Source organism: Manis pentadactyla, chromosome 4, assembly GCF_030020395.1.
Source record: "Manis pentadactyla isolate mManPen7 chromosome 4, mManPen7.hap1, whole genome shotgun sequence".
Taxonomy (NCBI): Eukaryota; Metazoa; Chordata; class Mammalia; order Pholidota; family Manidae; genus Manis; species Manis pentadactyla.
The window spans coordinates 109,338,390-109,822,074 of record NC_080022.1 but is presented as its reverse complement, the minus strand read 5'-3'; the positions used below and the strand labels follow the sequence as shown (position 1 = coordinate 109,822,074).

General features: G+C 40.4%; 11 protein-coding genes across 33 annotated transcripts; 6 read left to right on the top strand and 5 right to left on the bottom strand.

Annotated features, from left to right (window-relative positions):
- Positions 1-2,331: 2,331 nt before the first annotated feature.
- On the top strand, positions 2,332-12,700 carry PEX11B (peroxisomal biogenesis factor 11 beta). Its single transcript, XM_036924377.2, has 4 exons — positions 2,332-2,454; positions 3,254-3,369; positions 3,760-3,961; positions 11,504-12,700. Exons 1-4 carry the CDS (start codon positions 2,399-2,401, stop codon positions 11,907-11,909), a joined length of 780 nt encoding a protein of 259 aa, XP_036780272.1. The 5' UTR covers positions 2,332-2,398; the 3' UTR covers positions 11,910-12,700.
- A 694-nt stretch (positions 12,701-13,394) lies between these two features.
- Positions 13,395-27,973, top strand: ITGA10 (integrin subunit alpha 10). Of its 5 annotated transcripts, none has more exons than XM_057500645.1 (30): positions 13,395-13,606; positions 15,134-15,245; positions 15,444-15,553; positions 15,775-15,866; positions 16,094-16,208; positions 16,823-16,950; positions 17,113-17,261; positions 17,932-18,082; positions 18,288-18,453; positions 18,590-18,663; positions 18,906-19,050; positions 19,255-19,403; positions 19,629-19,772; positions 19,909-20,109; positions 20,410-20,540; positions 20,948-21,114; positions 21,203-21,345; positions 21,767-21,880; positions 22,077-22,162; positions 22,316-22,457; positions 22,627-22,719; positions 22,878-22,954; positions 23,111-23,200; positions 23,639-23,717; positions 23,895-24,008; positions 24,250-24,330; positions 24,462-24,575; positions 25,839-25,934; positions 26,213-26,326; positions 26,618-27,973. In XM_057500645.1, exons 1-30 carry the CDS (start codon positions 13,549-13,551, stop codon positions 26,678-26,680), a joined length of 3,498 nt encoding a protein of 1,165 aa, XP_057356628.1. In that variant the 5' UTR covers positions 13,395-13,548; the 3' UTR covers positions 26,681-27,973. The 5 variants fall into 5 exon arrangements, with proteins under 5 accessions (XP_057356628.1, XP_057356629.1, XP_057356627.1 ...); XM_057500644.1 differs by having other exon boundaries at positions 13,421-13,606; positions 19,906-20,109; XM_036924379.2 differs by having other exon boundaries at positions 13,424-13,597; positions 19,906-20,109.
- Positions 27,974-30,516: 2,543 nt separating this feature from the next.
- ANKRD35 (ankyrin repeat domain 35) lies at positions 30,517-50,028 on the top strand. 5 transcript variants are annotated; one of them, XM_057500649.1, is made up of 15 exons: positions 30,517-30,577; positions 30,896-31,021; positions 40,053-40,183; positions 40,910-41,037; positions 41,374-41,438; positions 42,286-42,343; positions 42,539-42,609; positions 42,908-43,014; positions 43,625-43,809; positions 44,438-44,475; positions 44,640-46,664; positions 48,238-48,327; positions 48,560-48,625; positions 49,205-49,294; positions 49,827-50,028. In XM_057500649.1, exons 2-14 carry the CDS (start codon positions 30,983-30,985, stop codon positions 49,265-49,267), a joined length of 3,066 nt encoding a protein of 1,021 aa, XP_057356632.1. In that variant the 5' UTR covers positions 30,517-30,577; positions 30,896-30,982; the 3' UTR covers positions 49,268-49,294; positions 49,827-50,028. The 5 variants fall into 5 exon arrangements, with proteins under 5 accessions (XP_057356632.1, XP_057356633.1, XP_057356634.1 ...); XM_057500650.1 differs by lacking the exon at positions 30,517-30,577 and having other exon boundaries at positions 30,688-31,021; positions 40,053-40,187; XM_057500651.1 differs by lacking the exon at positions 30,517-30,577 and having other exon boundaries at positions 30,689-31,021; positions 40,053-40,187; positions 40,949-41,037.
- Positions 50,029-55,957: 5,929 nt separating this feature from the next.
- PIAS3 (protein inhibitor of activated STAT 3) lies at positions 55,958-65,371 on the top strand. 6 transcript variants are annotated; one of them, XM_057500636.1, is made up of 15 exons: positions 56,876-56,895; positions 57,954-58,057; positions 58,804-59,221; positions 59,373-59,457; positions 59,692-59,742; positions 59,980-60,070; positions 60,555-60,689; positions 60,894-60,999; positions 61,583-61,656; positions 61,784-61,944; positions 62,737-62,870; positions 62,951-63,119; positions 63,283-63,416; positions 63,605-63,642; positions 64,186-65,371. In XM_057500636.1, exons 3-15 carry the CDS (start codon positions 58,807-58,809, stop codon positions 64,450-64,452), a joined length of 1,860 nt encoding a protein of 619 aa, XP_057356619.1. In that variant the 5' UTR covers positions 56,876-56,895; positions 57,954-58,057; positions 58,804-58,806; the 3' UTR covers positions 64,453-65,371. The 6 variants fall into 6 exon arrangements, with proteins under 6 accessions (XP_036780285.2, XP_036780288.2, XP_036780284.2 ...); XM_036924390.2 differs by lacking the exons at positions 56,876-56,895; positions 57,954-58,057 and adding an exon at positions 55,958-56,180; XM_036924393.2 differs by lacking the exon at positions 57,954-58,057 and having other exon boundaries at positions 56,760-56,895; positions 64,918-65,371.
- On the bottom strand, positions 65,366-68,269 carry NUDT17 (nudix hydrolase 17). The gene is made up of 8 exons (XM_057500643.1): positions 67,810-68,269; positions 67,378-67,558; positions 67,122-67,150; positions 66,882-66,974; positions 66,534-66,632; positions 66,179-66,315; positions 65,634-65,786; positions 65,366-65,523 (listed from the first exon to the last, which is right to left on the bottom strand). The coding sequence occupies exons 1-8, from the start codon at positions 68,131-68,133 to the stop codon at positions 65,409-65,411; spliced, it is 1,131 nt and encodes a 376-aa protein (XP_057356626.1). The 5' UTR covers positions 68,134-68,269; the 3' UTR covers positions 65,366-65,408.
- Positions 68,270-69,600: 1,331 nt separating this feature from the next.
- On the bottom strand, positions 69,601-94,850 carry POLR3C (RNA polymerase III subunit C). The gene is made up of 15 exons (XM_036924394.2): positions 94,705-94,850; positions 93,568-93,734; positions 92,802-93,057; positions 92,506-92,691; positions 91,331-91,419; positions 75,751-75,855; positions 75,536-75,628; positions 74,313-74,393; positions 74,013-74,064; positions 73,428-73,488; positions 72,859-73,009; positions 72,008-72,109; positions 71,843-71,892; positions 71,258-71,407; positions 69,601-69,753 (listed from the first exon to the last, which is right to left on the bottom strand). Exons 2-15 carry the CDS (start codon positions 93,712-93,714, stop codon positions 69,672-69,674), a joined length of 1,605 nt encoding a protein of 534 aa, XP_036780289.2. The 5' UTR covers positions 93,715-93,734; positions 94,705-94,850; the 3' UTR covers positions 69,601-69,671.
- A 139-nt stretch (positions 94,851-94,989) lies between these two features.
- On the top strand, positions 94,990-194,529 carry RNF115 (ring finger protein 115). 2 transcript variants are annotated; one of them, XM_036924403.2, is made up of 10 exons: positions 95,193-95,282; positions 120,946-121,004; positions 121,866-121,917; positions 124,248-124,305; positions 150,119-150,330; positions 182,408-182,479; positions 183,649-183,721; positions 184,684-184,777; positions 188,716-188,831; positions 189,497-194,529. In XM_036924403.2, the coding sequence occupies exons 2-10, from the start codon at positions 120,995-120,997 to the stop codon at positions 189,626-189,628; spliced, it is 819 nt and encodes a 272-aa protein (XP_036780298.2). In that variant the 5' UTR covers positions 95,193-95,282; positions 120,946-120,994; the 3' UTR covers positions 189,629-194,529. The 2 variants fall into 2 exon arrangements, with proteins under 2 accessions (XP_036780296.2, XP_036780298.2); XM_036924401.2 differs by lacking the exon at positions 121,866-121,917 and having other exon boundaries at positions 94,990-95,282.
- A 1,043-nt stretch (positions 194,530-195,572) lies between these two features.
- On the bottom strand, positions 195,573-248,682 carry CD160 (CD160 molecule). 4 transcript variants are annotated; one of them, XM_057500642.1, is made up of 5 exons: positions 211,455-211,989; positions 202,441-203,170; positions 201,426-201,752; positions 198,009-198,143; positions 195,573-196,149 (listed from the first exon to the last, which is right to left on the bottom strand). In XM_057500642.1, exons 2-5 carry the CDS (start codon positions 202,520-202,522, stop codon positions 196,142-196,144), a joined length of 552 nt encoding a protein of 183 aa, XP_057356625.1. In that variant the 5' UTR covers positions 202,523-203,170; positions 211,455-211,989; the 3' UTR covers positions 195,573-196,141. The 4 variants fall into 4 exon arrangements, with proteins under 4 accessions (XP_057356625.1, XP_036780300.2, XP_036780299.2 ...); XM_036924405.2 differs by lacking the exon at positions 211,455-211,989 and adding an exon at positions 248,566-248,682 and having other exon boundaries at positions 195,573-198,143; positions 202,441-202,585; XM_036924404.2 differs by lacking the exon at positions 211,455-211,989 and adding an exon at positions 248,501-248,678 and having other exon boundaries at positions 195,573-198,143; positions 202,441-202,585.
- Positions 248,683-250,295: 1,613 nt separating this feature from the next.
- On the top strand, positions 250,296-284,936 carry PDZK1 (PDZ domain containing 1). Of its 3 annotated transcripts, XM_036924400.2 has the most exons (10): positions 259,816-259,899; positions 272,705-272,916; positions 273,668-273,917; positions 274,943-275,079; positions 275,884-276,079; positions 278,381-278,577; positions 282,217-282,438; positions 283,040-283,099; positions 283,217-283,330; positions 284,797-284,936. In XM_036924400.2, the coding sequence occupies exons 2-10, from the start codon at positions 272,707-272,709 to the stop codon at positions 284,848-284,850; spliced, it is 1,440 nt and encodes a 479-aa protein (XP_036780295.2). In that variant the 5' UTR covers positions 259,816-259,899; positions 272,705-272,706; the 3' UTR covers positions 284,851-284,936. The 3 variants fall into 3 exon arrangements, with proteins under 3 accessions (XP_057356623.1, XP_036780294.2, XP_036780295.2); XM_057500640.1 differs by lacking the exon at positions 259,816-259,899 and adding an exon at positions 250,296-250,428 and having other exon boundaries at positions 283,040-283,330; XM_036924399.2 differs by having other exon boundaries at positions 259,797-259,899; positions 283,040-283,330.
- A 671-nt stretch (positions 284,937-285,607) lies between these two features.
- GPR89A (G protein-coupled receptor 89A) lies at positions 285,608-354,032 on the bottom strand. Of its 4 annotated transcripts, XM_057500638.1 has the most exons (15): positions 353,858-354,032; positions 337,319-337,378; positions 315,502-315,605; positions 313,227-313,333; positions 312,700-312,801; positions 310,992-311,112; positions 310,269-310,349; positions 298,742-298,851; positions 297,713-297,888; positions 296,729-296,797; positions 295,736-295,828; positions 289,385-289,480; positions 287,713-287,802; positions 286,612-286,677; positions 285,608-286,470 (listed from the first exon to the last, which is right to left on the bottom strand). In XM_057500638.1, exons 1-15 carry the CDS (start codon positions 353,897-353,899, stop codon positions 286,264-286,266), a joined length of 1,524 nt encoding a protein of 507 aa, XP_057356621.1. In that variant the 5' UTR covers positions 353,900-354,032; the 3' UTR covers positions 285,608-286,263. The 4 variants fall into 4 exon arrangements, with proteins under 4 accessions (XP_057356621.1, XP_057356622.1, XP_036780290.2 ...); XM_057500639.1 differs by lacking the exon at positions 337,319-337,378; XM_036924395.2 differs by lacking the exon at positions 296,729-296,797 and having other exon boundaries at positions 353,858-354,031.
- A 22,033-nt stretch (positions 354,033-376,065) lies between these two features.
- Positions 376,066-378,432, bottom strand: GJA8 (gap junction protein alpha 8). The gene has a single exon (XM_036924408.2). It carries the CDS (start codon positions 378,417-378,419, stop codon positions 377,097-377,099), a length of 1,323 nt encoding a protein of 440 aa, XP_036780303.2. The 5' UTR covers positions 378,420-378,432; the 3' UTR covers positions 376,066-377,096.
- Positions 378,433-483,685: the final 105,253 nt, after the last annotated feature.

The following is a 483,685-nucleotide window of genomic DNA, read 5'->3' as shown; positions in this document are numbered from 1 at the left end:
AATCCTACTCAGAGGTGCTTCTCTATTCCTTCCCCTCAGATGGTGGTAGTGGTTTTGGTTTTGAATTGCTTCCTATTTAGCTGCTTTCCTAGGTTTCTAGTTCATGTTCATTGTTATTTGACTAACTGGTCAAGTTCACATGCTCCCTTTTCTGCTGGTTTTCACACCCATTCCACAATGAAATTAGAGTAAAAAATACAAATCTGGTTATGTCACTGTCTACCTTTTAGTATCTTTCCACTGCCCTCAGGATAAAAACAAGCTTAATATTTGTGATATGACTCTTCACTTCCAGGCTTATTACTTACCCTTTTTCTAGACCTCACCTTTAGTTGCAACCACCTTGATATGTTCTGCCTTCCATCCTGCCCAGCATTCCTACTGTTTTAACTTTTCAGTCAAATTTTAACATCTCTGAGAAGCTTTTCCTGACTGCCCCAGAGTGGGTCAGACACTCCTCATTGTTATTTAACTCTTATGCTTACATTTGGCCTAATACTGGACTGTATGCTGTATTGTAATTGCATATTAATTGTCTTTTGCACAAACCTATAAATTTATTGAACATAGGACTTTGTTGCTCCATCCTTGATAGAGCATTTTAATGTACTTAGGGATGTTACACATTATTTTCTGAACCAATGAGAATGTACCACAAAGTTTTACCCAAAGCTCCTGCCTTCACTGTTTTCTTATAGACCCCCATATATGTTTTTTCCCTGCCCTAGAGTTTCTCTGCAACAATCTTGAAAAAGGTGGACTGGGAAGGTGCACAAAACTGAAGGAAGAGGCAGAGGTAGGCACTTAACACATACAAATTAACATGCAGTGATCTTACTTTGCAAAAGAGCAAAGGCTCCCCCCAGAGGATTATTGGCTGACTTTCTCTAAGCACAACCCCTTGACCCCTTGCCTCCAAAAGCTCACATTGTGTTCCCAAATTCTTGTCCAGTCTAGCCCTGAGTCCTAGTGTAACTCGGGGGGTGGAAAATATGTTCCCAGCCTGGGGCAAATAAGCTTTGAAGCCAAAATCAGTCAAAGGGAGAAACCTCTTTATTGCTTACAAGTGGTAATCTACTTCTCTCCCTTGTCTCTTGCCATTTGGCTGCAAAAATAACCCCACCAAACCTCTCCAGTCCAGAAGTGCCTTCACTGACCCCCTGGTAATCAGCTGTTGATATGGAGATAGACTAAAGGCCACGGGAGAGATTCTGGAAATACTGCAGCTTTACCCACACCCAGTAAGTCACTCACCTGGATTAAGCCAAGCAGGAAACTTAAGTCCCTAAACTGCCCCCAGAAGTTTTCTTCCAGCTGAACAGGGGCCAAGCCAGTTAAGTATTGCTGCCTGGCAGTAAAGCCCAATGACCAGAGGCAGGAAAGCTAAGGCATACGTGGCAGAAACAGTGTCCGACATGTGATATCCCCAGCTAGCCACTGAACAATGATATTCCAGGTGGCATCTAGTGGCATAACCACAAAAGTGACCAGTAAGTCAGCAGCTGCTAAGTGGGCAAAGAGTCGAGGTACTGGCAGGGCTGGAGCTGGCTGGGTTCGGCCTTGTCACTGACCACAACACAGTGGTCACTCCCACTCCTACCTTGGCTGCAGCCAAGAAGGTGGGCAGCTCTGAGCCCTCCACCTCTACTCTTGATCCTGCCCAGGCAGGCCTCTTCCCTGTTGCTGACCCCCAAAGGGGTGCCATTGCCTGCAGACGTGGTGTCCTGGAAGGGGAAAGGGTTGGGGAATGAAGGGTGGGTATGAAGAGGTTAGCTCTGGCCACGAATTCTTCGCCCTCCTTTTTAGGATCTGGGGCTGGATATTACAAATTTCGTTCACTAAAGCCTCTGTGGGGACACTCCATCTGTATTTTCCCAGGACAGTCAGGGTCCTGCAGGAAACGGATCTGGTACTGGCTTCTGCTTCCACAGATTTCTTTAGCTGCTTAGAGCCCTGGGGAAGGGGAGGAGAGCAGTGTGTGTGCGCGCGCGTGTTCACGTTCATGTTCGAGTTGTTCTGCAGGACGAACGCCCAGGGAAGCCCTATCCCAGCGACCGCGACAAGATGCTTGCGGCGCCTTCTCGCCCCACCCTACCCAACTCCTGCAAGTCCCGCCTTTGGTCCAGAATATTTAAAAAAGAATATACGGCTGGAGGCGTGCTTACGAAATAGTGATCGTTTCATAGAAGAAGCTCTGATAGAGACACACACAAAACACTTAGGTCTAGATCCGGAGACCAGCGCTTCTCCTAGAATTCCGCTTCAGGGATTGGCTCCACTCGCTTTCTTTTCTGAAGACGTTTGTCCCTAGTGAGGCACCGTTGGGTTGTCCAGGAGGCGTGACTAGGAGCGGGAAGTGGGGCGGGAGCCGGGCTGCGGAGCCGCAGCCGCCGCTGTCATGGACGCCTGGGTCCGCTTCACTGCTCAAAGTCAGGCCCGGGAGCGACTGTGTAGGTGCGGCCCGAACAGGAATCGGGGGAGGGCGGGCAAATGAAGATCCTCGTGAGGCTAGGTCAGTTCACACTACGGGGGTCAAAATGGGTCAACTCGCGCTACGAGGGCCCGGATGGAAGGCGAGGCGCCGATTTGAGCGAGCAGTGAGATGATTCATTTCTGCTCACGGAAGAGATGGGGAAACTGAGGCATGAGTGGGGTAGTAGCGGGGTGCCGCTCAGGGTTACCGTGCCCACATAAGACCTAAGACCAACACTTTCTTCACCGGGCGGTGATGGAATGAGGGGTGTTCGTCCTGCGGTGGATAGCGACCGGGACTCTGTCCCCGGAGATGAGAAGGCGCTCCGAGTTTGGGTGCCCCTTCATCCTGCTGTCATCGGGGACCTCCTCTGCCTCCGCCCTGTGTTCTAGTCTCCATTCAGCTCGAGGGCCCTGATATCCTTAATTCACCTGTTCTGAAGACTCATGTGCCTTCATTCCCTCACGTATCGGAAACAAGCTCACACTGACATGCTTGTGATGGATCCACTGCTGCCTTCACTATCCCTTTCAGGCCTTCTAATTGTCTAATCTCTTATTTTCTCTACTCTTAAGTAGTGTTCCCCACCCACTTCTATGCTCCTTTTTATGTCTTTTCCTTCCCCTGACCTGAAGAAACAGTGAGATAGGGGCATGAAGAGGAGGAACAAGAATCGTCTCAAACTGGTTAAAGGGAAAGTCCATACTTGCTTTTCAGAGAATATCTTTGATGGGGAGGTTAATGAGGTCCCCACATTACCTTGCCCATCCTCTTCTTCAGGGCTGCCCAGTATGCTTGCTCCCTTCTTGGCCATGCACTGCAGAAACATGGGGCCGGTCCTGGGTTACAGAAACAGATTCAACAACTGGAGGGGCATCTGAGCCTAGGAAGAAAGCGTAAGTAACCATGCATTCCCTTCTATTACTCCAACACTCCCTCCATTTCTTTTAGTCCGTCCTTCCTGTTTTTTACCTTCTCTGCCTGTTCTCCCTCATTTGGATCTGCGCTTACGCTGTGTATGCCTCCTGACTGAGATAAAAGAGCAGGGGTAAGAGAATAATGAAGGATAGAAAATAGGGCAAGTTTGAGAAAACTAAACTGGGGCACAAATTAAGATTTGATGTAAAAAAGAATGAACTATTTCTGCTTTTTAGAACAATTGTTTATCATTTTCTGTATCACTTCTCGACCTTCACCCTCTTGCTTTCTCCCTTTCTCTGTGTCTTGCCCTCTGTTTGCTTCTCTACATCCAAATCCTTGCTTTTCCTTGCTAATTCCCCTCCAAGTTCTGCGCTTGGGTAACTCAGCAGATGCCCTTGAGTCAGCCAAACGAGCTGTGCATCTATCAGATGTTGTCCTGAGATTCTGCATCACTGTTGGTCATCTCAATCGAGCCTTGTACTTCGCCTGTGACAATGTCCTGTGGGCTGGAAAGTCTGGACTGGCTCCCCGTGTGGATCAGGAGAAGTGGGCCCAGCGTTCATTCAGGTTTGTGTCCTTGTATCTTGTAAGAACTTTTGTATTCTCCATACTTCATAGCTTATGGTTTTATGAAAGAAAGATCTCCCAGAGGCTTCCTAGAATATATACATCTTAATCACTTGGCTGCCAATTTTAAACTATCAGAGAATAATGAATGGGGGCAGATGGAAGAAAAATGCTCTTGCATGATTAATGACTGAGATAGGGCAAGGTAAGATATATTGCTTTAATTTTGCTTCTGTCTGTACTACAGGTTATGCACCTCACTGCCTGGTATTTATTCATTCTAAAAATATTTAGTACATGTTTACTCTGGGCCAGGAATAAAGCAAAGAGCTAAAGTAGGTATGGTTCCTGCTCTTATGAGGCTTCTGGTCTTGCCAGATATTGAAACCAGTAACCTCCAAACCAAATATTTGTGGAAAAGTACAGGGTGTTATGAGCTATATAACAAGGGGAACTAATTTAGATTGAAAAGTCAGAGCACTCTTTGAGTGAGTAATACTTTAGCTTTAGACCTGACATCTCAGTAGAAGTTAGACAAAGCAAACAGGAGCAGAGAAGACCTTTCCAAACAGAAAGCACATTCTAAGGCCTTGAACAAGAAAAAGTTCATGGAATTAGAGAAATAGAAAGAAAGCCAGTGTGATGGACAGTATTGAGTAAAGAGCATAAGGTCAAACTGGAGAGGTAGACAGGTGCCAGATAATTCATGCAAGACTTTTTAGGCAATGGTAGAATTTTTTGTTTAGTTTTGTTTAAATTCTATGCTAAGTAGAATGAGTTCTGAGCAGGGATGTGGCATAACTCAAATTGTGTTTAAAGATCTCTCTTGTTACTGTGTGGAAAATGGATTGCAATAGGGCAAAAGAGGAGGCCCTAATATGGCCAAGATACGAATATTGGCTTTGACTAAGGAGCTGGCTGGTAATGAAGGTGGAGAGAAAGATGATTTGGGAATAAAATTATCTGTACACATGTCATCTGCATTTGTTTTGTTTCCCTATGATTCTCTTTGTTCTTTTACATTATTGTAGCATCTTCCCATCTCCATTTATGTCTTGCTTTCCTCTTATCTTCCTCAGTGATTTACAGCTATAACATGTTTTATGGTATATGAAAGGTGGGGGTGGAGGCATGGCAGGAGTGGTGTGGAAAACTCCCTAGAAGAGTTTATATGCCATGTTTATTCATTTCATTCAACAGGTATTTACTGAGCATTTAGATCAGGCACTGGTCTAGACATAGGAATATAGTGATTAAGACAAACAAGATCCCTATACTTACAGAACTTATAATGGGAGGAGACAAACATAAACAATAAGAAAAATTTTGCTTCTATCTATACTACTGGTTATGCCCATCATGGCCTAATAATTAATTCATTCTAAAAATATTTAGTAGTAGTAAGTGCTATACAAAAAAATTAAAATAGAGTCATGGTAGGGAGCAAATGGCTCACTACTTTAGAATGGGGGTCACAGAAGGCCCCTCTGGAGCGGTGATATTTAAGCTCAGCACTGAAGAGCAAGGAAAAGCCAGCCATGTGAAGACTGTGGAGGGAGAATATTCCAGATAGAAGGACTAGATAATATAAAGGGCCTATACATGGGAATGAAGAAGGAGATATCTAAGCTGGCCTGTGCATACAGTAAAACAACAAATTTGACTGGATCTATACTGTTGGAACTCAATCAAGAATTAGGAGAAGTGCAAATTGTAGCGCTCCAAAATCTTACAACTACAGACTATTTACTGTTAAAAGAACATAAGGGATGTGAACATTCCCCAGGAATGGGTTGTTTTAATTTGTCTGATTTCTCTCAGACTGTTCAAGTTCAGTTGGACAATATCCACCATATCATAGATAAGTTTTCACAAATGCCTAAGGTGCCTAACTGGTTTTCTGGGTTTCACTGGAGATGGCTGGTAATTACAGGTATGCTTTGGTTATGTAACTATACTCCTATTATGTTAATGTGTGTGCGCAATTTAAGTAGTAGCTTAAAACCTATACATGCTGAAGTTACTCTACAAGAAGATATGTCAAAGAAATAATCAATGTTCCCATGTTTTCTTCCGCCTGCTACTTCTATAGCTTTTCTTCTTCCTTCCTAATTACAACCCTTAAATAGAATTCGTGCCTCATATCAAATTTACCGAGTATCATAATTCTTCCAAGTGGTAAAGATACCTCAAGACAAATGCTGGGCATAGAAGCTACAGGGCATAAATATGCAAAGAAATAAAAAGCTAACCATTTCAAACAATAAGGCTTCTCTCTCACTTACCAACTTTACATTTCCCTGTATGGCCCTGGAAGATGACTGGTTAGCCAGAGACGGGTAAGATTCCTCAAGGGAGGAACAACCTAAGACAGGCACAGTCGCAGGGGGGTCATCAAGTGAGAAATTGGGGATCAACAGAGGTGAGGCTTAGAACCTCACCCCCCCTGTTCTGAGAGAAATCTTCTGCATACGTGGATGTTTTATTGCCCTTGTTTAGCTTGGATTAACACATAGTCTACAGGCACACACCTGATGATCTACATTTGCTCTCTTACAACACTAAACTATGTTTTCTACCTTTATTTTGTATCTACCTACCACTTCAGCATTTTATTAAAAATAATAATAATAAAGAGAGAAATGTATCCACATATAAATCAAGTATAAAAATCAAATGAGTATTCATATTTGAACTGACTGTTTATAGTTCATAATGCATGAGCAAAACCAAAGGTTTCTGTGATGGCTGCCCTTGTACTGTTGACCATGTAAGAACTTATTCACTATGTAAGAATTTGTTCTCCATGTAAGAACTTGTTTGTTATGCCTCAGAAGATTGGAGACTGACGAAAATTAGGCTTGGGGTGGATTAATGATTATGCATTGAGCATTGACTCCCCTATACAGAATTTTATTGTTGTTAACAACCATTTGATCAATAAATATGAGAGATGCCCTCACAAAAAAGAAAAACAAAACAAAAAAAAAAGTGCACACTTCCAATGGTAAAATAATAAGTAACCGGGATGTAATGAATATAGTCAAGATATTGTAACAGCTTGGTATGGTGATAGCTGGTACCTAGAATTGTCATGTATATAAATGTTGCATCACTATGTTGTACACCTGAAACTAATGTAATGTAATACTGTGTGTCAACTCCCCTTCAATAAAAAATAATTATCTACAAAAAAAAAAAAAAAATATATATATATATATAAAGGGCCTATAGCAGGAACAAGCTTGATGTGATCAAGATACAGAAAGAAACTAATGTGGTTGGAGCATAGTGGTTGAGGTAAAGTGGTACAAGATAGAGAGGCAGGATCAGATGTTGAGTTCTTCTAAGCCTGTTTAAATTATCCAGATTTTTTTTTGTATCATTAATCTACAATTACATGAAGAACACCATGTCCACCAGGCTCCCCCCAACCAAGTCCCCCCCACACACACCCCCACAGTCACTGTTCATCAGCATAGTAAGATGCCCTAAAATCACTACTTGTCCTCTCTGTGTTGTACAGCCCTCCCCGTGCCCCCGACAGACTATACATGCTAATTGTAATGCCCCCTTTCTTTTTCCCCGCCCTTGTCCCTCCCTTCCCACCCATCCTCCCCAGTCCCTTTCCCTTTGGTAACTATTAGTCCATTCTTGGGTTCTGTGATTCTGCTGCTGTTTTGTTCCTTCCGTTTTTCTTTGTTCTTATACTCCACATATGAGTGAAATCGTTTGGTACTTGTCTTTCTCCGCCTGGCTTATTTCACTGAGCATAACACCCTCTAGCTCCATCCATGTTGTTGCAAATGGTAAGATCTGTTTTTTTCTTATGGCTGAGTAATATTCCATTGTGTATATGTACCACATCTTTTTTATCCATTCATCTACTGATGGACATTTAGGTTGCTTCCATATCTTGGCTATTGTAAATAGTGCAGCGATAAACATAGGGGTGCATCATCTGTCTTTTTCAAACTGGAGTGCTGCATTCTTAGGGTAAATTCCTAGGAGTGGAATTCCTGCGTCAAATGGGATTTCTATTTTGAGCATTTTGAGGAACCTCCATACTGTTTTCCACAATGGTTGAACTAATTTACATTTCCACCAGCAGTGTAGGAGGGTTCCCCTTTCTTCACAACCTCGCCAACATTTGTTGTTGATTGTCTTTTCGATGATGATGATCCTTACCAGTATGAGGTGATATCTCACTGTGGTTTTAATTTGCATTTCTCTGATGACAAGCGATGTGGAGCATCTTTTCATGTGTCTGTTGGCCATCTGAATTTCTTCTTTGGAGAACTGTCTTTTCAGCTCCTCTGCCCATTTTTTAATTGGAGTATTTGCTTTTTGTTTGTTGAGGTGTGTGAGCTCTTTATATATTTTGGATGTCAATCCTTTATCGGATCTGTCATTTATGAATATATTCTCCCATACTGTAGGATACCTTTTTGTTCTATTGATGGTGTCCTTTACTGTACAGAAGCTTTTCAGCTTGGTATAGTCCCACTTGTTCATTTTTGCTTTTGTTTCCCTTGCCCGGGGAGATATGTTCATGAAGAAGTCATTCATGTTTATGTCTAAGAGTTTTTTTTAAATTAATTAATTTATTTTTATTTTTTTGAAGAACATTATGTTTACTAGGCTCTCCCCTACCCCAAGTCCTCCCCACAAACCCCATTATAGTCACTGTCCATCAGCATAGTAAGATGTTGTAGAATCACTACTTGTCTTCTCTGTGTTGTAAAGCCCTCCCCTTTCCCCCACCCCCCACATTATACATGCTAATCATAATACCCCCTTTATTCTTCCCCACCCTTATCCCTCCCTACCCTCCCATTCTTCCCAGTCTCTTTCCCTTTGGTAACTGTTAGTCTATTCTTGGGTTCTGTGATTCTGCTGCTGTTTTGTTCCTTCAGTTTTTCTTTTGTTCTTATACTCCACAGATGAGTGAAATCATTTCATATTTGTTTTTCTCCACTTGGCTTATTTCACTGAGCATAACACCCTCTAGCTCCATCCATGTTGTTGGAAATGGTAGGATTTGTTTTCTTCTTATGGCTGAGTAATACTCCATTTTGTATATGTACCACATCTTATTTATCCATTCATCTACTGATGGACACTTAGGTTGCTTCCATTTCTTGGCTATTGTAAATAGTGCTGCGATAGACATAGGGGTGCATCTGTCTTTTTCAAACTGGAGTGCTGCATTCTTAGGGTAAATTCCTAGAAGTGGAATTCCTGGGTCAAATGGTAAGTCTATTTTGAGCATTTTGAGGAACTTCCATATTGCTTTCCACAATAGTTGAACTAATTTACATTTCCACCAGCAGTGTAGGAGGGTTCCCCTTTCTCCGCAACCTCGCCAACATTTGTTGTTGTTTGTCTTTTGGATGGTGGCCATCCTTACTGGTGTGAGGTGATATCTCATTGTGGTTTTAATTTGCATTTCTCTGATAACTAGCGATGTGGAGCATCTTTTCATGTGCCTGTTGGCCATCTGAATTTCTTCTTTGGAGAACTGTCTTTTCAGCTCCTCTGCCCATTTTTTAATTGGATTATTTGCTTTTTGTTTGTTGAGGAGCATGAGCTCTTTATATGTTTTGGATGTCAAGCCTTTATCGGATCTGTCATTTATGAAAATATTCTCCCATACTGTAGGATACCTTTTTGTTCTATTGATGGTGTCCTTTGCTGTACAGAAGCTTTTCAGCTTGATATAGTCCCACTTGTTCATTTTTACTTTTGTTTTCCTTGCCCAGGGAGATATTTTCATGAAGAAGTTGCTAATGTTCACATCTAAGAGATTTTTGCCTATGTTTTTTCCTAAGAGTTTTATGGTTTCATGACTTACATTCAGGTCTTTGATCCATTTTGAATTTACTTTTGTGTATGGGGTTAGACAGTGATCCAGTTTCATGCTCTTACATGTAGCTGTCCATTTTTTCCAGCACCATCTGTTGAAGAGACAGTCATTTCCCCATTGTATGTCCATGGCTCCTTTATCGTATATTAATTGGCCATATATGTTTGGGTTAATGTTTGGAGTCTCTATTCTGTTCCACTGGTCTGTGGCTCTGTTCTTGTGCCAATACCAGATTGTCTTGATTACTGTGGCTTTGTAGTAGAGCTTGAAGTTGGGGAGCAAGATGCCCCCCACTTTATTCTTCCTTCTCAGGATTGCTTTGGCTATTCATTGTCTTTGGTGGTTCCATATGAATTTTTGAACTATTTGTTCCCGTTCATTGAAGAATGCTGTTGGTAATTTGATAGGGATTGCATCGAATCTGTATATTGCTTTGGGCAGGTTGGCCATTTTGACGATATTAATTCTTCCTAGTCAGGAGCATGGGATGAGTTTCCATTTGTTAGTGTCCTCTTTAATTTCTCTTAAGAGTGTCTTGTAGTTTTCAGGGTATAGGTCTTTCACTTCCTTGGTTAGGTTTATTCCTAGGTATTTTATTCTTTTTGATGCTATTGTGAATGGAATTGTTTTCCTGATTTCTCTTTCTATTAGTTCATTGTTGGTGTATAGGAAAGCCACAGATTTCTGTGTGTTAATTTTGTATCCTACAACTTTGCTGAATTCCGATATTAGTTCTAGTAGTTTTGGAGTGGAGTCTTTAGAGTTTTTTATGTACAATAGCATGTCATCTGCAAATAGTGACAGTTTGACTTCTTCTTTACCGATCTGGATTCCTTGTATTTCTTTGTTTTGTCTAATTGCCATGGCTAGGACCTCCAGTACTATGTTGAATAACAGTAGAGAGAGTGGACATCCCTGTCGTGTTCCCGATCTCAGAGGAAAAGCTTTCAACCTCTCGCTGTTCAGTATGATGTTAGCTGTGGGTTTATCATATATGGCCTTTATAAATTATCCAGATTTTATTCTAGCTGTGATAGGAAGGAAACTGTGGAGTGTTTTAAGAAGGAGAGTAATGATGTGACTTATGTTTATACTAGCTACTACATGAAGTTAGATTGTTGGGGTTGGGGTGCAAGAGTGGCCATGGAGAGACCATGTAAAAGACTAGAGTAGTAGTTCAAGCAAGAGATGATGGTGGCTTAGACTGGTGGCAGAATGTAATAGATTGTAGTTGGATTCAAGATGTGTTTAGAGGTAGGACAGTTAATATGGGGTACATGCCACTGTTGTCAGAGTGGAATAAAAATAAAACATGGACTATTCTTAAGGAATTTATGATCTAATACATTTGGCAAGCTGCTTAACACATCTGGGCATTTTTTTTAAACTAAAAGATAGGGATGTAAATGATCTATAATGTGTCTGAGTCTGAAAAACAACTGAAGCTTGTTCTTTCAAAACAAATATGCATTATTATAGTTTAAATTGATTGTGCTAATGGGTTGCTAAATGGAAAAGTGAAATTTGAGGTTGATCTTGGAAGATTGATGATGCTAATGATCTTAAGGTACACATAAACACGTATTAGTTACAGAAAGGTGGGAGGACATTTCTAATAGCAGCTAAGTTGGGTATACATGCCTTTACTGACTTTTTTGTCCTGTACCCTATCCTAGGTACTATCTGTTTTCCCTCATCATGAATTTGAGCCGTGATGCCTATGAGATTCGCTTACTGATGGAACAAGAATCTTCAGCTTGTAGCCGGCGACTGAAAGGTTCTGGAGGTGGAGTCCCAGGAGGAATTGAAACTGGGGGACCTGGGGGTCCAGGGACTCCAGGAGGAGGCCTTCCCGAATTGGCTCTGAAACTTCAGCTCCGAGTCCTGCTCCTGGCTCGGGTCCTTCGAAGTCACCCCCCCCTTCTACTGGATGTGGTCAGAAATGCCTGTGATCTTTTCATTCCACTGGAGAAACTAGGTCTCTGGCGCTGTGGCCCTGGGATTGTGGGGCTTTGTGGCCTTGTGTCCTCCATCCTGTCTATTCTCACTCTAATCTGCCCTTGGCTACGACTCAAGCCCTGATACTGTGGTACAGAATAAGAGGGGACTTGAATTGGTAAGATGGAATCTTAGATTGTCCCCAATATACCACCCTTATTCTAACTCTACTCCTTGGCTAAACTTACAATTCAGAGATTTAGGAGTAGAGAGGAGCTTTGGGGAAAATGAGGTGAAGAAAGGTGACTTGTGAAGTCAAAGATGATTCTAATGTTCAGATATGCTGAGCTTTTGTCTTTTCCTTCACTGCATTGTCTGAGTCTCTTGAATCTTTTTACTTTGTTTCTCTTAAGTCTATTTAAGATTTTGTCTCTGCATCTCTTTTTTTACCTTCTTAATCCTCCTGTCCTAGGAATTTAATCAGTAGCAGAGTTAGTTTTGGGTAGGGGAGGTAAAAAAGTGTGGTCTGTAAAATTCTGCCTTCTTTTTCCTCCCAAAGGTGGCTTATGGCAGATTTTACCTCCTTCAAACTCAAAATCATAATTTTAAAGACATTATGCCCCAGGGTACTCTTCACACCCCAGAGGTATTTTGATGCTTCTCTTCCTCCCTCATGGCTACCTCACCAGCCTCCCTCATGACATGGCCCTTATCCTTCCCTCTACTCATACCTGCAGATTTCTGCTTACACTTATGATTTCAGAGCTCTGTTCCCTAGTCTGTTCTTACCCTTTCTTTGCCTATCCAGAAGGATGCTGTGTCTAGCATCTTGCTGTAAATATTGTACAATGATTCTGTGTAAATAGCTGTGGTCCGTGCCCACAATAAGAACAAGCTTTCCAGGTCAGCAGATTAAAGATCAGTTTGCTCATTAATGTTTGGCCTGGTGCTGTTTGTTCTGGTCATCTGAGGCCCCTATTCCTGTCACTATTTTTGGGTTTTACATGGGATTAGCCACTGGTATCATCACCCAGATTTATATTAAGCACCTACACTATACAGGGCATAACACTAGATGGCAGAGATGACAAAAAACTAAGAAACTCCATGGTCCCAACTTCAGAAGTTTATAGCCTAATTGAGAAGACAGGGGTCTAATGATAAAGTATTTATACTCGTTCCACAAAGCACACCCCACACCAGTTTATAGTTTTTAGTCCCCCCAAAAACCATAATGTCACAAGGCAGCAGAACCTGAGTCACAACTAAGTGGGGTGGGGCTGATAAGGCTTGGTTTATGGACTGGCTCTGTCCTCACTTGCTGTGACTCCTCTGGGTGGATGGGGAAATGATAACACTGTTATTACCTCGTTCATTTTCCATATCCCAGGTTGAGATAAATAAGAGTAGGAAGTGAAAAGCATTTATATCCTACTCCTACTTTCTATTCCAAACCTGAGGAAAGCATTATTGTCCAGCAACAACTAAGGAGAGAAAAACTAAAAAAAAAGGCAAAAAATAATCAAGAATTGTGCTTGCCATTGGATGTTGAGATGACGCCTCCAGGGGGCAGCACGAAGGCAGAGAAATAGACTTAAGATGCCTAGTCCTTTCCTTGGTCTGGGACTCCCCAGAGTTCCCCACCATCACTCCTCCCATTCCTTCCAACTTTATTTTTAGCTACCAGTGGGAGGGGGCAGGATGAGAGGGAGAGTAAAGAAAACAGAAGAGGAGAGGGACACAGGCACAGAGGACTTCTCACCCGGACAGAGAACAACCAGGCATGGAGCTCCTCACCCCTCACCTGTTCTTACCCCTGATGTTCCTGACAGGTGAGGGAGGTTAACTTCTTATGGGAGATGTACGGCTTGTTTGGCACTGGGATCTTTAGGTTAAAATTCTCTGGGAGTTACGGTGAAAGGTCACATTGTGTGTGTGTGTGTGTGTGTCTGGGAGCTACGGTGAAAGGTTACATTGTGTGTGTGTGTGTGTGTGTGTGTGTCTTTGCATGCTTCCATTTTTATTCCCACACATATGTATGTGTGTGTGTGTGTGTGTGTCTTTGCATGCTTCCATTTTTATTCCCACACATATGACCGCTTCATTATTGAGGCTGGCAAGGCCTTGCACCCAGTGTCAGATTTGTGTCCAGTTAACTAAAACATTTGTTCTAAGCCCTAGAGGAATCAGTGGATCAAAAAGAAACATGATGTGACCTGCCACGTGGCTAGTCTGATTCCTATGATCCCCTTTCCTACTTCTTCCTACTCTGGTGGTCTTTGAGATCTGAGGCATAAGTGACTGTGTGGTCAGAACTCTGGGTTTATCTAACCAATGTGCTACAGTTTCTGGTCACAGAATCCTGTCAGTTTCCTGGATGCAAAAAGGCTCACGTACAAAACACCTTTCTGAAAACGAGCATGGTTTGGGACAGAGCTTATAACTTTGGTGGTAGTGGTGGTGGGGTAGCCTGAGAGGGGATTGCTTTAAAGGAAGAAGCAAGACAGAGGGAAAGAACCGTGGGAGGGACAAGAGCTCTGGAATTTTTCCTCACCAGTGGCCTGTAATCTTTGCTTCCCAAAATACCAGTTCTGATTTTAAAGGGATTGGTGTTGGGAGGGAAGAGTCAGCCAGGATATGATGAGGGAGTTATTAAAGTGAGTCAAGAGTTAAGGAAGAAATGCAGGTAGGCGGAGAGTGGATGAGTTAGAGAGCAAGCAGGTAGGGGGGAACTTTGGGGTGCTGGGACCCTTGGTAAGAATGGATAGCAAACCATTTGTGTGGGCGGGCGAGAGACCCCACCCAGTTAATTACCCACTGAGGTTTTCAGGGCTGGAATCAAAGAGAGTAAGTGTAACAATGACACTGGAAGTCCAAAAGAAAGACAAGACACCCAGGCATGCAGTGCTCCCTAGCCTCCTCTTGTTCTCCCTATGTCCTGGGTTCGGGGAGAATTTGGAAGGAATAGTAGTTCTGGGCCTGCAGAAAGGCCCGCTCCCTCTTTTGACCCTCACAGTTTGGGGAGGACAATGTGTCGGAGTAGTAATGCCATAGAAAAGAGGAACTTGCCCCTTCCACACATGTCTGTAAATGAGATTTCAGGTGTAGGAATGGAAATACAGCTGTGCACCAGCATGGCAGAGGGCCACAAGTCAGACAGCTGCATTCCGACACAGGAGGGAGATCATCCTTGCTTGGAGGTCTGAGTACCTGTCATCAACAGAGGCCAGGACAGCTATGAGTAAGAAACAAGGGTATAGACTGAGTTCAAAACATTCCCTTCCTGGTTTCTCTCTGGTTGTGCCTGTCTGTGTGTCCATTAGCCTCTCTGGCTGCTTCCTGCTAACCTTATGACCCTGGCCCCCCAGGTCTCTGCTCCCCCTTTAACCTGGATGTGCATCGCCCACGACTATTCCCAGGGCCACGGGAGGCTGAATTTGGATACAGCGTCTTACAATATGTTGGGGGTGGACAACGATGGTGAGGAGGAAGCTAGAGGGCCATGGATTGGGGCTGTAATTGAGCTGTTAAAGGAGAGGCACAGTGGGTGGGAATTTAAATTAATCTGATCTTTTGGAATTGGCTAGGGCTCTAGACCTACCACCCCCATGCACTTTTCCTCTGGCCTACCTCAAGGGTCTTGTTCACACTATGCTTATATTAATGTCCTCCTCCCAGGATGCTGGTGGGCGCCCCCTGGGATGGGCCTTCAGGTGACCGAAGGGGGGATGTTTATCGCTGTCCTGTAGGGGGATCCCACAGTGCCCCATGCATCAAGGGCCACTTGGGTAAGAAGATACCTCATTCTTCCACTCCTAAACCCTCGCTAACCTTGCAATCCTAGTAGCTTTGACCCCTTATACCTTACCTTCTTCACCTGCATATCCTGTATCCTCCCCGTCCCTAACTTGATTCTGATCTGTTCTCATCCTTTTCCAAAAGCACCCTTAACTTAAGCAACCTATCCATGATTCCAGGATCTCATTCTCTTCTAACCCCCTCCAACCAGGTGACTATCCACTGGGAAATTCATCTCACTCTGCTGTGAATATGCACCTGGGGATGTCTCTACTAGAGACAGATGGTGATGGGGGATTCATGGTGAGTTAAGAAAAGGGTAGTGGGAGGGTCTCTGAAGGTCCATGGTGGAAAGAAGAGCAGTATGGTAAGGGAAACAGGTCTATGTGGAGGGATCAAGGAGTTTAAAACCTTAGAAAGCAAGGAAGGGTATTTCGGGGAGTGGTCTCAATGCCTACTTCAACTAGGAGTGTGTTCTGAGGGTGTCCTGTCAAGTCTGGGAAGTAACTTTTCCCCCTCCTCATCCCCAGGCTTGTGCCCCTCTCTGGTCTCGTGCTTGTGGCTCCTCTGTCTTCAGTTCTGGGATATGTACCCATGTAGGTGCTTCATTCCAGCCTCAAGGAAGTCTGGCACCCACCACACAACGTGAGCCAGAAGAAGGGCCTGATGACTCGGTCTCTAGAATGGGGTGCAGGGTGGGCAAAAGATGGTGCAACAGGGTGTGATGCTTAACAGGAGGCCTGCATGCCTATCCTCACTGCTATCTTACAAAAGCCCCATGTTTCCTAGCAGGTTAGAATTCACATTCTTTGCCAGGGCATCAAAACTTTATGAACTGATCTAACCAATTTCAAAAACTCCCTCCACACACTTGGCCACAGCATGTACCTCACCCTTCACAGTGTCATCTATTTTATACATCCATCTTTGGTCTGAAATGTTCTCCATACAAATACCTTTCATTACACTTTGATTTCCCATTATCAGAACTGACCCTCTTCTGTTCTCCTACAGCATAGAGCAGTATTGTGTTTCTACCTAGCACTTAATTTCTTCATTGTTTCATTTTTTAGTAAATTACATGGATGTCCAATTCCTCTTTTTCTCATTTCTATATTTACCCAGGGTAGAGGGCACACTACTTTCTTTGCATGTCAGAAGTGCCTAATAAATGTTTCTCCTGTGACCTCTTCCGTTGTTGCCCCATGCCCAATATCCTTCTACCCTTCTGTTCCCCATCACCATTCCCCTCCTCCTAGGCTGCCCCACATACATGGACGTTGTCATTGTCTTGGATGGCTCCAACAGCATTTACCCCTGGTCTGAAGTTCAGACTTTCCTACGAAGACTAGTAGGAAGGCTGTTTATTGACCCAGAGCAGATACAGGTAAAAGAAGGGAATATGGGTGGGCTTGGAGTGGGAGAGACAGGGAGATGTTGGGAGTGCCTTCAGTAGTACCCAAGTACTCAGCAACCCTCCCTCACATACTTTTCTTCTCTCTCCTCGCCCCATACATACACTCCATTTGAGTGCACTCTTTATTCTCAGGTGGGACTGGTACAGTATGGGGAGAGCCCTGTACATGAGTGGTCCCTGGGAGATTTCCGAACCAAGGAAGAAGTGATGAGGGCAGCAAGGAACCTGAGTCGGCGGGAGGGACGAGAAACAAGGACTGCCCAAGCAATCACAGTGGCCTGGTGAGGCACTGGGGAGACAAATATGGGATGCCAGAGTAAGGAGGGCCTAGAAGGGTCAGGAGAGGGTTTGCAGTGTGGTGTGTACATTCCAAGATGTCTTGCATGTTTATCTTTGTGTGCACACTACTGGTGGTTTGGGGGAGGCTAAGTTGGCTGTCACCACGCTCCCTCTCATTGCATTTCCACAGTGTCTATGTCTGTGTCTCTCCATGTTTCTGCTTTATCTCTGCAAACAGAACTCTTTCATTCTACCCTCCTCTCCCCCTTTTTTCTTGGCCCTCAGGTTCTCCACCACTCATGAGTGATCATTCAAAACTCATCTCTGGGAAGACTCCCTGATCTGACCATTCTCCTTTATTATACATTCCCTTAATACTTGTCCTCCCAAATGCAATATTGCCTGAATGAATTTATGAATGAATGGATCTTATACTCATTTGTATTGATAATTTGCTGCTCTGTCTGTTCTGTGCCACTCAAACATTTGTGTTCGTATTGTGTGCCTGTCTCCATGTGACACGCTGTCAGGGAAATGGACTAAAAGTAAGATGTCTGATCTTGGTGAACTGCTGACAATGTCAAGTTGTGTGTGTGTGTGTGTGTGTGTGTGTGTGTGTGTGTGTGTGTGTGTGTGTGCATCTAATCACACTTCACTTGTTTCTCTCCTCAGCACAGAAGGATTTAGTCAATCCCATGGAGGCCGACCAGAGGCTGCCAGGTTACTGGTGGTTGTCACTGATGGAGAATCACATGATGGAGAGGAGCTTCCCACAGCACTAAAGGCCTGTGAAGCTGGAAGAGTGACACGCTATGGGATTGCAGTGAGAATCTACTCTGGATCCGGAGGGATTGAGGAGGGGTGGGGACAGTGACACTGAGGACTGGGAACTTGAGAAAATGGGTATTAACCACTTCCCAGACGTCAACCATATCCCCTTCCGTCACTTCAGTTGGCTGTATTCTGTGCCAGCTGTAACATCTCATGCCACACAGCTAACAGACCCCACTTTGATCTCCTGACCTCAGGTCCTTGGTCACTATCTCCGGCGGCAGCGAGACCCTAGCTCTTTCCTGCGGGAAATCAGAGCTATTGCTAGTGATCCAGATGAGAGATTCTTCTTCAATGTCACAGATGAAGCTGCATTGACTGATATTGTGGACGCACTAGGAGACAGGATTTTTGGCCTCGAGGGTAATGATTACTTTGGAGAAATGGAGGACAGGGTAGGGGCTATTCTGGAGTGTAGGTGAGGTTCTGGGATGAGTTCAGTAGGTCAAAGAGGGAGCTGTCTTTCCTGATATTGCCTTGATATTTTCTCATGCTCAAGGATCCCATGGAGAAAATGAGAGCTCCTTTGGACTGGAAATGTCTCAGATTGGTTTTTCTACACATCGACTAAAGGTTGGACAGACTCTGACCCTTCCACGAGCCCTCTCAACAGCTGACTCTTTCCAACCTCTGCCTCAGACACCTTCAATCCCTGGCCTCTTCTAGATTCCTCCTATAAGTAATGTTCATTCTGACCTTCTCATCCCTTTCCAGCTGACCCCAGCATACTCTTAGTGACCTTCTCATACCTGGAAAGTACTTTCTTCTTATTCCCTGCTGTCTTTTCAGTGACCCCATCTGCTTCTACTCTACAGGATGGGATTCTCTTTGGGATGGTAGGGGCCTATGACTGGGGTGGCTCAGTGTTATGGCTTGAAAAAGGTCACCGCCTCTTCCCCCAACGGACGGCCCTGGAAGATGAATTCCCCCCTGAATTGCAGAACCATGCAGCCTACCTGGGTGAGTTGCATTAAGTTGCAAAGGATTAGGGGTGGGGAGGAAATGCTTCCTCAGTGGGGACTAGGAGGTACCCCCTCTTAACTCAGGCAGTTTCTCACTTGATCTCCTGCTACTTTCCTTGGCACCTCTTCCTGTGCCTTTAGGGAGCCATCCCACTCTTACCCCATCTTTCCCTTTCATCCCTGATTCCTTGTCCACTTCTAGGTTACTCGGTTTCCTCCATGCTTTTGCGGGGTGGACGCTGCCTCTTTCTCTCAGGCGCTCCTCGGTTTAGACATCGAGGAAAGGTCATCGCCTTCCAGCTTAAGAAAGATGGAGCTGTGAGGGTCACCCAGAGCCTCCAGGGGGAGCAGGTAGGGAATCCAAGTGAGGGTGGGACCCTTGGATCCTGAGGGACCTCCGGGCTGGGGGAAGAGAGCGAAGGGGCAAGAGAGGGGCCTGAAAAGCCTGTGCTGAATTCAGGTTGGCACAGTCTGTTAAAAGTGTCAGGACCAGATTGGCAGGCCAGTGGGTGCTTCCCACTTGTCCACAATCACCTTCCCATTTCTCTGGGGTTATAACTACCCACCACTCTCCAGATTGGCTCATACTTTGGCAGTGAACTTTGCCCATTGGATATGGATGGGGATGGAACAACCGATGTCTTACTTGTGGCTGCCCCCATGTTCCTGGGACCCCAGAATAAGGAAACAGGACGTGTTTATGTGTATTTGGTGAGCCAGGTGAGACTTGCTGGGATCCCTTAAAACTTGTTTGTCGGGGGTGGAAGGAGGGAGGAAGGCACATGCATTTGAGGACTGGCTGAAGGGTTGGGACTGTCAGCTCAGCATCTTTCCATCTTCTCACCTCCACCAGCAGTCCTTGCTGATACTCCAGGGAACACTTCAGCCAGAACCTCCCCAGGATGCTCGGTTTGGCTTTGCCATGGGAGCCCTTCCTGATCTGAACCAAGACGGTTTTGCTGATGTGGCTGTGGGGGCACCCCTGGAGGACATGCACCGTGGAGCGCTGTACCTGTATCATGGGACCCAGAGTGGAGTCAAGCCCCATCCTGCCCAGGTCAGATGTGTGCAGATAAAGTAGGGGCATGGTGGGAGGAAGGGAAAGGGGAGGTGTGCTCTTTGCTTATCAGTGCTCTTCTGGGTTGAGACCCAGATTGAATAAGTGCTTTTTTATCAGCAGTGAGAAAGGTGAGGTGGGAGGGTATTATAGGGATTGCTTCACTAAGGGACTCCTGAACACAGGCAAGTTTCTCCTATTCCTTCCCATGCCTGATGGGAGAGTTAGGAAGGCCCAGGTGGGCAGAGCAGGAAATCAGGTATAGGAGTACCTGCTCAATCTCCCCTTTCTCCCTTTCAGCGGATTGCTGCAGTTTCCATGCCACAGGCCCTCAGCTACTTTGGCCGAAGTGTGGATGGCCGGCTCGATCTGGATGGAGATGACCTGGTGGATGTGGCTGTGGGTGCCCAGGGAGCAGCCATCCTGCTCAGGTGAGTGTCACAACTCTGGTAGCAGTGGACAGAGAGCATGGCTTTTACAAGCAAGGGCTTTGGAGTCACCGACTAAGGTTTGGATTTCTTGATCCACTTATTCTGTGCCTCCATTTCCTAGTTTATAAAATGGGAATAATTAATAACAGCACCAAATTTACAAGCTTGTTGTGAGGAATTGATGTGATAATCCATGTGAAGATCTTAATAGTGCCTAGTACATGGGAAGTGCTTATTAAATGTTAGCAATTATCTTACTTCTGTCAGGAGGTTCAGGGGAGCGTGACTTATGTGCACCTCACCCCTCATTCTTCCCTGTGACCTCAGGGAGACAAATCCTGGAGATTACCTTGCTCACAGAATACTTTGCTCCTAGTGCTAGAATTTTTTCTCTATTCTGTGCCCAGCTCCCGGCCCATTGTCCACCTGGCCCCTTCACTGGATGTGACCCCTTCGGCCATCAGTGTGGTTCAGAGCGACTGCAGGCGGCGAGGCCAGGAGGCAGCCTGCCTATCTGCAGCCCTTTGCTTCCAAGTGACCTCCCACACTCCTGGCCACTGGGATCGCAGATTCTGTGAGTGACTGGAGTACATCCCAGCAGCTCTCTCAACCCCTTGGTCCCTGGGCCCCTCTCCACTCTTGCTCTTCTCTGCCCTATTCAGATATGCAGTTCACAGCATCACTGGATGAGCGGACAGCTGGGGCACGTGCAGCATTTGATGGCTCTGGCCAGAGGCTGTCCCCTCGGAGGCTCCAGCTTAGTGTGGGGAATGTCACTTGCAAGCAGCTGCACTTCCATGTGCTGGTGAGGAGGGGGCAGGAACTGCTTTGCATCAGGGCTGGGAGTGAGGAGAAGGCTGGAGCAGAGGAGGAATTTCTACTGGATGGGCAAGAAAGAGGAAGCCAGGAAGTGAGACAGTTTGGACTCGAGTCAGGCTGATCTGGGTTTGGATCCTAGCTCTGCCGTTTACCACCGATGAACTCTGGCAAGTCACATAACTTGTGAACCTCAGTTTCCTTGCCTGAAAAGGGGGGATAATAATCAAAACTACACGATAGGAGTTGTATTCAAATTAAATATAATGATATTGGTAAACCTTAGAACAATGCCCAGCACACAGAAAGTACTCGATAAATGATCACTATTAAGTATCACATTCTGCCGCAGGCCTGGGTGGTACCCCTGTCCCCGGTTCCCCATGATCCTTGACTCTGGTTTCCATCAGGATATGTCAGATTACCTCCGACCAGTGGCCTTGACTGTGACCTTTGCGTTGGACGACACCACAAAGCCAGGGCCTGTGCTGAGTGAGGGCTCGTCCACCTCCATACGGAAGCTGGTCAGAGGCACCACGCCCTGCCCTGCCCCTGGGTCCTGACCCTGCCCTTCCTAGTGAACTCCGGAGAAAGGGGAGGGAGGAGACATGAGATTCTGGTGAAATCTGACCTGGGCCCCCTTTCTTCTCTTTCCATTTCCCCTGAATTTCATTCCTTTCCACTGCCTTCCTCTTAGCCCTCAGCTTCTCTCCTCTCTAGGTCCCCTTCTCGAAAGACTGTGGCCCTGACAATGAATGTGTCACAGACCTGGTGCTTCAAGCTGACATGGACATCAGAGGCTCCAGGTGGGATGGACATGAACTGGCCAAAGTAGGGAGATCCAAGGCTTATTGGAAAGGACTTGAAGGGAGCAGAGGGCTGTTTCTTGCCCAGGAAAAGGAATTGAGGCTTTCTGTACCCCTTCAACTCCCGGACTCTTCCTTACTCATCACCCCTAGGAAGCACCCATTCGTGGTTCGAGGCAGTCGGCGCAAAGTGCTGGTGTCAGGAACTCTGGAGAACAGGAAAGAAAATGCCTACAACACCAGCCTGCTCCTCAGCTTCTCCAGAAACCTCCACCTGGCCAGCTTCACTCACCAGGTGCCGTTGGGGAGAGAGTTTAGGAGGAACTAGGGAAGGAGGAAGAAGACTGGGGTATTGGTCGTGGCTGCGAGGCGCTCTAGAGAAAGGCTCAGTGATGAGAGGCTGTAGGCAGGAGAGCAGGTGCAGCCCCAGCCCCAGACGTCCACCTCCATTCTTCTGCTCCCAGAGGGACAGTCCAGTGAAGGTGGAATGTGCAGCCCCTTCCCCTCATGCCCGGTTTTGCAGTGTGGGGCACCCTGTCTTTCAGACTGGAGCCAAGGTGAGTTGGGGCCCAGCATGAGAAAGGGGCTCTGAGAGAGCAGGGGCTGGAATCTGTGGGCCTGGGAGTTTAGGGAAGGAGGCACACAAGGGCTCCTGCTCCTCTGTAATTGCCCCATGAAGAGGAATCTACCATGACCCCATGTTTCCTGCTCCCAGGTGACCTTTCTGCTAGAGTTTGAGTTTAGCTGCTCCTCTCTCCTGAGCCAGGTCCTTGTCAGGCTGACTGCCACCAGGTAAGAACAAAGGGAGCCCCCTCCCAGCCTTTTCCTATTGGTTTTCATGGTGGTGGGTGGGGGCGGGCCAGATTGGAAACAGCACTGACTCTTCTACTCCAGAGAGGGGTGTCTGGGATGAATCTGGTATGTGAGCCTCTGCCTCTGACTCTACAGCAATAGTCTGGAGAGAAATGGGACCCTTCAAGATAACACAATCCAGACCTCAGCCTTCATCCAATATGAACCTCACCTCCTGTTCTCTAGGTATGAGTCAGCCCCCTGCTGGGACCTTGTTCTGACCCCAAACTCTTACTCTTTATATCTCCTCCCTCTCCCTCCATGTGATTGGGTGTTCCCCAAAACCCAAACCCTTGGGGCTGATCCATCTCTTTGCCCTCAGTACCACTCATGCTGAACCTTCTCTTTTAAGCATCTTCCTTTCCTAGGTACAGGTATACCTATACATCCTAGGTATAGGGCTTTGCTGGGCCCTGGGGACTGAAGCTGGGGTGAAGAGGTATGGGATATGATCATAAAGTTTGTACCCAGTTTGTGTCATGTCTCATTCCTATCTTATGTATTCTATCTGTTTATCCATGTACTGGCCCTGCCCTCCCTGAATCCATGTCTGCGTGCTGATCATGTTCCCCTTGTCTGTGTCGTGGCTGTGACCATGTACTGCCTGATTTGGTGTCCATGCAGTGAGTCCACTTTGCATCGTTATGAGGTTCACCCATATGAGACTCTCCCAGTGGGCCCTGAATTCAAAACCACTCTTAGGGTGAGAAGCTGGAAGGGCCTTCACTGGCATGAGCTGGGGTGGAGTGGAGTGGGGAGAGTCCTGAGCAAAGGATGGGGAGAGTCTCTCTGAGATTTCAAAGGCATCCAGGGTGAAGTGGAAGAGATGAGTAGGAGTCCTCTGTCTTCCACCTCTTCCCCTTCCCAATCCTCCTCTCAGGTTCAGAACCTAGGCTGCTATGTGGTCGGTGGCCTCATCATCTCAGCTCTCCTTCCAGCTGTGGCCCATGGGGACAATTACTTCCTGTCACTGTCTCAAGTCATTACTAATAATGTGAGTCTGGGCTAGGGGTATGTGGAACCTGCCACCTTGATCTGGTGGACTCACCCAGCTCCCTGTCTGCCGGGTCACTTCCCTCAGGGCTCCTTCCCCTTGGGACCTTTCTTTTACATATGTGGCTTCTTTGGGACAAAGGAAAGGGGTTACCCAGGGAAGAACTGTAAGAGTGTGGGTAGCATGTGGCTGCTCAGCCTGAAGTGGGTGGCCTCCCACCTCAAGCTGGATCTTCCTCCAGGCAAGCTGCATAGTACAGAACCTGACCGAGCCCCCGGGGCTCCCTGTGCATCCAGAGGAGCTTCAGAACATAAGCAGACTGGTATGAGTTACAAGAAGGTGAAGAAAGTGTCCAGAGTGGGAATGCAGTGGGGAGCAGTGGAGTTTCGAGGTTTGAGATGAAGAGTGGTAAGTAGGGGACACTTTGGACACACCGTCTCTCTTTTCTGGTAGAATGGGAGCAATACTTGGTGTCAGGTAGTGAGGTGCCACCTTGAGCAACTGGCAAAGGGGACTGAGGTCTCTGTTGGACTACTGAGGCTGGTTCACAATGAATTTTTCCGGAGGGTAAGTCTTTCCTCTTCTATTAATCTTCTCTTCTGCTCCTATTTGGAACTTTAGCATCTGCTTTGGAGGTAGATAGACCCAAGTTCAAGTTCCAGCTTTGTCTCCCACTAGCTGTTGGACCTTGAACAAGTTATTTCATTTCTCTAAGCTACTTTCTCCTCATCACTAAGTGGGGTGAGTAATACCAACTTCATATTGTTAAGAACAAATGATAATGTGATGGACTCATTAAAAACTAGTTATTATCCTTGTATTTACCTCCATTTACCATCCCTTAGTGCTATATCAATAATCAATCAACATTTATAAGATGCCTAAGTTCAATCAACTAATAATCCTTCAAGTGCCTACTGTATAAAGGCCCTGTATTAGGCATACAATGAGGAGAATATCCCCAACATTTAGTACCATGCCTAACTCACCGTAGTGACTTAATACATTTTTCTTAAATGAATGAATAAATAGTTGGTATTACACGCAGGCTATGTATTGGAGGGTAGTGGGACATAAGATTGTATAGTTGAAAGGAATCTAGATTATGAAAATTCTCTAAAGCTGGGGACATTGATATTGAACTCAATGTGGTAGACACTGAAGAGTTACTGTGAGTTTCTGAGCAGGGAAGTGACTTCCTAATTATAACAGCTATGCAGTATTAGGGGTTTATATTGTGCTTTCCCATGTACCATCTCCTTTGAATAACACAAGATTCCTGGGATGTAGGCAAATGTTTTGGGGAAGTTAAGTCTGACAGACCATCTCTTTCTAAGTCTGGTTCTCTCTCTTTGGTATCCTTTTTTCATGCCCTTATTTATTCTTTCAACAATTAGTTATTGAGAAACTGTTATGTACTTGGCACTGTGCTAGGCACTAGGGACACAAATTAGTAAGATACAGCCCTCGATCTCAAGGATCTTAGAGTTAAGTGGTAAAAGACAGAGAAATAAATAGAATATTATAACTTAATCCAGGGCAGTGGAGGTTAGGAGGAACCATTTCCCTAATTCCCAGGGGAGATGACATCTAAACTCTGACTTAAAGGAGGTTAGCCGAAGAAAGGGGAGCTGAATGCATTACAGGTAGAGCAAACAGCATATATGAAGGGCCAGAGGCTTTCCCTCTTATTACCCTTCCTCTCTTTCCCCATTGGTCTCCAACCTTTTCTTCTGCTATTAGGCAGAACATGAGCCATCGTCAGGTGGTTCAGCTGTACCACCTGATGATGGCTCACGCTAATTGTCTTCTCATCTACTTGTTCTACAGGCCAAATTCAAGTCTTTGACAGTGGTCAGCACCTTTGAGCTGGGAACTGAGGAGGGCAGTGTCCTACAGCTGCCTGAACCCTTTTCTTGGAGTGAGGTGGGGCTGGAGACTGAGTTTGAGAGCTGTGGAAATAGTGAGGGTGGGGATGGGCTGGGGTACTGGCACTTGGGGGCTTTTCTGAATAGAAACCTCTTCATTAGGCATCAGTTGGAAAGTCAGAGTGATAAATCAGGGTGCTGGGGTCCTACTGCCTCCATTCCTGCCTCAGTTTCTTTCCTCTGTCTTTCTGTTTTCAGGTTGGCTTTGCTATAATGGGAGGTGAGGGTAGCTGGGCAAGAGGGTGCAAGTGATAAACAACTCTCCTTCCTATACAGAGCCTCTTGGAGGTGATTCAGACCCACCCGGCCCTCATTTCCCTGTGGATCCTCATTGGCAGTGTCCTGGGAGGGCTGCTCCTGTTTGCTCTCCTTGTCTTCTGCCTTTGGAAGGTAAGTACTGCTTTAGTGGGGAGATGGAGCATGGTGCCCATGAGTTGAGAGATCCTTGATTATAGCAGGGAGAGGTACATTTGTGTTAAGCAGCTGAGCAGACTGTGGGTGTCATGCCTGAATCTCCTTCACTGTACTCCACAACTGTTGGTTGAATTAAACTAAATAAAATAAGTTTGAATCTCATTTTTGGAAGCAGAACAAAAGTGAAGACTTCAGATATGTCTGAGAGCTGTTGACAGGGTCCCCAGGCAGGGCATTTTGTCATGACTCTTATCTCTTCCTCTACAGCTTGGCTTCTTTGCCCGCAAGAAAATCCCTGAGGAAGAAAAAAGGGAAGAAAAATTGGAGTAATGAATGTAGAATAAAGCCCAGAAAGTCTTTCCTGGAAGCTTCTCCAAAAGACTTGCATAAGAGTGGAGGTTTGGGGGCTCAGGTGGGATAAGAAGAAGCCTCTGGACTATTTCCCCAGACCTGCAACCTGACTTGACTTTTAAAGTCATGAGGATGCTGCTAGTGGGATATGAGGCCTTACCTCAGACAAGGTCTGGCACCAAGACTAGGAACAGTCCCACCCTGTGTGCTTCCCCCCTCATAATTCTAGTTCCATAGCCAACATTAGGGCTTTGGTTTGGGGCCTTTTTTCCCTATCTTCCAGGAATCAAAAATTTTTTGCCTAGGCCTCTGACTCCTTTCAGATTCCCTTTACATCCTCCTTCACAGTTTGGAAAGCATGAGGGTTATCTTCCTCCATTTGTTGCCTCTCACCTTCCTGTCTGCTCCTTGCTTCATAGAAGGGAGCTGACGTTGGCTCAAAAGGAGTAAAGTCAACATCTGCTGCTTTCCTGTGGAGTCTGGTGATTCAGAGAGCAGGATGGGGAGAGTCAACAGGAAAAACGGAGGGAGGAGGAAAAGCCACAAGAGACATTCTGTACAATTCCAAGGAACAGAGAAGCCTTTAGACAGGCAACTGCCATCCCGCTGAAACCTGAGATTTCGTGGTACACTCGCCCGCCCTCAGGTGTTGGTGAAACAGAGCCACCCCAGGCCTGCTGAGCTAGGATTTCCCAGCTCCAGCCTTCCCTGGGAGCAGAGCCAGGGCCTAGTGCCCGATTCTCTGGAGCCAGGGGCCCTCACGTGGCTAGAGCTGGAATAGCAGAGACGACTGGCTACCCGGGGCAGTGTTTTCTCCCCAGGGCTCACACACTCTTGAGCCCTTCTTACAAGAAAACTAGATAGAAGGGAGGGGATTGCTGCTTGACCCTGGGAAACCCTTTCACCTTACCAGCTTTGGGAAGCAGCAGCCCCACAGGGTCTGAATGAGAGGGGTGTGCATTAAGGAAGAAGCTTAAGTGGGTGGCAGGAGGTCTCTGGGGAGCAAGCCATTACTTGCTCAGCACTGACTTTGTAGCACAAATAGCTTCTAAGAAAATGTTTCTGGGGCAAATGCAATCATACCTTATAGGGGTTCTTTGGTGGAATCAGTTTTCCAGCCCTTGCCTAATTTTTTGGACATTTTTTGCCCGATGTTTACTGGACAGTCCCAAGTTAATTTCTATCTCTGGATCACCATTCCCCTTCCCCGCTGTCCCCATTCCCCCACTATTTGGTTATGGCCAGTAAAGAGAATTGGATTCTCATCAACAACTGGGTAGCTTATATTTCTTTGTAATCAAGACTTTGGAGACCAAAATAGTTATTGGTCTCCAAAGTACAGCTCTGATAGCCCTCTGAAGAATTAGCACCTATTTAGAGCTGAGAAGAGAGGAGACCTGGTTTGAGCAGTTGATAGCAACCACAGAACCTGCCCTCCAGACCTGGCCACAATGTTTATTTTTTGGCATGTCTCTGGCCTTGTGCAGAGAGCATTGTCTCTGTTTCCCCGCAGGGTGGACAGTATGTCAGATGGTCAAAACAAAGTTAGTATCAAATGACTTTTGGCTCTGTTTGAGTTCCCTGGGTTATTGACTGCTCAGGAATGGTGAGAGGTGGGTCATTGGTTCACCTGAGACCTTATACAGTTGAGCCCCTGAATGGCAAGGTTATGAAGTATTTGAGGTGTTTTCTGTGACTCTCTCACTGGAGATGTGCTCTAGACTCCTGCAATACTAAACCTACTTAAGTGATCATAGAGTATAAAATGTGTAGGTTTGGGAAGCACATAAGCCTAGACTGAGATCCCAGGTCTGCCATTCATTGGCCTTGTGGCCTTGGGAAGTCATAATTACCCCAAGGCTCAGCTAACAATAAAAGGCTGTGTAGTATAGTGATGAAAAAATGCAGACTGACTTGAGTTTAAATCTAAGCTATACCACTTAAAACCTGTTTGACCTTGTAAAGATTTAAACTTCTCTGACTTGGCTTTCTTGTCTTTAAATTCACTAGGATTGTGAGGACTAAGTGAGATAATTCAAGTAAAGCAATCATTTAGTAAGTACTCAATAAATGGTAACTATCCTTGAAAATATTCTGATGTAAAATAATCTGCCCTACTGTGTGTTGTGAGGATTAAGTGAGACAGTGTATTGAAGTATCAGGTGGTGCTCCTGCCCTGTGACCCACGACCCCTTCACAGACCCTGGAGATTTATTTCTCTGTGTGCTTGACTCCTCCCCTAATTCTTATCCTCTGCCTCATCCCAGTTGAAATAAGCCCTCATGCCCACTAAGTCAATAATTAGCTAATTAACTTAAGGTTCTGATGATAGAAATCAAATCTATTGTTTTAGTATTCTCAAGGAACATGTGCACTTAAGCAGTGGCCTTCTAGAAACTATGTCTCTGCCTCTGTTTCCTACCCCTGAGAATGGTGGCCTATCTGGCCTATTAGGCAGGGAGAACCATTCTGTAGCATGCTGGTGAGTTATTTCGAGGAGGAGATTGTGGTGCTGGGCAGAGTGTGGGTTTTGCAGGTCCTGCAACTTGGGGAACAAAACCTGAAGGAACAACAACCTGGGGAACAAAACCCCCAAAGGAAGATGGATTTTCTTGAGGGCCGGTTCCCCTAATTCTTTATCCTTAGGACTAAAAGAGCACGTTTAGTTTTTTTCTCCTTCTAGAGATCCCTCTCCTCTTTATCCCTCAGCACCAAAGTAGGACTTTCTTTAACCCCAACCTATTCTTCAATAAGCCTGTTATCTCTTCCGGAGCAGAGCCAGTTTGAGAAGCAACTCTAGGAACAACAGGCTCTCCCCAAATGTGTGAGTGTTCTTCTCTTTGTCGCTCCTTCATTCCTTCCTTCAATCTTTGATTCACTCACTTAGCAGACATGAAGCGCCTAATATGTGCCATGCAATGGGAATAGTATAAAATACAACTCCTACCATTTAAAAGAGCCCAGTCTACTAGGGGATACAGGTAAATAAATGGCAAATTATTCACTAGCGGAAGGTAGGTGGTTGCTATACAACACATAAGTATTAGATAGAAGTGTGTCAAACGTTAAGAAGCACACTTTTTTGGGGTGGGGAAGCAGGGTTTTAAGGGAAAACTTCACAGAAAAAAAAAAATTTGGCTTGAGGGGCCACCAAGTATGAGAGGAGGCATTCCAGGGAGGAGTAATCACCAGCAGGGATGGGAATTGTAGTAGATTAGAACAGCCTGAGCAGGGGGCTATGTATGAAAGCGGTGAGGGATAAGACTGGAGAAGGCAGGGTGCAGCTCCTGATGAGCCTGGTAAACCACTTGGAACTTTATCCAGTAGACTTTCATAGGCATTTGCGTGGGCTCACTTTGGCCGCAGGAAGGAGAAAAAAAAAAAAAAAAAAAAAAAAGAGAGATGGGTAGACCAGTTGGCTTGCGACTGACTGTTCAAGCAAGAATTGCTTAGAATCTGGATTATAAGGATAGTGGAAATTGTGAAGGCAGTTTTTAGTTTTTTGTGTGTGTGAGAAGGGGGACTGCTGAAAATAAAACTTCTCTCCTCCGCCTCTGTCCTTCCTAACTTAGAGGGACGTTAGGGTAGAAAGTCTGATCCCCTTTCCCTCAGGTTTTGTTCCCCAGGTTGCGGGTCCTGCAAAACCCGCACTCTGCTCAGCACCACAATCTCCTCCCATTTCTCTACTGCTCTTTTCAAATCCTCTTTCGTGCCTGGCTTTTGGACGGGGAATGGTGGAGGAAGCAGAGGTAATTAAGCTGGCCAAAGGTCGCTGGATATAATAAGGCTTCGTCACGACAGCTGGTTCAGGGCCGGGCACACCCGGAGGAGCCGGGACCCGCCCGCCTGGGCTGCGGCGCTCACCGCGGGCTGGGGGTGAGAGACGCCTGGCCGAGGCGGGGTTGGGAAAAGGGCCGCAGTCCAGGGCCTAGCGCGTGGTGGGGGGAGGCGGGGCCGGAAGCGCAGGGCTCCTTCTGTGATTGAGCCATTCCCAGCTGTGGACCAGCTCGGTTTGAGAATACCGCCAGGTCGCAAAGACCGCAGCCTTTTTGCCTCCGCCGCGGCGGGCTGGGGCAGGGCCAGGGGCGGAGTCTTAAGCCCAGACTCCGGGTTCTTGCCTCTGATTGAGTGGGGCGGGTCCCGGGACGGGTCCCGGGCGGGTCCCGCTCTGCTTTTGACAGCTCTCTTGAACAGCCGCAGCCAGCCAAGTCCCGCGGGTTGGGGAACCTGTGGCCCAGCTCTCCGCGCGTCCCCGTCCCCCCCGTGGCCCTGGCCCTGGCCATGAAGCGCATCTTCTCCTGCTCCAGCTCACAGGTGGCGGTAGGTGTCAAATGTCTGGGAGGATGGGCGTGGGGCTGGGGTCCAAGCCCTGTGGCGATAGAAGTCCCGAGTTCCATCTCCAAGCACCATCGGCTTATCTCTTTATCGGTCTTTCCAGCTCTTCCGCCCCGCAGTGCAGCCCGCCAGCCTTGCCCTTCCTCAAGACCCTGTCTCCAAGCCTCTGACTTGCCCTCCGAAGTTCTCCCCTCCCCGAGTTTCTTTCCCTTGGCCCTTTATTGTCCTCCTAGCATTTACACCCCCAACTTCTGACTTTTCCTGCAGTTCTCCCCCATCCTGAGGCCCTGTCCTCTACTTCTGCCCTGTCTCCTAGTGCTGAACAACCCCCAAGCATTTGCACTATCTCAGCACCTGTTCAGCCCCAAGTGCCATTCTCTTGCCCAAGCTCTGCCCCACGGCCCCATTTTCCAGCCTTGCTCTGTCCTCACAACCCTGCCCTCTCGCACGGCCCTACTGTTTTTGCTGCTTCTCAGCCGAACAAGTACTTCCAGCCCCAGTCCTTCCCCCAGCCCTTCTTCATAGCCCTCTCCATAGCCCTTCTCTGCCCCTGCCCCATCTCACCCCATGCCACTTCCACTCCCATTCTCTCATCATTGTCGCCGTCTCTCATACATCACTACAAACTTCTTTCCAACTGGTGCTCCCACAAAGCAGCCTTCTCCTTTTCTCCCTTTCAGTCTCTGCCCCTCTCTGCCCAATGGCTGTTCAATCCCACTCCCCAGCCCCCTTTGCCCTGACCTCCTTCTGCCTGCTCTCTGTGGGTTAATCTTGCAGTCTGGCCAGCTTGCCAGGCACTGCCAGAGGAAGCAGAGTTGCCTGGCCACTCCCCAGGGAACTGCGTAAGGTGCCTGCAGAATCCATCCTGGCCGGTTTACTGCAGTGTCTGGTCAACGGACTGGTTCTTGGGTCAGTCAAAGCCTCTGTCTGCTTCTCTCCAGAGTTAATCTTCATTCTAAACTCTCACCCAGCTGTGTAAGGCTCTTACTATCTAATCCCTTTGCGCTGGGGAAAGGTGATGGTGGGAGGAGAAGGGGATAGAGTGGATTCACTCTGAGAGTTTCCAGTAGACGTCATTCTATTCCCCATATTCTCTCAGAACAAAACACAAGGGAAAAGATTACAGAAGGTGGTAGCTTAGGAGGGTATAGCTTCTTCTCTGAAGGTCTCTTACAGAAAGACCCCCTATCTGGGGTGACATTTTCTGTGGGCGCTGGGGTTATGGCTCCTTTAGAAGTGAAGTAGTCAAGTGCTTGAAATGTTGCTCAGCCTGACCAGACTCAGTGGTGTCATTCATAAGCTAACAAGAGGAATTCTCGGCTAACTCTGCATGGGCAGGCCATGGAAGCTTGGAAATGAGCTATGAGGCAAGAGGAGGAACTCTGTTGAGGCCTGTCCTTGTCTCGCTTACAGTTGCTTCTCCACTTAGTTTCCACATGTTGATCAACCAGTCAAAAGGCATTTACTGAATGACTACTGTAGATACCAGAAACTGAAGCTACCCAGACTATGACTTAACTCATAATGATTTTCTTATTCACATGGACTCTTCCCTCCACATTGCCCTTCCCTCTCAGGTTTGTGGAGTCTGCCTGCTCCGTAGAAGTGGGGGAGCTATTTCATTTTCCCTGATTCTCCCATCCTTGGTCAGTGCCTGCTTCCCAGCATGCTGGGGTGAGCAACGGGTTGAGTGTCGGAATTTGAAGGTATCCCCCTCTCCTTCTTCACCCTAGCTCTGCAGAGGTTTGACCATGAAGAATGTCCAGCTATTCTAAATTATTAAAATAACACGATTATAGGAAGTAAATCAGGTAGATTTAGAACTATCTAGTTGGGGAAAAAAAACGTATCTACATTGCCAAGAAGCACCCTACCATCTATATAACCTGGATGTTATGCATTAGCTGATATGAGTAAGATCCACCTTCCCACTCCCCTGGATGGAGACTTCTGAGTCCAGGAACATCCAAAATGTGCCCAGTGAGGCTAGGAAGGTTGGGGATAGGAATATTATTGTGCACCTACTATGCCACAGACATAGTGTGAGGTGCTCTATATGGTGTTATATAATTAGGAAACAGGTTCAGAAAAGTTGTTACCTACCTAAACTCACAAGAATAGAAAGCATTAGAATCAGGATTTTAAACAGAGAACTTCAGTTTGAGGTCAGCTGATGGCAGTGTCCTGTGGCAGAGGCATAGTTCTAGCTCTCTGCTTTTTCTGAAGGCGACTGGGCCCCTAAGAGACATTAGATGATATGTTCTTACAACTCAAAGTCTGTCAGTATGTGGAATAGTCATTAATTCTCATTTTTCCTTTGAGAATTAACCTGTTTGGAGACCCTCCTCCATGCAGGGAGTAGCATCAAAAAGGGGGTGGCTTTGCCTTGGAGGCAAAGAACCTAGTCTAAGAACCTAGCCTTAGACTACTTACTGGAAAATAAGTCCACTTTTCTCCATAGCTCTGTAGTAGTCTGGTCTGGTGGTGAGTGCTAGAATTGGGCTTCAGGTGGCTGTCTAACCTCAATGTGCCTCAGTTTCTTCTTCTGTCAAATAGATAAAATAATTTCAGCCCTAACTACTTTCCAGGGATGTTGCAAGGCTAATGGAAAAAGTACTTGAAAGGACTAGGAGGAATTACAAGTGCTGTGCAGGTGTATTACCTTGGAATCCATCAACCCTAGATAATTTTATGGTTTGGGCATTTAAAATCTTTCCTGTTTTTTTCTGAATTGTTTGCCTTGCCTATGTAAACAGAACTTGAAAATGAGTCATTTGGCTTCCATAGACCCTATTTTTTTCCACCTCCTTTCATAGCCTCTTTCTTTTTCAGATTACAACTCATAAAATGCAATGTGCCACCATCAACACCCCCCTACTTCCTGTTTTGCTGGACACTTATATGGCATTTTAAAGAGATTTTATATACATTAGCTCACTTAATACAACATGATGAGGTAGTTATTATTTCCTACATTCTGTAGATGAAGAAACAGGTTAGAGGTGTTCAATGGCTTACTCTAGGTCCCACAGCTGAGAAAGTAGCTGAACCAGGCCCTGAACTCAGACATGTTGACAAGACATTCATCTAGGGCCCTTTGCACCATACCACAAATTCTTCCTTTCCTTTCCCCTCTCTAGATCAAACCAGGCTTTTCTGTGCTTTCAGACCTTGGTGTTTTTACAGAGCTCTCTCTTTCAATCCCTGTGATACCTCAATTATTGTAATTATGCCACTGCCCGCCAAAGTCAAGCTGGAATGATAGAACAATGCATGCCCAGGTGTGGCTGTTGTCTGTGACAGCTGTTCCCAGGCAGGAAGATGAAGAGGGAGAGGAGCAGGGGAGCTGCCCCCTGCTGCCTCCTCAAGCCTAACTGTAGACTTTTCTTTGTCTTTTGGGCGTTGTTGCTGTGGAAGGGGAAAAGTAACTAGCTGAAGGGCATAGATGTGAGATGGAAAAAAGAAACTCTGTGTTTCTTCTCCCAGTTTTGGGAGCCAAAGCCAATGGGTAGAGGTGGTATAGCTAGTTATTTGGACTCCTGGCTGTAACCTGAAGCTAGTGCCTTGATTTCTCAAATATCTGAGGATAAAAAGCAGAGCAGCATGGGGAGGTAAGAGGCAATGTGAACCCAATCAAGGGTGGTCAGTGTGGTTAAGTTTGCTCCAGCAAGAACCAAGAAAGCAAAAGGGAAAAGAGTCACAGGCCTACGAAAGACTCACCTCAAACCCAAAGACATACACAGACTAAAAGTCAAGGGATAGAAAAATATATTTCCTGCAAACAATAGGGAGAAAAAAGCAGGTGTTGCAGTACTTGTATCAGACAAAATAGACTTCAAAACGAAGAAAGTAACAAGAGATAAAGAAAGACATTACATAAATGATAAAGGGGTCAGTCCAACAAGAGGATATAACCATTATAAATATCTATGCACCCAACACAGGAGCACCTCCATATGTGAAACAAATACTAACAGAATTAAAGGAGGAAATAGAATGCAATGCATTCATTATAGGAGAATTCAACACACCACTCACTCCAAAGGATAGATCCACCAGACAGAAAATAAGTAAGGACACAGAGGCACTGAACAACACACTAGAACAGATGGACCTAACAGACATCTACAGAACTCTACACCCAAAAGCAGCAGGATACACATTCCTCTCAAGTGCACATGGAACATTTTCCAGAATAGACCACATACTAGGCCACAAAAAGAGCCTCAGTAAATTCCAAAAGATTAAAATTGTACCAACCAACTTCTCAGATCACAAAGATATAAAACGAGAAATAAATTGTACAAAGAAAACAAAAAGGCTCACAAACACATGGAGGCTTAACAACATGCTCCTAAATAATCAATGGATCAATGACCAAATTAAAACAGAGATCAAGCAATATATGGAGACAAATGAAAACAACGGCACAAAACCCCAACTTCCGTGGGACACAGCGAAGGCAGTTTTAAGAGGGATGTATATAGCAATCCAGACCTATTTTTAAAGAAGGAAGAACAACCCCAAAAGAATAGTCTAAATTCACAATTATTGAATCTGGAAAAAGAAGAACAAATGAAGCCCAAAATCAGCAGAAGGAGGGGCACAATAAAGATCAGGGAAAAAATAAATAAAATTGAGAAGAATAAAACAATAGAAAAAATTAATGAATTCAAGAGCTGGTACTTTGAGAAAATAAACAAAATAGATAAACCCCTAGCCAGACTTATTAAGAGAAAAAGAAAATCTACACACATAAACAGAATCAGAAATGAGAAAGAAAAAATCACTATGGACACCACAGAAATACAAAGAATTATTATAGAATATTATGAAAATCTATATGCCAACAAACTGGATAACCTAGAAGAAATGGACAACTTTCTAGAAATATACAACCTTCCAAGAATGACCAAGGAAGAAACAGAAAATCTAAAAAGACCAATGACCAGCAATGAAATTTAATCAATAATCAAAAAACTACCCAAGAACAAAACTCCTGGACCAGATGAATTCACTGTTGAATTTTATCAGACATATAGAGAAGACATAATACCCATTCTCCTTAAAGTTTTCCAATAAATAGAGGAGGGAATACTCCTAAACTCATTCTATGAAGCCAGCATCACTCTAATACCAAAACCAGGCAAAGACACCACAAAAAAAGAAAATTACAGATCAATATCCCTGATGAACATAGATGCAAAAATACTCAACAAAATATTATCAAACTGAATTCAAAAATACATCAAGAGGATCATACACAATGATCAAGTGGGATTCATCCCAGGGATGCAAGGATGGTACAACATTTGAAAATCCATCAACATCATCCAGCACATCAACAAAAAGAAGGACAAAAACCACATGATAATTTCCATAGATGCTGAAAAAGCATTTGACAAAATTCGGAACCACAAAAGACCCCGAATAGCCAAAGCAATCCTGAGGAGGAAGAATACGGCAGGGGGGATCTCGCTTCCCAACTTCAAACTCTAGTACAAAGCCACAGTAATCAAGACAATTTGGTACTGGCACAAGAAAAGACCCACAGACCAGTGGAACAGGATAGAGAGTCCAGATATTAACCCAAACATATATGGTCACTTAATATACGATAAAGGAGCCATGGATATACAATGGGGAAACAGCCTCTTCAATAGCTGGTGTTGGCAAAACTGGACAGCTACATGTAAGAGAATGAAACTGGATCACTGTCTAACCCCATACACAAAACTAAACTTGAAATGGATCAAAGACCTGAATGTAAGTCATGAAACCATAAAACTCTTAGAAAAAAACAGGCAAAAATCTCTTGGACATAAACATGAGCAACTTCTTCATGAACATATCCCTCTGGGCAAGGGAAACGAAAGCAAAAATGAACAAGTGGAACTATATCAAGCTGAAAAGCTTCTGTACAGCAAAGGACACCATCAATAGAACAAAAAGGTATCCTACAGTATGGGAGAATATATTCATAAATGAAAGATCTGATAAAGGGTTGACATCCAAAATATATAAAGAGCTTGTGCACTTCAACAAACAAAAAATGAACAATCCAATTAAAAAATGGTTAGAGGAGCTGAACAGACAGTTCTCCAAAGAAAAAATTCAGATGGCCAGCAGACACATGAAAAGATGCTCCACATTGCTAGTCATCAGAGAAATGCAAATTAAAACCACAATGAGATATCACCTCATACCAGTAAGGATTGCCACCATCCAAAAGACAAACAACAACAAATGTTGGTGAGGTGTGGAGAAAGGGGAACCCTCCTACACTGCTGGTGGGAATGTAAATTATTTCAACCATTGTGGAAAGCAGTATGGAGGTTCATAAAAATGCTCAAAATAGACTTACCATTTGACCCAGGAATTCCACTTCTAGGAATTTACCCTAAGAATACAGCAGCCCAGATTGAAAAAGACAGATGCACCCCTATGTTTATCGCTGCACTATTTACAATAGCCAAGAAATGGAAGCAACCTAAGTGTCCATCAGTAGATGAATGGATAAATAAGATGTGGTACATATACACAATGGAATATTATTCAGCCATAAGAAGAAAATAAATTCTACCTTTTGCAACAACATGGATGGAGCTAGAGGGTATTATGTTCAGTGAAATAAGCCAGGTGGAGAAAGACAAGTACCAAATGATTTCACTCATCTGTGGAGTATAAGAACATAGGGAAAACTGAAGGAACAAAACAGCAGAAGTATCACAGAACCCAAAAATGGACTAACAATTACGAAAGGGAAAGGGACTGGGGAGGATGGGTGGGAAGGGAGGGATAAGGGGGGGAAGAAGAAAAGGAGCCTTACGATTAGCATGTATAATGTGGGGGCAGGGTATGAGGAGGCCTGTGCAACACAGAAAAGACAAGTAATGATTTTACAGCATCTCACTATGCTGATGGACAGTGACTAATGGGGTATGTGTGGGGGACCTGGTGAAGGGGGGAATCTAGTAAACATAATGTTGCTCATGTAATTACAGATTAATGATACCAAAAAAAATATTCAAAACAGAAATACCATTTGATCCAGGGATTCCACTCCTACGAATTTACCCTAAGAATGCAGCAGCCCAGTTCGAAAAAGACACATGCACCCTACTGTTTATCGCAGCATTATTTACAATAGCCAAGAAATGGAAGCAATCTCAGTGTCCATCAGTAGATGAATGGATAAAGAAGATGTGGTACATATACTCAATGGGATATTATTCAGCCATAAGAAGAAAACAAATCCTACCATTTGCAACAACATGGATGGAGCTAGAGGGTATTATGCTCAGTGAAATAAGCCAGGCAGAAAAAGACAAGTATCAAATGATTTCACTCATCTGCAGAGTATCAGAACAAAGAAAAAACAACTGACAGAACAAAACAGCAGCAGACTCACAGAACCCAAGAATGGACTGACAGTTACCAAAGGGAAAGGGACTGAGGAGGATGGGTGGGAAGGGACGGATAAGGGGAAAAAAAGAGGCATTACTATTAGCACACATAATGTGGCGGGGGGCACAGGGAGGGCTGTACAACACAGAGAAGACAAGTAGTGATTCTACAGCATCTTACTGTGCTGATGGACAGTGACTGTAATGGGATATGTGGGGGAGGACTTGATTATGGGGGGAGTCTAGTAAACAATGTTGCTCGTGTAATTGTAGATTAATGATATAAAAAAAAAAAAAGAGTGGGCAGAGCATCTGAACAGGCACTTCTCCAAAGAAGAAATTCAGATGGCCAACAGACACATGAAAAGATGCTCCACATCGCTAATCATCAGAGAAATGCAAATTAAAACCACAATGAGATATCACCTCACACCAGTTAGGATGGCCACCTTCCAAAAGACAAACAACAACAAATGTTGGCGAGGATGTGGCGAAAGGGGAACCCTCCTACACTGCTGGTGGGAATGTAAATTATTTCAAGCATTGTGGAAAGCAATATGGAGGTTCCTCAAAAAGCTCAAAATAGGAATTCCATTTGACCCAGGAATTCCACTCCTAGGAATTTACCCTAAGAATACAGCAGCCCAGTTTGAAAAAGAGATACGCACCCCTATGTTTATCGCAGCACTATTTACAATAGACAAAAAATGGAAGCAACTTAAGTGTCCATTTGGTAGATGAATGGATAAAGAAGATGTGTTACATATACACAATGGAATAGTATCCAGCCATAAGAAGAAAACAAATCCTACCATTTGCAACAACATGGATGGAGCTAGAGGGTATTATGCTCAGTGAAATAAGCCAGGTGGAGAAAGACAAGTACTAAATGATTTCACTCACCTGTGGAGTATAAGAACAAAGCAAAACTGAAGGAGCAAAACAGCAGCAGAATCACAGAACCCAAGAATGGACTAACAGTTACCAAAGGGAAAGGGACTGGGGAGGATAGGTAGGAAGGGAGGGATAAGGGGGGAAAAGGGGCTGTACGATTAGCACACATAATGTACAGGAGGGGCACAGGGAAGGCAGTATAACACAGAGAAGACAAGTAGTGATTCTATAGCATCTTACTACACTGATGGACAGTGACTGTAATGGGGCATGGGTGGGGACTTGATAATAGGGGGAGTCTAGTAACCATAATGTTGCTCATGTAGTTGTACATTTATGATACCAAAATAAAAAAGAAAAGAATCATGGCTAAGGTTGCTCAGCTCTGAGAACAATAATCATATTGATGGTAAAAAAAAAAAGACATTGGAAATACTATGCATTCAGTACTCAAAAATGATGTTTAGTTCAGTAGTTCAAGTATCTTTTGGTTCAGAGCTGGTAATAATCAGCAGTGGTTCTTGGTCACACATGAGTTGGTGACTATTTAACTGGCCCACCTAAGAACTAAATGACCAAGGCTGAGTGACTTGTGGAAAATTGAGAGTATCTCAGGAATGTTCCCTTTTCCCTTGGTTGGTACCCTAAGTATCTTCTTTTCTTTCTCCATTCCACCCGTACCCACTATGTCCCCACAATTTGTGGCTCTGGACCAGGTGGAGAGATGGAACTGCCGTGATCAGAAGCTACTGGAGGCAGTGCAGCGGGGGGATGTGGGACGCGTGGCTGCCCTGGCCTCCAAGAAGTCTGCCCGACCCACCAAGCTAGACTCAAATGGCCAGTCCCCGTAAGTAAGTCCTCCTGACCCCACCCTTGGCATATGTTTCCCTTTGAAAGCCCTAAACCCCAATATGAGGTAGGACCAAGGAATGCTTACAGCTTCAGAGCCCTTTTTGTTTTAATTAGCCAGCATATAAATAAATCTTTACTACATGTCAAGTGAAGCAAGAAAATCTTGTCCCTGGGCTTCATCCACATCACAACTCAGATCAACAAAACTTACAAAAACAGGACATAAAGCTTATTAAACAAACAAAAAACTGATACATATACTAGAGTATTTCTTCTTTGCACAAGCAGGAGGGTGTGTATGGGTGAGAAATCATGAATGAAGTGGAAGCCATGAGAGTCACATGGCTGGAAGGACAGATTAGGACAAGAGGGGTATTATCCCTTGTCTGCCCAAGTCAGTCTTCAAATGTCCAGCCCCCTGCTCTGCTCTGGCTGGCTCTTCCTGTGACACTTCCAGTCTGCTAAGGTCCTGTGCTCAGAGCAACAGGCAATTACGTGTTCCCTGGACAGCCCTGCAACAGTCTGAGATTGCTTGAGACCTGCCGCTCCTGTTTCTATCTTTGCTTCCAGCTCCCTCTGACTTTGACAGTAGGCCATATTGCCTTCTCTTTCTCAGAAAGTAAGGCTAGGAGAGCTCCCTTCTGTGATTCTGGGTTTGCTTTGGGGTGAGGGAGCATAGCAGGCAGTGCTTATTAAGATTCTCCCATTCCTCATCCCCTAGTCCCTTCATCCTTCTGCCTCCTGGCCTTGATTCTGGCAGGTTTCATCTGGCAGCCTCCAAAGGCCTGACAGAATGTCTGACTATCCTGCTTGCAAATGGGGCTGATATCAACAGCAAGAATGAGGACGGTGAGTTAGACTGAGCACTGGACCATGCTGCTTGCTTTTCCCTTTACAGCAGCAGTGGGGGCCTCTGTCCCCTGAAGCCCCCTGCTTCTCTCCTCATAAATGATGGCTAGCATCCTTCCAGGGGTTCCCCTCCCTGCAAGCTGGGCATACCTCCCCTCCCCTCCCACATGTACCACAGGTACCAGGCACTTGGGGAACAGGAATTTCTGGCCCTGGGTGGCTGGGAGCTCCTCTCTCTAATCTCCCTGATTATCTGTGTGTCTCTTGCCTCCCTCCCTGTGACTCATCAGCATACATGGGGCCACCCATCTCCCTCTCCCCTTTCTCTCTTTCTAGGAAGCACTGCCCTGCACTTGGCCACCATATCCTGCCAGCCACAATGTGTCAAGGTCCTACTGCAGGTGAGAGCAACCCCTTGATGCTACTCTGGTGAAGGGAGGAAGTGGACCCAGAGTCTCCTAATTTGGCCTTGTAGTTACAAGCAATATTTGGCCAAATATACCTCTCTCATCTCCAATAAGAAAGGTGATGATCATCGATTCATTAATTCACAAACATTTATTTAACATCTATTATGTGCAGGCACCATGCTTAATGCCACCCTCAAGGGCAGGTCATAAAGCAAAGTTGCCAGGGACTGACTGCCAGTTGATCAATATGCATACGTTGAGCTCTGACACAGGCAGAGCCCCTGCAGGGAGCAACTGCCATGATGCTGGGCATGAGGAAGGAGGACGGCAGTACTCACATTAATCCAGAATCCTATTGTCTCTTTTTGAGGTGTTTGTAGCGGAGGAGCACAAAAAGAATTATACATGTGAAATGACACATGGACAATTTATAAATAAGCCTCCAAAAGTACAAAAGGCACAATTCAACAGGCCGTTGGGTAAATGGCTGTTGGGTAAAGGGATGCTTTTGTTCTTCCTGGCCCTTTCCAGCTTTCCCAATTGTGATCCTAAAGTACCAGTCATGGACTTAGGTGTCATTTTCCCTAACATGTTTATTGGTTTATAATCTGACTTTTCTTAGGCCCTAGGTTTAAGAACCAGGGCTGAAATTCATGGCTGCTTATCATCTGCAAGGAACACATTGGGCTTGCCTAGGAGTTGGCCAGAGCCATGATCCTCCTTCCCTCCACATAGTGCTGTGGAAGTTAGTTGGTGTGTGGCATGGGGTATGCCAGCAGGGGGTATGGCTCGAGGACAGTAATGCCGTGCTCCATTCTGCTTCCCTTTGTGACTGCAGCATGGCGCCAATGAAGATGCTGTGGATGCAGAAAATCGGAGTCCACTGCACTGGGCAGGTGTGTGCCAGGGGACTGGTAGGAAACGGCTGCAGGGGCCACAGGGCGGGCCGGGAGAGGAGGATAGTGTTTGGTGGGAAGGGCAGGCCAGGGCTGACTGCTGAAATGGTAAGAGGGTATGTTGGGTCCTGGTCTAACTAGGTGTGCTTCCTGCTTCCCCTTAACCCAATTATCCTTCAACCCTCCCACCCCCAGCCTCCTCTGGCTGTGCCTCAAGTGTGCTCCTGTTATGTGACCATGAAGCCTTCCTGGATGTCCTGGATAATGTGAGTGTCCCCTGAGCAGCTGGGCAGCGCCCCACAGCGGGAGGCTGCTGCTCTCTCCGAGCTGCTTGGCCAAGTTCTGTGAGCAGAGGTTGTACCACCTCCTCTTTCTTCTCGCCCTGCTCCTCCTCCTCTTCTTCCCCACAGACAGGTTAAGCCCTATCTTCTGGAGCGCCTCTAAGCCTCCGAGAAGCAGTGTTTAGCTTCAGGATCAGGGCTTTTTTTGGGAGAGGGGAGTTGGATGTGTCAACCTCCTGGTTCCCCCTGCCTTCTCTTGAGCCCCTTCCCACGATCTGTGCAGGATGCACGTACACCTCTGATGATTGCATCTTTGGGTGGTCACGCAACTATCTGCTCACAGCTACTGCAGAGAGGCGCCCAAGTAACCGCCACAGACAAGGATGACAAGTGAGTGTTTCCCACCTTCCCACCCTGAATCCAGACTCTGGGCACTGTGCAAAGTGCGCTGCTGAGCAAAGTGTGTGTGTGTTGGGAAAGATGGCAAGTTGGTTTTTGTTTTCTTGGGAACCTCCTTCCTTCTAAGTGGTGCTTCAGAAGAGCTCTGCCTGCTGCTTCACTGTTTTCCTCTTGCAGAGTTGAGAAAATTTTCCTTATACTTTCCTATCCAGCTGCTGCCACCACCATCTTCCTAGCATAAATGACTCCAGAACTAGAATCAATAATTCTGGGCTCATTAGTTTGATTTACTGGTTTTTGAACTATCTTCTGAGCAATGGAAGCCCTTTATCCAATAAGGAATGTATACAGAGCCTCAACACAGAAAGCAGATGAAAATGGAGCCCTTCCAGTTGGCCCCCTGCTTTCTGATGCTACAGCTCTGATGAATGGCTTTTTAAAAGTTCTGGTCTGGTTTAATGCTTTATCATTGGCTGGTGTTGGTCTGCTGTTCTCCTGACAACACTGAGTGAGAACTGACCCTGTAGGTGGAATTTCTGGAACTAGGACCCCTAGTTTTTCCATGGAGAAAGCTGATGCTTGGATTTGTCCTAACCCATAGGTCAGCTCTGATCCTAGCCTGTGAGAAAGGCAGTGCTGAGGTGGCTGAACTGCTCCTGAGCCATGGAGCGGATGTGGGGGCAGTGGACAACATGGGGCATGATGCTCTGCATTATGCTCTCCACACACAAGACAAGGTCCTGTGGCGGCTGCTGCGGCAGGCCCTGAACCGGCGCCAACAGGCAGGTAAAAGCCAATTCCCTTGTAACTTCAAGATTCTCCTTGATAGCCTTAGAATTAAAGAAGCTTTTTAGAATCCCATTTGTTCCCATGAAAATAATCCATCTGATGAGTAATTTTTACTTCAGTTGAGAGTTTACTTATTTATTGCTGCTACTATGAGATGGCCCCATATTCCCAAAGGCGCGGTCACAAAATGCCTTATCTCTTATTGAAGGCAACTCTGGCTAGTACTATTACTAGCAATTATGAGTCATAATTGTACACCTGTTTGTGTAATTTGCTGGCCAATCTCTCTCTCCCTTGCTAGACTGTAAACCCATCAGATGACAGGCCATTTCTGTTTTATTTATCATTGAGGTTCTAGTGCCTAAAACAGTAACTAGAACAGTATCCAGTAAATAAGCAAGTGAACAAAATGAATGAGCTGGCACATCTCTGGGACAGGGAACCAAGGTTGCTAAGGTTAGGCACCCATTGAACAGAGGTGGATCCCAGTGCCAGGAAGCCATGTGTGGTAAGGGTTATTATACTGAGGGACCACTCCTCTCAGAGAAAGTCTGAAGACAAAGTGTGGGCTAGAAGCATGCGGAGCCAGACTCCTCTCTCATTTTCTCCATGTCCTTTTGTATAGGTCAGGAGCTAGTTCAACACCCAGATCTTGCATCCCAGGTAAGACCCTAAGAGCATCCCCCTTTTGCTACTGACCCACCTCGGGCTACCCCACTGGGATATCTCCCAGGCAATGATTCTGGGTGCATCAAGACACTGTAAGAGAAGAAAGGCCTTCCTGGGACTAGGTTAGCGGCCTGTCTTCACTTCCTTTTTCTACACAGGCTTCTCCATCTGAGCCTCAGGTGGGTTTTCCACCTAAGAGCCCATGGAAAGCAGAGCCTAAGGAGGAGCAGGAAGAAGAGGAAGATGAAGACCCAGTCTCAGAGGAGTGGAGATGGAAGTATGAAGAGGAGAAAAATAAAGTTTCTCTATTGGAGGAGGAACTGGTGCGAAAGACTGAAGAGTATAAGGCTCAAGCTGCAGCCTACTTGGGCCTGGAGAACCAGATTCGAGAGCAGTTGCAGGAGCTAGGGGTCCTTGTATCCCCAAAGCCTGGAGCTTCAGGAGGGCAGGGCTCTAGTCTCTGGCCTGGAGGGGATGGCATGGACCAGGGCTGTCCCCTGGACCTGCTGGCTGGATGCATACGAGAGCTAAAGAATCAGCAGCAGGCAACAGCCACAGCAGCCCCAAATCTAGTATTAGCTTATAAGAAGGCTGAGGAACCAGGCCCTTGGGGGAGCCAGGATGAAGCCCATGGAAGGTCCCAACCAGAAGAACAGGGGCCACCCCAGAGCCAAAGGCCTCAGACCATTGGGAAAACCACAGGACAGCAACTGACTACCATTGGTGGGCAGGCCCTTAGCCCTGATCCAACCGACAAGCTGTATGTTGGCCAGGAGAGGCCCCAGGCCCCAGGAGCTGAACCAACAGGCACAGTGGCTGAGCCAGGGGCCCCAGTGGCCATGAACCAACTCTTGCTACAACTGAGGGAGGAGCTGGCTGCAGTTTGGCGAGAAAAGGATGCTGCCCGTGGGGTTTTGTCAAGACCAGTCCTGGAGGGAGCTCTGGGGACACCTCGAGCTGAGGCTGCAGCAGCTGCCTGGGAGAAGATGGAGGCCAGGTTGGAGCAGGTGCTGGTGAGGCTGGATCGGGCAAAGGCAGGACTACAGGTGAAACCTGAGGCCCCTGTCCAGGAGTCCAGGGAGGGAGGCCCAAAGGCAGGCCCAGGGACCATCACCAAAGAGGATGAAGGCAAGGACAAAAGGGCTCCTGGGGCCAGGGGAGAGCCTGGAAGTTCCGGGAAGGGAGTTCCGGGAAGGGAACAGATGCCAGGAGGAGGCCTGGCAAAGGGACAGCTGGAGAAGGAGGTGTCCGCACTGAGACTGAGCAACAGTCATTTGCTGGAGGAGTTGGGGGAGCTGGGGCGGGAGCGGCAGCGGCTGCAGGGAGAGCTGCAGTCCCTGGGCCAGAGGCTGCAGCAGGAGTCTGTGTCCAAGCCAGAAGCGCAGGTCCAGCTACAGCAGTTGCGGCGGAGTGTGGGGCTGCTGACAGATGAACTGGCCATGGAGAAAGAGGCCACGGAGAAGCTACAAAAGCGCCTGGCCTCCCAGACCAGTGACCTCCGCGGGCTGTGGGACTGCCTGCCCCCAGACCTACTGGGCTGCGGGAGTGCACGGAGCTCAGCGGCCAGGCCTCTGGAGGAGCTGCGGGCCTGTATCAGCACCCTGGTGGGCTGGCACCGGGAGGCCCAGCAAGTGCTGGCTCGGCTAGAAGAGGAAAACCAGCAGCTGAGGGGCTCTTCTGCTCCACGAGGGGAGACAGGCGGGTACTCAAAGGCCCCAGCATCCCCCGAAGTGGCTGCCCTGGAGCAAGACCTGGGGAAGCTGGAGGAAGAGCTGCGGGCCGTTCAGGCCACAATGGGTGGGAAGAGCCAGGAAATCGAGAAGCTGAAGCAGCTGCTTTACCAAGCCACAGAAGAAGTGGTGGAACTGAGGGCCCGGGAGGCCGCCAGCGTGCGGCAGCACGAGAAAACTCGGGGTTCACTGGTGGCCCAGGCCCAGGCATGGGGCCAGGAGCTAAAGGCTCTCCTGGAAAAGTATAACACAGCTTGCCGGGAAATGGGTCAGCTGCGGGAGGCGGTGGCCGAGGAGCGCCGGAGGAGCGGGGACCTGGCTGCACGCGCTGCGGAGCAGGAGCGCCGGGCCAGCGAGATGCGTGGGCGTTCGGAGCAGTTTGAGAAAACAGCAGAACTGCTGAAAGAGAAGGTGGAGCTTCTCACTGGGGCTTGCTGGGACAAGGAGGCCAAGGTGAGCAGTCCAGGCAGGTGAGACAGTCGTGGGAGTGGGGTGGGGGTGGGGTGCATCAGGGGAGATTACCCTGTAAGGTTTGCTAACTTAGATCTACCTTTGGTTAGTCGTATTAATACCCCGAACAGAACCCCAGTCATTTGCAAGGACCGCACTATGTTCTCCTGGTCTGAGGGTGTTTAGACTTGAGGTTGGAGGTAGGTAAGGTATAAATAGAACAAGGAAGGGGACTTAGGTTTTAAATTTTGAGACTCAGGTTCAGAAGCATTGTGGTCAGGGCTACCACCAATGGAGGGCAATGGCTTATTAGCATTTGACTTAAATCGTGTATTAGCCTGGAAAGAGGTCTGATAGGATGGTGGATTGCTGTGCTTTTTGCTGGGGTTTTGAGGTGTTGACTCGGGCTGATGGGTTAGGAAAATCAGACTAAACTATAGTCCCTCATCTCACCTCACACTTCAATCAGAGTATGTTCTACAAAAGATTTCCACTGGCCAAGAGGGTGTCAATGCAAAGAAAAAACGTTTGAGGACCACTGTGTTAGAGACCTGAATTTTCTAACTCCAAAAATGAGTGTAAGTCTATGTGTTTCTAGGAGACATGTTTATATATTCTGAAAATCAATTTACAAATTAATTTAGTAGTTCTAGGACTACTGTGGAATGAATGAATTCACTTAATATTTGTGTACATAATCAAATTTAGAATGATCACAAATTATAAGTATATATTTTACATATTATAGAATACATAAAAATAGAAGGAATGCTTTACCGAGTAAGAATTAGTGTGGGGTGGGGCTAATTAAGGAAAGGAGAAATTTTGTGTTGGTGTTGAAGGAGAAGATGAAAGTAAGCAAATGGGCAAAAGAAAATAGGGTAGTGGACTCCACACTGCGATTGTCTGGAATTGAATTTCAGTTTCAAAACATACTGGTTTTATATAACTCTAGGGTGAGCTATCTAAGCCTCTAAGCCTAGGCCTCAGTTTTATCACCTATACAATGGGGATTTTATAACCTATATAAAATATAGGGTTATAGAGAATTGTCATGTTGTATTACATTAAATAAAATACTATATTCAAAATATGCAGAATAAATTTTGACGAATGGTAAATATTCAGTAAAAGTTAACTATTTTTATTATTCCTATCACTGCTGGCTATCAGTAACCACATATGTGCCTCAGCTTCACAAACCACAAAAACTCATCTCGATTTCCCTGAGTGGTCAGCAGCCAGAAGTAGGTCAGGACCCAGTACAGATTTATGAGTATAGACCATAAAAAGATCTTGGTTCAAAGATTTCATCACTTACTAGCTGTTTGATTTTGACACATTGCTTAACTCAGTCTCCTTACCTACAAAATGTGCATAACAATACTTCCTTCAGAGAAGTATTGTTCTCAGAATAGAGGAAGAGCTATTTTGAGTATTAAATGACATGATGTGTATAAAAGTATTTGGCACATATTAAGTCCCCAATAAAAGGAACTGATCTTGACCCTGGATGGTATTGGAGAGGGAAATGACTTGGGCCTCATAGGTTCCCTTTCTTTCCTTTTGACCTCAGATCAAGGAATTGTTGAAAAAGCTGGAGCAGCTTTCAGAGGAGGTCCTAGCAGTTCAGGGAGAAAATGCTTGCCTTGCCCTGCAGCTGCAGGTATGTTTTGGCCCTTGGGGAAGTGGACACCTCTAGAGAAGAGGGTGGGCAGTGGAAGTGATGTGGATTCTGGGAATCACAGAGGCCGGGCCGGGCAGTGGTCCAGGCTGGGCCAGTGGTGGGTCAAGAAGCCTACGTGGCATAGCTGACCATTTTATTGTTCCTCATGCTTGGGGTGATGGACCGAGGGTGGAGGGTATGTATATAACCTCCCATTGATGCTCACTCCTAGGATTCCCAGAAGAACCACGAAGAGATCATCTCTACCTATAGAAATCATCTGCTGAATGCTGCTCAGGTCAGCATTGGGGGTGGTAGAGACAGAGAGCTGGGCACAGGTTACTGCATTTGTGTGGTCCCTTCTTTTACTTGCACATAATTGTCATTTCTTGGAAAGCTGGACTTTAGATGTTCCAGTGCCAGCCTTCTGGATCTCATTATGTGTATTTAGAAAAGTTGCACATAAATGTAAAGGAGAAGAGGCATTTGCCTCTCCTTTTCAATTCCCTGATCCACTGTAAGGCCTTTATGTGTCCCTTATGCCCTTCCTCAGTTTCCTCCTAAGCCAAATTATCCCTCACCAAGGAAGAAGAGGTAGATGGCTTGTTCCATTATTAGGAATAACAATAACAACAAAGAATCAAACACTTGCTGTGTACCAGGTTGTTTGTTTCACATTCATAGTTGAAATACTCACAGCAATCCTGAGAAGTAAACATCATTATGTTCCTTGTAAAGATTAGGAAACAGCCATGGAGTAGTTAAATACTGTAAGTGAGCGCACATAGTAAACAGCATTCCACTATACCCAGAACCTCTTCCTCACCTGTCTGTCCCCATTTTCTGTTCATCTTCTTTTCTCTCCTGCCACCTTCAGGGCTACATGGAACAAGATGTGTATAATATCCTACTGCAAATCCTCAGCCTGCAGGAGGAGTGATGCAGCCCATGCCCCGATGAGGTCTCCGTTGTGAGTTATGGGTACAGGGTGATTAGGGAAGGAGCTTGGACACAGGGCTTGGGAAAGGAGGCTTAAGGATAGGAACTGGAGTCTTCATTTGCTCCCATGTGGTGGTTGACATTGAGAGGTTCTGCGGGGCATAGAGCATGAAATGAGGTCAATTGAGAAGACACAAAATGGGGAATCACTGGGGGGATTCGGGAATCAGTGAGCAGCTGGACTGAAGGCGGTTGATGTCGGGTAGAGACTGAAAAGAGTTGAATGACTCTTTTAAGGTCTGGGGTAATGAGATACCAGTGAAAGGTGAATGATGGTGGGATAGTGATACAAAGTTGTTTCCCGGGATGGGACTCCACAAACTCCAGAATCTCTCTTTCACCCCCTTGCCATTCATTCATAGTAGTCATCCCCTATTCTTCTCACCACCCCTATGCAGGTGTCCAGAGAGATGAGGATCCCCATTAGCATCTTGGCATGGGTAGGAGGAGACTGAGGATAAGGAAGTGTGTGCATTTCAACCTTGAATTTTTTCTTTCAGTGAATAAGAACATCCCTGGTTGAGAGAGGCTCCATTAGGCTGTGGTGGGTGGCAGGTTGGCCAATAGGGATGGTGTAGGTGGGGTTGCACCTGCCATTGTGGACCCAGACCTGAGAACCTGGACCCTGGAATCAACACGAATAAGACTAGAGGAGGTGTGAATGGAAGCAGCTCTATGGAAAATAAAGCAGGAGGCAGTGTGGTGCTGTGTGACACTGCTTTTTGTCTTTGAAGGGGAGTTGGGGAAGGAATCTTTTTCATTCCTTTTTAATCACAAATGGCCCCAGAAGTTGGCAGCTTTCAAACTTCGATAATGATCTACAGTAAGAAATACATTTTACATCCTGTGTGTACATACCTGAAATAGTACTTACCCTTACTGTTTCTATGTTACTCCATCTCTGCTGTTACATTCCAGTGAAAAAATATTGGTCAAAATACATCCACTAATGGGTTAAGACCCACAGTTTGAAAAACAACCCCTCCACAAAAATGGGCATTGACATTATTCCTTTCTCTTTCCCAAATCTGTCTCTTACTGGTACATCTCTAACCTTTTTTTCTGTGCCTTGGGTTATCTGCATCCATGATTTTTTTAAAGGAGGAGAGATTGGTAGGCCTAGCTTTACTTCAAGATGTACAACCTAAAATATTGTATCAAGAAGACACAAATAAATGGAAATCCCATGCTTATGGATAGGAAGAATTAATATTGTCAAAATGACCATCCTGCCTAAAGCAATTTACAGATTTAATGTAATCTCTATCAAAATGCCAATGGCATTTTTCAATGAACTAGAGAAAATAACCTCATATAAAATTTATATGGAATCACAGCAAATCCTGAATAGCCAAAGCAATCTTGAGAGAAAGAACAAAGCTGATTTCAAGTATACTACAAAATTACAGTGATAAAACAGCATGGTACTGGCACAGGAACAGACCCATAGGTCAATGGAACAGAATAAAGAGCCCAGAAACAAACCCATGCATATATGGCCGGTTAATATATGACAAAGGAGCCATGAATATATAGTGGTGAAAAAGACAGTGTCTTCAATAATTGGTGTTGGGAAAACTGGATGGCTATAGGTATAAGAGAATGAAACTAGCTCACTATCTTACACCATACACAAAAGTAAATAAAAAATGGATTAAAGACCTAAATGTGAGACATGAAACTATAAAGACTTAGAAGAAAACAGACAAGAATCTCATGTTCATCAATATGAGGAATTTTTTTGTGGATATGTCTCCATGTGCAATGGAAACAACAGCAAAAATAAACAAGTGGGGATACATTAAACTAAAGTTTCTGCAAAGCAAAGGAAACCCTCAACAAACTAAAAAGGCAACCTACAGTATAAGAGAATATATTTGCAAATGCTGTATCTGATAAGGGGCTAACATCCAAAGTATGTAAAAAACTCATACAACTCCACACCAAAAAATAACCCAATTTTAAAAAATGAGCAAAAGACCTGAATAGACATTTTCCTGAAGACATACAGATTGCCAATAGACACATGAAATGATGCTCAACATCATTAATCATCAGAAAAATGCAAATCAAAACTACAGTGAGGTATCACCTCACACCAGTCAGAATGGTTATTATCCAAAAGATAAGAAATAACAAGTGTTGGTGAGGATGTAGAAAAAAGGGCACCCTCCTACACTGTTCGTGGGAATGTAAATTGGACCGTACACTATGGAAAGCAATATGGAGGTTCCTCAAAAAACTAAAATTAGAAATACATATGACCCAGCAATTCTACTTCTGGGAATTTACCCAAAGAAAACAAAATCAAATTCGACAAGATATATGCCCATTTATGTTCATGGCAGGATTATTTACAATAGCCAAGATAAGGAAGCAACTCAAATACCCACTGATAGATAAAAGGTAAAGAAGATGAGGTACATATACACAATGGAATATTAGCCATAAAAGTGGAAATCTTGCCATTTGTGACAACATGGATGTACCTAGGGGTATTATGCTAAATAAATAATCTAGGCAAAGAAAGACAAATACCATATTTCTCTTATATGTTGAAATCTAAAAAGCAGAACAAACAAAAAGAGAAATAGATTCACAAATACAGACAGCAGACTGTTAGTCACCATAGGAGAGGGATGGAGAGATGGGTGAAGTAGGTGAAGGGGATAAAGAGGTACAAACTGTAAACTGTCAAATAAATTAGTCATAGGAATGGAAGTGCAACATGTAGAATATAACCAATAAAATTGTAATATTTTGGTATGGTAATGAGGGAACTACACTTACTGTGGCAAGCACCTAGTAATGTATATAATTATCAAGTCACTATGTTGTACATCTGAAACCAATATAATATTGTATATAACATCGTTCCAATAAAAGAATATATATGTAAAAGAAAAAGTTACTTTCCTCAGTATTTTATCATCCAGGAGAGAGATACAAGTAAACATTCTATGAAAATACATGACAGTAAATCCAACAGAGAAAGAGACCATATACTATGGGAAAGTAGGGTGGGAAAACAAATGCACGTTGGGATGTGAATGTCAAGAAGATGGCTTCCTAGAGGAAATTATTGACTCCAAGCCTTTAAGGAAGAAAAGTAGCTAACCAGGTAAAGATATTTCACATAGAGGGAACATTGGAAGGCATGAAACATGACACACGACAGGACATGAATGTTGGGGAATAATAAATCCCTTAGTATATAACTGGATTATGGTTTTGGATGGCAGGAGCTTAGAGGAAGACAAAGCCAGACAAGTGAGCAGGCATCGGATCATAAGGGCAATGTATGTCAGGTAAAGAAATGTATTTGGAAGAAGAATCAAGCACAGATCTTTATGAAAACAAGTCTGTAATGGATCCAGATGAGTGTAACACCTGGGTGTCAATGAGGAAACTTCAGTAATCATTTGTAAAGAGAAATCACATTTTCTCACTCCATGAGGGAAATGAAGTCACTCAATTAGGAATAAAAAACTGAGAAAATGGATTCCAAGATATTCTCTACAATTCAAAACAGTACCCTTTCTTCCAAAGCTCTTTGTTTCTCAGAAGTTGTCCTGTTTGTGAGTCTTGTCAGAGAAAGCACATAAAAGAAAACAACTTTAGAATTCCTAGGCAGGAAAAGACTAGACTATTCTATTATTGAATCTAAGACAAAGAGAAATATATTAGTGTGGCTGATTCTGTGAAGCACTTGTTATCACATCCTGCTGCTTTCCTTTCTCCATGTGTGTTGATCTTAAAAGTGCCCCCTTAATAAAATTTCTGCTTTATGAAAAAAAAAATGTCTATCTTGTGTTAAACTACAAATCTAGATTTGAGGCACATGACGTGTTCTCTGTTCCAGGTGCAAAGAGGGATGAAAAGTCTGATTCCTGGGAAAGGGATGAAGGAATACTCAGAGTTGGTTTCTTCCCTCCAGTTCTGTTCTTAGACTGAAAAAAGGTATCTCTCTTTGCTGCTTCCCATGGGTCTCTTCCACTTCTGTCTCTCCACCAGCCAGACTGCTAGGTGAGAGTGAGACAGTGAATTCCTCCAAGATGTGGGATTGTGGTTGGTGGCCCACACATGGATCCCTCCCCATTCCTTCTTTCAGCCCACCTCCTGCTCGGTTAAGCTGGGTTAAGGCAGTATTTGGCAGGGAATGGACTCACTGGGTCGAGAGAAGACAGGGGGCCACATAAGGGCTGCAGAGCCTGGTTCCAGGGTTGGCCAGGAAAAGAGCAGCTTTGTAGATTAGGTCTTAGAGAAGCTGAGGGTCAGCTTTGGGGTTTGTGTGCCTAGGCACAGGATTGCTTGAAGGCTGGGAGAATGGAGCTAGGAGCAATTGATGGAGAAAGGGAGAAGGGGTACAGATGGGAGAGGAAGAGCATCAAAAAGGTGGGAGTCATTTCTGTCAAGGGAATGGAAACTTTCTTTTCCTTCCTGCTCTTAGAGTTACCAAAGAATCCAAAAGGACTGTTACAGATCTTACCATATATGGGTGTGGGCTGGAAAGAAAGAAGAAACTGCTGAGAGAAGGGTTTAGAAAGGGGGAGATCCCTTGGCTAAGCTCAAGTATGAGTCAGAAAACAGCTTGGTAATGGAAGCCAGGACTTTGACTTCCCCTTGGGCTCCTGGAAGATGATCCCAGGATGGCTGAGCTGTGGGAATGGTCAGTGAGGTTACCGTTAACACAGAAGTGGAACCTTCCCCAGCCCCTGGTCTTCCCAAACAAGCTCCATCTATTCAACCCCAGAAACTGTTTTCCCAACCACTCCAAGGCCTGAAAACTCCTTTGATTTCATAAATAAATCTTTCTTTCCCAAAGTAATTCTAGTCCTAATGTTCCCCCCATTCCTCCTGGGCTGCCCATTTAATGGGACTTCAGTAGGGACTTGGTACTCCTGTTTCACTTGCCCCCTGCTCTCCAGGCTTCAGCTGTAGGAGGAATGGGTGAGAGTAGGTGAAGCTTGGTGGGCCACGATGGGGTTCCAAATGTCTTTAAATGCCCTCAGTCCAGAACTTGGTCCTGATTTGCAGTTTCACTCCTTTGTCTGGTAACATTCATTTGTTAAACTGGTACTTAAAGAGTCTACTATGTGCCAGGCACTGGGGATGGAGTGAACAGCACAAAGTCTTGTCTTCATGGAGCTTGCATGCAGGATCAGATTCAGGTGCCTTGGTTCCTAGTTTTCTGTTATCCTCTAGGGATGCTAGAATTTACAACCTCACATTCATTATTAATCCCAATAACTTCCCCTCTATGAAGCCATTGGGATTCAAGGGGAGGCTTGGCTTTCTTTTACATTGTTACAGCTTTAATGAGGTCTAACTTACATGCAATAAACTGCAGGTCAAAACTTTGATCAAAGTGTTCAACTTGTTAAGTTTTGACATATGTATACAGCCATAAATCAACATAAAATCAAGATAATGAACATATCCACTCCCAACATATCCAACCCCACCATCTCTTTTCTTAATCCTCTCCATTCTCCTTCCCTTGAACTCTATGAAACTTCTAGAAGATACAAACTAGTCCTTAGTAACTTTTGATGTATAGAGCACTGAACTGAATAAAAAAAGGAGCTTAGGGCCTGATGAAGACTCAACTGTTGGAGGGAGAGAGAAGTTGGGATTTAGAACCAAATACTTGATCTTCAGTTTAGCTTGAGTTCCCATCATTGCTGGCAACAAAGTGGCAAGGAAGGAACCTGATTGTCAGGAGAGAGTGGACATCTTCTCTAGGGACATAATCCATAAAGTAGTTGGGCATGGTCCAGTTCAGCTGATACCTGGGGATATCCGTAGGCTGCTACCTTCAGTCTTACGTCTTGCATGGAGTCTCATGGAAAGGATTATACTGAAGGTTTAAGCTAAATGAGAGGATTATCCATATTATTAAAACTTTTTTGGTATGCTGATTATAGGTTTAACTGTCTTGACACTACTGCTAGACTGAGAGCTCCTGCAAGGCTTATCTGTCTTCAGCACCTAACAATCTCTGCATTCAATTATTTATGGAACAATGATATCATCACTTAGGTCCCATCCAACTACCTAGAATAAAATAATACCTAGTGTGAGTAAACTGCCCTGAAGTTGGTACTTTCACGGAAATTGCAATTAGCTTGCAATTAGTGACTATTAGCTTGGTTGAGAATGGGCCTCTGGAAGGGCCAAGGGTTTGGAAGAAGGAGAGTGGGTAGTTCGGAGAGGGGCAGAAATACGACTCTTTTGGGTAGGAAAACCTCCCCACTGTTCACCGTCACCAACACCAAAGATGTGAAGTCTCCAGTAATGATCTGAGTATTTGGAGTAGGGGGTGGGGGACCACAGGTAGAGTTAGGGGTTAGGTACACTTTGGATTCTAGCAGCCCAGGCTTTCCTCCGAGTAGGAGTTTCGTTCCAAGTAGGAACCTCTATGCGGTTCGATCCCTGGTTCCACACTGTCTTCTTTACAGCATGCCTTCACCTCAAGACCGTGCACCGACGCCAAGAACTTAGAGCGGTAGTGAGAATGACAGGATCCAACAATGTTCTCTCCCAATCCACTCACTCAGAGGAGTTAATTTCTCCAGCGTCCGGCTGGAGTCCCTCCCTCTCCCGCCCCAGACCCCGCCCCCTCCCCCAACTCCGCGGTCCAGGCGGGCTAAACCAGGAGGGGACGGCGCCAGTCGGAGCGCTGGGTGGGGCGGAGCTCCTGCCCGGGAGGAGTTGTGGCTGCACCGTCTGGCCGCCCGACCGACCTCCGGCTTAGCCGACTGTGCTTGAGACGCCGGGCCCCTCTTCCTTCACCTCCCCAGCCCACTCTCTGAGCCTCCGGAGGCTCCTCGCCGCTCCGTGCAACTGTGCTGGTAAGTCCCACACCAAACTTTCCTGCTGCGGAGTTTCAGGCCGATCCTCGAGCTACATTGTAGTTGATAGTGCTTGGAGGTGCGTGGTGGTGAAGGATTGAGACTAGCCGTCTTGAACTATTCACTATTCCACAGCTTCCCTAAAGTGAGTCACATTTCACCCATTTCCCGAGTTGGTAGGACTCTAGACTTTTGTCGGTTCAACTTGTAGAGAGGGAGATGAGGGTATTCACTCTAACTTCGCTCCCCCCGCCACCATTTCTGAGATTAAGCAGTTCTCGATGCTTTCCCTCCGTATTTCAATTATCTTTGGCTCTCTAAAAGCCCATCCCCTCCCAACTCTGGCGTGGCAAAGCCCCCTCCCCAAGGCATTCAGGTCCACCTCCTCTCCATTACCCTCGGGGACCCCAGATATTTCGGGCCGCAAGTTCCCTCCGGGTCTCCGGGGGTCTCCGGGTCTCCCAGTCCTGTGTACTAGCCAAAGACGTGCGGGGGCTGGGTCCGGCTGTGGAGGGAGGGGCTGAGGCTGGGGCTGGTCCGAAGCCAGGCGGGCGGGGTCGAGAAGGGGAGGTGTAGGGGGCCGGACGGGGCGGAGCGGGCGGCATTTGCGGCCGGCGCCGGGGTGGAGAGTTGTGCGCCGGTCCCTGGGCCTGGGCTCGGGCTCGGGCTCGGGCGCCTGCGATGTCTCAAGATGGCGGAGCTGGGCGAATTAAAGGTACCGGCCCCCTCCCCCATCCCCATCTGGACTGAGCTCGGCGGTACGCCGAGTCAGGGAAGCGACCGAGACTGGGTGCCGAGGGCTCGTGTGGGGGCTGGAGACGTGGCGGGGACTGGCTGCTGGCGATGGGGGAGTAGCGGCTGTGAGCAAGGAAGGGGCCGCGGCGGGGCTCCGGGGGCGGGGCCGCGGGGCAGATGTAGAGGTGGGGGCCGAGGGGAATTGTAGCTGTTGGGGGCCGAGGCGCCGGGGGCGGAGACGCGGGGTAGAAGTCGGATTTGGTAGTAGAGGCAGATGTTGGGGTAGGGCCGGCGGAAAAGCTGCTCTAGAAGCACAGGGAGCGAGTTGATCACGGCCTAGAGATGCGACAGTAGGGGGCGGATGTAGGGATGGGGCTGGGGGCAAATGTACCGGAGGCTCCCAGGAATATGCAGCGGAGAGGATGGAGGCTCTGGGCTGCTGCAGAAGTCCGAGCCTTGGGAAGCATCAGTGGGCGGCTGAGATCCAGGGGGCGGGGCTGTGCGGGGTTAGATCGAGGGGTGGGGCAGAAGCATCCTGCAGACAGAGAGGAAGGTCCTGCCTTAGTGAGTCGGAGTCTTTGGGTGGGGACAGGAGTGAGAAACTAGGGATAGAAAGGGGGAAGTTTTTGACAAAGCTAATGGAGAAATAAAGACAGGACGGAGGAAATAAGGACGGGTAGAAAGGTAAAGGGGCAAAGTTTTAATCACATTCCTCAAAAGGGGCCCAAAGCTATAAGCCTCCTTTGAGGGGAAGAATTGCGGAGGGCTAGGAAGGCCTGCCGCGAACAGGGTCTTCTAAGCATTCCCAGAGGGGTGTCCTTTACGGGAAGAGCTTTTTGTGCCCTCCTGTTACCACACAGTCTTGAGAATGACCATATCCGAGGACATCTCACAGAACCTTAAGAAACCATTGGGTTCATCCTTCTGCCTCCTGGCTTTGTTCTGGCCCTTGAAATGGAGCCATAGTCCTGAGCATAGGAGAGCTTGCAGTTCTGCACCCTGACTCAGGGACTGCGTGCCTTTTTATTCTCTGTTTAGATCTTCGTCCACTCCTCTTCTACCCCTATGGAGGGGAAGGATCACTTTTTTTCTGTATGGAGGAGAGAAGCAGGTTATTAGTTCCTGGGAGATGGAGTAAATAGGTAAACAAGAATATTTGGACTTGTGGTATTAACCCTGCCTCACCCCAAGTTTTGGTCTTGTTTCTTTCCCAGAAAAAAAGGACTGAGGGGGGTGGTTATGTAAATGACACTGAGAAAGGATTTGGGGGAGTTATGATCATTGAACCCTGACCTAAAAACCTGGCTGCAAAAGCTTCAGAGGCTTGGACAAAATAGCTGAGGTGGATTGAGGTGTTGGGAGGGGTGGGCCATGGGGCACAGTCCTCCAGCCACCTGGCCCCATTCTTCCCTGTGGGGCTGTCACCTGAATCCTCTTATCCCACTCTTTCTTCCATTCTCCTGTCTTCTTTCCAGGAGGCTGTGAATGGGTCTGAGAGTCAGAAAGAGCAGGAGAGGAGATAAGCCACTTAAAGGGAAATCAGGCTTGAGGCAGGGATGGAGGTAGGAGTCTGTGGTGGATTCAGAGGTGTGCATAAGGATGGTTTGCTGTGTGCACCCTGCACCCTGCCACCACCTGGTCAGTCTCCAGGCATGGGGAGATAGGGTTGCTCAAGCTCTGGGTGGGTTGATGTGAGGGTTGCTGAAATGGGACTGAGATGTCCCTTTGGCCAGATTGGCTATCTGGCAGTAATCTGCTAGTTGCACAGTGTGTTTTTGATCAGTGCTGGAGGGAAAGAGGCAGTTACGCACTTGGTAGCTCAGCCCCACGTCCTTGGTAGAACAGGCCTGTGTAAGGTAGGATTCTAAAGTTTCACTGTTTTCCACAGCACATGGTGATGAGTTTCCGGGTCTCTGAGCTCCAGGTGCTTCTTGGCTTTGCTGGCCGGAACAAGAGTGGACGGAAGCACGAGCTTTTGGCCAAGGCCCTGCACCTCCTCAAGTCTAGCTGTGCCCCTAGTGTCCAGATGAAGATCAAAGAGCTTTACTGCCGCCGCTTTCCCCGGAAGAACCTAGGGCCCTCTGATCTCTCTTTGCTCTCTCTGCCCCCTGGCACCCCTCCTGTAGGCTCCCCTGGTCCTCTAGCTCCTATCCCCCCAGCCCTTTTGGCCCCTGGTTCTGTGCTGGGCCCTAAGTGTGAAGTAGACATTCACCCACCTCTGCCGCAGCCTGTGCACCCTGATGTCACCATGAAACCGCTGCCCTTCTATGAAGTCTATGGGGAGCTTATCCGGCCCACGACCCTTGGTAAGGCTCTTTGTGGTCCCTCAATCTTCCTGAACTCCATGCTTCTACCCCAAGCCTTTCTTAGGCTTTAGTCCTATGGGATCAGCAGGCTGGGGTGGGGGCAACCTATCTGTGGATAGGCTTGGGAATAATTGCCCCTCTGTGTCTTCAGCATCCACTTCAAGCCAGCGGTTTGAGGAAGCCCACTTTACATTCGCCCTCACGCCACAGCAAGTGCAGCAGATTCTCACGTCCAGGTACATCACTTTCAGTCCTCTTGCCACATCTGAGGGTGGTTACCCCTTTCTGCTCTCTGATTCTCTTCTGCCCTGCTCGCCTGCCTGTTTACCCTCCTGTACCTGCTTTGTCTCTTATTCTCTTGTGTGTCTCTTTTCTGTCCCTGGATATCTAACCTTTTCTGTCACTGTCTATTCACCCCTGCCCTCTAGGGATCACACACTCACATCTCTTCCTCTCCTTCCGTGTTACAGAGAGGTTCTGCCAGGAGCCAAATGCGATTATACCATACAGGTGCAGCTAAGGTGAGCTGATCTTCCCTCCCTGCCCTGCTGGGCTCCCATGGGGGGTTGGCTCGAAATAAGGGTATGACAGATACTCCTAGGATATCTCTACTCTGCCACATCCACTCCATTCCTGGGAATCGTGTTTGATGCTGAGGGCTACAGATACCGATGACTGTTTTCTGAGGTTCCCTGCCTCACTGCCAGATTCCCCTTAGGAAACTGCCTCCTACCCTTTCTTCTCTCATCTCTTACCAGGTTCTGTCTCTGTGAGACCAGTTGCCCACAGGAGGATTATTTCCCCCCCAACCTCTTTGTCAAGGTCAATGGGAAACTGTGCCCCCTGCCGGTAAATGCTCTAACCTTCTTCTGGCAGTAACCCCTTCTCTGTATCAGTTCATACTTGTTAACTACAAACCTATTATGAAAGAGACAGGCCTAGCACAGTGCCTGGCTCATAGTGTTTAGTTTACTGATTGAATCAGTATAATCTAGAGAGTACTAAGATAGGGCTGAGCAAGTATTCTGTCAGAACCTAGAGGAGGGACATTAGTTCAACCACAAGGGCAGGGAGGACTTCTCAGAAGGATGACCTCAGAGCTGAGATTTGGAGGGAGTGGGGTGTTCTCATTCTTCCTCCTCAGGAACTCAGTGAATAAGCTCTCCTTCCCTGCCCCACCAAATTGAATCCCACAAGCAACCCTAGATGGTGCCCCACTGTTTTGAGTCATTGAATGGGCCCCCATCTCCTTGGTCAGTGAGTGAGCTGGCCTTCCCTCCAGGGAGTGGTAACCTGCGACAAGATGTCTTTGACTAGTCCCTCCCTTCCCCAGGGTTACCTTCCCCCAACCAAGAATGGGGCTGAGCCCAAGAGGCCCAGCCGCCCCATCAACATTACACCCCTGGCCCGTCTCTCAGCCACTGTTCCCAACACCATCGTGGTCAACTGGTCATCTGAGTTTGGACGGGTGAGCATGGCTGAGGCAGGGAGCCTGGAGAAGCCTGTAGGGAGTGAGGAGGATTTATCTATTGTCCCGGGTTGGGGAAACATCTTCCTCTTTATGCGTCTCTCTGTCTTAACCTGCTGTTTCTGGTTCTCATAGAACAAAGGAGGTGGGGGTGGGGGTGGTGTGCAAAGCAGAGGCTAATTGTCTCCCCCAACCTCCAAGTAGAATTACTCCTTGTCTGTGTACCTGGTGAGGCAGTTGACTGCAGGGACCCTTCTACAAAAACTCAGAGCAAAGGGCATCCGGAACCCAGATCACTCCCGGGCACTGAGTGAGTAGTAACATGCTGCCTCTCTTTCCACTCTGATCTGGAGCCAAGTCTTCTGGCCCTCCAGCCTTTATAATCAAACCCATACCCCTCTGATGACAATTTACCTCACCTCTCACAGGAACCCCAGCCCTTCCTCATCTCCCTCACGAATCTTCCTGGTTGGAAAGTCAGATCACTCCTAGACACTGAGTGTTGATACCCTTGCATTCCCTGTTATCCATCTGCGCTGCACACTTCACAGACCCTAACTCCAGGCCTGCTGGAATATGGGTTCTCTGTAGACTGAGAAGAGTCTTAGGAATCATCTAATACAACTCTTGTGATGCTTCAGTTTCCTCTAAGTCATCTCTGCCAAAGTGTCACCCAGCTGTATTTAAGCATCTTCAGGGATGGGGAAATCTTTCCCCGCAACCCATCCTTCATAATCCAATTTCAGACCACCCCCATGTGACATCCCTCTGTTCCCCAAAGGCTCTCTCCCCAGCTGCCTCTCAGCTAGAGCCATCTGCTTCTGGCCTTACCACCTCCCAGGCTTCCTTACAGCTTTGCTGACTCCATGGCTGTGGCCTAACTCTTGTTTCAGTCAAGGAGAAATTGACCGCTGACCCGGACAGTGAGGTGGCCACTACAAGTCTCCGGGTGTCACTCATGTGCCCGGTGGGTACAAGGGAGAAGTGGGAGGAGGGTTGTGTTACACTTGGACTTAGATGAGGGGTCCTAGGGTTATCACAGTGAGACTTTCTGGGTTGTGGGGACTCTGACCAGAGAATTTTTCTCTCCTCAGCTCGGGAAGATGCGCCTAACTGTCCCTTGTCGAGCCCTCACCTGCGCCCACCTGCAGAGCTTTGATGCTGCCCTTTATCTGCAGATGAATGAGAAGAAGCCAACGTGGACATGTCCTGTCTGTGACAAGAAAGCTCCCTATGAATCTCTTATCATTGATGGGTAGGGCCATTCTGCATTATTTCCCTTACTCTTAGGACACCCACTAGGACCCTAGGACTCTCTCTCTCTCCCTCTCTAGAGACTGAGAGAGAGCACTTCTCCACCCATGAACCCTAACTCTTAAGCTATCCCGCTTTATATATATTTATTTATATATGCCCTTTATAATATGTATATTTCCAACCCTGAGGACTTAATACATACTAGGCGTCTTGCTGAGCATTTGGCATTCCTTATCTTACTGAATCCTTGTAGCCCTATGAGATGGGTATTATCGTTACAGGTGAGAAAACTGAGGCCCAGAGAGATGGAGTATCTTGCTCAAAGTTATTTTGTTGTTAAGTGGCAGAGCCAGGGTATCCAAATGGTAAAATATCTCTCCTATAAAAATTACCTGACCTCTCACTGAGCACAGGAGTAAAGTTCTTTTGAGGGACTGGATATGCTGATGTAACTAATCCTAACCCCTTTTCTAGAACCTACATTAAGGTTCTTGTTCCCAGTGCTATGTTTGAAATGTTTATAGAGTTCTGTATCTCTGCTCCTTTTGTCTTGTCCCTAGTACAACATGAAATTGTGTTTAGAATGTATTTATGTTAAAAGAGCACTTAAAGTTTGCAAAGCTCTTCTACATACCTTATTCTATTTGATTCCAATAACTCAGAGAGGTCAGTAGGGTGGATAATAATAGCCCCATTTTCAGATGAGGAAACTGAAGATCAGGAAGTTGAGTCCCAGAACTCCTTGGCCACTGTTCCAGCCCCATGAATTCCCATCTCTCCCCTTCCCCAGTTTATTCATGGAGATTCTTAATTCCTGCTCGGATTGTGATGAGATCCAGTTCATGGAAGATGGGTCCTGGTGTCCAATGAAACCCAAGAAGGAGGCATCTGAGGTTTGCCCCCCGCCAGGGTATGGGCTGGATGGTGAGTGAACCCCTGTCTCCCAGCTGAGCTAAGTCTTGGATGGCCTTTTCTCTGAGACACAGTCTTCTTACCACCCATAGGCCTCCAGTACAGCCCAGTCCAAGAGGGCAATCCATCAGAAAATAAGAAGAAAGTCGAAGTTATTGACTTGACAATTGAAAGCTCATCAGATGAAGAGGATCTGCCCCCAACCAAAAAGCACTGTCCTGTCACCTCAGCTGTCATCCCAGCCCTACCTGGAAGCAAAGGGTATGAGGAAACAGGCTGAGTCTATAGCAGAAGGGGCAGAGGAAGAAGTCAGAAATGCTCTCTGATCACTGTGCAAACCCTGGGGCAGAGAGGGCAGTTGGGAGGCTGAGCTGGGTGAGGGCGGCTGTGGCTTGCTGGTTGCCCAGCTCCTCTCTCCTCACAGGGTCCTGACATCTGGTCACCAGCCATCTTCGGTGCTACGGAGCCCTGCTGTGGGCACGTTGGGTGGGGATTTCCTGTCCAGTCTCCCACTACATGAGTACCCACCTGCCTTCCCCCTGGGGGCCGATATTCAAGGTATGACATCAATTGCAGGGTGGGGCCCTACATTGCCACATCCTCCTGAGATCCAGACCAGAAGAACCCCCTGCTTCTTGTCAAAGCTTTCTGGCTCCCTTGCAAAGGGCCACAATCCAAGGAACTTTTGTTTTTAGCAGTGAAGGGGTCAGACAGGAGGTTGATTTTAATTTTTCTTTTCCTGCCAGGTTTAGATTTATTTTCTTTCCTTCAGACTGAAGGTCAGGTAAGTGATCCTTTTCCCATGAAGATCTCAGACCTCTGAAGCTTCCTTCCTAGTCCTTTCTCTCATTTTCCCTGAAAACCTAAACTGACTTCTCTGAGGGCAGGCCAGGGATGGGGGTGTGTGCAGGTATGTGCAGGCAGTTTATTTCCCCCCTCAGCCCCACTGGTACGTCCTCAGATGTCACCCATGTCATCCCTGAACCTGCTACTGTTCTTTTTCTAGACTTCTTAGTGTAATTCTGCCCACTGTGTGTTCACCACCCCCCAATCCATGTGAACTTGAGCACCATGCCTGCCGGACATTCCATACATTTCAGACGCCCACAGGGCCAAGAACCTACCAAGCTGGAAGGACTGTGTCAAGGCAGGGAACAGGGGTGGTGTTGGGGGGAAGTAGGAGAAAGAGTCAGAGGCTCTCCTGCTTCTCAGGGAATACCTTGGGATCCAGAGGGATTGATTTATCTCATGGTATTTCTGACATGAATGATTCAGAAGTGGGTGAAGTCAGGCTAACATCTTAAACTGTGCCTTTGATTCCTCCCAGCACTATGGTCCCTCTGTCATCACCTCGCTAGACGAACAGGATGCCCTTGGCCACTTCTTCCAGTACCGAGGGACCCCTTCCCACTTCCTGAGCCCACTAGCCCCCACACTGGGGAGCTCTCACCACAGCACCACTCCAGCACCCCCTCCTGGCCGTGTCAGTAGCATTGTAGCCCCTGGAGGTACCTTGAGGGAGGGGCATGGAGGACCCCTACCCTTGGGTCCCTCTTTGACTGGCTGCCGGTCAGACATCATTTCCCTGGACTGAGACCCCTGGATTATGGAACCTTTACTGCCTCCCAACACAACACTAAGCAAATATGCTGTGGAGCCCAGACCCCTGGCCTCTGTGACCTCTCAGGGGGCTTTGGCCAAAGGCCTGAAAGACCTTCAAGGATACCTGTTTTTGGCCTCTTCTCTGTCTGAGAAGGCCAGCACCCAAAGGGTTAATATTTAACCTCTTTTTAGGGACACTGGGATTCTTTTTGGAAATGTTCTTTAGATGGCTGGCACATTCCTTTGGGTATGTTTACCTAGGCAGTGGGAGGCAAATGGGATGGGAAATGAGTTGGGGGGAGGGCTGGATCGTCAGCCATGACTCCCTAGAGCCTTGTGGGACGAGGTCCTTCTCTTGTACCACAGATGCCCTCTCTTCCATTCTCCAAACCCACATGTGGCTCTGTTCCTTTCCCACATCGATTGTCCATTCCATTCTCTTTGGCCAAACACACAGGTGGAGAAACTGAGACAGTCAGATACATGGACAGAAAACTATTTCGGGTTCCAGATTTTTTGTACATAAACAAGAAAAACCAAAATACTCCAAAGATGTCTTCCCCTGCTTCCTACTTCCCAGTATGACTGAAGAGAAGATAAGGCTTTAGCCCTGATCCCCAGGGTTTTGGGAAGCAGGGCCTGGCCTATTGCCTGGGTTTCTCTCTATTTATATATTTAAGTTCACAATGTTTCTTATGCCGACCAGCCAAGAGCCTGAGCTTCTAAAGGCTCATGGCCCTGTGGTTGGGTCTGGCTTATTCTACACTTTTCCTTGGAGGTGGGAGGACCCTCATACTCTCCCCAATCTCCTTTATCAGGCTCCTCCATGGCCTAGGACTTATGTTGTAATTTTACTTGTTATTCCCAAAGTTGTACAAAGTTCTTACCCATAATAAAGGTTGTGAATGTTCTGTGAGTGTCATGGAGGTAGGTAGGCTGGGGAGGGGATTATGCACTTTGCTTTCCAGATCCCTGTTTTGGGAGGAGGGGGTTCATGTTCTGTTCTTCTTTTGTGGGTCCTGGGTCCACATGAGCTACACTTTCACAAAGTAGAGGTGTCACCCTGAGGATTTCCAAGAGCAGTTGTTCTTTCTGCCTTCCTCTCCCCCACACCCATAAAACACTATAGCATGCAGCCCAATGCTGTGGAGCTCTCAGGTCCTTCACCCTTACCTGCTTAGATGTTGCAGCCAGAGCCTGAGGGCAAATTTAGGCCCAGTGCTGACCCTCTCTTTGTCTTCTGCTGTGGTTGGGGTTGTTTGCAGCAGTGTAGACACAGGCAGGGCCAGAGGTCGAGCTCCTCCATCCTCCTCTAGTTCCACCGCACTGTGTGATAACAACTGTCTGGGCTTTGCCTAGTGGCTTAGCCCACTTCCATGTCCATCAGGTCATTGAGTCCTCTCAGCCACCGCAGGAGAGGGGTAGGGTGGGTGTCAACCTCATTTTACAGAAAGGAAACATGTTCAAGGAGGGTTAAATGATTTACCCCTGTGGGGGAGAGAGACTCAGATCCAGTCTTCAGTGCTACCCAGTTGGAGCAGGAACTCTTGGAGTTTAGTGGGCATTGTTTTTGATCTCATGTGCTGTCTTCGTTATTAGTTAACCAACTCTCCCTAAGAGACTCCAGCACAAAATTCCCTCCTGAGGAGGGAATAGAAGCTGAAGTTCTCAATGTGAGTGTTGGTGTGTTAGAATGTCAGGGAGAAGTTATTACTTACAGAACAGAAGATGGTAGGTTCTGGGGGAGATGTCTGGGTGCCTCTGTCCCATCCTCTGTGGCAGCCACTGCAGCAGCCACATCTGGTCCCAGCCATGTAAAGGCACTCACCTCACTTGGGTTTGGCTGGATCCGAGCCTGGGGCCAGACATGTTGATGGCTTAGTCATGACCTCTCTTGGGAGGCCTGTTTTTAATCACAGACTACCCACTGGCAGAATGGAGAGGTGAGGTGCAGGGGGAGAGTCTATTGGATTTCTTGGTTACCTGTGACTCCCCCCACCAACTTAGTCTCAGTAAGAAGCAGTCTGCTTGGGCATCCTGAGCCCCATTTCCTTCCTCCACTGCCAACCCTACCTGTAGCTGCTGCTGGGACTCCTGGGAGGCCACAAGTAGATAGAGGATGATGTGGTGGTATTTGGGGAGACCCCAGCTCAGCCTAGGAGGGTAGGCAGACTAAGAAGAAAACAGCAAAAGTGAGAATTTTCTGTCTAAGACTTTGTAAATACAGCTGAGGAAGTGGGGCATAGAAATGGCACAGGAGGGACATGGTGAGGAGTCTCCACTTCGTGTTTGGGGTCTCCAAACCATGCACACTTCATGGTTTCCCCTGTGTTGGAGGTTGGTAGGGCTGTTCGGTGGGTTAGAAGTTGTTGAGGGCTCTTGGTTAAATAGGAAGGGACCTCTTCCAGGTCCTTGTCTCACCTCCCATAACCCCAGTGGGACCCAAGAGAACTGGCCCTGGGGCAGCTGTAGTCCACTCTCTTCCCAAAGTTCTCGAAGTCCTCCATCCAGCAGCTGGAAGTGAGAGAGTGCAGGTCAGAGAGGTCAGTGCCTGACTCCTCCAAGTCCTTCCTTTGCTCCTCCCCCATTCCACACCCAGGGTGGTCCCAGACAGGTCTCTGGTTCAGGGCAGGTTGCAGGTTTGATCAGCTGATTGGTTACCTCTTCATCAAGTTCCACATGGCCACCAGCAACACAGTGGGACCAATAGGGGAATGGTGGTGTTCTTAGCCAGGGATCAGCATTCACTATTTACACTGCTCCCTCCTCCAGTGGGTACAAATGCAGTTGCAGCCCCTTGTGATAATGGGACACACCATATTTCTGCCCCTACTTCCGTCTCGACTGGGAAAGCAGTGTTGGGTGGAGGGCAAGTTTCCTCTCGCACTTGGGGCACCACCCTCACGGTGCTCACCTGGGGGTACCCAGAGATTGGGCAAAACGCTGAGGGTCCGTGTCCTTCGGGTAAACAAGACAGTTTGATCGCTGGACTGCAGAATGACTGCCACACCTAGGTCCACACCACGATTTGTGGGCACCTCGGTTCCCGAATGTCTGGACTGTTGGTCCACTGCCGCAAAAGGGCAGAAAGGGGGTCGCTGGAGGGAGTGAGCCCTTGGGGTTAATACTTAAGAAGTGGGGCAGGGCTTTCAAAAATTGGGTGACACCCCGCGATGGCGTTAGGAGGTGATAATGCTTCATACGGGAGTCAAAGCGATGGCTCGGCCCCGAGGCCTCTTGCCGCCAGCTCCCGCCCGACTCCAGGTCCCACCTTCGGCCCTGCCCTCCTGGTGGGTATGGCCCTCCCCCAATCCTCGCGCTGGGACACCCTCCCCCACCTTTCCCCGACCTGGAGCGGAAGTGTGATCGAAGCTCCGGGAAATGGCCTGTCCGAGAGGACGAGTCCTCCTGGCTTCAAGCTGCAGTGCGTGGGCCACGGCCCGAGCCCTGGCCCGGCGCGCAGGAGGCCACACACACTCTGCGCGAAGTTCACCGGCTCGGGGCGCCCGGACAGGTATAGCAGCACCCGCGCCGCGGCCATCACGCGACTTTGGGGCGCTGCGGCCTGCCGGGCGCCCTCTGCTGGCCTAGAGGTGCCTCCCCGCGGAGTCGGAGGGAAGCTAGGCTTCCGGGGAAATACAGGCCTAACACTTGGGGACGAGACCGGAAACATTTTTGGCACCTACCCTTCTCACTCAGATGGCAACCAAATACAGCAGATTCTACCTCCTTAAAACTTTCTCAAATCCATGTCTTACTCTCCAAGCTCCATTGCCCTAATACATGCCTTCCTCATATTCTGCCTGAGATACTGCAAGTCTCTAAATAGTCCTGCCCCACCAGTTCATTCTCTACATTGCTGCCAGAGAGCATTCTCAAACACAAGTCTAATCACTTTCCCACTGCTTCCCAGGATAAGCTAAGCTACTTAACCACAGTATAGTAAGGACCTACCTGTCCTTGCCCCTACCTCTCTCCAGCCTGAATTCTGGCAGGACATATGCCCTATTTTCTAGTCGCACCCTATTTACAGATCTCCCAAGAACCAGGCTTTGCAGTCTCTCTGGGATCTTTCCCCCACCTTCCACCCAGTAAATATTCATCTATCAAAATACTATCACTTTCTCTGTGCTCTCTTCCTTACCTGGCCCTTTTCTGTGTCGCCTCACTCTACATACTCTTCCCCTATAGTCCCCCAATACTTCCCTTGTACTTATTTGTCTTCTCCCATTAGGCTGTAGGCATAAGGCTTTTTTGTATTCCTAAGGCTGGGCTCAGTACTGGGCATGTAACAGGTGCTCAGTAAATGATGGAGAGTGGCTTAAAAGTGGAAATGGTTATATCTTTGTATATTATATCTAGTATAATGGCTGGCAATTAATTGGCATTCAAATGAGTTAGAGAGAATTAACACTGGTAGGAGGAAATTGAAGAACTTATAAAACAAAACCTAACTGCTTTAAATGAACTGAAGTTGCTGGGACAAATTACATCAGTTATATTAATCACCTATTCATGGTACTGAGAGTGAGAACTTAAGGATTGCTGTTTAAGAAACCAAGAAAGAGGAGGGCAGTGATTTATTAATTGCTTACCATCTGCCAGGCTTTGTGCTAAGTTTTACATGTATAATTTCAAATGTGCTAGAAGCCTTAAGCTATTAAATATGGTTTCTATCGATAGGATCTAGTGTGACTGCTAGGGTCAATCTACCTGCTAGCTCCACAAATAGCTATTATCGCCAGCTCTGTGATAGTCTTTTATATTCCTTACACTGTGTGTGTTTAAGATTACTGCTTAACAAAATAAAGAACAGGTCTAGCCGCTTGAAAATGGAATGAACTGCTTAGGATGAAGTTTCAACTGCCAGGGATGTTTAGACACAGGGTTGGCACTCCCACTTCTTGGTGGGAACTGATGCATCTGATAGATGATTAATCTAGTTGATTTAAGGTTCTTTCCTGGATCTAGTTGACTTAAGTTTCTTTCCCTTGCCAAGATTTGAATGGGGGGAGAATATGATGGGTCTAGGACAGGCTTAGCAAATTTAAAAATATGTCAAACTCTTTCTGGTGTGTTCTGAGCAGTTAGGGATGGGGGTTTCGGTACAAGAATCTGCAACTTATCTCACTGCAAAGAATATATATAGGCATCTCCTTTATTTTTCTTTACAATCCTCCCAGATCGTTTGAGGAAGACTCTTATGTTGGGTCATTGTCTCTTCATGGTGCTCTCAATGTATGACTCCAGCAGGAAGATGGTTTCATCTACCTGGATCTCACTGGCATCCAACCTGAATGAAAAAGTGAAAGTATTTGTTCAAACTGTGTTCAGACTGAACATTCATCAGCATATTTAAGATTAGAGGCTGGGCTGGGTGTGGCCATGGAGAATTGCTTGGTTACCTTTGAGAGTAATGGGTGGACTGCAGGGAACCAATACATCATTCTCCCATTTACTGAGCATCTTTTATGTGCCAGCCACTGTGGAAATTGCTGAGGATCAAAAGATATAGCCTCTGTTCTAGGAGAGGTTATAGTCTTAACTTGCAAGCAGGGGACAGAATGGCACATGTTAAAGACACAGGTGTAAAAGGACCTAGTGTGCTTTTAAAATAGAAGCTGAAAGGCTGAGGCTTAAAGTGAGTAGTGATTAAGACTAGGAGGAAACTTCCTCAACCTGATATTACACTATCTATGAAAAACCCAGAGCTTACATCATACTTAATGGTGAAAGACTGAAACTTTCCCCCTATGATTAGGAACAACACAAGGGTGTTTGCTTCTCACTTCTATTCAACCTCATAGTGGATGTGTTAGCCAGGGAAGCTAGGCAAGAAAAAGAAAGAAAAGGCATCCAGACTGGAAAGGAAGAAGAAAAGCTATTTCTGTTCACACATGACATGATCCTACCTATAGGAAATCTCAAAGGATCCACACAAAACCTAATAGAGCTAATAAATCAATTTAGCAAAGTTGCAGGATATGAATTCAAAACACCAAAATCAATTTTATTTCTACACACTAGCAAAGAACAATAAATGAAATTAAGAAAACATTAAAATAGTGTCAAAAGAGAATAAAATACTTAGGAATAAATTTAACAAACGAAGTGCAAGACTCAAATACTGAAAACAACATTGTTCAAAGAAATGAAAGAAGATCTAAATAAATGGAAAGACTTCCCATGTTCATATGCTGGAAGATTTAGTAAAGATGGCGGTGCTCCCCAAAGTGATCTAGATTCAAAGCAAACTCTATTGAGCTCAATGATGAGGAGTGAAAGCAAATGAAGATGGAGATAATGCAGCTATGAGATTGAAAGGCCAAGGAGTTTAGCCTTTATGCGGCAAATATAAGGAGACAATTAAGCATTTAAAATAGAGTGATTCAGAGTAGGAGAGAGTAGAGAGCCTTATAAGAGATGAATTGGGGTGGAGGTGGGGGTGGGGAGGCCATGGGGGTTTGGGAGGGTTGGGTAATTGCAAAAGTCTAGGAATGAGGTGGTGAAGGCCTGCAAGAGGACCAAAATTAAAGACCAGGTTGGAGACATATAACTGAAGTAAAATCAATAGCCTTGGTGAACAACAGGGTGTGTGTGGTTAATGAAGAAGAAGCTGAGGATGTCTTTAGATTTTTTAGTTTAGGAAAACAGTTGGATTAAAAATTCTGTTAACTGAGCTAGGGAAGAATATAGTGAATTTATGTTTGCTCATGTTAAGTTAGAGCAGTAACAGGATATCGACGCAGATTTGTCTGGAAGGTGTTTGAAACTGGTTTCAAGTGTATGATGCTTACTTATTAACATTACGTTTCAGGGTCTCTAGCTGTTGGCGTTCAGGGGCTGTGATCATCTCCTCTATTTCTTGTAGCTGTGCCTCCTCTGCACCTGTAGCCTGCATAGATGCAATGATGGCTTCTACCCTCTGAGACTTCTCTAGTAGACGTCTGTCAGACAAACACAATTCTCAGGCAAGTCCCCTAGCCTTGGGATTTTTTTTTACCCTTTAGACCTGGGGCATAACTCCGCCAGCCCCCTTACCATGTTCCTGGTAAAAGTGGATAGTGTGTGTCACTCTCTAAGGATATTTTCTGCAAACATAATTAGAAACGTAACTCCATTCCCCAAATTCTTACTGCCTCCCATTTGCATTTAAAATTTAGTGCCAAATTATACATTTCTTGTACATTTAATCTGCAGAATTATTCCACTGGGGATATAGAGAAAAGTTTAATCTGTGATTTATGGCAACCTAAGCTAATAATTCAATACAACTATACTGGTTATAGTTTCATCGGTTTTTATTTTTACAGGAAATTTTCCCTCAAACCTTTGACCTTGAAAAATGTAATTACTCAACTGAATTGAGTAATGCTACTCACTTGTTCTCTTTGGTTTCAAATTGCCTCCTTTCTATCAAGTTGGCTATGCTCTGAGGGGAGAGAAGACAGATGCACACTGTTCCATTTAAGTAGTTCAGGTAAAATGGCTAAAAAGGGCATGAGAGTGAGTCTGTGGAGGGAATGGGGAGGTCCTGCAAGAGTTACCTTGTAGCACCTGTGCAGCAACATTCGGGCAGCTGACATGATGTTCACAGTATATAAATAAAAGGTCCTGGATGGAGCATGGTCTGGTGTTTTGGGAATTTCCTATTTGTCCACAGAAAGAAAAATAAGAGAAATTATTATGTTCTTCAGAACTGGGCAAAGTAAATCCCAGTCCCATCTGGAGCTATGCAGTCCTCTCTTTCATTTATACCTTCCTCTTCCTCAGTCATTCAGCATCTGTGTTTATGGCATAATCAGCCACATGGAGAGTTGGGCTGCCCTGTTTTATGCATTTGCCAGTCAGTCTTCTGAGTGGGGAAGAAAGAGAAGGCAACTAACATTTACTAAGCAATTCTTACATGCCAGGTAGACTGTATTTGATCTTTACAACAAACCATATTACTTTTAACATCATCCATTACCATTTTATAGAAGGGAAAAATTACAGTAGGTAATTTTGCTCAATATAACTGGGTAAGAGGCAGAGCTGTGATTCTGACTCCAAAATTCATTCTCTTTCCTCATAGGATATATCACATGGTTCTGCATATAGTGAGGATCCAATATTTGCTATTGATAAACTGAATCTATAATAAGCTTACGGCTCGAAAGGAGGACACGTCAGAGGGACTAGAAACCAAGAAAAATAAAGGTAGGGTGTTTCTGGGGTGATTTCTTGGCTGTCCCACTATTTTACTAGACCAGTGAAAGCTCCAGTTATCTTTCAAGTGCTTGCTATGTCTCTGTTGATCTGTCACAGAGCTGAACAGTTTGCTTGAGATGTTTGCCTCAGGAGTTTCTCTCACCCTAGGCCAGCTCTGCTGGTTGGCGATTATTACATTAATGATTACCTGGAGTGATATGAAATTTTCTGAGAGCATCTTATAAAGCATATCCTTTGCCTCCTTTGCTGGAATCATTGCAAAGTCTTCTACCTGCTTCTGCTCCAGATGTCTCTTTTGCAAAACTAGACGGAATATTCTGGCACAGCGAGACCCAAATCTGGAATGAAGAAAGCCAATGGCACACCAATATAGATAAGCTTTGACTCCTAGTCACAGATGGTGGCTAGACAAGAACAATGATGGGAGAATTCTTTCACAACTCCAGAGACTGATGATCACAAGGCACTGCTAATCATAATGCAGTCACCAAGTGCTGACCCACTTGAATGCCTCAGTTCCTGCATTTGTGAGTAAAGTCTTTAGGAAGGCTGGTTAATTGGAATCACAGGGAATTAAGCAATAGGGTATTTAGGGTGAATAGTAGCAGATGGATCCATAGCAGTCTAGTGGAAAAATGGGGCAGGATGTGCCATGGTGTGCCTATTTTGGTTGCTTAAATAATGATCAAATTACTTGTTCAAATGGAGCTTGGAAAGGAAGTGTCTGACCCCAACCCAATCAGGTGATCCCCTTACCTCTCTTGTACGACGGACTCCAGAGCGGCTGTGGCTAGGGATCCTAAAGCCTTATGCAGGTCTTTACGTAGAGGATTAAGGTCACTCAGTAATGTTTTGGCCTGGTCATTGTGATCTTAGTTTTATTCCTAAGTCTCTAATTTAAAATTTAAATGCTATTTTGTTTTTCACATTGGTCTCATTTAGGGTATGTTAAGTATTTCAAAACCATAGTTATATAACCAAGAAACACTAGGGTGTGTAAGTCAGGGTTTTGCTTAGCTAAAATTTGGCTAATTGAAAGTCCTTTCTACTTTATTAAAATGTAATAGCTCAACTTTCTAAGTTACTTAGTATACTAAATACTACCAAATCATAAGGGCAGGGTAAAAGAAAGGGGGCCTTACGATTAGCATGTATAATGTGGGGAGGGACTGATGAAGGGGGGAGTCTAGTAACCATAATGTTCTTCATGTACTTGTAGATTAATGATAATAAAATGAATAAATAAATAAATAAACAAATAAATACTACCAAATCTTTTCTTCTGTAAGTCACTTTTCTGTTTCAACTGCCTGACTATAAGGAAATAACTGGAAAGGATACTGATGACATACATTCCTCCACCACTGTCACCAGACTTTCCAACGAACTCTAGCTATAAAAAAAAAAAAAGAGTGTGTTAACTGAATGAGAAGTCCAGTGATTCTATTTCCAAAGGACTAAATCTGGCCAAGAGTCGAATCAGGTAGCCTTCTTGTCAGATGATAGTAGAGAAATTGTCTGAGCTGGGAGCAGGCTAGGTAGAGAATGAAGCTATAGTAGAATGATACCAGGTATCAGTGGCAGAAATAAATCATAAACACAGCAGAAAAAAGAAATAAAACAAAACAACAACAGACTTACTGGATCATCTGCCAGTAGAGTAAGATACTGATCAAGAACTTGCTTAGAGATGTTATAGCCAACAGGTAGAGATCTGAAGATCTACGGAGCAAAAAGAGAGTGAAAATGGGTTTAGGAACTTAGAATTGTGAACATTACAGAAATAAAGATGCTTTAATTTTAGGTATCAGTAGTATAAAAATGTCCAAAAATATAACAGCATTGTTTCTAAGAATAAAAAACTAGAAACAATCCAATAATAAGGAATTGGTTAAAATAAAGTACAGCATGGCCATTAAGTGGAATGTGATACAGCCATTATAAAAAATGAGATAGATCTATAAATACTGACATGAAAGAAGGTTTACATATACTGTCATATGTAAAAAAGCAAGCTTAGAAAATAGCAGGCAGAATATAATCCCATTTTTTTTTGGTTAAAAAAATACACTTGCATATATATGACGCTATACATAAAAAAAGGTCTGAATAAGGGTATATATCAAAGTACTAAACAACGATCTGTAGGGCTGGGATTATGCAAAAGTATATATATGTTTTTTTTTTAAATTGAGGTATCCTACAATAAGAAGCACAGATATTAAAGGTTCAGTTTGATGAATTTTAACAACTGTATACCCATGTAACTATCATACCACTTATAACAAGATATAGAACATATCCACCACTCCTGAGAGTTTGGGGAACTAAACTTTTAAAAAATTATATATTTCTATGCTGTTTGAATATAGGTTAAGTAATTACTTTCATCATCAGAAAAAAACTTATATTTAAATTTTTGTTATATAATGAGCTAAAAAACATGAAATAGAGTAACTATATTTAATATGGATAAATGTATTATGAAATAGAATATAAATAAAATATTTGATATTAATATTGGTATTTTAAGAAACAGGTATTAAAAACAAGTTAAATATATAAAATTAATATATTCAAAAAATAAAACATAAGGAGCCAAATATATCCTGAGCATCAAGGCTCTCAGATTCCAAGAAGATTCTCAGAACCAATAAGAACAGTTTGTACTTTTGACTAAGAGAATGGTTTAAAGATTTTTAAAGGCTGGATCCTGAGAGACCTAATATTTCAGTACCTACCCCCTGAAGATAATCCCCATCCTACCTCAGACAACAAAAACTCTTTCAAGGCTCGATGTGTAATAATTATGTTATAATATCCAAGAGTTTGTCAGAAAACTAGGACAAGAACATAAAACTCACCTCATTGGAAGAGAGTGGCTGTGTGAAGGGGGCACTGGAGGGAGTAGTAATCTCACTCATCCGGAGCATGGTCCGCCCAATCTCACTGCTGGTCTGTTTGAAAAGTGAACTGGAATTCAGAATTCACTCTGGTGCGCTGGCTCTGGCTATTTGCCAAAAGCCACATCTGACAAGTAAGTTCCTGATGGTCACTGTACCACCCACTTATATATCACCTGATCCATCCTGTTGGCAACTGCACTGACAATGGCTTGGTCCCGGAAGTGCTGGTGGAATCTGTCAAGATTGGCTTGCCAATAAATCCCATCATCTGGAATGGGCTGAGGAGGAGAAAATGATTAGAGAGAAACATTTAGATACAGTGAAGAGTTTTCTGGTGAGGAGCTTGGAGGATTTAACTGTGTACCATTTCTTTTTCTTTACAGTAGCAACTAGATTGGTTAGAGAAAAATCAATCATGTGGATTAGTGCCTTGACAACATCAAATTCATAATCCCCAACTTGAGATTCTCTAAACTCACCTTTCCCATCTTTCTGTTTTAACTCTTCTCCAGTATCCTCAAATCTCTCATTTATCCCTCCCTTCTCACTCTTATAGCAGGCGACTTTGCCTTTTATTTTAGATAGAAAATAGAAGCCATTAGGCCAAAACTCATTCAATTTTGTGCATACATCCCCACACTTTTTTTTTTATAGAGCTATGATGTAATTTTTTTTTTACTTTTTTTATTTTGGTATCATTAATCCACAATTACATGAGGAACATTACGTTTACTAGGCTCCCCCCTTCACCAAGTGCCCCCAACAAACCCCATTATAGTCACTGTCAACCAGCGGAGTAAGATGCTGTAGTCACTACTTGTCTTCTCTGTGTTGTACAGCCCTCCCCGTGCCACCAAATTATACATGCTGATCATAATGCCCTGTTTCTTTTCCCCCTGCTTATTCATTCCTTCCCAGCCATCCTCCCCAGTCCCTTTCCCTTTGGTAATTGTTAGTCCATTCTTGGGTTCTGTGATTCTGTTGCTGTTTTGTTCCTTCAGTGTTTTCTTTGTTCTTATACTCCACAGATGAGTGAAATCATTTGGTACTTTTCTTTCTCCGCCTGGCTTATTTCACTGAGCATAATACCCTGTAGCTACATCCATGTTGTTGCAAATGGTAGGATTTGTTTTCTTCTTATGGCTGAATAATATTCCATTGTGTATATGTACCACATCTTATTTATCCATTCATCTACTGATGGACACTTAGGGTACTTCCATATTTTGGCTATTGTAAATAGTGCTGTGATAAACATAGGAGTGCATATGTCTTTTTCAAATCGGGCTGCTGAATTCTTAGGGTAAATTCCTAGAAGTGGAATTCCTGGGTGAAATGGTATTTCTATTTTGAGCTTTTTGAGGAACCTCCATATTGCTTTCCACAATGGTTGAACTAATTTACATTCCCACCAGCAGTGTAGGAGGGTTCCCCTTTCTCCACATTGTCGCCAACATTTGTTGTTGTTTGTCTTTTGGATGGTGGCGCTCCTTACTGGTGTGAGGTGATATCTCATTGTGGTTTAATTTGCATTTCTATGATGACTAGTGACGTGGAGCATCTTTTCATGTGTCTGCTGGCCATCTGAATTTCTTCTTCGGAGAAGTGTCGGTTCAACTCCTCTGCCCATTTTTTAATTGGAGTATTTGCTTTTTGTTTGTTGAGGTGCATGAGCTCTTTATATATTTTGGATGTCAAGACTTTATCGGATCTGTCATTTATGAATATATTCTCCTATACTGTAGGATACCTTTTCTACTGATGGTGTCCTTTGCTGTACAGAAGCTTTTCAGCTTGATATAGTCCCACTTGTTCATTTTTGCTTTTGATTCCCTTGCCTGGGGATATATGTCCATAAAAAAGTCGCTCATGTTTATGTCCAAGAGATTTTTGCCTATGTCTTTTTCTAAGAGTTTATGGTTTCATGACTTACATTCAGGTCTTTGATCCATTTCAAATTTACTTTTGTGTATGGGGTTAGAAAATGATCCAGTTTCATTCTCTTACATGTAGCTGTCCAGTTTTGCCAACACCAGCTGTTGAAGAGGCTGTCATTTCCCCATTGTATGTCTATGGCTCCTTTATCATATATTAACTGACCATATATATTTGGGTTAATGTCTGGAGTCTCTATTCTGTTCCACTGGTTTGTGGGTCTGTTCTTGTGCCAGTACCAAATTGTCTTGATTACTGTGGCTTTGTAGTAGAGCTTGAAGTTGGGGAGTGAGATCTCCCTCACTTTACTCTTCCTTCTCAGAATTGTTTTGGCTATTTGGGGTCTTAGGTGGTTCCATATGAATTTTTGAACTATTTGTTCCAGTTCATTGAAGAATGCTGTTGGTAATTTGATAGGGATTGCATTGAATCTGTAGATTGCTTTGGGCAGGATAGCCATTTTGACGATATTAGTTCTTCCTAGCCAAGAGCATGGGATGAGTCTCCATTTGTTAGTGTCCTCTTTAATTTCTCTCAAGAGTGTCTTGTAGTTTTCAGGGTATAGGTCCTTCACTTCCTTGGTTAGGTTTTTTCCTAGGTATTTTATTCTTTTGATGCAATTGTGATTGGAATTGTATTCCTGATTGCTCTTTCTGTTAGTTCATTGTTAGTGTATAGGAAAGCCACAGATTTCTGTGTATTAATTTTGTATCCTGTAACTTTGCTAAATTCTGATACTAGTTCCAGTAGTTTTGGAGTGGAGTCTTTAGGGTTTTTTATGTACAATATCATGTCATCTGCAAATAGTGACAGTTTGACTTCTTCTTTACCAATCTGGATTCCTTGTATTTCTTTGTTTTGTCTGATTGCCGTGGCTAGGACCTATGTTGAATAACAGTGGGGAGAGTGGGCATCCCTGTCTTGTTCCCAATCTCTGAGGAAAAGCTTTCAGCTTCTCACTGTTCAGTATGATGTTGGCTGTGGGTTTATCATATATGACCTTTATTATGTTGAGGTACTTGCCCTCTATACCCATTTTGTTGAGAGGTTTTATCATGAATGGATGTTGAATTTTGTTGAATGCTTTTTCAGCATCTATACAGATGATCATGTGATTTTTGTCCTTCTTTTTGTTGATGTGGTGGATGATGTTGATGCATTTTCGAATGTTGTACCACCCTTGCATCCCTGAGATGAATCCCACTTGGTCATGGTGTATGATCCTCTTGATGTATTTTTGAATTCAGTTTGCTAATATTTTGTTGAGTATTTTTGCATCTATGTTCATCATGGATATTGGTCTGTAATTTTCTTTTTTTGTGGTGTTTTTGCCTGCTTTTGGTATTAGGGTGATGCTGGCTTCATAGAATGAGTTTGGAAGTATTCCCTCCTCTTCTATTTTTTGGAAAACTAAGGAGAGTGGGTATTATGTTTTCTCTATACGTCTGATAAAATTCCGAGGTAAATCCATCTGGCCTGGGGATTTTGCTCTTGGGTAGTTTTTTGATTACCACTTCAATATCGTTGCTGGTAATTGGTCTGTTCAGATTTTCTGTTTCTTCCTGGGTCAGTCTTGGAAGGTTGTATTTTTCTAGGAAGTTGTTCATTTCTCCTAGGTTTTCCAGCTTGTTAGCATGTAGGTTTTCATAGTATTCTCTAGTAATTCTTTGTATTTCTGTAGGGTCCGTTGTGATTTTTCCTTTCTTGTTTCTGATTCTGTTGATGTGTGTTGATTCTCTTTTTCTCTTAACACATCTGGCTAGAGGCTTATCTATTTTATTTTCTCAAGGAACCAGCTCTTGGTTTCATTGATTTTTTTTCTATGGTTTTATTCTTCTCAATTTCATTTATTTCTTCTCTGATATTTATTATGTCCCTCCTTCTGCTGACTTTGGGACTCATTTGTTCTTCTTTTTCCTATTTTGATAATTGTGAATTTAGGCTATTCATTTGGGATTGTTCTTCCTTCTTTAAATAGCCCTGGATTGCTATGTACTTTCCTCTTAAAACTGCTTTTGCTGCGTCTCACAGAAGTTGGGCCTTTGTGTTGTTGTTGTCATTTCTTTCCATATATTGCTTGATCTCTATTTTAATTTGGTTGTTGATCCATTGATTATTTAGGAGCATGTTGTTAAGCCTCCATGTGTTTGTGAGCCTTTTTGCTTTCTTTGTACAATTTATTTCTAGTTTTATACCTCTGTGGTCTGAGAAGTTGGTTGGTAGAATTTCAATCTTTTTGAATTTACTGAGGCTGTTTTTGTGGCCTAGTATGTGGTCTATTCTGGAGAATGTTCCATGTGCACTTGAGAATGTGTATCCTGCTGCTTTTGGATGTAGAGTTCTGTAGCTGTCTATTAGGTCCATCTGTTCTAGTGTGTTGTTCAGTGCCTCTCTGTCCTTACTTAGTTTCTGTCTGGTGGATCTATCCTTTGGAGTGAGTGGTGTGTTGAAGTCTCCTAAAATGAATGCATTGCATTCTATTTCCTCCTTTAATTCTGTTAATATTTGTTTCACATATGTTGGTGCTCCTGTATTGGGTGCATATATATTTATAATGGTTATATCCTCTTGTTGGACTGAGCCCTTTATCATTACGTAATGTTCTTCTTTATCTCTTGTTACTTACTTTGTTTTGAAGTCTATTTTGTCTGATACAAGTACTGCAACACCTGCTTTTTTCTCCCTATTGTTTGCATGAAATATATTTTTCCATCCCTTGACTGTTAGTCTGTGTGTGTCTTAAGGTTTGAGGTGGGTCTCTTGTAAGCAGCATATAGATGGGTCTTGCTTTTTTATCCATTCTATTACTCTGTGTCTTTTGATTGGTGCATTCAGTCCATTTACATTTAGGGTGATTATTGAAAGATATGTACTCATTGCCATTGCAGGCTTTAGATTTGTGGTTACCAAAGGTTCAGGGTTAGCTTCTTTTCTATCTTACCGTCTAACTTAACTCACTTATTGAGCTATTGTAAACAGTCTGATAATTCTTTATTTCTCTCCCTTCTTATTCCTCCTCCTCCGTTCTTTATGTTAGGTGTTTTATTCTGTGCTCTTTTGTGTTTCCTTTGACTGCTTTTGTGGGTAGTTCATTTTATTTTTTTGCCTTTATTTAGTATTTGGTTGGATTGCTTTCTTTGCTGTGATTTTATTTTCTCTGGTGACATCTATGTAGCCTTAGGATTGCTTCCATCTAGAGCAGTCCCTTTAAAATACCCTGTAGAGGTGGTTTATGGGAAGCAAATTCCCTGAACTTTTGCTTGTCTGGGAATTGTTTAATCCCTCCTTCATATTTAAGTGATAATCATGCTGGATACAGTGTTCTTGGTTCAAGGCCCTTCTGTTTCACTGCATTAAGTATATCATGCCATTCTCTTCTGGCCTGTAAGGTTTCTGTTGAGAGGTCTGATGATAGCCTGATGGGTTTTCCTTTGTAGGTGATCTTTTTTCTCTCTCTGGCTGCCTTTAATACTCTGTCCTTGTCCTTCATCTTTGCCATTTTAATTTTTAATTATTATGTGTCTTGGTGTTGTCCTCCTTGGGTCCCTTCTGTTGGGAGTTCTGTGCGCTTCTGTGGTCTGAGCAACTATTTCCTCCCCCAGATTGGGGAATTTTTCAACAATTATTTCTTCAAAGACACTTTCTATCCCTTTTTCTCTCTCTTCTTCTTCTTCTGGTACCCGTGTAATGCGGATATTGTTCCATTTGGATTGGTCACACAGTCCTCTTAATATTCTTTCATTTCTGGAGATCCTTTTATCTCTCTCTGTGTCAGCTTTTCTGCGTTCCTGTTCTCTGATTTCTATTCCATTAACGCCCTCTTGCACCTCGTCCATTCTGCTTTTAAGTTCTTCCGGAGATTTTTTTATTTCTGTATTCATCCTCTCAACTTTATCCATTAGCTCTTGCATTTTTCTGTGCAGCTCTATCTCTATGGTTATGACATTTATTTTGAATTCTTTTTCAGGAAGATTGGTTAAATCTATCTCCCCAGGTTCCCTCTCAGGGGATGTCTGTGTGATTCTGGTTTTGATCAAATTCGTCTGCCTTTTCATGGCGATTGAGGTAGTCATGGACAGTTGGCACGTGTGTTAGTTGGGAGAACAAAGTCCCTTCCCGCTTGCTCATTGCCTTCCTCTCCTGCGAGAACGGCGACCCCTAGTGGCTTTTGCTGGGCAGCTGCGTGTTGCCGGGGCCTCTGAGTCTGGCTCCAGCGGCTGTGGAGGCAGCTCTGCGTGGGTGCTGTGGGCGGGGCCGGTCTCAGGCTGCCGCTCTGCTATGGTGGGACCATTCCGGAGGGGGAACGGGTGGGAGGTTGTTTATTGCCATGAGGGGCCTCAAGGCCGCGCTGTTGCCCAGGGGGTTAGGGCACCCAGAGTTCCCCGGGATTCCCAGCTGCTGGGCTGAGTGTGCCGGGACGCTCCTGTCCACCTGTGAGGCTTCTGTCCCTTTAAGACTTTCAAAAAGCACTCGCTTTTCTTTTGTCCCAGGGGCGCCTGCTGTGGGAACCCGCTTGCAGATTTTACTGTTCTGTTTCCCTAATATCTAGCACACCATGCACTGTGTGTCTGCACTCTCGGTGTGGATGAGTAGGGCTGGGTATTTAGCAGTCCTGGGCTCCCTCCCCTTCCCCACTCCAAATCCTCTCCTCCCAGCAGGGAGCTGGGGAGGGGGGCGTGCTTGGGTCCTGCCGGGCCACAGTTTGTATCTTACCCCCTTCATGAGGCACTGGGTTATCGCAGGTGTAGATGTAGCTTGGCTGTTGTACTGTATATTCTGGTCTCTCTTTTAGGAATAGTTGTATGTGTTGTATTTTCAAAAATATATATGGTTTTGGAAGGAGATTTCCACTGCCCTACTCACGCTGCCATCTTGGCTCCTCCCACACTTTCTTTTTTTTTTTAAATGTGTATTTTTACCCACTTTTATCACAGTGGACGAATGTTTCTCCTTTTATGGAAGGTTAATACCCATACTGGTACACTAGACCTTACTCTCTCCTGCATTCTCAGGAACCCAGCTCTTCTCTCTTCTCCTCCACTAAATCTTTGGTCTTTACTGCCTTCTTCCCGTCAGCCTTTGTCTTGTGCAAAGTTCCTCCATTCTAAAAGAATACTCTTACCCTATGCCTTCCCTCCTTTTCCTTCTCAGAGAGTTGGCTATCCCCGCTGTATACCCAACCCCATATTTATTCAACCCATTTCCATTATACCAAATGCCAAGGTCCCCAAGGACTTACCTGTTGCTAAAGTCAAAGAATACTTTTCAGTTCTATCTTATTTCATCATTCTGAAGCATATTACATGGTTGGGTATTTTCTATTCCTGAACTATGTGGCTCCTTAGATTTTATGACATCATTCTTTGTTGGTGCGCCTGTAAACCATTCTGGAAACTCTTTATTAGTCTACCTATGTTCACCAGGGTTTGGTCCATAGCCCTCTTTTCTTTTTAACTCTATGTATTCTTCTTAGGTGATTTTATCTGCTCTCAAGACTTCAATTCAACTGTTGATAGACTTCCAAATCTATTACGTAATTAAAGAACTCTCTACCAAGCTCCAGACGCATAAACTCAACTGCCTATTTGAGCTGCCCCCTATTCCCCAAAACTATTCTTTTAGAAAATTTTCAGCTAAGTGTACTGCAGCCAACCCAATTTCTGAAGTTAGAAACTTGAGTATCAACCCTAACCTCTTGCTCTCCCTTATCTATCATCCAACTACCAAGTTTTATCCTTTATGTTTATCAGATGTCTACTTTTCTTTATCCTGACAGTCATTATCTTATTTTAGGCTCCAATCACGGCTCACCTGGGTTACTATAACAGCCTCCTAACTGGTTTTCATTTTTTTTAACATAATGGAAGCTATAAAAAGGATAACTCAGTTTTCTGCTTTTAATCTTGTTCTTTTTGCATCGTTCTCCCCATTTCTCACAGAGTAGTGCTTTTTTACCTTTTTTGGGGTCACAGTTACCTTGAAGAATCTGAAGAAAGCTAGGGAGTGCTCTACAGAAAAATGCACATATGCACAAGTATAGGTGGACTCTCTGAAATCCATCCATGGAGTTGGACAAATTATGAACCATGAAGCTAGTTATCTTTTGAAAACATAAATCTAGTCACTTCATTCTCCTGGTTAAAATCTACCAATGGTTCGATTCTGGGAAAAAGATGGCAAAGTCAGAAGGCAAGGCAGAGACCTTTTCCCAAATCACATAGAGCAAAAAAATAGAGCAAATACAACTAAACCTGAAAATGAGCTGAAGACTGCAGAACTGACTACCTACATCTGGGAAAGAAGAGATCACACAGAAAAGGATAAAGTGGCAAAGCTGAGATCTGGCATGATCCAAGCCCTCCCCCGACCCCAGCCCACAGGATGGAGGAAGAGGAATAGAGTAGGGAGGGAGTAGGAGTACAGGACTGCTGAACACCTGGCCCTGCAGATCTGCTCTGGGAACATGAACCCACGTTACATGGTGCTCTGGTGATTAGTGGGTCTGGACAACAAAGACAGGCAGAACACCTGAGGCTGAGATTCCAGCCACTTGTGGAGAACAGGTATGGTCTACTGGCCTGCAAAATAAAAGCAAAGTGGGTAGTCTGAAAGACTTCCTAGCTGTGAGAAGGCCACCAGAGGGAGAAGGGTTACACAGAGCTCTCTGCTCAGGAGAAAGGGCAGGTGGACAAAATGCCTCAGCCTGCCCTAGCCCCAAAGGTTAGTAACTCTCAGGAGCCCCAGATGCTCCGTCCCCCTTGCTGGAAATGCAGCCCCGAGGCTCTTCCCTGTAGTGTGTGGCCTGGTAGCCGACAGTGCAGTCAGACCTTGCTCCCAGGTAGCAGAGGGAGACCCTCCCAGCTTTCTTAGCCCTGTTTTGGGACAGCTGGGGAACTGCCTCTGGGTGCCAGCCCAGGGAACTCCTTGCTCCCGGCAGGTGCTGGTCCCACTTGCCTCAGGCCTGCTATTGCTGCAGGCTGGGTGGAGAGGGCCCTGCTCACAGCAACTTCCAGTGGTGCAGCCCCAAGATTCCTCCCTATGCACACAATCAGCTGACAGCTCACACAGCCTGCCTGAAATCAGATCAGTACAAGCCAGAAAGGCACCCCACCCAGCACACTAACAGCTAGGGGCTCCCTCACAGAAAAGTAAAGTGTCTTGAGCTTCTGGGCACTAGAGGGTGCCTCCTCTATAAAGTTATTATTCCATAGGAAACACTAAAAAAATGAAGAATCAGCGGAATCTGGTCCAAACAAAACTACAAGACTAAACACCAGGAAGAGGGTTGAGTGAAACTCAAATCACCAATCTTCTTGATAAAGATTTCAAAGTAAAAGTCATAAACATGCTCATGGATCTACAGAAAAATATTCAAGAACTCAGGGAGGATCTCAACAAAAAGACCTGCAAAAGAGTCACTCAGAGGTAAAAAAAAAAACACAGTATTTGAAATGAAACATACAATGGAGGAATTTCACAGATTATTACAGGTTGAGGAAGCTATAAATGAAATGTAAATTAGTGAAAAAGTAAACAATGAATCCGAAAAACAGAAAAAAGGATCTCTAGAAATGAAATAATAAGAGAGCTGTGTGACCAATCCAAATGAACAATATTCATGTAACAGAAGTATCAGAAGGAGAAGAGGGAGACAAAGGGATAGAAAGTCTCTTTGAGGCAGTAATTGTTCAAAACTTCCCCAATCTGGGGAAGGAAATAGACAATCAGGTCATGGAAGCACAGAGAACCTCTAACAAAAGGAACCCCAGGAAGACACCACCAAGATGTACAGTAAAATGGCAAAGATCAAGGAAAACGAGAGTACTGAAAGCAGCCAGGGAGAGAAATTAATTACTTGTAAAGGAAACCCGATCATGCTATCAGTAGACTTCTCCGCAGAAACTTTACTGGCCAGAAGGGAATGGAATGATATATTTAATGCAATGAAACAGAAAGACCTCCAACCAAGAATATTCTACCCAGCAAGACTATCATTTAAATTTGAAGCAGGGATTGAACAATTTCCAGATAGACAAAAGTTGAAGGAATTCATCACCACTAAGCCAGCCCTAAAGGGTATGTGAAAGGGACTGCTGTAGATGGAAATGTTCCTAAGGCTAAAAAGCTGTCACCAGAGGAAAAAGACCCACAGTAAAGGTAGTAGACCAATTAGTTACCAAGCCAGTACAAAATTAAATCAACTATTCACAAAATCAGTCAAGGTACACACAAAAAGTATAGCATATGATACCTAATAAATAAAGTGTGGAGGAGGAAGAAGGGGGAAGAATAAGTACCTCTAGATTGTGTTTGAAATAGAGTAGTTAGTGATTTAAGATAGACTGTTAGATATAAGGAAGCTACCCTTGAACCTTTGGTAACCACAAATCTAAAGCTTACAATGGCAATAAGTACATATCTATTAATAATCACCTTAAATGTAAATGGACTGAATGTACCAACAAAAGACATAGAGTGGCAGAATGGATATAAACAAGGCACATCTATATGCTGCCTACAAGAGAGTCATATCAGACCCAAGGACATACAAAGACTAACTGTGAAGAGATGGAAAAAGATAGTTCATGCAAATAATAGGGAGAGAAAAGCACAAGGAGCAGTACTTATATCAGACAAAACAGATTTCAAAACAAAGAAAGTAACAAGAGACAAAGAAGGACATTACATCTAGAGGGGTCAGTCCAACAAGAGGATATAACCATTATAAATATCTATGCACCCAATAGAGGAGCACCTCAATATGTAAAACAAATACTAAAATAATTAAAGGGGGAAACAGACTAAAACACATTCATTTTAGGACACTTTAACATACCACTCACACCAATAGATCAACCAGGCAGAAAATAATGAAACAAACAGGAGCACTGAACAACACATTAGATCAGATGGACTTAACAGATATCTATAGAACACTCCACTCAAAAGCAGTATATCACATTTTTCTCTAGTGTACATGGAATGTTCTCCAGAATACTAGGCAACAAAAAGAGCCTTAATAAATTCAGAAAGATTGAAATTGTATCAAGCAGCTTCTCAGACCACAACAGTATGAAACTTGAAATAAATTACACAAAGAAAACAAAAAAAACCCTACAAAGACATGGAGGCCAAACAACATGCTTCTAAATAATCAATGGATCAATGACCAAATTAAAACAGATCAAGCAAAATATGGAGACAAATGAAAACAACTCAACAGCTCAAAACCTGTGGGATGCAGGCAAAGGCAGTTCTCAGAGGAAAGTACATAGCAGTACAGGCTTACCACAAGAAACAAGAACCCCAAATAAACAGTCCAAAGTCATAATTAAAGAAGCTAGAAAAAAAGAACAAATGAAGCCCAAAGTCAGTAGAGGAATGGCCATCAGAGCAGAAATAAATAAAATTGAGAAGAATAAAACAACAGAAAGAATCAATGAAACCAAGAGCTGGTTCTTTGAGAAAATAAACAAAATAGATAAACCCCTAGCCAGACTTACCAAGAAAAAAAGAGAGTGTACACACATTAAACAGAACCAGATATGAAAAAGGAATAATCATAATGGACACCACAGAAATACAAAGAATTATTAGAGAATACTATGAAAAATTACGTTGGACAACCTAGAAGAAATGGACAACTTCCTAGAAAAATACAACCTTCTAAGACTGACCCAAGATGAAACAGAATATCTAAACAGACCAATTACCAGCAACGAAATCAAATTGGTAATCAAAATTAACTACCTAAACACAAAATCCTTGGCATAGATGGCTTCACAGCTGAATTTTATCAAACATTTAAAGAAGAGCTAATACCTATCCTTCTTAAAGTATTCCAAAAAGTAGAAAAGGAGGGACTACTTCCAAAATTATTCTATGAGGCCAGCATCACTCTAATACCAAAACCAGACAAAGACACCACAAAAAAATAAAATTATGGACCAATATCCCTGATGTACATAGATGCAAAAATACTCAACAAAATATTAGCAAACTTAATTCAAAAATACATCAAAAAGATCATCCATCATGATAAGTAGAATTTATTCCAGGGATGCAAGGATGGTACAATATTCATAAATCAATCATTATCATACATCACATGAACAGAAAGGACAAAAATCACGTGACCATTTCCATGGATGTTGAAAAGCATTTGACAAAATTCAACATCCATTCATGATAAAAATTAACAAAATGGGAATAGAGGGTATGTACCTCAACATAAGGACCACATATGACAAACCCACAGCCAACATCATACTTAACAGTAAAAAGCTGAAAGCTTTTCCTTTATGATCGGGAACAAGACAAGGATGCCCACTCTCCTCACTTTTCTTCAACATAGTTCTTGGGTCTTAGCCACAGCAATCAGACAACACAAAGAAATAAAAGGCATCCAGATTGGAAAGGAAGAAGTTACTGTTTACAGATGACGTGGTATTATACATGGAAAACCCTAAAGACTCCACCAAAAAACTATTAGAAGTAATAGCTGAATTCAGCAAAGTTGCAGGATACAAAATTAATACATAGAAATCTGTTGCATTCCTATATACTAACAACAAATTAGCAGAATGAGAAATCAGGAAAACAACTTCATTTACAATTGCATGGAAAAGAATTAAATAATTAGGAATAGACCTAACTAAGGAAGTGAAAGACCTTTACTCTGAAAACTATAACACATTCATGAGAGAAATTAATGAAGACACCAATAAATGGAAATCTATCCTGTGCTCATGAATAGAAAGAATTAATATTGTCAAAATAGCCATCCTGCCTAAAGCAATCTACAGATTCAATGCAATCCCTATCAAAAGAGCAACAGCATTCTTCAATAAACTAGAATAGTTTTAAAATTCATACGGAACCACAAAAGACCCCAAATAGCCAAAGCAATCCTGAGAAAGAAGAACAAAGCTGGGGGGGGATTATGCTCCCTCACTTCAAGCTCTACTACAAAGTCACAGTAATCAAAACAGTTTGGTACTGGCCACTAGAACAGATCCATAGATCAATGGAACAGAATAGAGAGCCCAGATATAAACCCACACATATATGGTTAATTTATATATGATAAAGGAGCCATGAATATACAGTGGGGAAAAGACTGCATCTTTAACAACTGGTGTCAGTAAAACTGGACAACTACATACAGGAGAATGAAAATGGATTATTGTCTAACTCCATACACAAAAATAAACTCAAAATGGATCAAAGACATGAATGTAAGTGATGAAACTGTAAAACTCTTTAGAAGAAAACAGGCAAAAATCTCTTGAATGTAAACATGAACAACTTTTTTCTGAACACATCTCCTCCGGCAAGGGAAACAAAGTAAAAAATGAAGAAGTGGGACTACATCAAACTTTAAAAAGCTCCTGTACAGCAAAGGACACCATCAGCAGAACAAAAAGGCATCCTACAGTATGGGAGAATATATTCGTAAACGATTTATCCAATAATGGGTTAACATCCAAAATATATAAAGAACTCATACACCTCAACAACCCAAAAAACAAATAACCCGACTGAGAAATGGGTGGAGGACCTGAATAGACACTTCTCCAAAGAAGAAATAACAGATGGCCAACAGGCACATGAAAAGATGCTCCTCATAGTTAATCATCAGGGAAATGCAAATTAAAACCACAATAAGATACCATCTCACACCAGTTAGGATGACCACTATCCAAATGACAAGAAACAACAAATGCTGGGAGGATGTGGAGAAAGGGGAACCCTCCAACACTCTTGGTGGGAATGTAAATTGGTTCAACCATTGTGGAAAGTAATATGGAGGTTCCTCAAAACACTAAAAACAGAAGTCCACGTGTCCCAGCCAAAGAAAATAAGATCCCTGATTTGAAAAGACACATGCACCCCTGTTTATTGCTGCACTATTTACAATAGTCAAGATATGGAAGCAACCTATGTGTCCATCAATAGATGAATGGATGAAGAAGAGGTGGTACATATACATGATGGAATATTATTCAGGCATAAGAAGAAAAGAAATCCCACCATTTACAACAACATGGATGGACCTAGAGGGTATTATCCTCAGTGAAATAAGCCAGGTGGAGAAAGCCATACCAAATGAATTCACTCATTTGTGGAGTATAAAAACAAAGCAAAACAGAAGGGACAAAATAGCAGTAGACTCATAGACACCACAAAGGAACTTGTGGTTACCAAAGGGGAGGGCTTGGGGAGGGTGACGTGGAGAGGGAGAAAGGAATTAAGGGGCATAGTAATTCTCAGTCACAATATAGGTAGGTCATGGCTATGGTAGTATAGTACAGACAATACAATTAATAACTCTGTAACATCTCACTACCTTGATAGACAGTGACTGTAATAGAGGGGTAAGGATCTGATAATATGAATAAATGTTGAACCATTGTGTTATGTACTTGAAACCATCATAAGATTGTATTTCAATGACTTAAAAAAAATAAAAAATGAAAAATAAAACAGAAAACAAAATTCTATCAGTGGTTCCCTGTTGCTTTCAGGATGAAGTCCAAACGTCTCAGTTAATCAAGAAATGTTTATTGATGTCTTGCCAGTATATCAAGTGCTAGGGAGAAGATATTACCTTCAAGGAATTTATAGGGAGTAGACAGACAAACATATACATAAATAATAATTTGATACTTAAAAATGCTGTGAAGATAAAATGAAAAAATGTATGGTAGAGACCTGAGTAGAGGAGGGGCAATGGTGCTTGAGGGCTAAGAAAACAGTATTTGAGCTGAGAGCTGAATGATGAAAATGTGGCAATTACATGAAGATCTGGAGGACAAGCATTTGAGACAGAAGAAATCCTCTGCTTTTTTCAGGCAAATGCCTGAAGAGTGGAAAAAGTATGACATGTTTCAGAACAGAAAGACAGAAGCTGGAACATGCAAATAAGAGGAAGCATGGAGAGGCTGAGGTTGGAAAGCCTTATCTTCAGCAGATCATGTAAAGACCCAGCTTATGTAAAGCTTAATAGTACATCATAAAGACTTAAGTTTCTTCTAAGAGTAAGGAGAAGTTATTATAAGACTCTAAATGATGTGTTGGGTTTAAAAAAAAACAACTTAGATAATCATTTTGGCTCTTAAGTAGGTAATACAAGTAGATCATTTTGGAGAGTGTGGGCAAAGTGTTGACTAGAGATGACAGTGGTTTGGACTAGGCTAACAGCAGTGGGAATGGTGAGAAATAGTTGGATTTGATGTAATTTTGGAAACTGGACTGATGGATTTTACTGACAGACTGGATGGTTTCTAGGATTTTGGCCTAAGCAAATGGCAGTGTCCCACGTGGCTGGCCCCGGTGGTGTCTTTTATTAAGATTAGGAAAGTTTAGAAGGGAATAGATATTTGGGAGGGGGAAGTCAATTATTCTGTTGTGGTCATACTAATTTGAGATGCTTATTAGATACCTTTATAGGGATGCTGAGAAGGCATATGAATATAAAAGCTCAGGCTTATATGTTATCTTTCTAGACTCATTTCTCACTACTGGCCCCCACTGACCTCTGTGTTCCAGCCATACTGAAACAACTTAAACTTCTTCTAGGCCCTTTTTTTGGCATAAGCTGTTACCTCTGTCCAATGATTGAAGTTAAGCTAAGCCTCAGATGGGAGATGGCAATGGAGTTCATTATTTGTTAGTCTATTCTCAGCCAATGTTTAATGAAATACAGCATCCTACTACTTCTCAACCCAGGAACCTTTAAGCTCCCCTGGGGTTTGTTATCTTATTGTTCTTTCTGGCTTGCCTCAGTGTGAGGACTCCTAATCAAAGCCCCATTACCTCTTTGTTTTCGGTGGTATGCTTTGGTCTCTTGGCCTTGGGCTCCCCAGCAGCTTCTCCGTCAGATGATCTCCTCCTTTTACCTTTCCCTGCCGAAGGCAACAGCTGAACAGTTAAGCTACATCTCATATGTTGACAGTAAATGACTGAACAGGACAGTAGGTGTCTCTCCGTCTCAAAGACATCTGTAGCTGCCTCTAGGTTAGAGTTGCTGAAGAGACTGATGAACTACAAGATATTCAAGTTAATGATGAAGTCACCTGAAACTCAACATGTTCAAAAAGAAATTCATAATCTTTCTCTCTCAAACTGCTCCTGCTGTAATGCTTCCTTTCACAGTGAATAGCATCATCATCCTCTCACATACACAAGTCAGACACATAGATGTCATTCTTAACCCTTGTCTTCCTCACGCCTTCTGTATCTAATGGTATCTAATTTTTCACTGGTTTGTCTATATTTACCTTTGCTGCATCCTTCCTGCAGACAGAAAAATCTTTTAAAATGCGAATTAGATCATGTCACGTCCTTTAAAATCTTTTAGTGGGTTTCCTTTGCCTTAGGATAAAGAACAAATGCTCTACAAGGTCTTATTTGATCTAGCCCGTCTGTCTCTCTAATCTTATCACATGGCTCTCTTTATCTTGCTCACAATGTTTTAACTACACTGACCTTATTTCCTGAAATATCCTATTTTTTTTCTCACTACATACTATTCCTTTTGCCAAAAATGCTTATGTTGCTCCCCTTCATATCTTATCTCACTGGTCGGTTCCTACTTCTGCTTCAAATCCTAGCTCAAATGTCACTTTCTCTAAGAAGGATGTGCCCTAAACCCGATAAATCTGGTGTCTCTCTCTCTCCCTGTCTCTCTCTATACATATTCTGTTACATATTTTCATAACACCTCATACTTCCCCTTCATAGTACTTATCAGTTTGTTAATTACACATCTGCATGGTTATTTGGTTAATGTAACTTTCCTACACTAGACTTAAGCCCCATGGGCAGGGACCATGATGTTTTTTGTTCATCATTTTATATATACCACAGCACCTGGCAGAGAGTCAATCCTTGGTAAAACTGCTCTATTGATTCATTTATTCACTTAACAATCATTGAGGAAGAATCCACAAATAGGGCAAGTCACAGTTACAGGGATCAAAATTCCTTACCTATCAAGCTCAGTTTAGGAACCACGTACATATCCTTTTCATTGATGACAAGGTTGGGAGCAGGCGGCAGTGGCCCAGGATCTGAATTCTCAGTGGCAGGCACCAAGGGGCAACGCTGCACAAAGTGTGTGTCTGCTAGTCGCACAAATGTGTTTGATACCTCAGCATAGTCCATGGTCTTGCCATCTGTACAACAGGAGGAAAGATGCAGGTGAGATGGTCTAAGATAGTGGAGTGTCCACTCCTACAGCCAGCCAATCTATGCTTTTGCAAATAGTTGTGGATACAGTACTGACCCTCCATAGTCTCTGTGAGCCGGTCTGCCACTTTCTTCACAACAGCTGACATTGTCATTTTCCCATTCAACAGCAGCTCTTCAACAATTAGCTCTCCAGTGTCACTGTACAGTGTTTTGGCAGTATAGATGTACCGTGGATACCTAAGCATTCGCAACACCCGGCTGCACTGGGCTTCATACTCCACCACACCACGTTTGTGCACTTGATATATCACTAAATTATGTTGGATAAGGACGCAAAGGGCTTTTTTTACCTAGATAGGACCCCAAAAAAAGAGGGAGATCTGAAAAAACAGCTTACTATTGCTGGCAATTTTTGTTACAGTTTACTAAGCATAAGGAAATGGCTGGATAAGAATCTCTGTATTTCTTCCCTTCTTTCCACTGGAATAGCTAGTAAGAACAACATGTCAATAGAAGAAATGAGGAATATTCCTTGCTATGATGCTCATATGATCTTTCAAAGTACAATTTACTTCCCTTTATTATTCTCATTCCTTAAAAGTAGTACTGAGCTTGATAGAAATCTCATTATGAATAAATGAGATATAGTATTGGAAGAGCAAAGACTTGCCTAAGAAGTCACAATGAGACAGGAACACTTTGAGAAGTAGAACCTTGGGCCTACATCTCCTTTTCTTTACCCCAAATAACACTGCTCTGATCCTAGGGTAGGACTGCCCCCTTTTCCATTTTGTGGGTGTAGGGAGTAACAATATTCAAAGGTAGATAAAAGCAAGCAAATTAATATCATCCAAACATACCTGATCCAGTGATGTTCTTGTGTCATGGGCTATTACTCTCAGGGGCTGGCTGCCAGTTCTGATTAGGTAGACTCCAATTTTTTCTACAATCTCTCCGAAATGCTCTTGCAGCAACAAAGAACACAATTTAATTTCTGCGTGAGTCATTGTGCTGAGGAGTCTCAGGGCTAGAAAAAGGAAAGACCATATGATGGACAGTTTCTTTCATGTTGGGAGTAGAGCTGCTGAGTGCAAATTCATGTTCTTTCTGGAGAGCAATTTAACATTATATATCAAATATAATGTCATACTTAAAATCTTGCATACCTTCAACCTAATAATTTCATTTTAGATACTCTGTTCCAAGGAAATAATAAAAAGATGTCATTATAGTTCTTTTTAGAATACTGATATACTGGAAACAACCTAACATCTAACAGTAAGGGATTAATTTAATAAATTACGGTATACCCATACAAAGGAGTACTATGCCAACATTTAAAATGAAGTATAATATATCCTACCATTGAAAATTGTTCACTAAGTAAAAGAAGCAGGCTACAAAGCAAAATGTAGAGGAAAATTCAGTTATTGTGAAAAACATGTATGCATAGAAAAATAGAATGGAAGATGATATACCAGATTCATCTTTATGGGATTATGTGTGATTCTAATTTTCATTACTGGCTTTGCGATCTGTAATAGACCTTAATTTCATTGCTTGGAAGTATTAAGGCCAATCCATAAATGAAATGACAACTGAGGCAAAGAAATTGAGGGCTTCCCAATAGGGTGTTCCAAATAGGAGCTGAAGTATGTTGTTTGCAGGGCTGTATTTAATTCTGAAATTTCTACTCCTTGACAAAGTAGACACAAGCAGAAACAGACGTAGTTGACTGCATAATTACTTCCTTATTATCACAAGTGCTACCAAACATTGTTTGTTCATTTATTTCTCCCATTTCCTCAGAATCCAGTTCCTCATTGCCTCTTAGACTCAGTATCCTCATCCGCTTGGGAGGGTATCCCCAGACCCTTTTGCCATCCTAGGAGCTTGGCTCCTGGCTCTTCACTACCTTTTACGCAGACTCCTTTTCCGGAATTTGTCTTTTTAACCAGAGACAGGGCCGTCTTGTTCAGACAGCATTTTCCACTAACCTTTGTGTCAATGCAATCTAACGCGGTTGGTTTCGTGCGGCTCCCACTAGCGGTCCGGGAAGAGGGGAAACCGACCGCCCTTTCTCGCAAAAAGACCGACGACGAGGAGAATGCGGAAAGGGGGAGAACGTGTGCCGCTCTACCCTAGAGTTTCGGTGGTTTTCGGGGACGCTCTTTCTTTCTTCTCGCTGGAAGATTGGAGGACCGGCTAGGGGCTGTTTGAGAAGCCGGCGGGCGGGCCGCGGGGGGAGGACTCCTCTTTCTGCGCCTTCCTGGGGCGGGGAGGCGGGCCGCCGTTCGCGCCACCGCCTCTCAGGCCCCGGCCGACTCACGTGACCGACGTGGGCTCTGGTGCCGCCCGCCGCATTGAGGAAGCGGCGGCAGCGGCGGCGGAGGCCGCGACCGCAGCCGACCCGTAGTGGCCTGGCGAAGAACGGGCCCGCTGCCCTCTCGGACAGCCGCGGCGGGAGAGAAAAATGGCGGAGGCCTCGGCGGCCGGGGCAGGCGCCGGCGCCGCTGTGACTGCGCACCGGTTTTTCTGCCACTTCTGCAAGGGCGAGGTCAGCCCCAAGCTACCGGTAAGAGCTCCGTGTCCCCTCGGGCATCCGTGTGGAGGCCTCGCCCTGAGGTTCGGGAATGGGTGTCAAGCGTATAATACCGCAGATTCCCCTTACATCGGCCTCCCAGATGTCCGCTCCTACTGCCTCGGTCGCCGGCCCCAAATCCCGGGCGTGCCGGCCTTGGCTCCGTAACTCCTGCCCAGCGTTTCTTCCTGCTCGGATTCTCCACCTGCTCCGCACTCCCTTTCCTCTCTTCACCTGCCCTCCTCCATCTTTTTGTTTTCCTTATCAATTTCTCCTCTGACAACTCTCCCCTCCATTTTCTTGCACTCTTCACCTTGTTGTCTTCCCACGATGACCTCTTTCCCGCTCCTTGATCTCTTTGCGCTAATGCGTCTCACCTTCCTCTACTTCCTTTTCCACTTCACCAGATCCTCCCGTCCCCCCTCCTCAGTCTCGCGCAATAGAGGATTGCTGAGGATTCGTCCTATTCCGTGGTCTCTAGGGAAGGAAGGAAGGAAGGAAGCACGGAAAGAGGGTTGGCAGGTAACTGTGGGGCAGAGAGGGGGATTCTGCTGTTCACTGGTTTCCAGGGTTCTTGTGAAAGTGAAAATAGCTGTGTACTAATGATTTGGAGACGATCTGCACACCTTATCACTGTTGAAGGAAATGGCTTCAGGAAGAAGTCGTACATTCTGTTTCAACTTGGTTATTTTGGTTGTAGTGCTGCCAGTGTCTTTAGCACCTGCTCACTTACCCGCCCCCCGCCCCCCCATTCTGCCCCTTCACTTAATGAAGAGATGAGGATACAATGCTGGGGATTGCATCCTCTGACATGAAATGGTTTACCCAAGTTTCTGTCAGACTATTAACTTGTAGAGAGGTGGTGCTATGGTTGTGAAGGAAGTGCTGTTTTGGGTTGGGTTATAGCTGTTGCAGAGAGACTCACCGGGATGAAAGTTAATCCTACCTTTGGCCAACCATCTTTAGAATTCGTTATGGTCTTTCTTTTACGTAGAAGCATCCAGGTTCAGTCTTAAAACAGTTTGGCTACATAACAACTTACCTCTGTATTGTAGTGCCTCAGATGCAATCAGGGAGAAGGCCTATTAAAAGTTTGTATGTCTTCTTAGAAACACAAATGGAGTCCAGTGTCCAGTGAGTAAGTGCCTAAAGGGTATTTTAGCCTTTTCACTTTAAAGTTGTGCCTTTTCAGGCATTTACGGCATTTTTTTTCCCCTCTACTTACCCTACTCCCAACTTCATAGTTATAGTTTTATTTACGTGCTCTCTTAGTTTTGCTTGCTGATTTGGCTGTGTGTGTGTGTGTGTGTGTGTGTGTGTGTGTGTGCGCGCGCGCGCGCGGTGGGGGTGGGGTGGGGGGCGAGAGAGAGAGAGAGAGAGAGAGAGAGAGAGAACATCAGTCTGCAAACCTCTTTTCCCACAGAGTCTGAAATTCAGCCAGTGACATGTCGAATGTGATGCCCTGTTGAACATTGTAGCCTTAGTTCGCCTGATCTATTTAAGTTGCTGTAAACTATTTGCATTTAAGAGTGAGAAAACAGTTTTTTCACAACTTGTATTTTTCCACAACTTATTATATCTTTTCTTCTTACCACTTCAAGTCCTCCCTTCACAATGCTTCTGAAAAGGGATACTTTTTAGGCGTTTTTCTAAACCTTAGTTTGATGCCTAGAGGAGACGTTACTGATCTTTTTAGTCTAATTTATTATCTGTTGTGTCCTTATTTGTAAATCTGAGGTCAAATACAATTAAATATAACCGATAACCTCCTGTATGCATACAAGTTTCTTAGCTGAATGTTCTGGAAGCGAGACCAAGAACTATGTGGTTCCTGCCCTTAAGGACCTCACAATTTTAGAAAGACAAGACAGACATGGAAAAGTAACAATGCAAGGTGAATATTGGTGCTTTAGAATTCAAAGGGGGATATATGGTAGCATTGGTGAAGTGAGGTCAGGGAAGAAGTGACAGATGGGATGGGATTTAAATTGAGTTTTGAAGGGTAGGTAGAATTCAAGTTGGGAATATCTGCATAGGTGGAGGTAGAAAAAGGAAGAGTAAGTTGAGGAAGGGGGAAACATTTAGTAAATCATTGTTCTGCATTTTTAGGAGAAGGTGCAGTGTGGTCAGGGGCATAGCTTTGTTTTGTAGATGAGCCAGTGAGTTTCATCTTGTTTCATGGCTTTTTCTCTACCCTTAACTCTAGAGTGTCATCTTGAAAATGTTGGTTGTAGAAATGACCAGGTCAGTAAATAGCAGGTTCAGTACAAATCTGTCTCTGCTACTGAAAAACCAACCCAAACACTGGTAAATCAGTTATATGATTTTCATATATATATAGGACAGTATTGAAAAGTTTTTAAAACCTAGTTTATTATACAAACTTGAAGTACCCTCACTATAAGTACTCAGCATACATTAGGCATGCATTGTTTCCTGGGCTGGACAAATGTTACAGAAAACTGGGATGTCTTTCTGAGGATAGTCAGACCTGAACCCAGCTTATCTTGAATAAAGTTGGTTTGTTGTTTTTTTTTTTGTCTTGATTTAATGTGCATTTCAAGAGGGTACTTACTGTTGTTCTAGATGGATCACAGGAACCATCACCTATGAGTACTGTCCTCTGTGAACATTAGAGACTGAGTATTGAGTTTTATATCAGCTTTTAATGAGCTATTTAGTAGGTAGGTTTGTTTCTTCACCCAGTCTGTGGGATGGACTGCTTCAGAGTTATCTCATCTCTTGTCAGTTTATTCACTGCTTAAAGTCATAATTGTGTTCACTGGGAATAGGTTGCAAGATTTTACAACTCTAATTTCTTCTCCTATCCCCAGTCTCTAAGTTACAGCACTTCTTGATACATTTGGAAGTGTGTTCAGGCAATAACAATGCCTTACCCAAGGTTCAGCCCTGAAACTACACTTAGGTTTTTGTTTATTATATTTCTTGTGCCACTACTCTGAAAGATTCATGGGTCCAGCTAACTTTAGTGTCTGTGTTAAAAGAATTTTGGTTATAGCTTCTGGGAGATTTTGGCATGCTTGATGCTATGCAGGTTAAGCCACTTTCAGTTCAATTAGTTAAATTTGGTGAAATAACACTCCTACTGCTAATCTTGATCTATCCATTTTAGCTTTGTGTGTCGTTGGTTTGGATTCTAACAGATAAGAGAACAAAAGATTCATTTGGAAAGAAGATTTTAAGAAATGAGGGACGTCATGAGGGGAATTTTAGAATGAAAATATATTCAGTGGTACTGTTATTGTTAGGCTTCAAAAGAGTTTCTACTCTCGAAATGAATATTGATTTAGGAATTTCGTTCTTTTCTTAAAAGTATTTTCCTATTTATGGTGAAAATAATTTTAGTGAATCCCAGGGTTTCAAGTTTATGTATGACTGGTAAAATGGCATTGTGTAGAAGAATTGTATTGATAGAAGAAATTCTTAAGTAACATAAAATTATTTTCAAAACACAGCAGAAGCTTCTACTTCGCCTGACTATCCTTTGAAAGACAGTGTGAAGTCTCGACTGACAGAGTTATTTGCTATAGGGATGACTGGGTGGTACTGCAGAAGGCTGTGTCATGGAATGTAAAGGTGTCATTCCATCTCCACAATACCTTCCCTGACTTTTAAATCAAGGTCAGGGAATATTACCTTGTGAGACTGAATCTAGTAAAGTTATCATTAAGCAGGTGAGGTAAGTCAAATGCGGTGTAAACTACTTTTGGTATAGATCAAAATGGTGGTTCTTAAGTGTTTTATGGAGATCAGAATGTCCAAATTCAGACAAGAGACCAATCTAATTAAGGACTGCTAGTGTATTGCTCACCTCTGAGGCTCTGCCTTATGGAACCAGCAGGTTTCTCTCCCTCTCATGTCTCCTTTATTATATCACCTTTGATCTAATGAAATGTCATCCTTATCAATAAGTGATGTTATCTGGCTTGGTTCTTTACCAGGTGCTGTAGAAGTGGTGATCATTGTGCTGTACTTGTAATGAGTACATTGTACTATACTTGTAATAGTGTATTACAGGAAAAACTTGATAACCAGCCCATAATAAGAGGAGCTAAAAAGTACATTTCTTAAAGACTTTGTGACTCTTAAAACTCTAAGCTCACTGACCTTGCTTCCTACTTGATTCTTAGAAAGATCCCAGAGCAGTGTGTAAGTAATGTTAGTAATGTTGAACTGGGGGAAGGAATTTAGTGATCTGAGCTGGGTTTGAGAGGTTTTAATTATTAGGTATCTTTAATTCTGCTATTGGTGACTTACCAGATTAAAAAGTCTACTTGATAATCTAGCATTTTATCTGGTACTATGTGATAGCTGCTTAGTAAATATTTCTTGAGTGATATAAATTGAAAACTCACTAGTTAAATTACATATAAAAAATAGTGGCTTTAGTGTGGTGAGAGCTTTACCTAAAAGGTTTCAGTGGTACCTGCATTTTGAACTAGTGTCGGTAAATATATTTCCTGCAAGGATCTAGAATTAAATACGTATTCTTATGGGTGGAAGGCTAGTTCTAGTTTTGAACTTCTGCTGATAAATAGACATGTGTATATTGGGGAAACCTGTGGGATTTTTTTTACTATAAGGAAGAACAAAAGTCTTAAAATCAAACTCAGCGCAGATGAAATTCTTTGTATTTTTTGGGGGAAGTACCAACTGGATGCTAACACTTTGTATTTCTTTTATGTTTACTTTATGATTCATGTTCAGGGAGAGCATGCCGAGGCCTTTCAGATAGCTATCATATTAGAAGAGGAAAGGTGTATATTAATTCTTACTCTCTATAGTTAAACTAGAAGGGGTCTAACAATAAGCTTGTAGATGTTAACTTCTTTTTCATGTCTCTACAACTTAATAATAAACAATAATGAAGATAGGGTAGAGCAGTTCTCTGCTGGGACAGTTTTACTCCCCAGGAGCACATTGGGCAATGTCTGTGATATTTTGCTTTTCACAATCCGGGTAGAGGGAGAGTTGTTTCTGGCATCTAGTGGGTAGAGGCCAGGGATGCTGATTAATACTCTATAATGCATAGGACAGTCCTCCACAACAAAGAATTTTTGGTCCCAAAATGTCAAGAGTGCTGAGGCTGAGGAACCCTAGCATAGAAGGATAAAAGGACTGTCACTGTCTTCTGTGTCAGAGTGCTTGAGGTTTTCTTCTGGTGTAGCTTTGATTTCTAATTTTGGGATTCTAATGATAATTGAGACTATATAATTTTAGGTAAGCCCCTGATGGGAGGGATTATTTAGAACAATAGTTAGTGGCTGCTGTCCCATTATAGCAGTATCTGTTGGGATCACTTTCTCTCCTTGTGGTTCCTGAGACCAGAGGAATTGGATCAGTATTCTCAAGTTACACACTGTAGGGCAACTTGTGAAGAAAAAGTATCCAGATTTTTTGTCAGTTGGGAATCAACTGAGGTAGTAATGCTGCATGTAAAGTGAGACATCTGGAAATTCCAGTTTGAAAACAAAGATTAAAAAGCAGACAACAAACCTGTTAGTTTTTCTGTATCTCTTCTTAGTATTAACAAGTTTTACTTTCTGTGTTTCTCTTATAGCTCTTAGAAGTTTCATGAGCTCAAGAGTGCTTAAACTTTTAGTTTCTTAAACTCTTGGTTGAGAGGATGAACTGAAGTTCTCAATCTTTGTTCTAATATAATTCCTAATGTGACTGGAGTGGAGGGAGTCATTTGACTTTCTCAGTTCACCTTGGTACATCCCACTGTAAAATAATACTTAGGTGCACTTATTGTAAGTTCTGAGAAGTGGAGCTGTGTAATCTTTGATTGAAAGGTAATGTAGGAATGAGCAATCCTTATTTGTAGAGAAACAGGGCCTTTAAAAACATTTTAGGTAGTTCTCACAGTTTCACATACGGAAGTTTAAGTTAGATTCTGAAAGAGTTTTAAAATCTTTTTAAAAAATTCAATTGTTAGCAGTTCAAAGTTCCTTATAAAGATAAACAATATTATGTTGGTTTCTATAGTCAGTGATTCTGTAACATCTTTCTGTGTTGACAGATAGTAATCACACCAGAGGGGCTGAGAATTTACTAATATGGTTAACTGTTGAACCACTGTTATATATTTGAAACCAGTATAAGATTGTATATCAACAATACCTCAATAAAAAAAATCTAAAAAATATATTGGTTTCAAGTATACAACACTGATTTGACAGTTATCTACATTATTAAATGCTCACCCCAGCTAGTGTAGTTACTGTCAACATAGAAAGATGTTGCAGTTTTATTGACCATATTCTCTATGCTGTACTTGCATTTTCATGCCTAATTTATATTATGATTGAGATTTTGTCTCTCTTCATCCTCTTCTCTGTTTCACCCACCAATCCTAACCCCTCCTCTTTGGTAATCACCAGTCACTTCTCAGTGTCTATGAACCTGTTTCTGTTCTTTTGTTTTGTGTTTTAGATTCCACAAATAAAGAACTCATATGGTATTTGTATTTCTCTGCCTGGTGTATTTTACGTAGCATAATAATTTGGCTTGTGATAATTTCCTTTTCAGGAATAGTTTTGTAAATTTCTTTTTTTTTTTATTACTATAGATCTGTTCAGTTAACTCATTATTTTCTTACTTTGTAATGGTCAGTGGCTGTTTTTATCAACCAGTTCATATGTGATCTTTCCTGACTTGAATGTCCCTGAAGTGAATTAGACCATACTTATAATGTTCTTTTATGCAGTGTTCTTTTATTGATTGGAAAGTCTGTACTAGAATTCGAAATATTATTTGTATTTTGATGAAAAGGTCTACAACATAGGTTCTGGGTTTGCTGGGCACATGGCAGAAAGGAGGGCAGTGCTAAATTATTTTATTTAAAAATCTGTTATTTTATCTACTCTAAAGGTCTGTTCTTAATTCTTATCTTCCTGGTTTTGAACTGAATCTTTTAAAATGAAATTGTGGTGATAGTAGCTGGTGATTTTTTTTTTTAAGTTTTTACTTGGCAAAATAAAAAAATTGACAATCCTATGTGGGTTCTTCATTTTTTAATTTTAAAATTGAACTGCTTTGTGGATATGAAAGTCTGGAACTCAGTAGTCTAAATCAGTATTTCTCAAACTGTGTGCCAGGAGATTTACCAGAAGTTCAGAATCTTCGTAAAATGCTGCATACTAAATCTTTTCCAGTCTCCATCTCCTCTCCTGTGATATGTGGATAGCACATTGTCATTCTGAAAAATCATTCCGAAAAGCAACATGCTTAAGAACATTGCTTAATCCAGCCTTTTCCAGATCTGTGTTTTTTCTTAACAGTCCACTGATTAATGTCTGTGGAATGTGGTTTGAGAAACGCTCCACATTCACATTGCTCGGAGAAATTTATTAGAATCTACAACTTGTCGGAAACGATTATGTTCCAGGAACTATTTCATTGATGAAGTGACTTGCCCAGTATCACACAGCTAGTTTGTTATTCTCTGTTTCCAATCCAGTTTTATATAACTTCAGATTCATTGCTCTTAACCACTTAGGCTGTTCTGAAACATTGCTCATTTCTTATTTTGATGCTAAGTAAGATTAGGATCTTCAGAGTAGTTTGTTTTATGTATCTGTACTTCCCTAATGATTTTATTAGAACATACACTTGGTACATGATTTCAGTGACTTTTAATCTCAGGTTAGTTTTCTTTCCCCCCCAAATATGTTTTTCTTTCTGCACAATGCTTGGAATGTATAGTTTAGAATATATTTGCTGAGTGAATGAATGTTGTCATTTTATGTAAGAGGATTCTATCAGCCTATACAGAAGGTAAGAAGATAAATTTTTACTCCAAACTATGGTGGTACACATCAGAGCTGAAGGAAAACCTTTTGGATCATTAACCATTTTATATCTGTGCCACTGGGGTGTTCCTCTTCTTGCTGCCTTTAGTGTGAGCAAGCAAAAACCACTATTATAAATCTTTTCTGGCTGTATTGTGTTGTATAAAGTTCATTTTTTTTCTCTGATAATTCTTGTTAGTCTGTTTTTTTTCTTAAAAAAGGTGGTTTCTTGTCCACTTGATAAAGTTTATGTCAGGTACCTCTTTGTCTCATGACCTGATTTTCTGCCTTGTTACACAATGAGCTAAAGGAGGTTGGTTGATTATATACTCCTCTTTGGAGTTCCTGATAATGTTAGTGTTCATTCATGGCTTGAAATGAAGGAACAGAATGATGAGGGTTGTGAATGTTACTATTTAAGAATGAGTGAGACCATAAATCAAGGCAGTTTTATTGCCTGGAACTTAGTCACAGCTCTTTGAACAGTATTCAAATTGTATAGGTATGTTTGTGTAACACTAAAACTGTAACATAAAGTTTTTTGTTTTGTGTTTGTTTTTGTAAACTGCTTTTCTTTCTGATTAATAGTAGGGGGAGCAATTGCTTAAGATTTCTTGAGTTTAGAGAACTAATTTCAAAGTGCTTAAACTGGAAAATTTTCCTTTTAAATGAGTAATTGGCCACATGAATGATGGAGACTTTCTTGTTTTCCTGAAGGGGAGTTGGGGGAGACAAGTAAATGAGAACAGCATTCATGCTCTAGTTTTACAAATGGAGAAAGCAGGTCTTTGCAAAGACCATGGGTAATGGTGGAACTGGGAACAGAACTCGGAAGTTCTGTTGTCTTTGTTTTGGGGTTCATTTGATGCTTTTGAGAAGGGAGGAAGTGTAAACTGGCTTGAAAAGGGGTTATTATAGGAGATCACAGAAAAAGTCTCCAGAAAAAAGCATTGTCTTTGATGTAGAGATATGCGTTGGCATGAAGTTTACAATGTGATAGGTACTAACCTAGGAGCTGTGTTTCAAACAGTTTGTGTTTCTAACCCTTCTAGTTACGAGTTTCTGAACAGTTTTGCCAGGTGATATTCAAAGAGAATGTGAGCAAGGGGATGTGATTAATTTAATATTGTGATGTTAGATATTAACTCTAATAGACTACTGTAGATAGACTGCTGTTTTGGATAAAATTTAAAAAGAATAACCACTTAGATGTTGATAGTGAATATGTAGAAAAGAAAAAACCATTTTCTTGCCAAGGCCTCATTTTTTGTGGTAACTGATTTGAAATATTAGAAGGAAAAGAAAATAATTTGTTAAAAACCACCCTTTTCCTTTCTCTCCTATATTCCAAGTGCTTTGCATCCCCCTGTGCTGTTCTAAGTGGGTAAGCATCAGGGCAAAGCTATTCTCAGGAAGTTACTCCTGATTTCAGACTATTAATAGTTAAAAATATTTCTGCTTGTGGGTTCTTTTAAATGAAACAGGCAGTGAAACATCTAAAGCAGTTCATTCAAGTGTACCTGCTACTGAGAATCTTTACTAGAGTTGTATACAATAAACCCTTTCAGACCCTGGTGGGAAAGCAACTTAGTTTGGTGGAAACAACTTGGTTCCTATTTCTGGTGATTCTGGGTAAGTAACTTAGGTTTCTTATTTTTCTCTTTTACAGATGATATGATAAAAATGAGCTAATGATTTCTTTTTTTTGGTAAGACTTTGTGACTGATGTAACTTAAAGTCTTTTTTTATAAGACTTTGTGACTGTTCACAATACTTGGTGGTGGTGGTGGGGCTTTGGTGTAAAGATTTAATGTATTAATATTTAAGCAGAGTGATTCCATAGTGCCACCGTAGTGGGATCTTAAATCATTATTATCCCTGGTTTGCCCTTTCCTACCCACCCCCTAGTACCTTATGCTTACAATTTAAAATTCTGTATTTGAATATATCAGGGTGATACTAAGTCTTGAGCCTGGGTGTTTGAGGAGGGTAGAGGCAGAGAGAGACTATGTTGGTTCCTGTTTGACTCTTTCCTTACTTAATTCATGGATAGTCCCCCAAATTGAAGTTAAGATTACCTCTGAAAAAAAAATTAGGAAAAATTGAACAGTAAGTTGGCCATCTTTACAAGTAACTAAAGAGATAAACACTTAGAATCCAATCTCGTTATAGTATCACTGTAGGGCATGGCTAAAATTGTGATTGTCACTAAAAAGTATAGCCAAGTAATTATATTATACAGCTGGCCAGCTGAACTTTGTAAATCCACAGAAACATGAGATAATAAATTATTGTTTTAAGCCACTAAATTTTGGGTGCTTTGTTAGGCAGTAATAGAAAACTATCAGGAGAAAGAATGTGCCTATTAGGAGAGGGTGTGGGAATTATGGGTCAGCAGTGGAAGAACAGAAATGAGTCAGAGGCCAGCATCAGCTGTGCCTGTTCCTGGTACTGCCCTGGGGGAGAAGAATCCCAGGTTCTTTTTTGAGGATTGGGTTTATTCTCATAATGGGGATGGGTATATTAGGCCATCCTAGCATGATGAAACAATCTGTGTATCCACTTATGTTATTGTTCTGATTCTCTGTAAATCCACAGGAACATGAGAGATAATAAATTATTATTTTAAGTCACTTAAACCTTGGATGTTTGTTTGGCAGTATTAGAAAACCAGAACATTGTCCAAGGGATGGGGAAGAGCTTTGAACCTGATTTATTTATTTAGCAAATGATTAGAATCTACAGTAACTACAATAGCTATATTTATCAAACATCTGCTATCTAATATGCCAGTCACTGAGTTAGGTATTTGGCAAACACCTTAATCTTTCCAATAAAACAGCTATGAAGCAAGCATCTCTATTTTACAGATGAGGAAATTGAGTCTCAGGTAATGTGACTTGCCTGAGACCTCTTAGAGGTGGAGATCTGGTCTCTGATTCCAAAACTCTTTACTCTGTGCCATGATACTTTCTGGGTAAATTTGCTGAACAGTAAAAGGGCTACTTGGTAACTCTTTTTCATTGAAATTAAGTAAATTGGCATTTTTGGTTTTATATATATGGCCTCTGAATTTGATTTTCTGTGAATCTTCCTCTGAGAGATCTTCTCTTGGTCTGCTAAATTAGATTTCCAAATTTATAAGATTGGAAGTTTGAGACCTTAGATTGTGTGTTCATCAGGGCTGATACTCTGTAAGGGAGGGAGAGGGGGTGCTGAATGGCTGCTGAATTTCCCAGGGCCTCCTTTGGGCTTCCCACAAACTTTTCCATTCAGTCTTCAGCAGATTATAGTTCCTGTTCCCTTCTATAAAGGCACAGTTATTTTTAATCACTGTGGTATATGAAAATAATACAGAGTTTTGAATTCAAGAAGGACCAAGGTTCAAAGCTCTTTTCCATCCCTTGGGCAATGTTGTGGTGGGCAATGTTGTGGTTTTCTCTTACTGCCTAACAGATCACCCAAGATTTAGTCACTTAAAACAGTAATTTTTTTTTTTTTAAATAATTATTTTTTATTGAAGGGTAGTTGACACACAGTATTACATTACATGAGTTTCAAGTGTACAACACAGTGGTAGAACATTTATATACATAATTCTAGGTTCCAGCTATCACCCTACCAGGCTGTTACAATATCTTGACTATATTCCTTATGCTATACATTACATCCCGGTTACTAATTTATTTTACCATTGGAAGTCTGTCCTTTTTTTTTTTTTTTTTTTTTTTGTGAGGGCATCTCTCATATTTATTGATCAAATGGTTGTTAACGACAATAAAATTCTGTATAGGGGAGTCAATGCTCAATGCACAATCATTAATCCACCCCAAGCCTAATTTTTGTCAGTCTCCAATCTTCTGAGGCATAACAAACAAGTTAAAACAGTAATTTTTATCTGTCACTTTTCTGTGGATTTCCAGAGTTCACCTGGTCAGTTCTCACATGCAGTTGTGGTCAGACAGTACCTGGAGATGGAGCCATCTGAAGGCACCGCTGGGCTGGACCTTCAGCGTGGATTTTCCCTCTTACAATCCAGTCCTCGTCTTTGGTGCTCCTCTGTGGCCTCTCTGTCCGGCAGAGTAGGCTGGGTTTATGTGGCTGTTCAGGGCTCTAAGAGTCAGGAAGCAGAAACTGTCAGGGATTAAGGACTTTGTCTGGAACAGGTCTAGTATTCTATGAGTTAAGTCATAGAGTTCCCTGGATTCAAAGGGAATAGAGTGGAAGGTCACAACGCAGAAGAGCATGTGAGTTGGGACATTTTGTTGGTGTCATCTCTGGGAAATCAAATCTGCCACAGACAACTTACTTTATGTTCTTACCTGTAAAATAGAAATAATATTCATCTCACACAGTTGTTTGGAGGACTAGTACAGTGTCAAGCCCATCATAGGTGTTTTGTAAATCTAAGTACCCTTCTCCCTTAATTCTCCAACATAGTAGATTACTTCCAGTCTACTTTTACTTTGGGTCACAATTTGTTCAGTACATAGTTGGTTAACATTTTTCTTGACTTGATTATGTTTCTCAGACTGATCTAACTTAAAACAAACTAAAAAATTTGAAAATAATGGAAAATTTCAAATGTATCAAAAGAAGAGAATAGTATAAGAAACCCACATGTACCCAGCTTCAGTAGTTACCATAGCTAATCTTGTTTCATTAATTTCTACCCTCACTCAACATCTTGTCTCTGCATTAGTTTGAAGCAATTGATACCATTTCTAAGTCTTCAGTGTAAAGGGTGGCACTCTTGGGTGTGTAGCTGGAAGTTGAGAAAAGTAGCGAGTTAATGTGAATCCAGAAGAAAAATGGTGGTAGTAAGTAGAATGCTGTCAGGCCTTTAAAAAGAAAATCTAGAAACTGAAACTGTAATTTCTTCAGAATGTTATTTTGGGGTTTTCCAACTTCCAAGAGAATGGAAGTGAGGTGATTTTTTTTTGAGACCAGATCTTTGTTCTAGCATACTAAACTATGTAAGGACAAATGTGCATTTTTTACTTTGAAAAGCTTTCAGTTTTAACCTCACTGTTAAGTATCATGTTTGCTGTATCTTTGTCATATATGGCCTTTATTATGTGGAGGTATTTGCCCTCTATACCCATTTTGTTGAGAGTTTTTATCATGAATGGATGTTGAATTTTGTCTAATGCTTTTTCAGCATCTATGGAGATGATCATGTGGTTTTTGTCCTTTTTGTTGATGTGGTGGATGATGTTGATGGATTTTCAAATGTTGTACCATCCTTGCATCCCTGGGATGAATCCCAGTTGGTCATGGTGTCTGATCCTTTTGATGTATTTTTGAATTCGGTTTGCTAATGTTTTGTTGAGTATTTTTGCATCTATGTTCATTAGGGATATTGGTCTGTAATTTTCTTTTTTTGTGGTGTCTTTGCCTGGTTTTGGTATTAGAGTGATGCTGGCCTTGTAGAATGAGTTTGGGAGTATTTCCTCCTCTTTACTTTTTGGAAAACTTAAGGAGGATGGGCATTAGGTCTATCTAAGTATTTGATAAAATTCATCAGTGAAACCATCTAGTCCAGGAATTTTGTTCTTAGGTAGTTTTTTGATTACCAATTCTATTTCTTTGCTGGTAATTGGTCTATTCAGATTTTCCGTATCTTCCTGGGTCAGCCTTGGAAAGTTGTATTTTTCTAGAAAGTTATCCATTTCTTCTAGGTTATCCAGTTTGTTACCATATAATTTTTATAGTATGCTCTCTTATTTCTTTGTATTTCTGTGGCATCCGTAATGGTTTTTCCTTTCTCATTTCTGATTCTATTTATGTGTGTAGACTCTCTTTTTTTCTTCATAAGTCTGGCTAGGGTTTATCTATTTTGTTTATTTTCTCAAAGAACCAGCTCCTGCTTTCATTGATTGTTTCTGTTGTTTTATTCTTCTCAATTTTATTTATTTCTGCATTAATCTTTATTATGTCCCTCCTTCTACTGACTTTGGGCCTCATTTGTTCTTCCTTTTCTAGTTTCATTAATTGTGAGTTTAGATTGTTCATTTGGGATTGTTCTTCTTCCCTGAGGTAGGCCTGTATTGCAGTATATTTCCCTCTTAGCATGGCCTTTGCTGCGTCCCACAGATTGTGTTGTTGAATTCTTGTTGTCATTTGTCTCCATATATTGCTTGATGTCTATTTTTATTTGGTCATTGATCCATCGATTATTTAGGAGCATGTTACTAAGCCTCCATGTGTTTGTGGGCTTGTTTTCTTTGTGTAATTTATTTCTAGTTTTATACCTTTGTGATCTGAGAAGCTGCTTGGTACAATTTCAATCTTTTTGAATTTACAGAGGTTCTTTTTGTGGCCTAGTATATGATCTACTCTTGAAAATGTTCCATGTGCACTTGAGAAGAATGTGTATCTTGTTGCTTTTGGATGGAGTGTTCTGTAGATGTCTGTTAGGTCCATCTGTTCTAATACGTTGTTCAGTGCCTCTGTCTCTACTTATTTTCTGTCTGGTTGATCTGTCCTTTGGAGTGAGTGGTGTGTTGAAGTCTCCTAGAATGAATGCATTGCATTCTATTTCCCCCTTTAGTTCTGTCAGTAATTTGTTTCACATGTGTAGGTGATCCTGTGTTGGGTGTGTAGATATTTTAATGGTTATATCATCTTGTTGGGCTGACCCCTTTATCATTATGTAATGTCTTTTGTCTCTTGTTACTTTCTTTGTTTTGAAGTCTGTTTTGTCTGATACAAGTACTGCAACTCCTGCTTTTTTCTATTAGTTGCATGAAATGTCTTTTTCCATCCCCATACTTTCAGTCTGTGTATGTCTTTGGGTTTGAAGTGAGTCTCTTGTAGGCAGCATATAGATGGGTCTTGTTTTTTTATTCATTCAGTAAGTGTGTGTCTTTTGATTGGTGCATTCAGACCATTTACATTTAGGGTGATTATCAATTGGTATGTACTTATTGCCATTGCAGGCTTTAGATTCGTGGTTACCAAAGGTTCAAGGGTAATTCCCTTACTATCTAACAGTCTAATTTAACTTACTTCATATCCTATTACAAACACAACCTAAAGGTTCTTTTTTTTTTCCCCTCCTTTCTCTTCCTCCTCCATTCTTTGTATGTTATGAATCATACTTTGTACTCTTTGGCTATCCCTTGGGGGACATCTATTTAGCCTTAGGAATACTTCTATCTATAGGAGTCCCTCCAAAATGCACTGTAAACGTGGTTTGTGGAAGGTAAATTCTCTCAGCTGCTGCTTATCTGAAAATTGTTTAATCCCTCCTTAAATTTAAATGATAACCTTGCCGGGTAGAGTGTTCTTGATTCAAGGCCCTTCTGCTTCATTGCATTAAATATATCATGCCACTCCCTTCTGGCCTGTAAGGTTTCTGTTGAGAAGTTTGATGATAGCCTGATGGATTTTCTTTTGTATGTGATCTTTTTTCTCTACCTGCCTTTAAAAGTCTGTCTTTATCCTTGATCTTTGCCATTTTAATTATTATATATCTTGATGTTGTCTTCATTGGGTCCCTTTTGTTGAGAGATCTGTACACCTCCATGGCTTGAGAGACTGTCTCCTTCCCCAGATTGGGGAAGTTTTCAGCAGTTACCTCCTCTATGACACTTTCTATCCCTTTTTCTCTCTTCTTCTGGTACCCCTATAATGAGAATATTGTTCCCTTTGGATTGGTCATACATTTCTCTGATTATTCTTTCATTCTTAGAGATTGTTTTTTCTCTCTATACGTCAGCTTCTTTGTATTCCTCTTCTCTAATTTCTGTTCCATTTACCGTCTCTTCTACTACATCTAATCTGCTTTTAAGTCCTTCCATTGTATGTTTCATTTCAAATATGAAATGTCTTAATGATTGAATCTCTGTCTTAAATTCATTCCTGAGTTCTTGAATATTTTTCTGTACCTCCATAAGCATGTTTATAATTTTTATTTTGAACTCTCTTTCAGGAAGATTGGCGAGTTCGGTTTCATTTGGCCCTTTTTCTGGGGTTTGTGAGATTTTGGTCTGAGCCATGTTCTTTTGACGTTTCATATTTCTTTGTGGTGCCCACTAGTGTCCAGAAGCTGCGGTCTCTGGAGCTGCTTAGCCCCTAGAGTGAGGTTGGGGGTCATAGGGGAGTGGGGCTGGTGCCTGGGGGGAGGAAAGATGTTTCCTGATTCCCGTCTGCAGTGCCTGTCTCCAGTGTCAGATCCAGTGGGCCAAGCACACAGGTGTAAGCCTCGGTGCTTTGCGTCTCTACCTGTTGTAGGCGGGGCCTCCCGCTGGCAGGCTAGGAGGAAGGCTCAGCAGGCTGTGTCGCAGTGGGGAGGCCTCAGAGCTGAGTAGGGCAGTCAGGGGGTTGGAGCACCTTAAGTTCCTCAAAGTTCCCAACCAGCTGGGCAGAGCACACCCTGACAACCTTGTCCAGCTCTCCCTTCTCCTGTGCAGCAAGGTCTGTGCAAACACTGCCCCTTCAGCAGCCCTCCTGGCTGCTAGGAAGCCTCTCAGGCTGCCTGCCTTTCCTGTGACACAGAGTGGTCGGATGTGGATCCCCTCCTCCACAAAGGGCTGGAATCTCAGTCTCTCAAGCACTCCACCTGTCTGAGCTAGCCAACGTCCAGAGCACCACATAGTGTAGGTTTCTGCTCACAAAGCAGACCTCCAGGGCTGGTGTTCAGCAGTCTCAGGCTTCCACCCCCTTCCCGCTCCGTTTCTCTTCCTCCCTCCTGTGAGCTAGGGTGGGGGAAGGGCTTGGGTCCCACTGAATTAAAGCTTTCGTACGTTACCTAGTTTCATGAGGTCTGCTCTGTTCCTGAGGTCTGTATATAGTCTGGTTCAGCCTTCTTTCTTGTTGCTCTCTTTTAGGGTTAGTTGTATTAATTAACTATATTTTCATATTACTTGTGGTTTTGGGAGGAGTTCTCTGTCTTACCTCTCATGTCGCCATCTTGAATTCCCCTCTATTATTTGATATCTGCCTTTTGAAGTTATTTTCTCTCTGTCACAACTCTATCATTTTGGAAGTTTCATTATCAGTGTAGACAGCCCTTTAAATCTAAAAGACATTCTTTACTATGACACTTTAGCCACCTACTCCCAAAACTGTATCTTGGACTTTGTGATCACCCAGAGGGTTCTACTTCTGAAACCTTAGGCTCCACTGTCCTATGATCTGGCCACAACTTCTTGTTTCCAGCTCTTTTAATTCTTTGCTTCAACTCTTCCTAGATTCTGGTACTTTGACTCCTGTTTGTGAGGTCTTTGGCAAGTAATTTCATGCTTATTTATTCAGTAAATACTTATCAAACACCTGCCTGTCCTAGGCATATAGTGGTAAACAAAACTGATCTGAATCTTGCCATTATGAAACTTAGAGGTTACTGAATGGACGTAGACTTTTTTTTTTTAATTTTATTTTGTTATCATTAATCTACAATTACATGAAGGATATTATGTTTACTAGGCTCCCCCCTTCACCAAGTCCCCCCACCATCCCCGTTCACAGTCACTGTCCATCAACATAGTAAGATGCTGTAAAATCACCACTTGTCTTCTTTGTGTTGCACAGTCCTCCCTGTACCCCCCCACACTATACATGCTAATCGTAATGCCCCCTTTCTTTTTTTCCCACCCTTATCCCTCCCTTCTCACCCGTCCTCCCCAGTCCCTTTCCCTTTGGTAACTATTAGTCCATTCTTGGGTTCTGTGATTCTGCTGCTGTTTTGTTCCTTCAGTTTTCTTTTGTTCTTATACTCCACATATGAGTGAAATCATTTGGTACTTGTCTTTCTCTGCCTGGCTTATTTCACTGAGGATAATACCCTCTAGCTCCATCCATGTTGTTGCGAATGGTAGGATTTATTTTTTTCTTATGGCTGAGTAATATTCCATTGTGTATATGTACCACATCTTCTTTATCCATTCATCTACTGATGGACATTTAGGTTGCTTCCATATCTTGGCTATTGTAAATAGTGCAGCGATAAACATAGGGGTGCATCTGTCTTTTTCAAACTGGAGTGCTGTGCTGCATCCTTAGGGTAAATTCCTAGGAGTGGAATTCCTGGCTCAAATGGTATTTCTATTTTGAGCTTTTTGAGGAACCTCCATACTGCTTTCCACAATGGTTGAACTAATTTACATTCCCACCAGCAGTGTAGGAGGGTTCCGCTTTCTCCACAACCTCGCCAACATTTGTTGTTGTTTGTCTTTTGGATGGTAGCCATCCTTAGTGGTGTGAGATGATATCTCATTGTGGTTTTAATTTGCATTTCTCTGATAACTAGCGATACGGAGCATCTTCTCATGTGTCTGTTGTCCATCTGATTTTCTTCTTTAGAGAACTGTCTTTTCAGCTCCTCTGCCCATTTTTTAACTGGATTATTTACTTTTTGTTTGTTGAGGTGTGTGAGCTCTTTATATATTTTGGATGTCAACCCTTTATCGGATCTGTCATTTATGAATATATTCTCCCATACTGTAGGATACCTTTTTGTTCTATTGATGGTGTCCTTTGCTGTACAGAAGCTTTTCAGCTTGATATAGTCCCATTTGTTCATTTTTGCATTTATTTCCCTTGGCCGGGGAGATATGTTCAAGAAGCGGTCAGTCATGTTTATGTCTAAGAGATTTTTGCCTGTGTTTTTGTCTAAGAGTTTTATGGTTTCATGACTTACATTCAAGTCTTTGATCCATTTTGAATTTACTTTTGTGTATGGGGTTAGACAGTGATCCAGTTTCTTTCTCTTACATGTAGCTGCCCGGTTTTGAGAGCACCATCTGTTGAAGAGACTGTCATTTCCCCATTGTATGTCCATGGCCCCTTTATCGAATATTAGTTGCCCATATATGTTTGGGTTAATGTTTGGAGTCTCTATTCTGTCTCACTGGTCTGTGGCTCTGTTCTTGTGCCAGTACCAAATTGTCTTGATTACTGTGGCTTTGTAGTAGAGCTTGAAGTTGGGGAGTAAGATCCCCCCCACTTTATTCTTCCTTCTCAGGATTGCTTTAGCTATTTGGGGTCTTTGGTGTTTCCATATGAATTTTTGAACCATTTGTTCCAGTTCATTGAAGAATGCTGTTGGTAGTTTGATAGGGATGGCATCGAATCTGTATATTGCTTTGGGCAGGTTGCTGATTTTGACGATATTAATTCTTCCTTGCCAGGAGCATGGGATGAGTTTCCATTTGTTAGTGACCTCTTTCATTTCTCTTGAGAGTGTCTTATAGTTTTCAGGGTATAGGTCTTTCACTTCCTTGGTTAGGTTTATTCCTAGGTATTTTATTCTTTTTGATGCTATTGTGAATGGAATTGTCTTCCTGATTTCTCTTTCTATTAGTTTATTGTTAGTGTACAGGAAAGCCACAGATTTCTGTGTGTTAATTTTGTATACTGCAACTTCGCTGAATTCTGATATTAGCTCTAGTAGTTTCGGAGTGGAGTCTTTAGGGTTTTTTATGTACAATATCATGTCATCTGCAAATAGTGACAGTTTGACATCTTCTTTACCAACCTGGATTCCTTGTATTTCTTTGTTTTGTCTAATTGCCATGGCTGGGACCTCCAGTACTATGTTGAATAACAGTGGGGAGAATGGGCATCCCTGTCTTGTTCCTGATCTCAGAGGAAAAGCTTTCAGCTTCTCATTGTTCAGTACGATGTTGGCTGTGGGTTTATCATAAATGGCCTTTATTATGTTGAGGTACTTGCCCTCTATTCCCATTTTGTTGAGAGTTTTTATCATGAATGGATGTTGAATTTTATCGAATGCTTTTTCAGCATCTATGGAGATGATCATGTGGTTTTTGTCTTTATTTTTGTTGATGTGGTGGATGATGTTGATGGACTTTCGAATGTTGTATCATCCTTGCATTCCTGGGATGAATCCCAGTTGGTCATGGTGTATGATCCTCCTAATGTATTTTTGAATTCGGTTTGCTAATATTTTGTTGAGCATTTTTGCATCTACGTTCATCAGGGATATTGGTCTGTAGTTTTCTTTTTTGGTGGCGTCTTTACCTGGTTTTGGTATTAGGATGATGTTGGCTTCATAGAATGAGTTTGGGAGTATTCCCTCCTCTTCTATTTTTTGGAAAACTTTAAGTAGAATGGGTATTATGTCTTCTCTGTATGTCTGATAAAATTCCGAGGTAAATCCATCTATCCCGGGTCTTTTGTTCTTTGGTAGTTTTTTGATTGCCGCTTCAATTTCGTTGCTGGTAATTGGTCTGTTTAGATTTTCTGTTTCTTTCTGGGTCAGTCTTGGAAGGTTGTATTTTTCTAGGAAGTTGTCCATTTCTCCTAGGTTTCCCAGCTTGTTAGCATATAGGTTTTCATAGTACTCTGTAATAATTCTTTGTATTTCTGTGGGGTCCGTCATGATTTTTCCTTTCTCGTTTCTGATTCTGTTGATTTGTGTTGACTCTCTTTTCCTCTTAATAAGTCTGGCTAGAGGCTTATCTATTTTGTTTATTTTCTCGAAGAACCAGCTCTTGGTTTCATTGATTTTGGTATTGTTTTCTTCTTCTCAATTTTATTTATTTCTTCTCTGATCTTTATTATGTCCCTCCTTCTGCTGACCTTAGGCCTCATTTGTTCTTCTTTTTCCAATTTTGATAATTGTGACATTAGACCATTCATTTGGGATTCTTCTTCCTTCTTTAAATATGCCTGGATTGCTATATACTTTCCTCTTAAGACTGCTTTTGCTGTATCCCACAGTAGTTGGGGCTTTTGTTGTTTTTGTCGTTTGTTTCCATATATTGCTGGATCTCCATTTTGATTTGGTCATTGATCCATTTATTATTTAGGAGCATGTTGTTAATCCTTCATGTGTTTGTGAGCCTTTTTGCTTTCTTTGTACAGTTTATTTCTAGTTTTATGCCTTTGTGGTCTGAAAAGTTGGTTGGTAGAATTTCAATCTTTTGGAATTTACTGAGGCTCTTTTTGTGGCCTGGTATGTGGTCCATTCTGGAGAATGTTCCATGTGCACTTGAGAAGAATGTGTATCCTGTTGCTTTTGGATGTAGAGTTCAGTAGATGTCTATTAGGTCCATCTGTTCTAGTGTGTTGTTCAGTGCCTCTGTGTCCTTACTTATTTTCTGTCTGGTGGATCTGTCCTTTGGAGTGAGTGGTGTGTTGAAGTCTCCTAGAATGAATGCATTGCATTCTATTTCCTCCTTTAATTCTGTTAGTATTTGTTTCACATATGTTGTTGCTCCTGTATTGGGTGCATATATATTTATAATGGTTATATCCTCCTGTTGGACTGAGCCCTTTATCATTGTGTAATGTCCTTCTTTATCTTCTGTTACTTTCTTTATTTTGAAGTCTATTTTGTCTGATACTAGTATTGCAACACCTGCTTTTTTCTCTCTGTTGTTTGCATGAAATATCTTTTTCCATCCCTTGACTTTAAGTCTGTGCATGTCTTTGTGTTTGAGGTGAGTCTCTTGTAAGCAGCATATGGATGGGTCTTGCTTTTTTATCCATTCTATTACTCTGTGTCTTTTGATTGGTGCATTCAGTCCATTTACATTTAGGGTGATTATTGAAAGGTATGTACTTATTGCCATTGCAGGCTTTAAATTTGTGGTTACCAAAGGTTCAGGGTTAGCTTCTTTACTATCTTACTGTCTAACTTAACTCGCTTATTGAGCTATTATAAACACGGTCTGATGATTCTTTATTTCTCTCCCTTCTTATTCCTCCTCCTCCCTTCTTCATATGTTGGGTGTTTTGTTCTGTGCTCTTTTTAGGAGTGCTCCCATCTAGACCAGTCCCTGTAAGATGCCCTGTAGAGGTGGTTTGTGGGAGGCATATTCCCTCAACTTTTGCTTGTCTGGGAATTGTTTAATCCCTCCTTCATATTTAAATGATAATCGTGCTGGATACAATATTCTTGGTTCAAGGCCCTTCTGTTTCATTGCATTAAGTATATCATGCCATTCTCTTCTTGCCTGTAGGGTTTCTGTTGAGAAGTCTGATGATAGCCTGATGGGTTTTCCTTTGTAGGTGACCTTTTTTTATTTCTCTGGCTGCCTTTAATACTTTGTCCTTGTCTTTGATCTTTGCCATTTTAATTATTATGTGTCTTGATGTTGCCCTCCTTGGATCCCTTGTCATGGGAGTTCTGTGTACCTCTGTGGTCTGAGAGGCCATTTCCTCCCCTAGTTTGTGGAAGTTTTCAGCAATTATTTCTTCAAAGACACTTTCTATCCCTTTTTCTCTCTCTTCTTCTTCTGGTACCCCTATAATGCGGATATTGTTCCGTTTTGATTGGTCACACAGTTCTCTTAAAATTGTTCCATTCCTGGAGATCCTTTTATCTGTCTCTGCATCAGCTTCTCTGCATTCCTATTCTCTGTTTTCTCGTCCATTAATGGTCTCTTGCATCTCGTCCATTCTGTTTTGAAGTCCTTCCAGAGCTTGTTTTATTTCTGTATTCTCCTTCCTTAGTTCTTGCATATTTCTCTGCAAGTCCATCAGCATGGTTATGACTTTTGTTTTGAATTCTTTTTCAGGAAGACTGGTTAAATCTATCTCTCCAGGTTCCTTCTCAGGGGAAGATGTAGAAGATGTCAAAGCTGTCTGGGTTAGTCTTGTCTGGATCAAATTTTTTTTTGCCTTTTCATGTTGATAGGTGCAATGGTGAGCTATTGAGTCGTCTTGTCAGCTGGGAGAGCCAAGACTTTCCACTTGCTCCTGGCCTTTCTTTACTGGGACAACTGTGTCCCCTAGTGGCTTTTGTTGGGCAATTGTGTGTAGACTGGGTCTCTGTATCTTGCCCGGCTGGTATGAAGGAAGCTCCCTTGCTGTGGGCGTGGCCAGCCTCAGGCTGCTGCTCTGCTATGGCGGGGCCCCGGAGGGGTAATGGACGGGGGGCTGTTTGGCTGTTTACTTCCATGAGGGGTCTTAGAGCTGCTGCCCAGGGGGTTAGTGAGCCCGGAGTTCCCTGGAATTTCCAGTTGCTGGACTGTGACCTGGGATGCTTCTGTCCAGTTGTGGGGTCCCTGTCCCTTTAAGACTTTCAAAAAGCACTCGCTTTTCTTTGTCACAGGGGCATCGGCTTCAGAACCCACTCAGAGGTCTTGCTGCCCTGTTTCCCTAGTTTCCAGCCCTCCACGCATGCAATGTGTCTGCGCTCTGGTGCGGATGGCTGGGGCTGGGTGTTTAGCAGTCCTGGGCTCCCTCTCCCTCCCCGCTCCGACTCCTCTCCTCCCACCGGGAGCTGGGGTGAGGGGCGCTCGGGTCCCGCCGGGCCTGGGCTTTTATCTTACCCCTTTCACCAGGTGCTGGGTTCTTGCAGGTGTGGATGTAGTCTGGCTGTTGTCCTGTGTCTTCTGGTCTCTCTTTTAGTATTAGTTGTATTTGTTGTATTTTCAAAAATATATATGTTTTTGGGAGGAGATTCCCACTGTCCTACTCACGCCGCCATCTTGGTTCTGCTTTGGAGGTAGACTTTTCAAAAGCATTAAAAAACACAATTAGAAATTGTGGTAAGTGCTATAAAGGAATGAATAGGGTGCTGTAGTAGAAAATGATAAGAGTAAACCATTTAGATTGGTTGGTGAAGGGACTTCCTGATGCGATATTAAAATGGAGACTTTAAAAGGATTAGAAGTCCTTTGCCGTGCAAAAAGATAGGTGAATAGTATTTCAGTTATAGGAGCAATATGTATTTCAGTTATAGGAGCAATATGTTTGAAAGCTTAGCAGCAGGGATGAGCTTGATGAGTTAGTAAACTTGAAAGACTCTTGCAGCTGGAATGCTCTGAGGGAGGGAGAGAGTGGCCTGGAGTAAGGCTGGTAAGTTGAACAGAGACCAGCTGAATCAGGGCCATGTAAATCATGTTTAAGAGTTTGATTTTATTCTGAGTGTTTTGGAGAATACCTGAGAGGGTCTAAGCTGGGAAATGACATGGTCCCTTTTACATTTTAAAAAAGATTGTTCTGAGTACAATATGTAGAACAGTAGAAGAAAAGCAGACAGCACTTAAGCAGGAAGATATTCAGTGTCTAGAGCCAGGGCTGGCTTGGGTTAAGATAGAGTGCCACTGGAACATGGAAGTGGATTTGAGGAATGTATTTAAGGTAGGGGTGTCAGAATTTGATGGTTGGATGTGGAACATAACCAAGAGGAGGGTGTCAGGAATGATTCCCAGGTTTCCAGTGTGAGCAAACTCAGTGCCACCTGTTGAGAGTATGTGCATGTCAGTAATTGTGTAAGTAAGAGAAGAAGCAGGAGAGAGACTATATATGAGAATAAATGATCTGGAGTTCACAAGAGTGGTCTGGGTTGGAGATACACATTGGCAGTTGTTGCGTATAGGGGACCTTGAGAGCAGTGGGAAAGAGGAGAGAGGAAGAGGGAAGGAAGATGGCCCAGTACTGTGATAGTGACAAATTACATTTTGTAACTGATTCTCTTTTTTCTTTTTAATTTTAGATGTTAGAATAGATTTAAGGTTAGCCTTCTAAATCTCACTTTCATTCAGATAAAGTTTCTTAGTGGTAGAGAAAGGGATGGACTTAATTGCTACCTGGGAGGGTAGGGATGAAGGAATGGGGGAGTGCTCAGGGCTTTATGTGGTCTCCAGATTATTGTATTTCTGGAGTAGTTCACAGTATGCTCATTATGAGTGTTTCTCATCCTTCATGTGTATAGTGGAGAAAAAAGTTAGCTTCCGATCCACAGGGTAGGTACAATTCATAGTAATCTGAAGTTTTCCATAATTTTATCCCCGCTTGCCTGTCAGTGCTCATGATACCACTCCCCTCCAACCTACTTGAATTCAGTATTCTAATGTTAGGCTCCCTAACCCATAATTTCCTTTTTCATTGAGCGAATAGACTAATATTTTAAGTCTCTATGTCAAGCAAAGCCTTCCTTGATTCCCTCAGGCAAACTTAGGCATTTTTTATATTCCCAGTATACATTGATTATAGCGATTATCTTACTAAACTGTACTGTATCTTGGATTGACTGTTTCTTTATCAAATTAATCTCCCTGACAGAGGGATTGATCTTTTTTTCCCTTATATCTCTTTTAAGAAAATATTTGAATGTTTGAGTTACCATTCTGTCTTTGAGTAGCCAAATGCAGCTTACATCACCTTCTGATAAAACAAAGATTAGGGTTTAGAAAATATAGTGAGCAAGAAAATAGTTGAAAGTGTCTTTCCCAGATCTATTTTAATAGATAGTTAAAATAAACTTTTTAGAGCTGTGTTAAGGCAGTCTTTAAAATATTCTCTCTTATCAACCCCAGAACTTGATATTATTTACTAAGGAAATTACTGAAGGAAAGAGAAGCTGATTTAATGACATCGCTTGGTTATTTGAATTAACATTTCTGTAGAATACCTGAGAATATTAAATTTTATTTGGAACCATTGGTAATCAAAAAATGGAGTAGAAATTTTGTAAAACTGCATTGTAAATTCCTACTCTAAAAATTGATTATGCTGTGATTCAGTTTATGTCTCATATGTACATGGTAAAAAAACTGCAGTTTCTGTGCCCATCAACGTTATAATCTTTTACTGCTCTGATAACATCTAGTGTAGTTTTTTCATTAGATTTGAAAAGGAAATTAGATAATCAGTTCATTCCAGTTAAAAAAAATCAATCCAAATTAAAAAGAGAATATCTTTGACATTTTCCCTTTCAGCTCTCAGTGGGAACCACTTATGAAGCCACTCTGCAAACATCTTACGGAATTCTTTCTTTGCCAGAGTATGATAGAAAAACTACCCTGGGTGTCAGCATTTAAATAACACAGTACAACATTTCATAGCTTGTATACTGCATATTATTCTGAAACTACATACTTAGTTTTCTGATGAAACAATTTTATTTATTTCTTCCATAGGAATATATTTGTCCCAGATGTGAATCAGGCTTTATTGAAGAAGTGACAGATGATTCCAGGTATTGTACAAGCCCATGAATAAATGAGGCATTGTTATAATAATTATTTTCTCTCAGCATGTACTGAATAAATAGAAAGGAATTTTTATAATTTAACTCTTTACTGAAAGGGGTGAGAGGAGAGGGAAGGGGAAGAAAAATGGAAAAATTTGGAAAGGAATGTGTTAGTGGGTGTCATGCTTCTCTTTGTGTGTGGCATTCTTTGGAAGCCTCTATATACATATCAGAGTAAATCTGATAAGTTTTCATTTATATTCTGAGCTTTTGGGGTTCTCTCAGATTATTGGTTGATTTTTAGTGACCACTTTGTTGCCCGAAGGTAAATTGCTATTGTACTTCTTTGATGGACTAGAGAGTGACTTCGGGCAAAGATATCTAATAAGTTAGATAGGCTCTCCTAGTCAGGGAAACTGCATTTCCTGATATTACTCTGCTTTGAGGAAGCCTTGGGTTGGGTCTGTTCTTATTAGGATTATTGTGGTCAAACATATGCCATTTTGCCACTGTAATAGTAATAATTGGGTTCGTAGTGCTTGAAATTAGCTCTTATTGGTCATACTAAAGGTATATAGCCTATAAAAAGTGGAAATATTTCTGAAAGTGACAATATTATAATTCTTGATTAATATGAGTAAAACTGTAAAGAATAAAAAGTAGAGTAGCATTGATACGATGTACTTCCTTGGCTAAACATAATGAATGGCATGTTTGCTGTTTTGTGGCTGTTTGGTTGAACTTTGGTTGGACAATTAAAGAAGTACTGAATGGATATAAAGAATCTGTTATCCAAATCTTCTAATCTTGGAATGACTTTGGGAATTTCAATGGCTGTAAATATTCCTTTACTGTTACTGTTGGCAGACTCTAAAGTTGAAGGTCCCTTCCACAACCAGGAAAAACTACACATTTTACAGTATGTATTATTAGTTTAACTTTATCAGTGATTGTTGATCATATGTATAAATGAACTAGAGCTTCTGGGACAGTATATGGCGTGGGATTTAGTTTGGTTCAAACATTTAAATGTTGATCTAATAATCTTGGCTTTAAATAACACAATACCAATTCTAAAACCTGTAAGATTAGCATGACAGCAAGATTAACAATTTTGTATGGATGGCATGCTAACTTTGGATAGCTTTTTATTTGTGCTATCAAATACTTATTTCAAGCTCTTATGCTCTGCATGTGTTAAATAGCATTATTAGTTGTTGGGAGGCAACTAATGGGCTTATGTTTTTCTATGTTTTTAAATAGTAATCCTGGTTTCTTTAGTCTTGTATACAAAATATGGTTATAAATGAGGATAATGATTAACTGCAGGATGAATCTATGGATCCTGCTCTCCCTTGACTTAATTCTTTTATTTATGCTCTTATAGGTCAAAAGTTGTCCTGTGTAGGTGCTATGGTAGCAAATACTCCATGTGAAGATTAGGTCTTCTGAAAATCAGTGTTTTAAATGGTTGAAGAGATTTTTTTTTTTCCTTAGAATTAGTAGAAACAGCATGGTATTCCCTTCTATAAAGTTCATAAACATTTGCTGATGTGAATTTGCCGTGGTAAGTAGTGGATGGTAAAAATTAACAAGAGGAAGATCTTATATGTAAACATGGGAAAATGGCCTCCATTTGCAACTAGATATTCATGTGCAGGGACATCTAGTAGGTTTTTTAAGAAAGCATTTCTCTGAACCATGTAGTTGTTTTTATTATCCTTTCTCTATGATTAGTTTTACTACTCAAAATGCAAAGGAATTTTAAGGAGAGGGAATGCTGAAGGAGTTTCAGGAGTAGAACCCCAAAAGATAAGAGTTGATAGCTTTAATTACCAGGGATGTTTGAATCCCTGAAATTATGTAGTAAGAACCCTAGAAGCCTGTAAAAAAAAAAAAGCTTGAGCAGTAAAATGGGTACACTGCAGTAGTTCATAGATGTACCTGTACATGTGAGCTTGTTCTATGTTTAAAGTGTTTTTTACCAAAGGATTTTTAACTTCTGAAACCAATATAGGTGTTAAATGATTTCTAATCAGAGAATGAGTCCTCAGAATGATTACGTAGAGAATGGCATTAGCTTTGCTCTTTCCCTTGTGGTTCCAGACTAACCAGAGTGTGTTTGTTTCTTCAATGAGCTTAGTGCAGTGCCTGGACTGGTATTGTAATTCTGAAAATGAAAGCTATTTGAGTATTTTATGGACATGTGAGTGAGTGTACATGTTTGTGTGCTTATTTGTGTCTAAGTAAAAGTGGTATCCAGCAGTTCTTGTGATCTTTTCCATCCTTTTCTCCCAAAGTGTTAGCCAGTTTCCTCTCGTCTTTGCAAATTTCATGGGGGTAATAGGATCTAATAGTTCTCCCAGTCTTTGGGACTAGGTAGCTGTTTTATTGTTTACACATGTGACATTAATTCAACAACTTTTGTTTTAGAATCATCAATATAGATATGGCATTTTAGGGTCTTCAAAAGTGCTGAATGCTCTGTATAATGTCTCACGTAATAAACTATGTATATATTTATGAAATTAATAAAATACAGTTTTTACCCTCTGAATTAATTTTTGTTAAAGGGAAAGTGGTAGAAATGGATGAGACAAACACGAGATATTTATAATATAAGGTAGAATTTATAATCAGAGCCACAGAGGGGTATGGAGAGGGCTCATTTGGTTGGTGAGTTCAGAAAACACTTAAGGGAGGAGGTAGCATTTGGGATGGGTCCTGAAGGATGTGTAGGATAATCAAAGACGAGGATAAACTATCAGAACAAGAAAAAATAGTGAGCCATTCTATAATTGCCAAATATAGTACCAGACCCCTTGCATTACTACATTTAATCATTTTCAAGTAGCCTCCAGTGTTGTGTTCATCTGGTGGTGGTTTTTTTAGTGAATGTTATTTTGATAAACTCAGTTTATTTCTTAGCCTCTTTGAGAATAAATGTTTGCTTTTCTTCTTTTGCTAGGTTAAATTTGAATTGTACTGCTGACTGTGGGTCCTTCTTCTCTGTAGTGGCCCTGTCTCAATTTTGCACTTGATTTAGCCTTGATTTTGTAGTATGTTCTAATATTTTTCATAGATGGATCCACATGTCAGTTCTTCATAATTTCCTTTGTAGATATCATGTTGGGATGAGTTATTTTTCCTTATTGGGCTTTGTTCTCAATGTACCATTCTATATTTAGCTTCTGAGAGAGAAGCTTGTTCCTGGGAATAGAATGACTACTCATTCCTTTTCCTCTTCAGTTTTTTAGGTGGTGGCGGCAGCAGGATAGACAATAGCACATCAACACATTTTGCAGAGGTAAGTTTTACTTTGGCTGTAGGGATTCCTTAGGTAGTGGGTGGGTGTTAAATCATGACAGATTTTTACTTCCCAGTGTAGCAAAACATCAGAATGAATAAGAAAAATGTGGGTAACAGTAGAACTTAGAAAGATTTGGTTTTCAATAGATGTGGCTTGCTTTGGTATGTTACTTTTGGGAAGTCCTTGATTAGGAGAGCACGATAGCCTTCAGTTGTGCTGTTTTTAAACCTGGTGGTATTTACAATTCTGTTCCTGGCTACTTTATCGTGTACATATGGTATGAGAGTAATAAGCTTGTGTTGCTTTTTGAAATAATAGTGTTGCAGACTCAGCTTTTGTGGCATGACAGACAGATAAAGAGCAGGCCAAGATGAGTTGCAGTTGCAGTTACAATGAGGCACAGTATTCAACTTCGAGGTACTGGTTTCTGGAGACTACCACCAGTGAACATGGTAGTTTGGTATAATTGGAATTAGGGCACCAGATTAGGGTTAAGATACTTATTTGCCTTCCAGATCTCAAGGTGGAATCTCTTAATTTCCAGTTCATTATAGAAAAAAGCATCCATATTTTTTTGGGGAAAAGTCTGAACTATGATTTGAAAATAATGCATTAGTTTGCATCTTTAAATACCATTTTACATTAAAGTCAGAGTAATTTTCTTTTTTCTTTTTATCCATTGACTTAAAAATTCCTGTTCAGTTTTTTTTTGGGGGGGAAGGTAGACATTTAAACCATTTTTAAGTGTACAATTCAGTGCCATTAAGTACTCTTTGTTTTTAATCATTTAGGGACTATGGCCCGTAAGGGATGGACCTCCTCAGCCTACAGAAAACATTGGTTTGCTTTTGCTTCTGTTGTCACACAACTTGGTTGGCTCTAGAAAACTAACAGTTGCTAAAAGAGAAAAGAAAAATTAAATCCCATAATCATAGTTTATTTGTGTTTGAGGACCACATTAGTCTTTTCCAGAGATAGTTCAAGTACCTAGAAAGCTAGCAGAATTTTTCAGTTTTTATTTGTGTGTAAATTAAAACTATATTAGAAATGTAGTTGAAAATTGATGTCCGATAAAAAGCCCATAAAACCCTAAGCATCTCTCTTTTATCCTCTGAAAATTATCTTAAAACCTATAGCCCCCCTGATTTTTATGTTAGATTTATAGTCAAGAAACTTGATGAAGTGTTTGGATAATATTTCTGTTTTATTAGGGGTATTTCCTTTTACTTATGGCCTGTGGTACTTCTTAAAATCCAGTATTAAGTTTTTTGGTTAGCTCTGAACTGCCTTGGTACATGGTTTAATTAGAGGGTAATTCAAGACAGATCATGAATTTGAACTCCATTGTTATTTTCTTACTTTGATGGATTGAAAGACATTGAAAATTTATTCTGTTGTATGCCTGAAACCAATATAATGTTGTACATCAACTGTATGTTCAAAAATATATATTTCTGGGCCTGGAAGGCTTTCTTATTTTAGTGTTTTTTCGCCTGTGTGTGCTCTTCCTGGTAACACAGATTGTCATTTACTGATTATACATATGCAGAAGAAACTTCATCTGATTTTCCTTGTGTTAGTTCCCCTTTAGCAAGTGGAAAACATTATTGGTCTGCCAGTTTTATAGATATGACTCACCAGAGAAGATGCATTAAGGAGAAAAATAAGTATATGTAGTCAGTGACCTAACTTTAGTAATGCTAAATCCTGATGGCATGAGTTATCCTTCAGGTGTTAAAGTAATTTTGCTGAGTCATAGTCTGTGACTTCATGTTCTTTAGGGTTTGTAGCAAGGGCATGATTATGCCCAGTGTTCACTTTGTAGAATTTCCTTGTCATCATGCCTGGATATTTCAGTTTTCTCCTTTTTTAAATAATACTTTGCATTTAAAAAAATAAAAAAATAATCTGTCTTTATAATAAAGAAGTTGCCAGGGATTTAAAAAGAAAACAGCTTAGAAGGTATTTATACAGAACACTCTGCTAGAAGTAGGGGCAAGAAGCAAATGTCATTGTTGCCTTGCCTGCAAGGAACTTATAATTTAGTTGGGGAGTAAGTGCATATGAAACAAATAAAGAGACCAGGAAAGATTATACAGAAAGTATAAAACTTATTTGGGGTGTATGTAACAAGTACGGTAGAAGGGAAAGGTTAGGTAGGCTGCAGTCTCTGGGAAGGTTAATGTCTTTAGAAAGAGAGGTCAGATAACAATGATATGCATGGAATCAGATTGCTTGAGTTGAAAGCCTGGGTCTACCACTTACTGGCTGTGTAACCTGGGCAAAATTACTTAGAATCTCTCTGTGCCTCTGTTTCCTTGTTTGTAACTTGGGGAAAATAATACCTAGGGTTATTGTTAGAATTGAATGCGTTAATGCATACTAGGTATGTAGGCTAATGTGTCTGCCACAAAGTGAGTGCTTAACAAATTTTAGCCATTATTAAGATCTCACAGAGAAGGAAAAACAAAGCTTCATGTACTGGAGCCTAAAAGGGTGGGTGGAATTTAGATAAGCAAAGAGGTGGGAAAAACTATCTCAAGATACTGTTCATAGACTATAAGGTTTTATACCCATGTCCCTGGAAAAAACACTTAGAAAGAAAATTATATGTGGAAATTGAAGTGATGTTTCTATTCTGTATTTTAGTTGGTAATTTCAGCAAAGGTTTATGCTCAATTTTGCTCTGTTTTTCTTTAGCCAGAGTTGCTTATACAATGAAGAGATCATTTGCTATAATTAGCATTTATTAGTAGCTGAATTCTTAAAATACTAGCTATAAAGGAAGAGGTTTTGTTTAAGGATAACAAAATCAGTATTTTTTTTTTAAATTGTGGATGTGGGATGGGAGATAGAATGAATGAGGATGAGGATGTGATGAGAGTTGCCAGTTAAATGGGAGCTATGTTTAAGTAACGCGTGAAGGTCAGTGGAAAGTGAATCTAAAAATGTTGCTGGCAGTTGTAGAGAGAGAGGAGGTGGCTGGTCTGAAGTCCCTGATGATAACCTGAGAAATTGAACTCATGGCTACCTGCATGTTTCCTTGATAACTTGAAAGCTTCTGATCATGACCTGGTACCAGTGAAACATCTAATCTGAGAGGCTCAGCTTAGCTGAATAGATCATTTCAGTGGAGGAACTCCCAGGTATGCGGTCAGGATGCTCTGGATTTATGTTTATTTAAATAAAATTTGTTTTGGTAAATACGCATTTTAATAGCAATAAAAAAAGTATTAAAAATATCCGGAGTCCCATTATTCTAAGAGTGCCCTTTCTCCATATATTTCCTTTCTGGTTTTGTCCTGAGGCATAGATATTGAAAGATATTATCAACATTAAGAAGATTTAAAAATATTAAAAAATATATTAAAAAAAGAAAAATCTCTCATTTTTATTAACTTATTTAACCTTTTTTCCATAATACTTTCCTTTTCTCACATGCAGGCTTCATATAACTGCTTACAGATACATAGAGTAATACCATATTATATTTCTACTTTTTAAAATTTACTTAGGATTATGTCACAGATTTTTTTCCTTATCTCTCCGTAGTTGTAAGAATTATATATTTTATGACTTCATAAAATATATCTGTACTGCATTTATTAAGCTGTTCTCCTGTGTTAAAAGTCTCTCGTTATATGTGATGGCTGATTACTGATCATACTTCTTCCTTCCACCACTAGGTTTTTCTTTAGTCAGAGTTGCTTATACAATGAAGAGATCATTTGCTATAATTAGCATTTATTAGTAGCTGAATTCTTAAAATACTAGCTATAAAAGAAGAGGTTTTGTTTAAGGATAACAAAATCAGTATTTTTGTTTGTTTGTTTCTGTGTTCAGCATTTGTGCAGTTGCAGACTGGATTAATTCAACCAAATCTTCAGTGTGTTTCAGTTTTTAGTGTAAATAGTTAAAAGAGCTCATATCACAGTACCTGCTTCCAAAATCGGTTTGGAAATGTCATGTAAAATTCCTGAGTTTTCAGCAGTTTTTCAAGTAATAACTATTTTTCTGTAATTTAGTGCACACTTAAGTTCACACCCAGAATATGTTGCCAAGCAAAGATCATAACACAAACACAATTGTTAACTGAAGGAAGAAGGGTGACACAGAAAATATTGTTGGTGCCAGCCTTGTCAGTTTTTTGTTCAGTGAGTGCCAGTTGCCCAGAGTCCATGTCTTATAAATTTTAACTCATTTGGGAAAAAAACACCTTTCAAGAGATTATCTATTGCACAGTACTTACTACATTATTGGAGAGGCAGTGTTGTACATGACATTTTTTTCTTTGTGAATGGCATTTGAATGCTTTATATTTTTGTAAAATTTAGGAATTTGCCTTGGTGGCAGCTGTAGTCTTGAGATCGTTTTTTTGAAGGTCCTTTCTTGCCCAGCCATCATATTCTACACCTCCTAATTTCCATTTACTTTTTAATATTCAGACACACCCAGGCTGATTTAAAGATGAGCACTGTTTTTTTTAATTTTTTAGTTTTATTTTTATTATTTTTTTATTTTGCTATCATTAATGTACAATTACATGAGCAACATTATGGTTACTAGACTCCCCCTATTATCAAGTCCCCCCGACATACCCCATTACAGTCACTGTCCATCAGCATAGTAAGATGCTATAGAATCACTACTTGTCTTCTCTGTGTTATACTGCCTTCCCCATGTCCTCCTCCCCACATTATACAAAGAGGAGTGCTGTTTTTATTTTCCTTTCAGTATCTACTGTTCCTGACAGTCATTCTAGTGTTTACTTTTTAAAAAACTATTCTAATTTTTCCTTAATTTATTGAACAAATACATCTATTTCCTAGAGAAGACATTTTAAAGGACAGGTCTTTTTAAATTGTCCTCAGCTTTTAGACTTGTAGTAATTTTATTCAGCCTTTCATTTACCTCAAAGTAGAAGCTTTATTTCCATGGTAAATGGGATCCCTGTGCTTCTTTACCTGTTTACTAATAAAGCTACTACCTTTCTCTGGATGAAGATACCACCTAGGTTTCTAGTATCTAAAACAAAGGATGAAGAGTCAACCTCTCCAAAAACTTCTCTTGGGTCCACATGCAGTTCAAAAATAAAATGAAGAGGAGGAGCCAAGATGGCAGCATGAGTAGGGCAGTGGAAATCTCCTCCCAAAACCATATATATCTTTGAAAATACAACAAATACAACTATTCCTAAAAGAGAGATCAGAAGATACAGTACAACAGCCAGGCTACATCCACACCTGGGAGAACCGAGTGCCTCACAAAGGGGGTAAGATACAAGCTGTCACCCGGTGGGACCCGAGCACCCCTCACCCCAGCTCCCCGGCAGGAGGAGAGGAGTCGGAACGGGGAGGGACTGGAAGCCCAGGACTGCTAAATACCCAGCCCTAGTCATCCGTACCAGGAGTGCAGACACACAGTGCGTGGTGTGCTGGATACTAGAGAAATGTAACAGTAAAAACTGCGAGCGGGTTCTCATAGCCGGTGCCCCTGGGACAAAAGAAAAGCAGGTGCTTTTTGAAAGTCTTAAAGGGACAGGAGCCTCACAGCTGGATGGGAGTGTCCCGGCACACTCAGCCCAGCAACTGGGAATCCTGGGGAACTCTGGGAGCCCTAACCCCCTGGGCAGCAGCGCAGCTCTGAGGCCCCTCACGGCGATAAACAGCCTCCCGCCCGTTCCCCCTCCCGTGCGGCCCGGCCATAGCGGAGCAGCAGCCACGCCCACAACAGCTGCACAGAGCCTCCCCGGGCAGCCACCCGGGCTGACCCAGAGACGTCGTCGGCATGCAGCTGCCCAGCAGCACAAGCCGCTAGGGGTTACCATTCTCGTAGGAGAGTAAGGCAACAAGCAAGCGGGAAGGGACTTTGTTCTCCTAACTATCACATGTGGCAACTGCCCATGACTACCTCTATTGCCATGAAAAGGCAGAAGAATTTGATTCAGACCAGAATCACACAGACATCCCCTGAGAGGGAACCTGGGGAGATAGATTTAACCAATATTCCTGAAAAAGAATCCAAAATAAAGGTCATAACCATGCTGATGGAACTGCAGAGAAAAATGCAACAGCTAATGGATAAAGTTGGGAGGGAGAATACAGAAATAAAACAATCTCTGGAAGGACTTAAAAGTAGAATGGAGAAGGTGCAAGAGGCTGTTAATGGAATAGAAATCAGAGAACAGGAATGCAGAGAAACTGACACAGAGAGAGATAAAAGGATCTCCAGGAATGAAAGAATATTAAGAGAACTGTGTGACCAATCCAGACGGAACAATATCCGCATTATAGGGGTACCAGAAGAAGAAGAAGAGAGAGAAAAAGGGATAGAAAGTGTCTTTGAAGAAATAATTGCTGAAAACTTCCCCAAACTGGGGGAGGAAATAGTCGCTCAGACCACGGAAGCACACAGAACTCCCAACAGAAGGGACCCAAGGAGAACAACACCAAGACATAATAATTAAAATGGCAAAGATCAAGGAAAAGGACAGAGTATTAAAGACAGCCAGCAAGAGAAAAAGGGTCACCTACAAAGGAAAACCCATCAGGCTGTCATCAGACTTCTCAACAGAAACCTTACAGGCCAGAAGAGAATGGCCTGATACATTTAATGCAATGAAACAGAAGGGCCTTGAACCAAGAATACTATATCCAGCACGATTATCATTTAAATATGAAGGGGGGATTAAACAACTCCCAGATGAGCAAAAGTTGAGGGAATTTGCCTCCCACAAACCACCTCTACAGGGTATTTTAGAGGGACTGCTCTAGATGGAAGCACTCCTAAGGCTAAATAGATGTCACCAGAGAAAATAAAATCACAGCAAAGAAAGCAAACCAACCAAATACTAACTAAAGGCAAAAAATAAAATGAACTACCAACAAAAAGCAGTCAAAGGAAAACACAAAAGAGCACAAAATAAAACACCTAACATATAAAGAATGGAGGAGGAGGAATAAGAAGGGAGAGAAATAAAGAATTATCAGACTGTTTATAATAGCTCAATAAGTGAGTTAAGTTAGATGGTAAGATAGAAAAGCTAACCCTGAACCTTTGGTAACAACAAATTTAAAGCCTGCAATGGCAATGAGTACATGTCTTTAAATAATCACCCTAAATGTAAATGGACAATGCACCAATCAAAAGACACAGGAATAAAATGGATAAAAAAGCAAGACCCATCTATATGCTGCTTACAAGAGATTACCTCAAACCCAAAGACATGCACAGACTAAAAGTCAAGGGATGGAAAAAGATATTTCATGAAAACAACAAGGTGAGAAAAGCAGGTATTCCAGTACTAGTATCAGACAAAACAGACTTCAAAACAAAGAAAGCAACAAGAGATAAATAAGGACATTACATAATGATAAAGGAGTCAGTCCAACAAGAGGATATAACCATTATAAATATATATGTACCCAATACAGGAGCACCAACATGTGTGAAACAAATACTAACAGAATTAAAGGAGGAAATAGAAAGCAATGCATTCATTTTAGGAGACTTCAACACACCACTCACTCCAAAGGATAGATCCACCAGACAGAAAATAAGTAAGGACACAGAGGCACTGAACAACACACTAGAACAGATGGACCTAATAGACAGCTACAGAACTCTACATCCAAAAGCAGTAGGATACACATTCTTCTCAAGTGCACATGGAACATTCTCCAGAATAGACCACATACTAGGCCACAAAAAGAGCCTCAGTAAATTCCAAAAGATTGAAATTCTACCGACCAACTTCTCAGACCACAGAGGTATAAAACTAGAAATAAATTGTACAAAGAAAGCAAAAAGGCTCACAAACACATGGAGGTCTAAAGACATGCTCCTAAATAATCAATGGATCAATGAACAAATTAAAATAGAGATCAAGCAATATATGGAAAGAAATGACAACAACAACACAAAGCCCCAACTTCTGTGGGACGCAGCAAAAGCAGTTTTAAAAGGAAAATATATAGTGATCCAGGTGTATTTAAAGAAGGAAGAACAATCCGAAATGAATAGTCTAAAGTTACAATTATTTTTATTTTTATTTTTTATTTTTAGATAATTATTTTTTATTGAAGGGTAGTTTACACACAGTATTACATTACATTAGCTTCAGGTGTAGAACATAGTGATTCAACATTTATATACATGACAATTCTAGGTACCAGCTATCACCATACCAAGCTGATACATTATCTTGACTATATTCCTTATGCTATACATTACATCCCGGTTACTTATTTATTTTACCATTGGAAGGGTGTACTTTTTTTTTTTTTTTGTGAGGGCATCTCTCATATTTATTGATCAAATGGTTGTTAACAACAATAAAATTCTGTATAGGGGAGTCAATGCTCAATCCACAATCATTAATCCACCCCAAGCCTAATTTTCGTCAGTCTCCAATCTTCTAAGGCATAACAAACAAATTCATACATGGAGAACAAATTCTTTCATAATGAATAAGTTACATAGTGAACAGTACAAGGGCAGTCATCACAGAAACTTTCGGTTTTAATCATGCATTATGAACTCTAAACAGTCAGTTCAAATATGAATACTCATTTGATTTTTATACCTGATTTATATGTGGATACCACATTTCTCTTTATTATTATTATTATTATTATTTTTTTAATAATTATTTTTTATTGAAGGGTAGTTGACACACACTATTACATTACATGAGTTTCAAGTGTACAACACAGTGGTAGAACATTTATATACATAATTCTAGGTTCCAGCTATCACCCTACCAGGCTGTTACAATATCTTGACTATATTCCTTATGCTATACATTACATCCCGGTTTTTATTTTACCATTGGAAGTCTGTCCTTTTTTTTTTTTTTTTTTTTTTGTGAGGGCATCTCTCATATTTATTGATCAAATGGTTGTTAACGACAATAAAGTTCTGTATAGGGGAGTCAATGCTCAATGCACAATCATTATTCCACCCCAAGCCTAATTTTTGTCAGTCTCCAATCTTCTGAGGCATAACAAACAAGTTTTTACATGTAGAACAAATTCTTACATAATGAATAAGTTACATAGTGAACAGTACAAGGGCAGTCATCACAGAAACTTTCGGTTTTGCTCATGCATTATGAACTATAAACAGTCAGTTCAAATATGAATACTCATTTGGTTTTTATACTTGATTTATATGTGGATACCACATTTCTCTTTTTATTATTATTATTTTTAATAAAATGCTGAAGTGGTAGGTAGATACAAGATAAAGGTAGAAAACATAGTTTAGTGTTGTAAGAGAGCACATGTAGATGATCAGGTGTGTGCCTGTAGACTATGTGTTAATCCAAGCTAGACCAGGGCAATAAAACATCCACGTATGCAGAAGATTTCTCTCAGAACGGGGGGGTGAGGTTCTAAGCCTCACCTCTGTTGATCCCCAATTTCTCACCTGATGGCCCCCCTGCGACTGTGCCTGTCTTAGGTTGTTCCTCCCTTGAGGAATCTTACCCGTCTCTGGCTAACCAGTCATCTTCCGGGGCCATACAGGGAAATGTGAAGTTGGTAAGTGAGAGTGAAGCCTTATTGTTTGAAAAAGTTAACTTTTTACTTCTTTGCATATTTATGCCCTGTGGCTTCTATGCCCAGCATTTGTCTTGAGTATTATTATTATTTTTAATAAAATGCTGAAGTGGTAGGTAGATAAAAGATAAAGGTAGAAAACATAGTTTAGTGTTGTAAGGGAGCAAATGTAGATGTTCAGGTGTGTGCCTGTAGACTATGTGTTAATCCAAGCTAGTCAAGGGCAATAAAACATCCATGTATGCAGAAGATTTCTCTCAGAGCAGGGGGGGTGAGGTTCTAAGCCTCACCTCTGTTGATCCCCAATTTCTCACCTGATGACCCCCCTGCGACTGTGCCTGTCTTAGGTTGTTCCTCCCTTGAGGAATCTTACCCGTCTCTGACTAACCAGTCATCTTCCGGGGCCATACAGGGAAATGTAAAGTTGGTAAGTGAGAGAGAAGCCTTATTGTTGAAATGGTTAGTTTTTTATTTCTTTGCATATTTATGCCCTGTAGCTTCTATGCCCAGCATTTGTCTTGAGGTATCTTTACCACTTGGAAGAATTATGATACTCGGTAAATTTGATATGAGGCACGAATTCTATTTAAGGGTTGTAATTAGGAAGGAAGAAGAAAAGCTATAGAAGTAGCAGGCGGAAGAAAACATGGGAAGATTGATTATTTCTTTGACATATCTTCTTGTAGAGTAACTTCAGCATGTATAGGTTTTAAGCTACTACTTAAATTGCGCACACACATTAACATAATAGGAGTATAGTTACATAACCAAAGCATATCTGTAATTACCAGCCATCTCCAGTGAAACCAAGAAAACCAGTTAGGCACCTTAGGCATTTATGAAAACTTATCTATGATATGGTGGATATTGTCCAAGTGAACTTGAACAGTCTGAGAGAAATCAGACAAATTAAAACAACCCATTCCTGGGGAATGTTCACATCCCTTATGTTCTTTTAACAGTAAATAGTCTGTAGTTGTAAGATTTTGGAGTGCTACAATTTGCACTTCTCCTAATTCTTGGTTGAGTTCCAACAGTATAGATCCAGTCAAATTTGTTGTTTTACTGTATGCACAGGCCAGCTTAGATATCTCCTTCATTCCCATGGCAAGTCCAGGAGCTGGTGGGATGAGTGCATCTACAGCTGTAGCAGTGCGTGGATCTTTGTTGGGGTTTTTTGATGATCATCTTCTGGCATGAGTCTTCCAGAGGGTGCTGATGTTGGAAGTTCTTTTTCATATCGTACCTTAGTTCATTTTCGGGGTAGCCCAATTAGGCTTTGATCCTCTGTATAAACACAAACAGACCCTTTGCCTACACTTTTATATACCCTTTATACCCTTGTGTAGAACTCATTGGAGGTTACCACACAGGAACTGCCCTTTTTTGTTGTTGTTGTTTGTTTTTTTTTGTTTGTTTGTTTGTTTTTGGTTTTTTTTTGTTTTTGGTACCACTACTCTACACTTACATGATGAATATTATGTTTACTAGGCTCTCCCCTATACCAGGTCTCCCCTATAAACCCCTTTACAGTCACTGTCCATCAGCATAGAAAAATGTTGTAGAATCACTACTTGCCTTCTCTGTGTGTACAACCCTCCGTTTTCTCCTACCCCCCACTGCATGCTAATCTGCATACACCCCTACTTCTCCCCCCCCCTTATCCCTCCCTACCCACCCATCCTCCCCAATCCCTTTCTCTTTGGTACCTGTTAGTCAATTCTTGAGTTTTGTGATTCTGCTGCTGTTTTGTTCCTTCAGTTTTTCCTTTGTTCTTATATTCCACAGATGAGTGAAATCATTTGGTATGTCTCTTTCTCCGCTTGGCTTGTTTCACTGAGCATAATACCCTCCAGCTCCATCCATGTTGCTGCAAATGGTAGGATTTGCCCTTTTCTTATGGCTGAGTAGTATTCCATTGTGTATATGTACCACATCTTCTTTATCCATTCATCTATCGATGGACATTTAGGTTGCTTCCAATTCTTGGCTATTGTAAATAGTGCTGCGATAAACATAGGGGTGCACTGATCTTTCTCATACTTGATTGCTGCATTCTTAGGGTAAATTCCTAGGAGTGCAATTCCTGGGTCAAATGGTATGTCTGTTTTGAGCATTTTGATGTACCTCCATACTGCTTCCCACAATGGTTGAACTAATTTACATTCCCACCAGCAATGTAGGAGGCTTCCCCTTTCTCCACAGCCTCGCCAACATTTGTTGTTGTCTGTCTTCTGGATGGCAGCCATCCTTACTGGTGTGAGGTGATACCTCATTGTAGTTTTAATTTGCATTTCTCTGATAATTAGCGATGTGGAGCATCTTTTCATGTGTCTGTTGGCCATCTGTATTTCTTTTTTGGAGAACTGTCTGTTCAGTTCCTCTGCCCATTTTTTAATTGGGTTATTTGTTTTTTGTTTGTTGAGGCGTGTGAGCTCTTTATATATTCTGGACGTCAAGCCTTTATTGGATCTGTCATTTTCAAATATATTCTCCCATACTGTAGGGTTCCTTTTTGTTCTGTTGATGGTGTATTTTGCTGTACAGAAGCTTTTCAGGTTAATATAGTCCCACTTGTTCATTTTTGCTCTTGTTTTCCTTGCCTGGGGAGATATGTTCAAGAAGAGGTCACTCATGTTTATGTCTAAGAGGTTTTTGCCTATGTTTTCTTCCAAGAGTTTAATGGTTTCATAACTTACATTCAGGTGTTTGATCCATTTTGAGTTTACTTTTGTATATGCGGTTAGACAATGGTCCAGTTTCATTCTCCTACATGTAGCTGTCCAGTTTTGCCAGCACCATCTGTTGAAGAGACTGTCATTTCCCCATTGTATGTCCATGGCTCCTTTATCAAATATTAATTGACCATATATGTCTGTGTTAATGTCTGGATTCTCTAGTCTGTTCCATTGGTCTGTGGCTCTGTTCTTGTGCTAGTACCAAATTGTCTTGATTACTATGGCTTTATAGTAGAGCTTGAAGTTGGGGAGTGAGATCCCCCCTACTTTATTCTTCTTTCTCAGGATTGCTTTGGCTATTCGGGGTCTTTGGTGTTTCCATATGAATTTTTGAATTATTTGTTCCAGTTCATTGAAGAATGTTGCTGGTAGTTTGATAGGGATTGCATCAAATCTGTATATTGCTTTGGGCAGGATGGCCATTTTGACGATATTAATTCTTCCTAGCCTCGAGCACGGGATGAATTTCCATCTGTTAGTGTCCCCTTTAATTTCACTTAAGAGTGACTTGTAGTTTTCAGAGTATAAGTCTTTCACTTCTTTGGTTAAGTTTATTCCTAGGTATTTTATTCTTTCTGCTGCAATTGTGAATGGAGTTGTTTTCCTGATTTCTCTTTCTTTTGGTTCATTGTTAATGTATAAGAAAGCCACAGATTTCTGTGTGTTTATTTTGTATCCTGCAACTTTGCTGTATTCCGATGTCAGTTCTAGTAGTTTTGGGGTGGAGTCTTTAGGGTTTTTTATGTACAGTATCATGTCATCTGCAAATAGTGACAGTTTAACTCCTTCTTTACCAATCTGGATTCCTTGTATTTCTTTGTTTTGTCTGATTGCCGTGGCTAGGACCTCCAGTAATATGTTAAATAACAGTGGAGAGAGTGGGCATCCCTGTGTAGTTCCCGATCTCAGAGGAAATGCGTTCAGCTTCTCGCTGTTCAGTATAATGTTGGCTGTGGGTTTATCATAGATGGCCGTTATTATGTTGAGGTACTTGCCCTCTATTCCCATTTTGCTGAGAGTTTTTATCATGAATGGATGTTGATCTTTGTCAAATGCTTTTTCAGCATCTATGGAGATGATCATGTGGTTTTTGTCTTTCTTTTTGTTGATGTGGTGGATTATGTTGATGGACTTTCGAATGTTGTACCATCCTTGCATCCCTGGGACGAATCCCACTTGGTCATGGTGTGTGATCCTTTTGATGTATTTTTGAAATCGGTTTGCTAGTATTTTGTTGAGTATTTTTGCATCTACGTTCATCAGGGATATTGGTCTGTAGTTTTCTTTTTTGGTGGGGTCTTTGCCTGGTTTTGGTATTAGGGTGATGTTAGCTTCATAGAATGAGTTTGGGAGTATCCCCTCCTCCTCTATTTTTTGGAAAACTTTAAGTAGAATGGGTATTATGTCTTCCCTGTATGTCTGATAAAATTCCGAGGTAAATCCATCTGTCCCGTGTCTTTTGTTCTTTGGTAGTTTTTTGATTACCACTTCAATTTCGTTGCTGGTAGTTGGTCTGTTTAGATTTTCTGTTTCTTTCTGGGTCAATCTTGGAAGGTTGTATTTTTCTAGGAAGTTGTCCATTTCTCCTAGGTTTCCCAGCTTGTTAGCATATAGGTTTTCATAGTATTCTCTAATAATTCTTTGTATTTCTGTGGGGTCCTTCGTGATTTTTCCTTTCTCGTTTCTGATACTGTTGATTTGTGTTGACTCTCTTTTCTTCTTAATAAGTCTGGCTAGAGGCTTATCTATTTTGTTTATTTTCTCGAAGAACCAGCTCTTGGTTTCATTGATTTTTGCTATTGTTTTCTTCTTCTCAATTTCATTTATTTCTTCTCTGATCTTTATTATGTCCCTCCTTCTGCTGACCTTAGGCCTCATCTGTTCTTCTTTTTCCAATTTCGATAATTGTGACATTAGACCATTCATTTGGGATTGCTCTTCCTTTTTTAAATATGCTTGGATTGCTATATACTTTCCTCTTAAGACTGGCTTTTGCTGTGTCCCACAGAAGTTGGGGCTTAGTGTTGTTGTTGTCATTTGTTTCCATATATTGCTGGATCTCCATTTTGATTTGCTCATTGATGCATTGATTATTTAGGAGCGTATTATTAAGCCTCCATGTGTTTGTGAGCCTCTTTCCTTTCTTTGTACAGTTTATTTCTAGTTTTATGCCTTTGTGGTCTGAAAAGTTGGTTGGTAGGATTTCAATCTTTTCGAATTTTCTGAGGCTCTTTTTGTGGACTAGTATGTGGTCTATTCTGGAGAATGTTCCATGTGCACTTGAGAAGAATGTATATCCTGTTGCTTTTGGATGTAGAGTTCTATAGATGTCTATTAGGTCCATCTGCTCTACTGTGTTGTTCAGTGCTTCCGTGTCCTTACTTATTTTCTGCCCGGTGGATCTATCCTTTGGGGTGAGTGGTGTGTTGAAGTCTCCTAGAATGAATGCATTGCAGTCTATTTCCCCCTTTAGTTCTGTTAGTATTTGTTTCACATATGCTGGTGCTCCTGTGTGGGTGCATATATATTTAGAATGGTTATATCCTCTTGTTTGACTGAGCCCTTTATCATTATGTAGTGTCCTTCTTTATCTCTTGTTACTTTCTTTCTTTTGAAGTCTATTTTGTCTGATATTAGTACTGCAACCCCTGCTTTCTTCTCGCTGTTGTTTGTTTGAAATATGTTTTTCCATCCCGTGACTTTTAGTCTGTACATATCTTTGGGTTTGAGGTGAGTTTCTTGTAGGCAGCATATAGATGGGTCTTGCTTTTTTATCCATTCTATTACTCTGTGTCTTTTGATTGGTGCCTTCAGCCCATTAACATTTAGGGTGACTATTGAAAGATACGTACTTATTGCCATTGCACGCTTTAAATTCGTGGTTACCAAAGGTTCAAGGTTAGTCTCTTTAGTATCTTACTGCCTAACTTAGCTCGCTTATTGAGCTGTTATATACACTGTCTGGAGATTCTTTTCTTGTCTCACTTCTTATTCCTCCTCCTCCATTCTTCATATGTTGGGTGTTTTGTGCTGTGCTCTTTCTAGGAGTGCTCCCATCTAGAGCAGTCCCTGTAAGATGTTCTGTAGAGGTGGTTTGTGGGAGGCAAATTCCCTCAGCTTTTGTTTGTCTGGGAATTGTTTAATCCCACCGTCATATTTGAATGATAGTCGTGCTGAATACAGTATCCTTGGTTCAACGCCTTTCTGTTTCATTGTATTAAATACATCATGCCATTCTCTCCTGGCCTGTAGGGTTTCCCCTTCGCGAGGCGCTGGGTTCTCTCAGGTCGGATGTGGTCTGGATATTGTCCTGTGTCCTCTGGTCTTTATTCTAGTAAGGATTGTCTTTGTTATATTTTCATGGATGTATGTGGTTTTGGGAGGAGATTTCCGCTGCTCTACTCACGCTGCCATCTTCTGCCCCTCCCTCTAAAGTTACAATTATTGAGATTGGAAAAAGAATAACTAATGAGTCCCAAAGTCAGCAGAAGGAGGGACAAAAAAAATCAGAGAAGAAATAAATAAAATTGCGAAGAAGAAAACAATAGCAAAAATCAATGAAACCAAGAGCTGGTTCTTCGAGAAAATAAACAAAATAGATAAGCCTCTAGCCAGACTTATTAAGAGGAAAAGAGAGTCAACACAAATCAACAGAATCAGAAACGAGAAAGGAAAAATCACGATGGACCCCGCAGAAATACAAAGAATTATTAGAGACTACTATGAAAACCTATATGCTAACAAGCTGGGAAACCTAGGAGAAATGGACAACTTCCTAGAAAAATACAACCTTCCAAGACTGACCCAGAAAAATCTAAACAGACCAATTACCAGCAACGAAATTGAAGCGGCAATCAAAAAACTACCAAAGAACAAAAGACCCGGGATAGATGGATTTACCTCGGAATTTTATCAGACATACAGAGAAGACATAATACCCATTCTCCTTAAAGTTTTCCAAAAAATAGAAGAGGAGGGAATACTCCCAAACTCATTCTATGAAGCCAGCATCACTATAATACCAAAAGCAGGCAAAGACACCACAAAAAAAGAAAAAATTACAGATCAATATCCATGATGAACATAGATGCAAAAATACTCAACAAAATATTAGCAAACCGAATTCAAAAATACATTAGGAGGATCATACACCATGACCAAGTGGGATTCATCTCAGGGATGCAAGGATGGTACAACATTCGAAAATCCATCAACATCATCCACCACATCAACAAAAAGAAGGACAAAAACCACATGATCATCTCCATAGATGCTGAAAAAGCATTTGACAAATTTCAACATCCATTCATGATAAAAACTCTCAACAAAATGGGAATAGAGGGCAAGTACCTCAACATAATAAAGGCCATATATGATAAGCGCACAGCCAACATCATCCTGAACAGCGAGAAGCTGAAAGCTTTTCCTCTGAGATGGGAAAGAAGACAGGGATGCCCACTCTCCCCACTATTATTCAACATAGTACTGGTGGTCCTAGCCACAGCAATTAGACAAAACAAAGAAATACAAGGAATCCAGATTGGTAAAGAAGAAGTCAAACTGTCACTATTTGCAGATGACGTGATAGTGTACATAAAAAACCCTAAAGACTTCACTCCAAAACTACTAGAATCTGAATTCAGCAAAGTTGCCGGATACAAAATTAATACACAAATCTGTGGCTTTCCTATACACTAACAATGAACTAACAGAAAGAGAAATCAGGAAAACAATTTCATTCACAATTGCATCAAAAGAATAAAATACCTAGGCATAAACCTAACCAAGGAAGTGAAAGACCTATACCCTGAAAACTACAAGACACTCTTAAGAGAAATTAAAGAAGACACTAACAAATGGAAACTCATCCCATGTTCTTGGCTAGGAAGAATTAATATTGTCAAAATGGCCATCCTGCCCAAAGCAATCTACAGATTCAATGCAATCCCTATCAAATACCAACAGTATTCTTCAACGCACTGGAAGAAATAGTTGAAAAATTCATACGGACCACCAAAGACCCCAAATAGCTAAAACAATCCTGAGAAGGATGAATAAAGTGGGGAGGATCTCGCTCCCCAAATTGAAGTTGTACTACAAAGCTACAGTAATCAAGACAATTTGGTACTGGCACAAGAGCAGACCAGTGGAACAGAATAGAGACTCCAGACATTAACCCAAACATATATGGTCAATTAATATACGATAAATGAGCCATGGACATACAATGGTGAAATGACAGCCTCTTGAACAGTTGGTGTTGGCATAACTGGACAGCTCCATGTAAGAGAATGAAACTGTATCACTGTCTAACCCCATACACAAAAGTAAATTTGAAATAGATCAAAGACCTGAATGTAAGTCATAAAACCATAAAACTCTTAGAGAAAGACATAGGCAAAAATCTCTTGGACATAAACAAGAGCAACTTCTTCATGAACATATCTCCCCGGGCTAGAGAATCAAAAGCAAAAATGAACAAGTAGGACTATATCAAGCTGAAAGGCTTCTGTACAGGAAAGGACACCATCAATAGAACAAAAAGGTATCCTAAAGTATGGGAGAATATATTCATAAATGACAGATCCAATAAAGGGTTGACATCCAAAATATATAAAGAGCTCACACACCTCAACAAAAAAAAAGCAAATACTCCAATTAAAAAATGGGCAGAGTAGCTGAACAGACATTTCTTCAAAGAAGAGATTCGGTTGCCCAACAGACACATGAAAAGATGCTCCACATTGCTTGTCATCAGAGAAATACAAATTAAAACCACAATGATATATCACCTCACACCAGTAAGGATTGCCACCATCCAAAAGACAAAAGAACAACAAATGTCGGCGAGGTTGTGGAGGAAGGGGAACCCTCCTACACTGATGGTGGGAATGTAGATTAGTTCAGCCATTGTAGAAAGCAGTATGGAGGTTCCTCAAAAAGCTCAAAATAAAAATACCATTTGACCCAGGAATTCCACTGTTAGGAATTTGCCCTAAGAATACAGCAGCCCAGTTTGAAAAAGACATATGCAGCCCTATGTTTATCGCAGCACTATTTACAATAGCCAAGAAATGGAAGCAACCTAAGGGTCCATCAGTAGATGAATGGATAAAGAAGATGTGATACATATACACAATGGAATATTATTCAGCCTTAAGAAGAAAACAAATCCTACCATTTGCAACAACATGGATGGAGCTAGAGTGTATTATGCTCTGACATAAGCCTGGCGGAGAAAGACAAGTACCAAATGATTATAAGAACAAAGAAAAAACTGAAGGAACAGAAGAGCAGCAGAATCACAGAACCCAAGAAAGGACTAACAGTTACCAAAGGGAAAGGTACTGTGGAGGATGGGTGGAAAGAGAGGTAAAAGGGGTGGGAATAGAAAGGGGGCATTATGATTAGCATGTATAATGTGGGGGAAGGCACGAGGAGGTTTGTGCAACACAGAAGACAAGTAGTGATTCTACAGTATCTTATTATGCTGATGGACAGTGACTGTAATGGGGGGACTTGGTGAAGGGGGGAACCTGGTAAACATAATGTTCCTCATGTAACTCTAGATTAATGACACCAAAATAAATAAGTAAGTAAATAAATAAGATACATGCATACATACATACATACAGACGTACATACATACATAAATAAATAAATAATGAAGAGGTATTTAGAGCAGCTATTCTAATGCCATTTAACTCAGCTACCAATCGCAGTGTTAAGATATACAGTCGTAATCACCGTATAATTTATCTTCCAAAATGGAGTACTTTTGAGTGCTAATGGTATGCTAAAAATAATAAAAAGTATATAATTTGTTGCAAATTTATTTATTGACCAAAAATTTGGGTTATTGTGTTCGTAAACTTGTTAATTAATTGTGTTCAAATACTTTTCAAGAAAATAATTCTAAAAAATAAAAAACACTTAAGTCCTCATGACAAAGACATTGTAAGAAAGGAGAACTGTGTATTTGGTATCCCTTCATGAATATAGATGTGAAAATTCTAAACAAAATTTTAGTAAACAGAGCCCAATAATATATATAAAGGGCTGTACTTTGTGTTCAAGTGGAATTTATCCCAGGAATGCAACATTTGTACTTCTAGTTCAACATTTGAAAGTCAACCAATGTAATTCACTTAATGAATGGACTATATTGAAAGAAGATTATTCTACACAAAAGAATTAGAGTTTTTACACCAAAGTCATTTTTATTTCCAATATTTATTCTCTTGGGGTGTCTAAAATATGTAAATAAACTCTGTACTTAAAACAAATTTATATAAATACAAATATAACTAACTGGTGAGATAATTGTCATAATTATTCATCCCTAAAGTATAAGTAAAAACTGTATGATCATCTCAGTAGATAAAATTAAGCATTTAACAAAATCTAACATCAATTTTTGTTAAAAAGCCTGAGCAAAACTAAAATATATGGGAACTGCCTTAATCTGACAAAGAGCATCTACTAAAAACTTGTTATGTCATAATTAATGGTAAAAGAATGAGCATTTTCCAGTTAAGATCAGAAACAAGACCAGGATGTCTTTCCTCACCACTGTGTTCAGCATTGTACAGGAGGTTCCAGTCAGTGTAGTAAAGATAGACAGATCAAGAGAGACCGACAAACATCAGTGGTATCCAGATTGGAAAGGAAGAAGTAAAGCTGTGTTTTCACAGTTGATAAAATGTTTTAGTAGAAAATTTGATGTAATCTACAAGAAACCAATTAGAATTTAGCAAGGTTGCAGTTGTAAGAAAATTATATCAGTTGCATACAGAATTACTTGCATTTCTACATATTAGTGACAAATATTTGGAAATAGAAAATTTTAAAAATATCTTTATAATAACACAAAATATGAAATGTTTTACATTTTGGAAAAGATGTATAAAATTTGTACAAGGAGAACTACAATATATTATTTAGACAAATTAAAAAACACTAAGTAAGTGGAGAAATATGTCCTGCTCATGGACCAGGAAACAGTATTGTTAGGATGTTGTTCATAGATTCAGTTTAATTCCAGTCAGGATTCTAGTCAGCTTTCTTATAGAAATCGACAAGCAGACTCTAAAATTCGTATGGAAATGCAGAATATGTTAGAATAGTTAAAACAACTTTGAAAGAGAAGAAAAGTGTTGGAGGACTAATACTACCTGTTTTCAAAACATAATGAAGCTATGAGGAATTAAGCTTTGAAAAAAAATTTTAAGAATTTTATCTTGTTATTGCCATCAAGATAGATCAAATGAACAGAACAGAGAGGCCAGAAACAAACCCACACATGGGCAACTGATTTTGACAAAGGTACAAAATGTAGTCCAGGAGAAAAAAGATAGCCTTTTAAATAAATTGTGCTGAAACAGTTGTGCATCCACAGTACAAAAATATGAGCTTGGATACATACTTAAACCATGTACAAAAATTAACTCAAGGTGGGTGACATACCTACATGTAAAATTTTATAGAACTTGAAAACATAGGAGAAAAAATCTTTGTGACCTTGAGTTAGGCAGATATTTCTTAGATGTCGCAACAAAGGCATAATCCATTAAAGAAAAAATTGATAAACTAGACTTCATTGAAATTGAAAGCTTCTGCTCTTCTTCAGGAGAATGAAAAGAGAAGTTATAGAGTGGGAGAATATATTTTCAAATCATTATCTGATAAAGGACTCTTAAAATGGAATGATAAGAAAACCCATTTTGGTAAATGGCAAAATATTTGAACAATCTACTTCACCAAAGAAGATACACAGATGGCAAATAAGCATGCAAAATATCCTGTAATTAGGGAAATGGAAATTAAACCCACAGTGAAATAGTACTACCCATTTAAGAGAATGGCTAAAATTTAAAAGACTGACTGTTGTTGGTGAGGCTGTGAAACAACTGAAATTGAATGTAGAAATAATATGACGACTTTGGAAAACAGGCTGTATTTCAAAGAAAGATAAAATTACATCTACCATATGATCCAGCCATTCTACTTCTCTTATTTACCCAAGAGAAAAGAAAGCATACATCTGCACATATACACATGTACACAAATATTCATAGCAATTTTATTTGTAGTAGCCCAAACTTAGAAACAATCCAAATTATCATCAACAGGTGGATGGATAAACAAATTGTGGTATTTCCATACTGTGGAATACTACTCATCAATATAAAGTATATGAAGTACTGCTCATCACAAACTATTGATACATGTAAAAATATGCATGAATCTCAAAATAATTGAGTAAAAGAAACCAAAGAATACATACTATATGATTCCTTTTATGTGAAATTCTAGAAAATATAGAATTCTAGGAAGTAAGAACCTCAGAAAGATCAGTGGTTACTTGGGGGGCAGGGAGGGTCAAGAGGGAGAGATTACCAAGGGACACTGGGAAACAGTTGGAGGTGATAGATGTATTCTTTATCTTGATTTAATATTTTCATAAAATTGCCCATGAATTTTTAAAAATTGCATTTCTAAGGTTAATAACTTTGAAATTATTCACCCTCAATTGACTCATCTCTGTAGACCATAATATTTTTTGAGATATAATTCATATACCAGATAATTTACCCTTTTAAAGCATATAATTCAGAGGTCTTAGTATATTCACAAAACTGTACAACCATTACCACTGTCTAATTCTAGAATTTTTTTATCACCCCAGAAAGGAGCTGTGTACTCCCCTTTTCTCCTTAATTCCTCCAGCCCTAGGCAATCACCAATCTATTTTCTATCTTTAAATTTGCCTATTTAGTACATTTTATATACATGGACTCATATATTATGTGATGTTTGTGACTGGCTTTTTTCACTTACCATAATGTTTTTGAGGTGCATTCACTTCATTCTTTGTATGGCTGTATAATATTCCACCATATGGATATGCTACATTTTGTTTATCCACTCATCAGTTGATAGATTTTTGGGTTGTTTACACTTTTTAGCTGTTATGAAGAATGCTGCAGTGAATATTTGTATACAAATTTTTATGTGAATATACATACATTTTCAGTTCTCAGGTATATAACTAGGAGAGAAATTTCTGGGTTATATGTTAACTTTAGCTTTTTGAGAAACAGACTGATATTTTAAGAGGTGTTGGTGTTATCATAATTAGCTTATAACAAATTCTGATAAATGAAAGATATTGTTAATCCTGTTTTTTATATTGAAAAATGTAAATATTTCAGCCCACATATTTACAAAAGTATTCTTTGTAACCTCCATTTAGAGTAACATTTTCAGTTTTTTCAAGAAAAAAGTTGTCTAATAAACTGTCTCTGTGATTCTTTGGAATGTTTCACCAAAACTTCATAAAATAGTGCTATCTGTTTATACTTATGTAAGCCATGTCCTGAATACCCACTTTTGTTGTATGAGCTGTTTTTTGCTCTTATGCTTGTCTAAGTCTGCTCAGAGGCAAATGACCTGAAGCTATTTTTATCCTTGTGTTGATTTGGTATAAATTTGGTGCACTTCTTAATCCTGCATTCTATGATCAAGGTGCACTATTATTTTGGGACAAATATGTTGACTGTTAGTTTGAACTAATTTGTAGTTTCCAAACAAACAGTAAAATACTTCATGCTGATATGGAAGCTGCTTCTAAAGCTTGGGTTCCTTCAGAAATTTTACATACATTGGATGTGTTAATGAGTTACATAATTATCAGTGGAGATGATTATTAATATTATGAGCTTGGTGCCCAACTCTTCTTTCAGTAAAATTTTTCAAATACTTAGTTTTTACATTAATTACAATAAAAATAATGATTGCTTTGAGGGTTCTTTTTCTGTGAGCAAATGTCATGAAACTTTATTCATATGGTAAGGAAATTGGTTGCATATAGTTGCCAAAGTAAGATAGAGGTTGGAGAACATGGAGGGAGCTGTTCACACTTTTTTGCTTTTTGAAGGTAAGTGTAGTTTTGGATGTTTAAATGTCACATTTACTTTGGTAAAGAAAAACTTTGCATTGAAGACCACTTTTCAGACTGGAACCTAAAGGAATGGAGGGTGTCATTAGAAAGCAAGGGGAAATAAGTAAGTCTGATATAAGAAGTATAATTGGCAGTTAAGATGAAAAGGTGCTTTACCTGACAAGTACTTAGAGAAGTCTTTTTGGTGTTTTAGTGTGCATATTATTTTTTGCTCTTCAGATTGGATATTAGAATTAAAACATTTTTTAAACGATGCTGGCAAGGGTATGGGAGAATGTAAGCTCTTATACTCTGGAGGAATGTAAATTGGTATAGACCTTTGGAGGGCAGCTTGGCACTCTCTAGCAAAATTCGAAATGCATGTACTTAGTAATTCTATTTCTGTGCTACAAGATGTTTTTATGAAAGAGAAGAAATGCTTCACAGTACATTTTATGGGGCTAGTATAACCTGTTGCCAAAATTAGAGAAAGATAGTACACACAAACGGAAAATTACAGGCCAATGCACTTGTGAACACAGATGCAGAAATTCACCCAAAACACCAGAAATAGAATCCAGCAATTTATCATAAGCCAAATTGTGTTTGCCCTTAGAATTCAAGGTTTGGCTAATATTGAAGGCTACAAATCAGTGGGATGGCATAGTTAAGAAAACACCTTGCCAGTCAAGAATTCTAAATCTGTACAAGTATCCTTCAAGAATGAAGGAAATTGAGACATTCCCAGATAAGCAAAAGCTAAGGGAGCTTATTACTAATAGACCTTCCATACAAGAAATGCTGAAGTGAGTCATTCAGGCTCATTGCAGACCTACTGGATTTACTTTCTGGAGTAGAGCCAAAGAATATGTGTTTTAAATAAATGCTCCTATTTATTTTTACATACCAAACAAAAAACAAAATGAAAAAAACCTCACAATGAGATTCATTTTCTTACCAGCAGATTGGTTAAAAAAAAAATTCTGTATTATGTGTTTGCCAGGATTTAATACAATAATGGGAACTCTTAAACACTCTTGGTGGGTGTATAAATTGGAAAACAATTTGGCATTACCTAGTGAAGCTGAAGATGTGTAGATCATAAAAAGTTGTACAGACTACTAATAGACAAACTTCTGTCTCTGCAGAAGACATATGTAAGAATGTTCACACTGGCTGTAATAGCAAAAAACTGGAAACAATCCACATGTTTATTGAGAGAGAAAAGATTTTAAAAACCTTTTTAAAGTGGACGTAAAGTGTATGTGAAAGTGAATATATCAACATGTGGAGCCACAATAGCAAGTGCTTTCATAAAGCACTTTCATAATCCATAAGGCACAGTTTGTTTAGGGATGTATAATTTGTAGTAAAATTGCAAAGAAAAGTAATGGGATGATAAACCAAAATTGAAGTTAGTGGTTACAGGTGGGGCAGGGGAGGGTTTGAAACACACACAGGGTTTTAGTGACTTTGATAATGTGAACTAAGAGATGGTTATGTGGGTATATGTTTTATTTTCTTACACATCATTTATTAATTTATATGAGATAAATACTCTGGATATTATTATAAAAATGTTAAACTACATAAAATATAAAACATCCATACTGTTGAAAAGAATGATATGAGTTTGTATATTGAGTCATTGCAAGCCTTTTTTTCTTCCATAGCATTTATCCCTGTCTAACATGTACAGTTGCCTTTTCCTTTTTTTTTTAAGGGAGAGAGTGTGCCTGTTTCTTCCCACTTGAAAATGAATACAACAAAAAGACCAGAATATGACCAGGGTTATTACTTGGTTGGATGGAGTGAAATAAGTAGTGTTTTATGGAATTCTTGAAATAACTGGTGTGCAAATACATAAAATTTAAATGATTTCAGAGGTGATTTGTTTTTTTCCGTTCACTCTTTGTTTAATGATTCCTTAGCCAAACCCAATAAACACCCCTCCCCACCCCTCCTCTCCTGCCCCAATACCCTTTTGTGATAAAAGGTACAGCAGAATGGTCTTATCAGATAATACCGCATTGCTTTGGCATAGCTTTGACACTGCCTCTTTCTGAGCAATCTCAGCTTCTCTATCAAGAGACGTATTTTATAGATATCTGTCTCCACTTTGCAGTGGTGATGCTCTTTACAGGTATGTAATATATCCATTTTATTCTATAGTTAGAGTATCAATGTCGTTTGTGACAGAACACAAGGGTGTGTTGCTGATTTAATGATTGATTACGCTTAGGACAGAAGTCCATTACCTTTAGCTCATGTTTTTATTTCAGAAGGTGAAACTGGTCAGAGGCATGTGGGTATGAGCTCAGTGTTAAGGAAACAGTATAGCCATTGTTGTTTCTATGTGAAGGAAATTAAGTTTCTCAGTATTTTTTTTATTCCCGCTATGCATGCACTTGAAAGAATTCTCTTGGGGAAACATACACTTACTTAGTTTGGAACTGCTGAAGTTTTCAAAATGGTAAAAATCATTCCTCTTTTTTTCCAGTATTTCTTCTTGTTTCCTCTTTTTCTTGCTCTTGAAACCAGTAATGTGGTTTATTTCTGGTTTTTATCAGCTCTGGGACCATTTGGACCACACGATGTTTTTCCAAGATTTTAGACCATTTCTAAGTAGCAATCCACTGGACCAAGATAATAGAGCCAATGAGAGGAGTCACCAAACTCACACTGACTTCTGGGGACCAAGTCGGCCTCCACGGCTGCCAATGACTAGAAGATACAGATCTCGAGGAAGTACTCGTCCTGATAGATCCCCAGCTATTGAAGGGTGAGTGCAAAGTTGTTTTTTAAGTTCTCTTTCAGGATAGTTTCAGTAAAGGACATATGAGCATATTTAATTTGTATAAGGTTCTCATACTTTAACTACCTTTGTGGACAAGATGGGACTATATAGATAGAATGAAAATGAACCTAAATTGAATATCTGTACTCAACTAGTGCCAGTTAACAAATGAAGATAAACTAAAGGATGATAAAACTAATGATTATAGGTCTTTGGTTAACACTTTTTACCTTAATATCTCAGATTAATATATTGAGGATATGTTTGTATATAAAAATTTGTATATGAAAGTTTATATATAAAAATCAGTAGAAGATACTAAAAGGGATTTCAATTATACTGGATGACATTAGGATTGAAAAAGATCTCCACAGATTGAAGCAATGGATTTAGTATGGAATTTGATAGGAATAAATGTGCAGTCTTATAACTGCAAACACATTTGTACAACAAATTTTTATTGAGTGTCTTTTATGCTGGGACACTTGTACTAGACACTGGGAATACAGTGGTGAGCAAAACAGATGATGGCCCTTGATCTCATGGATCTCATTTAGTAGAATAATAAACATGAATTTTTTTAAGTGTTTGCCATATGCATAGGATTTTGCTTCATGCTCTATCTGCTGATCTTATTTAATCTATAGAATTAGTAGGTCCTGTTGCTATTCTCTTTATATAAGAATAAATTGAGCCTCAGGAAATAAAGTAACCTGGATCAGTTGTGGATCCAGGACTTGGATCCAGGGATATATGAATCTAGTGCTGTACTCTCTGATACAGCAGCCACTAGCTGCATCTGGTTATATCAACTTAAATTAAATAAAGTTAATAAAACTCAAAATTTCTCAGTCACATTAGCCCCATTTCAAGGGTTCAGTAGCCACAGACAGCTAGTAGTTACCATATTTCATAGCACAGATTATAGAACATTTTTTTCTTTTTTTTTATTAAGGTATTATTGATATACACTCTTATGAAGGTTTCACGTAAAATAACAATGTGGTTACTACATTTACCCATATTATCAAGTCCCCACCCATACCCCAATGCAGGCACTGTGTAGTAATCAGTGTAGTAAGATGCCAGAGATTCACTATTTGCCTTCTCTGTGCTACACTGTTTTCCCCGTGATCCCCCACACCATGCTTACTAAACATAACACCCCTCAATCCCCTTCTCCCTCCCTCCCCACCCACCCTCCCACACCCCTCCCCTTTGGTAACCACTAGACCCTTCTTGGAGTCTCTGAGTCTCCTGCTATTTTGTTCCCTCAGTTTTGCTTCACTGTTATACCCCACAAATGAGGGAAATCATGTGGCACTTGTCTTTCTCCTATCTTATTTCACTGAGCATGATGTCCTCCCACTCCATCCATGTTGTTGCAAATGGTAGGATTTGTTTGTTTCTTATGGCTGAATTAGTATTACATTGTGTATATGTACCACCATTCATCTATTGATGGACACTTAGGTTGCTTCCATATTTTGGCTATTGTAAAAAGTGCTGCGATAAACATAGGGGTGCATATGTCTTACTGAATCTGAGAAGTTGTATTCTTTGGGTAAATTCCAAGGAGTGGGATTCCTGGGTCAACTGGTACTTCTATTTTTACTTTTTTGAGGAACCTCCATATTGCTTTCCACAATGGTTGAACTAGCTTACATTCCCACCAGCAGCATAGGAGGGTTCCCCTTTCTCTGCATCCTCGTCCACATTTGTTGTTCTTAGTCTTTTCGATGGTGGTGATCCTTACTAGTGTGAGGTGATATCTCATTGTGGTTTTAATTTGCATTTCCCTGTTGATTAGTGATGTGGAGCATCTTTTCATGTGTCTGTTGGCCATCTGAATTTCTTTGGAGAACTGTGTCTTCATATCCTCTGTCCATTTTAAATGGGTTATTTGCCTTTTGGGTGTTGAGGCGTGTAAGTTCTTTATGTATTTTGGATGTTAATGCCTTCTTGGATATGTCATTTACAAGTATATTCTCCCATCCCGTAGGATGCCTTTTTTTGTTCTATTGATGTACAGAAACTTTTTAGTTCGATGTAGTCCCATGAGTTCATTTTTGCTTTTGATTCCCTTGCTCGAGGAGATGTGTTCAGGAAGAACTTGCTCATGCTTATATTCAGGAGATTTTTGCCTGTGTTGTCTTTTAAGAGTTTTATGGTTTCATGACTTACATTCAGGTCTTCGATTCATTTCGAGTTTACTTTTGTGTATGGGGTTAAACAATAATCCAGTTTCATTCTCTTACATGTAGCTGTCCAGTTTTGCCAACACCATCTGTTGAAGAGGCTGTCATTTCCCCATTGTATGTCCATGGCTCCTTTATCATATATTAATTGACCATATATGGTTGGATTTATATCAGGGCTCTCTATTCTTTTCCATTGGTCTATGGGTCTGTTCTTATGCCAGTACCAAATTGTCTGGATTACTGTGGCTTTGTAGTAGAGCTTGAAGTTGGGGAGCATAATCCCTGCAGCTTTATTCTTCCTTCTCAGGATTGCTTTGGCTATTTGGGGTCTTTTGTGGTTCTGTGTGAATTTTAGAATGATATTCTCTAGTTCGTTGAAGAATACTGTTGGTATTTTGATAGGGATTGCACTGAATCTGTAGATTGCTTTAGGCAGGATGGCCATTTTGACAATATTAATTCTTCCTATCCATGAGCATGGGATATGTTTCCATTTATTGGTATCTTCTTTAATTTCTTTCATGAGTGTCTTGTAGTTTTCAGAGTATAGGTCTTTCACTTACTTGGTTAGGTTTATTCCTAGATATTTTATTCTTTTTGATGCAACTGTTAATGGAATTGTTTTCCTGATTTCTCTCTCTGCTAGTTCATCGTTAGCATATAGGAATGCCACAGATTTCTGCGTATTAATTTTGTATCTTGCAACTTTGCTGAATTCAGTTCTTAGATCTAGTAGTTTTGGAGTGGATTCTTTAGGGTCTTTTATGTACAGTATCATGTCATCTGCAAAGAGTGACAGTTTGATTTCTTCCTTGGCAATCTGGATGCCTTTTATTTCTTTGTGTTGTCTGATTTTCGTAGCTAGGACCTCCAGTACTATGTTGAGTAGAAGTGGAGAGAGTGGGCATCCTTGTCTTCTTCCCGATCTTAAAGAAAAAGCTTTCAGCTTCTCGCTGTTAAGTATAATGTTGGCTTTGTGTTTGTCATATATGGCCTTCATTATGTGAAGGTATTTGCCCTCTATACCCATTTTGTTGAGAGTTCTTATCATGAATGGATGTTGAATTTTGTCAAATGCTTTTTCAGCATCTATGGAGAGGATCATGTGGTTTTTGTCCTTTTTGTTGATGTGGTGGATGATGTTGATGGATTTTCAAATGTTGCACCATCCTTGCATCCCTGGCATAAATCCTACTTGATCATGATGGATGATCTTTTTGATGTATTTTTGAATTTGGTTTGCTAATATTTTGTTGAGTATTTTTGCATCTATGTTCATTAGGGATATTGTTCTGTAATTTTCTTTTTTTGTGGTGTCTTTGCCTGGTTCTGGTATTAGGGTGATGCTGGCCTCATAGAATGAGTTTGGAAATATTCCCTCTTCTTCTACTCTTTGGAAAACTTTAAGGAGGGTGGGTATTAGGTCTTTACTAAATGTTTGATAAAATTCAGTGGTGAAGCCATCTGGTCCAGGGATTTTGTTCTTAGGTAGTTTTTTGATTACCAGTTCAATTTCGTTGCTGGTAATTGATCTGTTCAGATTTTCTGTTTCTTCCTTGGTCAGCCTTGGAAGTTTGTATTTTTCTAGAAAGTTGTCCATTTCTTCTAGGTTATCCAATTGTTACCATATAATTTTTCATAGTATTCTCTAATAATTCTTTGTATTTCTGTGGTGTCCGTAGTGGTTTTTCCTTTCTCGTTTCTGATTCTGTTTATGTGAGTAGACTCTCTTTTTTTCTTAAGTCTGGCTAGGGGTTTATCTATTTTGTTTATTTTCTCTAAGAACTAGCTCTTGCTTTCATTGTTTCTTTCTATTGTTTTATTCTTCTTGATTTTATTTATTTCTGCTGTAATCTTAATTATGTCCCTCCTACTAACTTTGGGCCACATTTGTTCTTCTTTTTCTATTTTTGTTATTTGTGAATTTAGACTGCTCATACGGGATAGTTATTCTTTCCTGAGGTAGTCCTGTATTGCAGTATACTTTACTCTTAGCATGGTCTTTGCTGCATCCCACAGATTTTGCGGTGTTGAATTATTGTCGTCATTTGTCTCTATATATTGCTTGATCTCTGCTTTTATTTGGGCATTGATCCATTGTTTATTTAGGAGCATGTTGTGAAGCCTCCATGTGTTTGTGGTATTTTTCATTTTCTTTGCGTAATTTCTTTCTAGTGTTATCCCTTTGTGGTCTGAGAAACTGGTTGGTACAATTTCAATCTTTTTTAATTTACCGAGGCTCTTTTTGTGGCCTGGTATATGATCTGTTCTTGAAAATATTCCATGTACACTTGAGAAGAATGTATATTCTGCTGCTTTTGAGTGTAGGGTTCTGTAGATGTCTGTTAGGTCTATCTGTTCTAATGTGTTGTTCCGTGCCTCTGTCTCCTTACTTATTTTCTGTCTGGTTGATCTGTCCATCAGATTTAGTGAAGTGTTGAAGTCTCCCAGAATGAATGCGTTACATTCTATTTCCCCTTTTAATTCTGTTAGTATTTGTTTCACATATGTAGGTGCTCCTGTGTTGGGCGCATACATATTTATAACGGTTATATGTTGTTGTTGGATTGACCGTTTTATCATTATGTAATGTCCTTTGTCTCTTGTTACTTTCTTTGTTTTGAAATCTGTTTTGTCTGATAGAAGTATTGAAGCTCCTGCTTTTTTCTCCTTAATAGCTGCATGAAATATCTTTTTCCTTCCCTTCACTTTTAGTCTGTGTATGTCTTTGGATTTAAAGTGTCTTGTAGGCAGCATATAGATGGGTCTTGTTTTTTTATCCATTCAGTGAGTCTCTGTCTTTTGATTGGTACATTCAGTTTATTTACATTTAGGGTGATTATCAATAGGTATGCACTTATTGCCATTGCAGGCTTTAGATTTGTGGTTACCAAAGGTTCCAGGTTAACTTCCTTACTATCTATGAGTCTAATTTAACTCACTTAATATGCTAGTACAAACACCATGTGAAGGTTCTGGTTTTTTTTCCTCCTCCTTTTTCTTCCTCCTCCATTCTTTATATATTAGGTATCATATTCTGTATTCTTTGTCTATCCCTTGATTGACTTTGGGGATAGTTAATTTAATTTTGCATTTGCTAGTAATTAGCTGTTCTACTTTCTTTACTGTGGTTTTATTACCTCTGGTGACAGCTATTAAACCTTAGGAACACTTCCATCTATAGCAGTCTCTCCCAATTACAGTGTAGAGATGGTCTGTGGGAGGTAAATTCTCTCAGCTTTTGCTTATCTGGAAATTGTTTAATCCCTCCTTCAAATTTAAATGATAATCTTGCCAGATAAACTAATCTTGGTTCAAGGCCCTTCTGTTTCATTGCATTAAATACATCATGCCATTCCCTTCTGGCCTGTAAGATTTCTGCTGAGAAGTCTGATGATAGCCTGATGGGCTTTCCTTTGTATGTGATCTTATTTCTCTCTCTGGCTGCTTTTAATAGTATGTCCTTACCCTTGATCTTTGCCATTTTAATTACTATATGTCTTGGTGTTGTCTTCCTTGGGTCCCTTGTGTTGTGAGATCTGTGCATCTCCATGGCCTAAGAGAGTATCTCCTTCCCCAAATTGGGGAAGTTTTCAGCAGTTACCTCCTTAAAGATACTTTCTATCCCTTTTTCTCTCTCTTCTTCTTCTGGTACCCCTATAATGCAAATATTTTTCCCTTTGGATTGGTCACACAGTTCTCTCAGTATTTCTTCATTCCTAGAGATCCTTTTTTTTTCTGTGCCTCAGCTTCTTTGTATTCCCCTTATCTAGTTTCTATTTCATTTATCGTCTCCTCTGCCATATCTAATCTGCTTTTAGTACCCTCCATTGTGCTCTTCAACTATTGAATCTCTGACCAGAATTCATTCCTGTGTTCTTACATATCTTTTCTTACCTCCATGAGCATGTTAATGATTTTTATTTTGAGCTCCCTTTCAAGAAGATCCATGAGGTGTCGATGTCATTTAAATCTTTCTCAGGAGTTGTATTAAGAATTTTACTTTGAACCAGGTTCCTTTGGCATTTCATATTTGTATATATGTCACCCTCTAGTGTCCAGAAGCTCTACTCTCTGGAGCTGCTCAGCCCCTGAAGCAATGTTGGGGGTTGCACGGGAGTGGCATTGGTGCCTGGGGGGAGGAAACAGCTGTTTCCTGCTTCCCAGCTGCTATGCCTGCCTCCACTGCCAGAACCAGTTGGCCAAGCACACAGGTGTAAGCCTCTATGCTCTGAGTTTGTAGTTGTAGACAAATCTTCCCTCTGGCTGGCCAAACACCAGGGTAGGGTTTGCCAGTTTGCGAGCCAGGTGGGGCTGGCCAGGAGAAAGGCAATGTTGGCTGGGTATCATGGAAAGGGTCCTTGGAGCTGTGTGGCCAGCCAGGGAGCTGGAGCACCTGACGATTGTGAAAGCTCCCAACCTTCTGGGCAAAGTGCCCTCGGACAGTTTTGTCTGCCTGTCCTTTCTCCTGAGTGTTAGCTCTGTGCAGTCCTTGCCCCTTTAGCAGCCCTCTTGCTAAGGGTTTCCTTGTTAGGAAGTCTCTCAGACTGCCCGCCTTTCTTTTGGCCCAGAGCAGCCGTATATGGATCCCTGGTTTCCACAAGCGGCTGGAATCTCAGTCTCTCCAGGAATTCTGCCTTTCTTAGCTTTCCAACTCCCTAATCACGAGAGTACCATGCAGGCACCGTGAAATGTAGGTTTGTGCTCCTAGAGCAGATCTCTGGAGTTAGGTATTCAGCAGTCCCAGGCCTCCACTCCCTCCTTGCTCCATTTCTTTTCTTCCCACCATTGAGCGGGGAGCGGGAAGGGCTTGGGTCCCACTGGGCCACAGCTTTGGTACATTACCCTGTTCCGTGAGGTGTGCTCTTTTCTCCAGGTGTATGCAGTCTGGTGCAGTGCTCTTTCCTGTTGCTCTTTCAGAATTGGTTGTATTAATTATATTTTTGTATTATATGTGGTTTTAGGAGGAATCCTGTTTCATCTCTCACACCGCCATCTTAATCCTCCCTCAGAATATTTTCATTATCTCAAAAGTCCTATTGGACACTCCCTACCACACACACACACACACGTAACAGATTTTACTATTAATATTATACCAAATTTGCTTTTTTATGTATTTATCCACTTGTTTGTCTATTACTTCATCTTATGTTATGTCAATTTCAGTTAGTTGCAGACACTCCTTAGAAGGATTATGGGATATGGGAAATCCGATTTAATAGGATTGTCTGGGACAAAAGCTAATTCTTTGTTCTGATAACTTGTGGGTGCTCAGAGGTAAATCCACTGTCTTATGCTGATTAAATTGAATGTAGATTACTTTCCTTCTCTACCAGATTTGGACCCCATTGTTGAACTCCACTAAAGTTCATCTAAACTTTTCCTCCTGTGTACGTAAAAAATTTTTTCTACCTGCTTAACTACCAATTTTGGATAGGTTCTTGGGTCCTCTTTTCCTTGCTCCTTCTCTAGGGGGGATGGTGAAGTACTACTGGAGGAAAATCATGTAAATGTGCCCATTTGTTCCCCTGTAGCTGGTAAAGTGTATTGAATCTCTATTAGATTATTGATGCTCTTGGTTAGTCTTTTAATTTGCATCCCCTTCAGCAAATATTTTGAACTTTGATCAAATTTCACTATCCTAATTTTCTTTCCAGTAGTTTATTCTCAGCAGCTGACTAGACTTCTTGTGAAAACTGGGGCCTTTAACATGAATTCCCCAAATGCTGTCGCGCGCCCCGTCCTCGCCGGCAAGAACAGCACGCAACAACAGCAGGATTCTTCTGCAGAAAGCTTTAATCTTCAGCTCTTTGTGAAACAAATGTGTCGGGCAGGACCCAGACTAAACGAAGGGGCCAGCTTATATAGCTCTCATGCTCTGTGCTGATTGGTGCTGCTATACGTGCTTCATTAGCATGGCAATTTTTAGTAGATCTGATTGGTTCTTATGCTAAGGAGTGATTAGCATGTGGTTTTGTGACGTAGGGTATTTTGCAACTGGGAAGTATGGGACTTTCCAGTTGCCCCACGTTGAGCGCCACCCTCTGGGTGCGGCTGCCAACATCTCCCCCTTTTTTGTTTAATAGAAACTCAGGACGGAACTTGTCAGCTGAGGCGGAGATAGAGGCCTGACCTCCAGCAAACATTTCTTGATGCCCCCTTTTTGGAGAGGAGTCTCTGGGCATCTACCCCTATGCAGTCAGGCGTGTCTCTCAGAGGGGTCCAAAACCTCTTGCAGTGCTTTGCCTCGCATCCTCTAGCAGACGTTGGGACCGCCTGGTACAAACGGTCTTGGACCTTTTCTTTGACCCTCTTGCACCGCGAGTTTCTTAGGGAAAGCTGCAGGTAAGCGATAGGGTACCCGGGCCTGGTGCAATGCCACAAGGGCTCAGGGTGCAAGGGCTACCTCAAGCTAAAGCTGAGCTTCTTTATTGAGCATGTTGAGCCATACTTGGGGAGAGGCGCCAATATCTACTGCCATTAAGGCTTGAGCAAGGATTACTTTATCTTGCCTATGTCGGGCACGGAGCCTGCATAACAACCAGAGTAGGAGCATGAGACCTCCAAGCATGAATACACTCATCCCAGCCATGCCCGCCCACTCTTTAACGTGGGAGAGAGCTCTGTGGAACCAGGAAGAGAGTCCTTCTGCTACGGAGATATCTAGCCGGGTGGAGTTGATGTGGATTATTTCTCGCCGTAGCTCTTCCAATGCTCCATCAAAGTCTTGGGACCAGTTTCCTGAAAGATACTGGGACAGGCTTCGTGACAGATTAGCTGCTCGCGTAAAGTTTTTATATTGTATGCTAGTAATGCAGAGAGCGCGAAATTTTCGCTCACATCCCAATTGGGCTAACTGCCAGAGCACATCTAGTTGCTCTTCCACTAGATCTACTCGCTGATTGAGGACCATTATTCCTCCTTTCAGCTTGCCATCAAGCGTGGACTGATGGTCAAGGGCAGAGGATACTGATTCCGCAAGGTTATTGAGTTCTGTAGCTGTTTTGATAGAGGTGTCTAAAGCTATGCCAGCTGCGGTGGCTGCAACTGCGGTTATGGAGATTAGAAGCACTATAGCGGCTGTAGCACCGAAGTCGCGTTTCTCTCGAAACAGTGTCATGGTATTAGGTGCGTCTACTGGGACGGGGACCCAACGAGGAATACGGGCTATTAAGGCATTGGTAAAGTTAAGTGCATCCCAGCACTGAGACAGAAAACAGGAGGTATTGGAACAGGAGTTAAAACCATCATTGGACAAGATAAACAGGAATGGGGGGGAAAGGCATACTGGAGCTGGTGGGAAGGGGAGCCTGGGGGCTCCCTGCGTAGAATTGACCGGGGAACAGAAACGAGTGGTAGGGCTTGAGGATTTCACATCAGTATAGCACTGATAGGTCATGTTGTAGCTGACGCCTTTTCCTCCACCCAAAAGGGCGGATAGTGGGGACAGGTCTGTACAAGAGCCATTAATGCCACACAGCATCCATTTGTGGAAAGGATTCCTGTTCATAGGCTGGGAGTAATTGCTATCTTTTACCATTGCTGTTCCCCAACTTCTACCTTCGGTCATATCTGGGGAGATAGTGAACCTCTGGTGTGTGTCTGCCCAAGTCACTGTAGCTGACTGGCAGTCTGTCCAGGGCCATGGTTCTCCCTCATAATCAACTAAGCAGTGGGGAGCATATTTGGGTTGACGGAGGCTGGTGGTTGAGTTAAGGCCTCCGGGAGGGTCTACAAATGTTCCATTGATCCAGAGAACATTCTGGGGGATCGTTAGGTTCTCGGGCCCCCCAAGCACGATCCCCGTTATCGGATCACTGAACCAGCCATATTTTCTCTGCTTTAGGGAGATACAGTTGGTTAGATTCTTAGTGGTGAAACATAATGATCCGTCGGTTACAAAGGATCGGTTTTCTCCCAAAGGAGCTGTCATGGTGTCTTTTGCCAGGTATGGCAGATTTATGCTAGAGTTGGAAGTAAAAAAACGTGGAAAAATCGCTGCATTGAAGTGGACGGGCATGGGCTTAGGAAAGGCAGACAATATTCCCCATCTCAGTACTCCCTGAATTGGGGTTCCCAGCGACGAGAGCAGGATCAGTAGGCACAGAGAGGTCATCTCCTTTGTCCAGGACCTTCCTTGTCAGGCGCTCTGGGATCCAGAAGGGGTTTTCTTCACCCTGGGGGAAAACACATACAGCTCCCCTGGATCTTATTATAATTGGATCCGGGCCTTTCCATTGGTTAGATAATACATCCTTCCATTTCACTAGTTCCTGTGGGTCTTTTGGCCACTGATTGTGGCGGTCTGCTGCTGTATGGCCTCGAGTATCCAGGTTCAAAAAATTTATAGTGAAAAGTGCTAGGGCTATTGCAGTTTTTGGTGTGGGGGGTATATCCCCAATTCCCCCTTTTTGTTTAATTAAATAGGATTTGAGAGTGTGGTTCGCACGCTCCACAATCCCTTGACCTTGTGGGTTGTAGGGAAGACCAGTGATATGTTTTATCCCCATGTGATGACAAAATTGAGCAAATTTGGTAGAGGTATAGGCTGGACCATTGTCTGTTTTGAGAATTTGGGGTAACCCCCATGCGCTCTAAGCCTCAAGACAGTGCTGGATGACATGGGAAACTTTCTCTCCAGACAATGGGGAGGCAAAGATGACTCCCGAACACGTATCTATAGACACATGTACGTATTTCAGCTTCCCAAAGGAAGAAATATGTGTCACATCTATTTGCCAAATTTGCAAAGGCTTAATACCTCTGGGATTGATCCCAACATGAGGTGTGGGAAGAAAACTGCAGCAATGTTGGCAGCTAAGAACAATGTTCCTAGCTTCATCTCTGGCTATGCCAAAGCGCTTGCGCAATGTTTCAGCAGTGACATGGAATTGTGAATGGAATTTTGAAGCTGTGGCGACAGGGTCTAGCAGAGGGAAAGCTATACTTCTAGTTGCAAGGTCTGCTAAGTGGTTGCCTTGGGTCATAGGCCCGGGAAGGCCTGAATGTGCTCTAATGTGGGTCATATATAAAGGAGAGCGTCTAAGGAGTAATTGTGATTGTATTTGTTTGAACAGGGTAGCTACCGAACTTGATGCTTTGATCAGTCCAGCTACTTCTAGGGAATTAACTGCATTAACAACATAACTAGAGTCTGACACAATATTTAAAGGTCCATGAAAGGTTTGTAGTACTTCCAAAACTATATGGCATTCTACTATCTGTGGAGTATTGGGTGTATAGTTTTTTGTCACAACTTCGCCATTATGGACATAGGCACCTGTACCTGTCTTGGATCCATCTGTGTAGACTGTTTCTCCATGTGGCAACGGGGTTTGGCTAGTGATCCGAGGGAACACTAGGGGATGAGTTTTGGCAAAATTGAGGAGGGGATGTTTTGGGAAATGGTTATCAAAGGTTCCTGAGAAGCTATAAGCAAGTATGGCCCAATCATCATTCATAGCGCATAATGTTTGTATCTGCTCCATATTGTAAGGGGTTATGATTGTTGCTGGAGCTTTCCCAAAATGTGTTAATGAGTTTTTTACTCCCCTCAGAGCGAGATTGGCTATGGCAGCTGGGTAATATTCTATAGTTCTAACTTGAGAGGCTTGGGGGTGGACCCAGATCAATGGGCCTTGTTGCCACAGGACAGCAGTTGGCAGTCCCGGAGTAGGAAGGATGCATAACTCAAAGGGTTCATTTAATTGTATCCTATTCAATTGTGCTGTCATAAGGGCTTGCTCTACTTTGTGGATAGCTTGTACTGCCTCAGGCGTAAGAGAGCGCGGAGATGTTAGTTGTGAGTCCCCCTCTAGGATTTTAAACAGTGGTTTCAAGTCAGTGGTAGGTATCTTTAAAAATGGCCGCAACCAATTAATGTCTCCTAGGAGTCTTTGGAAATCATTCAAGGTTTGCAGCTGATCATGTCTTATCTCAAGCTTTTGGGGGTAAATAACATCTGTGGAAATAGTGGTTCCTAGGAATTTGCTAATACTAGACTTTTGGACTTTCTCACTGGCTATATTCAGTCCCCAAGTTTCTAGGGATTTAGTGAGCTTTACATAGGCCTCTTCTACCTCTGCTGATTGTGGGGAGCAGAGAAGGATATCATCCATATAGTGAATAATTTTTAGTTTGGGGTAGTTCTCGCGGATTGGTGCTAGCGCTTGCTGAACATACAGTTGACATATGGTGGGGCTATTTGCCATCCCTTGAGGGAGGACTTTCCACTGAAATCTGGCGTCGGGTTGTTCATGGTTAATAGCTGGCAGGGTAAAAGCAAACCTTTCCCTATCTTTGGTATTTAGGAGTATAGAGAAAAAACAATCTTTGATGTCTATTATGATTACTTTCCATTCTTTGGGTAGAGCAGAGAGAAGTGGCAGTCCTCACTGGACAGGTCCAAATAGCCTCATTTGAGCATTTACTGCTCTCAAGTCATGAAGCAATCTCCATGATCCTGACTTTTTTCTGATTATAAATATGGGCGTATTCCATGGAGATACAGAGGGTTCTAAATGTCCTAATTGGAGCTGTTCTTGTACTAAGTGGTGAGCTGCTTCCAATTTCTCAGAGGATAGGGGCCACTGAGGAACCCATATGGCCTCCTCTGTAAGCCAGGGTATGGGCATGGCGTCTTCAATGGCCCCTACGAAAAACCCAAGCCGCGACGGTCATTTTTTACTTTGGGTAGGATAGGCTCCGTGCGTCCCTGTTGATGTTTCCCTAGCCCTTTACCAGGGATGTATCCCATATCCATCATCATGCCTAGGGCAGGGGTGGAGTACTCATTAATGAGTTTAAGGCCTAGGCCTTGCATAACATCTCTCCCCCACAAATTGACTGGCAGTGGGAGCACATAAGGGGTAACTGTACCTTCTTGCCCTTCAGGCGCTTGCCATCTCAATGGTTTGGCACTAATGGTAGGACTAGACTCATATCCTAAACCTGGTAAAGAGTGTGAGGACTGTGTTACAGGCCATTTGGAGGGCCACCAGGTTGCAGAGATAATACTTTTATCTGCTCCAGTGTCTAGGATTCCTTCAAAACTCTTTTCTTCTATTTTGAGGGTCAATTTTGGTCTGTCTGCTAAGTCTAATGCTATGAAAGCTGAATTGTAGTTAGAGGAGCCGAAACTCCCTTCTCCTCTCTCAGTGGTGGTGGCTGGGTAATTGGCATGGAGACTGGGCAATACTAGGAGTTGGGCTATGCGGTCTCCCGGGGATATAGGGTAGATACCTCTGGGGGCTGAACACATAATTTTCACTTGTCCCTCATAGTCTTGGTCAATAACTCCGGGGTGGACTACAAGGCCTTTTAAGGCAGCAGAAGAGCGCCCCAAGAGTAATCCAACTGTGTTTGGTGGTAAAGGGCCTTTGAAGTCTGAGGGAATAGGTTGAACTCCCATCTGCGGAGTTAACACTATTCTGGTGGTGGCACGGATGTCCAATCCTGCGGAACCTGGAGTGGCTCTCCTTGGGGGGCTTTGTTGCTCCCGAATGACACTTGTGTGCTGGTTGCCCCATATATTTGCGGGCCCTGACGGCGGGGGCCCCTCTGGACGTTTTTTGGCAGCTCTAAGGGTTTCCCTTCTATGTCTTTAACAGATCGGCATTCATTGGCCCAATGTCTGCCTTTTTTGCACTTAGGGCATAATCCAGGGGTCTTTTGGGTTGTGTGCTCTAAAGTTGGGCTTCTACATTCTCTCTTTATATGTCCTAATTTCCCACATTGAAAACATTTAATATTTTTATTGGTAATTCTGGCTTGTTTGTGGCTTTGTAATATAGCCGCGGCTAGGCCCGCATTGGTGAGTGGTCCCCCTATTTCTCTGCAGGCTTTTAGCCAAGCATGCATCCCCTTCTGTTTCCATGGTGTTATCGCTTGCCTGCATTCTTTGGTACACTGCTCGAATACTAATTGCTCCACTAGGGGCATAGCTTGCTCTTGGTCCCCAAATACTCTACCCGCGGCCTCCATCATGCGAGCGACGAAATCTGAAACTGGCTCGCTCGGCCCTTGGATAATCTTTGTCAAATTGCCTGACACTTCCCCTTTGTTAGTGAGGGCTTTCCATGCCTTAGCAGCGCACGCGTTTATTTGTGTGTACACCTGTGCGGGGAAGGCGGTCTGGTTGGCCACCCACTGTCCCTGGCCTGTCAACATATCATACGACCACGCGGGTTGCCCTTCGGCAGCGTTTGCACGTGCCTGGGTCATGCTGATATCATGCCACAACGCTTTCCACTCTATATATTGTCCCATGCTAGTAAGGCATGCTTTAGTCACATACTGCCAATCTGTAGGTGTCATAGCTGTCTCTGTCAACCTTTCAATCTGTGCTAAGGTGTAGTTAGCACTGACTCCATAAGCCCGAACGGATTCTGCTAAATCTTTAACTTGTTTATGGCTCAGGGGCTGGTGGGAGCGTACCCCGTTGTCCTCAAACACAGGGAACATTTGCTTAATTGCTTGTATGGTATCTGGGTGACAGAAAGTATGTGTACCGCTCACATAAGGTGGCGGAGCAGTGGGCGACGGAGAGCACCCTGCTTTCATTTTTTCTTTGGTCTGCCTTTCAGCCTTGCTAGTTCTCTCACTTCCGCATTTCACGGTCCTGGTCTCTTCCCCCTCTTCCGAGGATATGAACCCCTCCTCTGGCTCCCTGTCGGAGAGTTGAAGTTCTCTCAACTCTTCCCATGGGTACTTGCTACTTTCTCCGAGGCGGTCATCACCTGCTCCTCGGGGCTCTTTCACTTTTGCCCTGGGCGGACTTTCCCCCTCACTCTGGGGTTTTTTAACTTTCATTTTAGCGGTCCTCTTTCGGCCGCGAGCTAGCTCTGTCTCCCGTTCCGTTTCTGACATGCTTTCTTGGATCTCTGTCAAAGCTCTCTGTCCTGCCTTTATCACCTTTTCACATTTTTCATCTTGTAGGCAAGCTCTAATCAGCTTCCATAGTGGTCTAGTGCCTCCTCTCAGTGTCCCTCTTCTTCTTCTCTATCAAGATCTTTCCCTAACTTGTCCCAACTCGGGATGGAGAGGGACCCTGAACAGATAAACCAGGGAGCGACGCGGTCTACCTCCTTCACAAAGGATCCTAAGACTTTGCTGGAGACCTTCAAATTTCGCTCTTTGAGCGCTGTCTGCAGCGCTGTGACTAATGACGGCGCGTTTCCCATAGTGTCTCTTTATCTACCAAGAACCATCAGCCCCTACCCTTAAAAGCGCGTCTCTTGGAACTTACCACTCCGGGTTTTCTTCAATCCTGCAGTTCTGAATCCTCTCCAGATGTCTGAAGGGTCCTCCCTGTGCCGGTGATGTTCTGGTTCCCGGGTTTCGGCACCACTTGTCGCGCGCCCCGTCCTCGCCGGCAAGAACAGCACGCAACAACAGCAGGATTCTTCTGCAGAAAGCTTTAATCTTCAGCTCTTTGTGAAACAAATGTGTCGGGCAGGACCCAGACTAAACGAAGGGGCCAGCTTATATAGCTCTCATGCTCTGTGCTGATTGGTGCTGCTATACGTGCTTCATTAGCATGGCAATTTTTAGTAGATCTGATTGGTTCTTATGCTAAGGAGTGATTAGCATGTGGTTTTGTGACGTAGGGTATTTTGCAACTGGGAAGTATGGGACTTTCCAGTTGCCCCACGTTGAGTGCCACCCTCTGGGTGCGGCTGCCAACAAAATGCCTGTGCCCAACCTCTCTACATCAATATTTATTTCTCCTTCCAGTCTCCTGAGATGAGGTATTCTTTCTTTCTTTCAAAGCAACTCCATCAGTTTACATTTCTGACCCACTCCTTGCCTATTTCTTCTGGGATTTTGTTTCATCCATTTTCTTCTCTCTGCTCCTCTTTTCCCCTTTACTGCCCTATGTCTCCACCTCCACCCCCTTAAGCTCTGTGGTTTTCAATTCTGGTTATACATTAGTGTCACTGAGGATATTTAAAAAAAAATACTGATACCTGGGCCCTACCCCCTAGGGATTTTAATTTAATTATTCTGGGTGAGGTCCAGGCATTGGTAATTTTTTAAAAGCTCCTGAGGTTATTCTGATTGTTGTATGTTGAGAACCACTTTTGTAGTTACTGCTCAATTTCATTTCCTTCCCTTTTCAGTAGGATTTCTTAAGAAGAGTCTACATAGGCTTTGTACACTTTGTATACATTCTTATCGCTCATTATTCCTCCAGTGCTATAGCCTGGCCCCTCCCTGAAATCCCTGGTCTCCTAATTGCAGACCCATTGGATGCTTTATAATCTTTATTTATGCATTCATTATCCAACTGACTGAATTCAAAATTTTTGGTCTTTTTCTTCCCTTTTGAAATTCTCTACTTCTGTGACTTCCATGATAGTACATTTTCTTGATTTACCTCTTCTCTGACTTTTTTTTCCTTGTATTCACTTCCTAAATACTTGTTTCGTTCATTCTGGTTTTCCTTTTATTTTACAACAGGGTTTAACTTTGGGACTACTGACATTTTGGGCTGGATGATTGTTGTGTGGGGCTGTCCTGTACATTGTAGGGTGTTTATCAGTATGTCCGACCTTTGCTTATTACATGGAGTAACTCCACCCCCCACCGCTCATGTCACGGCAACCAAAAATGTCCCCTGGGAGAGCAAAATTGTCCCTGGTTGACAACCACTGCTCTATAAGCTCTCTCTGGCCATTCTTAGGTTCTCTCACAGTTCTAATAATTACCTGTATAGTAAAGACTCCTGACCTTTCCCCCTAATTTAAAACTCGGATATATAACCTCTTGTTAGACATTTCCATCTGGATGTTCCACAGATACCCCAAAGTTTTGAAGACAGAGGCTAAACTCTTTTCTTCCAAACCTGATTCTTTTCTTTATTTCTAATTTTGATTAGTGTTACCACATTCTGCTCAGTTTAGAAACCTAGGCATTAACTTAAAATCTTTTGTTTGTTTCACCCAACCCTCCCATGAACACACATCCAATCAGTCATTAAGTTTTTTGTTTTGTTTCCTATTTTCTCAACTTCTGTTTTGTCTAACCATTTACCCTCAGCTCACACCCACATCTCTTCTTGCTTGCCTACAGTATTGCATTAGCCTCCTGACTCTTCTTTGTCCTTCAAAGCTTTGCCTTTCTTAAATTTACTCCCGTATTATCCTTGAAAGATTATACCTAAATTTTCAAATCTGTATCACTTCCCTGCCTAAGATCCATTGTCTTAGGGTCCATAACTTCATATACAGGGTCCCTCTGTATTGTTGAACCCTTCCAACGTCTGCAGCCTTGTTTCCTAACACTTGCTGCTTTTCTTTTATTCCACCAAAACAAAACTTACAGTTCTCTATATATATACCATGCTGTTACATGCTTCTGTATCTTTCCTTAATCTGTTTTCTGTGGTAGAAATGTCTTTACTGCTTCCTTAACCCAATTAAATCAATCTTTCACTGTATTTGGGAGACCTTGTATGACCCAAAGACTGTATTCAATGCTCTTCCTTCTTGGTACCCCAAAGTGCCTTATGTGTTCCTCTATCACAGTTCTAAGTATGTACATTGAAATGATATTAATAGTAGCTAGCATTCAGGCTTGACATCTGTTAGCCCATTCAGTGTTCCCAGCTATCCTGTGAGGTAAGTACTATTGAGGAGATTTGAAATTCTGCCTTATTAGAATCTACATTTGTTATATATTGTTGTATAACAAATTACTCTAATACTTGGTGACTCGAAACAGGTAATGATCATGTATTATCTCTCGCAGTTTTCTGGGGTCAGTAATTCAGACAGGTTATGGGGAGATAGTTTGTCTCTGCTCTAGGATATCTAGGACCACAGGTAGAAGACTTAAAGCCTGAGGGCTTGGAATCATTTGCAGCCTTATTTGCTTACTACATATCTGGGTGGTGGTAATGCTAACTGGTGAATGGGGGACCTAGTTCATGCTATTGGCTGGAAAACTCACCGACATATGACCTTTCTTACTTTAAAGAGTCTGGGCCAGATTATTTTTTAGATTTTTTAAAAATTGAAGTATAGTTGATTTACAATATTATATTGGTCTCAAGTATACAGCATAGAGATTTAACAGATACATGTATTATTAAATCCTCACCCCAACTGGAGTAGTTACTGTCAACATGGAAAGATGTTACAGAGTTAGTGACTACATTGTCTATTCTGTAATTTCACCCCCATGACTAATTTATATTACAGTTAAGATTTTGTGCCTCTTTATCCCCGTCACCTATTTCACCCACCCACTCCAACCCTTCCTGCCTGGTAACCACCAGTCGCTTCTCAGTGTCTGTGAGTTTACTGCTGTTTTGTTCATTTTGTTTTCTTTTGTTTTTAGATTTCACATATAAGGGAAATCATACAGTATTTGTTCTTTCTCCACCTGGCTTATTTCACTTAGCATAATACCCTCTAGGTCCATCCATGTTGTTGTAAATGACAGGATTTCTTTCTTTTTTTGTGGCTAAGTGATATTCCATTGTGTATACATACCACATCTTTTATCTACTCATCTGTTGTCCGACATTTCTGTTGCAAAGTGTCTTTGGTCTTGGCTATTATGACATTATTTGTACCCCTTTTTGAATCAGAGATTTTGTTTTCTTCAGGTAAATTCCTAGGAGTAGATTCCTAGGTTGTATGGTATTTCTACTTTTAGTTTTTTGAAGAACCTCCATACTGCTTTCCATAGTGGCTGCACCAATTTACATTCCCTCCAACAGTGTAGGAGGGTCTTCCTTTTCTCCAAATTCTCATCAATGCTTGTTACTTCTTGTCTTGTTTATTTTCTTGATTCTGACTGGTGTGAAGTGATAACCTCATTGTGTTTTTGATTTGCATTTCCCAAATGATTAATGGTATAGAGTATCCTTTTATGTGCTTGTCACCTATCTACGTACATTCTTTGGAAAATGTTTATTCAGGTCCTCTGCCCATTTTTTAATTGGGTTGTTTGTTTTTTTATTGGTGTGAGTTGTATGAGTTCTTTATATATTTTGGATGTTAATCCCTGATAGGATATATCATTTACAAATATATTCTCCCATACTGTAGGTTGCTTTTTTGTTCTGCTGATGGTGTCCTTTGCTATGCAAAAGCTTTTTAATTTGATGTAGTCCCACTTATTTATTTTTGATTTTATTTCTCTTGCCTAGGGAGACCTATCCAGAAATAAATTACTCATTATTATGTTCAAGAGATTTTTGCCAGTTTTCTTCTAAGACTTTTATGGTTCCAAGCCTTATATTTAGGTCTTTAATCCATTTAGAGTTTACTTTTGTGTATGGTGTAAGACAGTAACCCAGTTTCAGTCTCTTGCACGTAGCTCTTCATTTTTGCCCTAGAGACTGAGTTCCTCATTTTATATTCTTGCCTCCTTTGTCATATACTAGTTGTCTATGATGTGTGGGTTTATTTCTGAGCTGTCTGTTCTGTTCCATTGACCTATGGGTCTGTTCTTGTACCAGTACCATACTGTTGTGATTTACTCTAACTTTGTAGTGTAGCTTGAAGTCAGGAAGCATGATACCCCCAGCTTTGTTCTTTCTCAAGATTGCTTTGGCTATTTAGGGTCTTTTGTAGTTCCATATAAATTTTAGGATTATTTGCTCTACTTCATGGCAAAATGCCATTGGCATTTTGATAGCAATTGCATTGAATCTGTAAATTGCTCTGGGCAAGATGGCCAGTTTGACAATACTAATCCTTCCTATCCATGAGCATGTGGTAGATTTCTATTTGTTTTTGTTTTCAGTTTCTTTCATCAGTTTTCAGAGTACAGGTTTATCACCTCCTTAGGTTTATTCCCAGGTATTTTATTCTTTTTGGTACAATTGTAAATGGATTTATTTTCTTGATTTAACTTTCTGCTAGTTTCTTTTTAATATATAGGAATGCAACAGATTTTTGTATATTAATTTTGTAAGCTGTGAGTTTGCTGAATTGATTTATTCTAATAGTTTTTTGATGGAGTCTTAAGGATGGGTATTTAGGTCTTCAGTGTTTGATAAAATTCAGCACTAAAGCCATCTGGTCCAGGAGTTTTGTTTTTAGGTAGTTTTTTATTTCAAATTAATTTCGTTGTTGGTAATTGGTCTGTTTAGATTTTCTGTTTGTTCCTCAGTCAGCCTTGAAAGGTTGTATTTTTCTAAAAGGTTGTCCATTTCTTCTAGGTCATCCAGTTTGTTAGCATATAATTTTTCAGAGTATTCTCTAATAATTCTTTGTATTTCTATGGTGTCCTTAACGATTTTTCCTTTCTCATTTCTGATTCTGTTTATGTCTGTAGACTTCTTTTATCTTGATAAGTCTGGCGAGGGGTTTATATATTTTATTTTCTCAAAGAATAAGCTCCTGCTTTCATTGATTCTTTCTTCTTCTCGATTTTATTTATTTCTGCTCTAATCTTTATTATGTCCCTCCTTCTACTGATTTTGGGTCTCATTTGTTTTTTCTTTTTCTAGTTTTGTTAATTGTGAGTTTAGACTGTTCTTATAGAATTGTTCTTTCTGAGGTAGAACTGTATTGCAGTACACTTCCCTTTAGCATGGCCTTGTCTGAATCCCAGATTTTGCAGTGTTGAATTATTTGTTGTCATTTATCTCCATATATTGCTTGATCTCTGTGTTTATTTGGTCATTAATCCTTTGATTATTTAGGAGTATGTTGTTAAGCCTCCATGTGTTTGTGGGCTTTTTCACTTTACATCATTTATTTCTAGTTTCCTACTTTTGTGGTTTTAGAAGCTGGTTGGTACTATTTCAATCTTTCTGAATTTACTGAGGCTATTTTTGTGGCCTAGTATATGATCTATTCTTTAAAATATTCCATGTGCACTTGAGAAGCATGTGTATCCTGTTGCTTTTGGGTGGAGTGTTCTGTAGATGTTTGTTAGGACCATCTCTTCTAATGTGTTGGTCAGTGCCTCTGTGTCTTTACTTATTTTTCTGTCTGGCTGATCTGTCCTTTGGAGTGAGTGGAGTATTGGAAGTCTCCTGGAATGAATGCATTGCATTCTGTTTCCCCTTTTAATTCTGTTAGTATTTGTTTCACATATGTAGGTGCTCCTGTGTTGGGGGCATAGATATTTATAATGGTTATATCCTTTTCCTGGACCAACCCTTTTATCATTATGTAATGTCCTTCTTTGTCTCTTATGACTTTCTTTGTTTTTAACTCTACTTTGTCTAATACAAGTACTGCAACTCCTGCTTTTTTCTCCCTATTAGTTGCTGAAATATCTTTTCCCATCCATTCACATTTAGTCTGTGTATGTCTTTGGGTTTGAAGTGAGTCTCTTGTAGGCAGCATATAGATGGGTCTTGCTTTTTTATCCATTCTGTTACTATGTGTCTTCTGATTGGTGCTTTCAGTCAATTTACATGTAGGGTGATTATGAAAGATATGTACTTATTGCCATTGCAGGCTTTAGAGTCGTGTTTACCAAAGGTTCAAGGGTAGCTTCTTTACTATCTGTCTGTCTAACAACTCGTTTATTAAGCTATTGTAAACACAGTCTGTTGATTCTTTATTTCTCTCCCTTCTTATTCTTCCTCCTCCATTTTTTTTTTTTTTTTTTTTTGTAGATAATAATTTTTTTATTGAAGGGGAGTTGACACACAGTATTACATTACATTAGTTTCAGGTGTACAACATAGTGATTCAACATTTATATACATGATAATTCTAGGTACCAGCTATCACCATACCAAGTTGTTACAATATTTTGACTATATTCCTTATGCTATACATTACATCCTGGTTACTTATTTATTTTACAATTGGAAGTGTGTCCTTTTTTTTTGTTGTTGTGAGGACATCTCTCATATTTATTGATCAAATGGTTGTTAACAACAATAAAATTCTGTATAGGGGAGTCAATGCACAGTCATTAATCCACCCCAAGCCTAATTTTCGTCAGTCTCCAATCTTCTGAGGCATAACAAAAAAGTTCTTACATGGAGAACAAATTCTTACATAGTGAATAAGTTACATGGTGAGCAGTACAAGGGCAGTCATCACAGAAACTTTCGGTTTTGCTCATGCATTATGAACTATAAACAGTCAGTTCAAATATGAATACTCATTTGATTTTTATACTTGATTTATATGTGAATACCACATTTCTCTCTTTATTATTATTATTTTTAATAAAATGCTGAAGTGGTAGGTAGATACAAGATAAAGGTAGAAAACATAGTTTAGTGTTGTAAGAGAGCAAATGTAGATGATCAGGTGTGTGCCTGTCCTCCTCCATTCTTTATATGTTATGTGGTTTTTTTCTGTACTCTTGTGTTTCCTTTGACTGCTTTTGTGAGTAGTTGATTTTATGTTTTGGCTTTGTTATTATGTAGTTGGTCTGCTTTCTTTGGTGTGATTTTATTTTCTTTTGTGACATCTATTTAGCCTTAGGAGTGCTTCCATCTAGAGCAGTTTCTTTAAAATGTTCTGTAGAGGTGGTTTGTGGGAGGCACATTCCCTCAAGTTTTGCTTGTCTGGGATTTGTTTAATCCCTCCTTTATATTTAAATAATTGTGCAGTATTCTTGGTTCAAGGCCCTTCTGTTTCATTGCATTAAACATTATCATGCCATTCTCTTCTGGCCTGTAAGGTTTCTTTTGAGAATTCTAATGATAGCCTGATGGGTTTTCCTTTGTAGGTGATCTTTTTTCTCTCTCTGGCTGCCTTTAATACTCTGTCCTTGTCCTTGATCTTTGCCATTTTAATTATTATGTGTCTTAGTGTTGTCATCCTTCGGTTCCTTGTGCTGGGAGATGTGTGGGTTTCCGTGGTCTGAGAGACTTTCCTCTCGCAGTTTGGAAAAGTTTTCAGCAATTGTTTCTTCAAAGACACTTTCTTTCCTTTTTGTCTCTGTTCTTGTTCTGTTAACCCTATAATGTGAATATTGTTCCATTTGGATTGGTCACACAATTCTCTCAATATTCTTTCATTCCTGGAGATCCTTTTATCTCTCTCTGTGTCAGCTTCTCTGTGTTCCTCTTCTCTGATTTCTGTTCCATTAACGGCCTCTTGCACCTCATCCAGTCTGCTCTTAAGTCCTTCCAGAAATTGTTTTATTCCTGTATTCTCCCTCCTAACTTGATTCTTTAGCTGTTGCATATTTCTCTGCATGTCTGTCAGCATGGACATGACCTTTATTTTGATTTCTTTTTCAGGAAGATTGGTTAAATCTATCTCCCCAGGCTCCCTCTCGCATGTTTCTGCGTAATTGTGGACTAGACCAAATTCTTCTGCCTTTTCATGGCAATAGAGGTAGTTGTAGGCAGTTGGCGCATGTGTCAGCTGGGAGAACAAGGTCCCTTCCTGCTTGCTGGTAGCCTACCCCTTTTCTGCTGCCTGTACTGGTTACCCGCGCATGGGGATCAGCTTCCAATTTTATTTCCTCAGCCGCTGGTGTTGGGGCAGCCCAGAGCCCTGTGGGGAGTGGCTGGCACACCAGTTGTGCTCTCCTGCGAGAACGGCGACCCTTCTTGCCCTGTCCCAACTTCCTCTGTCTGTCCCGGGCTGCCGCATGCCAGTGGGGCCTCTGAGTCTGGCCCAGCTGGCTGCGGAGGAGGCTCTGGGCCACTGCTGTTGGCGTGGCCACTATGACGCTGCTCCCCTGCTGTGGTGGGGCCGTGCTGGAGGGGGAATAGACGGGAGGCTGTTTATCGCCATGAGGGGCTTCAGAGCTGTGCTGCCGCTCAGGAGGTTAGAGCGCCCGAAGTTCCCCAGGATTCCCAGCCTGCTGGGCTGAGTGTGCTGGGATGATTCTGTCCAGCTGTGGAGCCCCGGTCTCTTTAAGAGTTTCAAAAAGCACTTGTTTTTCTTTTGTCCCAGCCGTGCCGGCTCTGGGGACCCGCTCACAATTCTTACTGTTCCGTTTCCCTAATATTCAGCACCCCCATGCACTGTGTGACTGCGCTCCCGGTGCGGATGACTTGGGCTGGGTATTTAGCAGTCCTGGGCTCCCACTCCCTCCTCGCTCCGGCTCCTCTCCTCCAGTCGGTGGGCTGGGTTGGGGTATGTGCTTGGGTCCCGCTGGGCTGCAGCTTGTATCTTACCCCCTTTGTGAAGTACTCAGTTCTCCCAGATGTAGATGTAGCCTGACTGTTGTACTGTATCTTCTGGTCTCTCTTTTAGGAATAGTTGTATTTGTTTTATTTATGAAAATATATATGGTTTTGGGAGGAGATTTCCGCTGCCCTACTCATGCTGCCATCTTGGCTCCTCCCCTCGAGATTAGCTTTTGTAGGAATATTAATGTGTTCCTCAAACTAATTTAAAGAGTTCTCCTGAAATGATGTATATTTCTTTTGGCTTTTTCACTGACATGAGTGAAATCTTTTTGTTAATATAAAGAAGGGTAAGTGCTTCATTGTTCATTCATTCTGTAAATATTTGTTGATTGCCTAAAGTGGGACTCTGTTCTCTAATCTGCAACTTTGAAATGATAGTTTATTCAGGTATAATCAAGTCTTGAAAAATTAGCTCATTTTATCTAATCTTAAATGAATCTGACCTGTGCCAGAAGACTAATTTATTAATTTACACCTGGGGGTTTTCTATTTCAGTGAGTGGAAAACTCATTTCTGCTTGTTAGCATAATGCCATCTTTGAATTTCCCAGTTATCAAGAAATTAGAAGCAATCACAATCAAATGGTTGCTTGGTGTGTATAGAAAGAATCGACGAAGGAAATTGCAAAGTCTTTAGGAGAAATTTCATTCAGATTGTGATAAGCCTGAGGAATTATTCATACTTCACCTTAAAGAATTTTTTAGGATGGTAAAATATTTGTATTTTCAGTTGTTCTTTTTCTGTGTATTAAATCAACATATTTCTTACTCTCCAGCTTCATAGAGATTAGTACCCATTAGTTTACACTTACTACATTAAGAACTATTTTTATTTTAGTGTGTTGTACTCTTTTAACATTTGCTTTTTAAATTGTTATATTTTAGTTTGGTATTTCAACCTCATTTCTTATGATTCAAAGGACGGTACTTTGATCTTAGCAGTAAGCTGTCTTGAATTGCTTTGTAGGGCACATTACTTCCAAAGCCCTTCCTTTAGAGTATGTTCTCCTGCAGATGACCCTAGGTTCTGGGCCATCATTTTCTGACCACTGATCACAACTCAGCTTTTAAGAATTGACTTTTGTTAATTTTTTTGTTATTTAAAAATATTGTTTTTTTTTCTTTTTGCATGTAATAAAAAGATACATTACCCAGAAATAGCTACAGTTATACCTTGATATATAATCTTGTAGACCGTTTTATATATATATAATAGCTGCATCTGTGTAATTGAAATGGAATCATACTATACCTGTTTTATAATCTCTGTTTTATCTTAGTCAGGTATATATCTTTCAGTGTACATCTGTTTAGATCCTGTCTTGGGGTCTTTTAGTCATTCAGCAAACATTTGTATATTACTATGCAGGTACTGTTGTAGATGTAGGGCACATGGTGGTGAACCAAATGTAATTGCCCTATGGAGTATAAATACTAAAGGGGAAAGACAAGATAAGTGAAATAAGTTAAATTAATAGAGTGTTAAGCAGTAGTAAATGCAATGGGAAAAAGAGGGAATGGGGTTAGGGAGTGTGACAAGTGAAGTTTCAGAATAGTCAGAAAAGGCCTTAACTGAGAAGGTATTTCAGTAGTTATAAAGGAAGTGAGGGAATGGGCCAGGAATGTGCCAACAAAGAGAGACCAATGTGGAGCAGAATAAGAGTAGGAGATGTGGTTGCTGGGGATGGGGAAGTGAGGATCAGATCATGTACAGCTTGGTACGCTTTTATTAAAAGGGCTTTTATTCTAAGTGCAGTGGAAATCCAGTGGAAAGTTTAGGGCCAAGAAGTGACATAGTCTAACTTAATGTCTTAAATTGATCATTCTAACTGCTATGGTGAGTATAGAATGGGGGGCTACATGGAATGCAGGGGCAAAGGCAGAAGCAGAGAAACCATTTAAGAGGCTGTTGCATTAATCTAAGGTATAGGTGCCAGGTGGCTTGGATGAGGTAATGAAAATAGTTGGATTCTAGATATTGTTTGACAGTGGCATGATAGGATTTGCTGGCAGATTGGATATGAGGTGTAACAAAGAAGAGCTAAGGATGACTCTACGGTTTTTGGTGTGAGCAATTAGAAAAATGGAGTTGCATCAGCTGAGATGGGGAGCAGTAGGAGGAACAAGTTTTGGGGGAGAAGATTTAAGAGTTCAGTTTGTACAGAGTAAGGTGGAGGTCCTTATTACACATTCAAATGATGATGAGTAGTCAGAGGTCTTGGCTGGAGATAATTTTGAATTTTGGGCTGTATATGGTATTTAATATTATGAAACTAGATGAAATTGTGAAATTGAATCAAGATAGAAAATAGACTTCTGAGTATTAAACTCTGGGCTCTCATTGATTAGAAGTTTGGAAGATAAGAGGAATAAGGAGAGGATACTGAGAAGGTACCACCAGGGAGCTGGAGGAAACCTAGAAAGAGTATAGTTCTGGAAATTAGGTGAAGGCTCTTATCTTGTCTAAGCATGTTTTCCCCTCCAAACACTATGGATTGATTTTTCTCTTCTATGGGTTGTTAAAATTAAATATATATACCACCCTCCTTCCCTCTCTCCTCCCCCCATATAAGCTACCTTTCACTTTAACAAGAAAAGATTTCATGTTTAACAAAAATAATTCTGTGTAAAACCTTATGTGTCAACTGAAGATAATCTCCTAAAAACAGCTCATGCACTTACTGGGGTCACTCTGAATAGTCTCACTCTGTTACTGCTGCAAAGATGTGTAACCAACATCTGACTTCCAGTGAATAAGCAGCCAAGAAAGGGGAATCAGCAGGTGATCAGCTAAGGTGTTCCGGGCAACTTTGAGCATCTGAATAGGATCAAGAAATTAGGCTCTCTGTCAAACTTGATTTACATTTATTTATTGGTTAGTTCAAGCATGTGATAATTTATTCTTCTAGTTACTAGCAAGCAAGGAGGTTATATCAGTTATTTATTGTTACCTCCTATTTCAACAGCTTATAAAAATGAGTATTTATTATCTTACAGTTTCTGAGGGCTAGAGATTTGGGAGCAGCTTAGGTGGTTCTAGTAAAGGGTTTCATGAGGTTATAATCAAAATGTCAGCTGTGGCTGTAGTCATCTGAACATTTAACTAGGGTCTGGAGGATTCACTTCCCAGATGGTCACTCACATGGCTGTTGTCAGGAGGCCTTAGTTCCTCACCATGTGCACCTCTCCAGGGGCTTCCTTCAGTACCTCCATGACTTGATTTGATAGGTGTCTTTCCTCAGAGTAAATGATCTAACAGAGAAAGGAAGAAGGAAAGAAGCTATAATGCCTTTTATATCCTAATCTTGGAAGCCAAACACTGTCATTTTGGCCATATTTTATCTAAGATGTGAGTCACTAAGTCTGGCCCACATTTAAGGGAAGGAGAATTAAGCTCCACCTCTCAAAGGGAGGAGTATTAAAGAATTTGTAGACATATTTTAAAACTACCATAGTTGACCCTCTGGCCACAAACTGCTTACATTTCTCCCGTGTGCAAAATGTTCTCATATCCTAAGATACACCAAAAGTCTCACCCCTTTACAGTGTCAACTTGAAATCCAGGTTGTTGTCATTTAATTAGGTTCAAGTGTAGATGAGGCTCTTTGGGTGTAGTTCCTCAAATATGATTCCTTTTGATGTGAAGACCTATAAACTAAACAGAAAAGTTTTCTGCCCCTCACAAACTCAATGTACATTGATGGGACAGGCATATAATAAAACAGGTATAGAGATTCCTATTTAAAAAGGGAGAAAATGGGATGCAGAAAAAAGCTACTGATTCATAGCAATTCTGATGTTTGTCTGGGTAAATGTTGGAATTTCCTTGATTAGGACTTAGTTCTGCTTCTGCCCAAGAATGCTGAACTATGGCTATGTACTCCCTCCTGGTTCTTGCTTCCCCCCCGTAAGTCATCCTTTCTTTTCCATGAAAGTCCAGATTTGCAATTGCATAGTTTTCTTAGCTTTTTTCTTGCCAGTAGAATTTTGAGGGCCCAAAGACCTCTTTTCAGTTGTACTGCCTCTGTACCTCCCAGTTTAAGCTGGCAGCATTTCTTTTTAATACTTTGAGTCCCTGTGAATAATATTGAGATTGGTACTCTTAGCAAAAGCCACAGCCACCAATCTCTTCTAGACTCTCTCTCTTTTCTACCTTTGGCTTCTGCTGGGATTGCTGAGGGACAGTACTTTAGTGGGTAGAATTGTATTCCCTAAAAAGTCCTAATATCCGATGTCTGTGAATGGTGATCTTATTTGGAAATAAGGTCTTCACAGATGTAATCAAGTTAAGATGAGATCATACTGGGTTAGAGTGGGCCCTAATTCAATGGCTGTTATTCTTATAAGAAGAGAGAAATTTGGATACAGAAGACACAGAGAAGAAAGTCATGTGAAGACTGAGGCAGAGATTGGAGGAGTAATATGTTTATAAGCCAAGAAACAGCAAGAGTTGCTGGGAACCACTGAAAGCTTAGAGAGGCATGAACAGATTCTCCCTCAGAGCCTCCAGAAGGAACTAACTCTAAAATGTTTTGATTTTAGACCCCTGGCCTCCAAAACTGAGAGAGAATAAATTCGTGTTGTTTTAAGCTGATGGTTCATGGGAATTTGTTATGGTAGCCCGAGGAAACTAATACAACATTCTTAAGCTTCTTAGAAGTCCATTTGTTTAGCTGAATAGTTCTCTAGTCTACAGTACATCTTTCTAAGGTATTAACAATGAATTTTTATAGCCATACTTTTGACTTCCTCTTAAACATTTTCTTTTGGCAATGCCCTGGATTTGATTCTTGCTTGGAAGCCATTTCTTAATTTTAGTATCACTTACTAGCTGGAGAAGGTAGGAATTTTCAGAATTATTCAGTCTTCCCTCCTTTTTATTTAACTATCCTTCTTTAATATCCTCCCCTCTTTACGTTTTAATGTAGGCAGCAAAAAGCAGCCAAGAGGCACCTTTAGCACTGTTGTCTGGACATCTCATTAGCTAGATTATCATCCAGTTCATGAGCCACAACTTCTGCTGTCCACATTATAGCAGGCAACAGCTTTTGCCACTATATACCAGGATCCTTTTCCTCTAGTTTCCAATAAGATTTTTCTTACTTTCACTTAAGCTCTCACCCATAACTTCCTCAAAGGCTTCCTTTCACTGTTTCTTCAAGGGTCTTCAATTTTCACTGACAGTTTCCTCAAAGTCCTTCACTGACACTCTCCTCAAAGTCCTTCCAATGTCTGTCTTCTACTGGGTTCCCAAATTCTCACATTTTAGGTTTTTGTTAACAGCAGCACCCACATCCGGGTAACAGAATCTGTATTAGTTCTCTAATGCTGTATAATAAATTACCCAGAGTTTACTGGGTTCGATGGGCCAGGAATTTGGGAACAACTTAGCTGGGTGGTTCTGGCCCAGGGTCTCATGAGCTTACTGTCAAGATGTTGTCTGTTTCTTCAGTCAAAATATAGGTCATTGGAACAGAATAGAGAGCCCAGAAAATAAACCCAAGCATGTATGACATAGGAGCCAAGAATAAACTATGGGGAAAGGACAGCCTCTTTAGTAAATGATGTTGGGAAAACTGGACCACTATCTTATGCCATACACAAAAATTAATTCAAAATGGATTAAAGACTTGAATGTAAGACCTGAAACCATAAAATCCCCAGAAGAATACAAAGGTGGTAAGCTCCTTGACATCAATCTTGGCAGTGATTTTTGGACCTGACTCTAAAAGCAATGGCAGCAAAAGCAAAAATAAACAAGTGGTACTATATCAAACTAAAATTCTTCTAAAAACAGCAAAAGAAATAGTCTGCAGAATGAAAAGGCAATCTACTGAATGGGAGAAAATATTTGCAAATCAACTATTTGATAAGGGGTTAATATTCAAAATATATAAAAACTCATACAGCACAGTAGCAAAAAAAACAATCCAAGTACAAAATAGGCAGATCTGAATAGACATTTTTCCAAAGAAGACATACAGATGGCAAACAAGTACATGAAAAGATACTCAAAATCACTAATCATCAGGGAAATACAAATCAAATCCACAATGAGATATCACTTCACACCTGTTATTCAAGAGAAATAACAAGTGTTGGTATGGGTGTGGAAAAAAGGGAACGAACCCTGTGTAGGAATGTAAATGGGTACAGTCATTATGGAAAATTGTATGGAAAAAATAAAACTACCACCCAGCAGTTCCACTTCTGGGTGTTTAACTGAAGAAAATGAAAACACCAATTGAAAAGACGTATTCCCCACCCCCCCATTCACACACACACACACACGCACACACAGTGGGATATTATTCAGCCATAAGAAAGAATGAATCTTACCATTTGCAACAATGTGATGGATCTTGAGTGCATTATGCTTAGTGAAGTTAAGTTGGAGGAAGACAAATATTGTATGATCTCATTTATATGTGGAATCTTTAAAAAAACCAAGCTCATAGATACAGAGAATAGATTGGTGGTGGGACATGGGTGAAATGGGTGAGGGGATCAAAAGGTACAAACTTTCAGTTATAAAATAAATAATGGAGATGTAATGAACAGTATGGTGACTACATCATCAGGAAAATGCAAATCAAAACCACAATGAGATTATAGTTTATTGTAGTTATTATAGTATTATAGTTTATAGTACTGTATTGTGTATTTGAAAGTTGCTAAGAGAGTAGATCTTAAAGGTTTTCATTACAAGAAAATAAAATTTTGTGGCTGTGTAGGTGATGAATATTAATTAGTCTTATTGTGATCATTTGCAATGTATATAGACATTGAATCATTGTATTGAAAGTAATTTAATGTTATATGTCTATTATACTTCAGTCAAAAGAAAAAGTAAGTCACTAAGTGCAGCCCACACTCAAAAGAGGAGTATAAAATGATTTGTGGACATATTTTAAAACAAACATGTAGTGTAATTAGCTATTATTGAACTGTAGGAATAGGGAAAGTCTAATATTGGCTATGCTGTTATATTGGTTGGCCAAATCCATGGCAAGTACATATCATGTCACTTATATCTCAATAAAGCTGGGGGGAGATTGCATAGTATTCAGAAAACAGGAAATCTAGGGGGAAAGTTCCTTTAGTGTTTTTCTTTTGCTGAGACATTACCCCATTATATCTTTGTGTAACAAAGACCAACTTATTAGTGTAAAAGTGTGGGTAAATGTGCCATCTTAAGTGTTCAGAATGATAAGTGCCGAGCATGTGTATGTATATATAGGTGTTTGTAGTTATAAGCAATTGAAACACATTTTGAGGGCTAATTCAGCATATTGATAAGTATTTGTAAAATGGAATTACTCTTAAAAAAAAAAACTTTTAAAGGGCTCATTAAAGTATCTTACACAGAAACCCAGCATGTAAAACACATAAAAATGGTACTACCCTCGTTACAGGGAAGTGGGCCTAGAATCCTAATGGCTTAGCGTCCCTTTCAGCCTCTCCTTGTATTTCTACCAGAGAGCCAAGGAACATACTTTGAAAACTACACCATACAATCAAATCGCTTTCCCAGCCTAATTCACGGAGACCTATTAATATATAAGGTAGCAGAGCTCAGACAGGTAGCCATAAAATCAAAATAGCACTCTGCCAGGTGGCAGAACTTATTTCTGGTGCTGTTTATTGTATATTTGTAAGTGAAAAGCCAGATTGGGGAAGGAGTTGGTGATTGGTCAACCATGAATATCTGTAGAGTTCTTTAATTATCAATTTTGTTTTAGCTAATTTCTCTTACCTAATTTTTTCTCCTCCAACAGAATAATACAACAGATCTTTGCAGGATTCTTTGCAAATTCTACAATCCCTGGATCCCCACACCCTTTTGCCTGGTAAGTAACTACCTACCTTCTCTCTTACTCTGATGGAGTTGTGTCATTTTAGGTACTATAGTTTCAGTGCCCTAGTGAGAAAACGAGCTGATTGATGAGTGTATAGGTGTGATTGGTAGGCTGTTTGTTAGATTGTCATTATTTGCTGAGCCCAAACCTAATCAGAATTTATTTTCTATCGTTCAGGCTCATGAGGGTCACCCTAGTCTCTCAGGGTGGCTGGGTACTTGTGTCTGATTCCATTACTATTCTGGAGTGAGGGTTGTGTTGAGGTAGGGAATGAGATGTTCCCTGCTAGGCTTGCTATCTGATTTGTGGGGTTTTCTTCTATATCTTACTGGAAATTTCATTCCTTAAAAATTTCTGAAGTTGAAAACATGCTGCTTAACTTACTTTTTTCAAAGTAAGGTTTGTCAGAAGAAACAAAAGGCTGTAATTCAACATCAGAGTAACACTTATGCATGGCAGGGATCAGAGATAGGATTTCCTCTTGTCTGGACAATTATTTGCCACTTCTGACTCTGCCCCAAGAAGGTTTTATGCTCAGAGGGATCCCAGTCCTTCCACACAGTTACCGTTTTCTAACCTCTAGTTCTCAAACACATTCTAGCCAGAGTCTGGACACCCATCATCCAGGGTAGTGAACCAGCAGTTCCAAAAAGAGGTGCTGCAAAGTTCCTGTTGTATTTGCTCAAATTTGTGATTCAGAAAGGCTGCTATGGCTACTTTTCTACTTGAAAGCTCCTCATTGTCTAGGACCTCATGTATCATGTAGTCTCTTAGAATGAGGGATGGCTCCTTTTGGGCAGCCATGAAGGGAAAACTCTCCTTCAAAAGCAGCTCCATGTACGTTTAATGTTAAGTGGACACAGAGAAGACAAACTCTTCTTAACCAATAGGCAGTGAGTAACTCTTTTTGCTCTGGTGTATGCTGTGGTATTTTAGGTAGCTTCACATCCTATGTTCCAGTTAGGTAAAAATTCCTAGAGAATAGAGAGACTATCTCTACATAATCTTTAAAATATTGGGAAATTCTTTGCCACTCAATTCTTGAGACTAGTGACTTTCCAGCTCTGAGAGAGAACAGGATCCCTCTACCAGTTTTTTCTGTGGTGTAAGGTGGAGCCTGGTCACTCCATCTAATGCTGTCTGTCTCATCTCATGTATAGGAGCGGGATGCTGCACTCCAACCCTGGGGACTATGCCTGGGGTCAGACAGGGCTTGATGCCATTGTAACCCAGGTGAGGAGCTGCCTTTTGAGGGTGTCTGTTCAGTGTGTCTCATGGTTCCACAGGCTTCCTGCTTTCCTTCTACTACTCTCTGAAATGGCAGTCACTCTGCTTTCCCTAATATTTTGAGCTTGTGGGTTTCCATTTTACTAAAGGAATAAATGGTTTATGAGTTTGGCTCAGCATCCATGTATCTTCTAGGTCCTAGGGGCTTTCTACAAGATGGCTACACCTCCATGAGAAGAAAAGGATTTCCTATAACAAATAGTATTTCATAGTTTTTCATAGTTTGTCCTCTTGTTCAGTCCTATGATGGTCCCATTCACAAATAGTTGACAAAATGAAGGCTGTCTTCATATATTGAAGCAGGGATCTCTGCTAGATGGAGCAAAGTAGGGGAAGGAAGCGGAGAAAAAGATATTGCCATGCCATATGCGTTGCTTCCACTCATTTATATTTATTTTAATTTAATTGGTTTTTCATTTCCCTTGTGTATTGCTGAGAATAGAACGCATGTTGTTCATATCCAAGTCATCTTCTAGATAGGCAGTAATTTACCTATTTCTTGGGTTATTTTATGCTACTTTCCATACTCCCACCCTTTCCTTTCTTCCAGCAGAATGAAGATTTTGGACCAGTTAAGTATTATTTTTTGTTAAACTGTGATTTTGTTCATGACATCACAACCCCTTTGCTGCCTTTGAAGTTGCTTAACGCCCAAAGGTGGGCCTTGCAATGGTGGGCTGTAATTAGGCTTTTATTGGGAAACACTCTGAAATTATAAAGCAATTATGAGTGTTCTGGAAGCAGGAAAGAGGAAACCCAAGCCTCTAAAAGAGCTTTACAGAAGAAGTAGAAGCAACTAATTTCTAATACCTGCTGCTGTTTGTTCTCAGTGGAGCAGCTCCCACCCTAGGGATAGTGAGATGTCTGCGACTTCTTCTTTCTTTCTTTCTCTCTTTTTTTTTTGGTAGCTTTTAGGACAACTGGAAAACACAGGGCCTCCCCCAGCTGACAAGGAAAAGATCACATCTCTTCCAACAGTGACAGTAACTCAGGAACAAGTTGGTAGGTTAATTTCCATACTTATTCTGTCATGACATCTTCTGATCTCTATTCAAAATCCCAGCACATTCCTACACTAAGGATCTTTAATGAGGCTATAGCATTCCTAAAATCCCATCCTGGGTACTACATAAGAAAGTTTACTAACTCTTAAAGAGTTAGTAAAGAGGTATTTCCTGAGCAATTACCATGTCCCTTTTTTAGATGCCATGCAGGAAATAATGAGGTACAAAGTTATTTACGACTTGGTGTCTTGAAGAACTTACCAGGGGAAGCAAAACTCACCAAACAGACAACAGTATGAAAAACAGTGTTGAGCAGATGATACTGATTGAGGAAAGAGGAAGAGAAAAAATGGGAGGCTGGGGATTTGTTTCACATATACTTTGTATCAGATACACTTAGGTACATTAAACATACATATTATTTTATTTATAAGCACTAAAGGTACTTAGTGATAAAGGATATTTGGATTGGGAATTACTTTCCCTACAAATTCCAGTTTAGAGTCAGATTTTAAAGACAAGATGAACCATCTTAGAGAGGTTATCCTATATAAGGAAAAGCATGAACCAGTGTAAAAATGTCAGCATGGAATGGGTGTCTGAGTCAGGTGTAAGGAGAATGACGTTATTAGACCTGAAATAGAATCTGGTTTTGGGGGAATAGTGGGAAATGTAACTGGGTAGGAAGGGTAGGGCCTTGTTATTGAAGACCTTGGAACTGGCAGAGTAGTTAGAGCTGGATATTTTAGGTAGAAGGTAAGTTATTTGTTTGGAGGTAGTGTCTAAAATAGAAGAGAGAAAACAGAAACAGGGATTTAAGGAACTGTTAGAGCATCCATGTAGGGTTCCATTAATGGTGGCAGTGCTAACAAAAGGAAAGGGTAATTCAGAAAATCATTTTGAAGAAAGGCTTTCAAGGAGAAAGGGTAAAAAATGATTCTAAGAGTTTGCAACTTTGTAACTACAGAGACAGTGCTGCCATCATCGGAAGGGGGAATTGTGAGGGGGCTCTCCTTTGGGTAGGGAGTTAGTGTGATATTTTTTATTTTAAATTTGTTGATTTTGAGGTACCCACTGAAAATCTGAGTGAAAATGAGCTGGAGATTTCTATGAAGGGAAAATTAACCAGTAGAAAAGTGTAGGATATATTTGGAGGGTTGAAGTCCTGGAGTCAGGGATGCTGCCTGGGAGGCTGTTATAGCAGACCAGGTATAGAAGTAAAAGCTAGAATTAGGGCAAAGTTGGTAGGAGTGGAGAGGAAGGAGTGAATCTGTTGAGTTGTAGTCTCGCTTCAAATGCCTTGAATGCTGTGGGGCATGTAAGCATATCCTGGCTACTAGAGAGATAAACTAGCTGGTATTATTAGCCAGACTTGAGAGACTTGGAATTTGCTCCTTGGTACTCTCAATTTAGATTGTAGCCATTTCCTTTCAGAAAAGAGGACTTCCTGTCTCTGGATTTAGGGACCGAGCTACCCTTGGGCTTTGCAATTCTGCAGCACCACCTCCTGGTACAGCTTTTAATTAACAACCTGTACAGAGGACTTTAGGGCAGCCACATTGAAAGAGGATAAATAATGTGAAAAAATAGTAGTGTAAAAGCAGCTTGAAACACTGAATGTGAACTGCTAAGATTGCTGAGATGAGTCCCTCAGTTATGTAGACAGGTAGCCAGTTTCCTAAGTAGAAACTGCCAGAAGGCTGTCATGCCTTTGGTAAGATGTTTTTCCTTCTTTATTTAACAGAAAATCTAAGCCCCAGTTTATTTCTTCCAACTCTTTACATTGAAAAATAGGCTTATATCCTGCCCACAGCAATTTACAGATTCAGTGCAACCTCTATCAAAATACCAATGGCATTTTTCAATAAACTAGATCAAATAATCCTAAAATTCATATGTAACTGCAAAAGACCACAAACAGCCAAAGCAATCCTGAGAAAGAAGAACAAAGCTGGGGGATTATGCACTCTGACTTCAAGCTAATACTACAAAGTGCTACAGTAATCAAAACCCACACATATATGGTCAGTTAATATAAACCCACACATATATGGTCAGTTAATATACAATAAAGGAGCCATAAATGTACAATGAGGAAAAGACAGCCTGTTCAATAACCGGTGTTGGGACAGAGAAGACAAGTAGTGATTCTATAGCATCTTATTATGCTGATGAACAGTGACTGTGATGGGGTATGTGGTAGGGACTTGATAATAGGGGGAGTCTAGTAACCATAATGTTGTTCATGTAATTGTATATTAATGATAGCAAAATAAAAAATAAATAAATAACTGGTGTTGGGAAAGCTGGACGGCTGCATGCAAGAGAATGAAATCAGATTATTGTCTAACTCCATACATAAAAGTAAATTCGAAATGGATCAAAGACCTAAATGTAAGACATGAAACCATAAAAATCTTAGATGAAAACACTGGCAAAAATCTCTTGAACATAACCACAAGCAGTTTTTTCCTGGACACATCTCCTTGGGCAAGGGAAACAAAAAATGAACAAGTGGGACCACATCAAACTAAAAAGCTTCACTTCTCTACAGCAAAGGACATCATCAGCAGAACAAAAAGCCAACCTATAGCATGGGAGAATATATTCAAAAGTGGATTATCCAGTAAGGAACTAATATCCAAAATATATAAAACACTCATAATCCTCAACACCCAAAAAACAAATAACCCAATTAAAAAATGACAGAGGACCTGAACAGATATTTCTCCAAAGAAGAAATGCATATGGCCAACAGGCACATGAAAAGATGCTCCACATTACTAATCATCAGGGAAATGCAAATCAAAGCCACAATGAGCTATCATTTCATACAATTTAGAATGGCCACAATCCAAAAGACAAGAAGTAACAAGTGTTGGTGAGGATCTGGAGAAATGGGAAACCTCCTAACTGTTGTAAATTGGTGCGGCCACTTATAGAAAGTATTAATGGAGGTTCCTCCAAAAACTAAAAATAGAAATACCATACAAGCCAGTAATACCATTTCTAAGGATTTGTCTGAAGGAAACAAAATCCCTGATTTGAAAAGATATATGCACCCCTATGTTTATTGCCATATTATTTATAATATGTAAGCTATGGAAGCAACCTAAGTGTCCATCAACAGATGAATGGATAAAGAAGATGTGGTACAAATACACAATGGACTATTATTCAGCCATAAGGAAATCCTGCCATTTACAACAACATGGATGGAACTAGAGGGTATTATGCTAAGTGAAATAAGCCAGGCAGAGAAAGACAAGTACCAAATGATCTCACTCATCTGTGGAGTATAAGAACAAAACAAGAAAATGAACAAAACAGCAGTAGACTCATAGATAGGGAGAAGTGACTGGTGATTACCATGGGGGAGGGGTTGGATTGCATGGGTGGAGAAGGTTAGGGGATAAAGGGGCACAAAAATTCTGAAACATAAGTTGGTCATGGAGATAGTAGTATAGCATGGAGTATATAGCCAGTGATTCAATTAGATCTTCCTATGCAGACAGATAGTAGCTGCACTAGTGGGTTAGTTAGTGAGGATTATGGGTATTAAATCCTGTTGAACCATTGTATTGTATACTTTAAACCAATACAAGATCATATATTAGGGATACTTCAATTTAAAAAAGTTTAATTCAAATGTAAACAAAAAAAAAGAGAAGAAGACCTTATATATAGTTCCTATCTAGGCCTTATTGGAATAAGCCCATTCATCAGAACTCCTTTTTATAATCCTGCCTACTACCACTTTTTACCACCGCTACCATTTTGAAATAAAAGTCATACTTCCTATCTGCCTCCACCTTGGGAGTACTTTGTGTCTTTTCTTTAGGCATTCTGTGGTTGTGGGTTGTTAAAGACATTGAGGTAGTTTTTTCTTCCTTCTTTTTGCTTGTTTACCTTAAAAGGCATTTCCTTCTCTAATAGATATAGGTTTAGAATGTCCAGTATGCAAAGAAGATTACACAGTTGAAGAGGAAGTCCGGCAGTTACCCTGCAACCACTTCTTTCACAGCAGTTGTATTGTGCCATGGTTAGAACTGGTGAGTACAGAGAGTGTATCCATGATGGAGCATCTATGCCAGTAACATCTTACTTACAGGGATGGTTCAGAGTAAGGGTATTGTTAACATTTAATGGAATGCCAAGCAGAACAGATTTTACTCCCTAGCTAACTCCTAATAGCACTATTACTGTTTTTTAGACTATTACTTGTTTGGACCTTCCCTGACCAGGGGTTAGCAAACTGCAGTCTACAAGTCTCTGTGGCCTGCCACCTGTTATTGTAAATGAAGTTTTATTGCAACACAGCTACGCTTATTTGTTTATAGTCGTCTATAGTACTTTTGTGCTACATCAGCACAAATGAATAGTTGGAACACAAATGGTATGTCCTGCAGTCTAAAATACTACCTGTCTCTTTGCAGAAAAAGTTTGCTGACTCTTGCTCTAGACCATCTCAGGTCACTGTCTCTGGTTAGGTCTGTTTGGTGGTATGTGTCAGCTATTGTTAAGTTGCTGGCCTAGAGTTCTCTGTCACTGCTGTTTCAAGTTCTGTTTGGGAGATGTCCTGATGTTGCATCATGGAGCCCAGTGTGCACTGTGTGTTTTTCTATTTGTCAACCCTCAGGGTTTCTTAAGTGTTTGGTACATCCATCCAGCTTCTCAGGACAAGCTGTTTACATGGACTGCTATCTTTCTGTTTCAGCATGACACATGTCCTGTATGTAGGAAGAGCTTAAATGGTGAGGACTCTACTCGGCAAACCCAGAGCTCTGAGGCCTCTGCAAGCAACAGATATAGCAGTGATAACCAGCTACATGACCGATGGACTTTCTGAAGCTAAAGACCATATCTGAGCCAGAGCTGTGGTAGTCTTCCTACCACAGTGTAAATTGTATCAAAACAAAAAATAGTAGGTGGATTTAGGAATTGCATAAGAAACCCCAACCCATAATATTAATGCCTTGACTGTTTTTTCTTCTCTAAATTTAGTTAGTATCTACAGACGGAATTGTATCTACAACCAAATGTCTCTTATTCCTAAATTCAGAATGATAATTTTATAAGCGTGAAAGTTAATTATGTTGGTTTCCCCTGCCAGAGTAGAATCAGTTCCTTGAAGTCTAGCTAGGGTCCTGCTATCTGTCATGTTACCTTGTAATGGATGTTTCCACTTCCTTGTCCAACCTGCACCCTACCACTAGTATATTTTACAGTAAATACAATGGAACCAGAGTCCTAAAAGTCCTTCTGTTTTAATTGTACAAAAACATCTACTCTCGGCCACAATAGCCATGAAGTGAGGGCAGAACAATGCAGGAATCTGAGGCTAATGATTTTGTTTTGTTTTGAATCCTCAGAAAATCAAAGAAAAATTATAGTGGGAAGGAGAAAGTGGCTTATGATTATACTCTTTGGTCTTCTCATTTTAATTTTTAAAGACTACTTCACAAGATGCAGTTTCTGCAGAAACCAACATGACATGTCTCAGGAGTCTTATGTTGGTGGCAGTCTGATTCTGGTTCCTTTTTGGGAGTGAGCTGGGCAGCAGACAGGTACAGAAGGACAGATATTTGAAGTCACTGGTTTTGTGGTCTTTTAATGACCTCCAACTCATTTTTTACTGTCTTTTGTCCTGGAGACCTTAAAATAATTTCCCTCACAGAAATAGAAATACTTCATTACAGCTTCTACAGCCAATTCAGTGTGTTTAGTAATTCATTGGTCTTCAGGAATTAAGATTTCACATTTTCTCAATTTTTCAAGATCTTTTACATCTCTGAAACCTTTCTGTTCTGCTTGGTTCTGGCTGTATTTGGAATCAAATTGACTATGATGATCATGACCTAGGAGAAGGAGGCCTTATCTCTTCATTCTAAAAGTGTCCCATGCACATGTACGTACTCTTTGGTGCATTTAAATGTTTAAAGTTGAATAAATGAAGAAGATCAAGAATGTTGCTGGAACTTTTAAAGTCTCAAAAGGCAATGATGGGGACATGTAACTACTGTTGGTGTACCAATAAGGTTGACAGAATGTTACCTTTTGTATGGTCATATTAACCCTTCATAGTTTGGATCAGAGCAAGAGGGCCATGCTTGGATGAGTCTCTCTCATGGCTAGGAGTCTTTCTTCAATTTTATTGATTATCATACACTGGTTTTGGGGTTGAGGTATGGAGGTTAGGGATACCAGTATACTTGGTAGAGGATAAAGAAGTACAGCGGGGGGAGAAAGTTGGAGAGTTGACTTGCTCCAAAGTAGCCTGCCTCTAAAAGTTGTGACTGTAAGGTATGATTCAGGTTGGGCCCAGAGGAATTAAAAGACATTTTCTCATACGTCCCTCATATTATACCTCTTTAGAGATTGTTTCTTTGGAGAATGTGAGCTATTTGCTATAGCTATTGAAATGTAGCCCCAAAATACATTGGTTTTGAATGGGAGGATGAAGAGGTTATGGGTAGGTAAGAGGTATATTATGAATATTTAATTGACCAATACTTAGATGGAGAAAGACTATGCTGTAGTTGGAGCACATTGCAGTATTCAAGTACAACGGTATCAGAAAAATTATGACAGCTGGAAATTTTTGTCTTCCTGTTAGTTGCTTGCACCTGGAGATGCCAGTATAGGCAGTTGTATTTTACTTAGAACTATTGAATTAGAAAGGATCCGAGTAACTTCACAAAGGGATGGAAACAAAGTACTTGATAGGGATTTACCTTTTCAATACACAGAGTAACAAATAGCATCAGTCTGTTATCTGAAATTTCTTCACTTTTTTTTGCTCTGATAAGAGGATATGAGACTTATTTTCTGGACCCCTCCCACTTAATGAATCTGTAGTGTGTGTTCCTAGATAGGAGGCATCTTAGACTTTCAGGTTAAGTTAGGTTAAGGAGTGTATTAGTCACAGTTCTCCAGAGAAACAGTTTTCCCAATAAGGGCCGTGTGTGTGTCTGTGTATAAAGAGATGTATTATAAGTAATAGGCTTGCAGGATTTTGGAGACTAAAAAGTACCAAGATTTGATAGCACAGTTCCAGTCTAATTCCAAAGGTCTGAGAACTTGGGAGAGCCAATGGTATAAGTTCCAATCTAAAAACTGGAAGGCTTGAGATTCAAGAAAAACTGATGTTTCAGTTCAAATTCAAAGGCAAGAAAAGACCCATGCCCCAACTCATGCAGTCAGGCAGGAGAAATTTCCCCTTGCTAACAGGAGTGTCAGTCTTTTTGTATTTTTAGGCCTTCAACTGATTGGATGAGGCCCACTCACATTAGGCAGGACAATCTTCTGTACTTAGTCTACCAATTCAGATGTTAATCTTACCAGAAATGCCGACACACCCAGAATGTTTAACCAGATATCTGAGCACCCCCTGGCTCTGTTAAGTTGGCGTACACAAAATTAGCCGTGACAAGGAGGAAGAATTGATGCACACAGCAGAATGGTCCTCATCCCACTTAAGTTTTGCCAAGTAAACAATGTGTGTGAGAAAAATATCTGCCTTGGTTAGATACATCAGTATTAAGTAGGTTAACAGTGGAAGAAATGTGAATGGGATGAGGACCAGTTTGTTGTGTGCTTATCTGTTTTCTTCTTAATGTATATTAACCTGGAAGTCTGAGAAGCCTTCCTTTCTAAGGAATGAACATTGCAGATTCATTGCTTTAGCACTAGAACATGGCTGGGGTCAAGAGTTTATTTCTAGGAATGACTTGAAAGACTCTTTCTTTATAATGTTTTAATTTGTAAGAAGAAGGAATTGCTCTAGGTGGAGGATGTGGAAATGGCTGTAAATTAAATAGCTTCTTCAGCTTATTAAAAATTGTGTTAACATTTGCTTGAGCAGGTGTTTAGATGTTTTCCTTGAGCAGTACTCTCTCTGGTCCAATAATTCTCAAGTTAGAAGATTTTGGGGGAATGATTTGTTTTTTTCCCCAACAAGTCTCACTTTGATTAAATAGTTATTAGGAGAAAAATTCTTTGTTTATGTCACTGTATTACACACTTGTGTGTGTGGTGCACATATGCATGTATATATATATATTCATAAGTACACACCTATATGCACATTTCATAGTAGAGGAAGAAAGGATAGAGGAGGGCACTGAGTTAGAGTTAACAAGGTTGCAGGGGAAGACTGGAGCCTCACAGTCTGATTCTCACTGCACATACCTCAGGCCCTTGTATTTCCACAGCTGTTTGGTAGAGGGCACGGTCGGCTTGGGCAGGTCCCCTGTTATATGGTGTGTGTGGCAAAGGTATTCACTGGAGGTAGAAGCCTAGTCGTTTCTGAAGGTTGAGAAAAAGTGGATTTGAGGAAAGGGTGTTCATCATCCATTGTTTCTGTATTATAATTAGTTGAACTCAAATACAGTTGTCTCTTTAAAAATTTTTGTCTTGATAAATTATTGATACCAAATTGATTTTTCTCATGACCTCCTGCATGCTTCCAGTTTCTTTCTCTCTTGTGTCCAAGTGCTATTTCTTCAAGGAATACAAATTAAGTGTATCAGTCTTAACAAAAACTAATCAAGAGGGAATCATAGTTAGTGTCTGTTTTAAACAGCAACAAAAAACAGCCTCTGGAGTTTGGGGAGGTGAAGGGCACTGCAGAGTTGAATCTAGGCAGGCCACAAACATTTGTGAAGGAAGATTTTAGGAGGAGGATGAGCAGAGCTGGTAAATAGAGAGTTGGATGTTAGGGAAAAACCCTTTTTGGCCCATGTGGTATAGAGGTGGGATTATAAGAGTGCTGTTTGCAAGAATAAACCGATGATGATTTGGGAGTTTGGGGTGACTAGCAGGAGAGAGTACTCTTATTGAGAGTTTTGAAAATTAATTTCACGTCATATCTGATGCAGGAAATCTGGAAAGATTTGGTGCGGTAAACATACCAGAAATAGCTATCCTGAAGGGAAATTGTACCTTGCTGTAATGTCAATATTTTAGCACTTAGGCTGGAAACCATAGGGCTGCCCCAAGGGTTTAAAATGGAATGCATAGAATACAATGTTTACAACCGGATATTTTCCAGGATCAAAATAGAGCCCTTGTCTTATCCAAAATACATTATGAGGTTTTGATTTCTCATACCTGGCGGATAAATGGGATTATAGGCATTTGACTCTCAAGATTTTATACATATAAACTTTGTTTTGCTGAATTACACTTTGATGGTGTCCACAGAAGCAGTCTGTTGCCTTTCTTCTTTCAGCTGGAACACTTAACATCTATCTGTGAGTCGTGGGATATAAGCTTGTGGTTCTTTACCTTTTCTAATAAAGTGTAGCAGTTTTAAGGTCCAAAAATTATCCCCCCCTCTAAAGATGAGTTTTATTTTTAGTATCTTTTGATGAAAAAAAAAAGCAGCTATTATTTTAGTAATGCTTTTAAATCAATTTGTCTTTATTAGTTTACCAAAATCTACATCCAGTTGAAATACAATGTATACATATTTATAAGATATATTATTTAATAAGACTGAAAGTAATGTTTATACAGATTCCTTGTAATAACTCATAGGAGTTCAAATTCCATGAGTTGTGACTATCACTCATACAGATTGAGGTTAAATTGTGTGTCCAGGAAACTACCTATTCATGCATGGAAATTTACAGGCTTATTTGAAATCAGTGCTATCAGTGCATTTTGAAAACCAATATATAAGAATTTCAAATTTCTGTGTAACCAAGTCTTGAGGTAAGCAGAATAATAAATTCTTTATAACTGAGACCTCTGACTCATCATTGCTTGAATTTATTCTGCTTAGTTCAAGTCACAGCTAATAGTCTGATACTCTTGTCTCGATAAACTTGAGCAGCAGTCATGTGTCCTTTTTGCAGAGTTTTACATGTGGTCTGTAATTAGTATAGCACAATGGATGAAACCTTTTCTATAGGACATGGCTTCTTTGTGAGAATTCCAGTGATTGTGTGATATTGAATAGTTTCAGAAGATTCTTTGAATAGTAAAAGCAAAAGACATCTCCATACATGTGAGCTTAAAATTTAGTTAGAAACACAAAACTAACTTCCATAAAACAGCAGAGAAGGATTAAAGTGAACAATAGAGTGGAAAGAGCTTTGGAGTCTCTCAAAGTCAGAATTCAGATGGCTCTGGGTTTAAGGTCCTAAATCTCATTTGATCCTCAGAGCAATTCTGTGGAAATATATAGATATATAGGATATAGAGAAGGCAATATTCCATTTTACACATTAGTAGACAGAAATAGTATCTCAAAACTTTATTTGCCCAAGGACACATAGCTGGTATGTTGGAGAACCAGAATTTGAATCCAGGTCTTTTGACTCCACTGCCTAGTCTTTTTACCTCCATAAGACACAGAACCCAAAATCCTTAATTTGAGGTTCAAGACCATCACTACTAAGGGTCTTAACCATCTCGTTCAGTTTTCTCCCTCTGTTCCCACAAACTCTAGCTCCCACATTTGACAGGTCCTGGCCAGGGATCACAGGTAAGGGGTCTGTTTCCTTTTATGGCTTGCCATTTAGTTCCAGTTAAATCATCTGTTTTCCTACCTCTTCATTCATGTGGTTCTTCTTATTAGGAATATCCTGCCTCCTCCTCTCTGCTTAACTATGACAAGAGGTCATCTGTTCAAAGAGAAAGACAAGTGGATTTGTGAATTCAAGAGAAAAGAAAAGGCTGCAAATACTGCTTTGGGCATTTATTTTAAGAGAGAGAGAGAGATGACCAAAGAGGCTGACAAGTTCTTAGTTGAAGCTAGAGAGTTACGCTGTGCAGTGCACCTGTTCTGCTCAAATCTTCTCTTCTTCCAGCAGTGCCTTGTGTACGCTGTTGAACACCAAGGTCTCTCTTCATTTCCTTTTTCATGCCATATCAGTCGTTGGGTCTGGCTCTCTTCCTCTCCTCTCTTACCTATCTTTGCTTGTTTCCTCTCTTCAGTTTTACAGTGTTAAATAAAAATTTCTTTCAAAAAAATTGGTGTTCTCATTTTGTTTGACTTGCTTGTTTATTGTGTTGGAGGGGAGGGAGGAAAAATTCTTCCAGGGTACAAAAACACATATGCTTATCCAATATTTGAATGAGAACTGTACACCAGCCACTTTTGTGAAGGCTTTTCTTTTTATTTGCTGTTGGCTGAAGTGGGAAGAGAGGCAGGTTTGCTCTGGCAATGAAGAGGGCAGGTCAAAGTATACATTCATTTACCCCACCTTGTCTTTTCCCAGATGCTTGGCATATTTAGCATCTTTTCTCCTGTGACTGTTTTCTTCTTTGTGCATATTGTAATGTGAAAGATACCAAGCTAAAGAGAGTGAGATTTATCTTGCTGTAAATTTTTAAGTTTCCTCTGGGACAAGGCTCATAAAACTATGGAAAGAAAAAGGAAAGCTTGTATTATTGTCACACAACCTAGAGTAGCAATCAACAAAACACTTGATGAAATTCATCTTGGGATATGTGTTGATAAGTCCTCATGACTAGAGAGGGTATAGAAAAGGAAAGAAGGAGGGAATGTAATATATGTGTTGGGTCTTACAAGATTTGGCAAATCTAACTTATGGTGGAAGTGGGGAGGAATCAACCTTTGATCTGTCTTTGCTGGAAAGTAGGACAGTCAAAGAAAAAATAGATGCCACTACAGAGGTTCAAGGTTGATTTTCCATGTATAGCACTGAATGGTTGGCATGATGGTAGGGCAGATATTCACTGAAATTAGTTTCATGAGCTCTGAGGGAAACGGATCCAGGAAACTACCTCATTCTTTTTGTCACATGTGAGAAGTTGATCTGGGCCTGAAAAAACATACTTTTCTACTGGACACTACATTTTCCATAATTCTCCTAAACCTTGAGTAGGAGGAGAAAGAAAATGAACTATCAAAAAGATCTTCTTCTCCTCACCTGGTTGGGAAAGGTAAAAAGAGCTTAACATAATTCTGCTCTAGCGTTACGTGGGAGTCAAAGGTAGTAAGTGGTAGTAGATCGTGTGACTTAGGTTCAATTTCCTCTGGTCTTCAGAGTTCTTATTCTGTACGAAGAAATAAAATTTAACAGGGAAGCCTAACTATATGAGGGGATTTAGATTCAGTAAAGAATATCTCAAGGGTCAGACACCTTGATGACTCACCAGTTTCCTCCTAAACACTGGCATTAAGTTTAATTTGGCAGGTGTTAAGGATCACAGATAACGATTCTGTTTTAAATTGTTTGCAGATAAGGGGCTGAAATAGGGAATGTTAGGTGGTCCTGGAAGTGGGAGGAGGCAGTCTTAAATGGGGAGGGTGCTGAAGGAGTGGAGAGAGAAGGTGCTTAGTAAATAGTAGGTAGTTACTGAGAATGCAAGGTTTTAGAGTGAGAAGGTCCTGTGTTAATTCCTGGTGGACTGGGGCAGTGTTAACCTCTTTGCACCCATTTCCTGATGAGTAATGAGAGAATATTTACTTGGAATGCTTGTGTGAGGTTAGAAATCACTATATGTAAAGTCTTACTCATTACACAAATTCTTTAAACATATTAAGAGCCTACTATGTACCTGGTACTGTCTTTTTGTTGGGGTAAACAAGACAAAGTCCCTGCACTTTCATTCTGGTAGCACTCAACAGTGCTAGTTATTGATTAGCACAAAGCCTCAATGAAATGGAATTAAGTGCCAAGGAGGAGCAAAAAAATATGCATCAGTTACTGATTATGCAAAAACATAATGGCAAATCATTGCAAGTTCCAGTCTCTTAGAAGGAAAACCTTGATCTATATTGGTGAATACTCAGAGGACTCAGCTACAAGTATTTAATTTACTTAATCTGGTCCTCAGCCTTTGCTGAGGAGCTACATTGTTTAAAACCCACCTCAAGACCAAGTTTGTCTCTTGTCTTGTTCATTTTCACATAACAGGCAAACATCTGTTGCCTCAACTTGTAGCCCTCTGGTCATCCAGTGAGTAGAGAAGGCTGCATTTACTTGCCTGTCCCAGAGGCTTACTTTCCTAATAGGTCTGACCTATCTAATGGAACATACGATTCATCCAACTTTCCCTCATTAGTAATGTCTTTGGTCCCTTTGGACCAATTTTTCCCTCACATTTGTTTGATGTTTTCCTATGGCTCACCAGGACCATTAGCTTTTCCCCTTCCCACTCTGGGCTTTCCACCCCTTTCCTGGAGAATAACCAAGATGTCAAAGGTACAGCACCTTCATTGCTTGGGGTGATTAAGGCTTTTTTGAACATACCTTGAAGGGCTACCAAGCTGGTGACCAGCATCACTGAGACCTTTTCTTGCAGAAAGCCTAAATTGAGAGCACCTTTACTGTGGCTGAACTTGGGGTGTTTCAGTCCCATCACTGTCACTGTGTAGTTTCCTGTCTCTGGTTCAAAAGAGAATCCATGGATCAGGGGAGGGTTTTAGCATTAATACCTCCTTTTGCATTATCTCAGGACATTTTCTTTTTGGTCTCCAGGGATACCTCAGCATAATTCATTGCCCAAATAAATATTTTTTTTAACATTTGTGGGTGATGATGATGTTCTTAAGCAGCAATAAATAAGTATAGAATCTGTGTGTCACACTGGGGATGCAAATAGGCCTACCTTTAGAGTTTAGGAACTCAAGTCTTGCTAGAGAGAAAGCTAAAGTAGCTTAGTCACCTTGGACTTGGGTGTCCATATTCTGGAGTGGGTCCAGCAATTTAAGTTAAAACCCTGGACTTTGGAATACATCTGAATTTTTAAACACCATTTAGTAGCTGAGTGTAACTGCACTTACACAAAGTACCTTTGAGCTTGAATAACAATAATAGTACCTACCTCAAAAGGCCATGAAGATTAAGTGAAATAATCAAAATATCACTTAGCACAATGCCTGGCACACAGTAAGCACTCCAGTAAGCACTCCGTGAGTGGTAGACATTGGTTATTGATATTATCTGTTACCTGTTTGGCCTTACTAGTTTCACCTTCCAGAAGGAACATGTTCACATTTTCTTAGCATCCATATGTGCTGACTCTTATATTTAAATATCCTGATAGGATGAGAAAGGTATTCTATATTAGGGAGAACCATCTCAACTAGAAATGCTTTGGGTGTATTAGAACATGAGTACTAGATTATAGGGAGCTTTGTTTTAAAACGCCCCCCCACCATTGTATTCTCTAAGGCTTAGTGCTATGTCTGGATGCACAGTCATAGTTAGATGAAAGGAAGAGGAGTTTCCCTTAGATTAATTGGGACAGATTATCCACTAAGTAGAATGAAATTTTATAGACCTTCCAATGCCAGGCTAAAGTAATTTAAACTTTGTCCCATAGACAGTTAAAAACCATTAAAACTCTTGAGTAGTGGTTTGGCATGTACAAATTGGCATTTTAAAAAGATGCCTGGTGGCAGTTTGGAAGCAGAGTATTTAGAATTGATGGATCATTTATCAAGCAGCAGGTCAGTGCCAGACCCTGAGGTAGTGTGTAGGAGATACAAAAAAGAATAATCGGATCTCAAGAGGCTTACCAGTTTAGGAGACCATTGGAATATTTTAAGTGTAATGAAGACCTGGAATACACCTTTGGAAAGAAAGGAATGAATGTGAGCAAGAATGAATGATACTTTAAAACTGATTGGATGGGAAAGAGAAAAAGGAACCAAGGTTTTAATTGTAAATCATGGACAGAAGGTCTCAGGAGGATAAGTTTGACTTTGAGTTTGAGGAGATGGTAAGGCATTCAGGAGGTAGGAGTCCAGTTGTAAGTGGGAATGTTTAATTGAAACTTAGGAAAGAGGTGAGAGCTGGAGAAGTTGATCAATGGGTCAAGTGCAAGGGGGTGCAGGTTTAAGTCAGGAGGGTGGTTGGGAACTGGGGAGAGACAGAAGAGAGAAAATATTGAGGGGATGAAGAGTGAGTCTTGGGTAATCAATTCTCATATTTGAGAGGTAGGAGGAGGAAACAGAGGCAGAGAAGTAGAGAAAAGCCAAAGGAGTAAAGAGTCATGGAAGCCAACAGAGATGAGAGTTTAATAAAAGACTGAAAGTGCTGAATGCTGAAGCTAGGTAAGATGGGAAGACACGAAAAAGCAAGTAAGAAAATACAAATCAGCCTAGACTGAAGTAAAACATTTGGAATAGCCACTAACCATAGGAGATGTTGAAAAGCATTTGTTAAAAGGCCCTTAGCTAGATTTTTATTTTTTTGTGTGTGTGAAACATAATTTGTGTTTTTTTCTTTAAAAAGTAAGATAGTATTTGAAGGTTAAGAATGATAGCAGTATTCTTTTATCCTCCTAGGTTGCATATTTCCCAGGAAAACCACTGTCAACTCAGGTATTTTATCATATTCCTGAGTAATTTGCTATTACCACTTACTGATGACAAAGTTTAGACATCATCTATTGACTTAATGTTAGAGAAGATGAGGGAAATTTAGTAACTTTCCTTTTGTAAAACTTGGTGTTTTCCCTGGAAATAATAATGATCACCTGAATTTTTTTTTTTTAAGCAGGCAGTTTTCCATATCCATATCTTTAATCCTTTGTAGAAAGATGGCTTCAATTCCAATTTTAGCCCCTAGAGTTCTAGAGCACTATTCCTCCTCTCTTCTGGAATAATTGCCCTTTGAGCCCTTTTTCATTCTAGAATTTCCTTATTTCCTTTCCTCTATTAGAGTCTTTGTTTCCTGAATCCCATTTTATCCACTCTACTGATTCACTTTCTTATTTTACTGAAGCATGTCCTCTGGTAGCTTCTTGAGAAAGATAACATGAAAGGCAAAAAATATTTGAGTCATTGCATGTCTGACTAGCTTTATTCTTGCCTCACATTTGATTGGTATTTTGGTTGGGTATAGAATTGTAGGTAGAACATATTTTCAGATTGAAGGGTTGCTCCTTTGTCTAGGAATATGGAAACAAGGAGGCTTTCTGCTAGGCATATAAGGAAGTCATATATGTAAAGCTGAGGCCATATTTAGGCTGTGCCAAAGTAATAACAGCAGGGGAGCATGCACAAAGTGAAGGAAATGTGGAGAGATGAGAGGCTTTGCTGCCCCAGAGAGAGTGAGACTAACTGTTTTGGGTTCTGTTGACTTTCTGGTTTCTGATTCCAGAAACAAACTCACAAGGGCCAGTTATGCTTCTTGCCGTACTATTTTTCCTCCTCAATCTGTGGCTACCTGAATGGGTTTCTGTTTCTTACAATTAAATCCTCCTTTAGACAACTATCCATTTTACCTCAATTCATCTCTCTGTCCCAGCTCAGTGCCTGTATTTAGAAATATAGCCACATCTCTGAGAGAGCTCTGAGTTGGGAATCAGAAGGCCTAACCAGCAGACCTCTATCTGATTTTGCTGGCATTGGTCTGTGAGTGGCATTAGACAAGTTGTTTTACTTCCTTGTTCATCACTTTCAGTGTCAATAAAAATGGGATGGCTACCTCAGTGTGATTTTACAACTTTAAAGACGAATTGAGGTTACCTTTGTATCCTTGCTTTGAGGAAAGGCAGCATTTGTCAGTGGGAGTGATGGGGAAAATCGAATTGAGTAATGGGCAGGACTTTTCCCCCAGAAGACTGCCTATTCAGGACCTGAAATAACTGCTTCTGTCGCCAGCAGTTGATCCTGCTTACTGTCTCACCTGGTGGTATTAGGGATATCAGGAGCTCACCTGTGACTAAAACGGTGAAAATATGGCCCTGCAGGCGGATATCTGGCTTCTGGCTTCTTGCACAACACTGGTAGTTCCCACTGTCCAATGGTGTGGCTTGGTCTATGGTGAACACCAACTGAGATGATCTTTCACTGGCACTCTCTCTCCCAGGATCCCGTGTAAGTCTCAGTTGCTCCAAGCTTGTCTCAGGGGAGCAGTCCCAAAACCTGTCCTTGCACAAAAACACTATAATCCCCTCAGCCTCTTCTTTTGTATGCCACACAGTACAGATCAAGCTTAGTCGCTTTCCTTCTTGGGAAGTTGAGCTGAGGATGTGCATGCATCCTAGAATGGGAAGGATAGAATTAGCCATGGGAGGCCGGGTATACATGGTAAACTAAACTCACTCATATATAAATGCTTAGGCAGAGATAAGGGCTGCCCCATGAGCATCAAATACCATCCTCTTAGAATAGTAGTCTGTATGTAGGTTATACCCATATTGGAGGGAGGTCCAGTTACTCATTGACTTGGAAATAGTTCTTATTTTATTTCTATTCTTCAACTGGAACTTCCACAGGACCTTTATTAAAGTGCTTTGTGTACATGTAATCATTGGTTTAACCCCAGAGACAGGTATTAATGTTCCCATTTGATAGATAAACTGAGGCACAGAATGGTTAAATGGGTTGGCAAAGTTGACAAATACTGTGTCTGGATCACAAACTTGTATTTCAAACTTACAGTGCATTTAAGAACTTGAAGAAATCTTAGATTGAGGGTCAGGCTCTTTGATTACCAGGCTCTTTGCTGCCCAGAAGAAGCACAGTGTCTGATGGAGAGATAGCTAACAAAAAAGAAAAACTATATTTCTTAGCACTCTTTTCATTAGTGTCAAGAATAGTGGGTCCTTTTCTCCAGAGCCAGAACAAACAAACAAATAAATAAATCATGTGCTCTATCCCTCTTTATGAGTCTAGGATACTCCCTGATGGCTGTCTGCTCTGGGGTTGTGGGGTTGGGTTGTCCTTACCACCAAACTGGATGTCCACGATTGCCAGCAGAATGGCTATGGCAAAGCAGCCTCTACCAGGTGCCATCAGCATCCTGCACATTGTTAGAAACACCAGGAACTTGAAGTAAATGTTGGTTCTGCTGAAGTCCTTGGCCTCACTTTCCTGAAAGCACACAGAGACTCCTAGATGAGGCCTTCCAGGTTTCCAAGATCATCCCCGCATTGCAGGCACTAGCTTTGGTTGGCTAAGAGTCTATTGGAGGTGGCGGAAGGCTTGGACATGAGAGTCCAGATGTTTGGGAAATGAGACAGTTTACTGAGATGTACTAGCGAGAAGAGAGGAAAAGAAAGAAGAGACATAGGGAGACACTAAAGACTATATATTCAGATTATTTTTTTCTAAATTGAATTGCTGGGTCAAAGAATATGAACATTAAAAATTTTTTTCTACCATATATTATCAGATTGCTCTCTGAAAAGATGGTTGAGATTCAGATGTTGAGCAAGAATGCTTCATAGTGTACATTTCTTTATGCACTTGCCAAGCACCATTATCTGTCTTTTACATTTTTGCCAATCTGATGGATGAAAAATAAGATCTTGCTGTTCTTTTATTTTGTATTCCCATGACTAGTGAGGGTGAGGATCTCTTCATATGGTTGTCATTCATATTTCCTCTTCTATGAATTGCCTAGTATATTTGCACTTTTAAAATATTAACTTTTAGGAGCTTTCTCTATATACTAACCTGTTGCCTTCTCTTTTCTGTTTTTTTGTTTTAGATAATTATTTTTTATTGAAGGGTAGTTGACGCACAGTATTTCATTACATTAGTTTCAAGTATACAACACAGTGATAAAACATTTATATACATAATTCTAGGTTCCAGCTATCACCCTATCAAGCAGTTACAATATCTTGACTATATTCCTTCTGCTATACTTTACATCCCGGTTACTTATTTATTTTACCACTGGAAGTCTGCCCTTTTTTTTTTTTTTTTTTTTTTTGTGTGTGAGGGCATCTCTCATATTTATTGATCAAATGGTTGTTAAAGACAATAAAATTCTCTATAGGGGAGTCAATGCTCAATGCACAATCATTAATCCACTCCAAGTCTAATTTTCATCAGTCTCCAATCTTCTGAGGCACAACAAACAAGTTCTTACATGGAGAACAAATTCTTACATAATGAATAAATTACATAGTGAACAGTACAAGGGCAGTCATCACAGAAACTTTCGGTTTTGCTCATGCGTTATGAACTATAAACAGTTCAAAGATGAATACTCATTTGGTTTTTATACTTGATTTATATGTGGATACCACATTTCTCTCTTTATTATTATTATTTTTAATAAAATGATGAAGTGGTAGGTAGATAAAAGATAAAGGTAGAAAACATAGTTTAGTGTTGTAAGAGAGCAAATGTAGATGATCAGGTGTCTGCCTGTAGACTATGTGTTAATCCAAGCTAGACAAGGGCAATAAAACATCCACGTATGCAGAAGATTTCTCTCAGAACAGGGGGGTGAGGTTCTAAGCCTCACCTCTGTTGATCCCCAATTTCTCACCTGATGACCCCGCTGCGACTGTGCCTGTCTTAGGTTGTTCCTCCCTTGAGGAATCTTACCCGTCTCTGGCTAACCAGTCATCTTCCAGGGCCATACAGGGAAATGTAGAATTGGTAAGTGAGAGAGAAGCCTTATTGTTTGAAATTGTTAGCTTTTTATTTCTTTGCATATTTATGCCCTGTAGCTTCTATGCCCAGCATTTGTCTTGAGGTATCTTTACCACTTGGAAGAATTATGATACTCGGTAAATTTGATATGAGGCACAAATTCTATTTAAGGGTTGTAATTAGGAAGAAAGAAGAAAAGCTATAGAAGTAGCAAGCGGCAGAAAACCTGGGAAGATTGATTATTTCTTTGACATATCTTCTTGTAGAGTAACTTCAGCATGTGTAGGTTTTAAGCTACTACTTAAATTGCGCACACACATTAACATAATAGGAGTATAGTTACATAACCAAAGCATATCTGCAATTACCAGCCATCTCCAGTGAAACCAAGAAAACCAGGTAGGCACCTTAGGCATTTGTGAAAACTTATCTATGATATGGTGGATATTGTCCAAGTGAACTTGAACAGTCTGAGAGAAATCAGACAAATTAAAACAACCTATTCCTGGGGAATGTTCACATCCCTTATGTTCTTTCAACAGTAAATAGTCTGTAGTTGTAAGATTTTGGAGCGCTACAATTTGCACTTCTCCTAATTCTTGGTTGAGTTCCAACAGTATAGATCCAGTCAAATTTGTTGTTTTACTGTATGCACAGGCCAGCTTAGATATCTCCTTCATTCCCATGGCAAGTCCAGGAGCTGGTGGAATGAGTGCATCTACAGCTGTAGCAGTGCGTGGATCTTTGTTGGGGTTTTTTGATGATCATCTTCTGGCATGAGTCTTCCAGAGAATGCTGATGTTGGAAGTTCTCTTTCATATCGTATCTTTGTTCATTTTTGGGGTAGCCCAATTAGGCTTTGATCTTCTGTATAAACGCGAACAGACCCTTTGCCTACACTTTTATATGCCCTTTATACCCTTGTGTAGAACTCATTGGAGGTTACCACACAGGAACTGCCCTTTTGTTTTGTTTTGTTTTTGATATCACTAATCTACACTTACATGATGAATATTATGTTTACTAGGCTCTCCCCTATACCAGGTCTCCCCTATAAACCCCTTTACAGTCACTGTCCATCAGCATAGCAAAATGTTGTAGAATCACTACTTGCCTTCTCTGTGTTGTACAGCCCTCCCTTTTCTCCTACACCCCCATGCATGCTAATCTTAACACCCCCCTACTTCTCCCCCCCTTATCCCTCCCTACCCACCCATCCTCCCCAGTCCCTTTCACTTTGGTACCTGTTAGTCCATTCTTGAGTTCTGTGATTCTGCTGCTGTTTTGTTCCTTCAGTTTTTCCTTTGTTCTTATATTCCACAGACAAGTGAAATCATTTGGTATTTCTCTTTCTCCGCTTGGCTTGTTTCACTGAGCATAATACCCTCCAGCTCCATCCATGTTGCTGCAAATGGTTGGATTTGCCCTTTTCTTATGGCTGAGTAGTATTCCATTGTGTATATGTACCACATCTTCTTTATCCATTCATCTATCGATGGACATTTAGGTTGCTTCCAATTCTTGGCTATTGTAAATAGTGCTGCGATAAACATAGGGGTGCACTGATCTTTCTCATACTTGATTGCTGCATTCTTAGGGTAAATTCCTAGGAGTGCAATTCCTGGGTCAAATGGTAAGTCTTTTTTGAGCATTTTGATGTACCTCCATACTGCTTTCCACAATGGTTGAACTTACATTCCCACCAGCAGTGTAGGAGGGTTCCCCTTTCTCCACAGCCTCACCAACATTTGCTGTTGTTTCTCTTTTTGATGGCAGCCATCCTTACTGGTGTGAGGTGATACCTCATTGTAGTTTTAATCTGCATTTCTCTGATAATTAGTGATGTGGAGCATCTTCTCATGTGTCTGTTGGCCATCTGTATTTCTTTTTTGGAGAACTGTCTGTTCAGTTCCTCTGCCCATTTTTTAATTGGGTTATTTGTTTTTTGTTTGTTGAGGCATGTGAGCTCTTTATATATTCTGGACGTCAAGCCTTTATCGGATGTGTCATTTTCAAATATATTCTCCCATACTGTAGGGATCCTTTTTGTTCTATTGATGGTGTATTTTGCTGTACAGAAGCTTTTCAGCTTAATATAATCCCACTTACTCATTTTTGCTATTGTTTTCCTTGCGCGGGGAGATATGTTCAAGAAGAGGTCACTCGTGTTTATGTCTAAGAGGTTTTTGCCTATGTTTTCTTCCAAGAGTTTAATGGTTTCATGACTTACATTCAGGTCTTTGATCCATTTTGAGTTTACTTTTGTATATGGGGTTAGACAATGGTCCAGTTTCATTCTCCTACATGTAGCTGTCCAGTTTTGCCAGCACCATCTGTTGAAGAGACTGTCATTTTGCCATTGTATGTCCATGGCTCCTTTATCAAATATTAATTGACCATATATGTCTGTGTTAATGTCTGGATTCTCTAGTCTGTTCCATTGGTCTGTGGCTCTGTTCTTGTGCCAGTACCAAATTGTCTTGATTACTATGGCTTTATAGTAGAGCTTGAAGTTGGGGAGTGAGATCCCCCCTACTTTATTCTTCTTTCTCAGGATTGCATTGGCTATTCGGGGTCTTTGGTGTTTCCACATGAATTTTTGAATTATTTGTTCCAGTTCATTGAAGAATGTTGCTGGTAGTTTCATAGGGATTGCATCAAATCTGTATATTGCTTTGGGCAGGTTGGCCATTTTGACGATATTAATTCTTCCTAGCCATGAGCATGGGATGAGTTTCCATCTGTTAGTGTCCCCTTTAATTTCTTTTAAGAGTGACTTGTAGTTTTCAGAGTATAAGTCTTTCACTTCTTTGGTTAGGTTTATTCCTAGGTATTTTATTTTTTTTGATGCAATTGTGAATGGAGTTGTTTTCCTGATTTCTCTTTCTGTTGGTTCATTGTTGGTGTATAGGAAAGCCACAGATTTCTGTGTGTTGATTTTGTATCCTGCAACTTTGCTGTATTCCGATATCAGTTCTAGTAGTTCTGGGGTGGAGTCTTTAGGGTTTTTTATGTACAGTATCATGTCATCTGCAAATAGTGACAGTCTAACTTCTTCTTTACCAATCTGGATTCCTTGTATTTCTTTCTTTTGTCTGATTGCCATCGCTAGGACCTCCAGTACTATGTTAAATAACAGTGGAGAGAGTGGGCATCCCTGTCTAGTTCCCGATCTCAGAGGAAATGCTTTCAGCTTCTCGCTATTCAATATAATGTTGGCTGTGGGTTTATCATAAATGGCCTTTATTATGTTGAGGTACTTGCCCTCTATTCCCATTTTGCTGAGAGTTTTTATCATAAATGGATGTTGAACTTTGTCAAATGCTTTTTCAGCATCTATGGAGATGGTCATGTGGTTTTTGTCTTTCTTTTTGTTGATGTGGTGGATGATGTTGATGGACTTTTGAATGTTGTACCATCCTTGCATCCCTGGGATGAATCCCACTTGGTCATGGTGTATGATCCTTTTGATGTATTTTTGAATTCGGTTTGCTAATATTTTGTTGAGCATTTTTGCATCTACGTTCATCAGGGATATTGGTCTGTAGTTTTCTTTTTTGGTGGGGTCTTTGCCTGGTTTTGGTATTAGGGTGATGTTAGCTTCATAGAATGAGTTGGGGAGTATCCACTCCTCCTCTATTTTTTTTTAAACTTTAAGGAGAATGGGTATTATGTCTTCCCTGTATGTCTGATAAAATTCCGAGGTAAATCCATCTGGCCCGGGGGTTTTGTTCTTTGGTAGTTTTTTGATTACTGCTTCAATTTCGTTGCTGGTAATTGGTCTGTTTAGATTTTCTGTTTCTTTCTGGGTCAATCTTGGAAGGTTGTATTTTTCTAGGAAGTTGTCCATTTCTCCTAGGTTTCCCAGCTTGTTAGCATATAGGTTTTCATAGTATTCTCTAATAATTCTTTGTATTTCTGTGGAGTCCGTCGTGATTTTTCCTTTCTCGTTTCTGATACTGTTGATTTGTGTTGACTCTCTTTTCTTCTTAATAAGTCTGGCTAGAGGCTTATCTATTTTGTTTATTTTCTCGAAGAACCAGCTCTTGGTTTCATTGATTTTTGCTATTGTGTTATTCTTCTCAATTTTATTTATTTCTTCTCTGATCTTTATTATGTTTCTCCTTCTGCTGACCTTAGGCCTCATCTGTTCTTCTTTTTCCAATTTCGATAATTGTGACATTAGACCATTCATTTGGGATTGCTCTTCCTTTTTTAAATATGCTTGGATTGCTATATACTTTCCTCTTAAGACTGCTTTTGCTGTGTCCCACAGAAGTTGGGGCTTAGTGTTGTTGTTGTCATTTGTTTCCATATATTGCTGGATCTCCATTTTGATTTGGTCATTGATCCATTGATTATTTAGGAGCGTGTTGTTAAGCCTCCATGTGTTTGTGAGCCTCTTTCCTTTCTTTGTACAGTTTATTTCTAGTTTTATGCCTTTGTGGTCTGAAAAGTTGGTTGGTAGGATTTCAATCTTTTGGAATTTTCTGAGGCTCTTTTTGTGGACTAGTATGTGGTCTATTCTGGAGAATGTTCCATGTGTACTTGAGAAGAATGTATATCCTGTTACTTTTGGATGTAGAGTTCTATAGATGTCTATTAGGTCCATCTGCTCTACTGTGTTGTTCAGTGCTTCCGTGTCCTTACTTATTTTCTGCCCGGTGGATCTATCCTTTGGGGTGAGTGGTGTGTTGAAGTCTCCTAGAATGAATGCATTGCAGTCTATATCCCCCTTTAGTTCTGTTAGTATTTGTTTCACATATGCTGGTGCTCCTGTGCTGGGTGCATATATATTTAGAAAGGTTATATCCTCTTGTTTGACTGAGCCCTTTATCATTATGTAGTGTCCTTCTTTATCTCTTTTTATTTTCTTTGTTTTGAAGTCTATTTTGTCTGATATTAGTACTGCAACCCCTGCTTTCTTCTCACTGTTGTTTGCTTGAAATATGTTTTTCCATCCCTTGACTTTAATCTGTACATATCTTTGGGTTTGAGGTGAGTTTCTTGTAAGCAGCATATAGATGGGTCTTGCTTTTTTATCCATTCTGTTACTCTGTGTCTTTTGATTGGTGCATTCAACCCATTAACATTTAGGGTGACTATTGAAAGATATGTACTTATTGCCATTGCAGGCTTTAAATTCATGGTTACCAAAGGTTCAAGGTTAGCCTCTTTAGTATCTTACTGCCTAACTTAGCTCGCTTATTGAGCTGTTATATACACTGTCTGGAGATTCTTTTCTTCTCTCCCTTCTTATTCCTCCTCCTCGATTCTTCATATGTTGGGTGTTTTGTGCTGTGCTCTTTCTCGGAGTGCTCCCATCTAGAGCAGTCCCTCTAAGGTGTTCTGTAGAGGTGGTTTGTGGAAAGCAAATTCCCTCAGCTTTTGTTTGTCTGGGAATTGTTTAATCCCACCATCATATTTGAATGATAGTCGTGCTGGATACAGTATCCTTGGTTCAAGGCCCTTCTGTTTCATTGTATTAAATATATCATGCCATTCTCTTCTGGCCTGTAGGGTTTCTGTTGAGAAATCTGATGTTAGCCTGATGGGTTTCCCTTTATAGGTGACCTTTTTCTCTCTAGCTGCCTTTAACACTCTTTCCTTGTCCTTGATCTTTGCCATTTTAATTATTATCTGTCTTGGTGTTGTCCTCCTTGGATCCTTTCTGTTGGGGGTTCTGTGTATTTCCGTGGTCTGTTCGATTATTTCCTCCCCCAGTTTGGGGAAGTTTTCAGCAATTATTTCTTCTAAGATACTTTCCATCTCTTTTCCTCTCTCTTCTGCTTCTGGGACCCCTATAATACGGATATTGTTCCTTTTAGATTGGTCACACAGTTCTCTTAATATTGTTTCATTCCTGGAGATCCTTTTGTCTCTCTCTATGTCAGCTTCTATGCGTTCCTGTTCTCTGATTTCAATTCCATCAATGGCCTCTTGCATACTATCAATTCTGCTTATAAACCCTTCCAGAGTTTGTTTCATTTCTCTGATCTCCTTTCTGGCATCTGTGATCTCCCTCCGGACTTCATCCCATTTCTCTTGTGTATTTCTCTGCATCTCTGTCAGCATGTTTATGATTCTTATTTTGAATTCTTCGTCAGGAAGACTGGTTAGGTCTGTCTCCTTCTCTGGTGTTGTCTCTGTGATCTTTGTCTGCCTGTAGCTTTGCCTTTTCATGGTGATAGGAATAGTTTGCAGAGCTGGGACGAGTGACGGCTGGAAGAACTTCCTTTCTTCTTGGTTTGTGGCCTTCCTCTCCTGGGAGAACAGCGACCTCTAGTGGCTTGTGGTGGGTAGCTGCGCACAGACAGGGTTTCTGCTTCTTGTCCAGCTGCTATGGAGATAATCTCCACTGTTGCTGTGGGCGTGGCCTGGCTCGGGCAGCTACTCCAAAGTGGTGAAGTCGCGTTGGAGCAGGAGTGGCTGGGAGGCTGTTTATCTCCATAAGGGGCCTCCGAGCTCCCTGCAGCCCAGGGTTTAGGGTGCCCAGAGATCCCTGGATTCCCTACCTCTGGGTTAAGTGTCCCGCCCTGCCCCTTTAAGACTTCCAAAAAGCACCCACTAAAACAAAACAACGACCACCAAAAAAAAAAAAAAAAAAAAAAATTTTTTTAATTAAAAAAAAAAGGTGGTCACTCGTTTTTCTTTATTCTGTGACGCCAGCCTCAGGCCTCTGCTCACCGGTTTTGCTGCCCTGTTTCCCTGGTATTGGGGTCCCTATCCCTTTAAGACTACCAAAAAGCGCTTGCCAAAACAAAACAGCAAAAAAAAAAAAACGGGCGCTCGCTTTTCTGGTGTCCTCTGCGCCAGGCCACCAGTGCCAGCTCACTGTTCTTGCTGCCCTGTTTCCCTAGTATTGGGGTCCCTATCCCTTTAAGACTTCCAAAAAGCGCTCGCCAAAACAAAACAGCAAAAAAGCAGAAAAAGAAAATGGTCACGCACTTTTCTTATGTCCTCCGGCACCCGGCCTCCAGTGCCCGCTCACTGTTCTTGCTGCCCTGTTTCCCTAGCATCCATGGCTCCCTGGGCACGTACTGTGTCTGCACTCTGGCCCGGATGGCTGGGGCTGGATGTTCGGCAGTCCTAGGCTCTGTCTCCCTCCCGCTCTGCCTATTCTTCTCCGGCTGGGAGCTGGGGGGAGGGGCGCTCAGCTCCCGCGGGGCCGGGGCTTGTATCTTACCCCCTTCGCGAGGCGCTGGGTTCTCTCAGGTGCGGATGTGGTTTGGATATTGTCCTGTGTCCTCTGGTCTTTATTCTAGGAAGGGTTGTCTTTGTTATATTTTCATAGATATATGTTGTTTTGGGAGGAGATTTCCGCTGCTCTACTCACGCCGCCATATTCCACCCCTCGTCTTCTCTTTTCTATTTTAACAGTGTTTTCTCCCAGGTTATTGTTTTTCTCTTGGCTCTTACGTTTTTTCCCATGAGGAAAATATACAATTGTATTTATTAGTTAAATACAATACACATATCTTTTCTTGTAATTCACTACCTGTGTTTTCTGTATTGCTTAAGAAAGTTTCCCTCAGGCTGAAGTTACAATTTTCTTTCAATATTATATAGTTTTATGTTTTATATCTTATAATCCCAGCTAAGAAAAATTATCTACCTGTCAAAAAACCCAAAATGAATAAAAATCAAAACCAAGAGAACACCTAAATTTTCATCATTAGGAAAATGGTTGAACAGATTTTGATTCATTCATACAGTAAAATGTTACATATTATGATGAAGAATGAGTTAGTTCTATGAATAGGGGCCTGAAAGGGGATGTCCATAATATGCCATTATGTTAAAAAAGGCAAATTGCAGAGCTATGTATATAAAATAAATAGTTTTTTAAATTAAAAATCCTATGTGTGTGTAGGTGTTTAAAAATAAATTTAGGAGCCAAGATGGCGGCATGAGTAAAGTAGTGGAAATCTCCCCAAAACCACATATATCTATGAAAATATAACAAAGACAACTCTTCCTAGACTAAAGACCAGAGGACACAAGACAACATCCAGACCACATCCGCACCTGAGAGAACCCAGTACCTCATAAAGGGGGTAAGATACAAGCCCTGGCCAAGCGGGACCCGAGCGCCCCTCCCCCCAGCTCCCGGCGGGAGAGGAATAGGCAGAGCTGGAGGGAGAGGGAGCCCAGGACTGCTGAACACCCAGCCCCAGCCATCCAGACCACAGTGGAGACACAGTGCGTGCGTGGGGGGCCCTGGATACTAGGGAAACAGGGCAGCAAGAACAGTGAGCGGGTACCAGAGGCCTGGCGCCGGAGGACATAAGAAAAGCGAGCGGCCATTTCTTTTTTTTTCCTGTTTTGTTTTGGCGAGCACTTTTTGGAAGTCTTAAAGGGATAGGGACCCCAATACTAGGGAAACAGGGCAGCAAGACCGGTGAGCAGATGCCTGAGGCTGGCGCTGGAGAATAAAGAAAAACCAGTGGCCATTTTTTTATATATATATATATATTTTTTTTTTTTTAATTTTTTTTTTGTGTGTGTGGTCATTGTTTTGTTTTGGTGGGTGCTTTTTGAACATCTTAAAGGGGCAGGGCGGGACACTTAATCCAGAGGTAGAGAATCCGAGGATCTCAGGGCACGCTAATCCCCTGGGCTGCAGGGAGCTCGGAGGCCCCTTATGGAGATAAATAGCCTCCAGGCCGCTCCCCCTCCAACGGGACTCCACCATTTTGGAGCAGCAGCCCCAGCCAGGCCACGCCCACAGCAACAGCAGAGATTCATAGCAGCCGGGCAGGAAGCAGAAGCCCTGTCTGCGCGCAGCTGCGCAGCACAAGCCACTAGAGGTCGCTGTTCTCCCAGGAGAGGAGGGCCACAAACCAACAAGAAGGGAAGTTCTTCCAGCCGTCACTCGTCCCAGCTCTGCCGAATATTCCTATCACCATGATAAAGCAAAACTACAGGCAGACAAAGATCACAGAGACAACACCAGAGAAGGAGACAGACCTAACCAGTCTTCCTGACGAAGAATTCAAAATAAGAATCATAAACATGCTGACAGAGATGCAGAGAAACACGCAAGAGATGTGGGATGAAGTCTGGAGGGAGATCACAGATGCCAGAAAGGAGATTACAGAAATGAAACAAACTCTGGAAGGGTTTATAAGCAGAATGGATAGGATGCAAGAAGCCATTGATGGAATTGAAATCAGAGAACAGGAACGCAAAGAAGCTGACATAGAGAGAGATAAAAGGATCTCCAGGAATGAAACAATGTTAAGAGAACTGTGTGACCAATCTAAAAGGAACAATATCTGTATTATAGGGGTCCCAGAAGAAGAAGAGAGAGGAAAAGGGATGGAAAGTATCTTGGAAGAAATAATTGCTGAAAACTTCCCCAATCTGGGGGAGGAAATACTGGAACAGACCACGGAAATACACAGAACCCCCAACAGAAAGGATCCAAGGAGGACAACACCAAGACAGATAATAATTAAAATGGCAAAGATCAAGGACAAGGAAAGAGTGTTAAAGGCAGCTAGAGAGAAAAAGGTCACCTATAAAGGAAAATCCATCAGGCTAACATCAGACTTCTTGACAGAAACCCTACAGGCCAGAAGAGAATGGCATGATATATTTAATACAATGAAACAGAAGGGCCTTGAACCAAGGATACTGTATCCAGCACGACTATCATTCAAATATGATGGTGGGATTAAACAATTCCCGGACAAACAAAAGCTGAGGGAATTTGCTTTCCACAAACCACCTCTACAGGACATCTTACAGGGACTGCTCTAGATGGGAGCACTCCTTTTGAAAGAGCACAGCACAAAACACCCAACATATGAAGAATCGAGGAGGAGGAATAAGAAGGGAGAGAAGAAAAGAATCTCCAGACAGTGTATATAACAGCTCAATAAGTGAGCTAAGTTAGGCAGTAAGATACTAAAGAGGCTAACCTTGAACCTTTGGTAACCATGAATTTAAAGCCTGCAATGGAAATAAGTACATATCTTTCAATAGTCACCCTAAATGTTAATGGGCTGAATGCACCAATCAAAAGACACAGAGTAATAGAATGGATAAAAAAGCAAGATCCATCTATATGCTGCTTACAAGAAACTCACCTCAAACCCAAAGACATGTACAGACTAAAAGTCAAGGGGTGGAAAAACATATTTCAGGCAAACAATAGCGAGAAGAAAGCAGGGGTTGCAGTACTAATATCAGACAAAATAGACTTCAAAACAAAGAAAGTAACAAGAGATAAAGAAGGACACTACATAATGATAAAGGGCCTCAGTCCAACAAGAGGATATAACCATTCTAAATATATATGCACCCAGCACAGGAGCACCAGCATATGTGAAACAAATACTAACAGAACTAAAGGGGGATATAGACTGCAATGCATTCATTCTAGGAGACTTCAACACACCACTCACCCCAAAGGATAGATCCACCGGGCAGAAAATATGTAAGGACACGGAAGCACTGAACAACACAGTAGAGCAGATGGACGTAATAGACATCTATAGAACTCCACATCCAAAAGCAACAGAATACACATTCCTCTCAGGTGCACATGGAACATTCTCCAAAATAGACCACATACTAGGCTACAAAAAGAGCCTCGGTAAATTCCAAAAGATTGAAATCCTACCAACCAACTTTTCAGACCACAAAGGCATAAAACTAGAAATAACTGTGCAAAGAAAGGAAAGAGGCTCACAAACACATGGATGCTTAACAACACGCTCCTAAATAAGCAATGGATCAATGACCAAATCAAAATGGAGATCCAGCAATATATGAAAACAAATGACAACAACAACACTAAGCCCCAACTTCTGTGGGACACAGCAAAAACAGCCTTAAGAGGAAAGTACATAGCAATCCAAGCATATTTAAAAAAGGAAGAACAATCCCAAATGAATGGTCTAATATCACAATTATCGAAATTGGAAAAAGAAGAACAAATGGGGCCTAAGGTCAGCAGAAGGAGAAACATAATAAAGATCAGAGAAGAAATAAATAAAATTGAGAAGAATAACACAATAGCAAAAATCAATGAAACCAAGAGCTGGTTCTTCGAGAAAATAAACAAAATAGATAAGCCTCTAGCCAGACTTATTAAGAGGAAAAGAGAGTCAACACAAATCAACAGTATCAGAAACGAGAAAGGAAAAATCACAACAGACCCAATGGAAATACAAAAAATTATTAGAGAATACTATGAAAACCTATACGCTAACAAGCTGGGAAACCTAGGAGAATGGACAACTTCCTAGAAAAATACAACCTTCCAAGACTGACCCAGAAAGAAACAGAAAATCTAAACAGACCAATTACCAGTAACGAAACTGAAGCAGTAATCAAAAAACTACCAAAGAACAAAACCCCCGGGCCAGATGGATTTACCTCGGAATTTTATCAAACATACAGGGAAGACATAATACTCATTCTCCTTAAAGTTTTCCAGAAAATAGAGGAGGAGTGGATACTCCCAAACTCATTCTATGAAGCTAACATCACCCTAATACCAAAACCAGGCAAAGACCCCACCAAAAAAGAAAACTACAGACCAATATCCCTGATGAACGTAGATGCAAAAATACTCAACAAAATATTAGCAAACCAAATTCAAAAATACATCAAAAGGATCATACACCATGACCAAGTGGGATTCATCCCAGGGATGCAAGGATGGTACAACATTCGAAAGTCCATCAACATCATCCACCACATCAACAAAAAGAGAGACAAAAACCTCATGATCATCTCCATAGATGCTGAAAAAGCATTCGACAAAGTTCAACATCCATTCATGATAAAAACTCTCAGCAAAATGGGAATAGAGGGCAAGTACGTCAACATAATAAAGGCCATCTATGATAAACCCACAGCCAACATTATATTGAACAGCAAGAAGCTGAAAGCTTTTCCTCTGAGATCGGGAACTAGACAGGGATGCCCACTCTCCCCACTGTTACTTAACGTAGTACTGGAGGTCCTAGCCACAGCAATCAGACAAAAGAAAGAAATACAAGGAATCCAGATTGTTAAAGAAGAAGTTAAACTGTCACTATTTGCAGATGACATGATACTGTACATAAAAAACCCTAAAGACTCCACCCCGAAACTACTAGAACTGATATCGGAGTACAGCAAAGTTGCAGGATACAAAATCAACACACAGAAATCTGTGGCTTTCCTATATACTAACAATGAACCAACAGAAAGAGAAATCAGGAAAACAACTCCATTCACAATTGCATCAAAAAAAATGAAATACCTAGGAATAAACCTAATCAAAGAAGTGAAAGACTTATACTCTGAAAACTACAAGTCAGTCTTAAGAGAAATTAAAGGGGACACTAACAGATGGAAACTCATCCCATGCTCGTGGCTATGAAGAATCAATATCGTCACAATGACCATCCTGCCCAAAGCAATATACAGATTTGATGCAATCCCTATGAAACTACCAGCAACATTCTTCAATGAACTGGAACAAATAATTCAAAAATTCATGTGGAAACACCAAAAACCCCGAATAGCCAAAGCAATCCTGAGAAAGAAGAATAAAGTAGGGGGGATCTCACTCCCCAACTTCAAGCTCTACTACAAAGCCATAGTAATCAAGACAATTTGGTACTGGCACAAGAACAGAGCCACAGACCAATGGAACAGACTAGAGAATCCAGACATTAACACAGACATATATGGTCAATTAATATTTGATAAAGGAGCCATGGACATACAATGGCAAAATGACAGTCTCTTCAACAGATGGTGCTGGCAAAACTGGACAGCTACATGTAGGAGAATGAAACTGGACCATTGTCTAACCCCATATACAAAAGTAAACTCAAAATGGATCAAAGACCTGAATGTAAGTCATGAAACCATTAAACTCTTGGAAGAAAACATAGGCAAAAACCTCTTAGACATAAACACGAGTGACCTCTTCTTGAACATATCTCCCCGGGCAAGGAAAACAACAGCAAAAATGAACAAGTGGGACTATATTAAGCTGAAAAGCTTCTGTACAGCAAAATACACCATCAACAGAACAAAAAGGAACCCTACAGTATGGGAGAATATATTTGAAAATGACACATCCGATAAAGGCTTGACGTCCAGAATATATAAAGAGCTCACACGCCTCAACAAACAAAAAACAAATAACCCAATTAAAAAATGGGCAGAGGAACTGAACAGACAGTTCTCCAAAACAGAAATACAGATGGCCAACACACACAAGAAAAGATGCTCCACATAGCTAATTATCAGAGAAATGCAAATTAAAACTACAATGAGGTATCACCTCACACCAGTAAGGATGGCTGCCATCCAGAAGACAGACAACAAGAAATGTTGGCGAGGCTGTGGAGAAAGGGGAAGCCTCCTACATTGCTGGTGGGAAAGTAAATTAGTTCAACCATTGCGGAAAGCAGTATGGAGGTACATCAAAATGCTCAAAACAGACTTACCATTTGACCCAGGAATTGCACTCCTAGGAATTTACCCTAAGAATGCAGCAATCAAGTATGAGAAAGACCAGTGCACCCCTATGTTTATCGCAGCACTATTTACAATAGCCAAGAATTGGAAGCAACCTAAATGTCCATCGATAGATGAATGGATAAAGAAGATGTTTTACATATACACAATGGAATACTACTCAGCCATAAGAAAAGGGCAAATCCTACCATTTGAAGCAACATGGATGGAGCTGGAGGGTTTTATGCTCAGTGAAACAAGCCAAGCAGAGAAAGAGACATACCAAATGATTTCACTCATATGTGGAATATAAGAACAAAGGAAAAACTGAAGGAACAAAACAGCAGCAGAATCACAGAACTCAAGAATGGACTAACAGGTACCAAAGAGAAAGTGACTGGGGAGGATGGGTGGGTAGGGAGGGATAAGGGGGGGGGAGAAGAAGGGGGGTATTAAGATTAGCATGCAGGGGGGGATGGGAGAAAGGGGAGGGCTGTACAACACAGAGAAGGCAAGTAGTGATTCTACAACATTTGCTATGCTGATGGACAGTGACTGTAAAGGGGTTTATAGGGGGGACCTGGTATAGGGGAGAGCCTAGTAAACATAATATTCGTCATGTAAGTGTATATTAATGATACCAAGAAAAAAAAAAGGCAGTTCCTGTGTGGAGACCTCCAATGGGTCCTACACAAGGGTATAAAGGGCATATAAATGTGTAGGCAAAGGGTCTGTTTGTGTTTATACAGAGGATCAAAGCCTAATTGGGCTACCCTGAAAATGAAGTAAGATACGATATGAAAAAGAACTTCCAACATCAGCACTCTCTGGAAGACTCATGCCAGAAGATGATCATCAAAAAACCCCAACAAAGATCCACGCACTGCTACAGCTGTAGATGCACTCATCCCACCAGTTCCTGGACTTTCCATGGGAATGAAGAAGGAGATATCTAAGCTGGCCTGTGCATACAGTAAAACAACAAATTTGACTGGATCTATACTGTTGGAACTCAAACAAGAATTAGGAGAAGTGCAAATTGTAGAGCTCCAAAATCTTACAACTACAGACTATTTACTGTTAAAAGAACATATGGGATGTGAACAGTCCCCAGGAATGGGTTGTTTTAATTTGTCTGATTTCTCTCAGACTATTCAGGCTCAGTTGGACAATATCCACCATATCATAGATAAGTTTTCACAAATGCCTAAGGTGCCTAACTGGTTTTCTTGGTTTCACTGGAGATGGCTGGTAATTACAGGTATGCTTTGGTTATGTAACTATACTCCTATTATGTTAATGTGTGTGTGCGCAATTTAATTAGTAGTTTAAACCCCATACATGCTGAAGTTACTCTACAAGAAAATATGCCAAAGAAATAATCTTCCCATGTTTTCTTCCGCCTGCTACTTCTATAGCTTTTCTTCTTCCTTCCTAATTACAACCCTTAAATAGAATTCGTGCCTCATATCAAATTTACCGAGTATCATAATTCTTCCAAGTGGTAAAGATACCTCAAGACAAATGCTGGGCATAGAAGCTACAGGGCATAAATATGCAAAGAAGTAAAAAGCTAACCTTTTCAAACAATAAGGCTTCTCTCTCACTTACCAACTTTACATTTCCCTGTATGGTCCTGGAAGATGACTGGTTAGCCAGAGACGGGTAAGATTCCTCAAGGGAGGAACAACCTAAGACAGGCACAGTCGCAGCGGGGTCATCAGGTGAGAAATTGGGGATCAACAGAGGTGAGGCTTAGAACCTCACCCCCCCTGTTCTGAGAGAAATCTGCATAAGTGGATGTTTTATTGCCCTTGTCTAGCTTGGATTAACACATAGTCTACAGGCAGACACCTGATCATCTACATTTGCTCCCTTACAACATATGTTTTCTACCTTTATCTTGTATCTACCTACCACTTCAGCATTTTATTAAAAATAATAATAATAAAGAGAGAAATGTGGTATCCACATATAAATCAAGTATAAAAATCAAATGAGTATTCATATTTGAACTGACTGTTTATAGTTCATAATGCATGAGCAAAACCAAAAGTTTCTGTGATGACTGCCCTTGTACTGTTCACCATGTAACTTATTCACTATGTAAGAATTTGTTCTCCATGTAAGAACTTGTTCGTTATGCTTCAGAAGATTGGAGACTGACGAAAATTAGGCTTGGGGTGGATTAATGATTGTGCATTGAGCATTGACTCCCCTATACAGAATTTTATTGTTGTTAACAACCATTTGATCAATAAACATGAGAGAAGCCCTCACAACAACAAAAAAAAGTACACACTTCCAATTGTAAAATAAATAAGTAACCAGGATGTAATGTATAGCATAAGGAATATAGTCAAAATATTGTAACAACTTGGTATGGTGATAGCTGGTACCTAGAATTATCATGTATATAAATGTTGAATCACTGTGTTGTACACCTGAAACTAATGTAATGTAATACTGTGTGTCAACTACCCTTCAATAAAAAATAATTATCTACCAAAAAAAAAAATTTTAATAGTTTTGTAGTTTATAACTTTTTGGGTAGATAATTACATTCACAGGGTTCAAAACTAAGACTAAGGAGAGGTATACAGTTAAGTTTCCTTCCTACTCCCACCCCCTGTGACTCTTTCCTAGAGTAAGTCGATGTTGCCTTATTGTTGTGGAATATCCTTCTAGAGATATTCTATGCATATACATAAGCAGTTCCATAATTTTCCTTTAAAAAAATAACAGTAATGAATGATAGCATACAATACACTCTGTTCTACATTTTGCTTTTTCCACTTACCATTTCATGGTAACCATTCCTGGAGACCATTCCATATCAGTACATAAAGAACTTTCCCTCTAAAAATTACTGCATGGTGTTTACCAAGGGGGAGGGTAGAGGGCAGGGGAGGGGGAAAGGGAGAAGGGGACAGTTGAACCCCTTGCGTACACTTGATTAAAAAAAAGTAGTTGTGCATGTACGTGTGGGTCTATTTCTATATTCTAGTTCATTCGTGTGTTTGTCTATTTTCTCACCAATACCACAATACCTTGTTTACTATAGTTTTAGACTAAGACTTGAAATCAGATAGTATTAGCTGTCCAAATTTATTCCTTTTCAAAGTTGTTTTGGCTATTCTATGCATTTGCATTTCCATATGAATTTTAGATTCATATTGTTAATTTCATCCACAAAACTTCACTGAGGTTTTGATTTGTATGAATCTGCAGGTCAATCTGGAGAAAACAGATATCTTAACAATACTGAGTCTTCTGACCCATGAACAAGGTATATTGTTCTATTTATTTGGGTTTCCTTAGTTTCTCTTGTAATGTTTTGTACTTGTCAGTATACAGATCTTACATATAATTTGTTAACATGGTTCCCTTTTTTTTGATGCAGTTGTAAAGAGCATTTAAAAAAATAATTTCAGCTTCCATTTGTACGTTACTGGCATACATAAGTATAATTGATTTTTGCATATTGATCTTGTGTCTTTCAACTTTGCTTTTTGTAAATTCCATCGGATTCTTTATATAGATGATAATGTCATGTGCAAATAAATGCAATGTTCTTCTGCCAAAAAAAATGCTGCACAGTATTCATAATTATGTGAATTTATTCACATAGATTCTTATTAGCAGGTATTTCAATTTTCTGATTTTTTTACTGAGGTATAATTGACATATTAGTTTCAGATTTATAACATAATGATTTGACATTTGTATACACTGCAAAATGATCACCACAGTAAGTCTAGTCATCCATCATCATAAAAAGTTAGATAATCTTTTATCTTTCCTGAGAAACTTCAAGTTCTACTCTCCCAGCAACCTTCAAATGTGCACTACAGTACTATTAACTATAGTCACCATGCTGCACACCACATCCTCTTGACCTGTTCCTTTAACAACTGGAACTCTGTACCTCCTACCTTCTTCACTCATTTTGCCCAAACCCCAACCTCCCCACACTCTGGCAACCACCCCTCTGTTCTCTGTATCCATGAGTTTTGTTTATTTACTTGTAGTGTTTTTTAGTTCCACATATAAGTGAGATCATACAGTATTTGTCTTTGACTTACTTCACTTAGCGTAAATACCCTGAAGTTCTATCCATGTTGTGACAAATGGCAAGATTTCATTTTATAGCTGAATAATACCATTTGTGTGTGTGTGTGTGTGTGTGTGTGTGTGTGTGTATCTCACATCTTTTATCCATTCATCCATTGATGGACACTTAGGTTGTTTCCATGTCTTGGCTATTGTAAATAATGTTGCAATGAATACTGGGGTGCATACATCTTTTCAAACTAGCATCTTCATTTTCTTCAGATAAATAACCCATAATGGAATTGCTGGATCATATGGAAGTTCTATTTTTAATTTCTTGAGGAATTTCAATACTGTTTTCCATAATGATTGCACCAATTTACATTCCTACCAACAGTGCACAAGGGTTCATTTCCTTTTCTCCACATCCTTGGCAACACTTATCATTTCTTTTCTTCTTGATAATAGCCATTCTAAGAGGTAGAAGGTGATACCTCACTGTGGTTTTGATTTATATTTCCTTGATGATTAGTGGTGGTGAGCGTCCTTTCATGTACTTGTTGGCCATCTGTATGTCTTCTTTGGAAAGATGTGTATTAAGATCTGCCCATTTTATAATTGGATTGCTTGCTTTTTTGCTGTTGTGTTGTATGGATTTTTATGTATTTTGGATATTAACCCCTTGTAAGTCCAGGGAGAGGAAATCCTGGGTAAAATACCTCTAAAAACTGAAATCAGCCAAAGGGAGAGATAAAGTTTAAAATCCATTTATTGCTTACAAACTGCAATCCTGGGCCTTCTCTCTTACTGCTCTAGCAGAAGCAAAATCAGCCCTCCTCTTCACCTATGAACTAGACTGGGACCATCTCTCTCTCTGCTCTGGAAGAAGCAAAACCAGCAAGCAAGCCAGCCCCTCGCTTTAAACTCGCAGGTTCAGACACACCCTCGGTTGCCCAGGTAAATTACCCACTGACATGGAGATGAATTTCTCTCCACCCCTAAGGATATGCAGATGCACTAAAGCCAGGCGAGATATTCTGGAAATGTTACAATTTTACCCACACCCCTTATCAGAGACAGAGATGATTTGCAAACATTTTTTTCCTGTTCAGGAGATTGCCTTTTCATTTTGTAGATGGTTTCCTTTGCTATTTTCCTTTTTAATTTTGATATCGCTAATGTACAATTACTTGAACAACATTATGGTTACTAGACTCCCCCTGTTATCAAGTCCCCTTCCCACATACCCCATTACTGTCCATCAGCGTAGTAAGATGCTATAGAGTCACTACTTGTCTTCTCTGTATACACTGCCTTTCCCATGTCCTCGCCCCCACATCACGTGTGCTAATCATAATGCCCCGTTTTCCCCTTATCCCTCCCTTCCCACCCATCCTCCCCAGTCCCTTTCCCTTCGGTAACTGTTAGTCCATTCTTGGGTTCTGTGATACTGCTGCTGTTTTGTTCCTTCAGTTTTTCCTTTGTTCTTATACTCTACAGATGAGTGAAAACATTTGGTACTTGTCTTTCTCTGCCTGGCTTATTTCACTGAGCATAATACCCTCTAGCCCCATCCATGTTGTTGCAAATGGTAGGATTTGTTTTTTTCTTATCGCTGAATAATATTCCATTGTGTATATGTACCACCTCTTCTTTATTCATTCATGTACTGATGGACACTTAGGTTGCTTCCATTTCTTGGCTATTGTAAATAGTGCTGCGATAAACATAGGGGTGCATCTGTCTTTGTCAAACTGGGCTGCTGTATTCTTAGGGTAAATTCCAAGGAGTAGAATTCCTGGGTCAAATGGTATTTCTATTTTGAGTTTTTTGAGGAACCTCCATACTGCTTTCCACAATGGTTGAACTAATTTACATTCCCACCAGCAGTGTAGGAGGGTTCCTCTTTCTCCACATCCTCGCCAACATTTGTTGTTGTTCGTCTTTTGGATGGTGGCCATCCTAACTGGTGTGAGGTGATATCTCATTGTGCTTTTAATTTGCATTTCTCTTATAATTAGCAATGTGGAGCGTCTTTTCGTGTGTCTGTTGGCCATCTGAATTTCTTCTTTGGAGAACTGTTCAGCTTCTCTGCCCATTTTTTAATAGCTTATTTGCTTTTTGTTGAGGTGTTTGAGCTCTTTATATAATTTTGATGTCAACCCCTTATCAGATATGTCATTTATGAATATATTCTCCCATACTGTAGGATGTCTTTTTGTTCTACTGATGGTATCCTTTGCTGGGTTTTTTTTTTGGTATCATTAATCTACAATTACATGAGGAACATTATGTGTACTAGGCTCCCCCTTCACCAAGTCCCCCCAACAAACCCCATTACAGTCACTGTCCATCAGTGGAGTAAGATGCTGTAAAATCACTACTTGTCTTCTCTGTGTTGCACAGCCCTCCCGGTGCTCCCCCCCCCACATTATACATACTAATCGTAATGCCCCCTTTCTTTTTCCCTGCCCTTATCCCTCCCTTCCCACCCATGCTCCCCAGTCCCTTTCCCTTTGGTAACTGTTAGTCCATTCTTGGGTTCTGTGATTCTGCTGCTGTTCTGTTCCTTCAGTTTTTCTTTGTTCTTATACTCCACATATGAGTGAAATCATTTGGTACTTGTCTTTCACTGCCTGGCTTATTTCACTGAGCATAATACCCTCTAGCTCCATCCATGTTGTTGCAAATGGTAGGATTTATTTTCTTCTTATGGCTGAATAATATTCCATTGTGTATATGTACCACCTCTTCTTTATTCATTCATGTACTGATGGACACTTAGGTTGCTTCCATTTCTTGGCTATTGTAAATAGTGCTGCGATAAACATAGGGGTGCATCTGCCTTTTTCACATTGGGCTGCTGCATTCTTAGGGTAAATTCCTAGAAGTGGAATTCCTGGGTCAAATGGTATTTCTATTTTGAGCTTTTCGAGGAACCTCGATACTGCTTTCCACAATGATTGAACTAATTTACATTCCCACCAGCAGTGTAGGAGGGTTCCCCTTTCTCCACATTGTCACCAACATTTGTTGTTGTTTGTCTTTTGGATGGTGGTGATCCTTACTTGTGTGAGGTAATATCTCATTGTGATTTTGATTTGCATTTCTCTGATGACTAGCGATGTGGAGCATCTTTTCATGTGTCTGTTGGCCATCTGAATTTCTTCTTTGGAGAGCTGTCTGTTCAGTTCCTCTGTCCATTTTTTAATTGGAGTACTTGCTTTTTGTTTGTTAAGGTGCATGAGCTCTTTGTATATTTTGGATGTCAACCCTTTGTCAGATCTGTCATTTATGAATATATTCTCCCATACTGTAGGATACCTTTTTGTTCTATTGATGGTGTCCTTTGCTGTACAGAAGCTTTACAGTCCTTTGCTGTTTTTAGAAGCTTTTTCGTTTGATGTTATCCCACTTGAATATTTTTGCTTTTGAAGTCATGTGTAAAAAAATCATTGCCAAGATCACTGTCATGGAGCTTCCTGCTTGTTTTCTTCTGGGAGTTATATGCTTTCAGGTCTTACATTCAAGTCTTAAATCCATTTTGAATTAATGTTTGTATATGGTGTAAGATAGTGGTCAGTTTTATTCTTTTGCATGTGGCTGTCCAGTTTTCCCAATGTATTTTTCTGAAGAGAATGTCCTTTCCCATTGTTTATTCTTGGCTCCTATGTCATAAGTTAATTGACCATATATATTTGGGTTTATTTTCTGGGTTCTCTATATTCTGTTCCATTGCCCTTTTTTTTTCTGTTTTTATGCCAATACAATTATAGTTTATTCTGTAGCTCTGTGACTTCTTTTTGCTACTTTCTTATATTTTCTATCTCTTTGTTGAAGCTTTCCGTGTATTCATCCCTCTCCCAGGTTTGGTGAGCATCTTTATGACTATTACTTTGAACAGTTTATCAGACAAGTTACTTATTTCCAGTTCATTAAGTTTTTTTTGAGAGTTTATGTTGTTTTTCTATTTGTAACATATTCCTCTGTTTCCTTATTTTGCTTGACTCATTGTATTTGTTTCTATGTATTAGCCAAACAGCTATCTGTCTCTCTTACAGGAGTGGCCTTGTATAGGAGATGAACCTTATCTTCCAACCCTGTCCTAGCTCTTGTTTGTTTCTTGAATTTTTGTCTTGTAGCTTGTCTAAGTAGCCTGATTTTTTCTTGATAAGTCCCAGTTGTTGAGGGTGTGCCAATGCCTATCAGTGTTCCCAAGGGAGAGATCTCAATTAGCATCTCAATTAGTTTCTGATTGGAAGCCAGACCTTCAGGCAGCAGTCTTTAAAGTATACAAATATATGCAGTCCAGTGGGACTGCAACCAAAAACCCTGCTGGCCTCCAGACCAGGTGATCTGTAGGGGTCCCCTGGGTAAGAGCTGTAAATATTCAGATGAGTGTATAAGCTCCTTCCTGGGAGGAACTGATGAGCTATAGCAAGGCTGAGGGAGATGGTAAAGATGGCAGCCCCTGGCTTACATTCCATGAGAGCACCTCTATAGCTTCTAAACCTTTTTTTAGAGGTTTAGTAGAATGAATTCTCTAGTGATACTTCCTGGGCCTTGTGCTTTGGGGGAGGGAAGGAAGGCCTTGATAATTTTTCTCTATTTCCTGCTTGGTAGCTATTCTACTTAGTACTCTCTCTTTACTGGAACCAATTTTGGTGCACTGCATTTTTTTAAGAAGATTATCTGCTTTATCCAAATTCATATTCGTAGGTTTAATTTATAATCCATATAAATCCATAATTTATGTTTATAGAAAAGGAACCTTTTTGGTTCTTTAAATTTCCTCTGTATTTGTGTTTTTGTTGCCAGGTAGCTGCATCTGGGGAGGTCTCTCCTTGCACACTAGGTGAAACTTCAACCTGGATGGGAAGAGTTCTTGCCTCTGAACCAGACTGTATTCATGAGCAGGTCAGATGAGTGTAGGTAAGGAGGGAATTCATTAAAGTGAGACCAGCAGGGAAAGGCAGCAGCAGTACAGGCAGCAGAGAGCAGGGGAGAACACAGGGAAGAAAGGGAAGCTCTTTGAACTCCTGCTCAGCATAGGGCACATTCCATGCCAACTCCTAAAGCCAGGGTCACCAGACATCCAGGGTCTGCTTGGTTCTGCATGGTGTGGGAGCTACGCCCCTACTACTCCAGGATTTTGGGGAGCTGCAGAGCATTTGATGGAGTGAGATTATGTTCTAAGAACTTCTTGAAGGCAAAGAAAGGGGATTTTCAGGCAGGCTCCTAAAGAGTTAGTCCTTTACAGGCACCCAGGTGATGGGAATTTGCAAGCCCAAATCAGAGACCTCAGTAGCCACTCCCTACTTGTCTGAAGTAGGATAGAGTGAGTGAAGACTTGTGCATAAGTCTAGAAAATAGAATGAAATAGCAAAGTAACAAAGACACTTACCACTGGAAGAGCACAGAGACAAAATGCATTAAGTTGAGCAGTGAGAAGGCTTTATTTAAAAAGCACACACTCGAAGAAAGGGGAGTGTGGGCAACCTCAGGAGGTGCATTTAAGGGCTTAGGATTCTGTCTTTTAAGGCTTTCAAGAATGGGACAAAGGGCATCAGGTGGGGGTGGGGAATTGTTGGGCATAGACTTGACCTTTGGTCTCATGATGTCTTTCTCCAGTGAGACACATTATGTCACCATCCACAGTTCTCTAGATAATTCTTTAAGATAAACTTAAGGAATTTATTGATCCTGTTCTTTTCCAAGATAGTGGTTTACCTCAAGCACTGGGAACCTATCAGAACTGCTTGCCCTGCCTTAAGATAGGGTGGGTTATTATCTGATTACCAAAGAATATGTTAGGAATCTTACCTCCTAACTCCTTATTTTTTTAAATGCAATCTTAGCCTTAAGATGGAGTCCCTCCTGTTCTTACTATACTGTTTATATCTTGGCATTTTTCATCATAGGCAGGAAAAGTTAATGATGATGCTTGTCCCAGGTCCCTGCCATACTTCAGTTCTATTTTTTTATTGTGCATATTTGTCCTTTCTCTCCCTTTCTTCTTGATTACATTAGTTATTTTATTGCTTGTTCTTCCTGAATAAACAGCTCTTGATTTACTTATTCTATCATTTTCTTTTTCACATTTTCACATTTAACTTTATTAATTCCTTCCTCTACTTTCCTTAGATTTTTTCATTTTTGAATTTCCCAAGTTAGAGATTTAATTTAAAATTTTTCATTATTTTTGTTAGTTAATATAAGCACTAAATTTTACTCTTAATATCACTTTAACAGATTCCCATTGGTTTTTTTTTTTGGTATCATTAATCTACAATTACATGAAGAACATTATGTGTACTAGGCTCCCCCTTCACCAAGTCCCCCCAACAAACCCCATTACAGTCACTGTCCATCAGTGGAGTAAGATGCTGTAGAATCACTACTTGTCTTCTCTGTGTTGCACAGCCCTCCTGGTGCACCTCCCCCCCCCCCCCCACATTATACATACTAATTGTAATGCCCCCTTTCTTTTTCCCTGCCCTTATCCCTCCCTTCCCACCCATGCTCCCCAGTCCCTTTCCCTTTGGTAACTGTTAGTCCATTCTTGGGTTCTGTGATTCTGCTGCTGTTCTGTTCCTTCAGTTTTTCTTTGTTCTTATACTCCACATATGAGTGAAATCATTTGGTACTTGTCTTTCTCCGCCTGGCTTATTTCACTGAGCATAATACCCTCTAGCTCCATCCATGTTGTTGCAAATGGTAGGATTTATTTTCTTCTTATGGCTGAATAATATTCCATTGTGTATATGTACCACATCTTCTTTATCTATTCATGTACTGATGGACACTTAGGTTGCTTCCATTTCTTGGCTATTGTAAATAGTGCTGCGATAAACATAGGGGTGCACCTTTTTTTTCACATTGGGTAGTTTTTTGATTACTGCTTCAATTTTGTTGCTGGTAATTGGTCTGCTTAGATTTTCTGTTTCTTTCTGGGTCAATCTTGGAAGGTTGTATTTTTCTAGGAAGTTGTCCATTTCTTCTAGGTCTTCCAGCTTGTTAGCATATAGGTTTTCATAGTATTCTCTAATAATTCTGTGTGTTTCTGTGGGGTCCATCATGATTTTTCCTTTCTCATTTCTCATTCTGTTGATGTGTGTTGATTCTCTTTTTCTCTTAATATGTCTGGCTAGAGGTTTATCTATTTTGTTTATTTTCTTGAAGAACCAGCTCTTGGTTTCATTGATTTTTGCTATTGTTTTCTTCTTCTCGATTTTATTTATTTCTTCTCTGATCTTTATTATGTCCCTCCTTCTGCTGACTTTGGGTCTCATTTGTTCTTCCTTTTCCAATTTCGATAATTGTTACTTTAGACTATTCATTTGGGATTGTTCTTCCTTCTTTAAATAAGCCTGGATTGCTATGTACTTTCCTCTTAAGACTGCTTTTACTGTGTCCCACAGAAGTTGGGGCTTAGTGTTGTTGTTGTCATTTGTTTCCATATATTGCTTGATCTCTATTTTAATTTGTTCATTGATCCATTGATTATTTAGGAGCATGTCTTTAGACCTCCATGTGTTTGTGAGCCTTTTTGCTTTCTTTGTACAATTTATTTCTAGTTTTATACCTTTGTGGTCTGAAAAGTTGGTTGGTAAAATTTCAATCTTTTTGAATTTACTGAGGCTGTTTTTGTGGCCTAGTATGTGGTCTATTCTCAAGAATGTTCTGTGTGCACTTGAGTAGAATGTGTATCCTGTTACTTTTGGATGTAGAGTTCTATAGATGTGTATTAGGTCCATCTGTTCTAATGTGTTGTTCAGTGCCTCTGTGTCCTTACTTATTTTCTGTCTGGTGAATCTATCCTTTGGAGTGAGTGGTGTGTTGAATTCTCCTATAATGAATGCATTGCATTCTATTTCCTCCTTTAATTCTGTTAGTATTTGTTTCACATATGCTGGTGCTCCTGTATTGGGTGCATATATATTTATAATGGTTATATCCTCTTGTTGGACTGAGCCTTTTATCATTATGTAATGTCCTTCTTTATCTCTTGTTACTTTCTTTGTTTTGAAGTCTATTTTGTCTGATACTATTACTGCCACACCTGCTTTTTTCTTCCTGTTGTTTGCATGAAATATCCTTTTCCATCCCTTGACTTTTAGTCTGTGTATGTCTTTGGATTTGAGGTAAGTCTCTTGTAAGCAGCATATAGATGGGTCTTGCTTTTTTATCCATTCTGTTACTATGTGTCTTTTGATTGGTGCATTCAGTCCATTTACATTTAGGGTGATTATTGAAAGATATGTACTTATTGCCTTAAATTCGTGGTTACCAAAGGTTCAAGGTTAGCTTCTTTACTATGTTATCATCTAACTTAACTCACTTATTGAGCTATTATAAACACAGTTTGATGATTCTTTATTTCCTTCCCTTCTTATTCCTCCTCCTCCATTTTTTATATGTTGGGTGTTTTATTCTGTGCTCTTTTATGTTCCCTTTGACTGCTTTTGTGGGTAGTTGATTTATTTTTTGCCTTTAGTTAGTATTTAGTTGGTCTGCTTTCTTTGCTGTGATTTTATTTTCTCTGGTGACATCTGTTTGGCCTTAGAAGTGCTTCCTTCTAGAGCAGTCCCTCTAAAATATCCTGTAGAGGTTGTTTGTGGGAGGCAAATTCCCTCGCTTTTGCTTGTCTGGGAATTGTTTAATCCCTCCATATTGAAATGATAATCATGCTAGATACAGTGTTCTTGGTACAAGGCCCTTCTGTTTCATTGCATTAAGTATATCATGCCATTCTCTTCTGGCCTGTAGAGTTTCTGTTGAGAAGTCTGATGATAGCCTGATGGGTTTTTCCTTTGTAGGTGACCTTTTTCCTCTCTCTGGCTGCCTTTAATATTCTGTCCTTGTCCTTGATCTTTGCCATTTTAATTATTATGTGTCTTGCTGTTGTCCTCCTTGGGTCCCTTCTGTTGGGAGTTCTGTGTGTTTCCGTGGTCTGAGCGACTATTTCCTCCCCCAGTTTGGGGAATTTTTCAGCAATTATTTCTTCAAGTACACTTTCTATGTCTTTTTCTCTCTCTCCTTATTTTGGTACCCCCATCATGTGGATATTGTTCCTTTTGGATTGGTCACACCATTCTCTTAATGTTGTTTCATTCCTGGAGATCCTTTTATCTCTCTCTGCATCAGCTTCTCTGTGTTCCTATTCTCTCATTCCTATTTCATTGACGGCCTCTTGCACCTCGTCCATTCTGCTTTTAAGTCCTTCCAGAAATTGTTTTATTTCTGTACTCTCCTTCCCTACTTTTTCTGTTAGCTCTTCCATTTTTCTCTGCAGCTCCATCAGCATGGTTATGACCTTTATTTTGAATTCTTTTTCAGGAAGATTGGTTAGGTCCATCTCCCCAAGCTCCTTCTCAGGGGTTGTCTCTGTTAGTCTGGTCTGGATCAAATTCTTCTGCCTTTTCATGGCGATAGAGGTAGTTGGGGGGGTGGCGCATGTGTCAGCTGGGAGAACGTCCCTTCTTGCTAGTTTGTGGCCTTCCTCTCCTGTGAGAACGGCGACCCCTAGCAGCTTGTGCTGGGCAGCTGCACGGAGGTGGGCCTCTAAGTCCAGCCCAGGCAGCTGCTGTGGGCATGGCTGGCCTCAGGCTGCTGCTCCGCTATGGCGGAGCTGCGCCAGCGGGGATTACAGGCAGGAGGCTGTTTATCACCATGAGGGGCCTCCAAACTGCACTGCCGCCCTGGAGTTTTGGGCACCCGGAGTTCCCCGGGATTCCCAGCTGCTGGGCTGAGTGTGCTGGGACACTTCCGTCCAGCTGTGGGGTCCCTGTCCCTTTAAGACTTTCAAAGAGCACTCGCTTTTCTTTTGTCTCGGGGGCGCCAGCTGCAGTGATCTGCTCGCAAGTTTTACTATTCCGTTTCCCTAGTAACAAGCACATCATGCACTGTGTGTCTGTGCTCCGGTGTGGATGGCTAGAGCTGTGTATTCAGCAGTCCTGGGCTCCCTCTCCCTCCCGCTCTGACTCCTCTCCTCCCGCCGGGAGCTGGGGTGGGGGGAATGCTCGGGTCCCGCCGGGCCGGGGCTTGTATCTTACCTCCTTCGTGAGGCACTGGGTTCTCGCAGGTGTGGATGTAGCCTGGCTGTTGTCCTGTGTCTTCTGGTCTCTCTTTTAAGAATAGTTGTATTTGTTATATTTTCAAAAATATGTATTGTTTTGGGAGGAGATTTCCGCTGCTCTACTTACACCGCCATCTTGGCTCCTCCTCCTCCCATAGGTTTTTATATGTACTGTTTTTCATTTAACATTTCCTAGATATTGCATAATTTCCTTTTTTGTTTCCTCTTTGAACCAACAGTATTTTATAGTTTTGAGATGGTAGAATTTTTAAAAATTTTTTCTGATTTTGTTAATAGTTTCTAGTTTCACTACATATGGTTAGAGAATTTTATTATACATATTTATAGACCACAGAGAATGGAGTACCAAGATACACAGCAAATTGTTTAAAGTGTTTATCTCAGAGAGGTGCATTGTGAGGGAGTGGGATAACTTATTAAATATTCTTTTTACTATTTTAAGTTATTTGAGTTGCTAAGATGCTCCTGTAATTTTTATATGTAACTTTTGTAATTTAGAAATTTGAAAACAAAATTTACATGTGTATGCATGTGTATGTCTGTGTATCTACCTGTAGAGAAAATTAAAGTTCCTATGGCCAGGATCTCACCTGACACTTGCTGGCTTGCTCACTGCACACGTGTGAGCAATAAGTTATTATTGGCTCTATATAAAGAGGTCCGCTCTGGGCTGCACGACTGCAGGAGAACAGAGGCTGGAGTGCAGAGAGGCCCTGAGGCAGAGACTTATTTGCTGCATGCACACTTGCTCTGAGGCAGACGTGATTCTAGCACTTCTTGACCTGCCACCATGGAAATGAAGTTGGGTATAAACCCTTTCACCATAAGAATGTTCCATTGTCATTATTGGGTATCACCAAATCAAGAGTGAACTTGCCTGGGGCTGAAACCCACTGGCAAGACACTACATATCTACACACACACCCTCCCTATCTGTAAGGAAATATGTCAAAAGGTTAGGGCATTTACCTTGAGAATGGGATGGGGAATTTAGGGACTGTGGGGAAGTTGGGGTTCCTATGGCCAGGATCCTCACTGAACTTAAACCACCTGGTAATGTAACTGGCCTGTGGCTAGGCTACCATTTCCACACCTTTAGGCAATAAGCTATTACTGTGCTATATAGAGAGCCTGGCCCAGTGATCTAGGAGGGGGGCAGAGAAGGTAGTGCTCAACCTACTGAGAATGAGCCAGGTAATAAACCCTTTCACCCCAAAGAACGTTTTACTGTCAGTTTCTTTGTTCACATTGAATCCAAAGCAAACTTGCCCAGGGCTGAATCCCATTGGCAAGACAGGGACCAATAAAAGGAATTTCCATTATATGTTTTATATATTGTGGATAAAATGAGAGTTCCTGTGGCCAGGATTCTCACCTGGCCATGGTTGACTAGCCCACTGCACACCTGTGGGCAATACATGGCTGTTGACTCTATAAAAAGAGCTCTACCCAGAGCTCTGGGCATGACACAGTGGCAGGGCTGCAAGGCTGCAGGAGAGCAGAGCAGAGGCGGGAGTGGTGGCAGTGCCGAGGACAGAGGCCCAGAGGATAGTTGTGTGGACAGAGGGGCCCAGAGGCAGAGACCAGCTTGCTGCATGCCGACTCGCTCTGAGTGAACGGGATTTTGGTGACTGACCTGCCACTGTGAGAATAAAGTTGGTTATAACCCTTTCACCCCAAGAACGTTTTACTGTCATTTTCAGTGGTCACACTGAATCCATAGTGAACTTGCCTGGGGCTGAAACCCATTGGCAAGACAATCTATATTTTTACAATTACAATTTCAGAAAAAAACCTAAGTTAAACTGTAATGTGAGGCCAAAATAAAAAAATATGTCTATTTGAGGGATTAATAAATAGGACAACTAAAATGCTGGACAATAGTGTATAAAAAGAAATGAGAAGGTGATCAGAATTAAGTGTCCTAAGGCATTTGCCTTAAAACTGAAATGTGTATAATCCAGTAAGTACTTAAAACCTTCTATGGGATATGTGGGCAGATATCAAGTTTTTGCTCCTCAAATCTCATTTGTATTCCTTCCTAAAACTGCTCTGCATGGAAAGCACCTGTGGTTGAGCCCGCCTGCTGATTCTTCCAGTCCTACCTCCTCTTTCCTAAACTGACCTTTCCTACCTCATAAAAGAAAGGCAGACCTCATCCTGGCTCTTCCTATAGAACACTGTCCTGGCATGTAAAACCTCAGAAACCACAGGGATAATTTGAAAATAGTGCCTAATTGGAGGTAAAAATAAATCCATTTTTAAATCAAGTGGTTTCTAATATTTTGCTTTAAAAAAATTGAAGACATGGCTACTGTAATTGTTAGCTATGGATAGATTTCTGTTTTCCCCCACTGTCCATTTGCCCCATGCCTCCTTTTTAAACAAACTCTTTTGCTCACCTCCATGAAGATTTAGCACAGAACATGTCTGCCTAGCTGGAGACATTTCCTAGCTTCCTCTTGTAGATGAGGTGTGCCTATGTGGCTAAGTTCTTGTCAATAGTAATTAAAAGGAAGTGGTGTGTGCTACCTACAGGTCTTTATTTTTGTAGTAGACTGCAAAAAAAAAAAACCTGCCATAAATTCCTCCTATCTCTGAATACACAGCCTTCTGCAATGTAACTGCCACTCCTCTCCACCTGTTGGATCTGGGCTTAGCCACTTAACTTGACTTAGCTAATGGAACATTAGTAAATGCAGGGCAAGCAGAGTCTTGTAAAGTGGAGAGAAGTTCATCTCCATATCAGTGGGTAATTACCTGGGCAAGGAGGGCTTATCTGTACCCGAGAGGGGAGGGAGAGGGCCACTTTGCTTCTGCAGGAGCAGGAAAGAGAAGAACCTGGACTGCAGTTTGTGAGCAATAAACGGATTTTAAACCTTATTTCTCCCTTTAACTTATCTCGTTTTTAGAGGTATTTTGCCCCGGGATTTCCTTTTCCCAGACTAACACCCTCTCTTGCTGCTTTTGGAGCCCAGCCATTCTGTGTGACAAAACTCAGGCTAGCCTGTGAGATGCTAGAGACACATGAGGCAAGTCTCTCCCATCACCCCTGCCATGCATCAGACATGTGAGGTCATCTGTAACTAATCAGCACCCAGCCTACCTCCAGCTGACCAAAGATAAATGAGTGCACCCAGGTGGGACCAGTAGAACTGCCAGTTGAGCTCAGCCCAAATCACCAAACTGCAGAATTGTAAGCTAATCATAAATGATTATCATTTTAAACCACCAAAGTTTGGTTTCCTGTGCAGCAAAATGATTGAATGTTCATCCTTTTTATATTTTCCATTTCCTACTGTCTGGTATGTAATTAGGGTGCTGATGAACTGGCTTCAGCCACTCAGCCAAGGGCAACATTGTAAGGAATGGGAAAGCAATGACACTTGAGGAACCTTGTTCCTGAAAAACATCATGGAGCAAAGAAAGTATCCTACTGATTCTAGACTGCTCATGACCATGACATGAGAGAGAAAGAAAATTTTATCTTGTTTAAGCCACTGCATTTTTGCCCCCATTTCTTTGTTACAGGAAGTTAGACTGTACCTCACCAGGACATCAGCTAAAAAATAATCAAGTTGATCATTAAATATGTTTTTATGATAAAGTACCATGTGATTTTTACTGTCTGACAGAAATTCAAAGAACAGAGTGATATTATTAAAAATTAAGCATTTCATTCTCTTCTACTTATTTATGTGAACATCTCTCAATACCAACATCTTTAAAAAAGAAAAACAAATATAATTGATACTGAAACCTTTTTCATTTCAGATGAAAGTAATATTCATTCACGGATAGAACTAAATTTTTTAAAAAGACAATCCATCACCTTAGCAGTGTATAAAATGTTGAAGAATTATATTTAATAATTGTTTGCCAAAATTTGTTGGTTGATCAGTCATACATTAATAAGAGGAAGTTTAGAAAATATTTTCAAATTTAAAGTCATAGGAAGTAAAACATCTAATTTCACTTATTTTTACTGCAGAGATGTATACTGGGACATTAAAAATACTTTTAATCATAACATATATATTGCATGAAGATAAAAAATTCTGTGTGAGAGGTGGAATGGAAGTCTACATTCAAAAAGGAAGAGAAAAAATACTTCCAATCCAAATATATTAGCAATCAGATATACACAGGCTAAATTAGCCAGTTAAAAGATTGTCAGATAGGATTTAATAAAATATAGCAATCTACTGTATACAAGAAGAATATTTAAAGAATAAGGATGGAAAGGTTGAAAATAAAAGGATGGAAAAAGATATGAGTTAAACTGAAAGCAAAGAGCAAAAAAAACTGGCATATATTAATATTGGACAAAAACGACAGAAAACTTTTTAGAAATAGGAAGAGTTACTATATGATGAGAAAAAGATTCAGTTCACCAGGACAATATAATAATTATAATCTTATGTGCACTTAATAAAATAATCTGAAACTGTATAAAGCAAAATTAGGACTATAGGAAGAAATGGAAACTATAGAAAGATCCACAATAATTGCCATTTTTCAACACCTCAATTATCAATAAATCAAGCAGATGAAAAAAGATAAATAATAATAAAGAAGTTTATCTAATGGACCTATAGAGATCTCTCCTCCTAGCCAATAGAGAATACATATTCTTTGTAAACACTTGACAAAATTACAAACTTGATCATGTACTAGCCAATAAGGCAAGTCTGAAAGGATCAACATCGTAAAGACCATCGCCATAATACAATTAGCATAGATGTGAAAAACAAGAGAAGCACTTTAAAAAATCCTATTTTCCTCACATTGCATCTTCTTTGCTTACCATTCTTTGTCAGTAAGATGGTGTAGGGGAGGAATGCATAGGTAGAGGATGCTTTTGGTTATGTTCTAGTTCTGTAGTTGTGCAGTGGGCTCTTAGGTGTTATTTATATTGTTATGCCTTATATTTTTAGATATGTTTCATATTTTTGTACATATAAAAGAATGTGGAATGCATATAAAATTATACACACACACTATGATAACACACTATGGAAACTGAGAACATAGATCTGAGAAAGTGTACCACCAAGCCACCATTTATGAAGAAAATTACTCAAGAAGGTATTACACAGCCAGAAAGGAAGACAAAACATATTATGATATTAAGATATAGGAAACCTTAGTCATTGAATATGATCTGAGAATGGAAAACATCTAGCAAGAAATGAAAAAGAAGTCCATTTGACCTTGACACTTGTAACATTCTCTTTTAAGAGACATAGATTTAATGTCATAAGATTATGTTTCTTTTTCTTTGGATCCAATCATATTATTTGATTTAATTGTAGGTAATTTTTGCATAATTATAATATTTTTAGTGTTCCTTATTGGCTTTTAAAATAAATCTATGGCCATAGCATGGATCACTTGATTGGTATTAGAGAACAAATATAAATGTTATAAACTTTGACTATGTAAAAATTTTAAAGTGTCTTACAAAAATTAAGTGGGTTAGAGTCAAAGGAGAGGAAGAAAGAAGTAAAATTGCAGGTTCCCCAATTTTCAGAGAAGAGTAAAAAATCTTATGAAATTGATAAACAGTAAAGATTAAAGATTTAAGTTTAGGAAGATGAGCACTAAAAGAACTAAAATATTAAATATCACAAGTATTGGAAAGCAAGAGATCATATAATTGTATTAAGTTTCTCATGCAGGAGGGTCAACTGATACCCTTTGAAATATCCAGAAATAAATGTGTATAGTTAAAATCATAACCTTAAACATCAGAGAGATTAAATGTAAAATAGTGAAAGTGATGAATTTTTGGGGGTGCTGCTATGAGGAGGGAGAAGTATGAGGAGGCTTTTTTCCTCACTGTATACTCTTGCTTGATTTATTTTACCTTAGGGATGTATTACTTTTAACTTAAGTTTTTTCAATAAAAACAGAATATATCCCAAAAGCATAACCTATAAAAGAAAGATGATTTTTAGAAATGAAATGGAGGGGGAGAAGGAAAAAAGATGGCGGCATGAAAAGTGAGGCAGAAATCTCCCAAAACCACATTATTTTGAAAATACAGCAAATACAACTATTCCTAGAAGAGTGACCAGAAGTAAGAGTGCACCAGCCAGTTTGCATCTGGGATTCTGGGAGAAATGAACATCTCATGGAAAAGGGTAAAGTAAAAAACCATCACCCAGTGGGACCTGAGCACTCCCCCTACCCCAGCTTACTGGTGGGAGGAAGAGAATCAGAGCGGGGAGGGAGTGGAAGCCCAAGACTGCTAAATACCCAGCCCTAGAAATCTACTCCAGGAGCACAGACCCACATTGCATGGTGCTCTGGAGATTAGAGGGGCTGAAAACTGAAGTCAGAGACTAAGATTGCAAATAGGTTCCCACAACTGGCTGCCCTGGGACAAAAGAAAAGCAGGCACTTTGAAAGACTTCTCAACATTCAGAAGGCTGCTAAAGGGTCAAGGGTTTAGGAGAAGGAACAGGTGGACAAAATTGTCCTGGCACACAGCCCAGCAGGTTGGGAACTTTCAGGAGCTTCTGGCACTCCATCCTCCTGGTTGGCAATGTAGCCCCAAGGTCCCCCACCGCGATAAGAAACCTGCTGCTGCTTCATCTCCAGGGCACCTGCACACAAACCCGCTGTCCCCACCATTGCTGCAGACAAGCTGGAGGGCAACCCTACCTACAGCATCAACACAGTTTAACACAGAGGCTTCTGCCTGTGAGTGGCTAACCAGTCCTGACAGTGGAGGCAGGCACAGGCCGGGAAGCACTAAAGGGCTTTGCCCTTCCAGCAAACACCTGTGCTGCTCGCCTGCAACCCCCACCATTACCTAGGCAATCCTGAGGGCCGCCCTGCTCATGGCAATTTAGGGAATTAATCCAGAGGCCACTCCCTGTGTGAGGCTGACCGGCCCTGTCAGCAGAAACAGGCTCTGTGACTGGGAAGAAGGAAGGGACTTTTTCCTCCCAGCAGACACCCACATCGCTCGCCTGTGACCACTTCCGTCACTCCAGGACTATGAAAAGGCAGAATAACCTTGTTTAAGCCAAAATCCCTCAAACACCAGAAAGAGGGCTCTGTGAGCCTGAAATCACCAATCTTCCTGAAAAGGAATTCAAAATAATAGTCATAAGCATGCTAATGGAGCTACAGAAAAATATTCAAGAGCTAAGGGATGAATTCAGGAGGGAGATGGAAACCTTAAAAAATATAGTAACTGAAATGAAACAAACAATGGAGGGATTTAAAATCAGATTAGATGAGGTAGAGGAAATGGTAAATGGAATAGAAATTATAGAACAGGAATACAAAGAAGCTGAGGCACAGAGAGAAAAAAAATGTTCTCCAGAATTGAAAGAATACTGAGAGAACTGTGTGACTAATCCACACAGAAGAATATTCTCATTATAGGGGTGCCAGAAGAAGAAGAAGAGAGAAAAAGGATAGAAAGTGTCTTTGAAAAATAATTGCTGAAAACTTCCCCAATCTGGGGAAGGAAAGTGTCTCTCAGGCCATTAAAGTCCACAGATCTCCCAACATAAGGGACCCAAGGAGGACAACACCAAGACATATAATAATTAAAATGACAAAGATCAAGGACAAGGACAGAGTATTAAAAGCAGCCAGAGAGAGAAAAAAGGTCACTTACAAAGGAAAACCCATCAGGCTATCATCAGGCTTCTCAGCAGAAACCTTACAGGCCAGAGGGAGTGACATGATATATTTAATGCAATGAAACAGAAGGGCCTTGAACCAAGGATACTGTATCCAGCATGATTATCATTTAAATTTGAAGGAGGGGTTAAACAATTCCCAAATAAGCAAAAGTTAAGGCAATTTACCTCCCAAAAACCATCTCTACAGTGTATTTCTAAGAGACTGCTCTAGCGGAAGTGAGCCTAAGACTAAATAGTGTCACCAGAGAAAATAAAACCACTGTAAAGAAAGTAGACCAATTAAATATTAAACAAATGCAAAATTAAATCAGCTACCCACAAAGTCAGTCAAGGGATACACAAAGAGTACAGATTATGACACCTAACATATAAAGAGAAGAGGAGGAAGAAAAAGAAAGGGGAAAAGAAGAATCTTCAGATTGTGTTTATAATAGCATAATAAGTGAGTTAAGGTAGACTGCCAAATAGTAAAGAAGCTGCCCTTGAACCCTTGGTAACCATGAATCCAAAGCCTGCAATGGCATTAAGTACATATCTATCAATAATCACCCTAAATGTAAATGGACTGAACACACCAATCAAAAGACATAGAGTTACACAATGTATAAAATAGCAAGACCCATCTATATGCTGCCTATAAGAGACTCACTTCAGACCCAAAGACATACACAGACTAAAGGTGAAGGGATGGAAAAATATTTCATGCAAACAATAGGGAGAAAAAAGAAGGACTTGCAATACTTGTATCAGATAAAATAGACTACAAAACAAAAAAAGTAACAAGAGACAAAGGAGGACATTATATAATGGTAAAGGGTTCAGTTCAACAAGAAGATATAACCATTATAAATATCTATGCACCCAACATAAGAGCACCCATGTATGTACAATAAATACTAACAGAATTAAAGTGGAAAATAAAATGCACTGCTGTCATTTTAGGAGACTTCAACACACCACTCACTCCAAAGGACAGATCAACCAGACAGAAAATAAGCAAGGACACAGAGGCACTGAACAACATATTAGAACAGATGGACCTAACAGACATCTACAGAACACTCCATCCAAAAGTAACAGGCTACACATTCTTCTCAAGTGCACATGGAACATTTTCAAGAGTAGATCACATACTAGGCCACAAAAAGAGCCTCAATAAATTAAAAAAGATTGAAATTCTACCAACCAACTTCTCAGGTCACAAAGGTAAGAAACTGGAGATAAATTGTATGAAGAAAACAAAAAGGCTCACAAACACATGGAGGCTTAACAACACGTGCCTAAATAATCAATGGATCAATGACTAAATTAAAACAGAGATCAAGCAATATATGGAGACAAATGACAACAACAGCTCAATGCCTCAACTTCTACGGGATGCAGCAAAGGCAGTTCTAAGAGGAAAGTATATAGCAATTCAGGCCTATTTAAAGAAGGAAGAACAATCCCCAAAAACAGTCTAAATTCATGATTATTGAAACTGAAAAAAGAAGAACAAATGAAGCCTGAAGTCAGTAGGAAAAGGGACATAATAAAGATCAGAGAAGAAATAAATAAAATTGAAAAGAATAAAACAATAGAATAAAAAAACCAAGAACTGTTTATTTGAGAAAATAAACAAAACAGATTAAAACCCTAGCCAGATTTATCAAGAGAAAAGGAGAGTCTATGCACATAAACAGAATCAGAACTCAGAAAGGAAAAATCACTACAGACACCACAGAAATACAAAGAATTATTAGAGAATATTATGAAAAATTATATGTTAACTGGATAAACTAGAAGAAATGGACAACTTTCTAGAAAAATACAGCCTTCCAAAAGTGACTCAGGAAGAAACAGAAAATCTGAACAGCAATGAAATTGAATCGGTAATCAAAAAACTACACAAGAACAGAACTCCCGGACCAGATGGCTTCACCACTGAATTTTACCAGACATTTAGTGAAGACCTAATACCCATCCTTCTTAAAGTTTTCCAAAAAACAGAAGAGAAGGGAATACTTTCAAACTCACTCTATGAAGCCAGCATCACTCTAATATCAAAACCAGGCAAAGATACCACAAAAAAAGCGAACTACAGACCAATATCCCTGATGAACATAGATGCAAAAATACTCAACAAAATATTAACAAAGAATTCAAAAATACATCAAGAGGATCATACATCATGATCAAGTGGGATTCATTCCAGGGATGCAAGGATGGCACAACATTTGAAAATCCATTAACATCATCCACTACATCAGTAAAAAGAAGGACAAAAATCACATGATCATCTGTATAGATGCTGAAAAAGCATTCAACAAAATTCAACATCCATTCATGATAAAAACTCTCAACATAATGGGTATAGAGGGCAAGTACCTCAACAATAAAGGCCATGTATGACAAACCCTCAGTCAACATCATACTTAATAGCAAGAAGTTGAAAGCTTTTCCTCTAATATTGGGAACAGGACAAGGATGCCCACTCTCCCCACTTTTATTCAACATAGTACTGGATGTCCCAGCCATGGCAATCAGACAACGCAAAGAAATAAAAGGCACCCAGATTGGTGAGGAAGAAGTCAAACTGTCACTGTTTGCAGATGACATGATATTGTACATAAAAAACCCTAAAGAATCCACCCCAAAACTACTAGAACTAATATCTGAATTTAGCAAAGTTGCAGGATACAAAATTAATACACAGAAATCTGTTACATTTCTATACACTAACAATGAACTAGCAGAAAGAGAAATTAGGAAAACAACTCCATTCACAGTTGCATCAAAAAGAATAAAATACCCAGGAATAAACCTAACCAAGGAAGTGAAAGACCTATGCCCTGAAAATTACAAGACACTTATGAGAGAAATTAAAGAGGACACTAAAAAATGGAAACTCATCCCATGCTCTTGGGTAGGAAGAATTAATATTATCAAACTCGCCATCCTGCCTAAAGCAATCTACAGATTTAATGCAATCCCTATCAAAATACTGACAGCATTCTTCAACGAGATAGAACAAATAGTTCTAAAATTCATATGGAACTATAAAAGACCCTGAATAGACAAAGCAATCCTGAGAAAGAAGAATAAAGCCTTGGGGATTATGCTCCCTGACTACAAGCTCTACTACAAAAGCACAGTAATTGAGATAATTTGGTACTGGCACAAGAACAGACACATAGACCAATGGAACAGAATAAAGAGACCAGATATAAACCCACACACATATGGCCAATTAACATATGATAAAGGAGCCGTGGACATACAATGGGGAAATGACAGCCTCTTCAACAGCTGGTGTTGGTAAAACTGGACAGCTACATGTAAGAGAATGAAATTGATTACTGTCTAATTCATACACAAAAGTAAACTCAAAATGGATCAAAGACCTGAATGTAAGTCATGAAACCATAAAACTCTTAGAGGAAAACATAGGCAAAACTCTCTTAAATGTATACATGAGCAACTTTTTCGTGAACATATCTCCTCGGGCAAGGGAAACAAAAGCAAAATGAACAAGTGGGAGTATATCAAACTAAAAAGCTTCTGTACAGCAAAGAACACCATCAGTAGAACAAAAAGGAGTCCTATAGTGTGGAAGGATATATTTGTTAACAATTTATTCAATTAGGGGTTAACATGGAAAATATGAAAGAGCTCACATGTTTCAACACCGAAAGAAATAACCCATTTAAAAAATGGGTGGAGGATCTGAACAGACACTTCTCCAAAGAAGAAATTCAGATAGCCAACAGGCACATGAAAAGATGCTCCACATCGCTAATTATCAGGGAAATGCAAATTAAAATCACAGTGAGATATCACGTCACAGCAGTTAGGATGGCCAACATCCAAAAGACAAACAACAGCAAATGTTGGTGAGGATGTGGAGAAAGGGGAACCCTCCTACACTGCTGTTGGGGATGTAAATTAGTTCAACCATTGTGGAAAGCAGTATAGAGGTTCCTTAAAAAACTCAAAATAGAAATACCATTTGACCCAGGAATTCCACTCCTAGGAATTTACCCTAAGAATACAGGATTCCAGATTCAAAAAGACATATACACTCCTATGTTTATTGCAGGACTATTTACAACAGCCAAGAAATGGAAGCAACCTGAGTGTCCATCAGTAGATGAATGGATAAAGAAGAGGTGATACATATACACAATGGAATATTATTCAGCGATAAGAAGAAAAAATATCTTACCATTTACAACAACATGGATGGAGCTACAGGGTATTATGCTCAGTGAAATAAACCAGGTGGAGAAAGCAAGTATCAAATGATTTCACTCACCTGTGGAGTATAAGAACAAAGAAAAAACTGAAGGAACAAAACAGCAGCAGACTCACAGAACTCAAGAATGGACTAACAGTTACCAAAGGGAAAGGGACTGGGGAGGGTGGTTGGGAAGGTAGGGACAAAGGGATTAAGGGGCATTATGATTAGCACACATAATGTAGAGGGGGCACAGGGAAGGCAGTGTAGCACAGAGAAGACAAGTAGTGACTCTATAGCATCTTACTATGCTGATGGATAGTGACTGTAATGGGGTATATTGTGGGGACTCAATAATAGGGGGAATGTAGTAACTACAATGTTTCTCATGTGAAACCTGAGCACAAGAGTGTATATCAATGATACCCTAATTAAAAAACATAAATGAAATGGAGGACAAGGAAAGAGCAACTGTAATGTTGGTCACTAGATGATTCAATACATGTTAGGCACTTTACATGTATTGAAACATTTAATCTTCACAGATATTATCTCCTCTTTTCAGGGAAGGCTACTTTCATTCCTTTCTTCTAGAGTTCTTTCTAAATTTTCCTAAAACTACAAAACTTGGCTAGACACTAATTCACCTCTTGATTCTGCTTCCTTGGTCTTATCTCTGGCCTCCGTTTCCTCATCTGTAAAATGAGGCTGCCTGTTTCAAAATATTGAGCAAAGAAACCTCTAATAACACAGATCTGAAGTTGGCATTCTTCACATTGAAAAGGTATCAGTGACTTCATGTAGCTGGTGTTTGTACTTATCTGGCTACCCAACCTTATGTTTTAGTGGAACCAGCCCTACCCTTCTTTCTCCTCTCATTACCTTCTTGTGAGTGCTGACAGAAGGCAGAGCTCTGATTCTTTCTATAATCTGTCTTTGACACTTACTAGCTTTGTAATGTTGGGCAAGTTTCTTAACCTCTTTAAAAATCATTGTATTGATCTATGAAATGGTGATAATATTATCTTCCCCGTGTAGTACAGGTTAAATGAGTCAGTCTATGTAAACTACATGCTACAGTGCCAGCATAGTGCCTGGGCATAGAGTAACAGCCTAGTAAGTGTTAGCCATGATTATTTTTATGGTTCCTCGTATTTGAGGCAATTTACAGTGTCCCAAGCACATCCACATACATGATTGTGTTTTTTTCTTAAAGAACACTGAGCTCTTATGGTTATATAAGAATCTGTCATTTGTACTAAGCATATGGAGGCTTACAGAGGCCTTGTGACTAGCTTAAAATTGCAGCTTCTAAATTGGAGAGCTACTATTCTAACCCCCAAATTATGTGTATATTTCTCTTGGAGTTTCATTTCCTTTTCCTTCTTTTCACACCTATCCAGCCATTCGGAAGAGGCTGCAACACAAGGAGGGCTGTGATGAAAATAATAAGATCATAAGTATACCAAGGACTAAAGAACAAGAAATTCTGATTGAGGGATCTGGAAAGGCTACAAGATGGCAGTTGGAGTTAGGCCGTGATAGATGTCTGTCTACTTTGGGGAGCTGGTGCTGACGGGTGCGTCGGTGAGGTAAGGTGGGGAGGGGGGCTGGGGAGATGTGGCTTGCAATTCTGGCTTTTGCACTAGCTAGCTAGCTGTGAGATGTCAAGGTCACGTCCCTTCTCTAGATGTGTTTCCTGAGGGACTGGTGCCGCGGGATGGGGGCGGGGCGGGGTAGGAACTGTTTCCAAAAAGAAAGCGGCAGACAGGCCCGCTCGCAGGCGCGGATCAAGGAGTGGCCGGGCTTCGGTGCCGAGGGTCGAGCTGGAGCAGAGCGTGTAAGTCTGTGGCGCGCTGTTCTGGAGGGGTGGAGGCAGGTGGGGGTATGGGGAAAGGATACTCTTGGAATAGGTGATCGTGGTGTCGGAGCAGGAGCACCCTTGTGTGATTGACTCAAGCAGGGCCCAGCAGAGCAAGCGTCGCTAGTTTTGCACTCTGGCCGCCAGGGGGCGCTGCCTTCCAATGTGAGCTTCCACCCTCCCTGCAGTTTCTCAACCAGGCCTTTGCCTCTTGAGCCGGGGTGGGAGATTAGGCACACGGGCTAGTCGGGTAAAACCTAAATTAATATTGGAGTTGTGGGGGGTGCAAAGTCGGATCTGGTAGGTCCTTGGATGCAGGGTATACTAGGGCCGCATCTGGGCCCCAACAGCGGGAGGAGGTTGGGGTGGTGGTTAGTCTGTGGACTAGGTTAGGCTGAACCCCCCACGTGTCAAGACCAGGTCTCCTCTCCCTCATAAAGCGTGGCGAGCCCCGGAGCGGTCAAGGATGAGGGTGGACATTAGGTTGGCCTCCTCACCTTAAAGCCTTCCTCGGGCTCCTAACCTGCTCTGGCTGCCCAGGGCCTATGTACTCTCCGGAGAGCGAGATAGCAGCCGGCGGACCGTAAACGCCCTCCCCTCACTGACCTTTAAAAGTGGAGGCTCCTGGAATGCTGGATTCGAATCCAAGCCTCGTGTGATCTTGGGCACGTTCTTAGCCTTGCATAGCCTCACATTTTTCCTGTGTTTAAAGCTCCCTCATGTGAATGTTCTGATGAGTAATGACACGTGAAGCTGTGCCCGAGGTTTGTTGGGGGGTATGGACTGTCGCCATTGGGATAATATCGTATGGAAGAGGCTCCCATTCTCTCTGCTACCAGAGTCCAGACCCAACCTCTCTGAAGAGCTGTAAGGTTAGCAATTATCTCCACAGGTACCTTTGCTTGCAAATCTCCCACAAAACTGGAAAAGATGCTCCAGGCCCAGAGATGGGAGCTCTTCAGTTGACACAACCCCAACCTCCTTAAAGTAGAACCGGATTTGTAAGTAAAACAAAATTAGGTTTAGGAGGCCCTTGGAGCACTTGTCTGCTTTCTCAGGCTTCCAGCTCCGATACCCTCAACACATGGGAGCAGGGCTTCTTAACATTAAATGCATCACAGACCCTTTGTTATCTGGTGACGCTTATAGATCCCCTTTTCAGAATAACATTTATATTTAATAAAATAAAATACATAGTTTAACAAAGGAAACAAATTATGTACACATGGTTGTACAAACATAAGAAGAATATATAATAGAGTAGTATACATGCTTTAGAACTAACATTAGCCTAATAACTATCCTAATTTCATAGTAATGATGAGTGCTTATAACATTTTGAGAAAACTCTTAACAACTGTAATGAGATTTGAAAATATCTGTGATTTATACTGATGGTAAATTCTGTTGTGGTTTGTTGTCTACATTCATAATTGAAGCAAATGCTAACTTTCAACTAGAGACTGGTGAAGATAAAGATGTAATAATGTTTCCCCCAAATTCACAACTATGAATGAATCCATGGATCCTCACTTAAGAACCCCTGCAGAACAGACTCATCGTTTTCCAACTAGGAAAACTGGGGCCACCAGATCTCCTGATTCCTAGGTGAAAGGTCTTTCCTCTAAAGTACACAACTCTGGAACTTGGGGGAAACTATCTCTAAGCAATTATCTTCCTTATCTTCACCCTGGAATTCCCAGGTTTACTCTGCTAAAAAGGTTTCAGTGGCCTGAAGCCTCCCCTTGTTTGCATCACCCCCAGAACATACATCTGGGATGTGAACTCACCTCCAACAGGTCTCACATGGCCAGGGACATGGGACAAGCATCATGATTAACTTTTCCTGCCTATGATAAAAAATGCTGAGATATAAATAGTATAGTAAGAACAGGAGGGACTCCATCTTAAGCCTAAGATTCCATTTTAAAAGCAGCAAGTTGAGAAGTTAGATTTCTAACATATTCTTTGGTAAATCAGCACATAACCTATCTTAAGGCAGGGCAAACAGTCTTAACTGATATGTTCCCAGTGCTTGAGGGAAACCACTATCTTGGAGAGGAACTGGATCAATAAATTCCTTGTGTTAAGTTTATCTTACAGAATTATCTAGAGGACTGACTGTGGATAGTAACTTAATGTCTCTCACCAGACATCATGAGACCACAAGTCAAGCCTACACGCAACAACCCCCACCCCGCCCTTTTTCCCCATTCCCGAAAGCCTTAAAAGACAGTCCTAAGCCCTAAGTGTGCCTCCTCTCTGAGGTTGCCAGCACTCCTCTTTCTTTGAGTGTATACTTTTTGCCTTAAATAAAAAATTATCATTGCTCAGCTTATTGCGTTTTGTCTCTGTGGTCTGCTCTTCCAGTGGTAAGTGTCTTTGTTACTTCATTATTTCATTCTGTTTTCTAGACTTTAGCCCAGGTCTCCACTCTGTCCTGCTTCAGCTTCCTTGCTCCCTGCTGCCTGCGAGGCAGCTGCCATTTGCTGCTATTCTTGCTTTAATGAATTCCTTCCTTACCTACGTTCATCTGAGCTGCTCAATTCTTTCTCGTTCAGAGTTAAGAACCCTCCTCCGTCAGGCTGAAGCTTCACCTGGTGTGCAGGGAGAGACCTCCCTGGATGCAGCTGCCCGGAAACACCAGCCCCATGCAACCCACTGGCTTTTCCTGGGCTAGGCTTTGAGGGGTCCAGAGGAGAGCTGATTCAAACCTTCATACCTTTCCTCTAGTAACCATCTCCTTTTTATTAATAAGAGTGCCCCTTTGTCACTTATCACACAAGAGCACTGAACAAAAGAAAGTGGCCCGGAGGTACAGGTACTCCAGAGGCCTCACCAGGATTCCCCTCCATGAACATGCAGTGTGGTCCTTGTCCACTTGAGAAAACCTCTGACAGCCTGGAGGAGAGGAGCCGGCACGCTGGCCCAGCTGGCGCGAATGATGCCTCTGACCCAGGCTTCTGAGGGTAAAGGACATTTCAAGAAACAGAGCTTCCCAGGGACCTCACCGGAAGCCTTTCCTTACCTGAGCAGTTCTGTCAACTGTCCCATCCCTGCTCCCACATCCCAGGTGCCCAGGGGCCTCTTTACCTTTTGTCCCAGTCTCTGGCTCTGGCGAAAGCACCCTGAATGAGCTCTCAGCCCCGGGCTTGTTCTTCAGTCTTGTTTAAACCCCATCTCCCACTTCCGTCATTTATCATGCTTTCATTACTGGTATATATGGTCTTTGAAAGCCACAGAATGGGTTTTTCCTTTTTAGCAGTCAGGGGTCTTCCTGCCTCTCTCTCCACCCACCCCCTCTGTGAATATTTTCCTCCTCCCTCTGCTCCACTTGTCATCTTCTGCTTTCTCCTTTCCCTCTTCCTTGTGTGTGTGTGTGTGTGTGTGTGTGTGTGTGTGTGTGTGTGTGTGTGTGTGCTGAAAATAGACTAAGATGCCGAGGGGCTGAGAAAAACCACACTGTGAAATTGTTTCCTTCACCTTGGGGGACAAATATTTTTCACTTGATAATTCATAATAAGGGTAAGAGTGAAAATAAAATAACTAGAAGATATGTGCCCTCAAATGTAAAGAAGATGCCAGGTCTTCCTGAGAAGTCTTGCTCAGGAGTAGGCCAGAGAACAGAGATGCTCCAGGCAGAAGGGGAAGAAGGGCGGGGAGCCATCAAGAGATTGGGGAAGAGGGGCAGGGGTGTGGCCACTGATCACACACGTGTTCACACTGGTTACTGCAAAACCCTCACAGTTCTGCAGAGACCTCTGGGCTTGAAACTGAATCTCCGAGGGCTTCCTTCTCTTCAGTCATGCAGCGTTTGTCCATCCTGCAAACAGTTGCATACATAATTTTCTTAAAATGCTACTTCTGATCACTCCTTCCTGAACGTTATTGTGCATGAGGCATTGTGGGGTTGGCATGACTGCGCACTTGGCCTGCTCTCAAGGAGAACGTGCTTTGTTGAGAGAGGCCCATTCTGGTTGAGATGAGGCAGAATGAGCCAGGTGCTATATATACCCCTGAAGTGAAAGAAAACCAGAAAGGAGAGAAGGGAGACTTTCCTGTGTGCTGTTATGCACTTCAGTGGACAGAGTGACATTTGAATTGAGCTTTTAAAGAAGGTAAGATTTCAAAAGGCAGGGGTAAGTGGTTTTCAGATGAAGGAACAATATGAACGCACAAGGTGTAGGGACATACCAGCTTGTTTGGAAACCAATGAGGCAACTGGTGTGGCTGGAAAGTAGGCTGTCTCCTGGTGGGGGCGCTGGAGGAGCAACCCCTTGCCCACAGCCTCCAAATGGCTATCCTGTTAGCTTTTGGATGTCTAAGGTGCCTGAATCTCAGTACAAAGTTTAGCAACTGATACATTGTTTTCAAGATATTACTAGTAAGTGCTCAACATTGAAAGAAAATCTGGTTACATGTTAAATCATATTTTAAATCTTACCTCTGCAGAATTGTGGGGGCCTCAGAAATGGAAGGGCCTAAAGAAGTTATCTGGCAGGATGCAGACACTTCTATGCCAGTGATTCTCAGACTTGAGCGTGGATCAGAATCACCAAGTGATTGTTGAAATACTGATGGCTGGGCCCAGCCACAGTTTCTGATTCAGCAGGCTTGCAGTGGGGTCCAAGAATCTGTACTCCTAACAAGTTCCCAGGTGCCGCTCTTGTAATGCTCCTTGCAGACGGTTCTCTTTAACGCCTCTTGCACCCTCTGCTTTCACCTCTCTAGGAGTGTGTAGCTCATTACTACCCAAAACACCCACTCAATATTCTTTGTTGAACGCCTCCAGTTTAAAAATTCTCTCTCATGTTGCTTTCAGACATGCCTCCCTTTAACATCCAACCATTGCTCCTGATTCTGCTGAGGGCTTCACACAGAATGTGTCTCTGGTTGGTGATTAAGTCACAGGCAGAGGAATCATCTCCTGACTCCACCATTATTATGTGACTTTGGGTAAGTAACTCAAATTTTCTGAGTTTTCCTCATCTGTAGAACAGGAATAATAATAGCACTTAACATCATAGACATGTTTAGATTAAATGAGAAAATGTACATAAAATAATTAGCATGGTATTTGGTGCATAGTAAGTACTCACTGAATGTTGGCTGTTATTACCTAGTTTTTTTTTTCCTATGTGGGAGTCCATCAAACCCTGAACAAAGTTAATCATTTCAGCTAACATTTCTCCTTTCTGGGCTAAATATCCCCAGCTTCTTCAGTTATGCCTTCTAGCACAGTCTCTGTATTTCCTTCATCCTTGTCACTTCCCTCCAGTCTAGTTTGTCAGGTTCCCTTGTCAAGTGCGTACAGGCCTCAGAACTGCCACCTGCCTCAGCGTAGTCCACATCTTGTCTATTCACTGCAACCAAAGATCACTTTAGGTTTTGTGACTGATTTCCACATTTCACTTGACAATATCAGCCTTTTAGGCAATGAAGATGCCAGAGGCCATGTCTGTGTGTAGAGAGAACATCTTGTCGCTCCATCACCTTTCCTCTTGAAGCTCACCTGGCTGCATCCACGCATGGCTCTTACTGTGTGTGAATTTGTGAAGCATTGGTTGGAGAGCGCACCTCTGATCCTTGGTCTGATTTTGGGCTCACACCTGCTTTGTGACTGGTGTGATTGTCAGCAGCCTGAGTGACTGTGAGGAAGCCCATCAGACCTGACAGAAAAGAGGGATCTACTACCTTTCTCTGCTTTGGCCTCAGCCCCTCCTGGCCCCAGGGGCCTGGTAGGAGACCCCGTGTCTCCCCCCCCTGGAGAAGGAAGAACTGACCCCTTTGGCACAGCTAACAGTTTTCTGGAAGGAAACCAAACCCCAGGGCCAGAGGGCACTTAGAGTAAAGCTGTGTAGGCATTTCAGTCCCCACCCCCAGCCACTGTCCCTGCTGGCCTTTTGCCCAGAGTCCTTGGTACAGCATATGAGGAGGGAGTCAGGGCTATTTTACTGTGAGACAAGGGTGGGGGGCGGAGAGTGCCAGGGCTTTGGGCAGCAAGATGGCAAGGCAGGCCCTGGGGGCACCTCTGTTAGTTCCAGTTATGATTTCCAGTCTGTAGTAAATGGTGGCTCACCAGGAATATTGACCTTGAATTCTGTCTTTTTAAATAGAAGGCAGAGAAGATCTGTGTGCCCAAGTCACTGTGGCATGCTGGGGAGTCTGTCTTGTCCCTCCTTGGTCATAGAGGACACAGGTTCCTTCACAGCCAGGTCTCCTGCTGATAGGAGACCAGGCCTGCAGGACTCCTGGCTCAGCAGCCCCGACACTGCCACCTGCTCCACTCGCTGATTTGTATGGGGACAACTTGAGTTTCTCCAGGACACACCAGCCTGATGGCAGAGGTGGCTGCAGTCACAGCTCTGTCTGTGATGCCCCTCACCACCACCACCCACCACCACAAAGCCACCCTGTGCTGTGTGAACAAATAAGAAGATTCCTCTCTGCAGCTCAGGGCCACGCTGTCTCCTGGAGGCCGAAGTCACACAGCATGTGCCCTGTAGCTGCAGATCCCCAAACCCCTCTGCTTATTGCCTCCTGAAAGCTGCCCTACAAGCTACAGCCAGGCGAATCCCTGTGCTGAGCTCCTAAGGCTCCTCACAAGCCCTGCCTTTGGCCAAAGGAGTTGAGGAAACTGGCCTCCCATACTTTGTGATGTCAGTACGTCCTCAGCCTACCGCAGCCACCAGGAATCCCAGGCCTTCCTGTTGTCTAATCCCTTGAATCAGGGACTTAACATTTTATCCTCCAGGATATTTCCAGTCTGATCTAGGAGAAAGGAAAAGATGGTGTTTAGCAAAGGAAACACTCCTGGGAGTGTGCTTGCAGGTACTACTTAGAAGTTGGCTGGGGGCACAGAGGCTGCACCCCTCATTAAGGCAGATCAGATGGAACCGTCCTCTTCCTGACTTGAGCTTCTGAGAAGAGAAAAATGCCTTCTTCCATGGATAATGAAGGCAAACATTGCTTTTTTTTCCTGGCATGTTAGAATTCTAAGCAATGGGGAGAAACAATGCACATGGATCAGTTTGCTCTCCAAACTGGCTTGTCAGGGCGGTACTAGGACCATCCTGAGGGAGGCAATGCTTTGAGGCAGGGGTGTCTTCTGAATCGTGCCACAGACGTGGGCCCTAGGCTGCTCCTGGCCTTGATTCTGTCTCACTGGCCTATCACTCCTGGATGGAATGGTCCCCATTCTCTTCATGAGGCATGGAGTCAGGCTGAGGCCGAGGCCTTGAGATCCTTGGCACATTCCCAGGCTTGTCTCTCTGGGACCCCTGAGAAACTGACCCTTTAGGACCGGAACCGAATTTTCCAAAGGTCACTGATCCTTTGTTTCTGTCTCTCTCAGAAAGAGTCAGGTGGAGACCGTAATCCATACTTGAGGAGTGCCTAGACTTTGGTGCATGCAGGAACCCAGGACATGGTCTGTTCTTGCTCTGCACCTTGATTTTTCTTTTGGTGGAAAAGTATTGTGTATTTTGACCCTTCAGCTGGGAAAAGGAGGAGGGAGGGAATGACTGCTAAAGCATCCTTTGCAGCCAGCTTGCAAATGTTAATGATTCACAGTTCTCCTGGGCCTATGGGCCTCAGGCCTCTCCTGATCTGCCGCACAGTCACTGCAGATCAGCAGTCATGTGGAGCCACAGTGGGTGATGCAGCCGAGGAGAGCGCCTTTGCCTTGCCTCCCACCCATTACCTGGCACTGCTGTAAAACATTTATCTCAGTTCTGCATCTGGACCCTGGCCTAATGAATTCCTCCAAAGGTATGCAGACTACACAGACTGCTTCTTCAGGTGGTGGATGAGGCCAGAGTAACCTGGGGGGTAAAAGGGGAGGCTATCATAAACAATGACTCAGGACAGGGACAGAAAACCACAGGAACTTAAAATACCAGACTCTGAGTCAGTTAATGAGCTACTAAGAAGACAAAATATTACTGGGAGAAGCAGATCTAAAGTTGGAGTAAAAATCTGGGGATATCAGGGATAGATCTCAAATGTGACCAGTAGAGGCTGGTATCTTGTATTGAGCCAGGCAGACTGATGTCATGGAAAGGGGCATCAGCCTTAGAAGTAAAAGTACAAGGTTTCAGCCATGGCTCTGCTATAAACTTGGAGTGGCTTTGGCCAAGCACTTAACCTCTCTGGGTCTTTGTTTCATAGTAAAAAAATTGAGGTGGTATAACTCAGCAACAAAAAAATCGAATGATCTGATCAAAAAATTGGCAAAGGACTTGAATAGACATTTCTCCAAAGAACACACATAAAATGTCAATAAACACATGAAATGATGCTCAACATCATTAATCTTTAGGAATTGCAGATCAAAATCATAATGTCACACACATTAGGGTGACTGTTATAAAGAAAAAAACAGAAAATAACAGGTGTTGGTGAAGATGTGGAGAAACTGGAAGTTGTGTTCATTTGCTGGTGGGTATGTGAAATGGTACAGATGTTGTGGGAAAGAGTATGGTGTTTCCTCAAGAAAATTAAACATAAAGGTACCATAAGATCTAGCAGTTCTACTTCTGTGTGTACATCTAGAAGAATTGAAAGTAGGCACTTCAACAGATATTAGTCGGCCATGTTCACAGCAGCTTTATTCACAAAAGCCAAAAGGTAGAAGTAACTCAATTCATCACCAGATGAATGGATAAATAAAATGGGGTATATACATACATGGAATATTATTCAGCCTTAAAAATGAAGGAAATTCTGACACATGCAAAACATGGGTGAACTTTGAAGACATTTGCAATGTGAAATAAGCCAGTCACAAAAAGATAAATACTGTATGATTCCACTTACATGAGGTCCCTAAAGTAGTCAAATTCATAAAGACAGAGAGTTGAATGGTGGTTCTCAGGGCCTGGGAGAGGCGAAAATGGGCAGTTGTTTAATGTGTGTGGAGTTTCAGTTTTGGAATATGAAGTTCTGGAGATGGATGGCAGTATGATTGCATAACAATGTGGGAATGTACTGAATGCCTCTGAAATGTACACTCAAAAATAGTTAAAATGGGAAATTTTATCTGATATATATGTTTTATCACAATAAAAAAAATTGAGGCAGAGAGATCAAAGATTCCTGATCAGGGTGCCAAAATATGCCAATGCCAAGATAACAATCCCTTCCAACTTTGGGTAGGCCAGGCAGGGCTAGGGCAGCTGAAATCCTTAGCTAGGTCACTCCCTCCTTGAAAATCCTCATCTGTCTACTCTGGTAAACTATATAGCTATTATCATTTTCTGTGTGACATGGTGGGAGAAGTGTTGGGAAGCATTTGGGAATTTTTTCTAATTTTCTGTTTCTGACCCATTGCACAAAATGCTTTGTTGTAAGGGGGCAAGAATGACATCCATCATGCCCCAAACATCCCGAACTCCTGAGCTGCCCACTGTGTACTTCTAGCCTATTTATTTCCATAAGCCTGTTTGTACAATATGTGCCAATAAATTAAGGGAGCATAATTTGCAAAAAACAGTAATAATAATGTTACATACTGAACATTTACTAGGTTCTGGGTGACCTACAAATATCTTCTTACCAAAGTCTCCAAGAAATCCTATGAGGTTGTATTACCTATATTCTATGGAAGAAGAAGCTGAAGCTTTGAGAGTAAAACTAACTGCTAAAGTAGTAGAACCATTTCTGGAAACATGGCAGATAGATAATCTGAAAATCCTCCCTCTAAAATGTTTGTAGAAATACTGGGTGAAAAAGTATATCAAACATTTTTTTCAAATAGCCAGTTGAACTTGGAAGAAAGGAAAGAAACGTCCAGAAGTGAAGAGAAAGCTGAAAACCAGAAACCAAGCAGTTTGTTTTCACAGGGTCGCTGTGGGGTGGGAGATAAGGCCTGGGAACTGAGGCCCTGCACAGAGCTGAGACCCTAAAAAAGCTACCTTCTAAGTGAAGGGGTGGGCTAAAAACCAGTCCTGCTGGCAAAAGGAGATTCATTTATTTACTCAGTCATCCAATAACACAGTTTTTGAAAATTTGCTATAAGCCAAGCTTATATTCCAGACACTTGGGATACAGTACAAAACAAATACAAATCCCTGTTGTGGGGAATTTATATTCTGATGGGGGAGACACAGAAAATAATTAATACACATACTATTTAAGTATGATGAAAAGGGATACATTTATGGAAAAAACAGACAGGAAAAAACTCATTAGGGATAATGGAAACCATCATTCTTGGCTTGGTATCTGGCAAGAAAAAAGAATTCTCTCCTGCAAATTCCCAGCCATAGATCTGCCTTTAAGAGGGGCTGAGGTTGTAACTGACATTAATTATTCACATGATCTAGAAACACTAAGGCAGGGATGGAACATAAATCGACCCAGGTTGTTAGTGACTTTCCTCCTCATTCTAGGGGTATGGAGAGGGGCTACTTTATAAGGATGAAAGAAGATCCTCCCCTAGGCTGCCAAGGGTCCCGGATGATATGTAAGCCCAAACAGACTTGAGCTCACAATAAAAAAATACAAAACTGTGAATGGCAGACTTAGGATTCACTTCAATAAAGCGTCTGTTTGAATGCCAAAGCCCATGCTCATAACTCTTATCTACATGCCCTCTGCATGTGAACCAGGATTTACAACCACACACCCTCATAGGTGTAAGATAAATTCTAGCCAAAATAAGCAGGCGACGAGAGGCAACAAAGGGCCAGGCAGTTTATTTGAACGCAATCTCTGGGTGATGTTCCTGGGTCTGAAACACAGGCCGGGGAAGTCACGCTCAGCAGGGCAGGCAGCGAGTTTTTAAAGAAGGTAGGGGGAGGCAGAGCATAGATTTACAGCGGCACGAGGATTGGCTAGCCCAAGGCACATTTTTCAGGTTGGGAGTGGGCAGCAGCCGGGGACTTTGGCAAGTCATCAGTGTAGATGTGCTCCCCTCTCCCCCCAGTGCCTTCAACCTTACATTAGGTAGAGTTGCTTTAGGACACATGGTGTTAAGGATCACAGAATCTTAGAGTTGGAAGGGACCCAAGAAACCCTCTATTCCAGTCTCTGTAACAAAAAAGGACATCCTTCTGTAACATGACATGGATGACTGTCAGCCTCTGCTTGAATACCTCTAGAGGAGAGCATATTCCTTCCCTGGATGGTGGGAGGCCTTTTTGTAGAGATGAGTCAACACTACCTAAGGAGACAAATTGGCTCCTTCTGAGCCTGATGATCTTTGGCAGGATATTTATTATAACCAGAATTGAAAATTTCTAATCTATAAAATGGAAATAGCATCTCGTAGTGTCATAATGAGGGTTAAACAGAATAGTGGGTATAAAGACCTACCAGGCACATCAGAGATAATATTGTCTTCCTTTCTATTGATGTCTAGGTCTAAGTAATAAGTAAAATGAGGTACTCTGCTTTGCATTAATCAGATCAGAAACACTTAGAGGCATAAGATTTTTTAAAATCCAAATTTTAATGAGGGCAAATTTCATTCAGTTCAACATTCCACTGGGAAGGGGTTTTGTAATTTTTAAAAATTGCTCATTTCTATTGGATTTTGAACCAATATTGTCTGCATTTCAAGGCCTCTTCTATTTCCAGTCTGAAGTCTTGTGGCTATTTGTTCCATCTGTGCTGGAATGAAGGGCAAGTCTAAGAAGTCTCTTGACTGGGGACTAAGTGTAAGCTCCACTGTGAGGGCTTTCTTTTTATTTTTGTTTTTGTCACACAACTTTTTAAATATTATAAGTTTCAAGAATAAATTTTACTGACTTAGGCTCCTTAATTTAAAAATTAAGGTATTCTTTACATGCAATATAATTCACCTATTTTATGCATACAGGTTGACAAAATTTGGTAATTACAGACAAATGCACAACAATTCCTTCACCTTAAAGTTTCCTTTTAGACCCTTGATTTTAAGGGGGACATTGACAGTTGGGGTGGGGTCCAGGCTGAGATCTCTTTTAATTTTTTTATTGAAGTATTGTTGATATATAATCTATGTTGGTTTCAAATGTACAACACAGTGGTTCAACAGTTACCCACATTATGAAATCCTCACTCCCTCTAGTATGGTTTGTCCATCAACATAGAAAGATGTTACAGAATCATTGACTAAATTTTCCATGCTGTGCTACCATCACAGTGACCAACTTATATTGTGATTGTGAATTTTTGTGCCCCTTTATGCCATCACCTTCTCCACCCACGCAATCCAACCCCTCCCCCGTGGTAACCACAAGTCCCTTCTCAGTGTCTATGAGTCTCCTGCTGTTTTGTTCATTCTGTTCATTCTGTTTTGCTTTGTTTTTATATTACACAAATAAGTGAAATCATATGGTATTTGTCTTTCCCTGCCTGGTTTATTTCACTTAGCATATTACACTCTAGGCCCATCCATTTTATTGCAAATAGCAGGATTTCTTTTTTTTTTTTTCCTATGGCTGAATAATATTCCATTGTGCATGTGTACCATCTCTTCTTTATCCATTCATCTATTGATGAACACTTTGGTTGCTTCCATATCTTGGCTATTGTAAATAATGTGGCAATAAACATAGGGGTGCATATCTTTTTGAATCAGGGATTTTGTTTTCTAAATTCCTAGAAGCAGAATTACTGAGTCATATGGTATTTCTATTGTTAGTTTTCTGAGGAACCTCTACTGTTTTCCACAGTGGTTGCACCAATTTGCATTCCCATCAACAGTGTAGGAGGGTTCCCTTTTCTCCATATCTTTGCCAACACTTATTTCTCGTCTTTTGGATAGTGGCCATCCTAACTGGTGGGAGGTGATATCTCACTGTGGTTTTGATTTGCATTTCTCTGATGACTAGCGATATGGAGCATCCTTTCATGTGCCTGTTGGCCATTTGTATTTCTTCTTTGGAGAAATGTCTGTTCAGGCTCTCCACCCATTTTTTAATTGGTTTATTTGTTTTTTGGTGTTGAGGTGTATGGGTTCTTTAAATATATAAAGAACGTTATCACGATGAGGTCCTGAAGTCATGGAATAGGCAGAACACTTTATGGAATAAGAGGCATTCATTGAGTCCCATAGAAAAGGCTTATGGGGTATATAACTGCCTTTAAATATTTGAAGAGCTGCTTTGTACAATACTGTAAAGAATAGATTTAGTGTAGTTCCAGAGGGAACCATTAGGATTTATGCGCAGAGGTGAGAGCTATTTTAATTCAATGTAAAAAAGAAATTTCTAAAGACAATATAATTCCAACTATTTACAGAGGATGAAGGTAAGTGCAACTCGGAGTTAAAAGTGAATTACTCCAGATCAAACACCTGGGTACTGCAGAGTCAGAATTTGAACCCAGGTGTTCTGATCTTGAATCCAGATTTTCCCCTTCTACGCTTCCACTTTGGAAGATGCACAGGAGGCCCAGGGCACTTAGTGTCAAGGTGGAGATGACCTGGCTTGAGTCAGCTGCTCAGATGTTTGTCATTTTTGACATTTTCCCTCTGAGGGTCATGCCTTTGTTGGGGCAGCTAAGGTCCTGGTAAAACAAGTGACCCTTCCAGTGTGGGTGGAGGAGCACGAGACCACCCTGTCCTCAGCCTGTGGTTTGCATTACCATGCTGCATGGAGCAATCTTCTGTCCTCATTTCTGCAGGTCAGGGAGAAGCCACAGGTTGCCTGTGTGGGTGCTGCTGATAGGCATCAGCTCCTTCCTCAGCGAGGGGTCCAGCACAGGGCACTGCCCACCCGCTGCTGAGGCAGTGCGGGCACAAGCTCGCAGAAATGCCTTCTGCCTTTGCCACTGGGCTTGCCTGAGAGGCTTTGAGCATCTGCAAGGGGAGGGCAATTGTCAGTAGTTTGGGAAATAAACAGAAGACCCTCAGGTGAGGGAGAGAGAGAGTGTAAGAAGAGGAAGGGGGCCTGGGAAGTAAGAGCAGGGACTTTGTAGGCTGAACTAGGGATCCTGTGATTAAGAACTCCCAGGGTGGAGGGGAAGAGGGTGGGCACAGGAGGGGTTTCACCCCATTACTGGGATCTGTGGCCTTCTGCTGGGTGGGGGCTGCCCAGGTTGTGCCCCCGCCATGGGGTACAGTGGAGGTGCTGGTTGTTGGGTGGGTGTCCAGAAGCATCTGTCCAAGAGAGAAGAGGGGAAGGTGCCTAGAGGTGCCACCTCCCTGGCTTTCTTTCCCTCCGTCTCTCCCTCCTCTTCTCTGAGGGGAGGCAGCAGCCCTACATGGCTGGGTGGGCAGGCGGGTCAGAGGGAGGGCTTTTTAGGTCTGCCAGCTCAGGGCCCACCAGCTGGCAGGAAGCAGGACAGAGGTCACTTGAATTCAGACCACAAGTCCCTGTTAAATATATCAACTTTTAAATCAATCTTTGTCCAAAGTCCAGTGAGTTCCAAGACTAGAGCTCACCAGCAGAGAGCGGATTCCTGAGTAAACAGAGTGGCACCTCTTCCTCCCGGGCCCAGGTAAGAGCTGCCTCTGTGTCCCCTGCCTGAGGGTGCCGGCCACCTGGGGCTGAACCACTTTCCTTCCTTTCCTTTTTCCTTTTCCAAGCGGTAGTTGGCTACCCAGGGCAGAAAACAGGCCCCCTAGGGGAGGACCCAGTGCCCGCAGGGCAGTGGTGGGGGGAGGGATCGTGCTCTCAGAGGTTCTCTCTGCCTGTCACGCCCAGGCCCTTGCGGGTTAGGGTCTGCTTGGTGCAGGAGCTGGGAAACTGATCCTCAGAAAAAGTTTTTCCCAGTATTGCCTGGGGGTTTGATGTGCAGCCAAAGAGAGTGAGACGACTGACTTCACAGGTCACCAGACAGGCACTCACAGGGACTTCCCACTGTGCAAGGGCTTTGGGTACCTGAGATTTTCTTCTGGAAGCAGCCCTTAAAGCCTAATTTAATTTTCCCATTGGATTATTAAAAACAGGCATCTCTTCTCTTTTTGTCAAGTTACAGCACTAAGGAATGAGGAAAAACCAGTGGATTTCTAGACTGGCTGAATTTTAAAACAAAGTTCCCCAGGCTCTACCCTCTGCAGTTTCTAAATCTTTGCTTTTCTAACACTCCTTCAGATGATTCTGGTGTGCAGGCAGGCTTGAGAGCCACTAGTAACCTGCTTCCTAAGAAGAGTCAAGGGACTTCAATGTGACTTTCACATAAGGGCTCAGCAGCAAAGGAGACCCCTGACCTGGGCTGGCTCCTCGGAAAGAACACTTTCTCCCTTAGCTGTCCCCACAGTGTGGCACCGAAGTGCGCTCAGCAGTCCCAAGGGTTGACTGTCTCAGGCCACAGGTGTCTAGTCACCTAGAGTCACATGTTCTTTCCTGTAGCAAATAACTCAGGGACTTTGAGTTTGTGTGTTATGACTAAGTAAATTGTTCTTATCTTTGACTCTTTTGTATGTTCTTTGCACCATAAACTATGAAGCTGCTACTAATGATGTTTTATGTTGATAGACCACTGGCTAGACAGCTCCTTCCCCTCCAGGGGAAAGAACACCAGACTGGAATATAAATGACCTGCATTTTGATTTGGTTGTTAGTGATAGGCCGCTAGATAAGTCACTTTGCCACTGGCTGGTTCAATTTCATCATTTATCAAATGAAGGTCTCTTATCTTTCCCCAAGGCTGTACTGAAAATTAAATTATCAATAGGATGTTTTTGAGGGGATTAAAAGCACAAACAAGGTGCTTGCATTTCAAATGCAAGTATCCAAAGGTTCTGTGAGATTGTGGGCAGACAAAAGCTCTCAGTCAGTTAGGAGACCTTGATGCAGTCTTGTCACCTAGTAAGCTTCCCTTCACTCACCTGTAAAGGAGCTGAGACTAGATAATTGCAATGTCCAGCTCAGCCCACCAAGTATAAGGTAGATCCTGCAGCTTTGAAGGCTGACTCCCTCTTGTCATTTGAGGTATGAATTCAAACGTCACCACCCCAAAAGGGGCTTTCCAAATGAGCCCCCCTCCATTCTGCCACTCTGTCTCATCATTCCCAGCTTTTATCATTGGCAATCATGTTGTTTACTTTTTCTTGGCACTCTTGCCAGATATTAAGCATCAGCAGAGCAGGGACCATGTCCTTTGTGTAACCTGCTGTAATCCCAATTCTTAGGACAATACCTGGTGTGGAGCAGATGCTCAGATATTTGAATAAGTGGAAGTTAGTGTGGCAGGGAAGGAGCTGCAAGAATAGAATCAGGATGTTTTGATTAGCTGCTCTTAAGGTGAGGAGGCTTAAGCACTCTGATACTCTCTCAGGTCATGAAACCCATGTGGAAATGGCATCTCTGGTTACATCAGAGGTAAATGATTTTCATATTTATTGCATAGGGATTTGATAATAGTAGCAAGTTAGAGCTAGGTATGTTTTCTTCAAGATCTCAGCAACTCCTTTCCTTGACTCTTCAAGAGGGACTGCTTAGATTTCCTTAATCTCTTTGCCTGGTGGGAACCCTGGCTAAGTGATAAAGAGCATAGGTATTGAAATTGGAAACCTGCATTCCAGAGCAGACATATTCTTACTATTTAAACCTCTATTTCCTCAACAGTTGAATGGGCATAATAGAACCTAGTTCCTAATGTTATGAGTAGTAGAAGGGAAAATGCACGTGGTGCCTAGCACAACTTACATGCTATGGTTCTGATGGTTTTCAGACAGCTTTGTGCTGGGCATGACCCCAGGGAAGGAAGGGACCCAGGAAGTGGTAAGGACTTCAGACAAATAGGGACAATAGCCCCTGTCTATGCCCTATCTGATAAATTGGGAAGATAGCTCTGGAGGGCTGCTTGTTGCCTGAGAAGGCTCCCAGCCTCGGAGGCTCTGTGCCTCACACGACAGGAACACCGAAGCTCTTCTGTCATCTGTGGGACCTCCCTGTCCAACCTGACCTGCTTCTTCGTTCAGCATAGAGCTCTCTCTTCTCTGGGCTTTGTGAACCACTTGGAATGCAGTACAAAACAAATATGAATCCTTGCTGTGGGGAATTTGTGTTCCGATGGGGGAGATACAAACAATTATTAGTACACATACTATATAAGTATGTTGAGAAGGGATATGTTTCTGGGAAAAACTGATGAGGGATAACAAAGCGTGTCTACTCAGGCCAGTTTGGTGCTGCTCAGGAGCAGAGGGGAATGAAGTAGGGCTGAGTTATGCTGAACTGCAGAGCTTGAGCAAGGACTCTGGACTTTTGACTTGAAAGATGTTTTAGAGACTGACATGGTGAGAGCATGATCAGGAGGTTCGTCTCAAGGCAGTGGCTAGGAGAGACTGCAGGCAGGGTGACTCTGGTGCATACAGAAAAAGTGAGGGGACAGAAATGCAAGTTCAAAGGGTCTTGTAAAACAACATGTCAAGTTGCAGGGACACCCTTGTCCCAGCCAGCACTCAGGATGCTTTGGTTATTTTCAGGGACCATTTCCATCAGCAGCATGGGGGAATCCTCTCTCTGAGCGCATCTCTGTTTCCGCACAATATCAACTCCATCTCTCTCCCAACTTGCAGAATTCGTAGATAAGCAAGTCAACTATGAAAGACCTTGAACCGCAGAGTCCTGCCATAGAGGCCAAAGTACTGTTCATGGTGCCTGCAGGTGGGGAGGTGGTATTTGGTACCAGTGGGCAAATGAATTTCGGGATAAGCAGATTCCATTCCTTATCAGAAATGAGAAATGAGAAATGCTCACTGGGTGTGTGATCACTCTGCTCTACATGATTCTCAGTGGAATGCATTTTATTAATTTCCCACATTTGAAATATATTGCTGGCTGAGACCAAACAGTAATTCTTATCACAGTGGGAAACTACAGTTAATAAATACATATTTTAGGACCCTGCTTATCTTTCTTTTTTTGAGACTAGTTCTTTAAAATTGATATACTTAAGTGTTTGAGTTTCCACAGATACTGTTTTTCAAAGGAAGAATCCAGGTGACTTAAATATATTATCTGCAGCAAAGACATAGGATAGGCTCTAGGTAAAATATTTTTGCAGGACAAAATTGAATTGCCTTTATTTCTTCCCTGCTCGAGACATCTGTCAACACCAGCTGAGATACAATGAGATTTCCTTTACGCTGTTGGGAGAAACCACTCTGAAGCAGTCACTGAAAGAAGACACTTCAGCTGACATGAGGCAAAGCCCTTGGTCAGGGCTGATGGCTGTTGGGAATTCTCGGCCTGACGAGCATCTAGTCTTAATATCACACATTCTCCACAGTTGTATTTTTCCAACAAAAGCCTAGTGTTTGGTTTGTCTTACTTATTACACAGATGTGTGCAAATGCTGGAGAAGCTGCATTCCTCCAAGCTTATGGTGTGCAGATAGACCTGCTCAAGCTTCCTTGGAATGTCGCTTTCTCCATGCTGAGGTTCAGTGTTTTATAGACCAGCATGGAGTTTAGAGCAAAATGAGTAACATTTAGGTTGAATGTTTCCCAAGAGCTCATGCCCTCTCTTCCCCTAATGCCTTGATGAAACAAATAATTTATTCTATGGTTACATCCTAGATTATACAATCGAATATCCCTCCATTGTCACCATTACAAGAGTTAAACCTTCTTCACCTGCTATCTTGCTTGCTTAGTTTTTTATGGCTTGTGTTGGTTATATAAATGCCTTTGAGTAGAGCCTCTGTTTTCTTTGTAGTCTGATACTGATTTGATTCCTAACTACTATTAAATAAGATAGTTCTGGGTCCAGAGTACTCCTGACTAATGGCTGTAGATTATTGTATGTATAAAATAATCTTACTACTACCCTGGACTTTGGGAGACAGGCAACGAAGACAGCATCTGGTCCCTTTCCCCTGATGGTAGTCACTGCACCTGGCGGTCACTGACGCAGCCCCCTCCTGTTCCCCACCTCTAGGCAGAATCCTGTTTCTCCCACACACTCTCGCTTATCTTTTGGAAATTCATTGATGCTGTCTAGTGAGTGAGGCTTTTCACTAATTACTCCCTGGCTACTGGTATCCATATCTGGGCCAGATGCCTGTATATAATAGTTCCCTTACTCCATCTTCTCCACCCTTATCTGCTCCTTGGGTCTCTTGCCTGCTGTACGTTGTGCTCACATCTGTTAGAGCTCATCTGCTGTAGGAGTTGGGTCTCTCTGGCTAGCTTAAGTTCTATAAAAGCTCCCCAGAATCTTATGCATCCTTGATATGTGTCATTCAGTTCTGTTTTTGTAATTCCCTTGCTTTCATACTTACGTGATACTTCTGTGAAATCTGAGTTCAGTATTTGAGCTTTCTTTCATGGGGAACAAAGTCTTCAGCCCTGACTTTTCAGCAGCTAAAATAACTTTGAAGAGGTGACCCGGAGTGATCACTCACCAGGCAGAGAATCTGTGACCTGACAGTCAAGGTGCCCGCCCATCCGTAGTCCCTCATTCATCTATTCTTCTGTGCTTCAGAAAGGAAATCAGGAACACAGCTCAGATGTTCTCTCAGGAAATGCAATTCCTACTACATCAGGACTCCCACCAGGTGACAGGCATGGATTGGGCTTCTTTGCTCCAGATACTGTACTTAGATGTGGCACATGTTCTAGTTTAAGTGTGTCCATATACATATCCTATTCTGGGTGTATTTGTCTTCAACTCAAAATTAAGGAAGTCACCTATGTTCTCACAGCTAGCAAGTGGTGACACTGGGATTAAAAACTGCATTTAGCTTTGAAACTCTTGTTCTTTCTAATGTATATTTCACCTAGACTAGAACTCTGGGGGAAGATGGAAATAAAAATACACATTTCCTTCACATTATCCACATACCTATATAGCCTCTTTAGACTTTTTGTTCCTGGAAATTATTCTGTCTAAAGATCTTTTACAATTACTTTTCCTGTGTCAATTCCTTAATTTTTGAAACTGTTCCTTCAGTTTTGAAATAGCTGTCAGCTTTTTAAAATGGAAATATTTTGCACAATCTAGATTTCAGGTTCTTTTGAAAAATTGTAGGATGTGGCGCATGGGGCTCTTGTCCCCTCTCCCCGTTCATCCTACTGAGCCAGTTCCTGAAACACTTCATCTTTCTGATCCCTCCCTTTTGGCTTCTCTTACCTGCTAAGTCACATCTGTCTAGCATTCCAGTGCTGTGCTCGTTGTAAACACAGAAATCTTCATCTCCTAACCTGCTGTTTTTTAAACATGTCAAATCCCGACTTGGGGAAAAACTTAACAATTTCTATTCTTGATATAAATTATGGTGAGAAAAAGCCATGATAAACCATGCTGATTGGTCTGCTATAAATTTATGAGATCTATCCATCTAATGTAAAAAACATATTTAACGTAGATTGTTTCTTAGAAAACTTTATTCAGTTGTTGATTCATTTTAGTTAAATGATCCTGTGGCTATTGGAAATTCATTTTGCCAGTGGTTACACTGCCAGCCGGGGGCTCAATTCTGTTTAGTTTACATGGAGTTTCTTAACATTTTGAAATAGCTGTCAGCTTTTTAAAATGGGAATATTTTGCATAATATAGATTTCAGGTTCTTTTGAAAAATTGTAGGATGTGGCACACGGGGCTCTTGTTCCCTCGGCAGCAGCTCACCCACAGGCCACCCCTGGCCAGCTTCACTGGTTTATCTGTTTGAACCCAGTGGATACTTTGGTTCATAGTCTCAAAATTCCTGATTTGTTTCAATTACTTTGCAGGAAAGATTGAAGCTGAGGGAAGTGGCCTTATTTTCCTCTTTATCTCATTTTTCCCACTCTGTCCTGCCCCAGTAGAAGTGTGCATTTCATCAAGGCAACCCATTTCTCATACTTTCCCTAGTCAGTCCTTGATATACAAACATGATAATTTTCTTAACATTAAAAATAAAATTATTCATCAACCCTGCTTTCCCCTCAAATGCCACCAACTCTCTCATTTATCTGTTTCAAGATGTATCTACATATATGGCCTCTGTTACCATTCACTTGCTTCTTAGTTCCTTACCTGTCCTGGACTCCCATTTTCTAAACTGAGTGGCATTTTCTATTTTCATGCTCTTTACCTCTCAGCATCATTTCACATTTTAACTATCTTATCTTGGAATTCTTTAGTTTTGATTACATTGTAAAATCATGGCCTTCTGATTATTCCCTCTCTGCTTCACTTCTTGTCACCTGGACACAGGTGTTTCACAAGGCTTTACCCTTGGCCCTCTTCCTGCATGTTCTCACTCATGGGCTTCGCCTGGTACCTAGCCATGCACACTTAGCCCATCATCTCCAGAGCTCGAGGCCCACACTTGAAACTTCCTTCAGGGTGTTCTGCCAAATCCTCTGATTTAAACCCACCTAAAAATGACTTTGCCATCTCATTCCTCACGACCACACCATCTTTAATGGTATCAGTTTTCTGCCAGTCACCAAGGCATGTGCTTGGCTTTCTTTGACTCCTTCCCTTTCCAGCACCCAGCCCAAGTGGGCAGCTTTACTTGGAAGATGTATTAGCCTCCTAGCTGTCATAACAGACTACCACAGGCTGGCTGGCTTCACACAGTTCTAGAGGCTGGAAGTCCACAGTAAGGGGTCAGCAGGTGTGGCTTCTCCTGAAGCTTCTCTTGCTGGCTGGCCGGTGGCTGCCTTCTTGCTGTGTCCCCACATGGCTTTTTCTCTGTGTGCATGCAATCCGGTGTCTCTTCCTCTCCCTCCAGTCCTATTGGATTTGAGTCCACCCTCCTGACCTTATTTAACCTTAATTATCTCTTTGTAAGGCCCTGTCTCCAAATCCAGGCACATTAGGGGTTAAGGCTCCAACATATAAATTTGGGGAGGGATTCAATTCAGTCCATAAGAAAGAGGAGTCTAGGGCTTGAAGTAGAAAAGGTATCAAGGTTGGTTCACAGAAAAAACTGAGCTAAGGTAATGAAATCAGGGAAAGTATACAACTGGCCCTTATGGAATTGTGATGAGCTAAGTGGCTTTAAGATCGCTTCCCTCCCACCTGTGGCTCCTGCCCTGGGTAGGCTTATGAGCGTTCATGCCCAGAATGTTTTTTAATCAGCTATTTACACATAAAACAATTAACTTAGAACAGAGGCCTTTTTGATGTACAGGGTGACAGGGCAACCACAATTTGCCAACAAGTCTCATCAACATCAGGATCTAATGAAATGAAGTTTCACTCCTTCCCCAACTAGCTCTCTGAGCAAAGTCCTGCAATTTCCCACCCCAAACACACAAACTGAGGGGAAAATGAGACTTCTACCTAGCCTCAGTCAACTAAGCTGAACACTTCTGGCTGTTCCAGTCTTCTTATGCAGTCATAGCCCCTGAGGAACTGCTGCTGGCCCAACCCCCGCCACTGTGCAGAGCTGCTGGTGAGGGCGGCTGTCTGCTCAGGATCATGTATAGGCCCATGTTGATGGCTGGCGGCTGAGAAATCTTGGTCAGACTTGGGCTCAGAAGGGCCCTCTGGGTCTCACTAGCTATTTCTTTCCTTTGGAAAATAGTCCAGTGGCTTCAATTGTTTCTTCCCTGGTCACATCCAGGGGTTCCACCTTCTCCTGTTACTGCTGAGCCTTCCCAACTTCTAAAGTGTACATAATTTTTCTTGACCATGGGCAGATTATTCTCCTTCCTGGTAGCAATAATCTAATCCTTTTGGAGGAAGGTGCAGTCTAATGGTATGATTACTCATTAAGACTGATTTTAAAAAACCTCAGCTCTCACCCTTGAGTGTTTCCTGTCCACCAGCCAGTACTTTGTTCTCTTTCCTACAAAAAGCAACTTTGTTGTCAAAAATCGACTTTTTTCTCAGAGTTCAGAAACGTTACAGTTTTCTTTGGTTTCCAATATTTTAGTTTGGCTATTGGAACTGGGTAGTGAAGCCAGCTGGAATCAGTGGATTCCAGCACCAGATGATGGATGATACAGTATTATAGAATTCCGCAGGCCTCCACTGTTTACACATCTATGCACTACAGGCTGATCTCTGGATTTTCTCAGGAAGCAGAAAATGTGAGTAGGGGCAAAAGAAACAGGAAACTGTATCCTTAAATACAAAGATCCTTCCTAGGTAGGCCCTGTGTTCGAGTACCAAGCATCCTCATCATGGAGCAGTGACAGATTCTTGCTGAAGTGACTGATTTCAGCCCTGATTTAGGGGCCAGTGTAACAGCAGGATGTGGACTAGACAGACCCAGGACTAGAGCTGGACCAGAGCCCAGCACTCCTGACTCTCAGTTGAATCCTCTCTCGGCAAGAAGGCAAAGGAAATAAATAGTTTTAGGGCCCCAAGGGTCCCATGTAAGGCCGGGTGTTTGGGGTTCTGATCAGTTTCTCCACTGGGACGGTTTAAGGTGTTAAATGTTTCATGGGTTTGGTGACGGCACCAGCAATGGTCCTTTGACAGTGGAGTTGCAGTTGCAGGGAGGGCGGGTCTGGTGGCAGGCGGCAGCTGGGGGCTGGGGCAAGAGCGGTTCCCTGAGTAGCGTGGGAGCATGTCCTCCCTTGTGACCTGGCTCTCATTCTCTGGGCTTCAACCACAGATGTGAAGAGACCTTGAGCACCAAGCCTTCAAAAGACACAAGTGCAGATCCGAGTGATGACTGACTGGATGGAAATTTTAACCACGCAAACAACTTGAGATTTTGCCACTAAACAGTGATTTGTCTTTCCCTGTATGTTGGGCTTTTAGGTCTTGATTGAGGCACAGGGGCGCTTTGCCTCTTTCTCCCTCTCAGACACGGGCCGAGTCCTTCTAGCGAGGTTTCAGTATCAATGTGCAACCGACCTACAGAGGAAGAGATTAAGAGCCTGTGGTTGACACCAGTTTGCTCCATTTTAGGTGTCGGTGCCCTAGAAATGAGTATTCATATGCTGATCACAAACAGCCTCATCTCTTAATGAAAACATAGCATCTAATGGTCTTTATTTTGATTACAAAGACATGTTTTGGATTTTGTAGGATTTGGTTGAGGTTTCTCTATAATTACGCCAAATTTTAGAGGTAATTTTTCTTTCAAGCCTTTTCAGCCCTGTGAAATTGAGAGTTGATAAAGATCTAGAGGTAAGTCTGGACATAGATGTAGATTTGAGTTGGGAAAATGGAATTGATTCTCGTGGGCTAAAAGATCAGCAGAGGAGCAAAAGTGAAAGGCAGAGGGGCCGTACACAGGGGCCTGCATGTGAGGAGAGCCCACTCTGGCGACGCCCTAGTCTCCTGACTCCCTTCTGTGCCCCTTTCCTCCCAAAGCGGCATCTTCCTGGCAGTTATTCATGAAACCGCAGGCTCTCTGAGGCTCCCCCTGTGGAGGGGCGACCATGGAGATCTGGTTTGCTCTCCTCTCCCCTTGTGACTCAGTGGGGAGGGCTCAGGGCCGGGGCCTCTTGAGAGAGAGAGAGCGCCTGAAACACTGTTGATTTCTTATTTTCTTGGCTGTTTAGGCATTCCTGCTGCTGGTGGCATGGCCTCCATCTGCTGAGACGGCATGAAATGGCTAAGCCAGCAGGCAGTGGGAGGCTTCCCTCCAGGTTGGCTCTCCATGTCTGTGACGCGTAGTTCAGGGATGGCCACCTCCAATCACCGTGGCGTGACCTCCAGGGAGCCTGGAGCGCACTGGCTCTTCTCCACCCTGTGCCCTCCAATCCCTGTGTGGTCATCTGCTCTTGCTCTAGGACTGAGGGCAGTTTATTCTCTGAGTTTGTGGCAGATCATTGTGCTGAAGGGAGCACAGGGTTCGCCCTGTGGGTGTTAAACCAGCGGAGTCCAACTTGCTGCTGTTGGGCCCCTGCCTTACAGCAGCAGTTCTGGCCTCCATTCTTATTCTCCTATGAAAGGAAAGCTTAAGCCAGGAGGACCTGGGGACACTAGCAGGGGTCTTTACTCAACTGGGCGCCAAAACCCCAGTTTTTGAGTTGGGTTTCACGCTGTCCTTTCCTCCTCCTGTGGCCCAAGGCCTTGTGCCTGCAGTAAGGCTGAAGGAGGGGGCAGGGTGGGTGGGAACAGAAGCTGCTTCAAGAGGGAGAAATGTGACCTGGCCTAGGAATCCTTTCTCTATTAGGCATCCCTACTCTGCTCTGCCCAGAGCTTCAGGGTCTGAGTGTGAAACCCTTTTTTTTTTTTATCTCACCTACGATGTATCGGGCCAGCTCTGAGGCCTGGCTTCTCTGCTCTTTAATTGTTTGAAGTCTTCCTTGTCCTGTCCTACCTCATCTGACTCCTACTGATCTTCAGGTCTTGGAAAAATCATTCTTCCAGGAAGCCACTCTTCTTTTTAAAATATTTTTAATTGAAATACAGTTGATACACAATATTATATTGGTTTCAGATGTACAGCATAGTGATTCAACAACTATATACATTACTAAATATTCACAATAGAAGTAACTGCAGTCTGTTAATATACAAAGTTATTACAATATTATTGACTATATTTCCTATGCTGTACTTTCATCCCTGTGTCTATTTTATAATTGGATGTTTGTACCTTTACCTATTCATCTATCCCTCCACTCTCCTCCCCTATGGCAGCCATCAGTCTCCTCTCTGTGCTGAGTTTATTTCTGTTTTGGTTATTCAGGTTTTATTTTTAAGATTCCGCATATAAGTGAAATCATATGATGTTTGTCTTTCTCTGTCTGACCTATTTCACTTAGCATAATACCCTCTAGGTCTATCCATGTTGTTGCAAATGGCAAGGCTTCATTCTTTTTTATGGCTGAGTAATATGCCATTGTATATATGTACTATATCATTTTTTGGATATTTAAAAAATTGAAGTATAGTTGATATACAATATTAGATTGGTTTCAATTATACAACATAGTGATTCAACATTTATGTACATTATTAAATCCTCATCCCAACTAGTATAGTTACTGTCAACATAGAAAGATATTACAGAACTCCTGACTATATTGTCTATGCTGTACTTTCATTCTCGTGACTAATTTATATTGATTGAGATTTTGTGCCTTTTTATCCCCTTCACCTAATTCACACACCCACCTCAGCCCCTCCCCCATGGTAACCACCAGTCACTTCTCAGTGTCTATAAGTCTACTGCTATTTTATTCATTTTGTTTTGTTTTTAGATTCTACATATAAGTGCAGACACATGGTATTTGTCTTTTTCTGCCTGGCTTATTTCACTTAGCATAATACCCTCTAGGTCCTTCTATGTTGTCACCAAAGGCAGGATTTATTTCTTTTTTAAGGCCAAATAATATTCCACTGTGTCTACTTACCATCTCTTTTTTTTTAGATTAAAAAAAATTTTTATTTTACCAAATGTACATCACAGTGGTTCAACAGTCACCCTCCCCGCTTCCCTGTCCACTCCCCTTCCCTTGGTAACCATTAGTCACTTCTCAGTGTCTATGTCTACTGCTGTTTTGTTTCTTCTGTTTTACTTTGTTTTTATATTCCACAAATAAGTGAAATCATATGGTATTTGTCTTTCTCTGCCTGGCTTATGTCACTGAGCATAATACCCTCTAGATCCATCCCTGTTGTTGCAAATGTCAGGATTTTTCTTTTTATGGCTGAACAATATCCCATTGTGTGTATGTACCACATCTTCTTTATCCATTCACCCATGATGGACACTTAGGTTGCCTCCATATCTTGGCTATTGTAAATAATGCAGCAGTGAACATAGGGGTGGGTGCATATATCCTTTCAAATCAGGGATTTTATTTTCTTCGAGTAAATATGTAAAAGTGGAGTTATTTGGTCTATACCACATGTTCTTTATTCATTCCTCTATCGACAGACTCTTACGTTGTCCAGGAAGCCATTCTTAATTCTTCCCACCCAATTCTGTATTCCCAAGACACTGCTATATTCTCCCTTATCACTCTATTCTTCCCTAGCATAACATTCATCACAAGTTATTGTAAAAATATTTTCTTCCCAATATGAGAGTAAATTATAGATTTGTCTTATACACAGTTTTATCCCCAGTGATGAGAACTTGGCAGGCTCTTCAAATACTTTAATGAAAGAGGGCTTGTATTTTCTTAAAAGTTTTAGGTCATGTGTTTGGACCTAATTTCTTGAGGTCAGGGGACAAAGAGGAATTTGGTTTTGGAGCTATTGATATTGAGGCATCTGTGTCCAGAACCATCTGAATACAGGGTCTGAAATTCAAGTGAAGAGGCTATCCTTAAGGAAAAAATTGGAAATCATTAGCAAGTCATGGAAGTGGGCCTCCCCAGTGTTGCTAACGAAATAGTCTAGATCTGGTATGATTAGAATAGATTACAGGAGATGGAGGACAGGGTTCCCACTCCAATTAGATTTTCTTTCTCATGGATTTATCCATTTGTTTTTCGTAACAGAAATGGTCTCCACCTTCAACCCCCGAGAATGTAAGCTATCTAAACAAGAAGGACAAAGCTATGGCTTCTTCCTGCGAATTGAGAAGGACACTGATGGCCACCTGGTCCGGGTGGTTGAGAAGGGTAGCCCAGCAGAGAAGGCAGGTCTCCAGGATGGAGACAGAGTTCTTAGGATCAATGGTGTCTTTGTGGACAAGGAGGAGCATATGCAGGTGAATGGGGCATCTGGGTACATTCAAGATCTCTTCATCCCCCACACCTGCTTATCATTTTTGGGATCAATGACGATGTCCTGGCTGCCATTGGCAGGGCAGAACACTTTTATGACTGTACTTACTGCTGGCTAGTCAAGTCTCCTACAACTAATAAAAAATTGTAAAAATCATTCCCAGATTTGAGTAGTGTCAGGCCTACTATGCATTACATGTTTGCTATATGCCAGGAACTATCCTAGGCAATTTCATATAATTTTTTGTTAAATCCTCATCACCACCCATGAGTTACATGTTACCACTTCACAGATGAGGAAGTGGAGGGTCAGATAACTTAGCCTGCTAATGTGTTCATGTGGTGAATATATGGGAGGGTCTGACCTTGCCCCAGTTCTGCCTGCCTCCAAACAGGTGCTCGTTTCACTGCACCCTTCTGTCTTCAAAGGCCCAGGAGGACCTGCTGTGCTCTAGGACAGCATTCGTCCCTAGAAAGGACCGGTTCTCGTAGGAGTCCCCGAGGCTGGAGTAGCACCACGCTCTAGATTCTAACAGTGCTGAAGGCTGAGCATAATCTGCACTTGGATCTCTGGAGGGCTGTGGTGGAGATGGCTGGGGCACTATCTTCTATTTTGGTGTTGGAGGTCAGCTATCAGAATCTCCAGAGCCAAATATGAGCCAGATGGTGAACATCCCCTCTGGAGAATAACAGAGGGTTATTAGTTAAAGTCATCTTTTTCTTTCTTCTGCCTAGGTTGTGGATCTGGTCAGAAAGAGTGGGAATTCAGTGACTTTACTAGTTCTGGATGGGGATTCCTATGAGAAAGCCATGAGAAAACGAGTAGACTTGAAAGAGGTGGGTCAAAGTCAGAAGGAACCGAGTCTGAATGATAAGAAACTGCCCCCTGTCATGAATGGAGGAGCGCAGACTTGGACCCAGCCACGGCTCTGCTACCTAGTGAAGGAGGGGAGCAGCTATGGCTTCTCTCTGAAAACTATCCAAGGTGAGCCTGAGGGTGGGGTGTGGACAACAGTCCAGAAGAACTGTATTTGCTGTCAGTTAATGACTTCTCTTGACTAACTTTTCAGTTGCCATGGATATTCAACAGCAGCTTCTCTTTCCTCCTTGGCCCTTCCCTTGCTTTCATATTATTTTTTGTTAAATAATATATGAGGACACTGGACAGCAGCACAGTGGGGCAGGGGACACTGGGCACTCCTGTCCCCCAGTATGTTTTAGGCTGAGCCTTTGAGGCCAGGGCATTAGAGAGCTGATGCTTCTGTTACTCTTCTCTAGCCTCCTTAGGGTGAGGGTAAGGGGAGAATGGAGAATAAGAGGCAAGAAAAAGGAGGCTTTTCAGATAATAGCTACTTTTCAATAAGAATGGTATCTCTTTTCATCTCTCAGAGTATCTGAGTGGTCATTAATTTATTCAACAAATTCTTGAGCACCTATTGATGATTTTTCTAGTCATTTGTAAGTCCTCATGAAGTGACCCTTGGCCTAGGAATTTGAAAGAATGTGAAGCACCTCAATCATACCACCTACTAATGTGGACTGATGTATTTATGCATGCTTTCCCCTCCCTCCTGTGCCTCTAGCCTCATTAATCTGCACCAGTGAGATTTACTGGTACACTGGCATGTGATTGTTGGTGATAGTACTAATTAAAGAGGACAGAATAGAGCAGATGCCTTCTAATTCTACAAATGTGAAGCAAGGGCGTATAATACAATGATGCACCATGTGTCTGATTTGGTATTTTTCTGGTTCAAGAGGCCAGTGCCACCTGAGATTCCTTCCTTGCATTTAGTTGGACGCAGACATTCTATTTAAATCAACAAAAACCAGCTGAGTAATGGCTGTGTCAAGTTTTGTGCTAGGAACTATAATTGTAATTTTAGATCAGAAACCAAAGTGTATTTGAGTTAGCCTCACAACTGGAAGTTCTAATTTGCGTTATTGGAAAACCCTTTGCTGTTGGACTTTCTATATAACAGAGTCTAACTTGTTCATCTACTCTTTCAGGCAAAAAGGGCGTGTACATGACTGACATAACACCTCAAGGTGTGGCTAGGAAAGCTGGGGTCCTGGTTGATGATCACCTGATTGAAGTGAATGGAGAGAATGTGGAAAATGCCAGCCATGTGGAAGTGGTTGCAAAGGTATATCCCAAAGGTGTCACTTTCTTATCTTTCACTCTCCTCTCATTGGAAGTGATGGAAAGACAGGCATGGTAGTTTGTGATGAACGGAATCTAATCCTTTGTACTGAGAGCAAACAGACTCACTAGCAGTATGAGCAGTGTTTATAGTTTTGGAGTAAGGCCTTTGATACTTCCATGTTATCTGAGAAGAAAAGTGTTGTAAAGAACCGTTAACTTTATCTTTTGAATCTTATTTGTACTCAGTTGGGAGTCCCCTCTGAATTCATAATAAATTCAATGTGGAGATATTACTAAAATATTTTAATGCAAAATGGAAGATAGCCAGTGTGGCCATGAATACAGAGGTACACATGGGGAGTTTTGGAAGACCTGTTACCCCAAATCTTATGACTGAGCATGGTTCCACGACATGGAAAACACTCTGAGATTTTCCTTTGAGGTCATATGGAACCTTGAAAATTGGCCAACTTTATCTTCTCTTGGTAGAATGATCTTTCAAAAACCTTCATTTTCTTTTCCAAACTCCTTTTCTAGTCTTTAAAAAAGTACCTTTCTGGGTTTTCTGAATTCCAGTTTTCACTTGGGTTAAGTTAACGTCTGTGTGGGTGAAGTCATACCTAACAAAGGAAAAACAACAGTAGACATGGAAGTGATAGGAAAGAATATTATAGCTTTAATTCAGGTCTTACATCCCATATTTGCTGTTGAATGTAGACTGTGTGCCTCTATATAATAACTTTCCTATTTCCTAGCATTGTTCTAAGAGATTGATATTGGTCTTCACCTGTGTGTGTAATTCCAGGTGAAGAAGTCTGGCAGTTGTGTAGTGTTCCTGCTGGTAGACAAGGAAACTGACAAGCACCATAGTGAACAGAAGATAAAATTCAAGAGAGAAACAGCCAGCTTCAAGCTGCTACCACACCAGCCTCGGATTGTGGAGATGAAGAGGGGAAGCAATGGCTATGGTTTCTATCTGAGGACAGGTCCAGAACAGCAAGGTAAGGCACTGCAGCAGAAAGCCTGGCAGTGTGACCATCCAATTCTTCACCCCTCTCTGACTCCAGAGTTCCATTAGGCCCCCAAACCCCCACCAGATATATGATGGGACAGTAAGAAACTAGAAAGCATAGCTGGGTCAGTTTTCAAGTCATAGGGGGACCTAATGAAGGCCATCCCAAGGTTCCCACAGCAGAATGACAAGGAATTTGGGATCTGGGAAGTAGTAATGCTGGCAAATTGGTTCTCTGGGGGAAAAAAAAGTAACCCCAATTTGTAGTATTTGTTGATTTTTGTGGTGTAATTACTCCCACCATGTCTGATTTCAAACTCTAACATGCTGTCACAAGATGCCAAGTTGAGAAGTATTGCACAGAATTGGTTCTCATGAACTGGTGTGAACCAGCTTCAACACACCATTAGATATGAGGCAGAGGTGTGGGTCGGGATCTGGGACTCAAACAGAACCAGGAGGCTTTCTGATGCCTTGTAACTCAACAAGGAAAGAACAATGGTCCTCTGAGGGAAGCTGAATACAAAAAAAAAATATGGGTTCAGGCCTTGCAAACTGTTATTTACCAGAAGTTACTATCTTCTTTTCATTATACAGTTTACATTAATTCGTCAAATTAATTTGGTTCATATTATGTAAAAACATCTTCAGGGCGTTTGATGATATCAAGTGAATCAGACAGGAATTCCTCAGTCCAGGAGCCTCTTACTTGTAGAGGAGATAAGATACGTGTCCCTAACTGAGGATAGATTAATATAGGGTGGATAAGGTACTATGGGAATCCAAGGTTGGAGCAAGCTTTCCTCACCAAAAAGATACTGCAAGGCCTCACAGTCAAGGTAACACTTGATCTCAGGCTTTGTAGTATGAATAGAATTTGGACAAGTAGATGAAGCAGGGACATGGAAGGCCATTCCATGAAGATAGGATACAGTTTGATTGGCAACTAATGTGTAGCACTGTAACCAAGTTAGAGAGGTAGGTTGGTGAGAGAAGAGGAATGACCTTTAATGCTAGGTTGAGTAGTTTGGATGGTTCTCTAGTTAATGGGGAGTTATAATTTTTTAAGCTGTGTGACAGAGAAGAAAATAATTAAGCCTATAGTGTCTTGGGGGCTTTACAAATCTCAATTACTCCTAATACTTCTGCAAGAACTGCTGAAATTGAGGTCTTGGAGAAGATACAGTAATTATTATAAGGTCAAATAGTTAGTTGTGGTATAACTGGGATGAAATTCAGGTGTTTAGTTTCAGAGCCCATGCTCATGCTGTTGACCTGGGGAGTGACGGCCAGACACTGCATCAAGATGAATCTGAGGGCAGGTCTATAGCAGAGAAGACAAGGATTAGGGAAAGAGAGCAACTGGTAAGGTGCTGTAGGAGTTTTGGTAGAATTCAAGGCAGGAACTAATGCAAACTGCACTTAGGGTAGAGGAAGTAGGACCAAGTAAGAGGAGATACATACTGAGGTAGCATCGGGCACTTAGCAGTTGACTAGATATAGGGAGCGAATGCCGATTCTTCAGTTGCCAAGTGTCACTGATGGGCACGATGGTGCTCCCCACTAACAGGTGATGAAGAAGAGGGGCTTTGGGTAGGGAGAGATGGGTGGGCAGAGATGATTTTTAGTTTCTATACATTACATTTGAAGGAACTACGAGATATCCAGTTGGAGATGCCCAGCGGCTAGATGGAAAAGAGACTGGAGTTTGTTAAAACAGTGTGAGTGATAAGAAATGTGTGAGAGACATAGTGGCATCTGGTGAAGATAGTTCAAGTTAGGACAAGGCTAAAGACAACATCCTTGAGGTGTGCACACACAAACGCATTCACAATAAAAAATATGCAGTTGCTACTAAAATGCCAGCATGGGTTTCCTGGGAGCTGAATTCCTTGGTTCTGTTCATTCTTGCCTTCCTCCTTTTTTATGGCTTAGCTTCTATGTAAGATGTATGGATGCAAGTAGGCCCGCTGACTTCCTTGGAACTTGCTGACCCTTGACACTTGCATGCTCTTCTGTCAAGATCGAATCTCAGATGCTTTCAGTAACATGACTTATTTCTTTAAGACTCTTTCATTATATATGGCTAGGTTTGTTTCTGGAGAGGGCTTTGTGCAGGAAATGGGCTGGATTGGGTGCTTTAGAGGCTACCTAGGATGCCAGTGAGAGGGACAGTATCTGTACTCAGCAGGCCTTTCATATCTATTTTATAAGGGCCTTGTGTTATAGCAGTAATTCCAGTTTGTTTTTTTAGGGGTCTTTCTCATTATTTTTTTTTGGGGGGTGGTAGGTCAAATCGTCAAGGACATAGATTCTGGAAGTCCAGCAGAGGAGGCTGGCTTGAAGAACAATGACCTGGTAGTTGCTGTCAATGGCGAGTCTGTGGAATCCCTTGATCATGACAGTGTGGTGGAAATGATTAGAAAGGGTGGAGATCAGACTTCACTACTGGTGGTAGATAAAGAGACTGACAACATATATAGACTGGTAAGTAATATAAGACCACATATTCATGCATTCAGCTCAGGTCCATTCACTCATGCCCTCAAACTTTGGCTAAGTTACCACTTTGATCTTCATACTGGAAGGGGCATAACAATTATCATTAAGGCTGCAGTGAAGCTCAAATTGTTACTGGTAAGAGAATGCCAAGTGATTGGCACATGACTTTTAAGCCCTTAGATTCAAGATTTTGAAAGAATTTGCAAATATAACTGCAGAGTTACTCTTGGTGATCTGAGGAGAATCTATACTTGGAATTTGGCAGATGTAGCCCAAATTTCCTAAATAGGAAACAATGGACTTTATAAACTGTAGACCAGTAAGTCCCATTAATCCCATGTAAACGTCACAAAAGGATTATTAAACAGCTGGCAAGCCTTAGCAAGGTAGAACATAGATTCACCAAGATCAAGTGTGTCAAACTAACTTTATTTCCCCATAACTCTTAATCAGAACAGTTATTATCTGCATGATTTAAGCTTTTTACAATATTTTTATTTTATCAGAAGAACTGAGATTCAGTGTATCTTAAAAGACATTTGGGGGCCTTCTAAGTACCATCTGCCTTGCTAGGTATTGGTCACAAAGATAACAAAGATAAACTTGTTCTATGTGATATATAAAAGTAGTATCCAAAGGTACATAAAGGATACAGAGGGAGGAATGATATGGGTGGTGGTGGTGGTATTAGTTCCTTCTTGTAGACTGAAAAATTGAAGCTTACAGAGACTGATGGATTTGCTAGTCACCCAGCTTAGTAAAGACTGAAGCCAGTATTTGAACTCAAGTTTTTAATTCATTATACCAGATACTTTCTCAGCACAGTTTGATTGGATATTTCAAAATACTTGTGTAAAGAAGATTAAAGAGTGAACTGGATGACAGAAAAATTAATGGATTTTTAGCTAGTTGAACAACCATACCTAAATAATACTTGATATTGGAACAGTGTGAAATGAAACAAGTATCTCTAATGGAATGCTACTTGTTCTTATTCTAAGCTAGTTTATTATCAAATCTGGATGGAAACATAGAAAACATATTTAATGTACTTAAGTCATACAGATGACTTAATGTGCTCATGGATAGTTTACTAGAGACTATAATTAATATTCAAAATATCTAGTCAGGATAGAAAGAATAAAAGCTAGCAAGTTTAAACAAATAAATTTAAAGTACTATACTAACTGAAAAGTAAATTGTATGAATACCAAATGGTGAGATCTTATTTGATGACTATAGAGAAAGACCAGAAACTTGAATGACACTCTAAGTAGCTGCGCCCGCCCAAAAAGGTGATTTAAAGCTATATTAGTGGTTTTGAAGACATCAGACCATACTTGAAATTACTTAATGTAACCTTGGGCAAGTTACCTACCCTTCCTGTGCCTTCCCTTTGTTGTAAGGTCGGGGTGGCTACCGTGAAGGGCGGCCATGAGGCTGAGTGAGCTGTTTAGAGTGTTCAGAATGATGCCCAGCACATATATTTGTTAAATCAACATTGTGTCAGTTCTGAGAACCTCACTTTAAGAAGGCCAGTGTCAAGAAAGGTAACCAGGGGAGAGTTTTAAGCATAGGCTTTGGGGAATGAAAGGCTAAATGGTAACTATGTAAGGTGATAGTTATGTTAATTAACTTGATTGTGGTATCCATTTCACAATGTATCAAATTATCAATTATATGTTAATAAAGCTGGAAAAAATATGAGAAAAAATTGACAAAATTGAAAGGAGAAATTGTTCTATAATCGTTGGAGACTTTAGAATCCTACTGTAAATAATAGATAGAATAACAAGGTAAGTAAGGAACTAGAGGAATTGAACAATAAACCAGCTAGGTTTAACAGACATACAGAGAACACTCTACCCAACAACAGGATACACATTCTTCTCAAGTGCACATGGGATATTCTCCAGAATAGACCACATACTAGGCCACAAATGAAGTCACAATAACCCAAGATAAAATTAACCCAGTGTCCACTGACAGATGAATGGCTAATATATATATATATATATATATAATTCCTCCTAATCTGTCACAAGAGAGATTAGGCACAGGGAGGGTAATTTGCCCAAGATTTAACTAAAGTTTTAATGTTTTAGTTAATATAAAACTTTGATAAAAAAGATGTCTGTCCCCATCTTCTTCCTCCCTGTCCCCTCCCACCCCCCAAAGTAAGCTCGATAGGTTGTGGATCTTTGAGACACACAGTGAATAAAACAAACATCTAACCAGTTCCTGGCACATACTAGACACCCAAATATTTGAAGAATGAATAAAAACTCATTAAATGTTTTTTAATGTTACTATACTTTGCCTCAAGATTGGCTGTCACTGCCAGATACAATATTTGATTTGCTTTTTTGGGTAGTGATATCAGAGGTATTTTTGCATGTAATAAGTCACTTTGATAATTTTCTACATTTTAAAAAGAGAGAAAGAAATGTGGAAGACTTGCAAGTGTATCATCGAAGGGTCTGAAGTTAGGTGATTTGGTTAACTAGGAGGTTCTGTGCTGGTGCTACTCTTGCTTAGAAAGGAAGATGTGCTCTTGTGGTTAGTAAGACAGATTTAAACAGAAATAAATTTCAAGTACTATACTAACTAGAGGATCTCAAATCTAATTTTAGCCAGGCTGTTGAACAGTATGATTCAGGGTAGATGACACATTGTACTCACTTTCAATTACTTGATTTTCTACTCACTGCCTAACAAATGTCCTAAACACTTATGGGAAGCAATTTAACAACAGATGCAAGATCTCACCATACCCAAATCTATCCTTTCAATTCTCTCAACCAAACCCCACAATCAGCTGAACACTTCATTCTATTAAAAAAATCAGTCATGTTTCCTGTTTTGTGCTGCTTCTGTATTCAAGACCATCCCTGTCTTCACATGGATGGTCTGGGAGTTGAGATGGGTTAGAAGTATTTAAAGATGGTGAAAAGTTCGGCATAACAGAAATGTCAATGACTGGTTACAACAATAAATAGTAAAATAAACTGAGTACAACAGATCACAGGACCAGATGGGGAGCAGGAGAAGTAAGTAGCAAAGCAAACTTTTGTTACCATATGTGACCATATGATTGCTGCTGCCCTCTACCATCTCCCCACAATTACTGTGTATATGTACTTCAGAGAGCAATGAAAATAGTGTCTTTTGTTTCACTTACTCTAATGTGTTTAAGGAGCTCTGAAGACCATCTTACTGAAGAGGGAAGGCCAGATGAACCTACTTTTCATGAGATCCTGGACAAGTCACTCAGTGTGTAACCTGCCAACAGGGAGAACGCCCATGGTCGTTCAGTGACTTGCTCACTAGTCAGAAGAAACTAGCAATTTTGTTAGACCTGCTTTTGGATCTTTGAACATTTCATACAACTTTTATTTTATGTATATGTGCATTTGCTTACACGTTTATATGCGTTAGTCCATGATCGACCTGACTCTTCCTTTGTACTCTTTCTGGTTGGGGTAGCAGAGAAATTTTAAAGCCCACAGTCAGATGTATCCGGAAGAGGAGTGGAATATATATGACACCTTGTAAATTAAATCAACATATTTCATAAAGACTACTCATAGTTACAACTGTTTTTTTCCCCTTTATTTTCAAAAGGCTCAATTTTCTCCATTTCTCTACTACCAAAGTCAAGAGCTACCTAATGGTTCTATCAAGGAGGCTCTGGCTCCTGCTCTGGCCCCTCTGGATGTCTCAAGTCCAGATGCTACAGAGGAAGAAGGAGAGAAGCCTAAACTCTGCAGGCTGGTTAAAGGTGAAAATGGCTATGGTTTTCACCTAAATGTGATTCGGGGTCAGCCAGGCCCATTCGTCAAAGAGGTATGGTAATCTGGTTCCGGCAGCCCAATGAACACAGCCACAGCTAGGAGAGACTCAGTTTCTCCCACTCATTGTTGGCTTAGTAAAAAGGTTGGATTGAAGGCCTACACTGAGGGGTCTTCCCTTGAGTTCAAGTAAATGCTGTCATGGTCCTGTACCTTTTAAGGTAACTATTAACACATGCTAAGCTCACATTTTTGTTTCTTGAACTTCTGTTCCACCTAATTCTCTTTAGATACTTTCAAATCAAACAGAATGTGTTGATAGGACTATAGTTGGCAGTCACTATCAACTCTGGGAGTGACTTGTTTGCTTCTGTGCATTTGGCATAATGTCCCTACCCTGTAGGGATTGACATTGAGAAGACTATCCCTACAGCTCTCAAGTTGGGAATGAAGAAGGCAGACCTATGAAATCTAATGCCTTCAACCCAGAAGATATACCATGTAATGTCCAACCACTGTAATTCTACTCAATTGAGTATGGAAGTTGTAGTTTTCAAAAGCAGAAATGCATTAGAGAACCTTTCTTCTGAAGGGAAGCTAGTCTAACACCCCCTTATGCCTGTTTGGAGGTGGTAACTCAGATCCCTTACTGACAGGTACAGAAGGGCGGCCCGGCTAACCTGGCTGGGCTGGAGGATGAGGATATCATCATCGAGGTGAATGGCGTGAATGTGCTGGATGAACCCTATGACAAGGTGGTGGACAGAATCCAGAGCAGTGGGAAGAATGTCACACTCTTAGTCTGTGGAAAGAATGCCTATAATTATTTCCAGGCTAAGAAAATCCCTGTTGTGTCCTCTATGGCTGATCCACTGGCTGCCTCTGCTGAATCCAAAGAAGGAATGCTGGGGGAATCAGAGCACGACTCACACACGGCAAAAGAACGAGTGAGTGGTGATGTGTTTCTTTTAGTGATCTAGCTTACCAGAGTATGGTTATGTCCTTAATAAGTGTGCCTCCTGTCCATGTTTACCACATATTTCCTAAAATACTAGAAAATCACTATGTAAAGAAAACTAGCAAATCAAGTTACTGTGGTGGAGAGGAAGTAGTATACGGACAACAAATTTCTTTTTCATAGTATGGAGCTGACAGTAACTGCCTAGAGTTGATCATCAACAAAGAAAAGTAAGAAGTTTATCAAAATTACTGTGGGAGCCACAAGAAGAATGTGAATCAGACTACCTACAAATTCCCGTTCCTCCACTTACCAGCCTTGGGCAAATGGACTTATTCTTTGTGTCTCTCAGTATCCCACCAATAAAACAAGGATATTTTGCAGGATTATTATCAGGTTTACATTAACTAAGACTATTAAAGTGCTTTGAGCAGTGCCTAGTTCATGGTAAGCATGAAAATGAATGATGGTGGTCAGAGACAATGTTGTTTTTAAAATAAATGGCAGGTATTGAAATTGTATTCCTGGAGAGGAGTAACCATTATTTTATATGTATGTGGATTACACAAATTCCTTAGTAAGTCTCAGTTTTATGTTTTTTTCCAATTTCTTTTCATAGATGAACTTGAGGTCCAAAAGGGAAGTGACCTATCAAAGTTCATAAAGGAAGCATATGGCAAAGCCAAGACTAACTTTTGTTTTATATTACTTTTCTTTCCACTACATTAATTTAATTCTGCTGATTGGTAATATAAAAAACAAACACTAATTTTTAATACATACTGTCTTAGTTCATTTGGGCTACTATAACAAAATACCATAGGCTGGGTGGCTTAAAACAACAAATATTTACTCTCACAGTTCTGGAGGCTGGGAAATCCAAGATTACGGCCCCAACAGATCCGGCATATGGTGAAGGCCCTCTTCTGGGCTGCAGACTGCTGGCTTCTTGCTGGGTCCTCACGTGGTGGAAGGAGCTAAGGGGGCCTTGGGAGGCCTCTTTTTATAAGGGCACTAATCCCCAAAATGACAGATCTGACTTCATGACCTAAGCACCTCCTAATACCATCACCTAATTTCAGGATTAGGATTTCAACACATGAATTTTGGGAAATCACCTAAACATTTAGACCATAACATATACAATAGCTACTGACTCAGTATTCTGGACTACTTAATAAGGAAAGTATTCTAGTTGTGTTTTAAAAGTTCTATAATATCTCTAAGGAAATCAATTATAGTACTATGCTAGCTTTATAGAAAAGAAATATATATAGGAATTAGGAGATTTAGTGTCAAATAGCAAACTAGGAACAAAGCCAAGTGAAGAATTCGGGTCACCTGGCTTCTAGTGAGTGCCTCCAGTCCCTGACTTAGGTAATTCAGCTCTGGAATAGACCATCTAACTCATGATGCTCACACTCTACCACTTACAGATTGTTTTCTTTTGCACAGGCCCACAGTACAGCATCTCATTCTTCTACCAATTCTGAAGATACAGAGATGTGACGAGAATAAATAATGGCTTTGGCTGAGAGCTGTTTCTGGGTATTTAACAGGAATCCTTTCCTAAGGAATGAGCTGCCACCCATTTTCTGTCTCTGCTAAAGAACTCCTCTGGAAACTAGTTCATCAGGTGTGATTATCTTCTTTTGTCATTTGTCTTGGGGTGGCTTTTGTAATAGAAGGCTTATTTAAGGTCAGTTTATGAAGAGTTAAGGCAGAGGCCAGATTCTTTTTATTTGGTCTCTTTTAAGCTTCAACTTAACTACATTTCTCTGTATGATGATATCTCTTACCAAAGATGACTCATGAATCTGTATATTGGAAAGCTGCTAATTAAAGTATCTGAGATGATAAGCCTATTAAAATTATGTTTTTAAGAATGTTGTGGTCGCTAAAATAAATGTCATTAAAATGCATTTTGAGTATGCTTAAACCTTCCCTGTTAGCTAACACAACCTTAATAGCAGTCTTGTTTGGTAAGCTTTTTATGCTTTAACCTTCATTTTGCCTCTAGAAACCTAAAACACAATAAAATTCAGAGTAAGATCTTAGTAATAAAGAGAGACTTCCTGGTAATAAAATTCAGAAGTTTCTTAAATTGCATTTCTGAAGGTTCTACAACTTTTCTAACATTGTCCTTTAACAGATGAAGAAATTGAGTCCTAGGATAAGGAAGTGACTTATTTCAGTTAAGTTATTCATAGTTTTACCCCACAGCATGAGAGGCAGATGGTAAGAAAAAATGAGACATTATATTCAATTGAATGTAGAATAATTCATGCTTAAAAGGAAATCAAGAAAAATGACATAATTTAAGTCTTTCTAGGTAGAATCTATTTCAGTTGCATAACATTCCTTCCCCAGAAAATAAAAGACAACCTCTTGGTTATTTTAATGGAGCAGGGGTGGGATGGCAACTCCTGTTAGATCTCTCAACATAACAAGCTATCCTTGATAAAATGAAGCTAAGGCCAAAGAGTTACAATCTCTGATTTTAATGAATGACAGTCTCAAAGGGAAACCATACACCCTCCATGTGAATCTTGAATTAAACAGAAATCCTATGTGTTTGGCTCAGCTACCTTAGACTTCTCTTATCCAAGAGTTCCAGTGTATTTTTCCTCCTAGTTTCTAGGGTCTTCCCTCCATCCCCAAATACTGCACTGACCTCAGATTCACTCAGGATGCTCTCAGCAGAGTACTAGGCTTGCGTCACTTCACTCTCTCATGTTCTAACTGATGGTACTCGCGGTCACAGTATTATCTGAGTAGGAAGGCATAAGCTAGAGGTAGAATATGCTACCACCACATTTGTTTGTTTAAAAAACACTAGGCCCTTGTCTCCTCCATTATTTTTCTCTCTTATATCCAAATTTGGACACCACTGGCCTGTAGCAGTCTGCAGTAGACATGAGTTCAAGGTGCCATATGCTTCTCTGGTGCCTGTTTGTGAGCCAAATAGAGGAACAATATGCTGGAGAGAGCACTGACCAGGAAGATCACATCAAACCAGCGGTGATAGAAGTTGAACTGCAGCTCTCCAAGGACTTCGGTGATGATGGTGCGGTATTCTAGAGGCATGCTCATTCGGATCAGCAGCACAGAGGAGACAAAGTACATGCCCTGTAAGTCACACAAATTAATCCAGAAGTCACTTTGAATGTAGTGAGGGACAGGTCAAAGGAAGCTTAGAATATTTAAAAGTATAAAACACATTTCTTATATTTTGCAACTGTAAACATAAAGCTAGTTCATTAAACTTACCATTATCTGTGCTAATAGCAGGACAATGACATTGGAGGACTTACTACTGGAGATGGCATAAAAGAACTGTCAAGAAAAGGACGAAAGATGAATGTATACAATACTGCTTGATTCTTGTGTCAAGAATTTTAAGTAGCATGGTTAATATTTCATTAAAAGTGTCTCTTCCATGCCATAATCCCATATAGAAAAATTATTCATATGATTAAGGCATAAAGACAAATAGACCACTGAAAAAGGATCCAGTTACAGTTTTCCCATGAGGCAGTTGATGGATTTAAGAATTACATGACATGAAAGGATTCTGACATCTATCGAACAGAAACTATGTGATACATATGACTGTTATGTATATGTACATATACATTTTTTTGTATATAATACATATATACATATAATACATATACATGTATTTTTTTGTATATAATACATATATACATATAATACATATAATGTATATTATAAACATTATAAACATTAACACAAGATTATCCTAGGCTACTGTAAGCCCTTAGAATTATTACTTAGCTTCTAGGCTCTTTCCAAAATTGTGTTAGATGCCTGGAGATCCCTTCTCCTCCTCTTCCAACCTTTTCTCTCCTTCCACTCAAACAACTCTTGGATCTTGAAATTGCTACCTCTTCTACAAGACAGATTTACCTTCCATCTCCATGAAGTCTTCCTATATTGATCAGAAAACATCCGAACATCCTGCTTTTCCTAATTCCATATCCTCCTTAAAAGGGACTCCATAGTTACTCTTCTGACCTCAAATGCCTATCTCATTCATTCATTCATTCCAAACATCTGCTGAGATCTTACCATGTGCTGGGCTCTGTTCTAGAGGCCAGTGACATATCAGTAAACAAAACATACTGATCTCATTTTCTGACCTTTGGTTATCTGATTGATAGAATATATAAATATATCATCATCAATTTATGTATTACTTTAACCTTTTTTTTATTCTGTTGTATGTCTTTTAAATCTTTGTGACAGTTTTCTAAGATTTTAGAAGGCAGAAATTTTAATCAGATAAAATTATGTCATGGTGCCACATGTAATTAAATAGGTACTTCTTAACTCTGTGATATGACATACCTTGGTAAGAGTGATCAGCAATCCTCTGATGGATGTGACAATGATTATTCCAACCAGAATGAAGGAAATGTGTTGGGACCAGAACTTCACCTGCCACCATAACAGGAAGAAAAAAATGTGTTATATCTCTGTCCAGAGATGTGAAGGTTAAGAAGATAAATTCTGATCACTTTCATGACTGTGACAGGGAACTTCATTAGGTTCTACATGATCAAAAAAAAATTTTAGGGAGGGAAGAATGTGGGCAACTAGAATGCTTGTAGGAAGCTTGCAATGGATGTCTTAATTAGCTGACTTGAGGACAGAAGAAAGCAAGTGCAGTGAAGTGATGAAAACACTAACAAATCAGAGGAAACACAGAGTAAACTATGGCTTCAATGTGATAAGTGAAAAGCACAAACTAAAAGGATAATAAACAGCAGCTTGATGACTTTTAATATCTGTGAATGACAGTCCTGATTATCCAAAACTTTAACAGTTGACCTTCATTTCAATCACATTAAGATATCTTTTTTTCCTCTCAGATTGCTTCATAGTGGGAGGCAGCTTAGGGACTCTGTGCTTGATTCAGGTTTGAAAAGTATCTGAGGGGGAGCTGCTATTATTACCATCTAAAAGATGTTACTCAGAATTATGAAATGTGCAGTTTATAGATGAATTATAGATGAAACTCACACATACACACAACTAAATAGCCTCAGAAAGAACTGATAAGAACATTTCTAAAAATTGCAGTCCAGTAAAAAATTTAAAAGGAAAACACACATGTAACAATAGTGAGGAATACTTTACACTAAATTTGTATGTTCAATGAAAGATACCATGTTCCTTTACATGAAAAAGGACACACTATTGATCTGTTACCACAAAATGTGTGCTTTGAGCTGTTTTTCAAGGACTGGAACTTAATTCGCCCTGGCTCATTTTCATCTTATCCGGCTACTAGAGGCATGTGCCGCCGAGCTGGATGACAGAGCACACAGTCTGTGGGCTGGGATCTCAGCACAGCTAAATGGCCCTCACAGGGACTAAGAACATGACATTTGTCCTAGTATCAAAGTGCTAATCAGCTATAATCATTTGTCATATATACATATCTAGAAAATACACTATTCTACAAATAAAGACAAATTGGGATAAGAGTGTTGAATGACAGTGGTATTATAAAACAGGTAGAAAGATGGTTAAAACTTTGTGCACAGGCTACAGTTACCATCTTTAGCTCCACGTAAAGTCCACGTAAAGGATAATTCTTTTACAGCAGAAATCATCTCAGTTATAACATGGAACACTAATTACTAGTTAATTTTCTACCAGAGGGATCAAAGGTAAGTTGTGTGTTTGAAACTCTTCGTCAAGTATCATAGAGAGAATTATCTGAATATTTTATTTGGTGGGGAAAAATTGGTGAGTGGTAGCTAATTACAGAGAAGCAGAGGAGGAACAACAGAAATAATCAGCAACTATGACAATAGTAAATCCTAGTCATTTCTTAATGGTTTTACGTCTTTTACAAATTTTCACTATGACTATGTTAAAATATACAGAGGAGAGTGGGAAGAACCAAAGAATCATGTACCTATAACACAGAATTAGAATCATAACAATTGCAATTTATAGCAAATAAAGTAGAAAGCAACATAACAAACCAGGATCTTGATACAACTCTTACATCAAATTGGATCCCCAGATAATTCACAGTGATCTCAATGCCTCTTGTGACAGGATCAGTTTTCCCAACTCGGTCAAAAACGATATTAATGGTTGCCTGCAGAGATATAGACCTTTATATTAGAGTATTTCAATAATCACTATTTCAAAAAGTGATTCAAAATAATGAATTAATTACCTCAACATATCTTACAGGTGGATGTTCCTAAAAATGCAATTCCATTCTCAATCTAAATCATGTATAAGAAATCTGTTTTGGTTACTCACATATAGGCAAATGGAAATCCCTATGCCCTTTCTTTTCTGTAAAGAGTAAAGAGGAGTAAGACTATGTCATATATACCTTAATTTATTAGGAGCTAGAGAGGTAACATTCTCATAGATAAAGTCAGAGTAAGAAAATCAAAGAATTCTAGGGTCATTCTCTGTGGTTACTTTTTGAATTTTAACAGCAATCACTAAAGTGACAAAAAGAGTTATAGCTAAAAAACCAACAAAAGAGATCAAATGGAATTATGAAAAATACCCCATTAATCCAAATGGAAGCAGGAAAAAAGGGAAGAAAAAACCAGATGGGACAAATAACATAGAGCAACATGGTTGTTTTAAACCCAACCATATCAATAATCACATTAAATGTAAATATTCTAAACCCCCCTGGCAAACTTTGCCACTGTAGTGTGACAGAAGCCAAGACAACATGTAGATGAATGGGCTTGGCTGTGTTCTAATAACATTTTATTTACAAAAGCAGGTGGTGGCTGGTTTTGGTCTGTGGGCTGCAGAAGGCTGACTCATGTTCTAAATATGCCAATTAAATGGCAGAAACTGTAAGACTAGATAAAAAAGCAAGACCCAAATGTTGTTCATAAGGAACCCACTTTAAATATAAAGATACAAATACGTTAAAAGTAAAAGGATGGAAAAAGATACGTTAACACTAATCAAAAGAAGACTGGAATATCTATATTACTATCAAAGCAGCCTTCACAGCAAAAAATATCGCAAGATTAAAAGGACCATTTTATAATGATAAAAGGATAATTTCAACAAGTGGTACCTAATGACCCTAAATGTATATGTCCCTAATACTAGAGCTTTAAAATACATGAAGCAGAAACAAAGAACTAAAAAAGAAATAGACAAATCCCCAACAATTTCAATAACCTTCTCTCAATAACTAATAAGTGGTCAGAAAATTGGTAAGGGTATAGAAAACTTTAACAATACAACCCACAAACTTGACCTAATTGACATTTATAGAACATTCCAGTCAGCAAGAGCAGAATTCACATTCTACTTATAGAACATAAACCATGGTTGACCATATTATGGGCCAGAATCCAAGTCTCAATAAATTTAAAAAGATTAAAATCTTACAAAGTATGTTCTAAGATCACATGGAATTAAACTAGATAGCAATTAAACTGACATTTGGAAGATCCCCAAATATTTTATAACATACTTTTAAATAACACATGAGTCAAAGAAGAAATCAAAAGGGAAATCAAAAAAATATTTTGAACTAAATAAAAATAAAAATGCAACACATCAAAAAAGTTGCATTTTGTGAGATGTAACTCAAATAGTGCTAAGCAAGAAATTTATAGCACTAAAACACCTATGTTAAAAAAGGTTTTGAATCAATGATTTTAGTTTCCACTTTAAGAAATTAGAGAAAGAAGACTCAAAATAGGAGAGAAATAATAAAGATCAGAAGAGAAATCATTAAAATAGAAAGCAGAAAAAAAAAAGAAAATAAATTAACCCAAAAGCTGGTTCTTTGAAAATTCAATAAAATTGACAAACTTCTATCTAGACTGATGAGAAAAGAAAAAGAGAAAAGACACAAATTACCAATATCAAGATATCACTTCACATCCTCCCACAATAATAAAAACGACAAGTGTTGGTGAGGATATGGAGAAATTGCAACCATCACACAGTGCTGGTAGGAATGTAAACTGGTACGGTGGCTTGGGAAAACAGCCTGGCAGTTTGGCAGTTTATCAAAAGGTTAAACATATATGATATGCTTAGTATATACGTTTATATGCTAACAAAGGCTAGCACATAATCCAGCAATTCTACTTCCACAAGTATATATACCTAAGAGAAATGAAAAAAATATGTCCACATAAAAACTTATACATGATTGCTCACCACAGCATTATTTTTAATGGCCAAAAAGTGGAAACAACCCAAATGCCCATCAACTGATGAACAGATAAATAAAACATGATACATCCATATAATGGAATGAATATTATTCAGTCATAAAAAGGAATGAAGTATTGATAGGCTAAAACATAGAAGAACCTTGAAAACATAAAAACCTGAACATAAAAGATCACATATTGTATGATTCCATTTATATGAAATGTCTAGAATAGGGAAGTCTATAGAGACAGAAAATAGATGAGTGGTTGTCTAAAGCTGGGGGATAAATAGGGAATGACTGCTAATGGATGAGATTTCTTTTTGGGGTGACAAAAACTAATTATGTTGATGGTTACACAACTCTGTGAATATATTAAAAACCACAGCACTGTACACTGGGTGAATTATAATGTATGTGAATTATATCTCAATAAAGCTCATTATATAAAAAGAATAAGAGGAGTGATATCACTATAGATTTTATAGACATTAAAAGGATAATAAGGGAATACTATGAGCAATCTTATGGAAATAAATTTGGCAACTTCAATAAAAATGGACCAGTCCTTTGAAAGACAAAAACTGCAAAAGCTTACTCAAGAAGAAAGAGATTAACTTGGATAAACCTTGTATTAAAGAAAATAAATCTGTAGTTAAAAAATCTTCCTGCAAAGAAAACTTTGGGTCCAGATGGCTTTACTGGTGAATTCCACCAAATATATTTAAGAAAGAAATAATAAGAACTCCATACAAACTCTGGAATATTAAAGGAATATTTTTAAACTTATTCTCTAAGGTTAGCATTATAAGAAAAGAAAACATATTTTCTGATATTCCTCAAAACATAGATGCAAAATTCTTAACAAAATTTTAGTAAATTAAATCCAACAACATAATAAAGACAACACACCATGACATTTAAGGTTTACTGCAGGTTACACAAGGCTGGTTTAATATTAAAAAAATTAGTCAATGTAATTCACTATACTAGCAGACTAAAAAAGAAAAACCGTATGATCATCTCAAGAGATGCAAAAAAAAAAAAAGCATTTGATAAAATCAAACATGCTTTCATGATTAAAAACAATTTTAAACTATAAATAAAAGGAATTTCCTCAACCTGATAAAGGACATTTAAGAAAAACCAAGAGCTATCACCATACTTTATGGTCTAAGACTGGATGCTTTCCTGCTATGATCTGGAATAAGATCAAGGTGACTGCTTTTACTACTTCTGTTTAGCTTTGTACTGGAGGCTTTGTTCAATGCAGTAAGGCTGGAGGAGGAGAAGAAAGATTGGGTGGAACAGGATTGGAGAGAAGAGGATGGCATGGGATAGAACGGGAAGGGAAAGGAAAGGAAGAGAATAAAATGTATCCGGATTGGAAAAGAAGCAGCAAAACTGTCCTTATTTGCAGAGATCTGATTGTTCATATAGAAAATCCTATGAAATCTATAAAAAGCATCTAGAAAATAAGGGTTTAGCAAAGTTGCAGAATATAAGATTAATATACAAGAATCAATTATATGTATACACACACAAACACACAGAGGCAACACTCAAGAAATTGAAATCATTAAAAAATCCCATTTATAATAACATAAAAAATTATAAATACTTAAGAGATAAATCGGATGAAAGATGAAAGATATGTATACTAAAAACTATAAATACTGTTGAGAGACTCTAAGGAAGATCTAAATAAATGAAGTGTTATACCAGGTTCATAGTTTGGAAGACTCAATATTAAGATGTCACTTCTCTTCAAATTGATCTGAAGATTCAGTGACATTCTAAATTCCCAGCAGGTGTTTTTATAAGCATTAATAAGCTGACTCTAAATTTCACATGGAAATGCAGAGGACACAGAATAGTGAAAACAAGTTTGGGAACAGAACAAATTTCAGAACTTAGACTGATTTTAAGACTTATTATAAAGCTACAGTGGTGAAGACTGTGGTATTGACATAAATAAAGGCAAATATATATCACTAGAAAAGAACAGAGAGCACAGAAACAGACTCACATCTATATGGTCAATTAGATTTTGACAAAATTGCAAAGTCAACTCAATGCAGAAAGGATAATCTTTTCAACAAGCAGTGCTAGAACAATGGACAGCTACATGAAAGCAATGAACTCAGATCCATACTCTGACATCATATTAGAATTAACTCAAGATGGGCCATAGACCTAAATGTAAAACCTAAAACTATACAATTTCTAGGAGAAAACATATGAAAAAAATCTTTGTTACCCTGGATTAGGCAAAGATTTCCTAGATACAACTCATAATAGAAAAAGGGAAAGTGGAATTAATCAAAATTAAGAACTGTTCTTTGTAAGATACTGCTAAGAGAAAGAAAAGCCAAGCCACTGGGTGGGAGAAAATGTTTGATCTGGAAACCACATATTTGATAAGGGGTTTCCAGAATATATCAAAAAAGTCACAAAACCCATTAGAAAGAAAACAAATAACCTAATTAAAAATTTGGCAAAAAATCTGAATAGATATCTCACCAAAGAGGATATACAGGTGACTAGTAAGTACATGAAGAGTTGCTCAATATCATTAAACATCAGGGAAATGCAAATTAAAACATTTCAATACCATCTCATACCTATTAGAATATCTAAAATAAGACTGACTACAAAGTATTGGTAAGAATATAGAGTACCTGAAACTCTCATATACTGCAGATGAGAACGTAAAATGGTACAACCTTTAAGGAAAAGTTTGGCCATTTCTTCAAAAGTTAAACATACAGCTGCCATATGACCTAGTCATTCCACAGCTAAGTGTTTTCTCCCAAGAGGAAAGTGGGTGTATGTTCCATATATAGACTTATATACAAATGTTGTTAGCAGCTTTATTTGTAATATCTCCAAACTGGAAACAAACAAATACCCACTGGCAAGTGAAGAGATGAATAAATTGTGTTACAGTCATACAATGGAATACTACTCAGCAATAAAAAAGAATAAACTATTGGTGCACACAGTAACATGGATGAACTTAAAATACTATGCTTGATAAAAGAAGCCAGACACAAAAAGGATATATACAATAAAATTCCATTTATATAAAATACTAGAAAATATAAACAAATGTATAATGGTAGCAGATTGGTGGTTGCCTGAGGACTGGGGGTCGGGGAGAGGGGCATTAAAAAGGGCTACAAGGAGACGTGGAAGTGATGGATGGATATGTTCTCTACCTTGATTGTGGTGGTAGTTGTTGCACAGGTATATACAAAGTCAAAACTTACCAAACTGTACCATTTAAATATGTACAGTTTATTGAATGTCAATTACAACTCAATAAAGCTGTTAAAAAATATGCTTCCCTAAAGGCTGCATCTCATACCTTTCAGTAGGTTAGGTAATTGAACAACCTACCTTCATTTACCTTCTCATACAGAATAAATTAAGATTTAAAAATGTCATCTGAATGGGTATTAACATCAAGTTATTAAAACATTAAATCCATTAAGTCCATTAAATCCAGAATCCTCCATTCATCTATACTGATAAAAATTAACAAGCTGACAAAGCTCCTTTTTGTGCAAACATAGCCGCAGTAGGTAAGTCACCCAACCAGAAAATCAAATCAGACTTTTCTATAATCACACTGAAATCCATTAATACCTGCAGATGAGTCACAAGGAAAGATTAATAATGTACATAAAAAGCACATAAAGGATAGAACATTAAGGAAGAGCCACAAAAGAATAAGAGTTGTAGGCACATAAGATGAATTTTATCTATAGAAATATGTTTTAGAAGTATTTTGGACTTAATTTTTTTAGGTATATACACATTATTAACAAGGACAGGTCATTTCTGTTCTGAGCTGAAGATAGGAGTTGAGTAGTGTATTCATGGATAATATGGGCAGCAGAGTGTAAAATAAACTTTTACTTTCACTTCATATATTTCATAATCTAAGACCTTATTAATGATTTCTGACAGAGGAAAAATGTAACCTTTTTTTTTTCTAGGTGACCTAAAAAGGGCGGGGCAGGGGACAGAAGGAAGAGTGAGGCTCAGAGATATGAAAGATCCCACTATATTGACTCAACCGGAGTTGTAACTTAGCTCAATGCCTCAATCAATCCCACTTTTCTTTCTCTCTCTGCCATTAACAGGGAAAATCACCTAAACCCTGATAGTTAAAAATAATATACTTACCATGAAAATTTTCCAAACACAGTAAATAGAGAAAAAGTAACCCAGAAAATTAAAATATTTCCCCTTGAAAGTTTTGGAGTATTCTATTCTCTCCTGAGGGAAAGCAAACACAAAACCTGGTTAGTTTCAACAAAATGTAAATTTATATTTAACAAAAATATTCCTGCCTCTATGAATCACTGTTCAGGCTGAGTCAAAAAACCAAACATGGTAATAATAATATTAAAATAATAATAGTAGCAGACATTTACCAAATGCTTACGGTAGGCCTAAAATTGGGATAAACACCTTACATGCATTATCTACTTTAATCTTCATAACAACTCTTACATGTTCTATTATCTTAATTTTACAGATGAGAAAACTGAGGCTCAGAGAGGTTCAGTATAACTTGCCCTAGGTCACAACAGCTAGTGAGGAGAAGTTAGGCTCAGGTTTGTTTCCAAAGCCTACGTTAATCTCTATTCTATACTTTACTCCTGTGAAAAAGGATTAAAATAGTTTGAACAACCTTAACTACTAGAGTTTGTATACTTAAATTATATTGCATTTGGGGTATAAATAGTGAGGTTACTTCTTGTAGTTAGGTCACTTCTTGATCTGGATCCTTTAAACAGGGCTAGATCATGGCAGATAGGTGTCATGTTTCTCTTCCAGTATTATTAACTTATAAGGGATAAGAAGCAATCAGAGGTGCTACCATCTTGATTCTGGATGAGTAGGAAGTAGTGTGTGACACCTTCCTAGATGTTGAATAGCTTCTTCTGACTATACCACTAATTTCATTTACAGAGAGTGTTCAGTTAAGAATTTTGTTAGTGGTAGGAGCAATGTCACGAAGAGTGCAGACTCCTAATGCTTCGTGGCTGATATTGAAGCTATGAGGTATCTCCTACATTGCTTGGCTATAGAGGACACTAAAAAGCTAGTTTCACTTCATTCACTCTTCACTCATATTGGTAAAAGCCACACTTCAGTTTCCTTGCTAAGTACCTTGGTAGCATACAGATCAGCTGTTTCCAGAAAAAGCTGCCTGCTTAATTCTTCCAAAGCATCCACTTCCTGTTGAATAAGAGTAAGATCTGGCACAAAATGGGCATCAAGGTTTAAATCACATAGAAGTTTCAAGAAATAGCAATGAAGAAAGTATATGCTTTTGGTTTCTCCTACAGTGAATCCTAGGAACTGCCTATATTTTCAATTTGCTGCTTCACAGCCAGCAGTACTACTTCAGAGAAATTTCCCCAAACTTGACACAGGTATGTAAAAGTTTCTTTATCAAAAACATTACCACCAAACACCTACCATTCAGTTTTTCCCTAGCTCAAGTGGCTAAGAAAGATGGTTATGTTTATTTGTTTTGTTTTATTTATCTAGGTAGATTAAGTGAAATGTAATCTTTAAATCTCAAATGGTTACACAGTAAAAAGAACACCTATTAATACAGCAGCTTTCTCCTTCATTATCTGAATAAATAAAACGTTAGGAAAAGGAAACTAGTATTTACTGAGTTCTAATACAGGCTGGGATTTATAGACATTACCTTCTTCAGTTTTTTACAGACACTCTTCAATTATTCTCAAAACCAATCCCATGAGATGTTATTACCCATTTTGCAGATAAGGAAAGTAAAGCTCAGAGAGTCAGTAACTTGCACAAAGTCACACAGCTCAAAAGTGTGGATGAAAGTCAGATAAGCCTTACTCTAAGACCTGCTCTTTCCATTACACTATGCCACTTTCCGAGAACTCATTGAGGTCACATTATTATTCTCTCCATTTAGGAAACAGGGACCTAGAGAGAGGCCAAAAAAATTCCAGTATTTTTGTTGATTTATCATCCCTAAAATAGCTTTAATCTAAACTTTGGCTTTGACGTATTTTTAAGTAATAAATATAGTAAAGATAGACCCTTCTAAAACAGAAGCACTGAATTTAACCCACATCCTCTTCTCTCTGTGATTTTTTCTACTCTTACCCAAGTCAACAAGTGCCCTTCAGTTCCTTCCTCAGTAATGGCTGCCAGTGGCATGGCTGGGCCACCAAACAACAGGGTTTTGCTAGTTACATGTCGGTGTCTCCCAAGGCCAGACGGGCAGCTCTTTGAGGAGAGAGGCTGTACTCTGTTCATCATCTTATCCCTTAGTATTCTGCCTGGAAATAGACATAAAATATATGTTTCTGAACTAAATGGGCTTAAAGGAATCCTTTCTTTTCCTTTCCCATGGTCACCTTACTTTTCTTTCGTCTAATTCTTACCTGCATTTGATACCAGAAAGATATGCCATAATTTATAGCAAGAATAGATTACATCCTTTTCCTCCAGGTAAAGGAAAAGGAAATTCATACTTCCTCAGGCGAGAGAAAGAACCAGGAATAAGCTATCTTACCACTAGTCCTCCGAAGTTTTGACTTAGTAGGCTGGTAGCCACAAAGAGATTTAGTTAAATTTGGGAATTTAACATTGCAATTAGGTGAGTCAAGAACAATCCATTAACCCAATCTCCTTGATTCTTTAGAATAAAAAGTTACTGGAGATATAGAACTGCTTAAAATTTGTTTAGGAATACTGATTGCTTTAGGAATGGGCCTGTTCCATCCCATATACAAACCATTCATTTTAAGGAGTTACTATGTTTTGTGGTATTTTTCCATAGTTGGGGAATATAATAGTGCAGTGGAAAGAACTAAGAAAAGGAAAACACAGTTTCTGGCCATATCTTTGCCACAAACCACTGTGTGACTTATCTTCTCTGGGTCTATTTTCTCATCTGTGAAATGGAAAGACTGACTTATTAGGACCCATACGACCCCTTCAGCTTAAAGACAATGATCTTTTATGGGTGTTGGAAAGATGACTCTACACACTGTATTTCTTAAGCTTAGCCCTGGTCACCTGGACTCTGATGCAGTCAGGTTCTGTAGAAGAAACTAGCCCAATATGCCTTTTTTCTTTCACCCTTGGCACAGAGAGAGAAGAAGAATCAAGCAGAAGGATAAAGGATACTTTCACTTCCTGGTGCTGAAGTGGTAACACTCTTTATCATTCCCCAGAATCCTGATGGTTTGTTATGTACCTCCCCCTTCTGGAACATTGTTCTCCGTGTCATTGCCATCCTGAAATGAAAGAAAATATAAAACCTCAGCAAGGAAGCATGGACCTTCATAGTCCATTCTCATTCACCTTCCAACCTCACAACTGCCCCTGCTGTTCAGGGAAGGAACCAAATTCTGGAGGTCTACTTTTCTAACTGAAGGGAAACTATACATTCTCAGAAGCCATGTGGCCTGGGTGAAGAAGCACAGAATTTGGAGTAGGCAATAAATCTGAGAATTGGCTCTGCCACTTAGAAGCTGTGAAATTTTAGAGTTTTCATTTCCTCACCTCTGGATGGATGTAAAGATCAATGAAATAATATGTAAGAACTCATATTGTCAACTACATAGTGCCAAATATATTAATAATAATTATTACTGTTATCATTTAAGGACAAAATAAAATGATTAACACATCCAGCTAAAGGACCAAGTACAGGGTAAGACCTTTCTTTCCTTCCTTTTCAAAAGCAGACAAAACAAAAAATAAAAAACAAAAACAACCCCCAAGGCCATCAAAATCACAAAAACCTGGACTCTCCTAAAAACATCATTCTCTAACTCCAATCTTCCCCAACTACTGAATAAAAGAGGAAGGGAACTTACTATTCCTGTTCTTGTCCTCAGTCTCTGGAGGACCCACCGCCGCAGTGGCGGCTGCTGCCATGTCCTAGCCCACCACATGGGTATTAAGGACAGGGTCCTTTTGAGGAAAGATAAGATCATTTGTGCATAAATGGTTATTTGAAGGGTGCAATGGACCACGGCCTACAAGCCTAAAATATGCCAGGATGAGTCTAATAAAAATAGAGTAGTAGGACTAAACAATAATTTAACTCAAGGAAAATATTTTTGGTTAACAGGAGAGAAGTGGTCAGGAACAAGAAGCAGCATGGGTATTTGTGGTTTGGACCAAAGCAAATGGTTCCAATGGTACCAAATATCAAATGTATTTCTGTGGACTAAATTCTTTAAGCGATTGGCTAAAGTATCAACAATAAAGAATATTAGGTGTGTTGGCCACAATTACTTAACTGTTTTCTCCTCAAAATGACCTTTGCCTGCATACTGAGTGAGTGGAACACGGCTCCAGGTTTTGGTTCCTTCTGCCTTTTCCTTTAATTATACATGTTCACTGTAACTCAGCAGTGTTGGAAGACGTAATTAACAATCAAGAAGTGGCTCAGACCTAGGGGATTTTGACTTGGCAAGATGCTCAGTTATCTTATTTTCATAGCCGGGAAAGCTGGAAAGCTGGAACAAATATATGAGGAAGAAAGAGGTTCTATTCCACTCATTTAAAAGTTCACGTCAGCTTATCATACTGGAGTAAAGGAGAGGCAGTGGGGAGAGAGGGAGCAGAGAAGCCCATTTCTATTATCCTTGGTTTCACTGAGTATCATGAACATGATGACTGGCTGTGGAGTGGAACTGACTGAATACAGAAAGGTGACTGACTCTGTATTGTGGTCCCATAACAGGCAAGAGCAGTATTATCACATGAAGGGAAAGCTGGCTGCACACAGATAATCATGGCCTTCTTTTAACTCACTTTCACTTTTATCACTTAAATCTCAATTTTGCTCTTCCCAAATAAGTTGCAGATGAAAAATAAATATTCATGTATTTTTAAAAAGGTAATAATATCAAAACTTCCTGATGTGGAGAAAAGAAATAAAAAAAACTAACATGAGGTACTACTGAAGTAGGTGATTTTTATCTTTAACTTTTCTTCAATATTATCATCACCACTATGATGATTCATCATTACTATTACCTCTTTAAATAAGGGTAGTCCAGAACAAGGGATGATCTATTTTTTATTAGCTGAATACCATTTAAAAACCCATAATCTGGAAAAACATATGCACTTGGCTGAGGTTTGGTGGTAGTTTGCAAGTAGAGAGGCTGAAACATGTCTACTTTGGTTTAAATACGCCATTCTACTGGTTTCTGATCTCCATCATTTCTGGTGGGAAGTCAATAATAAGTTTTTAAATTAAATGTTTAATTTTGAGATAATTATTGATTTACATGTGGTTCTCAAAAAAACAGAGGGACATACCACATAACCTTTCCCCAGCTTTCCCCAGTGGAAACATCTTGCAAATTTATAGTGCAATAATACAACCATGGTGTCAACGCTGATACAGTCCAGATATGAACATTTTCATCACTAAAAGGATCCCTCATGTTGCCCATGTATAGCCCACTTTCCCCCCTTCCATCTTCAACCCCTCTTTAGCCCCTTGCAACCATTTTCCATGTTCCATTTTCATTTTGACATTTCAAAATGTTATATAAATAGAATCATATGGTATGTAGCCTTTGTGGATTGGCTTTACTCACTCAGCATAATATTCTGTTGATTTATCCAAATTGTTGCATGTAATAGTAGTTCATTCCCTTTTATTACTCAGGAGATTCTGTGGTATGGATGCATCAGACTTTAACCATTCATCCATTAAAAGTTAACTGGGTTATTTCCATTTGTGGCTACTATGAATAAAACTGCTATTAACATTAGTGTACAGGTTTTTGTGTGAACATAAATCTTCCTTTCTCTGGGATAAATGCCTAGGAATACAATTGCTGGTTATGTGATAGTGCATGTTTAGTTTTTTGAAAAACTGCTAAACTGTGTATGAGTTACTATACTATTCTATATTCTAACCAGCAATATAAGAGTGATCCACTTTCTCTGCATCCTTATCAGCATTTGGGGTCATTAATTCTAATAGGTGTATAGTGACGTCACATGGTTTTAATAATTTTGAGGAGAAAACAGTTAAGTAATTGTGACCAACACACCTAATATTCTTTATTGTTGATGCCTTAGCCAATCGCTTAAAGAATTTAGTCCATGGAAATACATTTGACATTTGGTACCATTGGAACCATTTGCTTTGGTCCAAACCATAAATACCCGTGCTGCTTCTCTAATGGCTTATGGTGTTAAACATCTTTTCATGTGCTTAATTGCCATTCGTAATATTCTCTACAATGAGATATCTGTGCATGTCTTTTGCTCATTTTCTAACTGGACTGTTTGATTTCTTTTTTTTAATTCTAAGTTTTGTAAGTTTAAAAATATATTTTAGATACTAGCTCTTCCTCTGATATGTGATTTTTGCAAATATTTTCTCCAAGTCTGTAATGTCTTTTTATCCTCATAACCAGGGTCTTTCACAGAGCAAAAGGTTAGTTTTGGTAAAGTCCAATTTTTAATCATCCCTTTTATGGAGTGTGCTTTTGGTGTCAAGTCTAAGAACTCTTTGCTTAGCCCTAGATCACAAAGACTTTCTCCTACTTTTTTTCTCCTAAGTCTTATTGTTTTACTCTTTACATTTTGAGTTACTTTTTGTAAAAGACATGAGACTTATACTGAGACTCATTAAAAAAAATCTATGGATGTCTGCTGGAGGTGGGTCCAGGACAGTGGCATAAAAAGAGCCTGAAGCCACCTCCTGTCACGTACACACCAAACCTATACCTACACACAGAGTAATTCAACCTGAGGAAGAACTGAAGCTTGAGTGAACATCTTCCACACAAAGAAGGATAAAAAGGCCATATAAAAGCAGCAGGAGAGACAGAAACATAGTAATGGAGGGAGCCCCACCCCCAATGTGGCCCTGCAGTAGGGAGGGATTATCACTAAGGGATGGGAGCACAAATTTCCCTTCCCTGAGGCACAGAAAAAAACCCTGGTTTAAAGGGAAAACACACTATCAGTGAAGGAAATTTTCAGAATCAAAGCACTTAGCAGTGGGGGAATTGCAAGAACTCTCTCTGAGACTAGAAGCACTAGTGAGCACCAATGTTTACATTCCTCACATGCATGCTAGTGTGGATGGAAGCAGGATGAGCACCACTGTTTATGCCCGTTGCCTCTCCCCCAATATTGCTAGATGAGAGTGGTGTAAGTGCAACTGTTTATGTTTTCCCACACATGGCTAGTGCAGACATAGCAGGGTGAGTGTAACTGTTTATGTCCCCGACCCCACATACTGAAAGTATGGATGGAAGCAGGGTCAGGGTGCACATACCAGCTCCAGACTTAACCAAGGTGTTCTCCTGGACTGTGCCTATGCCCAAACACACCTGCCGGAGATCCAGAAGTCCCACCAAGGTGAACTAGTGCAGTATCCACATGGATTTACCCTGACTGTACCTCTTCCAATCCTAGCCACCCTGTTAGGGCAACTCCAAACAGAACTTACCTGGGAGACCTCCAGATCATGCCCGAGTGCCACTAGTTGCCCCATCAGCAAGGCCGTGGCCTGTTTGCTACCTAGAAGTCCCCTCGACCATATCCCTCTGCCCTTGGCTGTCCCACCAGTGTAGAACCATCCAGTGCCCACCTGGGAGAACCCTGGACTGTGCCTCTCTGACCCTGGCTGCTCCCAGAGGAGCACTGGCTGACACTCACCTTGGGAGACCCCTGGCAGAGGGACAACCTGGCCTACACACAGCCCACTTCCAGACAACCAGCCAAAACTACCAGGCACACACAGTCTACCCAGGGGACATTCCTTCACAAGGCCATTCCTGTAAGATTACAAGTAGCTCTTTCACTTAATCAATAGAAACAGAAAGTGAGACAAAAATGAGGACACAGAAGAATATGCTTGAAACAAAAGAACATAAAAAAGCTTCAGAAAAAACAAAATGAACCAGAGTTAAGCAATCTACAAGACTATAGCAATGGTTATAGAGATGCTCACAAGACTAGAGAGAAGAATGGATGAACTCAGTGAGAACTTCAACAAAAAGAGAGAAAACAAAACAAAAATCAGAGATGAAGAATACAAAAAAATTAAGTGAAGAATATACTAGAGGGAATCAACGGGAGATTAGAGGATGCAGAAGAATGGATCCACAATCTGGAAGACAGCATAATGGAAAGCACTCAGGCTGAACAGCAAAAAGAAAAAAAAATAAATGAGGATAGGTTAAGGGACCTCTGAGACAACATCTAATGTTCTAACATTTGCACTACAGGAGTCCCAGAAGAAGAGAAAGAGAAGGGGTGGAAAGCTTATTTGGAGAAATAATAGCTGAAAACTTCCCTAACCTGGGGAAGGAAACAGACACCCAAATCCAGGAATGAACCCAAAATGAACCCAAGGAGATCCAAACCAAGAACCATAATAATTAAAATGGCAAAGATCAAAGACAAAGAGAGAATCTTAAAAGCAAGGAGAGAAAAAGCAACAAGTTATGTAATAGGGAAACACCATAAGGCTATCAGCTGACTTTTTAGCAGAAACTTTACAGGCCTGAATGGAGTGGCAATATATATTCAAAATGCTGAAAGGAAAAACACCAGCAGCCAAGAGTACTCTACCCAGCAAACTTTTTATTTAGAATTGAAGGAGACAAATAATTTCCAAGATTAAAAAAAAAGTTGAAGAGGTTCACAACCACTAAACCAGATTTAAAAGAAATGTTCTTTTAAGGAACTTCTTCAAGAAGAAAATAAAAGGCCATAACGATAAGAAAATCATCAAAAGAAAAATTACTTGGGTAAAAGCAAACATATAGCAAAGATGGGAGAACAATCACTTCAAAGTTAGTATGAAATTTAAACAAAAAAAGTAGTAAAATGAATCACTTCTAAAAATTAGTTAAGGGACACACTAAATAAAAATGTGTAAAAGAAGACATTATACACATAAAATGTAGAGGAGGAGAAATAAAAAATGTAGAGCTGGTAGAACTTTCAAACTTAAGCAACCATCAACATAACAGACTGCCATATATGTAAGACATCATATATGCACTCCATAGTAATCACAAACCAGAAACCTAAAACAGAAACACAAAAAATAAAAGAGAAAGGAATCCAACCATAACAATAAAGTCATCAGTCACAAGGGAAGAGAATAAGAGAGGAAGAAAAGAATAGAAAAGAACCACAAAAAACCCTAGAAAACATTTAACAGCAGTAAGTACATACCTATCAATAATCACCTTAAATGTAAATGTATTAAATACTTCAATCAAAAATATAGGGTGAAAGAACAGATAAAGAAACAAGACCATCTATATGCTACCTACAAGAGACTCTCTTCAGACCTAAAGACACATATAGACTGAAATGGAAATGATGGAGAAAGAAACTCTCCCTGAAAATAAAATGAAAAAAAAAAAAGCTGAAGTAGCAGTACTTAGAGAAAACAGTTTTTAAAACAAACATTGAAATAAGAGATAAAGAAGGACACTATATAATGATTAAGGTTTCATTCCAGCAAGAATATAGTAATTGGAAATATCTATGTACCCAACAGAGGAGCATCTAAACATATAAAGCAAAAATTAACAGACATGAAGAAAATTGACCATAATACAGTAATAGGAGACTAACTCCCCACTTACATCAATGGATAGATCATCCAGATAGAAAACCAATAAAGGAACAAGAGCTCTGAATGACACATTATATCAAATGGACTTTATACAGAAAATGACATACCCAAACAGCAAAATACACATTATTTTCAGGGGCACACAGAACATTCCCTAGGAAAGATCACATGTTAGGCCACAAAACAAGTTTCAATAAATTTAAGAAGATTGAAATCATACCAAGCATCTTTTTCAACCACAATGGTATAAAACTGGAAGCCAATTACAAGAAAAAAAAACTGGAAAAAACACAAAACATATGTAAACTAAATAGCATGCTATCAAATAACATGGGTCAAAGAAGAAATCAAAGAGAATATAAAAAATACTTGGAGAATAATGAAAATAGAATTAGAATGGTTCAAGACCTATGAGTTGCAGCAAAAGCATTTCTAAGAGGGAAGTTTGTAGCGATCCATGCCTACCTCAAGAAAGAAGAAAAATCTCAAATAAACAATTTAACCTGACACCTAATGGAACTGGAAAAAGAAGAAAAAACAAAGCCCAAAGTTAGCAAGAGAAGGAAATAATAAAGATCAAAGTAGAAATAAATGAAACAGACTAAGAAAAACAATACAAAAGATCAATGAAACTAAGAGCTGGTTCTGTGAAAAGATAAACAAATTGACAAACTGTTAGCTACAATCATTGAGGGGAAATAAAGGACTCAAATAAATGAAATCAGAAATGGAAGAGAAGTTATAACTGACACCACAGAAATACAATAATGATTATAAGATGTTATTATGAAAAATTATATGCTGACAACTTTGACAACCTAGAAGAAATGGATAAATTAAAAAAATATGCAATATTTCAAGACTGAACCAGGAAGAAACAGAAATTGTGAAAAGACTTATTACTGTAATGAAATTGAATCAGGAATTTAAAAACTCCCCACAAATGAAAGTCCAGGACTGTATGCCTTCACAGATGAATTTTATCAAACATTTAAAGAATATTTAATACTATCCCTCTTAATTCTAAAGATAGAAGAGGTAGGAATGTTTCCAAATGCATTCCACAAGGTCAGCATAACCCTGATGTCAAAACCATACAAAGGTACTGCAAAAAGAAAATTACAGACCATTATCTCTGATGAATATAGATGCAAAAATCCTCAACAAAATATTAACAAACTGAATTCAAAAGTACATTAGAAGGATCATTCACTATGACAAAGTGAGATTTATTACAGGGATGCAAGGGTGGTTCAATATCCACAAATCAATCAATGTGATACACCACATTAACAAAAGGAAGGATAAAAACCATATGATCAGCTCAACAGACATGGAAAAAGCATTTGACAAGATTCAACATCCATTCGTGATAAAAACTGTCAACAAAATGAGTAGAGAAGGAACATATCTTAATATAATAAAGACTATATGACAAACCCACCGCCAACATCATACTCAATGGGAAAAACCTGAAAGCTTTTCTTCTAAGATCAGGAACATGACAAGGATGCCCACTCTCACCAATTTTATTCAACATAGTACTGGAGATCCTAGCCACAGAAGTCAGACAAGAAAAAGAAATAAAAGGCATCCAAATTGGTAAGGAAGAAGTAGAACTATCAATATTTGAAGATGACATGATACTATTTACAGAAAATCCTAAAGATGCCACCAAAAAAGTATTTGAACTAAAATGCACTCAGTGAAGTTGTGGGACACAAAATCAATATACAGAAATCTGTTGTATTTCTATATACTAATAACAAGGTAGCAGAAAGAGAATCAAGAAAACAATCTCATTTACAGTTTTATCAAAAAGAATAAAATACCTAGGATTAAACCTAACTAAGGAGGTGAAAGCTCTGTAGTCTGAAAACTGTAAGACACTGATGAAAAACATTGAAGAAGACACAAATGAAATAAAATTAAGCTATTCCATGCTCATGGATAGAAGAATTAATATTGCCAAAATGGCCATATTGCCCAAAGCAATCACAGATTCAGTGCAATCTCTATGAAAATCCAATGGCATTTTTCACTAAACAGCAAATAATCCTAAAATTTATAGGGAACCATAAAAGACCCCAAATAGCCAAAGCAATCTTGTGAAAGAAGAACAAAGCTGGAGTGTCATGCTGACTGGTTTCAAACTATACTATAGAGCTACAGTAATCAAAACAGTATGGTACTGGCACAAAAACAGACACGTAGATCAATGGAACAGAATAGAGAGCTCAGAAATAAACCCATGTATATATGTGGTCAATTAATCTATAACAGAGGAGGCAAGAATATACAATGGCGAAAAGACAGTATCTTTGATAAATGGTAACCTGCAAAAGAATGAAACTGGATCACTGTCTTACATCATACACACAAAAAAGTTGGAAAAGGATTAGTCTTAAATGTAAGACTTAAAACCATAAACTCCTAAAAGAAAACAGACAAGTTCCTCTTGAAAAGTAGCATTAGTTCCTGGATAGGTCTCCCCAGGCAAGAGAAACACAAGCAAAACTTAGCAAGGAGGACTACATCAAACTAAAAATCCTCTGCACAGCAAAGAAAACCATTAACAAAATAAAAAGGCAACTACTTACTGCATTGGAGACTATATTTGCAAATGATATATCTGAATAAGGGGCTAATATCCAAATATGTAAGGAACCCATATAGCTCAACACCAAAATAAACAAATAACCCAGTTAAAAAATGGGCAGAGGACCTAAATAGACATTTTCCAAAAGAAGAAATACAGATAGTGAAGAGGCACATGAAAAGATGCTCCACATTGCTCACAATCAGGGAAGTGCAAATCAATGTAAATTAGTTCAACCATTGTGGAAAGCAGTATGGAGGTTCCTCAAAATGCTCAAAATAGAAATACCATTTGACCCAGGAATTCCACTTCTAGGAATTTACCCTAAGAATGCAGCACTCCAGTTTGAAAAAGACAGATGCACCGCTGTTTATCACTGCACTATTTACAATAGCCAAGATATGGAAGTAACCTAAATGTCCATCAGTAGATGAATGGCTAAAGAAGATGTGGTACATATACACAATGGAATATTACTCAGCCATAAGAAAAAAACAGATCCTACCATTTGCAACAATATGGATGGAACTAGAGGGAAGTGCAAATCAAAACCCTGAGGAGGTATCAGCTCACACCAGTCAGAGTGTCTACTATCAATGAGACAAGGAAAAACAAGTATTGGTGAGGATGTGGAGAAAGGGAAACTCTCATGCACTGCTGTTAGGTGTGTAAATTGGTATAGCTAATGCTGAAAACAGTACAGAGGGTCCTAAAAAAATAGAAATACCATACAACCCAGTAAGTGCACTTTTGGGTATTTACTTGAAGAAAACAAAACCATGAATTCAAAATGATATGGACACCCTTATGTTTATTGCTGCATTATTTACAGTAGCCAAGATACTGAAGTAACCCAGTGCCCATCAATAGGTGAGTGGATAAAGAAGATGTGGTACATATACACAATGGAATATTAGTCAGACATTAAAAAAGAAGGAAATCTTGCCATTTGCAACAATGTGGATAGACCTAGAGGATATCATGCTAACTGAAATAAGTCAGACAGAGAAAGACAACATATGGTTTCACTTATTTATGGAATCTAAAAAAACAAAATAAGACAAAAAGACTCAGACACAGAGAACAGACGGTGGTCCCATTGGGGAGGGAGCCGGTGGGGGAAAGAGGTGAAGGCAATAAAGAGGTATAAATTCCAATGATAAGTAAGTCACAGGGAGGAAAAGTACAGCATAGGGAATACAGTTAATAATACTGTAATAACTTTGTATGGTGACAGATGTTAACTACACATTGTGGTGAACATTTTTTAATGTATATAATTGTCAAATCACTATCCTGTACACCTGAAATCTATATAATATTGTATGTCAAGTATACTTAAATATTTTAACAGAAAAAAATAAATGCATAGAATAAGTGTAAACATATATAGGTAAATAAATCTATACACATGTGTATATACTTCCAATACCTTAGTAAAGATTTACAGAAATGGAGACAAAGTTAGTTGGTGAATCTGGGCTATTTTATAACTTAAAGTCTACTGTTATCTCTTATACTAAGTCTTCTTTGACTTGACTATGGGTCTTACTATAGAAAAGTGTTAAAGGAGAAAACATGAAGTATGAAACACTCTTGTAATTTAAACCTGTATATCTCCATATTTATATGGGTGATAACTTTAATAAATACAGCAGACTATGGTAGAAACTGGTTTCATGATGGTAGAAACTGATTATCTTATCATTGTATATCTATGTACTATTAGCATGTAGTATAGTGCCTAGTATAAAACTAGGCTCCCTATAATTATTAAGTGAATAAATTTATGAATGAATAAATGCAAACCAAATAATTGTCCTATAGAGATTATTAATAATTTAAAAAGTTCTCCTTAGCTGACTATGGTTCCCTATTCCAAGAGTTTTACATGTCAACTGATTATTATTATTTCCCTTTTAAAGACAAGGAAACCAAGGCATATCGAGACAAAGTAAGTGTAATTAGGTCAAGGTCATACTGTGAGTTGTGGCCAAGGATTCAAATTCAGACAGTTTGAGCTAGAGGCTATGGTTTCATCATGTGGTATAGATCTCTAGAAATGCCACTTGGAAAACAAACATTTTGAAAGTACTTATTAAATAATAAAAATAATAGCTAGAAGACTTCAATAATTTTCTTTTAAAGCAGTTGGAGAAAAGATTCTGGAGATCTAAATCAGGCATGAAAACATTTGTAAAAATGCAGAACAAGTGGTTTTTAAAACACCCCATGTAGAATACCTTCAAATATAAAGTTATTCTAACAATTTATCCCAAGAGAATTTATCTAATGTCAGGAAATAGGTTGAATTTGAAAATTTTCTTTCTAAAGACTAGACACTAAGTCTTTGATGGTAACTTAATAGTAAAAATGAGTAAGATGAAATTCCATTAGCACCAATTCATAGTCAAATTATCTTGAGAAAGTCTAACAGTACAAGTTTTTTAAATGTGTTTGTATCTTACCTTTTCTTTTTGCTTATGATCATATCCATGGTTTGGAGCAGTCGTCGTTCCAAGGAGAGAATATCTGTGTCAGTCACATTTCTATAACAAGCACAGACTATTAGCAAAGTTTTGGGGTCCCCATCTTTGTGTGTAATACAAGGCAGAGAAACACATAAACTTCAATTATTGCCCAGTAATTCAAGGCTTTTCCTGAAGAATATTAAAATGACTATAATAAGGAAAAATACTTTTGCTATAATTTTTGTATAGCTAAGACTTCTGGGGTCTCAGGGCACTGGAAGGCAACTAGCTCTGTCATAGTCTTTTTTAGCTTTTATCCAGTGACATTTATGATGTATGTGTAAGCACACTTTTACTTGGCATTGTCTTCAAATCCTCTACTTTTGGAAGGAACTGATTTACTAAAGTTGAGAATAGCTCACATTGCTGTCTACTTAGAAATGTGTCTTTGAAAAGTGGGGGGAGCAGGGGGTGGGGAGGTCAGATTGAAATCACCATTTTAAAAATAAATGAATGTAGCGCAAATAATAAAGGACAGGCAATGTAAGTGATAAGACTTATTTAGAAAGATTCCTAGGTCAATGTCCATAAGGATAGAGCAAAAGAATAAAAAGGCAGTGTTAAAGATCTAATATTTAAGTATTAATGATGTTGACATGATATCACATATGTATTCGAGAAGTAGTGGGTCTAAAAGAAAAGAGACAAAATTCTCATTACCTGAGGAAATAGGACATGTAAGTGTATGGGCAGTTGACAGCACCAAATCCAGAAAGAAGAGCCACAAGAGTCACTCCGATCACACCAACTCGGCTGATAAGCTGCTCTATAGACAAGATCCCTAAAGACATCAAAGCACATTAATGACATTAATGGTGTTCATCTGCACTGCAAAAGGAAATATCACTGAAATTATCAACTATTACATGTAACTAACATGTACAAGGCTGAAGTTTAATTATTAATGCAGATTTTCTATAATAAATAACATAAAAATCCATTGATTTTCTTCCTATTCCATATGTTTCCAGAATCATCTCTATTACTGGGTAATGACAATAGTAAAATAATAACAATAATATAAGTATACAAAGCTTTTAAAAACTGCATATTTCCTCTGACACTCCTAAAGGAGAGTCTCATAACTTTTCTCCCCCAAATCCCTGCTACAGGCAATGAGGAGACAAGGAAGGATGTATGGGAGGCATGGCAGGTTCTAGATATTGGCTTGTTCAACATTCATTCCAGTGTTTTTCTAGCATGTGCTCTTGTGCTACTGAATGTAAAGCCAAAAGTTCTCCAAGATTTCCTGGAAGCTAATGTTCTGAATGTTACCTAGGTTGCATCAAATTCACAAGGCCATCTGCATCACCTCAAACACAGCAGTGAATGTGGAAGTGGTGGCAGCACAAGGCTGCTGAAGCAGCTGGGACAGAGGCTCTATTCTCTGATCCCTGATGTCACAGGTCCTGAGAGCCAGGTGACAACTTCAAGAGGGTTTTTTTTTAGTTTAGTCTTGTGGTGCGATTAGATGTTTATCTTCATTATGTAGCATTTAAATTTGATGTCTTTCCCTAAATACTATAAACTTCCTAACCCTAAAATAAATCACTTTCTGGTTTAAACTAGTTAAGAGTAGATTCTATTTTCTGCCATAAAAATCCTGATAGATACAGAAGGATAGTGAAGTGAATAGATGTATATATTTTTTTAGAAAGTTCTCATGTGAAAGCTCCAATATATTTATTACCGGTTGGCTCTCTAATCTCTTTTAGATTCATATATATATTTCTGAAGTAGTTCTGGAAAGTCTTGTTAGCTGAGAGGTTTTTGTTCATGGTTTTTAGTACAGAAATTAGGGCTGTGTCCATGGCCTGTGCTTATATTTAAAATGAAATTTTTTGAGTGTGAGGAGAGACACTGACTCCTAAAAAGCTTTTCTTTAGCTACTAATTGTGAGTATTTTATGTCATTGTTTTTTCCCAAAATACATACACTCCCTGCTAAAGATAATTTTTACCATCACTTGAGCAATGGTCATTCACCTTTTGGGTCCCAGAACTCTCTGGGAATCTGGTAAGTTTATGGATTTCTCACCTCCAAATAGGTATACAAATATGTTTCCATGACTCTGCATACAATACCCGGAGATTTAAGTAAAGGACATCTTTCTTCACCCCTCAATCTCTTGAAGTTCATTCATTAACCTCAGATAAAAAGCTCCCACTCTAAAATGACAGAAGTCTGTTCCAAAAACCAGCATCTGATTCCTCTTAGGATGAAGAGAAAATTCAGTTCAAAACCAGACATTTTTTAGAGAAAGAACTTGGTGTATTTCCCACAATCATAATTTTTAAAAAATTATTTTTTTTCAAAATTAGAAAACTATAAACAATTATTTTCCCTTCCCCACTACAGATACACTCACCATGTTTTGGGCTGAGAATGGGAAATGGATCTCCTAATTTCCAGAAGAAGTACATAAAGGTCAACCATAAGAGACAGGAAAAAAGCAGTCGCTGTTTATGCACTAAGAAAAAAGAGACAAGACTTTAAGGTTAAATAGATGTATATTAAAGACCTTGCTTTACTTGAAGATAAAGGAATCGTGCTAACTAATATTTGACTGGCTTGTTCACTTGGCAAACAAATGATGGAATGATACAATTTTTTGAGAAAGAATCCATACTACCATAAGAGAAATTTGGCTGAAGTTAAGACGTGCATTGAGTTAAGGGAAACATTATGGTAGAAGCAGAAATAAAGCTGTGACAGGACAAATAACCTAATCGTTCATTCAATATTTATTTTGTGCCAACCTTTTAAAGATGCTGTGTGGGGTGCCCGCAAAGTAGTAGCTATGAAAGTAATGTAGAAATGAAGCTCCCCACACCCTCAAACCCCAAGAATATTCATCTCAATCTATGTGTTAACACAAGAGGGTAAAGTACTCACATAGTCGGATGTTGCTCACAATAAAATAGCCAATATAGAAAGGCACCATGAAAACCAAAATCAGAAGAATTACACACAGGTTCATTTTCCAGTGAAAATAACGGGAGCTGAAATAAATGTCAAAGAATATATCACTATGACGGGAAGGGCAGCTACTTTCATTCTCTTTAGTCCCCCAAAGGATCTCTTGCTCTTTGAACTTAATACTGAATATATCCCAACTAATCAGTCAAGTAGGCTGCTACTATCTGCTCATAAGAGGTTAAAAAATATAAAATTCTGAAAGGTATATATGACCATCTTAACCTCCTAAGAATTTCACTTATTAGGCTAAGAATGTTAATATTCTAGTTATATTCATAGGCAATGCAGAATAACATCAACATATACAGTAACATATATCAACTTATTACTGGTAGAATGACTATTGTTACACTCACCCCTGGGAGTCTTATTTCAATATAAGAATTGAAAGAAAATTAATGTTAATAGTAATATGTGCTATAAATACTTAGAAATATTTCCTTTGTGTCCTCAATATAATTAAACATCTGATTTGCATGACTATTTTTGTTACTGCTTACAAAATGAATTTACTCATTATAAGATTTTTAGGAATTTTTTCTGTTTATAACAATTTAACTGAGATATAATTTGCCCATTTAAAGTGTACGATTCAATGGTTTTTAGTATTTTCAGAGTTGTGCAACCATCACCACAATCTCACCACTCTATAATGAAATCCTATTCCCATCAGCAATCATTCCCCTTTCCTCCCAACCACCCATATACTTTCTGTCTATATGGAGTTGCCTCTTCTGGACATTCCATATAAATGCAATTATACAATATGTGGTCTTTTGTGACTGGCTTCTTTCATTTAGCATTAATGTTCTCAGGCTTATCCATGTTATAGCATCTCTCATACTTCGTTCCTTTTTATGGCTGAATAATATTCATTCCATCACATGGATATGCTACATTTTGTTTATCCGTTCATTATTTGATGGGCATTTGGATTTGTTTCACCTTCTATCAGATCAGTGTTCAACAAACTATAGCCTGCCAGCCACCTGTTTTTATAAATGAAATTTTTAAAGAATATAGCCACACCTATTTGTTTACATTTGTCTATGGATGCTTTTGCTTTATAACAACAGAGCTGGATAGTTGTGACAGGAACTGTATGGACCACAAAGTCTAAAGTATTTACTCTCTGGCCATTTACAGAAAAGTTTGCTGCCCTCTGCTTAGAGAGCAGTGAAACTTCCAGGTGTAATAATAAAATTTAGTAACTAGCACATGAAGGAGCAGTTGCCTATTTTCAGTAGTTACAGAATCTATATTCAGCTCATCTGAAAGAGGTTCAGATTATTAAAGAACAAGTTTAAAAAGTAAGTCAGAATGCAGTCCTGTTTGACCATACAAGTTTTTAATTTATTTATCAAGAGACCATAATTTTCAACTCTGAGTCCCAAAAAGAGAATTTGAGAACACAATCTCTGTAACTCTCAAGTGTCAGGGGTCTATAATGAATTATACAGCTTAGCTCAGCACTAATTCCTGACTATGGAGTCAAATGTCACTTTATCCTTAAAGATTATTCTGAGTAGTGATAAAAAAGTACAACAAAAGTCTACATAGAATAGCTGATGTACTCTGCACATAAACACTGGCCTAAAAAACTCAAGCTTGCAGTTTAACAAGCAGAAATATTCTGTATAGACTAATAAACTAACAGGTCTATTACTTGGAGGGGAATAGGAGTTGCTTTTAAAAAATGTTTTAAAGAACATTCTAAATTCAATCAGACTTGACCATACCTGTAAAATCAACAAAGATAACTAATTTAGTAAGAACTGGATTTCAGACATCAGAAAAGCCCGTAACTAGCTCTGAGGAATTCTGATTTTCTCAGGTAGAGATTATTCAATCAGCAGAACAATGTGAAGGGACATTACTAGGATCCAGTCAGAGAGTTGCCTGAGAGAAATAAAACTTCCAGGAGTGAACCCTGGGACCTAAGCTGTCACAGCCTCATTCTCAATTAGTACTTTAGAGCTAATGGTCAGACTTTCTTCTTGCTATTTCACAGTCTCTGTCAAACCAGTTACCACATGGCTGGGACCCGTATTTGCTATGATTAATACAGTTACTAAGACTAAATTAACCACATGGCAGATTTTTTCAGCTAAGGGATGTAGGTAAGTCTTCCACCATAAAGAAAATAACGTAAGTCTCTTCAAGAGGAGAACTAATTAGTAACCTTACTCACCTGCTATTCAATACTTTTAAGATTTCAAAGATGATGAGCTCAAACATTGTGCAAGAAAATGCAAAAGTCACAGAGAAGATCACCTGTACCACATACTGACGCACCTGTTAAAAGCAAAATAAAGAATAAAATTCATTTCTTGTGTGAAATAGTGAATTGACAATATTCTGGTTATCAGTCAAAAAACTTATTTTGAAGAAATTTTCCAGTCATTGGAAACAGGGCCAAAGCAGTAATTGTCTGGAGCTAAAAAATACAGATGAAAGTAGGTAGTAAGTTTAGGTCATTAATACCATCATCCTCTTGTGGATGGAAAATTTAAGACACAAGAATATGAAGTCACAGACTTGGAAGTAGCACTTAGAATTCTTGATGCACACTAACAAAAAAAAAAAAGACAGATAAGGTTATATATGTATATATAAGGTTAGTGCTAAGGGTTTCAACACTGTATAACTTGGGCCGGTTCTGGGAGGCCTCCCCTGGGAATCCTCAAAATATTAAGCAGAACAGACAAACCTGGTGGATTCCAAGAAAAAGATGGCAGTGTAAGAAGGCAAGGTGGAAACCTCCTCCCAAAATCACATAGAACATGAAAATACAGCAAATACAATGAAACCTGGAAACGGCCTGAAGACTGAAGAACTGACTACCTACATCTGGGGAAGAAGAGAAGGCTTACAGAAAAGGGTAAAGTGGCAAAGCCATGATCTGGTGGGATCCATGGTGTTCACCCATCATTGTCCACAAGTGGGAGGAAGAGGAATGAAGCAGGGAGGGAGTAGGAGCCCAGGACAGCTGAACACCTGGTCCTGAAGATCTGCTCTGGGAACACGAACCCACATCATATGCTCTGGTGATTAGTGGAGCTGGACAACAAAGACAGGCAGAACACTCAGGGAAGGTGAGATTCTAGCTCTTGTGGAGAACAGGTATGCTCTACTGGCCCCCCCGAGACAAAAGCAAAATGGGCAGTTTGAAAGACTTCCCAGCAGCAAGAGGGCACCAAAGGGGCAAGGATTACACAGAGCTCTCTGCTCAGGAGAAACAGCAGGTAGACAATACCTTCCCAACCCACCCTGAGTCCAACAGGTTAGTAACCTCAGGAGCTTCAGATGCTCCATCCCCTCGCTGGCACTGACAACGCAGTCTTGAGGCTTCTCCCTGCAGTGTGTGGCATGCCAGACAGCAGTGAAAATCAGACTTTGCTCCCAGGTAGGCAGAGGGAGATCTTCCAGCTTTCTCAGCCCTGGGGAACTGCCTACAGGAGCAAGCTCCAGGAGCCCCTTCCTCCCAGCAGGTGTTAGTCCTGCTCACCTGTGGCACCCACCATTGCTGCAGGCCAGGGGGAGGGCAGCTGATGGCCCACACAGCCCACTGAAATCAGATCAACACAAGCCAGACAGAAAGGTGCCCCACCCACTGTATGCCAACACCTGGGGCTCCCGCACAGGAAACAGCTTTTGGGCACTAGAGGGTGCATCCTACACAAAGCTATTATTCCATTGGCGTGGGGGAGGGAAGAAGAGGCAAAGGAATTTGGTCCAAACAACACTAAAAGACAAAACACCAGAAAGAGGGCTGGTGAAACTGAAAATCACCAATCTTCTTGATAAAAACTTCAAAGTAAAAGTCATAAACATGCCCACAGATCTACAGAAAAATATTCAAGATCTCAAGGAGGGCCTCAACAAAAATATAGAAGACCTTCAAAAGAGTAAGAGCTGAAGAATGCAGTATCTGAAATGAAAAATACAATGGGGGATTTAATAGCAGGCTTTCACAGGTTGAAGAAGTTGTAAGTGATCTGGAAATTAGGAAGTAAGCAAACAATGAAGCAAAAACAGAGAAAAAAAGAATCTCTAGGAATGAAAGAATTAAGAGAGCTATGTTACCAATCCAAATGGAAGAATATTTGCATTATAGGGGTACCAGAAGAAGAGAGAGACAAAGGGATAGAAAGTCTCATTGAGGAAAAAACTGTTGAAAATCAGACAGAAAATAAATAAGGAAACAGAGGTACTGAACAATACATTAGATCAGATGGACTTAACAGGTATCTACAGAACAATTCACCCAAAAACAGCAGGATACACATTCTACTCAACTGTACGTGGAACGCTTCCCAGCACAGATCTCATCTAGGCCACAAAAAGTGCTTCAATATTTTCAAAAAGATTGAAATTGTATCAAGCAGCTTCTTAGACCACAGTGGTATGAAACTAGAAATTACACAAAGAAAATAAAAAAACCCTACAAACACATGGAGGCTAAACAATATGCTTCTAAATAATCAATGGATCAATGACCAAATTAAAATGGAAATAAAGCAATACAGGGAGACAAATGAAAATAAAAACTCAATCACCCAAACCATGTGGGATGCAGTGAAGGCAGTTCTAAGAGGAAAGTACATAGCAATACAGGCTTACCTCAAAAAATGAAGAACAATCCACACTAAATAGTCTAAACTTACAATTAAAGAAACTAGAAAAAGAAGAACAAGTGAAGCCCAAAGTCAGTAGAAGGAAGGACAAAATAAAAGTCAGAGCAGAAATAAATAAAATAGAGAAGAATAAAACAATAGAAAAAAAATCAATGAAACCAGGAAATGGTTCTTTAAAAAAATAAACAAAAAAGATAAGCCCCTAGTCAGACTTATAAAAAAAAAAGAGTACACACATAAAAAAAATCAGAAATGAAGAAAGAATAATCACAATGGACACTACAGAAATACAAAGAATTATTATCAACACTATGAAAATTATCTGCCAATAAATTGGACAACCTAGAAAAATACAACCTTCCAAGACTGACCCAGGAAGAAACAGAAAAATATCAACAGACCAATTACCAGCAATGAAATTGAACTGGTAATCAAAAAGCTCCCAACAAACAAAATTCTAGAACCAGATGGCTTCACAGCTGAATTCTACTAAACATTTAAAGAAGAGCTAATACCCAACCTTCTTAAAGTATTCCAAAAAGTAGAAGAGGAGGGAATACTTCCAAACTCATTCTATGAGGCCAGCATCACTCTAATACCAAGACCAGACAAAGTCAACACAAAAAAGAAAGTTATAGACCAATATAGAAGCAAAAATCTTTAACAAAATATTAGCAAACCAAATTAAAAAAAAACACATAAAAAAGATACCCATAATGACCAAATGGGATTTATTCCAGGGATGCAAGCATAGTAAAATATTCATAAATCAATTGATATCATACATCACATTAACAAAAAGGATAAAAATCAAATGATTATCTAAATAGATGGTGAAAAAGCATTTGACAAAATTCAACATCCATTCACTATAAAAATTCTCAATAAAATGGGTATAGAGGATACATACCTCAACATAATAAAGACCATATAAGACAAACCTACAGCTAACATCATACTTCACAGTGAAAAGCTGAAAGCATTTTTTCTAAGATCATGAACAAGAGAAGGATGCCCACTCTCACTTTTATTCAACATAGTACTGAAGATCACAGCCACGGCAATGAGAGAAGATAAAGAGATAAAAGGCATCTAAATTGGTAAGGAATTTAAACAGTCACTATTTGCAGATGACAAGATATTATGCATAGAAAACCCTAAAGACTCCACCAAAAAACTATTAGGACTAATAACTATTTCAGCAAAGTTGCAGGACACAAAATTAATGCACAGAAACCTGTCATATTCCTATATACTAACAATAAGTTAGCAAAAAGAGAAATCAAGAAAATAACTCCATTTACAACTGCATCAAAAGGAATAAAATACCTAGGAATAAAGCTAACCAAGGAGGTAAAAGACCTTTACTCTGAAAAGTGTAACATGCTCATGAGAGAAATTAAAGAAGACACCAATGAATGGAAATCTATCCTGTGCTCACAGATAGGAAGAATTAATATTGTCAGAATGGCCATCCTGCCTAAAGCAATTACAGATTCAATGCAATCTCTATCAAAATAGCAACAGCATTCTTCAATGAACTAGAACAAATAGTTCTAAAATTCATATGGAACCACAAAAGACCCTGAATAGTCAAAGCAATCCTGAGAAAGAACAAAGCTGGGGTGGGGGGATTATGCTCCCCAACTTCAAGCTCTACTACAAAACCACAGTAATCAAAACAATTTGGTACAGGCACAAGAACAGACCCATAGATCAATGAAACAGAAGACGGTGTCCAGATATAAACCCACACATATATGGTCAATTAATATACTATAAAGGAGCCATGAATATACAATGAACAAAAGACAGCCTCTTCCACAACTGGTGTTGGGAAACCTGGACAGCTACATGTAAGAGAATGAAAGTGGATTATTGTCTAATGCCATACACAAAAGTAAAATTGAAATGGATCAAAGACTTGAATGTAAGTCATGAAACCATAAAACTCTTAGAAGAAAACATGGACAAAAATCTCTTGAATATAAATATGAGCAACTTTTTCCTGAATGCATCTCCTCGGGCAAGGGAAACAAAGTAAAAAATGAACAAGTAGTACTAATCAAACTAAAAAGCTTCTATACAGCAAAGGACACCATTAGCAGAACAAAAAGGTATCCTACAGTATGGGAGAATATATTCCTAAATGATTTATTTGATAAGGGGTTAACATCCAAAATACATAAAGAATTCATATGCCTCAACATTCAAAAAACAAATAACTCAATTAAAAAGTGGGTGCAGGATCTGAACAGACACTTCTTTAAAGAAGAAATATGGACGGCCAACAGGCACATGAAAAGATGCTTCACGTCATTAATCATTAGGGAAATGCAAATTAAAACCATAACGAGATATCACCTCATTGCAGTCAGAATGGCCATTATCCAAAAGACAAGGAACAACAAATGCCAGGGAGGATGTGGAGAAGGGGAACCCTCCTACACTGCTGGTGGGAATACAAGTTGGTTCAACTATTGTAGAAAGCAATATGGAGATTCCTAAAAAAACTAAATATAGAAATACCACATAACCCAGTAATTCCACTTCTAGGAATTTACCCAAAGAAAACAAGATCCCTGACTTGAAAAGACATATGCACTCCTATTTATTGCTGCACTATTTACAATAGCCAAGATATGGAAGCAACCTAAGTGTCCATCAACAGATGATTGGATGAAGAAGAGGCGGTACATATACACAATGGAATATTATTCAGCCATAAAAAGAAAATAAATCCTGCCATTTGCAACAACATGGATGGACCTAGAGGGTATTATGTTCAGTGAAATAAGCCAGATGGAGAAAGATAAATACCAAATGATTTTACTCATTTGTGGAGAATAAAAACAAAGCAAAACAGAAGGAACAGAATAGCAGTAGACTCACAGACACCAAGAAGAGACTAGTGGTTACAAAAGTGGGGGGGAATGGGGAGGGAGAAGGGGATTTAGGGTCACTACAACTTGCAATCACAATATAATATTGTCACGATAACAGTAGCACAGCACAGAGAATACAATTAATGACTCTATAATATCTTAGTACATTGATAGACAGGGACCACAAAGTGGGGAGAGGACTTGATAATATGGGTGAATGTTGAACCACTATGTAGTGTATGTGAACCCATTGTAAGATTATATGTCAGTGATACTTTAATAAAAAAATAATAAGCAGAACAGAATCTCTAGAAACTAGGGTATTATTTTAATTTTATTTTCTTTCATTGAACTATAGTTTACATACAGTATCATATTGGTTTCAGGTATACAATGCAGTCATTCAACAATTATCTACATTATTAATGCTCACCACAATATTATAGTTACTGTCAACATACAATGACACCACAACAGGTATTGACTATATTCTCTATGCTGTACTTTTCCTCCCTGTGACTTATTTATTACTGTAATTTGTACCTCTTTATCGTCTTCACCTCTTTCCCCCACTGGCTCCCTCCGCAATGGGAACGACCAGTATATTTTCTGTATATATTAGTCTTCCTGCTTTATTTTGTTGTTTTTTTTAAGATTCTATAAATAAGTGAAACCATATGTTGTCTTTCTCTGTCTGACTTATTTCAGTTAGCATGATATCCTCTAGGTCTATCCACATTGTTGCAAATTACAAGATTCCCTTCTTTTTAAATGTCTGACTAATATTCCATTGTGTATATGTACCACATCTTCTTCATCAACTCACCCATTGATGGGTACTTGGGTTACTTCAGTATCTTGGCTACTGTAAATAATGTGGCAATAAACATAGGGTTGTCCATATCATTTTGAATTAGCGGTTTTTTTCTTCAAGTAAATACCCAAAAGTGCACTTACTGGGTTGTATGGTATTTCTATTTTTTTAGGACCCTCTGTACTGTTTTCAGCATTAGCTATACCAATTTACACACCTACCAGCAGTGCATGAGAGTTTCTCTTTCTCCACATTCTCTCCAATACTTGTTTTTCCTTGTCTCATTGATAGTAGACACTCTGACTGGTGTGAGCTGATACCTCCTCAGGGTTTTGATTTGCACTTCCCTGATTGTGAGTGATGTGGAGCATCTTTTCATGTGCCTCTTCACTATCTGTATTTCTTCTTTTGGAAAAAGTCTATTTAGGTCCTCTGCCCATTTTTTAACTGGGTTATTTGTTTATTTTGGTGTTGAGCTATATGGGATCTTCAAATATTTTGGATATTAGCCCCTTACCAGATATATCATTTGCAAATACAGTCTCCCATACAGTAAGTAGTTGCCTTTTTGTTAACAGTTTTCTTTGCTGTGCAGAGGATTTTTAGTTTGATGTAGTCCTGCTTGCTAATTTTTGCTTGTGTTTCTGTTGCCTGGGGAGACACATCCAGGAGAAAATTACTAATGCTGCTGTTCAAGAGGTACTTTCCTATGTTTTCTTTTAGTTTATGGTTTCAGGTCTTAACATTTAAGTCTTTAATCCATTTCCAGCTTTTTGTGTGTATGATGTAAGACAGTGATCCAGTTTCATTCTCTTGCAGGTTACCGGCTCAGCTTTCCCAGTACCATTTATCAAAGAGACTATTTTTTTTCCCCATTGTATATTCTTGCCTCCTTTGTTATAGATTAACTGACCATACATACATGGGTTTATTATGAGCTCTCTATTCTGTTCCACTGATCTATGTATTTGTTTTTGTGCTGATACCATACTTTTTTTTCTAAGTTTGCAGAACCTTAGAACTTATTTTCTGGAGATAAATTGACTTGGTCAGAAGAATATGTAAAACTTTTGTCAGGATAACCTTTAACAGCAGTGTTCATAGCAAACGATTCTGTTTATCCATGAGGTTGAATTACTGTATTTTCAGAGGCTCCAACAAAGAATACTTCAGCTGCTGAGACAATGTATCTGTTGAGATAGTGAAATTATATAGGCAATCTGTTAATAAAACATAATTTTTATATGTTTTTCACTGAGGAGAATCAATTTAAATTAGCAACATTTCTTGTCTTTAACAATATATTTTTTATTTCTAAAAACCTTATTGTTTACAATAATGCAGGATAGCTTCCTGAAACATTCTAAGGATGAGATTTCAAGGCGGCAGATGAAAATGACTTTGACCAGTTGCAGCTGAAGAAATGCTGAATAGAGTCGTCCATAAGAAATTAAATAGGGGATTGGATTAAAGATGACGGAATGAGAGGAGAGACAGAGGCTTCCTCCTAAAACTGGATACAATTAGAAAATGTAGTGGGCACAACTAATCCTGAGAAAGCAACAGGAAAGAGGACGGCGTCAGACTGCATACACCTGGAGGAAAGAGCAGACCTTACCGAACGGGGTAACATACCAGAGCTGTGGCTCCGCGGGACCCAAGCCCTTCCTGCACCCCAGCTCACTGATGGGAGGAAGAGAAACAGAGCAGGGAGGGAGTGGAAGGCTTGGGACTCCTGAATACCTAGCTCCAGAGATCTGCTCTGGGAACACAAACCTACATTTCATGGTGCTTCCATGAGACTCGCATGACTACCGGGTTGGAAAGTTAATACAGACAGAGATCCTGGGGAGACTGGGATTCCAGCCGCTTGTGGAAAGCAGGGATCCATATCCAGCTTCTCTGGGACAAAAACTTATACCTGTGTGCCTGGCCCACTGGCTCAGGCAGTGGAGACAGGCACAGCAGCCGGGAGGCGGGAAACAGCTCTTTCCTCCACCCAGGCACCAGTACTGCTCCCCAACGACCCCTGACATTGCTTCAGGGGCTGAGCAGCTCCAGAGACTACAGCTTCTGGACACTAGAGGGCACCATATACAAACATGAAATGCGAAAGGAACCTTGTCCAGAGTAAAATTATTAATACAACTCCCAAGAAAGATTTAAATGATACAGAACTTGTGACTTTTCCTGAAAGAAATTCAAAATAAAAATCATCAACATTCTAATGGAGGTATGGAAAGACATCCAAGAACTAAGGAATGAATTCAGGTCAGAGATCCAATCATTGAAGAACATGATGGAGGGTATTAAAAGCAGATTGGATATGGTGGAGGAGACGATAAATGAAATAGAAACTAGAGAAGAGGAATACAAAGAAGCTGAGGCACAGAGAGAAAAAAAAGGATCTCTAAGAATGAAAGAATACTGAGAGAACTGTGGGACCAATCCAAGCGGAACAATATTCACATTATAGGGATACCAGAAGAAGAAGAAAGAGAGAAAGGGATAGAAAGAGTCTTTGAGGAGGTAGTTGCTGAAAACTTCCCCAATCTAGGGAAGGACATAGTCTCTCAGACCACGGAGATCCACAGATCTCCCAACACAAGGGACACAAGGAAGATAACACCAAGATATATAGTAATTAAAATGGGAAAGATCAAGGATAAGGACAGACTGCTAAAAGCAGAAAGAGAGAGAAATAAGATCACATACAAAGGAAAGCCCATCAGGCTAACATCAAACTTCTCAGCAGAAACCTTACAGGCCAGAAGGGAGTGCCATGATGTATTTGATGCCATGAAGCAGAAGAGCCTGGAACCAAGATTACTTTATCCAGCAAGATCATCATTTAAATTTGAAGGAGGGATTAAACAACTGCCAGATAAGCAAAAGCTGAGAGAATTTACCTCCCACAAACCATCTCTACAGTCTATTTTGGATGGACTGCTATAGATGGAAGTGTTCCTAAGGTTTAATAGCTGTCACCAGAGGTAATAAAACCACAGTAAAGAAAGTAGAACAGCTAATTATGAAGCAAATGCAAAATTAAATTAACTATCCTCAAAGTCAATGAAGGGATAGACAAAAAGTACAGAATTTGACACCTAATATATAAAGAATGAAGGAGGAAGAAAAAGGAGGAGAAATAGAAGAGAACCTTTAGATTGTGTTTGTAACAGCATACTAAGTGAGTTAAGTTAGACTCTTAGATAGTAAGAAAAGTAACTTGGAACCTTTGGTAACCACTAATCTAAAGCCTGAAATGGCAATAAGTACATACCTATTGATAACCACCCTAAATGTAAATGGACTGAATGCACCAATCAAAAGACAAAGAGCCACTGAATGGATAAAAAAACAAGACTCATCTATACGCTGCTTACAAGAGAACTCACCTTAAACCTGAAGACATGCACAGACTAAAAGTCAAGGGATGGAAAAAGACATTTCATGCAAACAGTAGGGATAAAAAGGCAGGTGTTGCAGTACTAGTATCATACAAAATAGACTTCAAAACAAAGAAAGTAACAAGAGATAAAGAAGGACATTATATAATGATAAATGGCTCAGTCCAACAAGAGGATATAACCATTATAAATATATATGCACCCAACACAGGAGCACCAGCATATGTGAAACAAATGCTAACAGAACTAAAGGAGGAAATAGACTGCAATGCATTCATTTTAGGAGACTTCGACACACCATTCACTCCAAAGGACAGGTCCACCAGACAGAAAATAAGTAAGGACACAGAGGCACTGAACAACACACTACAACAGATGGACCTAATAGACATCCATAGAACTCTACACCCAAAAGCAACAGGATACACATTCTTCTCAAGTGCACATGGAACATTCCCCAGAATAGACCACATACTAGGCCACAAAAAGAGCCTCAGTAAATTCAAATACATTGAAATTCTACCAACCAACTTTTCAGACCACAAAGGTATAAAACTAGAAATAAATTGTACAAAGAAAGCAAAAAGGCTAACAAATACATGGAGGCTTAACAACATGCTCCTAAATAGTCAATGGATCAATGACCAAATTAAAATGGAGATCCAGCAATATATGGAAATAAATAACAACAACAACACAAAGCCCCAACTTCTGTGGGATGCAGCGAAAGCAATCTTAAGAGGAAAGTATATAGCAATCCAGGGATATTTAAAGAAGGAAGGACAAACCCAAATGAATTGTCTAATGTCACAATTATCAAAATTGGAAAAAGAAGAACAAATGAGGCCTAAAGTCAGCAGAAGGAGGGACATAATAAAGATCAGAGAAGAAATAAATAAAATTGAGAAGAATAAAACAATAGAAAAAAATCAATGAAACCAAGAGCTGGTTCTTTGAGAAAATAAACAAAATAGATAAGCCTCTAGCCAAACTTATTAAGAGAAAAAGAGAATCAACACACATCAACAGAATCAGAAATGAGAAAGGAAACATCATGACAGACCCAACAAATACAAAGAATTATTAGAGACTACTATGAAAACCTATATGCTAACAAGCTGGGAAACCTAGCAGAAATGGACAACTTCCTAGAAAAATACAACCTTCCAAGACTGACCCAGGAAGAAACAGAAAATTTAAACAAACCAATTACCAGCTTAGAAATTGAAGCAGTAATCAAAACACTATCCAAGAACAAAACCCCCAGGGCCAGATGGATTTACCTCAGAATTTTATCAGACATACAGAGAAGATATAATTCCCATTTTCCTTAAAGTTTTCCAAAAAATAAAAGAGGAGGGAATACTCCCAAACTCATTCTATGAGGCCAACATCACCCTAATACCAAAACCAGGCAAAGACCCACCAAAAAAGAAAATTACAGACCAATATCCCTGATGAACGTAGATGTAAAAATACTCAACAAAATATTAGCAAACCGAATTCAAAAATACATCAAAAGGATCATACGCCATGACCAAGTGGGATTCATCCCAGGGATGCAAGGATAGTACAACATCTGAAAATCCATCAACATCATTCATCACATAAACAAAAAGAAGGACAGAAACCACATGATCATCTCCATAGATGCTGAAAAAGCATTCGACAAAATTCCACATCCATTCGTGAAAAAAACTCTCAGCAAAATGGGTATAGAGGGCAAGTACCTCAACATAATAAAGGCCATATATGATAAACCCACAGCCTGTTCATACTGAACAGTGAAAAGCTGAAAGCTTTTCCTCTGAGATCGGGAACAAGACAGGGATGCCCACTCTCCCCACTTCTATTCAACGTACAACTGGAGGTCCTGGCCATGGCAATCAGACAAAACAAAGAAACACAAGGAATCCAGATCGGTAAAGAAGAATTCAAACTGTCACTATTTGCACATGAGATGATATTGTACATAAAAAACCCTAAAGACTCCAATGCAAAACTACTAGAACTGATATTGGAATACAGCAAAGTTGCAGGATACAAAATTAACACACAGAGAAATCTGTGGCTTTCCTATACACTAACAATGAACTAATAGAGAAATCAGGAAAACAATTCCATTCACAATTGCATCAAAAAGAATAAAATACTTAGGAATAAACCTTACCAAGGAAGTGAAAGACCTATACCCTGAAAACTATAAGACACTCTTAAGAGAAATTAAAGAGGACACTAACAAACGGAAACTCATCCCATGCTCTTGGCTAGGAAGAATTAATATCGTCAAAATGGCCATCCTGCCCAAAGCAATATACAGATTTGATGTAATCCCTATCAAATTACCAACAACATTCTTCAACGAACTACAACAAAGAGTTCAAAAATTCATATGGAAACACCAAAGACCCTGAATAGCCAAAGCAATCCTGAGAAGAAAGAATAAAGTTGGGGGGGGGGTCTCATGCCTGAACTTCAAGCTCTACTACAAAGCCACAGTAATCAAGACAATTTGGTACTGGCACAAGAACAGAGCCACAGACCAGTGGAACAGAATAGAGACCCAAGATATTAACCCAAACATTTATGGTCAATTAATATATGATAAAGGAGCCATGGACATACAATGGGGAAATGACAGTCTCCTCAACAGATGGTGCTGGCAAAACTGGACAGCTACATGTAAGAGAATGAAACTGGATCACTGTCTAACCCCATACACAAAAGTAAATTTGAAATGGATCAAAGACCTGAATGTAAGTCATGAAACCATAAAACTCTTAGAAAAAAACATAGGCAAAAATCTCTTGGAGATAAACATGAGCGACTTCTTCATGAACATGTCTCCCCGGGCAAGGGAAACAAAAGCAAAAATGAACAAGTGGGACTATATCAAGCTGAAAAGCTTCTGTACAGCAAAGGACTCCATCAATAGAGCAAAAAGGTATCCTACAGTATGGGAAAATATATTCATAAATGACAGATCTGAAAAAGGGGTGACATCCAAAATATATAAAGAGCTTACACACCTCAACAAACAGAAAGCAAATGATCCAATTAAAAAATGGGCAGAGGAGCTGAAAAGACAGTTCTCTAAAGAAGAAACTCAGATGGCCAACAGACACATGAAAAGATGCTCCACATCGCTTGTCATCAGAGAAATGCAAATTAAAACCACAATGAGATATCACCTCACACCAGTAAGGATCGCCACCATCCAAAAGACAAACAACAAATGTTGGCAAGGTTGTGGAGAAAGGTGAACCCTCCTACTCAAAGTAGAAATATCATTTGACCCAGGAATTCCACTTCTAGGAATTTACCCTAAGAATGCAGCACTCCAGTTTGAAAAAGACAGGTGCACCCCTATGTTTATTGCAGCACTATTTACAATAGCCAAGAAATTGAAGCAACCTAAGTGTCCATCAGTAGATGAATGGATAAAGAAGATGTGGTACATATACACAATGGAATATTACTCAGCCATAAGAAGAAAACAGATCCTACCATTTGCAACAACATGGATGGAGCTAGAGGGTATTATGCTCAGTGAAATAAGCCAGGCGGAGAAAGACAAGTACCAAATGATTTCACTCATATGTAGAGTATAAGAACAAAGAAAAACTGAAGGCACAAAACAGCAGCAGAATCACAGAACCCAAGAATGGACTAACACTTACCAAAGGGAAAGGGACTGGGCAGGAGGCGTGGGAAGGGAGGGATAATGGTAGGGAAAAAGTAAGGGGGCCGTACGATTAGCGTGTATAATGTGGGGTGGGGCATAGGGAGGGGTGTGCAACATAGAGAACACAAGTCGTGAGTCTACAGCATCTTACTACACTGATGGACAGTGACTGTAATGGGGTTTGTGGGGGGGGACTTGGTGAAGGGGGGAGTCTAGTAACCATAATGTTCTTCATGTAATTGTAGATTAATGATAATAAAATGAATTTTAAAAAGCAAGCAAAAAAAAAAGAATGAAATACGGAATAAACATGCTTCTGTTTTGTGAAGAATGCATTTTTTTTTCAAAATAACAATTTGTAAGTTACTCTTTCATGGGGCAGGGGGTGCCATACTATTTTGATTACTGTATCTCTGTAGTATAGTTTGGAACCAGGGAGCATGACACCTCCAGCTTTGCTCTTCTTTCACAAGACTGCTTTGGCTATTTGTGGTCTTTTGTGGTTCCCTATACATTTTAGGATTACTTGTTTTAGTTCAGTGAAAAATGCGATTGGTATTTTGATAGCGATTGCACTGAACCTGTGATTGCTTTGAGAAATATGCCCATTTTGACAATATTAGTTCTTTCTATCCAATGAGCATGGAGTGTATTTCTTTATTTATTTGTATCTTCTTCAATTTCTTTTATCAGTGTCTTATGGTTTTCAGAGTAGAGTACAGAGCTTTCACCTCCTTGGTTAGGTTTATTCCTAGGTATTTTATTCTTTTTGATAAAACTGTAAATGAGACTGTTTCCTTGGTTTCTCTTCTACCTTGTTATTAGCATGTGGAAATGCAACAGATTTCTGTACATTGATTTTGCATCCTGCAACCTTACTGAATGCATCTCTTAGTTCTACTAGTAATTTTGGTGGAGTCTTTAGGGTTTTCTCTATATAGTACCATGTCATCTGGAAAGAGTGACAGTTCTACTTGCTCCTTCTCAATTTGGATACCTTTACTTCTTTTTCTTGTCAGACTGCTGTGGCTAGGACCTCCAGTACTATGTTGAATAAAAGTGGTGAGAGTGGCATCCTGTCATCTTCCTGATCCCAGAAGAAAAGCTTTCAGCTTTTTCCCACTGAGTATGATGGCTGTGGGTTTGTCATATACGGCCTTATTATTTTAAGGTATGTTCCCTCTATACCCACTTTGGTGATAGTAGATTTTTTCCTTTCATCACTTTGAATATTTCCTTCTACTCCTTTCTGGCCTAAAAAATTTCTGCTGAAAAATTTGCTGACAGTCTTATGGGATTTCCCTTGTAGGTAACTGTCTGCCTTTTTCTTTCTGCCTTTAAGATATCTTTTTTTATCCTTAACTTTTGCCATTTTTATTACTATGTATCTTTGTGTGAAACCTCTTGGATTCATCTTGTTAGGAGCTCTCTGAGCTTCAAGGACCTGCATGTCTGTTTCCTTCCTCAGGATTGGGAAGTTTTCAGCTATGACTTCTTCAAATAGATTTTCTACTGCTTTCTTTCTTCTACTTCTGGTATCCCTATAATACAAGTATTGTTTCGTACAGAGTTGTCACAGTGCTCTCTTAGCATCTTCTCATTCTTTTTTCTCTCTGTTCCTCAGCTCAGTTACTTTCCACTACTCTGTCTTCCAGCTCACTGATTCATTCTTCTACATCCTTTAGTCTGCTGTTCATTACCTCTATTGCATTTTTCATTTCAGTTACTGTATTTTTCAGGCCTGACTGTTTTTTTTTTATATTTTCAATCTCTTTGCTGAAGTCCTTCCTGAGATCACCCATTCATTTATCCACTTCATTGAGCATCTTTATGACCAGTACTTTGATTTTGTTATCAGGTAGATTGCTTATCCCCATTTCATTAAGAACCTTTTCTGGTGCTTGGTTCTTGTTTGGAACATATTCCTCTTTCTCATTTTGTCTGGATCTCCTTGTCTCTATATATTAGATAGATCAGCTATGCCTTCTGGTTTTGAAAGTAGTGGCTTTGTGTAGTAGGCATTCTGTGGTGCCCAGAGCACAAAATCCTCTGCTCACCAGGGCCAGGTGCTCCAGGGGTGTCCCCTGTTGTGGCTGAGGCACAGCTGCTGTTGGTATGTTGTGGGGAGGCTCCATCCTCTGCCTGGCTGCCCACCATGGCCAAACCCCACTGCTATGCCTCAGAATGCAATGCCTAGCTCTTTTGGGATATGCCATGGGTGCAGCCATCCATCCTCTGCCTGGCTATCTGCAATGGCCAAACCCTGTGCTATACCTCAGAATGTGATGCCTGATTGTTCTGTGATGCACTGTGAGTGGGGCCCACTGGGTGGCTGCCTGCAATGGCTACTACTGCTGGGCTGGACATGTTGGATGGGGCAGATCTGTAGTGAAATGCCAGGGCTGAGCAAGTGGAGGAGATGGAGAGCTTCAAAGGTGGCCTCTGTAAGTGTGTCTGGCCAGGTGGACTCTGGGTGTGCTGGAAAACTGGCATCTATCAGCCCTTTTTCTGCTGGAGAATACTCGCTCAGACCCCCGCCCCTCTGGCACACTTCCCAAGGCTAGCAAACTTTTAAACTGCTACCTCTGTGTCAGGTCTCTGAAGGACTGACAGAGCATGTTGGTCCTTTGTGAGTGGAGGCTTGATTTCCCAAAATGCTCCAACTTTCCCTGTCTAGTCCTGCTAATCTTCAAAGCCCAATGCTACGGACTCATCTTCTTGGAGCAGATGCCAAGGGCCATGTGTGCCAGATTCCTCAGGGTATTTTTCCTCTCCAGTGTGTTCCTCTCTTGACCTTGTGGGTTGGGACAGGGGAAGGGCTTGGATTCTGGTTGATTGTGGCTCCACCCCTTTACCCTTCTCAATGTGTCTTCTCTTTTTTTGCCAGGTGGAGAAGGTCTGTTCTGTGGTCTTCAAGTCATTTTCTTTTCCCCAGAATCATCATTATTTTTATTTTTTAATTGAAGTATTGTAAATATACAATGTTACATTGGTTTCAATTATACAATACAGTGGTTCAACAGTTTATCTATAAAGTCCTCACCCCTACTAGTGCAGTTACTATCTGTCAATATAGGAAGATATTACAGAATCATTGGCTACATTCTCCATGCTCTACTACCATCCCTGTGACCAACTTATATATGACTGAGAATTTTTGTGCCCTTTATATCCTCCTTATCCTCCCCACCCATGTACTCCAGTGGCAAGCATCAGTCACTTCTCTGTGTCTATATGAGTCTACTGCTGTTTTGCTAATTTTGTTTTTAATATTCCAAAAATAAGTGAAATCATAGAGTATTTGTCTTTCTCTGCTTGGTTTATTTCACTTAGCATAATATACTCTAAGCCCATCCATGTTGTTGCAAATGGCAGGATTTCTTCTTTTTTTCCCCTGTGGCTGAATAATATTCCATTGTGTGTATGTACCACCTCTTCTTCACCCATTCAACTATTGATGGACATTTTGGTTGCTTCTGTTTCTTTGCTTCTGTAAATAATGCAGCAGTAAACATAGGGGTGGATATACCTTTTTGAATCAGGGGTTTTGTTTTCTTTGGGTGAATTCCTTAAAGTGGAATTTACAGTATTTTTAATTTTAGTTGAAGAACATCCATACTGTTTTCCACAGTGGCTGCACCAATTTACACTCCCACCAACAGTGTAAGAGCAGTGTAAGAGGGTTCCCTTTTCTCCACATCCTTGCCAACACCTGTTATCTCTTGTCTTTTGGATAGTGGCCATTCTAACAGGTGTCAGGTGATAGCTCTTAGTGTTTTTGATAGCTATTTCCCTGATGATTAGTGGTGTACAGCATTTTTTCATGTGTCTCTTGTATTTCTTCTTTGGAAAAATGTCTGCTCAGGTTCTTCACTCATTTTTTAATCAGGTTATTTGGATTTTTTGGTGTTGAGGCATGTAAGTTCTTTATATATTTTGGATGTTAACCCCTTATTGGATAAATCATTTATGAATATATTCTCCCATACTGTAGGTTGCCTTTTTCTTCTGCTGATGGTGTCCTTTACTGCACAGAAGCTTTTTAGTTTGATATTGTACCACTTGTTCATTTTTTATTTTGTTTCCCTTGCCTGAGGAGATGTGTCCAGGAAAAATTGCTCAAGGAATTTTTGCCTGTGTTTTCTTCTAAGAGTTTTATGGTGTCATGTCTTACATCTAGGTCTTTAATCCATTTTGAGTTTACTTTTGTGTATGGAGTTGACAACAATCCAGTTTCATTCTCTTACATGTAGCTGTCCAGTTTTCCCAACACCAGTTATTGAAGTGGCTGTTTTTTCCCCGTCGTACATTCACAGGTCCTTTATTGTACATTAATTGACCACATATGCATGGGTTTATATCTGGGCTCTCTATTCTGTTCCATTGATCCATGGGTTTGTTCTTGTGCCAGTACATACTGTTTTGATTAATGTAGCTCTGTAGTATAGCTTGAAGCAGAAAGCATAATACTCCCGGCTTTGTTCTTCTATCACAGGATTTCTGTGGCTATTCAGGGCCTTTTGTGGTTCAGATATGAATTTGAGGATTATTTGCTCTAGTTCATTGAAAAATTCCAGTGGTATTTTGATAGGGATTGCATTGCATCTGTAAACTGCTTTGGGTAGGATGGCCATTTCGACAATATTAATTCTTCCTGTTTAGGAACATGGGCTAGATTTCCATTGATTTGTGTCTTCTTTAACTTCTCTCATGAGTGTCTTACAGTTTTCAGAGTACAGGTCTTTCACCTCCTTGGTTAGGTTTATTCCTAGGTATTTTATTCTTTTTGAAGCAATTGTAAATGGGATTGTTTCCCTGATTTTTCTTTTTGCTAGTTTTTTGTTAGTATATAAGAACACAACAGATTTCTGTGTATTAACTTTGTATCCTGCAACTTTGCTGAATCCAGTTATTAGTCCTAATAGTTTTTTGATGGCGTCTTTAAGAGTTTTCTATATATAATAGCATATCATCTGCAAACAGTGAGTTTTACCTCTTCCTTTCCAATCTGTGTTGCCTTTATCTTGTCTGAGTGCCGTGGCTAGGATCTATAGTACTATGCTGAATAAAAGTGGTGAGAGTGGACATTCTTGTCTTCTTCCTGATCTTAGAGGAAAAGCTTTCAGGTTTTTGCTATTGAGTATGATGTTAGCTGTGGGTTTGTCACATATGGCCTTCATTATGTCAAGGTACATACCCTCTATACCCATTTTATTGATAATTTTTATCATGAATGTATATTGAATTTTGTCAAATACTTTAAAACCATCTATTTAGATGATCATGTGGTTTTTATCCTTCTTTTTGTTAATGTGATGTATTATATTGATGGATTGACAAATATTTTACCATGATTGCATTCCTGGAATAAATCCCACTTGGTCATGATGGTTTGATGTATTTTTGAATTTGGTTTGCTAATATTTTGTTGAGGATTTTTGCATCTATGTTCATCAGCGATATTGGTCTACAACTTTCTTTTTTGTGGTGACTTTGTCTGGTTTTGGTATTAGTGTGATGCTGGTCTCATAGAATGAGTTTGGAGGTATTCCCTCCTCTTCTACTTTTTAGAATACTTTAAGAAGGATGGGTATTAGTTCTTCTTTAAATGTTTAGTAGAATTCAGCTGTGAAGCCATCTGGTCCTGGACTTTTGTTTGTTGGGAGTTTATTGATTGCTAATTGTGGGTAAAATTACAATTATTTCCAGAATATCTCCCATGGCCTCCCTCTTTCATACTTGCTTGATAAGTAATTGGTCTACTACCTTTACTGTGGGTTTATTTTCACTGGTGAAAACTATTTAGGCTCAAGAACACTTACATCTACAGATGTCTCTTTTACATATCCTGGCTTAGTGGTTGTAAATTTCTTCAGCCTTGGTTTTCTGGGAAGTTTTTAATCTCCTTTGAATTTGAATGATAATCTTACTGGGTAGAGGATTCTTGGATGAAGATCCTTCTGTTTCAATACATTAAGTATTTCATGTCATTCCCTTCTGGCCTATAAAATTTCCACTGAGAAATCTGCTGATAGCCTGATGGGGTTTTCCTTATATGTAATCTTTCTTCTGTCTCTGGCTGTTTTCAATACCCTCTCCTTATCCTTAATCTTTTGTCATTTTAATTATTATAAGTCTTGGTGTTGCCTTCCTGGGGGTTCCTTTTGTTAGGGGATCTCTGAGCTTTCAGGACCTGGGTGTCTTTCCTTTTCCATACTGGGGAGGTTTTCAGCAATTATTTCTTCAAAACTTCCTACCTCTTTGTCTCTCTTTTCTCCTTCTGTACCCCTATTATGTGAACATTGTTTTGTTTGGAGTTGTCACACATCTTTCTTAGCATCCTCTTGTTTCTAGAGATTAGTTTTTCTCACTGTTCCTCAGCTTCATTGTCTTCCTGCTCTCTAATTTCCATCTCATTCATTGTCTCCTCTACTTGCAGCAATCTATTATTCACTTCCCCCATTGTATATTTCGTTTCAGTTACTGTATTTCTTAGCTCTGAGTAGCTCTTTTTCGGCTTTTCTATCTCTGTTGTAGGCCTCTCTGAGATCATCCATACTTTTCCACAGATCAGTAAGCATATTTATGACTGTTACTTTGAAATCTTTATCCAAGAAGATTGGTGATCTCCATTTCATTTAGCCATCTATCTAGTGTCTTATCCTGCACTTTTTTTGGGAACACATTCCTCTACTTTCTCATTTTGTCAGTGTTCCTGTGTTTCTTTGTATTGATAAGTCTGCTATGCTTCCTGGTCTGCAGAACAATGGCTTTATGAAGAAGGTATCCTGTGGTGTCCAGAAGCTCAAGATTCTTTACTCTCCAGTGCCTGGTTTTCCTTTACAATGGAGCCCCAGTTGCTGCTGGTGAGCTATGGGTGGGGCTGCCTTTCTGTCTCTCTGCTAGCAGTGGTTTACCTCAGTCACCACAGATGACAGTTCACCTCAGCTAGCCGTTTGTGAGCCAAGCAGTGGAGGTTCTGCTGGGATTGTTGTGGGTCAGACCACATTCTGTCTGCCCTGAAGTGAAGGCAAGTGCTGCTGGGCTAATGGAGAGGTTTTATGGGTGCATGGCACACTGGGCTGGGCTATCCACAAGGAGGAAGGAGTGCTAGGAGGTGGCTCCCACAAGAATTTACTCAGTTGTGCTGAAATAGGGCCCAGAAAGTTGGGAAAGCCTACTTCTGCCTGCCAGCCAGCAAAGTCATCCTTTGCCTATTAGGCAGCAAAGTCTGACACTGCTAGGCTGAAAGGGCTGCATGGGCAGACAGGTAGTGTGCAGGGGCTGAGCTGCCAGCAAGGGAGATGAAGTGTCTGGGACTCCTGTGAGTGCCTGATCTATTGGGCTAAAGGAGGGCTAGAGAAGTGCCTGACCTGCTCTCTCTCCTGTGGAGCGAGCTCCATTCAACCATCACCCTTCTGACACTCTTCCTGCTGCTGGTATATCTTTTAAACTGCGGTCTCTGTGTTGGGTCTCAGTGGGATTGACAGAGCATGCCTGTTCTCCACAAGCAGCAGGAGTCTCAACCTCCCAGAATGCTCTAACTCTCCCTGGTGTCCAGATCCACTAATCACCAAAGCCTGAAGCAATGCGGACTTGTCTTCCCAGAGCAGATCTCCAGGACCAGGTGTGCAGTGTTCTGAACACTTATTCCATCCCCAATCTGTTCATCCTCCTGCTTGATGGTTGGGATAGGGAACAGGCTGGGGTCCCCACTTATCGTGACTCTGCCACTTTACCCTTCTCTGTGTGATGTTCTCTTCTTCCCTATGGTCTGCTCTGCAGTCTGCAGGTCGTTTTCAGGGTTAGTTGTATTTTCTGTAGTTGCTTCCTTGGTATTTGTATGTGGGAGGAGGTTTCTGCCTTGCCTTCCTACTCCACCATCTTTTATTTCCCTCAGGTCATTTTTACAGTTAGCTTATTAGATGTAGTTGCTTCCTCAGTGTCTGTGTGGGAGGAGGTTAACACAGTGACCTCCTATTCTGCTATCTTCCTCACCCCACTAACCAGGCTTTTAGACAACAATGTAAACTCTCTGGGAGGTTAAATGGAGAACATCCTAGAAGTGACTGAAAAGTAGTCTAAACCATTGAACTGATTACTAAATGAGGAGGACTAATTAGGAATTGTCCAGTCTAGGCTAGTGTTTTTCTGAATTCAAGGCTTAAGATGAAAACCAGTTTAGCCTTAGGACTTTGGATAACTTAGGATGTAAAACTTGTCATTAGCTTTGAAGGTCAGGTAGTGAGATGAATGGGGACATTTATGACATTGTAAGTTAAATTTTCTCCCAAAGATTAACTATTTGCTACTGATATTTATACTGATATGACTAAGGCATGACATTTCTTGCTCCTAGTTTCTGGGATATACATGACTTGCCTTTCTTTTTATTTTTTAAATCAACTAAGCCTTATCATATTCTCCAATTTAAGAATTACATAGTATTCATCTGGCAAAAACTTCCTATCTTGAAAGTGAATATAACCTTTTTTTAGTGGAGTCATTTTTCTTGCCCCATTTTAAAACAATTTCAATTTATATAGTATTAGCATAACCAAAATGATCTCTTCTCACCTCATAGTCCTTAAACAGTTGGCGCATGAAGAAAAGCCATCCAAATCCAAAGAAAAGTATCTAGAGGAGAAAGATAGAATGTCAAAATACATAATCCTTTGAGAAATGCCTAATCAGACTATTTTACAACAAAATGTCTATTAACTAGATAGTTTACTTATTTCAGAGAATAAAGATGAGATCCACTCATGTAATATCTATTAAAGTCCATAACATTGGGAGTAGACATTGAAATGCTCTTCAATTTTTGAAATTATCTATGTTTTAGAATGTTTAAATTGGATAAAAATGAAAGCACATTATTTTTCCTGTAATCTTACAATACTCATTTTAGGATCTAGAGAAGTTAGCAAATAAAAAAAGAGTGAGTGTAACTTGCTTCTTAAAGATGATCCCCATTTGCAAATATTTAACAAAACTTGACGGGAAAGGAGTTGAGATTAAAAGAAAAAGGAAAGTAATAGAAAGAGGTATGTTTTTCTTCATTGGGCTTTCTTAGCTCTCTATCATCCTGCCTAATCCATATAAGGTAGTTTCCATCTCAGTGTAAAGTCAAGAGACTGTAGGATCCCACTTTGTCAGTTTTGGTTCAAGTTGGCATCAGAGATAACAGCCACGTGACAGCTCTGTTTAGTGTTCTCAAAGCTAGTTTATTTTGCACTGGTAAATAGAACCTTCTCTATACACACACATACACATATAACCACAATCTGGCAACCTTTTTCTTATATTGGTTAGGACCTTTATTTAAGAATAAAATTATTTTATGCCTTTCCATTGACTTTAGGTGCAAGTGCAAACTCTTGAGCACAGCTTAGCACAGACTCCTCCAGCTTCTGTGGTGTCCTTCCTACCCACCAAACTCATATTTTCAGTCACATGGAATGCCTTTAGTTCTCTCTTTCATATCAAGACCTCTGCAGATGTTGTCTTCTGGCAGAAACTTCTCTTCAGTCCCCATAGGTCTTCATTTAACTATTACTACTTATGGAAGGCCTTCTCAGACCTCCCAAATAAAGGTAAATTACTGTTTTTACATAATCCTATTCTACTCCCTTTTTCCCTTATGAAAGATTTACTACACAGATTTTAAAAAGACTTACTACACAGATTTTTAATGTCTAATTTAAATGTATACATTTTCTTAAACGTTCAATTGTAAGCTCTTTAAGGATAAGGATCACATTAATCTTACTAATTTTTGTATCCTCAGCACCCAGCACAATGCCTAGTACATGGCAAGCTCTTCATAAATGTTTGCTGAATGGACAAATGGTCCACAGTGATAGATGGTTTGTTCTTCAGGAACACTCAACCTCAATTTTTTGGTTATCATTTCTATAGGCATTGCTAGATGCTGGAAATACATAGATGAGTAAGGTAGTCACCATCCTCAAGGAGCTCAAAGTACAGTGGTCAATACTCCAAATAAATAATCACAATTTAATATAGGACATGCAATGATAGGTAGAGTGAAAGAATGTGAAACAGGGAGGTCAAACCAATCTGTAGGAGGAAGGACAGATTTTCTGGAGAAGATAATGCCTTAGCTGAAGAAGTTTTAATGTGTGATTAAAATCTGATACCATGTCAAAGTTTGGGATTATATGCATTTCTAGAGAGTTGCCAAGGTATTCAGCACACACTCAAAGGTTTCCACCACCCCTAAAAAAATACTACTCTCTTAGAGGATGAAAAAGAGTTAGACAGGTAGAACATAAGTAACGGAGCTAGGATTACAGGTCTTTCTTTTCAGAAAGCAAACAGCATGAGTAAAGGCACAGAGGTAAGAAACAGCATGGTACATACTGGGAACTACACATGGTGTGGTGCTGCTGGAAGATAAAATTCAAAGAAGGATGCAGTTAAAAATGAGGCCAAGAGGGAGAGGATTAAAGATGGTGGCATGAGAGGTGAGACAGAGGCTTCCTCCTAAAATGGTATATATAATATGAAAATATAATCAATACAACTAATCCTAAAAGAACAACAGGAAAGAGGGCTGCGCCAAACTGTATACACCTGTAGAAAAAAATAAACCTCATGGAACAGGGTTGGAAACTTTCTCGATCTTCAGGTGCTCCAGCTCCCTGGCTTGCTGCACAGCTCAAAGGACCCCATCCATGATACACAGCCTACTGTGCCTTTTTCCTGGCCAGCCCCACGTGGCTCGCAAACTGGCAAACACTACCCTGGTGTTAAGCCAGCCAGAGGGAAGCCCCGTCTACAGGAACCACAAACACAAAGCATAAAGGCTTATACCTGTGTGCTTGGCCCACTGGTTCTGGTAGTGGAGGCAGGCATAGCAGCTGGGAAGCAGGAAACAGCTCTTTCCTCCCACCAGGCACCAATAACGCTTGCCTGCAATCCCCGACATTGCTTCAGGGGCTAAGCAGCTCCAGAGAGTAGAGCTTCTGGGCACTAGAGGGAGCCATATACAAATATGAAAAGCCAAAGAAACCTGGTTGAAAGTATAATTATGGATATAACACCTGAGAAACATTCCAATGAAACTGACCTCATGAATCTTCCCGAAAGGGATTTCAGAATAAAAATCATTAACATGCTCATGGAGGTACAGAAAAAAATCCAAGAACTCAGGAATGAATTCCGTTCAGAGATCCAATTGTTGAGGAGCACAATAGATGGTATAAAAAGCAGATTAGACAGGGTGGAGGAGATAAATGAAATAGAAATTAGAGAAGAGGAATACAAAGAAGCTGAGACACAGAGAAAAAAGGATTTCTAAGAATGAAAGAATATTGAGAGAACTGTGTGACCAATCCAAATGGAACAACATTCGCATTATAGGGATACCAGAAGAAGAGGAGAGAGAGAAAGGGTTAGAAAGTGTCTTTGAGGAGGTAATTGCTGAAAACTTCCCCAATCTGGGGAAGGAGATAGTCCCTCAGGCCATGGAGGTGCACAGATCTACCAACACAAGGGACCCAAGGAAGACAACACCAAGACATATAGTAATTAAAACGGGAAAGATCAAGGATAAGGTCAGACTATTAAAAGCTGCCAGAAAGAGAAATAAGATCACATACAAAGGAAGGCCCATCAGGCTATCATCAGAATTCTCAGCAGAAACCTTACAGGCCAGAAGGGAGTGGCATGATGTATTCAATGCAATGAAGCATAAGGGCCTCAAACCAAGAATACTTTATCTGGCAAGATTATCATTTAATTTTGAAGGAGGGATTAAACAATTTCCAGACAAGCAAAAGCTGAGAGAATTTACGTCCCACAAATCATCTCTACAGTGTATTTTGGAGGGACTGCTATAGATGGAAGTGTTCCGAAGGTTTAATAGCTGTCACCAGAGGAAATAAAACCACAGTAAAGAAAGTAGAACAGTTAATTACTAAGCAAACGCAAAATTAAATCAACTATTCCCAAAGTCAAACAAGGGATAGACAAAGAGGACAAAATATGATACCTAAAATATAAAGAATGGAGGAGGAAGAAAATGCAGGAGAAAAAAGAACCCTTAGATTGTGTTTGTAATAGCATATTAAGTGAGTTAAGTTAGACTCTTAGATAGTAAGGAAGTTAACCTTGAACCTTTGGTAACCACAAATCTAAAGCCTACAATGGCAATAAGTACATATGTATCGATAATCATCCTAAATGTAAATGGTCCAAATGCAACAATCAAAAGACAAAGTCACTGAATGGATAAAAAGCAAGACCCATCTATATGCTGTCTACAAGAGACTCACTTTAAACCCCAAGACAGACACAGACTAAGAGTGAAGGGATGGAAAAAGATATTTCACACAACTAATAGGGAGAAAAAAACAGGAGTTGCACTACTTGTATTAGACAAAATAGACTTCAAAACAAAGAAAGTCACAAAAGACAAAGAAGGACATTATATAATGATAAAAGGGATCAATCAAAGAAGAAGATAGAACCATTATAAATATCTATACTCCCAGCACAGGAGCACCCACATATATGAAACAAACACTAACAGAACTAAAAGGGGAAATAGAATGCAATGCATTCATTCTAGGAGACTTCAATACTCCACTCACTCTGAAGGACAGACCAACCAGACACAAGATAAGTAAGGACACAGAGACAGTGAACAACACATTAGAAGAGATGGACCTAACAGATATCTACAGAACTCTACACCCAAAAGCAGCAGAATTCACATTCTTCTCAAGTGTACATGGAACATTTTCAAGAGTAGATCATATACTAGGACATGAAAAGAGCCTCAATAAATTTAAAAAGATTGAAATTGTACCAACCAGTTTCTCAGATCAAAAAGGTATGAAACTAGAAACAAATTATGCAAAGAAAATGAAAAATTCCACAAACACATGGAGGCTTCACAACATGCTCCTAAGTAACCAATGGATCAATGACCAAATAAAAACAGAGATCAAGCAATATATGGAGACAAATGAGAATAAAAATTCAACACCACAAAATCTGTGGGACGCAGTGAAGGCTGTGCTAAGAGGAAAGTATATAGCAATACAGGCCTACCTCAAGAAAGAAGAACAATCCCATACGAAAACTCTAAACTCACAATTAATGAAACTAGAAAAAAATGAACAAAGGAGGCCCAAAGTCAGTAGAAGGAGGGACATAATAAAGATTAAAGCAGAAATAAATAAAATTGAGAAGAACAAACTAATAGAAAGAAGCAATGAAAGCAAGAGCTAGTCCTTTGAGAAAATAAACAAAATAGATAAATCCCTAGCCAGACTTATCAAGAAAAAAAGAGAGTCTACACACATAAACAGAATCAGAAATGAGAAAGGAAAAATCACTATAGACACCACAGAAATACAAAGAATTATTAGAGAATACTAGGAAAATTATATGCCAACAAACTGGATAAACTAGAAGAAATGGAGAACTTTCTAGAAAAATACAACCATCCAAGGCTGACCCAGGAAGAAACAGAAAATCTGAACAGACCAAATACCAGCAATGAAATAGAACTGGTAATCAAAAAACTACCTAAGAACAAAATCCCTGGACCAGATGGCTTCACTGCTGAATTTTATCAAACATTTAGTGAAGACCCAATACCCATCCTCCTTAAAGTTTTCCAAAGAGTAGAAGAAGAGAGAATACTTCCAAACTCATTCTATGAGGCCAGCATCACTCTAATATCAAAACCAGGCAAAGATACTACAAAAAAAGAAAATTACAGACCAATATGCCTGATTAACATAGATGCAAAAATACACAACAAAATATTAGCAAACTGAATACAAACATACATCAAAAAGATCATCCATCATGATCAAGTAGGATTTATGCCAGGGATGCAAGGATGGTACAACATTGGAAAATCCATCAACATCATCCACCACATCAACAAAAAGAAGGACAAAAACCACATTATCATCTCCATAGATGTGGAAAAAGCATTTGACAAAATTCAACATCCATTCATGATAAAAACTCTCAACAAAATGGGCATAGAGGGAAAATACCTAAACATAATAAGGGCCATATATGACAAACCCACAACCAACATTATATTTAACAGTGAGAATCTGAAAACTTTTCCTTTAAGATCGGAAACAAGACAAGGATGCTCACTCTCCCCACTTCTATTCAACATAGTACCGGAGGTCCTAGCCATGGCAATCAGACAACACAAAGAAATAAAAGGCATCCATATTGGCAAGAAAGAAGTTAAACTGTCCCTGTTTGCAGATGACATGATATTGTACATAAAAAATGCTAAAGAATCCACCCCAAAACTGCTAGATCTAATATCTGAATTCAGCAAAGTTGCAAGATACAAAATTAATACACAGGTATCTGTTGCATTCCTTTACAGTAACAATGAACTAAAAGAAAGAGAAATCAGGAAAACAATTCCATTCACAATTACCTCAAACAGAATGAAATACCTAGGAATAAACCTAACTAAGGAAGTGAAAGACCTGTACCCTGAAAACTATAAGACACTCTTAAGAGAAATTAAAGAGGACACTAATAAATGGAAACTCATCCCATGCTCTTGGCTAGGAAGAATTAATATTTTCAAAATGGCCATCCTTCCCAAAGCAATCTACAGATTCAATGCAATCCCTATCAGAATACCAACCGCATTCTTCAATGAACTAGAGCAAATCGTTCTAAAATTCATGTGGAATCACAAAAGACCTCAAATTGCCAAAGCAATTCTGAGAAGGAAGAATAAAGTTGGGGGGATTATGCTCCCCGACTTCAAGCTCTACTACAAAGCCACAGTAATCAAGACAATTTGGCACCGGCACAAGATCAGAACCATAGACAAATGGAAGAGACTAGAGAGCCCTGATATAAATCCAACTACATATGGTCAATTAATATACGATAAAGGAGCCATTGACATACAATGGGAAAATGACAGCCTCTTTAACAATTCATGTTGGCAAAACTGGACAGCTACATGTAAGATAATGAAACAGGATTATTGTGTAACCCCATACCCAAAAGTAAACTTGAAATGGATCAAAGACCTGAATGGAAGTCATGAAACCATAAAACTCTCAGAAGAAAACATAACCAAAAATCTCTTGAATATAAGTACGAGCAACTTCTTCTTGAATGTATCTCCTCAAGCAAGGGAAACAAAAGCAAAAATGAACACATGGGACCACATCAAAGTAAAAAGTTTCTGTACAGCAAAGGACACCATCAACATAACAAAAAGGCATCCTACAGTATGGGAGAATATATTTGTAAATGACATATCTGACAAGGGGTTAACATCCAAAATATATAAACAACTCATATGCCTCAACACCCAACAAGCAAATAACCTGATTAAAAAATGGGCAGAGGGTATGAAGAGATAATTCTCCAAGGAAGAAATTCAGATGGCCAACAGACACATGAAAAGATGCTCCACTTTACTAATCATCAGGTAAATGCAAATTAAAACCACAGTGAGATATCACCTCACACCAGTTAGGATGGCCACCATCCAAAAGACAACAAATGCTGGTGCGTATGTGGGGTAAGGGGAACACTCCTATGCTGCTGGTGGGAATATTAGCTAGTTCAGCCATTGTGGAAAGCAATATGGAGGTTGCTCAAAAAACTAAAAATAGAAATACCATCTGACCCGGAATCCCACTCCTAGGAATTTACCCAAAGAATACAACTTCTCAGACTCAAAAAGACATATGCGCCCCTGTGTTTATTGCAGCAGTATTTACAATAGCCAAGATATGGAAGCAACCTAAGTGTCTATCAGTACATGAATGGATAAAGAAGAGGTGGTACATATACACAATGGAATACTATTCAGCCATAAGAAGAAAACAAATCCTACCATTTGCAACAACATGGATGGATCTGGGGGATATTTTACTCAGTGAAATAAGCCAGGTGGAGAAAGACAAGTGCCAAATGATTTCCCTCATTCGTGGAGTATAACAACGAAGCAAAACTGAAGCAACAAAATAGTAGCAGACTCACAGACTCCAAGAAGGGACTAGTGGTTACCAAAGGGGAGGGATGTGGGAGGGCGGGTCGGGAGGGAGGGAGAAGGGGATTGAGGGGTATTATGTTTAGTACACTTGGTGTGGGGGTCACGGGGAAAACAGTGTCACACAGAGAAGGCAAACAGTGAATCTGTGGAATCTTACTACACTGATGGACAATGAGTGCATTGGGGTATGGGTGGGGACTTAATAATATGGGTATATGTAGTAACCATATTGTTTTTTCATGTAAAATCTTCATAAGAGTATATAACAATAGCACCTTAATAAAAAACTTAAAAACATGATGCTAAGAGGAGGAGTACAGGAACAATGAAGGCCCCCTAAAGAGCTCTGGATTATAATCTGTAGATGATGATGAGTCACTTAAGTAGGGAAAAGACATGGTTTAAATATAAAGCACTATAGTGGCTATGTGTAAAGTGCATTTAAAGGAAACAGCACTGTAGGATGATAAACATTATAGGAGGTTGTTGCATCAGTCCAGGTGAGAGATGACAAAGACCTGAATTAAGACACTGGTAGTTAGAGAGGAGGCAATGGATTTGTGTACTCTGAATGAAGGATGACTAGCTTGGAATACAGGATGAAGAATAAGGCCACCCAAATTATGTAATAAATATTGGAAGAAGAACAGTTTTGGAAATGGGGGGATCCCATGATGATGATGTGTTAACCTTTAGATCTGCTAAGTGCCTGAAAGCCATCCCAGTCAACATAAAAGATCATAAAAGCAGTGCTGAGATACACCTATTAGTTGAAACCACCAAAGTACATGAGATCACTCAGGAATAGTATGTATAGCAAGAGGAGAAATATGTGAGAAAACTCTAGAGGGTAGGGATGGGAAGAAAAGAACAGGAAGGAGACAGAGAAGCAATGGTTATAGAAATAACAGACACCAGGAGAGTATGATATTCTGAAATCAAGGTAATAAGGGTTTAAGGGAGTGTCAAATGAAGCAGAGAGCAACAATAAAACCAGGACTGAAAAACATTCAAATGATTTAGTAACTTGGATGCCATTGTTGACCTTAAGGAAAATAATATGAATACTGAGATGGAGGTAGGAACCAGACTGCAGTGGGCTGGGGGTTGAATGGGTTGGGTGGGTAAGGCAGTAGAGACAATGAGCACAAATTATACTAGTGAGAGCCAAGAATTAGAAAGAGAGAAAACATTACATAGTAGCCTAGAGAAAAATGTGAGGTAAATGGAGTTTGTAGATAAAGTAGAGTAAGGGGATAAACAAACATAAGAAGGAATGATGAAACACTGGAGGATGAGCTAATGAGTGCACAATATTTTCACCATAAGCATCTTCAATGTAAGCATATTTACTGCAAGTCTTTTTACTGAAAACACATTTGCTGCATAACTAATTGGCCCAAAGGTAATTTTATCAGAAAATATAAAAAATAAGTGGTTGACAGTTCGGTTTCATTTCTCCATCAGTGCAGTACTCCTATTTTTATGTTATATAAATCAGAGCCCTCCAAATAGTCTATACAGTGGTGCAGAGTTTTGAACTCACATTTCCCAAGGGAACCTTGGAAGTCTGTCAATGGACATGTGACAATATACCGAGATGAAACGACAGTGCAGAAAGCTTTCATGATTGATACAAAGCCCAGTTAAAATGTGCATCCTAGTATTTGTAAATTGATATTTCTCTTAATGAGGGAAGGAAGTTTACCAAAAAAAGTAAAAGTGTGATGCTGAATTAGGCATCTCCTTGTACAAGGAGAATCAACAAGTAAAAATACAATATATAATACTGTAAACAAAAGATGCCAAAATTGGACAACCTAGAAGAAATGGACAATTTTCTAGAAAAATTCAGCCTTCTAAGACTGACCCAGGAAGAAACATAAAACCTGAACAGACCAATTATCAGTAACGAAATTTAACTGGTAATCAAAAAACTCTCAACAAACAAATGTCCAGGACAAGATGGCTTCACAGCTGAATTCTACCAAACATTTAAAGAAGAGCTAATACCTATCCTTCTTAGAGTATTTCAAAAAGTAGAAGAGGAGGGCATACTTCCAAATTCATTCTAATACCAAAGCATCACTCTAATACCAAAACTGGACAAAAATACCGCAAAAAAAGAAAATTAGAGGCCAATATCCCTGATGAACAGAGACGCAAAAATCCTCCACAAAACATTAGCAAACCAAATTCAAAAATACATCAAATGGATCATCCATCCTGACCAGGGATGAAGGATGGTACAATATTCATAAATCAATCAACGTGATACACCACATTAACAAAAATAAGGATAGAAACCACAAGATCATCTCAATAGATGCTGAAAAGGCACTTGACAAAATTCAACATCCATTCATGATAAAAACTCTCAATAAAATGGGTATAGAGAGTACATACCTTAACATAATAAAGGCCATATTATATGACAAATGCACCAAATAACTGGTGTTGGGAAAACTGGATAGCTACATGTAAGAGAATGAAACTGGATTCCTGTCTAACTCCATAAACAAAAGTAAACTCAAAATGGATTAAAGACCTACATAAGACATGAAACCATAAAACCCTTAGAAGAAAACTCAGGCAAAAATCTCTTGAACATAAGCATGAGCAATTTTTTCCTGGATACATGTCCTCAGGTAAGGGAAACAAATTAAAAAATGAACAAGTGGTACATCAAACTGTACAACAAAGGACAACATCAGCAGAAGAAAAAGGCAACCTACAGTATGGGAGAATATATTCATAAATGATTTATCCAATAAGGGGTTAACATACAAAAAATATAAAGATTTATATGCCTCAACACCCAAAAATCCAAACAACCTGAATAAAATATGAGTGGAGAATCTAAACAGACATTTTTCCAAAGAAGAAATACAACAGGCACATGAAAAGATGCCTTACACCACTAATCATCAGGGAAATAGCAATCAAAAACACTATGAGCTATCACCTCACACCGGTTAGAATGGCCACTATCCAAAATACAAGCTATAACAAGTGTTGGCAAGGATATGGAGAAAAGGGAACCCTCTTATACTGTTGGTGGGAGTGTAAATTGGTGCAGCCACTGTGGAAAACAGTATGGAGGTTCCTCAAAAAACTAAAAACTAGAAATACCGTATGACCCAGTAATTTTGCGTTTAGGAATTCACATGAAGAAAACAAAATCCCTGATTTGAAAAGATATATCCACTCCAATGTTTTTTGCTGCATTATTTACAATAGCAAAGGAATGGAAGCAACCAAAGTATCCATCAATAGTTGAATGGATGAAGAAGAGGTGGTACATATACAAATGGAATATTATTCAGCCATAGGGAAAAAAAAAAGAAATCCTGCCATTTGCCACATGGATGGGCCTAGAGAATATTATACTAAGTGAAATAAACCAAGCAGAGAAAGACAAATACCATATGACTTCACTTATTTGTGGAATAGAGAAACAAAACAAAACAATATGAACAAAATAGCAGTAGACTCATAGATACTGAGAAGTGACTGGTGGTTACCATGAGGGGGATCAAAGGGCACAAAAATTCTCAATCGTATATAAACTGGTCAAGGGGAAGGTACTATAGCATGGAGAATATAGCTAAAGACTCTGTAACATATTCCTATGTTGACAGGTCGTAACTAGTGGGGGTGAGGACTTCATAATATGGGTAACTGTTGAACCACTGTAATGTATACCTGAGACCAATATAAGATTGTATATCAATGATACTTCAATTTAAAAAAATACTATGAACAAAAGACTTCAAAGACAGGTGCTTAGGTGCAAACTACAAAATAAAATCAGTTATTTGTGTATTATTGCCATGAATCTACATTCTACCTTTCTCATGTGCACAAAAATATTTTGTAATAAAGTCTTCTTAATTTTGTTATTAATTTCTCATGATTCAGTATGTCCTTTTAAATAAATGTCCCTCTTTTATTTTCTTGTGATTTTATCTTTTACAACCAAATTGCCTTACAATAAGTTATGCAGTGAAAATTAGTTATGTGGCAAAATGCTTACCTCAAAACTACCTAGAACCTGGTTGATGATGTCATTAACAGCTACCCTTTATCAACCATTTCTGTATTTCAGGAACTCTTAAGTACTTAAGAGTTGTGATCTCATTAAATCATAAGAATCTGATAAAGTAGGTTTGATTGTCCTGATTTCAGAGAAAGCTGAAGCTTATAGAGGTTAATCCATAAGAGTCTGATCAGGATTTAATCTGAACTCTGTGTGACTGACTCCAATGTTTGTGCTTTTAAATACTTCACAATAAACTGCTCCAAGATTAAAGGCACAGGAGAGGATGGACTTCAACAGTAGTAGGGGGCACCTTATTCTCTGACAAGGAAGGAAAGGAGTTGGGAATGGTTATGGATATAGATATAACTGCTTAGATTAAGCTTTAGGAAGTAGAAAGAGACCACAGCTTTTGGTTCCCTTTTGTTGATAAAAGTAGTAGGCCAGACCACCTGCTAAGAGTAAGAGAAGTGAAGATGAAAAAGGGGACGGAAGGCAGGGATACAGACTCAGAGAATGATGAGGGGAATGGAATAAGTAGCTGATTAAAATCAAGAGAAACAATGATTCAATGAACTGAGGGTGTCCATAAACACATGGCGCTGGCAATCTGCACGGTTTTCTACAGCATGATTCAAGCTCCTGAATTAATAGCAAACTACAGCAATGATCCAAGTGTTGACTTTTGTATGTAGGCAAAGAAACAGAGGGTATGAGAGTAGCTTGGATCTCTGAATATAGACCCAGTGGAGAACAAAAGGGACAAATAGAATAGAAAATACCCCTAGATTACCCTTTGGCTATTACAAATCATTATCAGTGAAGACATTTAAATTCAGAGTTTAGAGGCCAAGTTTTTATGATTTATGAAGTCTTGACTGAAGTTGGGTATTTAGGGCTGTGAGTGGTGTGTATGGTGGAATGGAGGATAAAAAAGAAAATACGTATTACCAAGATCAACTTGAAATGGGACTTTAGACAAGGAAAAGAAAACAAGCGAAAATGGTAAGTATATGAGGGGCTGGGAAATGGAAGAAAAGAAGAAAGACATATATTCCTTTAATATTTCCTTGTGGGCTCCTTTCACACCAACATAAAAGCTTAAAAGGATATTTCCATAACTAATATGAAAATATTAACTGGAGAGTTTAATAATTCCAAGATAAATATGAATTCTGGCAAGCATGCAGAAGGAAAAAGCAATTTAAACAGTTTTGCAAATAAAGTAGAAGGTGCACAACTTCATATTCAAAAGAGTATTTAAAAAATTGTGCATTTTTACCCTTTGGACTTATAGTGTACTTTGAAACTGGTAAATTTTATAACTGCACAGAAGGCTCAAAACATGAATTAGATAACAGTGGTTATACAGAAATAACTCCTACATTGAAAATTAGCTCCAGATAAAAAAAAAAAAGATAGCCATTGGCAGGACAGTTATTAAAGAAGGAACTGGAAAAGACCCTTTCTTGGATCATTTATTTACCCTTGTATTCCTTTAACAAATATTTATTAGTGCCTAAGGCTGCAGTGGTAAGAGCTGGGTTCTTATCATTAGAGACCCATAAGCCAAATTGAGAATTTGAACTTTATTCTAAGGCACAGTGAACAATCTCTACACCACCATGTTGCCTGAGGCTGACCAGCTTCAATGTATAACCTTTGAATTCAGAATTCATTTCAAGTAAATCTTTCAGTTCATACAAAACAGAAAACATGAAGGAGAGGTGTTTCTTAGGTAACTTCAGCATATTTATTTAGAATAATATTTACTAGGCCTTTACTGTGTGCCAGCAACTGGTCTAATGCTGAGGCACAGAACAAGAATGAGAATGTCCTGGACTTCACGAAGTTTAATCTAATGAACACACAAATAATAGCGATAGATACTAACAAGAAAATAAAACAGGGAAATGGGATAAAAGGTGGCTGGAACAGGGGCTACTTTGGGGGTAGGGAGTTAGGTAAAATCTCCCTGAAGTAACATTTTTATTGATACCTAAATGATGAAGTAGCCATATGAATAACTGGACAGAGAACATTCCATGCAAAGGATTCTTTGTGTTTTTGTTTCCTCATCTGTAAAGAATGTGTTTAAGAATTAAATTTAATATTGCAAGGAAATGCATTTGTGAAACTTAAGGTACTAGATGCCATAAAATATCAGAAAGCCACTTTATTGGTTCAACTTAACCAATTATACCCACTTTAAAATCTTGGAGGCTATACCAGATATAAACCCAAGCATATACGGTCAACTAATATATGATAAAGGAGCCATGGACATACAATGGGGAAATGACAGCCTCGTCAACAACTGGTGTTGGCAAAACAGGACAGCTACATGTAAGCGAATGAAACTGGATTATTGTCTAACCCCATACACAAAAGTAAACTCAAAATGGATCAAAGACCTGAATGTAAGTCATGAAACCATGAAACTCTTAGAAGAAAACATAGGCAAAAATCTCTTGAGTATAAACAAGAGCAACTTTTCCTGAACACATCTCCTTGGGCAAGGGAAACAAAAGCAAAAATGAACAAATGGGACTACATCAAGCTAAAAAGCTTCTGTACAGCAAAGGACACCATCAGCAAAACAAAAAGGCATCATACAGTATGGGAGAACATATTTGTAAATGACATATCCGACAAGGGGTTAAAATCCAAAATATATAAAGAACTCACATGCCTCAACACCCAAAAAGCAAATAATCCAATTAAAAAATGGGTGGAAGATATGAACAGACAATTCTCCAAAGAAGAAATTCAGATGGCAACAGGCACATGAAAAGATGCCCCACATTGCTAATTATCAGGAAAATGCAAATTAAAACCACAATGAGGTATCACCTCACAACAGTTAGAATGGCCAACATAGAAAAGACTAGAAACAACAAATGCTGGTGAGGATGCAGAGAAAGAGGAACCTTCCTATGCTGCTGGTGGGAATGTAAACTAGTTCAACCATTGTGGAAAGCAGTATGGAGGTTCCTCAAAAAAACTAAAAATAGAAATATCATTTGACCTAGGAATTCCACTCCTAGAAATTTACCCAAAGAAAACAAGATCTAAGATTCAAAAAGACATATGCACCCCTATGTTTATTGCAGCACTATTTACAATAGCCAAGATTGGAAGCAACCTAAAGTGTCCATCAGTAGATGAATGGATAAAGAGGTGGTACAAATACACAATGGAATACTATTCAGCCATAAGAAAGAAACAAATCCTACCATTTGTAACAACATTGATGGAGCTGGAGGATATGCTCAGTGAAATAAACTAGGTGGAGAAAGACAACTATCAAATGATTTCCCTCATTTGTGGAATATAACAACGAAGCAAAACTGAGGAACAAAACAGCACCAGACCGGCATACTCCAAGGGACTAGAGGTTACAAAAGGGGAGGGCTGAGGGAGGGAGATGGGGATTGAGGGGTATTATGATTAGTATACATGGTGTGGGGGGGATCATGGGGAAGACCATATAGCACAGAGAAGTAGTGACTCTGTGGCATCTTACTACACTGATGGGGGACTCGATAATATGGGTGAATGTAGTAACCACATTGTTTTTCATGTGAAACCTTCATAAGAGTGCATATCAATGATATCTTAATAAAAAATATCTTGGAGGCTATAATAAAATTTGGCATCTCATTTTATTCTGAGTGAAAAAAAATGATACTTAAATATGTCATTTTTCTTGATAATAGGGTTTAAGTAACCCTGAGTTGAAACCTTAGAAAAGTTAATAAAGTTAGAAAAGCAAGAGAATTACATGCCCAGATTTTTGTACATCAATACATTTGAATATTATGTAGCCAATAAAAACAATAATTATGAAAACAATATAAACGATGGTAAATTTAAAAATAAAAAAGTTATTGTATTAGAGTCTTTGTTGTTTCATACTTCCCAAAATGTTGAAATAAACGTTTTTCAAGAGACAAGGACAATGCTCTACTCCAGCGATAGACGCATTAGGATGAAAGATGAAAACTAGATAAAAAAAGATTTAGTTTACTTTAAACCCCCCAAAAGGAACTGTACCTATTTGCCACTTGAAAAAAAAAAAATGAAGAAAAAATACTTTAAATTACTGGAAAAATAAGGGGGGGAAATCAATAAATAGGAAGGCTGAGCTTCTATAAATACTGATAGCTGGTCAACATTTATTGAATGCTTGCACTTGGATGGGGGATACAAGGAGAACAAGGCAGTATCTCAAAAATAAATTCACAAATACACAATGATATCAGTGGTATGATAAATGCTATTTAGAAAATAGAGTAATTCAATGAATGACATGGTAAAATTAGGAGGTTCACTAGATGAAGCTTCCAAAGAGCAGGAACAGTGTCTTATTCATGTTTCTACTCCCAGAGCTTTATATATCTGTAAAAGTTTGTTAACTGTACGAATGAATGAAGGTGGCCAGTAGGGAAGTAAGGAGGGTCAGGAAAAGATTAGAAAACAGTGGATAGCAAACAGAGGATAAAGGATGAGGTATAAGAGCATAAACAAAAACTTAAGAGTACGCTGAACATCTCTGAAGTGCCGGCGGCAAATTCCTCTGTACCCGGATTCAGGATTTGACAACTAACCAGCAAAGTCCCCACGTGTCCCCAAGAGCCAGCCCCGATTGGCGTTCCGCGCGCTCCGCGCCCGGAACCACACTCTTCCCAATCCTGGGGTCAGCGGCTGAATGCAGAAGCTTAGGGGCATTTTGGAGACAGCCCTCTTCCTGCGGCACCCGCTCTGAGGCCATCTGACCCTTTTAAAAAGTGGTAGGGAAAGCTGGGGAAGGGAGGCTGGGTGGGGGTGCGGACCGCCGCAGGATGCCTCACGACGAGAGTGGAGGGAACCGTACTCAGCAATTATTACGCCCTCCCCGAGCTTTGGGCCCAGACGCGGGGCTCGGACAAGCGGGTGAAGAGAGCGAGACCGCGGGTCAGCCCCCGCGTTAAGGCTCGGAGCAGATTCGGGAAAAGAAGGCTGAGGGGTCCCGGGGCAGGAGGCAGTGGCTCACCTGGGAGGTAATCATGATGCCGGAATCGATAAGGAAACTCATGGCGAAGTATAGCGGGTGCTCGTGCCTCCACTTAATCACTCCCCGAGGCCACAGAACGTCCTGGCCACAGGCCCCCTCACTCAGGTAGCCTTCGTCTGGGGCCCCAGCCAAAACAGCTGCTTGCCAGCTCAACGCCATCAAGCTGCGCCGCAGCCAGCCAATGAGCGGCTACATCCAGTGCTTTCCGCCCCGCGCTAGAAGAGAGCGGAGCCACTGAGAAGCCGCTCTGGGGGCGAGGCTTAATTGGAGCCGGCTTGGTTAAAAGGAGCGGAATACAACAAAGTGGTCTGAAAATCCAAAGGCAGATGTAATGCAAGGTAGTATTTCCGTTTCTGAGGCTGAAGATGGTGGCGCATGAACTAACATTTTAGGTGGTAATTCCATTTTGTAATTGTCATAGCTAATAAGATGAAGTTAATAATTATTATTAGAGTGTAAGTCAGCCATTGTGTTTTAAATGTTACAATTTATACTTGGCTCCACAAACAACTGCACAATTACAGGTGAGGAAAGAGTGGAAAGGCAGGTTAGACTTTAGAAACTACAACCAGCAAGTACATGGTGTGTTAACAAGAAAAGCACATAATCTGTAACAATGGACTGATCATCTCGTTGGACTTGGTACTCATCAGACCACACCTCAAGTACTGCACTCTGTCCCACCCTTTTTATTTTTTTATTTTGATATCATTAATGTACAATTACTTGAACAACATTATGGTTACTAGACTCCCCCCATTATCAAGTCCCCCCCACATACCCCATTACAGTCACTGTGCATCAGCGTAGTAAGATGCTATAGAGTCACTACTTGTCTTCTCTGCATATACTGCCTTTCCCGTGTCCCCACCCCCTACATTATGTGTGCTAATCGTAATGCCCCATTTTCCCCCTTATCCCTCCCTTCCCACCCATCCTCCCCAGTCCCTTTCCCTTTGGTAACTGTTAGTCCATTCTTGGGTTCTGTGGGTCTGCTGCTGTTCTGTTCCTTCAGTTTTTTCTTTGTATACTCCACAGATGAGTGAAATCATACGATACTTGTCTTTCTCTGCCTGGCTTATTTCACTGAGCATAATACCCTCTAGCTCCATCCATGTTGTTGCAAATGGTAGGATTTGTTATCTTCTTTTGGCTGAATAATATTCCATTGTGTATATGTACCATATCTTTATCCATTCATCTACTGGTGGACACTTAGGTTGCTCCCATTTCTTGGCTATTGTAAATAGTGCCACGATAAACATAGGGGTGCATATGTCTTTTTCAAACTGGGCTGCTGCATTCTTAGGGTAAATTCCAAGGAGTGGAATTCCTGGGTCAAATGGTATTTCTAGTTTGAGCATTCTGAGGAACCTCCATACGGCTTTACACAATGGTTGAACTAATTTACATTCCCACCAGCAGTGTAGGAGGGTTCCCCTTTCTCCACATCCTCACCAACATTTGTTGTTGTTTGTCTTTTGGATGTTGGCCATCCTAACTGGTGTGAGCTGATGATATCTCACTGTGGTTTTAATTTGCATTTCTCTGATGATTAGCGAAGTGGAGCATCTTTTCATGTGCCTGTTGGCCATCTGAATTCTTTGGAGAAGTGTCTGTTCAGCTCCTCTGCCCATTTTTTAATTGGCTTATTTGCTTTTTGTTTATTGAGGTGTGTGAGCTCTTTATATAGTTTGGATGTCAACCCCTTATCAAATATGTCATTTATGAATATATTCTCCCATATTGTAGGATGTCTTTTTGTTCTACTGATGGTATCCTTTGCTGTACAGAAGCTTTTAGGTTTGATACAGTCCCACTTGTTCATTTTTGATTTTGTTTCCTTTTCCCAGGGAGATATGTTCATAAAGAAGTTGCTCATGTTTATGTCCAAGAGATTTTTGCCTATATTTTTTTCTAAGAGTTTTATGGTTTCATGACTTACATTCAGGTCTTTAATCCATTTTGAATTTACTTTTGTGTATGGGTTACACAATAATCCAGTTTCATTCACTTATGTGTAGCTGTCCAGTTTTGCCAACACCAGCTGTTGAAGAGGCTGTCATTTCCCCATTGTACATCCATGGCTCCTTTATCATATATTAATTGAGCATATATGCTTGAGTTTATATCTAGACTCTATTCTGTTCCACAGGTATACGGGTCTGTTCTTGTGCCAGTACCAAATTGTCTTGATTACTGTGGCTTTGTAGTAGAGCATGAAGCTGGAGAGTGTAACTCCCCCTGCTTTATTCTTCCTTCTTAGGATTGCTTTGGCTATTCGAGGTCTTTTGTGGTTCCATATGAATTTTAGGACGATTTTCTCTAGTTTGTTGAAGAATGCTTTTGGTATTTTGATAGGGATTGCATTGAATCTGTAGATTGCTTTAGGCAAGATGGCCGTTTTGACACTATTAGTTCTTCCTAGCCAAGAGCATGGGATGAATTTCCATTTATTAGTGTCCTCTTTAATTTCTCTTAAGAGCATTCCGTAGTTTTCAGAGTATAGGTCTTTCACTTCCTTGGTTAGGTTTATTCCTAAGTATTTTATTTTTTTTGATGCAATTGTGAATGGAATTGTTTTCCTGATTTCTCTTTCTGCAAGTTCATCGTTAGTATATAGGAATGCAACAGATTTCTGGGTATTAATTTTGTGCCCCACAACTTTGCTGAATTCAGATATTAGATCTAGTAGTTTTGGAGTGGATTTTTTAGGGTTCTTCTTTGTACAATATCATGTCATCTGCAAACAGGGACAGTTTAACTTCTTCCTTGCTTATCTGGATGCCTTTTATTTCTTTGTGCTGTCCAATTGCCTTGGCTAGGACCTCCAGAACTATGTTGAATAAAAGTGGGGAGAGTGGGCATCTCTGTCTTATTCCTGATCTTAAAGGAAAAGCTTTCAGCTTCTCGCTGTTAAGTATAATGTTTCTGTCCCACCCTTTTAAGAGTCACAGAGACATACTGGAGCATGCTCAAGTTGAGGTATCAGATGAGGATTGGTGAAAAAGGAATTGAAGTAAGAAGACTCAGGGACATGATAGCTGTCTTCATGTGAGAGAATGAGTAGAACTGATAAGGCCCCAAGAGATATTTTTAAGGACAAAGGACTGGTAGATAAAGTTAAATGTAGATAGATTTAATTTAAAACAAGGAATAATTCTTTTAGAGTCAGAAGATTAATTATTTTAGGAAAGAGCCCCCCACCCCTGCCTTGCCAATGGGTTTCAGCCCCGGGCAAGTTCGCTATGGATTCAGTGTGACCAAAGGAATCGACACCAAAACGTTCTTGGGGTGAAAGAGTTTATTACCCGGCTTGTTCTCCAGCGGTAGGTTGAGCACTAGCATCTCTGCCTCCATGCAGAGCACTGGGCCAAGCTCTCTATATAGCGCAATAATAGCTTATTGCCTACAGGTGTGGAAGCAGAAGCCTAGCAACAGGCCAGTTACATCAGGTGGTTTAAGTTCAGTGAGGATCCTGGCCATAGGAATCCCAACTTTCCCACACTCCACCCCTCCAGGATTCTCGTCTTACAATCTACATGCTTTCAATCTTCTGCAATGGTCCCTGTGTGAGAAAGCTGGAGCACTGTAACTGGATTCCACAGTAGCAACAGAGGATAACAACAACTTAGAGATAATAAAAATTAAGATACAGCAAGATTTTGATACAAAAATTATAATAATCCTCAAGCCAGAGGAGGTTCCTAATAACAAAAATTATAATAATCCTCGAGCCAGAGGAAGTTCCCAATCCACAAAGACTTTAGGGGCAATAAGACACATGTTTTAATGCCACCAACATAGGCAAATCTTGTCCATCAGGTAGGATGCATGCAAGAGAGTGGTCCTGTGATAGGACTGTAGCAGGAAGGGGGTCCCTTCCAGGTCTAGTATACCATACTTTTACTCCTTTCCCCATGGGGGTTACTGAAGGGTCTGTATATAGTGCTACTGGAGGTACATGCACTGGCCATAATGATAAAACAAAACTTCCCAGTAAGATGCTCTTACCTTCTGGCTGTTCAGGATACACTACTGTGACCTTTGGGAGCCACTCTGCTGTTATTCCAGGAATACACAGGAGACCAGCTTCCAGGCCTTGTCCCCAAGGTGCCAGGAGAGCCAGCCATCATTGGTCCATGTGTCGAAAGGTCCAAGGCCATGTCCACTCAATGGAGTCTCCAGGGTTCAGTGCAGTTGGTGCTGGCAGCAAGATGTTATTCTGGTGGCCAAACCTTGGCTTCAGTGATTCTTCCTTGGTTTGTACTTGTAGTTGTATGGGGGAGGCAGCCATATGTATTAACATGTCTACGGGGCTTAGGGCTCCCTTTTGAGGTCTCTCATTCAAACGCCGTAGCACAGTCCATAAGTGGACTGACCATCCCCGCAGACTATTGGTATCTGACTTTAGTCCGGATTTTAACAAGCCATTGTGCCTCTCTATCATGCCTGCTGCAGTAGGATTATATGGCACATAAAACTTCCACTTGATTCCCAGCTGTCGTACCCATTCTTGCAGTGTATGTCCAGTAAAATGGGTGCCCTGATCACTCTCAATCACCTGTGGTTGGCCATAGGCTGCAAAGAGATGCTCCAGGCCTCTTTTGGTCACCTGTTGGTCTGCACAACAGGTAGGAAAAGCAACCAGAAGTCCAGTAGCTGTGTCCACACAAGTCAGTGTGTACCGATATCCTTCTGACACAGGTAGAGGCCCAATATAGTCTATCTGCCACCTGATGAGGGGTATAGGCCCCTTAGCTATTGTCCCATGTTGCTGTAGAACTTGGTGTAAGTCCCTTTTGGAGCACATAACACACTCCTGCTGGGCTCTACTAACTTCTTCAAAGGTCAAAGGCAAGCCCCACCAGTGGGCTACAGCCCACATTGTCTTTTGCCCTGCATGCAACAAATGCTGATGTAGCCATTGGCAAATGACCTGTCACATGGTATACTGTAATTATTTTGGTCTGACCACAGGCCCATAAGTCTTGCCATAATTCTTGCCCCCAAAAGGGTAGGTGACCAACCAGCCAGTTAGCATGGTACCAGGTTGGTAGCCACAGGGTCAAGCCCCGATAGACAGCCCAGCTGTCAGTGCAGACAACTACAGGGGAGGGCTCCTGGCTGATCACAAGCCACACAGCCCGCAACTCTGCCCATTGACCACTCTTCCCTTCACCATCTTCCATCCATATTGTCTCAGTCTTAGGATGGAAAGCTATGGCCCTCCATTTTGTGGGCTGCCCATGGCTGGAGCCATCTGCATACCATGCATCTTCAGGTATAGGGGCTCTTCCCTCCCGAGAGGGACTGTCTGCTACTAATGGTTCAAAGGCAAGTTCTTCCTGCTTTTCACTAGTATATGTCACCGGTCCCAACAAGCATTGGAGTTCTTCACTCAAAGGGCTACTAGAGAGAGCACTACATTTCTGTAGGTAAGCACCCCATTTGGCTAGTGTGGGTGTTTGTGCCACACCACTCCTTAGATTTTGTGTCCAGTCTCGTACCCACCCCAAGATGGGATAGGTGGTCATTACCTTTATCAGGGCCATTCCAGTGATGGGTTCTGTAGCCAGCAAGGCATGATACATGGCAGCCAGTTGTTTTTCTGTCAAAGTATATCGTACCTCTGCCCCTTTCCAGAGTTGTGACCAGAATCCAATGGGTTGGCGAGTTTTTTTCGAGCCGCTGCCAGAGACCCCAGCCATAACCATCTTCAGTGACATGAACATCCAGCTCACAGGGCCTTGATGGGTCTATCACACTCAAGGCCTGCATGGTCTTGACTGCCCATTTTGCTGTAGTAAAGGCAGATGCTCATGTCTCATCCCAGTCCCACCTGATGCCCTTTCATACCAACTGGTATAAGGGCTTCAGAATTTTGCAAGTGTGGTATAAACACTCTCCAGTAGCCTAGAAGACCCAGAAACTCCTGTAGCAATGCTACGGTTGTGGGGGTATGAAAGGCCTAGACTTTGTCTGTAACTGCTTCTGGTATAACTTTGGTCTTACCAGACCAGACAACCCCCAAGAATTTAACAGACAAACCAGGTCCCTGAACCTTGGTGTTGTTCACAGCCCATCCTTTCTCCTATAAATGTTGCAGCAGTCTAGGTGCTGCACCTTCTAGATCTGAAAGAGAATCGGACATGAGCATGACATCATCAATATAATGGTACAGCCACACTGTTGGCGGTTTCTCCCATGTAGTCAAGTCCTGGGCTACAAGTCCATGACAGATGGTGGGGCTGTGGAGGTATCCCTGTGGAAGGACGGTGAAAGTCCACTGCCATCCTTCCCATGTGAAGGCAAACTGTTCCTGACTTTCCTGCTCAATGTCAATGGAAAAGAAGGCATTAGCAAGATCTACCACATAATGGTATGTTCCTAGTTCATGGCTGAGGGTATCCATCAAGCCTGCAATAGAGGGGACAGCAGCATGCATAGGGGCTATGTCTTTATTCAGTTCTCTATAATCCACAGTCATACGGCAGGAGCCATCTGGCTTTTTTACAGGCCACACTGGGGAATTGAAAGGACTATAGGTGGGCTTTATAATACCCACCTTTTCCAGCTTCTGGAGAGTTTCTCCAATCTCTTTATGCCCTCCAGGCAGTTTGTACTGTTTGGTGTTAGTCACCCACCATGGCACAGGCAAAGCTATGGGCGGGTGCCTTGCATGTCCCCTCAGAACTGTCTTCACCACACGTACTCTCAGTCTGAACTCACCTGCAGTGGTCTGCAACCATAGACCCTGCAGGATATCAATCCCCAAAATATACTCAGGGATAGGAGATATATACACAGTGTACTCCTTTGGGGATAGATGCCCTACTCCCAAAGGTATTTGTACTTTTTTCACCCTGATAGCCTTCCCCCTGTATCCATCTATGATAGTGGGGGTCCCGAGGAACTGCTCAGGGTTACCATGAATCTGTGAACATTCAGTCCCTGTGTCCACCAGAGCCAGGACACTGGGGACCAATGGATAATTATTTCAGCATGTTGCCTCTGGTCCCCCCCTGGTCCCTCAGGGCAGATACCTTGACCTTTCCCTCAGTCAAACCGTATTCCCCAATCACCTTCCTGCATGGCCTCAAATGAGGTTGGCTCATTCTCCAGCAGGAAGTCTTGCAAACACACAGGCCGGACTCATGGCTCTGTCTCTGACCTCTGCCTCTTTGGTCTTAATGGCTGAAACTGCTGCTCTGGTTTCAGCTGTTGCCATAGCTCTAGTAAGATCCTGTTTGACTTCCCATCTAATTTCCTTCCATTTGCTCCTGCCTGTATTAAATCAACCCACATCTGGGTCCTTGTAACCTTCATAGGGCCCTGTAAATTCTTCTTGTGAGTAACAGGTCTTATTTCTTTCTGGATTCTCGTTGCCTCTGCCTCTCCCAAGTCTGCTACTGTATGTGTCACCTCGCTTATGGGATGCCCTAAGTGAGGGGAAAGAATGGCCACTAGAGACCCAAAGAGGGATGTAGGAGGCATTTGAAGTACAGTATTTCTCATCCCAGTAGTGAAAATCTCTTCATCTGGGTTATAATTGTCTGGACTATAGATGGCATTTCTTATGTCTAGCTCTCATAGCACCTGTTGGGACTCAGCATACGTCTGCCATCTAACAGGAGAGGATGGCAGATCACCCACATTGGGCCACACAGCAAGAAGTGCAGCTATAAGCCAATCGAGGAGGGGGTGACTCCCTGGGGTTTGATGTGCATTTTGTAATCGCTGCCTCAAGGCAGGCTGCACTGTCAGGGAAGACAGCTTTCCCATCTGTGATCCCAACAGAATAATTCCATCCACCCCTAATTCCCACAGACACAGGAGCCAAGCTGATATTGACTCAGAGGGCATCTGCTTAAAACAGAAGCCCAAATCCAGCAGCTCAGCCTGAGTATAGGGGCAGAGCATAGAGTGCTCCACGACCTGGGTAGGGGGCTGCTCCTCTCCTTGGGGAACTTTCAGCTGCTGGGTCCTTATTTTCTTTACAACCACTGGGTATGCTTTCAATACAGGAGGGGCCAGTGCCTCCGGCACCACCCCTTCATCCTTCCCCAGCTCCTCCATTTCTGGAGCTGACGGCACCTTTCTCTCCCCTCCCCCAAGTGCCTCCTCTGCTACAACCTTTACCTTTTCTACTGTGCCTCACAACAATGCCAACTCAGTCTTCAGAAGGTCTCTTACCTTCAGCTCAATGCTTTGCAGCTGATGTTCTCATGCCACCTCCGCCTGTGCTTCCCTCAGGAGTTTGTGTTTTCCCTTGATGGCCTCTTCCTCCTTCAGAACACCTGCCAGCGCTGCCATCTCCTCTCCAAAGGCACCTTGCTGCTGGCACTCTCATGCTGCCTCCTCCCGCATCAAGGCCATCTCCCTCCTCAGGGCATCCACAGAAGTTTGCACCTCACGCTCTTGTGCTGCCTCCTTGTGCATCAATACTATTTCCCTCCTCAGGGCATGCACAGAAGTCTGCAGCTCACTTTCTCGTGCTGCTTCTTGCAACAATGCCACTTCCTTCCTCAGGGAATCTACTGAAGTTTGCAGCTCGCCTTCTGGTGCCGCCATTTCTTGGGTCTCCTCTGTAGACCTTTTTAAGACTGTAAGAAGCAGCTAACCCACAGTCCCCGCTGCCTCATGGGCATTCTGCTTCTCAAAGGATCTGCTTACTATATCAAGAGCCACCCCTATTGCCTCAGGTGTCACCTCCACTTGCCTCCAGTCCTGGGGTGGGGCCCAGTCTTTTAGGAGGCAAGCCACCTCAGACCACATACCCATTGGGGGATGATCCACTGTCTCCCCCTTCACAGGGGCAGCCTACTGAAGCACCCCTCCCATAAGGGCAGCCTGTCTTTTCCCTTAGTCAACAGTGAACCCTGCCGACTTTCGCCAATTGTCTTGCCTTTCAGCCCCGGGCAAGTTTGCTATGGATTCAGTGTGACCAAAGGAATAGACAGCAAAACGTTCTTGGGGTGGAAGGGTTTATTACCCGGCTTGTTCTCCGGCGGTAGGCCGAGCACTAGCACCTCTACCTTCACCCACAGCACTGGGCTGAGCTCTCTATATAGTGCAATAATAGTTTATTGCCTACAGGTGTGTAAGCGGCAGCCCAGCAACAGGCCAGTTACATCAGGTGGTTTAAGTTCAGTGAGGATCCTGGCTATAGGAACCCCAACTTTCCCACAACCCCACTGAGCATTTGGTATTGCTCAAACATAGACCCAGTCACTACTTCATCCATTCAGTACTCTTTTCATGAAGACTTAATGCACTGCTGTGGGGCTTATCCTTTCTCACCAGGGCTCTAGCTAGTCCTTGTTGTAGTCTTAGTCCTTAAAACTGATTCCAGCTGAGGGCAATCACCTGGTATGGAATGGCTCTAGGCAAGGCTGCAGTGAATACCTGGGAGCACAGCCTGGAGTGGGGACCTGGCATCTAGGACCTGAGTGCTTAGACTACTGCAGTCTGAGTAACTGAGATTCACAAATTTATTATACACAAAGGAAGTTGTTTCTCTTACAACTGAACTGTACCATATTAAGCAGCTAAGCAGCCAGGACTACCTATCAAATGTCCAATCCCTTATCTAGAGTACTGGAGCAGTGGAGAGCAGAGAAGGCAGCCCTACTGTGGGATAGTCTTAAAACAGAGAACTTTGTGTCCCTAGCTACATCTATCGGGGAAGCAGTTAGCTGCCTACACAGATACTACTGTGTAGGCATTTACCTACACATGATGAGTTAAAATCTCATCTAATTGAGATTCAAGGCTGTGTGATTAAGTGTAGAATGCTGGGAGAGCCTATCAAGATAAACACTACTTTGGTGGCTTATTGCAGTACATTGTGGTGATCAGAATCTCAGGGAACTGCATTGCAGTAAAAGGTATGCAGCCCTGCTGGCCCCTGGCCTGTGCAAAGCTTTGAATTCTCCCTACTGTAACACCTGTGTCCAGGTATCAAGGACCATCCTGGGCAGCCCAAGGAACTGCTACCCCTTGCTTTTGATTGCAGAATGTTTCTAGAAATCTTCACTAGATTAATGTCCAGTTGACTCTCCTCTTAAAGCAGTCTCTTTCCTGGTGGTTGGAGACTCCATCACCAAAAAATCTTGTCCTCTCACCCTAATCCTGGTACTGTTTTCCTAATCTACTCTAGCTGCTGCTATCCTGTTCAACAGTGAGACCTTCTGCTTCTGCCTCTATTAACTGTCAAGCCACCTGACCTCAGCCTCTGCTCCTTGTTTGTGTCTCATTTTCCAAGGATTTTTCAAAAATATTTCATGTTTATAACTACTGGCCATTGTTTGCCATTGATCTAGAGATTGACAGCTAGATAGTCAGATAGATCTCCTGTTAGAATCTAATGACAACATGACCAATTTATGTCCCTTGGACCAGTGTTTGTTCATAACAATTTACGACACTCTTTTTAATAACAACTACCAGTGTCAACAACTCCTATCTTCTCACACCTTACAGAACCATGCACATGCTGATGGCTAAGTATATTTCCCTCTTCCTCCAAATCCATACAAAAGACTGAGCCAAGGAGTTGACACTAACACTGGATCCCTGGGAAACACACACATCACCTGCCCATGCCAGTGACTGGACGATTTCTGTTAGGAATTATCTTTTAAACTTTTTATTGTGGTACAGTAGTAGGTTCTCATGTAGGTGTTAAATTTGGGATCTTTTGGGATACATGACATCATCAAGTCCATGGCATTCTCCTCCAGCTTCTCCCTCCACACACTGCCATCCTATCTTACAGCTTTCCTTACTATGCCAGGTTCAATGAGAATTTGAACCCCACCACATACCCCAGTAAGCCGCTAAGGTAACCTGGCTGGGAAACTCCAAATACTCAGAGAGGCACTTACCTTCCAATGGTCCCATGGACAGCTTCTGTGACAGGTACCTAGAAAGTGTATAGGTGCAGTTTTCTCAGAGTGTGGCCCTCTAACTGCTTGGGAAGCTTGTTTAAAATGTAGATTCATAGGCTTTAAGGCAGACCAGTGCACTTGGGATTTCTGGGGATGGCCCCCAGGAATCTGCATTTTTAACAACTTCCCAGGAGATTCTTATATACACTGACAGGGCTGGAGGACTGGTTTTGAGAATCTGCTTCCACCTCAAAGTCTTCCTAGAATAAGTAAGGGCCTTTCCAGTTGCCAAAGGACAGCTCGATTTGCCTGGAAAAAGGGGAGCAGGGCCCAGAGTGGTACCAGCTATGCTCTTTGTTTGTTTTCCATCTAGGCATGCTCACTCTGTAGCATGAGCACAGACTAACAACCTCTTGGCTGTTGGCTCAAAAATTCCCCTAGCCTCATTTTCCTTGAGTCTAATTTGAACCTCTTCCTTAGTTGGTCTCTTCCAGGCCTTCTTGGCTGTGCACTTTAGTTCTCTTTTCTTAGACAGCCTCATTTGGGGTGTGTTGACAGTGGCACTGACCTGGTATGCACTTAGGATGCCCTGTCCAGGACCTTGATTAGTTCAGATCAGTTAGAATTAATTCTGAATCCAGTGACTGGTTGTTCTCAAGGCTATGTTCCTAAGGAATGAAGAAGCATTAAATAGTTGTGTGTCTTGTGCAAGCTACTTAACTCTGTACCTTATTTTTCTCATCAGAAATCTAGGGATAGTAATAATAGCTTATCTCATAAGGTTATTATGAGGATAATATAAGTAATATAGTTAAAACCTTTAGAAAAATAACTACTTTATGTAAGTATGCAAATTTGGACTCAGAGACATTAAAACATATTACATTAAATTTCTCTCCATTTATTGAAACTAATTTGGGAATTCCCTAAAATATAATTATCATGAGAATTAATTTGATCCTTATAATTTGTGATTGAAAGGAAAGAATATATAGAGAAGAAATTTTAAATTGACTAAAAAAGTTGAAATTCATAATTAAAAGTAAAAGGTGTCATTCTCTTACCATTAGAACTGTTCTGAACTTTTCCACACTTAAAATTTGGATCTTCTGCTTTCTGGGACTGGGGAGGGCAGAAAACTCTCTCTACCTCCCCACCACTTAATGCTCTGTGACTAACCTCTTCTCAGGATCACTACCAGTGTGGGAATATTCCCTCCTTTTAAAGCCCCCACCTTTAGCACTGGGTTGTAATTTACCATAATGACTTCAGAAAGATGATCATAGAGGAGCTCAGTACTTGCATATTTACAAAGTCTGGGATATTCATTCTTATTCTTGGCTACTCTGTTATACACTCACACCTGTGCACATATACTTTTTCATTTTACCAAGAATGGATACAATGAGCATAGTATTTTGTTGTACACTTTTTCACTTAGAAATATATCATGAACATATTTTCTCATGCCAAAGAGTTTGCATTTTTATTGATTCAATAATATTCCATCATATGATTATGTTGTGATTTATTTTACCTGTTGCTTTTCTGTTTTTTTGTTTGTTTGCTGTAATAAAATAACATTGTGGTGAAAAATTTGGCCCACAAGAAACACTTATCCAAGCCTTCAAGCTGCACTGGGCAAGGGTCAGCTGTGGTGTCTATTATCCAGCAGCTCTGGGGATACACATCAAGTTCCCCTAAGGTTGGCTTCTGTGGCAGCCTGAGGTAGGCCTGTGAACTTTTGAAGATTAATAGGTGGTTAATGATTAGGAAGAGGTCAGGCTTCCTTCCTAGGAAGTGCTTTCCAGAAAAATCTCAGAGGTTTTCCTTGAGGCCCCCACTTGGAGAGGATGGGAGGGGAAACATCACAGTGCTTTGTGGATTAAGAATATCAGGCACTTCTACTTTGCTTATATTTCTCCTTCCTCTCTCCTTCTACCTCACACAATTCCCAAGTTTATGTTGGTATTATCTGGAATTTTAAGCTTCTGAAAAACCTTACTATGTATTAAGAATTATTTGCATTCTGTTTTATAACTGTCCTTACTACATTACATTTAATTCATTTTTTGCTTATTGTCTTTAGTATTCATCACCAGCCTCTTTCATATTTTGCCTTCTTGAATTCCTTTTAAAAATTCTTTCTCTTTTGGCTTGAGTGGACCATGGAATAAATTTTTCTTTAAAGAATGGTTTGTAGACATTTGAATATTTGCATCATTAAAAATGGCTTTCAGTTGCCTTTCACTCACGAATGAAATTTGTCTTGTGGGGTTCTTAGACTTTCATTCTCAATATTCCATAAATATCTTATTCTTTTCTGAAATTTAATACATTGTAGAGAATTATGAAGCCAGCCTGATATTTTATTTCTTTTTACATAACTTAATAAACATCTTGTTCATCAACGTTGGCACCAGAGGTTCACACTCCATGTTGGAAGGGATGGCTGAAACTGAGAGTCTGCAGCTTTGGTTCTCGTCCTCACCTTAACTTCTCTTTTCCTTTAGAGCTGTTACTAACCCCATGACCAACAGTGGCCTCTGAGAGGGAGGGGGTATCTCTCCTTTCTGCCCCTCCAGATCAAGTGCACAAACCCTTCCCTTTAATCTCTATCTCAGTTGAGTGTAACATTTAATAATAAGACTGTGACAGTAATTATCACATAGAATAATGTATATGATGGTGATGGTAACTAATATTTACCAAGTGCTTACTATGTGCCAGATACTGTTCTAAGATCTTGACATGTACTAATTCATTAACTCCCTAACTTAGTCCCTGACTTGCCTCCATATGGCAAGTGCTGATGTTTCCTTTCTTTTGGAAGCATTTTGGGCACAGTGGGACTCATTGGATTCCAGGCCAAGAGAATGAGGCTCAGGCAGGGAAAGGAATTCCTTCTTCTTATTTAAGGCTCAGCTTCCAAGTCCTCTTTTCTTATCCTAGAATCTTTCTCTTTTTAGGATTTGACATCAAAACATCCATTCTCTTCACAGGAAGCCTCACCTCTTTGTATGCTGTGATCCTACCCTGTGTTCCCAACTGGATGAGAATGTAAAAACAACTGTTCATTGGCAATACACAAACAATAGCAGGAGTTACTTTCTAATCTTTCCAAATCTATAGAATTATGTCTTTATACTTGTAAATCAAAGTTTGTCTAGATTTTTTTTTCCTAGTAAATGGTGAATTCCTTCCAATATGCAATTTCAGTTCTTTTATAATCTCAAGGAAGTTTCCTCCCATTATATCTTTGATGTTCATGGTTCACTTGTCCTGACTCTCCTTTAACTGTACCCATGTCTATGTTTGGATTTCTATTGCATCCTCTCCATATCTATTATTTACTCTACGATGGTTTTCATCGTTTAGTTTGTCCTCTTGGCATTCTGGGAAGACTGATACTGATTCTTTACAAAACTAATTTGGCTTGATGTGTCGCTAATTCTACCCTTTATTCTTCTTAAATGCTGCTATGGCATTGTTTGCTAACTCTGCCAGCTTCTTTTCCAACTGGTCTGTTGTCCTATTATCTTGTGTTTCATCTCTTGTTTTATAGAGTCCATGTTTTCTTAACATTTTTTTGAAAGCACCAAACAGATTTTAAGCTTACTTTTATTTACTTAAGTAAATATCTTTTGAAATTACGCTGTTCTTTTACTGTTTGGTATCCATTGTTTGTTTTCACCTAATTTCTCTGAAACGTTTCATTGACTCCAGGTTATTAGCTCTCTCTTTATTTTTTTCCTTGTCTGTAACTCACCTATAAAGATGATGTCCCGGTATATGAAGAGGGCCTAACAAAACACGATAATAAGGTCAACAGGATGTTTAAAAAGTCAAGAAAAAGGGTCTTTGAGTACTGGATAAGAAAGTATCTAAAAAATATTTAAAGGGAAGACAACTAGCCTGTAATCCAAGAAAGATATAGAGTTGTGTAGAAATTACTGCTTCACTTACCCAATCACGAAAACAGAAACTGGAGAAAATTGAAGTTCTGTTCTGAAAGACATTAAAGATGTCCATATTTGTAGCAATGTCATAAGAGCACCCCTTGTTATTGTGTGTGCCTTAAAGATGTGTTGAGAATTTTTTGTTACATTGTATTCTGTTAGTTCACCTCACATTTATTTGATCTCATCAATTTTCTATTGGTTTTATAAGCTTAATTCATTTCTGGAGGTGCCTTGTTTCCTCCATCTACAGATGTAGCCAGTGTAGAGATTATAACTATAGCAAATGAGAAAGATAGAAAAATGCAACTGGAAAAGCTGGCTGAACTAGAAAAACTGAACAGTTTTCAGGAAAGTTGTGTGTTATAGAAAAACAGAAGCTAGAGGAAAAAAACCAAATGAACTCAAAATTCTGTCCTGGACAAAGGAATCATGGCTAGACATTATCCTTGGCTGAGGGATTCCTCACAGTGGCAATTGTACAGCAATCTGGAGTTTTGGTATCATTTCTGTATCAATTTTGTTACCAAAAATGTTATCATTTTGATTGAATCCTGCCTACTTCCAAGAAGCATTTGGAACAGATTATAATACATATTATATGTACAATGAAATCATTAAAACAAGAAAAAGGAGCCAAAATTGATGTCTTTACCTCAGATATGCTTGTTGCTAGTTTTATTCTCTCCATGGAGCTGGAGCAGTCTCAGCAACAGTGACCAATAAAATGAGATGGAAGTAATGGTAAGTGATCTCTAAGGTTAAGTCATAAGACACTGAAACTTCTTCCTTGATCTCTTGGATCATTTGCTCTGGGGGAAACCAGTCAATCTGCATGCATGAGGACCCTCAAGTGGACCCATGGAGAGGTCCAATGGAGAGAAACCTACTTTCCAGCCCCAGCTTGCTAGTCATGTGGTCATGTGCATGAATGGATCCTACCATCCCAACTGCAGGCCCTGTCAATATCTGACTGCAACCTCAATACAGAACCCAAGTTACTCCAGAATTTCTGACCCACAGAAACCATGAATGATATTCTTGTGTAGAGTCACTAACCTTTGGGGTGATGTGTTACACAGCAATAGATAACTAATATACAAATCATCACAGGTAACATTTTTACTAAATATTTGCATGGCATAGCCTAGGGCTCTGTCATTATAGCCTTTGCTTTTCATTTCTTCAATGGTCACTGTTCAACTGTTAAGCCAAAGCCACAGATTTTAGGTTTTTCTTTTAACTGCATCTAAACTCTATTTCTATACATAGATAAGGTGATGCTAGGTCCTATAACATAAATCTTGAGATCTCAGAGGATTAATACAATAAAAGTTTGTTTTTTATTTCATGTAAAGTTCAAAAGTCCAATTGGTGGGAATTGGTAGGGATGGGGAGACCTCTGATCTCTAGCCATTTAAATACTCTGACTGCCATCTTCAACATATGGTTTCCAAGGTTGCCCTGGGTAACGACATCCAGCAATTAATATGAAAATCTCTTTCCTTCCTTTATTTATGACAAATTTATTTCCTTCCCTTATATAGATCTGCTTGCCTGGAAGCTTGAAACTCCTGGGACCTTGAGGGGACTTCTTCCTCAGATACATTTCTATGTGGTGTCAGCCTGCTTTGGTGCTGGGGAGTGCTTGGGTCATTTTTTCTGTCCTACTTGGGAGTTGTCTCAGTTCTCACTAATTCATTCACTAAACATTACTATGTTCTAGGCACTGTGCTAAGTACTGACTGTTCAGAGATATATAGGATGAAATCTCTATCCTCAAGTTGCTTGCAGCCAGATGGGAGAAAAATAAAATAAAACAATTTGAAAAGTACTATGATAGAAGTGCATGTAAGTACTGAGGGATCTCAAAGGAAGGAGCAACTATTTTCAGGAAGTTTTCATAAAGGAGACAACTGAGCTGAATCTTGAAGGTTGTGAAGGAGCTAATCAGAGAAAAAAAAGGCAGGACAGGGCAGAGTCTTGAGACAACAGGCAGTTCATTCTCACTATGTGCCAGGGGACCACCCCATGGTTCTGTAAAGCCTGGGACACGTGCACATGTGGATGGATGTGAGAGAGGAGGCTACAAAGGTGGCATATCAGTCAGGGGCTTGCAAGCAATAGAGATAATTATGGGTATATTAAACTTTTTGAAAAAAGGAACTCTGGGGGTAGCTTAGCAAATTGAAGGAAGGATGATGAACCAGGATCAGAAAAAAGAAGAACTAAGCATAACCCAGAAATCTGGCAAGCAGGACCAACTGTGAGTCTTTTCAGGGGCTTCTGTTAAGTCCAACCAAATTTCAGTCTATTACTTCACTCAAGATCTTCATTCAAATAAGTAAATGTATGGTTGGCCTATTTGAGTAAAAAAAACCCAACCTGATCCTCAACCAGGGGCAGTTGGATAAACATTACTAAGAGTCCTACCAAGACTATATCCAATCTAGGAAGGGTAATTCACCTACACAAAGTTGAGATGGCATTGTAGAAGAAGGATGGATAGATTCTGAGCAAGTAAAAACAGATGTCCTGTCCAGGTGGTTTGAAGTCAGCTATAAAGGCTTTGAAACCATATAAGAATTTAGAATTTACTGGGTAAGCAATGAGGACTCACTGGATTTTTAAGCAGAGAAGTGACATGATAAACCCCAGGCAGAATCTTATGGTTAATTTTCTTTATCTTTACCATTAATAAATAACTTTAACTCTATCTGCATTTCTCAGTGACATGGAAGAGAAAAATTCCTATTCTTTTGCCTCTTCCCATAAGGTCAAAGAATTGTTACTTTTTGGTTTTCCTGAGGTTTGTGTAGAGAAAGGGAGGGAACAAGCTGACCAGGTCTCAGATGATAAGGAGAATTTTCATGTTCTTCCTGAATCGGGTTCTCCTCTGTTCCACCACTGGTACACTGGAGCTGATTTGTACTGGCTTATAAAGAGTCATTTGCAAAATTTCCTGAAATTTTGTGAGCCAGGTAGCATAATCATTATTAACAAATAGGTAACATAAAATTTTAAAAAGACATGAAACACAAAAAGGTACTCATATATTCTTAATTATTTTACTATTATCCATGCCCTTGAGGTAATTTATATCTGCTGTGTGGTGGAAATATTTTGTAATATTGTGCTACTCTGTATCTCTTCCCATCTGTGTGTTCAGTGACATGTTGGAAGTTTTGAATTAGCTAATTTGCCCCAAGGGAGTTGTCAAACCCTACAAAACAGGGCCTCTTTACTCCAGAGAGAGCTGGTTGTTAAACACATACCAGCAAAACCCTGCCCCCCTCCTCATACTCCAGTCCTCTTGTTGTTCAACCCCATAATTCCAAAGGGAGAATAACCAAAAACTGGGCAGTCACTTCACAGTCTAGGTGGCTGATAGGTCAGAAGAAAAAACAAAGATGGCAAAAAGTCAAGTTAGTTTTATTTGTTTTGAAACAGTCTAACATGTGACTATTAGCTCTAACATAAGGATGTGGAGGATTGGAGCATTCAGGACACAATCCCAATAATGCCTCTCTCCTTTGCCAGAAATTTCTCCAGGAAAGGTGTTATAAAAGTGCTTCTTAGCTAAATTTTTACTAATTCTGTTTCATAGGTGGGAACGTCTGCAGAAAAAAGCAATGAAGCCATCTACTTTTGCCTCCAGCAGACTCTGTGAATTCTTCCAAAACTCTCAGTCTGTCCTGGAGTACTTCCCGAAGGCAATGGGGCTGGAACCTATGGTAATCCCACTGCTACCTTGGTGGCCACTAGCACCGGTGAATCCCATGCTCCCTTGACTGTGGGAGCTGCAATGTTTCGGGCAGTGAAGAGTGACTTGTCTTTTGTCTTATCTAACTGCTAAGCTTAGAATTTTGTTTCCTTTTCCTCCTTCCTTCCCAATTACATGTTTAGTTATAATAATAATGAGAAGGGGAAGTCTCTCCAACTATTTCATTACCACTTCTAGGCACACACTTTCTTCATTTCACAGATTGGATCTCTGCTCAGAGGAGTTTTCCATCCAAACAGGCAAACCTTTTTCATCTAAACCTTGCTAACTTGGGTTGTGCGCTTATTTGCAGGCAATTGCACAGAGAGATAATTCAGAGTTAGGGGAAGGAGAGAGGAGGAGGGATGGGGAGTGGGGTGGGAGGTACTGTGGGGGTGGTATACTCATTGCCCCCCCCACCCCGAGGGTGCCCTAATAACCCTCCTCAGGAACCCATGAAGAGTGGCTGTCTGCACTAGGTTTGCCCCAGGCCTTCCACATGGCTTGGACTGGAGAGTTCCTGCATGTAGCTCTTGCATTATCTGTGGACTCTCTCCCGCCATGAGTCAGAGACTGCCTCTGGGGCCGGTGTGATCTCTACACATGAGCCCTAGTAAGCTGAGTACCTGCATCACTTTGAGCAATGAATTCTTGCATCATTAAAGATGTCCCTTATTAATAATATAATTCTTAGGAATTCAGAACTACAGAAATGTTGACCTTTTTCTTCCATTATTTGCTTCCTTCATTTTACTTATTTAGTCACTTTTAATCACTACCTTAGTTAACAAATCTGTGCAGCATTTGAAAGTGGTAGCTCATTGCTTCAGTATATGTTTTACAATAAGGACTTCTGACAAATTTGAATAATGCCTTCTTCCCTCTCCTTTTATTTCCAAATTAGTTAAAAAAACCCCACTTACTTCTTCCAGTATGCTCATAGTGTTTGCTGAGCACCAATTCACTTGCAAAGGAGAGGCAGAACTTGCTGCCCCAATTAACCTAGAGAAAAGTGTTACATGGAGCAGGCAAAATGGTCTCTTGGGGTCCTCACAGTCAGCACTTGTGATCCCCAGGTCACACTGACCTTCAGGAATATCTGTCCAATTCTGTTCTGGATGCTTCACCTGTGTGGGAAGTGACAAAGCCATGGTGAAAAGCAGGTGGGCCTTTTTATGATGCCCCAAAAGCTAGGCCTAGGGATTACAGAGCCAGGCCTGAAACAAACTGAACTTTGAGTAACCCTCTTCCTCCCGGTCACAGATCTCCCCTGAGGGAGGTGTTACAACTGCTTTTAAGCAACTGGTCTTTTCCTCTGGACGAAGCTGCCCTTTTGATATTCGGCTGGCTAATGCTTCTTCTGGGTAGATCTACATGCCCTAAAGGTTTAGTCTGACAAGGGAAGGACCAGGAACAGGACTAAAGATGGACCTAATGGAGCCCAGAGGGGGGATCCAGCTGCACCAAGCAAAGGCTTCCATGGACCCACAGCTGCCTGTGAAAGGCACCGGGCAGCACCTGTAAGGCAGCCTAAGAGGGGGCATGAAGGGACATTTTCCAGAAGGTTAAAGTAATTGCCAATCTGTCCTTTGTCATTTCTCATGGTCAAAGAGCCTCAGGTTCCTACTAAGGGGTCAAGATTCCGTTTTGTCTTCTCTGAAAAAACTCATCTCCAGACTATTTATTCCACTCTGAAAAACTCTTCCTAGGCAGCAAATCAAAAGAAGCAGCAGATGGTTGGGGTAAACATGGCAAGGAGGACACAGACAGATGTGTTGGGTGGAATCCCCCATTGCTCTGTGAGAAGAAATTGTTAGTGCCCAGTGAATGGCTGAATACTATCAACCTGTTACACTGTTACTTCAAATAAAAGATAAAAAATTCAAAAAAAAAAACCCTCTTCCTAGGCAACTTCAGGGTGGGCTGGGAGGGTCAGATGGAAACCACCCACCTTCTTCCCAGTCTCCCTGCTATCAGAGGAATCTTTCAGGGAGAGGCACCACTCAGCAGGCTCTAGGCTAAGTGGCCAACTCATTAATCCTTATAATACCTCTGGAGGTAGGTTGGTGGCAAATGCCATCTCTAGTCTGTAGAGAGAAGACTGAAGTGCAGAAAGGTTAAAGGATGATAATGACACAGCTACTAAATGGCAGAAATAGAAAAAAAAAATCCTGGTTTCTTGACATCTGTGTGGTTTCTTCCAAAACAGACTTCTATTGTCAGGAACACTACGGGGAAAAAAATGGCAGCTTCCCTCATGGGGTGGGGATGGGGGCACAGGTATATCCTGTTTCAATAGCAGAATGCTGCTTCATCCAAGGAAATCCACTCCTTCACACACCTATGCCCAGTGGAGACAAGGAGGCCAGCAGCCTTCACCTACACCTGTACAGCTGGTAAACCACATCAGCAGTTCTCACTTTGAACACGGTGTAGTTTTCTCCTTTTCTATTTTGGAGTAGGTCCTAGTTGAGTCAGACTCTTTATTCTAACAACCAAGCTATTCTCAGGCTCTGAGTTTATGTCTTCTTAAAATGGATCTTCAGGAGCAAAACTGTAGGAGCAACAGTATAGCCACAAGGTAAGTGCAATGATGCTGTCTCTTTCTCAAGCCTGGGATTTTGTTACTCCTCTCATCACATTGAAGGTCTGTGTGGAATAGTATTGATTGCAAGGGGGCAGATTCAATCTTAATAGTAGCCAGAAAGTCACATGTCTACAAGATAAATATACCTCTTCTATTCAGCTGTCCATTATCTGACACATTAATTGAGAATTTGTTAAACAATCATACTTAAGAATGGATTTAATTTTTAGACTACTTTAGTAAGGGGCACCAAGGAATGGGCATACTTTCACTGGGGGGGAATAGTTTTGGAGGAGGCTTTGCTCTGGAAAAGCATATCTAGAATGAATATCTTAAAATGAAGGTGGTAACCAGAGGGCAGCACAAAGGATTTGCATACTTCGGATAGTGCTGGTTGGGCAGAAAGAAGGCAGTTTTTCTGAGTACACCTTTTGGGTCCCTGGTGGTTTCCTGTCCAGACCCCTGCCATGTCAACTTGGTGTCTATCCTCCTACCTAAGTTTTGGCACTGCAGCCCATGAAGCATAGCTCTGGTTTAAACGAACAGCTTGGTTATTGCTTTCTCCTCTGTTCTTCCGCTCTAGGCAAAACTGCTCCCTGTGTGAGGTATATACTTATACCTGAGGATTTTCCTTGCTTATACCCTATGTTTAAGGAATGTTTGTTGTGGGGATAAATGGTAGGAGACCTATGAGATCCCTCTTGTTGCCATCAACCTCTACATCCCTTCCCAGGATGGAGCCTGGCCTGGGACTAGACATTGGAACCCTGGCTGTTTGAGCTCCCACTTTGTAAGAGGCTCTCCCTCGTGTCACTCTTTGTACATGTCTTGTGCCTGAGCAAGGCCTGAGAGCTGACTCTCAGGTCAGGCCAGTGGGCAGGTATCCTCTGGCTCAGAGCTGGGTATGCTCCCAGCTCCCAGTGAAAGGAAATGTATATTTCAGTCTGGGCACTGAAGTTGGGAGAGGAGAGGAAAGAAAACTGAAACCAGGCTTCAAGGCCTTTTTCAGTTCAGGGAGAGGGCTTTGAAGCCTTGCTCTCTTTCTCTGATGGTTCCCAAGGCAGAAGTCCCACCAACCCAATGAATGTAATTGCATCAGAATCCCGGTGCTGCAGTGACCCAAGAGAAAGGGCAGTGAGAATTCTGGGTATCACCTGTGCTGGTGGTTTAAACCCAACATTCCAGAATGGTGAAATGATGTTTGGAAGCTGAGACCACAATAATGGTTGAGACCATAAATAATATGGCTAATTACATAAGAAATTGGGTTCTCTAGTATAAGCTAACCTTGTAAATTGGTGCCCAACAGGTTAAACTTGGCTTGTACACAGTTTTTGTAGCCTATATGGCATATTTAAAATTCAGCTAGAAACATTAAAAATGTTGGGAATTCCACTTAAAAGTTTGGATTTTTGGCTTCTTTTAAAAAATCAGATGGCCAGGTAACACTGCCTGGCAATCATTGCCTGGGACTGAGCAGCAATTGCCCTCTGCTCTCCAATCTTCACAGCCCTAGAGCTCCTACAGCATCAGAACAGGCCTTCTTCAACTATTTAAACCATCTGCCTGAATCCTGGAGTATCTAAATTTAGGACTCTTGCTGTATGGCCACATGGCACCTGCTTGGAAAGGGCTGGGGTGATAAAGTCCTGCTGAATTAGTGAGCTTGAGATAATACTCGTAAAAAACTATGGGCAACCACAGTTCTGATTAGGAGGATTTCTACAGAGAAGTGGGGATAAAAACAGAGTTCCCCATAGCCATTGGGGTAGAGGGACAGGGAAGGCAAATGGGACTGGGATCTTCGATGGGACAAGGGGTTTGTTTTGGCAGCCCTTACATACAGGCAAGGCAATTTCCGAGTTGTACAGCGTGTGCTGTTCACTGCAGTGCCTGTCCAGCAAGGGGTGGGTGTGAGAGGAGGGACAGAAGACTCAGATCATGTTGGCATCCTCACATTTCATCTTGCCCTGCGTTAGCTTGGGTGCTTTCTCTTCTTCTTTTCTTTGGCGTCACTTCATACGGTTAGATCATCTGACCTGGCCCGGCTGCTGGCTTTGCTCAGCCTGCTCAGCGGTCTGTTGTCATCCCTGGCCAGCTCTGGGCACAGTGAAGGCGCCTTCTCAGCCGGCAGCCCTTGCTTTGACACCTTCTCAGCCTGCAGCTCTTCTTTCTCGCCCTCTTTCCCTACTTCTGAGGTCTCCACTTTCTCCCCATCCAGCACTGCCAGGGTCTCCTCCCCTTCTGTGCTCACTCTCTCTGCGTCCTGTCTCTTCTCTCCCGCCTCCGATTCCGCGCCCTCCTCCCCCCGCTGCTCCTCCCCCTCCCCCTCGGGCACTCCCACCTGAGCATTGGAAGGCAGTGTTTCTTGGTAAGCCCGAGACAAGTCCCCTAGGGGCCCTGTGCCTATCTTCTCCTCAAACTGACTGAAAGGCTTGGCAGAAAGGGGGCTGGTCTCCACCATCCCGACCTCAGTCAAAGGGAAATAGTGGGACACGATTTTCTCTTCTTCGAGGAGCTGGTAGCCCTTGGCTTTCTGGATGGAGGAGACGGCAATGGAATGGAGGGACTTCTCAGGGATCTCTCCCAGTGGCTGCTCTAAGGGCCTCTTGAAGGCCGACCGGATTCTCTTCAGGCCCAGGTGACTCATCTCCAGAATATTGAGGAAGAGGGACACAGAGGCCACAGACAACATGAACAGGATGAAGATGGTTTTCTCAGTGGGCCGAGACACGAAACAGTCCACCACGTTGGGGCAAGGCCACCGGCTGCAGCGATAGAGGGGCAGGATCCGGAAACCGTACAGGAAGTAGTGGCCCACTATGAAGCCTACCTCAAAGAGGGTCTTGAAGATGATGTGGCAGATGTAGGTCCTCAGCAGGGTGCCCTCCAGCCGGAACTTCCTGGCGCCTTTGCCGCTGTTGCTGCTCCTCTTGATGCTGCCCTGGTCTGTGGCCATGGGTGCCCTCTCGCCGCCGTTGCCCACCGCCTGCTGGCACAGCTCCTCCGCCTCGCGCTCCTTGCGCTTCTCCTCCATGCGGACGTGGTGTACCGCGTGTCCCACGTACACCAGGGACGGTGTGGAGACGAAGATGATCTGCAGCACCCAGAGGCGGATGTGGGAGATGGGGAAGGCCTCGTCGTAGCAGACGTTCTCGCAGCCTGGCTGCTGGGTGTTGCACACGAAGTCGGACTGCTCGTCCCCCCACACAAACTCTGCGGCTGTGCCAAGGATGAGGATCCGGAAGATGAAGAGCACAGTGAGCCAGACTCTGCCAATGACTGTGGAGTGCTCATTCACCTCCTCCAAAATGTTCCCCAGGAAACTCCAGTCGCCCATTTCTTACCACCTGGAGGAGGGAGAAGGCAAAAGCTCAGCGGCCACGGGGCAGTCCCAAAGAGAGCCAGTCTCTCTACTAACTGTGTACCTCTGCTTTCTGAGATCCTGGAACTGTCAGCGTGTGAAGAGCATCTGCTGAGTGCTTTCTCCATGCTGGCTAGGACTAGACAGCAAAAGACACAAAAAGAATCTGCCTCCATTAGCTTCCTCCTCTGTAAAATGTATTAGTGGTAATACCTGTTCTCATTCACTCCACAAGCAGTCTGAAGGAATAAAGAGGCAATATGTGTATAATTCCTGGAACTCCACCCCAAATAAGGATTCATTGTTGACCATAAATAGAAAACTGTGGTTTTGAATCAAGACACAAGCTGAACTAAGGCTCAAGAGGCATAATGCTGAAAGAATGCTCTGTACTATGGGTGCCTGGGCTCCCAACAAAATTCTTACATGTATGAAATTGTAGCTATCTTATGATTGTGTTCGGATATATAATGATTTTGTGTTTGAAGGGTAGTGGAAGGAAACTAACAGTTTTTAAATATCTACTGTGTGGCAGACCTTTGACAGTACATTATTTCATTTAATTTGATCCTGCTGGACTGTAATCTTCATGGGGATATGGACCACGCCTGTTTTATTTATTGCTATATTCAATGCTTCTCACAGAGCCCAGCACATACTGAGAGCTTGAAAAATATTTAACTAATTTGATTCCAATCCGTGAGAAAACCAAGGCTCATAGAGTTTAAGTAAACGGTCTGAGATCAGACAGTGAAACAACAGCAGTTCTGGCTGCTTAATCCCAAAGGCTGCATTTTTTTCACTACGCCACTGAGATATACAGACTGCAATTGGAGCTATACAATTCTGTGATGCTTGTACCCTTAATTTACATTTTCTTTTCTCTAGGTAGAAATCTGGAAACCATTCTTAATAGCTTTACAAATTGAGAGCAGTATTCCTTTTTATTATTACTACTCTTTTAAGCCCAAAGAATGGGGAGAGTGCTTTAGGATGGAATCATGTTACAGAGTGAAGAAGGTCCAATAAGACGCTGTTAGTGTCTCACAGAATGAAAAGGTTTTAGGGTGCGTAACATGTGGCTATTTTAGTAGAGCTAAAAATTGATCTGTAGAAGAAAATACCATTAAACATAATAGAATATAATGCCCCTAAGCAACAGCAATGAATCAATGGACATGGGTTGAACTGAGAGAGGTGATATAGGCAAACTGGGACATTCATCCTGTGCAAACCTGTGGTGCAAGCTGGTAACCTACAAAGGACCATGATCAAAATTTCCACCTCAGCCTAGGGCAGATGTCCCTCCAGCTTGAACATCTCTAGGTTTATGGTGTTTAACATCACTGCCCTTAGATCAGGGCAAGAGCCCATGCTAGAGATGCTGCTCTTGGCTTCTTGCAGCCAGACCCCACCCTGTAGGATCAGAAGCCCATGGGGCCAAATGAATTTTCTCACTGCTTTTAATGACAGGGATATTTGTTAAACACCTGAATGAATGATGAAAAGTGGTATCTTAAATTAGGTGTGGTTTTCAACTCTTGGAGAGGATAAACAAAAATGGCATCTTAAAGTCTCCTTCCAACCTGAAGTTTGGAGCCTGGCCAATAGTAGTCGGTGGCAAACACTTATTGCAGGCATGAGCATTGCCCAACTTGTGCTCCCAGGTTATGCACAACAGCTTCTTGTTGGGGAGTAGAGGGCACTGCTCCTATTGGAGCTCTAGGAACTCCCAGTTAGATAGGGAATCTGACAGCAGCTTCTTTCCTCCTGGGAAGGTGTAAGCAGCTGTGCATTCCCAGTCATGATTCTGGCATTAGGAAGAGTTCCTTTGTAGGAATGGGGAATTGAGAGTGTGAGCGGTCCTCTATTCAGAACCAGCAGTTGAGAATTCCATTCATATGCGTCTAGTTATACTTCTGCCTTTAATGCTTCTCAAAATTCAGTTGAATCTAGTGCTTGCCCTGTGAAGAGAGGCAGTCATTCCCACTGCCTTCTAGAAAAAGGCGGGAAACATCACAAGCAGGCAAGCAGCTCAGACATAAGCTTGGTGGCATTTAGTGGCAGAGCCAGGAAAATCCAAGTTTCTTATCAAACTGTTCAATCCAACATTCATGTTAAAACAATTTATGTAATTTACTCCTATAAGATCAAGTCTGGTTTTAGTGTTCTCTAAAGCTCATTTTGCTAATGTCTTACTCCCAGTGATATATCAACTCAGTTTTGACACTCGTACTTGTATTGTACCATGTTAGTCCTTTTGGGTGGCTGTGTGTATTTCACTCATGTACCCACATGAGTGTGTGCAGTGAGCAAGCTCTCAGGACTATATGTCCACCAGTCTTATTTATCCCTTTTAGAATCAAAAGCTTTTAGAGTTCTTTTTGGTTTTCACCCTATGTGAACCATCATGACATAAAACAGACCTTCACAGAGTGTGAGCTGCACAAACACCAGTGGATGGGACCAATAATAATCATATGCAATCTGAAATTCTCAGTTCCTGAGTGCTTGTAATACCAGTAGTACTTAGAGTCCAGGGAACTCCTGTGCTCTTTGGAAAGAAATGGAAAATACCAAAAGCAGATAGTAAACTGATCCAAAACTAGCTGTTTTAAGGCACTGTTTTGTATAAGATCAAAGATATTAGCTGTAAGGCCAATGGTTCTTGACTCATGAATGTCCTGGCACATGTTCACGAAACACAAAAGATCCTCCTGACCACCCCATTTATAATTTCCAAACTAAAGCACAACAGAGCTGTGTGCTTCCACACCCTACCCTACAGTGCTAGGATTGAGTGGTTTTGTGAAAAATGTCTAGTTACAAAGCTTCTTGTAATAATGAAAGGAGAGAAACTGTAACTTAGGACAAAATATTTCCAATTCCTTGCTATTGAAACAGGCCAACTATGTCCTTAGGAAGAGAAGCTAGAGGTGCTAAGGGGAAGTGCCTTGGGATTCTGACTTCTAAAATTATATTTAAAGGAAGTTAGATCAGAGTATATTAGAGTAAACTGTTCCACTGGGAGCAGGGAGGAATCTAAACCAAGAGAAGAATATTTATCTTCTCTCCTTCAAATAGGCAAAAGATCTATTAAAGATGGAAAATAAACTGATGGAGTTCCAGCCTCCACTCCTATGGCATCTACCAGAACATCCCAGCAGAGGATTATGGTTTTAGGTTATAATTAAAATAGCACCTTATCTGTTTATGAGTGATAGACTTTCACATATCTTATTTCAGCTCTCATTTCACAGTAAGCACAACAAAACCAGGTGATCAACATAGGGCTACCAAACCCTCATTTTTCCAAGCAGGGACATACGAATAAGAAACTTATTAAACCATGAAATATGAATATTGTCTGTTTTCACCATCATTTCATAAAAGGGGATTTTAATACCATGAAACCAAAAAGGACATAATTTAAGAAAAAAAGACCTTTAAATCTAACACTTGGTGAAAAATGTACTACATTGTTTACTACATCATTGTCATATTTTTGTCACAGGCTGCTAAAAAATTCATCTTGGACCAGAACTGATAGGTCCACAAATGGATGTTTGAGAACCAGTGAACTAGGCATTATCAGCCCCCATTACCAGAGAGGGAGCCAAGACTGGGAGGCTAAATAAGTCTCCCAAGGGGGCTCAGCTAGTGAGGGCAGAGCTGGGTGAGCCCTGGGCTTTCGGCTTTAAGCCCAGGGTGATTTCTAGCATAGCAACATTTTCCTGGCTTTGAAGATGCGGAAGAACACACGTACATCTTTGTTAACAAGTTCTTCAAAGGATTAGATGGCCACTTACCACTCCGGCTGGCAAAGGTGTGTAAATGTGTCACCATTTGTGTTTCTAGGGCAGCTACTTTAACCAGTAGCTCTCATAGACAAAAGAACCTGCTCCCAGGAAGAGTTTTATGGTCCTTAGCCAGACCTGTTCTTGCACTGCATTAAATGCTCCAACATCAAAGATACTGAGCATGAAGCCTCCCCTATACCTACAGCACTTAATATTTAGTACTATTACTCCTATTGCAGGGTTTGAGTGAAAAGGTGAAAAATCTTTCATAAACATCAAATACTTGGTTTAGGTTCCTTCAGATTCCTGTAGGCATTAATTAATTCATTCTGAAAAAATGAAAGGACTTCAATAAGTCAAGTTGTCGTTAGAATTTAGACATCTCCACATCCGCTCCCTGCCCCCTCATTCTTACATTCCTTTCCCATCCAGACTTGTACCAACTCTTAGGCCAATTCTAACTGGGTTTTCAGAATTCAATTCTCTTGAGTCCAGATATCCCAACCCAAGACCAAACCTTAGTGGCAACTGTCTTCCTTTTGGAGAAGCCTGGATATGTCCCTTAAGTTGGGAAAGAAGTGGGGGCAGAGGGAAGGCTGAAAAGTAGTATCACCCAGGGAAAACTTGCCGATAGGAGTAGGTCCCCCGGAGAAATATGTGCGGTTTTTTCTCTCTTGGTGCTCAGAAGCAAAATGGCAACTTCTGCTTCTTTCCTTTGGTGCCTAAAAGCCCACCTCCCACTTCTCTCCCCACCCCTACTGTGCTGCACGACTGAACAGATATGACTGGATTGGCCCTGATGGGTAGGTTTTACTGTCCAGCAATATTTTAAGCTCCCAGCCAGACAGCTTTTATGAAGGAGGGATATTTGGAAGACAATAGGAGAGAGAGAATAGGAGAGCTGTGTTGGGCACCAAGGGGAGGAGGGTAGGGGACAGCTGATGTGGGAAAGCTCAGATGGGGCTTCTGCAGCCTCCAAATGTTGTTTTTAGCAGCAGACAGGCCCTTTACAACAGAAACCTTTGACTTCTCTCCAGAGTGCAAGAGCCTAGGGTTATTTTCCCAATGCCTTACCATCAGCTTAGAGAATTTTAGTGATGTAGGGACAGTAAGAGTCACCTGTGTGCTTTCCTTTGCCCTGAGTCAGACTGTGCCAAAGTCACCGAGAGTGGTCAGTTATTTTCAAAGGATGATACATTGTCCTCTACTGGGGCTCTGTACTTGTGTTTCATAACTTTCAGTTGGGCAGTCTCCCTAATTGAAAGGAGCCTTAATGCTTCAAAGAATTCTGGTGCCACTTGTCAAGATAATAACATTTCTCACATTGTGGCACTCACAATTACAAATACTTTTGAGAAGCTGTAGAGTCAAGGGGATTATATAATGCAGCCAACAGTTTTAGACTTTAGAGCCTCCACCTGTGAAATGGAGTATGATGTTTTTGCTCATCACTTGACTCTGGGGTGAAATACCAGTGTGGCTTAATGAGGAATGATGTTTGGGATGCTAGCTTGGAGGGCATGAACTAATGCTTTCTCTGCCTTTCTGAGGCCCACTCCCTTCCCACTGTCTGGGACTGGCTATTGCACTGGTATGAAAATGGTGATTTTAGCTACATTTTCCAAACCAAAAAAATCAGAAAATTTTACTCTGCAAGTTTACTTGTGGCAGCAGTGGAGCAAAAATAGTTTTAGGAAATCTGCAATGTGTGATTACTAAATTGAAGCAACTTTGAGGGTAAACCAGAAAAAAATCTAAGCATTTGCCTTCCCCCTATTCCCATTTCCTGCCTTTTCTGGTGTGGGCATATTGCCTTTTGATGGAGGCAGTTAGAAGAGGATGGCATCAAAGTTGTATGAGTCTCATATTCCAATTTCATTAAAATTTTCACTATCCCATGGCCTTATTGACTTAAAAATTCTGACTTCTTTTGAACAGCCAGGTTTGAAGGCCCACTCTAATTGGGAAAATGCCCTCTAGGGAATCCCTCAGTTAAAAACAACTGGTTGCCAACTAATTGGATGACCTAGAAGAAAAGGACAACTTTCTAGAAAAATACAACCTTCCAAGACAGACCCAGGATGAAACAGAATATCTGAACAGACCAGTTACCAGCAATGAAATCAAATTGGTAATCAAAAAACTACTGAAGAACAAAACTCCTGGCACAGATGGCTCACAGCTGAATTTTATCAAACATTTAAAGAAGAGCAAATACCTATCCTCCCTAAAGTATTCCAAAAAGTAGAAAAGGAGGAAATGCTTCCAAACAGACTCTATGAGGCCAGCATCACTCTAATACCAAAACCAGGCAAAGTCATCACAAAAAAAGAAAATTAAAGGCCAATATCCCTGATGAACATAGATGCAAAAACCCTCAACAAAATTCTAGCAAACTGAATTCAAAATTACATCAAAGAGATCATCCATCTTGGCCAACTGGGATTTATTCCAGGGATGCAAAGATGGTACAATATTCAAATATCAATCAACATCATATACTAAATCAACAAAAAGAAGGATAAAAATCTCATGATCATCTCCATAGATGCTGAAAAAGCATTTGACAAAATTCAACATCTATTCATGATAAAAACTCTCAACAAAATGGGAATAGTGGGTACATGCCTCAACATAAAAAAGTCATATATGACAAATCCACAGCTAACATGATACTTAACAGTGAAAAGCTGAAAGCTTTTCCTCCAAGATTGGGAACAAGACAAGGTTGCCCACTCTCACCACTTTTACTCAACATAGTACTGGAGGTCCTAGCCATAGCAGGAAGACAACACAAAGAAACAAAAGGCATCTAAATTGGTAAAGAAGAAGTTAAACTGTTACTGTTTGTAGATGACATGATATTATACACAGAAAACCCTAAAGACTTCACTAAAAAAATTGTTAGAATAACTTAATTCAGCAAAGTTGCAGGATACAAAGTCAGTACACAGAAATCTGTTGCATATACTAACAAGGAATTAGCAGAAAGAGAAATCAGGAAAATGACTCCATTTACAATTGCATCAAAAGAATAATACTAGGAATAAATCTAATCAAGGAGGTGAAAGACCTATACTCTGAAACCACAAGACACTCATGAGAGAAAATAAAGAAGACACCAATAAATGGAACTTCATCCCATGGTCATGGATAGGAAGAATTAATATTGTCAAAATGGCCATCCTGCCTAAAACAATCTACAGATCCAATGCAATCCCTAAAAAACTAGCAACAACATTTTTCAATGAACTAGAACAAATAGTTCTAAAATTCATGTGGAACCACAAAAGACCCCAAATAACCAAAGAAATCCTGAGAAAGAACACAACTGGGGGGATTATGCTCCCTGACTTCAAGCTCTACTAAAATTACAGTAATCAAAACAATTTGGTATTGGCACAAGAACAGACCCATAGATCAATGGAAGAGAAGAGAGAGCCCAGATATAAACCCACACATATATAGTTAATTAATATATGATAAAGGAACCATGAATATACAATGGGGAAATAACAGCTTCTTCAACAACTGGTGTTAGAAAAATTGGACAGCTACATGTAAGAGAATGAACTGGATTATTGTCTAACTCCATACACAAAAGTAAACTCGAAATGGATCAAAGACCTGAATGTAAGTCACAAAACGATAAAACTCTAAGAAGAAAACATAGGCAAAAATCTCTTGGACATAAACATGAGCGACTTCTTCATGAACATATTCCCCTGGGCAAGGGAAACAAAAGCAAAAATGAACAAGTGGGACTATATCAAGCTGAAAAGCTTCTGTACAGCGAAGGACACCATCAGTAGAACAAAAAGATATCCTACAGTATGGAAGAATATATTCATAAATGATTTATTCAATACGGGGTTAACATCCAAAATATATAAAGAACTCATATGCTTCAATACCCAAAAAACAAATAACCTGATTAAAAAATGGGTGGAAGATATGAACAGACACTTCTCCAAAGAAGAAATTCAGATGGCAAACAGGCACATGAGAAGATGCTCCACATCACTAACCATCAGGGAAATGCAAATTAAAACCACAATGAGATATTACCTCACTCCAGTTAGGATGGTCAACATCCAAAAGACAAGAAACAACAAATGCTGGCAAGGGTGCAGAGAAAGGGGAATCCTCCTACACCATAGGTCGGAATGTAGATTAGTTCAACCGTTGTGGAAAGCAATATGGAGGTTCCTCAAAAAACTAAAAATAGAAATACCATTTGACCCAGTAATTCCACTCCTAGGAATTTACTTGAAGAAAACAAGAACCCTGACTCAAAAAGACATATGCACTCCTATGCTTATCACTGCACTAATCACAATGGCCAAGATATGGAAGCAAACTAAGTGTCTATCAATAGATGAATGGATGAAGAAGAGGTGGTACATACACACAATGAAATATTATTCCACCATAAAAAGAAAAGAAATCCTACCATTTGCAACAGCATGGATGGATCTCAGAGGGTATTATACTAAGTGAAATAAGTCAGGTGGAGAAAGACAAGTACGAAATGACTTCACTCATTTGTGGAGTATAAAAACAAAGCAAAACTGAATAGCAGCAGACTCACAGACATGGAGAAGGGACTAATGGTTACCAAAGGGAAGGGGTTGAGGAGCGTTAGTGGAGAGGGAGAAAGGGATTAAGGGGCACTATGATTTGCGATCACAATATAGGTAGGTCATAGGGAAGGCAGTACAGCACAGAGAAGAGAAGACAAGTAATGCTGATAGACAGTGACTACAATGGGCGCGAGTGAGGACTTGATACAATGGGTGAATGTTGAAACCATAATGTTATTCATGTGAAAACTTTGTAAGATTGTATATCAATGATACTTAAATTAAAAAACAAACAAACAACTGGTCAAGGCTGTTCCCCAATATCAGTGAGGCAAGAAGTCAGAGAAGAGATGGAAAGAAACCCAAAATCATCTTTCTTTTGAGAACATCCAGAAAATGTCGATTCTTAAAGCTTGTGCTTTCCTTGAAAAATTCTAGAACCTACACTTTCTCTTCAAATGAACTTCTCCTTTCCAGGGCTTCCCAGTCCAGCATGGCTAATATGTTTGAGCAGCCCCATCTCCTGACATCACTGTGTGAGAGAATGTAGTAGAAGACGTGTTAGAATATGGAAAAACAGGAATGTCAACAAGGCTCTGGAGCAGTTATAGTCACTCAGGTTTGGACAAATTCAGCTTTCTGATTTAGCACTTGCTTTGCTTATTTGGTCCATAGACATTGAAGACACTCTACTAATAGTACCCAATTGATTGAATTATTTTTGTTGTCAGTTTTTCTGCTTGCAGTTGGAAAGTTCTTGAAAATATAAACAATCCCATACCTCTTGAGGAACATTTTGAAAGAGATGGGGAGAGTGTCACAGGGATGGTTGTCTATTCCTACCACCAGAGTCAGTTTCTTGGGTCTTTCAGAGGGATGCCTTCCCGTGGTGACTCAATTGTTTTATTTGATGCAAATAAATCTCTAGAACATGAGACATAACCAGTTACAAATGCAAATTCCAATTTATAATCTTTAATGTAGAATAAATGATTAGATTATTGACACTTTGGGATGGTGGCATTATTCTACCACGGTGAGTTTTGGTAACAGTGAAGCAATTACATGTGGAAAGACTATGGGATTGGTAGTTGGAACACCTGGCTCTGGGTGTGGCTCTTTAGCTTCCTATTTGTGGGCAGTTTGCTCAGCCTCTCTGGGTTACAGTATTCTTTTTTTTAAAATTTTTATTAAGGTATGATTGATATACATTCTTATGAAGGTTTCACATGAAAAAACAATGTGGTTTCTACATTTACCCATATTATCAAGTCCTCACCCATACTCTGATGAAGTCACTGTCCATCAGTGCAGCAAGATGCCACAGATCCACTATGTGCCTTCTCTGTGCTAAACTGTTCTCCCCGTGATCCCCCACACCATGTGTACTAAACATAAAACCTCTCAATCCCCTTCTCCCTCCCTCCCCACCCACCCTTCCACACCCCTCCCATTTGGTAACCACTAGTTCATTCTTGGAGTCTCTGAGTCTGCTGCCATTTTGTTCCTTCAGTTTTGCTTCATTGTCATACTCCACAAATGTGGGAGATCATTTGGCATTTGTCTTTCTCCACCTGGCTTATTTCACTGAGCATAACATCCTCCAGCTCCATCCATGTTGTTGCAAATGGTAGGATTTCTTTCTTTCTTATGGCTGAATAGTATTTATTGTATCTATGTACCACATCTTCTTTATCCACTCATCTACTGATGGACACCTAGGTTGCTTCCATATCTTGGCTATTGTAAAAAGTGCTGAAATAAACATAGGGGTACATATGTCTTTTTGAATCTGAGAAGTTGTATTCTTTGGGTATATTCCAAGGAGTGTGATTCTGGGGTTAAATGGTATTTCTATTTTTAGTTTTTTTGACCAACCTCCATATTGCTTTCCACAATGGTTGAACTAGCTTACATTCCCACCAGCAGTGTAGGACGGTTCCCCTTTCTCTGCATCCTCGCCAGCATCTGTTGTTCTTGGTCTTTTCGATGCTGGTCATCCTTACTGGTGTGAGGTGATATCTCATTGTGGTTTTGATTTGCATTTCCCTGATGATTAGTGATGTGGAGCATCTTTTTATGTGTCTGTTGGCCATCTGAATTTCTTATTTGGAGAACCGTCTCTTCATATCCTCTGCCCATTTGTTAATCAGGTTATTTGCTTTGTGAGTGTTGAGGTGTCTAAGTTCTGTACATATTTTGGATGTTAACCCCTTGTCGGATATGTCATTTACAAATATATTCTCCCATACTGTAGGATGCCTTTTTGTTTTGTTGATGATGTCCTTTGCTGTACAAAAACTTTTTAGTTTGATGTAGTCCCATGTGTTCATTTATACTTTTGTTTCCCTTTCTTGAGGAGATGCGTTCACGAAGAAGTTGCTCATGTTTATATTGAGGAGATGTTTGCCTATGCTGTTTTCTAAGAGTTTTATGCTTTCATGACTTACATTCAAGTCTTTAATCTATATTGAGTTTACTTTTGTGTATGGGGTTCAACCATAACCCAGTTTCATTCTCTTGCATGTAGCTGTCCAGTTTTTGAAGGGCCCCCACCCATAAGATGGCGAACCTCCTGCTTCTCTTCCGGGTCCTCGGTTCCCGCTGGCACCACCTGAAGCCCAATCACCCCTCACCCCCCTAATCCCAGCACCTAGCCAATAGCCACCAGCCCCGTAGAAGTGACACCACAATCACCCCATGCCCCTTCCTATATAACCCAGCACCTTTCCCTAATAAAGCAGAATTCTCCGGTGAATTGCTGCTGTGTGTTGCTCCTTTTCTTTCAGTTTTGCCAACACCAGCTGTCGAAGAGGCTGTCATTTTCCCACTGTATATCCATGGTTCCTTTATTGTATATTAATTGACCATATGTAATTGGGTTTATATCAGGGCTCTCTAGCCTGTTCCATTGGTCTATGGGTCTGTTCTTGTGCCAGTACCAAATTGTCTTGATTACTATGGCTTTGTAGTAGAGCTTGAAGTTGGGGAGCGTAATTCCCCTGCTTTATTCTTCCTTCTTAGGATCGCTTTGGCTATTTGAGGTCTTTTGTGGTTCCATATGAATTTTGGGATGATTTTCTCTAGTTCGTTGAAGAATGCTGTTGGTATTTTGATAGAGATTGCATTGAATCTGTAGATTGCTTTAGGCAGGATGGCCATTTTGACAATATTAATTCTTCCTATCCATGAGCATGGGATGTGTTTCCATTTATTGGTATCTTCTTTAATTTCTCTCATGAGTGTCTTGTAGTTTTCAGAGTATAAGTCTTTCACTTCCTTAGTTAGGTTTATTCCTTGGTATTTTATTCTTTTTGATGCAATTGTGAGGGGAATTGTTTTCCTGCTTTCTCTTTCTGCAAGTTCATCATTAGTGTATAGGAATGCCAGAGATTTCTGCATATTAATTTTGTATCCTGCAACTTTGCTGAATTCAGATATTAGATCTGGTAGTTTTGGAGTGGATTCTTAATGTTTTTCATGTACAATATCATGTCATCTGCAAACAGGGACAGTTTAACTTCTACCTTGCCAATCTGGATGCCTTTTATTTCTTTATGTTGTCTGATTGCAGTGGCAAGGACCTCCAGTACTACGTTGAATAGGTGGATGATGTTGATGGATTTTCTAATGTTGTACCACCCTTGCCTCCCTGGCATAAATCCTACTTGATCATAATGGGTAATCTTTCTGATGTATTTTTGAATTTGGTTTGCTAATATTTTGTTGAGTATTTTTGCATCCATGTTCATCAGAGATATTGGTCTGTAATTTTCTTTTTTTGTGGTGTATGCCTGGTTTTGGTATTAGAGTGATGTTGGCCTCATAGTATGAGTTTGGAAGTATTTCCTCCTCTTCTATATTTTGGAAAACTTTAAGGAGGATGAGTATTGGGTCTTCACTAAATGTATGATAAAATTCAGTGGTGAAGCCATCTGGTCCAGGGGTTTTGTTCTTAGGTAGGTTTTTGATTACCAGTTCAATTTCATTGCTGGTAATTGGTCTGTTCAGATTTTCTGTTTCTTTCTGGGTCAGCCTTCAAAGGTTCTATTTTTCTAGAAAGTTGTCCATTTCTTCTAGGTTATCCAGTTTGTTAGCATATAATTTTTCATAGTATTCTCTAATAATTCTTTGTATATCTGTGATGTCCATAGTGGTTTTTCCTTTCTCATTTCTGATTCTGTTTATGTGAGTAGACTCTTTTTTTCTTGATAAGTCTGGCTAGGGGTTTATATATTTTGTTTATTTTCTCAAAGAACCAGCTCTTGCTTTCATTGATTCTTTCCATTGGTTTGTTCTTCTCAATTTTATTTATTTCTACTTTAATTTTTATTATGTCCCTCCTTCTACTGACTTTGGGCTTCCTTTTTCTTTTTTTTTCTAGTTTCATTAATTGTGAGTTTAGAGTGCTCATATGGGATTGTTCTTTCCTGAGGTAGGCCTGTATTGCAATATACTCTCCTCTCAGCATGGCCTTCACTGCGTCCCACAGATTTTGCAGTGTTGAATTCTTGTTGTCATTTGTCTCCATATAGTGCCTGATCTCTGTTTTTGGTCATTGATCCATTGGTTATTTAGGAGTATGTTGTGAAGCCTCCATGCGTTTGTGGGATTTCTCATTTTTTTTGCTTATTTCTAGTTTCATACCTTTGTGGTCTGAGAAACTGGTTGGTACAATTTCAGTCTTTTTGAATTTACTGAGACTGTTTTTGTTGCCTAGTATATAATCTATTCTTGAAAATGTTCCATGTGCACTTGAGAAGAAGTGTATTCTGTTGCTTTTGGGTGTACAGTTCTGTAGATGTCTGTTAGGTCCATCTGTTCTAATGTGTTGTTCAGTGCCTCTGTGTCCTTACTTATCTTCTGTCTGATTGATCTGTCTTTCAGAGTGAGTGGAGTGTTGAAGTGTCCTAGAATGAATGCATTGCACTCTATTTCCCCTTTTAATTCTGTAAGTATTTGTTTCACATATGTGGGTGTTCCTGTGTTGGGAGCATAGATATTTATAATGGTTATATCTTCTTGTTGGATTGACCACTTTATTATTATATAATGTCCTTCTTTGTCTCGAAGTCTATTTTGTATGATACAAGTACTGCAACTCCTGCTTTTTTCTCTCTATTATTTGCATGAAATATCTTTTTCCATCCCTTCACTTTTAGTCTGTGTATATCTTTCAGTTTAAAGTGAGTCTCTTGTAGGCAGCATGTAGATGGGTCTTGTTTTTTTATCCATTTGGTGACTCTATGTTTTTTGATTGGTTCATTCAGTCCATTTACATTTAGGGTGATTATCGATACATATGTACTTATTGCGACTGCAGGCTTTAGATGCATGGTTACCAAAGGTTCAAGGTTAACTTCTTTACTATCTAAGAGTCTAACTTAACTCACTTAATATGCTATTACAAACACAATCTAAAGGTTCTTTTTTCCGTTCCTCCTTTTTCTTCCTCCTCCATTCTTTATATATTTGGTATGATATTCTGTATTCTTTGTCTATCCCTTGATTGAGTTTGGGGATAGTTAATTTAATTTTGCATTTGCTAGTAATTAGCTGTTCTTCTTTCTTTACTGTGGTTTTATTACCTCTGGTGACAGCTATTAAACCTTGGGGACACTTAGTTCTATAGTGGTCCCTCCAAAATACACTGTAGAGATGGTCTGTGAGAGGTAAATTCTCTCAGTTTTTACTCATCTCGAAATTGTTTAATCCCTCCTTCAAATTTAAATGAAAATCCTGCCAGATAAAGTAATCTTGGTTCAAGGCCCTTCTGCTTCATTGCATTAAATACATCATGCCACTCCCTTCTAGCCTGTAAGGTTTCTGCTGAGAAGTCTGATGTTAGCCTGCTGAGTTTCTTTTGTATGTGATCTTATTTCTCCCTCTGGCTGCTTTTAATAGTCTGTCCTTATTGATCTTTGCCAGTTTTATTACTATATGTCTTGGTGTTGTCTTCCTTGGGTCCCTTGTGTTGGGAGATCTGTGGATCTCCATAGCCTGAAAGACTATCTCCTACCCCAGATTGGGGAAGTTTTCAGCAATTACCTCCTCAAAGACACTTTGTATTCCTTTCTCTCTCTTTTCTTCTTCTGGTATCCCTATAATGCGAATATTGTTCTCTTTGGATTGGTCACACAGTTCTCTCAGTATTCTTTCATTCTTAGAGATCCTGGATTCCTGCATGTCTTAGCTTTCCAACCCTATAATCACAAGAGTATCATGAAAGCACCATGAAATGTAGGTTTGTGCTCCCAGAGCAGATCTCCGGAGTTAGGTATTCAGCAGTCCCAGGTCTCCATTCCCTCCCTGCTCTGTTTCTCTTCCTCCCGCCGATGAGCTGGGATGGGGGAAGGGTTTGGGTCCCTCCAGGCCACAGCTCTGGTACATTACCCTGTTCTGTGAGGTCTGCTCTTTTCTCCAGGTGTATGCAGTCTGGCACAGTCCTCTTTCCTTTTGCTCTCTCAGGATTAGTTGCACCAACTATATTTTTGAATTGTATGTGGTTTTAGGAGGGAGCCTCTGTCTCCTCTCTCATGCCACCATCTTTAATCCTCAGTCTATTCTCTAGGTTTCAGTATTCTTATCTGTGGAAGAGAGATGACAGTAACCGCCTTTCCTGTTCTGTGAAACTCTTCATAATGATAGTGGCTACTAATCTGATGCATGAGCTCTGTGAATCCCTGTTCACTTGTTTGCTTATGTTTGCTATCATCTCCTGTCCCTCTGAGTATGGCTGTGTCTTGTGCCCCAGGGTCATAGGTTGTTTGTTTCTAAGTGTGCCTTGAACAAAGTCATACCCTCGCCCCCTTCTATAGGGAAACTGTCAGAACTGAGAAAGCCCAGATGAAATCATTGGCCCCAATCCCCTCATTTTATAGATAAGAAAACTGAAGCTCAGGGTGGGAATGACACTGTAAGGTCATGGTGCAGCTCTGAAGCCCAGGCATTTTCCATGACTTTGGGTGCCTCTGCTTATGGGGAACAGACTCATTTAGCAGCAAGAGTCTGCAAGGGAGAACCAGGTAAGCCCTAGCATGAGTAGAATGACAGGCAGATTTATGGGGCCTGAGGGGACCATCTTTGGTCAACTCTGGAGACTGGAATTAGGAGACAAGAACCTCTCCCATCTTCTGTGGTGAGAAAGAGGTGATGAGTCTCTGAGAAACCCAGGGTCAATGGGTGAATTATGTCACTTTCCTGAGTGTTTTGGGCCTGGCTCTGACTTAGTAGGCAGAGATTCTTTTCAACAAGTATTTGTTATGCGCCCACCCACTGGGGTGTTTGAGACATATCAGTGAATAAAACAAAGATCCCTGCCATAGCAGAGTTTATAGTCATGTGGGGGATGTGAAGGATTCTCATTAAACACATAACTCAGTGAATTATATATTTGGTTAGGAGGTGGTAAGCACTACCAAAAATGGAACAATATGGTGGGGAAGGAGGGTTGGGAGAGCTGGTGGAGGGGAGGTGGTACACACACAGACCACACTGAGAAGATGAGGTTTGAGTGGACTTTAAAGGGGGCGAGGGTCTCCATGAAGGGACTAGTGGTTACCAAAGGGGTGGGGTGGGGGAGGATGGATGGGGAGGGAGGGAGAAGGGGATTAAGGGGCATTATGATTGGCACACATGGTGTGGGGGGCATCATGGGGAAGACAGTGTACCACAGAGAAGGCAAATAATGATTCTGTGGCATCTTACTACACTGATGGACAGTGACTGCAATGGGGTATAGGGGGAACTTGATAATATGGGTGAATGTAGTAACCACATTGTTTTTTGTGTGAAACCTTCATAGGAATGTATATCAATGATACCTTAACTTAAAAAATTAAATAAATAAATAAAGGGGGTAAGGGTGAGCCGTGAAGGTGGAGGGGGAACAATCCAGGGTGAAGGCTCTCAGCAGCAAGGAGGTCAGAGGGGCTGAAACAGAGTGGGTAAAGACAAAAACCACTGGGAAATACAATTTTTGCCTTTCGATTGTTTCCCTTGTAGGATTTGTTCACCCACATGTTGCTAACTTCTGACAGCCCCAGGAAATGAGACACTACCCAGCATCCCTTGTGCACCTTTGTATTTCCTTTCCACCACAGACTTCTGCCATGCAGCCACTGTGTGCCTGGTACTGTGCTGACAATACACAGGTGGAGAGGCACAGGGCCCAGTGTGGTGTAGCACATGGTGAAAGTGCCCCTACATGCACTACAGTGTAGTGCAAAGCCCAGATCTGGCCTTGGCTGGGGCCTCCATCCTTCAGGAAATGAAACAGTGACGTGGTTAATGCCAGGCATTGGAGTGAGATCTCAGCTTGACCACAAGCCAGCTGCCTGACCTTACATAAATGACTTTCCTGGTTCCTGCCTCTGTTTTCTCTTGTGAAAAATGGGAACCAATGTCTATTTCAAAGAGTTGTAGTGATTACATAAAACAATAAGCATAAGAAAGAGTTCAGTACTTGACATTCAGTTAACACTTGATAAATAGTACCTGCTATCACCACTAGGATACTATTGGAGTGAGATCCAGGGTTCCCTGCTTCACCAGCATAGAGATCCATACTTGCTTTTTCTTGTTTGCACCACCTGGAGAGGCCCAGAAGGTGAGCCCTGGATCCCTGTCCTTTCTCCCTGGACAATTCGGTTGTGAGCCAGAGATTCTTCATCATAGTCATTTGGCTGAGGTTCAAGGGCTCCTGTGCCCTGAGGGGCAAGGGGTTGGCTGTAGGGGGAAGAGGGGGGCACTTTCACTCAGGAGAGGATTTCCCACACAGATGAGTTGTCAGGACAAGGCTGGCCTCTCTATTGAACAAAACACTTCATGCATGAGCAGACTGTTCCAATTCTATAGAGCCCGACCCCTCGGCCTGGGCTTTTCCTGCTAACAAAGTTATCTTTCCCAATCGGCTTAGGCAGAAGGGGGATACACTCTCCATTCTTGTGTTGAGCACACACAGCAGGCAGGACCCAGGCCAGAACTAGGTCTGGCTCTTGGCAACCTGCCCCCAGCCCCCAACTCCTCTGCACTTCCCAGTTGGGTTCTCCTCAGCTGCCCCATCACCTTGGTGAGTAGAGCACAGGCTGCACAAACTGGCCATTGGCTAGAGGTGAGACTAGGGAGTGTCCTGGCATTCTAGGTGCCTGTGGAGGTGCAGAGAGAACATCCCAGAACAGAAGTAGGGAAAGAGGTTGCTGTGGCCTAAAATTCACTGGGGTGGGAGCAGTTATTGATGCTATAGATCAGTGGCTCACAAACTTATGGCTCCCTAGACCAGCAGCACTAGCATCACCTGGGAACTTGCTGGGAACGCAAACCCCAAGCCCTACCCCAGGCTTGCTGACTCAGTATGGAGACAAGCAAACTGTTTTAATGGGCCATACAAGTGATTCTAATGCATGCCAACATTGTAGAACCACTGGCCTAGCTGCTGCAATTGGACATCTTGGCCCTGTGCCCAGAAATTTTGTATTAGAGCCCCCCCCACCCCATTGCACTTTCTGACACTCTGTGGCCAGGACAAGGCCCTATAAACATTTCTTTGGGTCGATCCAGAAAAAAACGAGAAACGACACTTGTGGAGTTCGCTGTAGTCTCTCAGCTGCCATATTAGCCCATCCTGCATATAATATCATGGATCAGTAAGGGAGAGAAAATTTTGTATATACATGGTGCATACATCAAGACTAAGGGGGAGGCAGTTTTATCTCCATTTCATTGAGACTCAGTGAGGTTAAGTAATTTGCTTATGGTCACAGAGAAAAAGGGGCAGGGCCAGGACTGCAACCAGATCTGCTTGACTCCAAAGCCCATGTTTGCTCTGGCTGCCTGTGTTGTCTCCTTTAATTATGGGTTTCAATTCTATAGTTGTTAATGTTTCAGATCATTTGGAGCCTCTGGTCTTTGTACTAATCAGTTAACATTCGGGTATTTAAAAATGTTTTTTTTGGCTTAAAAAAACAACATAGCTGAAAATATTTTCTAAATAGATGAATTTACTTTGCACATATCCGTATTTTTTTTACTGAAGTGTAGTCAATATACAATCTTAGGTTAGTTTCAAATATACAACACAGGGGTTCAACAGTTACACATATTATTAAATCCTCACCCCAACTAGTGTGGTTACTATCTGTCAAAATAGGAAGATGTTACAGAATCATTGGCTATATTCCCCATGCTTTACTACCATACCTGTGACCAACTTATGTTATGATTGAGAATTTTTGTGCCCTTTTTATCCTCCTCATCCTCCCCATCATGTACCTCCATGGTAACCACCAGTCACTCCTCAGTGTCCATGAGTCTACTGCTGTTTTGTTCATTTTGTTTTGTTTTGTTTTTATATTCTACAAATAAGTCATATGGTATTTGTCTTTCTCTGCCTGGCTTATTTCATTTAGCATAATACCTTCTAGGTGCATCCATGTTGTTGCACAGGGCAGGATTTCTTTTTTTTTGTGGTTGTCCTTGTGTCCCACCTCTTTTTTATCCATTTCATTGATTGATGGCCACTTTGGTTGCTTCCATATCTTGGCTATTATAAATAATGTGACAATAAACATAGGGGTGCACATATCTTTTCAAATCAGGGATTTTGTTTTCCTCAGAAAAATTCCTAGAAGTGAAATTACTTGGTTATATGGTCTTTCTATTTTTATTTTTTTGAAGAAGCTCCGCTGCTTTCCACAGTGGCTGTACCAATGTAAATCCCACCAACAGTATAGGAGGATTCTGGTTTCTCAACATCCTCGATAACACTTATTTTTTGCTTTATGGATAGTGGCCATTCTAACTGGTGTGAGGTGATAGCTCATTGTGGTTTTGATCTGCATTTCCCTTGATGGCTAAAAACGTGGAGCATTTTTTCATATGCCTGCTGGTCATCTGCATTTCTGCTTTGGAAAAATGTCTGTTCATGTTCTCCACCTATTTTTTAAATCAAGTTATTTATTTTTTTTGAATGTTGAAGCATGTGAGTTCTTTATATATTTTGTATGTTGATCTCTTATTGGATAAATCATTTATGAATATATTCTCCCATACTATAGGTTGCCTTTTTGTTCTGAGATGGTGTCCTTTGCTCTACAGAAACTTTTTAATTTGATGTAGTCTCACTTGTTCATTTTTTATTTTATTTTTCTTGCCTGAGGAGATGTGTTCAGAAAAATATTGCTCATGTTTATGTTCAAGAGATCTTTGCTTGTGTTTTCTTCTAAGAGTTTTCTGGTTTCATACCTTACATTTAGGTCTTTAATCCATTTCGAGTTTACTTTTGTGTATGGAGTTGAATAGTAATCCAGTTTTATTCTCTTGAATGTAGCTGTTCAATTTTCCAAACACCAGTTATTGAAGAGACTCTATTCTCCATTATATATTCATGGCTCCTTTATCATATATTAATCGACCATATGTATGGGGTTTATATCTGGGCTTTCTATCCTGTTCAATTGATCTAGGGGTCTGTTCTTTTGCCTGTACCATACTATTTTGAATCCTGTAGCTTTGTAGTATAGCTTGAAGTCAAGGAGTATAATGCCCACAGCTTTGTTTTTCTTTCTCAGCATTGCTTTGGCTATTCAGGGCCTTTTATGGTTCCATATGAGTTTTAGGATTATTTGCTCTAGTTCATTTAAAATATGTCCATATTTTTTTAAATTACAAATGTTGGCATGAATACTTACACACTAAAAAAAAAATCGAACCATATAGGAGCTGGTAGGATGAAAAGTAAAGAGCTCTCCTTATTCTCTTCTTATCCCATCATCACTGTAACTATGCTTAACAGTTTGGTGTGTGCCCATCCAGACTCTATTTGCTTTTTAAAGATATGCTTAAAATATCTTGGTATCTTTGCAGTATAGATAGAGATCAACTGCATCCTTTTAACGTCTGCAATAGTATTTAATACTGCAATAGTATTGTTATCCATAATAAGGATATTCTGTAAATTTGTTCAGTCTGTTCCCTGTTGAAGGACATTTAGGGTGCTTCCATTTTTTTTTGTTGCTATTACAAACTTTTAAAAATAATAGACATCCATATGTACCTATATTTGAGCACATGTGGGGATATTTTTAGAGGATGTATTCCTAGCAGTAGAACTGATTATTCAAGAAACAGGTAAAATTTAAAATTGGTAGGTACTACCAGTTTACTCTCAAAACAGACTGTACTCTCAATATAGCTTGGGAGAGGGCACTTACTGATATATTCTTACCATCACTGGCTATTATCTATCTTTACATTTTTTTTGACAATAGGATGGGAGAAAATATCCAGTTATTTTAATTTGCATTTTTCTGATTACTAGAGAGATGGAATGACTTATATATTTACTAGCCATTTACATTTCTTTCTTTCTGAATTGCCTACTCATATCCTTTGTCCATTTTTGGGGGTTATTTGCCTTTTGATTTTTGATTTATAAGCCCTTTTTATAGGTTATGCTTATTACTTCTCTGTCATATAGGTCATAAAATTTTTTCAAACTATCACTTGCAACTTTGATTTTAGTGTGTTTTGCTGTACAGAGAATTTGTATTTTCATCAAATCAAGACTGTCATTTAAAAATTTGTTTCTTGACGTTCTTGGCTTCAACAAGATGAAAGGCCTCTACATTTCATTAGAATATTCAGGAAAGCAGTTAGAAAAAAAATTTGCCAGACTAGATTCTCTTTCAGTTCAGCATTTTAGCTTGGATCTTTGAAAAACTGAACTGTTAGAGCAATGACTACTGCTCTATCTCCTACTAGTTTTTAGCCCCTTCTTTCTATACTGGACTTTAATTTTAATAACAGATGAATTATATAAACTCTATTCATCATCTTGGTGAATTGTTTGAGCTTTCATTGTTATCATCGTCATTTTCAAGGGCCTGTTATCATTTGCAAACCTGTAGATCATCTGAGTACTTTTGCTTCTTGTAGGTGATTTAATTTTGCCTCTTTATGGCTCTGGATGCCTGATTTGTACTTATATTCGGATATCACGCGTGGGTGGAACAAGAGAGAGCAAGAATGTTATTTCTTCTTTATAGGCATATTTCTGGCCTTTCATGGGAAGGAGAGTTTTTCTTTTTCTTTTTTGACATTGCCTTTTCTTTGTGGCAAAGAAAATAGCTGTAGTCTGGGTCAGTTATCCTGAATTCCAAAAAAGCCTGCCTCTTTCCTAATTCTTTATTACTTGATTTCATTTTGACTTAAGCAAGGTGTTTGACTCTGACCGATTCAATGGGAAGAACTCAGTTCCAGAAGCAGGAAAACTTCATCGTCTATGGCTTTATCTAGTTGGTCTCTCAATCACCACAGATTTCAGTTTCTCCATCTTTGAAGTAAGGATAACTAATGCCATCTCACGTAAATCTTCCTGGTCCAAAGAAGACTCAAAACAGATATTGGTTCCTGTCCATCCCTCATATTCCTGACCTGTGTCATGGACAAACAAGGAGACATGCTTTTTTGAGTTGTTTTGAGGGTTAAATAATAAACACAGAATTTTGCAAATACATTTGACACAAAAGTCAGTCTCAAGCTTGGTTCCCTTCTGGGCTCTGCTGCCCTCATACCACTAGATGGCACTGTCAGTGCAGCCAGCGGGCTAAGATGATTCTGTCTGAAGTCTGAGGGGGGAAAGTGGACCCTCACTTCATTTTCTTTCCTCTGAATGAAATATGTTTAGCAACAATTATCACAGGTGTAATGAAAAAGCTTTCATTTTTGCCAGAAATCATTTATTACTGTCAGAGCTTTTCTTACGCAGGGAGGAATGGCTGGAAGTGGAGTCAAGAAGCCAGACTGGTCTTTCTGAAACACAAACTTGACCATGTTTTTCCCAAACTTAAAACTCTTCTCTAGTTTGCTACTACATACAGAGGTATTGTTCAACATTCTTATTTCAAGTTAAACCTTACTCTGGAATTGAGTATATAAGATAAGTCACCCAGGTTGAGGTTGCTGGGACCCTGGTCCTGCCTTTCAAGCACCACAGTGGACCCCTGGGGCTCCAGGAAACAGCTCATGAATCACTGCAGGATGCAGCCGGGAGAAGCTAACATGGCATATAGGGCCCCTACCATCAGAAACGTGCCTATGACTCAAGTGCATCTCTTGCCATTTATTTGCATTTGACCTTCAACAGCAACTGTACTTAGTTCCCTACGCCATCCTAAGCCTCCATGCCTTTGCCCTTATTGCCACCTCTACCTTGAACCTCCTGCTCCCAAGTCTGACTCATCCATTAAGGCTCAGTTTGGGCTTTACTTTCCTAGGAATGCTCTGACGCTATGTAAGTTGGATTTTAATAGTTGATTTATGTGTCTATCTCCCCCACCAGTCTGTGAGATTTCTGAGTTCAGGGAATTACCCATATCTATTTTAGGAAGGCCTGGCAAATGAAAAAACTCAAAGGGTTTTTGTTAAATGGATAAAAGAATGAATGATACAGAGGGCATTCCAGGTAGATGAGATAGCAGGAGATGACGTAGAAGCTGGAAACAGAAATGAATGTTTCTGGGAGTGAATGGCTTGAATCTGAAAGTAAGAGGACTCCTTCTAGGCACCAGGCTGACCTATCCACAGGAGACCAGGGTAAGCTCTCCTCTCAAAGCCCCAGTGGTAGTTCTCACTAGGGGTCAATGGGGGTGGGGAGTTGTCACCTCTTCAGCCATATGGCAACCTCAAGAGAAGGCCCAGTTGTGGCCTGCTTCTAAGAGGCACTTGACTGTGACTTTCAGGGGCCTGGGATTGAGGACCTAGAGCTCTTCAGGTTGCACTTCAAGGCAAGGACCCTGCCAGGAATGACCCCTGACAGAAATTACGTGTATAACCTTCTCTTTCTCTGTTTTATTCCTCTTCTGGGACAGGAAGCTACCTGAGAATGTCCACTGAGTGTCCCTAAGAAGGGTCAGACAGGACCTCTTGGGGTTAATGAAGGTGACTATTCTCAGATGGGAAGACAGAGAGGGAGCATCCCACATGGTTTCAGGAGGAAAAAGCTGCAGGGAAGAAGGGGCAGGACAGTGTGAAGAGGGTTCTGGTTCCTTGTGATTTCAAACACAGGAACCCATCCTGAGCCAACACAGTGTGTGGGAAACAGAAGAGCTGGCCACAGAGTGCTCACTCCTTGGTCTCCAGACTTGTAGTCATAAGGCCTTCAAAAAATTGGGAGATTTGCTTTCTCCTAAAAACAGCAATGGCATTGCCACACTGCCTAACACTGTCTTTTCCTCAGCTCCACATTGACTCTCCTGAGCTGTTCCATGTTGTCTTCGCACTGCTTTGCCCTGAGTCTTTCCTGCAAGACCAACACTACAGTGTCCAGTCGTCTGGCCCCTGAAGTTGGAGTCTTTACTTCCTTATGCCTGTGAGGTTATAATGAACGGAAAGAGCTTAGTTTGAAGGTCCCTGGCCAGTTCATGCACCATCCCACCCTCTAGGGTAACACTGGGGAAGAAGCTGCCTATTTCCTAAGACTTGCTCACTCAGGGCTCTGTATCTCCTCAGGTCCTGTGGCTACTGAGTAAGGTAGGATTTCTCTTAACTTTTGTGCTTCTGACATGACTTGCCAAGGCCAGCCTCTTTGCAGGCACCAGGCCCTTCTCCTCAGGCCATCCACCAAAATAGGTCAAAGCCAGATTACATTCTCATGGACATGAAAAGACCCTGGACACATAACAGGAAGGGTAAGGGGGCCCCAGAGTGGGGACTTCTAACCCTCCTGATATTACCACAGTCATTGGGCTTCAGACGTGCCTCCTAGGGATCCACTGAGGCATGTCAGTTACTCTCCCAAAGGCATGGGGGCAATGACCTGGTGACAAGTCCTCTTTTACCTTAAGTATGAGAGCTTGCAAAGGATAGAGAGAAGAGTGTTGAGAAGGCAGATATGGAAACTAAATTCTCCAAATTCCTAGCAGAAGAATTCTACTAGTGAGTAAATGCAGCTCATGGCCAGCTTTGCTTACCACAATCCAGGGCTCCAGGGAGACAAATACCTTCTTCTCTAAACTCTCAGTGTAGCCCTCCCTGAAGAGCAGAGGGAGCTCTTGGCCTGAAACTGAGAAGGAAACCACTCAGAATTTTAAAAAATTGCTTCTTACTTCATTTTCCTTCTGTGCAGGTCCCCAGGCATCCAAACAATGCCTCCCCAGGCAGCTGGGCATGGCTGTCATAAAATGCAACTGAAATCCGTATCTATGGAAACAGGCTGGCTCCCTTTGCCTCTCTCACTGCTTGCTTCTGTTTTGGCCAGGATGGGTCTACACTCCAGGCTGTATGCTCTGATGTAGGGCTGCTTCAGCCATGCCCTGACCACCCTCCAGTGTCCACCTGCCTCTTACCTCCTCTTACCAGAGGCAGAGGAGGTGCTGGGATGAAGGTGACCCCAGTGTGGCAGCAAAGCCTCAGATATCCCAGAGAGACAGTGCAGAAGGAAGATTATCCACCTAGGGTTCCAGGGAATGCAAGAAGTGCAGCTCAGTGGGGACAGCAATGACTGAGCACCTGGAGCTCAATGCTTCCATCCTGGCTTCTGTGCTCAAGGTCCTGACTTTCACCCAATCAACAAAATTCATTCCCTATTTCCTCCACCCCGCCTAAACTCGGCTATGATTCTCTGGGCCTTTCTTTCCTTTGCCAAAAAAGTAGTTCATTGTTCCTTGGAATTACATATGTGATGAGGTTTGGTTTGAGAGCGTTTGTTCTTCTGGATTTAAGACAGATGACAATCAGTCTGCTTCAGCTTGGCAGACTGGGCTGGAATGGAAACAAAGACGTCAGAACTCTCTTTTCCTCCCCAGCCCTGACCTGCTGCCCTATCAAACTCTGAGGTTTCTTGCTGGGGCAAACTGTCTTCAAAACCGATATTGCAGACAGGTCTAGTTCATCTGTACGGAAAACTGGCTGGGAGGGTGGGGGAGCAAGGGGTGATGTTTGGAGTCCTCACCATTCTGACAAAGCGCATCATTTAATAGTCAGAGATTCTAAAGAAATAATTTCCGTTCCAACAGTGGCCACAGCCAGGGCAGTTCAGGAAAGCTTCCAGAATACCATGGAGATTGTCCTGTGTCACTAGGGGGCGATACTGTCTCTATTGTTCCACACACAATTTTAGGGCAGCTTTACAGACTAGGCAAAGAAAGAGACCAGTTCCAGATCTGCAAGGGAGTTGAATGAATTCTTTTTATCACACCAGAATACATGGACATCGTATAAATGGGAGGGGCTGAGAAGATAGGAAATGCAAAGGGTCAAGACCTGGGCCTTAACCTAGGGGACTGATACTCTAAGACCACGTTTCTGGGGTGTCCTCCTGGTGTCCTCCCTCTCACTCTGTTTAAGGGTTGTTATGCTCCTGGAGCTGGATGCCCCAGGGGGTAGTCCCTTCTCTTAGCCTTTCTTTTCCTACTAGATAGTCCCTTTCATCGCTGAAATATTTGCCCTGTCTCTTATGGCCCCAAGGCCCCAAACCCCCAAACCTAAGAGTCTCTGATTCTCTGCTACCTCCCCCTTCCCTTTCCCAGGCCTGTCCCTGTCTCCTCTGGTCCCACACAATTCCGCTGTATCCCTAACTGTACCAGGGGCAGTATTTGATCACAAGAGGGCAAAAGTATATTGTATAGTATTGGTTCACATAATGGTAAAGCAAAGGGTAAACCAGCAAATGGCAGAAGCTTGACCTTGGAGTTTAGAGGCAGAGGAGACAGAAGCATTCTGGGTCCATTCCTGTTAGGGTGATGGAGACTCCATTCTAAGAGTTATGGCTGAGATTGTTTGAATTTAACTCATCTACCTGCAGGCTACAGGAAGCCTCTCTTGCTGGGGGCAGGTTGGTAGAGTTTCTGGGGCCATGGAAGGTAGTTGGGAAGGGTCATCCTCTGTTGTGAGTTGCCTCCAAAGGCTTACTGGCTGAATAAAAGCCAGGGTTATTTCTTGCTTCAACAGATTCTAGGCTTCTCAGGAGTTCATTCTCTCTATGGCCTGTCTGCAAACCTGTTAGAGTGGACACTCCTGGGATATTTCCCCCTCACTAGATCCAGTAAGCACATTTTCATGTCCTTCTACAGGATTAGGGGGTTTTGCCTGGAAGACTCTGAAGCCGTAGTTCATTCTTAGCTGTCTCAACATGGTTTAGTATTTTCTTTGTTCTTAGATGCTGTAATGAGACAGCCTGGCTCTGAACCTACCACTTATTAGGTATGTGATATTTTGCAATTAACTCTTTTAAGTCTCAGGTTTATCATCTGTAGATCGGATGACTGTTATGGGGATTTAATGAAATAATCATGTAAAGTACTTGTCTCAATGGTTAGCACATAAATGGTTGCTGTCATTATCTGAAATGCAGTAGTAGCTAAGCCAGCTGGCTCAAATCTAGACTCTACCACTTACTGACTGTGATATCAAGGAAACCATTTAATCTCTCTGTGCCTCAGTTTCCTTATATATAAATGCAGTTTAATAATAGTACCTACGTCATAGGGTACTTGTTAGGATTGAATCACCAATGTGTGTAGAGCCCTGAAAACAGTTCCTGGCACAGAGTAAGTACCCAAACAAGGCTAGCCCCCATAGCCTGAGGAGCTGCTGCTTGGAGTATACAACAGTGATCTGCATTTGGCTTTGGAATGCTATCATGTGTGTTTTAGAATTATTTTCTCATTTGGCTTAGTTTGCACTAAGATGAATCTGTATTTGTTGTTTGTACAACTGGTAAATATTGGGGCTGGGGACTCAGAATATGGTTGAGGGAAACTTGATAGAAATGCAAGATATGAAGTAGGAGTTCAGAAAACAGATGGTTTTGAGTCACTTGTATGGCACTTTTTCCCCAGTAGTCCTTTATAGTTTATCTTTTATTACATATCAGTGTGGAGGGGAAGACTTTATTGTTATGCCAATTTTGCAGGTGGAAAAATAGGTGAGAGAGATTATATGCCCTCTGCAAAGTTTGCAAAAGCAGGGTCTATATTCCATCCACACACCAATTGTATTTAAAAATAAAAATTAATCAAAGCAGTTTTGGCACTGCTGAATAGGATAGGTTATGGACAGTGTATTTGACATGTCATTCAACTGTGTTGGCAGCCTAAGTCCCAGCTGCAGCGAATCTGGAGGAGTGCCAGGAATAAAGCACATCTCAGGATTTCTCTCACACCTCCCTGATTATTTATTTATTTTTAGACTCTCAAGAAAATTTAAGGAAAAAAAAAGCAAAGAGGAAGTTCTGGGTAGGAATCAGGAAAGAGCAATCTAGAAAAATATGAAGTTTTCCTAAAACTTAAAAATATATATTATGAATTTTAGGTTCCATTCTAACTCCTGGGCCCCTTTGGTTAGGGAATCTCTGAAATGTACAACGATCTCCTAGGAGGACAATCTTTAAGAATAGAAAAGATCAGATAGAAACACCATCATTCTTTCCATAAAACTGAGGAGAATTATTCAGGAGAAACAGCCTATCAGGGTTGACAACTATTTATGTAAAACTGATGGAATGGAATTGGGAAGAAAAACTCTCTTGAGCATTTTTTTCTTTTTTTTGGTATCATTAATATACAATTACATGAGCAGCATTGTGGTTACTAGATTCCCCCCATTATCAAGTCCCCACCACATACCCCATTACAGTCACTGTCCATCAGTGTGGTAAGATGCTATAGAGTCACTACTTGTCTTCTCTGTGCTATACTGCCTTCCCCATACTACCACCCCAACGTTATGTGTGCTAATCGTAATGCCCCTTATTCTCCTTCTCCCTCCCTTCCCACCCACCCTACCCAGTCCCTTTCCCTTTGGTAACTGTTAGTCCATTCTTGGGTTCTGTGAATCTGCTGCTGTTTTATTTTTTCAAAAATTTTTATTACGGTATGATTGATATACACTCTTATGAAGGTTTCACATGAAAAAACAATGTGGTTACTACATTTACCCATATTATCAAGTCCCCACACATACCCCAATGCAGTCACTGTCCATCAGTGCAGTAAGTTGCCAGAGATCCACTATGTGCCTTCTCTGTGCTACACTGTTCTCCCCGTGCTCCCCCACACCATGTGTACTAAACATAATACCCCTCAATCCCCTTCTACCTTCCTCCCCACCCACCCTCCCACACCCATCCCCTTTGATAACCACTAGTTCATTCTTGGAGTCTCTAAGTCTGCTGCCATTTTGTTCCTTCAGTTTTGCTTCATTGTTATATGCCACAAATGAGGGAAATCATTTGGCATTTCTCTTTCTCCGTCTGGCTTATTTCACTGAGCATAATGTCCTCCAGCTCCACCCATGTTGTTGCAAATGGTAGGATTTCTTTCCTTCTTATGGCTGAATAGTATTCCATTGTATATATGTATCACACCTTCTTTATCCATTCATTTACAGATGGACACTTAAGTTGCTTACATATCTTGACTATTGTAAAAAGTGCTGCAATAAACATAGGGGTGCACATGTCTTTTTGAATCTGAGAAGTTGTATCTTCGGGTATATTCCAATGAGTGGGATTCTGGGGTCAAATGGTACTTTTATTTTTAGTTTTTTGAGGAACCTACACATTGCTTTCCACAATGGTTGAACTAGCTTACATTCCCACCAGCAGTGTAGGATGGATCCCCATTCTCCACATCCTCACCAGCATTTGTTGTTCTTAGTCTTTTTGATGCTGGTCATCCTTACTGGTGTGATGTGATAACTCATTGTGGCTTTAATTTGCATTTTCCTGATGATTAGTGATGTGGGGCATCTTTTCATGTGTCTGTTGGCCATCTGAATTTCTTATTTGGTCTCTTCATATCCTCTGCCCATTTGTTAATTGGGTTATTTGCTTTTTGGGTGTTGAGGTGTGTAAGTTATTTATATATTTTGGATGTTAACCCCTTGTTGGATATGTCATTTACAAATATATTCTCCCATACTGTAGGATGCCTTTTTGTTTTGTTGATGATGTCCTTTGCTGTACAAAACCTTTTTAGTTTGATGTAGTCCCATGTGTTCATTTTTGCTTTTGTTTCCCTTTCTCGAGGAAATGGGTTCAGGAAGAAGTTGCTCATGCTTATATTCAGGAGATGTTTGCCTATGTTGTTTTCTAAGAGTTTCATGGTTTCACAACTTACACTCAATTCTTTAATCCATTTCGAGTTTACTTTCCTGTGTGGGGTTAAACAAGAATCCAGTTTCATTCTCTTGCATGTAGTTGTCCAGTTTTGCCAACACCAGTTGTTGAAGAGGCTGTCATTTCCCCATTGTGTTTCCATGGCTCCTTTATCATATGTTAACTGACCATATATGGTTGGGATTTTATCAGGGCTCTCTAGTTTGTTCCATTGGTCTATGGGTCTATTCTTGTGCCAGTACCAAATTGTCTTCAATACTGTGGCTTTGTAGTAGAGCTTGAAGTTGGGGAGCGTAATTCCCCTGCTTTACTCTTCCTTCTCAGGATTGCTTTGGCTATTCAAGGTCTTTTGTGGTTCCATATGAATTTTAGGATGCTTTTCTCTAGTTCATTGAAGAATGCTGTTGGTATTTTGATAGGAATTGCATTGAATCTATAGATTGCTTTAGGCAGGATGGCCATTTTGACAATATTAATTCTTCCTATCCATGAGCATGGGATGTGTTTCCATTTTTGGTATCTTCTTTAATTTCTCTCATGAATGTCTTGTAGTTTTCAGAGTATAGGTCTTTCACTTCCTTGGTTAGGTTTATTCCTAGGTATTTTATTCTTTTTGATGCAATTGTGAATGGAATTGTTTTACTAATTTCTATCTCTGCTAGTTCATTGTTAGTGTATATAATGCCACAGATTTCTGTATATTAATTTTGTATCCTGAAACTGCTGAATTCAGATATTAGATCTGGTAGTTTTGGAGTGGATTCTTTAGGGTTTTTTATGTACAATATAATGTCATCTGCAAACAGGGACAGTTCAACTTCTTCCTTGCTGATCTGGATGCTTTTTATTTCTTTGTGTTGTCTGATTGCCGTGGCTAGGACCTCCAGTATTATGTTGAATAGAAGTGGGGAGAGTGGGCATCCTTGTCTTGTTCCCGATCTTAAAGGAAAAGCTTTCAGCTTCTTGCTGTTAAGTATGATGTTAGCTGTGGGTTTGTCATATATGGCCTTTATTATGTTGAGGTACTTGCCCTCTATACCCATTTTGTTGAGAGTTTTTATCATGAATGGATGTTGAAATTTGTCAGATGCTTTTTCAGCGTCTTTGAAGATGATTATGTGGTTTTTGTCCTTCTTTTTGTTGATGTGGTAGATGATGTTGATGGATTTTCGAATGTTGTACCATCCTTGCATCTCTGGCATAAATCCTACTTGATCATGATGGATGATCTTTTTGATGTATTTTTGAATTCGGTTTGCTAATATTTTGTTGAGTATTTTTGCATCTATGTTCATCAGGGATATCCGTCTGTAATTTTCTTTTTTTGTGGTATCTTTGCCTGGTTTTGGTATTAGAGTAATACTAGCCTCATAGAATGAGTTTGGAAGTATTCCCTCCTCTTCTATTTTTTGGAAAACTTTAAGGAGAATGGGTATTAGGTCTTCACTAAATATATGATAAAATTCAGTGGTTAAGCCATCTGACCACGGGTTTTGTTCTTAGGTAGTTTTTTGATTACCAGTTCAACTTCGTTGATGGTAATTGGTCTGTTCAGATTTTCTGTTTCTTCCTGGGTCAGCCTTGGATGGTTGTATTTTTCTAGAAAGTTGTCCATTTCTTCTAGGTTATCCAGTTTGTTGGCACATAATTTTTCATAGTATTCTTTACTAATTTTTTGTATTTCTGTGGTGTCCATAGTGATTTTTCCTTTCTCATTTCTGATTCTGTTTATGTGAGTAGTCTCTCTTTTTTTCTTGAGAAGTCTGGCTAGGGGTTTATCTATTTTGTTTATTTTCTCAAAGAACCAGCTCTTGCTTTCATTGATTCTTTCTATTGGTTTGTTCTTCTCGATTTTATTTATTTCAGCTCTAATCTTTATTATGTCCCTCCTTCTACTGACTTTGGGCCTCATTTGTTGTTCTTTTTCTAGTTTCATTAATTGTGAGTTTAGACTTCTTATATGGAATTGTTCTTCTTTCTTGAGGTAGGCCTGTATTACTATATACTTTCCTCTTAGCACAGCCTTGGCTGCATCCCACAGATTTTGCAGTGTTGAATTCTTCTTGTCATTTGTCTCCATATATTGCCTGATCTCTGATTTTATTTGGTCATGATCCACTGGTTATTTAGGAGCATGTTGTGAAGCCTCCATGTGTTTGTGAGATTTTTCATTTTCTTGGTGTAATTTATTTCTAGTTTCATACCTTTTTGATCTGAGAAATTGGTTGGTACAATTTCAATCTTTTTAAATTTAGTAAGGCTGTTTTTGTTGCCTAGTATATGATCTATTCTTGGAAATGTTCCATGTGCACTTGAGAAGAATGTGTATTCTGTTGCTTTTGGGTGTAGGGTTCTGTAGATATCTGTTAGGTCCATCTGTTCTAATGTGTTGTTCAGTGCCTCTGTCTCCTTACTTATCTTCTGTCTTGTTGATCTGTCCTTTGGAGTGAGTGGAGTGTTGAAGTCTAATAGAATGAATGTATTGCATTCTATTTCCCCTTTTAATTCTGTTAGTATTTGTTTCACATATGTGGGTGCTCCTGTGTTGTGAGCACAGATATTTATAATGGTTATATCTTCTTGTTGGATTAACCCCTTTATTATTATGTAATGTCCTTCTTTGTCTCTTGTTACTTTCTGTGTTTTGAAGTCTATTTTGTCTAATACAAGTACTACAACTCCTGCTTTTTTCTCTCTGTTGCATGAAATAACTTTTTCCATCTCTTCACCTTTAGTCTGTATATGTCTTTGGGTTTGAAGTGAGTCTCTTGTAGGCAGCATATATATGGGTCTTGTTTTTTTTATCCATTCAGTGACTCTATGTCTTTTTATTGGTGCATTCAGTCCATTTACATTTAGGGTGATTATAGATAGGTATGTACTTATAGCCACTGTAGGCTTTAGATTCATGGTTACCAAAGGTTTAATGTTGATTTCCCTACTATCTAAGAGTCTAACTTAACTCACTCAATATGCTGTTACAAACACAATCTAAAGGTTCTTTTCTTTTTCTCCTCCTTTTTCTTCCTCCTCCATTCTTTATATATTAGGTATGATATTCTGTATTCTTTGTCTATCCCTTGATTGAGTTTGGGGATAGTTAATTTAATTTTGCATTTGCTAGTAATTAGCTGTTCTTCTTTCTTTACTGTGGTTTTATTACCTCTGGTGGCAGCTATTAAACCTTAAGAACACTTCCATCTATAGCAGTCCCTCTAAAATACACTGTAGAGATGATTTGTGGGAGGTAAATTCTTTCAGCTTTTGCTTATCTGGAAATTGTTTAATCCCTCCTTCAAATTTACATGATATTCTTGCCAGATAAAGTAATCTTGGTTCCAGGCCCTTCTGCTTCATTGCATTAAATACATCAGGCCACTCCCTTCTGGCCTGTAAAGTTTCTGCTGAGAAGTCTGATGTTAGTCTGATGGGCTTTCCTTTGTATGTGATCTTATTTCTCTCTCTGGCTGCTTTTAATAGTCTTTCCTTATCCTTGATATTTGCCAATTTTATTACTATACCTCTCGGTGTTGTCTTTTTTGGGTCCCTTGGGTTGGGAGATCTGTGGATCTCCATCACCTGAGAGACTGTCTGCTTCCTGAGATTGGGGAAATTTTCAGCAACTACCTCCTCAAAGACACTTTATATCCCTTTCTCTCTTCTTCTTCTTCTTCTGGTATCCCTATAATGTGAATATTGTTCTGTTTGGATTGGTCACACAGTTCTCTCAGTATTCTTTCATTCTTAGACATCCTTTTATCTCTCTGTGCCTCAGCTTCTTTATATTCCGCTTCTCTAGTTACTATTTCTTTTATCGTCTCCTTGACCATATCCAACCTGCTTTTAATACCGTCCATCGTGCTCTTCAACGACTGGATCTCCAACCGGAATTCATTTCTGCGTTCTTGGATATCTTTCTGTACCTCCATTAGCATGTTGATGATTTTTATTTTGAACTCCCTTTCAGGAACAGTTATAAGATCCACATTGTAAGATAAATTCTGGCCAAAATAAGCAGGTGAAGAGAGGCAACAAAGTGCCAGGTAGTTTATTTGAGTGCAACTCCCAGGTGATGTTCCACGGTCTGGGTACTACAGGCTGGGGAAGTCACACCTGGTCAGGGAGGTGGGGGCTTATAAGGGGTTAGGAGGGGGAGGAGTGGAAAGTTATCCTAGGAGGTGTGGAGAGGTATGATTGGCTAAAGGTGACATAATAGACAACTAGAAACTTTTTTTCCTTCCAAGAGGGAGGAGGCTGACATCCGGGTCTTAGTTGGCACATCAGAAGGATGGAATTCAGGAAGAGCTGTCCCCTTTCCATATAAGGCATGGACCTTGGGGTCTGGTCTGTTCTCCCCCTATGGCATCTCTCTGTTCCGTTTGCATGTTCTTGTTTTTCCTTCCTCCAGCCTAACACACATCATTTAAATCTTTTTCTGGAGTTATATTAATTTTACTCTTGACCAGGTTCCTTTGGTGTTTCATATTTGTATATGGCTCCCTCTAGTGTCCAGAAGCTCTACTCTGGAGCTGCTCAGCACCTGAAGCAATGTTGGGGGTCGCAGAGGAGCGGTATTGGTGCGTGGGTGAAGGAAAGAACTGTTTCCTGCTTCCCAACTGCTATGCCTGTCTCCACTGCCTGAACCAGTGGGCCGAGCACACAGGTATAAGCTTTTGTCCCAAGGCAGCAGGATATGGACCCCTGCTTTCCACAAGTGGCTGGAATCTCAGTCTATCCAGGAATTCTGCCTGTATTAGCTCCCCAACCCCATAATCACGAGAGTCTCATGAAAGCACCATGAAATGTAGGTTTGTGCTCCCAGAGCCAATCTCCGGAGCTAGGTATTCAGCAGTCCCAGGCATTCCACTCCCTCCCTGCTCTGTTTCTCTTCTTCCTGCCTGTGTGCTGGGGTGGTGGAAGGGCTTCGGTCCCACCAGGCCGCAGGTTTGGTACGTTACCCTGTTCCATGAGGTCTGCTCTTTTCTCCTGGTGTATGCAGTCTGGCATTGTCCTCTTTCCTGTTGCTCTCTCAGGATTAGTTGCACCAACTATATTTTCTAATTGTATAGGGTTTTAGGAGGAAGACTCTGTCTCTCCTCTCACACTGCCATCTTTAATCCTGGATATTCGAATCTGCTGCTGTTTTGTTCCTTCAGTTTTTGCTTTGTTCTTATGCTCCACAGATGAGTGAAATCATTTGATACTTGTCTTTCTCCACCTGGCTTAATTCACTGAGCATAATACCTTCTAGCTCCATCCATGTTGTTGCAAATGGTAGGATTTGTTTTCTTCTTATGGCCGAATAATATTTCATTGTGTATATGTACCACATCTTCTTTATTCATCTACTGATGGACACTTAGGTTGCTTCCATTTCTTGGTTATTGTAAATAGTGCTGTGATAAACATAGGACTGCATATGTCTTTTTAAAAGTGCAATCCTACATTCTTAGAGTAAATTCCTAGAAGTTGAATTCCTGGGTCAAATGGTATTTCTATTTTGTGCTTTTTGAGGATCCTCTATATTGTTTTCCACAATGGTTGAACTAATTTACATTCCCACCAGCAGTGTAGGAGGGTTCCCCTTACCCCGCTTCCTCACCAGGATTTGTTGTTGTTGTCTTTTGGATGGTAGCTATCCTCACTGGTGTGAGGTGATATCTCACTGTGGTTTTAATTTGCATTTTCCTGATGATTAGTAAAGTGGAGCATCTTTTCATGTGTCTGTTGGCCATCTGAATTTCTTCTTTGGAGAATTATCTCTTCATACCCTCTGCCCATTTTTTAATCAGGTTATTTGCTTTTTGGGTGTTGAGGCATGTGAGTTGTTTATATATTTTGGATGTTAACCCCTTGTCAGATATGTCATTAACAAATATATTCTCCCATACTGTAGGATGCCTTTTTGTTCTGTTGATGGTGTCCTTTGCTGTACAGAAACTTTTTAGTTTGATGTAGTCCCATGTTTTCATTTTTTATTTTGTTTCCCTTGCCTGAGGACATGCATTCAGGAAAAAGTTGCTCATGTTTATATTCAAGAGATTTTTGCCTATGTTTTCTTCTAAGAGTTTTATGGTTTCACGACTTACATTCAGGTCTTTGATCCATTTTCTCCTGACTTTTTACATGGGATTATGACTCATTAGCAGTGAGAGTTAGGAATGTCTATAATCCTTTACTGATATCAGTGGAGTAGTAGTCTGGATTATACAAAAAGATATTTACTTTTGGCTTTGGAAAATGTAATGATACTTGTTTTGGTAGTACGATTAGTTTTCCAACTAAACCTGTTAGTTCAATTGAAAATTTTTATTGAGAGTGACGGCATATAGAGTGCTATAACATCTTTTTATTCAACAAATATTTATTGAGTAACTACTCTGGGCCACGCACTGGGCTAGGAGCTTGGAATATAATGCCACACTATTTAGACATGGTCCTCATTCTCCTGGAGATAGACATTGACAAATAATGTACATAAGTAATCCTTTAATTAATGTGATCTCAATGAGGGGGATATACGGAGTATGAAATATGCCTATAATGAAGAGTTGGCCTTCTCAGAGGGTTATATGAAAGCTCTTTGAAAACTGAAGTGCTAACTAAAAGATGGAGCAATCCCCTACACTATGCTTTGTGTGGATTCATGGTTAGTTTCTCCATGTGCACAAGGTTGCTCCTGCTGAAAGCCTGGGCCACTTTTTCTCCCAGAACTTTGTCTCTTGAAGGGGATCAACTTCCTTCTCTAAACTCTACATGGTAAGTGGAAAAGGCCCCAGAAGTGGGTGGGAATAGATTGAGAAATGGTTCTATCAATTGCTGGAGCAGAGAGATTGGTTCAGCTCTATTAATTTGTCATCCATTTTGGTTGAAAATCTGACAAAAATAAGAGTACAGTAACTTCTTGATCAAAACTGTAAGAGGAAAGGTCTGCTACTGTCCATCACTCATGCTATTAGGGACTACCATACTGTGGTTCTTATTTATTAGTTATAGTCTAAGAGTTAGATATATGTGAATGTAAACATTAGTGTTATTATGAGAAACAAAAACTTTATATACTGGAAATTGGAGCCTCTTTTCTAATAGTTATCACTCATTAAATACACATGATATGGCTTGCATCTTTACAAACTTCATTTAATCATTGTGTAAATCCTATAAAATAGCTTTTTTTGTTCCAATTTTACAGATGGGGCAATGAAAGATAAATATATTAATTCACTTGTCCAAGGTCCCAGTGCTAAAAGTGGCAGAAATCAGAATTTATATCTAGGACACCCCTGAATTTTAAAACCTGTGTTTTTTCCATTACATGGTATCTGTCCTTTGGAGAATGTAGTGACAGAGAAAGCAGCTGGAGTTTAAGACTCTGGTAATATTATTTGCTTTCTCTTGATAAAGAAAAAAAGAGGGGAGGAGAAGAAAGCCTACAACTGAGACTAGGGATTAGTGGAGGCAGATATTGTATCTTTTAAGTTCAGTGTGTTTTATTGGGTGAGTCCTGGAATGAAGGCTAGAAAATAAGATGTCTGCTCTGAGATGAGGGTGGAAGGTCCCATACTTTCACATGCCTATTAAAGCAAGAGATAAAATAAAAGCAGTCAAGAGAGGGCTTGGATAAAAAAAACTGAGACGCATAACTGGCACATATAAAAGAAAATAAAAGGACCAAGACCCAGAGGATCACAGAGAAAAGGGACACATAATCCATGGCCAAGCTGGGGTTATTTCTGTTTAGAGAGACAACAAACTCCTACTATAGCCCTTGATCCTTGTTCTTGGTAAAGATCTGGGGTCACTCATGCTAACTCTGTCCTCTTTATGGCTCCCCTTATAATTAGATCCAACCTTTTAAGGAAAAGGTCTTTGGCAGATATGCCTCATGGTTTATGCATAGCCCAATTTCTTTCATGTTTCCTGTTGTACGTTTTTCCTTGTAAATTGCATTTTTGAAACCCTATTGTAACCATTCCTTGAAGTGGGAAATTCCTTTATAACCAGACCAGTGGACTGCTCTTTGGCTGACTGTTAGAGTAGATTGGAAGAAGAAGCAATAGGAGAACTGTGCAGAGAAAGAAAGGTAAGAGATTTAGAAGATTAGTGTTTGCAGTTTTGCTTTATAATCTTGCTTCATCTTACAATGTCATAGGACATCAACCTTGGACAGCCTTTTCCTATGAGTCCACTCCAGCTGCCTTATAAAACATTAAACTTCCACTTGTATGAATTTGCCTGTTTCTATTTCTTCTATTCTTAGGTATAAAAAAAAGATTTGTTCCCAAAATAATATTTTTTTGTCCTCACTTTAGTTTTAAGTTTAATGATTTTCATAACCTCTTTAGACTAGTATTTTTTCCACTAGCATAGTCTCATGGAGTTTGTTTTTATACCTGGTTAGGAAATAATTAGCTTAGTTGAAGAATGAACTTTATGTGGCTCTAACTACACAAAGAACTACTGAAATAATCACAACAATGAAAATGAATATAATCAATGAAAGAAAATTGCAGTGCAATAGGGAATGGTCGATTCATTTGTAGTATTTGTTTTAGCACACTCATAGGTAGGTCTGACAAAGATCATTTTTGAAAACAGGTTCAAAGTCTGAAAGTGTTTACAATGAAGATAATCACTCAAGTCTCTTGAAAAACATGAAAAAATAAAAATAATTAATTATACCTTTCTTTGGCTAGGATGATTGCATCCATCTATCCCATCCATTATTGAATTTATTAAATCGCATGGTAATTATTGGTTAATTTGGCTGGCTTCTCTAATAAAATGTAAATTCTCTGAGGGCATATTAATTAAAACTAATATTGATAAAACCTTGCTGATCCATGGTTATATCATGTCCAAAATTTCAGTAATAAGAAAAATGAAGAGGAGAGGGGCGGAAGATGGCGGCGTGAGTAGAGCAGCGGAAATCTCCTCCCAAAACCACATACATCTATGAAAATATAACAAAGACAACCCTTCCTAGAATAAAGACCAGAGGACACAGGACAATATCCAGACCACATCCGCACCTGAGAGAACACAGCGCCTCGTGAAGGGGGTAAGATACAAGCCCCGGCTCCACGGGAGCCGAGCGCCCATCCCCCCAGCTCCCAGCGGGAGAAGAATAGGCAGAGCGGGAGGGAGACGGAGCCCAGGAATGCCGAACACCCAGCCCCAGCCATCCGGGCCCAGACACAGTACGTGCCCAGGGGGCCCTGGATACTAGGAAAACAGGGCAGCAAGAAAAGTGAGCGGGCACCGGAGGCCGGGTGCCAGAGGACATAAGAAAAGCGCAGGACCAATTTTTTTTTTCTTTTTTTGCTGCTTTGTTTTGGCGAGCGCTTTTTGGAAGTCTTAAAGGGATAGGGACCCCAATATTAGGGAAACAGGGCAGCAAGACCAGTGAGCAGAGGCCTGAGGCTGGCACCGGAGAATAAAGAAAAACGAGCGGCCACCTTTTTTTTTTTAATTAAAAAATTTCTTTTTTTTTTTTAATTTAAAAATTTTTTTCTTCTTTTTTTGGTGGTCGTTGTTTTGTTTTGGTGGGTGCTTTTTGGAAGTCTTAAAGGGGCAGGGCGGGACACTTAATCCAGAGGTAGGGAACCCGGGGATCTCTGGGCACCCTAGCCCCTGGGCTGCAGGGAGCAGGGAGGCCCCTTATGGAGATAAATAGCCTCCCAGCTGCTCCCGCTCCAACGCGACTCCACCACTTTGGAGTAGCTGCCTGAGCCAGGCCACGCCCACAGCAACAGCGGAGATAAACTCCATAGCAGCCGGGCAGGAAGCAGAAACTCTGTCTGCGTGCAGCTGTGCAGCACAAGCCACTAGAGGTCGCTGTTCTCCCAGGAGAAGAGGGCCACAAACCAACAAGAAAGGAAGTTCTTCCAGCCATCACTCGTCCCAGCTCTGCAAACTATTCCTATCACCATGAAAAGGCAAAGCTACAGGCAGACAAAAATCACAGAGACAACACCAGAGAAGGAGACAGACCTAACCAGTCTTCCTGAAAAAGAATTCAAAATAAGAATCATAAACATGCTGACAGAGATGCAGAGAAATACGCAAGAGAAATGGGATGAAGTCCGGAGGGAGATCACAGATGCCAGAAAGGAGATCGCAGAAATGAAACAAACTCTGGAAGGGTTTATAAGCAGAATGGATAGGATGCAAGAGGCCATTGATGGAACTGAAATCAGAGAACAGGAACGCATAGAAGCTGACATAGAGAGAGACAAAAGGATCTCCAGGAATGAAACAATATTAAGAGAACTGTGTGACCAATCCAAAAGGAACAATATCCATATTATAGGGGTCCCAGAAGAAGAAGAGAGAGGAAAAGAGATGGAAAGTATCTTAGAAGAAATAACTGCTGAAAACTTCCCCAAACTGGGGGAGGAAATAATCGAACAGACCACGGAAATACACAGTACCCCCAACAGAAAGGATCTAAGGAGGACAACACCAAGACACAAAATAATTAAAATGGCAAAGATCAAGGACAAGGAAAGAGTTTTAAAGGCAGCTAGAGAGAAAAAGGTCACCTATAAAGGAAAACCCATCAGACTAACATCAGATTTCTCAACAGAAACCCTACAGGCCAGAAGAGAATGGCATGATATATTTAATACAATGAAACAGAAGGGCCTTGAACCAAGGATACTGTATCCAGCACGACTATCATTCAAATATGATGGTGGGATTAAACAATTCCCGGACAAACAAAAGCTGAGGGAATTTGCTTTCCACAAATCACCTCTACAGAACATCTTACAGGGACTGCTCTAGATGGGAGCACTCCTAGAAAGAGCACAGCACAAAACACCCAACATATGAAGAATCGAGGAGGAGGAACAAGAAGGGAGAGAAGAAAAGAATCTCCAGACAGTGTATATAACAGCTCAATAAGCGAGCTAAGTTAGGCACTAAGATACTAAAGAGGTTAACCTTGAACCTTTGGAAACCACGAATTTAAAGCCTGCAATGGCAATAAGTACATATCTTTCAATAGTCACCCTAAATGTTAATGGGCTGAATGCACCAATCAAAAGACATAGAGTAACAGAATGGATAAAAAAGCAAGACCCATCTATATGCTGCTTACAAGAAACTCACCTCAAACCCAAAGACATGTACAGACTAAAAGTCAAGGAATGGAAAAACATATTTCAAGCAAACAACAGCGAGAAGAAAGCAGGGGTTGCAGTACTAATATCAGACAAAATAGACTTCAGAACAAAGAAAGTAACAAGAGATAAAGAAGGACACTACATAATGATAAAGGGCTCAGTCCAACAAGAGGATATAACCATTCTAAATATATATGCACCCAACACAGGAGCACCAGCATATGTGAAACAAATACTAACAGAACTAAAGGGGGATATAGACTGCAATGCATTCATTCTAGGAGACTTCAACACACCACTCACCCCAAAGGATAGATCCACCGGGCAGAAAATAAGTAAGGACACGGAAGCACTGAACAACACAGTAGAGCAGATGGACCTAATAGACATCTATAGAACTCTACATCCAAAAGCAACAGGATATACATTCTTCTCAAGTGCACATGGAACATTCTCCAGAAGAGACCACATACTAGTCCACAAAAAGAGCCTCAGAAAATTCCAAAAGATTGAAATCCTACCAACCAACTTTTCAGACCACAAAGGCATAAAACTAGAAATAAACTGTACAAAGAAAGCAAAGAGGCTCACAAACACATGGAGGCTTAACAACACGCTCCTAAATAATCAATGGATCAATGACCAAATCAAAATGGAGATCCAGCAATATATGGAAACAAATGACAACAACAACACTAAGCCCCAACTTCTGTGGGACACAGCAAAAGCAGTCTTAAGAGGAAAGTATATAGCAATCCAAGCATATTTAAAAAAGGAAGAGCAATCCCAAATGAAAGGTCTAATGTCACAATTATCGAAATTGGAAAAAGAAGAACAGATGAGGCCTAAGGTCAGCAGAAGGAGGGACATAATAAAGATCAGAGAAGAAATAAATAAAATTGAGAAGAAGAAAACAATAGCAAAAATCAATGAAACCAAGAGCTGGTTCTTCGAGAAAATAAACAAAATAGATAAGCCTCTAGCCAGACTTATTAAGAAGAAAAGAGAGTCAACACAAATCAACAGTATCAGAAACGAGAAAGGAAAAATCACGACGGACCCCACAGAAATACAAAGAATTATTAGAGAATACTATGAAAACCTATATGCTAACAAGCTGGGAAACCTAGGAGAAATGGACAACTTCCTAGAAAAATACAACCTTCCAAGAATGACGCAGAAAGAACAGAAAATCTAAACAGACCAATTACCAGCAATGAAATTGAAGCGGTAATCAAAAAACTACCAAAGAACAAAATCCCCTGGCCAGATGGATTTACCTCAGAATTTTATCAGACATACAGGGAAGACATAATACCCATTCTCCTTAAAGTTTTCCAAAAAATAGAGGAGGAGGGGATACTCCCAAACTCATTCTATGAAGCTAACATCACCCTAATACCAAAACCAGGCAAAGACCTCACCAAAAAAGAAAACTACAGACCTATATCCCTGATGAACGTAGAGGCAAAAATACTCAACAAAATATTAGCAAACCGAATTCAAAAATACATCAAAAGGATCATACACCATGACCAAGTGGGATTCATCCCAGGGATGCAAGGATGGTACAACATTCGAAAGTCCATCAACATCATCCACCACATCAACAAAAAGAGAGACAAAAACCACATGATCATCTCCATAGATGCTGAAAAAGCATTCAACAAAGTTCAACATCCATTCATGATAAAAACTCTCAGCAAAATGGGAATAGAGGGCAAGTACCTCAACATAATAAAGCCCATCTATGATAAACCCACAGCCAACATTATATTGAACAGCGAGAAGCTGAAAGCATTTCCTCTGAGATCGGGAACTAGACAGGGATGCCCACTCTCTCCACTGTTATTTAACATAGTACTGGAGGTCCTAGCCACTGCAATCAGACAAAACAAAGAAATACAAGGAATCCAGATTGGTAAAGAAGAAGTTAAACTGTCACTATTTGCAGATGACATGATACTGTACATAAAAAATCCTAAAGACTCCACCCCAAAACTACTAGAACTGATATCGGAATACAGCAAAGTTGCAGGATACAAAATCAACACACAGAAATCTGTGGCTTTCCTATATACTAACAATGAACCAACAGAAAGAGAAATCGGGAAAACAACTCCATTCAAAATTGGATCAAAAAAAATAAAATACCTAGGAATAAACCTAACCAAAGAAGTGAAAGACTTATACTCTGAAAACTACAAGTCACTCTTAAGAGAAATTAAAGGGGACACTAACAGATGGAAACTCATCCCATGCTCGTGGCTAGGAAGAATTAATATCGTCAAAATGGCCATCCTGCCCAAAGCATTATACAGATTTGATGCAAACCCTATGAAACTACCAGCAATATTCTTCAATGAACTGGAACAAATAATTCAAAAATTCATATGGAAACACCAAAGACCCCGAATAGCCAAAGCAATCCTGAGAAAGAAGAATAAAGTGGCGGGGATCTCACTCCCCAACTTCAAGCTCTACTATAAAGCCATAGTAATCAAGACAATTTGGTACTGGCACAAGAGCAGAGCCACAGACCAATGGAACAGACTAGAGAATCCAGACATTAACCCAGACATATATGGTCAATTAATATTTGATAAAGGAGCCATGGACATACAATGGCGAAATGACAGTCTCTTCAACAGATGGTGCTGGCAAAACTGGACAGCTATATGTAGGAGAATGAAACTGGACCATTGTCTAACCCCATATACAAAAGTAAACTCAAAATGGATCAAAGACCTGAATGTAAGTCATGAAACCATTAAACTCTTGGAAGAAAACATAGGCAAAAACCTCTTAGACATAAACATGAGTGACCTCTTCTTGAACATATCTCCCCGGGCAAGGAAAACAACAGCAAAAATGAGTAAGTGGGACTATATTAAGCTGAAAAGCTTCTGTACAGCAAAAGATACCATCAATAAAACAAAAAAGATCCCTACAGTATGGGAGAATATATTTGAAAATGACACATCCGATAAAGGCTTGACGTCCAGAATATATAAAGAGCTCACACGCCTCAACAAACAAAAAACAAATAACCCAATTAAAAAATGGGCAGAGGAACTGAACAAACAGTTCTCCAAAAAAGAAATACAGATGGCCAACAGACACATGAAAAGATGCTCCACATCCTTAATTATCAGAGAAATGCAAATTAAAACTACAATGAGGTATCACCTCACACCAGTAAGGATGGCTGCCATCCAAAAGACAAACAACAACAAATGTTGGCGAGGCTGTGGAGAAAGGGGAACCCTCCTACACTGCTGGTGGGAATGTAAGTTAGTTCAACCATTGTGGAAAGCAGTATGGAGGTACATCAAAATGCTCAAAACAGACTTACCATTTGACCCAGGAATTGCACTCCTAGGAATTTACCCTAAGAATGCAGCAATCAAGTATGAGAAAGATTAGTGCACCCCTATGTTTATCGCAGCACTATTTACAATAGCCAAGAATTGGAAGCAACCTAAATGTCCATCGATAGATGAATGGATAAAGAAGATGTGGTACATATACACAATGGAATACTACTCAGCCATAAGAAAAGGGCAAATCCAACCATTTGCAGCAACATGGATGGAGCTGGAGGGTATTATGCTCAGTGAAACAAGCCAAGCGGAGAAAGAGAAATACCAAATGATTTCACTCATCTGTGGAATATAAGAACAAAGGAAAAACGGAAGGAACAAAACAGCAGCAGAATCACAGAACTCAAGAATGGACTAACAGGTACCAAAGGGAAAGGGACTGGGGAGGATGGGTGGGTAGGGAGGGATAAGGGGGGGAGAAGTAGGGGGGTATTAAGATTAGCATGCATGGGGGGGTAGGAGAAAAGGGAGGGCTGTACAACACAGAGAAGTCAAGTAGTGATTCTACAACATTTTGATATGCTGATGGACAGTGACTGTAAAGGGGTTTATAGGGAAGACCTGGTATAGGGGAGAGCCTAGTAAACATAATATTCATGATGTAAGTGTAGATTAGTGATACCAAAAACAAAACAAAACAAAACAAACAAACAAAAAAGGGCAGTTCCTGTGTGGTAACCTCCAATGAGTTCTACACAAGGGTATAAAGGGCATATAAACGTGTAGGCAAAGGGTCTGTTTGTGTTTATACAGAAGATCAAAGCCTAATTGGGCTACCCCGAAAATGAACTAAGATACGATATGAAAAAGAACTTCCAACATCAGCACTCTCTGGAAGACTCATGCCAGAAGATGATCATCAAAAAACCCCAACAAAGATCCACGCACTGCTACAGCTGTAGATGCACTCATCCCACCAGCTCCTGGACTTGCCATGGGAATGAAGGAGATATCTAAGCTGGCCTGTGCATACAGTAAAACAACAAATTTGACTGAATCTATACTGTTGGAACTCAACCAAGAATTAGGAGAAGTGCAAATTGTAGCACTCCAAAATCTTACAACTACAGACTATTTACTGTTAAAAGAACATAAGGGATGTGAACATTCCCCAGGAATGGGTTGTTTTAATTTGTCTGATTTCTCTCAGACTGTTCAAGTTCAGTTGGACAATATCCACCATATCATAGATAAGTTTTCACAAATGCCTAAGGTGCCTAACTGGTTTTCTTGGTTTCACTGGAGATGGCTGGTAATTACAGGTATGCTTTGGTTATGTAACTATACTCCTATTATGTTAATGTGTGTGCGCAATTTAAGTAGTAGCTTAAAACCTATACATGCTGAAGTTACTCTGCAAGAACATATGTCAAAGAAGTAATCAATCTTCCCATGTTTTCTTCCACCTGCTACTTCTATAGCTTTTCTTCTTCCTTCCTAATTACAGCCCTTTAATAGAATTCGTGCCTCATATCAAATTTACCGAGTATCATAATTCTTCCAAGTGGTAAAGATACCTCAAGACAAATGCTGGGCATAGAAGCTACAGGGCATAAATATGCAAAGAAATAAAAAGTTAACCATTTCAAACAATAAGGCTTCTCTCTCACTTACCAATTCTACATTTCCCTGTATGGCCCCGGAAGATGACTGGTTAGCCAGAGATGGGTAAGATTCCTCAAGGGAGGAACAACCTAAGACAGGCACAGTCGCAGGGGGGTCATCAGGTGAGAAATTGGGGATCAACAGAGGTGAGGCTTAGAACCTCACCCCCCAATTCTGAGAGAAATCTTCTGCATATGTAGATGTTTTATTGCCCTTGTCTAGCTTGGATTAACACATAGTCTACAGGCACACAGCTGATCATCTACGTTTGCTCTCTTACAACACTAAACTATGTTTTCTACCTTTATCTTGTATCTACCTACCACTTCAGCATTTTATTAAAAATAATAATAATAGAGAAATGTGGTATCCACATATAAATCAAGTATAAAAACCAAATGAGTATTCATATTTGGACTGACTGTTTATAGTTCATAATGCATGAGCAAAACCGAAAGTTTCTGTGATGACTGCCCTTGTACTGTTCACTATGTAACTTATTCATTATGTAAGAATATGTTCTCCATGTAAGAACTTGTTTGTTATGCCTCAGAAGATTGGAGACTGATGAAAATTAGGTTTGGGGTGGATTAATGATTGTGCATTGTGCATTGACTCCCCTATACAGAATTTTATTGTTGTTAACAACCATTTGATCAATAAATATGAGAGATGCCCTCACAAAACAAAACAAAACAAAAAAAAAGGACAGACTTCCAATTGTAAAATAAATAAGTAACCTGGATGTAATGTATAGCATAAGGAATATAGTCAAGATATTGTAACAGCTTGGTAGGGTGATAGCTGGAAACTAGAATTATGTATATAAATGTTTTATCACTGTGTTGTACACCTGAAACTAATGTAATGTAATACTGTGCGTCAACTACCCTTCAATAAAAAATAATTATCTACAGAAAAAAAAAAGAAAGAAAGAAAAATGAAGGGTCAAGTTAATTAGATGAATGAAATAACTGGGGCCAGCTATCATAGCCAGCCAGCAAGGAGTTCCTATCCTAATTTATGACCACCTGACTGTGTTTTGGCAACTCCTGGTGACAGTTGTCTGTTCTAACTTAAATATTGATGGGGATTCTTTTGGACACAGAAAATATACTAGCCTAAATTTCCAGGGTAAGAGAAGAGATTCTAGAAATCTCCTGGTTATTGGTATCCATTTGCTGGCTGACTCAAGTAGACAGGTCCAGAACATACTGGGGATGTTAGGATACTCCACTTCTTTGCTTCCAAAGGCAAATTTGTGTGTATTTCCCCAATATTCCTCCATCCTGCCTTCTCCTCATTTGCACATTCCCTCTTTTCCCCTAAATAAAAAGAGATTTAGACAGCTACATTTGAGAATGGAGGATAGGAGCAAATCTCAATTGTCTTAATTCTAATTAATTGTCATTTTAGGAGTTTTACTGTATTAGGTGCTAAAAAATGTTTGTTGAATTAGTCAATAAATTTATATCACACAACATCAACAGGCATGACTTGAACTTAGAAAGCTGACAAAAAAAAGTGTAAATAACCAATAAAAGGAATCAACATCTGGTCCCACTAAATAAATCTTGTTTACTTAGAATATAGACTAGCTAATGATGTACTAATGACGCACTAGAATGTCCAGATCTAAAAAACTAAAAGAGCTGCATGGAATATGCACCAGACTAGCCTATATTCCATAGTCAAAACTATGCCAAATTCTAGCTGAAATGAAGTTTCACCCACCTCATTTGGGTGAAACCGAAGGTGGCTGTGTTTGTGACTCAGGATTGGATCATTAGTCCTGAAATAGAGCATAATTGGTGCTGAAATAGAGCAGAGTGTATCAGAAAATCTAATATAGTTAATAGCAGGTACAGAAAATAAATGGTGATGGAGACAGCAGTCTGTTAATTTTTGAATGTATAACAGATTCTGGGACCACACAATTCATCAAGTTATGTTAGGAAAGATTGAATAGCCATTTTTCTATAGTGTGTTGGAGAATGCATATTCATATGTATTTGAACAGAGTCATCATAACAGGTCAACAAATCCTGGTCAAGTACAAACTAATCTAATAAATAATAATTAAATTTTAAATACCTAGGAATAAACCTAGCCAAGGAGGTGAAAGACATATACTCTGAAAACTACAAGACACTCAGAAAAATTAAAGAAGACACCAATAAATGGAAATACATCCTGTGCTCATGGATAGGAAAAATTAATATTGTCAAAATGGCCATCCTGTCCGAAGCAATCTACACATTCAATACAATTCCTATCAAAATTCCAACAGCATTCTTCAACAAACTAGAACAAATAGTTCTAAAATTCATATGGAACCACAAAAGACCCTGAATAGCCAAAGCACCTCTGAGAAGGAAGAACAAAGCTGGAGGGATTACACTCCTTAACTTCAAGCTCTACTACAAAGCCACAGTAATCAAAACAATTTGGTACTGGCACAAGAACAGACTCATAGATAAATGGAACAGAATAGGGAGCCCAGATATAAATCCACACACATATGGTTAATTAATACACAATAAAGGAGCCATGAATATACAATAGGGAAAAGACAACCTCTTCAACAACTTGTGTTGGCAAAACTGGACAGCTACATGAAAGAGAATGAAACTGGATTGTTGTCTAACTCCATACACAAAAGTAAACTTGAAGTGGATCAAAGACCTGAATGTAAGTCATGAAACCATAAAACTCTTAGAAGAAAACATAGGCAAAAATCTCTTGAATATAAACATAAATAACCTTTTTCTGAACGCATCTCCTCGGGCAAGGGAAACAAAATAAAAAATGAACAAATGGGACTACATCAAACGATAAAGCTTCTTTACAGCAAAGGACACCAGTAGAACAAAAAGGCATCCTACAGTATGTGAGAATATATTCATAAATGACCTATCTGATAAGGGGTTAACATCCAAAATATATAAAGAACTCACATGACTCAACACCCAAAAAGCAAATAACCTGATTAGAAAAATGGGTGGAATATCTGAACAGACACCTCTCCAAAGAAGAAATTCAGATGGCCAACAGGCACATGAAAAGATGCTCCACATCACTAATTATCAGGGAAATGCAAAAAAAACCCATAATGTGATATCACCTCATACCAGTTAGGATGGGCAACATCCAAAAGACAAGGAACAACAAATGCTGGCGAGGATGCGGAGAAAGGGGAACCCTCCTACACTCTTGTTGGGAGTGTAAATTAGTTCAACCATTGTGGAAATCAATATGGAGGTTCCTCAAAAAACTAAAAACAGAAATGCCATTTGACCCAGGAATTCCACTCTTAGGAATTTACCTGAAGAAAACAAGATCCCAGATTCAAAAAGACACATGCATCTTATGTTTATTGCAGCACTATTTACAATAGCCAAGATATAGAAGCAACCTAAGTGTCCAAAAAGAGGTGGTACATATACACAGTGGAATATTACTCAGCCATAAGAAGAAAACAAACCCTACCATTTTCAATAACATGGATGGAGGGTATTATGCTCAATGAAATAAGCCAGGCAGAGAAAGACAAGTACCAAATGATTTCACTCATTTGTGGAGTATAACAATAAAGCAAAACTGAAGAAACCAAACAACAGCAGACTCACAGACTCCAAGAAGGGACTAGTACCAAAGGGAAGGGCATAAGGAGGAGAGTGGGGAGGGAGAAAGAAGTGGATTAAGGGGCATTATGATTAGCACACATAATGTAAGGGGGTCTCGGGAAGGCAGTATAGCACAGAGAAGACAAGTAGTGACTCTATAGCATCTTACTATGCTGATGGGCAGTGACCGCAATGGGGTGTGTGTGTGGGACTTGATAATATGGATGAATGTAATAGCCACAATGTTGCTCATGTGAAACCTTTGTAAGATTGTATATCAATGATGCCTTAATAAAAAAATTAAATGAAATTTTTAAAAACCCAAAGCAAAACAGAAGGAACAAAAAAAATTAAATTTAGTATTAATGGTTATTGGGTAAATCTGTCTGTGGCTTAGGAAGAGAAGCCAGCACAAATGCAATGGTTGCAAAATAGTGTAAATGTTTTCAGTTATCCCCTGGGTGACCATAGTGGTTTTGCTTCCACTAGGCAAGCAGCTTTGGGAACTGGGGTTTCTTTATATGATACTATCAATTTATGCAATATTACTTTAGAATCATCCATTTTGGTAATTAGATAACTACCATTTTGTTGCTTTTCTTCCTTTTTGTATCCTCAACCTCCCATGCAGGATGATTTTCTTTCTTCCTAAATCAACTTTAGTATTTCTCTTATTGCTAGCCTACTTTTGATGAATTCTATGTTTTGTCTGAAAATAGATTAATTTAAACTTCATTTTTTATGATGTTTTTTTGATGGGTTATCTAACTTTTCTGGGCTTCTAGCAGTTATTTTCTTTCAGCACCTTACATATGCCATTGCTTTCTTGTTTCTATAGTTTCTTTTGGGAAGTCATTTGTTAGTTTCATTTTACTTCTTTGTAGGTAATGCAATTCCAATCCCCCTTCACATACCTTCTGTCCCAGATGCTTTATAGTCTTTTCTTGGTTTTGGTTTTCAGCAGTTTTACCATAATGTGCCTAGTTGTGGAGTGTTTTTTTTTGTGTGTGTGTGTGTGTGTTTATTTATGTTGCTTGTATTCATAAATATTCCAATATGTAGCTTTATGCCTTTAATCAGTTTTGGAAATTTTTCAGCTGTTATCTCTTCAAATTTTGTTTCTTTTCAATTTACTCTCTCATTTCTTTTAGGGCTTAAATTATGTTTGTTAGACCTTTCACTGTATTCCATATGTCTCTTGTACTCTTCTCTGTATTTCTCTCTCTCTCTCTCTCTTTCTCGATATTTTCTAGTGACCTATTTTTTTCCAGTTCACTAATCCTCTTTTTAGCTTTGTCTAAACTACTTTCAAACCTCTCCATTGAATTCCTAACTTACTAAATTTCTTTCAGTTTTAGAATTTTCATTTGATTCCTTTGAAAATAAATTCCAGTTCTCTGGAGAAACTTTCCCATCTTATCTCTTTTTGAACATATTATTCATAGTCAGTTTGACAACTTCAAGATGTGAACCTCTCATGGGTATGCTTCTATTTTCTTTTTTTTCCTCTACTTTTTCAGACCTTTGGTCTTATTTTCTGATGCACCAGTAACTTTTTATAAAAATTTTTTATTTTGTTATCATTAATCTACAATTACATGAAGAACCATTATGTTTACTAGGCTCTCCCCTAACCCAAGTCCCCCCCACAAACCCCATTACAGTCACTGTCCATCAGCATAGTAAGATGTTGTAGAATCGCTACTTGTCTTCTCTGTGTTGCAAAGCCCTCCCCTTTCCCTCACCCCCCACATTATATATACTAATCATAATACCCCCTTTCTTCTTCCCCGCCCTTATCCCTCCCTACCCTCCCATTCTCCCCAGTCTCTTTCCCTTTGGTAATTGTTAGTCCATTCTTGGGTTCTGTGATTCTGCTGCTGTTTTGTTCCTTCAGTTTTTCTTTTGTTCTTATACTCCACAGATGAGTGAAATCATTTGGTATGTGTATTTCTCTGCTTGGCTTATTTCACTGAGCATAATATCCTCTGCCTCCATCCATGTTGTTGTGAATGGTAGGATTTGTTTTCTTCTTATGGCTGAATAATATTCCATTGTGTATATGTACCACATCTTCTTTATCCATTCATCTACTGATGGACACTTAGGTTGCTTCCATATCTTGGCTATTGTAAATAGTGCTGCGGTAAACATAGGGGTGCATCTGTCTTTTTCAAACTGGAGTGCTGCATCCTTAGGGTAAATTCCTAGAAGCGGAATGCCTGGGTCAAATTGTAAGTCTATTTTGAGCATTTTGAGGAACTCCATATTGCTTTCCACAATGGATGAACTAATTTACATTCCCACCAGCAGTGTAGGAGGGTTGCCCTTCGTCCACAACCTCGCCAACATTTGTTGTTGTTTATCTTTTGGATGGTAGGCATTCTTACTGGTGTAAGGTGATATCTCATTGTGGTTTTAATTTGCATTTCTCTGATAACTAGCAATGTGGAGCATCTTTTCATGTGTCTGTTTGCCATCTGAATTTCTTCTTTGGAGAATTGTCTGTTCAGCTCCTCTGCCCATTTTTTAATTGAATTATTTGTTTTTTGTTTGTTGAGGTGTGTGAGCTCTTTATATATTTTGGATGTCAAGCCTTTATCGGATCTGTCATTTATGAATATATTCTCCCATACTGTAGGGTACCTTTTTGTTCTATTGATGGTGTCCTTTGCTGTACAGAAGCTTTTCAGCTTGATATAGTCCCACTTGTTCATTTTTGCTTTTGTTTTCCTTGCCTGGGGAGATATATTCATGAAGAAGTCACTCATGTTTATGTCCAAGAGATTTTTGCCTATGTTTTTATCTAAGAGTTTTATGGTTCCATGACTTACATTCAGGTCTTTGATCCATTTTGAATTTACTTTTGTGTATGGGGTTAGACAGTGATCCAGTTTCATTCTCTTACATGTAGCTGTCCAGTTTTGCCAGCACCATCTGTTGAAGAGACTGTCATTTCCCCATATTATGTCCATGGCTCGTTTATGAAATATTAATTGACCATATATGTTTGAGTTAATGTTTGGAGTCTCTAATCTGTTCCAGTGGTCTGTGGCTCTGTTCTTGTGCCAGTACCAAACTGTCTTGATATCTATGGCTTTGTAGTAGAGCTTGAAGTTGGGGAGTGAGATCTCCACCACTTTATTCTTCTTTCTCAGAATTGCTTTGGCTATTCGGGGCCTTTGGTGTTTCCATATGAAATTTTGAATTATTTGTTCCAGTTCATTGAAGAATGCTGTTGGTAATTTGATAGGGATTGCATCAAATCTGTATATTGCTTTGGGCAGGATGGTCATTTTGACAATATTAATTCTTCCTAGCCAAGAGCATGGGATGAGTTTCCATTTGTTAGTGTCCTCTTTAATTTCTCTTAAGACTGTCTTATAGTTTTCAGGGTATAAGTCTTTCACTTCTTTGGTTAGGTTTATTCCTAGGTATTTTATCCTTTTTGACGCAATTGTGAATGGAATTGTTTTCCTGATTTCTCTTTCTATTGGCTTGTTGTTAGTGTATAGGAAAGCCACAGATTTTTGTGTGTTAATTTTGTAACCTGCAACTTTACTGTACTCCCATATCAGTTCTAGTAGTTTTGGAGTGGAGTCTTTAGGGTTTTTTATGTACAATATCATGTCATCTGCAAATAGTGACAGTTTAACTTCTTCTTTACCAATCTGGATTCCTTGTATTTCTTTGTTTTGTCTAATTGCCATGGCTAGGACCTCCAGTACTCTGTTAAATAACAGTGGGGAGAGTGGGCATCCCTGTCTTGTTCTGATCTCAGAGGAAAAGCTTTCAGCTTCTCGCTTTTCGCTATGATGTTGGCTGTGCGTTTATCGTATATGGCCTTTATTATGTTGAGGTACTTGCCCTCTATACCCATTTTGCTGAGAGTTTTTATCATGATTGGATGTTGAATTTTGTCAAATGCTTTTTCAGCATCTATGGAGATGATCATGTGTTTTTTGTCTTTCTTTCTGTTTATGTGGTGGATGATATTGATGGATTTTCGAATGTTGTACCATCCTTGCATCCCTGGGATGAATCCCACTTGGTCATGGTGTATGATCCTTTTGATATATTTTTGAATTCGGTTTGCTAATATTTTATTGAGTATTTTTGCATCTACGTTCATCAGGGATATTGGTCTGTAATTTTCTTTTTTGGTGGGGACTTTGCCTGGTTTTGGTATTAGGGTGATGTTGGCTTCATAGAATGAGTTTGGGAGTATTCCATCCTCTTCTATTTTTTGGAAAACTTTAAGAAGAATGGGTATTGTATCTTCTATGTATGTCTGATAAAATTCCGAGGTGAATACATCTGGCCCGGGTGTTTTTTTCTTGGGTAGTTTTTTGATTACCACTTCAATTTCTTTACTGGTAATTGGTTTGTTTAGATTTTGTGTTTCTTCCTTGGTCAGTTTTGGAAGGTTGTGTTTTTCTAGGAAGTTGTCCATTTCTGCTAGGTTTTCCAGCTTCTTAGCATATAGGTTTTCATAGTATTCTCTAATAATTATTTGTATTTCTGTTGGATCCATTGTGATGTTTCCTTTCTCATTTATGATTCTGTTGATGTGTGTTGATTCTCTTTTTCTCTTAATAAGTTTGGCTAGAGGCTTATCTATTTTGTTTATTTTCCCAAAGAACCAGCTCTTGGTTTCATTGATTTTTTTCTATTGTTTTAGTCTTCTCAATTTTGTTTATTTACTCTCTGATCTTTATTATGACCCTCCTTCTGCTGATTTTAGGCCTCATTTGTTCTTCTTTTTCCAATTTTGATAATTGTGACATTAAACTATACATTTGGGATTGTTCTTCCTTCTTTAAATATGCCTGGATTGCTATATACTTTCCTCTTAAGACTGCTTTCACTGCGTCCCACAGAAGTTGGGGCTTTGTGTTGTTGTTGTCATTTATTTCCATATATTGCTGGGTCTCCATTTTAATTTGGTCGTTGATCCATTGACTATTTAGCAGCGTGTTGTTAAGCCTCCATGTGTTTGTGAGCCTTTTTGCTTTCTTGGTACAATTTATTTCTAGTTTTATGCCTTTGTGGTCTGAAAAGTTGGTTGGTAGGATTTCAATCTTTTTGAATTTACTGAGGCACTTTTTGTGGCCTAGTATGTGGTCTCTTCTGGAGAATGTTCCATGTGCACTTGAGAAGAATGTGTATCCTGTTGCTTTTGGGTGTACAGTTCTATAGTTGACTATTAGGTCCATGTGTTCTAGTGTGTTGATCAGTGCCTCTGTGTCCTTACTTATTTTCTGCCTGGTGGATCTGTCCTTTGGAGTGAATGGTGAGTTGAAGTGTCCTAAAATGAATGCATTGCAGTCTATTTCCTCCTTTAGTTCTGTTAGTATTTGTTTCATATACGCCGGTGCCCCTGTGTTGGGTGCATATATATTTATAATGGTTATATCCTCTTGTTGGACTGAGCCCTTTATGTTTATGTAATGTCCTTCTTTATCTCTTGTTACTTTCTTTGTTTTGAAGTCTATTTTGTCTGATACTAGTACTGCAACACCTGCTTTTTTCTCCCTATTGTTTGCATGAAATATCTTTTTCCATCTCTTGACTTTTAGTCTGTGCATGTCTTTGGGTTTGAGGTGAGTCTCTTGTAAGCAGCATATAGATGGGTCTTGTTTTTTTATCTCTTCAGTGACTCTATGTCTTTTGATTGGTGCATTTAGTCCATTTACATTTAGGGTGATTATTGATAGGTATGTACTTATTGCCATTTCAGGCTTTAGATTCGTGGTTACCAAAGGTTCCAGATTACTTTCCTTACTATCGAAGACTCTAACTTAACTCACTTAGTATGCTGTTATAAACACAATCTAAATGTTCTTTTCTATTTCTCCTCCTTTTTCTTCCTCCTTCATTCTTTATATATTAGGTATCAAATTCTGTACTTTTTGTCTATCCCTTGATTGAATTTGGGGATAGTCAATTAAATTTTGCATTTGCCCCGCAGTCAGCTGCTCCACCCTCCCTACCATGATTTTACTACCTCTGATGACAGCTATCCAACCCTAGGAACACTTCCATTTATAGCAGTCCCTCCAAATTAGACTGCAGAGATGGTTTGTGGGAGGTAAACTCTCTCAGCTTGTGCTCATCTGGAAATTTAATCCCTCCTTCAAATTTAAATGATAATCTTGCCGGATAAATTAATCTTGGTTCCAGGCCCTTCTGCTTCATGGCATTTAATACATCATGCCACTCCCTTCTGGCCTGTAAGGTTTCTGCTGAGAAGTCTGATGTTAGTCTGATGGGCTTTCCTTTGTATGTGATCTTATTTCTGCCTCTGACTGCTTTTAACAGTCTGTCCTTATCCTTGATCTTTCCCATTTTAATTACTATGTGTCTTGCTGTTGTCTTCCTTGGGTCCTTTGTGTTGGGAGATCTGTGGATCTCCATGGCCTGACAGGATATCTCCTTCCCCAGATCGGGGAAGTTTTCAGCAACTATCTCGTCAAAGACACTTTATATCCCTTTCTCTCTCTCTTCTCCTTCTGGTATCCCTATAATGCGAATATTGTTCCGCTTGGATTGGTCACACAGTTCTCTCAATATTCTTTCATTTTTAGAGATCCTTTTTCTTCTCTGTGCCTCAGCTTCTTTGTATTCCTCTTCTCTGGCTTCTATTTCATTTATTGTCTCCTCCACTGTATCCAACCTGCTTTTAATACCCTCCATCGTGTTCTTTAACGATTGGATCTCTGACCTGAATTCATTCCTGAGTTCTTGGATGTCTTTCTGTACCTCCATTAGGAAGTTGATGATTTTTATTTTGAACTCCCTTTCAGGAAGAGTCACGAGGTTCACATCATTTAAATCTTTCTCGGGAGTTGTATTAACAATTTTACTCTGGACAAGGTTCTTTTGGCGTTTCATGTTTGTATATGGCGCCCTCTAGTGTCCAGAAGCTCTATTCTGGAGCTGCTCAGCCCCTGAAGCAATGTTTGGGGTCACAGGGGAGCGGTACTGGTGCCTGGGTGTAGGAAAGAGCTGGTTCCCACCTCCTGGCTGCTATGCCTGTCTCCACTGCCTGAGCCAGTGGGCCGCTCACACAGGTATAAGTTTTTGTCCCAGAGCAGCCAGATATGGATCCCTGCTTTCCACAAGCAGCCAGAATCCCAGTCTCCCCAGGAACTCTGCCTGTATTAACTTTCCAACCCAGTAGTCATGTGAGTCTCATGAAAGCACCATGAAATGTAGGTTTGTGCTCCCAGAGCAGATCTCCGGAGCTAGGTATTCAGCAGTCCTAAGCCTTCCACCCCCTCCCTGCTCCATTTATCTTCCTACCTCAAGTGAGCTGGGGTGGGGGAGGGGCTCGGGTCCCGTGGAGCCACAGCCCTGGTACGTTACCCCGTTCCCTGAGGTCTGCTCTTTTCTCCAGGTGTGTGCAGTCTGACGCCATCCTCTTTCCTGTTGCTCTCTCAGGATGAGTTGTGCCAATTACATTTTCTAAATGTATCCAGTTTTAGGAGGAAGCCTCTGTCTCTCCTCTCACGCCGCCATCTTTAATCCGTTCTACACACCTGTAACTTTTATTTGAATGCTAGTCATTGTTTATAAAATATTGTAGGGATAATTTGAGGCTCTTAATGACATTATTTTAATTCAGTCAATACTGTCTAGAGGCAATTTATCTTAATTCAATCTATGATTGAATTCACTGAAAACAGAGGTTTATTCTTTCTGAGGGCTGGTCTGTGTAGACAGGTCTAGTTCACATTTATTCCTATAGGGTAGCCTTTCAGAAATCCTAACTGAAAGCCTAGGGTGTTATCAGAGCTCCTTTTCCTTGGTGGAATATGACCTCAATTTTTGTTTCTCTAATATTTAAGGATGCAACAGCTCTGCTCATTTCCCTAGCCTTACAGGCAACACTTAGGAATCAACAAATGTCTCTAGGAAAAGAATAAAACTGAACTTCATGCCCACCTCTCCCTTGTCAAAGACCTTTGTCTTCAAGCCTTTGCAGCCTTGGTAGCTCTGAATCTGAATCTTCACATAGCTGTTTTTTTTTTCAAATACTTTATTCAGATTTTCTAGCCATTCTTGGAAGGAGAAACTGGTCTGTGTAAGTTGGTCTGCCACAGCTGGAAGTCTCAGTGATGTCAGTTTCAAACATGAATTTTCCAGATAGTTCTCATGGTCTCTCTCTTTTGAGCTCAGCAGTAAAAGGTTGTTCTGTGCATTACTTGACTTACAGTGTTCATATTGTATTAATGATAATAATAACAACAACAACTTCCTTTAGGTCAGGTGCTTAGAGTAGCATGGGGATAGCTTTTCATAGCCCAGTGATTGGCTTGCTTCCCTCCCTCCTGACCCAAGGAAATGCTGCAAGGGAAGAGAAGTCAGAATTTTATACCTCCCTTTCTATACCTTCATCTCAGGAAATCTATAATCTTTCCATCAGGGTAGAGTCTTTGCTTGATTTGTTCTTGTCACCATTGCACTTATCATAGAACCTTGGACAGGTTTGTGCATATGTTTAATGACTGATTCTTGCCTCTCCATTGCTTTCTGTTACTTAGTAGATTAAGGAAAATGCCATTTTCCAGTGCAACAAGAGCAGTCTGGGGTTTTTCATACTTGTGTTCTTGTCACTGTGTGACACAGAGTAAAACATTTCATATCTCTGGGTCTCAGTTTCATTATCTACAAAATGAGAGGTTTGAACTAGATTTTTTTGAGTTTTTGCAGCTTAAATTATAAATATTTATAACTATAACTATCCTAGCAGTATTTCTACTTTTAAAATGATAAAAAATGAATACGTAGGTGATAGGATATGTGTGGAATTATTTTGGAATAGGGAGTCCTCCCCTAGAAAGTTGCTTGCATCATCACTTCTACTACTTCTACCTAGAAGGAAAAGCACTTACTGGGTGCTTGATGTATGTCAGGCACTGGCTAGACATTCCTAACCTTTCCTGTCTACTAGAAATTCCTGTGGAAATTTATGCATGACCCAGACTCCATCCTCAGAGATTTTTAATGACATAAGTGGGGTCAGGGATTAGTAGTTTTTCAGAAGTCCCCACATTCTAATTTTAATGTATAATCAGGGTTGAGAACAACTGTAGTTGGCATAGTAATGAATGCTGCATCCTCATGAAAACCAGATGGAAAAAGGCATAACCAAATCTGACAAGTAAGGAAGCTGAGGTCCATCAAGGGGAAGCATCTGCCCCCTGGTTATCTGGCCAATAAGGCTGATTTAAAACTCAGGTCTCTCAGTTTCAAGTCCAGAGCACTTCCCTTATTCAACAAACAGTGCCTGGATATCTTGCAAGTTCAAAATGCTAAGTTAGGCATTTGGAGGTGTGCAAAGATAACAGGGATATGGTACCTGATCTCTAGGTAGAAAGAAACATGGGCCAGGTATCTAGTAACTTTAGGTGCTGTTATACACATGATTTCTTCTAGTCCTAAGAAGTACCCTCCAATGGAGGATATTATTAATTCAATTTTAACATGAAGAAGTGGAGATTCCAAGAAATTCAGCTACTTGCTCAATTCCAAATAGAAGTAGTAAGTGATAGAGCTTAGATTTGAATCTAGGTCCATCTGCTCCTGAAAGCTGTTCAACAGGACTTGCACTTTAGTATGCTAGGTGGCTTAGTATACATAATAACTCATGCAATAAGTGTATTAGAGAAGACTTCTTGAGGGACATACTAGTGCTTTGGCTTCTGACTTCTGAAGGATTTTCCCCTGCCTTTTCCTGTAGAATACATCTTCTAGGTTATTTTGAAGACATTTTTAAATATAATCATGTCAATGGTTTCTTACAGAATTGATGAGAGGGATAACCCTTTAATCCTAATCATCAGATGGAAAAATGTCTTCCCCAGCAAATCACAGGGTGATACTGGTATCAGAAAGCAAGGTGGCTTCACCCTAGTCAGGGGCTTAATGTACTGTCATACAGCCCTGAGAGGAGGATGAATCCAGATGGTTAATTGGCAGTAGTATCCTTCTCTTCATCAGGAACACTGCAGCTCAGTCATTTGGAGATTCGCTGCTTGGCCCTGGAGGCCCAAGACCCTGCCATTATTTTTTCCAACCTATATAGCTAGGATGCTCCATGTTCTGGGGCAAGATGAGTCCTCACTGAGTGAGAGAGCCTGCCATGGATGCTTCCTGGCCAACAAAGCCTCGGGAATTATTTATGAACCCAATCACTACATACACTTTGTATATGATGATACTATAGTAAAGTGGTTAAGAGCAGAAGCTTTAGAATCAGACAGATCTGGGTTTCATTCCTGATCTTGCTGCTTACCAGCAAGTTGTATTTACTCTCTGGGCTTCAGTTTTCTCATTTCAAAGTATAAATAATAAGACATACCCCTAGAGTTGTTGAAATAAATAATAACATAATATACTTAAAGTACAGGTCAGTGCATACCTAGCACACAGTAGATACTCAATAAATGTCAGTTTAAGAAATTATACCCTTTTCTGAGTTTGGCTTTGGTTCTGGGCTATCGTTTCATCATGCTTTTGCCTCGGTTTCCTTCTAAATAGAGTAAGAAAAGAGACCCATTCATTTCCAAAATTTTGCTTAATTGAGATTGGGAATTAGCATGAAGATTTTGAATGAAATGTTCTAAGTACTGATATAATAAATTCTCAAATGTATTTGGATGTTAATTGGTTCACAAGAATGGAAAAAATTTCAAGTGACTATATAGTAAATTCCTCTGTCTTCAAGCATTACCTGATTATATTTTAAACCATCCCAGATAAATGAGAATCTGTCCTATTTTAAAAGATTTCTAAGAAAAGAATACAAATCACAAAATTCCTGTGTTTAGCAACTGAGGAAACTCTTCCTTAGAATGAATCTAAATCCTTTGTGTTACAGCCCAGATGTGTTTCTGCTCATATCTTTGCGATGGGTAAATTCCTCAGCAATAGGAACCATGTCTATTTTGCTCACTTTGGTATACCCAGTATTTGGCACATAATAGGCTTTCAGTATTTGTTGAATAAATGAATGAATGAAAGAGAACCCCAAAAGTTTGAAATTGAATTATAGAACACTGGAGTTTGATAAAAATATAGATGTTGTCATGTCAAAGACAGGGCTGTCTTCCACAGCTTCCTGGTAAGGGGTTTTACTTCTTCTATTTGAATACTTTAATTACAGGTAGCTCACTTCTTTGAGACAGCCTGTTTCATGATTGAATACCATGGTTATTAAAATTAATTTTATTTAGGTAGAGATAAAAGACTGATTAGCTTCTTTTTATTGTGAGTTTTATGTGCCAGGTCTAAGGATGGCATGCACAGCTTCTACTCACATACATATGGTCCCAATGTAACTACAAGGAGGCTAGGTAAGTTTAACCATTTATGCGGAAGGAAAATATAATGGGTTTGGTAAACACATAGCACTATGCATCACACAAGTTGGGAAGGTAATTTTTAGCCTTTTTTTTTTTACCTAGAAGAAATACATAGATATATTTTAAAATTCACTTATTATTTTAGGATTAGATTGAAAAACAGATATCCCCATCTCTAAGTGCCACTATTTCTAAATATAAAGTAAGGATGGAGCTTTCTTAACATCATCCCTTTTCACACACATTTTCCCCCCTTTTCACACAATTTATTTTTTGGTATCATTAAGTTATAATTACATGAGTAATATTATGTTTACTAGGCTCCCCCCTTCACCAAGTCCCCCCCACAAACCCCATTACAGTCACTGTCCATCAGCATAGTAAGATGCTGTAGAGTCACTACTTGTCTTCTCTGTGTTGCACAGCCCTTCCTGTGCCCCCCTCCACATTATACATGCTAATTGTAATACCCCCTTTCTTTCCTCCCCCTTATACCTCCCTTCCCACCCATCCTCCCCAGTCCCTTTCCCTTTGGTACCTGTTAGTCCATTCTTGGGTTCTGTGATTCTGCTGCTGTTTTGTCCCTTCGGTTTTTTCTTTGTTCTTATACTCCACACGTGAGTGAAATCAATTGATACTTGTCTTTCTCTGCCTGGCTTATTTCACTGAGCATAATACCCACTAGCTCCATCCATGTTTTTGCAAATGGTAGGATTTGTTTTCTTCTTATGGCTGAATAATATTCTATTCTGTATATGTACCACATCTTCTTTATCCATTCATCTACTGATGGGCACTTAGGTTGCTTCTATTTCTTAGCTATTGTAAATAGTGCTGTGATAAACATTGGGGTGCATCTGTCTTTTTCAAACTGGGCTGTTGCATTCTTAGGGTAAATTCCTAGAAGTGGAATTCCTGGGTCAAATGGTATTTCTATTTTGAGATTTTTGAGGAACCTCCATATTGCTTTCCACAATGGTTGAACTAATTTACATTCCCACCAGCAGTGTAGGAGGGTTCCCCTTTCTCCACAACCTCACCAACATTTGTTGTTGTTTGTCTTTTGGATGATGGCAATCCTTACTGGTGTGAGGTGATATATCATTGTTGTTTTAATTTGCATTTCTCTGATGACTAGTGATGTGGAGCATCTTTCTTCTTTGGAATTTCTTCTTTGCAAAATTGTCTGTTCAGCATCTCTGCCCATTTTTTAATTGGATTATTTGCTTTTTGTTTGTTGAAGTGCATGAGCTCTTTATATATTTTGGATATCAATGCTTTATGGGATCTGTCATTTATGAATATACTCTCCCATACTGTAAGATACCTTTTTTGTTCTATTGATGGTGTCCTTTGCAGTACAGAAGCTTTTCAGCTTGATACAGTCCCACTTGTTCATTTTTGCTTTTGTTTTCCTTGCCCAGAGAGATATATTCATGAAGAAGTCGCTAATGTTCACATCCAAGAGATTTTTGCCTATGTTTTTTTCTAAGAGTTTTATGGTTTCATGACTTACATTCAGTTATTTGATCCATTTCGAATTTTCTTTTGTGTATGGAGTTAGACAAAGATCCAGTTTCATTCTCTTACATGTAGCTGTCCAGTTTTGCCAACACCAACTGTTGAAGAGGCAGTCATTTCCCCATTGTATGTCCATGGCTCCTTTATCAAATATTAATTGACCATATATGTTTGGGTTAATGTTTGGAGTCTCTATTCTGTTCCACTGGTCTGCAGGTCTGTTCTTGTGCCAGTACCAAATTGTCTTTTTTACTGTGGCTTTGTAGTAGAGCTTGAAGTTGGGGAGTGAGATCCCCCCCACTTTATTCTTCCTCTCAGGATTGCTTTGGCTATTCAGGGTCTTAGGTGGTTCCATATGAATTTATTTTTTATTTTTTATTTTTTTATTATTATTTATTTATTATTTATTTATTATTTATTTTTTTTAGATAATTATTTTTTATTGAAGGGTAGTTGATGCACAGTATTACATTACATTAGTTTCAAGTGTACAACACAGTGATAAAACATTTATATACATAATTCTAGGTTCCAGCTATCACCCTACCAAGCTGTTACAATATCTTGACTATATTCCTTATGCTATACATTACATCCCGGTTACTTATTTATTTTACCATTGGAAGTCTGTCTTTTTTTTTTTTTTTGTGAGGGCATCTCTCATATTTATTGATCAAATGGTTGTTAACAACAATAAAATTCTGTATAGGGGAGTCAATGCTCAATGCACAATCATTAATCCACTCCAAGCCTAATTTTCATCAGTCTCCAATCTTCTGAGGCATAACAAACAAGTTCTTACGTGGAACACAAATTCTTACATAGTGAATAAGTTCTTACATGGTGAACAGTACAAGGGCAGCCATCACAGAAACCTTTGGTTTTGCTCATGCATTATGAACTATAAACAGTCAGTCCAAATATGAATACTCATTTGGTTTTTATACTTGATTTATATGTGGATACCACATTTCTCTATTTATTATTATTATTTTTAATAAAATGCTGAAGTGGTAGGTAGATACAAGATAAAAGTAGAAAACATAGTTTAGTGTTGTAAGAGAGCAAATGTAGATGATCAGGTGTCTGCCTGTAGACTATGTGTTAATCCAAGCTAGACAAGGGCAATAAAACATCCACGTATGCAGAAGATTTCTCTCAGAATTGGGGGGTGAGGTTCTAAGCCTCACCTCTGTTGATCCCCAATTTCTCACCTGATGACCCCCCTGCGACTGTGCCTGTCTTAGGTTGTTCCTCCCTTGAGGAATCTTACCCATCTCTGGCTAACTAGTCATCTTCCGGGGCCATACAGGGAAATGTAGAATTGGTAAGTGAGAGAGAAGCCTTATTGTTTGAAATGGTTAGCTTTTTATTTCTTTGCATATTTATGCCCTGTAGCTTCTATGCCCAGCATTTGTCTTGAGGTATCTTTACCACTTGGAAGAATTATGATACTCGGTAAATTTGATATGAGGCACGAATTCTATTTAAGGGCTGTAATTAGGAAGGAAGAAGAAAAGCTATAGAAGTAGCAGGTGGAAGAAAACATGGGAAGATTGATTACTTCTTTGACATATGTTCTTGTAGAGTAACTTCAGCATGTATAGGTTTTAAGCTACTACTTAAATTGCGCACACACATTAACATAATAGGAGTATAGTTACATAACCAAAGCATATCTGTAATTACCAGCCATCTCCAGTGAAACCAAGAAAACCAGTTAGGCACCTTAGGCATTTGTGAAAACTTATCTATGATATGGTGGATATTGTCCAACTGAACTTGAACAGTCTGAGAGAAATCAGACAAATTAAAACAACCCATTCCTGGGGAATGTTCACATCCCTTATGTTCTTTTAACAGTAAATAGTCTGTAGTTGTAAGATTTTGGAGTACTACAATTTGCACTTCTCCTAATTCTTGGTTGAGTTCCAACAGTATAGATCCAGTCAAATTTGTTGTGTTACTGTATGCACAGGCCAGCTTAGATATCTCCTTCATTCCCATGGCAAGTCCAGAAGCTGGTGGGATGAGTGCATCTACAGCTGTAGCAGTGCGTGAATCTTTGTTGGGGTTTTTTGATGATCATCTTCTGGCATGAGTCTTCCAGAGAGTGCTGATGTTGGAAGTTCTCTTTCATATCGTATCTTAGTTCATTTTCGGGGTAGCCCAATTAGGCTTTGATCTTCTGTATAAACGCAAACAGACCCTTTGCCTACACTTTTATATGCCCTTTATACCCTTGTGTAGAACTCATTGGAGATTACCACACAGGAACTGCCCTTTTTTGTTTTGTTTTGTTTTGTTTTTGGTATCACTAATCTACACTTACATGACGAATGTTATGTTTACTAGGCTTCCAAATGAATTTTTGAACTATTTGTTCCAGTTCGTTGAAGAATGCTGTTGGTATTTTGATAGGGATTGCATTGAATCTGGTGATTGCTTTGGGCAGGATGGCCATTTTGACAATATTAATTCTTCCTAACCAAGAGCATGGGATGAGTTTCCATTTGTTAGTGTCCTCTTTAATTTCTCTTATGAGTGTCTTGTAGTTTTTAATGTATAGGTTTTTCACTTCCTTGGTAAGGTTTATTCCTAGGTATTTTATTCTTTTTGATGCAATTGTGATTGAAATTGTTTTCTTGATTTCTCTTACTATTAGTTCATTGTTAGTGTATAGGAAAGGCACAGATTTCTGTGTATTAATTTTGTAATCTGAAACTTTGCTGAATTCCGATATTAGTTCTAGTACTTTAGAGTGAAGTCTTTATGGTTTTTTTATGTACAATATCATGTCATCTGCAAATAGTGACAGTTTAACTTCTTGTTTACCAATCTGGATGCCTTGTATTTCTTTGTTTTGTCTAATTGCCATGGCTAGGACCTCCAGTACTATGTTGAATAACAGTGGGGAGACTGCGCATCCCTGTCATGTTCCTGATCTTAGAGGTAAAGCTTTCAGCTTCTCACTGTTCAGTATGATGTTGGCTGTGCATTTATAATATATGGCCTTTATTATGTTGAGGTACTTGCCCTCTCTACCCATTTTATTGAGAGTTTTTATCATGACTGGATGTTGAATTTTGTCTAATGCTTTTTCAGCATCTATGGAGATGATCATGTGGTTTTTGTCCTTCTTTTTGTTGATGTGGTGGATGCTGTTGATGGATTTTCAAATGTTGTACCATCCTTGCATCCCTGAGATGAATCCCACTTGATCACTGTGTATGATCCTCTTGATGTATTTTTGAATTTGGTTTGCTAATATTTTGTTGAGTATTTTTGCATCTATGTTCATCAGGGATATTGGCCTGTAATTTTCTTTTTTGGTGGGGTTTTTGCCTGGTTTTGGTATTAGGGTGATGTTGGCTTCATAGAATGAGTTTGGGAGTATTGCCTCCTCTTCTATTTTTTGGAAAACTTTAAGGAGAATGGGCATTATGTCTTCTCTGTATGTCTGATAAAATTGTGTGGTAAATCCATCTAGCCTGGGGGTTTTGCTCTTGGGTAGTTTTTTGATTACTGCTTCAATTTCATTGCTGGTAATTGGTCTGTTTAGATTTTCTGTTTCTTCCTTGGTCAGTCTTGGAAAGTTGTATTTTTCTAGGAAGTTGTCCATTTCTTCTAGGTTTTCCAGCTTCTTAGCATATAGGTTTTCATAGTAGTCTCTAATAATTCTTTGTATTTCTGTTGGGTCTGTCTTGATGTTTCCTTTCTCATTTCTGATTCTATTGATGTGTGTTGATTCTCTTTTTCTCTTAATAAGTTTGGCTAGAGGCTTATCTATTTTGTTTATTTTCTCAAAGAACCAGCTCCTGGTTTCATTGATTTTTTCCTATTGTTTTATTCTTCTCAATTTTATTCATTTCTTCTCTGATCTTTATTATGTTCCTCCTTCTGCTGACTTTAGGCCTCATTTGTTCTTCTTTTGCCAATTCCGATAATTGTTACTTTAGACTATTCATTTGGGATTGTTCTTCCTTCTTTAAATATGCCTGGATTGCTATATACTTTCCTCTTAAAACTGCTTTTGCTTCATCCCACAGAAGTTGGGGCTTTGTGTTATTGTTGTCATTTGTTTCCATATATTGCTTGATCTCTATTTTAATTTGGTCATTGATCCATTTATTATTTAGGAGCATGTTGTTAAGCTTCCATGTGTTTGTGAGCCTTTTTGCTTTATTTGCACAATTTATTTGTGGTTTTATACCTTTGTGGAATGAGAAGTTGGTTGGTAGAATTTCAATCTTCTTGAATTTACTGAGGCTCTTTTTGTGGCCTAGTATGCGGTCTTTTCTGGAGAATGTTCCATGTGCACTTGAGAAGAATGTGTATCCTGTTGCTTTTGGGTGTAGGGTTCTATGGATGTCTATTAGGTCCATCTGTTCTAGTGTGCTGTTCAGTGCCTCTGTGTCCTTACTTATTTTCTGTCTGGTGTATCTATCCTTTGGAGTGAGTGGTGTGTTGAAGTCTCCTAGAAATAAATGCATTGCATTCTATTTCCTCCTTTAATTCTGTTAGTATTTGTTTCCCATATGTTGCTGTTCCTGTGTCGGGTGCATATATATTTATAATGGTTATATCCTCTTGTTGGATTCACCCGTTTATCATTATGCAATACCCTTTTTTATCTCATGTTACTTTCTTTGTTTTGAAGTCTATTTTTTCTGATACAAGTACTGCAACACCTGCTTTTCTCTCCCTATTGTTTGCGTGAAACATCTTTTACCATCCCTTCACTTTTAGTCTGTGTATGTCTTTGGGTTTGAAGTGAGTCTCTTGTAAGCAGCATGTAGACGGGTCTTGCTTTTTTATGCATTCTATTACTCTGTGTCTTTTGATTGGTGCATTCAGTCCATTTACATTTAAGGTGATTAATGAAAAATATGTACTTATTGCCATTGCCAGCTCTAGATTCATGGTTAGCAAAGGTTCAAGGTTAGCTTCTTTACTGTCTAACTTAACTTGCGTATTCAGCTATTATAAACACTGTCTGATGATTCTCTATTTCTCTCCCTTCTTATTCCTCCTCCTCCATTCTTTGTATGTTAGGTGTTTTATTTGCTCTTTTGTGTTTCCTTTGACTGCTTTTGTGGGTAGTTCATTTTATTTTTTGCCTTTAGTTAGTATTTGGTGGGTCTGCTTTCTTTGCTGTGATTTTATTTTCTGTGGTGACATCTATTTAGCCTTAGGAGTGCTTCCATCTAGAGCAGTCCCTCTAGAATACCCTGTAGAGGTGGTTTGTGGGAGGCAAATTCCCGCAACCTTTGCTTGTCTGGGAATTGTTTAATCCTTCCTTCATATTTAAATGATAATTGTGCTGGATACAGTATTCTTGGTTCAAGGCCCTTCTGTTTCATTGCATTAAATATATCATGCCATTCTCTTCTGGCCTGTAAGGTTTCTGTTGAGAAGTCTGATGATAGCCTGAAATGTTTTCCTTTGTAGGTGGCCCTTTTTCTCTCTCTGGCTGCCTTTAATACTCTGTCCTTGTCCTTGATCTTTGCCATTTTAATTATTATTTGTCTTGGTGTTGTCCTCCTTGGGTCCCTTCTGTTGGGAGTTCTGTGTGCTTTCGTGGCCTGAGCGACTATTTCCTCCCCCATTTGGGGAAGTTTTCAGCAATTATTTCTTCAAAGACACACTTTCTATCCCTTTTTCTCTCTCTTCTACTCCTTGTACACCTATATGCGAATATTGTTCCATTTGGATTGGTCACACAGTTCTCTTAATATTCTTTCATTCCTGGAGGTCCTTTTATCTCTCTCTGCATCAGCTTCTCTGCATTCCTGTTCTCTGATTTCTATTCCACTAACAGCCTCTTGCACCTTGTCCATTCTGCTTTTAAGTCCTTCCAGAGATTGTTTTATTTCTGTTTTCTCCCTCCCAATTTTATCCGTTAGCTCTTGCATTTTTCTCTGCAGCTCCATCAGCATGGTCATGACCTTTATTTTGAATTCTTTTTCAGGAAGATTGGTTAAATCTATCTCCCCAGGTTCCCTCTCAGGGTATGTGTGGATTATTCTTGTCTGTATCAAATTCTTCTGCCTTTTCATGGCGACAGAGGTAGTTGTAGGCTGTTGGTGTGTGTGTCAGCAGGGAGAACAAAGTCCCTTCCTGCTTGCCTGTCACCTTTTCTTCCTGTGAGAATGGCAACACCTAATGGCTTGTGCTGGCAGCTGCACCCCGACGGGGCCTCTGAGTCTGGCCCCGTTGGCTGCAGAGGAGGCTCTGCACGGCTGCTATTGGTGTGGCCAGTCTCAGGCTGCTGCTCCACTATGGTGGGGCTGCACTGGAGGGGGGACGGGCAGGAGGCTGTTTATCACCATGAGGGGCCTCAGAGCTGAGCTGCTGCCCAGAGGGTTAGGGCATACAGATTTCCCCAGAATTCCCAGGTGCTGGGCTGAATGTACCAAAGAGCTTCTGTCCAGCTTTGATGCCCCTGTCCCTTTAAGACTTTCAAAAAGCACTCACTTTTCTTTTGTCCTATGGGTGCAGGCTGTGGGAACCCACTCACAGGTTTTACTGTTCCATTTCCCTAGTACCCAGCACACCATGCACTGTGTGTCTACGCTCCCAGTGTGGATGACTAGGGCTGTGTATTTAGCAGTCCTGGGCTCCCACTCCCTCCCCGCTCAGACTCCTCTCCTCCCATCTGGGAGCTGGGGTGGGGAGGGGCGTTTGGGTCCTGCCAGGCCGCGGCTTGTATCTTACCCCCTCTGTGAGGCTCTGGGTTCTCGCAGGTGTATATGTAGTCTGGCTGTTGTATTGTATCTTCTGGTCTCTCTTTTAGGAATAGTTGTATTTGTTGTATTTTCAAAAATATGTATGGTTTTGGGAGGTGATTTCCACTGCCCTACTCATGCCGCCATCTCAGCTCCTCCCTCTCTACACAATTTTGATAGTGTTTATTCTTACATTTTGCCAGACAACATCTTTGGGATACTTACAGACATCAATAAAATGGCATGTTCAAACATGTGTATTTATTCTCTTAGACTCAATCAGCAATTCACTTGGAAGTGCAATTCTAGGTTGGAGTCATTTCTCAGAATTTTGAGGACATTGGTGCATTATTCTCTGGCATCAAATTTTGTTTTTGAGAAGTCCATAGCCATTCTTATTTCTGGACTTTAAAAAATTAACTTATGTTTTATTGTCCTTCTCATTCCTCTGGGGAAATCCTGGAATCCTTTCTTTTTCACCCCCATTCTTATGTTGCTCAGTGATATATACTTGATCTCAGTCATTCATTGGGTAGATCCTTGGTGGGTTCTTTCAATTTGGAACTTTATGTCCTTCAGTTTGGGGAATTTTTCTGATATTATTTCTTTGTTGGTTTTCTCCTTTATGTTTTTCTTTCTGGAACTTTTTACTTTATCAGCAACTGGACATCCTGAATCTATGTTCCAACTTTGTCTTCTATTTTTATATCTGTTTTCTTGTGCTTTCTGAAAGATTTCTTCAGTTATGTCTTCCAGTATTTTTATTGAATTATTTTTTTGTTGCTTTTATATTTGAATTGCTAATAACTCTTGTTTATATTTTTTTGAGTCCCCACTTTAAATTATTTGGTTAAATACTTAGGAGTGGACATACTGGATCAGAATGTAATTCTTTTATAAAATATTTTTATATATACCATATTTCTTATTCAACATATTTAAATTAAAAAAGAAGTTCACTAATTTATCTTATCCTCCCACCACATCTCTTGCAACCACCATTCTTTATCTATGAGCTTGTTTTTCTTTTTTAAATTCCACACATAAGAGAGATAATAGGATTTGTAATTCTCTGTCTGACTTATTCACTTAGCATAAATGCTCTCAAGGCCCACCCATGTTGTTACAAACAGCAAGATTTCATTCTTTTTTTATGGCTGAATAATAGCCTATGTGTGTGTGTGTGTGTGTCTGAACACTGTTATATCTTTATCCATTCATTCATTGATGGACACTTAGGTTGTTTCCATATCTTGGCTATTGAAAATAGTGTTGCAGTGAACATGAGGGTGCATATATTTTTCTGAAGATTGATTTAATTATTGTTAGATATTTGTGCATTGTCTCCTTATGAGTTCCCCCCAGATTTCTTGTCTTCTAGTATAATAATCTGTAACATTTTCTCATGGCTTTATTTTTCTACCTTCTTATTCTAAATCTAATCTCAGTACTCTCTATGGTCTTCATTGCCTTCTTTACCTGGGAAACAGTGAGGTAGGCCAAAGTATAATGAGAAATATTTCAAGAGATTAAACCTGCAATCTGAGCATACTGGTTTAACTTCAAGGTTCATTAACTCAGTTCTTGTTCAGGACATTATACTCAAACTGCTGAAAATAAAAAACAAAGAAAAACCTTAAAAGCAATGATAGGTGAGAAGGGAGGCACAATATAAAGGGAAACAAACAAATTAGAACTAACTTCTCATAAGAAATAATGAAGGCTAGAAGAAAATGGAATGATATATTTCATAGGTAGAAAGAAAAACAAGCCTTGTTAACCCAGAATTCAATATTCTGTGACAATATCTCTAAAATATGAGTTGGAGCAAATTGTTTTCAGTTAAATGAAAGCTAAGAGAATTTGTTACCAGCAGACCTACATTATAAGAAATGCTAAAAGGTAGTTATTAGGTTGGAGAAAAATGATACAGATGAAAGTTCAGACCTACAGGAATGAATGAAGAGCATGGATATGTAGGTAAATACAGCATACTATCTTAGTTTTTCCTCTTAATTTCTTTAAAGTGATTGCTTAAGAAAAACTAATAAAAATATATTGTGGAGTATATAATATAGGTAGAAGTATAATATATGACACTAATAGCATTAAGGATGGAGGAGTAAATGGAAGTATAATGTAAGATTCTTACAGTTCATGTGAAGTGGTGTGATACTAATTCTAAGTAGATTGTAAGTTAAGAGTGCTGTGGTAATGTCTAGAGCAATTACTAAGGGGAAAAACAATCCCCAAAGACATATAGCTTAAAAGGTAAGAAAGGAAATACAATAGAATCCCAAAAAGTTTAATTAATCAAAATAAATAAATAAATAAATAACAGGCAGGAAAGGAGAAACACAGGGGAAAATCCAGATGGGACAAGTGGAAAAGAAATAGCGAGATGGTAGACTTAAACCCAACAATCTCAATAATTACAATAAATGAATACAGACTAAACATTTTAAAGATAGATTTTCAGATGGGATAAAGAAATCAAGTGTTATATCTAGAGGAGAGACAGTTTAAATACAAAGAACACACATGAGGTTCATAGTCAAAGGAGGAAATAAAATATACAGTTAAACAGTAGATCTAAGCAACTTGGTGTGGTTCTATTAATATCAGTAGACTTTAAGTAAAGGAGTATTCCTAGACATAAGGAGGGCATTTTACAATGATAAAAAGGTCAATTCATCAAGAAAACATAGCAATCTTAAATATAAACTCATCTAATAACAGAAACAAAATGTGACAGAACTAAAGGGAAAAACAGACAGATATCTAATTATAGTGGAAGATCTTAATAACTTTCTTTAAGTAATTATAGAAAAAGTAAATAAAAAAATCAGTAAGGATAAAAAGCTTTGAACAATACAATTAACAACTTGACTTAACTGACATTTATAGAATACCCCACTCTATAATAGCAGAATAAACATTCTTTTCTAGTGCTCAGAGAACATTCACCAAGTTGGACCATATGCTGGGCCATAAAATTACTCTCAGTACTTTCAACAGATTAACATCTTGCAGAATATATTTTTGACTATAATGAAATTACACTGGAAATCAATATAAATAAGTGTTTAGAAAAATCCCTAAATACTTTGAAGTTAAACAACACATTTATATAAATAGCTCATGTCTTAAAGAAGAAATCACAAGAGAAATCAGCAAATATTTTTAACTAAATTAAATGAAACATATAAAGAAATACTTGAAGAGAAATTTAAAGCATTCAATAGTTAAAAATGAAGTGTTTAAAATCAATGATCTACATTTCTACCTTAAAAAGCTAGAAAAAGAACAAATTAAAAACAGAAAAAAGCAGAAAATAATAAATAGTTGAAGTTGATTAAATAGAAAAAAAGACAAACAATAGAGAAATTAAAAAGCCAAATTTGATTATTTGGCAGGATTAATAAAATTCATAAACCCCCTAGTAATACTGATTGAGGAAAAAATACTCAAAATAGGAAAGAAAGAACATCATTATAGATGCTACAGATATTAAAAGGAAAATGAGGAAAAATTATGAATAATTTTGTGCCAATGTGTAAGACAATTTAATTGAAAGAGACAAATTCACTGAAAAATAACAAAATTAACTCAAGGAAAATAAAAAAAATTTAATAAAAATGAAGAAAATTCATAATCACATCTTCTCACAAAGAAAATTGCAGGTCTAGATGGTTTTATTGGTGAATTTTGTCAATCATCGGACGACAAAATATAATATTTCTACATAAACTTTTTGAAGACAGAGGAGAGAACACACCCAAATCATTTTATGAAGTCATTACATAAACCAGAAAAATACCAAACCAGAAAAAAGACTTCACAAGAAAAGAAAACTGAAGACTATGACCTTTCAAGAATATGAATTTAAAAAATCCTTAACAAAATATCAGTATACAGAATCTAGCAATGTAAAAAAGGAATAATTGAGTAACAAAAATAATTTAAAAAGGATAATATATTAACATCAAATGGAGTTTATCCTAAAGAATACAGGGATGGTTTAGTATTTGAAAATCAATCAGCATAATTCACCACATTTACAGAAAAAAGAAGAAAAACCATATTTATTGATTAACTCAATAAATACAGAAAAAGAATTTCAGAAGTTCAGAATTCATTCATGATTAAAATGCTCACCAGGGCATTTAATAATGTATATGATTGTCAAATAACTATGCTGTATGGCTGAAACTAATACAATGTTTGTATTAACCATACTTCAAACAAATAAATAAATATATATTTTTTCAACTGAACAAAAAAAAAATGCTCATCAGAGAAGGAACAGATCCTCCTCAGTCTGATAGTGGGCATCTCTGAAAAGTTCTACTTAATAGAAAAATCATACATCATTGTAAAATATTGACTGCTTTTCTCCTAAGATCAGAAAAAAGTAGTCTCACTGCTTCTGCTCAATATTGTATGCCAGCCAGAACAATATGGAAAGTATAAGAAAGAAATGACATAAAGTCTGAAAGAGAAGATGTGAAATTGTCTATATTTTTAGATGGCATGATTGTGTGTGTAGAAAATTCTAAGGAATCTAAGAAGACTCTACTGGAACTACTAAATGCATTTAGAAAACTATGGGATACCAAGTTGTTATACAAAGATTAATTAATTAATTGTAAAATTAATTAATGAATATACTAGTAAGAAAAATTGGACAATAGAATGTAAAAATATTATTATGATAGTGTCAAGAACATCAAATACTTAGGAATAAACTTAATGAAAGTACAAAATGCCTATACTGAGAAGTAAAAACATTGTTAAGAGAAATTAAAGAAAACATAAACAAATGGAAAGATATATCATGTTCATGAATTGGAAGAATCAATATTGCTAAGGTGCCCATTCTCTGCAAATTGAGCTGTAGATTTAGTGCAATTTCAACCAAATCTTTGTGGATTTTTAAAAATATAAATTGACATGTTGATTCTAAAATTTATATAGAAATGCAAAGGACTTGAACAGTCAAAATAATCTGGAAAAAGAATAGGTTTAGAGAATTCTTGTAATCTGATTAAATGAATACTTTAAAACTGTAAAAATTAAGATAAACATAGAAAGCATAGAAAAGTAGATCAATGGAACAGAACATACAATCCAAAAGAAACTCATACATACATGGTCAATTGATTTTTGGGAAATTATCAAGTCAGTTCCATGGAGAAAAGGACTGTCTTTTCCCAAATGGTGCTAGAACAACTGACTAAAGCTGTTAAAATTGTTTTAAAAATTTTGGTATCATTAATCTACAATTATATGAAGAACATTATGTTTACTAGACTCCCCCCATCACCAAGTCCCCCCCACTACCCCATTACAGTCACTGTCCACCAGCATAGTAAGATGCTGTAGAATCACTACTTGCCTTCTCTGTGTTGCACAGCCCTCCCCATGCCCCTCCCCACATTATACATGCTAATCATAGTGCCCCCTTTATTTTTTCTACCCCCTTATCCCTCCTTTCCCCCCACATCCTCTCCAATCCCTTTCCCTTTGGTAACTGTTAGTCCATTATTGGGTTCTGTGAGTCTGCTGCTGTTTTGTTCCTTCAGTTTTTTTCTTTGTCCTTATACTCCACAGATGAGTAAAATCATTTGATAGTTGTCTTTTTCTGCCTGGCTTAGTTCACTGAGCATAATACCCTCTAGCTCCATCCACGCTGTTGCAAATGGTAGGATTTGTTTTCCTCTTATGGCTGAATAACATTCCATTGTGCATATGTACCACATCTTCTTTACCCATTCATCTACTGATGGACACTTAGATTGCTTCCATTTCTTGGCTATTGTAAATAGTGCTGTGATAAACATAGGGGTGCATCTGTCTTTTTCAAACTGGAGTGCTGCATTCTTAGGGTAAATTTCTAGAAGTGGAATTCCTGGATCAAATGGTATTTCTATTTTGAGTTTTTTGAGGAACCTCCATATTGCTTTTGACAATGCTTGAACTAATTTACATTCCCACCAGCAGAGAAGGAGGGTTCCCCTTTCTCCACATCCTCGCCAACATTTGTTGTTGTCTTTTGGATGGTGGCAATCCATACTGGTGTGAGGTGATATCTCATTGTGGTTTTAATTTTCATATCTCTGATGATTAGTGATGTGGAGCATCTTTTCATGTGTCTGTTGGCCATCTGAATTTCTTCTTTGGAGAACTGTCCAGCTCCTCTGCCCATTTTTTAAATTGGATTATTTGCTTTTTGTTTGTTGAGGTGGGTGAGCTCTTTATATATTTTGGAGGATAAAGATATTTTTAAAAATGAGCCTTTACCCTTACCTCATATTATACACAAAATTAGTTTAAGATGGACTACAGATCTGAATATAAAAATTAAAACTATGATAATTCTAGAGGAAAACATAAGAGAATATTCTTGTGACCCTGTGATAGAAAATATTTAATTCACAAAAAAACACTAACCAAAAAGAAAAAAATGTTGATAAGTTAGACTTATCAAAACTTAAGTCTTCTGCATCAAAAGTCATCATTAAAATGAAAAGGCCAACCATAGTCTAAGAAAAAAAATTTGCAAAACATATATCTAATAAATAATTTCTTTCTGATTTATATAAAGAACTCTATACATCAATCATAAAAAGATAATCCAGCAAATGGAAAGGACAAAAGACTTGCATAGATACTTCACACAAGAAGATATATAAATGGCTAATATGCATGTGAAATGTGTTCAACATTATTAGTCATTAGGGAAATGCAAATTAAAATCACAATGCAATAATACCACCAGAATGGCTAAAATTAGAAAGACTGACAATAGCAAATCTTGACAAGGAGATAGAGCAACTGGAACTCAAATACATTGGTGGTGGGAGTGTCAAATGGTACAGCCACTTTGCAGCACTGTTTGGAAGTTTTTCAAAAAGCTAAACATACACCTACTCTATAACCGAGCAATTTAACTCTTAGATTTTAAACCAAGAGAAATAAAAGCATGTTGGTAAAAATTACAAACAACTCAAGTGTCCATCAACATGAATATATGAGTCATGGTAAAAGCCATATAATGGAATCCTCTTCAGCAATAAAAAGCAACAATCTATGGATACACACAATATAAATGAACTTCAAAAGCATTTTCCCAAATTAAAGAAGCAAGGCACAGAGGACTGTGATTGTATGATTCCATTTGTATGAAAAATAAGAAAAGACAAAATTAGTGGTGGTGGAAATCAGATCCACGGTTGCCAGAGGACAGGGAATGGGGAAGGTGGGGAGGGTATAGACTATACAGTGGTTGGAGGAACTTTTTAGGGCGACAGAAATGTTCTATATTTTAATTGTAGTGGTAATTACATGGCTGTATACCCTGTGATGCATACCCTGTGAAAACAGTGAATTGTATGCTTTTAGTGGGTGAACTTTACTGTGTTTACACCTTACTAAGGATGATTTAGAAACACACCCTTGAGGATAGGCATTATTGTCCCTATTTTGCAGAGGGAAAAGCGAGATCAGAGAGGTGATATTAACTTGCCTACATTCATATAGCAAGTTTAGTGGCAAAACCAGAGTTTGAACCTCCATATATTTTTGATGCCAAAGGTCATGTTCTTTCTGTTCTACCAACAACTTAGAAATGATTGTGTGCGTGTGTACTTATACATGGAGGCACCTTCTGTTTCTTCAACTAGTGTGGAAACTGTTCACAGGCACAGGCTTTCATTTATACCTAGGTCTGGCTTTCAACATGCTCCATAGCAGACTCAGACAGTCTGTAGACCTGAGCTTGCCCACCACTCCTGTGTACAGTGACTTTGGATGGACTACAGGCATGTCTGAGGTATTGACCTCCCTTATCCTACAGGCATCTGGAGTCCCTGGGGTCCTGCAACACATGGGGAAGATCTTGCTAATCAGAGAGGAAGGGAAGGACATTTGTAGAAGGGGAAGAGAAGGATGGACTGGAGTTAGACTGGGCTTGACACATGTTTGGGGATAGTGAGCAGAGCCGCCAGGCTGGAGCTGGACTATGGAGATGTATTTGAAAGGAGGTGGATGCTTTTCTGGTGAAGGTCTGGCATCGGGGCTAAGTGGTTGGAATGTGCTCTGTGGTACACAGCCCCTTGTTCAGATTTCACACAGGATTTAATGTGTGTGTAGGAGACTGGGGGTAGGGAAGGAAAAGTGTGTGTATGTAAGAATAATGTGGAAAATTCCCGGACTTTGTGGCTGAGGGTCCTGCTGGATGCTGGGAAGGGCCAGCCCCTCAACCTGGAGCCTCTGGTGAAATTTTATTTTCCTTTTCACACAGCATTTGTTCCCAGCTCCTTGGCTCTCTCCCCTGGGGTATCCGTGGGGATGGTTCCTGTTTCCCTGCCCTTTGCAGGCCCTTGACTTCCTGAACTTGATATGATTGTTTCTCTGGGCACAGTGCAAAGATGCCAGTGGAAAACGGAAGTAGCTCATGCCTCAGCAATTTTTTTAAGGCAAAAAAGAAAAGACTATTGAGCTTGGGAACCCTGGACCTAAAGTCTTCTCTTCCTGGTGCAGGAGTGGGGTCCTTGTACAGGATCTATCTATCAACACTGGGCTGGATACCCAACTTGAGAATGATTTGACTCCCCTCCAACAGCTAAGCAATGACAATAGTACAAACTCCTTTTTGCTTTCAAGCTGCTATGTTTATGCTGTTCCCCTTGGAAATATTGGGATATGAAAATGGAAGACTTTATCCTCTGTCTCTTGCCCCTCCTCTCTTTCACATCCTCATCCCATTTTGCAATTCTTTCATTCATTCACTCATTTATGCATTCATTCAAAAAATATTCCCTGAGTATCTATTAAGTGCCAGGTACCATGCTAAATATTGAAAATACAGCCAGGCTTAAGAGAGACTGCTCTTTGACCTCATGCACTTACAGTCTGGTAGAAGAGCTCCTCCACTATGTGCAGGTATAGTTACAGCAGACATGAAAAGACAGACTATAAAGAAAAAGAGAAATGGATCATAAAGGTGTATATCTCACAGCTCTTTGAAGCCTGGGTTTGTGTCTGATTTATATTTTGCCCTCTTATAACATATACTACAATGCATGGGACATAATAGGAGCATCATGAGTGTTTGCTGAACTAATAAGGACAGAGTGAATGAGAAGTCACATCAAATAGTATAAAAAGGACATAGTCTCTGGAGTTTCACAGACCTGAATTTGATTTCTAGCTCTAATACTTCTTGGCTGGAGTGACCACGGATAAGTTGCATAACATCTCTGGGTCTCAATTTCCTCATTTGAAAAATGAGGATCATAATACCTATGGCATGAGAATTTGTTAAGAATTAGTGATTAAGCATTTAGGAGTATGTAAGTATGTAAAGTACCTGGCATATAGTGAACAACAAATATCTTACATAATTCTTTGGTGTCATCAGTAATGAATAGGAAAGATTAAATGAATATCAGTGGAAAAATGTTACAGAAGTATGGAGGAAGGTATGGCTACAGAGGGCTGAGGCCCTCAGAGAAATGGGGAGGACTGAGCTATGCATGGAAGATCACCCACAAGGGCATAAACAGAGATGGGGGAATGAGAGTGCAAAGGGCATAAGCAGTAGTGAGGCACTGGGCATGATCATGGCACTCCTCTGGTACATGGCAGAACAGGGAGCCCAGAAGCAGCAGAGGGGATGGACTAGCACCGAAGCCTTCTTCAGACCTTAATTCTGGACCAGTGAAGTCTTAAAAGTGGGGCTGTTGGGCTGTCATGTGCAAAATGGCATTTTGGAATCATCAGCCCAGGGCAGTGTGTAAGGTGTCTAAAGGGGGCAGCATGGAGAACAGGAGATTATTACACAATAATCCAAGTGGCACGGGGACCTAGATGCAGAGGGCAGCTGCAGAAAAGAAGAGTGTGGAAGTGACATGTCTTGAGGGGATAAATTAGCAGGACCAGCTTTAGAGAAGCTTGTTCAGGATCACAAGTCAGGATGTTAAAAAAAAAAAAGACCCTTTTTAAATTTTTTAATCCCCCAGAAGACTTTTCCAAAGTCTCTGCCACACTGAGTCTGGTGCTGATAGCCTTTTTTTGGGGTCTCTTTAGACTATGTTTTTGTCTCTTAGCATGCCTTGTAATTTTTTGTTGAAAGTGAGGCATGATGTATCTGAGAAAAACAAACAGGTAGATCGGTTTTTAGTGTGAGGCTTTGTGATTAACATGTGAGGAGCCACCGTTTTCTGTAGATGTGGTGCCTGAGGATAATTTCCTCTACAGTCCCTGATTTTGTCTTCCCTGTTGTCTTTAGGTTTCCTTAGAGACTCTTTTTTAAATAGGGTCATGGAAGGTTAGAGGGACAGGAGTTGGGTATTTTCCTTCCTCCAGGTCAGTTAGGCACTGGTAAAACAGTTTCCCTTGAGGGAATGCCTCTTTAAGTAGAACAGACAGCTCTGGGCATATTTAAAAATGGTTGTTTTTCTAACTGTCCACCCCCTTGCTGGAAGCATGGTGGAATTTTTCTCCAGTTTCCTCAGTGAGAACTTGGTGAGGCTCCTGGAGATAAAACTCAGGAGAGGGTGGGGCCCCCTAAGACTGCCAGCCCTTTGGTTTTTAATTCTCAAGCTAGTCTACACTGACCCCCCAACTATTCATCCATTACAGTGTAAGTGTTCCTACTGGTCAATATAGCTCTGGGCTTCTGTTCCCAGTAAGCAGTGATTCTCTGTATCTGCCTGTTGGTCTCTAGTTTTCAGGGCGCAGTTTGCCCTGAGACCTCAAATCTCTGCCTGATCTAATAAGAGTGGTTAATTTTTAGTTTGTTCAGATATTTTCTGTTGTGAGGAGGGGAGTGATGACTTCCAAGCTCATTATGTGGTGGAACAGAAACTAGAAGTCCCAGGGGTCTTTTCTATTTAGAATAAACTTATTTTTGATGGGCTGGTCTGAAAGCCAGAGAAAAAGAGTTAACTTAGTTTGTAGGGTTGTAGGGTTAAAATAGGGATTACTCATCATTCATCATTCATTTATTTATCCAAACACATTTCTTGAAGGCTTCAATGTGCATTATGCTGTGCTGGTCTTTGTGGGAGTTACAAAGAACAGTAAGACCTGGTTCCTGCTCTAAAAGTTCATGATATCCTCCCAATCCCTTTGTACCCACCGAAAATTATCTCCCACTCCTGCAGCTTGTTTTTCCTCTCTATTTCAACCAGCGTAGCATGAATTAGCACACTACCGGCATCAGACAGATCTCAGCCCAAATGCTGGCTCTGATGATCATCAGTTGTGTATCTTGTGCACACTTTTTAGCCACTCTGAGGATGACAATGAATTTTCATGAGGATTAATTACAACCGGGAGGTTGGACAACTAGGTGGTAGTTGGCAAAATGGTAGCTATTTTAATTATTTTTTTCTGATAGTATCAGAAGTTTGCTGGTAAGGTGCCAGGAATTCTTAGATAGATAATCTTTATTTTTAAAAAGTTGTGCTAAAAATGCCATAAAATTCACCATCTTAACAATTTTTAAGTACTGTTCAGTATTGTTAAGGATATTCACATTGTTGGGCAACCAGTCTTCAGAACTTTTTCATCTTGCAAAACTGAAAATCTATACCCATTAAACAACTCATTTACCTCTCTCCCCCATCCCTGGAAACCACCATTCTACTTTCTATTTCTATGAGGGAACTTTTTTTTTTAAACAACATGAATATGAGTATTCATCTTGAATGCACCTCTAGAATGAGACCTGAAGACTTTACATCACTACCTGGGTTAGCCTTTATTATATTAATACAAGAAAATGTATATAGCGGGCTTCTTGACGGCTCTTCCACTGTTTATGTCCAAATCGCGTGCTGGCTGTCACTACAATACTCCCCCATTCTTTTCCACCTCTATGTCTTTGCTTAGGCTATTCCTTCTACCTCAGTGCATTGTCCACCTCTCATAGCTATTAATCCTTGTAAGCAGGATTCAATGCCACTATGTCTGCAGAGCCTTTTCTGACTAGATCTACAGTGACCCTTCCATTTTGGAGCCCTGGGGAGCCTGCAGGGGGCATATCGCTTTATTGGCCATAATCACACTGCTCTGGGGGAGGCTAGTTTGTATAAGTGTACTTCCCAACTCTCAGTAGGTTGAATTCCCGGGGATAAAATTATATCTTTGTCAACTTTTTAATCTCTTTTGGCCTTAGCACAGTTCCTGAAGCATAGTACATGGTCAAACATTTGTTCAACTGCAAACAATTGTGAGGCCTGAGAGCCCAGGTTTGTGCCGATGGAAAGCTGTGGAGGGCAGAGGTGGGACAAAGAAGCCCCATACCTCTCCAATAGCCCTGCATGGCTGACTTACAGAAAAACAGCTGCCTTGCTGGGACTCTAGGGATTAGGTCCTGGGAGAGTCTGCGAGGACTGTGGGCTGCAGGAGACCAGAAGCCCCTGATACCTGATCTCTGTACAGGAATTTGGACGGACTAGAGTCAGGGGCTTGTTCTGATTATTCCATTTAAAGAAACTCTGCTCATTACCTTAGTAAAGCCAATGAGCTAGAAAGGGAAGGGGAAGGGAACTGACATATATTTATTTATTTATTTATTTACTCTTTTTTTTAAAAATTAAGGTATTATTGATATATGCTCTTATGAAGATTACACATGAAAAAACAATGTGGTTCCTACATTCACCTATATTATCATGTCCCCCCATACCCCATTGCAGTCACTGTCCATCAGTTTAGTAAGACGCAACAGAGTCACTATTTGCCTTCTCTGTGCTACACTGTCTTCCCCATGAACCCGCACACACCATGTGTGCCAATCATAATACCCCTCAATCCCCTTCTCCCTCCCTCCCCACCTACCCACCCTTACCCTTTCCCTTTGGTAACTGCTAGTCCCTTCTTGGAGTCTGTGAGTCTGTTGCTGTTTTGTTTCTTCAGTTTTGCTTTGTTGTTATACTCCACAGATGAGTGAAATCATTTGGTACTTGTCTTTCTCCACCTGGCTTATTTCACTGCGCATAATATCCTCCAGCTCCATCCATGCTGCTGCAAATGGTAGGATTTGTTTCTTTCTTATGGCTGAATAATATTCCATTGTGTATATGTACCACATCTTCTTTATCCATTCATCTACTGATGGACCCTTAGGTTGCTGCCGAATCTTGGCTATTGTAATAGTGCTGCAATAAACATAGAGGTGCATATGTCTTTTTGATTTTGAGAAATTATATTCTTTGGGTAAATTCCTAGGAGTGAAATCCTCGGGTCAAATGGGATTTCTATTTTTACTTTTTTGAGGAATCTCCATACTGCTTTCTACAATGGTTGAACTAGCTTACATTCCCACCAGCACTGTAGGAGGGTTCCCCTTTCTCCACATCCTTGCCAGCATTTGTCGTTCTTAGTCTTTTCGATACTGGCCATCCTAACTGGTGTGAGGTGATATCTCATTGTGGTTTTTATTTGCATTTCCCTAATAATTAGTGATGTGGAGCATCTTTTCACGTGTCTGCTGGCCATCTGAATTTCTTCTTTGGAGAATTGTCTGTTCATATCCTCTGCTCATTTTTTAATTGGGTTATTTGCTTTTTGGTTGTGGAGGTGTTTGAGTTCTTTATTTATTTTGGATGTTAACCCCTTGTCAGATAAGTCATTTACAAATATATTCTCCCATACTGTAGGATGCCTTTTTGTTTTGTTGATGGCTTCCTTTGCTGTACAGAAGCTTTTAAGTTTGATGTAGTCCCATGTGGTCATTTTTGCTCTTGTTTTCCTTGCTTGAGGAAATGCATTCAGGAAAAAGTTGCTCATGTTTATATTCAGGAGATTTTTGCCTATGTTGTCTTCTAAGAGTTTTATGGTTTCATGATGTACATTCAGGTCTTTGATCCATTTCAAGTTTACTTTTGTGTATGGGGATAGACAATAATCCAGTTTCATTCTCTTGCATGTAGCTGTCCGGTTTTGCAAACATGAGTTGTTGAAGAGGCTGTCATTTCCCCATTGTATTTCCATGGCTCCTTTGTGATATATTAATTGACCATATATGCTTGGGTTTATATCTGGGCTCCCTAGTCTGTCAATTGGTCTATGGGTCTGTTCTTGTGCCAGTACCAAATTGTCTTGATTACTGTGGCTTTGGAGTAGAGTTTGAAGTCAGGGACCATAATCCCCCAGTTTTATTCTTCCTTCTCAGGATTGCTTTCGCTATTCAGGGTCTTTTGTGGTTCCATATGAATTTAAAACTATTAGCTCTAGTTCATTGAAGAATGCTGTTGGTATTTTGATAGGGATTGCACTGAATCTGTACATTGCTTTAGGCAGGATGGCCATTTTGACAATATTAATTCCTCCTATCCATGAGCATGGGATGTGTTTCCATTTATTGGTATCTTCTTCAATTTCTCTTATGAGTGTCTTGTAGTTTTCAGAGTATATGTCTTTCACTGCCTTGGTTAGGTTTATTCCTATGTATTTTATTCTTTTTGATGCAATTGTGAATGGAATTATTTTCCTGATTTCTCTTTCTGTTAGTTCATTGTTACTGTATAGGAATGCAACAAATTTCTGTGTATTAATTTTTTATCCTGCAACTTTGCTGAATTCAGATATTAGATCTAGTAGTTTCAGAGTAGATTCTTTAGGGTTTTTTATGTACAATATCATGTCTTCTGCAAACAGTGACAGTTTAACTTCTTCTTTATAAATTTGGATGCCTTTTGTTTCTTTGTGTTGTCTGATTGCTGTGGCTAGGACCTCCAGAACTATGTTGAATGTAAGTGGAGAGAGTGGGCATCCTTGTCTTGTTCCCGATCTTAAAGGAAAAGCTTTCAGCTTCTCACTGTTAAGTATGATGTTGGCTGTGGGTTTGTTATATATGGCCTTTATTATGTTGAGGTACTTGCCCTCTGTACCCATTTGGTCTGAAGTTTTTATCATGATGGATGTTGAATTTTGTCGAATACTTTTTTGGCATCTATGGAGATGATCATGTAGTTTTTGTCCTTCTTTTTGTAGATGTTGTGGATGATGTTGAGGGATTTTCTAATATTATACCATCCTTGCATCCCTGGAATAAATCTTACTTGACCATGATGGATGATCTTTTTGATGTATTTTTGAATTTGCTTTGCTAATATTTTGTTGAGTATTTTTACATCTATGTTCATCAGCGATATTGGTCTGTAATTTTCTTTTTTGTGGTGTCTTTGCCTGGTTTTGGTATTAGGGTGATGCTGGCCTCATAGAATGAGTTTGAAAGTATTCCCTCCTCTTCTACTTTTTGGAAAACTTTACGGAGGATGGATATTAGGTCTTCACTAAATGTTTGATAAAATTCAGTGGTGAAGCCATCTGGTCCAGTGATTTTGTTCTTAGGTAGTTATTTGATTACCAATTCAATTTCATTGGTAATAATTGGTCTGTTCAGATTTTCTGTTTCTTCCTTGGTCAGCCTTGGAAGTTTGTATTTTTCTAGGAAGTTGTCCATTTCTTCTAGTTTATCCAGTTTGTTACCATATAATTTTGATAGTATTCTCTAAAAATTCTATGTATTTCTGTGGTGTCCATAGTGATTATTCCTTTCTCATCTCTGATTCTGTTTATGTGTGTAGACTCTCTTTTTTTCTTGATAAGTCTGGCAAGGGGCTTATCTATTTTGTTTATTTTCTCAAAAAACCAAAACCAGCTCCTGCTTTCATTGATTCTTTCTTTTATTTTATTCTTTTTGATTTTATTTATTTCTGCTCTAATCTTTATTATGTCCCTCCTACTGACTTTGGGCCTCATTTGTTGTTCTTTTTCTAGTTTCATGAATTGTGAGTTTAGAGTATTCATATGGGATTGTTCTTCTTTCCTGAGGTAGGCCTGTATTGCAATATACTTCCCTCTTAGCACAGCCTTGGCTGAGTCCCACAGATTTTGTGGTGTTGAATTCTTGTCATTTGTCTCCATATATTGCTTGATCTCTGTTTTTATTTGGTCATTGATCCATTGGTTAATAAGGAGCATGTTGTGAAGCCTCCATGTGTTTGTGGAATTTTTCATTTTCTTGGTGTAATTTATTTCTAGTTTCATACCTTTGTGATCTGAGAAGCTGGTTGGTACAATTTCAATCTTTTTGAATTTACTGAGGCTCTTTTTGTGTCCTAGTATATGATCTGTTTCATGTGCACTTGAGAAGAATGTGTATCCTGCTGCTTTTGGGTGTAGAGTTCTATAGATGTCTGTTAGGCCCATCTGTTCTAGTGTGTTTTTCAGTGCCTCTGTGTCCTTACTTATTTTCTGTCTTGTTGATCTGTCCTTCAGAGTGAGTGGAGTGTTGAAGTCTCCTAGGATGAATGCATTTCATTCTATTTCCCCTTTTAGTTCTGTTAGTATTTGTTTCACATATGTGGGTGCTCCTGTGTTGGGTGCAATAATATTTATAATGGTTATATCCTCTTGTTGAATTGACCCTTTTATCACTGTGTAATGTCCTTCTTTGTCTCTTGTGACTTTCTTTGTTTTAAAGTCTATTTTGTCAGATACAAGTACTGCAACTCCTGCTTTCTTTTCCCTGGTAGTTTCATCAAGTATCTTTTTCCATCCCTTCACTTTTAGTCTGTGTATGTCTTTGGGTTTGAAGTGAGTCTATTGTAGGCAGCATATAGTTGGGTCTTATATTTTTATCCATTCAGTGACTCTATGTCTTTTGATTGGTGCATTCAGACCATTTACATTTAGGGTGATTATTGATAGGTATGTGCTTATTGCCATTGCAGGCTTTAGATTCATGGTTACCAAAAATTCAAGGGAACTTCCTTACTATCTAAGAGTCTAATTTAACCATGTAGTATGCTATTACAAACACAATCTAAAGGCTCTTTTCTTTCTTCTCATTTTTCTTCCTCCTCCATTCTTTCTATATTAGGTATTATATTCTGTACTCTTTGTCTATTCCTTGACTGACTTTGGGGGTAGTTGATTTAACATTGTATTTGCTTAGTAATTAACTGTTCTTTCTCTACTGTGGTTTTATTATCTCTGGTGACAGCTATTTAACCTTAGGAACACTTCCATGTATAGCAGTCCCTCCAAAATAAACTGTAGAGACAGTTTGTGGGAAGTAAATTCTCTCAGCTTTTGCTTATCTGGGAATTGTTTAAGCCCTCTTTCAAATGTAAATGATAATCTTACCAGATAGAGTATTCTTGGTTTGAGGCCCTTCTGCTTCATTGCATTAAATATATCATGCCTCTCTTTTCTGGCCTGTAAGGTTTCTGCTGAGAAGTGTGATGATAGCCTGTTGGGCTTTCCTTTGTTTGTGATCTTTTTTTCTCTCTCTGGTTGCTTTTAATAGTCTGTCCTTATCCTTGGCCTTTGCCATTTTAATTACTATATGTCGTGGTGTTGTTTTCCTTGGGTCCCTGTGTTGGGAGATCTGTGCATCTCCATGGCCTGAGAGACTATCTCCTTCCCCAGATTGGGGAAGTTTTCAGCAATCACCTCCTCAGACACTTTTTGTCCCTTTTTCTCTCTCTTATTCTTATGGTACCCCTATAGTATGAATATTGTTTTCGTGTGGATTGGTCACACAGTTCTCTCAATATTCTTTCATTCTTAGAGATCCTTTTTTTCTCTCTGTGCCTCAGCTTCTTTTTATTCTTCTTCTCTAATTTCTATTTCATTTATCATCTCCTCCACCATATCTAATCTGCTTTTAAAACTCTCCACTGCATTCCTCAATGATTGGATCTCTATCCTAAATTCGTTCCTGAGTTCTTGAATATTTTTCTGTACCTCCAGGAGCATGTTTATGATTTTTATTTTGAAATCTCTTTCAGGAGGATTGATTAATTCAGTCTCACTTGATCTTTTTCTGGTGTTTATGAGATTTTGTTTTGAACCAGGTTCCTTTGATGTTTCATATTTGTATGTCATGCCCTCTAATGTCCAGAAGCTCTACTCTCTGGAGCTGCTCAGCCCCTGTAGTGATGTCCAGGGCCACAGGGGAGTGGTTCTGATGCCTAGGGGGAGCAAAGAGCTGTTTCCTGCTTCTCGGCTCCTATGCCTGTCTCCACTGCCAGAACCAGTGGGCCAAACACACAGGTATAAGCCTCTATGCTTTGTGCTTGTAGCTGCTGTAGGCCGGGCTTCCCTCTGGCTGTCCTAATGCCAGAGCAGGGTTTGCCCATTTGTGAGCCAGGTGCAGGCTGGCTGGGAGGAAGGTGCAGCAGGCTGCATATCATTGTGGGGGGCCTTGGAGCTGTGTAGCCAGCCAGGGGGATAGAGAGCCTGAAGATCCTGAAAGTTCCCAACCTGCTGGGCAGAGTGCACCTGGACAATTTTGTCTACCTGTTCTTACTCCTGAGCAGTAAGCTGTGTGCAGACACACAGTCCCTTTAGTAGTCCTCTCATTTTTAGGATGACTCTCAGACTGCCTGTGCAGAGCAGCCAGGTATGGATCCCTGTTTTCCACAAGCAGCTGGAATCTCAGTCTCTCCAGGTATTCCACCTGTCTTAGCTTTTCAACCCCACTTATCACCAGAGCACCATGAAATGTAGATTTGTGCTCCCAGAGTAGATCTCTAGGGCTAGGTTTACAGTAGTTCCAGGCCTCCACTCCCTCCCAGCTCCATTTCTCTTCCTCCCGCCAGTAAGCTGAGGTGGGGAAAGGGCTTGGTTCCCGCCGGGTCACAGCTTTGGTACATTACCCTGTTCTGTGAGGTCTGTTCTTTTCTCCAGGTGTATGCAGTCTGGTGCAGCCTTCTTTCCTGTTGCTCTTTCAGGATTAGTTGTATTAATTATATTTTCATATTATATGTGGTTTTAGGAGGAGGTGTCTGTCTGACCTCTCATGCCGCTATCTTTAATCCTCTTCTTGGGACTGATACTTAAACTATGTATTTTGCTAGCATTTAGTATTCAGAAAATTCCCTACAAGGTGGTTATTATATACTCATTTTAAAGATTAAAACAAAATTAAAAGCAAAATTTAGAGAGCAGAACTATCTGGAGCTTTGTAAACAGCTAAAGTGATTCATTTTAAGTGACTGCAAAGCCCAGGCTCTACTATAGTAGTTCAACTCTGCCAGTATTTATTAAGGACCTAATATATGTAAATCTCTGTTCTAGAGGACTGAAGATTTTAAAGGTATAAGGCATGGATCTTATCTTTCTAGAGGCTATCATCTAGGGATGAATTTGGGTGAGTTGGGTTGGTGCAGGATAGCTGAAGTAATTGAAAACAGTGTAAGGACTTATACAGACAGACACACACATTCATTTGTCTGTATGTGGGAAAAGTGAAAAAATGATTTATTGCACTTGAAAAGACAGGAGCAAGTTTCTTAGAGGAGAGGAGATGGAGATTAAAGAGCCGATAGGACTCTGAATTGATGAAGGAAATCTTATGTCTCTTCCTAGCCTTGTCCAGCTTTAACTATCTAATCCTGGGCACAGTACACACTATGGACACTTAGGTGTGACAAGGATCAGAATACAGCTATACTTGGTAACATACATGAAATCAGATGTAATTGAACCTAAATTAGAAAATACTAAATTTGCAACCAAAAGGATAAATCAGGGAAAATTTTCATTTAATATATCAGATTCACTAAAGCTAACTTCCAAAGTGATTAAATGAGACACAAGTGCGTTGTGAACAGCAAAACAGGGTTCATATGTGAAATACCAAAAGAAGGTCAAGCAGTATTCCTGTCTTCCATTTGTACTGCTGGCAGTTAATTTTGTGAAACCTAAATATGGAACTTTACATTTATCTTGATTATATTTCATGTTGTTATCCTGGGGAGACAGGATCCTGGATCCTGACTCTGTCCATTTTTGTATTTTCTATTCTTAGTTTCATTTATGCCATACATTGATAAATATCTTATGCTTTCATACAATTTATTGTTAAAAATGTTGAGCAGGACAGGGCTGAGGCCAGTGGGCAGAGAGAGGCAGTAGTGAATCTGTAATGTATGAGTACAGCTATTTCCTACAGCACCTGCTAGGGCTAGACATAAACACTTACAGTAAACAATGATTTTTATCTTTGTTCCTTCCACCCAGAGTGGCCAAGGCAAACTAAAACAACCAGTGGTTGCATAAAGGCTCAGCAGCAATAAAAACTCACATCTCTGAGTATTCTAGTTGCTTTCACATTGATTATCTCATTTGGGCTTCACAAGAATCTCATGAGAGAAGGTGTGCAAATGTTGCTATACTGATTTTCAGAGAATGATGCTGAAATCAGAGCTGTCAGAAGTTAAGTAACTTCTTGAGACTCAGGTAGTAAGCAGGATAGCTGGGTCTCAAATCCTTTTCTGATTTCCAGGTCTATGATTTTTTTTAACTTGCCTAATAATAGCCATTTCCATCAAAAGTTTAAAGTTTTGTTCCTTCAGTTTTATTGAGATATAACTGATACATAACGTATAAATTTAAGTTATGCAACATAATGATTTTTGCATATATTGTGAAATGATTACCACAGTAAGTTTAGTTAGCATGGGTCACCACTAAATATAATTATTTTTCTTGTGATGAGAACTTTTAAGATTGACTCTCTTGGCAACTTTCAAATATACAGTATTTTATTGTTAGCTATAGTCACCATGCTGTACATTATACCCGAGAAATAATTTATCTTATAACTGAAACCTTGTACCTTTTGACCACCTTTGCTGTTTTCCCCCACCTCCCACCCCCTATCAGTCTGCTGTTTCTATGAGTTCAGTTTGTTTTAGATTTCATATATAAGTAAGATAATAGAGTATTTGTCTTTCTCTGTTGACTTACCTCACTTAGCATAATATCCTCAAGTTCCATCCATGGTGCCCAAGTGGCACAATTTCCTTCTTTTAATGGATGAATAATATCCTATATACATGTATTTGAGATAGTGATTTTGTTTTCTTCAGATAGGTATCCAGAAATGGAGTTGCTGGATCATACGGTAATTCTATCTTTAATTTTTTAAGTTTTTTTTTTTCTTATTGTCACTCCCCACACTTGTGAGGACTGGCTAGTGACATATCTTCCCACTAGGCTGTGTGTTCCATGAGGACAGGGACTGTGCCGACCTATTAATTTCTTCACAGCTACAACCTTGTGCTATATGGTGGCCAGTACCATGTATGTACTCAACAAATGTGTGTTGAATAAAGAGATGATTCATCACAAACTATTATCTATGATGTAATTGTTAATAATAACAATCCTTATTTTATTTAGCAGGGCTAGGGTTTAAAATTGTTCTCTTCCACTAAGCACTGAGTAAATACAACTACATGGCTATACACTGTTCACTTAATAAACTCTAGACCCTCTCTAAGTACACTCTGTTTATCTTCACACACATCTCGACAATAGGTTTAGGTTAGTGGTGTTATCATCATATCACCCATAAGAATAGAGAGATTCTTTATCTCACCCAAGACTACAGAGACATTTTTGGGAGCAGCTGTTAGTAGATTTTATGTTTCTTTATATTCAGTACATTGCTGAGGCTGCTAAATCCTACTAAAGCTATGAGGCAGCCAGAGCCTTATGCTGCTTTTCAAAGGTCTATCTACAACGCTACCAAGTTAATTCATGGAAATGGCTGCAGGATTGTGTAAAAGCAGCTGGTTACCTCCCAGCAGAATTAGTTGTAACCAGTTTAGTCACTTGCTGAGGAAAGGCAGGAAGTCTCAATGCAAAGTCAGCAAGATTCCCCATAATGTAATTGCAAGTCAGTCTATTACTGAGGAGACCCAGATGCCTGGGTGGTTTAGAAAGATTCAGGGCAGACAGAGATCTGTGGCCGAAGAAGTGAGAGATTAGAACCAGACCTGGGTCTTTGGTTGTTGTGACTATGTTGCAGATGGGGCAGATCTTTCAAGAATTGTGTGAATGATTTGTCAGTGAAGTCAAAAAAGAAATGTGGACAGAAAACCTTGAACTCAGGCAGCTGCCGCTGTGCCGACAATAGTAGCTCCTTTCCCCAGGCTGAGATCTGCAATAAACTGTTGCTCTCTATTCCCACAGGCCAGGGATTACCTGCAAGGCAGAGATGGAGGACAGCCTGCCCAAGGGCAGTCAGACTGGAGCCTGCTTTTTAATAGTCTACTTTCTGCTAAATATTTTTGGAAAGAACTACAAAGTTCCAAAAAGCCACAGGTACAGCAGAAATGACTATTTTTCCTTATCCATTTGATGATTCCCTGTTATCCTGAAAACTGTGGTGAGTGCTTCCTACTAATAAAGACATTCTTCTGTATACCAACAGACCAGTCAACAAAATCAGAAAATTATTACTGTGATCAAACCCCATCTGAAGTGTATTAAGTGTTGTGATAATATTGTTTATGGCAAAAGGATCCAGTTCAAAATCACATGTGTCAAGTCTCTTGTTTAACTTCAGTTTGGAACAGTTCTTTAGTCTTTCTTTGACTGTCATGTCCTTGCCACTTTTGAAGACTGCAGAGTACTTATTCTGTAAGGCATCTCTTCATGTAGACCTGCCTGCTGTTTCCCCAGATTAGATTCAGGTAATGCATCTTTGGAAGAAGTAATAAAAAGGATGCTGTGTTCTTCTCAGTTCAACATGCCAGGTGCAAATTTAAAAATTTCAATTTTTCCCATTATGAATGAAGTTAACTTTGGTTGCTTTGTTAAGATGATGTCCCCTAGGCTTCTCCAGTCTCAAGTTACTTCTTTTCTCTTTGTAATTGATAAGTACTTTGTGTGAAAAAATTGAAACTATGTAGCTACCCTATTCTTCAACAAACTTCTGATTTGTTCATATTTTTTATCTGTAAGCATTGTTTCTTTTCTATTTTATTCAATGTATTACAATCTTTTACTATTATTATTTATTATGGTATTCAAATTATTCCCAATTTGGCCATTGGAAGTCTCTTCAAGTTGGTTTGTGAATCCCTATCATTCTTTGAGTACTTTCTTGCCTCTGGCAAAAAAAATATAAGGCTAATTTTATACTTTTCCTGCCCCAGCCTTGAACTCAGGCATTTCTTTAAGGAACCTTAGTTCCTGTAAATGAAAATGGCATTTAGAAACCAGGAGTGGGCAATAAGCACACCTATTGCTAATTGGGTGGTGGTGTTCCCAAGAACTCTCATTGCATAGAGCTAAGGAATATATGTGTACATACATACTGTTATATCTATACCTATTCCCGTATCTAGCTATATATATTGCAAACTGATACCTCCAATTCCAATCCAACATCACAATATTCATTCTAATTTTCTGCTTTTCTGTATTTGTCATTCGATTTTCTGATGGTGAGACACCTGGTTCCCACTATCCATAACATATTTAATTACTTGATTGACCCCCTTTGTGAAACCAATTGCCTGTCTCCATGGCCATCCCCTCACCTGCAAAGATACCTTCCTCACTCTGCTCTAGCTGTAGCTCTCCATATTAGGTTAGAGGAGGACCCTGAGCTTCTGACAGGAAGACTGATCGACCTACTTGCCTGCAAACATGTACTGTCTTTTGTGAAAAAGGAAGGATGACTTAGAAGGTAGAACACAGAGTCAAGAAGGTGGAAAGCTACAGAAAATTTATTCCCATGCCTTAGAAATGGAAAATAATGAAGGAAATTTAATATTTGCCTGACTGAATGTCAGTACTACAGTGGTCCAGGGACTCCTTTTTACCTCCCATCTTCCCAACTGTTGAACCAGAATGGCTATAGCTATCATCCTATCATCCTATGACTGTCCCACCATTCTATGTTGGGTGTGTTGGGGTGGATAACTCATCTCTTTAGTTTCACAGCTCCTTAAATGGAGAGGAATTGGGTACCAGGAGCTGTACTTAATAGATTACACCTAGGATCCTCATTAGCACAGGATTTAGATGATGAGATTTTGAACTTTTGAGTTGATGAAATGATGAGATTTCGCTGATGAGATAATAGAATGAGGATTATAGGATGGTGTATCAATCAGCTAAGGCTGCCATAACAAAGTGCCATAGACTGAGAGGCTTAAACAACACATTTACTCTCTCACATTCCTGGAAGCTAACATGATTCAGCAGAACTGGTTTCTTCTGAGGGCCTCTCTTTTTGGCCTGTGGATGTCTGCCTTCCCTCTGTGTCTTCAGATGGTCTTCCTTCCGTGTATGTCTGTGCCCAAATTTCCCCTTCTTATGTGGACACCAGTCCTACTGGATTAGGGTCCACCCTAATGACCATGTTTAATTTAATTACCTCTTTAAAGACATTATCTCTAAATACAGTCACATTCTGAGGTACTGGACATTAGGATGTTAACACATGAATTTGGGGGGATACAAGTCAGCCCGTCATAAATGGGGGTGAATGTATTTTGCATGTGGAAAGAACATGAGTCATTGGGGGCCAGAGGGTTGACTGAGGTAAGCAGAATTCTAGGATGTCTCCCAAGATTCTGCCCTCTGGTATATATACCCTGTGTAATCTCCTCCCCTTGAGTGTGAGTGGACCTGTGAATATAATTAGATAGTCACTCCTATGATTACCTTATATTTTATGACTCCATCTTAGCAAGTGAGAGAAAGAGAGAGAGCTTCTCCTGTAGGTTCTGAAGAAGTAAGTGGCCAAGTTATGAGAGGACTACATGGCAGGGGATTGTGGGGACCCTTAGGAGCTGAAAGGAGCCCCCACTGACATCAGCAAGAAAGAAGGGACATCTGTCCTACAGCCACAAGGAACTGAACTCTGCCAGAGGCCATATGAGCCACATTGGAATAGAATCCAGAGCTCCAGAACAAAATGTAGCCTGGATGACATTTTGATCACAGCTTTATGAGAATCCGAGCAGAGGACCCAGCTAAGCCATGCCTGAACTTCTGACCTACAGGAACTGTGTGATAATAAATGTTTTAAGCTATGTTTATGGTAATTTGTTACACAGCAATTGAAAACTAATGTAACATCCAAGGTTTCTAGCCCTTGTCTGCTCTAGGCTGCCATTCTCTGTACTTGCTACACCCATTGAGATCTCACCAACTTTGAACTTCTGACCAACCAAAATACAAGCATACACCAAAAACAGCTTTTTCAATAAGTATTGGAATCCAGTAAGCTCACCTTTGCTTCTTGAGACTCTCCAGGGTTGAGCTTCATGGAAGGAGCCAGAGCTGGTGCCGTTTTGTCATCCTGTTTTCATGACCAGATTCATATTTGAAGATTATCACCCTTGATTCTATGTGTTGTAAATTGGCAAGACCAGCTTCAGGGAGACTAGTTAGGATGCTGCTGTAGAATTCTAGGAGAAGATGTAGTGCCTTGACTAGGTGATGGCAAGGAATCTGGGGAGAAGTTGATGGATCTGAGGAAAGGCAATAGAAGTCACTCTCAACCTCAGTGCCCAAAGATAACCAGTGTTAATATTCATATTAGCTATGTTAATATTTTGATGTATTTTCTATCTTCCTTTTCTATATACATATGTATATAGAGTTATATAAAAATAGTACTTTATTTTTACAATGTTGGTATAACATTGTGTTTATAATTTTATATATTTACTATTACCCTTATCTTATTGGAACCAATTATGTGAAAAATAAATATTCTTAAATATTATTTTTAATAAGTGATGCCTTTTCTTTTGTTCCCTGGAACCACAGTAAAACATATTGGTGGAAAATACCGAGAAGAATTTAGGAGAACAGACTGGAGGGAGTGATGCCGAGAGGCAGGGGGCAGGGGGGAATGCACCTGCAGTTGCATGGCTGTCTGACTGTGAGAAGTGAGGGTGGGTGCCATCTGTGCAGAGCTCACAGCTGGGAGGTGTACCCCTAGCAGCAGTACTCCCCATGCATCAGTCTTAGCTCACTGCCCAGTTACCAGGTGCTGGTTAAACCTATAACATCTCATACCAGTCAACAAATTTGTCACATTGTAACTACTCACTGGGTGCTTAAAGTGATCTCAAGTGGATAAGGCTAAATTTTCAAATGGCCTTTTAGAAGGGAAGCAAGAACAACTGGGTATTAGGCAAGGAGCTGGCTGTTAATTTTTTTTTTAATGAGTTCATTAAACAACAGATAAGCCATCCCTTGAGAGTCTGCGCTCAGGCCACGCAAACTTCCCTGCAATCCTTTTCTCAGGACTTGCTGTCTCCTTCCCAGGAGTCCTTACATAGATTACACAGCACACACACACACACCCCTCCTGCCCTCGCTCTGTTCCCTCTCCCATGGATGCGGGGCAAATCAGGCAAGTGGTCAAGTCAGTGGGGGCTTACTTTTGTCCACGTCTAATAATTCCCACTTTGCATTCCCCAGACCATATCTCCACTCTTCACCTTCCTCTACCAGGCACAAAGCAGGGTCTCTTTCCCACACGTACTTGGAAAGTTGTCAAATAATTTAAGCCAAGGTGTTTGCTGATAATAAAGGTGCTATTGCTGATAAGGCAAGTGTTGGCTGATATGCTTAACATCCCAGAAATATTTACATTTTCATAGGGGCCTTTTGAAAAGAGAAGCTGTCTTTGAATCTCAAAGAAAAAACATTTTGGGATGGCTTTGGGGAACAGAAATTTGGGGACAGAGTTCCCTGGCAATGTCTCAGACCATACTAGCCATCACAGAAGTGTTCCTGCCCATCTGTAACATCCCTTTCAGATAAATGGCTAATTTTTACTAGGTGGGCAGTAAGGGCCCCCTCAGGCCCAATTAGCTAGACACCTGCCCTGCCCCTTGCCCTGCTTTCCCCTGGTCCCTCTGGGAGTTGTGGGAAGAATGGAGCTGGTAGGAGGTGAGGGAGTGCTTGTTTCAACCAAACTTGAGAGACATAGCATTAGAAGATTTTCTTTTTTTTGCTGGGTAGGTATGTGAGAAACAATTTTTTATAAAGACCATGATTTGAAACAAGCTGTGTAAACATGCTGGACTATCAAACTCTACTTCTTATTGCACTGTTGAATATATATCTCCAACTGGCAAGCAATTACATTCAATTTAGTATCATAAGTTTAAAAATCTTGTACTTTATGTTTTATTGGTATAGGTTCTAAATATTCTTTCATGGAAAGAACTTACTTTTATTCTGAGATTCTTTCCTATTTTTTAAAACATCCTTCTTTCAGGTATTTGGTATTTTTCCTATGTTTGAAATGATAACCAATCCTTTTCCTTATATTTTGTATTATTATTTCTATGTTTGGAATTACTATTATCTATGTATGTGTTAGTCTTTTTCATGTTTTTTAATAACACATGTTTCAAACATCTTTTTGGTATTAAAACATTCTTGTTATTAAAACAATGAAATGTTGAAGCTTGGGGCAGAGATGGCTTTGTTCACTGCTGTGTTCCCTAACCCCTAAGACAGTGCCTGGAACATTGTAGACACCAATGAATATTTTTTAATAAATGTATCTATGAATGACATTATTTTAGAAATTCTTATCTGCCACAAGAGTTGGCAACTCTCTATCACTTCCTAAATTTTACAGTTACTAATTCATGAAATCCATGGATTTAGAATACAGAATTGGGAGTCAAACCAAACTGGGTTTCAACTTTACTTGATCTTGGACAACTTAGTCTCTACAGGCCTCAGTTTCCTAATCTGTGAAAAGGGAGTCATCCTAGTAGGCACTTCACAGGGTCCTTTGAAGATTGCAGATGACATGCAGGTGCTGGGTGGGGTGGATAGCTTCAGTCCAGGACTGTTAGACTCCATCTAGGGTTGGGACTGGGTGCTCACCATTCCGGGCATTTCCCTTCAAAGCCACACAGGTACCCTCTATTGCATCACACTGCACCCCATTTCACTCCAATCCACAAGATTCCCCTCTATTCATCAACATTCCACCACGTTCTATTGCATTCCATTAGATCAAGGAAGGCTCCATTCCCTTCCAAACCACTCAGATACCCTCTATTGCATCATATCACACCCCATTCCACTCCAATCTACAAGATTCCACTCCATTCCACAACATTGAACTATGTTCTATTGTGTTCCATTAATTCAAAGAAGGCTCCATTCACCTCCATACCACTCAGACACCCTCCTTTGTGTCACATTACACCCAATTCCACTGCAATCTGCAAGATTCCACTCCATTTCACAACATTTCCACGTTCTATTGTGTTCCATATTGTCAAAGAAAGCTCCATTCCCTTCCAACTCACTCAGGTACCCTCTATCGCATCACATTACACTCCATTCCACAACACACCACTCCATTACATAACATTCCACCACGTTCTATTGCATTCTGTGTGACTTGGCCACCCATCCCTGTTTATGCTTGGCTAGTCCTTTGAAGGAGGCTTATTCCCCACACCTAGTAATGCTGTCCTAACGTCTGAAGACGCAGTGGTGTTTTGGTGGTAGAACTACCTGACACTAGGCTTTCCTCAGGTGCAGACAGCAAGAGTAAAATGGGCATACTCTTCAATGTGTTATGACTTTCTTTTGCAAAAGTTTAAAATTTATTTTAATTTTTCAATAGGATATATATTTTTATTATTCAAAAAATTAAGCATTTACTATTAGCAATTTTATTACATACCTAATTATGTTTTTTTCTTCAATCAAAATAACTCTAGGAAGTAGTATTGCTGTTTTACAATTATGGAAACAGAGCCCAGAGAGCTCAAACAGCTTGTTCAAGGTCTTTAGTCAGTCAGGAGAAGGGCTAAGGCGGGGGCTTCTGACTCTGACTCCCCAGACCGGCATTTCCCCGTGCTGTGGTACTGCACAGTGGGGAGAACACATCTGTTCATCTACTTCAGTGGAAAATTTGGAGGCAGGACTTTCTATCACCACCCCACAGAAGATGAAGGCAAACAGTTCATTCAGCCTATTAACTAAATCCTTTCTCACTCTGACTGCTAGAGAACAGGGCCTGTCACTTACCAGCTGTGTGACTTTGATAAATTACATACCTTCTCTGAACTTCAGCTTCCCCCCTATAAAGTGGGAATAGGAACTCTGCATCTCCCTAGGTGGTTGTATGTGAGGGTGCCTTGTAAGTGCTGTAGACACCTGAGGTATCATTGCTGTTCGTGGATCCCCATGATTTCTAGCTAGTTTCCTCTCTTTCATGGATCTGTTTTATTGATTAAAGAGGCCTTTGCAAGACTCTTCATTAAATATTTTTAATTTCCTGGTTTCCACTTAACCCCTAGTCAACACTTTCATCAACTTTCCCATTTCTTACCACTTGGGGCTGACTTCCCATTAGACTCTGCTGGTTAGTCGGGGAGCAGTTCAAGGCTCTCCATCCCACACTATCTGCCCCTGCATTTTCAGTCAGTTGTTCTGAAATAGATTCCAGGCATCTAGTTCCTTCTTAATACTCCCTGCTTTGTTACAGTCCTTTTTTCCTCCCCTGGACAGGACAGCTGACTGCATCACACTAATGCTCATGGCCTTGGAGGGTGTTGTGGTAGAATAGGTGGTGCCAACAGCGTCAGAAATGTCTCAGCGTTAGGTGGGCTTTAGTCCTGCCTATAAAGGGGCTTCATTGTTTTTAATTTGCATTTGAATCCAAAAACATGAGCGAAATGATCATCCTTATTCTAAATATTAAGGAAGTTCTTGAGCCACTACTCTCTATTCATTGGGGAGCAGCTACGTGTCAAGTCTTCTCCTGGGTACGGAGGGGGTGTCAAGAAGAATGATGGTCCCTGACCAGTAGGGCTACTGGGGACAATGGACTCATGCACAATAAAGATATGAGGAACAGCTAAGGGGGAGGGACTAATACCCACTGGGGATTCTTCTCATCCCACAGCAGGCTTCAGTGTCAGCCTGCATGTTCCTAGCTTGCACCAATCCCAGGCTTCTGGAGACCACATGAAAATGAAAATGAATTCTCCCTTTTCTTCCTCAAACAAATAAAAAATCAACCTCAAAACAATACTTTAAGGGGCTCATGTGAAATCTACCATATCTACTGAGAACAGTCCTATGTAAGGATGATCTCCAGAGTGAGCCTGACATGCTGGAGCCCCAATCAGGGCCAAACGGTCATCCCAGAGGGACCCTTGCATGTGTAGGCCTTCCATTTGCTTGCCTTGGTTGGGATCAGCCCAGGGACCGTGCCTACCTTGCATTCCTGCACTCTGTGCCTGGCACACCAGGGAGTCAGGCTGGATGAGGAAGAGAATTGCTCCATGAAACCATGGAGGGGAAAGGGAGGAAGACTTTGTCCATTTGACTGCACCTAAGCTCTGGCTCAGGTGTTGCCCTTACACTGGGCACCTGGGTTGGCCCTGGACTGAGCTGGAAGCCTCTCTTTACAGAGACTGTGTGGTGGAAGGACATATCTTCTATTACCTGTGAAGGTCAAGGCCACTATGTTAGCTTGCTAGGGCTGTCATAACAAAGGACCACAAACTGGGTGCCTTAAATAACAAAAACTTATTCTCTCTTGGTTTTGGATGCCAGAAGTCCAAGATCAGGGTCAGTTCTTCCTGAGGGTGTGATGGAGAATCTGTTCCATGTCTCTCTCCTGGCTTCTGGTGGTTTCTGGCACAATTTGGCGTTCCTTGGCTTGTACATGTATCACCCCCATCTCTGCCTTCCGCTTCACATGGTGTTCTATCTCTGTGTTGGTCTCTGGGCCCAAACTTCCCCTCTTTATAAGGACACAGCCACATTGGACTAGGGCCCATCCTGCTGACCTCATCTTAACTTGATCATCTACGAAGATTCTATTTCCAAATAAGGTCACATTCACAGGTACTGGGGATTAGGACTTCAACATCTTTTGGCGTAGGACACAGTTCAACCCGTAACAGCCTCCTACCCCAGATCACTCAGCTTCTCCTCAAAATTCCTTGTTATTTCCACCTTCTTGCTCCTACTTCATTCCAGAGAAGACTTTCTTTTCCTTGCCCAGGCCTCCCAGTTCCACCCCTTCTGATGTCCTCTGGAGCCCTCCTATGTCAGTCAGTCTGCCCTGGGCTCCTTTTCAGATCTCCCAGACTTACAGAGTTATTTAGGCTTTGTAGCTGCCTCTGTTGGTCCTGCCTTTGCTGAGTTCTGTTCTCTTATTTTTGTTTTTTTCTTCCACAGCTGCTGCATCCACTTCCCCACTGCTCACTCCCCATGGCCACCCCCACCCCTCAAAAGCTTGCTCTGTCAAAACAACCCTTGCAGATACAGTAGAACCTGGTGGCCAAGAGGCAGGCTTTGGAGGCAGACCACCTGAGTTCAAATTCTGTTCACTTAATCCCTCTAACCCTCAGTTGTGTTCATCTGTAAATGTAGATAATTCCAGTGGCTACCATATTGGGTGTTAGGAGAAATAAATGAGGTAGTGCATGTATTACCTTAGCACATGCCCTGGACACACTGGGGTCTCAGCTATGTGTTAACATTTCAATTTCTGATGATTTCAACTACTCCTATTGCTATGAAGATGGCAATTGCATCTATATATTCAGCTGTACCTCATTTACTTTCTACCTTTCAACAACCTGCCAGACAGTTTATTTAAATATGCTACTAACATCTCAGTACATCTCCAGACTGAGCTCTCTCCTCACCCCCACTCCTGAGCTTCTTTCTGATTCTTGTTTTTGTTAATGGCACCATAATGCTTCTATCAGCTCTGACACAGACCTTGGAATCACTACTTCCTTTCTTGTACCAATTGCATTCAATAGCTAAGTTCTGTGAGTTTTATCAACGAAACGTTAAGAAATATATGTATCTGTATCTATCCCCTCCTCCTCTTCCCATTGGCCCAAGTCTAGTTCAGGCTGTCACTCCCCCGCTAGACTATTCCCATAGCCTTCAAAACGAGCTCCTTACCTCCAGTCCCTTGTCTTCATGATCACTCCCACATACTGCTGCTAGAGTACTCTTCTTAAAATGCAACTTGATCATGGAACTCTCCTGAAAAAAAAACATTCGATGACTATCGCTTACTTAATAAAGCCCAAACTCAGGCATTTAAATATCTTTATAATATGGCTTTACTTTCTTCTAACCTCATCTGCTGGTAGCCCCCTAAGCTTTGACTACACAGAATCAATTATTTCAAACATGCTCGGTACTTTTCCATTTGAGGGTCTTGGTTCAAAATGTTTCCTTCTAATTGGGATACTTTATCCCACTCCCTATCTTTCAATGCTCTTCTTAAATATATTTTCCTTTTGAAAGGCTTCCTTGATCATTTTAATAGGGTGAGTTCTCTCCTTACATTGGTCCTCAATCTTATTTAATATCTACCCCTCCCACCGCCCTTAACACAATCTGTTTTGTATTCCCTGGTAGGTAAGAGGACAGTGACGTTCTTCTGTCTCATTTTCTTATTTGCCACAACTCCTAAAACAGTGCCTCTTGCATGTAGATATACATAATTGTTAAGACTCTTGACCTGACATGAAGAGTACTCAACTTTCCGTATCAAGTTTCTTTTTCAAAAGGACCTCGCAGCTGAGTGACAGGCAAATGTGAATGAATGCTGCAGTGAAGTGTAAGAGCAGAGCTTTATCTCCCAGCCCACTGGAGCCTCCCTCTGCCTACTCTTCTGTCAATGTTTCTTCATGGTTTCTGCTTACCTGTCATCTACTCTGGAGAAATTTCATAGTTTAGGGGACAAGTGTGAACATAAGACTCTAAGAAGTACCTCCTTCCACCCTTCCCACACTGCTTTCTTTTCCTAGTCCTGCAGTCTTTCAACTTTTCCTTCTTAGGTTCTTTGTTCTCTCTGCTTCTTTTCTTTCTGCTTTTTCCTCTTTGCTTCACTGTCCTTGCCCCCATCCATTTGCAAACAAGATGCTGAGTCTGGGGCTGTGCTGGGGATGGGAAACAGAGAATCAGACACATTCAGCTGGGGAAAGGCTAGTCCACTGCCTCAAGTAATGGCTCCTTCTGCTTCCTCATTCTGCAGCAGCTCCCAGCTTCACACACGTCACCTCACTGCCTTCCTCATTAACTCAGAACTCTCACACATGTAGTCACCTCTCTTTGTTCTTTCAGTGTGAGTTAATCAAGAACAGAGAGGCTTTCAAAGTGATGGATAAAGATTCACAGAGATCTATGGAATGCAAAGTACTTTCTTCTTCCACTTACAGAACAAACAGCTGAGAGTCAGGAATTCTCCCCACAAAGCCCTGCTAGCCATTCCTGCCCTCCCCCTGGCTCACACCTCTAGATCCCTCTACCCCGCAAGTGCACTATCATATGACTGTGGGCACCCCGAGGGAGGGGCAGTTTAATCTTCAACCTGTTTATCCTAGGAGATGCTTGACTGGAGCACATTTTTGGGAAAGCATAAATGTTTTAGGTCTGCTCATCCAGCATTCTTTGTCCTGCGCATGGCCAGACCCTGTATTCATGCATCCCTGGTCTCCTTCAGCAGTCTCTTTGTAAACCTGTTATCTCTAGCTGTGCTTGCCATCCTGATTCCTCAAGCCCAGTTTACCCCAACCACTCATGTGTTTAGAGGCTACTGCAACTGGGCATGAAGATGCTCTCTTGGGCATGTCCAGGTGCACAGCCTGTCCTTGTGTGCTCCAAGCCCAACACTCTAAGCACTCCAAATACTCTCAAATAAACCAAGTCTTTTAACTAGCTGTGACATTGAATTCTGTTTCTGGTGCAATCATTTTCAGGAACTCAGAGGACACTTTTTAAAGTATGTTAAAGTCACCCAAAACACATTTGTAAATGTTATTTATTCTTTATATGCTTATTATTACCACTATTACTCCAATTAATCTGGTTTGAGCACATTATAACAGAAAAGTGGAATTCCTCTAGTGCACTAAGATTAATAATTACGGTTGTGTTTGAATTTACTGTGAATGCAACAGATGTCTAGAGATTTTGCTTTCTCAAACTGACCTCAGTATATAATGTCAGTAACTCAGGTGCCAGCCAGCTTGTGTGATAGCTATCCTTCTACAATGGTCAACTACCACCATATCCAACAATATGGATGAATTTCACAAATAAAATGTTGAGAAAAAGAAGCTAGCTATAAAAGATAAAGTGCTATAGGATTCCATATTTTAAATTTCAAAACAGGGAAAACAAATCTCTTAGGCTAGATGTCAGGGTAGTGGTGACCTTGGGGAGGTAGTGACTGATACAGGATGGGGGGGATGCACTGCAGTGCTGATAATATTTCTTGAATAGATATGTTCACTTGGTGAAATTTCATAGTGCTATGCATTTGTGATTTGTGCACTTTTCTGCATGTGTTATATTCTAAAAAAAAGTAAAAGGAGAGTAATTTGTCAAGTTTCTGGCCTCTGTGTTTTGGAGCAGTGTGAGGTGAGAGCATTTAGTACTACAGTATCTACATCAGTGACTCTGGAAAGTGGCAAGTTTCTTCCAACCAAGTAATTTATTCCCTAGTATGTGAGTCCCCCCTGGAAGGAAGGGAGCGACAAACAGCAGCAATTCACCGGAGAATTCCGCTTTATTAGGGAAAGGTGCTGGGTTATATAGGAAGGGGCATGGGGTGATTGTGGTGTTACTTCTATGGGGATGGTGGCTATTGGCTAGGTGCTGGGATTAGGGGGGCGAGGGGTGATCGGGGTTCAGATGGCGCCGGCGGGAACTGAGGACCCGGAAGAGAAGCAGAAGGTTCGCCATCTTATGGGTGGGGGCCCTTCATTCCCCCCTTTCTCCTCTATGGGGTTGTGGGCGTTGCTTTCTCTCTGACTGCTTCCTGCTGAACGGGGGCAGAGAAGGGAGTGAGGGCTTGAGGACTGAGGACTGGGAGGAAAGGGTTGATAGGACTTAAGGACGAGTAGATGTGGACTTCTTTAGGTTGGAAATCAATGAAGGTTCCCTGTAACCATAGGTTGATGACTTGTTGATTCCAATGGTGCCAAGAGGATACAGGTGCCAGAAGCCAGGCGTCTGCGGCCATTGTTTCCAGGAACAGTTTCCAGCAGAGAGAGGGGTCCATCTCAGCGTGTGGTGAGGAGGTTACGTGAGGGTGAGGGATCTTCTGTGGCTAAAAGCTGGTAGTTCCTGAGTAAAAGCTGGTTGAAAGTTTGATTAGAGATTTTACCAACTTGGGATTTGATAAACTTTACTATACAAGGTAAGAGGAGACAGGCGAGGAGAGTGATTATTATAGGGCTTGCAATGGGCCAAAGCCAGGTAAGGAAGGGGTTTGTTAGTATTGAAGAGAATGGGTTGGAGGAGTAATACTGTGGGTACCGGGAGTTACCCATGTAGTGAATGGTGCAAGACTAGTAGGGACATCTCTCATAGGTATCTGGCTATCGCCTGCAACAGGCTTGTTTTTGGTCATAGAGGAAGCAGAGGTAGGGAGAATAAAGGTAGCTGCAAGTGAACACTTCGGTGGAGGGAGGAAAGTGGAGGTACAAAGGCTCAGAGCAGCCTTTCAGAGGGCAGTCTGATGTGGCAATGAGGGCAGTAATTTTTGTTTGATGCTGTGTGTAAGTCTGTCTGACTTTGGATCGCCATACAAAGGAGGCTGGGGTGGCGGGGAAGACAAAAGGAATGAGGAAAAAAAGCGAGAGAGAGCGAGGGAGCAGTAAAGGAGGAAAAAGTCATGATTCGGGTATGGATGGCAAAGGGGGTGAACGGGATTTTGGAGGAAAGAGGACAGTAAGGTCAGGAGTCTGGAGGGAGGGAGAGTCTGTAAACTTTTGTAGGTTAAGAGATCCTTTAGGAGATGTGGGGACAGAATGGTAAGGGGCGCCCCGAATGTCAGTTTATGAGCTTCCTTCTGCAAGAGCTGTCCAGCGGCTAATGTCCGTAGGCAGGGGGCCCATCCCTGAACTGTGGGGTCTAATTGCTTGGAAAGATAAGCTACTGGGGCAAAGGATGGGCCATAATATTGGCCTAGGACTCCTAGAGCTTGACTGGACCTCTCATGAATGTATAATGAGAAGGGCTTCGACAGATCAGGAAGATGGAGAGCTGGGGCTTCCACAAGGGCTCGACGGAGCTTAATGAAGGAGTGTCGGGGTGAGGAGGATAATGGTTCTTCAGGGGGGTCCTTGCTGAGGTTGTATAGGGGTCTTGCCAACAGGGAGAAGTTAGGGATCCATGCTCTAAAATACCCAGCCAGGCCTAGAAAGGAAAGGATTTCTGTCTTGGTTTTGGGAAGGGGCAGGTCAGAGAGGAGCCATTTTCTATCTAAGGTAATGGACTTTCTTTGTTGAGATAGAAGAAATCCGAGGTAAGTGACAGAAGGGGAAGAGATTTGAGCTTTGACAGGGGATACCCGGTAACCTCTGGAAGCTAGAAGGTTAAGTAGGGAGGCAGTGTCAAGTTGAGATTGTTCCCACGAGGAACTGCAGAGTAGAAGATCGTCCATGTATTGTAATAAGGTGGACTCGGAAGCCTTGTGGCAAAACTGTCCAAGTGAGTTGTTCAGAATGTCTTGTGTATGGGTCCGTCCAGGTGAAGGTGAAAAAATCTTGGGAGGAGGG

What these genes read in the sequence shown, in the direction of transcription:
- ITGA10 (XM_057500644.1), top strand. Translation starts at nt 13,549, where the DNA reads ATGGAGCTCCTCACCCCTCACCTGTTCTTACCCCTGATGTTCCTGACA. An exon ending in CAGGATTTTTGGCCTCGAGG is followed by an intron (nt 18,454 to 18,589) that starts GTAATGATTACT and finishes CTCATGCTCAAG; the next exon opens with GATCCCATGGAGAAAATGAG. An exon ending in TCTTTCAGACTGGAGCCAAG is followed by an intron (nt 22,720 to 22,877) that starts GTGAGTTGGGGC and finishes TCCTGCTCCCAG; the next exon opens with GTGACCTTTCTGCTAGAGTT.
- PIAS3 (XM_036924389.2), top strand. Translation starts at nt 56,872, where the DNA reads ATGGCGGAGCTGGGCGAATTAAAG. An exon ending in GGTCATCTGAGTTTGGACGG is followed by an intron (nt 60,690 to 60,893) that starts GTGAGCATGGCT and finishes ACCTCCAAGTAG; the next exon opens with AATTACTCCTTGTCTGTGTA. An exon ending in GAATCTCTTATCATTGATGG is followed by an intron (nt 61,945 to 62,736) that starts GTAGGGCCATTC and finishes CCCCTTCCCCAG; the next exon opens with TTTATTCATGGAGATTCTTA.
- POLR3C (XM_036924394.2), bottom strand. Translation starts at nt 93,714, where the DNA reads ATGACTCACGCAGAAATTAAATTGTGTTCTTTGTTGCTGCAAGAGCAT. An exon ending in GCTCACAGAGACTATGGAGG is followed by an intron (nt 92,692 to 92,801) that starts GTCAGTACTGTA and finishes CCTGTTGTACAG; the next exon opens with ATGGCAAGACCATGGACTAT. An exon ending in AGCCACTCTCTTCCAATGAG is followed by an intron (nt 74,394 to 75,535) that starts GTGAGTTTTATG and finishes TTTGCTCCGTAG; the next exon opens with ATCTTCAGATCTCTACCTGT.
- ANKRD35 (XM_057500649.1), top strand. Translation starts at nt 30,983, where the DNA reads ATGAAGCGCATCTTCTCCTGCTCCAGCTCACAGGTGGCG. An exon ending in GTGTCAAGGTCCTACTGCAG is followed by an intron (nt 41,439 to 42,285) that starts GTGAGAGCAACC and finishes TTGTGACTGCAG; the next exon opens with CATGGCGCCAATGAAGATGC. An exon ending in GAGTCCACTGCACTGGGCAG is followed by an intron (nt 42,344 to 42,538) that starts GTGTGTGCCAGG and finishes TCCCACCCCCAG; the next exon opens with CCTCCTCTGGCTGTGCCTCA.
- CD160 (XM_036924405.2), bottom strand. Translation starts at nt 202,522, where the DNA reads ATGTGCAGGATGCTGATGGCACCTGGTAGAGGCTGCTTTGCCATAGCC. An exon ending in CGTGGACATCCAGTTTGGTG is followed by an intron (nt 201,753 to 202,440) that starts GTAAGGACAACC and finishes TTCCCATTCTAG; the next exon opens with GATGCATGCACATCCTCAGC. An exon ending in TTTCACCGTTTTAGTCACAG is followed by an intron (nt 198,144 to 201,425) that starts GTGAGCTCCTGA and finishes CTTTTGAACCAG; the next exon opens with AGACAGGAAACTACACAGTG.
- RNF115 (XM_036924401.2), top strand. Translation starts at nt 95,181, where the DNA reads ATGGCGGAGGCCTCGGCGGCCGGGGCAGGCGCCGGCGCCGCTGTGACT. An exon ending in AGATCCCCAGCTATTGAAGG is followed by an intron (nt 150,331 to 182,407) that starts GTGAGTGCAAAG and finishes CTCCTCCAACAG; the next exon opens with AATAATACAACAGATCTTTG. An exon ending in TTGTGCCATGGTTAGAACTG is followed by an intron (nt 188,832 to 189,496) that starts GTGAGTACAGAG and finishes TTTCTGTTTCAG; the next exon opens with CATGACACATGTCCTGTATG.
- PDZK1 (XM_057500640.1), top strand. Translation starts at nt 272,707, where the DNA reads ATGGTCTCCACCTTCAACCCCCGAGAATGTAAGCTATCTAAACAAGAA. An exon ending in CAGGCCCATTCGTCAAAGAG is followed by an intron (nt 282,439 to 283,039) that starts GTATGGTAATCT and finishes CCTTACTGACAG; the next exon opens with GTACAGAAGGGCGGCCCGGC. An exon ending in CACACACGGCAAAAGAACGA is followed by an intron (nt 283,331 to 284,796) that starts GTGAGTGGTGAT and finishes TCTTTTGCACAG; the next exon opens with GCCCACAGTACAGCATCTCA.
- NUDT17 (XM_057500643.1), bottom strand. Translation starts at nt 68,133, where the DNA reads ATGTTTCCGGTCTCGTCCCCAAGTGTTAGGCCTGTATTTCCCCGGAAG. An exon ending in CGATCACACTTCCGCTCCAG is followed by an intron (nt 67,559 to 67,809) that starts GTCGGGGAAAGG and finishes CACTCCCTCCAG; the next exon opens with CGACCCCCTTTCTGCCCTTT. An exon ending in AACCTACCATCTTCTGTTCT is followed by an intron (nt 65,787 to 66,178) that starts GTAAGTAATAAC and finishes GTTATCACACAG; the next exon opens with TGCGGTGGAACTAGAGGAGG.
- GJA8 (XM_036924408.2), bottom strand. Translation starts at nt 378,419, where the DNA reads ATGGGCGACTGGAGTTTCCTGGGGAACATTTTGGAGGAGGTGAATGAG.
- PEX11B (XM_036924377.2), top strand. Translation starts at nt 2,399, where the DNA reads ATGGACGCCTGGGTCCGCTTCACTGCTCAAAGTCAGGCCCGGGAGCGA. An exon ending in GCCCGGGAGCGACTGTGTAG is followed by an intron (nt 2,455 to 3,253) that starts GTGCGGCCCGAA and finishes CCTCTTCTTCAG; the next exon opens with GGCTGCCCAGTATGCTTGCT. An exon ending in TGGGCCCAGCGTTCATTCAG is followed by an intron (nt 3,962 to 11,503) that starts GTTTGTGTCCTT and finishes ACCCTATCCTAG; the next exon opens with GTACTATCTGTTTTCCCTCA.
- GPR89A (XM_057500638.1), bottom strand. Translation starts at nt 353,899, where the DNA reads ATGAGTTTCCTTATCGATTCCGGCATCATGATTACCTCCCAG. An exon ending in ATCATAAGCAAAAAGAAAAG is followed by an intron (nt 298,852 to 310,268) that starts GTAAGATACAAA and finishes CTTTCATTTCAG; the next exon opens with GATGGCAATGACACGGAGAA. An exon ending in TTCAGCACCAGGAAGTGAAA is followed by an intron (nt 297,889 to 298,741) that starts GTATCCTTTATC and finishes GTCTATTTCCAG; the next exon opens with GCAGAATACTAAGGGATAAG.